General features: G+C 40.8%; 3 protein-coding genes and 5 non-coding genes across 15 annotated transcripts; 3 read left to right on the plus strand and 5 right to left on the minus strand.

Moving 5' to 3' along the window:
* Positions 1-1,810: 1,810 nt before the first annotated feature.
* On the minus strand, positions 1,811-44,061 carry ARL6IP6 (ADP ribosylation factor like GTPase 6 interacting protein 6). Of its 4 annotated transcripts, XM_066233346.1 has the most exons (5): positions 43,851-44,061; positions 42,648-43,258; positions 41,211-41,264; positions 23,537-23,669; positions 1,811-3,186 (listed from the first exon to the last, which is right to left on the minus strand). In XM_066233346.1, the coding sequence occupies exons 2-5, from the start codon at positions 43,204-43,206 to the stop codon at positions 3,093-3,095; spliced, it is 840 nt and encodes a 279-aa protein (XP_066089443.1). In that variant the 5' UTR covers positions 43,207-43,258; positions 43,851-44,061; the 3' UTR covers positions 1,811-3,092. The 4 variants fall into 4 exon arrangements, with proteins under 4 accessions (XP_066089443.1, XP_066089440.1, XP_066089442.1 ...); XM_066233343.1 differs by lacking the exon at positions 43,851-44,061 and having other exon boundaries at positions 42,648-43,648; XM_066233345.1 differs by lacking the exons at positions 23,537-23,669; positions 43,851-44,061 and having other exon boundaries at positions 42,648-43,651.
* Positions 43,679-104,596, plus strand: PRPF40A (pre-mRNA processing factor 40 homolog A). 2 transcript variants are annotated; one of them, XM_066233342.1, is made up of 24 exons: positions 43,679-43,699; positions 44,068-44,337; positions 45,559-45,690; positions 62,206-62,286; positions 78,638-78,758; positions 78,989-79,042; positions 81,311-81,335; positions 81,950-82,315; positions 85,118-85,226; positions 85,896-85,960; positions 86,349-86,513; positions 87,656-87,764; positions 88,877-89,027; positions 89,793-89,926; positions 96,506-96,620; positions 96,801-96,892; positions 96,991-97,107; positions 97,778-97,915; positions 98,249-98,344; positions 100,864-100,950; positions 101,034-101,130; positions 101,215-101,276; positions 102,350-102,484; positions 103,524-104,596. In XM_066233342.1, exons 2-24 carry the CDS (start codon positions 44,299-44,301, stop codon positions 103,614-103,616), a joined length of 2,583 nt encoding a protein of 860 aa, XP_066089439.1. In that variant the 5' UTR covers positions 43,679-43,699; positions 44,068-44,298; the 3' UTR covers positions 103,617-104,596. The 2 variants fall into 2 exon arrangements, with proteins under 2 accessions (XP_066089439.1, XP_066089438.1); XM_066233341.1 differs by lacking the exons at positions 43,679-43,699; positions 44,068-44,337; positions 45,559-45,690; positions 62,206-62,286 and adding exons at positions 64,803-64,809; positions 76,883-76,993 and having other exon boundaries at positions 96,789-96,892.
* A 5,408-nt stretch (positions 104,597-110,004) lies between these two features.
* FMNL2 (formin like 2) lies at positions 110,005-457,717 on the minus strand. 4 transcript variants are annotated; one of them, XM_066279851.1, is made up of 27 exons: positions 457,147-457,717; positions 252,232-252,315; positions 227,115-227,195; positions 221,294-221,370; positions 210,114-210,197; positions 206,310-206,462; positions 188,964-189,072; positions 185,050-185,126; positions 183,097-183,190; positions 148,427-148,501; positions 143,737-143,847; positions 141,143-141,292; positions 139,361-139,462; positions 137,433-137,745; positions 136,876-137,088; positions 131,327-131,451; positions 130,187-130,389; positions 128,421-128,655; positions 127,446-127,514; positions 127,243-127,323; positions 125,770-125,899; positions 122,558-122,721; positions 121,547-121,648; positions 118,561-118,659; positions 117,722-117,845; positions 114,164-114,210; positions 110,005-112,064 (listed from the first exon to the last, which is right to left on the minus strand). In XM_066279851.1, the coding sequence occupies exons 1-27, from the start codon at positions 457,261-457,263 to the stop codon at positions 112,026-112,028; spliced, it is 3,258 nt and encodes a 1,085-aa protein (XP_066135948.1). In that variant the 5' UTR covers positions 457,264-457,717; the 3' UTR covers positions 110,005-112,025. The 4 variants fall into 4 exon arrangements, with proteins under 4 accessions (XP_066135948.1, XP_066135946.1, XP_066135947.1 ...); XM_066279849.1 differs by having other exon boundaries at positions 114,117-114,210; XM_066279850.1 differs by lacking the exon at positions 114,164-114,210 and adding an exon at positions 115,749-115,874.
* On the plus strand, positions 245,911-245,986 carry TRNAS-GGA (transfer RNA serine (anticodon GGA)). The gene has a single exon. It is a non-coding gene; the product is annotated as a tRNA-Ser (tRNA).
* TRNAP-UGG (transfer RNA proline (anticodon UGG)) lies at positions 249,230-249,304 on the plus strand. The gene has a single exon. It is a non-coding gene; the product is annotated as a tRNA-Pro (tRNA).
* On the minus strand, positions 286,263-286,338 carry TRNAA-GGC (transfer RNA alanine (anticodon GGC)). The gene has a single exon. It is a non-coding gene; the product is annotated as a tRNA-Ala (tRNA).
* A 30,056-nt stretch (positions 457,718-487,773) lies between the features above and the next one.
* Positions 487,774-487,849, minus strand: TRNAT-GGU (transfer RNA threonine (anticodon GGU)). The gene has a single exon. It is a non-coding gene; the product is annotated as a tRNA-Thr (tRNA).
* An 84,338-nt stretch (positions 487,850-572,187) lies between these two features.
* Positions 572,188-572,263, minus strand: TRNAI-AAU (transfer RNA isoleucine (anticodon AAU)). The gene has a single exon. It is a non-coding gene; the product is annotated as a tRNA-Ile (tRNA).
* Positions 572,264-576,716: the final 4,453 nt, after the last annotated feature.

The following is a 576,716-nucleotide window of genomic DNA, read 5'->3' on the forward strand; positions in this document are numbered from 1 at the left end:
CTTGAACACAAGGACTGTGACAATTGATCTGATAACCGAGATGGCCACAATATTACTAAGGGGTGAATAGCACACAAAGGAATGATTCATGACCAGGTAAAATGGCATGAGATTTCATCATGCTACTCAGAACGGCATGCAATTTTAAGCTTATGAATATTTTATTGAATGTTTATTTCTGAAATTTTCCATTTAACATTTATGGATCGAAGTCGACCAAGGGTAACTGAAACTGCAGAAAATGAGATTGCACAAGGCAAAAACCACGGATATGGGCGGGGGTGGGGAGGAATACCGCCACACCTTGATAACTAAAGTAATGGTCTGGTAACACTTTAGGCAGAATTGAATTAGGCGCAGGGGTCTCAAACTCGCGACCGAGCGGCCCGCAGACTAATCAAACTTCGTGGATTAATCTGCGGGCCAGTCTGCAGGCCGCATAAAATTGGTGGGCGGGCCGCGAGTTTGAGACCCCTGAATTAGGGGATATAAATAACGAATTCCTGGTTAAACAGCAAGTAGATTAATAAACTAGTTTTACGACAAAACTCATGGCTAATCATTAGCCACGAGCACACTTATACCCAACGTATCCTTCAGAAGTCACTGAATAGAATGTTTGTTGTAAGCCAGTGTTTTCAACTGCCAGTCCACAGACCAGTCTGACAGAAATTTTGTGCTGGTCCATGAAAAGTTAACCACTCTGATATTGTATGAAGATTATAGACCCAATAATCTTATAAGACTTTACATATGCTCACGGTGATTTCTGCCTTAGCCGTCCCTGAAATAAGTCTATCTTCACCAGTCCCCAAGTGTAAAGAGGTTGGAAACAACTGTTGTAAGCTACACAGAGATGAGATTGTCTGAGTCAGTCTCATAACACAGATGGATTCCAGCTGCTAGGTAAACTAATCTTGACTCTTTTTATTGAAAATGACAAAAAACCAATATTAACAGCAGAGGCCAAAGGAGGAATTGGTTCATGTTACCAAATTTCAAGAATGACATGATCAACACTGGGCTTTAGGGACTAGAAGAATGTCATTAGCAATATACATGTCAGCTTTAGTCCTTCCCACTGAGGTTTGCTGGACTCTGGCTGCCAGCATCTCCTGGGCTTGTATGTACCTAGCTTCATTATACCTTAAATTCAAGTTGAAAACCCCAGGGAAAAGACTGGCCTGATTTCAGTCATATCTCTATTCCTATTGCAATCCTTGTGGCTAGGGGAGATGAGAAACTAGGACTGACCTGGTCTGGATAGATGCCTATCCTTAGTCAATCACTGCAGTGGAAGTAGGATGGTTTATATTTGGACCTTATGTTACACTGGAGAAGGAGTGATTTCTCAGTTAAGAAGAGTGCTAATTCAGAAGAAACAGGGTTCCAGATAAAAATATCTTACAGATAGATATCTATCTTTATAGATATCTACATATAGAGGGTCTACTGTAATATTTTTCTTAGTCATAAGACAAAGAATTTGAAAGAAGCTATCCAAATTTTGGTGGTGGGTGGTGTAATCAGAAAGGGTGAAGAGAAGAAAATCTGATTTTATTTGTACATTCCTTTGCAATAGAAGAGCACTTCAGAGCCAAGTTTGGGGAGGGTGGGGAGAGGGTGACGGGGTGAAAATAGATTCACTGCAACATCTGTATAATATGTATGGATGTATGTATGTCTATATGTACAGATACAAATACTCCATTCTAATCTAAACATCTCAGATCATTTAAATTGGAGCATCATTTGTCATTGCCAACTAAAGGTTTTAAATAAGTAAAAAGATAAGACTTGGAAACGTAATTAAATCATTTATTCAGTAACACTCAGTGGTAACAGAAACAGACTGCACATGTTCATTTCCCATTTAGCCTGAATAACCAATTTCATTTTACAGTGCTTTCCTAAGTGTAAGTTTTTATAAAACTAAGAAAAACAGCATTTTAAATAGCCCATCATTTCAAAATTGAAATGACTTTTAAACAGGTATTTAGAAACTAAGTGAGAACATTTAAGGCTTAATTACTATTAAAACAAAAACTAACACCACAATTGTAGAAAAACATTTAAATAGTAAAATTATGAAACTATATATAAAAAATTATACATATATACATACTCTATCAAAATACCTCTTATATTTTGGTAATTAAATTTTTGAGATTAAAACCAGTTCAAGCATTTCCAAATATAAAATGTCAGGTTCATATTTATTAAAGACAAAATAAATCAGTTCTGTTGAAGTAACCATATATATACCAGTATAAATGTTTGGAATTGTGGAAACAGTAATAGTGAACAGCTTCTAATTTTTCAATATTTTAATGGCTCATATATGTTACTTTTTTCACTTTTTTTGTTAAAAAATAAATTTACTTAATTTTAAACTAGATCAATATGCTTTTGCCTTTAAAAAAAAAACAAATACACTTAAAATGGCAGGTATTAGATTTGCACCAACTGAAGAATAACATTTACATTTGTCTAGATGTAACAATTTTTAAAACACACAATTCAATATGTAATAAGAAAATATGTAAAAAAAACACAAGAAACTATGCACCATTTAAAAATATGAATGCACCTTCTAGTGATTATGAGTATCAAAAAGTAAATATTCTGATTTAGAAGTAGCTTCCATAAAATGTCAAATAAGCATTATTTGTTTTCCTGATATGATGAATAATTAAGATATATTTCTATCTTAATTAAACAGTAACATCAGTATTTTTTAGGAAAAATGTACTATACATATGGATAGGTAGGTATTGTCCTGTATTCAAGTTATCCAGTTTGATTCTATTAAAATGCTTTCTACAGTTTAAAAAAAGAACACACACAAAAGTCAAGAGATGAGGTAAACATCTTAACATTTTAAGAAATTACTTGAAACTTAACACTCAGATATCCAAATGCCTAGGTTCCAGACGATGCTTAAGAAAGTCCTCCATAATGATAACATGACAGGTATCTGAATCATACAATGGACAGCAGGTTTCTTGTTCTGAGTAGGCAATGATGTTCTTCCCTGTTATTACAGAGCAATCATGACTAAGTATGGCGAAGATTATTGTTTCAGTGTAGGTTTACATGAGGCACCATGCAACAGTAAGAGCAGCTACAATGCCATTCAAAATTGCCATGCTATAGCCCATGTGGAAAGAATGTCCAGTAAGTTTCCTGAGGGGGGAAAAAAACAAATGAAAAAAGGAATATGTAATTTGATATAATAGAAACACTGTCAGTTTTTACTGAAAATGCTTAGAAACAGGAAATGTTTTCCACATTAATTCAAAAGTTAAAAAAGAATACTGGGGGTAAGTAATAGACCTTACAATTTCTGTTAAAACCTGTTATGGTTATCATATTTTCAACTTCATTACTTACAGCAAAATGCTCAGTTTGATACCTAGATTTTTTTTTAAAAAATTGATTTCAGATAAAGGGAGAGGAAGGGATAGGAAGGGAGGGAGAGAGAGGGAAAGGGAGAGAGGGAGGGAGGGGGGGGGGGAGAGAGAGAGAGAGAGAGAGACAACTGATTTGTTCCTGTTTGTGCCCTGACCAGGGATGGAATGTGCAACCTTTCCATTTCGGAACAATGCCCCAACCAACCAAACTACCCAGCCAGCGCTGATACCTGTACTTCTTGACTGTACTTCCAAGTTACTGTGTGTGCCATACCTAACTCTAACGTGTAAGTCTTCTTACATCTCCAGCATTTCTTTTGTTAATTATTGTGGTTTTCTCTGCTCTTATTCTCACTTAGCATTTAAAATACATATTATTTCAGTTATCTCACTTGTACCATTTTTAGATTAGGTGAAGGAGCTCTATTATTTCTTTGAGCACTAAAAACAGCATTTGTCCATGTATGAGTCATAAATCAGATTATGTCTTTTTCAAATATTTCAGTTCTCAACCTAATAAGTCATTTAATTGAAGTGGCTCTCAGTGAGTACCTAAGTATCATGAAAGATACATTCCATTTTAGGATTACTGAATGCCAACTACTTTATATACACAGATTTTCCCTGACATTTGTTTCCTCTATCTTGGAGAAATTTTAACTTATTTTACAACATTTTTTTCCTTAACATTCCTCCCACTAACTGTAATGTAGTTATACTCTCTGCCTGATAAGGATCAGTCATGCTATAAAGAAAAGGAGTCCAACCAGTATCAGAGGAAGAACAGAATATTCTCACTGAAGCAATCCAAATTAACGACATACAGGGAGATGCTGGTAGTGTACGTAGAAAGAGTTGAAAGTCAACAGTAACAGGACCCTGGACTGAAAGGGTCATGATGCCTATGTCCTCTCCTCTTTTTCTAAGAATAAGTCAAAGCCAGGGACGTACTTAGATCTGAATGAACTTTTTTAAAAAAAATAAAGACACTTTCTTTTTTTTTAGATTTTATTTACTCATTTTAGAGAGAGAGAGAGAGAGAGAGAGATAAGGGGGAAGGAGCAGGAAGCATCAATTCTCATATGTGCCTTGACCAGGCAAGCCCAGGGTTTTGAACCGGTGGCCGTCGAGTTCCAGGTCAATATTTTATCCACTGCACCACCACAGATCAGGCCTGTAGTATTAACATTTGAAGAAGACCTCACTATAATGATTCCAATCCCACAGATCTCTGGTAGAGAGTAAAGATATACTCTTCTAAGAACTACCTCTTTGCATTCACCTGAAACCACAGAAAACCCTTATGCTGAGGGTTCTCTGTACTGGTCTTTGGAGTTAATACTTACCCTCTCCATTCAATCTTACTCACCACCTAGAGACTTGTTTAATGTGCTTCTCATGTGCCATTAGGATTAATTTACCTAGTGGTATTACCTACTATATGGTGAAAAAGATGTACTAAATGCTTTGCCCTTAAAAAAAAAATGTCCTCAAACATAAATTGATTAGTTAACAGAAACATCCAACCTCTAAATCCTGACATAAATAACACTATACTGTTAGCTATCACAGTGTCTGGCTTCACCTGCTCTTGAAACACCACCTACCTACACAGCATCCTACAGTATGTATTCTTCTGTCTGGATTCTTTCACTCAGTACCGACTGTGAGATTTATCCATGTTTTATGTAGCACAAATGTATTCTTTTGTATTGCAATTTAGTATTCCATTGTAGATAAATACCAAAATCTATCCATTCTAATATTCGATGTTTAGGTTGCTTCCAATTTGGGGCTCTTATAAATAGAGATACTATAAACATGACGCTATGTATATATCTTTGGTGGGTGGTAGACATCTGCCCTCCTTTCTCTTAGGTATACTGTATAAGTGAAAATGCTAGGTTATAAGGTAGATATAGAGTTGGCTGTAGTAGAAAGCTTTAAATATTTTCCTAAAGTAGTTGATTTTTTTACTTTCACCAGCAACATATGAGAATTTCAGTTGTTCCACATAGTCCTCAACATTTCATATTATCAATCCTTTTAATGTTAGTGGGTCTGCAGAGTGTTGTTTTGGTTTTAATATTTATTTTTCTGATGACTAATGTACAATGTACTTACTATTAACCGTTCTTTTTTGAAATTCCTGTTAATCTTTTGCTAATATTTTTCTATTGATTTATAGAGTTAATATATTCTATATACAAATCCTTTGTCAGAAATGTGTTTCAAAAATATTTTATGGTTTATCTTTTTATTTTTTAGTCTCTTAATGAAGTCTTTTGATAAATGTAAGGTCTTAATAAATAAGTCAAATTTATTAATTTTTTTAATGGTTAGTACTTTTTTGTGGCCTTTACAATCTTTTGACTACTCCAAAGTTATATATTGTGTTATTTAGAGAAGCTTTATTATTCTTTCTTTGAAATGTAGGTCTATAATTCATCTCAAATTATTTTTATATATGCTATCAGGTAGATGTCAATGCTCATTGCATTCCTTATGGATATGCAATTGTTTTGATGCAATTTATTGAAGAGACCATCTTTCCCCCTTATTAAACTGTGATACTTTTGTCCTAAGTCACATAACCTATGTGTGAGGGTATTTTTGGAGCTTCTATTTTATTTTTTTGGTCTATTTATCTATCTGATAAAAAACAACTTTTCTATGTAGCATTAGGCAATTAAAAAAAATTATGCTAAAAGATTCCAAAATATAAAAAAGATTCAAAATATAAAAAAATATATAAAATCTTAAAAATACAATAATATGGAAGCCTCACATGAAGATAACCAAAAAGTTTACTGAAGCTCTAAATAAATAGAAAGATATCCTGTGTTTATAGAATTGAAAACAAATTGTTAAGAAAATAATACTTCCTACATTGATCTACAGTTTCAATGCAATTCCTCTAAATTCCTACTGCCTTTTGTTTTTTTACAGATATGGATAAGTTGATACTAAAATCACATGGAAATGCAAGCAGCTCCAAATAGCTAAAACACTTAAAAATGAAAAAAGTTAGAGGACTCACACTTTCCAATTTCAAAACTTAATACAAAGCTACAATAATAAAATGGTATGGTACTGGCACAATTGAGAACCCAGAAATTAAATGTTATCTATAGTCAATTAAATTTTGACAAGGTTACCGAGACCATTAATAAGGAAAGAACTGTCTTTCCTTTTTAACATATGGTGCGGAGACAACTGGATGCAAAAAAAAAGAAAGAAAAAGAATTTGGGTCCCTAACCTCATACAACATACAAAATTTAACTCAAAATATATCAAACCTAAATGCAAGAACACTATATAAAGCTCTTAGAAAGCACAGGTGTAAATTTTGACAACCATAAATTAAACAACAGTTTCTCAGATTTAACATCAAAAGCTTAAGCAACTAAAGAAAAAAATAAATGTCCTCAAGTAAAAACTTTCATGCTTCAAAGGACATTATCAACAAAGATAATACAATCCACAGAATGGGAGAAAATATTTGCAAATCACATCTCTGATAATGGTCTGCTATCTAGGATATAAACTCTTACCTGAAAAATAAGATAACCCAATTTTAAAAGGGACAAAGGATTTAAATAGTTCTGCAGCAAAGATATACAAATGGCCAATAAGCACATGAAAAGTACGCTCAACATCACTAGCAATTAGAGAAATGCACATGAAAATCACAATGAGATAGCACTTCATAACCCACTAAGATAGTTATAATACAAAAAAAGAAAAAAAATATTGGTGAGGATGTGAGGAAACCAGAATTCTCATATGTTGCTAGTGGGAATGTACAATGGCACAGCTACCATAAAAAATAGTTTGCCAGATCTTAAAAAATGTAAGCTACCACATTATTCAGCAACTCCCTTCCGGGTATATACCAAAGAGAACTGAAAACATTTTCACACAAAAATCTGTACCTGAAATGTTCACACCAGCATTATTCATAATAACCAAAAAGTAGAAACAAACCAAGTATCCACCAACTGATGACTAGGTAAACAAAATGTGGTACATTCACAAATAAAATATATTTCAGCCACAAAAAGTACTGATAAATGCTACAACACAAATAAACCTTGAAAACAGTATGCTAACTGAAGAAGCCTGATATGAGACTGTATTTCGGGGATTTGTGTGAGTCCATTTATATGAAATGCCCAGAACAGGAAAACTCATAAACAAAAAGTAGACTAAGGGTTTTCTAGAACTGAACACTGTTCAATAAGAATATAATATATTGGAAAAGTTATGGTTGCAAAGAAAGACTCATTATAATAAACTACTTCCGCATCCTAAAAGACTAGTTATAAAAAGGTACTATTTTGTTCTAGTTATAAAGAATTTCTTTCCAATAATAAAAAATCCTACAATAAAGTACTTATATGGTTCCTATTAGTGGTTAAGAGTTTAAGCTTTGTACTTAGAGATGAGTCTGAGAGCCGGCTTTGTAATTTACAAGAATTATGAAGCTATTGATAGAAAAATCATTTGATCTCTCTGAGCCTCAATTTCCCAAAACAGAAATAAAAACAGAATCTATCTTTAAAAATTGTTGAGTGGTAGAACATTGGCCCGGTATGTGGAAGCCCCGGGTTTGATTTCTGGTCAAGGCATACAGGAGAAACAACTATCCGCTTCTCTGCCTCTCCCCCCTCCTTTTCTCTTTCTTCCTCCCCTACTGCAGCCATGGTTCAAATGGTTACAGTAATTTGGCCCTGGGTGCTGAGGATGGCACCATGGCCTCAATTCAGGTGCTAAAAATAGCTCAGTTGCCAAGCAATGGAGCACCAGCCCCAGATGAGTAGAGCATTGCCCTGTAGGGGGCTTGCCTGGTGGATCCTGGTTGGGGCACATGTGGGAGTCTGTCTGTCTCCTTGCCTCTTAATTAATTTAAAAAAAAGTTGTTATGAGGATCAGGTGGCTGGCACATGGCAAATGATCAATGAATATTAACCAATATATAGTATAGAAATTTTAAAAATTGTTTCAATCTGCTTTTCAATTCTCCCTTCCAAGCAAAACACCTGAACCTAGACCCACTCCAATCCAAAACAAAGAAACAAACAATAACATTATACAATGAGACCCAGGAGGTGAATGTAATAAAGAGATGAAGAATTATAAGTCTGTGTATGTATGTGCGTGTTTCTGCTTGGTATTATCCTCTTCATAATCACTTCTCCCTTTATAATTCACTTGAGAGCTTGACTTCTACTATTTATATCCAGGTTTTGTAGTCTGAAAATATGATTTCTAGCAATATATTTATATGTTTAATGATAATTTATAAAGTGAGTATAAAAATTGTATATTCAACTTTTATTTTTCAGGAATGAAATATATTTAAAATTTAATATTCAAGTGAATTCAATCATTCTTGCAATATAAGTACCCATACTCTTTTATTTTTGAATCACAAATTAAAACACTTAATAAGTCACTACCAAAAGTTTCAAATAAATTACATTTTCTTATTTAAGAGAGAGACCAACAGACTCAAATAGGTCATGTTTCATGTTAATTTTTACTCTAGCCTTGGCTGACTCCGAACTGAATCTTTACTATATTCTGACTCCACTCTCTTGAAATCTTCATTCCTATATCATATTAATTCCTATATTACCTTTCCCTGATATATATTTCCACATTTCAGACACACTTTTATGACAGAGTTCCTGCAATTTAAAACTGTAACTTCATTGCCAACTGATTTTGCTTTAAGCAAAAAACTCTTTATGCTTACCAAGATAGGAAATTATTTTAAGGTCCTGCATTAAGAACCAACAGGCTGTTTGCTTGTATCTGTCTCAGCGGAAGACAGGATGGGTTAGTTGGTACTAACATATTCCCTTTTCACACATCTGAACTGGCTTTTATTTCTCATTCTATCTGGAGCCAAGAAATCTCCAATTCCTAAAGAATTTTAAGCTATGTCAGAGCTTTGGCTGAAGTAACTATCAATTCTTCATCTAGAATCAAAAGTTCTTAGCCCCAACCCATAATTTGAAGAAAATACTGAGAATCACCATATTTTAATTATTTTCAAAGCATTTCCTTTTGTGTTTCTTTCAGAAATATAACATGGAACAACTTCTGTTGTATTCTTTTGTCCTAGAAATTACTCATTAGAAATTGCTGGAGAAGATGAAGTTGTGTGCATCCTCATGAACTTTACCAGTGCTGTTTAAAAAATAAGGATTAGAATTTCAGAGAACATCATTCAGGGAACATCTTTTATTATATTAAAAAAAACAGTATGGGGCTCCTCAGGTTACGACACAGTTCCATTTCTATGACGGTGACTTAACCCAGATTTTGGTGTAAGTCGAAACACACCCTAGCCTAACACAAATAGAACACTTGCAACTTTTAACAGTCCAAAACGGCATAGGTAAGTGTACTGGGGGGTGTCAACTTTCAGCCTTTTGTATACTGAATTTTCTGCAATGAAATAAAAGTTAGTTTTGCATCTCATTTGCATAATCAAACAACTTTCTTTGACTTGTTTGCTTTTCTGATGTTCTTGCTTAAAAAAAGTCAAATGCAAAAAAAAAGTCAAATGCAAAAAAAAAGTCAAATGCTTTTTTTATTGCTTCATATTCATTCTGAAATATCCCTTAATTTTTGTGAGCAGTGTATCTCTTACTGTGTTTCAATTCCCTGAAAATCAGAGAGAAATTCGTATCAACCTACTGCTTACTTTACCTATACACAGCAGTCCACTTGGTTGTAACTTGAGGAATGTCAGACATGTTAACTTTATGCACCAGTGTGTTTAAGTAGAAATGCCTGAGGACACATATCTGTGCTGGGCACTACCTTTTTTTATTTTTTGATAGATTTTAGAGAGAAAGGAAAGGAGGGGAAAAAAGAGAGAAGCAAGACAGATAGACCGACAGACAGACATTGAGTTGTTATCCATTTATATATGCCTTCACCTGACTGGGACTGAACCTGCAACCTTGGTGTATCGGGATGATGCTCCAACCAAATGAGCAACCTGGTCAGGGTGCTGAGCACTATCTCAAACAAAGTTCGTATTCACCAGGAAGTTAAAGCAAGCAGTAGAAAAAGTGCAGAAAAATGAGTTTCCCAAAGCTTTAAATTTCATGAGTTAAAAAAAAAAAGTGACACTGTGTTATGTTGCCAAACTTTTTTTTTTTTTTTACAAGGACAGAGAGCGAGTCAGAGAGGGATAGACAGGGACAGACAGGAATAGAGAGAGATGAGAAGCATCAATCATCAGTTCCTTTTTGCGACACCTTAGTTGTTCATTGATTGCCCTCCCATATGTGCCAAGACCACGGGCCCCCAGCAGACCGAGTGTAACCCCCTGCTTCCCCCTGCTTGAGCCAGCGAAGCTGGTGAGCTTTTTTTTTTTTTTTTTTTTTTTTTTGCTCAAGCCAGATGAGCCCGCGCTCAAGCTGGTGACCTTGGGGTCTCAAACCCAGGTCTTTCTGCATCCCAGTCCGATGTTCTACCCACTGCGCCACCACCTGGTTAGGCTGTTGCCAAACTTTTATTTTGCCAACTACTATCAGCATTATTTCCCCAAAGAGAGAGTATCTTAATAGCAAAAGAATAAAATCTCAAGATAAATAATAGTTACCCAAGAAGTGATAACTGGCACACAGTGGTAGACCATGGTCAGATATCCAAGTTGAGAACTGTTAACTAAGAAAAGGAAAGCCCTGGGACCATATCTACTTTACCATCTGATATACCTGTTGCTTTAACTTGTAAACTAAACTTATACTTATTGACTATTACGGCAGACATCCCATGTTAGAGAAGAGGAAATTAAGGTTCGGAAAGATGCTAACCGACTTGCTCAAGTTCTGCTGGTATATGGAGTAGGATGGATTCAGAAGCTACCTCTCCTGACTTAGAAGCCCTCTGAATTACTCCATGCTGCCTATTATAATTTATAAAGGTCGTTGAACATACAAAAAAGGTTCCAAGTACAAAACTGGCAAGTGTTATCTCTCAGGTATTTCTTATCAGCTGCTGTTTGGTGCACATGGACACCTGTGCCTTTTCAGCAGCTCTTACATAACACAGTAAATTAGCATAAGCAAGAGCAAACAGGTGCAAAACAAAGACTCACTAGCTATATTATTTTATGAAAATAACAAGGAAACCAAGAACAGTGAATGATTTTTATGGTATTTTGTTACATCTATTTTAAGTCTCCATTCAGAACAGTAATGGAATGCGTTTTATAAGATATGCATATATTTTAACCCTTAACACTGAGAAGCTGCAGTGCAGTCATTAACAGTGACAGCACTGCAACTGACAGCTCCAGTCCCTAGATAATAAAACTTCATGATACTCAAATATCAAAGCCAAGTTCTTGATCTATCTTTTCTCAGTAGCTTTTCTCTCCTACTGCAATTAGCCATCTGACATCTGTTTCATTCGACCATGGCAATAAAGAATTTGATTTGACAAAAAGGCAGCTCTCCAAAATCTGTATGAAAGAGTAGTAGTCAATTTACTGTGCTCAATGTTAAATCTAGTGTGCATGGAAAAGAAACTTCTAATTTAAATACTAATATCCACTTTTATTGACCTAAAAAACTTTTATTACTGCCTAAGAACCCATAAACGCTTTTCTATTGTATTACTATTTTTTGTACTATATCTTATTTCCCAAGAAATAAAGCCACCAATGCCCTTTAATAGCAGAAAAATAAAGCTAATATTGAATAGAAAAAGAATTCAGCAATGCCAAATCCCAAATTTTCCAGAAAATTCACTTTCAATATTCTACTCATTGCTTCCTCCCTACAATAGTAATAACACACGTTCACACACAAAATAGAAATTTAAATATTTCAGCATCTTATTACATCCAGAACACTTTACATAGGAAATGACATACTTAAGAGAATATCAGATCATGTGTTAATTCTGTCTGTAGAAGTTACTAAAAACAGTTTACCAAAAAGCAATTCAAACAAAAACTAATCATTCTGTTTCTCTCTCATTTCTAATTTAGTTCATAGGTTTTAAACAGCACTATAAGGAAATATAATTTTATAAAATAAGGCTGTATAGAAATAAATTTACTTTAACTTAAATTCAGAGCATGGTGTTTTTGAAATCGAGCATTTTGAATTTTAGCAAATACTATTTGTGGTTAGAAGAACAAATAGAAAGGCTGACTATTCAGAGTGATTGATAGACTAAAAAGACCAAAAGCATTAGGAAGGCAGCAAGCACTGTTCCTTTCTATATTAAGTATGAAATATGGTAGAATGCCAATCAAATTCTATAGAATTTAAGCAGGCTTTAGTGAAAAGATGCTACTCTTTACCTTATTTCATGACATACCAGTAATTGTAAAGTTTCCCTGCATTTTGATCATGACCCCCACATCAAATGTCCTAAATACAACCAATAATACAATTAAAAGCAGATACCAAACTTCAAATTTCTCTAACAATATAAAATAGTAAATTTATGCTCTTAGTTTTATAAAACAAACATTCAACTATGCCTTCCAATCTGCCTTATTCTAGGAAATACAGATGTGACTCTTCAAGAGCCACCTGAAGTACAAATACTGACTCTGACTTAAAACTAAGAGCTGAGCTACATTAAAAATATCTTTTTGCTTGATTTCTGGTAATTGAAAAAGCTACTTGGTAGATGACTGTGAGGGCTTGGGTCTCCCTTAAAAGGTATTGAGGAAAACTTAAAATAATGTCTACTACTTTTCTTTTAACAAATGGCCCTGTAGCAAACACGTATTTGAAGTCATTAAAATGAACACAATTGTGCTCAAAACTGAGATAATTATTCTTAAAATAATTCATCTTATCCTTAAAAGACTCATCTTCAGTTATAAGTTTCAGATGGTAAGTATCTTAGGACAAAAGTCAACAGAGGATTTATGAAGAAATGAGACATTCTCCAAAATCCACAACACTGTGAATGTGAAAAATGCTTATTTCTACAATATTTCTCACTAGGAAAAAATTACTTAAGTTTCTCAACAAATGATTCAATAACCTGAGCTTTGGATTCAGATTCCCAATACTCCAGAAATCTCACTTTTCCTTTGACCAGCAAGCATAAGGTTAAAATACGAAATTTTCAGTAGCATTCAATTTTCTTAATATAGTTAATGCCCAAACTTAAAAACTTTAAATACAAGCAGTAATTTGTTTCCTCCTTTGAAGTAAGTCTCTGTGGCTCTTCCCAGCATAAAATAATACTCCTATTCCCAAAGTTAACTTCTTAGTTTGAAAGTTATGAGTATATGCTGTTAAATTTGAACTTTGATCTAAATAGAGACTTTTTGCATGCCAGCCATTAAGATTCTTATAATTATCACTATTGATTGCAATGAAATAACACCCTTAACTTCTTTCAAAATGTTGGCCCTTGACCTCTGACTCTACATAAAAGTACTATAAGATAGACAAATCTAATGACTTATTTCACTATTTTTACATCAGTCAATATTTTGATTGAATTATAAAACTAATGAACATTCTACACTGCCTTTGCTAGACCCATCATTTTCTACTAACTTTATTTCTGGACTATGAATTAACATTTCTACCCTACATGGGACTTATCATAATTGAGCGGTTTTTATTTTTAGTACACCAAATAACTATAACTCTGCAACTTAATCACTGTACCACTAGATGGGGCTTGTGCATAGACATGTAAAATGTGGAAAGCAGTGTAAAGTAGAGAAGGCTGGTCAATGGGAGAAAACAGACAGTGAGATGTTAAGATCAGATTTTGATTAGATCTGGCTAAATTGCACAGGCAAACCTGCCGTCACAGTGAGTGCCCTTGATTGTCAATTGACAATCAAATTGATTATTGTTTCAATTACTGAACTTCCTCCTGCTGATTAATTTCATAACACAGAGGAAGTGCGTTAGCTAGTATGTACTTGTTAGGAAAATGAAGCTTCAAAGGCACATCTCTTCTTACTATGCTCCCCAAACAGGACTCAAAAATTCTGGAACTGCTACCAGCTCAGCCTAGAAAGAATTCCAAGATTCTTTCAAGCTGTGGGTTCTGTATGAATAGTTTCTTTGCATGGGTAGGGCACATACTTAGATGTATTAACTCCTAAAAACTGTAATTAAAGCAGATCATCACAATGTAAAGTATCTATTACATACACAGTTGTATTTGCCTGCTTGGAAATCACTGACAAAACCCAATGAATGACAGGGAAAACTAATGAGAAGTGAACTGGAGATGCTGACTAAGTAGTACTGAAGAGCAGGATAACGAATTGTAGTGAGAAGTGGGGACTACTACATAAACACCCCAAGGAATCCAAGGCTACTGCCTCTGCCTCTTCTTAAACAGCACAACAGATTTTCAGAAACAAAAGTATAAATGATCCAAACACACGAAGAAAATGACTGCTTCCAAATAAAGAATTTTGTATATGAGACACTGCTGTATACCATTTAACTCAGCAAAGTTTGCAGTCAACAAAACTACCACCTTTCTTAAAAATATGGCTTTAGAAGTCCACTGAATACATATTTGAAAATATACTTTGCAAAGTTCTTTAACTATCTGTTATTTCTTAAAGGTCTGTGTTTATGCAAAAGTGTAACTTCCTAAGCTACGTCACTTCATAAATCAAAACTTTACCTCCCAATGTGAGAGTAGTAGGAGGTGGGGTCTTTGAGAGGTAATGAGGATTAGATAAAGTCATAAGAGTAGGGTCCTCATGAATGGGATTAGTGCCCTTTTAAGAGTCCTAACAGAGGTTAACAGAGGTTAGCTTGCTTCTTCTCTCTGCCTGTGAAGATAAAGGAGGCCACTTGCAACCTTAAAGGTGGTCCTCACAGAACCTGACCATGTTGGCACCCTGACCATGGACTTCTGGTCTACAGAACTGTGACAAATAAAGTTCTGTTTATAAGGCACTCAGGTTATAGTACTTCCTTACAGCAGGCAGAACTAAGACTATCTAACAAATACAGAATATGAAAAAATATTAATACAAAAAAAAGGGTTTATATTTAATCTTAACTCTTCTAACAAATTATTAATCCAAATTACTGACTTCCTTAAGTATGTCATCTAATATTTTCTTTTTTTTTTATTTTATTTATTCATTTTAGAGAGGAGAAAGGGAGAGAGAGAGAGAGAAAAAGTGGGGAGGAGTTGGAAGCATCAACTCCCATATGTGCCTTGACCAGGCAAGCCCAGGGTTTCGAACCGGCGACCTCAGCATTCCAGGTCGACACTTTATCCACTGCGCCAACACAGGTCAGGCCTAATATTTTCTAAATATCAATAAGCGTTCCTTTTTTTTTTCCCCTTGAGTTTATGTTTCTAAGAAAACATACTAATTGATAGAAATAGTCAACAGTCTTCTCAATTTTTTCCATTTCTACTAATTGGTTTGTTAAAAAAAAAAAACCACGTGTTTAAATTTGTAAAGGAGAGCCAAGGATTGCTTTTTAAACAAATCAATTAGACAAGATTATTTTACTTTCACATTTAATATTCACAAAGCTAAAAAGAGAATACTTGAATAATCCTAACCTTCATTTTAAGATGTGCTAATTGTCTTGACTGTCTTTAGATTTTAATTAAACATCCCTATTTAATCTATTATCTTAGAATCTACCATTTATATTAGATTTCCCCTAAAAAATAAGGTGATATATATGATTGGTCTTTAAAGTATGTTTAAAACATAAAAACTCAAAAGAAATACTAAATGAAACCGTCCCAACCTATGTTAAATAAAAAATGAATTACAAAACAGTATGTATATTGCGATCCTAATTTCAACATATACATTTTTAATTTATTGATTTGACAGGCAATAAAAGAGAACAAGAAATATCAATCTGTTTTTGTATGTGCTCTGACTGGGGATTGAACCGGCAACCTTTGTGCATTAGGACAATGCTCTCATCAACAGAGCCCAGGGCTCAGTATTTTTTCTTTTTTGCTATTGTATATGGAGTCAATGTGGTTAATAAAATTTGTCAGCTGACGTAACTGAAACACTTCCTGCTGCAAAATAAAACTAAACAAAACTGTGTCGAAGGTGGCACTGTCATCACTTTTGGGATTAAAATAGGAGGATCAATGATAGTTTTCTTCCAGAGGTGTGAGGTTGCATGGCTTGTTTCCTCTCCAAGCAGGTTCTTTATGTAGTCTGTTAGTAGTATACCACCTACTCAACAGGTCTGAGTCTGTTTAAACATTTTCTCTCAATTTATTACCAGTAAGGGCAGAAGGTTAATGTCTGGTCATTTACTTAGGTTCTGGTTTGTGCTGAGAACACTGCTCAAGGCACAGATTTCAGAAAGGAGTAATTGATTTCTGAGTACAACAGAAAAATAATGAAAGTGGAACACTGTGGAGAGGGTGAGCATCTGAACAGCAGCTGGGGACTGCTGTTTAGTTGGTTCTGTCACTAACAAACCACGTTACCCTGCACAAGTCCCTTTCCTTACGGTAAAAGGGAGCTGTATTCTCAAGTTCTCTGCAGTTATCTCCCCCACAAAAACAACGGGTGCTCCTACAGCAGCGCTGTCTGTCTGCCTGCACTGGACTAGTCTGAGAACACGTCCTGGGATCTTGCACATGCTCAGGAGATACTCGTTGATTTTGAAAAATCCACACTGTACATTGTTCGTTAAAAAGGTTTTTCTTCATGTATGTGGTCAGAGCTATTTTTCAAAGGTCTTTCACACAACAGGCACTCAACACTCACTGGTCTGACATATCATATTTGATTCTCAGGGGAGGAACACATCTTACTTGTTAGTACAGAAATACAGGCATGGAGAAGCCTCCTGGAGTGGGAGAAAAAGAGCTGTCTATGAGTTGGAAAACCTGGCCCACACAACCTACTGTGTGATTTGGGCAAGTCATTACATATCTCCGGGGTTCTATTTCCTCATCTGCAAGGTCAGAGGGCTGAACCAGACCCTTAGAATCCTTCTGGCAGCACACCTAAGACTCTGGTCCTGTTCTACTTGATACATATAACAAATGGTTATTAAGGACTGATGAATTCATGCGGAAGGATGTGGGGCTGCATGGGAATGAAGTAATTAGTGCACAGACATCAGTTCATTAGAAACATCCCGACAGGGAGACTGCTTTTAATGTGCACCACCTAAAATCCATTATGAGCATCAACTGGGGTGACTCTTGCTTTGCTGTTACTGGTTCATCAAAGCAGGTCACTGATCTCAGCCACATCTGCTCTTATATTCATTGTCCTGGCATGCAAACACCATCGGAGAAAGCCTGCCAACTTTTCAAGTCAGTGAAATGTTAGCATTATTTTAAATGATCCTGAGGATTCTACTATGACTTTATATGTAGGGATCTTTTATAAAAAATGACTAGAAGAACCTGACTGGTGGCAGCTCAGTTGATAGAGCATTGACCCAGAACTCTTAGGTCGCCAGCTGGAGTGCAGGGTTGACAGTTTGAGCGAAGTGTTGTGGACACAATCCTGAGATTGCTGGCTTGAGCCCAAAGTCACAAGCTTGAGCCAGAGATTGCTGGTTTGATCCCCAGTCAAGTCATGTAGAAGAAGCAATCAACACACAACTAAGTGGAACAACAAGTTGATGCTTCTTTCTCTTTCCTTCTATCCCCCCTTTCCTTTCCTGTCTCTCAAAAAAAGACTAGAAGAGTATTACAATCGTGAGTTGCTACTGACCTCTAGACTTGATCATATTAGCATCACCTAATTTCTTCAGACCAAGGACTTTTGGTCCCATTAGTAAGAGGAGCCAATTTGTTCTAGCATTGCTAAGGAAGGGCATCTTTCAGTTACATGAATGAAGAAAGAGACACATCATCAGGTAGGACAGCAAGCCAGATTGTAGTTATGCTTGAAAAGGCAGTCTTCTGATGAAGGGTCCAGATGGATGAAAGGACCAGGAAGCAGGGAGGGAAGGATGAGCCGATGTTCTGTGCAAGTGTGACTCTGGGCTCCCCAGTGGCCCATCAGGGCTACATTAGAAGGGTCTTCTGCGTTTTCACTACTCGTGTTTCCTGTGGATTTTATAATTCTGCATCTTGCTGGGGGCCGAGTTTAGCCGCTGGGATAAAATGTGGGATCAATAGTCCGCATTAGAATTTATTGTTGATGGCAGTGGCAATGGGCCCGATTTCAATTTTTAAAATATACAAAGAAATGAAAAGATATATATCAAAACGTTGGCAATCAGTCACTTTCTCTGATTATGGGCTTTTCCATTATTTTTTTTTTTGAATTTTCAACAAAGAACTTGTATTAGTTTTATATAAGGGGACAATACTTATCTAATGTCATTGTTTATTTTACATAATAAAAGAATATATAACGTAAAGTATATTAATCTGATCTTTGAAAATAAAGCTTAAAGATTTGAACTTTCTCAAAATATTTGTTTTCCTGTACAAGCACTCCCTCTACTGGTGACTTAGAGAATAGACTCACTCAGACATTTCTGAAGTAATTGCATAATTTTCCACAAGCACTAGGGGGCAGGGTTTTCACTATAAAACTTAATTTCACCAATTATCATTATATTTTATGCCCCCTTTTTTGTCTGTGGTTTCTGTTAATATGTGATCAACTATCACTTTCTGGACTGTTCTATTAACATAATTTTAAGTTACAGGTTGACTTTCATGAGATATTTAATAGTCTATCATACATAAAATTAATTTACTCCTACTTATATACTGAAAGGAATTTAAATATACTGCTCACAAAAATTAGGGGTTATTTTATAGCTTCATATAAAGTGATAAAATATTCCCTAATTTTTGTGAGCAGTATATTATACACAATGCACATATTTCAAAAACTATTTTTAGGGCTGTAGTAAGAAATAAGTAACCTAAGTTTCTGATCTGACAGTATCATACTAAAATTGTATGACACTATATGACTAATGAACACATTGAAAACTGAGGCCCACCACTATTGGTTCTAGTTTATAAATAATGCTAAGGTAATTTTTAAGAAATTAGTTAAATGCCTTCAGAATTCCAGATCTTTATGAGAACACTGAAATGCTTTTCTCTAACTCCAAGAGCTCCCAACATCTATGAGAGTTGTAAACTCTGGTGATGATGGAAGAGAAGCTTAGGGAAAAATGACATTACAGGAAGTGAGAGCAGCAAGAGTAAAGACACAGCATCTCAAAAGCAAGTAGTTTATTCGGGCTTGTCAAGGTAATGTGGGATGTGACCGCAATATAGGGTGTGTCTGAGAAATAGCTGAGGTTAGAAAAGTAGAAGAGGGTCATTTGAAGAAGACTGTTGCCATACTTGGGGTTTAGATTTTATTTTGAAGGCAACAGGAAAGCCACTGAAGACTTTTAAACAAGGAAGAACTGTGACTAATATTTTTAGAAAGATAACAATATAAAGGATGAATTAGAAGAGAAAGGGAGACCAAGGAGTCAAGTACACTGGTAAAAGCCTTAAACAGGGAAAAAACACTGAGGATACAAAGTACATCAAAAATATTTGAAATGGCCCTGGCCGGTTGGCTCAGTGGTAGAGCGTCAGCCTGGCATGCAGGAGTCCTGGGTTCGATTCCCGGCCAGGGCACACAGGATAAGCGCCCATCTGCTTCTCCACCCCTCCCCCTCTCCTTCCTTTCTGTCTCTCTTCCCCTCCCGCAGCCAAGGCTCCATTGGAGCAAAGTTTGCCCGGGCGCTGAGGATGACTCTGTGGCCTCTGCCTCAGGTGCTAGAATGGCTCTGATTGCAGCAGAGCGATGCCCCAAGATGGGCAGAGCATCGCCCCCTGGTGGGCATGCCGGGTGGATCCCGGTCGGGAGCATGTGGGAGTCTGTCTGACTGCCTTCCCGTTTCCAGCTTCGGAAAAATAAAAAATAAAAATATTTGAAAAGGCAGAAATGACGGAACTTAGTGCAGGGGTAAATACAGCGAATAAGGGCTGCAAGCCTTGATATGTTGTCGGATTCTGCTATCTTTAAGATAGACTTTAATAACTGAGTGCAAAATGCTTTCTGAAATCTAGACTGCAAGATCTTCTCAACAGTTGGAAATGCAGGGCTAAAATTGAGAGAAAATGTAAGAAAAAAATTAGATACAGTGGTACCTTGAGATACGAACAGATCAACATATGAATTTTTTAAGATACAAGCTGCGAATCGGTCGTATTTTTGTTCGAGATCCGAGTGAAATTCTGAGATATGAGTAGTGATTCGGGAAGCTGCCGCTAGTTGGCGCGCTGTACCAATGGTTTGATATACGAGTTGACTGACTTATGAGCTCTGCTACAGAACGAATTAAATTCATATTTCAAGGTACCACTGTATGTTTTTCTGTGACTATGAAGTCTCACTATATCATCTATATTAGACTTATACCCTTGTTAAAGTAATTGATGTCAATGGGCAGCAACAGAATATACATTTAATTGAATGCTGTATCATTTACCAAAATAAACTTTCCAATTGAATGTTATCCATGTAAACATAGGATGGTACTGTACTGTTAGGTATAACTTAGTCAATTTAGATTATTAATTAATCAATATCCATCTCAAGTACACACAAAGTTTATTAGTAAGTACATGGTCTACGTTTCATATACAGATAAGAATTTAAGATATTTTCAATGCACACACATGTTCAGCCTGATGTGGTGGTAGGAGAGCATCAGCCTGGGATGCTGAAGGCAGGTTCGAAACCTCAAGGTTGCCGGCTTGAGTGCGGGCTCACTAGCTTGAGTGTGAGGTTGCCAGCTTGAGCATGGGATCAGGCGTGACCCCATGGTCGCTGGTTTGAAGCCCAAGGTTGTTGGCTTGAGCAAGGAGTCACTGGCTCAGATGGACCGCCCCCCATTCAAGGCACATATGAGAAAGCAATCAATGAGCAACTAAGGTGCCACAACTATGAGCTGATGCTTCTCACCTCTCTCCCTTCCTGTCTGTCTGTACCTCTCTCTCACAAAATAAATAAATGCACACACACATTCATTTAAAGTGAAGCCATGACTTTTACAGCTATATATTGTGAGACATAAAAAAGTTTACTCTGAGGCACTGGCCAGCTGGCTCAGTGGTAGAATGCTGGCCTGGCGTGTGAAGTCCCGGGTTTAATTTCTGGCCAGGGCACACAGACACAGGAGAAGTACCCATCTGCTTCTCCACCTTTCTTTCTCTACTTTCTATCTCTCTCTTCCCCTCCTGAAGCCAATGCTCCATTGGAGCAAAGTTGGCCTGGACACTGAGGATGGCTCCATGGCCTTTACCTCAGAGGCTAAAATGGCTTTGGTTGCAGTGCAGCAATGTCCCAGATGGGCAGAGCATCGCCCCTTAGTGGGCTTGCCAGGTGGATACCGATCGAGTGCATGCGGGAGTCTGTCTCTCTGCCTCCCTGCTTTTCACTTTAGAAAAATACAAAAAAAAAAAGGTTTACTCTGAGCAAAATACTTCATTTTTCTAACGAAGGCCAGTAGTAACAATGATTATTAATAACTACAATTAGTGTTAAACTTCATAGTTAAGAGTTCTTCAAATATATTTCCTTATTTGAGCTCTACAAGTTGTCTATTAGGTGGGCCAGATCTAGGAGGAACAATAAAAACTATAGTACTTTGATAACACATATATATCTTTAACAGAATCTATTTTCTACACTTCATCCTCCACCCTCGCTCCAGCCAACACCGCAGTTGGTAGAATAGAGGTCTTAGATGCATTTATTCAGAAATTTATACTTAAAACCTGAGCTTTCCTGGCACAAAGAAACTAGTTTAGAATACTGCCTACTGAATTTTCTGAAATTCTCTGAACAAAGAAAATATGGCCCTAGCCGCCAGGCTCAGTGGTAGAGCGTCAGCCTGGCGTGCGAATGCCCTGGGTTCCTGGGTTTGATTCCGGGTCATGGCGACCCGGAAGAGATGAGACCATCTCCCCTTCTTTCTCTCCACTTCCTGCAGCCATGGCTGATTGGTTTGAGTGCATATGCCCCAGGCACTGAGGATGTCTCCTTGGAGCCCCTGCCTCAGAGGCTAAAAATAGCTCAGTTGCAAGTATGGCCCTAGATGGGTAGATCATTGGCCCAAGATGGGGGGTGTTGGGTGCTTCCAATCAGGGCCATACGGGAGTCTACCTCCCCTCTTCTTACTTGGAAAAAAAAAGGAAAATACAGACTGCTATGAAATGGATCTAATTTGGGCTAGACATATAAACTGGGTACCATAAATGCTTGCTAATTATTACAGTTTAAATATGAGGAAAAGTCCAGTAGAATTATTAAGTTGTTAAAAGTATGAACATTTATATGTGAATCTAGTAAAACTTTCACACTGTTGATAATAATTTAGCCTTAATAAAGTTTTAGATGAAATGCCATCCCAAAAGGACAAATAACCATCCAAGTTCGTCTTAGATCATTTCTTGAATTTCACTTTTTTAAAAAAAACATTGCATTATCTATGTATAGCGTTAAAAATATTCTTCTCCAACACTTGAATCCATGTTAATATAATAAATTTTTAAAAATTAAAATTAAAAAAAAATTATTCTCGCCCTGGCCGGTTGGCTCAGCAGTAGAGCGTCGGCCTAGCGTGCGGAGAACCCGGGTTCGATTCCCGGCTAGGGCACACAGGAGAAGCGCCCATTTGCTTCTCCACCCCTCTGCCGCGCCTTCCTCTCTGTCTCTCTCTTCCCCTCCCGCAGCCAAGGCTCCATTGGAGCAAAGATGGCCCGGGCGCTGGGAATGGCTCTGTGGCCTCTGCCTCAGGCGCTAGAGTGGCTCTGGTCACAACATGGCGACGCCCAGGATGGGCAGAGCATCGCCCCTGGTGGGCGTGCCGGGTGGATCCCGGTCGGTCGCATGCGGGAGTCTGTCTGACTGTTTCTCCCTGTTTCCAGCTTCACAAAAATGCAAAAAAAAAAAAAAAAAAAAATTATTCTCCATTTATCTAAAGGCTAAGCCAAGGTAGAAACCTTGTGTCACTGTATTTTATAGATTAAAGACTGGAGCCTGAACATCTAACTCCCAAATACGCAGCCTTTTGTTATTATTTACTTTAGTATTTTCATTTGGATTGGTATGGGTTAAAAAGAAACAAGAAGAAACAGGTATACTTACTTGAACCTAGCAGGTGAAAGAGGAGTAGGAGGAAACATTCCTGGTTCAAAAGAATCAAAATAAGTCACTGTCCAAGAAAAGCTGCAGCAGGAGAAGCCAGCAGTTAAAGATATTATAAGTAGAGTCCAGAATCCTTAATGAGAAGAGAAAAAAATCATGAATTGTTAACATAAAAACAATTTAAACCAATGAAAGTCATGTGTATTTTTGATCTTCTGAATTATATATAAGTGATATAAAAGATCTGAGTTTACTAAAAGCTAACCTATGTATAACTATAAAATACTAAAGCACAATCAGAAGTTTTATCACTTAATATTTTAATTCAATTATAATTTAAAATTTGGAAAAGCACAAATTCAACTTAATATAAGACACATGCCTGACCGGGCTGTGGATCCTAGTCAAACTAGGATGCAGAAGACCCAGGTTTGAAACCCCGAGGTTGCTGGCTTGTGCGCAGGTTCATCTGGTTTGAGCAGAGCTCACCAACTTGACCCCAAGGTCGCTGGCTTGAGCAAGGGGTCCATCAAGGCACATATGAGAAAGCAATCAATGAATAACTAAAATGTCGCAATGGAGAATTGATGGTTCTTATCTCTCTCCCTTCCTGTCTGTCCTTATCTGTCCCTCTCTCTGTCAGACGCACACACAAAAGAATATAACACATCTTCAGTTTTATAAAATACAACTATAGAAAAAAATGGTTCAAAAACTTCACTGTTAAAAATGCCTTATAAGTTTTCATTGAACTTTGTGGATCACAGCTTGCTGTTTTTTATTTTATCGCTTAGTGATATCTTTTTTTACATACCATGCACTTTTGACATAATGAATCAATTTTAGAGTGCCTCCTCATTACAGCTTTCCTACAAACATTACAAACTTAATCTGATTCTTTAACCTTGCTCAGTATATGAACAAAACTCCCAATTTATAAAAGGGTTGGTTTCCTAAATTTTATTGTCAGACAGGAGCTGCATTTTCTCAAATCAGTCAAAACCATGGTGACTACACCAGGGGAATAGTAAGGGGAAAGGGTTGAGAGAAGAAAGAGGGAGTAAATTAACTTGAAGCTTTTTAGTAGCACAAACAGGAAGGAAAGGTTGAGAAGACTACAACAGAGAATGACTTATTAATTACCAAATTTCCTGGTTGCACAAAATGACACAACCAAAGATGCCTTTATTTTAGCAAGAAGCAGGTAAGAAATATGTACATTACATTTGAAGCCAAATAAGAGACTGGTAAAACTGCTAAAAAACAACAAAAAAACCCCACAAATTCAGGGCAATAAAGAATTAAGAAAAATGGTGGCAAAGTAATTTTGAAAGATTAAACTAAATTTTTCCTCCTTATAGTTCCCTCTTCCTTACCCCCTTTTAGAAAGATAATGGACTTTGTATTCACCACCTCAGAAAAAGGATGTGGCAAAGAAAGCAGAACTAGCCTGTGTGCCTCTTTGGTTGTCATGTTGCAAAGTTAAGGGAACTAGGAAGGTACATATAAGCAGGAGGGAAATACAAAATGTCTTGAATAATAAGTTGAATGGGGTACAGATAAAATGTTCCTGTGAAACAGGGAGAGAATAAGGGCTTCACCTATAGGCGATAGATTACGCCCTTTGAAGAAAGTGGGTTATATGAGGTGTGCATTTACAGGGAGGGGATAGTGCTGCTGGGTTTCCCCAGCAGCCATCAAGAAAAGGCCACACAACATCAGAGAGGGATAATAGCTATGTATAGTATTTTGTCAGATGGGCCCAGAGCCAAACTTGTAGATGGCTTTTACCCTAGTGGGTCATAGAATCAGGAGATAGTCATGTGACTGGAAGATGCTACATTTGAAAGGCCATCCTGACCAGAATGCAAGATGTTTCAGCAGTAACTCATTTGGGCAAATGTTTTGAGGACTAAATAGCACCCCCATCCCAGTATCCTGCTCCAGTGTCAGCCTCTAGAACCCAACCCATGACTCGCTAAATGGACATTTTACAGTTAAGACCTGAGGTACAACCTTCCTGCCAACCTAAGTAAGACAAATGAAAATAGAAGTTATAAGACTACTTAAGTGTATAACTACAACTTAAGGGTGACCGCATTGCCAAATAGCTATTTTGTTACCATTTAGATGAATATCCACCTTTAAAAGAGGGGAGAAATAACTGGCAAGTTTACTTTAAGTTGAACACCCTATAATACATAAAGTCTGTAGAACAAAGATGGTAATAAAGAAAAATCATGTGTCTGTTTAGGGACTATTGTGGAATAATGGAACGTCTAAATATTTTTTTTAAAGTGAAAAAGACACAAAATAACATTAAAATATAACAAAATGTGTGGCTCTCTAAAGCCTATCAAATTTTTTCACTCAGGTGCTTCCACAAAGTATCAAATTTAGTACAAGAATATTCTTGAGTTTTCAGAAATTACTACTCCATGATCTAAGTGTTTGCCCTACTTCAGACATTTTAATAATTTTATATTCATTTTGAACTAACCAACAGCTATACCACTAATTAAGGTCAGGTCACAATGACAGGGCTAAACAGTACATTTTCATATCATGGTCTAGCGGTGCTTATGTTTCTGAAAATTACTCAATTTGTTTCTAAACAAGCAGAAAAACCTAGAATCTGGCAACTTTCAACAACTAAATTTACAACAAGTCCCCATCTCCAGATGAAGCTAAAAATTTTTTTTTTCTTTTTTCTTTTTTTTAGGAGAGAGATGAACTCAAAGAGGCTCACACATTAATTTTTTTTATTTTTTATGTATTCATTTTAGAGAGGAGAGAGAGAGGGAGAGAGAGAGACAGGGGGGAGGAGCTGGAAGCATCAACTCCCATATGTGCCCTGACCAGGCAAGCCCAGGGTTTTGAACCGGCGACCTCAGCATTTCCAGGTCAACGTTTTATCCACTGCGCCACCACAGGTCAGGCTGAAGCTAAAAATGTGACAACCATTTTGTAAATTCATTTTACCAAGTTGACATAATTTTAAAAGGTATAATGGCACCTAAAAATTAGGTTAAAAAGTGTTTCTTCCCCAACTCACCAATTCCATTCTTACACCAAGAGTTTGTTGTGCATCTTTTCTAAAAATTATAGCTATCTAGGTAACGTACACAGATATATGGAACCAGTTATGAACAAATAATTATGTATATTTTTTCAGTTTGTTTCCACAAATGAGATTAACAGAAAAAAATGTCCTACACTTTGGTTTATTCACCTAACAATGGAGAACTTTCATATCAGTACACAGAGCAACACTTCCACTGCATATTATTATTCCAGTGTTTCATTATTAAAAACAATGCAGCATGAAACATTCTTGTACTTAACTATGTAATTGTACAAGGATATCCGTTACACATTCTTAGGGGAAGAACTGCTGTATCAAAAAACAGGCTTTTAAGTGAACATACACATCTTTTTTTCTTCTCTACAGTTCAACTTTATATCAGTTGATGAAATGACAGAAATTTATCTTTTCCATCAATTGAATGTCTTGGACTCAATGTTTTCATCTAAAGCAAACCATGGACGTAGGTGGGATATTCCCAGTCCAATCCCTTTGTTGGGAGTTTTACATTCACTTATCTAAGTAATTTTAGTTTCAAAGTTTAGTTACTTTTCTAAAAATATGCTGGCAGATTTCAGTATTTTTATAAAAAGCTTCCAACAAAGAAAGAGTATATGTTCTATACATTTCCATTTATTTATCAATTTCAGGCTAAAGGGAAGAGGTTACCTTCAGAAGCTTTATGAAGTCAGAGGTGAGGAAGAAGTAGTTTACACATAGATGTTAGAAGAAACAACCTGGGAAAAAAAAACTCGCAGGTTCCCACACTGAGAAAAGTTTCTTATTAAAATATTGTTACACGAACAGTTACACATTCTTCATAAAAGTTATTCCTGTCACAGGTAAACAACAGGACTAAATGTGACAACACACTAATAATTTCAAAGTCCTCTTTTAGAGCTGATATTTGAAATGTTTAAACTGGCGTACTATGAATACGATGCAGTAATAAAGAATGAGGCAGATTCATGTATGACACAGAATGAACTCTTAGACATTTTAATAAAGCAGAACATGCATGATTCCAATTATATTTTTCTACAACAGTGACAAAAATCACATATTTAAAAGTACATATATATTCAAATAAACCAAGATCTGAAAATATATTGCTCACAAAAATTAGGGGATATTTCAAAATGAATATGAAGCCATAAAAAAAAGCATTTGATTTTTTTTATTAAACAAGAAAATCAGAAAAGCAAATGACAAGTCCAAGAAAGTTGTTCAGTTATGCAAATGAGATGCAAAACCAACTTTATATCATTGGTGAAAATGTACTATACAAAAGGGTGAAAGTTCTGGAATATCTGCACTTTCCCTGATCCCCTAATTTTTTGAGCAGTATATATATGAATAGACTAATGGGAACCTTTACTTTAAATTGTTGGATATATTTCTTTTAACTTTGTATGAGTATTTGAGCCAAACTGACAACTGCTGGGAAGCAAGATCTCAAATGCTCCTTGTTGGATTTTTTTCCCTAATGAGATATAATTAATTAAATAAATAAATAATGAAAATTAAGTTAACATATAGGTAATTTTAAAAGTAAAACCTATAACCAGCTGGCTACTAATAAAAGCTTAGATGTAGTCATGCATACAACCTACCAACAATTTTTAAATGTTTACGTAAGCAAATTTTCCCAACTTTATTAGATTCTCTAAGTTTTCTGGAGGATAACCGGTAATTTAGTATTCTCTCTAAACTAAGGTATATTCTACTGGTAGCTCAAGTCTTCAAATTCCTTGAGCAATGTGTCTCTCTACATGCCAAACCTTGGAAAATTACAGCCTTAGTTATATCTTCAAACTTATTTCTAAATGCGAGAGCAGAAGAAAGAGGCTCTTTCGTCCCCTGTGAACACACAGTGAGTCCATAGCAGCTACACTGGTAAAGGTTTCCACCCAACTACCTGTCTACCTGCAACTCAAGAAGTAGCAATTTCAGCCTGACCAGGCGGTGGCGCAGTGGATAGAGCGTCAGACTGGGATGCGGAAGACCCAGGTTCGGGACCCCGAGGTCGCCAGCTTGAGTGAGGGCTCATCTGGTTTGAGCAAAAATTCACCAGCTTGGACCCAAGGTCCTTGGCTCGGGCAGGGGGTTACTCGGTCCACTGAAGGCCCATGGTCAGGGCACATGTGAGAAAGCAATCAATGAACAACTAGGGTGTCGCAATGCGCAACGAAAAACTAATGATTGATGCTTCTCATCTCTCTGTTCCTGTCTGTTTGTCCCTGTCTGTCCCTCACTCTGACTCTCTCTCTGTCTCTGTAAAAAAAAAAAAAAAAGAAGTAGCAATTTCACTCCAACAAGTAGCAATTTCACTCCTTCTCCTGCACCTGAAAAGGTAAGAAAAGCTTAAGGGGACATTCTGATAAAGTTACTGAAACTTGAAAAATAACACCTACAGTTTCCAAGGTTGTTAAATCATCAGATTTACATGGAAACCTTTTAAAAAACTTTATTATGGATAATTTCAAAAATATATCAAAAAGTAGAAGGAAAAGTACAATAAAAACCCATGTACGTATCACTCATCTTAAATGATTAACTCATGACAGATTTTATTAATCCTGTATTTTCTCCTGAAGCTTATAATCTTCAGCATGACCCAACATATCATTTCCGTTATTTTTAAGTCATTTCATGAACAACCTACAGGAACAAAAAGATGGTAAAAAAAAAAACGAAAAATAATAAAAGAATAACTTTGTTAGAAATTTTAATGACATAAACATACCCAAAATTTTATTCCAAATTTCCCTGATTTTAAAGATATACACACTAAAAACAAATTATGTCCTGAGTGTAAATAACTGCTTATTAACTTCATGCATAAATCTGGAACATAACCATTTTGTAAATAAATACTGACTCCGGATTTCAGATACAGCTCTAATTAGTTATAGATTATCATTAGTTTTGCTCTTTTTGTATTTGCATTATCAAAATATAATGCTTGAAAGAACTTTAAAAACTCTTTCACAGCTTATTTTGGTTAAGAGGACAACCATTGTTTTTGCTCCATAATTTGCAAAACATTTTCATTTTCAGATTTATAAAAAATTTTATCTGATTTTTTTCCTTTCCAATTATCTACCTTTAGCATTTGTCCATTTACAAGCAGCATCAGATAAATGAGGGCACACACACATCATAAAATATGAAAAACACTGTCACATATCCTTTAGTATAAGAGGAGGGTTCCTGTTTTTGCTCAAAGTCCATGCTGTTGAAGTAACTAATTGGATGTGATACTATATTTTCCTGAAAAGAACCTGATAGTATGTATTTCCAGCTTTGCTTGACATAAGATCTGTCACAACTACTCAACTCTCCTATTGTAGTGTGAAAGCAGCCACAGAAAATATAACCATAAAGCAATGCGCAAGGCTATGCTACAACAAAAATTAATTAACAAAACCAGTAGCAGTTCAGATCTGGCCTGTGAGTTAGTTTGCTTGACCTCTAGGTGATTCAATCATAATTATCTCATTTTTTAGCACAGTTGAGGATAATTAATAAGGAATAGTAAAATGATTCCTAACACGTATAATGAAATAGCAAAATGTTATGAAATATAGAAAAATAAGATTAACATCCCATAATGTATCTTAGATTTACAAAAGGGTGTAACAGACCAATATAGCAATTTCAAGATCAAACAAGCTTTATTCTATCAAAAATATAACTCCATTTTCTCCCTCTCTCTCTCTTTTTTTGGAAGACCCCCTATAAAGTGAAAAAAAAAGTAATGAAATTATCAGTATCAATCTTTACAAGCAGAACTTCTCAAGTAAATTGAAAAGTAAAAAACAACTGTATACTGAGCATTAAAGCATTCAGCAAATAAGTGACTTTGATTCAGTGGACAAGGATAGGGTCTGAAAATATGTAAATTCAAAACAAGGAAATCTCCAGGGTTTCTTTGTTGTTGTGCTGTCAGGGTTGGGAACTACCAGACCAGTGGCTCTCATAGACTAGCAGCCTGGCATCAACTAGAAACTTATTAGAACAGTAAATTCTTGGGCTCTAACCTGTATTTACTCAAGATACTCTAGACCAGATGAAGCCCATTAAAATTAGTTTTAACAAATCCTTCCAGGAGATTCTGATGCCAGCAGAAATTTGATTTTACTAGCCTAAGAAATATCTCTTCCTATCACCAAAATTTGGGTAGGCTGTCCCACACTAATGATAACAAACCAATTTTTCCTTTTTTTTTTTTTAAATATTTATTTTTTTAATTTATTCATTTTAGAAAGGAGAGAGAGAGGGAGATAGAGAGAAACAGAGAGAGAGAAGGGGGAGGAGCAGGAAGCATCAACTCCCATATGTGCCTTGACCAGGCAAGCCCAGGGTTTCGAACCGGCGACCTCAGCATTTCCAGGTCGACGCTTTATCCACTGCGCCACCACAGGTCAGGCAACAAACCAATTTCTGGGGATTTAGAGGTCCCAATGTCTGGGTTCTCATTACTGTTTTTTTGGGTTTTTTTTTTACAGAGACAGAGTCAGAGAGGGATAGACAGGAACAGACAGACAGGAACAGAGAGATGAGAAGCATCAATTATTAGTTTTTCGTTGCTCATTGCGACACCTTAATTGTTCATTGATTGCTTTCTCATATGTGCCTTAACCACGGGCCTTCAGCAGACCAAGTAACCCCTTGCTTGAGCCAGCGACCTTGGGTACAAGCTGGTGAGCCTTGCTCAAACCAGATGAGCCCACACTCAAGCCAGTGAACCTCAGGGTTTCAAACCTAGGTCATCTGCATCCCAGTCCAATGCTCTATCCACTGCGCCACTGCCTGGTCAGGCTCATTAGTGTTTTTAGTTAAGAGACCTGTAATGATGTGTGTATGTGTGTGTGTGCGCGCGCGCGCGCGCGAGAGAGAGAGAGAGAGAGAGAGAGAGAGAGAGAGAGAGGGAGGGGGACAGACAGGAAGGGAGAGATGAGAAGCATGAATTCTTCCTTGCGGAACCTTAGTTGTTCGCTGATTGCTTTCTCATATGTGCCTTGATGAGGGGTGGGGGTGGGGGGTTACAGCAGAGCAAGTAACCCTTCAAGCCAGCGACCTTGGGTCCAAGCTGGTGAGCCTTGCTCAAACCAGATGAGCCCACACTCAAGCCAGTGAACCTCAGGGTTTCGAACCTGGGTCCTCTGCGTCCCAGTCTGATGCTCTATCCACTGCACCACTGCCTGGTCAGGCAGACCTGTAAATGATTTTATAAATAATAATATAAGAAAGTACTGCTAATTCTTGCTAATAACCTGTATGTTTCTGCTTTGCTACTATGCCTAAAAAAATCCTATGGAGTAAAAATTCTTATATATAATGTCGAGTTTTGGTTTAGGAAGAAATAATTTATATTGATAGATGCAAGGTAGTTGGAAATACTAGATAAAATAATACATGTAAAACATTAACAGTTTCTGGCATACTATAAAAACTCAAAAGTGTTATCGTTAATTGTTAAATATATTATTCATACTTTTCTAAACTTATATTAATGCTTCTTTGGACAGATTTTTTTCATTGAGTTATAGTCATACATTATAGAAAAAAGGTTTTAAAAATAAATAACCTACAGTTTCAAAACCAGGATAAGCTTGCTATCTAACAATTTGGTTATATTCTTCCAGTCTATCTGGGCTTTTGTGTTCCTCTTATTTTTTGCCTTAAGTCATTATTCTTTTACTAATGTGAGTAAGCAATACACGCAATTTTATAAAAATGTGTCACAGAACAGGATAACATTTGTGAAGTTTTAAATAAAATATCTGAGTTAAGCCATCCAGTTTCAGATAGCACTGAATCATTTCCTTCATAGAAGGTGGGTTCAAATAACAAGGTTCAGACATTCATTAAAAAGCTCAAGTTCAAAATTTCAATCATTTTTCACAGTAAGGAAGAAAGTGAGTGAATTGTTTTTGACCTGTAACCTCCTAAGAGAATGGGTCACTCCCCAGGACACCCTTTCTCTTGGAAATTTCCATGTTTCTAATCATGAAATGAGGATGGTAGAGTCTCACTTATCACTCTGCAAAAGTTAAGAAATAGCTTATGAACTCTTTTTATTCTTTTTTTGTGTGTGGCAGAGACAGAGTCAGAGAGAGGGACAGACAGGAAGGGAGAGAGATGAAAAGCATCAAGTCTTCATTGTGGTTCCTTAGTTGTTCATTGATTTCTCATACGTGCCTTGACCTGGGGAAAGGCTACAGCAGACCAAGTGACCCAATGCTAGAGCCAACAACCTTGGGCTCAAGCTGGTGAGCCTTACTCAAACCAGATGAGCCCGTACTCAAGCTGGTGACCTCGGGGGTCTCGAACTTGGGTCCTCTACATCTCAGTCCGACACTCTATATCCATTGTACCACCACCTGGTCAGGCTCTTTATGAACTCTTTATTTTATTTATTTTAATTTTTTTTGTATTTTTCTGAAGCTGGAAACGGGGAGAGACAGTCAGACAGACTCCCGCATGCGCCCGACCGGGATCCACCCGGCACGCCCATCAGGGGCGAAGCTCTGCCCACCAGGGGGCGAAGCTCTGCCCCTCCAGGGCGTCGCTCTGCCACGACCAGAGCCACTCTAGCGCCTGGGGCAGAGGCCAAGGAGCCATCCCCAGCGCCCGGGCCATCTTTGCTCCAATGGAGCCTCGGCTGCGGAAGGGGAAGAGAGAGACAGTGAGGAAGGGGGGGGGTGGTGGTGGTGGAGAAGCAAATGGGCGCTTCTCCTATGTGCCCTGGCCGGGAATCGAACCCAGGTCCCCCACACGCCAGGCCGACGCTCCACCACTGAGCCAACCGGCCAGGGCCTTTATGAACTCTTTAAATGAGTTAGCTTCATCTTTGATTCAACTCAGTACAGGTGATCTCTCTTCTTTGTAAATGTTCAAAAACCTGGAAACATCTCAATCATAAAACAGGAACAGAATGGGCAGCTCAAAAGCGAGAACAGCCCTTGACACTGCAAGATTCAAGGAACCTCGTCTTAGACACATGAGGGGCTTAACATTAACGATTAACTAGTAGATGTCAAGGGATGACAGGCACCAAAGATCAAGTTGAAAAGCTTTTCAGTCACTTAAGTAACTCCATAAAGTCTGATTACAATTTTAGTATGGCACTATTTATAACACACACATATATATAAAAGTACTATCTCCACATTTAATTTGGTATTTTACGCTAAGGACAATTCCTTCTATTTTCCTTATGTACTTATTTCAGGTTTGCCTCAAATAAAAGGTCATTTTATTATATCCCACATTAAGAACAGGGGAAAATACACAAAAATTGGAAATAGTACTAAATTTGTGAAATGTGATATAAATCTGGAAAACTGTAACAGACGCAAAAACCAATGTGCATAAATAAAACACACTGTTAAATATGATTAGTGCAATAAATTAAATTGGTAAATAACCTTAAGGAAGAAGTACTGTAATATAATGTTAACTAAATAAACTTGTTTTATTTTATTAAACTCCCTAAATAGCAGGCTTATAGGAGAGCATGGTTTGCAGAACAATCATAAAGGGAGAACTCTAAGAACTCTGAAATGTGACTCTAATGCCACCCAGGGAAAATCAGGGGAAATAAGTTGCAAAACCAGCCGATATTATCAAAAACACCTCCCTGGCTGGACTACCTCACTAGTAAACATTATTGACAGCCTAATCCTATTAGCTATTAGGATCACTTAACTCCCCAGAGGCGCTGATACCATAGTTCATTATGAACCTTAAAAAAACACACACACACACACAAACCCCATAACAACTATAAACAGTATTTTTTCCTGTTTTTAAAGAAATGAAGGTTTAAAAAAAAAATGACGTTTCTCAACTTCTTTGAAAATCAGGTTTTTTAACAGGCATTTGGGCTCATACATTGTTTCTTGTTAGTCTGTCCTCAGTGAACTCCCAAGGATTTGACCCCTAACACATTAAAAAAAAAAAAGAATCTGGCTCTGCAAAAGTATCTCTCAAACTGGTGCAAGAGCATCACTTTAAAAAAATGATTATTGGGACCCACCCTGGGCTGAAACAAAATCTACAGGTACTTTTGAAAAGAAAGTCTAGGGGATTCTTAAACTACATTGAGAATCGTCGTTATATAATCTGTGGTTTACTGAACTATGCAAAATTTGGACCAGGGTTAAATCGCAATATAAGATTTATAGTATGCAAAGGTTTTATCAATTTGTTTAGAAAGAGAACTTTTTCATGGTAGTTACTGCGCTCATATTATTTGTTTCTAAAAGCCAACCTACTTTCAAAGAATTGAGGCAGTTTGCAATCAATGTAAACATGAGTCACTGAAATACAGCAATAACAGTATGTATGGGTAATAGTAATAATGACAAAAAAAAGAAAGTAATAAATACACAGGACCATCAAACATCACATTTAGCGATGTGGCTCCTAGCAAATAAGACAAAATAAATACAATAAAATACAACAAAATCAGTATTGTCTGATAAAAGGCTGCATTCCACTGCTTATTCTGTACATAGTAACTGATAGGTAAAATGGCTACGCAGCCACCATCTTTCTTAAGAACAATGGGGGCCTGAAGGTGGGAGAAGGACTTGCCTACTCAGTTATCTGGCAAGCCTTCGCAGCTAGATGCTGATAAAGGACAGCTGGATTAGGGTGCAGACCATTTTGAGGCACTGTGGCGCCACTCCCAACCACAAACAGAAGAAGCAATCTTGCAGCCGCCTTTGTCCAAGGCCTTTTGACAAATCTATATAACCCCTGCCCCATCCCTCCCTCAGGGCTGACCCACCTGCACCCAGGCATTTTTAAAAATCAACTTTCCTTTTGGAACACACTACCTAGCCTTGAGTTTTGGTTTGGCCCGAGGTTTCTTTCAGTAACTTCAACAAGTTTTTATGAAAAATTCTGGCTTCTTCATGTGAAAATTTTTATATTGTTAAAAGGTAAGGATATAATTTCAAAGGCAGCCCTGGCTGGATAGCTCTGTTGGTTGGAGCATCATTCTGATATGTAAAGACTGCCGGTTCGACCCCTGGTTCTGGCACATACCGAAACAGTTTCTGTCTCTCTCTCTGAAATAAATAAAATATATAATAAAAAAATAAAATGGTTGATTTAAAAAATTATAATCAAGAATTAACAAGATAACCTGACTTAAAAAAATAATTTCACAGGCATTTCCTCAGGGGTTATCTAATGCAGCAATCTTTCCTAATATCTAAGTTAATCAACTCTGGGTTGATTTAGATCAGTGTTTCCCAACCTTTTTTGTGCCATGCCCCACCTTAACCTTTCTAAAATTTTTATCTGCCCCCTATGTAACATACATAATTTTTAACATTAAAAAATTGATTTGTTCACTTAATAAACATAAATGATAGGTTCTAGGAAGAAATCACTATGAAATTGTTAACAAAACACAGTAAAATTTCAAAACATATAATGAAAAACAAATTTAAATTCCAAATAATTTTAATACAGATTTTTCTATATTAATTTATTATTTTAATTTAGTGTGATCCTTGCGCTTGATGCTTGCTGCACAGAGATTTTATATTAGGTTCCAATTTGGTTAGCTTTAGTCTCAAGTCTCCACGTTGTGTTATATCCAGCCGATTTCTTTTTTTTACCAGTAAATCATTTACAGCACTAAATCCACATTCAGCTAAAAATGAAGATGGAAACGGTAGCAATAGTTTTCTTGCACATTTGGTTGAATTTGGGTATTTGATTTGTTTCCTCACAAAGCCATGCCATCGCTCCTTTGATATTAAATAAAGCTTTAACTGACTCATCATTTTGCAATTCTGCAAGTTCTTGATACTGCATATTTGATATACCAGACAAATCCACTAACATTTGTCTGCATCATCCATGTTGGGAAATCAATTTGTTTTAAATCAGAAAATCAATCTTTTAAATCAGCCGATAGAATATTCAAATGATTGACAATAACAAGTAAAGCGGTATCAGTTACTTCACATTTTTGGAGCCAATGAAACTGTTTAAAGTTTTTGTTGTTAATATGTTTCTGACATAACTCAATATTGGTAATGAAACCAAATATCTTTGCTTTTGCATCGACAAGAGTTTTATTAGTTCCTTGAAGTTGCTTATTTAATATATTTAGTTTTTCAAAGATATCGGCTAAATAACTCACAAATGCTTTACCGTCTATTGTTAACAGATACTTCATTTCAGGTTTGTCGCTTAAAAAATCACTAAGAGTATCAAACAGTTCCATAAATCTTTTCAAACAGTTCCTTTAGATAGCCATCTTACTTCAGTATGAAGTAAAAGTCTCACATGGTCTTCATTTTGTTCTTCACAAAATAGCTTGAAAAGACGCTCACATTTGGCACTAGCTTTAATAGCATTAATACACTTTATTACTGTATGTAATACTTCATTCAGAACAGGTGAGATGTTTTTAGCTACCAAGTTTTCCCTATGAATAACACAATGCACAAGAATCATTTCTGGATTCGCATGTTTCATCAATTTTAAGCAGCCATTTTTCTTGCCCATCATATTGGGAGCACCATCTGCAGCACAAGATGTTATATTTTTCATTGGTATATCATTGACATCTAAGTAGTTTTTTAGATTATATATATCTTTGGAGGTAGTGGTGCTTTCTAATCTTTTACAGAACGATATTTCTTCAGCAAAATGTCCTTTATCAATATATCTTACGTAAGCTATCAATACTGCCTCACTGTCTCTCAAAGCTGATTCATCCATTTGCAAGGAGAATTTTCTTGTTTTCAGCTTTTCAATAAGTTGTTTTTCAACATCCTCACTCATTTCGTCTATTCTTCTGCTAACAGTATTGTTACTGAGTGGCATAGCTTTTACATCTTTGTCATCTTTTTCAAGAACCGTTTTAAGAAATGCTGATATTAAAATATGTGTTAAAATATATTCAATGTGACATAGAGTAAACGTATACTAAAAATTCATATTTATTTAAATGTATATAACACATTTACTACACTACCACCGCAAATCAAAAGGTATCTATATTTTTCCACTTGACAAAATTTTCTGGAGTTAATCTTCTAAAATTAAAATTGTCGTGCATGCACTATTATAGCCCCAATAATATTTATAAAATATTATTGCTTTCTAGCCCCGATGCAAGAAGTACTTAATAAAGAGTTTAATATTGATAAAAATAAAATCAAATACTTACCAATTATATCTATACAATATATATATGTATATTTATTAAATCAACAAGCTTTTACAACAGTTTTGACTGACACTTATTTCAAATTAACACCAACTGAATGATGTGAAACACTACAGAAGTTGCGATGGGCCAATTAGGTGAGAATAACTGCGTTGTTTAGCGAGTTTTTAAAACGTCCGGGGTTCCCCGCAGCAGACGGCACGCTCCGCGGTGAACCCAGGACGAAGTTTACTTGACGACGCCAATCACCCAGTTGATATTTTGGTCTCGTCAAATGAAATTATACTTAATAATTATTTACTGCAATTATTTAAGAATTGCATTTTTTGTTAAATTTGGCACCGATATCTAGCATTGCATTTAAATGGCCTGGGGCGAAAGAGTTAAAGTCCTGTGGAGTCCATTTTCAAATTGCCCCCCTTAACTATTGAATTGCCCCCCTGTGGGGCGTGGGCCCCACGTTGGGAAACACTGATTTAGATGCAAGTCAATTTGAGACAACTGGCCTATCTTTTCAACTATCAGCTGTCTTTTAGTGGATTTTTAACCAGAGGCTAACAGTCAATTCAAAACATTATACTGTAAAGACATTAACTTGTATTTTTTTCTCCCAACAAATAAAAATTCTGTTGGTTGAAAATTCCAGCTTAGAACAATGTAAGGGCAAGTGTTACCTCCATCACTAATAAGAGCTTAATCACCTTAGCACTGCTTCTCTGAAAGATGTTTTTAAGAATCCTAATTCAGCCTGACCTGTGGTGGCGCAGTGGGAAAAGCGTCGACCTGGAAATGCTGAGGTCGCCGGTTCAAAACCCTGGGCTTGCCTGGTCAAGGCACATATGGGAGTTGATGCTTCCTGCTCCTCCCCCCTTCTCTCTCTCCTCTCTCTCTCCCCACTCTCCTTTCTAAAAAATGAATAAATAAATAAAAATTAAAAAAAAAAAAAGAATCCTAATTCACCTGACCTAGACCTATGGTGGCAAAATGGATAAAGCATTGACCTGGAACACTGAGGTTGTTGATTGAAACCCAGGGCTTGCATAGTCAAGCACACATGGGAATTGATGCTTCCTGCTCCTCCCCACCTTCTCTTTCTCTCCTCTCTAAAATGAATCAAGTCTTAAAAAAAAAAAAAGGATCCTAATTCTCATGCTAGAGAAGAGCCTTTTTCAACACATATCTGATGTATATTTGCTATAAATATAATTATGCTACCTTTAAAATTAATTCCCCAAAATTAATTCTACTGACTGAATTAGTCCATCTGACCACTGGTTCAAAATAAAGATGTTTATTTTGGCAAAACTATAATTTAGTGGCTTTTTTTTTTTTGCCATAAAGATATACAGTAGTAGTTTCTCCACATTCTGAACCTTGAAAGTGAATTCATGTCATTAGCATAGATTTAAATAATGACCTTATTTGCTGTCAAGTATCTACGCCACATATCTAGAAACAATACTAGACTTGAACTAGAAATGTAAAACCAAGCAGAGCAATGACAAAACCCTGTTATAATCCTTGAGACTGAATAAGCATTTCCTTCAGATGACAAGTGCCATTCATGCTTTTCATAAATGAAATCTTGCCAACATTTTTAAATAGCAAGTTAGAATATATGTGTAAAGCCAGGAGCCGCCATCATGGCCATTCACATGCAGGTTCCCATTGGATTAGGACAGACAGTAAAGAAACAACAGAGCCAAAAACTGATGGGCCATCATCTTTAATCCTAGCTTGCACCTGGCGGGCAAGTAAAAACACATACTGGGCTCCAAAACCCACTCATTCAGTGCTCACAAAGCCACTGACTTATCTGAGTTTCCTAGAATCAAAGTTTCTACCTCACCAGCCTTATTCACCTGTTGTCCATCTCCTTCTCTCTGCACAAACTGGCTTCTCACTCAGCACTCCACCATCTTGGCTGCTTCTCCTCTCCTCCACGTGGCCTTTCTCTGCTCTCCTCTCTAATGCTAATCTCAGGAACGGAGAGCGAGCAAACTCCTGGTCTGCCCCACTTTATGGTGTAGAAACCAAAACCTTTAATCCAATATACAAACAAGGAAGTCTCTGATACAAAGTCACTTATCTGAGGCATAATGGGATTCCTCCTGAGAGTATGCCACCCCACATCAAAAAGGGTGGGAAAGAGTCCCAAAACGAAGCCCCAGGCTACAAGGATCCTGCCAGCCCACAGCCCGCCCCCAACACACATAAATATAATCATGCCCATCCCAAGCAAGAAGGGCAACCAATACCATCACCTGGGCGACAGGCTTCCACGTGGACAGCACCATCTTTAACAAAGTGAGCATAATATATTTTATCTGCCCAACAATAGATGTACTTCATAACTGTATCAAGAGCTGACATATCAATAAATGCTATGAAAACCTTCATAATCTTGGTTGTTTTTTGAGCTGAAACAGTATAACAATATACACTGATAAAACAAGTAACTAAATATAATAAATAAATGCTTTCTCATGCAAGAAGTTGAAAAGAACATAGACGAGTTTTCATGGACATGTAGCAAACTAATTTGTTTGTAATTTGAAGATAAAAGATTTCCCTTTCTGCAAAATCAGGTAGACTATTTATACTTTGTATCATCACGGAGGCACTGGCCTTGAAGAGGTACCTTAAATAGCTTGCTAAGATTTGGGAGGGGGTGACAGCAGGATAGGATTTCAACCATTCCTCTCCCCCAGCCCCCAATTCAGAATGATTAATCAAATTGTTATAGCAACACAATATGCCAGGCAGGTAAAGTTCTGAACTCTTTAAAATCATTTTGGCAGAGAGAAATAAATACAAGATAAATAACCTTTAAGTTTTTCACTAGAAACTTGTAAACTATAGCATTAAAGCATTCAACATTCTATAGAAACTCAGGCCTGACACTTTCCTAGTTATCATGTATAACCAATGATTTCCACATTTATTAAAAAACAAGATACCATACTTATATGGAAATTTGAACTTAAATTTCTCCTAACGTATGCTTAAGGTGTTATCTTTGCTAAGTTTGTGAGGAAGTTATTTTTACTTGTTTGTAATTCTTGGGAAGAAGTATGTATAGGGAGACTCAGAACGTAACTAGAAAACGTTCAATATTCTCTGGGTCTTCATTACATACAGTTGTGTTCAAAATGTATTTCCACTGTGTGTGGTATACAAACACAGACACATATACTCCCTATAAAAATATAATCTAATAAAATTAACCACACATACGCAAAAAAAAAAAAAAAATTAAGACTAAAATAACTGCACAGGGTAATATATTAGGCACTCTATCTAAAATTTTATAGATTAAACATGATCTGGAAAAACAGAAGTGAGCTCCAAATCAAATCAAGCAACAACTAAGTACATACCTAATATCCCAGTGTCTACATCACTTTCATTCTTCAAATTCTCAGCATGTAACTCTGTAAATACATAAAAGGACTTGGGTAAAAAATAAATAACTTGAACAAAGGCTGAGAAGACATTGTGGAGTTGTGGAAAGTGCTGTAAAGTCAGAAACAACTGGGCTCAAACTGATTCCATTAGTAGCTATGTGACCTACTGTAAGTAAATAAGAGGGCTACAAGTCACTGCCATATTTATAAAATGAGTACGTGTGTCCCCTGAAGTTGTTGTGAATGCAAATTACTGGGTACACCAGGTTTTGAATTCAGCTTCTTTCTCTCTTCTCCAAAATAAGCATTGCTCAATGTCTTCTGCAATATACTTTGGGTTTTGTGACTATGATAAAAAGGCAATTTTTCAGAGCGAAAGAGAAATAAACTACCTATAAGATAAAACTCTCAGCATTGCAGGGAAAGAGAGGCGAGGGAGTGATATTTGATGAAATACTGGCACCCATAAATTTGACATTGAAAGTTGACAACCAATACCACTGTGCAAATAGGTAAAACTTGCCAATTTGTCTCCTTTGAAAATCAAGCATGGTAAGGTGTTAGATGGCACCTGCAGCCCAGTGGTGGGGTGGAAGCAATGAGGGAAAATAAAAACTGTAATTAAGCAGATTTAATTCTATTTAGTGAACTAAAACTAATACTTGAGTAACAACATTTTGGGTATTTTAGGTAGTTTTAATTGTTCTTTCTCAATAACTTTGAACTGAGATTAAAATCAAGTCTGTTTCCATTGTAATCACATAATACATCCATATAAACCTTGAAAAGCCTTGCAAGGCACATCTCTTTCTATTCCAATCAGGCCTGTATGGCAACCTCAGATTCAGGAAAATACAACTTATTAATCAGAAAAAGAGTCGACTAGTTCCTGCAATGGAACTTGACCACTACACTCGTACTCGTTTCGTTGTAAACCTAATACAAAACAGACAGGGGCTAATTATTTTACCTACGCAAGTAGAAATTTGGACTGTGGGATGTAAATTCCTGTCATTCAAGAATTCTGTGAGTGTACAGAAGAACCGGTGGATACATTTGCAAACTAAAGCCTTTGGATACGTATATTCCATTTTAATTACACACTTTTCACCGTCTTTTAATGGTTGTTCTGTATTTTGTTTCATTTTGCCAATATTTCACCTTAAGTGTTCACTGACTCTAAAATCCTTCCTATTTTAAAATGGGTCTCCCGATCATGGACCAGGGCTATCCACCTTTAAGAAAAGTGAGGAAAAAGGGAGGAGAGCAAAGAAAGGTGCAGTTGGGGACTCGGGGTGAAAGCAGCTACCAACTTGCCAGCTTTTAATGGGGAAAAGGGTGATGAAGGCCAGAGACACATCCAGGCTTGACTTTATTCTGGACAGATTTTCAAGGCGCGACCTTCAGTACCTTTTACGATCAGGTAGGCGATGGCGAGGAGGAAGGCGAGGAGGACGGCGAACAGCAACGAACAGAGAATTGAGAGGACCTGGACCGGCCACCGCCGAGCCTGCGCTCGGCCACGCGCACCCGCCGAGAAGATGCCATTGCGCTTATCAGGCAGGACTGGGGACGCGTCCCCCTCCGGCGGGAGTAGCGCGCCCTTTCTGGGCTCCGACACCACCCCGGCAGAGAACTCTGCCCGCAGGTCGCGGGCTACTTGGTCGCAGCCCTCCTCATCGTCGACTTCACCTTCACCCCAACTGTCCCCTTGAGTAAAGGCGGATAACCTGGGCCGGGCGAAAGGGACAGGGACGCCGGCTCGGCGGCGAAGCAGAGACGAGCGCGTTGCGCTCTCCACGACGGCCATGGCGGGAAAGACAGACGCGCGGAGGTCGAGCGACTCCTTCACGCCCCGCTCCGAGTTCACAGCAGCCAATCGGCGGCCGGTCACCCCCACGGCCTGCACCATGCGGCCCCGGCGCGCAGGGGTGTGCAAGGGTGCGCGATGGGGAGGAGGAGGTGCCATAGAGATCGAGGAGAGGTTGGACACCCCTGGACCAGAGCATGACTCCAGGGCACTAGGAAGGAAAGGAACCAGGGAAGTGCGCCGGGAGAGGCGAGCCCAGGACGAAGGTAGCCAGGTCTCTACTCCCTGCAGTGCTTCGTCCCGGCCGGAGACCTCCGCCACCGCCGCGTCACCTCCAGGCAAGCGCGGGCCCCGGCAGCCCCAAAGCTGCATCTTCCTGATGCCCGGTCCTAGCGCCCGCCCGTGCACCTCTGATGAACATTCCCGAGCCTACCTGCTTTCTCCTCTCTAGCCCTCTACTCGCGCACTCTTCCCCGGCTCCCCTCACTAACGGTAGCTCCTCAGCCGGCGCGCTCGCCTCGCCTGAAGTTCTAATCCCTCCTCCCCTTTCGCTTTGTTCTCCCCACCCCTACCGCAACTTCCCTCCACGCTGCTCGACACGCCTCCCCCCCCCCCCCCCCACCTCTGCGCCCCGACGCGCGCTCTCCAGCTGGTGCGTACGGAGCTCGAGCCCTCTCCTCTGGACCCCTCACTTGGCCTTCCCCGCCCCCTCCCCTGCGCCTCGAACACCGCGCGCGCGCGTCGGGCTGGGGCCACCGCTAACGCTAGAAGCCTCTTACCCCACCCCGTTTACCCCACCCTACCCCTAGCAGCCTCAGGTTTGTGGGGCGTACGCAACTCGGGAGGGGGTGTGTAGGTGGCAGGTCCCCACTGCCGCACCCCCTACGGGGTGAGGCGCTCTAAGCTCGGAAAGCGGGGACACGGTTTTCTTCCCTTCCCGGGGGGAAGTTGCTGGAGTTTTTCCGGCAGAGGACTCGGCGCAGAAACTTCCTCCGTCCCCCTATCCCCCCCTCCATGCAGGCGACGCCGAGTGAGGCTGAGGCTGGGGGCGAATCACCGCAGAGCTGCGTGTCGGCAGCGCACTCTGATTGGACAGCGGGGAAGCCTGTCAGCCTATTGGCCCCGCTGATCCCGCCCCGTAGTGCCGGGCAGCCTTTAACCTTTAGCCCCAGCGGGCGCCAGCCACTCAGATCGCTTCTTGTTGGTATATGCAGCGGCAGTGGCCGCCGCCGGAGCAGTCTGAGCCAGACGATGAGGCCAGGGACCGGAGCCGAGCGTGGAGGCCTCATGGTGAGTGAAATGGAGAGCCATCCTCCCGCGCGGGGTCCGGGGGACGGGGAGCGGAGATTGTCCGGTTCAAGCCTCTGCTCCAGCTCTTGGGTCTCTGCTGACGGCTTCCTGAGAAGACGGCCCTCGGTAAGGGATCGGAGTGGCACAATGAAAAACAGTCACAGAGACAGGAAGCTTTCTCCGAAAGGAGGAGAGTGGACGGAGGAAGAACTCGAGATGGTGGGCTGTGTTCGGAAGGAGAGAATGGGAGGGCGGAGGTGCACAAAGGGGGAAGGATGTGGGACCCTGGAAGTTTCCAGTGGGCCCTAGACAGCTGCGCCGTGGAGGTGTCGGGCCCTGAGCGTGGCGAGCGTCTAGGAGAGGTAGGCCCGATATGAGGGGAGCGGGAGGCGTAGACGTGATCCCGTGGGCTTTCAGAAGAGGCTGCCTAGATCTGTTTCCCCGGGTAGTAGTGAGGTCTGTACCGTGGACACTTGGCAGAATTGGCAGGTGACAAGTACCTGGTTTTAGGACCTGGGACGATGGACACACAGGTAAAGGAAGTGCTGACTTATAAAAGCTCATTGAAATGGATGAACTAGCTATTTGCATTTAGTGTCTAAATGACAGATCTTACTCTTGGAATAAAAAAAAAAAATTGGAGGCAGAAGAATAAAGATTAAATTTGGTAGTAATATGTATATTTGTTAGGAGACAGGGTTCCTTCCTTGGTATCCATACTATTGGTTTTCTATAAGATCAGCCGTCATCTGACTTAATTTGGTAAATTCAGCGTTTTATTGCTTAAAGTCAGTTTAGAAATAAACTTAAGAATTAGTAGTTTTATAAAATAACAATAATTGTGTATCATGTCTGTGACATAGGACAAAATTGTTATTTTCTTAAAATTTAAACTGGCTTTTATATACACTTTGAGATTATGAAGTCAATCTGTAACTGGTTCAACAGTGTGCTTTCAAAGAAAAAAACTGATATAGCTGTCTGGTAATGATTTTTTTAACTTGATGTTTTATTTTGGAATTTGGTTAATTGAAAGTTCAATATAAATACTGGTGTACTGCAGTGCATTTTGTTTAAAGATAAGAAAGTGTAAATTTACCTAATTAAGTCACACATTAGCCTAATTTATTATGTCATTGTGATTAACTTAATTGTTGAAATCAGATTTTTGAGAAGCATTTACTTTTACTTGCTAATTTTTAAACTGTCCTTATTTTGCAGATGGGGCATCCTAGCATGCATTATGCCCCAATGGGAATGCACCCTATGGGTCAGAGAGCAAATATGCCTCCTGTACCTCATGGAATGATGCCTCAAATGATGCCCCCCATGGGAGGTCCACCAATGGGTCAAGTAAGAATTTTTTTTGTTTTTATTTGATTTTCCTGTTATATTATTGTGACAAGATTTCAAAATCTGGGTCAATATTTGCACTTTTTTAAGGGTTAGTTTATGCTAAAATGTTTTCAAATAAGTGAAATGCTGAATTATGACACTATTTTGAATATAATGAAGTCTTCTGTGTAAAAGAGCAACTTTCACCACAATGACATGAAGAGCTGTTTATTCTTATATAAATTTAAAAGTAACACTGGCATTGTAAGCTTTTTTATTTAATGACTTTTTCCTCACAAGTATGTCAATTGAAGTTAATGTTCTAAGAGTAATTATCTGGTAGATCAACATAATTTCTATCAGTGGACTATGTAAATGCAGAGAATCTGAAAATTGCAATTGTTGAGGTTCTTGGCTTAGAATGAATTTTATTTCTGAAGTAGTTTCCTCTGAAATGTGTGTGTGTGTGTGTGTGTGGTGGGAATGGAGGCGGGTAGATTCTACTCTAATTTGATTCTTAATAGGACAGTGCCAAATAGGTAGATCTTTTTCTACTTACAGTATTTTTTCTTTTAATGCTTCCTGCTTCTGCACTCCTGCTTTTGAGTTGTCCCTTTCATCTCCAGCATAAATTGTAAATGGACATTTTGTGGGAGTGATTTGCATCAAAAGATTTTAAGGCTGACTTGGTGAATTCAGTAGAACTGAATTCCTAGAAAAGCATTCAAGAAAGATAACAGGTTCAGTTACTGTGGATAATTTTATGCCTTTTGTGAGGTTCTATATTTCTTAGTAGAGCTGCTCTAAGTAGATAGAGCTTTAAAAAATATTTGTTCAAGTGCTTTCATTCTTACTTAAAATTAGTTTGGTGGCTGGGTTCTTTCCATTTGAATATCTCAATAAATCATCAAAAATTTGGGCTAACAAAATATTTTGGAAAGCCAGTCAACTAGGTATGAGCTTTCTGCCAGTTAATACTGATGGTTTAAGTTATTGGTGAAATTGAAGTGGAGAAAGGAGCTTGCTCTCTGTCTCTTTTTACTTAACAGTAGGACTTAATGTCAAGTGGTTTCCTTTTCTTTTTTTAACATAGTCCTTAATTTTGTTTAAAAATCTTTATTCCGAGGCACCAGGCTCAAAAAATTCTGCCTGTAGGAGTTTTTTAAATAAAAGAACCATTTATTCTATTATTCTAGAATAACGCAAGTTTTAAAACTCCCTAAGTGATGGAGAAACAAATCTGATTCCTTTTCTGTTTCTTTCCATCTCTAAGCAGCAAGGAGCTCTTCCTGTTTTCTTAGTAGAGCTGCTCTAACTAGATAATGAGCTTTAAAAAATATTTATTCTTTAATGCTCTGGTTCTTATTTAAAATTAGTTTCTTTCCACAGAAAGATAAAATAAAACAATTTGCTACTGCCAGATGCTTCTCTCTTTTCTGGGGCCTTCTGTTTCCATTGGGCCAATCAAGGTAAGTTTTGCAAGGGATTGACCTGCTTACCCTTGCTATAATGGTGCTTTTGCACTACCAAAACCAAGATGCCAGTTAGTCATTTCTAGTAAAATGCGAAAAAAAAAAATTTTTTTAAGTGCTTTTGTGTATCTCATTGACATAAGCTGGTCACAGTTTGATTTATGGCCCTTTCTCTTTAGGTATATCAGTGACCATCTTCCTAGTAAGGTTACTGGCTGCCTGGTACACATTCATTCAAATACTCTGAATTTCACCTTGTGATTTTCTTCTACTTTTTTCCTAGGCTATGTGACAAAGTGTATCTGACTATTTTAAATGTTTAGAGGTCTCCCTCCCTCTCCCTCTCCCTCCCTATGACTGCTGTTAAGATAATGAACATCTTAAGAGTTTAGTTCTGAGGATCCCAAGAGAATCTTCATTGTTTTTCCTTAAAATTAAATTACTCTCTTTTTTCCTCTTAATATCTAACAAATATTGGGTCCAAATCTTGGTAAAACTAATTTTTATTTTAGTTTTGATAATGGACTGGGAAAGCATGGATAAAGCCTTGTAAACTACCTTATAAATAATAGGTAATTAGCAAAATTGATCATTTTTTTCTGCATCATTTTTCTTCTGTTGACCCACTTTCAGAAGTATTAATGAGTAGTAAGTGGTCAGAAAATAATGGAAAGTAGGATGTCTGTATAGTTCACTACAGTGACACAAAGTTGGTAGGGTCTTGCCATCTAATTTTTATAAAATGAAATCACAAATTCTTTTTATTTATTTTTTTAATTTATTGCTTTTAGTGAGAGAGAGGGAGGGGGAGAGACAGGATCATCAATCTTTCTGTATGTGCCCTGACCCGGGATTTAACTGGCAACCTCTGTGCTTCCAGATGATGCTCTGACCAACGAAACTATCTGGCCAGGGCAAATTCACAAATTCTTAAGATTTTAGTACTGAAGGTTATGGAACCTTCACATTTTTGCCTAGTTCACATTAAGATCTCAGTGTGGGACCAGCTGAAGACTAAATTGGTATCAGTCATCTAAATGATTTTGGTCTTTGAAATGTAATTGAACATGACATGAAATTTTAAATCTTGTTTATACAGGGGGTCCTTGGGTTACAACACAGTTCTGTTCCTACAACAGGGATGTAACTCGAGTTTTGGTGTAAATCGAAACATACCCTAACCTAACACTAACGCAACACTTGCGCTTTTCCAAAGTGGTGTAGGTAAGCATACTGGGGGAACCCAGCTCCCTCCCTCATAGGCAGCGTTACTGCATATTCTTCTGCCTGCCTGGCACAACCAAACTAGTTTGCCCAGGTAATCTGTAAGTATGACGCTAATGGCGGAAGCCAAAACACTCGTGTCTCAATTTTTTAGATTTTTGTGGGAGTGTTACAAACTCAAAATGTTGTCTTACTGAGACTGTAGTAACCCGAAGACCCCCCCCCCCATAAACTAATATGCAGACTGGACAGAATAACAATCTAGAGAAGCCAGAGTTCATGATTTCTCAAATACAGCAAGTTATTTAAAGAAGTATTATGTTTATTTTACTTATTTTTTAATTTAAGTGAGGAGAGGAGATAAACAGACTCCTGCAAGTGCCAGGACCGAGATCCACCAGGTGACCCCTGTCTGGGGCTGATGATGCTCTGCCCATCTGTGGCTGGTGCTCAACCAAGCTATTTTTAGTGCCTGAGGCAGAGGCTTCATGGAGCCACCCTCAGTGCCTGGAGCCAAAGTGCTTGAATCAGTTGAGCCATGACTGCGAGAGGAGAAGAGAGAGAACAGGGCGGGTGGGGAGTGATGGAGGGAAAGAGAATCAGATGGTCGCATCTTCTGTGTGCCCTGACCAGGAATCAGACCCGGGACTTCCACATACTAGGTCAACACTACTACTGAGCCAGCCAGCCAGGGCAGTATTATGTGTATTTTATTATTATTTTTTATTCAAGAGATAATGTCCTTTTTAGAATTCAGGTTGGGCCTATTATAATAAATATTTGTAAATCAAACGGAGCTCAAGTCATATTTCTTTCAAATTTGTCTCAATTTTCTATCCTGTAGGTTAAGTTTACCTCTTTCTTACTCTACATTAACTTCATATGAGAAAGTTGTGCTTCTTTTACAGAACTATATTACCTTACAATTAGAAGGGTCTTTAACAAGTTGTATTGATGTTAGATAATATATGAATTGAATAATGATTTATCACTGGTTAGAAACCATATTAACAAAGTGGTTTTTCCCCTTGATGGCGATACTTATTTTCAGAAGAGATTTCCATTAAGACATAATTATGTGTGAGGCCCTCTTCCTCCATAATCTATAGTCAGCAATGTTTGCCTTTAAAATGTTTTTACCTCTTATTCCTTTGTTTCCATTTCTACATAAGGACATGCAAGTCTTTCCATCTTAACAAATGATTTTGCCTTCACTTAGGCCCTGGCTCAGTTCCCCCCTCCCCTCTTTTTTTAAAATTCTTAATTTTCACTTATTATTTAATAAGAGTAAAAGATTTAAAGTCCCTGTCAGCTATATGAGTCTATGGTTCAGTTCAGATCTCTTAATAGTAGGTGATAATGTAAGAGATTGTATGAGAGGGAAATAAAAACAAAATTCTTTTATAATGCCTCCCTAGTTCTGATTATTTCATACTTTTTTTCTTTAATAAACATAAGTAAATAGTTGCTTTTTACAACTAAGTTTGATTTTCTTCTTTTACTGACTAAAGGCAGGCTTTAGCAGATCCTTACTGCTATTCCTTTTGCCACGTGAGCCCAAGTTGTTACACTTCCATGCCTTGGATACTCCTAGCAACTTTTAAACTGGTTTTCTTGCTTCAAACCTGCCTCCCACAAAAATTTCTCTTAGATTCCAACGTGATATCTCTTTTCCCAAGAACCTCCAATGTTTTTCTGTGCCTGTAGCATAATTTTCTAAATTCCACAGCTTAACTTTCAAGGATAGTATAATTCAGAGTGAAATTCTGAGCTGCACGTCTTCACATTCCATAATTTGAATTCAATAGTCTTGTCATGGTATCTTTTTAAAAAAATATATTTATTTATTTATTTTTGCAGAGACAGAGAGTCAGAGAGAGGGATAGATAGGGACAGACAGACAGGAACGAAGAGAGAGATGAGAAGCATCAATCATCAGTTTTTCATTGCAACACCTTAGTTGTTCATTGTTTGCCTTGACCGCGGGCCTTCAGCAGACCGAGTAACCCCCTGCACAATCCAGGGATCTTGGGTCCAAGCTGGTGAGCTTTGCTCAAAGTAGATTAGCCCGCGTTCAAGCTGGCGACCCCAGGGTTTCGAACCTGGGTCCTCTGCATCCCAGTCCGACGCTCTATCCACTGCGCCACCGCCTGGTTAGTTGTCATGGTATCTTGACTGTTGTATTAGTTCATGACCGAGCTCTTGCTGTCACCTTCTTGCCCTCCATAAAGTTCTACCATTTTAAGTCCTGCCTTCTCCAGGAGGTCCTCAGCAATCTTTGCCCATTATACAACTTTCCTTCAAATTATTTAAATACAATCCTGTGTATAATCAACCTACAATTCATACTGTTTTACCTATTTTGGCATTTAGTTACTGATTTGTTCTGTTTTATTGTTTATTTGCTTTGTTTTCCCAATAAGTAATAGATTGTAAGCTCTTAGAGGGCAGAACATTTAAAGAATTCATAGGTGCTGAGCACAGTTCTTGGCACAATGTGTGCTGAGTAAAATACTTGTTGAATGAATGAAACAAGTACAGATACTCCTTCCTGTAGTGTAAGCCATCAATGTTACATGAGACTGTTTTCAGTGGTTATTTATGTGACTTGATGTTGTTATAGCTACACTTACTCTTGTTTTAATATCTGCCTTTCTACAGTTTTTTCATTTGACAAAAATGAAAGGTAAATAAAGTGAAAATAATAATTTTTGGTGAATAAAGCAGACTCATCTCCACTTATTTTAAATTACAGGCAAATATTTTTTATCTGTATAACTTTATATCTGATCAATTCTTTAAGATATTTTACCACAGATTTTTCATACTCTAGGGGAAAATGATTAGAATATACACCTCCCAGAGAAATGTAAAGTATTGATATCTTAAATAGATCTGACTGATTTGACAAATGATTTGTTGCTATTGCTTTGCAGTTACCTTTACTTTGGGGTATTTACAGAACCTATGTTATTAAATTGAATATTAGTCATTGATTAAAAAAAACAAAACTTTTTTTAGGTTATATGCTCATAATTCTTAAATTTAGATAATTTTCTCTATGCTTTTATATTATCTAGGCAAATACTTTTTAAAAATTAGATTGACCTAGGCCTAATGTATTTGTGTAACTTTTGGGTTGTGTACCTAGTTAATTTTGATAGTTTTTACAAATGATACTATTAGGTAAGTTTATCTTCATTATCTTTAGATAGTAATTTGTTTAAATACGAAATCTATTCAAAAACTGTAGCTAGAGTAGTATTTCTAAGTGTGGAGCATTTGGGGAGAGCTAAGAAAACCATGTGAAGAATGAACTAGATTCTGGTCTGTGAGAGTCACAGGGCACAGTATTTTCTAAGATGCTGAGAAGTCTTGCAGAAGCCTTTTAAAACTGTTTTTACCTAGTATTTCTGGGCTTTATTTGACCATCTTCTCTCACACTTTTCTAGTCTCTGTTATCTCCCTGTTACTTGTTTATTTTGCTTTGTCTAGCATATGGCATGTAATTAGCATTTTGTGAGAAATGCTGAAATGGGATCACTTAATTCATTTAGTCTTATCTTTAAAAGAAATATCAAAATAAATTAGTATTAGCACACATAAATGAAGTAGTTTATAGAGTGCAGCATATATATTCATTAATCATTAAGTAGTGGGATCAGAAAGAAAGAAGTGTCACTGAACCTGTTGACTTTTTTTCATTCTGTTGATTTTTAATTGGGTTTGTTAGAAATGTTGATGATATGTCTTCCATTCATCGTGAAGTCTAGCATATATCAGTAGAGAGTGAACAGTTGGTATCTATATTCCATAGCTGTGTACTATGGGTGTTTTTGTTTGTTTTGTTTTTTATATAGAGAAGTAATAGGTCTAAGTAGTAAAGGTTTGTAAATAGAAATGAGTAGATTTTTGTCTCATAGAGGTTGTCATTAGTCTTTCATATTTTCTTTTTTCATATCTACAGGTCTTTTAGTCAATAGACATTTAAGTGTGGTATTAGTGTAAAGGTGAATGGTGTAGATACCATGCACTCAAGGAACTTATGAATAGATGCCTGCCTAAACTGTTTTTTCATCTTCTAACTGCTGAATTGTCACAATACTTCTACGCATTTGAATAGTTAGTGTAAATTTATTTAGTATATTTTTCTTTCTCTTGTCAAGTGATCATACATTTCTTTTGCTTATTAAAAAAAGTTAATTGTAATTAGTGGTTACTAAAGATGTGTTTTGCATGATGGGCTTGAAATTTTTTCTTCTATTTCTTTCTTGGTGTACTGCACTCAAAGAGGAAATCTGAATCTTCTCCAAACCTAAGTGATGCTTTTAGCCATGTTTTTTAAAAGATTAAACATAGTAGCAAGTAAGGACTGTTTTTAGTTGAACTATATAATTTGCTTTATATGGTAGGCTTTTTTAAAGAAAATTCTCATTACAATACAGTATTATTCATTATATCTTTGTGTGTGTGTGTGTGTGTGTGTGTGTGTGTGTGTGTTTCTAATGTGAGAAGCAGGGGGGAGGGAGACAGACAAGACTTCCACATGTGCCCGACCGGGATCCACCCAGCATGCCCACCAAGGGTGATGCTGGGCCCCTTTGGGGCATTGTTCCACTGCAATCGGACCCATTCTAGTGCCTCAGGTAGAGGCCATGGAGACATTCTCAGTGCCCGGGCGAACTTTTGCTCCAGTGGAGTCTTGGCTGCAAGGAGGAAGAGAGAGACAGAGAGAAAGGAGAGGGGAAAGAGTGGAGAAGCAGATGAGTGCTTCTCCTGTGTGCCCAGGCCGGGAATCGAACCCGGGACTCCTGCATGCCAGGCCACAATCTACCGCTGTATTCATTATATCTTGATGTTCTGTTTGGGGTAAGACATTTTAATTTACCATTTGATTAATGAATGAATATTAAGTTTCTGTTTGTAAACATGGGCTTGATGTAGTTTCTTTGGCTATGTGGTGTCAGGAAAGTTACTTTTCTGAAAGAAGACTTTTTAGTAATTTCAAGGTCATAATATATTTATGATCATATATTTGTTACATATAATAGAAAATTACCCTCTTAAATATAGAGTTAAGTACTGGTCATAAGGTTATCTACTGTAAGTGTTTGAGTTTCTGCCATGTCTGTGTCAGTGTCTTTTGCACCAGTGAAATGCTCTAATTGAGATATGCTTTTTGTCCTAAAGCTGCCCACAACTGAGAAGAAACTAAAAGGTTTATATGGATAAATATGTAACAGTTAACTAGATTTGCTGATTTTAGTTTAAAGGACTTGGTGAACAGAATTGTAATAGTCCTGTGTCCCTTTAGTCAAGTCTTTGATTCTGTATTACTTGAGACACTAATATGTGTGTGTATCCCCAGCATGTTTAGAGCTTTTTAAAAATAAAATGTCATTCGTTTTCATTCAGCTCTGATATTAAGTTTTTGTGTCACATGTCCATATTTAGTGGTTTTCTCTATATATTTTCTGCACCCTCATTGAAGTTATTTTGGGGTTTAGTAAGAGACAACGAACTAAGTATTACTAAATAATTTTAACTACTTACTTGCTCTTTTAAACTTTTTTTGGGGGGAGGATTCAGGGAATGGGATTTGTTAGAATTATATATATCACCATGTTTGTAAATAACTTTGAGAGATTCATAACCTATTGGATTTGATTCTCCTCATTTGGAAAAGTGGGTTGACTTAGATGGATGTCCAATTTATAGATGGTACTAGTAAGATTCAGAGAATTCAGTGAATTGTACAGTGACATTGCAGTACTAGTACTAAACTGATATTTAAGATTGACTTATTACCTGTTATTACATGTGTTGATTCCTACTGAAGATGATGTTTTATAATATTTACTAGATGCCTTTAAAGAGCCAAAGTGCTTGTCTGACAGGTAATAGATGAGACAAGGGACAACAAAAAAGATACTTTCATTATAAGAGTTGAAGGAGAGCAGTGATAATAAAGTTATCATTTATTGAGCATTGTTTTAAGTGCCTTCTTTATATTTTCCCTTTTGTACTCTACAGTAGTCTTATCCAATGAGTACTGTTTTTCTCCATGTTACAGGGATATTGAGGATATTGAGACCCCTATAGGTTAAGTAAATTAGCTCAAGATTATACAGCTGGTAAGTGGCCAAGCTGCAATAGGAGTTCTGGCAGTCTGACTCCAGAGTGTACTTAATAGTTTACTAGGCTGCTTTCCTGTATAGCAGTATGAGAGTGTCATTAAGCTAACCTTTTTGAAATTTATAGGGAAGGTATGTACAGTTGACCCTTGAGCAACACAGGTTTGGACTGTGCCAGTCCACTTAGATAAGGGTTTGTTTCAACAAATACTGTAAATCTATATTCTCTGATTTTTTAAAATTCTTTCTTTTTTCTAACTTACTTTATTGTATGAGTACCATATAAAATACATATAACAAAATATGTGTTAATATACCATGTTATTGGTAGAACTTCTGATTAGTAGGTTATTAGTTGTTACTTTTGGGTGGAGTCATTATACGTAGATTTTTGGCTGCACAGGAGGTTGGCATCCCTAACCCACCTGTTCAAGGGTCAGCTAGACTTGACCAAACCTAACTCTAGGTTGAGACAATTTAGCAAACTAAATAATTTTGAATATTGGCAATTGACTTATTAAATGGTAATATTCTGTTTCATATGGTAACAGTTTGTGTAAATATTGTCTGTTTTCTATTTATATAAATGTTTCTTATATCTGAAAATGACAACTGCCTTGAATTTATAAATAACTCTAAATGAAGGGGAAGTAAGGTTAAACGATTACCTCAAAATGCAGCCACTTAACTTTGGATTGTTAAGGATGTGCTTTAAATAAGAGTATTTCTGTTTATTTCCCTTGAAATGAGTCAAAAAAGAATTTTTTCATTCACTCATATATTCATAAAATAAGTTAGTGATGTAGAAGATACTGATTTTTAAATAGTACACTTAAGCACCAACAAAAATATAGTCCAATTAAAAAATGGGCAAAGGACATGAATAGACACATCTCACAAGAGGATGTACAAATGGCCAATAGACATAGGAAAACATGCTCAACGTCACTAATCATCAGAGAAATGCAAATTACTGATTTTGGCTCCATAAGACGCACCTAAGGTTTTAAGAAGGAAAATAAGAAAAAAAATACTCTGAACCAAATGGTGTATTAAAATATTTAATAAAATATACCACAATAATATTTCAACAATGTAAACTGAACAGCAGTATTAACAACCATTAGCACTGTTATTAACAAATGAGAAGAAACTTTAATGTTCAAATACTCTTCTAGTTGTCTGGGAACCCCAGGAACTCATCATCACTAGTGTCAGAATTCAATATATGATACCATCTTCAGTGCCATCTAAGGCATTGCTAATGGCCATATGTTTTGAATGACTGTGCCACACTTTCAGTGACTTCACTGACTGCCATGGTGTTTCACCCATTCATAAACTTGAGTGATAATGGGTTTCTTCATTTGTCCAGTTGGTGTCAGATCATGATTACCAGCAGCCATCCCTTTGTTCCACTCTTCTTGCGTAAAGACACTAAACAGGTTGTTGATGGAAATGTCGAGAGCTTGCCACTGGCTGGTAAGATATCCAGGAATTACAGCTAAATGAGTCTTCTTTAAAGTTTTTTGTTTTTTGTTGTTTTTTTAACAGAGACATAGAGAGGGATAGATAGGGACAGACAGACAGGAACAGAGAGAAATGAGAAACATCAATGGTTAGTTTTTCATTGCGACACCTTAGTTCATTGATTGCTTTCTCATATGTGCCTTGACCATGGGCCTTCAGCAGACCGAGTAACCCTTTGCTTGAGCCAGCGACCTTGGGCTCAAGCTGGTGAGCTTTTGCTCAAACCAGATGAGCCCACACTCAAGCTGGCAACCTTGAGGTCTTGAACCTGGGTCCTCCACATCCCAGTTCGACGCTCTATCCACTGCACCACCGCCTGGTCAGGCTTCTTTAAAGTTTTTTTGTGTGTGGTTTTGCCAGTATGTGCTCTAAACTGGTCAAGCACTAATAGGGCAGCAAGTGATGTTAGCACTTCACACAGAGCTCCAGCAACTGCAGCGCGCCTCTCACATCTGCCCTCGGCGATGCCAGATGAATGCGCCCACACGTCACTCGCCTTCCCTCCTGCGCTGCATGCAACTGTGGAAACTGGAACCAGGAGATCACTCAGCAGATGCCAGGGTTCCACACGCCGCCATGGCCGGTATGATTATGTTCCCGCTGGCACGCATTCTACATCTGTTTTCTGGCACAGCGCCCCGCAGCAGCTTAAAAAAAAAAAATGAACATTCGCTCCATAAGACGCACGGGCATTTTCCCCTCCACTTTGGTGGGGTGTGTGTGTGTGGATTGCCTCTTATGGAGCAAAAAATACAGTAAAATTACAATGAAATATCACCTCACACCTGTCAGTATGGTTGTCATCAATAAATCAAACAAATGAGGATGTGGAGGAAATGGAACCCTTGTGCATGGTTGGTGGGAATGCAGACTGGTGCAGCCACTGTGGAAGACAGTATCAAGTTTTCTTAAAAAATGAAAAATGGAACTGCCTTACAGCCCCGTGATTTCACTTCTGGGAATTTATTGAGAAACTCAAAACACTAATTCGAAAGAAGATATGCAGCTCTATGTTCATTGCAGTGTTATTTACAATAACCAAGATTTGGAAGCAGCCCAAGTGTCCATCAGTAGATGAGTGGATAAAAAAAACCACCTGTGGTACATTTATACTATGGAATACTACTAAGCGGTAAGAAAGAAGGAAGTCTTAACCCTTTGCAACACATGGATGGACCTGGAGAGCAATATGCTAAGTGAAATAAGCCAGTCAGAAAGACAGGTTCCTTATGATTTCACTCATTGGGAATCTGAACTAACAAGCAAAATATATAGATAAATTCATAGACAGAGCAGGATGACAGCTATCAGGATGGGGAGCTTTGGGGGCTTGGTGGGGGTGGAAGGAGCAGTAAAGAAAGGAAGGAGAAACTCATGGACATGGAGAATAGCATGTTGATTTGGGGGGAAGGTCAAAAGGAGGCAGTGTAGGGGAGGGTATGGGGGAATAAATGGTGATGAAGGAGAGTTGAATTGGCGTGATGAACATACAACATACAGTGTCCAGTACTGTGTTGTGGAATTGTGTACCTGAAACCTGTGTGATTTTGTTACCCAGTGTCACACCAATGAATTCAATAAAAAGGAGGAAATAAATAGTACACTTAATAGCCTATGTAGAATGTATTTACTTATCTGTGGGATTTGACTTGAACACCTTTAAAAGGAACCAAGTGAAAATGCAAGAATTGAACTTTTAAAATAATCAGTTTGCAGCAGCAGGTTTGCAGCAAGAATGATTTTTAAAAGTAAAATTTGAATTAATGTTTAGACACAATAGATTAGGCCAATGATTTCTTTACAGCAGTAAAATGTTGGAAAATGATTATGAAAAAACCACTTTTGAAGGGCGGATGTGAAGATGTTTGCTTTCGTTTTCAGGTCATAATAAAATTCAGCTAATTTAGTTTACATTTCATCTAACTAATTTATTGTAGCTGTGGTAGGATTGCTTTTATTATTATACCTTTTTTAAACATCTAGATTGGTAAATGAAGTATGCACTTTTTTTTTTGTATTTTTTGTATTTTTCTGAAGTTGGAAATGGAGGCAGTCAGACAGACTCCCGCATACGCCCAACCGGGATCCACCCGGCATGCCCACCAGGGGGCAATGCTCTGCCCATCTGGGGCGTGCCTCTGTTGCAACTAGAGCCATTCTAGCGCCTGAGGCAGAGGCCATAGAGCCATCCTCAGCGCCCGGGCCAACTTTGCTCCAATGGAGCCTTGGCTGCAGGAGGAGAAGAGAGAGACAGAGAGGAAGGAGAGGGGAAGAGGTGGAGAAGCAGATGGGCGCTTCTCCTGTGTGCTCTGGCCGGGAATCGAACCCGGGACTCCTGCACGCCAGGCCGATGCTCTACCACTGAGCCAACAGGCCAGAGCCTTTTTTTTAAATCTAACATTCTATAATTTCTGAACTGGGATGCTGAGAATGACTGAGCTGATTGTGTGGTGCTTCCTAGTTTTTATTGATTTATTTTCTTCACACTCGTGATTCTTATGAGAGCATTATTATTATGTTTTGATGGCTTCTGAGAGCATCTGGATAAGTAACTTTTACAATTAGAAGTGTACAAATATACATTGTTTATATAGTATGCACATACACAGAGATGGTTTGGCACAAAATTCAGATGTTTTTAATATTTTAGATAGTTTAACTTGCATTTCATATTATGTCTTTTTCCCTTTCATTCACTGTGTCTCCTAATAATTAGAAATTCTTAATTATAGCACTTATAGAAGCTTAGATGGAAATTTGTTAAGTGGTACATGGTTGTGATTTCATAGCATGATTCACATTAAGCTTATATGAACTACACTTTATAACTTTAAGAATGATCTGGCTTATAGAATCTGTTGTATTATTGTAGCAGCTACATTAAGAATTTTTCTCTTTAGCCATTTTGAGCCAGTATTCAATTTCATTGCATTTAAAGTGTCATCAATCATGAGACACTCCTACTGTATTATTGTGCCCTAAGAGAGAAAAAATAAGTCTAAAATATTCTTCAAATAAAATTTGGGGCACCAAAGAGGGGGGATGGGGCCGTTTCCTTCAGGTGAAGCAAGAGAGAAGTAAACCTACTATCAAAAAGAAACAGTGGTTGGCTCAGTGGTAGAGCGTCGGCCTGGCGTGCAAGGGGTCCCAGGTTCGATTCCCGGCCAGGGCACACAGGAGAAGCGCCCATCTGCTTCTCCACCCTTCCCCCTCTCCTTCCTCTCTGTCTCTCTCTTCCCCTCCCACAGCTAGGCTCCATTGGAGCAAAGATGGCCCGGGCGCTGGGAATGGCTCCTTGGCCTCTGCCCGGGCGCTAGAGTGGCTCTGGTCACGACAGAGCGACGCCCCGGAGGAGCAAAGCATCGCCCCCTTGTGGGCGTGCCGGGTGGATCCCGGTCGGGTGCATGTGGGAGTCTGTCTGACTGTCTCTCCCCGTTTCCAGCTTCGGAAAAATACAAAAAAAAAAAGAAACAGCAAAGTAACTTGGCTGTCTCAACTTGGGTTATTGGGCAGAGGAAAGAAAAATCACTTCTGAGGATTGGAACCACAAACCAATTTTCATAAACTTGCCTCTACATTCCTATTACTAGTATGTATTATAGCAAAAGAAATTTAAAAAAAAAATTTTTTTTAGATTTTATTCATTTTTAGAAATACAGGAGAGAGAAAGAGAAAGAAAGGGGAAGAGCAGGAAGCATCAACTCCCATATGTGCCTTGACCAGGCAAGCCCAGGGTTTCGAACTGGCAACCTCAGTGTTACAGGTCGATGCTTTATTCACTGCGCCACCACAAGTCAGGCCAACAAAAAGAAATAACTTAAAATTTTTTAATGGTCTCATATTTATGATGCTGGCAAAAGATTGGCCAAAGTCAGTACAAGTCCTCTGAAAAAATTCAGCTTCAGTCACAGTCACACTAGTTGAAACACGCGTCTCCATATTATGTGTATTGTAGAATTAATGAAAAACTGAAATCATAACGTTTCCACAAAGGAAAGTCTTCATTTAGGCTTTGGGTAACAGGCTTCTCTGTGATGCTCAGAACTCCTGAAGAGCTGTTAATTTGTCAAATTTTTGTAATAGCTTTTCATAAGAAACAGTATTTTGCATGTGTTTATGGTTTTGTTCTTGGGTTTTGTGTGAATAGCATCACAGTTTCAGTTTTAAAAAGTGACAAAATTTTGGAATATTCAGTTGTACATGATTTAAGAATCTTGCCATTGTTTGTCAGGTTGAATGAGCTTAACTACTTGTTGCTCCTTAGAATTTACAGAGGTACTGAGTGAGAATTTAGCTTTTCATTTGAAATTAAGTCTCATTCTGTAACCAGTACCACAACTTCTAGTCTAAATGCAAAGTTTTTGGATGGTTTAAAATTTGAAAGTGTGGAAAGAAAAGTTGAGAAAATTCTGCCAAACTCTGTCCTTTAATGATTTTCAAATATTATCTGTTTTAGCTTTGGCCTAGTATAGTAAACTTTTGTTTATATCCCAGCTTTTTTGTGGGTTTTTTTTTTTTTAATGGGATTGATTGCTTGTCTGTTTTATGACGTCAGAGTGTTTTAATTTGAAATTGCAGTCATTTGTGCTGCTACCATGGGGAAATGGTCTGTTGTGTTAAAGATTTAATGTCTTTCTTATGAGAATATATCTTGACTTGTTTTTCTGTTAAATTTTTAAACTTCAGTTTCTCAATTTAGGATAGAATTCTAGTTTTTGGATGTGTTGCTAGCTTTTGATTTTTATAAACAAGCCATTTAAAATAGCAGGCTGTTTATCTCCGTTGCCCACCGTGCTTCTCCCCATAATCAGTTACTTAGTACTTAGAGATCAGACCTACTTTACTATTAGCCTAAAGCAGAATTGATGTGAGAGTATTTCTGTAGGGGTTCAGGAGGAGAGGAAATAAACCTACTTCTCATTTGATCACTAGTTTTTTCACTTAACGTGTATATTATTTCTGTTATTCTGTTAGTGGGTTGGGAGGCTTGCCAGTGCTTTGGTTTTCTAGATCTGTATCTCTTTTTTTAAATGATTATTTGACCATGTATTCCAAATTTTAGTCAGGTGTTTTCTGTCAGGTTCTTGTGTAGTGATGTTTAAACAGTTTAATGTTTTGAAGAGCAAAGAACTTTTCCTTTAACCAATTAATATCATGCTACTTCATTTTAATTGTACTTTAGCTTGGTCTTGCTTCATGGCTTGATTTACACAAGTAATAAAACTGCGTGGGTGTTCTTGTCTACCTTTAGTAGCTTTTATGTGTTCCTGTTGACCAATATGCTTATTTCTTTTTGGTTTCTGTTTCTCAGATTTTTTTGTTGTTGTTGTTCATTTAATTTGAAACTTGAATAACTGATTATCTATATAAGTACCTGTGATTGTTGATTGTTGTATATAATTTCTGTCATCTTCCATGTTCATTTTAGATTTGTTCGTAGTAAAATCAAAATTACAATATGGGGTTATGCTAATATACATAAGCATAGGGTCAGAATACTTTGGAAATTTGTTAATCTTCATGATATTTATTCATGCTTAGTAGGGAAGATTAATTAATAAATTTGAATGGCAGTCATTGGTAGAGTAGATTAAGCTCCCAAACTAATATATTTTCTTCAGCTACTCATGTATATACTTTGTTAAATTTTTCTTTGCCAGAGAGGACATAGATGATTTGTGTTTGAGAGTTTTTTTTCTTTTATGTAATTTTTAAATCACTGAATTTTAAACACCTTCGATCTAAAATTTTATGAAGGACCAGATTGCTATAAAATTATTTAATTTAGTACATATTAAAAATCAAAGATGAGAAATTTTGAAAAAAATTGTCTTGCTTTCAGAAAGGGAGAAAAGCATGAGTATTGAGCTAAAATATTCTTAAATTTAGATTACAAATAACATGGTCTGAACTTTTAAGTTTGTTAAAATAATTGTAACTATACATCATAATTATGACCTAAGTATTAAAATATAAAATATATCATCAATATAAAGTACTTCATTCATTCAACAAGCACTTACTAAGCATACTGTCTATATAATATAGTGTTCACTGGGTTTTAATTTTAAGTCGTACTTACTAGCTTTAAAAATCAGGTAGATTCTTCAGGTTGTATGAAGTGCTTTGGTCTTATGTAGTAACCATTTAATTTTCTATTAACTTTTGTTTAGATGCCTGGAATGATGTCTTCAGTAATGCCTGGAATGATGATGTCTCATATGTCTCAGGCTTCCATGCAGCCTGCCTTACCGGTAATCTTGTGAAAATAACTATTTCCTGTGATGTTTTGATTGTTTTTATATATGAAATTATATATGTATATTTTATAACCAATTGTATTAGCTTTGAGTGCCTCTTGCATATTGTAACATAAGATGGGAATCACAAAATTAGAGTGGACTTTTATTTTTAGTTTCTTCAATGATAAGCATTTACATTTTTCCTGTATTTATAGTCTAGTATATAAACACCCATATTTATTAAGTTAATCCTACATTAAACAAGACTAGAATACTAAAAAGTGTAATTTACCAGTTAGACGTAGTATATTGGTCTCCTAGCATTATAATCAATTAAAGGGTAGACATTTGCTTTACTTGAGTGCCAAATGGAAATTGATATAATGTGATTTAATTCTAGATTTAGAAGTCAGAAGTTTGCATCTGAAATCCGTATTTCTTGAGACTTCAGCTGTGGCACATTACTTAGAAAATGTTGAACAACCTTATCACCCTTATTGGGTAGTATAGTGATATATAAATCATTATGGTATTCAAATTTGCACAACTTCTTTATTATGTGAAAGCGCAGTGGTTGTAATGAACAGATGTGGCATATTCCATTGGAGTGGTAAGTTTGCAGTACCTTACTCAAAACCTGTAGTACTGTCACACACACACACACACACATTATTTTTAACATTATATGGTAATATATTACATATACTATATACTTTATCAGAATTTTCTGTGAGGTCTTAAGGAGTGCTCAGTAATTTCTAGCACAATATTTCTATAGCAAAACTTAAGGATATTTCCTCTAACATAAAGACTAAAGTTCATCTCATTCAGGGCAGGTTTTGCCATTGAGTTGTGGGTATCATACTTGAAAAACATTAGTTTTCAGAGCTTTTTGGATTTCAGAATTGTGGGTAAGGGGTTATGCATCTGTGTATAGTTGGTGATATAAGTGCTTCAGTAGCCCCAGATTATTGATTTTTTTTTTTTTACAATTATAGCAAGCTCAGGGAACTGAAACCACTAAAACTTAACAAAAATTCTTTGAGTCATTGGCTTGGTCATTAGAAGGGACTGATTGTTCTTTATGAGGAACTTATGTGAAATGAGGTAAATATTACTAATTTTATATTTTTTTTCTTATAGCCAGGAGTAAATAATATGGATGTAGCAGCAGGTATGTATACCATTTATGTTGGTATATATTAAACTTTGTTTGAATAGTAGCTACCATAATCTAATGAGGAATGAAAGCATTATCTTTTGGGCTTTATAATCAACTCCTGATTTTTTTGTCTTTTTCTAAGTAGTGGGAAATAAGGAGAGTATTCATAATTGAATCCATAAGAAACTATAATTTTAGATCAAGTCATCTGGGACCAAATTTGGTCTACAGATAAACTTTGGCCTACGCAGTGTTTTTAAAATTTGTAATTGCTAACATTTAAAGTGTGCTGAATTTACATAAGATTTTAATTAGTCTTTTTACCCAAAGATTGGATTTCTCTTGAAAAATTGAATGGTCTAAATATTTATTGTTTACAATGGTCCTTGTACTCAGCGAATATTTGAATGAAAACCTCTGCTAGGGTCACATTTGTACTCAACAAACCTTGTAGAATGGAGTAGCACGTCCATACTTTAAATGTGGAGCATGTATTCTTACTGGCTTTCTGGATTACTTCTCAGTTAAGTCCTATTACTGCACCTGTTACCGGCTTGTTTTAACTAGTGTGACTGTAATATGTAATAGTAATACCTCTGTCTAATGCATCATTACCACTTACATACATAGTAAATAATGTTCCACGTAAATTAGTGTTTCATTAAACTTTATCCTATATTTGCACCAAAACAGTTTTGTTTAAACATTATTGGTCAGATGTGTTTAAATGCTCTCTGTACTTTCCTGCATGTTTATAGGGGACATAATGTTTTTAAATGTTTTACATATATCATTTATTTAAGTTGAAGTGCTGTTCTGAAAAAGCTAGTATCATATTTTTGCTTATTTAAATATCTAGAGCTGATTACTGTTACCCCAAATAATCCTAGAAAATTACCTTAACATTTCTTTTTAGTTACTTTTAAATATGATGAGACTATCATAATAGCTTTTTTTAATTGCCCTCATTGGAACCTAGATAGTTGAAGTTGCCAGAAATCTAAAGCATTGGATCAGAAGTTTGAGGTATTTTTCTACTTCAGTATTATAGCAGAGAAAGAGGACACCTGTAATAGTAAGAAGAGAAACAGGACACCTATAATAACAAATGTAAGAATACTTCTCAAACCAGCTCAGAGTTTGCAGATTGAGAGTGAAAGTGCCACTTAATTCTGAAAATGCACTGCACTGTAGGTGTTTATTTTGTGTAAAAGAGTAATCACTTAGGTCATATGGAACATTTTTTAAGGTATTTATTGTGATGGGATTAAAGTGAAAGAAATAGTATTAAATATTTTTGAACTATTAATTTGAACATGATTTATCACATTGTAAGTCTTGCTCTTTTTCTTTCTTTTTTAGGTACAACAGGTGTAAGTACCTCTGGAATACATTTATTTTATTATACTTCTTTAGAAGCTTACCATATTCATCCTAATTTCTATGTTAAAAATCTACTAAGTTGAACTTAGTAGCTTTTATTTCTGTGCCAAATGTTGAAAAATTGAATGGTATATATTTTTTTCTTTTTTTTTTTTACAAGAATTTGAATTCTACCCATCATACTTAGAAAGAAAGGAAACAAAATTTGTAGATGCACAGTAAATTAAACCAATAACTTTCAATTAAGTATTACATTAGAGAGTACTCTTATATACAAATATTTATGTACCCTTGTTTATTAATGTAAACCTAATGTATACTTTTCCTAATACATAGTAGTTCAAAATATTTTTTGCTTGTACTGTCCTTAACACAGTGTCAGAAAAATAAATAGAATATTCAGAATTGCTTGATTCTCAGCATTGGCTTTTAATATAGTAACTTCTAGTTCTTTTTGCTAATGCTTCTGTATAGATATTCTGTTATACATTTTTGTGGTATTTTGGGAAAATAATATAAGCCTGAGAACTCAAAGATGGCTTTTTTATGATTATTTTTAGTAGTTTTATTCTTTAGCCGCATTGTTTCTTTAATCAGTGAACAAAGAGTAGATATGTATAATTTCATTAAGTCGAAACTAGTTCTGGGAGGTAGCTGTTATCCCCAGATTGAGGAATGCAGAAAGCTTTGAATTGATTGCAGATGTTAATAATTTAAATTGGGGGGGAAAGACTTTAAATTGTGAACTGTATATAAATACTTAAAATTTTCTTTTATCTTTTGCTTTAAAAGTTAAACGGTTATAGCATATCTAATTGGCATTCTTCCATTATAAATGCCTATTTTTATTTTTGACTAATAGTAATTTTTTTTTATTCTCCCATCTTCATTCCCATGACTCACCCTACCCCACCCCCAAGAGCTGGTCAATTGGATAATATGTCCTAAGACATGTTTGTATTGGCAAAAGCTTATGAAATTATTTTTGTACAGCTTTTTTTTCTCCTTCAATTCTTCATCTTTATTATTATTTTTTGACATAGTTTTTGGTATACAAAATCAATGATACAGAACTTGTATACATAAATTAGTTAACATCTCTTACCATATAAATTACAAAATTTTTTTCTTGTGATGAGTACTTTTAAAATTTACTTTCTTAACAACTTTTAAATCTGAAATATAGTGTTACTAATTATAGTCACTATGCTGTACATTCATCCCCATGACTTATTTTATATTTTATAGCTGGAAGTTGTACCTTTTAACCCCATTTCCTCATTTTGCCCACTACCCAATGCTCCCTTATTTTTGTTTTTATTTATATTTTACATATTAGTTAGATCATGCAGTGTTTTTCTTTCTTTTTTGACTTGCTTTACTTAGCATAATCCCCTCAAGGTCCATCCATGTGTAAAATGGCAAGGTTTCATTCTCTTTTACACCACATCTTGATTCATTCATCCATTCATGAACACTTATTTCCATATCTTGGCTGTTATAAATTATTCTGTAGTGAATACGGCGGTCCATATATCTTTTTGAGTTAGTATTTTTGTTTTCTTGGGATAAATGCCCACAAATGGAACTGCTGGTTTATATGGTAGTTTTATTAAGGAACCTTTATACTGTTTTCCATAATGGCTATACCAGTTTGCTTTCCTACTAACAGTAGTGCACAATGGTTTCCTTTTCTCTACATTCTTTTGAACACTTACTATTTCTTCTGTTTTTGGTAAATAATAAATTCTAACACATATGAGGGGATATATTATGGTTTGATTTGCATTTCTCTGATGATTAATGTCATTGAGCATCTTTTCATGTGTCTGTGGTCATCTGTATTTCTTCAGAAAAATGTCTTGTCAGATCCTTTGCATATTTTTTTCTTTTTTCTTTTTTTTTAAATAAATTTTTATTAATGTTAATGGGATGACATTAATAAATCAGGGTACATATATTCAAAGAAAACATGACCAGGTTATCTTGTCATTAAATTATGTTGCATACCCCTCGCCCAGAGTCAGACCGTCCTCTGTCATCCTCCATCCAGTTTTCTCTGTGCCCCTCCCCCTCCCCCTAACCCACTACCTCCCTCCCTTCTGCGCCTTCCCTCCCCCCACCCCTGGTAACCACCTCACTCTTGTCCATGTCTCTTAGTCTCGTTTTTATGTTCCACCAATGTATGGAATCATGTAGTTCTTGTTTTTTTCTGATTTACTTATTTCACTCCGTATAATGTTATCAAGATCCCACCATTTTTCTGTAAATGATCTGATGTCATCATTTCTTATGGCTGAGTAGTATTCCATAGTGTATATGTGCCACATCTTCTTTATCCAGTCTTCTATTGAAGGGCTTTTTGGTTGTTTCCATGTCTTGGCCACTGTGAACAGTGCTGCAATGATCATGGGGCTACATGTGTCTTTACGTATCAATGTTTCTGAGGTTTTGGGGTATATACCCAGTAGAGGGATTGCTGGGTCATAAGGTAGTTCTATTTGCAGTTTTTTGAGGAACTACCATACTTTCCTCCATAATGGTTGTACTACTTTACAGTCCCACCAACAGTGGATGAGAGTTCCCTTATCTCTGCAACCTCTCCAACATTTGCTATTACCCGTCTTATTGATAATAGCTAATCTAACAGGGGTGAGGTGGTATCTCATTGTAGTTTTGATTTGCATTTCTCTAATAACTAATGAAGCTGAGCATCTTTTCATATATCTGTTGGCCATTTGTATCTCTTCCTGGGAGAAGTGTCTGTTCATGTCCTCTTCCCATTTTTTTATTGGATTGTTTGTTTGTTTGTTGTTGAGTTTTATGAGTTCTTTGTAAATTTTGGATATTAGGCCCTTATCTGAGCTGTTGTTTGAAAATAACATTTCCCATTTAGTTGGCTGTCTGTTTATTTTGATATCAGTTTCTCTTGCTGAGCAAAAACTTTTTATTCTGATGTAGTCCCATTCATTTATCTTTGCCTTCACTTCTCTTGCCATTGGAGTCAAGTTCATAAAATGTTCTTTAAAACCCAGGTCCATGAGTTTAGTACCTATGTCTTCTTCTATGTACTTTATTGTTTCAGGTCTTATATTTAGGTCTTTGATCCATTTTGAATTAATTTTAGTACACAGGGACAGGCTGTAGTCGAGTTTCATTCTTTTGCATGTGGCTTTCCAGTTTTCCCAACACCATTTGTTGAAGAGGCTTTCTTTTCTCCATTGTGTGTTGTTGGCCCCTTTATCAAAGATTATTTTACCATATATATGTGGTTTTATTTCTGGGCTTTCTATTCTGTTCCATTGGTCTGAGTGTCTATTTTTCTGCCAATACCATGCTGTTTTGATTATCGTGGCCCTATGATATAGTTTAAAGTCAGGTATTGTAATGCCCCCAGCTTCATTCTTTTTCCTTAGGATTGCTTTGGCTTTTCGGGGGTTTTTATAGTTCCATATAAACCTGATGATTTTTTGTTCCATTTCTTTAAAAAATGTCATAGGAATTTTGATGGGAATTGCATTAAATTTATATATTGCTTTGGGTAATATGGCCATTTTAATTATATTTATTCTTCCTATCCAAGAACAAGGAATATTTTTCCATCTCATTGTGTCTTTTTCTATTTCTCTTAACAATGCCTTGTAGTTTTCGTTATATAGGTCCTTTACATTCTTTGTTATGTTTATTCCTAGATATTTTATTTTTTTTGTTGCAATCGTGAAGGGGCTTATTTTTTTTTAGTTTGTTTTCTAATATTTCATTGTTGGCATAGAGAAACGCTATGGACTTCTGTATGTTAATTTTGTATCCTGCGACCTTACTGTATTGGTAATCTTTTGTGGAGATTGGTTTCTAGTAATCTTTTTGTGGATTCTTTGGGGTTTTCGATGTATAGGATCATATCATCAGCAGAAAGTGATACCTTTACTTCTTCTTTTCCGATATGGATGCCTTTTATTTCTTTGTCTTGTCTGATTGCTCTGGCCAGAACTTCTAGCACCATGTTAAATAAGAGTGGAGAGAGGGGACAACCCTGTCTTGTTCCTGATTTAAGGTGGAAAGTTCTCAGTTTTATGTCATTTAATATGATGTTGGCTGATGGTTTATCATATATGGCCTTTATCATGTTGAGATATTTTCCTTCTATAGCTTTGCATATATTTTAATTGTATTGTTAAATATTTGCTGTTGAACTGTATGGCTTTTTTATATAGTTAGGATATTTACCCCTTATCAGATATGTGATTTGCAAATATTTCCTCCCATTCTGTAGGTTGCCTTTTCATCTGTTAATGGCTTCATTTGCTATGCAGAAACTTTAGTTTGCTGTAGTTCCCCTTTACTTATTTTTGCTTTTCTTGTCGTTGCTTTTGGAACCAGATCCAAAAATTACTGCCAAGACCACTATCATCGAGCTTACCACCTATGTTTTCTTCTAGAACCCTTTATTCATTTCAACTCTTATATTCAAGTCTTTATTTTTTAGTTAATTCTTGGGTTCAGTATAAGATAGTAGTCTAGTTTCATTATTTTGAATTTGGCTGTTAAGTCTTCCCAACATTATTTATTAAACATCTGTCATTTCCTTATTGTGTATTGATGAAGCTTTTGTCATAAATTAAATGACCATACATGCATGGATTTATTTCTAGATTTTATTTCTGTTCCATTGACCCATGTGTTTGCTTTTATGCCAGTACCATACTGTTTTTTTTTTGTTTTTGTTTTTTTTCATTTTTCTGAAGCTGGAAACAGGGAGAGACAGTCAGACAGACTCCCGCATGCGCCCGACCGGGATCCACCCGGCACGCCCACCAGGGGCGATGCTCTGCCCACCAGGGGGCGATGCTCTGCCCATCCTGGGCGTTGCCATGTTGCGACCAGAGCCACTCTAGCGCCTGGGGCAGAGGCCACAGAGCCATCCCCAGCGCCCGGGCCATCCTTGCTCCAATGGAGCCTTGGCTGCGGGAGGGGAAGAGAGAGACAGAGAGGGAAAGCACGGCGGAGGGGTGGAGAAGCAAATGGGCGCTTCTCCTGTGTGCCCTGGCCGGGAATCGAACCCGGGTCCTCCGCACGCTAGGCCGACGCTCTACCGCTGAGCCAACCGGCCAGGGCTACCATACTGTTTTGATTATAATTTCTAATACAGTTTGAATTCCAGGAGCATGATGCCTCCAACTTTATTCTTTCTCAAGATAGATTTGACTATTCAGATCTTTTGTTGCTCCATACAAATTTTAGAATTGTCCCATTAATGTGAAATATGCTGTTGAAACTTTGCTTGGGATTGTATTGAATCTTGATTGCTGTGTGTAGTATGAGCAGTTTTACAATATGTATTAATTCTTCCATTCCATGAGCACAAAATATTTTTCCATTTATTTGTGTCTTCTTCAGTATCTTTCACCAGTGTTTGATAGTTCTTAGTATACATGTTGTTCATTTCCTAGGTTAAATTCATTCCTTGTTTTATTTGTTTTTTTTATCCAGTTGTAAATGACATTGTTGTTTTAATTTCTCTGATAGTTCATTGTTAGTGTATACAAATGCAATTGATTTTGTATCCTACAGCTTTACTGAATATGTTTAATATTTTTGTTGTAGCCTTTGGGGTTTTTGATAATGTAATATTATTTTTTCTGACATTGTACTATCTTATTCTGTGGCTTACATGTTTCTTCTCTGACCCCTCCCTTCTTTAAGTGACCTGAATATTTTTATTGGTCTCTGTTTTCCTTCCCTATATCTTTTGTATAACTTTTTAATCTATTTTTCAAATCATCCAAAAGGTATTTTTGGTATTTTGATTAGAGTTGCATTAAATTTATCAGTTGTGTCTTTTGCTTGCAATTTGTGGCTTATTTTCTTACTCTTTTGACTGTCTTTGGCAAAGAAGTTTTTAATGTTAATGAAGTTTAGCCTGTCAGTTATTTCATGAATTATGTCTTTGGATGTATAAGGCATACTTTTTTTGCATTATGATTAGAAAACAGTCTTAAGATGATCATTTTTTTTGCACTTTATTAAAGCTACATTTATGTTCTATTTTAGAATCGGTTTCTCATTATACAACTTCTTTTCCCATTATGGTTTTTGTTTTAAATTCTATTTTGACAGGACAAACAGCTATCATAGTTATTTTTATTTTATTGCTTTGTAAAAAATTGTTATATTGTAAGTAATTTTTATTTCAAGCTAGTTATTGTCAATTCAGAGATTTTTATATTTTATCTTATACCCAGCTTTATTACCAGATTCTCTGGATAATTAGAATCATTTTTTAAATTTTAATTTATAAATTTCATGAGTCTTTAGCATTAAAGCAAAGAGAATTTAATCTCTTTCCCCATATTTATACTAATCATTTCATTGTACTGCTGTGCTGTTTGTTGTATCATAGTGATTGCAGACTCATGCTTTTGGTCATGATTTTAATAGAAATGGCTTTAGAATTATTTTTATTGGTTTTTGATAAATTGTCCTTTATCATTTAGATATTTTTTATTTTTACCTTTTTAATACTTGTGAATTTTCAGTTTTCAGAATGTGGTTTAATCATAATGAATCTGTTAGTATAATCACAGTGTATTTTTTCAATTTGTTAATAAAAATAATTTCTTTTATAAATTGCCCAATATTAAACCTCCCTTGCACTTCTACAATAAATTCTATTTGTCAAAGTGTACGCATTACACTTTAGCCAAGGATTCTCTTGGCTAGTATTTTATCTAAATTTTTACATTTATATTCAAAGTAATATTGCCTGCTTTTCTTTTAGGATACCTTTTCTGTTGAATTTTGTTACTAATAAAGAACTTTATCTTTTTCTATGATAGTGATATTGTAATTCTTTTATTTAAAGGTTATATAGTATTTTGCTGTGAATCTGACTGGGTATCTTTCAGCTTCTATGGTAATTGGAATATTCTAGTGTGCTGTGCTTTCTGGTTTGAATTTTGATAGTTTGTGAGAAAATCATTTTCTCTAGATTTTTTTATTTTCCTTAGAGTAGTAAGAGGATCTTCTTATTTAGTGTTTAGACTTTTTCACTTTATTCCTCTTTTAGTTTCATTCAATTGAGCTTATACATTGAATAAAAACTTAGGAGAATATAAATGTTTATCTCTATTACCTATACATCAGTGGTCCCCAACCCCCGGGCTGCGGACCGGTACCGGTCCATGGGCCATTTGGTATTGGTCTGCAGAGAAAGAATAAATAACTTACATTATTTCTATTTTATTTATATTTAAGTCTGAACGATGTTTTATTTTTAAAAATTAACCAGATTCCCTCTGTTACATCCGTCTAAGACTCACTCTTGACGCTTGTCTCGGTCACATGATACATTTATCCATCCCACTCTAAAGGTTGGTCCGTGAAAATATTTTCTGACGTTAAACCAGTCCATGGCCCAAAAAAGGTTGGGGACCACTGCTATACATAATTGAATTTGATACTGAATTTATTCACAGTTCAATTATTGACTAGCTTTTCTAAATTTGAAAATTATATTATCTTTTGATAATTATATATTTTATGTATATATTTTGCCACTACATCATTTGTTACAATGTCTTACTCTTTTTATTTAACACAGCATTTTAGACATATCCTAATATGTTAAAAACAGATCTGCAGAAGATACATCTTATAGAATATGAATGGACTGTAATTGGGTGGTTATTGAATTTAATTTTTTACCACAACAAGCAGTCCTGTAGGAAACATCTTTGCAACTGTAGAAATGGGATTTTGTGAAATTTTAGGATCAAGAACTGTTTGCATTTTTATTTTTGATAAGAATACTAAGTTGCTGAGAAGTACTAATTTCATTCCCAATAATAGCATGAGCTTTTCCTTTTCTTCACAACTTCTTAACATTGTAGTCTAATAGCCTTTTTCATTTATTTGAGTAAATGGTTTCATTTTAATGTGTGCTTCCTTGATTTACTAATGAAGTTAAACATGTAACTGTAGTATCTCTGCTGAGGTCTATGAGTGGCCATGTTTTTTATTCCATTAGATTAACTTACTGAGTGTAGATTTTTCTGTATTAAGGATAATGATTTTAATGCCTTATTTTTCTACTATATACTCCCAGTTTATCATTTGTAAAAATGTTAACTTTTGGTGGATTCCCCAGAACTGCAATTTATGTCAACTTTATATTAGTTCAATAGCTGTGTCAGTGATTAAAGTAATTTTGGAAATGGTGTCATCTGTGACAAAACTGCAAAGTAATGTCGAAGCTCCAATGCAAGGAGTATCTTAATTCCTGCAAGGCCTCAGAGCAACTGATCTTAAGGTTAAAAGTAATTCGCTTGCTTTGTTCCATTCAAAATACACATCTAAGTCTTTGTTAGATTCCCCCCAGTTCTGCAAGGGCTGTTTAATTCTTTGATAGGCAACTATTGGTTATTGTTCTGAAGTTAGTTGCTGATATATCCATTAATGCTGTATGCCATTTTTCATCTTCTAGTCACCATTCTAACGTATTTGTTTTTAAATTTTTCTTTTAAAATATTTGTTTGGCCAAAAGCAAGATAAATTATGATTTTACTTTAAGCTGGAGTTTTAAGGAAAAGGAGCAAAAAGTATCAGATCAGTCATTTTTCTGCAAAATTAACTTCTCTAAGTGAATCTGACATAACAGTTAAGATATTAGTACAGAATTTATATTGTCTGAAGTGATTGTTTCATTGATGCAAAGATTTGGAACCTTGCTCATTAATAGGACCTTAGTTTGGGCCACAACAGTGTTGTCAGGAACTCATAAGCTAGCCATGTTACTTTATTTTCTTGTGCTCTGTTTTCTGTAAAGTAGGGATAATAATTGGTACCTACATCATAGGATTGTTAAAAGGATTAACTGATAATCGATCAAAAGCAATTAGCATAGGGCTTAATATTTATCTGTCCTTATTGGTAGACTGTCCCTGAATAAAGCAAGCTTGAAACAGTGTTTCAGGGTTGGTAAAATGTGCTCTTCAGAGGCAGATATGACTGAATTGTTTTAGTTTTGTCTTATCTTTTATTTCCAGAATCTCTATGAACAAGTCATTATCCCTCTGGAATTTTGGTTTTCTTATTTGTAAAATGGGGGTAGTGGTCATTCCTGCCTTCTAGGGTAGTTCTAAGGCTCAAAGTAATAGATAGTAAATACATATTATTTACTATTTGTTTTACTGGTTTATATATTTTCTCTCTTTATCCCCATTATTTGGTCTTTTACATTCCATCATCTTATATAATACATGTTTATTTCTGACGAACCTCCTCTTTCTTGGATGCCCTTTAGCACATGTGACTTGAGAAGTTTGAATATAATTTTGGAATTTAAGGATTTCTCTTTAGATAGTACAATCTTGCAATACTACTGAGTATTTCTTTCAAAAAATATGAAATAAATAGAAACCTCTTTATTTAATACGATTTAATTTATGACATAAAGCTTTACCCATACAATTGAAGCTTTTGTATGTCTAATAATATCACTTTTTTTTTTTTTTGTATTTTTCTGAAGCTGGAAACGGAGAGAGACAGTCAGACAGACTCGCACATGCGCCCGACCGGGATTCACCCGGTACGCCCACCAGGGGGCGACGCTCTGCCCACCAGGGGGCTATGCTCTGCCCCTCCAGTGCTTCGCTCTTTTGCGACCAGAGCCAGTCTAGCGCCTGGGGCAGAGGCCAAGGAGCCATCCCCAGCGCCCGGGCCATCTTTGCTCCACTGGAGCCTCGCTGCGGGAGGGGAAGAGAGAGACAGAGAGTAAGGAGAGGGGGAGGGGTGGAGAAGTAGATTGGCGCTTCTCCTGTGCCCTGGCTGGGAATCGAACCCGGGACTTCTGCACGCCAGGCCGAGGCTCTACCACTGAGCCAACCGGCCAGGGCTAATAATATCACTTTTTGATGAGAAGACTTAGCTAAGTAGGTGAATAACTGTGCTAAATATTTTTAACAGTTATTTAAATGCACTAGAGAGATTGTAGTTGTCGTATCTTATACATGGCGCTAAAACAAGTTAGAAAGCTTACTGCATCTTCTGAATTGTATTTCTGCATTGTTCAGAAATCATTATAAATAGCTGTTAGATGACCTAATACTTCCATAGGAAGGGTCAGTCATTGTCAAACAGCTCAGATTTTCTCAAGTGTTTTTTTCAATTCTTCTGGCTGTCTTTATTTTTTTTTTGTTCTAATTCTCTTCTCAAAAGTTATAGAAAATAATCATCTCACTTAATCTGCTTTTTTGTTAAAGTTATCAGTTTATGTCCTTGAGTCATCTCTTCTTGTTCTGCATTCCTACATTTTACAAATGTTCCTTACATAATCTAGTGATTTACTAGCATATTTGTTTTTACCCTTTAACATGTCTGAGATTGGGATGCATTCTATAATTCATAGTGTCTATAGTTATGGCTAGTTGTACATGATTGGACAGTAGAATGTGCCAACATCAGGAATGAATGTCAGTGTTTGGAAGAAAATTCTAGTAATAATTGTGCAGTGCTCTTTTATCAGTGAGGAATAAAATGATAGTTGGAGAGTAGGAAAAGCAGTGAATCATGTTCATATTATCAAAGCAGAAATTAAAATGGGTCTGTTTTATTACTCATTGAAGTTGATAAGGAAGAAAGAAAAATTAGGTTAGCTTTAAATAAGTGCAGAAGAAAATTAAGAATCCGGAATAGTGGTTTTTAGTTATTTTGTTATTTTATTTTTTTTAAATGCAGCATTATCAGTATTCTTAATGCCACAGAGTGGGATACTATATGAAATACAATGGAAATCAGCAACTCTGATACAAAAAGTGTTCTCAGTGTGAAGTTTGAGGAAGTTAAGTACTTTATTTGCCCATTTTCCTTTTTATATATTCACAAAAGTGATATATATATAAAGCCAATGTCTAAGAATAAATTCAAAAAAATTTTAACAAGTCTGAGTGATAGAAAAGCAAGTGATGGTTTGACAATTTTACTTTCTTAGAGGTGTGTACAATAATGTTTTGTCTTAAATTTGAATATGGAAAAATTATCTCTGTTACCCTCTTTCAAGCATACTTCAGTTTGTTAACCATCTGAAAAATCTGCCTGGCTGGACTTAGTACCTTTGCTCTCATTCAGTAATTCATTCATTCATGATTCCTTGTAAAACTAGTTTTTAAGCCATTTATTAAGGTATGATTGACATATAAAGATCTATATATATTAAATCTGTGAAACTGGATTTTTTGGGGAACAGGTATACACCTGTGAAACTAGCAACCTCATCAAGACCATAGATATCTATCACCTCTCAAAGTTTCCTTCCATACCTTTTATTATTTTGTAGTTTAATATACACATGTGGATATGTATAGTAACCTTGTAAGACTCTTAACAAACTGTTATGTGAGGCATCGTGTCTATTAAAACCTGAGGTTTTACTAGGGATTTTTAGTAGGTTCTTAGTGGTTCTTTTGAACTCCAAGAGGGGATTTATATTCTGTATCAAACTAGCTTTGCATAACTCTTGATCTCACCGGTCTTGTTGAAGCATTTGGATTCACATTTTATCCCTGTTAAATTCACCTTGTTGATTATTAAATTCTGATTATTATTCAAAAGTCATTCTTTAGAATTTTGTCCAACTAGATGTACATATTCTTTGGATTTGGGTTGTTGAGATCAGTGAACCTGTACTACATTAGCATGGACTCTTATTTATAAGTCATTGATTTTCATTGCTGAAAGATTGTCTTATTTGGTTAACATTGCTGTCCTCATAAGAACAGTCATGATCTTACCATTCTGAGACTTTGTAGAGAAAGATCCTAAAACCTGAACTGATTCATTGCCTTTAAAGTGCTTTTAAAATCTGTATTTCAGTTACCTCTCAATTTGTATTGATAAATTATTTTAAATGCTTTCTGAACTATCAAAAAGTGTGCTCATTTTATTCTTTTAATTTCTTCATATGTTGCTTTGAAACCAATGAAATGGCACTGTTAAAAAATTTAAATGTTTTTGTAATTTCTCCCTTTCTCTCCCTCTTCCCTCCCTTCCTCCCTCCCTTCTTTAAAGAAATCAATGTGGACTGAACATAAATCACCTGATGGAAGGACTTACTACTACAATACTGAAACAAAACAGTCTACTTGGGAGAAACCGGATGATCTTAAAACACCAGCTGAGGTAAAAGTTTGAGGACTGGAAATCAGGGATTATTAAATTTTGTCTTTTTTTTTTTTTTTTTTTGGTAGTATTTCATGGGTATTTGACTATCAGAATAGTACTGCTTGCATCTCAGAAAGATATTCAGAGGAGAAAAGGGTTAATAAACACATCAGTCAACAAGAAGACAAAACTCATTCACTTCTTTGAACAAACCAGTTTTATTTACTGCTTTTGCCCCTGCTCAGGAATCCTGTTGGCTGACCTTGATTTAAGAAAGGTGCTTTAAAGAATAAATTAAAAGACTATCTCTTATATTTATTTATTTTATTTATTTTTATTTTGGGGTATTTTCCCAAAGTTAGAAGCAGGGAGGCAGTCAGATAGACTGCCTGCATGCACAGACCGGGATCCACCCGGCATGCCCACCAGGGGGTGATGCTCAGCCCATCTGAGGTGTTGCTCCACTGCAACCAAAGCCATTCTAGCACCTGAGGTGGAAGCTATGGAGTCATCCTCAGCGTCTGGGCCAACATTGCTCCAGTGGAGCCTTGGCTACAGGAAGGGAAGAGAGAGAGAGGAAGAAGAGGGGGAAGGGTGGAGAAGCAGATGGACACAGTGTGCCCTGGCCGGGGATTGAACCTGGGACCTTCCACATGCTGGGTCAATGCTCTACCACCGAGCCAACCAGCCAGGGCCTACGTTTATTTTTTAAATTTATGTTTCAAATTGTTTTCCTCTTTATAGCAAACCTAGGTGATTTCATGTGTTTTCTACTAAGTTCTTACAATTTTCAAATGGGGTTGAGTTCATGGAGATGAAATTAAATTACAAATGCTTCCCTTCTCTTAGAGTGGGAAATTGTCTCTGGAAAATGTCTTTCCAGAAGTGTATATTTTTCATTTTATGTTGCCTGTGAGGAACTCTGAAGTCCTAAATAAAAGTAGATCTGGAATTTCAAGCTATAATTAAAGTTTTTTCTTTCCTCCCTTCTTAATTGAGGTATTTGAGGAGATAAAGGTATTTTCCAGCCACACACTAATGTGTGCTGCAGTACTTGGAGGATTGGTAGATATTTCAATACTGACATATTTAGTAGTATTTATCAATTATGTATTTGCCCAAGATACTCTGTCTGCAATTGAGTTTTCAGTAGCATCCTCATGCTACCCTAACTAGTTTATATATTAAATTTTAAGTATATCATCCTTATGTATTGTTTCCTTACATAAGGTAATTAACGTAGATTTGTAATAAATTATTACAAAATAAATTATGAAGCTGAAATCTAAGCATCACTAAATCAGATTTTGCTTTTTTTTTTCAAATTTTATGTTTTTTCTAATTGCATTAGTATTTGCGAAGTCTGTGAAATGTGGATAGTAATGTTTACCTTCAATGATGTATAAATGGCAAGAACTTGTTCCTTTCTCTATGTAAATTTGGAATAATAGTATAAAGTTACAGTGTTATTGTAATGATTAAATAATATTTTCAAACCTTAACATCACTAGTAAGTATCTTGTAATTGGTAGCTTCTATACCATTACCTCATAATAAGTTTTCAAATTGTGTGGCTCGATAATATCTAGTGAAAACAGTGATGTGAATGATGAGTGATGCTAAGTACATTACTGTTAACTGAAGGTTTTTATTTGCTTCCAGCAACTTTTATCTAAATGTCCCTGGAAAGAGTACAAATCTGACTCTGGAAAGCCATACTATTATAATTCTCAAACAAAAGAATCCCGTTGGGCTAAACCTAAAGAACTTGAGGATCTTGAAGGTAAAACAAAAGAAAAATCATTCTTAATGTTAGTTTTTTACATATAGATGTCATTCACACAAACAATTTTTTATAAAAAGGATTGTTCAAAGGCCTTATTTTTTAAAATTAAATGATTAGAGTGTTTTAAATGGTAACAGTTTTATGGGCTCTTATTTTCTTGTTGCTCTAGATATCAGTTCTATAGATTTTAAATAGATTTTTATTTGATTTGATTCCACTGAAACTAGGATACCAGAATACCATTGTTGCTGGAAGTCTTATTACAAAATCAAACCTGCATGGTGAGCTGCTTTGATAATTCATTTTCTGTCATTATTTAACATTTTTAGAGTTATTTCACTAATGTTCACTAACATGATTGGATAAATCTACAGTGAGAAGTCTCTAAAGAATTTCTTTCATTTTAGGGTTATATTATAAATGAGCTTGTAGCTTTTAAAGTTGTACTTTTTTCTTGGTTTTTTTTTTTAAGTTATATACTGTTGGAAAATTGAACATTTATATAATGTACATAATTCTAATTACAGCTGTGGGTGTTGGTGCATACATGGAATATTTAACTGATAAATAATTTTGTTTAATATATTGTAAGACTATATACATTTAATGCAGATTTGATATAATTACAACATTGCAAAATAGCCCTAATGCTTGTTATAGGAGAATTATGGTAAGAAAACTATCATGCCTCACTTAACAAAGGGAAGATTTTTTTTTTTTTTTTTAGGGAGAGAGATGAGAAGCATCAACTTGTAGTTGCGTCACTTTATTTGTTCATTGATTGCTTCTCATACGTGCCTAGACGGGGATGGGGGGGGGTTGGGAGCTCTAGCTAAGCCATTGACCCCTTGCTCAAGCCAGCAACATTGGGCATAAGCCAAGACCTTTGGGATCAAACCAGAAACCATTTATATGATCCCACGCTTGAGCCAGTGACCCTGCACTCAAGCCGGTGACCTCGGGGTTTTGAACCTGGGACCTCAGTGCCCCAGGCCTGTGCTCTGGCCTTTGAGCCACCACCACTGAGGCCAAGGGAACATTTTTTAACATTCCCAGCTATTCAGAATACTGTTTAAAATATAGAAATAGTTACTACCTCATATAAAGCCCAGAACTTAAAATAGCAGAGATCATCAGTAAGAATTGTGATTTTAGTTCTTTTACTTTCACTTCTGATAGAATCTAGTGTTAAACCATTATAGGTGAAAAGCAAACAAGAGTGTAGGTGAATGGAGCTAATAAAGTAGTCTACAATGGGAAATGACATCTGACAGGAAAGAAAGAATAAAAAATTCTTAAAGGCACTGTGGTCTTGTCTATTTACCTTTACCCTGTGTCACCTCATAGGCTTAGATCATTATTTGTATCAGAAAAATATGTTAATAGGCCCTGGCCAGTTGGCTCAGTGGTAGAGTGTCAGCCTGGTGTGCAGAAGTCCCGGGTTTGATTCCCGGCCAGGGCACACAGGAGAAGCGCCCATCTGCTTCTCCACCCCTCCCCCTCTCCTTCTTCTCTGTCTCTCTTCCCCTCCCGCAGCCGAGGCTCCACTAGAGCAAAGATGGCCTGGGCGCTGGGGATGGCTCCTCGGCCTCTGCCCCAGGCGCTAGAGTGGCTCTGGTCGCAACAGAGCGACGGCCCAGAGGGGCAGAGCATCGCCCCCTGGTGGGCAGAGCGTCGCCCCCTAGTGGGCGTGCCGGGTGGATCCCGGTAGGGCGCATGCGGGAGTCTGTCTGACTGTCTCTCCCCGTTTTCACTTCAGAAAAATACAGGAAAAAAAAATACGTTAATGTATATTAGTAAAGGTAACCCCTTTAGTATGTTTTGTCAGCCCATCCTAAACAGATTTTCAAAATGTTTTAGTTTTAAAAATATTTTCAGAGTCAAACTTAAATTATCACTTACATGGAGCACCTCATTCCCTATTGATGCTGAGTAAAACATTTTTGTTATCCCTACAGAAAAATTTATTAACCAGAATGAAAGTTGGAATATGAATTTAAATCTTTAAAGCTCAATTTAAATCTCTACTAGCATTGGATAATAATAATAATGTAGATAGGTAGATTCCTAGTTTAATGATGTAAGAAATATCAAGCTCATTTCTGATATAACTCTATGACATCTAGTTGGTGTGCATAACTATCTACCTGTCAGTGCTAGTATATATGTGCAGGAGTTTCATTCTGTTTTGAGTTTAGTATCTTAAAAAAAATAACAGATAGTTTTGTCCCTGGGGAACATACTATTTTATTCCAGAATTATGTAGATACTTTCAAGGAGTTGTCCCTGTAGCCAGCAGTCTTTGGGAAAGTAAGAGTACGTGAAGAAGCTTTCCTAAAGACTGCTATTTAAATTTATCTCCATTCTGTAGTTGCTGCCCTGGAACTTTGGAGCAAGCACTTGCTCAGTTAAAAGTGGTGGTATTTTTCTTATTATGGTAATTAAATCTTATTGTATGGAACTTTTCTTTATCTCCTTTAAAGTTTGTTTTCAGTGATTATATTTAAAAACTATATCTTCTATAACTTTTCTTTTTTCTCTTTAATTAGCAATGATCAAAGCTGAAGAAAGCAGGTAAGCAATTTTTTGTATCATTACTTATTTAGAAACTTGGTATCTCATAATCTTGTTTCAACTGTATATAAATAGTATTAACATGTTAGGCCTTATGGTTTGGTGTCTTTGGGGAGGAATTGAGGGTGGGGAGAGGGATATTGACTAAAGGTGTACAGTGATGATTTACTAGACAGTGATGATTTGAATCTGGACTGCATCCATTTATGAATTAAGATTGTGTTATAGAAAAGTCCAAAATTTGGTTTAAGTTAATTTGGGAATGGGTGAAATGAATAAAATTTAGAGATTTATGATATAGGTCAAATTTTATGGCATGATATAATATGGTAGGGCATTTTGTAAGTGAAAACGATTATTAGACTTTTGGAATGCAGTATTGCCTGATTGCCTATCATACATTTTCATAAATGCTTGGTGCTGAATTAAAGTAATCCAGTTTCATTCTGTCGTTTTAATTTTTATGAATGGCTTAAAAGTTTGATAGCACTGCCTTTTTCTCCCCTTTTAAGAATGTCTTTGTTCATTTGATTGTATGGCAATTAAAAACTAGCTTTATTTGGTTTTGTAATTATTAGTGATGAAATGATAAGTTTTCTCTTTTTTAAATATAGTAAGCAAGAAGAGTGCACCACAGCATCAACGGCCCCAGTTCCTACAACGGAAATTCCAACCACAATGAGCACAATGGCTGCTGCAGAAGCAGCAGCTGCTGTTGTTGCAGCGGCTGCAGCGGCTGCAGCTGCGGCTGCCGCAGCCAATGCCTCCACCTCTGCTTCTAATACTGTCAGTGGACCTGTTCCAGTTGTTCCTGAGCCTGAAGTTACTTCAATTGTTGCTACTGTTGTAGATAATGAAAACACAGTAACAATTTCAACTGAAGAACAAGCACAACTTGCTAGTACCCCTGCTCTTCAGGATCAAAGTGTTGAAGGGTCTAGTAATGTTGGAGAAGAAACATCTAAGGAAACTGCATCTGAGTAAGTTTAGTGGCTTTTCTGCAAATCAGTACCAGACAAGAAATTTCTCGTTTAGTCAGTGGCTATTAAGTGTTAACTTTTTGAGAATCAAAACATTAGCCTTTAGATAACATGATTTTTGAGGCTGAATTTTGTGGAGTTTTGTTATCAAATTCTGGCCAAACTAATCCACAGAAGTTTTAGGAAGTAGAGCTTCCTAGGATGAGACACATTTAAAGAGGTTGCCCAGAATTTAATAATCAAGATATATTGTCCAATATTTTAAAACAATCAGTGCAAAAAGTCCATGATTAGTAAAATATCAAATTTTAAATAAAGATTAGTGTTACTGATTTTCTTTTGTCTCAGTCTCAGATAATGGCTTAGCACAGCACTACAAGGAAGTTTGCTATAGTTCGATACTGAAAAACAAGCAAAAGTCAAGTAAACAAGAATAAAGATAACAGCAAAAAGCAGGGAAACTATTAAATTGATAAAACTTTTTTAACACAGCATAATGCAAGTACTTGTGTATCCTATGACCTAGTAATATTTCATACAGCGATGCTTTAAACAGCTATAAATAAAAAGTAATCCTGAGCTGTGTGCTTTTTGACTTTTAATAATATCCACATAAAAAAAAGTTAACCATGATATCAAGATTGAAATACGATCACCCATCTTAATTTTTAAGCATATTGCTTTTATATCTCTACTCCCAGTGGTGGAGTTCAAATAATTTAACAATGGTTCTCTTCCCTAATGACTGTTTTAAGTATAAAAAAAGATATACCGAAAGGTAGTTTATCATTTCATGCATTTAATACATAAATAAGAACAATAAAAAAGGTACACCAAACTAGATTGTTATAAGAGTTTTAAAGTATTAATGAAAAAATACTAAATAGTAAAAGTGGAAGCAAAGAATGAAGAATCTTAGGAGTCTGATGATGACAAGGGCTTAGGTCTTTTTGACTAAACTTCTTTTGTAATATTCAATAAAAAGCTGAACTCTGGGGAAAAAAAAAGAGTTTTGAAGTATTAATGAAAAAATACTAAATAATACCTGAGAAGAAAAACAATACAAGTTGTCACCCCCTGGTTGGCACTTTTCCTCTTGACGTTATGTTTGTTTACTGAAGTAACAAACACAAGGGAATTAAAAGGTCGTATTTCATCAAAAATATAATGAATTTTGTGAAGTGAATAAATAAATATTACTTGCATAGTTCAGTCAAATTTTTTTACCTATGGATGGAATGAACATTACTGCAGGCACTTAGACTATGCTGTTGCACAGATGAACATTAAAAAAGTAATACAAATTTGTGATTTTCACATTAGGTGGCTGCCCAGGTGCCCACCTTAACAAAAACTGTGATTTACAAGTGCAATTTTAACAACCAGTTTGCTGAACTCATCAAAAAATTAGGTATTGGTTCTGCTGAACCAGTGTAATCTGGCTGAATCCCACCACTGCCTACCCCTTTTTGTAAAGATTTTGTTTTTTGTAGGTACACTTTCTCAAAGTGAAAATAGCTTTATAACTCTTATGTTTAGAGGTTTTTAAGCCTGACCAGGTGGTGGCACAGTGTATAGGGTGTAGGCTTGGGATGCTGAGGACCCAGGTTCAAAACCCCAAGGCTTGACCCCATGGTTGCTGGCTTCAGCAAGGGGTCATTGGCTCAGCAGGATACCTCAGTCAAGGCACATATGAGAAAGCAATCAGTGAACAGCTAAGGTGCTGCAACTATGAGTTGATGCTTCTCATCTCTATTTCTTCCTGTCTCTGTCTGTCCCTGTCTGCACCCATCCAAAAAAAAAGATTAATAATAAAAAATGTCTTTTAAAAAAATATATATTTGAAGGTATAGAAGTAATTTTTACAGTTTATTTATATCCTGCCCTTACTCTATATGTTTAAAATTATGTATGTGTATATGAAACATCTTCCACATCATGTTGAATGATGGCCTTTTATTAACATGCATAAGTTTTAAGTGTACTCATAGACATTTAGGCTTGTTGGAATAATAGTTTTTTATATCTTTATACTTACTGTATTTTTTCCTCTATAATTTGTTTTTTTTTATCATTTTAACAATTGTTTTCTGATTTTTTTTCAAGTAGAGAGTTTAAATATATTTGTATTTTTTTGTAAGTATGTATTTCGTTATCTTCCCTAAGCTTTCTACTTTAAGTTTTTTTCTGAACAGTTTTATATAAGGAATGTTAGTATTATGTAACTTTTAATTTCATAAAGACCCCCAAACAAGTAAACTATCAAAGAGTGAATACTTTGGGTTTTGTAGATTCTAAAGTCAGTCCCGGTGGCTAAGTGCTGTGGTAGCACAAAATCAGCTGTGAACAGATGGGAACTCCTGAGCATGCTTGTGCTGTTGTATTGAAATGGACAACAGGCTGGACTTGGCCCGTGGGTTTCCATTTGCCAACCTGACTTGGATTGATCTTTCTTTTTCATATTTGTGCTTGTTTGCCCAAATTTTCAGTAGCTATGGCACTAAAATGAAGGCATTAAATAAGTTTTATAAGTCCTGTAGAAATATTAAGTTGTGAACTAGGGGAACCAGTGTTTTAGTGTAATTAAATTTTTTTTTGGCCTTTGTGCAGGATCTTAACTGATCATTTCAGAAAACCTATATATTACCTTTATTTTTTTTTATGTCTAAGTATGTATGTGGAGTTCATAGAAGAGACTTTTTTCTAAAATTGTCTAAATTTAGCTCAACATCTAATAGCTAACTGCTAAATACAGCAAATGTTTATATAAATTATAAATAACATGTTTAAATTTCTCTCTAGTTTTACTCCCAAAAAAGAAGAGGAAGAAAGCCAGCCAGCAAAAAAAACATATACTTGGAATACAAAGGAGGAGGCAAAGCAAGCATTTAAAGAATTATTGAAAGAAAAGGTATTTATATTAGATTTTTGTATAACATATGCTAGTCAGTAAGTGACATGACTCATTAGTGCTGTCAGTACTGTGATACCTGTAGTGAAATGCTAATTTCATTAACTGTTGTAACTGAAAATGAACTGAATTTATCCATTTTTTTGTGAAACTGACATTAACAAAAACCTATTGTGTACAAAGGTATACAGTAAATTTAATGTAAGGTTATTTTATTCATAAAACATGTTTATTAATCAGTCATCTTAAGAAAAAGTATTCATGCTTTTTTTTAAAACATTTTTATATTCATGACAAATAAGATGACCTTTTAAAATTTCATTTAGAGAGAGACACATCGATTTTATTGTTCTACTTATTTATGCATTAATTGGTTGATTCTTGTATGTGCCTTGACCAGGGATTGGGCCCACAACCTTATTGTCTGGGGACACCACCTGAAATACTGCCAGGGCCTCATGCTTTGTTTAAATTTTAGTTTAAGTTTCTTTTTAGTCTTTAGGTATATTATTACCCAGATTTGTTTTACTTCAATAAGAAATTATTTTTTTAGTCTTTTTTTTTTTGAGCTTCTGCAAAGGGAAGTGTTTGTGGCAATATACTTTGTTCCATTTTTTTACTTTTACTATATTTGTAAAAAATTTTAATTTTTCATTAAATGGTTTTCAGCGGGTACCGTCTAATGCTTCATGGGAGCAGGCTATGAAAATGATCATTAATGATCCCCGATACAGGTAATAGTTTTGTTTTGTTTTTAATTTACTTTTCACTTTGAGCATAGCCAGCCTAGCAAATTTCAAGTTTATGAATCAGTATAACTTTCCACTCCCGTTGTCTTTTATTATTTTGAATACCAAGAATAGAGGTACTCTATGTCTAATATGAACCAAAAATGCCAAAAGATTTGTTATAGAATTTGAGTATCCTGCTACAGATGAAATTAGAATTATTTTGAGAGTAGAAATTATTTTCTGTAATCATTTCTGTACCTTTAATTATTTTTTACTTTTAATATCTTACTGAAACTTTAATTTATGAATGAAATCAGTTGTATTGTTTTTCAAAGTACTAACACTTGATCATCCTGCCGTTATTTATTATTATGTGGCATTTTTCTATTAGCGCTTTAGCAAAGTTGAGTGAAAAAAAGCAGGCTTTTAATGCCTATAAAGTTCAGACAGAGAAAGAAGAGAAAGAAGAAGCAAGATCTAAATACAAAGAAGCTAAGGAATCCTTTCAGCGTTTTCTTGAAAATCATGAGAAAATGACTTCCACAACCAGATACAAGTAAGATTTCTAGTGATGCTTGGTATATATGTATTACACTATTTCTGTGTCAGACTTTTTGCCAAGTGCAGTAACTAGTCCATAGATGCTCATTAAATTAGGTTATTATAAGTATGGCAGTTTTATTAGGTAGAGGATAAATCAGTAGTTTAACGTGGAATTTAACCTATAGACACACTGATTTGTTAATTAGGGACTAGAACAAAAGGGGAAATAATTTAATATTCAAAGCTTTACTTTCTACTTAAGAATTGAAATATTTGATATTTGTGGATAGAAATAGTCTATTTTCATTAAGCACAGCATTTTGAAAACTTGCATTTATATAGAAGTCTTGATTTTTTTGAGTGCTTTATTATTTAAAACTATGGGTAATTCAATATTAATGTGCAGTAAGCTGTGAAGTTCATATTCCTTATATGCTCTTATTTTCCTCTATATTCCAGAAAAGCCTTAGTGAAAGACCCTTCATTCTTTAAATATTCCTACATTATGTTTCAGCTAAATTTCTGACTACTTTTTGAAGTCTATAACAGGGATCCCCAAACTTTTTACACAGGGGGCCAGTTCACTGTCCCTCAGACTGTTGAAGGGCCGGACTATAAAAAAAAAACTATGATGAAATCCCTATGAACACTGCACATGCCTTATTTTAAAGTAAAAAAACAAAACAGGAACAAATATAATATTTAAAATCAAGAACAAGTAAATTTAAATCAACAAACTGACCAGTATTTCAATGGGAACTAGGCTCCTCTCACTGACCACCAATGAAAGAGGTGCCCTTTCCGGAAGTGTGGCGGGGACCGGATAAATGGCCTCAGGGGGCTGCAGTTTGGGGACCCCTGGTCTATAATTTAGTTTCATGAGCAGTGGGACAGTCTTTGTAGCTACTCTAAGAAATAGAGATAGCCTTAACTGCAAAAACTGCTCATTTAGAGTTAACCCCTCTAACCTTAAGGAGAAATAAAGGCCACCTATTTTATTCTTTTTCTTAATTATTCAGAAGTGTTTATAATATATTCATGAATTTAGAATAGAAAGAGTGTTCATTTGGTGGCTTTAAATTTAGTATGAAATTAAAATTATTTAAGATTGATTTTTATTGTATAATATTGAGTAACATTTAATTGTTTTAACAGAAAAGCAGAGCAAATGTTTGGCGAGATGGAAGTCTGGAATGCAATATCGGAACGTGATCGTCTTGAAATCTATGAAGATGTTTTATTCTTTCTTTCAAAAAAAGAAAAGGTATAGTCCGCTCTTATTGGTATTTATAGAAAAAAGATATTTCTTTATTTCTGATTAGTAGTTACTTTATAACATGTCTATATTTGTTGGTTAATCCAGTTTATATGGTGCAGCAGATGTATTTATTATTATAAGTTAGGTTTAAAAATGGATAGCTCCTATAAGTATTGATGTGGACATAGGACAGATTTTCTAATGCTTAAATTGTAATTAATTAGCTGTTTTATACCTACTTTGATAGATACTTCTTAGCTCAGTGTGTTTAAAAAATACTCAGCATTTTTGTTGATAATGCTTTTATTTATTATTCTTTTATAAGAAGGGCAATAAGTAATGGCTTCCACTAAAATATACTTACATATAGTGTTTTAAAATACCTCTTTTGCTTACGATTATTTTATATACATAAATAGTATAATATCTCGTCTTCAAGAGACTTACAGAAATGTATTAACAAAAATTTGATTATAGCTTGAAGTGGTCAAAGACCTTAGCATTTATACATTGTGTACTTTGCAGTAACTTTAGCTTTTGGGAGGTTTTTGGTTTTTTTATTTTCTCAAGTGAGAGGAGAGACTTAGACTCCCACATGCATCCCAACTAGGATCCACCTGGCAACCCCCATCTGGGGCCGATGCTTGAAAATGAGTTATCCTCAGCGCCTCAGGCCAACTGTTAGACCAACTGAGCCATTGGCTGTGAGAGAGGGAGAGAAAGAGAAATAGATGGCTGCTTCTCACATGTGCCCTGACCGGGGATTGAACCCAGATGTCCAGATGCCAGGCTGATGTTCTGTCCACTGAGCAAACCGGCGAGGGCTCAGTAACTTTAGTTTTTTAGACCAAGCTTATAATGCATAGTAGTTGGAAGAGACATTTATTGGGGGGAAAACAGAAACATGTTTTCCAGATTTTGGCTTTAGGATAGAGCTGAAAAAACTGAAGGAATGTACCAAGCCAAGCATTTAGGCAAGAGTACTGAAAGATAAATAATGTTGATATTCAACGTTATTGGGTAACATCTGATATTTGTTCATCATTAGAAACCTTTATTAATTGCAGTTTAAATATCATACTTCCTTTGACCTTCAAAACATGTATTCATACTTTTAGGAGCAAGCAAAGCAGTTGAGAAAGAGAAATTGGGAAGCCTTAAAAAACATCCTTGACAACATGGCTAATGTAACATACTCTACTACTTGGTCTGAAGCCCAGCAGTATCTGATGGATAATCCAACTTTTGCAGAAGATGAGGAATTACAGAGTAAGCATAATGACTAAATGGGGGAAATTATTTTTAAAAGGTTGTCTGGTAGCAAAGAATTTCCACTTTTTTATGAGACCATTTTGTTTTTTCATTTCTGGAAAAGTGTTTTGTTCCAAATAGACAATGTCTTTCTGATTGAATTTTGTGATTTTAGAACAAAAAAAATATTTTTTTAAAACTCTGAAGTTAGCTTTATTAGATAATACCTGAAATAGTTTATTTATCATGGGTCAAACTTGAAATTTTCTTTATGTGACTAGGTAAGAACCAAATTAATTACCACATTTTACTCATGCTGTCTTCTTGAGGTAATGACTTTAGAGGTTTGCAAAATGCAAAAAAAGTATTACTACATTAAGCTTTCCCACATTCTGTTTTACTACCTAGTTGTGTTTTAAATTACAGTTTACTTGATTGCCCCTCTGAATATGATGCTTCAGGAGATTTGGGATAGGGCCTAGAACTCGACACATTAAAAAGCTCCTTGGGTGATTCTGATATTGTTTACACATTTTATCATGATTTTATTTTCATTAGTTGTGTCACACGCATAGCCTTAGTTTCATCCTTGGATGTAGGGTATCTTTTGGTGAGAGCTTTATGGAGTCTTCTTTAAATGTTTCCCATTGAGATGATTACAGGATATATTTGAGTTTAAATACAGATGTTTTAGAAAGGTGATTTTGAAATTTATAGGGAGTTAATACAAATAATTAAACTGCTTTCCTTGCTGATACATTTTTTTTAACTGAAAAAACCTAGACATGGATAAAGAAGATGCGTTAATTTGCTTTGAAGAACACATTAGGGCTTTAGAAAAGGAAGAAGAAGAAGAAAAACAGAAGAGTTTGCTGAGAGAAAGGAGACGACAGCGGAAAAATAGAGAATCTTTTCAGGTATTTAAAACGTGTCTTTTTTCTCATTTACTTTTACCAGGTGATCAATGAGCTTCAACAGTTCTGGAAACAATTTTGAGATGCTTGATGCCAGCTTACTGACATGGGCTTTGAGAAGTATCCATACACATTTAACTTGTTAGAAACCTGTTTTAGTTAGGCGAATATATAGAAGGCTGTAGCAGATTTGGTTTAAGGAGCATACTAACAGACAAGGTTTTACTTGCAAAAGAAATAGGATGAGGGAAGATTGGAAAAACTTGTATGATGAGTCATTAGTATGAGTTGCTTTTCAGGCTCTAAAGAATTGTAGGGAATGCTGTGCTATAATTTGGGGGGTGGGTCATAATTTTAGGATGCTGTACATAGGAGCTGAAATCATATATTCTTTTCACAGGCTATTGCAGTGGTCAGCAAACTGCGGCTCACAAGCCATATGCGGCTCTTTGGCCCCTTGAGTGTGGCTCTTCCACAAAATACATGTGCGTGCGCTACCTCGATAAGGAATGTACCTACCTATATAGTTTAAGTTTAAAAAATTTGGCTCTCAAAAGAAATTTCAGTCATGGTACTGTTGATATTTGGCTCTGTTGACTAATGAGTTTGCCGACCACTAGGCTAGTGATTCATTTTCACCTCAAGTACAACTTTGTACTCCCAGTAATAGAAAATATCATGGACCAATGAATCATAATTATAGCAGTTAGATTAATTGCTTACTGCTTATACATTTTGAATTTAAATCTCTTAATCTTTTTTTTTGCGAGAGAGGCAGGCAGAAAGGGAGAGAGATGACAACTATCAACTTGTAGTTGTATCACTTTAGTTGTTCATTGATTGCTTCTTTGACCAGAATTGGGGTGTGCTTTAACTGAGCCAGGGACCCCCTACTCAAGCCAGTGACCTTAGGCTTCAAGCCAGCAACCTTTAGGCTCAAGGCAGTGACCATAGGATCATGTCAATGATCCTATGCTCAAGCTGGTGATCTTGTACGTAAGCCAGCGACCTCAGGCTTTCAAACCTGGGTCCTCAGCAACCTGGTCAACCCTCTATTCACTGTGTCACCACCTACCGGTCAAACCAAATCTTTTCATTTTTATGATAGTCTTGTATTATATGAATAAGTACTATTTTTTTATGTCCCCTTGTATACATAGATAAGGAAATGATCTGGGAGATGTGAAGTGACTTGCCTAACTAAATTCAGCTACTGAATAGTGGAGACAAAATTTGAATCTATGCAGTCTTAATTATAGGGTCTCTTCCATTAAATACTGTATTAGGCTAAATGCTAAGTTACAGTAGCTTAAACAAGTATGTACATATCTTAAAATAACAGTTGTTTGATATAAGAGTAGGGCACATTACCGTGCTCTAAGGCAGTGGCTCTCAAAACTTAGTGTGCATCAGAATCATCTAGCAGGCTTTTTAAAATACTTGGAACACCATGCCAGAGGTCACTGACCATCTTAAGTGTTACAGCTAATAGCATTATTTCAGTTCTCAGTCCATAAAAACTTACTAGTTAAAACACAAATTTGAAACTTTGTTATAGCTTCAAAACATTAATGTCTGATACAATTAGAAATCACAATTATATCTCCTTATTAGAGTATGGCTTCTTATTTAAAAAAAATACTGTATCCTGTTAAAAACAGAAACACAGCTGGTTAGCCACTGTGGATCTGTTTCCAGTTGTGGTGCTGGCCGCTGTGTCGGGAGTCTGCACGTCTTCCTGGGTTTCCCAGACGAGATTGTACCTAGTAGTGGTAGTGCAGTACAGTGTGACCTAACTTCACATACACGGCCCTAGAACTTAAATTTCCACTCTTTAGGATACCATTGCTTTTTAAAAGACTGATTGTTAAACACAATTTAAAAAATATTTTAGCTGTTTTAAAAAGAACAGTCACACACAAACACACACCAGAACAGCACCCCGTGTCCTCCCAATTAGCTTTACAGGAGAAATATCAGTGAGTTTAAAAACAAATCTCAGTATTGGGTTCAGTTCTCCATCAGGTACACCGAGCTGCTGGATCTGAACTTGGCTGATCTGAGTGAGAATCTGGAACACACTTGGTCTCTCTCCTGGCCGCCACTGTATGTCCCCCCATGGCCCCCAATCCTGAAGAACTGCTGAGTAAATTAAGAGGGAAGCTCTTTTAAATCCAGTGATGTAGAATCTGTTGCTGAGAGTTTAGTCACATGTGCATAACAAAGGAGGATAGAAAACCTAGCTTTTAAACAAGCAGCCTTGTGCCCAGGAAAGAAGAGGAAACTAGATTTTTAAAAGGTCACTTAATATTCTTCTGCAACCATTGATTGAGCTTTAATGTCTCTAGTGATGGAGATTGTGCGATAGTTTAAAGTAAGGAGACCTGTATGATAAAATAATACTATAATAAAAATAAGGAAATATGGGTCAAAATAGAATATACAATGTCAGTACGAGGACTGGAGAATGTGCAGTAGAAATCCTAGTGAAAGGCCACATAGGTCTTTTAGCTAAGCCTAAAATATGGCTTTAAATCAGTTTGGTGTGTCTCTGGCATGAATTCTGATGACTATTGGTATAACTGGTTACCATGTCATTGGCTTTGCTTCAGGTATTCAGCTCAGTATTTTTTCTGTGTCATATTCCTAACAAAAGTATTTAGAACGTCAGTAAAATAAATTAGAAAATTGACATTTAGAATAAAAGATGAATGGAAAGAACATTCTAAGTAATCTTGGTTATGATGATGGCTGTCATTTTATTGACTACTGATTTGCCAGTCAGATAATAGTAAATATCTGTGACATCTCTGACAGTATTTGAATTTATATCAGGAGTGAAAAGGAATGGTTAGGGGATTTAAAGGAGAACCAGGGAAATATGTAGTGTCTCAGAGCCAGAGTGGAGAATTAAGATAGAGCAGTGGTCCTCAAAGCTTGGTACTCTGATGAATAACATCAGAGTCACCCGGAAGTTACAGAAATGCAGATTTTCAAACCTCACACCAGACCTACTGAATTAAATTCAGGAGGTGGGGTCCAACAATCTAGGGCTTTAACCAGTCTTTCAAATGATTCTTTGAGAAACTGTTGTGGTAGAGGAACTCACCAAAAGTAGCAAACGTTAAGAATATGAAATATGACTGAATTCCATAATACTGTTAGGTGTAGCATTTATGGTGTTTAGTGACTGTTGACATAGTAGGGAAAGTTAAAGGGTTGCCAAACAGTTTAAACGTAAGTAGAAGCAAAATCAGATACTTCTTGCAGATATTTTGATGTTAAAGCAAAGTTCAAGTAAGCTCAGAGTTAAGAGAATGGCTTTTCTTGAGTAAGAAAAATTAGAAAGAAGAAGAATGATAGCGGTATCTATCATTAAACAAAATCTTAGAAGGTTTGAAATTTAAGCAAATATGAATAGTTATATTACGAATAATATATAAGGAAACAAAAAGAATGAAGGAGATGAGAGACAAGATGGCGCTGGAGTAGGCAGACATACCAACATCTACCTCCCAGAACCAAAGTGGATTACAAACTAATTTTAAGAACTAGCATCTGGAAAAACCAACTTTGGACTAAACTAAGAGGACTCTTCAACCAAGGAACACTGAAGAAGCCACACCGAGACAGCTCCAGATATATGGAAAAGATTTATATAGTCGGATGGGGATCCTCAAACCCCTCAGCGAGATCTTCTGAGCATGGCTTTTAAGATACCTAGAGGCAGAAAAAGCCCAATAGAGATCAGGGGAACTACCAGCTTTTAGGATACACCCTTAAAGGCTCCAATGCCCCAAAGGGGTCTCATAGGATGCCATCTGGGTCCTGCTTCAATAGTGGAAGGGAAGGTCATTGAGCTAAAGCCTGCCAGGCACAGGGACACTGGAAGGTAGGCTTCCCCCTCACTCCTCTAAGGGAGGGTTCAGTCTCTTCCAGCCCTGCTCCAGCCACCTATGCTCTAACCTTGCCCAGAAAGCTGGGGTTTGCCACTGAAGGCTGAAGGTGCCCAGGGCCGTTGGCCCCATGTACAACACTGTGGACGAGCCTAGGGTATTTCTTCCAAGAAGCAGGTAAACTGATCTCATTTGCACAAGGGCCACTTAACTATGTCTTGCCTGAATAGTCAGGTTTTTTTATTCTTCCCTCAAAGATCTCTGTTGTGGGTGTTGATAGTCCTATTTTCTGCTGCTTTGCTTAATATATAGTGTTTCCTTTATCCCTCCTACCTCAATGCCCCACTCATATTTCAGGCCAGGACCTACTCCTAATTTAGAGCTCTCTTTCCCCCTTTTGCCAACTTCTATTATGAATCTACCTTTGCCACCCAGCTTAGTGTATCCCAAGGTTCTCTTGACCATGCCACAGTTGCAGAGCTCCAGGGAAAGGCAATCTGGTCTCATCTCTCCAGGCAGAGGATAACAGAAGCTCCATCTCCACACACGCTGCAAATGGCTTTTCCAGTCTACCTGAATCATTACCAGCTAGAAGCAGCGGTTATTGGGACTTGGACATGAGCTGCAAAGTATAGAATGGTGACAACAATTCCAGTGCCATGCAGATGTTTCCTGGATATGGACTTTTCCTGGACTCCTGCTCCCTGTGACAGCTCCTGACAGACTGAACTGTGGTTGCATTGCATTTTTCAGGGATTTGACATGGTGATGAGGCCAACTTGGACTTGGTGAACATGTTAAGGACACTACTCTTTTATGTATTCTTGCTGTATTGGCCAAGAGTTTGCTTAAAGGCTTTTAATCACTGTAAAAAAAATAGAAGACTGGATAAAGAAGATGGGGCACATATACACCATGGTATACTATTCAGCTAGAAGAAATGATGACATCGGATCACTTACAGCAGAATGGTGGAATCTTGATAACATGCGGAGTGAAATAAGTGAATCAGAAAGAAACAAGAACTGCAGGACTCCATACATTGGTGGGACATAAAAGCGAGACTAAGAGACATGGACAGGAGTGTGGTGGTTACGGGGGGTGGGGGGTAGGGGGAGGGGAGGGGTACAAAGAAAATTGGATAGAGGGTGACGGAGGACGATCTCTCTTTGGGTGATGGGTATGCAACAGAACTAAATGACAAGAGAACCTGGAAATATTTTCTTTGAATATATGTACCCTGATTTATTGATGTCACCCCATTAAAATAAAAATTTATTTATAAAAAAAAAAAAGGAGATGAGAAAAAATATTAAATTCAGAGGCAGTGAGTGCAAAGGTTGGGAAACCTCCCTTCTAAGGTAAGGAGAAATACCAGGCTCGGCATCTTTGAAGCAACTTACTAGAATGCAATAATAAGTAGGCTCCCTCCATAATGGGGTTAGTAAACAAAAGGATTAAGAACCATACAATTTTAGCATAATGGTTTTCAAACCTGAATTCACATCAGAATCATTTAGTCATCTTTAAAAATAAAATTTAAAATATCTGGCTTTCAGTCCATTTTTTTAAAAAAAAATTCTCAGGTGATTGTAATTTTCACTCAGGTTAGGGATTCACTATTGAAATGGATTCAGTGTCAGGATTCTATGACTGTCAGATCTTAGCCGTCTGGAAGTGAAACAAATATTAACAAAGCAGATATGATGGAATAAAGTAAATTCTAAGATCCTAGAGAGAGCATCATTGAAGATGGTTTCTGAGCTGTTGTAGGGGCTCAAAAGAGGGAACCAGCGAGGAACTTAGGGCACACACAACTGGGATTGTGTTAAGATAAGGATTCCATTCATGATGTAGGGACTGGTAGGAAAAAAAGGACAAAGTTTGAGAAAAGAAGGTTGGTAATATAAGACTGTATTGTGTTTTTTCTTGTTTGGAGAGAAGTGGAGTTGTAGATATCTGGTGTTGAGGACTGTGCTATCCATTAAAAATTTGTGTACTACATTTGTGATTTTAATTTCTTATTAATTTTTAATTACTTTTAGTAATCTTATTTCAGTATATCCAAAATGTTGCTTTAACATGCAATCAGTATTTTTTTAATTTGGCATTTTTTTGGTGATAAATCTTTATAATCATTGTTGAATACACTGATTGCACATCTCAGTTCAGACTAGCTACATTTAATGTACTTAAAAGCTATATTTTACCAATGGCTCCCATATTGAACACTATGTGTTTTGGAATTTTAGAAGAATTTTGGATCAGGTACTATGTCTGAAAACAAAAAGCATATTTTATAGGAAACATGCATACACCTTCTTTAGCATCATCATTTATGATAATATCCAATAATTCGAGTTAACGTTTACCTTTGTATATTTTTTAAACTGGAAATGTTTCATCTTACAGGACAGTAAAACTGAAGCCTGGAAAGATAATGTAGCTTTTCAAAGGTCATTTTCTCTGAAGTACAAAATACTTTTTGCCTAAAAGCAGATTTTACTTTCATCAAGGAGCCAAGTATTCTTTGCACCTACATATTTGCATAACATTGGTAGGAGAGTTTTAAATTTTGCTGTTTTTAACATGTGTTCATGTTATACTAATATCTTTCCAATGTCTTTAGCGATGAATTCAGTATAAAGGATTTTTTGTTGTTAATGGTTTCAAATTTTTTTCCAAGATATTTTTAGACGAACTGCATGAACATGGACAACTGCATTCTATGTCATCTTGGATGGAACTGTATCCAACAATTAGTTCTGACATTAGATTCACTAATATGCTTGGTCAGCCGGGTGAGATTCTTTTCTTTCCTAACTTACAGTTATGATACTAGTTGGAATGGGCCATAGGGGAATGTGGGTTTGTGCTGGGAAATCAGGGAAGGGGGACACTTTATTTTGTTTTATAAACAAAAAAATAATTGCAGCTCTTTGGTTAGAGCTAGCTTTTGACTTTTTTAGTTTTTTCAATAGGATCAACTGCACTTGACCTTTTCAAGTTTTATGTTGAGGATCTTAAAGCACGTTATCATGATGAGAAGAAGATAATAAAAGATATCCTAAAGGTAAATAGTATACTTACTATAAACTGTTAATTTATGGTATATTTTAAGAATTGATTGTGTTTCCTTTCATATGTGTTAACAAGATTTGTGTTTTTTAGGATAAAGGATTTGTAGTTGAAGTAAATACCACATTTGAAGACTTTGTGGCAATAATCAGTTCAACTAAAAGATCGACCACATTAGATGCTGGAAATATTAAATTGGCTTTTAATAGTGTAAGTTACAGTTTTTAATATATTCAGCTAAAAGTACTTCAGTTGTAGGCTACTGGAATAAGGGAGTATGAGTAGGATTTTGAAAGATGTCTCAGAGTAAGGTAAAAGAAAATAATTTAGATAATGGGCTGTTAAGCTTTCTTTGCTCAAGTTAACTGGTATTAGAAATTGGACCTTACCTTATAAATGATGGGAGAATACTTAAGAATAATGAATTCTTGGCCCTGGCCGGTTGGCTCAGTGGTAGAGCGTCGGCCTGGCGTGCGGGGGACCCGGGTTCAATTCCCGGCCAGGGCACATAGGAGAAGCGCCCATTTGCTTCTCCACCCCCACCCCCTCCTTCCTCTCTGTCTCTCTCTTCCCCTCCCACAGCCAAGGCTCCATTGGAGCAAAGATGGCCCGGGCGCTGGGGATGGCTCCTTGGCCTCTGCCCCAGGCGCTAGAGTGGCTCTGGTCGCGGCAGAGCGACGCCCGGGGGGGGGGGGCAGAGCATCACCCCCTGGTGGGCGTGCCGGGTGGATCCCGGTCGGGCACATGCGGGAGTCTGTCTGTCTCTCCCCGTTTCCAGCTTCAGAAAAAAGAAAAAAAAAAGAAGAAAAAAAGAATGAATTCTTTCAATTAACAAAAATTATAGTATTATTGTAACTGACTAAATACAATTTTCTAAAAGTTACTAGAAAAGGCAGAAGCCCGTGAACGTGAAAGAGAAAAAGAGGAGGCTCGAAAGATGAAACGGAAAGAATCTGCATTTAAGAGTATGTTGAAACAAGCTACTCCACCCATAGAATTGGATGCTGTCTGGGAAGATGTATGTGTATTTGTACATTTTTTCTAATGAACTGTTTCCTTTACAATTGAAGATAAAAATACTTTTAGTTCCTTTCATTTTGTAGCCACAAAAATAAACTGGTTATTTATAGAATATATTAAATATATTGAGACTAGATTAAAAGTATAAAGTCAGATATTACTCCTCATTTAGAAATATTTGTTTAAAATGGTGTGGATATTAGAGTAAAGGAAATAATAGACTTTGAGGGGACTGGGCTGTCACAGTTTTAACTTGCTGTTGTTTCCTTTTAGTCATATTGGTATAGTTTTCTTGGTATCAGTATATTTATCAGGTATCCGAATTTTTCAGATCCGGGAGAGATTTGTAAAAGAGCCAGCATTTGAGGACATAACGCTAGAGTCTGAAAGAAAACGAATATTTAAAGATTTTATGCATGTGCTTGAGGTAAGTTTTAAAAAATAGAAACTGGTTTTAAGTGAAACAAACCTTGCATAGGAATATAAAGATTTGTTTATGGATTCTATCCATATTTGTTTCATATTTTTACAATGGTTTAGAAATTCAGCAGTTTAGCAGTCATATTACTGACTAGAAAACCTAAAGAAAGTTTAAAACCTGTTTTCTATCTGCTTGATTAGATTATAAGCATTTATTTCAAATGTTATATTGCATTTTATATATATATATATAAAGTTTAAGGGTTCTGAAAAATAGTAAAATTAGTTTTTTTAGAATAAAAAATGATAAAATTGCAAGTTACTTGGTTGGCTGAATAAGGGTATTTTGAAGATTTCAGATAGGCACTTGTATAATGTAAATATGCTAAATTGACTAGTAATTAAACAACAACATTTGATGCCTGTATAGGCCAGGCACTTTACTAATTGTTTGACAAATATTATATATACAAATGTAATCTTCACAACAACCCTGTGAATAAGTTATAGATGAAGAAACTGAGGCAAAGAGAAATAATTTGCAGGAAGGGATTCTAACACAGCCTGTTTGACTCCAGAATCACTATTTTTAACAAATGTGCTATGCTGCCAAGTATATTGACTAGACAAGCGGATACTTGACAGCAGTCTGAAAGTTGGCACATATTTAGTGTAGGATGGTAGAGTCATTAGGCAGAGCAGGTCACTTCAATGAACTTGACGATTTCATTGTGTTGATTGTTCTGGATGAGGATCGGTGTTGACAAGAGTTTGCCCTGTACCCACACATACTCCTGCTTCCCAACTTCCTGTGGACCTTTTCTACTCAGTGTTTCAGACTCACATTCTCTGTTAACTTGGAGCTTGTAAGAAATGCAGAACCGGCCCTGGCCGATTGGCTCAGCGGTAGAGCATCGGCCTGGCGTGTGGGGGACCCGGGTTTGATTCCCAGCCAGGGCACATAGGAGAAGCGCCCATTTGCTTCTCCACCCCTCCCCCTCCTTCCTCTCTGTCTCTCTCTTCCCCTCCCGCAGCCAAGGCTCCATTGGAGCAAAGATGGCCTGGGTGCTGGGGATGGCTCCTTGGCCTCTGCCCCAGGCGCTAGAGTGGCTCTGGTCGCCCCGGAGGGGCAGAGCTTCGCCCCTGGTGGGCATGCCGGGTGGATCCCGGTCGGGCGCCTGCGGGAGTCTGTCTGTCTCTCCCCGTTTCCAGCTTCAGAAAAAAAAAAAAAAGAAAAAAGAAATGCAGAACCTCAGACTCCATCAGTTGAAATTCTGCATCAAAATCATCATTTTAACAAGATTTTCAGGTGTTAGAATGTAATTTAATTGTCATATTTTTTCCTGGTTGAATTCTTCATCAATATTCTTTCATGGTCTGTGCTGGGGGTAGAGTGGTGAGGCTGTGAATGGAGATAAAGATGGTAGCTTGAGGAAGGGCTGAACCCATGAGAATAAGTTTTGAACCTCAATAATCTGGGCCTTGAGGTAGAAAAGGAAGAGTTAGCATTCAGTGACATAAAAAGAATGAGTCTCCTGAGCTAGATTTTCTATTTCCACTTGTCAACTGAAGCAAACTTTATTTTCAAAGCCAGAGACATATTGGGGGCAAGAGTTTTTACTATATTATTTCCTCTTTCCTACTAGCATGATCATTGTTTTAATGAGAAAATCCAGTGAGAAATACATCATCTTTTATTTCATGTGGCATTAGATTGCCAGTGGATGGATGTCTTAAGTTTGACTAAGGGATGTTCCTTGTGTTTAAAGAAAGTAAATTTTGTATTTATTCTGAGACTAACCTTATTTATTTATTTATTTATTTATTTAGCAAGAAAGAGATGGGAAAGAGAGATGAGAAGTATCAACTCGTGGTTGCATTGCTTTATAGATATTCATTGATTCCTTGTTATACATGTCTTGACCTTGGGGCTTCAGCCAAGCCAGTGACCCCTTGCTCAAGCCAGAGATGTTGGGCTTCAAGCCCAACCTTTGGGGCAAGCCAGCGACCATAGGATCATATTGGTAATCCCATGCTCAAGCCAGCGACCTCAGGGTTTCAAATCTAGAGCGTCCCAGGTCGACGCTCTATCCACTGTGCCACCACCAGTCAGGCGAAAACCAACCTCATTTATTAGTTCAAGGACAGCTCTGAGGTATTCTTTATCTTGGTACTGAGCCATTAGAAAAACCAGGTCTGAATGTAATTATATTACATTGTTTTGAAAGCAGTGTAACTGTTTTTGCAAGTTACACCTTTCTAGAATGTATCAGTTAGTACTAGTAAACCACACCATTCTCATTCCTGCAAAAAGTACTTTATTAGCTATCTAAATGATGGTTAAGAAGGATTAGAAGAGAACATTTCAAGCAAATATAATTCTTTGCACAATTTCAAAGAAGTTATCTTAAACATGCAAAATGGAGTTTTACTCTAAGAACTTATTTGTATAGCTTTTAAAAATTCTTTATGATCTATCCAAAGTAAATGTAAACTTTTGAATACTTTTTTCTTTTGCTCCTGTAGCATGAATGTCAACATCATCATTCAAAGAACAAGAAACATTCTAAAAAATCTAAGAAACACCACAGGAAACGTTCCCGCTCTCGTTCGGTGAGGAAGTTTATTAGATGGCACCATAAGTGTATTGAAACATTTGTTAGCATCATTATAATAAAATTATTTGTATCGTTTAGGGGTCAGACTCAGATGATGACGACAGCCATACAAAGAAGAAAAGACAGAGATCAGAGTCACGTTCTGCTTCAGAACATTCTTCTAGTGCTGAGTCTGGTAAGCGTATCTTTTCACTTGATTACAGTCATTGACACTTGGAAATCTTTAAATTCTGACACTTGTCCTTTTCATGCTGCTTAGAGAGAAGTTACAAGAAGTCAAAAAAACATAAGAAGAAAAGCAAGAAGAGGAGACATAAATCAGTAAACAAGCTTTTAATTTTTACTCGTTTTTTGACCCAACTTCTTCAGTGGCAGTAGAACCTTTTTGTCTAATCCTATGCAGTCCAAATAGTTGGAGAGAGGGGGCACCTAAACTGAACAATTTTATACTTGATCTTTTAAATCTTCAATTAAAATATTTTGGTGAGCTTTGAAAAAAAAGTAAACATACACACCAATGTTATACCCACTCTGGTTTTTAAAAGTAGTCTTAGAGATGAGACACAAGTCTTTGGGTTTTATGTCTGTATTACAGCTATTTTGAGAACCATTTAATCTTAGGTACACCTACGACGCTTTTCAGAACGTAAAGGCCTGTGTGTTACTATATCCCTGTTGAGGGAGGTTTTCTTCATGCCGCTCAGTTGAATTTGTGCATATCTAATGAAGGACTGCTTTTGTGAGCACTGATACTACATTTTAAATAATTTCTGCTGCTCTGAAGCAAAATTGAGGGAAGAATTTTATTATACAGCTATAAACCTAATGTGTGATTGAGCTAATTACAGCATCTTATGTACATAACTGTTTTATTGGGTTTGTAGAAAATGTCTACATTTTTCATAGTAAATCCAATTTTAAGTGTGCCCTTTGTCACTAATTTAGTGATGCTTTTTTAGATGTATATATACTGCTCACAAAAATTAGAGGATATTTCAGAATGAATGTGAAGTGTTAAAATAAGTTCGATTTTTTTTTATTAAACAAGAACATCAAACAAATGACAAGTCAAAAAAAGTTGTTCAGTTATGCAAATGAGATGCAAAACCAACTTTATTTCATTGGTGTAAATTACTATGCAAAAGGCTGAAAGTACTGGAGGATCTGCACGTTCCCTGACCCCCTAATTTTTGTTAGCAGTGTTGCTCTATCAGGAATAGAGCACTCCCTCCAAGAATCTTGGAAATGTTGCAGAATCTTTGAGCTTAAGTATTTAAATTTCACCACTCTGGGTGACACACATACTCTGCCATGCGTGGATTTTTCTAAATATTACCTATATAGGAATTTTTTAAATGTCTTTGTCAAATGCTAACATTTTTTTATTTACACAGGATTCTCCAGAATCAGATGCTGAGCGAGAGAAGGATAAAAAAGAAAAAGACCGGGAAAGCGAAAAAGACAGAACTAGACAAAGATCAGAATCAAAACACAAATCACCTAAGAAAAAGACTGGAAAGGATTCTTCTGTAAGTACTTGGAATTCTTTCATACTTGTATTTTCAAAATGCAGAAATGGAGACTGGTTAAAACTTTCTGATGAAAAATGAGTATTTCTTCTATACCTACTAGCTTAAGTTTCTCCTTCCTTACAGTAGGTTAAATGAAATCCCTGAAGGGAAAGAGGATAAGTGAACTATCCACTTTGCAAAGGTTGTTTCTCATATTAATGCATCATTTTTATTTTTAAAATATTTTCTTGGTTGGTTGCTCGGTGGTTAGAGCATTGACCTGGCCTATGCACATCCTGGGTTTCTTTGTCAGAGTACGCAGGAGAAGTGACCATCTTCTCCCTACTGCCCTCCCCTTCTTTTCCTCTTCCTCTCTGGTAGCCAGTGGCTCAGTTGGTCCTAGCATGGCCCTGGGTGCTGAGGATAGCTCCGTGGAGCGCATTAGCCTCAGCTGCTAAAAATAGCTCAGTACTCGAGTATCTGCCCCAGATGGGGTTTGCCGGGTAGGTCCCAGTTGGGGCTCAATACAGGAGTCTGCCTTACTATCTCCTTTCCTCTAACTTAAAAAGAAACAAAATTTTTTTTCCTTCAGCCTAAGTCTGTGTTACTCATAATTCTTGACTGTTTATACTAAGCATACCTGTTTATAATATAAAACACTTGTAGGACAACTTAAAATCTGCAAGATTAGCAAGGAATATAGTGCCTAGGAAATGATCATCTGGCTTCTATTAAATGGAAACAGGATGTTTCATAATCAGTAGTGTAAGAGGAAGAAAAACTGGTATCTACCATTGTGCCTGATTCATATATTAATGTTAACTAAAAACAATTAGAAATATCATTATAATTTAAGGATCTCCTCTAATATAACTAAGGAATATGTCCATGGTTAGCAACCCACTTACAAGCTTTTGGGAGAGAGGTAGTAAGTCTTTAAACTATCTGTTTCTGTGAAAAAGAATTCATAGAGATTAGGATTCTTTTTCAAAAGTTCATTACTGCTTTACTATTCGAGTACTAATGTGAACTATAACTGTGTTCAATGTCTTTTCAGGGTAACTGGGACACTTCTGGCAGTGAGTTGAGTGAAGGGGAATTGGAAAAGCGCAGAAGGACCCTTTTGGAGCAACTGGATGATGATCAATAAATTATACCAAATATATGTTTACAGTATAATTTAAAGTCTAATTCAGACCAGGGACTCTATTTTAAGTTCAATTGAAAAAACACTGGGTTTTAATTATATCACAGAAAAAAAAGTGCAGTTAAGTATTGTTATTGTGGACTTTATAAAAGCTAAGGAAGTTGAAAATGATTCTGTATCAAGAATCATATTTTCATATGGTCATAACTGTTTTTCTGTGACCCTTTCATAGGGCACTGCAGGATGGATTAAAGGTGGCAATTTACTGATAACTGCAGGTGTCTCTACTTTGTTCTAAAGTCTAAGTCATTAAGGTGATTTGATTTACTTTATGAAAGTTGGATTTTGAAGATATAATAAAACCTTTTTTTGATATTTAGTTGTACAAAGAAAGCACCAGCAACCGATAAAACTGCTTTTTTGTGCACTACCCAGCTGGTTGAAGCTAATCTGATCTTTTCTGGAGAACTCAGAAAGAGGTGTTCTGAATGGAGACCTGGCAGACCTTGACTAGTGGTGCCAGTGAGCACTACTGAATGGAAACCTGGTAGACCCTTAACTGTAGTGGTGCCAGTGAGCACTACTGGAATCAAGCCACCACTATTTTTACAAAACATCTGCATACATTTTAAAATGGCTGTTGTGAGGGCATTACTTTGAGGTGATGTTTTAAAAGTTAACATCAAATCAAATTGTAAATTAGTTTAAATATATTGCCTTAAGGACCTACTAAAGAATGTGCCACCAAACTTTAAGTGATGGTTGCAATATCTTGTCTAAAACAAAAATCAATGTTGACTTAAACATTTCTTTAACAGCTGTCTTTTTTTTTTAATCTGATCTTTCTCTTGCTTTTTTTCATTGAGGAAGTCTTTTACCTTCCCTACTCACTGAGAAGTATTGGCTTCGTGGTACACATTCTAAAGCATTTCTGATTTGAATATTTTTGTACATTTTTATCAATTATTAAACCTTCTCTTCTAGCGTGTACTAGTATTTATTTCTACGTAAACTGCTCAGCTCTAAAAAAACAATCATTTAAAGATAAACTAAATCCCTCATAAGCCAAGTTACTGTCCTTTTTAAATATAATCAGTTCATTTGAAGCCCCTGTATTTGTTTTTGATCTATGAATTTCTACAGAATACTTCAGAGAGGCAATGGTTGGAAGCTAGAATACTTTTTACATGCTAACTTTGAAGGTTAGTAATGTAATTTATACTATATTCCTTCAGTGCAGGATATATATATATATATATTTTACTAGTAAATTTTAGCACATAGTCCAATTTGGTATTATCATAGGGTGTTTTCTGTTTTTGTGGACACTTTGAGTGATCCTATTTCAAGTTGCGATTTAAAAGAACAAAAGCTTTATTTTATTTTTTCTTAATCAGCCTGATGAATTTGAAAAGTGGGACTGACCAGGATGACTTTTTCCCATCCTTGCTCCCTGTTTCCGTTAAGTCTGTCCACTTGAAAGCTTCACAAAAGGGGTGGGCTTGTCTCTGAACTCCCTCCAAGCCATTTTTCTGCTGTGAAATAGACGACTTTGTAGAAAGTAAGAATCATTATTTTTAGAAAATGTGAAGTAATCAAGTCATTTGCTTGAGTCTTACTGTATATTAGAACCAAACATAACTGCTTACACAGGGATTCACCTAATATTTAATTTTCAGAGGTCCCATTGTAATGGGAGTTAAGATTGCCAATCATGTCTAATATCTACGACATGGAAGTCAGTGGTAAAATCTTTAAAATAAGCATATATTGGCAGAAATACTAGTAATGTTTCACAAGAGAATTTAGAATCTGTAAAATGTTTTAATTTTATGAATAATTTTTTAAGTACAACTTTAAAGTTTTGATTTTTCTATTTAAATAAAAAGCTATTGATGTGTTTTAGCATGTCCTCAAAATAAATTTCTGTACTTCCTATACTGTCTTATCACAACCTCAGATCCCTACAGGACAGTACAAATTCAAGTTTCCCTATGTTCATCTATGAAAATTAGCCTAAAAACAAAACTAGTGAACAGATTGCAACTTGAAACACAACATCCTTGTTACGAGATATTACTGTTAAGGTGACTTTAATCATCATCTACCACCCTTTGAGATATAGTTGCCAAAAAGATATTGTCCAGGTTGAAGGCACAGGTGATGAGAAGATTTTGTTAAAGCGAGAGTCCTGTGAATATTTTTAACCAGTTAGATGAAAGATTAGGTTTCACAATCGTTAGTCTGGTAAAAGCTGAACAGTCTTGAAAGACTGGTTCCATTAGAACTGCACAGGTATGTTGAAAAGGTTTAAACAAGGTTTGAACAGATGTTCACATAGTAAAGCATGTTTCTTTTTCAGATAAGGGGACTGTATACTTTTCAATTAAGTGTCAGACTTAGGTAAATATTGAGCGTTCATCTTCATTATCATTAATGTATTACTAGATTAAATTCACTAACATTTAATATCATAATAGTCAAAACAGGAACTTCAGATACTTGAATTTTTAATTATCTCCTGGTCTGTAATTCCTATGTGGGAAAATTGAATTTGTATAAAAATTAATTTAATCAAGTAGGAAGAATTCATTGTATTTTTCCCAAGTGTATTTAACTTACAAGTCTCACATTTTAAAAAACATAATGACATTTTATTACCCAAAAGTAGCTTCAGCATATTCATATTTTCAACAAAAGACTTCTTATGCCTCCCAGTAAAATCTGAAAATGGTCAAATTATCATAGCTCTTTTGACTTTTGCTAATTGGGTTTCATAATACCGTAAAATGAAAAGGAATGGCCCTAGACTGAGTCCTGGTCGGCAAACCGGGGCTTGTGAGCCACATCCGGCTCTTTGGCCCCTTGAGTGCGGCTCTTCCACAAAATACCATGTGCGGGCGCTACCTCAGTAAGGAATGTACCTACCTATATAGTTTAAATTTAAAATACTTGGCTCTCAAAAGAAATTTCAATCATTGTACTGTTGATATTTGGCTCTGTTGACTAAAGAGTTGCCGACCACAGGCCTAGAGTTAAAGCAGTCTTAATCCACAGCAGTAGAATGAAGAGACTGAGAATGAAAACATGTACATCCAGTTTTCTGGAAAGGATCTACAGTTTTCATTCAGTTACCAAAGGGCTTTGTGTCCTGTGTTAAGCAACATTGGCCTCAAATGATTCTGGTTTTCTTCTACTGGTAATGGTCAGTTGAGCACTGACTAGGCAGCCACTTTTATTTTTGCATCCAAAAAGGGATAGCCCGTTTTATACAAAAACTTTTTAAAGCCTAGATGCTATTTAGGAGAGAATGGCTTCCAATCAAATGGTACCCAGGGAAGAGTGATGAATGCTGTTTGTAAAGTTTATAGGATACTTAAGTATATAATTAAAATGTAAATTCTAAAAGTAAAATAAACATTTCTAAAAGCAAAATGAGGCAAAGCACATTAATTCCTTACATCTTAAATCTGAGACTTCCCTTTGGGGATATATCTTAGTACAAGGTAGAATTTTAACTCTTTTACACTCTAGATAAAACTGGACTGATTTCACATAAAGGAAATGTAAAATATTATTATGAATATTCATGGAACTGTGTTCTAATAGCTTTATAACAATAGGCTTATTCTATGGTTCCAGTAATGTTAGTCTAATAATTCTTACCTTCTTTACTAATCCTTACCTTGCTCTAAGTTTCAATTGCTTTGACTTCAGTAGTGGTCTAGTTCCTATATATGTGCATCCACTGCTGTATTCTATGGGTTAAGAACAGTGCCTGGCACATAATGGGTATCTATTGAATGAATGTAAAATAGCCAGCACACATGGCACTCATTGTCTGTATTTAAAGGGCTTGAAAAAGGCATCATTGCAGTAAACCAACCACATACATCACTGAAGTGCACTGAAGATAAGCTTTAGTGACTCTTACTTGAGAAAAGTTCAGAACATGTCATTTCCATGTGGTTTTGGGATAGGAAAGGAAATCCCCTGTGACTATTTGAAACACACCTTCTTTGTAACTGTATTTGTAAATATTACACAATAGCAGTTCAAACGTAGTAATTTACCTGAGGAATTAATAGTTATCAAGATCAGAGTTGGTCTTTAAAGGCCCAAAGGTACACAATAGCAAACTTCCTTTTTAAATTATAAGCTGGAAACTAATCGTTCCAGGCTATTTTTGACAAAGGGGAGAATAATGGTGACATAACAGGCAGATTTAATGGTACGTGGGAAGTGAGAAGGTTTTGCTCCAGTTATCCACACTCCCTTCCCCAGCCCTGCATTTTATAGCTTTTCTACTTGGCCTAAATTCTGTAATTGCATTAATCATGCATTTTAAACTTGCTATATAAAAACGTATGTGACTCAGTAGGAGCTAGTTCAAAGCCATCTCATTGTTAGTGATAACTGACTTAATGGTCACTGCCCTAGGTGTAAGACTGATGTTTGCATTTCAGGGAAACCAGCCAACTCCCCCAACTCCAGTTTTCAGTTCTAGACTGAAACAGAATGGCTGCCTAATCAGATTCAAAGTAAGCCATGTCTTGATGCCCTTCTTTGATGCTGTTCCTTCGGATATCTAAGTGTGCTGTTTATAAACATCTTTTTCTTTGGTCCTGCCTGAAACTGTTGTGGTAGGTGTTGGTCTCTGACCTGCCTCCACCACTAAGCTGAAGACTTGTTCTGAAAGGTGAGTAACGGGAAACAAGGTTTCTATGCTCCGTTTGTACTGGCCACAGTTTTTCTTCTGTTTATAAACTTCTGATGTAAAGAACTTCAGTTATATAAAATTAGATCTTTTGTAAATAAAATTTATTAGAAAAAATGGCAGTTTTTACTATAAAAGTTGTTTTTGTGTCCGCTTTTACCTTGAAGCACCTCGTAGCAGCTCTGCGCTGGGTGATGCAAGATGCCTACACTGTGTTCTCAGTGCAATACCTGCTTTTCTCTGTGAAAAGATGAAAACAAGTATATTAATCCTTCAGAATGCATTTGTTTTTTGCTTCAGATTTTTTCTTGGGAGTAGACAGGCTATTAGGTTTAAAAGAATGGAAAACTAATTTATTAATCCTTTTGTATGAGATGGATATGTTAATTTAGGAAACAAGTATTTATTAGACTGAGAATTTTATCAGATATTAAAATCAATAGGTATGTGAGTTGTAAAACTAATAGAAAAGCTATATTGCAGTATAAAATTAGATAATTCTATAAAATCCAGTATGGTGAACCAGCAGTCAGTGACAGTATCAGGCCCCATTCCGGGCAGAGCAGTGGTGAGCCAGCAATGTTTCCTGGTATTCACTGCAGAGAAGTTTAATAGATTAGGACTCGGGTTGTAGCCACAGATTTAGGAGTAAGGCACTTAATGCTAGTGCATTGGAAAACATCTTAAAAAATGGATGCTACTGATCTATAATGTCCTTAAACCTTACCATATCTGCCTCATTTGAACTTACTGCTGTGGTTTGGGTTTGAATGCATTCAGAATTTGTGGACTATTAAAGACCTTGTATCTTTTTACCATGAAATACTTTGCCCTGGTACAAAACCACCTAGAGATTCTAAGTGCAGAACTAAACTACCCCACCCCACCCCTTCATAAAGCCTCACATTGTATTGGTACAATAGAGCATTGAATTGGGAACAAAGACAGTAATTTCTTTTTTTTCTTTTTTTTTTTTTTTTTTTTTGGTATTTTTCTGAAGCTGGAAACGGGGAGAGACAGACAGACTTCTGCATGCGCCCGACCGGGATGCACCCAGCACGCCCACCAGGGGGCGATGCTCTGCCACAACCAGAGCCACTCTAGCACCTGGGGCAGAGGCCAAGGAGCCATCCCCAGCGCCCGGGCCATCTTTGCTCCAATAGAGCCTTGGCTGAGGGAGGGGAAGAGAGAGACAGAGAAAAAGGAGGGGGGGTGGGGTGGAGAAGCAAATGGGCGCTTCTCCTATGTGCCTTGGCCAGGAATCGAACCCGGGACCCCCGCACGCCAGGCTGACGCTCTACCGCTGAGCCAACCGGCCAGGCCGACAGTAATTTCTTAAATGACTAATTTCTCCCCCAAAGTGTTTTAAAGTGTTCAAAATACTAAATTTCCTTGCTTCCCTAAAAAGAATATACTAAATACATTAAAAAATTTTAGACAAATTGGGAGTTGTCTTTACAGTGATAACTGGAAGGACTAAATATGATTGGTCTACTTCGTTCCACACAGCAAGTGCTCAAGAGTTTGTATAGGAAGGGATTTTACTTAAAATTTACCAAATACATTTAGACTGAGTTTAAGCACCAAGAAATACCTGTTTCTCAAAGATATACTGGTAAGTATACATAAAACTGGCAAAACCCCTAAAGTATACCGTTGAAAGATTACAACGAATTACAGAATAGTAGTGTAAATAGTTTATTTGCTCATATGCCTTGAAAAGACCAGAAAAGTAACATGAACTGTTTTTATAAAACATTTCTAATATTGCTAAGAAGCAGGCCCATTAATAGACAAACAAAAGAACATGCCAACATTATTGTCTACTTGTAGATTAATATATAGCAATTATTTTAACATGCTCATCAGCACTGAGCTTTGGGAAACAGCTACTTGTGCTAAAGGACCAATAATTTGTATTGTGTGTCCCATGGTTGAATTGCTTTATCATCAAAATGAATCTGCAAAGTCAATGAAAAGACAAAATTTTGGCATGTTCTTTTTAAAGTACACATTTATGAAAATTTGCTGGCAGGTGGCAGTTTAAAAGCAATCTTTCTGTAAATAGGTATGCTCAAGTGAAATGTAACTGATCCCTAAATTGTCCTTGTAGTTAAATATATATATTAAAAAAAAACTATAAGTTAAAATAACATTCAGATTGTATAGCATAGGCTGATGCATTTTTAAACAATATTTACAATATTACCCAGAGGCTTAGGTGGGAATTAAAGAGAGGTGTAAAAACCATAAAAAACTGCACCAATTTTATAGCAAAATATCTGTACATTTAAAAAGAGATCTTGTACAACTACACATCATCCAAGGAAAATTGGACCTTCACCAAGGAGTTCACATAAGCACAACATAAAATAAGAAATTCAGTGGTTAAATACTATACAATAAACTTTACAATTAATATATTGATGTAATGTATCAAGAAGGTAAGCCAGAAGCAGAATGTATGTTATGAAAAGTACAAATTAGCTTCAGTCCAGTTTTTGACTTTGGAGTGGATCGAGTGCCCTGCCAGAGAGGAAAAAGAATTAGTGGCTGAGTTGGCCATTCAGTCCCATTACTTATGTAAGCTTAATCCCAAAGTGAGTATTTCAGCAATTCCTCAAAGTAGTTTCGGAAATACAACTTCTTAGCTTTGAAGTATGATGCCGAATATATCTTCTCCAATTTACAAAAGGAAGGGGCTGGGGGACAACCGATTGTCAGAGAAGTAAGGCCAGGTTACTAACACGACTTTGCTAGCAGAAGTCATTGTGAATACTTGATACGACAGAACTAGTGAACTCCCTGGCTAGCAAGGCACCGAGTTATATTCTCAGGTCTGACCCATAGTGGTCCTCAGAAATCCAAATACTGAATCCTGAGATGGTAATTTTAGTGCTAATTAATAAATACATTTGCATTACCTTTAAAGCTGCCCCTAGCTGAAGAACACAGTACTGCAAATAAGAGTTGACATTTGCATGCCATCATATCCTTATTCACCGCTGAATCTCCCAGGAGGGAGGCGGGGTGCTCTACTACAGAAGCAGAATGGGAAAGGAGACAGCTGAATAACTCATGTGCTACTGTAATTGCATCCTGTTTGTACTTGGCTGGGCCTGGTAATGGAGTTTATCATGTCACCTTTTCCTTCTTCCACATTGCAAGCCCTTAAAAATACGAAGTTGATGGGTATGGCTGAAACAAAATTAATTCCTTAAAAGACATCTCAGCAAAGGAAGCCTGCAACAGATGCACCCATGTTATTCACAACTTATTAGGAAACCAGGGTGGGCCATTATGGGACTATCACAATGGCAGGTAATGCATGTAATATGAAATTTACAACTTGATTAAAAAATTGAATAACATACTGGTGTAAAAAGATACCTAATCAAATCAAATCCTATTGCTTTGATTAATCTGAGAAGGTACTTCCACTTTTAGGCACTTGTTAACAAAGGTTGAAAGGACAGCTCATCATTTAAAAATTCCTATGTGTTCGCTGAATCTGAGCCCTTAGGATATTTTCCGTTAAAGGCTGCAGTTGAATGGTACCACACAAAGTTCACTTAGACGGTTTCTTTTAGGCACACCCTCTATTCATACAGTCAGGTCTCAGGTTCACATGGTTATTTCAGCACCAGTAACAGAACGCAAGTTCTGATCATCAAAGCGCCGCCTGACACTTCGCCTCACCGCATCGGCTCGTCTGTATGGTTGGTTTCTAAGATCTGTAAAGAGGAGAGCACCAATAAGAGAAATTGCAAACTTGAATATCCTGTGTCTAAGCAAGACAAAGGCCAGCTGGCAGCCAATCAAAGCAGCTTGTGTAGAAGAGTCAGCTAATAGGCCCTTCAAACCCACTGAATATCAGAGCCAAACATATATTTTGCCCTCCATATTTACAGTCAAAACATGATGTAATGCTGGTGGGACTCTGGGACTGTTAGGGAAATACATGGGAGAGGAGACTGCTTCTGTCACTGGCCAGAGAGTCTAGCTGAAGTCTTATTTTCAAATGGTTCCACAATTGGAAATCACTATGGCTGAGGTGTCTGGGTTTTATTTTTCTAGAAACCTAAATATAAACAATAATACACAATGAATTTCACAGTGCAAACCTAATAAAACTAGCTGCTGTGTTCTATCTTATTTGAAGTTTTACTCAGGGAAGGAACCTATGCTTAGTTTGCAGACACAGATTCCATTATTTTTATTAATATTAGCTGAGGTCACTTTTTTATTTTGTGAATTAAAAATAATGCTTAATTAAATAAAAGTAGTCACTAAATCAAAATACCCCTTTTCCCAACATTCTTTCATGATACCCAATATTTTTTGTTTTCCATTAAATGGGAGAAGCTATACAGGCCCTCCTGCATTCTCCAGTCTATACTGCAAATGCACAGGAGAATCTTTAAAAAACGCTTTGTTGAATGAATGAATCAACCGCTGCATGCCAGTCCAAGTAGGCATTGTTCCGGAGGGCTAACGTGGGATGAACAAGAGGAATCTTAAGTAAGAAGTGCTCTTAACACTTAATGCTTTCTTGATAAAAAAAAAAAAAAAAAAAAAAAAAAAAAAAAAGGCAGGTAGCCTCCTTTTGAGAGTCAGGGCCTAGTGAAAACAAAAGGCTTCATACTTCCCCTAGTATATATTTCCCTTAAATTACATTAGTTTTTTTTTTTTTTTTTTAATTTCTGTTAGGAAACATTCTGCCTTTAGAAAGGGGAACACAACAGAATTAAGCCAGACTCAATCTTTTTTGTCCCATCACCTATTCAGTAGATTGAAAATAGAGCTGATGGGCCCTACCTATCAGGCCCAGAAAATGTTTGGCCTTGACTTACATTTTTAAATACAATTTCTGAGTATTTAAATTGGTAATTAACACAAAAGCCAGGGTTTCTGATTTCTGTGGAAAAACTGGAAGATCTGGCAATAATGGGCCCAAATTCTTACGTGCAAAAACAAGCTGGAGCTGAGTGTAAGAATGGTGCTCTTAGGCTCAGCAGTCCCCACCAGCAGTTGTGACCCTGCCCTAATCCTAAATTTAAGCAAATAGTTCTGCATGTCCTAATCCTCTGGAGGCTCTGCTTGCTGCCCAGAGTGGTAATGGAAAGTAAGAATTCCACTTCTGGCTAAGGATATGCAGTGACCTGCATCTCCGTGATTCCTGGGTCCTCTAAGCCAGTGGTTTTCAATCTTTTTTATGCTTGGGGACCAGTGAAAATAAGAATTATTTTGGGGACTGCTAAGGCAGAAATCACTCTGAGCATAAGAAACTTCAACTAAGATCATGGGTCTATAATCTTCAGGGTGGTTAATTCTTCCATGGATGGGCATGAAATTTCTGGTGGAGCGGTCCGTGGACCAATAGTTGAAAAATACTGCTCTAAGCAATTAATTTTAAAGATCCTAATCCTTTTTCAAGGCCTATAAAATCATGTTCCCTGGCCAGGACTTGCTCTCAATTTCTTCAGATACAAATGGGGTTAACTGAATAACTCGAAGACTAAGAAGGGGGTAACAGAAGGACAGTCTAGCACCCAAAGCAATTACAAAAATCAGTGAAAACCCTTGCCCAAGCCATCACACTCGAGAACGTGGAAGCAGGCCAGAAAGAGTCCAGCAGAGAGAGAGGCTCAGCCTCACATCATTGAAAGTGAGGAACAAAGACGTCTCCCTGGTCCGACTCTCACCAGTATTACCCTCAGCCATAGATTGAAACCACTGATCTGCATACAGAGAGAGGAGGAAGCTAAGTAAAAAGTGATGCTTGCCAGCTCTGTGTATCCTCCACCACCGGTGTGCTAGAAGAAATCCTTACCCTCGAGTGAACATTTGGAAATTTAGTGATATTATTCTTCTTTAAAGCTAAACAGAAAAAAAACAAAAACACAAAATGATGGTTAAGTAAAAATGGGATGAAAATGAGAAGCAATTTAACTTAGTGCTTAACATTCCCGGGCATGTTAGCCAACAGGGGAAGAGAGGGAGGCCATTGCTACGAGTGCTGTTAGAACAGGGGAAAGGCGGAGTGTCTTCCCATCCAGTTCGCTGACCACCCAGATCCAAGCTGCTTTGAAGTCTGGCTCCAGAATGATAGACAGCCCAGCAGCAAAACTGACAGTAAACATTAGCCAGGTAGGTCATAGTTTCCAGCCTTGTTAATAAGCACTGGTGGGTAAGTACACTGCAGAGCAGGCAACAACACGCCACGTCCTTTGATATCTTCAGAGACAGGAACATAGATAACAAGTACAATTAAAGACGAGTTAATGCCACAAAATAAACACATATCCAGTTCCATGTCAATCTCAGCACGGGAGTCAAACAATAGCAATTTCTGATTAGAATATGTGCTGCCCTTGTATCTTTTCTAATCAATTGGGCACTGCAGAGAACTTTGTTTCTTATCCCGGCATCAGAATCTAAGCCTGGGCAGTCACTTCTCGGGAAAATTTGCTTTTTTTTTAAACTCTAAGACTACTGCCATTTTCCAATGATAGGTATTTGCTATTAATATTCCTGGTGCCACCATCCTGACCAAAGAAGCAGGTGCAGGTACAGATACGACCTCCTCATGGAAGAAACAGCCCTGGGTTTGACATGGAACGCAGTGAAGCAGCACGAATGAGGATGAGGGCGAGGGGCTCCTACGCCTTTGTTTCCACTTCCCGCCTCACAGCCTTACTCCAACAGGGACGGGCTGATTGCTGAACTGGGCCTGACGCACAGAGGGAAGAGAGTGCGCATAAAGCTATGGGTTGCTTTGTATCAGCTCCTACAGGTTTCTGGGTCAAAAGGACTCCCTGTGCTAAGCTCGCAGCCCCAGCTCCATGGTGCTATGGATGCCAGCTACAGACTGCATGAGACCAGTCATTCAGGCCCAGTTTACAGCTGTGCAAAGTTCTGTTTCTTCTGAACATGACTTTGCAGCTTTAGAGCACCTGAGCACTTGTATAGGAGCTCGTTTTACTATCAAAGCATGTTAAATGAGTACAGAACAAAAAATGGTTGGTTTAATAGCTGTAAACCTATGAGGACACAGTGAGTGCTCATTAAGTGTTAGGTACGGTAGCTATTGTTATTAATGACTATTATTTTTTGTTCAAAGATATTAGGCCCAAAATCTTATAAGCAATCTAGTTGGTCCAATCCTGATTCTCAAAGAAATGCTCTAGTTCCTATTTTTCTGAAAATGGCTGCAAGCTATTCTACGAATTTGGCTCCCACACACCCAGACGGCCACAGCTGTGTGGGTTCGGAGATGTCCCGAAAGGGGCGATGACTGAATGCGAACCATGCAGCATGAAGACGACAGAAAACACAACAGGGCAATTCCATGCTAGCGTGTCGGGGCCCCGACAGTCATGCAGAGGGTCAGAGGAGGTCAAAAAATCGGTAGCAACCTTTTAAGAGCATCGGGTGAGAAAGAGTAATAGTTTAGTAATGGTATTCCTCAGTGAGAACAGGTTCGCAGAAAAATCGAGAGCCACGCTTGGCGGTGCGAGCAGTAAAGGGCACGGTCTTCAGCACTGCATGAGAAGTGACAGCCAAACAACAAACAGAGAGTGAGAAGCCAACATCTAGTGCATTAGTACACAGTTAGTGCTTTGTTAATCACACCTGGGGGGGAGGTGGGGCAGGTGGGGGAGGTGAGCAGGAGAGGGGAAAGGCAACATATACCCAGGAAAGCTCGTAAAAGCTGAGAGTTACTCTGTCTGGGGCTTGGTCACGGGTTACAAAATGGGAAATATTCCAAGGAAAATAAATAATGCTCCATTAACAGATATGCACTGTTACCTCCCATAGTAGATTAATGATTAGGTCAGGCAAATAAAAGCTGTACATTCTGCTTATTTTACATGCCAGGTGTCAATGAGATGGAGAACAGACTGATGAAAAGGAACTCTAAGTTCTATGTGCAAAGCTGGATGCTTCTTGACCTGTAAATCCATCTTATCGTAGCACTGAGGGGAAGAGGCTCTTGCTCAAGATCATTCCTGGCCCTGCTCAGGGTACAGCTTCTCCCTCAGTGCAGGGGGCAAGGACAGACACTAAGCAATGGGGGCTTTATCTGGGGCCACCGACAAACCACCACAGGACGAACGTCTGTGCCACATATAGAGACCCACAATTTCAACAGCAACTAAGAGTTTACTCTGCTTTACTCTGGGCCAGGAACTCTTTACTGACTTCCTTCTTAGTATTGCATTTCCTTGGGTCTGAGCTGGTGAAAAAAATGAGGTTTCAGCAGTTTGCGATCCTTATTTATAATGCTGGCTAAGCTATTAACAAGAAATGAGAAGTCAAACGTGAAAGAATCTACAAAAGTAAGTTTTTAAAAATTAGGACAATGGGGGGAATGTAAATAATGAGCATATATTTTATATCAAGGAATAGTTGGGGAGATATAATAGAACTATGGGTATGTCTGCCTTACTAAAGAATCCTTGTCTTTTGAAGACACATACTGAAATATTTCCAACATAAAACTGTACGTCTTGGCATTGCTTCAAAATAACCCCAGACATGGGGGAACGGGGGTAGGTAGAAGTGGGCATGTAACAAGACTGGCACTGAGTAGAACATTGTTAATGGGTGACGGGTACTGGAAAATTCACCATATATTCTCCACATGCTTTCATATTTAAAACATTTCTCACAATAAGAAGTTTTGAGCATCTTGAAAGCTGATAAATAGTATTCATATGCAAACAGACATGCAAGTCACTTGTAACCAGTACCACAAGGCAGTGGCCCAAATTACTGTCCCAGTCTGTAAACTACAGGACTGGCTCCAGCTGAGAGCATTAGGCTACAGCTTAAATCAGACAAGAGCCATGCTGAGTTGGGCACCATTTTTAGCCCCACACTAGACACCCATCGGCCCTTCTGAATGAAAGCCCCAGCTCCTGCTTTCCTAGTCCTCCAGTTACTCTGAACGAGTACAGAGGCTTTTAAAGAGCACACTGGAGAAATCCGTATGGCCCGTGGTTAGCACAGACCCCAGAATGGGTCTTGCTGTGCCATTTCTTAATCAAGCAGGTGGGTGGGAGTGGCCACAAGGAAGAAGACGGAGCATAGTGACCAACTGAAGACAAAGGAAAACATTTGGAAAAGGAGCCCTGGTGACAGCTAAAGGGTTCCAATGACATTTAGAAATAGAGATTTTTCAGAGTGTTGGAGTTCTTTGACAGGCAGTCTACAAGTTACTCTAAATATACTTCAAACACTAGCATAGAGTCTCGGCATAATTCTGGATCTGATTAAAGTCAACTGAGGAACTGCAAACCCTAGACAAGAAACAGCAAAATCTGTAAGTGGCCGGTGCAGGCGAGGCCAGGGGATCTCCATGGGCCGCGATGAAGAGGTATCTTACCTGTGATAATATCTTCAATGGCACCATCTTTTCCTTCATATACGTGTCTGTTATCTTTTACTTGACGCCTTCTTAATTCTGCAATTAATTCTTGCTGCTGCCTCTTTGATTTGTGAGAAGGAGACTGAGAAGAAAAGCATGGCAGGCATTAGTGGGACCAGCCACCGTCAGTGGTGCGAGAAAATCCAAGACGTGTCTGAGTATTACGTTACTAACAGGCAGCCTCTGCCAAAAATGCAAACAGCCCCAGCCCACATTGTGCTCAAACAGGGAAAAACTCAGAAGGCTTCTGGGAAGAAAAACAAACGTTCAATGAAAACACGCTGAAGTCCAGAGGGTAGCAATGGGATACTGGATCCGACGGTGATAACCTCTGATGTCTTAGCCTTCGCTGCAGAGGATCAGGATGAACACTTTGACCTACCAGCCTATGGTCTTAACCTACGATGCTGCCCTCCATGCATGCTCCCCCGCTCTCCCTAGCAAAGCTCTCCAGCCAGCAAGGCCAGCACCCATGCTGTCCCTAGGAAGCCCTCCCTGGGCACTAGAAGTCCGATCATCAGATAGGGCCTCTCTGTACAGTACATCCACCTGAGATTTACATTCCAGATCTCTGTAAACTTAGAAATGCTACACAACAGGCTCTCAGCCTCATTTCAGATCTTGCCAAACTATGTAATGAATGAACACATATTCGTTTGCCAGGCTGCTGAGTGCTAGAAGGAAGCAGTAAGGACCCTGTACAAGTCTGGCTTCTTGCCCATCTCTCCTGCTAGCCACTGAGAGAACACCGGGGCCCCTGCCCGTGAGCACCAGCGCAGGAGCCTGGCCCTCCTCACCTTCGGATCCTGCTGCTCCATCCGCGCCTCCTGCTCCAGGAGTTTCTCCATGAGTGCTTGCTCCTGCTTCTTCCTCAGCTCGTTCTCCTCTTCCGCTTGCTGGGTCAAGTCAAAGGAATCAAACACGTGTCAGTGGAAATGACGGCAGTCAGAATTCTTAGAAGTCATTCTGAGAGAATCCTTGGTGAGCCGGAATTAGAGTGAACGGAAAGTTCAGGCGATCGACACTTTATGCCTGGATAGAATGCTGATATGGGGTTCCCCTGCCTATATGACAACTAGTAGCTGAACTGTACCTCATCCAGAGCTCTTTCCTGACCCCTGCTCATGCCGCTGCTCAGTCTCAGTGCCAAAGATGTGCAGGGGACCTACCTACCCTACTGGCAGCTCTGCTCAGTGATTTTCAAGTGAGTTTGTTTGGCTTCCAGAATCTGTCCAACAACCTCTAGCTTCTCTGACTCCTTCTCAAGCTCTTCCTCTCTTTTTGTCCATTGTTATGGGAAGACGTCCATTCCCTGGCTTCTTGTCTCCTTCAGGGGCCTCACCAAGTGACACTCTCGGGCTCCCTATCTGCTGCTCACTCCTTCCCAAGGGAGGCAGAGCGACTAGTCTGATAAATTTGGGACAAGAAATTAAATAGGCTCATCTCAACTCAGCCCTCTTGGCATTCTCTTCTGAAGTCGGTCTCCCTAAAGAGATGTCTAGCAGTCTAGCTGTGAGCTGGTTAAACCATCTAAATTCTGGCTGAAGTGGAAGTTCACAGCTACACACCATATACTCCAATCCAGTTTTTATCAGTAATAAAGTTTACACTTTGATCACTCTTGCTTTTGTCATAAGTTTCATTTTGGATCGAACTTAAGAAGGAAAAGGAGGCATGACATCCTAAAATCCCAACAGCGGTGCACAAAGTCCCTGCGTCTGGGTCAGGGTTAGGCTGACAGGGCTTTTGTTATGTAACATGTAGGGCAATGAAGACACCCTCTAACATCGCTGCCTGACAAGCACTCACGGGGCCCGCTGACGGGGCCATGGGGAGAAATGGGGGGGCGGGGCCCGCTGATGGGGCCACGGGGAGAAGAGGGGGGAGGGAAGGGGGGGGGCCGCTGACGGGGCCACAGGGAGAAATGGGGGGCGGGGCCTGCTGACGGGGCCACGGGGAGAAATGGGGGGGCGGGGCCCGCTGACGGGGCCACGGGGAGAAGGGGGGGCCACTGACGGGGCCATGGGGAGAAATGGGGGGGCCGCTGACGGGGCCATGGGGAGAAGCGGGGGGGGGAGTGCTGACAGGGCCACGGGGAGAAGGGGGGGCCGCTGACGGGGCCATGGGGGGGCAGGGCCCGCTGACGGGGCCATGGGGAGAAATGGGGGGGCAGGGCCCGCTGACGGGGCCATGGGGAGAAGAGGGGGGGGGAGTGCTGACAGGGCCACGGTGGGGGGGCGGGGTGCCTGACAAGCTCTGACCCAGCATACCCCACAGTGCCCAGAGGCCACGGGGAGAAATGGGCGGGATGACTGACAGACTCTGACTCGGCAAGCCCCGCAGTGCCCCGAGGGCAGCACCTCCCTTTCCTCTGCTCTACACATGTCCCCGCTGAAGCACCAGGCTTGGAGGCCACCCAGAGCCACTTTCTGGTTTGTATTTTATTATTTAAAACTAGCACACATTTTCTCTTTAGACATCATTTTTTATGTGAAAAAATGTGGCCCCAGCATGTAACAGGCACCACCTGTAGCCCCTCTGCAGCTCGCAAGCCCAGGCAGCCCGTGGACCCCGAGCACCACAGGCAGCAGCAGCTTGTGATCCACGAGTGACCTCACTGCTCCTGGCTCTGTGTCTTGCACAGCACTTGTGCTGTGTCTGTGCTTGTCCTCATTTCCAAGGACTTTTTTCCTTTTGCAAACAGCTTGTGATAGCATTGCTCCATGAAGCTACACCGAGAGAGGATGGCTAAAGCCTGTCTTTTGAGGATCGGTAACAGGCCCAAGGATGGTTCATCAAAGCCTTCTGCTTCTAGTGGTGCTGCAAAGTGAGCCACCATTTCCAAAAGGACAGTTCTCAAAACTGTCGGTAACTGTGACACATCCTTCCTCCCCTTTACCATCACACCTCCTCGTTCCTCCACCAGTGTGACCAAGGTTATATGCAGACAAGCCTGGAGAATATGCACTTTCATGTCCCCTAAGTGAACTGAAATCCCCTAACGCCTCTTTGTTGTTCTGTCTCAAGAGACAAATTCTTCCGACACATGCCTCTTTAGGTCATACGCTTTCTCAAGATCATGAGCCTGGGCTATGTCTAAAAGGGCCTCCCATTTAAAGGGTGGGCCATTGGGGGTCCACATGAAGAAAGAGAGAGCATCCACGCTTCCTAGTGCCATCGTGCAGTCCACACTAGAGAAATGTTGGTCTAGGCCAGTGCTCGGCAATCTCATTAGTCAGCAGAGCCAAATATCAACAGTACAACGATTGAAATGTCTTTTGAGAGCCAATTTTTTTAAACTTAAACTACATAGGTAGGTACACTCCTTATTGAGGTAGTGCCCACACGTGGTATTTTGTGGAAGAGGCCAAAGAGCCGCATGTGCTCACCTCGGCAGGGCTACACAGGCAGGCTGTTACTGACCTCAGTGACAGCACCAGGCCACAGGCCAGGGCTCATCCCTTTTATCCAGCCATGGAACACCACAGGAAGCCTGGATATCCTAAGTTCTTCAACTTGCCTGTGAGGGGGAATAGTCCATGGGGCAGCAATGGTCACCCGCCCCAAGGAGCAGCCGAGAGCTTCTGCTGGCTTCTGGCTGGCAGGGACCAGGTCAGATGGGCTGAGGGCCCAGAGCACTCAGCCTCCACGGGACCAGAGGCCGCTGCCCAAGGCCAGGGGGAGGCCTCTGCAGAGCTGCGGAAACTCAGCCCCAGCTCCGGGAGGGCACCCGCTTAGAGGATAATGCCAGAGAAGGCTTCCAGGGCACCACGCTCTCCTTACCTTATAGGCTTTCACAAACCGGACAAAGACCGGAAAGAAGACAGAGGGTGGTGTCGTCTTGGGGTTTTCTCCAAAATACTTCACCACATCATCAAAGGCATCCTGGGAAAAGAAGCAAATTTCTCTTGAGTTGCCTTAATTCCAGCATACTTGAACTAGGCACTCGGATAAAGAGCAGCAGCAAAGCAGCAGTGCAGACACAACCGTGCGCGGAGCTCCTGCTCTGTCCTCCCTCACCCGCACAATTCCCTGGAGCCCTTGCCCCTTCCCTCCCGACACCTAGTCCAGGCAGACAGAGTGTGACAGGCTGCACAGCAATCCATTTCTGGGACTCACTGCCACTGCCACACACCTACACACTTACACACATCGCACACACAGATGCGCTCCTATGCCTTTCAAGAGCTTTCTAAGGCCACAGAACTCCTTAAAATGAGCAAGGTTAGAAGCAATCTTAGAAGTCACATCAGGGACACTCAGGTGTCTGCTTGCACTGTTCCGTGACACAAGACAGCCAGCCTCAAACGGAAGCCATGCTACCATGTCTGCTTTCTGAGTTCCTATGACAATCTGCCTGCCCTTCTATGATGGCACACGGTCCGTGCTGGCTGCTTTTCAAGTGTGTAGACTTGACACACACTCCCCCCCCCAGTGTAGTGTAAGGTTTCAAGGTCAAAGGCCTACAGAAACCCAACACACTGGGAACACTGCTTTGCTGAGCACAGGCCTGGCTCACGGTGGCTGAACTGAGTACGGACTCACACAGGAAGCCCAGCAGTGGAAGGGGGTGGGGCCTCTACAGAAGAGGGTGGAATCCCCAAGTTAGAGAGGACAGTGAGCAGGTACAATATTCAAAAGAATTCCCCCCTCCTCGAGTAACCATTAGCTACACAAGAATTCTACCCTCAGTAGACAGAGGGCACTTTTCTCCCAAATCCAGGGCCAGCACCCTAGGTGGCTTTAAGGGATCCAGTCACTTCTCCACGGGCGTCGAGGGGCACAGGCGCTAACCTGGGCAATCTTGGCATCATCCTGCAGCTTCTTCAGCTTGCCCTCATTGTTGAGAATGAACTCCTTCAGCAGCGTGTTGTGGTCATGCATGGTGTACTCCCTCTTGGTCAAGTCCATGCCCCTCTGCAGCTCCTTGACATCCAGTAACACGTTCTCCAGGGAAACTGAAGGGCAGAAAGCAAAGTGCCTGTGAGGCCCTGGCCAGTTGGCTCAGTGGTAGAGCGTCGGCCTGGCGTGCAGGAGTCCCGGGGTTCGATTCCCGGCCAGGGCACACAGGAGAAGCGCCCATCTGCTTCTCCACCCCTCCCCCTCTCCTTCCTCTCTGTCTCTCTCTTCCCCTACTGCAGCCAAGGCTCCATTGGAGCAAAGTTGGCCCAGGCGCTCAGGATGGCTCCATGGCCTCTGCCTCAGGCACTAGAATGGCTCTGGTCGCAACAGAGCAACGCCCTAGATGGGCAGAGCATTGCCCCCTGGGCATGCCAGGTGGATCCCAGTCGGGCACATGCGGGAGTCTGTCTGACTGCCTCCCCATTTCCAACTTCAGAAAAATACAAAAAACAAACAAACAAAAAAAACAAAAACAAAGTGCCTGTGAGCCTCAACCTGGAAAGTCAAAACACAGTGGATTCCTAGAGTGGCTCAGGGGCCGCAATCTTGCTCCCAGCTTTCAGTGGAGATCCTTTAATGGAACTCATCTACCAAGGGCTCGCTATCAAGCACTGCATTAAATTCTCTATATGCAATAATTCACTGGCACCATTAGCCCATGTTACCAACAAGGAAAAGCAGCATACAGAGGGAACGCAGCCTGCCCTAGGCCACACAGCTAGGAGGTGGCAGAGATGGAGTTCAGATAACAACAGGACTCCAAACCCTGTGCTTTTACACAACTACTCCATTTCTCTTGCAGGACATGATGGCCTATCAACTAACCTGTAGAGCAGGGGTCCCCAAACTTTTTACACAGGGGGCCAGTTCACTGTCCCTCAGACCGTTGGAGGGCCGGACTATAAAAAAAACTATGAACAAATCCCTATACACACTGCACATATCTTATTTTAAAGTAAAAAAAACAAAACGGGAACAAATACAATATTTAAAATAAAGAACAAGTAAATTTAAATCAACAAACTGACCAGTATTCCAATGGGAACTATGCTCCTCTCACTGACCACCAATGAAAGAGATGCCCCTTCGAGAAGTGCAGCGGGGGTTGGATAAATGGCCTCAGGGGGCCGCATGTGGCCTTCGGGGCCCGTAGTTTGGGGACCCCTGCTGTAGAGCTTGCAAGATCTCAACACTTGGACCTCTTTGCACTTCTGTGGCTCTCCAGCAGGGGGTAGCATTTTACCTGTTGAACTTTTATTGTTTTAAGGACTGGGACTTAACATAGCCTCAGACAGCTTCTTTTTGTTCAACCCTGACCTGCTTCAGAGGCTTACCAGCCTGAAGCGCTCTGTGCACAGCGGGGCCCAGGCCACCTCCTGGAGGAGGCACGCTCTGCAGCCTCCTGCAGGGTCCTGGCCACACCGCCGGCTCCTGCACCTGACAGGCTCCGCACAGGGTCGGATCACTACAGCGCAGCAAGCTTTCCCCTCACCAGACTCACACTGTCTTACTCATCCGTGACTCTGTCGTGCTCAGGGCAGCGCCAAGTACACGGCAGGGAAATCAGAAAGGTTCACCGGACACACGAGGGAAGGAAGGAGGGAGTGAGTAAGCAATCGAAGGTGTGAGGAATCCGAGTCCGCCCACTGAACACAGGGAACACGGAACGAGGTGGGCAGGAGGCCCTCCATCTCCCCATCTTCCCCCACTGACTTTTTTCAAATGACACTTTGGGAGTATCTCACTTGGGCCAAAATATGCTCATTAGAAAGATAGAAAAATTTTAAAGTTTTTTTAAAATGTTTATTTTATTGATTTTAAAGAAAGGAATGGGGAGAGAGAGAGACAGGAAACCTCAATCTGTCCCTGTAGGTGCCCTGACCAGTGATCGAACCAGTAACCTCTGTGCTTTGGGATGATGCTCTCACTGAGCTATCCTGGCCAGGGCGAAAATTTTTAAAGATTTAAAATTAAAATTGTGATGCTAAAGAATTCTAGTTTAGGCAGAGGAAAACTTGAAAGAAGGAAAATCACTCCAGCAGAATAGAAATCCTGGTAGCAGCCGAAGTGACGCTGGCCCCTCGGCAGACCCTCCGCAGCCCGGACCGCGTCTCCCGGCCACCGTGTCACTCCGCCCGCCTCAGTCTCCCCAGGCGTCAGCAGCATCCACCCGGCACTGCCTCACTCACGTGTTCATTCACTCCTGCATTTGTTCCCATGATCAATTTGTTGGGGAAGGGGGATTATGAAGATAACACTTCAACTTATACATATAAAGAACACGCTGGTGGCTGCCAGATTTGGGGGGGGGGGGGGGTTTGGAAAAGGTGAAAGGGTCTAAAAAGTAAAAATTGCCAGTTACCAAAACAGTTATGGGGACGGAAAGTGTAGGTTGGGGAATAGTCAATAATACTGTATAACTAGGTAGGTATGGTGTCAGGTGGGTACTAGACTTAGGGTGATCTCTGTAAGGAATATACATGTCTAATCACTATGTTGTACACAGGAGACTACTATGATATTGTATGTCAACTATAATTGAAAAATAAAAATTAAAAAGATAAATAAAACTCGACTGTGCCTGTAATGACGCAGGTTGTAATGGACATGCAAACTGTTATAATAACCTCAAAGATTTGATTCAGTGAGTGGAGTAGGCCTCCGGAATATGAATTTGTAATGCACACTTTGTTCCACGATCATAATTTGGGAATTGCAGCCTGTGTAACTAAGTGTGAGGTCAAGCCACATGTTGCTCCTCTTTCTAACCTAGTATTTTTTGACACTGTATGAGATACACAGTATGAGAAGACAACCCAGGTATCTAGTCCTGTTTCTATTACTTGTGACCAGTATGATATTGAGCAAGACGTTTAACCTCTAGAAAAGTCAGTTTCTAGTAATAAATAGCTTCATGTCCAAGCTCATTATTCCTCCCAGGAGTGGGCTGTACCCTGGCCCATGTGTCCCAGCTCAAAACTAGACGTGTTAGCCACGCCTCTTTCAAAGAGGTTCTGAGGAGTGTTTGCTCCAGCAGACATGCTCCCCCCGCGACACAAGGCCTGCAATGCCCCAGAGTAATGTCAACGGCTCACGTCAAGTACCTGCAGCAGCCTTCTCCACATAATGAAGCTCATTATAAAACAGGGACACTTGGTGATATTTTTCTTTTACAACATTGGATATATAGTGCAACAGCGTTTGCTTTCGGTCTGTTGACTTGGTATCTAAAAGCTGAAAACAAAAGGGAATGAGGGTTAGAGTGAAGGGCGGTGGAGAATCACCCAACAGAAGTTCTCCCGGAGTCAAGTGACGGAGTATCGGTGCCCCAGAGTGGACAGAAAACCTCCCCACAGGAGAGTCCGGGGTGGATTTGTTTTCTGATGAAGCAGCCCACTGATTTCTAAATGACCAGACGACTTCCTGATGAGGGGATATGCTCAACTTTAGGGATGACTCTTAAGTACCTGGCCCTGTTCCCACACCTTCACTCACAGGAACTGCCCCCAGCCCACACCTGCTCTACCACCTCTCCTGACTTAAAAGCAGGAAGGCTCCTGTTTCAGTGCTCTGCCAGAGGAGGCCCAGAGGAGTGAGTGAGGAGCCGGCAGTGTGCACAGGCACTGCCTACACAGCAGGCCTCCTGCGCTGCCGTCTTCACATGTGGCTCAGGCCCTCAGGCTCCCAGCCTGTCAGGATCCGAATCAGATGTGCCTAATGGACCATGACCTTCTGGGGGACAGGACTGTGACTAACTGAACACTCCCTATCAGATAACCATGTCTCCCCCAGGCTGGGGACTCAACCTGCTGTCCCACCTTCTCACACGGAAGCCACATTAGCCCTGCACAGCCTGGGGGAATTGGGGGGAGAGGGTGTCACGCAGGATTCTCTCTGGTCCTACTTACATTAGTCAGGCAACTCTGAAAAGCAGAGCACCCTTTACATCCAGGAAAGAAACAAAAATTTTGAGAAGAGACAGAAAAGTATCACGAAGCAGTTCAAAAAACTTCCCTAATTCCACCCACCCTCTCTGTAAAATCTCAATGTACTGCAATTAAGATTTTTCCTACCTACTTTACTTAGCCAAAATTGAACTGTACCTTCAATTGATACCCTGCTTTCTTTTCTAAACAAAAAATTATCTAGTTCTTTGAAAATTCTTCACAAGTATTCTAATAGCTGAAGAATAGTTTACCGTATCAATTATTGCGTGCACAGGTACTGCCTATTTGCTATAGCATATTTAATCATTTCCCCAAATCTTGGCTCTTTGCATCTTTGCTAATTATTTGCAATTATAAATAAAATACAGCACCCATCATTCAGACTCCTGAGGATAGATTCCTAGAAATGAAAATACTAGGTCAAAGGGTTATGAGTATTTTTCAGGTTCTAAGTGCTTGCTGCCAAATGGTGCTCCACAAGATGTACACCGATTGGTCCTCCCACTGGCAGAGAGGCTTCGTCCAAGCACCCCGCCCGCCTCCGAGAGCAGGCTCTCCGCACTCCAGGGCTTAATCTCCGCCAGCTGCTTTATCCTCACATAGGTCTTGTGTTTCTTTTAGTCTACTCACCAGATCCAAACTCTGAAGTTTAAATCCATAAACTGCTCCTCGTTTACTGCTATTCATATAGTTCCCAAGGGCCAAGATGATCTGCAGAAGAGAGAGAGAGAGAGAGAGAGAGAGAGAGGTCCATCAGCACGGCATTCCAGCCCGAGGAGTGCAGCTGACCAGGCAGCTCTCCCAAACATGTGCACAAGGAAAACTCCACTTGCCTCCAGAATTTTCTTGAGTTTTTGGGATGACTTTATAGACACAGATGCGGCTATAATTGAGTGAAGTTGCTAGATTCCAGTCGAAGGAAAGAAGGGGAGAGAAAATTAAGATGTTAAAAATGGGAAACTCTAAATGGAAACTAAAAATCAACACAGAAGAAAACAGGCCTGCATTTAGACCTTAAAAGTCGTAGAGCTGAGTGTCTAGTTTTTCCTAAACATAAATTTGTCTGCTAGGTCTTAGTATTTGAAATAAGAAGCAATGTCAGAACTTGCTTATCACATAACCTATGAACAGCGAGACACAGTCAACAGCATCTTCTAGCAGAGCTCAATTCCCCAACCCCCACTTTGACTCATGTAATACAATTTGTATTTTTAAATCGATGGGGCTGTCCAAGAGGAACTTTTTATGATATCTATATTTATGACATACATGAGCCTCTACCAAATTAACAGAAAGGAACAGGAGATGGCTGGCTATTCTTTCTGCATCACCAGTGTTCTGTCACAAACTTCCAAGGAAGATGATGCCTGGGATAAATTTAATGAAAGCCAATAAAGATATGGCTTTCACTAAAAGATACGGGATCATTCCTAGAGAGGAAAGTCACATTTTTGGTCTTACCAGCCCAGCCAGAGAACTGGCATCTTCAGGAGGGGATTAAGTTAGGGAAAATGGGTTTTCCATGTCCTCTGTATGGATGTACACTTTCAAATCCCAAGGACATATGGAGACACAGAAAATGGCATTTTCTAGGGAGAAGGGCAATATTGAAAATGGAATGTCACCATTTTCAAATCTACTTGACATATACAATATGAAAAAGATGGCTGAAGTGAAAATGGGATCTAGAAAGTTCTGGGAAGGAGGCTTTAGAGCCCATGACACTAAGTACAATTCTGAGAGAGAAACAGACATAAAAGATTCTATATAGCCTCGGACCCCTCCCCTGCCAGAGCTGGTCCACTCACAGGAGTTAGCATCTGAATGCTTTCAGCAAAGTTCCCAATGAAGGCCATGATGGTCATCTTCTGCATGAGCCTCTCAATTTTACTGAACTGCATCATGAATCGGTCTTCATCTGACAAGTTTTCCAGGGGCTTCCTCTCCCGCTCATAGAGCCGAAGCACCTTCACCTCATTCTCAGTTGGCAAGAACCTCATCAAACATTCTACAAAGTCCACAGGCAATGTCTTCAAGTCAAACCTGAAGACAGATGTGGACATGTCAGTGTTAGAGAGAAGACCTCCGACCTTTCAACCACACCTCCACCTAGTCCAGCTCATGAGCAGCCTCGTCAATTCCTCATCGTCGGACTGTGAGGAGGGCCCCTGACAGCTGGCTCCTGGCTCTGCATCAAGCACCTGTTGGTCCTTCCTGAAAACCTGGGCATTATTACAGTCACCCCACTCAGTTTTCAGCTTTTAGTAGCGCTTCAAGCCTCTAGAAATCAGCAGTCAGAGGAAAAGGCAGAGGAAGGCTGGAGCATCTGATGGTTAAGTCATCCAAAGACATGGGTTTTTAAGGCATGTGAAGTACTGCTAATTAGAAGATTAACATCATACACACAATTACAGAGTATCTGGTGGGCTCTGTAAAATAGTTCCATTATAAACGGTCTGGTATATATTTTCTTCTTTAGAAAAAAACGTAATCAAATGCCTGTGCCATATGGATATTTTGGCTTCAGTGTATCTATCCCCTGCAGGAATACCAGGTCTCTGTGGCTGTATGCTCAATTTTGAACAAAGGATCTGCTACAACCTCTATTTTATTCTCCAGACAACCTTTGTTCAGCAAAATAATATAATTATATTTAATCATCATGACAAACAAGGCATATAAAAATTAAAAACCGAAGTGCATATCACGTTTCCACATCAGAAATCACAACAGACTATAGGATGCACTGGACTATTAAATTATGAACCTGGCTGAGGATGTATAATTGGAACAAATGATTTCTTAGGGCCATTTACTACTGTAGGAAACCCTGATCAAAATTTATGAAAGGTCAACTTATAATGACTTAGTTCCTAAAATATCTACTAACTTCCTTACCATATTTGAAGGTCACCATGACCATAAGAAGAGTAGAAAGATGCTTCTAATAGAAAGGTAAATAAACCAATGCCTTCTCTGCTGTTCAGAGACAAAGAACTGAACTTTGTTTAAAATGTCCTCAAAGCACGAAAAGCAACAGCAATCAAATTCCCATTGTTATCAATTAAAATATGCGTCTTTATCATCTGTGCATCTGGCACTGAAATGTGTCGTTCCAGAGATGCCATCAAGTTTGTGTTCAACAAATCTGAATGAAATGCAGATACTCCAGAGAAAACTGACATTTTCTCCCTTTTCTTTGCATCTGCCAGACTCCACTCAACTGTCCTTTTACGTAAGCTTTGCTGTAGACCTATATATGAGAATCGCCCGATGATAAATTTCACGATCCTGATGTTATTCTTCTAAAGCGATTATAATGACTTATTCTAACATAGCGCTCCCAAGGGTAATTTCTGGTCCACCTCTTTTGTATTAACATTTTATTAAACTCTACAGTTGCATATGTGTAACAAGGAGACTCTCTGGTGTCTGGATATCAAGGATTGTTCCATCTTTTATCTTAAATCTTGCCTCACTATTGAAATATTTCTGTCATCTACCAATTCAGAACTTTGTTTTTACCCTAAACTTACTGAAAGAGTTTCCCAGAATGCCAGTGCCCTGAACTTACACATGAATAGCTTTACAGATCTCATCAGCTGTCTTTCCAGCTTTCCTTAAAGTTATGGCAAGGTTTTTGGCCCTATTTGCTTCTAGTAACGTCACTTTGTGGGAACCCTTCTGTGTGATCTTCTGTTTGCTTGAAGAAAGATCAATGGCAGGACCTTGGGCTTTTGTCTTAAATATTTCCTCAAATTCATCCACATTTAAATCCTGGGGAAGAGAAGACAAGTGAATTATACTTAAAAATTAAGTCAGGAAGCCACCATTTAGACAGTTTCTTAAAAATCAAAGAACTTACTTTTTCTACCCAATACTCGTCTTTGACTACAGCTAGCTCTATTTTCCTATGTGTTAGAGCAGGGGTCCCCAAACTACGGCCCCCTGAGGCCATTTATCCGGCCCCCACCGCACTTCCAGAAGAGGCACCTCTTTCATTGGTGGTCAGTGAGAGGAGCATAGTTCCCATGAAATACTGGTCAGGTTGTTGATTTAAATTTACTTGTTCTTTATTTTAAATATTGTATTTGTTCCCATTTTGTTTTTTTACTTTAAAATAAGATATGTGCAGTGTGCATAGGGATTTGTTCATAGTTTTTTTTATAGTCTGGCCCTCCAACGGTCTGAGGGATAGTGAACTGGCCCCCTGTGTAAAAAGTTTGGGGAACCCTGTGTTAGAGTGTGCCTCATGCCACTTACACAGATGTGAACGGCTAAAGCAGACAACTGGTCTGAACAAGCAAATTCAAATGCCTTTCAATAATTAGCTTGCAGGGATGGCAACCACAGGTTAAAACCATCCATCAAACTAGCTAGAGAGTGTGCTTATTAAGTCCTCATTCTCTTACAATTTAACAGTTTTATGCCCTTGTATAAATTAAGGGCAGATACTATGTCAGAGTACATAGTGGAGTACACTGAAGATGCTCAAAACTATTTCATTTTAACATAAATTTATAAACATAGTTTTAGAACCACCTTACAAAACAGTGTCCAGTTTTATTCTGATATTCTATATCATTTTTTCTCTATGCATCAAAGCACTTAAAACACTAGTACTTTAATCACTGAATTTTCCAGGTTAACAGCACACCCATTTTGGCTTAGCTGCATGGAGTGGCCCCATGTGTCTAACCAATCAGAAAGATACCTCCAGAATTCGCTCGTCATCAATTTCATTGAAGACTGTGCCATTGATCTGATTTGGCTTCAGGGCAACCCAGTTAAAAACTGGCATTCTGAACTTCGTCTTGATTGGCTTCTTAATTTTCACAGCTACAGAGGTTAGAGAGAATGAAATTAAGATTCCACCAAGACCCCGTGACCCTCAGGAATGACCAGACAACAGTCCTTGCAGATGACACTTTAACGCTGGAGGAAGACTAGCAAAGAGCACCCAAGTGCTTTAAAACATCGCACATAGCTTTGGGCACAGCAGTCTGTGGTCACCATTTGATTGATTGATACAAGAGTCTGTTAAAATTATCGAAGAGCTAGGGGCTGATTTTTTTTTTTTTTTTAATGGAGGCAACTGTTTTTTGTTGCATAACGTGAGGACAATGCTCAGGACAAATAAAGTACTGGGGAGCAAAAATTATTGTTACTGGACAGCAGAGAGGACAAATACTCTGTGTGACTCAGTTTGATAATGGTGAGCAGGAGGTCCAATTTTGACATCCTAAATTCTTGGTTCTAGAACACATCTCCAAACACATTTTAAAAGATGATCAGTGGCTCTAAATCACCAGAAACTTCACAACGAGAATGATGACTTTTGGCCAGAGCAACACATTCCTGTGTGTGGCTTCAATAATGGGGATTATGGCCCCAAATACGAAATGTCTAAGCCAAAAGGGGTACTTAGAAATCAGGATTTGTGTTACTTTTTGAAAATGGCCACAGTCCCTTCCTCCTCTTGAGGAGCAAGTTCTCCCCAGGGGTCAGCAATGTGTGACTAGAAAGCAGGGATGAACTCACTAAAAATACTGAAAACCTCTTAATAGAGAGGGAGGGTTCTGAGGGGCAGTGCTAACTCCTCTTAACTTTGGGGGAATGAGCTAAAAAACACAAGCCATTAAAAATTCTATTGGCCCTGGCCGGTTGGCTCAGTGGTAGAGCGTCAGCCTGGCGTGCAGAAGTCCCGGGTTCGATTCCCGGCCAGGGCACACAGGAGAAGCACCCATCTACTTCTCCACCCCTCCCCCTCTCCTTCCTCTCTGTCTCTCTCTTCCCCTCCCGCAGCGAGGCTCCATTGGAGCAAAGATGGCCCGGGTGCTGGGGATGGCTCCTTGGCCTCTGCCCCAGGTGCTAGAGTGGCTCTGGTCGCAACAGAGCGACGCCCCAGAGGGGCAGAGCATCGCCCCCTGGTGGGCGTGCCGGGTGGATCCCGGTCAGGTGCATGCGGGAGTCTGACTGTCTCTCCCCGTTTCCAGCTTCAGAAAAATAAATAAAAAAATAAAATAAAAATAAAAAAATCAAAAAATTCTATTAATTACATACCATGAAGAGGTCTTCCCAGATATATCTGCCTTGCTAAGTCAGTCCTGGCAGGCCCACCGCACTATCTGGGAGCTTTGCTATTTGCCATCATTAGCAAAGGAAGGAGAACACAACAAAAATGCAAAAAACCCCTGGGCTGGTACCTGGCTGCCTACCTCAGGGGGAGGTAACCGAAAAGGGGGGGCAGACAGCACCTCTCGTTCCTCCAGAGTTACAAATGTCATGTCATCAACAGCAGGAATGTCATCTGATAAGTCAACACACAGGCATGCAGGAACACGGAAAGACAGCCTTGCCAAACCAGGCCTCGCCACTACCGACTGGGATGCCTCAGGCCCTACTGTCCAACGGGGCCGGATTCCTTCCACTCTTTAGTTCTGCCTATGCTTCCCAGGAAATGCCATGTCCTTCATGGGACTGAGGAGCTAACCTTCCTCTCATCTGCGACTTCAGTGATTGCGAAGGGGGCGAAGGGGACGAAGGGGGGCGGGGCGGGGGAGGCTGTGCAGGGATCTTCTCACAATCTTAGGTGAGAGGCCGGTGACCTTGCCCTGCGGCCTCAGAGACACTCACTAAAGATCATTCCATTTGCAGCCACCCTATTTTTTAAGTCGTTAGCAAGATTAGGAATAAGCCTGAGATCAAAACACAGGCAAAAAAGTTCTCTTCAGAAGGTTGTCCTGAGTTGGGGGGAGGAGGGGCGTGGCCAGAGGAGGAGGGGCTCTGGGGCTGCGACCATGACAGACCGTGTTCAGGCTAAAGGACCTGACTGACTGCGTGGGGGGGTCCGTGGGTGGGTGTTCCCGGGAGAGCCACGGCCGGTGGGAGGGAAATGGAAAAGCAGCACCCAACAGCTTTTCCTTGTTCTGTAGCGCCTCCCGTTTTCCCTCAGAATAAATCCAAAATCCTCCTAGAGCGGAGGCCTTGGATCCACCTATGAAAACTAAACTGCAAGGGAGAAACCCACTTTTTCACAGGAAGAAAGAAATGTGGGGTATGATCCAGGATGTCTGCTTAAAGGACCATAATCTCTTCTATAGGTTCAACTACAGGGCTTGGGCACACCTGGAATAACAGTCAGCCAACACCCAGACTTCCCGCAGACACAAAGTCAAAATGCAATGGCTCAGTGTAAGATGGGGTGGAGAGATGTCAAGGCACAGTGTGACCAACAGGAGCACAAGGCAAATACCAACACACTCAGTGAGGAGCAACCTACAGAAAAGCTTGATTGGCCCATCTTTTGTGGAAGCAGAAAGAACAAAGAAAATACAAAAAAAAAATTAGATACGCAATTGACACACTCTTCGCGTAGCATTTCATGCTTCTTGGACACATTTCACAAGGCAGCACAGGGCCAAAAATTCACTTCCCTTCAGGCCTGCCTTGAAGACTCATTTATTTTGTTATAAAAAGAAAATAATCTGTTTTAGAAGAGGGAAAAAATATGATTTCATTATAGTAGTCCAAAGCATCAACTGTACTAAGTAGTCTTTAAGATAGGAACAATTTTTAAAAATAATCAGCTGGAGCCCACATTCTCCTTGTAAAGTTCCAAAGCACTTTCTGCCACAGAGACACAAAGGGTCCAGACTGCCCAGTGGCCTGGTGTGCACGCACATGGCCCAACTGGGAATCGGGAGCCACATGCTCTGTCACAGAGTTGAGGAAGTAAGCTTTACACTGCAAATGCACATCTCATTCCACTGATATTTCCTCCACAAAATGCAAAGGAAGCTCAACTAAATGAACTTCAGGCATCTCCTCTGGGCTAGAAGCACTAAGCATTAAGAGCCAAGGTGAGGATGAGCCATGAAAAGAAAGTAAAGGCCTTGCAGAACTGCCTGATCTCAAGCTACCAGATACTCATAAGGTCCTTATCATCCTTACGTCTGTAAAACAGAACGCCCTATAATTGTTTAAAGGACACTTACGACACTAACGAGGAGTTGCTTTAGTCCCACATACAGTCCTCTAAATTGATGAAGACACAAAGGGGACAGCTTCCAATTGTACCAACTCTAAAGGTGGCAGTGGGTCATCAGCTGAACAGAGTTCTACACCATTAAATGGAGGGAAGCAACAAGACTGAAAAACTGTTTTAATTAAGTAGGCAAAACAAAACAACACATCAAAACCAGGGGGACAAGACCCATCCAGAAAGGACCTGGGTCTACACCTCGCAGTCGGCTGTCCCTTTCATTCTGCCAGGGTGGTTCTGAGTTCTGTGTTAGAGCTCAGTGAACAAAGGTGGAAGCTAGGTCACACGTTAGGTTGTGCCAGAGAGAAAGGAAAGCAGGACCAGATGAGACACCACAGCAGGCACAGCTACTGGTGAGCGCGCAGGGGGCACGCCTGGTCAGTGAGCCCAGGTACACGTGACAGTTACAGCTTCCACACTCAGGCAGGGGGCACGCCTAGCCAGTGAGCCCAGGTACACGTGACAATTACAGCTTCCACACTCAGGCAGGGGGCACGCCTAGCCAGTGAGCCCAGGTACACGTGACAGTTACAACTTCCACACAGATTCCTGGAGCTTAAGAGGTTTTTGTTTGTTTGTTTACATTCCAAAAGCCAACAGTCCCACGATGACACGCTTTCAATTTTTGTCCTTCAGAAGCAATAAAAGTTCTAGAAGAAAGTGATAGATGAGAAAGACCTTGAAAGGTTAAAATACATCACTGGTTTACTGCAAGCATTACTTTGAACAGGCACCTTGTTTGTTACTTTGACAGTTTTATGGAAGTCGGGGTGGAAGTAAACACCACGGATTTGCTGTGAAATAACTTTGCTATGGGTGGCCTTCCGGTGTCCAAAAGGGCTTCAGTCACCAGGATGAGTGAGCCCCACAGACTGGCCGGTGCAGCTGTGACGGGACACGCGGAGGGATGGAGACTGGAAATCGTTTGCAGCGAAGACTCGTTTAGACTTTGGGCAAAAAGCTATGAGAACCACTGCAGCCTTGGGAATGGAGAGGATTAGAGTGGCAGCTCTTCAGCAGAAATAAGAGGCCTCGCAACCGACTGAAGTGAACGAGGAAGCAGAACCCTGCAAGGTCTCACAGATGGCAAAGCTCAGAGCAAAGCCCAACGTCAGGAAAATACTCCACGGCCAGGAAAATGGCTTGCAGCATTTTAGGGAAGAGTAAACATTCATGTCCGTGAGTCAAAACTAGAACTTAGATTTCAAGGCATTAGCACTTAAACTGTATTTCAAGAACAGATCCAAGAACCAAGGTTCAAATTCTAACACACGCATATGAACCGTGTGCCAACAGGCAGATGTTACCCATGGTTTCTTTAGTCAAGTGGGGAGGGCAGCACCCCTCTCTCCTGTCTTTCTCTCGCCCACACCCACCCTGCTTTATTTCTGGTGAGGTAAGGATGCTTCAGTCTGTCCTGGTTAGCAGGAAGACAATATGCGTTATTTGGAAGCATTTCAAAGCATGGAGATCCTGCTGCTGGCAACATTTCCTCTTGAAGCTTCATTGTGCTCCAGTGAATTCTGATGTCCTCAAATGCTCAGAAGAATGCCTGGAAGCCTACATCTGGCAACTACAGAAAAAGGCACTTTCCCCTTTTCTAGGTGACATCACAAATACCTTCAAGATGAAAAGAGCCACGAGCTCCAGAAGCATTGTGTCAGAGCTTCGACTCCCACAGACGCCCAGTATTTGCTGGACCCCTGAAAACGCACAGATCTAAGAAGGTAACTTGTCTCTCTTCCCTTCTCCAGAGGTGCTAAGACAGTGTGAGAGCAGAATGAACTGCTAGGGAGAGAGTGACGAATCTATTCAGAGAAAAATGCCTCCTCTGCATGACAGTTTCCCCTCTACATTAGAAGTTTTTTTATTGTATTCCCAGCTGGTATCTCTTGCAGGTTTAAAAATATATATATTATTGACTTGAGAAAGAGAGAAAGACAGAGAGAAACATCAGTTTGCTGTTCCACTTATCTGTGCATTCATGGGTTGATTCCTGCATGTGCCCTGACGAGGGACCAACCTGCAATCTTGGCTATGGGCACAACGCTCTAACCAACTGAGCTACCCGGTCAGGGCAGGCATGCTCTTATGTTAAGAGAGATAGATATATGTAATTGCAAGATACATGGACTTTGTAAGAACGTCTTTAAGCCTCTGGAAGAAAAACAAATGAGTATTTCTTATACAGTACCTGGGTCTTAATTCTGTGCTCTTACCTGCTAATCCTGAGTTGAAAACCACTGTGGGTGAAGATGTCCCAGGCAGCGGGGGTGCAGAAGGAGGAAGGGGTGGTGGTAAAGGAGGAGCTGGCGCAGTCTCAGCTGTAGGACCCGGTAGGGGTGGAGGTGGGGGAGGGGGCGGAGGAGGCGGGGGAGGGGGCGGGGGTGGGGGAGGGGGCGGCATAGGTGGTGTGACCGGACCATTTTGCACTAGCAAAAGAAAAGAAAATAGACTTTCAAAACAGGAAAATGGCTTTTCCTGCAAAATGTCATGTGCACACAAAGTACCAGGAAACAAATAATACTGCAAAGGACGAAGGATTTTTTCAAAGACTAAAATTTCCTCATTGACAAATGGGTAATACTGTATCCCGCAACATAGGTGAAATGAAGATTTATAACCTCAGTCTCAAAATGTAAGAAGTTCTTAAAATTAACACGTAAAAGAACATGTCAACAAAAGCAGACAGAGGACACGGATGAGCAATAGGTACAAAGAAAAAGAAATGCAAACATCACGATGCCACCTGAGCTGTCCTGCCAAGACGTCTCACCTGCTTCGGGCACATCTGACAGCAGAGGTAGTGGTGGGGGCGGCGGGGGCAAGGGCCCAGAGGAGGCCGCCCCCGGTCCTGGCCCCGCGGAGTTCCCCACTGCCGCCTCCGACCCGGAGGACAAAGCGCCGGAAACCACAACCGGCAGTATGGCGATGTCCCCATCCCCTTTCTTCTGAATCTTAATGGTCCCTTGTTTCTCCAGCTCATGAATCTTTCTTTCCAGGGTCGACTGTCTTTGAATGGCTTCTTCTTTTTCTTTGACCATTTTCCTTAATGTGTGAACCTGGGTGTTTGCATCTTTGTAGATTTCCTGTAAAAGAGCCCAAGGTCAAGAGTTTGTCTTTACGTGACATGCATGCCTCTTACCATCAGGTTGGCAAACTGAGGATAAAGAAAATAACCAAAGAAAAGAAAAAGGATACTCATATGTAGGAATTCTGTGGCACTCAGCCAGAAACTATAAAGCCCCACTCATCATTTGTTCACTGGTAATGCATGCAATATGAACTAGGAATTCTTATTGTTAACATGGTTCCTCCCGCTAATAAATGCAGCTAGTTCAATTTTCCCTACAGGTGGAGAAAACAGGGCAGAGATGACCCAGAAAGAACTTTCTGGCGGACTTTGAGATATCCTGAGGGTATTCTGGGGGTGTAGCATGTTTTCCTTTCACTGATTTTAAAATTCATTTTAACTCCTAGATACATATCAGCTAACAATAGACAAAGGGGCCCTAAATCAGACTTGGATACAAGTCAGAGTGGGATTAAAAAATCTGCTGTGCGTGGAATAATGTACTGATGAGTAAGCAGGGGCTGACTGCTCTTGAATGGATCTCTCCGGCCTTCACAATGCCCCCTTGACCAAGCGCAGGACAGCAACTGGTGTAACATTTTCCCTCTGGTAATGAAGTTAACAAAACAGCCTAATGCTGCCTTCCATTAATTACTTAGTTCTATCTACGTTTTCAGCAGAAAACAAAGAAGTTAACAATTTTCAATTCATAGGCTGTCCCATGAAGGGTTTTATGGAACTTACTTGCTGGGCCTTGTACATGGGATCTCTCACCACAAACCTCCAGCAGGCAGGGAAACATTCTTCACACCCTGTCTATTATTAATAATCTGAGAGTCTGAACTTGAATTGAGTCCATATGCTACAACTTTGTCTCGATGGCGTGCCAGAAATTTCCTAGAGTTAACTGTAGGACATGTCAGAATATCAAGCAACACACAGAGACATGATAACCATCACGGAAAATGTGCTATTTCATTAACAGTGGTGCAAAGGCAAGCCATTTGCCTGAAAGCCCTCCAGGCATTTTCGTGGTTTTAAGTTCTGTTCAATTCTAAACACACAGTTTGGACTCCATAAATACCTGACACTAGGGTAAAACAGTGTGAACGCCAAATAAAATAGCTGTGATTATCTGATAAAAAAATAGATTGGTTTTGCTTTGCCTTTTTCCTTTTCTTTTTTTTTTGTGAATGCCAATTAAGATCTCACCTTTGTTGTGATTTTATCATTTCCAGGGCAACCACCAAATCTGGTCTCAAGCAGAAGCAAACGCAAAGTAACAAATCAAAGTTCTATTAAAAATAAGTAAGTGGCATGAATTAAATCCATGCTGCGTTTTTATTTCCAACGAAATGGGTGATCCACACAATCAACTCCGACCCGTCCAGATGGGAAAACATTGTAGCTCCCAAAACCAGGGCTCAGGACATACTGAGCCCTGAGCATTTCATTGCACCCATGTGCATAAAAACCATAACTACATGTATTTTTCTTTGGGGTATCACCTCTGAAAGAGTTTCAGTAAATACAGTGCATCTGTGCCTTCCTCTGGCGTGAACACTCCCCTAGGTTAAGGCCAGCACACACTGCCCGCGGCCCGTCTGGGCTGCTGTCATCGTCACACTCACTCGGACAACGTCCAGCTCCTTGTTCCTCTGCATGAGCTGCTTCTCCAGTTCCACGATCTTGGACATGGCTTCATTCTCTGTGTCCTGCAGTTTTTCAGACAACTGTAAAGTTTTGAATGGGAAGCTGTGTCACAACAGAGGATCATTCGGATCAAGTCCCCAGTTCCCAGAAAGTGTCACTCCAAGCCTGGAAGGGGCCCACCAGAGTCCTACATGTATTCCCTAAGTCATTTCCTGGAAATGTTAATATTTATAATATGTTTGGAATACATATTTCTTTCTAATGAGAATTAATTTATACGTGACCCTTAATAAAACCCATATGTCGGCTCGTCAGTGTTGGCACATGGCTGTGTGTCCCGCTCCGTTTCTGCAGGGCCGGAGAGCACTGGGTGACGGAGGGGGAAGTCCACTGCGCTGACCCTGAGAAGAACCTTTAGGCAAAAGTTTTTAAAAACTGTTGATTCAAAAAACTTAACTCTCTTCTTACAGGTAGTCAGTTGGAAAAATACCGCTCAAATACTAGAAGTCACTTTGGAGAGGAAGTTCAAATGCACAGGTGGCCCGGTACAAAGCGGGTTATCTGAATATGGCCATGCAATGCTGGCTGAGGCTCAGGAGGAAGGCAGGGGGAGCCGGTGGTAGACAGCTACGATTTGGATAAGGCTCTAGAAGGGAACAGTTTCTGGTTTCTTGCATTCCACTGAAAATGATCACAACTAAAAAGAATCAGGAGGCAGGGTGAGGAGACGAGCAGAGGTTTTCACTGATCAGCTTCAGAATATAATACAAATCTTTGAGGGGAAGAAACAGGGGGCCTGTACATGGTCTTCCTGAACAGGTGTCGGCCAGGTGTAGCCCTCACTGTAGTTCGGCAGCTTGGCTTCCCCACAAGCCCCACAGATGCCCATTTGCAGAGTGATGGGAGAAGGTAAAGGACATTAAACACATGTAACATTAGTAACTAGGAAAATGTGGAGGAAAAATAAATGTTCAAAGGGAAAAATAATATTCCTCCAAGAGGAGACAATTTGTTTCACAACCAAGGACACTATCGAGATCCTTCAGAAGAATCTGGTCCTCACAATGCTTGAGTGTTTAAGCGGCACCATTTTTTTTTGTTCATTCTTGTAATATTACAATATTATTGGAATGGATGAACAAATGAATAATCTCTAAATGCCTTTAGACTCGTATTAAACTGGGTCTATGGCAAGAAAAACCCCTCAAAGGAAAACTAGTCCCTGCCCTGATACAGAGCTAACATTATACTGACAGGACACTCTACTTAAAAGAGGAGGACATGTGGGAGAGCTCGCTGATTTCCTTGACTATGCTTAATGTTGAAATGAGTCTATTTAGAACATAAACAGACATAAGGCAGGAATGTAAAGACCTGACCCTGTCTATGGGCTTGTATGGACACACTTGGTAGAAGACCCACATTCAGAAGAAGATATTCACCTTGGGCAAAATTCACACATTTGAGTTGACCTTCCGTCTAGGTAATGCCAATCATCTAACTCTCCTGTGCTGAAAACAAACATAGCCAGGGAAGCCAGACTTGGCAGAAACTGAGCAGGTGAGCTGAGACAAGGCAACGAATTCCACACCTGCCTGGGTTAAAAGAACCCAGAACGACTTCTGATAGCTCTCTATCCCAAGTTGCAGCTCATTCCTATACTCCAAATCCTTTCATTTCATGCTACAAAAGCCGACATTTACCCTGCTCTGCACCCAGGTGAAACATAGGCATATTTTCCTTTCCTGAGGAGCACTTACATGAGAGATGTTTTCTTCCAGCTCTTCCACCCTCTCCAAAGCGGCATTCTTGGTCTCAGCATCTTCCAGCAGAGCTCCCACATCAAACACGTTGTCCAGGTAAGCCTGAATTTGCACCTGCAGCTTGTCACTCTCCGTGTGTTTCAGCTTCTAATGGTTAAAATGCAAGAGAAGGTGGTATTAATATATCTGTGAAAACAGAACATTATTACCTGACAGCCTACATATTTTTGTTTGTTCCAAATAGTCTAGTCTTTTCCAAGAGATGGTATGATAGATACATCCTCCTCCTCAAGGGAATTATGGAGAAACCATTTAAGGTTAACATTAACAGTAACCAAATGACTTTCTGGTGAATATTCTCTCCCAAGTATACACACATTTCCTCCTTAATCCTTTCTGTAGGTATATTCCCCATGTGGATATATCCCAACCTAAAATAAAACAGGTTGATACAGGTGAAATCAGGAAAATAGAAAAATTAAAAGCAGCTCTGAAAGTGAACAACAGTCACAGGCAACATAAAACTTGAGGGGTATCTGTAGAAGAGACTGTAGTGCGCAGTAACTCGTCCTGTGTTGTGATGACAGCTCTATTTGTGGGGAGGGTTAGGTGGGAGGTGTGGGAGGCACTGGTAGAGTAGATTAGCCTTGGGGCTCATTCTAGCACAAATTACTAGAACCTACCCTCCACTAATCACTTCCCTAAGACACTGTCCCAACTTGCTTCCCTAAGCTTAGGGTTGCCCCAAGCAAAAATCAGGATGCTTTCTCCCATTCTCTGCATTCCAGGACCCACATTCCAAAGGAAGAGAACCTGAAGGTGAAATCAGAGGTCAAGTAAATCAGTGAATCTTCCTTAGAAGTAACACACATTAAGTCACAGCTTTCTCTGAGGAGCAGAGGAGGAGCTAGAATAATATCTGGCACATGGATGATGCCAATAAACATGCACTAAACTAATCAATGGCTACTTAACAAGGTTGGTTTTATAAACTAATGAAGCACTTATATGTTTAATATACACTTATAGTTTTATTCTTCTAACCACTTCTATTTATCAGGATTCAGAACCAACAGACCAGGAGGTAAACCAAAGAGAGAGTTTTGAAAAAGTCTTAAAATTTTAAGAGGAATTCTACTCTACATAAATTCTCAGGAAAACAGACTTTTTCCTAGGTCTAATCTGGCACTTTACAACTGAGCTTGTTCTGAAGAGACTATGTTCCATTTTAGCTTGGGAGACAGGGCTGAAAAAGATTTCTGAATGAGGGAAAAGTCTAGAAGAGAAGATAGAGAAGTTTAACCAGATTTTTCACAAGAGGCACAATGAATAACAGGTGCTAAGACGCTACTACCCATTATTGTAACCTGGAGCCCACAGTGAGTTCTGCCAGCCATCACAGACTGAAACTAGAACAGTATCAGGGAGCTATCCACTCAAATTCTGTTCACATACTACTGCTCTCAAAGCACGTGGGGAAAGAGGATAAACACCTTTGAGCTCAAAGCAGAAAAATACCTTTCAATACAATATCGTGTCAAAATAGCAGTAAGTCTTTAAATAGGGAAACAATTCCAACAACTCTTTAATGGAAATCTATCATACCACTCCCTGAGTAGTCTCAGAGACAACATTAGTCCAGTCTATTTAAAAGCAGCCTAGCTGTTCTGATAAGCAAGGCCGTAAGCTCCAGAGGACCAATTCTGTGATTCCACCTTGCAAGAAACTGAGAGTACAGACATGAAATTCCCCAGCTTCCCCCCTAAGGAAGATGGGCAGCTGAACTCAAGATGTCTAAGGGAAGTACTAACTTCTTCATAACTAGAAACAGCCTTGAAATTGAGGAACAATTCTTGCCCTATCACTAGGGATCTTCCAAGTTCCAGTGGACCATTCTTATACAGAATGGAGAAACATAACTGCCAAAGAGTCAAAGGAAAAGGGCACACCCTGTGCTCACAGAGCTGCTCCAGTCCATTGACCCTGTTCACATCAACTTTGTCTCTAAGCTAGAGAAGCTCAGGGAACTGGCAGAGCACTTCTGCAAGGGAGCGGGAGAAAGAGAAACTTTCTTGTCCCAAGAACTAAAAGTAGAACTTCCAAAGCCACAAACATTGTAAGCAGAATTTAACAACTGCACAAGGAAGTCTCTACTGCTCATTTCCTCATTATTTTTTTATGCTCTAAACCATTATTCACCCCTGTACAGCTGTCTGAGTTTGACTCTCCCTGCCCAATCAGGTTCCCCAGGGTAGCCAAGCATGTGAATTGCCCAATAGCCCGGATGAAGGATGCAATGAGACAAACCAGACAGAGCTCAAAGCAGAAGAAAGCTGCAGCAAGGCTACAGGAGGTTATCTGACTCCGGGAATAACAGACCGCTGGCAGAAGACAGCCTGGGCTCCCAGGAGGTCTGCAAGAGTCGTTTCTCTGGCCGACGGCATCTCTCAGATTGGCTCCTTTAAACTAGCAGTACAGGAAGTTGAAGGCATAGCGCTTTATGTGTTCTTTAGTCACTATGGAAGTGTATCTCTGACGGTAGGCAATAAATCAGGTCTTATATTGGAGCCAAAGCTTTCAATTATACTTACGTCCAAGTATTCATCCAGGCCTAACTTGGTAAATTCGTATTGGAGGTGAACTCTGAAATTCATATCTTCTACTGAATGGACTACAATATTAATAAACTGCATTGAGGCCACCTGAAATGAAATCACCAACAGGTTAGATGGCTTCCAAACTTGTTTTCTTGGTTTAGTCATACCATATGCTTTCAACTGCACAAATCTAAGCTCACTTACCAATTTCCTTTCCTTCATTTCATTGGGTCTTTAAAAATACTTTATATATATTTAAAATTCAAAAGTCATACAGATACCATTAAATAGATACCTCTTCACATCTACTACAATGGCTATAATCAAAAAGAAAGACAATAACAAGTGTTGACAAGGATAAGTTAAAACCCTCATCCACTGCTGGTGGGGAATGTAAACCAGTGTAGCCGCTGTGAAGTTTGAAGAAAGTTCCTCAAAATGTTAAATACAGACTTACCATACAACCCAGCAATCTCATTCTTAGGAATATATACCCAAGAGAAATGAAAATATACCTCCATGTAAAAACTTGTACACAAATGTTCATAGTACCATTAATCACAATAACCAAAATGTTAAAAAAAAACAAACCCACCTCAATGTGCATCAACTGATGCATTAAAAAAATGTGATATATTCATATGATGGAATACTATGCCAAAATAAAAAGAAATGAAGGACTGATATGTGCTACAATATGGATGAACTCGAATACACTGTCAGTGAAAAAAGTCACAAAACATACATATAATTCCATTCATATGAGATATCCACAATTGGCCAGTCCACAGAAACGGCACGTAGGCTGGCAGCCACCGAGCCCCGGGCATGGGGAACGGGGTGACTACCAACGGGGATGAGGACTCTTCTGCAGGCAACAAGAGTTTCTAAATTAGACTGCGATTATGACTGCCCAGCCCTACAAATACACCAAAAATCTGCTGTGTACAGTGTAGATGGGTAAATTGGATAGCATGTTAATTATGCCTTAGTAAAGCCATTTTTAAATTGTCTTACCAATATACAGAAAAAAACTATGTAAGTTATTACAGATATATTATAGAAAATATGAAACTTATTACAAAAAAAAAAACACAAAAAAAATTAAACTCTCCTATAACCACAAGTGATTTGATTATAATCACTTCTAAAAACCTCACCATGGGCCCCACCGTACCGACAGGATTATTACAGGGGCTCTGACCTGCCTTCCCATTGTAAACAATCAACCAGTTTCCATTCCACAGAAGCCTTGGACTGATCGCTTTCTACCCACAACTGCATCAGCGGCCCTGACACTGGCCACAGAGAAAACCAGTCCCCAGTTTGGTGAAAACAGCACAGGGTTCAGCAAGGTCTATTTTGCTTTTAATAGTGACAGTTTATTTCTGGTGAAAACATCTCACTAATGCTTCCCCTTTAATTAAACAGAGCCTCCTGCAAGGAGGTAAAATAATTGTGGGACCCTGATTCACGTTAACTCAGAAAACCACCTCACTCTTCCTCTCGCCCCTAAGCTGCATTCCCTTTATTTCTTAAAATTATTTTTAGAAATAATTCTTTTTTAAATACTTTAAAAAAAAAAAGTGTTAGAGGCCCTGGCCGGTTGGCTCAGTGGTAGAGTGTCGGCCTGGTGTGCAGGAGTCCCAGGTTCGATTCCCGGCCAGGGCACACAGGAGAAGCACCCATCTGCTTCTCCACCCCTCCCCCTCTCCTTCCTCTCTGTCTCTCTCTTCCCCTCCCGCAGCCAGGGCTCCAATGGAGCAAAGTTGGCCCGGGCGCTGGGGATGGCTCTATGGCCTCTGCCTCAGGCGTTAGAATGGCTCTGGTCGCAACAGAGCAACTCCCCAGATGGGCAAAGCGTCGCCCCCTGGTGGGCATGCCGGGCGGATCCCAGTCGGGTGCATGTGGGAGTCTGTCTGACTGCCTCCCCGTTTCCAACTTCAGAAAAATACAAAAAAAACACCCCAAAAAACCCTAAAAGAAAGTGTTAGATTCTTCTTTGAGTATGTTATTCAATGGATGATGCATAAACTCTCTAGGTGACAAAGAGATGCTATGGCAAGTCACTAAAAAGTTACTTCAGGTGCTATGTGGTTAAATGAGCTAAAAGAGATCTGGTCAGTTTTTTGTTTTCTTTTGTCCACAAAAAAACCAAAACATAAAAACGTTGTGTGCTACGTTAAAATAATTTATATTATATTTTATAAGGAGTAAGTTGTTTGGAAGGTTATGTACCTTAATTGCACCTTATGAAAAGCCTCATTTTCTGGAGGTAAAATATGGTTTGGAATTTGGAACCTTTCCAGTCCTTTTCTGAAAGCAGGTCATAATGATCCGTTGAGTTTTACGATACGCCTGCAAAGCAGCGATTGGTAGGTGACACAGGACCCGAGCACAGAGCACCCGTGTGCCAGAGCCTCTAAGTAAGGTTCCTCAGTGCACATACATACGAATACATGTCCTCATAGGAAACACGTTCTCATCTGTAAACAGGGCAGGTGTTTTAAAGGGCTTATCATCATAATTTTAGCAGAAACTCAAATGGCCGAGAGATCCTAATGTATAATACGTTAGTGAGGTGGGCCACGTGTGACACAACAGGGAACGGTGTGGACTGTGACCAACTGAAAAGTATATATTCACACTAAAGGAATAGGGGCTACTTGGCTCCAGCAGCTGATATTTTGCAAGAGGGGCCTGTTGTTATCACAAATGTTTAGCTTAAAAATCAGAAATCTGTATTTTTATGCACAATTTTCAAATTCTTCTATGGAAGGACATCACTGGCAGACTAATTCACTAACCTATAGATTGGCTTCAGCCAGGAGCCTTCAATTTGCAACAAGAGCTTAAAGGAACAAATAAGTTGCACCAGTGCAAACAGCTGTAAACACTCCAAAAAAAAAAAAAAATCCAGGCAACAAGAGATAAAAAGTCAATGTAGGGTCCTGGCCAGTTGGGTCAGTGGTAGAGCATCAGCCCAGCACTGAGGATGTCCCAGGTTCGATTCCCCGTCAGGGCACACAGGAGAAATTTGCTTCTCCACCCCAGCCCTCTCCCCTTTCTTCTCCCACAGCCATGGCGGGATTGGTTTGAGCTCATCAGCCCAGCACCGAGGATAGCTCCATGGAGCCTCCACCTCTGGTGCTAAACACAGCTCAGGTGCGAGCAGGGTCCCAGAAAGGCAGAGTATCATCCCCAGATTAGGGTTGCCGGGTGGATCCCAGTCGGGCGCATTTGAGAGTCTCTCTCTCTACTCCTCCTCTCACTTACAAAAGAAGAGAGAAAAAAAAAGTTAATGTAAAGCATTCCTTGCTTCACATTCATTTTTTTACCTTTTTAAAAAGCATGCACACATATGCTTTTATAGAACAGAAAATCTTCTCTAGAAAAGATTTCATCTTTCTCACTGAGTTTGGAAGGGGCTGGGGGCCACAATGCATATTAAATTTGAGAACCTAGAAAATTTTTTTACATAAAAGCATTAGAAATCTGCAAAGCCATGTTTCATATTTGATAGTCATGAAAACAATTCCCATGCAAACCCTGCCTGGCATCCTAAGCATGGGTTTTAGAAGACTCAACAGTGTCAGAGCTGACTGAGACGTGTGCTCCAGGCTGGGCGCAAGCGGGGAGAGTAAGCCCAGGTGAGGATCCCCGAGTTCAGAAGCTCCCTACGTCTCCTAGTTCAGGCCAAAGAAAACTGGCCAACCCGGGTGCTCTCAAGAGTAATCTGCCTGAGGAAACTCTCCCTAGTAGATTTCATCTTCAGTCCATGGAGTACATGAATCCACGGAGCGCTCAAACTCCCTTTGCTGTTCGTTGCGGAAGATGACAGTCCTGCTGAAGGCCATGCTGCGGCCTACAGGTCACACTGTCGGGGTCTGTGGTCTAGGTGCGCGCCCTCACAGAGGTGCGCGCCCTCACAGAGGTGCGCGCCCTCACAGAGGTGCGCGCCCTCACAGAGGTGCGCGCCCTCACAGAGGTGCGCGCCCTCACAGAGGTGCGCGCCCTCACAGAGGTGCGCGCCCTCACAGAGGTGCGCGCCCTCACAGAGGTGCGCGCCCTCACAGAGGTGCGCGCCCTCACAGAGGTGCGCGCCCTCACAGAGGTGCGCGCCCTCACAGAGGTGCGCGCGCAGGAAAGAGGTCGGGGCGTGGGGGGTCAGTGCTGTATTTTAATTTAGGAGATATGTACAGTCCATTCCACAAACCAAAACACTTCAGTCTTTGCGAATGTTGTCTGGAGAAGGCACTGGGTAGGCAAACTGGTCAAGATTCTTGCTCTCTGCCTCCAGGATTCTTAGGCAGCACCATGAGAGCGGCCCATGCAGCATGGGCGCCACACATTCACTTCCTTGTCCCAAGTGCAAGGCTTCACTCCCCCTTACCTACTGCAAATAATCAGCACTTCTGGCCTGTACTACAGTGTGGAAGGAATAAAACTGGAAATATATGCCATAAAGGGAAAATACAGCTTAAGGACAGTCTAGATTGGATTTATAGCATAATGCTCCATTTCCTGTCCTTTGAAACATATTCATACATATGTACGTATCATATATATATATATATATATATATATATATATATATATATATATATATATATCTCAGTGGATTTAGGGAAAAAAGTGCTGAAATCAAGTTTGTTTTATTGAACATGGTACTAAAATAACTCACCATAAAATCTATGTTATTGTCTTCATTCCTGAAATGTTCCATCAACTTCTCAAAGCGCTGTTTTTCTCCACAAACCTGAAACACACATTTTCATCGTGCATGTGAAATTCCAAACATAAGCATTACAAAATTAGATGCAGAAATTTTAGCATAAATAACCATTTTCAGAATATCTATTTTTCTTTCCTCTCTCGTCCCCTATTTATTTTTCTTTCAAACTAGTTAACTCACAAATAGCAATATGAGCCAGAGCCCAAGCTGACTCTTGGTTTCCTCTGCACATTCCCTTGATATTATAAAACCTATATCAAATACACTCCTCTTCCATGGGTTTTCTCTGCACATCCCACCAACTTTTTAAACCTGCATTCAGAATCCCAAATGTTGCTTATGGTTTAAAACAAAAATCACCAGAATTTTCTTTTTTACATAAGTAGTTTTTAAATTAGACATTCTAAGAGAGCTTAACAATTTTGTATTTAAATTTCTTGAAAAACAGATTCAAAATTTTGATATCATGTCTAACCTAATTAGGTAACTTTAGTGCATAAGCTACAACATAAAAACTGGGAAACTATATTAACTCATTCAAGCTGAGTCTAGAAATCTGTAGTAATTTGCCATGTAGCATTCCAGAGGCTAGTAACATATGTATTCAGCTTGAACTAATATGTTTACTGAACAGATGAAATAAAACATTAAATCCTGTGAACTTCAGGGCCCCAAGGTTATCTACATTACATGTGGAATTAAATACACTGAGTTAAAAACACAAAGTCAAAGAAAGATTTGTACCAAATAACTCTCTGGAGACTTAGTCCCCAAATTAAAGGATGAACTTTAATTCTGTCAGTGTCTTTGGCTACCTTTATTGGAGCTATGTCCTACACTCACTGGTTTATTCATTCCAACTTCAGAAAATATTTACCTGACCACCTATGGCCGTGATGGCGAACCTTTTTATAAAAATCACCCATTTTTGCAGTGCTGGTCAATCTGGTCCCTCCCACCCACTAGTGGGCATTCCAGCTTTCATGGTGGGTGGTAGCGGAGCAACCAAACAGTGCAGCGATTGGCCCATCATGAAAGCTGGAACGCCCACTAGTGGGCGGGAGGGACCAGGTTGACCAGCACTGCAAAAGTGGATGATTTTTATAAAAAGGTTCACCATCACAGACCTATGGGCTACTACATGTTGTGTTACTAAAACACAATCTCTGGTCTTAACATTTTGCAAATTTAATCCAGGTTTCACATGCTTAACTAAATTTTGTTTCCATCTGTGATCTTAAGAATATTCAGGCCAATTCTAAAGAATTCTCCTAAAATTATATTTCATAATACTATAATGCAGTCAGTTAATTCCATTATATTAAATTCCATGTAAATATACATAAGAAGAGAAAGTTCCATGAAGGCAGCAAATTGTTTTGTTCACTACTTCATCCTCAGCATCTAGAACCACGCTTAGCAAGTTGAATTTTGAATTATTATTATTTGTTGAATTACACTGAATAGAGAATAAACACGTAATTATTTTAAAATACAATTCATGAAAGGGTGAATAACTTGCTACTCTCCATCATGTTTTAGAGTGAAACAGGAACCGTCAAACCACTGTAGACAGGCACCAGGTGTAAACCTTACGTCGTGGCTCGGGTGCCTAAACTGAGAATATTAAGGGGGACAGCCTTCGACCTCTGAGGGCCTTCTGTCTTAATGCAACTCATTTTTCCCAATAGATTCAGTCCATGGTTTACTGTTTTCTGGTGACAATTCTCCATTTACATGTACTGCCTTAATGAAAATAATTACACAAGACAGAGGACTAGCACATGGACCCCGTCTGGAGGAAGGGGAGTTTAAGGAGGCTCCAAAAGGAGAGTTTAAAGTAAAGCCTTTAAAAACACCCATGTCCAATCCCACCCTGGAGCGCCCGATGTAGCAAGCCCAGCGGAGCTGGTGACACAAGCTCGTACAATTTGAAAAGCAAAGCACCACAGACCATTTGATGCTCTGCAAAGGCTGAGGACCAGGGACTGAGAGGGATACTGTGTTCTGTCCTAGCCCCTCCACAGGACGTGCAGCATGTTCCTGGAAGCAAAGGGTGTGTTGCAGGGGGAGAGGCAGTGCAAGGTCAGCTCCCTGCACTATGACCTCAGTCACATATTGTGCCCAAAGTCACAAGTGTCCTCAGCCTACAGCAAGGACCCAGGAGGTGAAAACTGCCAAGACTTGATGTAGAAAAGGTCAGACTTACAACCGGGTTTTTTTTTTAAGAGAAACCTCAACATAAGGACTGTTCCCCAGCAGAATGGTGTATTTCGATCTGTTTCGGGAAGGTAGTAGGGGCAGGAGAAAGGAAGAGGCAGTCTTGGCTCTGGGGACAGCTGCTGCCTTCCTGAGAATTAATGTCTTGTTCTGGTAGCTAGGCATTCACTGAACCAGACCAGGCAGTGGCCATCAACAAACAATAATGATGACTACAATTCCTTCAAATGGAAGGGCCAAGCTTTCAAAATCAAGAATGTCTGAAAGTTGGGGATATCTTGGGTAATCTGGTGACCTCCACTTATGAATGAGACTGACATCCAGACACATCAAGTATCTCCAACTTGGTGAAAGTTCACACAGAGTCTCCAACCGCAGGCCTGACGTGCCTTTTCCCAAACAGCCCAGAATGTTCATAATGAAGACAATACATAAAGCATGAGATGCCAACAAAGATAAAAAAATGTTACTATGAAAAACTGCAGTCATTACATCATGCATGCACTTGATGTCCATGCACCAGAATTTTCCACGGAACTTCTAAAAACAGCAGAATCCTGGGCTCTAAATCAAGATATATGGAATAAGAATCTCCCCAGACAGAACCCATGGTCCACTGGGCCAGCATTTTGGGAAACAGTGACTTATACAGTATTAGACTAGCTTAGCAGTTTTCAATCAGTGTGCTGGAAGAATTTTTAAACATGCAATACCTGACTGTTCAGTCAGGGGCACTGACCTCTTTTCTCTTTGATTGTCAAAGAAAAATTATAACAGCCAACATAGAAATAGCTGTACAGTGTGAATCAATCAAAATTATACTATATTTTCTGTCAGATCAGCAATATATATATTTTTTGGTGTGCCATAGAATTTTAGTAATTTGTTTATGTGTATCATGACATGGAAAAGGTTAAAAATCACTGGGCTAGCTGATTAAACCCACGAACTTTTTGACTACCAATTATAAACTGGAGAGCTGGATCATTAACTCTCAAACTCATTCAACCGGGAATTTAACAACACAAAGACACATAGTTACTGTAACTGTGTCTATTATAGGAAATAGCAGGGATCCACCCACTGACCCTGTATTACTACAATGAATAAGGTAATTTCCAAATAATCAGGAATTGTGTCCAGGGCATTAGAGAAAGAAAATCCATGTACAATACAAAGTGTTGGTAGCCTGTGAATAAAAAGAGATGGCATCAGATCTAGAACTAGCAATATTACATTAATGTCATGCTGGGTAAAGATCCCCAAAATCACTGTACTGGTCTGGTCGGCAGGACTAGATAGACATTAAGAGCTTTGAATATATATTTATAGTTACACATTTCTCTAGAAATCGTTCATTCTGTCAACAAATCCATGCTGAGAGAATGTTATGGAATAGAAATACCTTTAATCTTTACACACACACACACACACACACACACACACAAAACAGATACAAATATCATCCAATTTACAACTGCTATGAACTTGGTGAAAAGAACCCAAATGCACAAAACATCTTGCTGACACAGAGCCAGTTTCGGGGAACCCTGAAAGAAGATGTGACACGCTCCTCCCCCACTATGAGAACCAGAAGGGCCCTGCCTTCAGCTCCATCGAGTCCTGCCTGTACAGGTCAGACAGGCTGCTCACCGCTCTGCTGCCAATCTCCCCTAATGGACTCAGGGTGGTAATCCTGACGTTGTTCTATGGGAACGGCATGGACCCCAGAGGCCTCCTTCATTCCTGCTGGAGGAGAGGGAGCGTGCGAACCAGATTCACATTTGTTTCTGTATTACTTGAGCAATTGTTAAACAAGTGTATACTACAATCCCACAGGAAACGGGAAGGTATCACTGGGGAAGGTTGGGAAAAGTCACGTCCATGTCAGAGGACAGCTGCCATAGCTCGCAGTCGTATTTGGACCACCCTACACACTTGATTCAAACAGGGCCATCATGGCTGGACGTGCTGCTCCTCTCCTTTGAAACTGGCCCTGTTTTAGAAACTTGGTAAGGACAAAAGGAATGAGACGACTGATTCTGTTATTTCCATCAAAATGGACCTAAGAGTCCACACATTATCTGCAGGAGTGTTTTTATTGCATGTTACAGCTTGCTGCATATAACTTCCATCTGCCAACAAAGGGCCAGACAATATATGATCTGAAAACTTTCAAGTGTGTGTGTGTGTGTGTGTGTGTGTGTGTGTGTGTATATATATATATATATATATATATATATATATATATAAAAAATTGCACTATGGCAACTGAAATCTGTCATTTCTTGACTTTGCTATTCACTGCTATTTCCCAATCCCCCATTAGCTTTGACACTTTGATTTCCTATATCAACACCAAGGCACCGTTGGAGTAGGTGGGGAGGCGAACTCTGAGACACACGCACAGAAAGGCGGAGCACGGGAGACGGAAGAGGATCCCTGTTGTGTCCTGGGCCACTCCTTTAGGAATCAGACCTCCATTCCAGCAGCCACAGCTACCAGAAGTCAAGTCAACCAGCAGAAAAATCAAAGTATATGCTCTGGAAAAGCAGGTATTCTACTGTAAACCTAAGTGGCATCTTCATTTATAAATCATTTATAGATCACTCTCATGTGAATAAGTTTACCTACCCTGATTAACACTGTATAGTGACCACATTCAGGCTGGGATCCTGGGGCAGGCTAACAGCCTGCCACTCCTATCCCTGTGGGGTCCTAATACATCCAAACCTCTTTGCACTTTAAGCTCTAATTTTGATGGAGGTGATGGAAGATGAGAGCAGAAATGGAACTATGTGAAATAGTAAACAGGAGACCATGAAACCTGGGTTGTAAGTCCTGGCTATGCCACTACCCCGCAGTAATCTTGGATAACTCAGGCACCTCCCTGGACTTGGAATTTTCACATCCATTAATTTGAGAGCCTGAGGTTATATCCTTGGTTTTTATGGCCTGTTCGAAGAAGACATCAGGGCTACAGAGGAATGTTCTGGAAGCTCCAAGAATGGGAGCTTGGCAAGGAGAGGAAACGCACAAATACGAAAGGTTCTTGGGAGGATTCCAAGATGGCAACAGACTGGGCAGAAGTTCCAACTGCCACCTCTCAGGACCAAATTGGATTACAACTTAATTTAAGAACAATCATTGAAAAACCAACTTTGGACTAAACAAAGAGAAGTCTATGACAAAGGAATACAGAAGAAGCCACATCGAGATTGCTAGGAAGGGCGGAGAGGTGGAAAGGGCTTCCCAGCTCCCAGGAGCTAACAGAAGCTGAGGGTCTGGAGGGACTCTCACTGCGGGGAGGGTCGCCCTGAGAGGTGTGGGTGCTCAGCCCAGGCCCGGAGCCCCAGCCTACAGCCCCAGAGCCTAGAAGAGGCACCCCACACAGCATTTGGAGGTGAAAAGAGACAGATTTCTGTCTGTGAGAAAGAGAGCTCTCGGAGATGCAGGCGCCATCTTAAAGAGCCCACACAGAAAATCTTGTTCACAGTCGCTTACCCAGGGCTCTGGTGGGGGAGAGCTGAGAAAACTCAGAGGAGAGTTGTGTGAGAAGAATGTCAAGTTGGAGGTTTGGGAGAAACACTGTGGGGGATGGCCATCAGAACCCCTGTGCTGAGTCATTCTCCAATACTGCAGTCGCCATCTTTCTTGGGTGAAGCAGTCTCCTGTGAGAGGAGTCAACCTGGGGAAAAGCAACTGCTCTGACCTCGGGAGTCTCTCCTGTCCCACCCATGGAGACTGGGTTGTTCTGAGAAACCAGGAAGCAGGGGGCACATCAGTGACTCAATTTTCGGGTGTTGAGGCCAGAGCTTTTCCATACAACCTCCTGAGTCTGATAATTCTGCCTCATGGGAGACTCAGTAGAAACTGTCTGGAGTGTGAGCAGACCACACATCTGGTCTAAGAGGTCACACCCACCGAACTCCTGGGGCCACACCCCACTGAGGTCTGTGAAGTCTAGACAGACTGACACCTGGGTAGAGCCACACCCACCACCTTTCCTAAATTGCTATAGGCTCTACCAGGCGTCCCCAAACTACGGCCTGCAGGCCACAATGCGGCCCCCTGAGGCCATTTATCCAGCCCCCACTGCACTTCTGGAAGGGGCACCTCTTTCATTGGTGGTCAGTGAGAGGACCACTGTATTTGGCAGCCCTCCAATGGTCTGAGGGACAGTGAACTGACCCCCTGTGTAAAAAGTTTGGAGACCCCTGCAGGTTTTTTCAGTGGCTGAGCCTAACAAGCAGCTAACAGACAGAAGCTGCAGGAGGTGGGACTCTGAGAAACTTGGCCTTTTAAGCAGACCTTCCTCCAGGCCCAGTGTGGGTAAAAGCCAGCCTAAGTGTGCAGCTTGGTATTTCCATGAGCACCTGGGCCCAGCAGAGGCAGCCACAAAGTCTGGATTGCTTGTAGCTCCAAGAAGGTTGCTGAGGGCCAGTACGGGCCATGTCTCCCACTGGTCTGCGCCAGGTTCCTGCCAGGGAAGCCCAGGGCTGGCATATCCGGGGGCCAACTGCGGAAAGCATTGGTTCAGGACCTAACAACCCTTGCTAGAGTGGTATCTTAAGAAAATGAAGACTGAATTAGAAGGAATCAATAGCAGCCTAGATGAAGCAGAGGATCAAGTCAACAATTTAGAAGACAAGATAAACATAAGCACAGAAGCAGAGCAGCAATACAAAAAGAGGTGCAAAAAGACTGAGGAAACTCTAAGAGACCTCTGTGACAACATGAAGAGAAACAACTGTATCATAGGGGTTCCTGAAGGAGAAGAGAACAAACAAGGGATAGAGAACTTGTTTGAAAAAATCATAGCTGAAAATATACCTAAATTGATGAAGGAAAATGTCACACAAGTTTAAGAAGCACAGAGAGTCCCATTAAAGAGAAACCCAAAGAGGCCTACACCAAGACACATCATAATTAAAATGCCAAAGTTAAGAGACAAAGAAAGAATACTAAAAGCTGCAAAAGAAAAGCAATTAATTACCTAAAAAGGAGCCCCCACAAAGATGACATCCAACTTCTCAACAGAAACACTTGAGGCCAGAAAGGATTGGCAAGGAATATTCAAAGTGATGCAAAACAAGAACCTACAACCAAGACTACATTATCCAGGAAGGCTATCATTTAAAATTGAAGGAGAAATAAAAAGCTTCCCAGACCAAAAAAAAAAAAAAAAAAATCCCTCAAGGAATTCATTACAAGCAAACCAGTACCACAAGAAATGTTAATGGGCCTGCTGTAAAAAGAGCAAAGGGAAAAAAAATCAAGAAAAAGAGGATTGTAGATTTAAAAAATAAAATGACAATAAATAAGTACATATCAATAATAACCTTAAATGTAAATGGATTAAATGCTCCAGTCAAAAGACACAGGGTAGCTGCATGGATAAGAATACAGGACCCGCCTGACCTGTGGTGGCGCAGTGGATAAAGCGTCAACCTGGAAATGCTGAGGTTGCCGGTTCGAAACCCTGGGCTTGCCTGGTCAAGGCACATATGGGAGTTGATGCTTCCAGCTCCTCCCCCCTTCTCTCTCTCTGTTTCTCTCTCTCCCTCTCTCTCTCCTCTCTAAAAATGAATAAATAAATAAATAAAAAATTTAAAAAAAAAAAAAAAAAAAGAATACAGGACCCATACATATGCTGTCTATAAGAGACCCACCTCAGAATAAAAGATATATATAGACTGAAAGTAAAGAGATGGAAAAAAGTATTTCATACAAATGGAAGTAAAAATAAAGCTGGGGTAGCGATACTTATATCTGAAAAAATAGCCTTTAAAACAAAAGCTAGTAAGAGATAAAGAAGGTCAAGTCAATCACTACATAATGATAAAGGGAACAATCCAACAGGAAGGATATAGCCATTATAAATATTTATGCGCCTAATATAGGAGCACCTAAATATGTAAAGCAGATTTTGATGGACATCGAAGGGTGAGATTGACAGCAATACTATTATAGTAGGGTATTTTTGTGTGTGTGACAGAGACAGAGACAGAGAGAAGGACAGATAGGGACAGACAGGAAGGGAGAGATATGACATCAATTTTTTGCTGTGGCACCCTAGTTGTTCATTGATTGCTTTCTCATATGTGCCTTGACCAAGGGGCTGGAGCAGACTGAGTAACCCCTTGCTCAAGCCAGTGACCTTGGGCTCAAGCTGGTGAGCCTTGCTCAAACCAGATGAGCCTGTACTCAAGCTGGCAATCTCAGAGTTTGGAACCTGGGTCATCCATGTCCCAGTCCGACACTCTATCCACTGCTCCACCACCTGGCCAGGCATAGTAGGGGATTTTAATACCCACTAACATCAATGGATAGATCCTTCAGACAGAAATTAACAAAGAAACAGCAGCCTTAAATGACACACTAGATCAGCGGTTCTCAACCTGTGGGTCGCGACCCTGGCATGGGTCGAATGACCAAAACACAGGGGTCACCTAAAGCCATGGCGACCCCTGTGTTTTGGTCGTTCGACCCATGCCAAGGTCGCGACCCACAGGTTGAGAACCGCTGCACTAGATCAACTGGATTTAATTGATATCTTCAGAACCTTTCACCCCAAAGCAGTAGAATATACATTCTGCTTAAGTGCTTTTGGTACATTCTCTAGGATAGACCACATGTTACAACACAAAACAAGTCACAATAAATTTAAGGAGATTGAAATGGTATCAAGCATCATTTCTGATCACAATGGAATACAACTACAAATTAACTACGATAAAAAAACTGAAAAACATTCAAACACTTGGAGGCTCAATAGCATGCTATTAAATAACGAATGAGTTAACAATGAGATCAAGGAAGAAATAAAAAATTTCCTTGAAACCAATAAAATTGAACATAGAACAATTCAAAATTTATAGGACACAGCAAAAGCAATACAGAGAGGAAAGTTCATAGCATTACAGGCATACCTTAAAAGAAGAAAAAGCTCAAATAAACAACCCTGCATCTAAACTAGAAAAAGAACAGCAAATAAAGCCAAGAGAAAATAGAAGGAAGGGAATAATAAAGATCAGAGCAGAAATAAATGACATACAGGCTAAAAAAAACAATATAAAAGATCAATGAAACCAAGAGCTGGTTCTTTGAAAAGGTAAACAAGATTGATTAAACCTTTAACCAGACTCATCAAGAAAAAAAGAGAGAGGACTCAAATAAATACAATTAGAAATGAGAGTGGAGAAGTAACAACAGACATCACAGAAATACAAAGGATTGTAAGAAAATATGAAGATTGATATGCCAAAAACTTGGACAACCTTGGTGAAATGGACAAATTCCTAGAAACATACAATCTTCCAAAACTCAATCTGGAAGAATCATAAAACCTAAACCGACCAATTACAACAAATGAAATTGAAATAGTTATTAAAAAACTCCCAGCAAACAAAAGTCCTGGACCAGGTGACTTCACATGCGAATTTTCAAAGGAGAACTAACACCTATCTCTCTGAAGCTATTTCAAAAAATTCAAGAGGAGGGAAGACTTCCAAGCTCCTATTATGAGGCAAGCATTATCCTCATCCCAAAATCAGGTAAAGACACTACAAAGAAAGAAAACTATAGGCCAATATTTCTGATGAACTTAGATGCTAAAATTCTCATCAAAATATTAGCAAACTTGATGGGTATGCAACATGATTGAACGACAAGATACCCTGGACTTGTTATCTTTGAATATATGTATCCTGATTTATTGATGTCACCCCATTAAAAAAATAAAATTATTTTTAAAAAAAATATTAGCAAACTGGATCCAGCAATACATTAAAAAAATCATACATTATGATTAAGTGGGATTTATTCTGAGGAGGCAAGGTTGGTATAATATTCGCAAATCAATCAGTGTGATTCATCACATAAACAAAAGGAAGGATAAAAATCACATGATAGTATCAATAGATGCAGAAAATGGATTTGATAAAATTCAGCACTCATTTATGATAAAAAGTCTCAGCAAAGTGGGAATACAGGGAACATACCTCAACATGATAAAGGCCATCTATGACAAACTGACAGCCAGTATCATACTCAATGGGAAAAAATTAAAAGCAATCCCTTTGAGATCAGGAATAAGGCAGGGGTACCCCCTTTCACCACTCTTTTTCAACATTGTTCTGGAAGTCCTAGCCATGGCAATCAGACAAGAAGAAATAAAAGGCATCCAAAATGGAAAAGAAGAAGTAAAACTACCATTATTTGCTGATGACATGATACTATTCATGAAAACCCTAAAGTCTCAGTCCAAAAACTACTAGACCTGATAAATGAATTCGGCAAGGTGGCAGGATATAAAACTAATATTCAGAAATCAGTGGCATTTAATACACCAACAATAAACTGTCTGAAAGAGAAATTAAGAAAAACAATCCCCTTCACTATTGCAACAACACAGTAACCACTCACAGCATCCGGCTCACGGGTTCTGGGGAAGCACATAAGTCCTGCCCTGTCCAGATACAATGGGCCACGCCCAGGACGAGCAACATACATGTTCACTTTAAGCAGGACTGAAGCAAAGCATAGCCTCTGCCAAGAAACAACTGCACTCTGTGCTCTGACATCTGTGAAAGGCATCTCTGAACACTGTCCCAAACCATTTCAATAAATCTGGGGCTCTGGGTGCCAAAGGGGTGGTCACTGAAAGTCTCTCCAAAAGTAGGCACAGGTACAGGATGATTTCCCTACAGGCTAATCGCAGAGGAAAGAGGGTTTTGCAAAAGCATTGGAATAAAGAGTATTATCTTGCTAGGCCGCACTAAGATGAACAGACTGCTGGCCCTCAGCCACTCCGCTGTCCCTGGCAAGGTTGGTAACTGTCTTTGGCTTCCCCCCACAACAGCTCCCAGGACAATGCACAAAGTCTTCAGCCAGCTTGAGGCCTCTTAGGCCATGGCTCTAAAACACACTTCTGGGTTAGTTATATAAAAATTAAAGGCCCCTTGCTTAAGTGTTTCCTTCGTGCCTGCTGTCTGGTGCCTGCCTCAATGCTTTCTTTTCTCTCCTCACAATGGGCCCCTGTGCTGCGCAGGGCTCCCTGCAGGAAGGCCCCGTTTCTGAGCTCCAGTCGATTATGACTGATTAGACCCCCCCTTCTCGGGGGCTGCCGGGAATAAAAGTCCTGTTTTCCTTTCAGGGCCACATGAAGTAAACAGCTATTTCTCAGCAGGTCCGAGGGGAAAAGCATCTTTTACCTTCTACTGAGAGTACCAACAGTCTGAGGGCCACGGACCCTACGATGGCTCGCTCACATCCACTTCTCTGAGGTGTCGTGTCGTGGCTGGGAGCCTACTGTCTTTTCCCTGAGCTGACTAGCCATTTCATGCACAGACACCAAATGGCTGCCGTGGCAGAAGCAGGTCACTCCAACCTGTTGCTGGTTTTCCTGTCGCCCGATTTGAAGGTGGAAATGTTCATCCCATTGAAGCACTGCTCGCCCATAATGTACTCCACTGAAATAAAAACTAATGAAAGCTAAAGAGCTGAGTGTGTTCTACAATCTACAATCCAACTCTCTTTCCTCATAAATTAATAAAATATTTGTATCAATTTTGGACTGGTTATCTTATTATGAGCCAGAGGTTTCATCCACATAATGTTAAACATCCTTTGAAAACACCAGTCACTTTTCCAGATGTTTCCAAGTATCCAGATGTTTGGCACCAGGCATACAAAGCATCCAGATGACTGTTTTACTTTCTGTGCACATATTTTGCTGTACTGAATAAGAAATCCTAATGTAGAAGCAAAGGGCTAGTGAAATCCCCAAAGTATGACTTGTTGACACACCACACCTTAAATGAGAAATGCATTTTTATCACTCCCCTGAAAAAAAGATGACCATCAATAAATTCTAGAGCATACGGCTCCACAATACAATTCTTCGTAAATAATATCTTTCAGACCTATTCCTAATATATGACTTTAATTGCTCTGGCTTCAATGCAAGACTCACATCTCTTGGTCATCAGTAAGGACACATACAGATTCTTTCAAGGCTTCTACTCTTTCAGGAAAACCAAAGTCCCTTCTCATTCTTTAAGAGAAACTGGCATTTAAATAGCTACCAGAGAATTAAATAATAAAGGCCTTCAGGCATATCTGGGACACCTTCCCAGTCAGTCCCCTTCAAAGTAGAAGGCCTAATAATATTATTTCATTCATTTCTACTCATGGCTTCATCCTTTGAATATACTAATTTGGTCAAGCAAGGCAAAAAGACAGGACCCAATGACACAACTGTGGTGGTCATCGCATGTTCACCAAACTATAACAATAACATCCATTAGGAGCTGTTTACATCCTGTGGCATTTTCAACAACAGAACTTGGGACCTGCTCAGGGGACAGAAGTCAACCCATGCTCGTCTCATGCCTGAATCACAACAAATCAAATTAAATTGAACAAAGATGTGCTATGAATCAGAGCCCTTGAAGACAAGTACTCTTTGTGAGATCAAAGATCTCGGTCCACAATAGACAGATGCCTGAAGTTTGTCCACCGCTCTCTTTTTTCAGTTCACATTTCCTCTACTTTCTCCTGTGCTTTGCTCAAACAGTGGGTCTAACCAATACGGCCTTGTTCTACTTCCTAGAACCACTGCCACTCAGCCCGAGGTGACAGCAGACAATGAATTAGGGCAGCAGTTCTTAAAGTGTGGTCCTCAAACACCGAGGGCCCTGAGGCCCTTTTACAGAATCTGTGAGATCAAAACTATTTTTATAATAATACTTAGATGTTGCCAGCCTTTCCACAGAGCTGACATTTGCATTGGTGGTACAAAAGCAATGGTGGGTGAGTGAAACTGCTGGTGTCTTAGCACAAGTCAAGGCAGTGACGCCAATTACACCAGTAATCACTATATTCCTCATAGCCACACATTAAAAAACAAACAATAAAACAGGTTTTATTCAAAAATACCTTTGATGATGCAATAAAAATTTTAATTTTATTTAAACTCAGCATTTGAATACACATGTTTTTAATATTCTATATGATGAAATGGGAAGCCTGCATAAAGCACTTTTCCTGCATATTAACATACATTACCACAAGGACTAGCACTTCTGTCTAGCATTATTGTAGTTGCAAGATAAACTAGCCACTTTTTCATACTTATTTTATTTATTTTTATTTTTTTATTTATTCATTTTAGAGAGGAGAGGGAGAGAGAGAGAGAGAGAGAGAGAGAGAGGAGACAGAGAGAGAGAGAAGGGGGGAGGAGCTGGAAGCATCAACTCCCATATGTGCCTTGACCAGGCAAGCCCAGAGTTTCGAACCGGCGACCTCAGCATTTCCAGGTCGACGCTTTATCCCACTGCACCACCACAGGTCAGGCATCATACTTATTTAAAAAAATCCCTGGCGAAATACATATTCAAACATCTGTATATTTGGCGGGGTTTTTTTAAAGCGAAGAGATGAAACTTTTACTTTAAGGAAAACTATTGACAATATTTGTTTTCAATGATAAATATTGAGCTTTCAAGCAAAAATGAAAATTTTGGAAAATTTGTATCCACCGTGAACTTGAGAGCTTGTCCATATTTAAAGATTATTCTGATGACATTGGTGATTTTTTAAAATACTGAATGTGATTTTTTAAAATACTGCATTATGAAATGTGGCAATATTTAGATTATCTGGATACATTGGTGAATCAATATTTTTCAAGTGATCAATGTGTGTTATAAAATTATGCCTTCATTCAAGGTACAAGATAGACAAGTCCATTTTAATGTAACAGAATACAAGAAGTTTATTAATATGGTTTTAGATTTCACTTTGCAACTAACCTTTAAGAAACTGCCTGCTCTGCATTAGTATATATAATATAGCATCAAAAAAGAACATCCATATTACCTAAAAAAGGAAGTGCTGTTAAAGTACTTCCTTTTCATCTGCATACTTGTGTGGAACTGGACTGTAACTACTTCAGCCAAAGCAACACAAATGACCAAATGCAGAAGCAGACATGAGCATGCAGCTATCTTATATTAAGCTAGACTTCTAATGACATATAAAAAATAACATGATGTCACTGTTATGAACTAAACTGTGTCTCCACAAAATTTCCGTGTTAAAACTCTAATCTTCAATTTAACTGAATTCGGAAATAGGGCTTTCAGGAGGTAATAATGCTAAATGAAGTCATACGGTTGGATTCTTACCAATGGGATTGGTGGCCTTTTAAGAAGAAAAAGACAGCCCCTGAAACTCATAATTTTAATAACCAATGTCACCCCAATAAATTCAATTTAAAAAAGAAAGAAGAGAAAGAGGGACCTATTTCTACACACACACGTGTCCAGAGGAAGGGCCACTTGAGTACAGTGAGAAGGTGGCCATCTGAGAGCCTGGGAGAGAACCCAACCATCAGCCCCAGAACTAGGAAAAAATAAATTTCTGTTGTTTAAGGTATCCAGTGCACGGTGTTTTGTTATGGCAGCCAAAGGTAACAGAGCCAGTATTCCCAGTGATTTTTTTATTTTTACTTTTAGAAAATAGGTAATTTTTATTAAAAAATGGTTAACATTAACATGCAATGAGTTTATTATGTTATTTTTAATGAAATAAGTTTATCAAAATTTTGTTTTACTTTCTATTATGGTAAATACCAATACATGACTTGCATAAACAAAAACTTTGGGGTGGGGGTACCTACCTGGGTTATTTTTAAGACTGAAAACTGGTCCTGAGGCCAAAGGTTTGAGGACTACTAGATTAGAGAATTACCGCTTTATACTACAAAGATGGCAAATTCTTAACACTCAAAACTTGAAGAAGCAAATAAGTGAATTTCTAGCAGTAAAACTGCTTGCAAGCTTGTTGAAGAGTCAACCACAGCGCACAAAGAGCAACTACCTCTGCTGTCTCCTCATGAAGATGAGTCACACCACTCAGAGACAGGTCAGTTTTCCCACAGATAGAAGCCTCCATCAATTTACAAGGTAGGGAAAAAAAGGAAAAAAGAGAAAAAGACCTCTCTTCTGTTCCTCTGTTCCTCAGGCTGGACAGCAGCAGGCCCTGTTCTCTGGCTGTCTCTGGGATGTGCCCCCTCTGTCATAGGAAAGCTCATTACAAGGCTAGATATTATTTTCTTAAAACCAAGTGTACATTAGATTCCAAGCAAAAACATGAGAGAAATACAGAAACAGTTCTCTCCCACGTGGTCTACAGGATACATGTTCCCCAAAGTTTAGGGAGAATCAGATTCAGTGAATTCACCCAAGTAAACAACTAGTATATCTTGGAACATCTGACATGCTGTAACATCCAATAAATACGCAAACAAAATGATGATTTAATCTTTTATGAATGGACTGAACATGTCCTTGATACCTACCACATAGAGTACACCATCTCCTAGTTTTATATCTGTTCCTGGAAAATACTTCAAAGTGGAAAATTCAGTGCTGTTCTTAGTGGTGGTACCAATAAATTGGGAAACCACATGTGTTGCCAGTACATTTACTGGTGGAAAAGAGCCCTCAATTTCCACAACCAAAACCAAACTGCTGAAACAAAACACAGCTATAGCTCATGTTACCATGATTGGCTGTCCCCACTCTCCAGTGACGCAGAGCTGAGGAGAAAAGTTCTATTCGAGGGCCCAGCTCATTTTCTTCTACTGCAGTGGTTCTCAACCTTTCTAATGCCGTGACCCCACAATACAGTTCCTCATGTTGCGGTGACCCCAAACCAAAAAATAATTTTGGTGGCTACTTCATAACTGTAATTTTGCTACAGTTATGATTCGGAATGTAAATACCTGATATGCATTATGTATTCTCATTGCTACAAATCAAACAATTTAAACAGTGATTAATCACAAAAATATTTAATTATATATTGAGAAATATTTATTACTAATGGACCTCCTTACCTAGTGTATTGGGGCTACCATCCCGTAAATAACTGCTTAACTAATGGATGTTTTTTCCAGATTAGCAGCAAGTTTTCTATATAGAACAGTGTGAACTACGTCATAGGATACACTGCAGTTTCTGCACAGCATGGTATCTTTCAGGGCTCTTTCACACTATAAAGCAGCAGTTTCTGTGGTGGAATCCACATCTCATTTACTTCAATGGGAGACCCGTGGATTCCGCAGAAGGGAAATCCCCTGTACGGCAGAAATGCAGTTCCTTCACATTTCTTCCTCTCTTATTCAAGTCAACGGGAGGCCGCAGCAGATTCCGCTCAAATATAGAGCATGTTGCTTAATTTTTTCCAAGCTAGAACTTTTCCTAGAGCAGAAAAATTCCAAAGGTGGAATCCACCATCCCCAATAGACTTACTTCTATAGGAGGCAGATCTTTTACACTGCAGAATCCGCACAGCAGATTCCTCAGTATGAGGCCTCTTTCAGTCTATTGGGGGTGGCGGATTCCACCTTTGGAATTTTTCTGCTCTAGGAAAAGTTCTAGCGTGGAAAAAATTAAGCAACATGCTCTATATTTGAGCGGAATCTGCTGCGGCCTCCCGTTGACTTGAATAGGAGAGGAAGAAATGTGTTGAAAACTGTCATTTCTCCACCTCTTATTTAAATCAAAAGGAGGCTGTGGCAGATTGTGTGGTAACCCGAGATTCTCGGGAGCTCTCTTCCACAAAATCTGCTGCACTCCCAATGAAATCAATAGGAGGCGGATTCAATGCCGGAAAAAGCTGATTTCAGCAGTTTCCTCATTCAGAATATGGGAAAATAGTGGGAGATAATTATACATTGGGGAACAGTGTGAACTACATCTTATAGTGGTCTCTTATAGTATAAGACCGATGTAGTTCACACTGTGTAAATGTATGGTGCTTTGTATAAGTGTAAGCTGCTTTGTGTACTGTGTAATGATTACACACAAAGCACCTTACACTTACACAGTATTGTGTGTATGGTGTGTGTACTGTTTTTACATTAACCAGCAGGCTGTCTCGCAGGCTCTCTTGGCTCTCCGCCTCTTGCCTCTCTGCCTCCTAGGATTCTGTCCTCCTGCACTTGCTGCACCCGCCCACTGATGACGTCAGCAAGCGCCGGACACACGTAATGCGCTGCTATGAACTGTGGAGCGTCCCCCCCCCACCCCACCCCCCGCTTCCCCCGCCCCTTAGGCCCCAGACGGATCATGCAATCACGTCTGCGCATGACCGCAGGCATTCAGTTTGGAAGGCATGTCCATAATGGCGTGCGTACAAGCTGAATAACGCTGCTGCAGACGATAGCACGGCTTCTCAGAGGCTAAAGCCACCAGAAATATGTATTTTCTGATGGCTTTAGGCAACCCCTGTGTTTTGGTCTTTCGACCCCTGCTGGGGTCACGACCCACAGGTTGAGAACCGCTGTTCTACTGTGTATTTCACTCAATTGTTGTGAATGAAAACGAAGTATGGCTCTATATCCTTGGCAGACTGATACACAGAATGCAGGAGCTAGGCTGGAGCCACATGCACCGCGGTGGTGAATGGAGAAAAGAATGGCACTGAACTACAGTGAGCAGAATGGACTGGGGTCTGAGTATGACAGAGGAGCCAAGAGATGAACAACCTCAATAATGACTCGATAGCTCAGTCTGCAGACACTGCTCAAGTCAGGGACACACTCACAGACAGGCCCTTACAAGTGGCAGGTACCAACAGTGTGCCCAGCACAACCAGCTTGCTTTCCAGTTGTGGAAGCAGCAAGCTCCTTTGACATAATACAGATTTTAAAATGATACTTGGGTTTAGAGACTGATACAGCCATTTCCAGGTGACTATTAAAGGGAAGGAGGGACTAAGGACACTATATAGTCTAAAAGCAAAGTGATTTATTTTTATTTTAAGCTTGTTACTATCCTACCAACTGGCCTTGGAAATGTTACTTTTTGTCTTGTTTGTAAATTTATGTGCCTATCATTCTATTATTTAGGTACCTTGCTTTTATCTAACAGTAAAAGAAGCACTTAACCCTTTCCACAAGGAACTATTTGAATATATATGCATAATACATAGCACACACTCAGGCATGCATAGACAAAATTTTATCTAGAAACAGAAAAGTGTAGGTTTGAAAGGAATAGAGAGATCATTGATTAACTTGTCACCTAAAGCAGAAACTCGCACACGAAGTAGCAGACCATCCTGGGATGTCCATCCTCCAGACTTGTTTGTGTTGTGTGCTGGTCTCTTCTGAGCATCCTTCCAGCACATTCTAGCTTGGCTCCTTATGCTTCTTATAGACCAGCACCCCTGTGAGTTCACCTCCTTAGTTATAATCACCTTCTCTATTTGGATCACACACATACACAAACATGCACACACACACAAAATCCCAAGTCACCTCTGTTTAAGCCTGTTCTCTCATTCATGGTCTTCAGAACTAAAAATCTGATGTTGGGCACTTTACCATCACTTAAAAAATTATTAATTTAATAAGAACAAAGCATATTCTCTTCAACTGAAAAAAAAAATCCCAGATCATATTCATTCATCATGGTTGTGCTTTTTTTAAAAAAAAATTTTTAATTTTTAGAAAATTAACATGGTGACATTGATCAATAAGTGTACACAGGCTTCAGTTAAACATTTCTATAGCATTTGAACTGATTATGTTGTATACCCATTACCCAAAGTCAAATCATTTTCCATCACCTTATACCTGTCCATCTTTACACCCTTCCCTTCGCCCCCACCCCGTATCCTCCTTCTCCATGACCCCTTCCCCCTGGTAACCACTTCATTTTTATCTATGTCCATGAGTCTCAGTTTTATATCCCACCTGTGTGTGAAATCATAGTTCTTAGCTTTTTCTGATTTACTTATTTCACTCAGTATAATGTTATCAAGGTCCATCCATGTTAACAAATATGTTGTCATGAATGACTATGTCATTATTTCTTATGGCTGAGTAGTATTCCATTGTATATAGATATGTACCACGTTGTCTTTATTTATTCATTTTAGAGAGACAGAGAGAGAGAGAGAAAGGGGGGAGGAGCAGCATCAACTACCATTTGTGCCTTGACCAGGCAAGCCTGGGGGTTTTGAACTGGAGACCTCAGTGTTCCAGGTCGACACTTTACCCATTGCACCACCACAGGTCAGGCTACCACATTGTCTTTAATCAATCCTCTATCAAGGGACACTTGGGTTATTTCCATGTCTTGGCCACTGTGAACAATGCTGTGATGAACATGGGGGTGCATGTGTCTTTATGTACCAATCTTTTTGAGTTTTGGGGGTATATACTCAGTAGAGGGATTGCTGGGTCATAAGGTAGTTCTATTCTTCATTTTTTTGAGGAACCACCATACTTTCTTTCATAATGTTTGTACTACTTTACATTCCCATCAACAGTGAATGAGGGTTCGTTTTTCTCCACAGCCTCTTCAACACTTGCTATTACCTGTCCTGTTGATAATAGCTAATCTAACAGGTGTAAGGTGGTATTCATTATAGTTTTGATTTGCATTTCTTCAATATCTAGCGAAGATGAACATCTTTTCATTTATCTGTTGGCCAGCTGTATGTGCTCTTGGGAGAAGTCTCTGTTCAGCTCCTTTCCCCATTTTTTAATTAGGTTGTTTGCTTGTTTGTTGCTGAGCTTTGTGAGTTCTTTATATATTTTGGATATTAACAACCCCTTATCCAAACTGTTATTTGCAAAGATCATCTCCCATTTAGTTGGCTGCCTATTTGTTTTGTTGTCAGTTTCTTTTGCTGTGCAGAAGCTTTTTAGTTTGGTATAATCCCATTAATTTATTTTTGCCTTTATTTCCCTTGCCTTTAGGATCAAATTCATAAATTATTCTCTATGGCCAAGGTCTATGAGCTTAGTACCTATGTTTTCCTCTATATAATTTACTGTTTCAGATTTTATGTTTAGGTCTTTGATCTATTCTGAATTAATTTCTGTGCACGGGGACAAACTGTAGTCAAGTTTCATTCTTTTGCATGTGGCTTTCCAATTTTCCCAGCACCATTTATTGAAGAAGCTTTCTTTTCTCCAGTGTGTGTTTTTGACTACTTTATCAAAGATGTTTTGGCCTTATATATGTGGTTTCATTTCTGGGCTCTTGATTCTGTTCCATTGTTCTGTGTGTCTGTTTTTCTGCCAATACCATGCTGTTTTTATTATTGTGGCTCTGTAGTATAATTTGAAGTCAGGCAGTGTGTTATCTCTGGCTTCGTTCTTTTTCCTCAGGATTGCTTTGGCTATTTGGAGTCTTTCATGGCTCCATAAAAACCTGGCAACTTTTTGTTCTATTTCTTTAAAAAATGACATTGGGATTTTGATGAAGATTGCATTTAATTTGTATACTGCTTTGAATAATATGGCCATTTTAACTTGATTCTTCCAATCCATGAACATGGAATATATTTCCACTTCACTGTGTTGTTTTCTATTTCTTTCAATAATGTTTTATAGTTTTCCATATATAGGGCCTTCACTTCACATCCTTTGTTAAGTTTATTCCTAGGTTTGTTTGATTTTTTTGTTGTTGCAACTGTAAAAGGAATTTTTTTTTCAGTTCATTTTCTGATGTTTTATCATTGGTGTACAGGAAAGAAGTGGACATTTGTATACTGATTTTGTATCCTGAAACTTTACTGTATTGGTTTCTTGTTTCTAATAGTTTTTTGGTGGAGTCTTGGGGGTTTTCTATATACAGGATCATGTCAACTGAAAGAAGTGATACCTTTACTTCTTCTTTCCCAATATGGATGCCTCTTATTTATTTCTCTTGCCTGACTGCTCTAGCTAAAACTTTCAGAACTATGGTGAATAAGAGTGGTGAGAGTGGGCAACCTTGCCTTCTTCCTAATTTTAGAGGAAAAGCCTTCATTTTTTTCACCATTTAGTATGATATTAGCTGATGGGTTGTCATACATGGTCTTTATTATGTTAAGGCAGTTTCCTTCTATTTCAATTTTATTGAGTGTTTTAAACATAAAAGGATGTTGTATCTTATCGAATGACTTTTCTGCATCTATTGATAGGATCATATGGTTTTTGTTCTTTGTTTTGTTGATGTGATATATTATGCTGATCAATTTCCATATGTTGAACCATCTTTGTGCTCCTGGAATGAATCCCACTAGATTGTGATGTATTATTTTCTTAATGTGTTATTGTATTTGATTTGCTAGTATTTTGTTTAAGATTTTTGCATCTGTATTCATTAGAGATATTGGTTTGTAGTTTTCTTTGTTTTGTCTTTGCCAGGTTTTGGTATGAAGAGTATTGCTTCTTCTTCTATTTTTTCAAAGACTTTGAAAAGGATAGGTACCAAATCTTCTTTGAATGATTGGTAGAATTCACCAGTATAACCGTCTGGTCCTGGATTTTGTTTTGGGGGAGGTTTTTGATAGTTATTTCTGTGTCCTTTCTCCTTATAGGTCCATTTAGATTTTCCACTTCTTCGTGACGCAGTCTAAGAAGATTATATAGTTGTAGGAATTTATCCATTTCCTCTTGGTGGCATATAATCTTTCATAATATTCTATTATGATCCTTTGTATATCTATGATGTTTATGGTAATTTCTCCTCTTTCATTTTGGATTTTGTTTATATGAGTCTTTCCTCTTTTTTACTAGTGAATCTAGCCAGTGGTTTGTTGATTTTATTGATCTTTTCAAAGAACCAGCACTTTGTTGTATTAATTTTTTCTACACTTTTTTTTGTTCTCTATTTCATTTAGTTCTGCTCTAATTTTTACTATTTAATTTCTTCTGCTGACTTTAGGTTACCTTTGTTCTTCTTTCTCTAGTTCCTTAAGGTATGATGTTAGGTTGTTTGCTTGGGATCTCTCGTTTCTTAATATAAGCCTGTAATGATATAACCATCCATCTTTTATTACTGCTTTCACTGCATCCCAGCAATTTTGATATGTCGTGTTATTTTCATTTGTCTGCATATATCTTTTGATCTCTGCTTTTATATCTTCTTTGACCCAGTCATTTGTTAGAAGTATGTTGTTTAATTTCCACTTTTTTGTGGGTTTCTTTACTTTGTTTTTACAGTTGAATTCTAATTTCAAAGCCTTATGATCAGAAAATACATTTGGTATAATCTCAATCTTCCTGAATTTTTCAATGTTAGTTTTGTGGCCCAATATTTGGTCTATCCTTGAGAATGTTCCATGCACACTGGAGAAGAATGTATAATCTGACATTTGCAGATGAAATGTCCTATAACTGTCTATTATGTCCAGAGTGTTGTTTAAAGCTGATATTTCTTTACTGATTTTCTCTTTGGATGATCTATCTAAAGCCATCAAAGGTGTGTTGAGATCTCCAAGAATGATCATGTGTTTGGCTGCTTCTATTTTTAGATCATTTAGTAGATGTCTTGTATATTTTGGTGCTCCCTGGTTCGATGCATATATATTAAGAAGTGTTATGTCTTCTTGATACAATGTCCCTTTTATCATTATGAAATGTCCATCTTTTTCTTGGTTACCTTTATTTTTCTGAAGTCAGCATTGTCACATGAGTATGGCTACACCTGCTTTTGTATATTATTTTCTTGGAGAATTGTATTCCAACCTTTTACCTGGAATCTACTTTTGTCCTTGCAGCTTAGATGAGTCTCTTGAAGGCAGCATATGGTCGGGTTTTGCTTTTTGATCCAATCTGCTACTCTGTATGTCTTTATTCGTGAGTTCAGTCCATTTACATTTAATGTAATTATTGACACCTGAGGATTTCCTATAGCCACTTTATGTTTTGTTTTCTGGTAGCTCTGTGTCTTGTTTGGTTCTTCTCTTTTTGTTTCTGTCATTTGTTTGCTACTTTCTTTCTAATTAAATGTGTGCTATTTGAGTAGATTCTTGTTCTCTGATCTTCATCCCCACATTCAGTGGATTGTCCATCTTTTGCTGACTTTTCTTCAACTTTGTAGATTCATATTCATTGTTATGCCCACTAACTTGGCCCACGGCCCAGTCATTTAACACCTGAAATAGATATCTTCTAAACTCCAGCATCTCTTTCCTCCAATGTATTTTATGAAGAGCATAAATTTATTATAATTATATTAAGTGTCTTTCTTAGATTTCCACAGAATCAAGTGGAACATTTATAAAAGCACTTTATAAACTGCAAAGTACTTTATAAACCATTAGTTGCTTCCATTTTCTTTTTTCTTTTCCCTCATCTATCTTTCTTTTCTTTTTTTTTCTTTTTTTTTTTTTTTCATTTTTCTGAAGCTGGAAACAGGGAGAGACAGTCAGACAGACTCCCGCATGCGCCCGACCGGGATCCACCCGGCACGCCCACCAGGGGCGAAGCTCTGCCCACCAGGGGGCGATGCTCTGCCCATCCTGGGCGTCACCGTGTTGCGACCAGAGCCACTCTAGCGCCTGAGGCAGAGGCCACAGAGCCATCCCCAGCGCCCGGGCCATCTCTGCTCCATTGGAGCCTTGGCTGCGGGAGGGGAAGAAAGAGACAGAGAGGAAAGCGCGGCGGAGGGGTGGAGAAGCAAATGGGCGCTTCTCCTGTGTGCCCTGGCCGGGAATCGAACCCGGGTCCTCCGCACGCTAGGCCGACGCTCTACCGCTGAGCCAACCGGCCAGGGCCCCCTCATCTATCTTTCAACTGAGATTTTTTTAATCAGTGGTTTCAAATCTCTCCACTATTACTTTCTTAGCAGGTTAATCATGCTTGCCTCATGTCACTCTTTATTCTGTAATGTGGGTCCCAATCAGATGTTTTCCTTGTCAACTAGCACATTTATTCTGACTTATCCTGCACCCAGACAGATCTCATGCCAATTACTTCTTCTGTTCCCAGAATTTCCTCCCCAACCAAATCAAGTCTCTTCCTTCCTTTATAATATCATGCAGGACCTATCCTCTTTCATTGGGCCTTGAAAAACTGCAGTTTGTCCTAAACTTTACTAATAACTTCAAACAATCCAATAATCTACCCTATCTATAAATGTCCCAATTGGTCTGATTTTTGGTAGAAAATTGAAGGTGTGCATGGAACATGTATAGAGAGTGTTTAGTATGTGATAACATTGACTATGAGCCTTACAGTTAAATGGACCTGTGTAAAAACCCCAAGGGTGCCATTTACTAATAATGTCAGTAGGCCTATTTACTAGGAGTCTCTCTTTCCTTACGCCTACTTGAGAGGATAGATCTCAGAATTAGAGTAATATTTACTACCCTGTTCACAAATTATACCCTGTCAGCAAACAATAATGGTAGCCTTACTATTTCTATATATATGCATAAGCCTTTTCTGTACACATGACATAACAAATTTACTGTCTAATGTTGACAACCTAAAATAAAACAGATTCATACTCTGCTCATATTTTCTTTCTGAAGATGATTGTTTTCTAGTTTAAAATAAACCGACCAAACAAAACCCTTATGTATTGACTATGAAGCCCAAATAAATAAAAATGTGCTTATGTATTTAAAATTCAAATGAAATCTGAACTTGACTCACAGAGGAAATCAAGCTCAATAAACATATTCATTGGTAATAACACCTAAAACTTTGTTTAAATTATAATAGGGAATAAAAATATAAATATAAGCACAATTCTTAAAGTTTTGAATTACTGTCTTCTTCTTGTTAACTCTGACATTTGGTCCTTAACTAAATATCTATTAAAGTCAGTCCTGTCTTTCTCAAGGCGATAGAAACTTTTCTGGGGCAAAAATTGTATCTTTTATTTTCTGTGAGACTCTCCTGATCTTAGAGCAGTGCTTTTTCCATGGTGAGAAATATATTTGCCCACCCCACTCCTCAGAAGCTGCAAAGAATTTTGATTTTAATAATTCTGAAGAGAAGGTAGCAATGGTCAGAGTCTTTATTTTTGGAGACACATTACACAAAGATAACAGAGGATCTTTAGAAAAAAACAAGAGAAAGCTAGGCATATGAAATGCCAGTAGAGCCTGACCTGTGGTGGCACAGCAGGTAACGCACTGACATGGAATGCTAAGGTCTCTGGTTCGAAACCCCGGGCTTGCCTGGTCAAGGCACATACAATAAGCATCAAGTAAGCAATGAACAACTAAAGTGAAGCAACTCTACTTACCTGCTCCCTCTGTAAAATCAATAAATAAAATCTTAAAAAAAAACAATGCTACTAGAAGGAAAAATCTAACCCTACATAATAGGAATATTTAGCATGTGAGGCATAATGTTACAACCCAAATATCAGCAACAGAAATAAACACACACAAAAATCGAAGCAACACTGCTACTCCAAACCCTCTCCTTTGTTTCCCTGTCAGGCCTGTTACTATAGAGAAATACACCTTTATGCTGTTCACATATACATACATATGACACATACACAATTTATTTTATTCTTTTCCTTGTTAAGATATCTAGCATAAGTATTTCCCTATTTTATTATTTTTTTAATTTTATTTATTCATTTTAGAGAGGAGAGAGAAAGGCAGAGAGAGACAGAGAGAAGGTGGGGAGGAGCTGGAAGCATCAACTCCCATATGTGCCTTGACCAGGCAAGCCCAGGGTTTAGAATCTGCGACATCAGCATTTCCAGGTTGACGCTTTATCCACTGCGCCACCACAGGTCAGGCCAAGCATTTTCCTATTTTAATAGCACTACTTGAACCTAGAAGCTTATCTAATAAGATGGTTAATAGGGCCCTGGGTCTGGGGCATAGCCATAGCTTATTACCGGACTTGGTAACCACTAAAATAATCTATAATACAGAATTATTTTACATTTTAAAACAATGATTTATATTTTTACTTAAAAAATGAACAAAAAAACCCTAAAATAGACTGAAGTCTCAGGATACTGACTTTTTAAAAAGATCCTTACTATTCAAGTCAAGTGGAGTGAGGGAGAAAAAGAATAGGGAAGCAGTTTTTTCACATAGGATAAAAAAACCAAGGTGATGCTAAAATAGACCTTTAACATCACTCTGCAGAAATAAACTCCAGAATGGCCACTGGATCCTGACTACAAACTGAAAACTCCTGTTACTCTAACGGGTCTTGGAGTTGGTGATGAGAGTGCCAAAGCCGTAAGAGTTCTGACCCCAGTGGTGCAGTCAGCTCCCAGTCAGGGCTTCATATCACCTTTACATACATCCATAACGATACCTTCCTGTCAGGAAAACACTTCCCAAGTGAAGGCTCCAGGTGAAGGGACTGGGCCAGCCTGCTTCAGAGTCCATGAGGTCTTAAAGTAACACACAGCACTCCCTGCTTTTTCTTGAGGCCTTTCACCACTTCCCAAAATATGAAATAAGGGCATATATGCCAACTGTCTTACAGCTGGCAAAGGTCACAGGTTTTAGAGATGGCATTTTTACATGAGTAAAAATAACAAGGAAGCAACACCCTGTTGTTGTTTTTTTAAGTCGCTGTTACGAATAAATAGAAGACGAGGCTCTCTATTGTGAAAAACTGCACTTCGGCTTGTGGAGAGAAGGTAGGGTCTAATTAAAGCCAGGCTGGAAAGCAAAGCATCTCTGCAAGTGTTCACCAGGTCACAGTCATCTCTGTCCCAGCTACCACTGTCCTCTTGGCCTTCCTCCTTCTTTACTGTTCTTATTTTATAGCTCCCTCTGGCTCACATCAAAGGAAAGCCCTGAAGGTGTTAGAAGTCAATGAACACAGCAGCTGAGAGAGAGGATGACTGTGAAAGAGGAGGCCCAAGGAATGAGAAATATGAATGGCAAAATTTCTGAAACAAATCTCAGACTTCGACCACATTCTGCTCTGTCAAAGTGTCCTCATGCTGAGCTCACTGCCCAAGGACTTTTGGAGGAAAATATAATAGTCATTTCTTTACCAACCAAGAGAGTCAACCTAAACAGCCAATCAGAAGATTGGGAACATATTCTACCACAGCTCCCCACTACTCCCCAGCTACACGGCAATATGAAGCTCTAAAATAAACAATGTGGTTTTTTTCCTGATCTGCCCCCAAATTCATTTCCTACCTTTTCTCCTCTCACATTCTGCTCCCTTTAAAACTGGAAATTCAAGGTGAACTCAAGTTATTGAAGCTTTATTAGGTTGCCACCTTCTTTGTATAAAATGATATCTTTACCTGGTATGACGGGCTGAATAATGGCCCCCACAGAGCTGTCCATGCCCCGATCCCTGGTACCTGTGCAGATTTACCTCACATATAAAAGGGACTTTGCAGTTTTGACTCAGTTAAGGATCCTGAGATGAGGAGGTTATTTTGGATTACCTTGGTGGTCCCAATATAATCTGAATGGTCATTAAAGGAAGGAGGCCAAAGGCTCAGAGTCAGGGAAGGCGCCACAAGCCAAAGAATGCAAGCACCTTCTAGAAACTGAAAGGCAAGGAAATGGATTCCCCAAAAGAATGTCACCCTGTTGACTCTTATGTTTGACCAACAGAACTGTAAGTTAATAAGTTTGTGTTGTTTTAAGCCACTAAATTTGTGGCAATTTGTTATAGCAGTGACAAGAAAGTAATCCAGTATACCCCGTTAAGCTCTTCATCCTAAACTCAGCTCAACCACATGTTCCCACAGAAGGCCTCCCCTGAGAGCTCCCACTCCACCTGTCCTTCCTCTACTGCCTCTTAGCTGTTCCTCCTCTCACAGAGCACTGCCACTTACCTTTATAGAGCCTAGTAGTATAGCTGGTAAAATATCTGTTTCTGTAACTAGACTGGAAGACTCCCTCTTAACGGTAGGGCTTATGAATAACTTAGTTTCTCATTTCCAGTGTTTATCAATGTTTCCAACACACAGGGGCGAGCAATACTCATAAAAATGTTTTCCAGTAAGTGAGCATGACTCATCCCTTAATGATCAGCAACATCAACTTCCTTACTAGACAATAAAGACATGGATGCTAAAGAAATAACTAGTTCATTACCATGGGCTCAGAAATCCTATGTAAATAGCTCCTTTCTCCTCTAGAAAGCTCTCAAAATAGTCTGCCCACAGTACACTGGCTTGAAGGAAATAGTAACCATCCTTGCTGCCTCCAATGAAAAGTTTATAAAGCTTTCTGTCCTGAGAAGCCAAGTATTGTGATGAGTGAAGAACAGAGAAAAAAATAAAAAAAGAACAGCTAGAAATACATTGGTGTTTCTCAAAGTTATTGAGGTGGGTTGTATTTTCCAAAAATAACCACAGCAGTCTCCCCCAGCCCAAGTTCTTCTGCACTGTGACCCTCACACTCCACCATCAAGAAGGGAGGCCATTATCCTCCCCTTTCATCTGGGTTGACTGTAGTGGTTTACTTGGAACCAACAGAATGCAGCAGAAGTGACACTGGTGACTTCTAAGAGTAGCTCAGAACACATGTTGTGACTTCTGTCCCTTTAAATGCCTGCTCTCCCGATGCCTGCCCTGTTCACTCCTTTTGGGAAGCCAGCTGTCATGCTGTGAGGAGCTCCAGCCCCATGGAGCGCTACAGGAAGGCACTGCAGTTGACAGGCTCCATGGAGCTCAGCCTTTGAGTCAGCCCAGCCCAGAAATGAGACAGATGAATCAAGAAGCCTTCAAATGAACTCCTGCCTCTAGTCAATCAGGAAGACCTCATGAGGACACAACAGAGCAGGGTCAATCATCCTGCCATGCCTGACATCCTGACCCACAGACTCTGTGAGCCTAATAAAACCACATTTGGGGTAATTTACTATGCACAAGCAATAACAGCAACAGTTAATGAACAGCCCCAAAAAAATCACTATAGTAACTTTGCTTCCTGACTCTAGGAAGATGAGCTGGCTAGGAAAGAGGCTCAGTGAATTAGTTCAATCCCATCCTGGCCTGATACGCTGAAATACACACATGCTCTAGAACTGTAGCTCCGATAGTCTGAGACCTGAGAGAATACACTGCTCAGAGTTCAATGAGACACTGAAAAAAAAAAAAAAAGAAATGCCCTTCCCTCCATGTTGAAAATTTGACCACTGAAGGGATTATCCAGATGGTCTTGTGCTGGCTTTATAATCCTACACCACAAATGTTTGAGGGGTTAGATTAGATGGGATTAAACTCCAAGGGATGCTGGAAGGACAGCAAAATGTCTGCTCTCCTTCCTGCCCAATTTGGTCCACTGTAAATAAAACCTGACAGGCTTTTTTAAATCAACTTAATAATGTGTAGAACAAGTGCTTTCAGATGCCCAGTAGCTAAACCACATCAGCTTTCTCAGGAAGCCTTCTAGCAAGAGGCAAAAATAATCATGGACGCTGCCAAGAGCTCTGTGTGCAAGAGAGCTGGTGGCCTTGAGTGACTCATTTCACAAGGCTCCATCCATCTCTACTAGAAGGTCAAAAGTGGGAAGGAGTTGGGCCTTTAATAACCAAACTCAGGCCTCAGACTGATTTGTTAAAGCCAGATGCTGTCATGTTGGAAGCAGATGAGAACACAGTTAAAACCGCTGTGGAATCCTGATGAATTGCAGGTGTGCCGCCCAGCAGCCTGAGCGCTGGGAGCTCAAAGCCCTCAGAGGGTTTTATTACGACTGTCACAGGAGGCATTCTGTTGCAGAGGTTATGGGGCCTCATACTTTCCCCTTTGATTTCAAATGACAGCATTTTGTTTGTTAGTTTGCCAGAGTTTTGGAAACTTAAAGGCAATTTCTCAGCTTTTTCAAAGAATATGATGGAAAAAAGTAGGAAAACCAACAGAAGTTGAGGAGAGCAAGGTCTGGATAGAAGGTTCTTAAGAAAACTGGATTAAATATAGTGTTTATAACTCTCTGGTGGGGCCAGGTGATGTCCTTAACCAGTAAGTGTAGTGTTATGGCCAGCAGATTGCGAGCTGTGACCCATGCCGTTTGAGAGAGAAGGAAAGGCCTGATCAGAACCACAAACAGCGTTTTGGTGGCCAGACCTCGAGGGGACAGCACAGCAGTCTAGCCACATTGGAGGAGCACCTGCCCACTTTCCAGATCTGTTTCTCCAGACTCCTGGTCATCCCTGTGCATTTCTCAACATCCTTCGAATCAACCCTTTCCTCTGTAGGGGAAACTCAGTTTCTGCTTCTTGCAAACAAGACCATGAACTAATGCAGACACCAAAAGAATGACTTTTACTTCCAAATATCCTTTTTTTCCTGTCCGGTAGGCCAAATGCTCAAAAGTTAACAGTTTAGTTTTCATCTACTCACTACCATGCCCACATTGTCGGGTGTGTCACAAACCATGGATGGTACAAGTTTGCCATCTGAATGTATGTGATTAAAACTCATTTATCATCAGATACATTGCAGTGCTTAGTAACATCGGGCTGGGATCCTAGCCTCCACATCCACCAAAAGTAAGGCCTTGGGTTAATATTCTTACCACCAACAGATATCATCACACTGAAAGTGCTCCATTTTCCTAAAACATATATTTCAGATATTATAAGACATGCAGCAAGATTCTTTGCACAAAACAAAAAGAAGAAAATCAAATTTGTTGGTGTAATGCCAGTACCGTACTGGTCTGAACTGAACCCTGCTCACAACGCCAGATGTAGTGCCGGAGGCCAAGGCCAGGCAGGTCCACATCAGGTTTGGGCAGACAACAGAGGACCTGGAGCCCGAAGGCACGGAGCCGTTCCCGTGTATAGATTTTCATAGGGGTGAAAACAGAGCAACCAGGCAGGGGAAAACCTCTTGGCACAGCGGGGGGTGAGCTAACAGAAAAACTGCCCTTCACAGTGGCGGGCAAGCGATCTACGGCCAAGGGAAAGCACCTGTAGCCTTATACAGGCTACACACACACTAATCATGCAAAGTAAAAGTGAGCAAGCCTAACACAGCTATTTTCCCAACAGTTGGGACTCTAAATATTAATTGAAATATGAGAAAATCATGTAATCATACATAAAAATCTATCAAGAGATAAAAGATACCCTCCTTCAATTTACATTGGAATTAAGGAGCAGTGGTCAGATAGGGCAGAACAGATTTACTCAAGAAATGGAGGGGGGAATCCTGCTATGTATCTGTGGCCTTTAAACTGCCTTTTCGCATCTGGTGCCACTTTGCAGCAGTGTGCTGGCTGTGCTCTACCCACTGATCAGAGCACAAAGGGCCTGGCTATTCCAGTGCTTGATACTTTATTTGCAAAGATAGATACTGATGCCTGGTATTGAACCCCACCCCCCCAATCCCTGCTCCCCACTGTAAAAACCAGGGTTACCCTCCAACCGTCTTAAGGAGATGAATGGAGTCCTAATTTACTAAATGGAATTAAAAGTTTTAAGAACAATCTTCTTGAAGGCAAAGACTCCTCTTGGGCCCGGCCCCTGGCATGGTGCTCTCTCTGCCAGGGGCAGCTCCAAAGGTATTACTCACTGACCAAAACCCTCCTCACAGAGGCATCTGAGACCACAGGACAACTGTCCCTAGTCAGGGACAGCTGCCCCTCAAACCAGCCGAAACCCAGAAGATTCCAATGACATTTTGGCTAAAAAGATTAAAGAATACACCCTTCCCTGTGATGTTTAAGGGGGAAAAAAATCCACTCACAGAAAGATGGGAGAAAAAGGCAGTATTTAAAGGACCCTGGGCTGTGAGTGGCATTACATGTAAAAGGGAAATAAAACACCCCAAGATCAATACAAAAACACTTTTTTAACTCTAAGATTGAACAGGTAAATAGGTTGATGCTCTTGTGATCTTTCCGTAAGAGTAAAGTTTCTCAGGGACAAGCTCCTGCCCTGTCCTCGTCCACATGACTATCAGAATAACCCTGCGCTGGGTCTGCTCACAGAAGCACCACGGCTTGAGGTTAACGCAGGCCACGGGCACACAGAGAACCGGCTCTGTCCCTGTCCCTGCTCCCACACGGCATAGTTTCTCGTCGATGTAAACGCCTGTCCAAGGAGAATGAGAACTTAAACACCCACCATTTCTCATAAATAATTACAGAAATGAGGCAGATTTTAGTTAAAGATCTAAAAACTCGAAGTCAAAATTTATTAGTTCTCATCACAACTAGCCAGTTATTAGATTTAGAGCAGGACTACTTTTTTCCAACTAAGTACAACACCCCAAATGCCTAAGCCATATACAATTCTGACATAAGATAGCTAGAACTCAATTCTGAGAGTATTTGTGCCTCCTATGCATAAGAAAGGCATGCTGGCTTACCTGAGTAAAAGAAAAATTAAAATTCATCTCATAAATTGCTGACTTTAATTAATATTGGTTCTATACAATTATAATTTTAGGACATAATGTGACCTGTAGCATAATCAGATACTCGCTATATAGCTCTATTACAACCAGGGTCACTGATAACTGTAAATGCTTCCAGTATGAAACAGATTTGCTATGGGACATGCTCGCAGGAGGCAGGGTGGGGTGGTGGCTCCACGGCCCTGTCTAACTCTGGGCTTCCCTCAGGAGAGTCACACAGAACTGGGCCTGAACAGCACCTGGAATGAAGTTCAGAATAAGAAGCACTAAATTCTGATCTTGGCTCTGTCCCTAGTCTGGCTACGTGACTATGGGCAAACAATGTATTTGGGATTTTAGTTTACTTTTCTATAACAGGGAGATATCAATATGTCTCCCAGATGTTCTTACAGAATCCAATGACGTCCTCTGTGAACCTGAACAGCCGTGGCCCATGGCAGGTCCTCACTAGAATCTAGCTGGGTTCTATTCCACAGGCTCCAGGAAAGGTGAGACAACTTGAAAGTCCCCGATATCTGGATTTTAATCCTGTGTGGGTCTTAATCCAGAAGCATCTGGAATCGAACAGGATAGCCAGAATAAGGCACAACTTGGCCGAGGGTCCTAGGGTCCCCTGGGGCTCCAAGTGTCTTCAATTACTTTTGTAACGGCTCACCTCAAAGTAGCCTCAGAGGTTAGGCACATACTAGGGGAACTAATAGGCCCTCCTTTGGGCCATGTAATGCCAACACCACCACTAAGGGAAACTGGCAATTATTTCAGTGTTGATGCCTTGATACCTTGGGCCAGACCCTTAGTGGCATATAATTCATCTACAGTGTGTCCATAAAGTCATGGTGCACTTTTGACCGGTCACAGGAAAGCAACAAAAGACGATAGAAATGTGAAATCTGCACCAAATAAAAGGAAAACCCTCCCAGTTTCTGTAGGATAATGAGGCAGCATGTGCGCATGCACAGATGATGATATAGTAACACCCTGTATACAGCAGAGCAGCCCACAGTCATGCCAGTCGAGATGTGAATGGTACAGAGGAAAGTTCAGCGTGTTCTGTGGCTCGCTAAATTTGAATCCGTGACCAAAGTCCAACGTGAATATCAGCGCGTTTATAACAAAGCGCCACCACATAGGAATAACATTACTCGGTGGGTTAAGCAGTTGAAGGAAACCAGCAGTTTGGTGGAGAAACCCCGTTCTGGTAGGCCATCAGTCAGTGACGAGTCTGTAGAGGCTATACGGGATAGCTACCTAAGGAGCCCTAAAAAATCTGTGCATGAGCCCACATCAAACTGCACTGAATAGGTATGAAACTGGGAGAGTTTTCCTTTTATTTGGTGCAGATTTCACATTTCTATCGTCTTTTGTTGCTCTCCTGTGACGGTCAAAAGCGCACCACGACTTTACGGACACACTGTATAATTGCTTCTTATTTTGTAGTCATTTAATTTCCATTTTCAACCATGCATGTCCATTGGTTTATTGTTTTCCTGTGGGAGGATCACCTACTTAATATTATAAACTGCTAAAATCAGTGCCTATTAGATAAGTTTTTCAAAGCATCCAGTAAAGTAATGAGAGAAATGATTTGAGGAAAATAACTATGATGAAAGAATTCATCGTAGATGCTCAAGTATCAACCACAATGAAAACCACATACATTTAACAAAACCTGTTTTTAAATTGGCTATTTCATATTCTCCAAAGGAAAATGAGTACTGCCAATAGTTTTTAACTTCTCTTGAAAATGAGAGACTGAAAAATGTTTAACGCATCCATTTAAGCTATTTAGACCAGGGGTCCCCAAACTTTTTACACAGGGGGCCAGTTCACTGTCCCTCAGACCATTGAAGGGCCGGACTATAAAAAAAACTATGAACAAATCCCTATGCACACTGCACATATCTTATTTTAAAGTAAAAAAACAAAACGGGAACAAATACAAATAAAGAACAAGTAAATTTAAATCAACAAACTGACCAGTATTTCAATGGGAACTATGCTCCTCTCACTGACCACCAATGAAAGAGGTGCCCCTTCCGGAAATGTGGCGGGGGCTGGATAAATGGCCTCAGGGGGCCGCATGCAGCCTGCGGGCCGTAGTTTGGGGACCCCTGATTTAGACTAAGTCCATTATGACAGTGATGTCTCAGAAAGTTAACTGTTCTTCTACCTCTTAGACCCTAGAATACAAAGATTAATCATTCTGATCAAAGATGTCCAAATATAAGATGTTTGTGTGAGGATTCTTTTTAAAACTAAAGAGTATCCTACCTCCTTAAAGTTGTCAAATGCTGACAAAATGATTTCATGCCCGCCTCTGACAAGACAAACGGCTGCCAACAGTTCTAACACAAGGGCTTTTGTTCTGTCAAAACAAGGAGAAAAAGGAAAACCACACATCAGTGCAAGTGACAAGATGAATCGGCTGGTCTTTGCTTCCAAGATCAATATGATAATAAAATATTTGTCTATGTTTTTTTAAACTTTTAATAAGGCATAGTTAGACAAAAGTACACATTTAAATCTTTATCTACTTGTATTATATGTGATTTATCTAGAGTAGCAAATCTGGAAGGTATGCTTCCCAACTCTCTAAATTACAAACTACTCACTGATAAAAATTATTATTTTTTTTTTTAAATTTTTATTTATTCATTTTAGAGGAGAGAGAGAGAGAGAGAGAGAAGGAGGGAGGAGCAGGAAGCTTCAACTCCCATATATGCCTTGACCGAGCAAGCCCAGGGTTTTGAACCGGCAACCTCAGCATTCCAGGTCGAGGCTTTATCCACTGCGCCACCACAGGTCAGGCTCACTGATAAAAATTAATTCTGGAAAGATTAGTCTTTTAGTCCCATCATCAGATGACTCAGTATAATATGGCTGAAAAAGTTTTTTTTTGTTTGCGAGCTAAAGACAATAGAAAACCCGGGAATATTCTGGAAAACAACCCATTGGTTAAATATCATCTCTGGTTTTAGAGTCAGAAATATCACATTTTCCAAGAAAGTTCAAAATCAATTAAAATCAATGTCCTACATTTCAAATCTGCTAATTTACACAGAGCACCATAAAAATCCCCTATGACAATATGAGTTTTCCACCATATCTTCTTCCTCCACAAGAGATCTGAAAGGAGCTGAATATTTTCTGTGACTCAAGAAAAGGAAATAAAACTCCATCTGAAATATTTTTAGAAAGAGAACCTAGAGACATATTCCAAGTTTTTTAATACAATGTCAAGGATGGCATTGTTTCTGCATCATAAGATGACTTCAGTATTTCATCATTTTCTGGAATAAAAGCTATTGCTGACCTCTAAACAAAGACCTTTCTGATAACCCACAACGTCAATTATCTTAAGAAAAAAGAATGATGACTTCCCTGTGGGGGAAGGCAGGGACACTGAAGCATGACTACTTGTGATTCCAGTAGACTAAGGAAGCAATCACTAACACACAAAAGCTATAATCTGGGGAAGTTTAAAATGATAATGTCAACTTCTAACTAGGACTTCATAGTTTGCATTGCATTCCAAGTTAGAAAAGATCTAATTTATAACCAGATTTCTTTAATTGAATGAACAGTTTTCAGATATGTATTCTATACAGAGGTATCTGATAAAAGGGAATAACACATTTCAAATGCAGAATGCCCCCACCAGAATGTAAAATATATTACAATAACTAAAACTGATGAAGATAGGCTTCGGGAAGTAATCTATGATATGAAAAATATATGGCACTGGCCTTTAGAGTTAAGTAAATATAAAGTGAAATCTGCATGCACAATTATTTTTTTGTTTGTGTTACTTTTTTGTTGCTTGGTAATAAAAGCTACATATCTAAATATTGCAAGTGAAGGGTGGACAGGGATTGTGGTTTTAGTTAGCCTTCGGCAATACCTGGTGTGACTAAGTCTGTACCAATATTGGCCGCCTGGCAATTCACGCTCTCCACCAAATTTTGCTAAATTTTCAAGGATGTTGAGAACGAGGCCTCAAAAGGAATGAAAACTTAACGAGTGAAAGTCTAGAGTTGTCCCCACTGCTCAGCTCTGCCACAGGTCACTCAGCTGGCCAAAACAGCCAAGGAGTCTGCTGACAATCTCATTTCAGAGTTACATTTGAAAGTTAATATTTCCAAACACTAGCTTAGTTTTAAGTGTTAACTAGTTCTCTGCTTTCCCTAGTTACATTTAGACTTGAACCTTACAAATCAAGCTTACCTTGGATTCTTGTTGTTCAAACTTAGTGCAATCTCATTGACAGCATGTGGATGAGACATGACCATGTTGAAACCATACTGAAATCAATGTGGAAAACACAAAGCATTAGGAGTCAACTTAGGGGGTTGTCAATGTTGATTAAAAACAAACACCCGAAGTTTTTACCTAAGGTAATTTCTACCATCATACATGCATTTATGTCTCTAGCACGTCAGTGTCTGTGCATATTGCCCAGAAAATTTTCAGGAATAATGCTACTATCAAGGGACCCCATTTCCATTCTTTGTGAATGACCTACACATTTCTCATTATTAAAATGGTAACAAGATAACCTGGACTTGTTATCTTTGAATATATGTATCCTGATTTATTGATGTCACCCCATTAAAAAAATAAAATTATAAAAAAAAAAAAAAAAAAAAAAATGGTAAAAAGCTCCAGCCCGGTGATTCTCAATCCTGTCTGCTCATTAAAATCCCCTGAAAGAATAAATGAAACAAAACTCTGTATCTCAAGGATAGGACCTTGGAATCTGAATTTTTAAAGCTTTAAGAGTGACACCATTATTAACTCCAGGGTTAATAACCACTGCATCTAGTCCCTTCTCTGTGCAATGGCTCACAGGACCAAATGCCTAGGAAAACCTGTGTTGCTCTGAAATATGTTGCCTCACCTTTCTATAAAACAAAGTTCAATAAGAGGCTCAAGAATCAATCCTGATGCTGCTGAGTTGAGAAATTACTTCTTTTCCTCCAAACTCAACTTCTCGCTCATGACTTTATTTCCAATGACACAGTAAACACAAGCTGAAGAAAACTTCCAAAAGCTTCCAACCAACACATGATCCTCCCACATAGATCTACAGATTACCTCCTCACCTCTTCCTAAAGACAAACCGTTGCACACCCCAATCTAAGTACGGCTAATCCTCCACTTGAGTCCTTGATCCCATTCCCTCTTACCTACTCAAGAGTGTCTACCCCAGCAGTTCTCCCATCCCCAATCAGTGCCCTTCCCCTCTCTGATTCATTACCATTGACATAAAACCATGATGCAAATTATCTTACCCTAAATAACAACCACCAAATCTCTCTTGTCCTGCAACCAGGACTGCCTGCTGTGTCTGCTGTCCTTCCCAGCAGAACTCGAGCACTCGTCTCCCACTCCTTTCTTGTTCTCTCCTGCAACCATGTCATCAGGCATTCCATCACTATCCTTCCAATAAACTGTGTTCCCAGACCACCAATGTCCCACACTTTGCTACAGTCAATGGCCAATTCTCACTCCTCATCTTACATGACTGAGCAGCAGCACGGGCACAGCTGAGCACCCTTGCTGAAGCATTGCCTGTACTTGGCACCTCCCCGCCTCATTACTTCTCAGTCTCTCTGGCTCATTTTCTCATCTCTCTGACATTTAAGCAGAATTCCCCTGTTTACCTGCGACCTCTTTGCTTCTGTGTATTACCCCTGTTGATCTCGTTCACTTTCCTGGCTTCATATACCATCTATTAACTCCCAAATTGGCATCTCCAGCCAGACCTCTGCCTTGAATTCCAGATGGCATATCTAACCACCTACTTAAGAGTCTCTATTTGTATGTCCATGGACATCTCAAAGTTAGCATCCTCCAAGAAGAACGCCTGATCATGTGTCCCAAACCTGCTCATCTGAGGCCTTCCTCATCTTAGTACATAGCAACTCCAGCTAACAGGTACCCAGGACAAATACCTTGGAGTCACCCTCCATTCCTCACCACATATCCAGTGCTACTGCCTTTATATCAAAATCAGACTGGAATCTAGCCACCTTTCATCATCTCTACTCCTATAATCCTGGTCCAAACCCACCATGAACACACCTAAATTAATGCAACAGCTTCCTAAACGGTCTACCCCCTTCTGTCTTTGCCCATCCCCAAGGTTAATCCTAAACACAAAATCCAGAGTGATCACGGTAAATTCAAGTGTCAGATCAATTCACACTTTTCCTCAGAACCCTTTAATAGCTCTTCTTTCATAGTAAAGCCAACATCCTTTCACTGACTTATAAAGTCCTATATAACCAGAAAGCCCTGTTAGCTTCAGATTTCAGCTTCTTTTCCCTCTCACTCATTCTGATCCAGCTAACCTGCCCTCTTCTCTGTACCTTGAGCACATAGACTTATTCCTGTCTCAGGGCCTTTGTTCCTGCTCTTCTGCCTAAAATCTTCTATTAACCCTTACCCTATACTAAGTGTTATCTTCTTGGCGACACTCGCCTCGCTAACCTATGTAAAACTGAATGCACATTTTCATCACCATCTGTTCCTATTTCCTGAGTATTTGTTCATAGTCCTCTGGAGCCAGTCTTCATGGGTACAAATCTGACTCTACCACTTATTAGCCATGTAATCCTGGGCAAATTACTTCTCTGTCTTGTCTCTGCTTCCTCATTGATACAATGAGGAGAATACTAGCACCAATCTCACAGGACTGTTGAGACATACATACATTAATTAATAGGTTTAAAAGCACTAAACCGCCTGACCGGGCAGTGGCGCAGTGGATAGAGCGTCGGACTGGGATGCAGAGGACCCAGGTTCGAGACCCCGAGGTCACCAGCTTGAGCGCAGGCTAATCTGGTTTAAGCAAAGCTCACCAGCTTGGACCCAAGGTCACTGGCTTGAGCAAGGGGTTACTCAGTCTGCTGTAGCACCCCAGTTAAGGCACATATGAGAAAGCAATCAATGAACAACTAAGGTGTCGCAATGAAAAACTGATGATTGATGCTTCTCATCTCTCTCCGTTCCTGTCTATTTGTCCCTATCTATCCCTCTCTCTGACTCTCTCTATCTCTAAAAAATAAAAAAATAAAAGCACTAAACCTATAGAAAGTACTTACAAATGTTAGCTTTTATTTCAGCATCACCATTTCCTAGAACATTATATGTTACCAATGTATTTATCGTCTGCCTCCCTACTAGAAAGTAAGTTTCCTAAGGCACTTGTTTCTTTAATGTTGTATTCCTTGCCTAGAACAGGGTCTGATGATGCTCAAGAAATATTTTGACTGGGAAAGAATAAATGAATGTTTCCCTTCTTGAATTCAATTCAGCACCATTACATTGGGTTTGAACTCAATTACCCTCATTACATTGGGTTTGAACTCAATTACCCTCTACATAGGTATTTATTTTCCATTTATTCTTGGACCCACGTATAGCATCCTTATAAATGGAAATCAAGTCCTATTTTTATATATAAATGATGTTTTTCTAAATCTCATCCTGGTCTGCTTATCTAATTATACTTCTGACCATGTCAGTTCACCCTAGATATTCTAGGCTGTAACTTCTTTGTTTTTAGGATTAATCCAACCCACACACCATGCTCTCTCTTCCAGTGTTTATCAGAGTAGAGATAACCTACATCAATCAGTCATCTGAAGAAGAAATCTGCACTTTTAACAAGAATCCTTCAGTTGCTTCTTATAAATATGAGGACTCACTGGATCCAGCAGACAGTAATTTTAACTTCTCGCCTGTTCACCACAGAACCCTCTGAGAACAAATGACCAACTTAGTGTGTGATTCTATTTACTCCTAATGTTCTAAAGTTGTCCCGTTACTGCCCATAACTAATGCCTTACCCTGTCTTAAATAGTCACAAACATTGACCAAGTAATCCAGTCAGGTTGATCATTGTATGAGGCAAACATCTTCCCTTTAAATACATTATAAATGCCAATTAAAATATAAGGGCAATGAATTAAATGTTGAGCATTAGAACAAACCAGACCTTTCTTTTTCAAAAGAATTTCATTAATTCCTAATATCTGCTTCAAATAGAAAAAATACAAGAAAACCAAAAAGAACAATATCAGATTCTGACAAATTCCAATATTCTTTTCCAAGGATCAGAAACACAGACATACCTGATAATTCATGATGGCACGTAAACACATGATACAGACATGTACATCATCTTTCTTACTCACTAATCTTGAGTTTTTCAAAGTTCTTCTGCTTGGCAAAGTGTTATATCTACAAATAAAAAGGGAAACTTCTATAAAACTGTAGATTATACTCATAGCATAGGCACATGCACTTAAAAAATGGACACTGTCCTCTACCTTTACCTGCACCTAAGTGAGGACTGCAGGTCAAACCACCAATAATAAACCCATCACCACAAATCTATTGCCACATCTGTAAGGCCTGCATTATTGTGTGTACTGGTCACCATTTATCAGGCCAGGTACCCATGGACAATGAAACTCAACTCCACTCAACCATGTACCAGATCAGACTGTACATGGGATTCAACAACAATTCCCAGCTCCCAGTCAGGAGGCCAAGCAAGATGTGCAGCAGTTATATGAAGCAACATACAGACCATTGCATTCGCCAACAAGTGATGAAACTCAGCTCATATTTAGACCTCCAATCATTGACACACTACACCTTCCCAGGAGAGCTCTTAGGGGTCCAGGATTTAGAGTTTAAGCCTAGGCAAGGTCATACATTACCAACTTTGCTATCAGCCTGTGATATTAGACCTTAATGGTATGTATAGCCTTAACACTATACAAAGCCTGATCCCATAGCCAGATCACTTGCCTACAGCCAATATGGTAGCTGAAACTGGATGGGAACATGCTGATATTTCACAGGGTTAAGATGTTTCAGCACTGGATACATTCTAGAGATGCTACATTGCTAAGCCTTGGTAGTTCATTCTAGAGATTTATCAGAGCCTGAAGCAGTGAAGAGGTGACCATGTAAATAGCACAGTGCAAACAGAAAACATGACAACACTGAGGGCTTCGATGTGAGCTATAAATTACTGCCTCCGAGTGCAGTTTTCTCTGTAACTCCAAACCTGAAATAAAGCAAATTTCAGAAGTTGTCAACTAGTTTCCTGTAGACAGAGTCAATGACAGAAATGTTCCACAAAATAAGCTATGTAGCCCTTCCTTCTCAAATTGAACTAATTTAAAATTTTAAGGAAGTTATGATTAAAACTGTTCTGCATGTGCCCTGACCAGGGATTGAACCGGCAACTTTGGGATGAAGCTCTAACCACCTGAGCCATCTGGCCAGGGCACTTTCATGTTTCTTTAGTGAAATTACTTGTTAGGTATTTAAGAGTTGATTAGAGAGATAGCTGGCATTGTTAATTAAAAGCAATCACTACTAGTGTAAAAGCATCTAAGAGTAAGTTTAAAAAAAAAGAAAAGGTGAGGATTAGGGAATCAATTGTCCTTTGCTAAATTTTATTTATGTGCAGCTATAACTGCAGAAGATAAACTGGCCAAAGCAAACTACTCTTTTAAGGAAGGTGCGATAGGTCATTCTACACAGTCAAACATTTCTGCATTACTTCAAAATAAATTTTAATGATTCCAGCATGTAGATCGAATTTATATATTTATGGTATTTCCTAAGAAATGTAAAGTAACATAGCAGGTTCATTATTTTTGTTAATTCAGTTCTTCAGCTATATTATAATAAGATCCTATAAAGCCAAAATGTCTTTGTCATTACTTGCAGAAACTAGCAAAAATTTATTAATTAGAAATAGTATTCTATACTGCTCACAAAAATTAGGGAATATTTTATTGCTTCATATTCATTTTGAAATATCCCCTAATTTTTGTCAGCATTATATTTACTAAATATTAACTTCTCCTTATTGTATTCTCCTTATTGTATTCATAGTTGGTGGTTAATCTCATAAGACTCTGGATTAACAGTTAAAATATATTAATATGAAACAGCACGTGCATATTTATCAATATTTAAGGAGTTTAGAAAATATATAAGATGTCAGTAAATAAAAACAATGCATTTTTTTTTACTAACGATAATCTATGGTTAAAAACAATAGAGCTAATCTTTTTATTAAAGTGTATTGTACTTACGCTAAAATTATTTTTCTCCAATTTTTTGGTTTATACAAAAATAGATTGGGTATTAAAGGCAACATCTGAACTTGTGTTTAAAATCATAGCATTACAATAAAGACAAAAACACCACACAACCAATAACAAAAATGATAGCATGACAGTAAACGGAGGTCTGTGATATCATTGACACCAACCTTTCCTGATACAGATGAAAAGCTGAAGCCCAAAGAAGTTAAATCCTCATAGCAAATAGAAGCAAGAGAAGATAAAAGATGAGATCAGACTAGACCCCACCTCTCTTCGCTGGGATTCGGGGCAGTCGCTTTCCACAGGTTATTTCTCGGTCTGACTCACTGACAATCTGTCTGATCATGTGATAAAGCTACTGCCTAGAGCCATATGTGCCAACAAGCTCCTAGTCAAATGTTCGTATCCTGTTGTCCTGATAGCGTGTTATGCTTCAGTCCTCCATGGGTGTCATTCTCCCCACCCCCTACCGCCTGTAATCATTTCACCATGTGGGATTAAAGCCTAGTTTGCTGAGAATAGCAGCGTCTGAGCCTCATCTTCAGAACACAGTGGCAGATCTACTTGGTATGCAAAGTCTCCTTTTCAAACCCTTATCCTATATCATTCACTGAGAAAGAGAATTTTTATTTAATTTAATAAGAAATTTTGCTCTGTTCTGCATTTTGAAATACTCATTCTAAAAGAATTTTTCTCCCAGTACATAAATGTACCTGATTAATGCCACAACTCCTTACCTCTGCAAATACAGTATTTGCAAAGAACTTAGCTTAGGGTCACCTTACATCTCCCAGGCTAGAGCCTAGGGATGGTGCCACAGGGTAGCATGCACATTAGTCTACTCTTCAGCGTTCACATTTTGTTGAATTTGACAATCGATGTAAGATATTTGGTTTATTTGTTTTATTATCTGAGTAACATTATTACACCTTTTTTCTTTTTGGACAGATTTCTAATTTAGCTGCGAAGCACAATAGTGATACTATCCAAAGAACCACTCCCATGGAGTTGGTTTTAATAGATTGCACCCAGTTGACTCCAAAATATCAAACAAATTAGGATAACAATTGACACAGCCATTCACCACAACGAGGCCACCTGGACGCGGAGAGCCACTCAGAACTGGCCTTTGCTGCTCTCGACCAGCCACAGCAAATCAAGTCTCTTGTTGATGCTCTAGAGTTGGTTTTACTGGGCAGATACGTACTCTTTCTGCTAGACTCCACTAAGAGTTAAGGGAAAGTGAAGGATGAAGATGTTGTTTTGGCCCTCAGGCCTTATCATCCAGCTTAGAAGCAGTAAGTGATTATTATTGATAGCCCTTATATTATGATGAGCTCTGTCCGAACTCCAGCCCCAGCCTACCCTTTGTTTCATACGCATTATAAATGTGTGAAACAAACTCAGTAACACACACATGCCTGTACAGCACAATATGGTTGAGTGATGACAGTCACACCTTCCCAAAGGAGAACACTTCATTTTGCAAAGTGTCATACTTAAAATCCCCATAATATAGTCCAACTTTTCTCAGTCAAGCCAGACTTAACTGAGTTAATACAGACTTACTCTTGGTAACTGTCTTTAGGCATATGAAAGTTGTTTTTAAATGGGGCTCTAATTCAAGAAGTAAATATAAAAGGAATGGATAAATTGTGAAATGAGATCATAAAGGTAACATGACAATGAGCATAACTGAACATGAAATATTACCAATGCAGATATTTTTGTGTGTTTTTTATAAAGATTCATTGATTTTACAGAGAGAGGAGAGAGAGGGGAGGGGGAGCAAGAAGTATCAACTCATAGCTGCTTCAGTTTAGTTGTTCTTTTGATTGATTTGACCGAGCAAGCCCAGGGCTTTGAACCGGTGACCTCAGCATTCCAGGTGGGCACTTTATCTACTGCACCACCACAGGTCAGGCCCAATGAAGATTTAAAACATACCTGTCTTATGATTCTTTGAATGCTGAAATTATAAGATACTTCCATTTGCTATTTTTATCTTTATGTAAAATGTTCTACAATAGATGTGTATTACTTTCCAAATAAAGAAAAAAAGTGCATAAAAAAACCAAACTCTTGTAGATAGTCTAGGTTTAGAATCCCCCTAAAGACAAAAGGCTAACTGGAGTGTGATCAGAATGCCTTCTCCACTCAGTCACCCCACAGTATTTTTCCCAGAAGGTCTCCGCGGGGGAGAGGTAGTCCTGATCTACCCTTAAAAGCACAGGCTAGGGTTTCTGTGATGAGGCCAAATTCTACCACAACACATGAAACAAAAAGACCAAACATCACCATCAGAAACACTAAACTCTGACAATCTTATTCACTGATGCTCCAAATGTCCTCCTGGATGTCAATAAGCCAGAATACGATGATTAAGTTTCTATGAAAAAGAGGTGAGGGTAACTGATTAAAGACAAAAACCTCTACCAAGTATATGAGTCACACGGATTCCTTTAGGTAGGGTTGGAAAATCACAGCAATAATCAATCACCAATTAGAAAGTCAGACAGCTCAAATGAAACTAGTCATATCTGCCAAATATTGTCTGTACAAGATGCTATTGCTTAATCGCGTTAACACAAGTAAATATAATTCAATTATGTTATCTTTGAAAGGGCTGATGAGGCCTCCTGCATCTGGTGTGATGACCCCCCCCAAGGCTAAGCTATCTTCACCTTTCACAAACACTGATCGTCCTACTTTAGCTGTCTGAATATACTCTCCACAAAGACCGGAGCTTCATAGGAATTAAGCTGGTGGCTCAGTGGGAAGTCCAGGTGCCTCTGTGGTAAACTAATACTCTTGGCACAGGTTCTGTTACACAGTTAGATAAAGTGAAACCAGTTAGTATAATATTTCCCTCCTGAAGCCACAATGGAACTACAGATAGAGACTATCTGAACAGAGCCAGATTGGAGACTGTCCTCCAGTTCACCATGGCAGACTGAAAGTGCTCCAATGACAGGCAGCACTGGTGTCTGCGTGGTCTCCTCTGGATAACTGAGGCAGGTGAGCTTTAGTCCTGTCCCATGTAGTATGTCTCGAGTGTTTCCAGGTTCTATCAACAGCTACTGGTACACGATCCCTTAACTGAGACTTGACATTGGCTTCTTTACTAGTAGTTCTCAAACCTCACGGTACATCACAGCTTAATCTAGGACAAGGAGAAAGAAGGGTCCTGGGAGGAGCGTCCTCTCCACCCACGCCCTCCAGTGGCTCCAGGCCCATGGTCTGCACTGCAGTTATGGGACTGGTCTTCCAGGCTACTGGGGAACAGGAGAGGGAGGGAGGGGAATAGCACGAGGTGAAACACCACAGAGCTAGCTCTTCTTACATTCACTTGTTTTCCCTGAGGGATGCTCCCAGACTGCAGGACCACTTTAATTCTAGAGTACTGAGAAAGAAATTCTGGCATATTCTGACAGTTTTCTCACTGTTTTTGTGGTTTACAGAGGTCCTTACTCCACCATCTTCACTGACATCCCATAACAGACATTGAGAGAGAATTTTCTCCCCAACACATTCATTCTGAAGCATAACAACTTCAAGTTGAAGGGAACAGGTCTGTTGAGGTCCTAAAACAATTAGGTCTCTAATTATTCCCTTAAACGTGGGGATCAAAGAGAACACCCTTGGATTCCAAAGGGAAAAACAAGGGAATAAAACACGTATGGAGTGGTTGGGACCCAATGCCTGGGCCACCGGGCAGACTATCTACATGCCGTCCCAAGAGTCCCTCTTCCCCAGACAGGCAGAGCTATGGGGTCTGAATGTCTAGACGTAACACTCAGGTTTCCCAGAGGCAGGAAGGATCTAATTTTTGGAGCTCTTGCCATATGTAGGGAAAATAATGAGGAAGAGATATTCAGGGCTGTTTTCTGATGTCTCAAGAGTTTTAAGGAAATCCCATTATTAAGGGCTCATTTTTACAGGAACCTTGTAGGGAAACTGACACCAAATTTCTCAGGCCCTCTTCTCCATCATCTTTGAGAACTGCCTATTATCTTATCAAGCATGGAACTAAAACTCAATGTTACCCCAGCATTCAAAAACAACACACTACCTGGGAAGGGCTGCCAATCAGAATTCAGAAACAGATTACAAAACTGACCTAAGATCAAAACCAAAGAGAAATAACTCTAACCACTTGTATTAATTTTATGCACCAGTAGTTATCTGTACATGAAACAAATGAAGAAATTGTAAGTCAATGCTAGCATGAGTAAGGGCAAAAAAAAAAAAAGGAACAAAGCAATTTTTACATATATCTCTTAAGCAACGTATACAAAGCACTTCCTGGTCAGGACCATGATTGACAGCAGCCGACTTAGCCACGCAGTTCACTCCGAGTCCGCTGAGAAGCAGGCAGCAGCAGCTCCGCCCGCGCAGCACTTGCGCAGGTGCTACAAGAAGAGAAGGGATTTCTGTTCTGAGAGCCCTTCAGAATGACTGCTCAGTGAGCACCAGCCAGCCGACTGACTCTGATAAATGACAGGGCAAATAAAACCTGAATTCTTAGCTCTCAAAGGTAAAAACAATGGCACATCTAGTAAAAGAAACCCAGGGAATAGCTCTCTTGGTTCTGCTTGACTACAGATTAGATACATAGGAATTTCTCTTGCCAGGTATATGTTAGTAGCCTGAGTTATATATAATATTCCTTAGAGTTCTGATTGCAGTCCTGTTTTGCTATCCTTAAACTACCACTCATTTTTAAGGGAACTACAGCAATTATGAAGTAGTTCCTCATGTTTAAAAATATAACAGACAAGAAGGAATACATAAAACTAAAAAGCTTCTAAACAGTAAAGGAAAGAATTCGAGTAAAAAGATAAGCTGTGGAATGAGAGAAAATATTGTCTAAATATCTGATAAGGGGTTAATATCCAAAATACATAAAAAAATATTTATAACTCAATAGCAAAAAATCAAGTAACCCATTAAAACATGGGCAAAGGACTCAAATAGAATTTTTCCAAAGACACAGAAATGGTCAAAAGGTATATAAAAAGATGCTCGTCAATAATGATCAGGAAAATTCAAATCAAAATCACAGTGAAATAACACCACATATGTGTCAGGATGGCCATGTGTAAAAAAAACAAAATAAAAGTGTTAGCAAGGTTGTGAAAAAAAATGGGAACCCTTGTGCACTGCTGGTAGGAATGTAAATCGATACAGCCACTATGTAAAACAATATATAAAAGTTCTCAAAAAAATTATAAATAGAAGTGCTATGATCTAATCTACTTCTGAGTACTTATCTGACAGAATTAAAATCGGGATCTTTGAAAAGATACTGCACTCCTAATGCTCACTGCAGCATTATTCATGATAAGGAAGATGTAGAAATAGCCTAAGCTAAATGTCCATCAATGAATAGATGAATTTTTAAAAATGTGGTAAATATAACAAAACAAGTTAAAGAGGCAAAAGAAGGGCCCTTGGGACCCTGGCCGGGTAGCTCAGTTGGTTAGAGCATCATCCCAATATTCCAAAGTAGTTGGTTTGATGCCCCATCAGGGTACACACAGGAACCAACCAATGACTGCATAAACAGGTGGAACAACAAATCGAGGTTTCTCTCTCTCTTTCCTTGTCTCTCTCTTTAAAATCAATCAACAAACTTAAAAAATTTAAAAATTAAAAGAAGGGTCCTTGGAGCTTTAGAGAACAAAGAGCAAAGAACACCTGCCTGGAAGAAGAAGGGAGAAGGCATGAGAATGCATTCCCTGAGGAGGGGGGAAGGCATGTGCTCAAGAAAATGAGAGACAGACAGACATCTTCTTGTATGTGGCTTATGTACATGTGCACCTCTTCCTCTGGGCCTGAATTAGCCACAGACAATACATTACTGCAGAACCTTGAATTAACATTTTCTAAACTGACCTAACCAGGTTTTCTCAGAGTCTGGCAAAATAAAACAAAATAAAACAAAATAAAAAACCAAAGTTTTCCTGAAAATCTCCTTTGGAGCTTCCATGCCAACATTTGTGAGATTTGTCATTTCTAGGTCCTGACAGCAACAGGAAAAAGTATACATTTTTTCTCTTAAAAAACGTATTTTTAGTCTAACTATTCAGATATCAAACTAGTATCTACCTATAAATAAAGAGCAGTAATTAGAGCTGCCTTGAAATCTAATGTAAGGGTTCAAGCAAACTGGAATGCAGTGTCAGCTGGATACATCACATAATTTGGCAGAATTGTGCTCGTCTTTATGGTTCCAAAGTCTGGGCTAACAGAACTTTACCAAGACTTGGAGTTTTAGGTTTCCTTTTTCTAACCCTTCAGACATGACGTCACTTGGGCATATTTTTTTCTATCATTTAAAGTCATAAAATAAATTATGCTAAAAAAAATGAGCCAAGCACTTTTCTAACTCTCTCTATAGCCAAAAGAAACAGAGTTTAAAGAGTCGAATCCAGATAGCTCAAGTGGGGATAAAGAGGGAGAGGGAAACAGGCAGAGACAGAGAGAAAAAAGTACATAACACTCTTAATAAACCTTTTTTATAGTTATTGAAATTTTCTATTCATCTACATTTCCCAATATAGGACAAAAACACATCAGAACAGAACCTATAAATCAAAGTCTCAGTACATGCTTTTTGAATAGGATAAGTGAATGAACAGTCTTCCATCACATGAATAAAGAGCCATTATTAGTCTTAATTTTCTGATTTTTCATTATATTCCCTTTGTCATTTGCTATTGAGTGCTAATTTATCAGGATATATCCCTATGTGAAGTGGGCAACAAAGCCATCTATCTCCTGTGACATTTAGATAGAAATATTTCTGTTTATCCCAAATTATATCCTCTTTTCATAAGCCTTCAGTGAATCATTGCCAGTGACCTAAAATGACAATTCAATAGCTTGGCTTTCAAAATATTACATAAACTGGCTCTAAATTACTTCCAGCCAGGCTCATCTACTCATTGTTTCCTAAACAAACCATGCAGTCTTACCACTGAACCACAGCTCATCCCATCCTTTCTACTCCTCCCCTTTCCTAGACATTCCTCTAAGTCTTACTCAGTGTTATTTCCTAGCCAGACCATAATGAATCTTTTGTAGCTTTTTTTTGTTCACTCTAGTTTCTTAAGTTCCATATCACTAGTTTTGTTTACACTCATGACACTTAATGTATATTAGTTTGCATGTGCACTATCACACATGCACATATATACACTTTTTCTCAATCAAATCATAAAAACATTCATCATAATGTGGTGAATTATAGTGATTTTAAAAGGTTAACCCAATCTTGCACTCCTGGTATACACCCAAACTAGTCTGTGATGGTTAACTTTATGCATCAACCTGATTGAGCTAAAGGATACCCAGATAGCCAGTAAAACATTTTTTTCTCTGTGTGTTTGTGAGGGTATTTCTAGAAGGGATTATTAGCACTTGAATTGTTAAACTGAATAAAGCAGGTGGTCCTCCCTAATGTGCGTGAGCATCATCCAATCTGGTAAGCCCCTGAATAGAACAAAAGGGTAGACAAGAAAAAAACAAAAAACACTGGGTCACAGTAGAAGGAAGTCACAAGACTTTGATTATAAATCCTGGTTCTGTCACTTACCAGCTATGAATAATTTCTCTGAGTGTCAGTTTTCTCATCTGTAAGTGGGGCTAATAATCTTTAACAATTTCCCACAGAGTTTATGAAGATATAATAATGTAAGTATGAACAACTCCTTTACCAGTCTTGAATAATATACAAATATATTTTCTAATGTATCTTTCTGTATTCTCAGCACTTGGCAAAATACTCTTCACATATTAAGTATATAATAAATCTTGCTGATGAAAGTACCAGACCACAGCTGTAGAAATCTGCTGAGTCATCTTCAGTGCTTGCCTCAATCCTCTATAGTTAACATTTATTGATTACTCACTGTTGTGCCAGGTGCTTTACAGAAATTGTTCATCTAATCTCACAACATGTGAGGCAGATTCTAGACCCTACTTTCTCCACTGGTCTGAGAATCTGTGACACAGATCCCCAAAAATGCATAGGTGACTTGTTTTCCCATTTCCACAAAGCCTCTCTCCTTTAGTTTCCCATCGGATCAAAAATACAATAAAGTGAAGTTCAACTCAGAGTAGGAAACACTGCACAAATCTGTTGGTACGGTGCACCCATAAGTTATATACAATGAAACCTGTCACCATTTTCACTAGCAGGCCCATGAAAACAAACCCCAAGCTAAAATCTTGGAAATGTATATTCTTAACCCAAGTACACTTTACTCTTTTTGCAATTTCAAATAAACAAAGAAATATAAAAATCAGAAATATAACAGCCCAACACTTTTAGTTCTTTCTGCTTACAATGTGCCAGAAGTAAAATTGAAAGTTTGTAATCATAGACTATTTTTGTAAAGTCTGCAAATTTAGGAAGTCTTTATTTTATAGATGGTTATTTCATTTTCTGCAACCTGAGATTTTCATCAGATTAAGAGTATCTTCAACATTTCTCCTCCCTCAGAATTAAAACATGTGCATTTCCTATGAAGACTGTCTTCTCATTGTTCTTTTTTCTTCTACTCCTTAACAGTATTTTCTCCCTTTCTAAATTAAGTGTTACTGATAATCTTAGTCAACATCTTCCATCTCATCTAATGAGAATACTGTTTAATATATTTTCTTTGTAGTTTTTCCCCTTTAAGTTGGCATCTATGGAAATATATTAGATTCTTCAATAACCTCCCACAGGGAGTATTAAAAATAAATGGAGTTAAAAAGAAGGAATACTTGTAGAATAAAATACAGATGACAACGCTCAATAATGAGGACTATAAAAGTTTCAAGTTGAAGTTGTTTAATTTGGGAGCTGAGGGAGGAGGAAAGACAATGATGATCATTCCAGATATTACATTCCTAATTTATATAAGTTGGACAATGAACAAAACTGAGTTCAACCTCTGTGTTATGAATCCAGATAAAAAATGCTTTACCTTCTAACTATGAAATTCAAAGGTCTCTTTTATGTGACACTGTAATTGTTTAAGATAAGAAGTTAAATGATTTCCCCCACCCTAAAAGTGAACATTGAAGGTAAAGGCTACTTACCAAACTAAAAGAACATGTAAGAGCCTGAAAAAGTTCAACTGCTCTAGAATACCCCTTACTTTATAAGCAAATGGGTATAGATTTGATGTTCTTATATCTTTAAATAGGATCACTGATACACAGAGATTACAAAAACTACTAATGAATAGCACTATTTATTACAATAAAGGCCAAACATAACATGGGCTAGGCGTCCAGCCATGGAAATAAGTTTGCAGGACCTAGGTAACTCCTTGAAGAACAAGGTTTTAAAGCTGGGTCTCAGGTGTCACACCAACAAAAAAGTTGACCTAAGTGACATTTAAGATCCGTTCCAGACTATAATTTTGGTTTCCACTAATGATTCCATTTCTCTTCAAATCAATAATATATGCAACTTTTTCTTTTCTTTGTTTTTTACCTCTTTGACCAAAAAAGTCAATTTTGAAATGTTTTCATATTTGGCCTTTGCTCTACATTCTAAGTTTCAGATACAGGGGGTCCTCAGGTTATGACAGTCTCAACATACAATGTTTTGAGTTTACGATGTTCACTCCCATAAAAACTTAAAAAAATTGAGACGTTTAAGTCATTTTTTTTGTTACTACCGTACAGTGTATGTATGTCCTTTTCCTTTTCCTGTGGCTTAGTTGCATTTTTATGTTCTAGATTATGGTCTTACAACTATGTTAGGATAGGTAAGTGACTTAGGCTACAGTGTGTTTCAACTTACACCAAAGTAGTAGGAATGGAACCGCGTCGTTACCCGAGGACCCCTTGTACTTTGTGTGTAGGTCCAAGCGTCAGCTGCCTCAGCAGTCCTTCTCCAGCCTCTGAGTACGTTCCAGGTCCTCAGACTCTACACGCCTGAGAAGACCCGCCCCTCATGTGCTCCCCATTCATTCCACTGCTTACCAGACGAAACTCCACAATTCTTTAATATGTGGTCTCTCCCCACCTGATTCTTGGTATATATGTTATTTTATGTCACTTCTACAACATCATAAAAACAAAAATTGGAAAAGAAAAAAGTTTACTCGTATTCTCTTCATCGATAAAAATAGTCCGTTTTCATTTAATGAACCTTCAGTGGCTTCCCATTTGCAAATAGGTGAAAATAAAACTGCATAAATACGGAACTTTTGTCTTGTCATTGTCATTTGTTTAGAAAACACTTTCACATTTCTCTATGACCTTATTTTCTAATAACTGTAGAATATTCTGGCATATTGACCAGGGTCACCACTAGCTCACTGACACTGTTGTGTGAAGTAGAAAAAGGCAGATTTTATAGGAAGGGGCAATAGCCCCTCCTGCAGGCGACAACTTACCTGACGACACGGAAATCCCTTGATATGAAAACACTATATTTCATGGGGAAAATAAATCATCCAATAATGTAGGAAGGACAATGAAGGAGGTTGAGGTCTGGCCACCTGGCTTCAAATCCTACCTTCTTTACTTACTGTTTGATCCTACACAAGCTGCTTAACCACCAAAGGACTCAGTTTCTTCATAGGAACAGTAATGGTGGCTATTACACAGAGCATTAGGAACAGTAAATCACAGAAGACTGTTAGAATTAGTGCTTGGCACACAATGGACCCTCAGCAAAAGCCTCCACCCAATAACAACTGTAACAATACTATCTATATCTTTGTGCCTATTTTTAGTTTTATTTTAAAATTTTATTTATTGATTTTAGAGAGAAAGGGGGAGGGAGAAGGGAGTAAAAAAGAGAGAGAAAGAAAAAAAGAGACAGAGCACAACATCAATTTATTCTTCTACTTATTTATGGATTTATTGGTTGATTTTTGTGTGTGCCCTGACCAGGGCTGAACCTGCAACCTCGGTGTATTGGGACATCATTTTAACCAAGTGAGCTACCCAGCCATTCTTAAACACTAGTTTATAAAACTACTCCCTTAAAAAACATTGCCAAGAATGAGATTACTCTATTAAAATGTATAAACAAGGATCTAAAGGTGAACTCTTCATCTCTTCATATAAATCCACTATGTATCTAGGTGGTAAAGAGTCAGATGATGACTACTCAGGAAATATAACTCCATTAAGTTAATAACCTCAGGAAAACAGTGAAATCTGTTCTGAGGAATCTTAGAAATGTTACTAAGAGTTACCGTCTTGAAGGAAATGTGGATCTTGGTCTCCTCACCACGGTGGGAAAGGTCAGTGGGCAACCTACAAGGTCTTTCCAGCACTGTCCCTCTATGACCCAGCCTCTCTGTTAGACAGCCCTCCACCCCCATCACAAAGCCCCGGGCCCAGAAAAGACAGGGCTTCCCTCTTTCCCAAATATGCCTGATCTTTGATTTAAAATTTTGCTCTTCTCATCTTCTTTCTCTTTACATCCACCCGAACCAGCCTTTCCTCACCAAGGGAAGCAACTCTGCCCGTCACTCAAAGCCCCAGCTTAAATCTGATCCCTCTCTCCAGGCTCTTAGTGTTCCACCACGTCATTTAAAAACTCAGAACAGCATGACCAGGCGGTGGCGCAGTGGATAGAGCATCGGACTGGGATGCAGAGGACCGAAGTTCGAGACCCCGAGGTCGTCAGCTTGAGCGCGGGCTCATCTGGTTTGAGCAAAAGCCCACCAGCTTGAACCCAAGGTCGCTGGCTCCAGCCAAGGGGTTACTCGGTCTGCTGAAGGCCCGTGGTCAAGGCACGTATGAAAGAGCAATCAATGAACAACTAAGGTGTTGCAACGCGCTATGAAAAACTAATGATTGATGCTTTTCATCTCTCTCCGTTCCTGTTTGTCCCTGTCTATCCCTCCCTCTGACTCACTGTCTCTGTAAAAAATAAATAAATTTTAAAAAAAACAATAAAAAATTAAATAAAAACTCAGAACATTTATTTCTTGTCTGTGTCACTGTTTATTTAAGTCTAATGGCATTAACCATGACATTCTTTCTCTTGCGTCCAAATTAACGAAACCTTTGTCTTCAAAAACCAGTGTGCATATAGGTGCCTGTACAGCATCAATTAATTTAGCTAGATCTATGGTCACATTAACAAATCTATCTTAACTGAAGGCACACCAGGCTCTGAGTGTACAAAACAACACAATCCAGGTTTCTACTGCATTAATATCAACATTTTTACCCCTGGCCAAGTTGACAAATTTATGTTAATACAAAATCTAGGAGTTGATCTAACTCAAGGTGAATATCACATCATAAAATGCTTAATAATCCATTTTAAAAATTAAAAAATTCTGAATACAAGGAAAATGTGCATCAACATTAGAATTCTGTTTCGAAACAGAGCATTTTCCCTTTTCTCTTTAATCTAGCCCCATTTATAAAGTGTTTTAAATTTCTTAAAATCTCATTTCTTCTTCCAAGTTTAACTAATTCTTTTTACCAAGTGATATAGGATAAGATTACAGTCTATATTATTAGTTTTATTATTAGTTGGAGAGTGGGCTGAGGGAATTAAATTCTGCTTTGGAAATAGAAGAGATAGTCTAATCACACAAAGCTACCAGAATAAATCAGCTCTATAGAACATAAATTAATATCCTTTTTTCTTTAAAAAAATCCCCTGTAATATTAATAAAAATGTAATATACCTTAAAGTTTTGAATTCTTAAAATAAGAAATCAATCATGATAACAGAGTATATCAACATTGAAAAGGCAACAGGAAGTCCAGTATGAGGTGAGAGCGCTAAGCCACGAGGTTATCCTATTACAACATGGAGAGCAGTTGCAATACCTGCCACCGGGCACTACCAGCTCTCGTGGGTGTTGTTTGCACCCGGGACTTATGAGATTTTCCGGTTTGAAGCCTCATCATCAGTGTGTAAACTGAAGCTGCTCCAGAGGCAACAGGGAGAGAAGCAGCTCTGGTGGTATTTGAACTGAAGATACTCAGGCAGAGAAACCAATCTGGTGGTGGTGTAAGAGACAGATGGAACCAGAAGAAGAGGAGACAGTAGGAAAGGACAAAGTAGAGGAGAAGACAATCAGAAATGAGATGGCAGAATGGAAAGAAGAGCAACCAAATGAAAGCCAAAAAGTGAAGGAAGTGTGGGGAGCAGAGAAAGAAAGGGGAGAGAGGAAGGAGGAGGAAGAGAAAAAAAAATGTAAACAACTTTTGGGTATATGAAAAGCAACATGTACCATATGCCTGTACTTCTGAATGCTGTTTTTATAAGTGACAGATGCTATTAAATACAAAATCAGAATCCAGGCACAAATCCACTACCACAGAACTGAAATATCATTGATACACATTGTTTAAATGCAAAAATCTAAGCTTCAGGTCAAGTGGCATGAAAGTTACTAAGATATTGTCTTTCTTGAGTGATTAGAACCTGAGAAGGATCTGTTTCTGAACTTAAAACTCTTCAAACACAAAACAGAAAAACGTGATGTTGGTTTCTTAGTTGGTCATCTTCAGGCACACCTGCTAACCGGAAATGCCATATAGTTCCTGAGTTTTTCAGAAGAGCATATCTATCATGTCCACCTCTCTATACTTTTGGTCTATTTTTCCAATTTAAAATGAATTCTAGCAGGATCTACTTGGAGCTAACTGTGAAGTAAATCAGGAATCGATGTCTCTGTACCATGCCTTCCAGAACCCAGGATTACAACTCTCTCTCCTTGGACCTGGGATGTTTCCCACATTTTCCTCACTCCCCCCTGTACCAGAAGCAATGTGCTCTCAACGAACAGTCTTTAATAATTCAAGAGCAGGCATAATGAATCATTAATCAAAAATAGGGATCGCTTGTTAAGGTGCTAGCTAGTCAATAAATGATACTTTCTAGGGAAGAAATGACAGAAAAGCAAATTAAAATCTACTTTGCCAGTTAGATCCCTTACATATAATTGTAACGATACTAATGGTAAGAATTTCCATTCAATTACAAAGATGTTTAGGGAATCCTTCAGGCACAACTTGCCTTTCTTCAACTTCCAAATTGGCCCTTATATGTCCCTGTCCACATGTCAAGTTGATGCAGACTACCAGGTTATAAGCCCTTGGCCTACTGCAAATACCATAGGATGAATTAAAACACTGCTCTTCACTATTGTTGAATCAGTCTATACCCAATAATATTCTTGGCATTTCAAAAATATATTCCAAAAGGTTGATTAGAAGCATCATATTCAAACATCAAATCCTTCAGCAGAACTGAATTTCATTCCAGAGACTTTAACTTTTCATGACCAAAACCCAAGTCAAAGGGAGAAGCGGTAATTAAGAAGCTATCATATGTGAAAAGCCCGAAAGCCACCGATTCACTGACTCTAACCTGACACGTGGACACCATCACAATGACCCAATACCCACGGCGATCTCGAACACTGACGGGAACAAAGTCCACTTGCCAGATCAAGCCTGGAATAAGTGAGATACGTTTTCAAGCTACAAAGAGGAAGCAACATTCGGGGATGAGGGGCTATTAATAAAAATTTTTATTAAACTCCTGGAATACAGAAACCTTTATGAACTGACTCTAGATGATACCTCTATCTTGTCAGGTAATATTGATTTATATGCCCGTGTATATTAATATTAACTCTAAGTACAGTGCCTAGCAAATTATGGAAGCTCAAAAATGTTTTTCAATTGTAGGTATGAGTGAATGAACAATTCAGTGCTATGACACCCACTAGTGGTACCCACCCCTCCCTTGACATGGTGGTACTTCAGCCAGGAGAGACTACAGAAGGAATCCTTAGAAGGAAATAGAAGGTTGACAATTGAGCACACCAAACAAAAGAAACATGCTTAATGACATCTCATTAACAAAAATTATCACTACAGCATTCTGTGCCTATGTTTAAGAACACGTCCCACGGAGCACGCACCTGAGTCACCACTGTATGACAGGAGAGGAGGAGCAGGGCACAGTCAGCAGCAAGGTATTCCTCAGATCCCCAGATCTCAAGGGCCTGCCTCTACCCAGAAAACAGCCTGAATCACCATGTCAACATCTCCCTGGTTCCAGAAACGTACTACCCTGTAGAGACTGTTGTTGTATCATTTGGCAGAACTTTCTCTTTGTGCTGAATGAAGAAATGGTGTTTCCTGGAATCTACTTAATGCTACAGAGTGGGCCAAGTGATGACCCCGTGAACTCCTGAAAGAACTTTCATTTGAGATGACTGGAAATGCAAGTGCTATGTGGCAAGATTCAGTAAAACATGGCCCAGGATCATCACAGAAGGAGGGAACCCTGCTGTTCCCGTGTACCCTACCAAAGTGGCTTCCCTCCTGATGAAAGGAACTCACCGCAGTGCAGAATGTCTTCCCGAGCGGGACACACTGTTGCCCACGGGGGAGGGCAGGTTGCTCCCTCTGTGCAGGTCCTCGATGGACCTGCTCCAGGGTTTCGCTTTGTCCACCGAGCTCTCCATGGCGCTTTCCACACTTTCAAAGTCAAAACTAAAACAAAAGAGAAATGCCAGGGAGCTTAAAGATTCACATTCACACAAACGCATGGATGTGCAGAACTGGCTCCTTCCTTTCCTACATCTGCACCTTGATTTGGGTAGTCCTTGCAAACAAAGAAAACTAAGAAGCAAATGCAAAAGAATGTCCACGAACTCAGTGGTAGCTTCAGAAATACATAATGACAAATAGGGACCAGGCAAAATAACTGAATAACAGCAAAAATTAAATAGTGATGTATTATTTGTATTTTACTATAAAACTCACTAACTCGCCAATTGCCAACATTGCTACGGTGGAAGCTGGGGAAGGGGGCGGTGGAATCTTACAGATGTCTTCATTTTGCTTTAACAAGCCAATATGTTAGGCTCATACTAATTTATTCCTACCCATCAATTTTCACTGAACATTCTCTCCTTGTGTGTTGGCAAGTGTGCTTTTCCAACCATATGTGATACATTACTCACAAACTTATGAATTTGCTTTGATTTTGGAATCTCTTCTCAATGTGGTGCTCTTTAAAGTAGGACTGTTGTTTCTCTGACATTTTTTGTGGTTATTACTCATGTTAACCATGTTAGAATAAATGGCAAGTTAAGTCACTCATTCTCGCATAATTTTAGGAACAGTATTTTTAAACAGACAGGCCTTGGTGTTCTATGCATTTTCTTGTCCCAAAGTCAGTGGCTCTGCTTCCCACCCACCCACCCACCCCCCGGCAAAAAAGGAAATTATCTATTGTTTCTACCCACAGTTCCACCGAGCAACAACACCTGACCAGATAGAGAATAAAAAGAAAGCTCTATAATTAATATCATCTGGAAGACCTTAGCGGCCATCACAGAAAACACAGCAACAATATATATTCAAAATAGTATGACTTTTTTATGAAAAAGTATAACTTTTATAAAAAGTGTGAGTGCCAAAATAAAATATTTGGTTAGAACAGTCATCTGTAAACTAGGTGATGCTCTTCGTCTATTAAATACTAATCCAGATGTCACAGAGTGGTGTATATAAGTCATTGAAATGGTCTGATGATTTTGTCAGGCCTTAGAATTCAGGAAACAGTGCTAAACATAAAAGAGGTGGAACTGAGGAATTGAATAGATCCTTGAGCACTAAAAATAGAAGCCTATAATTGATATCGGAGAAGGTAAGCCGAGGGGACAGGCCAAGATCCCTCAGGTCTTCAACTCCCTCGCCAAGTCGCCCCCAGCCCCCATGCATGCAGTTCCTTCCACTCCAGGCTCGTCCTCAGCTCTCAGGCAGCAGGAAAAGGAGCCACCTTAGAGAAAGCGCCCTTCTTGGGGTGAGCATGAGCCTGTCGCTTCACATTACAGGGGCCAGGACACTGTCCCATGCCAAGGAATAAGAAGAAATTTTTCAGCCCATTAGTTTCCAGAAAAAACATAAATTATATGTCTATATATAATTTTTCATCTAATTCATGCAAAAGAGAACCAAATTAATTGGCAAAGAAAAAAACGCTAAGTTAATGCAAAGAAAGTAGAAAATTGGGAAGCAAAGCTCTGAGTTCTGATCTTTTGTTGGATTTGATCTCTGGTCTCAGACAATTAGAATCCCCTCCCGGTAGCATGGCTGTTTCCCACTGGTTTTATGGTATTATGTGAGGGTACATTTGGAAGGGCTGGTTTACAAGTTCCATTGTAATGTAGGGAAAGGGCTAATTACACAGCAAACACAACACACAGCATGCCCTTCTTTTCATTATTCCTGAAGTTTCTTAGCCCTCCCTTAATTCCATGAAGAGTCTTCCAGATTTTAAAATATGCAACAGGGTAATAGTATTGGTTGGTCATATATACTGCTCACAAAAATTAGGGGATATTTCTAAATGAATATGAAGTGAAAAAAAAAACATTTGATTTTTTTTTTTATTAAACAAGAACATCAGCAAAGCAAACAAGTCAAAGAAAGTTGTTTGATTATGCAAATGAGATGCAAACTCAATTATTGTGATTGAGTAGCAAGTGACATTGGTGGGGGTGAACAGAAGCATGTCCAATTGGGTGAGAAACAGCCCCTGACTTTTGTGAGCAGTATAATATGAAGGGTAAAGGAGATGAGCAGTTTTGACATAATGGAGATAAGAAATAATCTTTGGAAGGGTATGCTGTAAATAGGACTTATTTTAGAGGACAATTTCCCAGGACGATAAAAACTCGTCTTTTGGTTTTTCTTACTCTATTCTATAAAATATACAAGAGCTATCAACACTGAAACTCATCATGCCAGTTTCAGTTAATACTTCAGTTTCTGCATCCACCAAGTAGGAATAATTACAGCTTTCTCCTCACAAATTCTCAAGGAAGTAATGAAGATTATCAGAAAGCATCTGGTTAGGTCTTAGGACTTTATCAGAGTGAGGCAATATAAAAAAACAAGTTCCTGCTTTAAAAAATAAAAAAGAGTTGGGGGGGGCGGGGGGAGAAACACCACCTGAGCCAAAATATCACACAATATTATTTCCTCAAGCCATGTGAGAGTACACCGTGGGCATGAAAATACTTTTTTGATCAAAGGAGGAAAGGTGAGAAGAGAATATCGCCTTCAGATACACACTTTTCACTCCTGTTGTAAATATTTCCAGAAGTGAAACAAATGGGGATTTTTTTTAATAGAAACTCCTTTGGGCTTCTTTTTTTTTAATTTATTTATTCATTTCTTTAGAGAAGAGAGAGAGAGACAGAGAGAGAGAGCAAGGAGAGAGAGACAGAGAGAAGGGGGGAGGAGCTGGAAGCATCAACTCCCATATGTGCCTTGACCAGGCAAGCCCAAGGTTTTGAACCGGCAACCTCAGCATTCCAGGTCGACGCTTTATCCACTGCGCCACCACAGGTCAGGCCACAAATGGGGAACTTAAAAATATTTATTTTGAAATTAAATTTAATGGTGTGACATGAATCAATAAGAGTACACAGGTTTCAACTGAACATCTCTACAGCATCTGAACTGTTGATTGACTTGTGTGCCCATGACCCAAAGTCAAATCATTTTCTGTCAACATATATTTGTACCTCTTTACTACAAATGGGAAAATTTTATGACTTAACAAAAACTAAGTTACATAAATTTAACTTTTGCCTCCCCCTCCTCTGCTCCAGTGTTTTCTCCCCATCACCTTTAGGAAGGAGGAGTCAAACCAATACAAATACATAAAAAGTAAAAAGGGGAAGCCTCTTCTTACCCTCCCCTCCAGTTTGGTATCTATTTCTCTATTTACTAGCTCATGCAAATATACATATATATGTAATTTTTTAAAATAAAAAGGAGTCACATTTTTGAATATTGCTTTTGTCACTCAACAATGTAGCATATACCTTTTAGTAAGTGTTAGAGCATTTACTATATGTGATTTAGGTACTAAAGAAAGTTCTTTTTAAAGTAAGGACTCAGGCCTCTAAGGGTAATTTTTACTCTGCTGTTTTATTTCTGCCTTAAAAGCGTTTCTAATTACATTGTGAGATTTGCTTTTAGTTATTTGAATAGAAACAAACCTCCTTAAACCAATACCACATCTGCTTCTGGTTTCTCCCGTCGGCGCAGTGTATAATTGAACCACTGAGCTGCATCTTCTGTGACCACATAAAATTCAAAAGGAACAAGCCAAGTTTTACTTACGTTACCGCATACTGAGCAAATGACAGATACTCCACGAGAACATCAAGACCTTTGTTTTCTTCATTCAAAAACTCTCTGACCCATCTGTTGGGGGAAAAAAAAATCATTGGGGAGATTCATCAAAGGCTATGTCCTAAAAAGCTACAGTGAAAACTTTGGTATTTCCACCATAAACATTCATTGCTTGAAAGGAAACAGGGAGTAAGGAAGCCTCGACTCGACCACATGCAGTAGGAGCTTTCCGGTATGACAGCGAAGACCACAACAGTTCAAAGTGCAACAATAGGGGGCAACAGGTACATGCTTATTACTGCTACAGAGACTCAAGATAACCCTTAAGAAACTTTCTGAAGAAAAGGAACTGGCTAACTGTACTTTTTCTACCATAACTGATCCACAGCCTGCTTGCTAAGGAGCCAAGAGTGCACGGGGAATGAGGCCAACTGGGGACATGACGACATAACCGCTGAAATCCAGGCGTGAGTCCAATTCCTGCTCAGCTCTCTCTCGGCACACTAAGCTGCAGAAAACACTAAACCAGCCAATGAGAGACCAGTGTTTACGGGCTTCTGGAAATTCAATAGGGATGATTTGCTTAATTTTTTTCCATGAATGTTAAAACTTTTTAAGAAGTTGCAGACACCGCACACCATCATCAGAATTGAGACATGACAAATATGTTTTTTAAAAATATATTTAAAAATAGTACCACCTTGCATTTGAATGGTAGATTTGAAATGCAGTTCACTTTTTTTTTTAACCAATTTTTATTCATTTTTCATAATAATGCCTAGAGATGAAGTGGACTGGTAACCTTCAGGTTCTGAGGATAAACAGCTGTTACTTCCAACCTTACAGATTTCCTCCAGGGCGTTCTTCAGTTAACGCGTGATACTCTTTTGAAACGCCAACAAATAATAGTAAAAAAGTCTGCCACTATCACAGAAGTAGAACCTGAGTACATCTGTCAGCGACATTCAAAAATAACTGCCTTCTTCACAGGGTCCACCTGCTGTGGGCACGGTAGTGACTATGGAAGCTGTTAGAACCACAGGTCAGCTCTACCACGTGTCCTTATGAATGAGCAGCCCCTTAAGGTCTTTGTCTTAAAGGAAGAAAAAAGTATGGTGGACTCGGGATGACTGTTTTTTATTTTTGCTTTTTGGAGGATGTTTTCCTGGTTTTTGTTTTATCCTCAATGTTCATTCTTTCTTTTTTTAAAAAAAGATTTATTTATTGCTTTTTAGCAAGAAAGGAAGGGAGGGAGGGAGGGAGGAAGGGAGGGAGGGAGGGAGGGAGGGAGGAACACGGATCTGTTCCCGTATGTGCCCTTTATAGGGGATCAAACTGGCAACTTTTGTATATAGGGATGTCTACGGCCATACCACCCTGAACGCGCCCGATCTCGTCTGCATATAGGGATGACACTCTAACCAACAGAGCTTTCCGGCCAGGGCCATTCTTTCTTTCTAGTCCTGTCATCTCTAAACTATAAACTCATGTCTGCAGGTGGTTCCAGGAGTCAGCAAGGTGGGGAAAAAAGGACAGCTTGCCTCGAATTTTCCCTAAGTCTCAGGCAAACTATCATAAAATGCATGCACTTAACATAGTCACACATAAGCAAATAACATGCAATTTAAGAGACCTTACTTGGCAACACTGGCAAGGAAAAACACCACCTATGGGGCCTCACCAAGTGGCTCTGTTACAGAGCTTACTGAGACCAGCAGCAGTGGCTCCTGGGTGCAGCGGAAGCTGCAGTTCAAAACCACCACATATAGTCTCGTGGCATCTGCTTCTACGTACTTATTTTCATTTGATTTATTTTAATAACTCTCTTTACCACTAGGCTTCAGGAGATAGTAGACATTTTTAAGTCCCAATAATTAAAAGCTTAAAATAGTTAAAGAATCTTTTTATCTTTTTACAACTGGTAAGAGACTAAATTAAGACTGAAATACACTGTGAAAACCGGATGACTGCCTGCTCCTGATATCCAAGCCCTCAGCTCCTCGACGGCCTGGTCTACGGGCTCTGATTACTCCACCTGAACTGGCCCCTGGTGGTGGGTGCACAGCAGGAAGCCCAGAGCAGGCAGCAGGTCATCTTTTTAATAGAAAAAGTCACTACAAGGTTTAGATTTTCCATTTCAGTCTCAGTTCTACATATTTGCTTTGTTTGTTTTTAAATTTTTTCTCTTCTGAAAAATGTATTTACTAATTTTAGAGAAAGAGAAAGGGAAAGACAGACAGGAACACTGATCTCTGTTCCTGTATGTGCCCTGTCCGGGGATCGAACCCAAAACCTTTCCATATTGGGATGCCACTCTACCAAACTGAGCTGTCAGGCCAGGGTCTACATGTTCTCAGTGGCCCAGGAAAATACTCTAATTTAGAAGTTGGAGAAAACAGCCATGTAGGTCCTTCTGGCTGATCTTCCGGACACTGCCTCTTAAAAGCAGAGATGGTCCAGGACACTCTGAGGACCTGTCATCGTCTCGACACTACCATCTCACCTCACTGAGGAAGTTCAGCCATGAACTGGAGAGGAGGCCAATGACTCAAAGATCATTTTAAAAAGGGAGGGGTGGCAAGAAGGAAAGGAAGGAGAGAAAGAAAGGAAAGCGAGTAGGAAATAGTCAAGTACAATCAGAGCTATAATTCTCTTGACTCAAAATGCTAAAATGCAATATTTTGATGCAGGGATGGACTATTCATTAGCTTCTCTTACTTCAATTCAATGCGCTTATCAGTACTCTCATGCCCAATTGATGACTTTGAACAAAAGTGCCTTAAAAATCAATTTTCAAAGTGAAAGGCAGGAGCCAGCTGCTCAGTTCCTAAAAAGCCAGCTAAAGGGTGACGTGTCCTGCCTCCGAGAGGTGGAATTTTCTTTTTTTTTTTTTTTTTTTTTTTGTATTTTTCTGAAGCTGGAAACGGGGAGAGACAGTCAAACAGACTCCCGCATGCGCCCGACCAGGATCCACCCAGCACGCCCACCAGGGGCGATGCTCTGCCCACCAGAGGGCGATGCTCTGCCGCGACCAGAGCCACTCTAGTGCCTGGGGCAGAGGCCAAGGAGCCATCCCCAGCGCCCGGGTCATCTTTGCTCCAATGGAGCCTTGGCTGCGGGAGGGGAAGAGAGAGACAGAGAGGAAGGGGGGGTGGAGAAGCAAATGGGCGCTTCTCCTATGTGCCCTGGCCGGGAATCGAACCCGGGTCCCCTGCACGCCAGGCCGACGCTCTACCGCTGAGCCAACCAGCCAGGGCCGAATTTTCTAAGCTGCAGGATCTTCCCTGGGTCTTTGATCTGGCCCAGGCAGCCCTAGGTGATTTAGGAAATATTTAGATAAAAATTCACCATAGCTGATTGACTGTGAATACCTTACCCTCTTTGTCAAGTGATATCAGGTTAGTAAACTCACTTCAGAAAAACAAAAGCTTTGAATTGAAAACAACAAAGAACACAACCTTCACTTTTCCCGTCCTCTTAATCCCTGTCCCTTCCACACCTGGAATATTCTGTACAGGGGGAGAACAGAGGTAACACTAATATTCTGTGGAAATGAAAAAAGATAGAAAATAGGTAAAGATGAAAAGGGGACAACTTTTAAACCAGTATCTTGTATCTAATGACAAAAAAAGTACGGATGCCCTATTCTGCAGACTTATGTATATAATCATGCAATTAAACAGCATAAATGTAGGGTTCCTGTAGTCAACTTCCATTTTCATCTCTGAGCATGCTACACACACTTTTTCTATATATTACCAATATGCAAACAGTTTCAAATTGGATAATTATAGGTTTCATAAGGTAGAATTATTTCTGACTCTGACAGCAAGCATCAGTTGCTAAGTACCTCACAGATTCACGGTGATTGCCATATGCTGTGAATGTGAATTAGGCAAATTCCCAATCAGCTAGCTGCTCAGGGATTTGGAAGAGATGCGGTCATGAAAAACAGCTCTGGAGAAAAACCTTCTCCAAGGAAGAGCTCAAAGTACAGATGCCAGCAGTTACTACATTTCATTGCAGACAGGTCAAAGCTTCACTTCCCAGCTGCTGTTTTCTTTCTGTGCCCCAAATCTTAGAACTTCATTATTCTCATGTAGACACATGAGAGAAAGAGGCAAGTGGCGAATTCCCTTTGCCAGTCTCTTATAGAGAGCTGTTGTCGACATGGTAGGCACTGTCATGGCTGAAAAAATCATGAAAAAAAACAACAACAGATGCAAGAGAGAGAAGCGTCACCCAGATTCATCATTAGCTACCATATCTAGGAGACAGTGTCACAAATTGGTTCTCAAAGTACAGCCTGCATACCACGAGGGGTTCCCTGAGACCCTGCCAGGGACTTGTGGAGTAATAACTGTTTCCATACAAATATTAAGAAAGTAATATTTGCTTTTGTCACTGTGCTGACACTTGTATGGATGGTAAAGAAATGCAGATAAAACTGTTGCCACCAAAGAATACACCTATTCATTGTATTCTTTGCCCCATGCACTTGGGAGGACAAAAGTCAGCTTCACTTAAAACTGTCCTTAGTGAAGCACTAGCAACTATTGATCTTATTAAACCTTCCTCCTTGAATACACATCTTTACATTTCTGTGTGACACAATGGGAAGCCCATGCAGAGCACTCCTGCCCACCCCAGTGCCACCGGGACCTCGAGGATCAACCCTGGTGGACTATTGCTACCGCTCATACCGCTCATTTACATAGACAATGGCTGACGAGCTCTGCTGACTCGGTCCGGGTGCTTGGCAGATATTTTCTCTAAAGTGAATGAAGTGACCCTGTCATTTTGAGAAAAACAACTGGTGGTATTTGCTGTCAATGATAAAATTTGAGCTTTCGAACAAAAAAGAAGTTAGAATTTTGGAACATTTGTATTCACCACCATGAGCTTGACAGCTTTCCAATACTTAAAATATATTCTGATGAGACTGGTGGTTACTAACAAATGTGATTGTTTTTATCATGTACAATAAAACATGTCAATGTTTGGGAGATCAGGTTAGCTCAGTGAAACAATATTTCCCAAATGACCAATTCCTGTGTTAGAAAATTACTACTGGGTAAAAATACTCATTCAAGGGCGAGATAACAAAATCGATTTTAGTATAACAGAGAACAAAAACTCATTGATATAGTTTCACATTTCACATTATAGCTAACTTTAAGAAATTGCTACTTCTTGAATTTTGGTGTAATTTCAAAGAAGAATATCCACAACTGTCAGAAGGTTATTTAAAAACTCCTCCTAAAAGGGAACCCTCCTGCACTGCTGGTGGGAATGCAGATTGGTGCAGCCACTGTGGAAAACAGTATGGAGATTCCTCAAAAAATTAAAAATCGGACTGCCTTATAACCCAGAGATTCCACTCCTGGGTATAAATACAAAGAAACCCAAAACACTCATTTAAAAGAATATATGTGCCCTATGTTCACTGCAGCATTATTTACAATAGCCAAGCTATGGAAGCAACCCAAGTATCCATAAACAGACTACTGGATTGAAAAAATGTGGTACATACATGCAATGGAATACTAGCCGTAAAAAAGAATAAAATCTTAACACTTGTGACAGCATGAATGGACTGAGAGGGTATAATGCTAAGTGAAATAAGTCAGAGAAAGATTTCACTTATACGTAGAATCCAAAGGACAATATAAGTGAACAAACGAAACAGAAACAGACTCACAGACTCAGAGGACAGATCAATGGTTGCCAGAGGGGAGGGGGTTTAGGGAACTGGGTGAAAAAGATTAAGGGATCGAGAAGTATAGATTAGTAGTTACAAAATAGTCATGGGAATGCAAAGTAGAGCATAGGAAATACAGGCAGTGGTATTGCAATAAGTATGTGTGGGTCCAGGCGGGATCACACTGAGGACCACTTTCTCAAGCACACGGTTGTCTAGCCACTATGCTGTACATCTAAAACTAAAAATACTGAATGTAAACTGTAATTGAAAAAAAATTTAAACAATAAAATTATATATTAAAAACCCCACAAAACTTCTTTTTCCAAGTGTGTATCTGTTTAAGGCCAGGTTTTCTTCACATACATCAACCAAAACAACACAGCCCAGCAAACTGAAAGCAGCAGTAGAGGATCCAGCTGCCTCCTATTAACAAGACATTAAAGAGATTTGTAAACATGTAAATTAATGCCATTCCTGTCATTAATTTCCTCTGCTTTGGAAAAGTTGTTTTTATGTAATATGTTATTTGTGCTGTATTATGTTTATTATTTTGTATTTACATATTTAAAGTTACTAAATATTTAATAAATATTAAATTTTATTGAAGAAACATATTTAAAATGTATCCATTTAAATTTCCAATATGGTAAACATTAATAGGTAAAACCCATAAAAATACAAGCTTATTGGGGTTCAAAATAATTTAAGAGAGGAAAGGTGTCCTAAAAATTAAAAAATTTAAGAACTACTGGTTTTATAGCAGGCTTGGACATATCTAGGTTTGAATCTCAGTGCTTCTACATTGTGTGGACTTGAGCAAGATAATTAGCTGACTCAGCTCTCATCTGTAAAATGGAGGTTCAGAGGTAAAAGGTAATAAAAAAAAGATACTATATGTAAAATATAAATAATACATTTAACATGCCTAATACAATGCTTAAGCCATGACAAAATGATAACAACCTTGAGCATTTCCAAAAAGCATCATCTAAGAATGAATGAATCGTAGGCTAGATTGACACACTCACAGCTCATACATGTTTTATGCCTCTTAAAATGAGCCTTAGTTCTTCTTTGCTCTTTCCTTTTTGTTTTTGGTTTGGCCCTGTCCACATTGTTTCACAAAAAAGCTGGGAGTGGCCCTGGCCGGTTGGCTCAGTGGTAGAGCGTCAGCCTGGCGTGCAGGAGTCCCGGGTTCGATTCCCGGCCAGGGCACACAGGAGAAGCGCCCATTTGCTTCTCCACCCCTCCCCCTCTCCTTCCTCTCTGTCTCTCTCTTCCCCTCCCACAGCCAAGGCTCCACTGGAGCAAAGATGGCCTGGGTGCTGAGGATGGCTCTGTGGCTTCTGCCTCAGGCACTAGACTGGCTCTGGTCGCAACAGAGCGACGCCCCGGATGGGCAGAGCGTCGCCCCCTGGTGGGTGTGCCGGGTGGATCCCGGTTGGGCACATGCGAGTCTGTCTGACTGTCTCCCTGTTTCCAGCTTTGGAAAAATGCAAAAAACAAAACAAAACAAAACAAAAAAACCTGAGAGTCCCTGAGGGAAGATATTACTGAGCAGTGTGTCTCGGTTCCTCCCCCTTTCCACAAACCCTCCACCTTGCACATTCCCCCTCCAACCACATCCTTTCGACTTTCCCAAGGAAATCAGGTGAAATGAGCATCATTCAGATTTTCCATGACTTTGTACTCGGGATAAAAATTAAATTTCTACAATAGGGACTTTTACTAAACCTATCATAAGAGAGAGCCTACACCTCATCCATGGAATAAAGCCCGAAAAAAATCTACTGAGCTAACTACTACACTATCACTGACATTTGAATCCTATCACCACGACATCCAAAACACCGTGACATGTGCCTGCTCACACTGCCTGGCCCGCGTGTCCTGACATTACTTTGGTCCTTTCAAGTCATTTCAAGAACTTGGATAAGTCATAATCCGTTTCTTCTCTATTGTCATAATTCCTAAGAATAAGTAAATGAGATTATTTCTAGTCCAATTCTTATTTCAATTTGGCTCAAAGAAAATTAATTTTCTTTCCCAGATGATTGCTCCATTTATAGAGTTTTAAGTTAATATCACAACTCAGAACAAACCCTTTGCTTAACAAAGCTATACCTTGGAATGTTACCTCAGTAAAGCCCTTCACTTTAACCCTGAAATATAAGTTTGGGCCAAGAATAAATTATTTAGGAAAATTTTTTTTTTTACAGAGACAGAGAGAGTCAGAGAGAGGGATAGATAGCGACAGACAGACAGGAACAAAGAGGGATGAGAAGCATCAATCATCAGTTTTTTGTTGCGACACCTTAGTTGTTCACTGATTGCTTTCTCATATGTGCCTTGACCACGGGCCTTCAGCAGACCGAGTAACCCCTTGCTCAAGCCAGCGACCTTGGGTCCAAGCTGGTGAGCCCTGCTCAAACCAGATGAGCCCACGCTCAAGCTGGTGACCTTGGGGTCTCAAACCTGGGTCCTCCACATCCCAGTCCAATGCTCTATCCACTGCACCACCACCTGGTCAGGCAGGACAAGTAGATTTTAAATGTAATTTTTCCTTTTAATTTCTGGTAAGCAACAATCTCCTAGGTATGAGGGACATTTTTAGACAGAGAAAGCAACATTCTCTGCATGGAATTCCTCAGGGATATATTACACAATATTGTTGAATTATTATTAGATATAATATTTTCAACAAGCATCCCAACAAACAACAGCTATCATATAGTGAGTAATTATTATGTATTAAACCCTAGATTGAATCTTTTATAAGTTACTTCATTTAATATTTACAACATTTCTATGGAGTATAAGTAAAATATGTTTTAAGTACATAAGTTATCCTTATTTAGAGAAGTTAACAGATCATATGGCAAGTACAGAGCACTTATGTAACTTACCTAAAGCCAAATAACAAATAAGGTGCATAGAAAAAATCTGAACCAAGACCTCACTTTTTCATAAGGCAGATGGGCACCCAATGACCCTTCTATTATGATGTCTTAAAGAGTACAATGAATTCTATAGATCCCTTAGTTAGAACCTTGCATTCCAAGAATTCCTCACTGCATTAATTATTTTCACATCAATGAGTAACTTTTCAGACAACTTCCCAGCCAGATGAGTTCAAGCCAGTTAGTTTCCATAATGAAGAGTCCAGTTCAGGTTTGGGTTTTCAGGACAGGCAAGATAGGTCAAAATCCCAGCGTGCGGCTTCATTCCATATAAGGTTATGCCAGTAATGGGCATAACCTTATATGCATACAACAGAAAATGCACCTCCATGCATTTTTCTGCTGCCGAAGGCAAAGCTTTCAAAGTGCCTCACATAGGTGGTAAATAGGGAAAACTTCAGCTGGAGAAGATGAAAGAAATGTAAGAATCTTTCAACATGTCCATAGTATCCTAAACAACAAACCACTCCAATTGCTTGCAGACTTGCACTGGCTTCAACCCAACCAGGGCTCTACAATTTAGCCAACTTTGTATTGGAAATGATCATCCCTGCTTTGGTATTTGATGGTCAATTTCACATTATTCCAGCAATGCTTGAAGAAATGCTTTTTGACAATTTGTAGAAATTCTGGCTGCAGCTCATTCTAACACTTTCAGTCAAGAAGTAGTGCCAACAATATAGGGTTGGGCCTTACCCAATGGAATCTAGCTCCTGATCCACAAATATTGGAAACTATGTAAATTTCCCGAGCTTGGATGCCCAACTGTATTAAATTACCACCACTTTCACCCCCAATAGACAAGACTCATTGCTTTGATCCCAGAGCCCTGATTATCTTATTTCCTTTCAGGGAAAGGGCTGCCAGGTTAGGCAACATAAGAAAAAGAACACAACACTTAGAATAAAAGCACCTGGCTCTACAGCTGGAGAGTAAAATGAGGGACATGATAATCCTTAATTTCTCTTCCAGTTCTAAATCATGATTCTATGGTCCATGGTTCGATAGCCCATTTTGGGGGATAAAGGTGACATTCAACTTTAGTGAGAATCAGTCTATTTTTTGAATTTTTCATTCTCAAGGTAACAGACATGCAAAGTTATCCTCTAGGACAGGGGTCAGGAACCTATGGCTTGCGAGCCAGATGTGGCTCTTTTGATGGCTGCATCTGGCTCGCAGACAAATCTTTGATAAAAAAAAATAATAACGTTAAAAATATAAAACATTCTCATGTATAACAATCCATTCATTTCCTACCACTCATGTTCATGGTTACAGGTGGCTGGAGCCAATCACAGCTGTCTTCCAGAACACCATCAAATTTTTATTGGATAATGCATAACGTACACAAGTCATTATATGGCTCTCACGGAATTACATTTTAAAATATGTGGCGTTCATGGCTCTCCCAGCCAGTTTCCTGACCCCTGCTCTAGAAAATGAACATTGTCACCCAGGCTACATCTGGCTTGATTTCAACCTTGCACTTTGGCAATTTAAAAAAGCTTATTCCAAAACAACTGAAAATTAAGCACTTCAATGGCTCAGAGCAAACATAGTCTAAAGTAGAAGTAAACTGTTATCTATATATTTATTTCACAAAATACTCTGTGAAACTGTAAAATAATATATATATATATATACACACACACACACGTAAAACTTCATTTTCAATAGAACTGCAAAGAATGCTACAAGGAAAAAGTCTAAAAGATTTAAGTCTATAATCTTCTCATTGTAAAACTCAAAGACTCATAACTCAAGGGTTAAATAACTTTCTGGGTTTTAAACAGAAACTTTAGGAAGAACTCAGGATACAAAATAGGATGTGTAATATCACTCTGCCTTGGAGATAAACCATCTTATTTGAAGGTACTGTACAATTATGTCATGGAGTTGCACTTGCTTAAGTCAAAGCAACCATGTTGCTGCTTGAAAAACTCTTAGAAATGCTCAGCGAAGAGATTCCTCAAGCTCTTGTCTAGAGCGGATTTACATTTCCTGGTCCTGAAATTTTGAGATGTCGAAGAGACTCAGAACAAAGTATCTAAGTGCAATGAGGTACATTACATGACATCACTCTAGCTTTGTCCCTTCTGGCCAGAAGAAAGGTCAGGGAATTAAGGAAAGGAGAATAGAGCAATTTAAAATAAGCAGCTCGGAAAACTCCCAAGAAGGCTCAGAGATCTTCCAGGATCTCTGTCGACATTACTTGTTGGGGTTGCTATTGCCAAAGAATTATTATGCAGACAAGAGACCAAGCACTTACTACTGCACCCAAGCAAAGAATTTTTAGCATGGTTATAAATATCCCAAATCAAGGGCTGTCTGTCCTGCTTCTACTGATTCTTGTACAGTGAGCAGTTCAAATACCAACACAGGTTCCACCCGTCTAAACCTCAGTGTCCGAACCTAGAAAGCACAGTAAGGAAGCTGAACTCTTTGGATATGATACAGTCACTCTGTAAAGCCTTGAGGCTAAAATGTTAAATGGGCACACTTACCCAATATGGTTGGTTCTTAAAGAAATTTCCAGTTCTCTTAGCACTTGTGTGGATTCTTGAACACGCCGTCTGAATTTCTAGAATTCAAGAACACATATTCTCACAAAACATATTTTAGCAACTGCCAAAACTGTAACTTACTTGTAATAATTTAACACCATATGAAAATATCTCTGCTTCTGACATGGGCTTCTCTCACATTTCTTTTTGCAAAGCACACAAATTTTTCTCATCAGCTTATGCAAGAGGATTGGGAAAAATTACTCCTTTTATGTACTAAGTGTATTCAAATAAGTAGACTATTTTTCCCTACTTTAAAATACAATAATAGTCATCAATACATATGTCTATGTGCCAGGGTCCCTAAGACCACCCCGGTTTCAATGCTTCACAGGGACTCAGCATATCGCTGTCCTTATGGCTAGGATTTATTACAGCACAGAGACAGAGGTCAGTCAGCAAAGGGAAATGATACTTGGGGTGAAGTCTGGGGGAAACTAGACATAAGCTTCCAAGAGAAGTCCCAGCAGAGTCACAAATAACAGTATTTGTGAAATCTTGTCCCAGGCCAGGAAGCTCATTAGGGACTCGATGCTCAGGGTTTTTACTGGGGGCTGGCTCATTTAGGCACTCTCAGCCTAACACATCCCAGAAGTGCAGACTCCCAGAAGGAAAAACAGGCAGTCAGCACAAACCATGCTGTTAGCATAAATAGTCTAGGCATCAGGAGTCACTCTTCTCAGGGAATGGTGCGGCTCTCCCAAAATTCAAGTCCCCAGGTGGCCATCAGGAGACCTGATGGCAGGTCTTCCTAAGATAACAGTCTCCGGCTTGCTATGTTAATTCTTTTCTGCATGACCTGACATTTTCTAAAAATAAACATTCATAGTTACCTCTGCCCGTGAGTCCTCACCTGGAAGGTCCGTGCTCTGAAGCCCCTCCCTCCTACTTTTGGAATGTCCTCCCTCATTTCCATGCCTATAAAATCCCACTGGTCCTTCCATAACTCCTTCATGTCTTTCTTCTTCAATGAATCTTCCCTCTGATAGTAAATGTATCCACCTCTCTGGCTTTTCAACTCCAAATAACCTTCCAGGTTTCACTAAGTTGCACTATACATCAGTTCTGTGGAACACAATTTCCGATAGAAACATTTATTTATGGTAACTCAAGTCTTGGGTCACTCTGGAAGAAGGACATTTGATGTACAATGCCTTCTAAGATGAGTTTCGGGTTTTTTTGTTGTTGTTGTTTTTTACAGAGTCTGAGAGAGGGATAGACAGACAGGAATGGAGAGAGATGAGAAGCATCAATCATCAGTTTTTCATTGCGACATCTTAGTTGTTCATTGATTGCTCTCTCATATATGCCTTGACCGCGGGCCTTCAGCAGACCGAGTGACCCCTTGCTCGAGCCAGCAATCTTGAGTCCAAGCTGGTGAGCTTTTGCTCAAACCAGATGAGCCCACGCTCAAGCTGGCAAGCTCGGGGTCTCGAACCTGGGTCCTTCCACATACCAGTCCGATGCTCTATTCACTGTGCCACCACCTGGTCAGGCTAAGTTCTATGCTTTCTGTCCTATAGATCCACATCACCTTCATGTTACACTGTTTTTAGGAAAAGGCTTTGGGAATTCTTGCTCAGGATATTAGGACCTCTTTCCTATTGCCATAACTGTGGGGTAAACAGTGTCGTCCGCTCCAACGCATACAAGGACAGGAAAGAAGGAGAAAGTCGGAAAGGAGGATTCCAGGACATGGGGTGGGCGGGACTGTCCCAGACCACAGGTGGAACCTGGTGCCCAGTGAAGAGCTGGAACCTTGCTCAGCATGGGCGGGCTCCTGTCATTCTCTTCCCCTCTTCTGAAGGCCCTTTGCTTCTGCCTCAACTGCTCCTCACCAGGGCCCTATGGAAGCAAACGGTCTCACACGTTTCCCCTGGTTGACATCCCTAAAGCACCCCAGAGACATTCTCGGGATTTCAGAATTCAGGTACAGTGGGATATGTGATATAAGAGCATCCTCAATGCAGTGAAAAAAGGACACCCCCTCTCTTATCAAGAAAGACCTAAAGACTGGCAGAATCATCCACAGTTTAGAGAGACACTTACACCACTGCTTCCTGGAGTGCTTTCCAGCAATGAGGAATGCAGATGACCTAGGGCAGGTGTCCCCAAACTATGGCCCGTGGGCCGCATGCGGCCCCCGCTGCACTTCCGGAAGGGGCACCTCTTCATTGGTGGTCAGTGAGAGGAGCACTGTATGTGGAGGCCCTCCAACAGTCTGAGGGACAGTGAACTGGCCCCATGTGTAAAAAGTCTTGGGACCCCTGACCTAGGGTCTACAACCACATGGCCAGGAAACCACTTCCAGGTGTGCTGCCTGCTCCAGATGGCCCATGCCCATGTCAGAGTCACAGGACTTGGGCTCTACACTTGTGGCCTCTAGAAACAACTGAGTGATCCTGGCTATGCATTTGCTCATTTCTGACTGGCTCCTGAGGTCTTTGCCCATTCCCAACCCTGCCATATGCTTCAAGGGGAAGGCCATCCCTTCCAGACACTGCCAGCTACCAGGCACCCCGCAAAGCACCGGGAACATAACAGAGTATAAAAGAGAGGGCACTGAAGGACTGAGAGGCAGGTGTCTGAACAAAGCTCAATAAAAACTCTATGATGGAAACAACAGCAGACATTTATTAGCCACTTACTGAAAACCACATGATACCTAAAGTAAAACTAAACTGACTTTGCCCTTGTACTATACTTCCTCGTGAACGGTTTGATTTTAAGCCAGACAACAGAGAAGCCTAGGCACCTGCTTCTCTAAACACATAAACCAGAGACTGCAACCTTTTTCATCTTACAGCACATGTGAACTACTTACTGACATTCTGCAGCATACCAAATATATATATATATATATTTGCCAATTTGATTTTTAAAAAAATAGGTATAATCTTGACTCAGTCATACCACATAGCTATTGTGGTGTTGGCTACTGTCATTTTTAAAAAATTGTTATTATTTGACAATCTAAGGGAAAAGTGGTCAGTGCCTCCAACCAGTCAGGTGCTGCATGCTTTAAAGATTCTTGTAGCACGCCGGTTGAAAGGCACTGATGTAAACAATGAGTGCTAACACTGTACTCCTACACTGTATCCAGAATGCTTTACAAGAGCAATCATGTCCCTGAAGAGACCAGCAAAAAGGAGCAGAGTACCACCCTTAGCAATCTCCACCCCAGTCCTGGCTCTCTCCCCAAGAAGGCCCAGGGATGCGCCCGGGATGGGCCTACCGCAGCAACTGAGCCCTGGAGACCTAGACAACAGCTTTCCTTTCGTGACTGCAGTGCCCCTGAGGAGGACCAGACTCCTGGCTTCATGCTCTGGGGCCTTTTCCATGCCAGACATGAGCAATCTCTCCCACCCCCAAAGCACACACTAAGAACTGCCTGGTATTCAATGAGGCTGGTATACCAAGTTCTTCTGATCACAGGGATATCTAATTTAGGCTCTTTCTTTCCTGCCCTGGAGGATTTAAACTAGTTAGAAGGAACTCTACATAGAATATACTTTAGAAAAAATTTTTAGAAGACAGCAAATTAAGTATCTTGTATTCAAGATGAACAAAAGATTAATAAATAAGCTATCTGAGGACTCCAGACGCAGTTAAGGGACGACTCAGCCCAGACTGTCTGGCTAAAATGGAAAGCCCTGATTTGAAATCTTTTCTTTTCCCCTCCCATATTACAGCTGAGCCTCATAAACTCATTTTAATTGCAAGCCAAGTCTTACTCCAAACAAAATCTCCCTTTTCCCAGGCTTTAAGCATGACAATTATGTTGAGTGCAATTGAGTATTTCCCCCCGCCAGCTCCTGACAGACATCGTACAAGCAGAAATGGCTAATACAACATCCATTTGACTTCTTCTGTCTGCCCCAAACGTCTGATGGTGAGACACGAGGCACAGACCAAACAAGGCCATTCGGGTGAGCACACAGGGTCCGGGCAGAGCCTGAAGGTCAGCCACACGCACATCTTTTGTCTGGGGCTTCTTTACTGAGTTATTTGCAAGGGAGTAAAAACACTTTCTGAGAAGCTTATTGGTTGTTCTTTGTTTTATAATCTTAGCCTCAACCCAGGAGTACGTGTTCCAAAGGAGGGCTGGGGTGTGCCAGCAGGAACCCATCTTTGCCGTCCAAGCATCTTCCTCCCTGTGGGCGCTGGGGCTGCAGTCTGTGACGCTCTCCCGGAGTTCACGTGTTTTCTCCTCGCATCGCAGAGTCTACAAACACTGTGCTGACTGTTCGGGGATGGAGCACACGCTGTGTGAGAGAAGCTCTCAGGCCCGTGCACCAACAGCGGTGTTTCTGCCATGCTCAGCTCTCTGTGGGCATGCCTGATGCCAGGCCCTGAGCCATCCAGCCTGAACGCTTGTAAGTCTGAGATCCCTGAAAATATTTCTAAAATCTTGCTGCCCCTGTGCAAAGAAATGGCCCAGAAAACCATTCAGGGTTTATTGCTTGTGTTCAATGTGTATGGGTGTACCCTCACTTAACCCTCTCTAATCTAATGAAACTGAGGCCGCTACATCCTTGGGGGCGGAGACAAACAAGAATGAAACAAATAGAATTAAGCAGCTGTCTCATTTAAGGGGCCTGAAAGAAGCTCTTAAAAAACAAAAACAAACACAAAAAAACACCTGCAAGAGGGAGGATATTATGATACTCTGACAGGTACACGCTCAGAGGACAAGGCTGTGTCATTAAGTCACATATGGCGTCTAGCTGGCAGCAAAGGTCTACAGTACATCTTCACCGTCATGCCCAGATTTTATTTCTGCTTGCCTGCCTGTTAACCAGAGGACAAAGGCCTGGGAAACTTCCAAAAGAAAATAATAGCTGTTCTCCTCTGCCTGACTTTTTATGGGGTGGGGGCAGGGGGCATAGAGGGTTAAGTAAAAGCAGAAAATAAGAAAAAGGAAGTTAAAAAAATACAAGAGCCAAGAGCCCTGGAAACAGTGGCTAACTAGGGAAAGTGTCTTTCTTCTCTCATGAGTCACACAGGGGAACAGAGAGAGCTCAGCTCGAGATATTTTCGCTGCAGCCTTGAAAGCAGGAGTTGTGAGGAGGTCAACCAAAAAACAAGTGCTATCTGGTAAAGAGCCCCCTTCCCCATCCTGAGCAAGGACGGCCCTGTCCTGAGACATCCCAGGATTGCCCCAGGCCCGCAGGGCTGTGCCAGGCTGCGTGCCTTACCACGAGGCATCAGTGTAAACCAATTGTGTGGGTGCACAAAGCAGGGCTTGTTTGTAAAAGGAGAGAGTCAGTTAGGAATGGAATCAGCTATTCTCTCTTTACCTTCTCGGGGCCAGGGGCAGGGTTGGGGCGGGGAAGCTGCTAAAAGCATCAACACAGGATGTGAGAGCGCAGCTGGGATGACAAAGCCCCAGTGATTTTTCAAGGTCTCTGGAACTCCACCAACACATGAAAGGCAAGTCTTCCCTCTGCTAGGCGTGCTTTTCTAGGGGCCCACACACCTCTGAACTGGACCCACCGCCCTGTGTAATTGGAAATAGCAATGACTCAATAACCACCAGAGGTACTTGACTCTCATCTCAGGAAAGTCCTCTTAAACACAGCCTCACGTGAGAAGGACGACTTTTTTCTTTGCGTTCTCATGTTGTTTGTCTCCAAAGGTCGTCTTCCTGGAGGCTCTGACAGAGGCTCTCCCGCAGAGGAAGGAAGGTCTACGCCAATGCAGAGGATTCTGCTCGCTAATGGGCAAGCAGTATCAAAAAGTAGGAATCAGTCCCTCTTACCTTCCTGGTTACTGCTGGATCCAGATAGCCTTTGAGCTTTTGAATGTATGTATGGGGAGGATTCTTCACCTGGAATCGTTCCTGCAGAAAGCACAAAGATAAAGTAAAAAGCATGACAGGTATGAAGGCAGGAGAAGCAGCCATGTCCTAACAGGTTAATGCTGCTGATCCGAGGTGGAAAGGCACCCGCAGTATGAATGTGGCCCTGCAAATAATGCTCCTGTTGGAACGATGTCTTCCTCTTTGCACAGGAGGAAACTGAAGCTCAGAGAAATTCAGTACTGCTCTAAGATAACATAGCTGTCAGTGCTACAAATGGATTGAACTGGTATCTGCCCTAAAGTCTACACTGCTTTCTCTGTAGGGCTCTGCAGCTCCCATTCTAGGAATAACGTTCTGCCTGACCTACAAGCAGGTCCTCGTCTAGTGGGTCTTCAGTCTGTTGCATATGCAAATCTCTCTCATTTAAATATTAAAAAAAACGACTCAAACTTCATAAAACTTGTTTCAAAAACGAGTAATGGACCTGTGGTGGCGCAGTGGATAAAGCGTTAACCTGGAAACACTGAGGTTGCCGGTTCAAAACCCTGGGCTTGCCTGGTCAAGGCGCATATGGGAGTTGATGCTTCCTGCTCCTCCCCTCTTCTCTCTCTCTCTCTCTCCTCTCTATAATGAATAAATAAAAAATCTAAAAAAAAAAAAAAAAAAAAGAAGTGGAAAAAACAAACAAACAAAAAAAAAAAACGAGTAATGAGGCCCTGGCCGGTTGGCTCAGCGGTAGAGCGTTGGCCTAGCGTGCGGAGGACCCGGGTTCGATTCCCGGCCAGGGCACACAGGAGAAGCACCCATTTGCTTCTCCACCCCTCCACCGTGCTTTCCTCTCTGTCTCTCTCTTCCCCTCCCGCAGCCAGGGCTCCATTGGAGCGGGGATGGCCCGGGCGCTGGGGATGGCTCTGTGGCCTCTGCCTCAGGCGCTAGAGTGGCTCTGGTTGCAACATGGCGACGCCCAGGATGGGCAGAGCATCGCCCCCGAGTGGGCAGAGCGTCGCCCCTGATGGGCGTGCCGGGTGGATCCCGGTCGGGCGCATGCGGGAGTCTGTCTGGCTGTCTCTCCCTGTTTCCAAGCTTCAGAAAAATGAAAAAAAAAAAACAACAACAACAACAACAAAAAAAACGAATAATGAGTCTATTGCTAAGAAACAGAAGTGAGTGTGTGAGTGTGTGTATGTATTTATGTGAACGTGCACCCATGTGTGTGACCACTAATGAGCTCCTAAGGCAGTTACAAACTAGAAGAGACTCAAAATTAGTTTAAGCAGAAGCACAATCATTAAAATAAGCAGGTTATACATACACATATACTATATGTGAATGGTATTTGAACACAGATCCTGCATTCTCATTAGTTTACCCTGATGCTGTGGGTGGAGGGACTACACTTTGAGAAGCTCACGCCCCCGTGTATCAGATTTTATATACTATAGAGTCCACAGCAGAATAATAAGCAGTAGTAAAAAACTGGGCAGAACCCAAATGCCCACAACTATAAAATGGCTAAGTACTTGCATGGGGTTCACACAACGGTGTGTTACAGTGGAGATGAGTAAGTTGCGCTGTGTGTGATGTGAGCTCCGCAGAGACGGAGCTCGTAAACCTGATGTTGGGACGAATGCGCTCTCATTTACACAGACTTACACATATGGGCAAAATTAAACTTGAACGGTTAGGGACACATACCTACATGGATTTTGTGTGTGTGTGTGTGTATGTGTGTGTGTGTGTGTGTGTGTGTGTGTGCGCGCGCGCACGCGCGCATGAGAGAAAGAGACAGAGAAAAGAGAGAGAGAGTTAAGTAGGGAAGGGAACAAAATATTCCTTGAGAGGCCAGCAATGTTCTATTTCTTGACCCAAGTAATAGGTACAGGGGTACTGGCTTTATCCTACTTGTGATGCTGTTCTTAGGCTTCACAACCTTTTCTGTACCTATGCTCTATTTCACACACACACACAGTTTAAATAGTACATCAGCTCTAAAAAGGAAAAACAAAGATTCATCAAAAACTCAGAACAATTCTTATTAGGTTCTCCTCTACCTACAACCAAAAAGATTTTTTTTCCTAGTAATTCTTTTAAATTTGATTGTTGCTTATACAATCAAATGGAATTTTTTAATGTTTCACAACCCTGACATTGGCCAGCATGTTTATCCCATGTGACTTATATTTCTCCAACACAGGGAACCACAATCCTCTTCCTGGTCCACTCAAGTCTTCCTCACTTACAGACTTAGAAATGCTAAAGACCATCTTACTATTATAAAAACATACTCTCACTAGTGAAACTGTATGTATTTTATTAGTTTAATGCTTTACAATAGAGGTAAGTGACTTATAGTGAAAAATTTATCAATATTTTCCACTTAAAAAGTGATCAGGGTGAATTTTATAGTATATAAGTTGTATCTCAACAAAGCTGGTAACATAAAAAAATCAGCATATTGTTCCTAATTATTCCCCCAAATTTTCTATCACAAGAAACATTTCTAGTGTCATCTAGTGCCTTTATAAAGTCCTTTTGTGAAATTTAAAATCACCATCACTTTACTAAGGGATCAGACAGAATCCAACTGCCAGTCCAGCTGAAGGCTAAAATAATCACAAAAGCTCTGGTCTGAAAACTGAACTGATAAGCTAACAAGAAACCAGTTACTATTTCCAACACTGCGTACAGCAACAGCTGACGCCAGCAATATATTAGGATATAGCAAAAGGTATGCTTTTTAATAATACAATTATCCAAATTTTTAAAACCCTATGTGACAATGCAAAACTGTGCTCCTCTCTGCTACAGCAGCCAATTACTTCTAGGTTTTTTGTTTGTTTGTTTGTTTTTTTCATTTTTCTGAAGCTGGAAACAGGGAGAGACAGTCAGACAGACTCCCGCATACGCCCGACCGGGATCCACCCGGCACGCCCACCATGGGGCGACGCTCTGCCCACCAGGGGGCGATGCTCTGCCCCTCCGGGGCGTCGCCATGTTGCGACCAGAGCCACTCTAGCGCCTGAGGCAGAGGCCACAGAGCCATCCCCAGCGCCCGGGCCATCTTTGCTCCAATGGAGCCTTGGCTGCAGGAGGGGAAGAGAGAGACAGAGAGGAAAGCGCGGTGGAGGGGTGGAGAAGCAAATGGGCGCTTCTCCTGTGTGCCCTGGCCGGGAATCGAACCCGGGTCCTCCGCACGCTAGGCCGACGCTCAACCGCTGAGCCAACCGGCCAGGGCCCAATTACTTCTAAATACAAGGTCCCTAACACATGAACCTCAAGGAATTTTAACTCAGGCTAGTGCTGTATTTGCTTGAGGACCAAAAACTGAATCTGTGGACAGTTGCTGAGACATTTCTAATGTTTGTTGTTTTACACAGTGTCTTCACACCAGAAGAGCCATATTTATTCCTTTAAAACAACACAATCTGGTTAAGTAGCACATAAAACGTTGATATTCACTCAGTGAACCCCATTTTTGAAAGTCAATAAACGCAATTTTCTCCATTTCCTACTTAAGATTGGGGTGACCCAGAAAGGCTTTCTTGAATACAGGGGTGGACAAAAGTAAGTTTACAGTTGTAACGCAAATAAATATAATAATTAATAAATAATAATACAAGAATAATCTCTGTTTTGCACACTCATAACTGTAAATCTACTTTTTCCCTTTCCTGTATATATATTGGTCCTGCAAATATGTTCTTATAATTATCCCCCTGAAATTATGGACAAGGTCTAAATTTAATATTTAGTAATTTAATATTCTTAAATTTAATATTCCTACTTTTTCAAATGTGCTTATTAGCTTTTGCTGTTATGTTGTAGGCAGATTTTTCACTGGTTTGAGTAACTTATTTTTTCAAGAAACAGAAAGTGAAAAAGACTGATGCTTTAAAACACAGTAGGTCTACATTATAGCTATTTCTTAAAAACTCAACCTCCACCCAGGGATTCAAATAAAACTGTTATGGCGGAAGAATACAAAATAATTTTCCTAAAATTTCAGGTCATTTTTCTAGTATCAAAAGGAGCTACTCCTTGAATTATAAATCTAGCACCTGTCTCACCAAATCTTTCTATCTCTTCAATGTGGTCACTTGAACAAAAGAAATATTTGGGGGAATACATTGGAGAATGTTAGCACCTTGCCAAAACACATTTTTATTTTGAAGAACTTTGGCTAGATTATTAACATCATATTTATTTAAATTAACATATTTTTGGCCCTGGCTGGTTGGCTCAGTGGTGGAACATTGGCCCAGCGTATGGATGTCCCAGGTGCGATTCCTGATCAGGGCACACAGGAGAAGTGCCCATCTGCTTCTCCAACCCTCCCTGTCTTGCTTCTCTCTCTCTCTCTCTCTCTCTCTTCCCCTCCTGCAGCCATGGCTTGATTGAAGCAAGTTGGTGCTAGGCACTGAGGATGGCTCCATAGCCTCCGCCTCAGGCACTAAGAAGAGCTCAGTTGCTCAGCAATGGAGCAATGCCCCAGATGGGTAGAGCATTGCCCCCTAGTGGGCCTGCCTAGTGGATCCTGGTCAGAGCACAAGCGGAAGTCTGTCTCTGCTTCCCCTCCTCTCACTGAATTAAAAAAAAATTAACACTTTTTTCCCTCTAAATAGTAGAATTTTAGATTTTGAATTGAAACCCCACCCAGCCTTGGCTAGGAGTTTTCCGTCACCCTCACTCTCAGATCTGTTTCATCTCCCACATGCTATTTTCAATTAACTAGGTACCTACTTGTTCAACATCATTGATACGGGTAGCCTTTGAACAAAGTCCTCAACCTCAGTTACAATCTATAGAAATACTCTTAAAGATAAAAGATATTTAATTATGCTGATTTGTCAATATGGATTTATGAGAGCTATTAAAATACAAATTTCTAATTGTTCAGGCAGATACCCAGGAGAGGGGTTGCTGGGTCACATGGCTGTTCTACTTTGATTTGCATTTCCCTAATGGCCAGTGAAGTTGAGCATCCTTTCATATATTGTATCTGTTGGCCATTTGTGTATCTCATTTGCAAAGATAGATGCACCCTATGTTCATTACAGCATTATTCACAGTGGCCAAGACACGGGAACAACCAAAGCGTCTTTTGAGAGATGACTGAATAAAGAAGATGGTATACATACATACAGTGGACAGTCAATAAGAAAAGATTAAATGATGTCATTTGTGACAACATGAATGGACCTTGAGAACATCACGTTAAGTGAATAAAGTCAGACAGAAAAAGTTAAAAACCATATGATTTCATTCATATGTGGGATATAAAACTGAAAGCAACAAATGAACAAATAAGAAATATAAATAAAAACTCATAAACACAGACAACAGTATGATGTTTACCAGCTAGAAAAGGAGTATGGGAAGAGTAAAGGGTAAAGAGGGTCAAATATATGGTGACAGAAGAAGATATGACTGATTGCTGGGCACACAATGCAATAAACAGATGATATATCATAGAATTGTACAAGCAAATTCTATAGAATCTTATTAACTAATGTCACACCAATAAATTTAATTAAAGATATATAAAAATAAAATACAAATGTCTTTTTTTTCCCTTCTTTTCCAAGTGAGGGGAGGGGAGATAGACAGACTCCTATATGTGCCCCAACCAGATCCACCCAACAACCCCCGTCTGGGGTAAATGCTCTGCTGGTCTGGGGCTATGCTCACAACTGAGCTATTTTTAGTGCCTGAGGCAGAGGCTTCAGAGCCATCCTCAGCACCTGGAGCCAGTGTGCTTGAATTGATCAAGCCATGTCTGCGGGAGAGGAAGAGGGGGGGAGGAAAAAGGGGAAACGCGAGAGGTGAAGAAGCAAATGGTCGCTTCTCCTGTGTGCCCTGACCGGGAATCAAACTTGAGACATCCACACACTGGACCAACACTCTACCATTGAGCCAACTGGCCGGGGCCACAAATGTCTTTCAAATTGTTTAATCAATATAACATCACCACCACCCCAACCTCTTGGCATTTTTCTCTTTGTGTGATCAGACTTTCTTCACGAAATGTTTCTGGATGAGAAATAAAATTGCTCTGGGGTTTTTAATCATTCCCCATAAGCATTCACAGAAGAGGGCCCAGAGCCATCTCTACCATTCAGGAACACTACTCTGCTCCGGGGGAGCGGAAGGAAAAAGAGGGGGTAAGAACTAGCTCTGAAATCAGGACTCTCATCACACTTCTGTGCCGTTTGCAAATATTTTACTTTAATAGAGTGTTAGGAATTCAATTTCTCTAGTATTAATCAGAAAACGTCTTCTCACTGCTAAAAGTGACTTGATTTATGCAATCCCAGGAACACAATTACCTTTATATCTGGGGCAGCACTTTCTATTTCTCAAAGGTTATCTTATCTTTAATAATACATCTTAACCGTACTCTCTAGACCTCTTAGCTCACTCAAGCCTCCCTCGGTGTCAAGTCAATACTAACTCCTCTTATAAATGAAGGAACTGAGGCTCAGACATTAAATAACTTGCCTTAAATCATACACACATACACAGTGCAGATCAGGAACTCAAACTTAGGTTTTCGGGATCTCTGATCCTTGTTCTTTTCACCACACTGTAATAAGTGTGCTCGTCTTGCTTTTGATAAAAGTCTTTAAAAGGGTGGAAACATGTTCTTTTCTTTTCTGAGTCCCAGTATGTAGAAGAATATTTGGCACACAGTCCTTAATAATGTTCAAAGAATTAAACTTCTTTTAAATGTCAAATACAAGTCACTTCTCTCATAAATTGAAGTTAAGTTTTTAAAGTTTAAAAGTATGCAAAGAGATTGTAAACATTGTACAGAGAGCAGAGCACACAGTCAGTGGGTCCTGTGCTAGCAGTTAGCCAGCCAAACTAATGTCATAGCTAAAGAACATCTGCTGATAAGCCTGTGTTGTATCTCTAATGGCTCTGAGACGGCCTAGTGCCTCCTGTTATTATACGTTTCTTGTTAACTCAATCTGCAAGGATTGCGCTGGCCCCCCCCCTCCTCCACTGGCCAGCAGGCAGGTCAGGCAGCCTCAACACAGGCGGGGCCTGCAGATAAGGAAAAGACAAAGCACTTATTGGACTCCACTTACTAATTTTCAAGTCTACCACAACCCAAAATGGAAAACCAGGCCACTCTTTAGAAAGAGAGAGAGAGAAATTTTACTTGGGGGAGGCCATTTTTTAAAACTGCATTTATTGGGGTGACACTGGTTAACAAAATTATACAGTTTTCAGATGTACAATCTACAAGACATCTGTACACTGTATTGTGTGTTCACCACCCCAAGTCTCCAGTCCCTCACCATTTATCCCTCCATACCCTGCTCCACCTACCCCCACCCCCAAACCAGGCCGTTCTTAAAAGAATTAACAGAAGGGGCTGTGACAGGAGTATACTAAGTTAATTAGGTAAAGTCACAATAAATGAAATTGATCATCAGCAATGCTACAACATGGGCTTTTCTCCTGGACACAGACAGCTCCAGGTTCTTTCTGACCAGCTGAACCCTGTCTCTGGGGCCTCCCTCTCCCCATGCCCCTCCCTTCCCCACCTAGAGCTAATACAGTTTGTCACTGAAAGCCTTTCTGCCTAAAGGATTAGCATAGGGCACTCCATTCATCTAGCAAACCATTTCTAAACCTTTCCATCATCTCTATCCATGTGTATAATTACATGAGAAATTACTTGAGGTTAATTTGATGTTAGCTGGAATAAGACCAAGCATTTTATAAGCATTTCCACTCTATAAATTATATCTGGATAAGCAGCTCCAAAATCAAATAGAATTTCACTCAAATTTATCTTATACTTTAATATTCTTAGGTTTGGTCTGACCTGTGGTGGCACAGTGGGATAAAGCATCAACCTGGAATGCTCAGGTCACCGGTTCAAAACCCTGGGCTTGCCTGGTCAAGGCACATATGGGAGTTGATGCTTCCTACTCCTCCCCCTTCTATCTCTTCCCCTCTCTCTCTCTTGCACTAGCTCCTTCTCTCCTTTCTCTCTAAAAATGAATAAATAAAATCTAAAATAAAATTGAAAAGAATGAATTAAAAATATATATATATTCTTAGGTTTAAAGAAAGAAATTATAGTGCGACATCTGAAGGTAAGGAAATTGAAGGCTTGTGGGAGACACACTGTTCGTTTGGGATAGCCACAGGGTCACTGGCTCTATTTCAGAAGCGTATTAGCAGAACTAAATAAATTGTTTAAACACCCTTAGGGATAAACGAGATATCACCATTGCTATGCCATTTTTGTTTTATTATTTTGATTCTGTAATAAATCACTTTAGATAGTGAAAATGATTCAAAGGCTTTTGCTTTTGTGCACACAAGCTCACTAAGCTTGAATGAATTTTCCTCCTAGAAGTTGAAAGTAGTTGGGCTTCCTCTTCCAAGGCTGAGTAAGCAAACTTTAGTCTCTAAATGAGCTGTAATTACAACCAGTATCATTGTCATCAGTGAATACTAATTTACAGGATGTAACTTGGTACTAAATGCTCTTCAGAGCTATGTTGACAGGAATAATTTATGTCCTCAAAGAGTCCATCCTTAAAAATGGATAATGATGACGTGAGTACACAGGGAGAATAAAAGACATAAAAGGGCATTAATATCGTATATAGACAGAAATTATCTATACAGAATCGCTGAGGCCAAGAATAGTGGGGGGAGGGGGGTGTCGAGACCGGAATCAGGGTTCCTGAGCAGCAGAGAACAAGGGAAGCCACAACACCTTAGTCCTCACAGGACTAACAATTTATACAAATAGGCAAAAGTTTACACAAACAGATCTAGATTCTTCCCCAAGAAACCAAGCCCAAGGGAATGTATACCCCATGCTGCTCTCCCTCGAAAAAAATCATGAAACTCCAGAGAGGCTTCCAGACTGTCCCACCTACAGAAACTATGTGTCTGAAAATGGAGGCCAATTTAGAGAAAATGAGGGAAACGTATTAGACTCTACCTATTTACGAAAATAGGTAGCAAGGAAAGCAAGTACAGATGGGATTCTAATTTCGTCTAACAACTACCAGAGGCGGCTGGTGCCAGCTGTGATCCTATTTAGAAGGGTCCCTGTGGTTATTACTGGATGAAACATTTTGCTAAACAAGTCCCCCTGAACATCTTAAATTTTGCTATCAAATTTAAGTCTCCTGTTTCTAGGCATCAATATGAAAAATACCAAGGTAAAAAAAAAATTGTCATTTTAGTCTTTCATTCATCCAGAACACATTATGCAAGACGCTCTATAAAAAGCGCAAAATGAAACAAATTCAATTCCAAAACATTAAATCTCATCTCTGAGATACAACAGACATGGCTGTAATACAAAGTAGAATATGATAAGAACCATATGTGCTCCTCTGGAAGTTCAAAGAAAGGTAAGGCTCTTTCCAACTGAGATGATCAAAGGAACTTCTCTGGAGAAAGTAGCTTTTGAATTGAGTTTTGAAGGACAGGCAGCACATAGATATCCTGGGATGGTGAGAGAGGCAGCAGACAGAGCCGTTTTCCAGATGGGGGCACATGGGAACAAAAGAGGAGAAAATCATGAGGCATGTGCTAGGAACTTCAAGGGCTTGCTGAGACCTGGTAGTGAAGTTTATGAAAGTTAATGGCACAAAGGATCTAAATGATAACCTGGAAAGGACAATGGCAGACATCAAATAATAGGCTACTACATAGGAAAGACAATAAGGAATAAAGAAGGAGATTTGAATGCTGAAAGAACATATGGGTCACAGCGTATAACTCTCCTTTCTTCATTCTCAACTTTAAAAGTTGGCCATTTCTGCACTAGACTAGACTTGAAAAATCAGCATGTCAGATTCATTCCACAGCCATATTCTTGGAGAGCCTTGGAGCATTCTTCAGCTCTAAATATGAAATCATTTTCCTAGTCCGAGAGGAGAGGACGACTTTCCAAGTGTTCCATTACAGCTCTCAGCCTCAAAATAACTTCTGATGAGACTTTTCCAAATAATTTCCTTTATTTAGACTAGCAAAAGTTTCTTCTGGTTCAACAGGTCTTTCCTAATCATAACATCCTATAGTTCATTCTCTAATATCTCTTTAATCCTATTCACAGTTCAGCATTTCCCCAATTAAAAAAGTGTTTTAATTGCATTTGTTGAATTTGTAATGAAGGAGATCATACTAACAATGTTTATTATCTTGTGTTGTCCTAGGAAAAGGCTGACCCATGACTCTGCTTGACACGTAGCAGTGTTCAGTGCACATAGCTGTTATTGTTACTGAGGATCTAAGAAATATTAATAGAGTGATGGAAAGTCAAATACTGGAAAACCCTTAAAACGTTCCCTTCTTTTAGATTGGCTTTTTTTTAATGTTTATTTCATTGCTTTTAGAGAGAGGAAGGAGGGAGAGAGAGACAGACAGACAGACAGGAATCTCAATCTGTTCCTGTATGTGTCCTGACCGGAAAGCGAACCCACACCTCAGTGCTTTGGGACGACGCCCTAACCAATCACGCTATCCAGCCAGGGCTCAGCATTTCTTAGAATACACACTACCAAAGGCCTGCATCTAAAGCAGTTGAAGGTTCTCATTAAATTGCAAAAATTCTCCTGACCTAAGTCATCAAGTACCCAAAAACCTGCATTTTCTTAATTTCCCCAGATAGGTCCTCTGTACACTAAAGCTCCTGTCTGTACTTCCTACTTTGGATACCTGAATCCCTCTTTTTACTCGATATACAAAGAGAACATGGATATCTTTGGTAAGCAGAGACTTAAAAATATTTTCGGTTATGTTTAAAGTTATACTTACATTATAAAACCATAAAGTGTATGCTTTCAGGAATATTTTGCAAACTCTCTGGGGAGTATTCCTGTAAAAATGCAAGGGGTATAAACACACCTCATTGTTTCTTCACATGAAAAATGGGAATATGAAACCCTCATGAAAAATGAGAATATGAAACCCTTTCTCCCCCTTTTATTACAATTCTAGAAACCTTACTTAAGGATACCTTCCAAACAAGAATAACATACAGAAGATCTTTAAAGTCTCCCAAGCTAATCATGTATCATACAAATAAAACATGGAGGAGGAAAAGAAAAATAAGCAAGTTCTGATCCCGATCAAGGCCAAAAAACAAACAAGAAAAGAACAGAATACGCCTTAAATTTCTTATAAAAACCATTAAATAGTTCAAGATTTAGGTAAAAGCTTCAATCACTGTAGAATTTGAAAAAATAGCAAGCTCTTATTTTCAGGACTGCTTTTCTGACTACAATTATACTAACCAGATTCTCTGAAACTTCATTTGCCCCAATTCAAACAGCATGCAAATACATGAGGACAATTTTCAGAAGTTCTATAGGTGCTTGCTGAACTGAATGGACTGTATTATTTCTGAAGGGCATAATTTATGTCAGGGAACTTTCAAGTAGGTGACATGGGAAGAGGTAAAGAAGGAAGATGCCTTCCACTGACGTCTCCTAGTGTCTAATACATACAAAGATAGCATCCTCATGAAGAGAACAGAAGGATTGAAAATAGGGGGGGTAGGCCTTGGCCAGTTGGCTCAGCGGTAGAGCGTCGGCCTGGCATGCGGGGGACCCGGGTTCGATTCCCGGCCAGGGCACACGGGAGAAGCGCCCATTTGCTTCTCCACCCCCCACCCCCTCCTTCCTCTCTGTCTCTCTCTTCCCCTCCCGCAGCCAAGGCTCCATTGGAGCAAAGATGGCCCGGGCGCTGGGGATGGCTCCTTGGCCTCTGCTCCAGGCGCTAGAGTGGCTCTGGTCGCGGCAGAGCATCGCCCCCTGGTGGGCAGAGCTTCGCCCCTGGTGGGCGTGCCGGGTGGATCCCGGTCGGGCGCATGCGGGAGTCTGTCTGACTGTCTCTCCCCATTTCCAGCTTCAGAAAAATACAAACAAAAAAAAAGAAAATAGGGGGGGGATCAGATCTTAGTATTACTCTTACCCATGCTTTCATTTACTTTAGGCAACAGACTTAAACATTATAAACTCAGAACACTGAACTGAGTTTATGGCTCACACTTATGGCTGCTGTTTACTGTACAGAAACCACTAAAATAATGTTTAATAGTAGAACTTGGTTTTGAAAATGCAGTGATATAGCATAAACCACCTTTCTCCATAAGGGGGATCAATGAAGTAGGAATTATCCAAAAACAGTATTTCTCTAGAAAAAAAAAAACATTGGAAACTTTTATTTTAAAAATATATCACTTAACATAGCACTAAAAATCATGAAATACTTAGGGATATATTTAACAAAATATGTGCAAGATCTCTATGCTGAGAAAGTTCAAAACACTCCTGGTGAGCCATTAAAGACTTAAATAAAGATGTCATGTTCAGAGATCACAAGAGTCAATATTGCTAAGATGTCAGTTCTTCTAAAATTGATCTAAAGGGTCAATGCAACTTCAATCAAAATCTTAGAGGTGTTTTCTTAGAAATTGGCAAGCTGATTCTAACATTTACGTAAAAATGCAAAAAAAATAGAATAGCAAAAATAATTTTGCAAAATAACAAACAGTATTCACACAACCTGATTTCAAGACAGTAATAAAACAGTGCTGTACTGACAAAAGGAGAGAAATAGGATCAGTGGTACAGAAACAGGCCCATACCATTCGGTTTTCAGACACTAAGGTAGTTAATGAAAAAAGAAGTCTATTCAACAAATAGCTGAAATAGTTGGATATACACACATATGGGGAAAGAAAACAGTGAATCTCCAGCTTTAATTCACCCCTGTGCCAAAATTAACTCAAAATAGACCACATATTTTAACATAAGAACCAAAACCACAAAATTCCTAGGAGAAAACACAGGAGATAAAACTTTGTGACCCGACAGTGGGCAAGGACTTCTTAGGCCACAAAACGCACAAACCACTTATAAAAAATAAACTAAATTAGACTTTATCAGAAAAACTTCTGCTCTTTGAAAGACACTGTTATATGAAAAGGCAAGACACAAAATAGGAGAAAAATACTTGCAAAATATATCTGATAAATACCTTATATCCAGGGCATATATTTTTTCATCTTCTACTGTTCAATAAGACAAACAACCCAACTTTTAAAAATAGGCAAAAGGTTTGAACGAATTCTTTAACAAAGAAGATATACAAACGAGAAGCAGGCACATAAAAAGATGCCCAATGTCATTAGGGAAATGTCAATTTCGACATCCTTACTGTCGTTTCATGAGATTTGCCCAATCCACCATCTTTATCCGATCCTCCTTACTTCCCCCAAGTCAACACACATCCCAGTTCCCTAGATACATAAATATCCACCTTCTAAAATATAAAAGCGAGAGCAATGCGTGCTAACAACCTGAACACCTCAATCTTAAACCCGCTCCAGCTGGATACTTCATGGTTTCTTCTTAGATCCTCCATAACTTCAATTTAACATAACAAATACCTGCACACACCTCTTCTAGCAACCTCCTGTCTATTTTGTTTGTTTTTCATCTTCAGATCACAAGATTAAGTAAACAAAAGTTCCCATCTGTGATCCACATGGCCAAAATTAGGCCTTAAATCAAGGTCTTACACTACACCTTACAAGGATGGGCTAAACAGGGAGGTGGAAGCAAGTCAGTCCTTTGAAACTGGCCACTGCTGAGGATCAGTGCTGGCTACGACAGAGATATGTAAGCACAACACCCAATCTATTATGAGCGGTTATTCTACAGGGTTTTACATGGACTTGGGAAGTTACCTGTATATCTGAAAATAGTATGAGCACAGATAGCAGCAGCCAAATGGTTGTGTCAAAGTTCTTAGAAAGAGCACTAGCAGTGAACAAGGGTAACAAACATTTATCTGCACAATGAGGGTATTTCTACTACTTGAAGATGCAACCACAAGCCATGGTTTTGTCCACAGCTAGGCTCCACCAGGTTAACGTAGATTATACACAGTCTCTCTGCCCCTACATATTTTTTACAAAACAATTTCTTTAAAAACCCAAACCGTATTTTGAATTCTCTCTCCTCTCTCCCTTCACCGCTAACGTCTATACTACTTAACTAGGAATCAAAACTAATTTATATTTCTTCTATTTAAGTGAAATCAAAATGCTGTTTTACTACCATAGCAGAGATAAAGACCACAGGCACCTTTGTCTCCTCAATGACTTCAGAAAATAATTCCCCTTAAAACATTTTACTTGAAAGGTCATCAAGATTTGCAACAAATGCTACGTAAGTAGGGGAAATAGGTGGGCTGAAAGCTCTCTGTTCTATATTGTCTTTGCAGAATTTTCTTTTGAGATGATGTCTTAGTATCAGCTCAACCACTTACTGGGTAACTTTCAAAAAGCTGCTTGACTTTTCTATTTTGTAAAAGTTGAACAAAAACAGCCTTCCACGGCAAAGACTGTAAGTTAAATGTTCAAGGGCTAAAACAATATAAAGTTGTATTTGTATTACCTAGCAGAAATTCTTGGCCAAAACACCTTAATAAATCACTTAAATTATTTCCTAAAAGATAGTGTCAAAGGTCAACCTCAGTCTAGCCAGTAGGCATCAAATTGCCAATATGATTCTTCATTTCCTGTAGAAGTGGTCCCAAGTTTGCAAAAGATGCTCATACAACTTAAGGGGGTCATCTAAGTCAGCTTAGGAAGTTAAGTGTTTTCATGGGGGGGGGGGGGGTCCTATAATTCCTTTTGTATTGCCAGGCAGGAAGGAGGGCGATGTGATGTTCATCCTGGCAGAAGATAACCTGAAAGCTTCAAATCACACTGAGCCTGGGCTTCTTGCTCCGACAGCACTACTGGCCGAGCATTTATATCAAGCTGACAAAAGGGATTATTAGTATTAAGAGGAATAATTCCCCTCTTTCTTTAGGTTACCTTCTCTGCTTTTCCTACCCCCTACCAGTTCCCATGGGACAGGCCAGCACCTTTTCTTCCCACTATAAAAAATGGATGATTAAGGGGATCTCTGGAAGAGGAGAGTGTACAGCCGCTTCCAGGTTCAGACTCAGTTCTCCTTGACTCCAGAGATACTATCCATGAGAAAGCTCAACATATAGGCCTGGCACCTGTTTCTCCAGGGACTCAGAATCAAGGAATCAGAGACCTGGAGGGAGTTTTAATGGAAGGGAAACTTTGCAACTAACTCAATACCTTTCTTTAGATTTAGAGACTTCAAGAAAAGGAAGACAGTCTCTTTAAAATCTCAAACCAGAGATAACCCAGACAAAATTCTGTGTTTGCTTTTAAGTGGCAAAACACATGTCGCGCAGCCACTTCACGCCTGGTACACCGCTGGAACTCGGGAGGAAGTGCTACTAGCAACGATTTAGTGTCTCTTCTCGCCTCTGAGTGAGTTTTGGGAAAATCAAGGCACACACCATCTTACCTCACTCTTCGCCTCCCCTCGCCCATACAACTACATGCTTATTCAAAAGGTAAATTCATGAAGATCTAAGTAAAAACAAGTTGTAATACTGAATGCAACCTACAACAAATGAAACTATCAAACTTGGTAACCATGGCAGAGACTAGTTTTTCCTAACACTGTCTTCTCTTCGTGCATGTCCTGCTGCCTCCATTTCTCATCCTCCTCTACAGGTCTAGCCAATGGAATAAGACTGCTGATGACCCACACTACCTCCAAGCCTGGCCGAGAAAACTCCCAGGTATGCACCTGCATGTTCTTTCCTCCTTTGACCAGCCACAACCCCAGGGCCAGCTGAAGCAGTATGTTGAAAACAGTCTCACCTGGATCCCTGGTTATGTCTATAGATTTATCCTGATGCTCAACAATATCAACATGGATTGTTATGTAAACAATTATATTATGCCAATCATTATACATCTTGGTATCTGCAGTGGATTAAATGGTGGCCCCCAATGTTGTAAGGTACCAAAATGCTGAAAATTGATATTGATATTCTGGGAGGAAAGGTCAGGCTTTCCTGTCCCGTCCCTCCTTTAGGGAGGGGAGGGAGAAGAATGTAGAAGTTTCTGGCTTGCAAGACCAATAGGTCATTCAGTTTTAAATCTAAAATAAAGGTTAACCTAGAATCTTCTTCTCTTTCAATAGGAGGTAGAATTTACATACCACCTTGCATTGATTGTAGTTCCTCCCTCTTCCCGGAATCTTGAGGGTAAAATACCTCTAGGCTAGTGAGGGAAGTTGAACCCTGAAAGATTTGTAAACATCTTTGATTGTGTTACCTTAAAAATCTTAATGTTTCTTCTATGTATCCCCTAAACAAATGTTGCCAGCCTATGCCATGATGTCATGCTTCCCCCCCCCAGCCCCGCCCGTGTGTGAGCAAGAGTATATAAGCAGCCCCTGAACTATTTTTGAGACTGCACAATTTGGGTCGATTGCCCCGTGTCAGCCATATGCGGCCGGCATATTTAATAAATCTCCTCCTCTAATAAAACTCTTCAAAATTTATTTGGACTGGGTGTCTCTATGTGAACTCGATGAAATGAGGTACAGTGCCTTTCAGAATCTGGGGTGCAGTACTTTATAATACCAAAGACAAATGTGCATGTCCTAACTTTCAAATGAGTGGAAGGGACTGTACTGGGAAAAAGGGTCTTTGCCAATGTAATGAAGTTAAGGACCTTGAGATGAGATCATCCTAGACTGTCCAGGTGGGCCCTAGATCCAATAAGTGACCTTGTCAGAGACAAAAGAGATGAAACAGACATCAGAAGAAAAGGGAAAGGCCATATGAAGATGAAGGTCATGCAGCTACATGCCAAAGAATGCCTAGAGCCACAGAAGCTAGGAGGGGCAAGGAAAGATTCCTCCTAGGGCAGGGGTCGGAACCTTTTTGGCTGAGAGAGCCATGAACGCCACATATTTTAAAATGTAATTCCATGAGAGCCATACAATGACCCGTGTACGTTATGCATTATCCAATAAAAATTTGGTGTTGTCCGGGAGGACAGCTGTGATTGGCTCCAGCTACCCGCAACCATGAACATGAGCGGTAGGAAATGAATGGATTGTAATACATGAGAATGTTTTATATTTTTAACGTTATTATTTTTCTTATTAAAGATTTGTCTGCGAGCCAGATGCAGCCATCAAAAGAGCCACATCTGACCTGTAAGCCATAGGTTCCCGACCCCTGCCCTAGGGCCTCTGCAGGAAACAAGGCCCAGTAGACAACTTGTTTCTGATCTTCTGGCCTCCAGAACTAACATGGAACACTTTGTTGCTTTAAGTCACAAATTTGTGGTAATGTCATGGCAGCCCTAGGAAACTAAAACAGCATCTATTTGTTATTCTATTGTTACTCTAATTTACACTAGAAGTTAAGAACAGAAAAATCTATGTATATCAAGTGACTAGATCACAGTACTTAGTACATCTCCAATAGAATGCATCCCGGGGACACAAGCTACAAAAAAAAATGTATCCTTTACTCAGTAATTTTAGTTATTGTTTTAGTTAATAATAGCATTGGTATCTTATTTTGCGTTCACTCCCTAAATCGAGTCTCAATTTTTAGACATGTTCTCAAGGTATAGATACTTAAACTGAGAAGCAAATTCTCCCAGTAGCTGTGATGACCTCTAGCTCACATATGCATCACTAATCCCATCCCCCACTAAAAGGAATAGGGGGCCTACAGAAATATCTTATTCTAGGTCTAGGGCAAGGAAAGTATAAGATAAACCATGAAACGAGCTCTCGGGGATGACTAGAGTCATGTCAAAGGACACAGAAGCCAGCATGAAGAGGTTCCTACATCAAAGTACTGATCATGTGAGCTTCAAAAATAATATAGTGATTAAAATACACTGACTCTATGAAAATCCTTGAGTTCACAATGATATTCACAAAAGGAAGCCAGGAAAAAGTCACTTACCACCTTTTGAGGTATCTATTAAACCAATCCTTACTTTGAAAAATGTAAATTGAGGAAAAGAATTTCAGGAATAATTATATTCCAGAGTAAACCAAAACCCAGTTGAAAATTCTAGTCACTGGCTTATTGTAGAAAGAAAATGAAATTCCTCATGAAACTAATTCAGCAAAAGATTATCAACTGGTTTTAAACCCACAAGGTACAAGGCTAATAGGTAACTAGATGTATATATGGTGCCAAAGTAACAGTCCACAGATTTCTTTTGGCTCAAAAGGAAAAACATAATTACACAATGGAGGAATCAGGTTGTGACCTGATCCACTGACCCATATTATCTGGTGGTGAGACATTAGATGTTATTTGTCTCCAATGATATTCTACAATAGACAAAGATGTTCAACATCAACCTATTGTGTTTTCACATCTAAACTCTGGCTTACAGAAAATTCAGGAAACAATCAGGTAAATGCAGAAAATAAAGCTTTCTACAAGCAGCTTCTTCTCTTCACTACATGAACATCATTGAATAAAAGTTTGTTCTATATTCAAGCAGACATAAAGAAAATAACAACCAGATGCAATAATTAGTGTTTGATTCTCATATGAACAAACCAGATAGAAATAACATAACAGAAAACTGGGAAATATGAATTGGGCAATAAACAGTATTAAATAATTATTCATCTTTGCAATTACTGTATTAATTTCTTGAACATATAAGAAACAACCAATGAATGCATAAGTAAGTGAAACAAATAATCTATATTTCTCTGTCTTCCTCTCTAAAAAAAATATGAACAAAAATTTTAAAATATTAAAAATATTCAAAAGAAGGATTACATGGAGGGGAAATAACCAGAATCAAAATGATAAGCAAAAAAGTACACTAGCCCTGGCCGGTTGGCTCAGTGGTAGAGCGTCGGCCTGGAGTGCAGAAGTCCCGGGTTCAATTCCCGGCCAGGGCACACAGGAGAAGCGCCCATCTGCTTCTCCACCCCTCCCCCCCCTCCTTCCTCTCTGTCTCTCTCTTCCCCTCCCGCAGCCGAGGCTCCACTGGAGCAAAGATGGCCTGGGCGCTGGGGATGGCTCCTCGGCCTCTGCCCCAGGTGCTAGAGTGGCTCTGGCTGCAACAGACTGATGCCCCGGAGGGGCAGAGCGTTGCCCCAGGTGGGCGTGCCGGGTGGATCCCGGTCGGGAGCATGCGGGAGTCTGTCTGACTGCCTCTCCCTGTTTCCAGCTTCAGAAAAATACAAAAAAAAAAAAAAAGTACACTAAGGGTTTGAAAGAATTTTCAAAGAAGTAAATAGATCTCAAAAACCACGTAATGATTTAAAAATAGACAGCATTTCAACATGCCACAGAATTATAGAAATAAAGTAAAAATGTAAACAATTTAACATCAAACAATATTAAATATAGCAAAAATATCAGCTAGCCAGAGGACTCACAATAAGGGGGAAGGGGCGGTGGCTGGCTGGTAACCCAACAGCTGGTAAAGCCGGAATGAAGTGACTGTGGCTAAATGAAGAATCAAAGCCTGGAACCTGAGGACAGGGGCTGAAGGCAGATTAAGTTTGGAGTCTGGGAGCAAGGGAGACTGGGTAGGGAGGGGACACATTGCTGCGTCACTCGCTTTTCCTCAACTTCTTCCCCAATGTCTAGGCCATCCATACGGTTGCTCAAATAATTAACATGGCAGCCACCAACACTGCCGTAGACTCTCCCCTCACTCCCCACCATATTGCTGTTTATTACCCCTGGTGCTCCAGGACAAGCCACACTACTGAGGATCTGATGGTCCACAGGAAATAATATATCAGAATCCAGTATTACTTGCTTACCTGGCAAAAAGAGTTCTAACTAGCTCACAAAACCATGAACATTTTTTAAAAATTAGCAATGCTATTTACTTTTTTAGGAAATTTTATTCCAGTGGTAAATTGGCTTCATTATTGATACAAGTTAGCCAACAAGAGTCTTTCTTGTCTTTTCAAAGAAATAGTATTAGGAAATATAAGTGAAGGATTTAAAATAAAATTATATTCTTAATAATTAAATACATTCAAATATCATAGGTCAGCTGTGCTGAGCAAGATAAGAGAGCACTTCTCACTACTGAAGTATCTCAGTAGTGGAGTATCTCAGTGCCACTGGCCTGACTCAGCTCTGGCAGAGTGGCAACAGGGACCATCCTCTTTCTGGATCAGGACACACGCCAAGCTTTGGCAGTGGAGATTCTATCTCCCTGAAGTGCCTGACCCAGGAAGCCAACCAAGTCAAGGTGGCCATGACTTCCTGCCCCCTCTTAACTCGCACCTTTTTTGTTTTGGTTTTGATCACCTTCTCCCATATAACTCCAAGTCAAGGAAGGGGTAGACCCAGCTCTACTAAGCCTACTACAAAACAACAGCCAGCCAACAGGGGGCAAGGTTGTGCCAGGCCAAACCACCCCCCAAAAATAAATCTTGCCATTAGTACTGGCAAAGCCGCAGGGAAACTTTCTAGCCCAGCTCAGCTGTGGCACCACTAATATTCAGGGCTGGATTTTGCATTCACACAATCTATACTCATAGGCATTAGTCTTCTCAAACGTCCTGAATATATGACTGACCACGTCCACTTCATCATTCAGCAGAGGCACAGTTATGAACCAATCCCCAACACCCGTAAGTTCAATAGTTCCTCGCCCCTTAACCAATCACAGCTGAGAAGCCACAGATGAAGCTTCAGTGAGAGCCTCCTACCTACTAGAATGGCTCATTTCCAGGTCCCTGTGTAATAGGAAATAGCTGAAAGGGTTCCTGAGCGGAGTTTGGAGACAGGTGTTCTCATCTCACTAACTAGACGGTGGGGAGGGGAAGGCTTGGTACTGCTGCTAGTCACTTGTGCTCTTGGACTTCAGTTTCGGTATCAGTAAATTAAGGGCATGAGTGAACAGGTAGGAAAGGCAAAAGGACCTACACTTTACTTCATATGCTCTAATATTTCTTTTTGCCAAGTACGTTTTAACTTTTCAAGAAAAAAAATAAAGACAACCCTACCTGATACAATGATTTGAAAGTCCACTCAGGATCTCTAAAGCTCCCTAAATGCACCTTTTTCCCTAAACTGATGGCAAACAGCCCCAAAGCCAACAACAGTGCAGCAGAGGCTCTGTGTGCGGGAGCAGCACTCGCCGAGGCAGGAGCGAGAGCAGGGGCATTCTCTGTCTACTTGGCTGCAAAGAGCGAGGAGAGCGCCCCCTCCCTGCGTCGCAGCTGAGGTTTTCATTCGCAACTGTCCAAGGAACATAACATCTCCAGCTTTTTACTCTCACACCACCATGGCAGGCTACTATAACACTTGCATCATGTCCCCACAGAGTCCTTGAACTAATGTCCTCATGGGAACTCAGCCCACTAACTCCAGCACAGAAATCAGTTCACTGGGATGCACCTCACAACACCCCAAGTCTGCCAGGGAAGTCTTTCTTTCTGTGGTTTCCACAGCCCCATTCGGACCAGAGTTAAGACAGTTCTCCCAGGTTACTTTAACTTAGGAGACCCACTAGAAAGGTCATCTTTGAATTTATGCAGTAATCCAGGAAAAGGCTAAGGGACATATCCGGGATGCTCTTACTATGGAAAGCTCTTTGGGATTTAATCTCTTAGAAATATTTTGTTCCCTAGAAGGAGCCATGGAACTGGCTTTTCAGTTCACTGTGGGTAGATGAAGACAAGGTGTCATTGCACAAATGCTCATATAGATGTCTTCCCATCTACATCAGGCACCCTTCCTGCTCTAAAGGAGATTCCAGAATTGAGTGGTGAAGTTCAGTTTCACTTGTAACAAATTATACCAACAGGCACCGAAGGTAAAAGGGATAAAGAAAGATGAAATCTCTAATTCCAGGCTTCCACCTACCTTCTGCCTTTTCTTCCTTCTCCACTGTCTCTCAAACATCATTTAGCTACTCTTTTTGTTTTGTTTTGTTGTTGTTGTTGTTTTTGTTTTTGTGGCAGAGACAGAGTCAGAGAGAGGGACAGATAGGGACAGACAGGAAAGGAGAGATGAGAAACATCAATTCTTCACTGCAGCTCCTTAGTTGTTCATTGATTGATTTCTCATATGTGCCTTGACCAGGGGGCTACAGCAGACCCAGTGACCCCTTGCTCAGCCAGTGACCTTGGGCTTAAGTTGGTGAGCCTTGCTTAAACCAGATGAGCCCAGCCCTGGCCGGTTGGCTCAGCGGTAGAGCATTGGCCTGGCGTCGGGGGACCCGGGTTCGATTCCCGGCCAGGGCACATAGGAGAGGCGCCCATTTGCTTCTCCACCCCCCACCCCCTCCTTCCTCTCTGTCTCTCTCTTCCCCTCCCGCAGCCAAGGCTCCATTAGAGCAAAGATGACCCGGGCGCTGGGGATGGCTCCTTGGCCTCTGCCTCAGGTGCTAGAGTGGCTCTGGTCGTGGCAGAGCGACGCCCCGGAGGGGCAGAGCATCGCACCCTGGTGGGCAGAGCGTAGCCCCTGGTGGGCGTGTCGGGTGGATCCCGGTCCGGCGCATACGAGAGTCTGACTGTCTCTCCCCGTTTCCAGCTTCAGAAAAATATAAAAATAAATAAATAAATAAATAAACAAATAAATAAACAAACAAACAAACCAGATGAGCCCACACTCAAACTGGCGACCTCAGGTTCTCGAACCTGGGTCTTCCATATCCCAGTCCGACGCTCTATCCACTGCACCACCGCCTGGTCAGGCCATTTAGCTACTCTTTCATTCAACACACTCTGGATAAGCACCTGTTTTATTTCAGGCACTAAGCAAGGTGTTGGAGGTACAAACACAGGTAACTCACTCCTGGTGGGGGAGACATTAAATACTTACAAAATAAAGAGACAGATTAATGCAACCATATGCAGAGGAAAACGTTAATGAATGGTATTAAATTCAGTTGACTTTCCTAAACTGAATCAGTAAAGAGCACTTTATTTGAACTCTCCAAATTTGCTTTTTTAGAGAAAAAAGGATGTGATGCACCAATCTGCACAAATTCCACAACATAGAGAAATTTCAGGTTTCATTGTCGGTGCAAGGATAACCTTCATTCACGAGGAATCCTGATATATTGGTCATCTTATTCAAAGACAACTGTTGAAGTGACTGCCAGAAAGTAATAAATGAGGTAGCTAAATTCTCCATGTCCTGGCATTTAAGACAATAACAACCTGAACTTTGAAGAGTTGAATGAACATCAGACAAATGATCAAATAACCGATCTGCTCCTCTTTGAGCCTTAAGCTATCCTCAGCACCACCATCAACCCTATGGAGCTACTCTTGGTCTGAAAGAAGTATACATACACCTGTTGGAAATCTTCCATCATCAGCAGGTTTCCCTTTTCGGCATACTGGAGATACAGAAATCAATACTTCACTAAAGCCAGAAAGGAGCAGGGCAGATTGAGTGGGCAGTGAGCGCTCTGCCCGTCGGAGGACGAAGGGGGGCTCAGCCCTTGCTCACAGGGCTCACTCACCAGCCACCTGCCTTGCCACGCTTCACCCCCTTGGACTTGTCTTTCCTGTACATTAACTATCCCTTTTATATCTGCTCACTGTCATAAAATCATTTTTCCTTGCAATAATAGGTTTAGATAATATTAGTTAAAAATTAAGTCTCAAGAAAGCAGAATTTTTATTCTTTTGGATCCCAGTCATATAAGCAGCATGCTTCCTCTTCAGTTTCTACCTATTCTTGTGCTCAACACAGCATGGAAAACAAGGAGAATTGTTACCATAATTTCATTACTGTTTTGGTTTAGGGGCTTAGGTCAAACAACACACAATGAGTTCTTCAGAAATTCTATATAAACTGTGGACATTTATTTCTTATGAAACATGGAAAAACCCCTAGGAAAACCCCTCTGTCCCTGACACATTTTACCCCACAGTAGCGACCCAAGGGAGCACAAGTAGGAGGAATTACAACACTCCTCAGAAACTTTCAGGGGGAATGGGGTAAGGGACACAGCACCCTGAAGCGCACGACACAAAATGAAAGAGTGTTATATACTCTAGAGCAGGGGTCTCAAACTCACGGCCCGCGGGCCGCATGAGGCCCGCCGAACAATTTTGTGCGGCCCACAGACTAATCCACAAAGTTCAAAATATTTTGGATAAAATTAAGTATGCCTAGGGGCCTACTTGTATTTTTCATTTCTCTAGCATCCTAGCTAGATATTAGCTTAGTTAACAGCAGTTGTGATGCGAACTACAGTTTCTGGTCATTTTGTGACACTGAGGAAACTGCATGTACGATTGTGCTTGTTGTACTGATTTTTTTTTTGTTTTCAACTGCAGTGAGAAAAGTGTTGCGTAACAGTTGCCTTTTGTAGACCTAGTGTGGCCCGCTGAACGGCTGTGATCTTGCTCTGCGGCCCACATGCTGAGTTGAGTTTGAGACCCCTGCTCTAGAGAGTGACTTTCCTAAGTTTAAAAAAAAATCCCTGGAATAAATTTCTGCCCAAATCACTACCAATAATAGAACACTACATAATATTTAAACGAATAAGTTAGAAACATATACACTGACACATGTATCAAGAGGCAGAAGAGTATATGTGTGTTCATATATTTGTTTTTAAATAACAAAAACATTTAAAATAAACTGGAAGGAAACTTCAAAGTCTTACCAGTAGACCTCTAAGGTGTACAATTAAGAGGGTAGAAAGAAAATGGAGAATTCTATTTTTTTTATTTTATCTTCCCCTGAAGACTATGAATTTGTTCTGAGTTAATGATAAAATAAAAAGAACTGCTAAAAACTGAAATAATTTATCAGCCTAAGCAATGTCTCTTCATAAATAATTCACCTTCTTGCATGAATATACATCAATATGCATGAATGGAAAAGCAACTAAATCATAGGACCTGCATTATTGAAGCAGCACAAACTGCTATGTAAGGGAAATAGAAAAGCAGATCTGAATTTGGTTTGCCCACTTGACCAGGTCTCCCAGAAAACCTAAGACAGTTTGAAAATAAAGAAGAGAATTAAAATCATGCAAGAATAACAGTACAAGTAATTTTCTAAGTTTTCCTTTGATTACTAAGAAGCAGGAAGGCAAAGAGTCACAAAACAGAAATCCATGTATCCCCTTGAAAAAAGTCTAATATATTTAGGGAGGATATCTCTTCTTTCATTATTTCTTGATAAAAGCATCATTGTTTCTTACCTGATCACAAATCAGTTCCCACTTCTTCTCATTGTCATACTGCCGCAGTAACCTGGCTTTGTCAGGGGGTAGGTTCATAGCATTCTGGAAAAAAAGAGGGAAGAGATATGTCACATTCACAACGAACTGCTCGTGGGTATAACTCATAGGAAGACCAAAGAATACTAGTGGGGTTCTTCAATTTCTAGCATCTCATTAAACCCGGAAGAAGTCATTTAAACATCAAATCAGTGTAATGGAAGGGGAGAAAATCTGAAGTCCTATGCTGGGACATCAAGATAGTTCCCTTTGAAGTACAGACTTGCATTTAAGCAAAGAAAATGCATTATTTCTTCATTTAATAGAGGGCTTTCCTTCTCAATAAAGCATCAGAAACTTTTGAGAAGGTATTGCATCACATCAACTTGTTGTCCCACCTATTTAGGCATTCAGTGGTTGATTCCTGTTTGTATCCCAACAGGGATCAAACCCACAACCTTGGCATACCAGGATGATGCTCTAACCAACTGAGCTACCTGGCAGGGAAAGCCTTGAACTTTTAATGCGTAAGCCCCTAGCTCTCCGGAGGACTTGGCTTATAGAAAAACAATTCTCCTTGTCACACTGCTATCTCACATCATCTAGTGAAACAAATTTAATAGAGGCAAGGGTCAGCGAGTTATTCTGACTTAAAAGAGTTAGAGAATTAATCATTGATAATATTGACAGCTATCAGGTAAGCATATTCCCTTAGACTCAGTCTAGCATCCAGATTAGAATGCCTAAATAAGTGGTAAATATACACCAGTTACTAATTTGAATCTGACCCATCTGAATCTAATAAACTGCCTTCACAATATTAAATTTGTAAATTACCCCTAAAGATGACAACATAATTAGAAGAGCTTTGGACTCCAGAGTCCTCACTGGTACTGCCTAGGGTTCTCACAGAAATATTTTCATACAGCCCATCTCTGAGGACTGTCTACTTGAACTAGAATAAAATATACCTACTTGTATTTACTTATTAATTTTACAATGTTAAAAAAAAACCTGGGATATGGCAAGGGAGAATTCCATGAGTATCTTTCTAAGGGAGCCCAACATTATTGGCCATTAAATAGTCAGTCTATCATTGTTTATTTGCACCCTAGAGATAGATTACTTCCTCATAAACTGTTTTTGACCTCATGTGAGTGCCCCTGGGTATGATTATGCATTAAATAAGAATAATAAGTTTATGAGGTAAGTTTAACGAGTTTTTCTTGGAGTCCTTATTAATCTCTTGCAATATGAAGGGGATAAGAGAAAGAATGTCTGGCCTACAAGGGGCCAGGCACTGTATGAGGTACTTTGCATACATAATCACCCATAATCTTCACGACAAGCCCATGGGATAGCTATAATTCTCTACATTTTATACACATGGAAACAGACCTGAGAGAACTTGGGTTAATTTGCTCAAGATTACCCAGCTATACAGGAGCAAACACAGGGCCCAAACTTAGTCCTTAGACTCCCAAAGACTATCACCAGAAAATAACACCAACCTTTTTTTTTCCTGTAGCAATGAAAATAGCAAATAACTGACAGATGAAAGTAGTGTGCAAACCCTGCTGCAGGAATTAGAAGCAGGCCCTGCTGTTACTGCAAAAGGGAAGCCAAGATTCTCCTTCCTAGATCTACTTTTATTTTAATGAAACAGTCATTCATTCAACAAACGTTTACAAAGCACCGTCCTTTACAAGCACAGTACTTGTAAAGGAACCACAGAGATTCCGTCTCCAAGGAACATCACATCGTGGTGGGGAGACACAGGCTTGAGAAAGATTACCAGAGGGCAACTTTAGATTAAACAATGTGGAAGACCTTTCAGGAAAAAGAATTAAAGTGAGTCCTAAAAATGAGCAATGAATCAGGCTAAGTGTGGACGACAGCATTCTGGGAAAAGACACCAGGGAGGGAACAGCTTTGCACATCAAGGAGCTGCAGGAGAGTACGTGTGGCTGGAGACAATGTGAAAGAGGAGGAACGGGGAAAAGATAAAGGTGGAGAGCTAAGTCGAGGCTACGCCATGCCCAGCCACGTAGGCCAGGATAAACACTCTTTATTTATCTTGAGTGCAGCGGGAAGCCACTGAAGGCTTGTAAGCATGAGATGACATAATCAAGTGACATCTTATAAGATTACTGTAGATGCCATACGGAAAACTGATTAGAAACAGTAAAAGTGGAAGCAGGAGGCCAGTTAGGAGCCAAGGCAATAGTTCAAATGAATGATGACCTTACCCAATGAAGTAAGGTAAATGGATGTCAGAAAAATCTAGTGCAGTTGATTGGTTAGACTTAAGGGATGAGGAAGGATGTCAACAAGTAATACCTTGCTTCCACCGTGATTCACTAAGTAAACGGTGGTCTAGTTAGTGAGAGCGGCACACAGCAAAAGGCCCAGATCTGGAACAGGCGGTGAAAAGTAAGAGTTATCAAGGCTCTGTTTGCCCCTGAGACAGCTCTGAGGCACCCAAGAGAACTGTCAAGCAGGTAGGCAGATGCATAATTCTGCAGGTTGAGAAAAAGGGGTATAACCTTCTGAATGAGAAGTCTTAAGAAGTCCCTGGGCCTGAAGACAAATTATTGTTTGGAGAAGTTGCTCAAGATCAGTACACTAAAACTGATACTTGGTAATCATTCATCTAAATAGAGAGTATGGGGTTTCTTTAAAGCAGCGGTTCTCAACCTGTGGGTCGCGACCCCGGCGGGGGTCGAACGACCAAAACACAGGGGTCGCCTAAAGCCATCGGACATGGCGACCCCTGTGTTTTGGTCGTTCGACCCCCGCCGGGGTCGCGACCCACAGGTTGAGAACCGCTGCTTTAAAGAGCAGACAAAAATTAGATGGTGGTGATGTTGGTAAAACCCTGTGAGTATACTGAAAACACATGGAATTGTATACTTTAAATGGATGAATTTGAGGGTACAATAAAGAATTTTATCTCAATAAGGCTGCTTAAAGTGTAAAAAATAAAATAATAAAATAAAATAGCCTGGTCTGTGGTGGTGCAGCTGATAGAGCATTGATCTGGAATGCTAAGGTTGCCAGTCTAAAACCCAGGGCTTGCCCGGTTAAGACACATACGACAAGCAAGCAACGAGCAACTAAAGTGAAGCAACTATACTTCCCACTCACCATACCTCTGCTCTCTCTGTAAAATCAATAAATAAAATCTTTAAAATACAATAAAATGACCCCTTGCACGGGTCAAGCCTCTGAACTGTTCAGGCATACATTGCACAGCTTAATAATTCTACAGGGACTGCCAGGAAGCAGCTCTATTTAAAATCAGACACTCCATAGAGGCCTGGCTAAAGCTCAGGGATGCTGTGATTAGCTGGTAATAACTGCCCTTAAACTTTCTGAGAGTGAACTCATTCTTTTTGCGCTGCACAGGGCAGGACTCTGGAGTCCAAGCTAAATGTCTGTGCAGGTAATTCATAAGAGTCCCAGATGTCTTCTGAGGAAAACATTGGCTCTATCTCTAGGTCCCTTTGCTGTATAAAACTAAATTGCTCTTGTATTTGGCTAAAAATGTAAATCAACTTCCAAGTTTCCTAACGGCAACAACTCTACCTCATCCACACTTTGTGACATCTGTGACACAGGGCTCTACCTTTCCTCCTTTTATCCATTGACCCGCCCAATATATACTGGACATTTACTGAAAGCACAGGGGAGACTCTAATGACTAAGTTGCTGCACGCAAGTCCATGCAAAGGTCCACTGAAGACATGCTATTTGAGTTGAGAAGGTTAGTGCATGTTAATCATTTATGTCTAGATTGCACATGTTCCTAGCTAAAATCAATTAGACCACCCAAGAGCTTTTTCTCTACAAGGAATGTCCTTTTACTTTCTTTCTACCTGGCCAACATTTAAGAAGCAACTCAAATGTCATTTATCAGGAGAATCTTTCCCTAGCTAATCCAATGACACGGTAATAATACATGTCTCCAATATAACACTTTGCACACTGTACCCTAATAATCTGTTTACCTACCCAAATTCTCCACTCAACTGAGTACTTCAAGGACAACATTTTTTTTTAAGAGAAGGGAGGGGTGGGGGAACGAGAAGTATCAACTCGTATTTGTTTCACTTTAGTTGTTCTTTGATTGCTTGTTGCACGTGCCTTGACCCAGCAAGCCAAAGGTTTCGAACCAGTGACCACAGCATTCCAGGCTGACACTCTATCTACTGTAACACCCCAGGTCAGAGAAGGACAACTTCTTTGTTAATATCCAATGTCTGACAGCGTGTTCGACAAACAATAGGCACTATGCATGTTGCTGAATAAATGAAGAGCAAACCAACTGTCATACTCTGCAATCTAAAATATCTTCATTGATTTAGCGTTTATGTTTCAGCCATTGACAAAGTTTGTACACTAAAGAGTATTTGTTTCTTAGAAAATCTCAGTCAGTGATAACGTCTATTATTCACTAATTATCTTCCAAACATGAATTCATGGGGGAAAATCTTCAAGTTCAACTCTAGCAACATTTCCCTGAAGAAAAAATGATGTTGTAGGCATTCTTCTGCCACAAATAATAAACCATGGAACCTGAAGTTTATTTTGTTATTATTCTCAATAAATTTGAATTGCTATCAATTATAATAATTAATCTACCCAAACTGGTAGTTACATTTATAGTCTGTATTTTAATTTTATTCTTAACTGCACTATATTACATCATTTTGAAATGTGATTTCCTCTCAGAACCTTTTGAAAATAGAAGGTAATTAGCAATGAAATATCCAAGTTTCTAGGTACTTCATGGAGAAATTAATTATGGTTTAAAAGAGTCTATACACCTGAGGTTATACTTAAATGAATTCTCATATACAACACAGAGCAGAATGCAAGTACCCAAATCATTCAGAACCAAAGAGACCCATGTCCTAGAAATAGTTTTCTGATATCAGCTCTTGTCTTGTCCTGATATCAGCTCAGAGTTCAGGTTGAGAAACCCACAGTGATGTGCAGATACACACAGTACACACCTTTCCTATGTAATTCAGAACCTTTGAAGTATTAAGTTATCAGATACAACAACAAAAACTCTTCTCTTGCATAACCATCTGCATAGAAAGGAGAAAGAACACAGGCTTTATAAGCAGTGTTGCTGTGGAAGCAGGGAAAAGCTTGTCACAAGAGACATAGCTTAGATAATCTTTTAGTTCTTAAAAGATAAAAAAGAGCCATTGCTTTTTTAAACATTTTTTGGTAAAAAAAAAAAACACACGTAACATGAAATTTGCCCTTTTAACCACGTTTAAGTGTACAGTTTAGTAGTATTAGCTGCAGTCACAGTGTTGTATAACACATCTCTAGAACTCTTTCATCTTGCAAAACTGAAATTCTACCCAAACAAGAACTCCTCATTTCTCCCTCTGGGGAGCCCTGACTTTTCGCTACAAAAAAACCATAAGGAAATGTGATGGTTGCAACCGGATGCTTGGGCAGCACAGAGAAACAGGGTCTAATGAGGCAGCCAGGGGCAGGGATTTACTAGTGGGGCTCTGCAGTTGGACTGGCTGGATTCCAACCCTGCTCTGTCAGTTATCATTGGGGCTCTTGGGCCACACAACTTCAATCAAAAAGCGAACTAAAATGAACAAACAGTCCAGACTTGAAAAAGCCAGTACATATATTTCAAAATTGAAGGTTAGAATCAAAGCTAAGGGTAAAAAACAACAAGATGCAGCATTTATTGATTGTTATGCTGTGTCTCAGGCATGTTGGCTCTCTGCACACATTACGCAAGTTATTCTGCTTTATAATCCTGAAAAGGTGTATGATCTTCGCCATTTAACAGAGAAGAAAAGTAAACAACAAAGAGGTGAAGTAACTCTTCAAAAGAGAGGTCTGAATGGCCACGTTCTTTCCATGACACTTAAGCTATAGAGTTTCTATAATAGGACCTGTCTGAGCAAAGCAATCCAAAAATTCTACTTGAATAACCAGAGACACCATCATTAGCATGCAAAATTAAATAAAAAATGCATAATATTGTTTAAACTATTGATATTTTCAGACAAAATAAAGGCATTTTAACAGTAGTCTACAATATCTTCAAAAAATATGAAGCCTGACCCAGCGGTGGCACAGTGGATAGAGCGTCGGACTAGGATGCAGAAGACCCAGGTTCAAGACCCTGAGGTTGCCAGCTTGAGCCCAAGGTCGCTGGCTCGAGCAAGGGGTTACTCGGTCTGCTGAAGGCCTGTGGTCAAGGCACATATGAGAAAGCAATCAATGAACAATTAAGGTGTTGCAACACACAATGAAAAACTAATGATTGATGCTTCTCATCTCTCCGTTACTGTCTGTCTGTCCCTGTCTATCCCTTTCTCTGACTCTTTGTCTCTGAAAAAAAAAAATGAAGTAAAACCCAAAAATAAGTTACTGGATTACATCCATAGATAGCCAGATACTCTCTTAATTCAGCAAACACTTAATAAACCCCAATGAAAAAAACAAATGAAGCCCTGGCCAGGTAGCTCAGTTGGTTAGAGTGTCATCTCAATACACCAAGGTTTGATCCCAGTCAGGGCACATACAAGAATCAACCAATGAATGCATAAATGTGTGAAACAACAAATCAGTGTTTCTCTCTCTCTCTCTCTCTCTCTCTCTCTGTTTCTCTCTCTCTCTCCCCCCCCTTCTGCTCTCTCTCTAAAAACAAATAATTTTTTTAAATAAAATCAATAAATAAATTAAAAAAAAAAAAACAAATGAAGGTGGAAACATGTAAACTCAGGCTTCAGTGAAGTGGAGGGGCAGCAGGTAAGTACACCAACACAAGACACAGCCTGTCTCATAATACAGCCAGACCTGGAAACATGTAAACTCAGGCTTCAGTGAAGTGGAGGGGCAGCGGGTAAGTACACCAGCACAAGACACAGCCCGTCTCATAATACAGCCAGCCCTGGAAACATGTAAACTCAGGCTTCAGTGAAGTGGAGGGGCAGCAGGTAAGTACACCAACACAAGACACAGCCTGTCTCATAATACAGCCAGCCCTCAGGGAAGCAGCCATGCCTTTTCTTTACGAAAGCAGGACACGCTATGGACTGGGCTTCGACGTGTGGGGAGGGCAGTAAGGAATGGCATTTACTGGCACAGTATGATTTTTCATATTTGGGCTCCAGAGATGGGCCACCTAGGTACAATCCTAACTCTACCCACTCAATAGTGTAATCTTGGGTAAATTATTTGAACTAAATCTCACTGTCTTCACTTGTAAAGTAGAGATGATAGTGGTGATAGTGATGAGAAGGATGATGACGGTAATAATTCTACCTGCCCTCATGGATAATGCACATAGTTGGCACAAAGTAAGTACATGGAAAATACTCAGTATAGTAGATCTTGTTCTTCTTATTAGTTTAGACAAAGAGAAAGTGTGAGCTGAGGTATGAATATAAGAAAAGGCAGATGGCTGTGAGCTACACGGGATAAACCAGAGGGTACGGACAGTGGTAGGATTCAGCTGGTTCGCTCCGGTTTGCACCAGTTTGGCAGATAACCTAATTTTTTGTTAGGTTTGGTGAACTGGCTGTTAAAATGGCACTTGTAATCAGGGTTCTCTCTAAGGTGGGCGTCTGGGCAGCTGCCCAATGTGGAAATCAGAAATTTACATTCCTTACTCTTTTTTAATGCTCGTCTGCGCAACAACGTATTCTAAGTGCCTGTAGTAATGTTCATTCCGTTCATAGGTGAAAAAAATTGCAAGTGAGGATGTCAATCAAGAAGCAATCTGAAAATATCTTAAATATCAGTTTTATTCCTTTTTGTCAGGTATTATTTAATATTTTTTCATTAATATTTTAAAACTCTTATCTAGTTTTGTGTACCTCTTTTATTGTTCTTATTTAAGTATTAAATGCATGAAATAATGCACTACCTCTTGTTATATAATTTTTCTATACCTAAAACTGCCATTAGGACAGAGAACCGGTTGTTAACTTACTTGAATCCCACCACTGGGTAAGGAATGGGTAATGTAAGACAAAGTTAGAAAGGCAGGACCTTGGACACCAGATCACAGTATTTTTAAATTACTTGACAGGTAGTGAGAAGTCATCAGCCAAAAATAATATCTAAAAAAAGCAAGCCTTTGGGGTCCTCAAATCACAGTGGGTAAAGGGTTTCTCCTCTGTTAATCCTTCCCATATTGCCATTCTTTCCTTACTGGGACATCAGGTTGAGTCACTTGATACTGAATAATGTATCAATTCCCCTATGAGTTCACTTTCAAATTGTAACATCTGAGGGCAGCAGGAGGGTGGTTGAAAATTCAACACATGACCCACTCCTCTGTTCAACTAACCTCAAAGCCATTTCCTTCCATGATCTATATTCTTGTTCCAAGCAACTACCTGACGTCCTAAATTTTAATATCCTCCTAGCACAGAGGATGCTGCTAAAATATATTCAGCTTCTTTCCTGGCACAGAACTCAGGCAGCCAGCCAAACAGTTCCGCAAATCGAATCATCAGTCAGTCACCTTTCTTTGTCACTGTTATTTTTATTCGATCATGGAGGGTATTAACATCATTCATGCAGCCAGTGAAGCCCAGAACAGGACCCTCCCCCGCCCCTGCTCCCTTATCGAGTTACATCTTCAAAATAAAATCTGATTGCAAAGCTGCTCTTTCTTGGGATCGTGGGAGAATGAGACATATGTATCTCTTCTATCTAACCTCCCATTCACAATTTTAGTTATATAGCCTGCTGTCTTGCAAGACTTTCTTTAAGGATTGAACTAAATACAAATGACTCTTCCATACCTTTTTAATAATCAAAACATATAGTAGGGAAGCTTATGATATTTTAGTCCTATTCTGTCTTTTAAAAGTGACCAAACAGACTCAAAAAAACTGAAGGAAAGGTCCCCATTCATATAACTGGTTGTTATCAGAAGAAAGAATTCAGGCCAACATGTCTATGAGTCTTTTTTCCATTATCACGAAAGAAGGCCCACTTGTATGCGTTGTGTGTGTGTGTGTGTGTGCGCGCACACGCACTCACAAGCATACACGTATGCTTGGGAAAATCAAATCAGATGACACAGGTTAACACAAAGTCCTGCATCTAGTAAGCACTCAATATACACCATATTAGATATTGTTACTCTTCTTATCCTCATCTTAAGGAATATGCAGTTTCTATTACACTCCTCCCCTACTTTAGGAAGCTTCCATCATTTCCTGACTGTACAAGTTTTTTGTATATAAAAGAAGTACCAGCATTTGCCAAGGTCTTCATAGTTTCTTGTCAATTTTGGTCTTTATATTCATAAAACAACTCATTTTATTTGTGAGGCTATGGACCTCTACAAAATTATACATTTGTTTTTACAATAAACACAAACAAACAGAAACCTTCCCAAAGTCTCAAGTAAATTATCTACTGTTCTAAGTCACATTCTCGCTACCCTTCGCAAATGGGAATAAACAAGTGTTTATTTTATATCTATATATTTATGTATAGATATACATAACATATATTTATGCTTAAATTATTTCCATTTCATTGCAAGACCAGATTCTCATCGATGTGCAAGGCCGGGTGGGAGAGCCCATCCTATCTACAGAACAGAGGGCACAGTGGTAGTAGTCTACGTCAGGTTTCTGCACAGCTCATCTTCCTATTACTCCCATATCACTCTCTGCAGTGATTCAACACCCAACTCACCCCTCCTCTGGCCATCATGCCATCTCCTGAAATACAGATTCTTATCATATCCATATACAAAAGGAATAATGAAAAAATACATTCAACTTCCTTCAAACCTCTTAACTGATTGTCTTAGAGGTGTAATGCCTGATTCCTTGATATGTTCTGAAAATCAAACAGGTCCTTACCAACTGTCTGCCAACTGCTGTGCCTCCCAGCACACATTTGTGTACTTTAATGGAGGAGTTACACATAAAGCCACACAATATGCTAGAAAACTGCTTTATAGGCAACTATCTGACAATGTAACAGCAAATCTATAGCTCCTCATTTGAAAATAGCTGCAACTTCAAGGCAGACTTGCTGTCATCAGCAGAATAATAACCCCGAAGATGTCCTCATCCTAATTCCCAAGAACCTGTCAATATGTTTCCTTGCATATTTAGAAGTGATTTGTAGATACAATCAAGAATACCGAGATTGGGAGATATCCTAGACCAACTGGGTGGGACCAATGTGATCACAATTGCCCTTAAAAATGAAAGAAGAATAATTTTAAAAATGAAAAATATGTGTTGGTGAGGATAGAGAGAAACTAGAACCCTTGTACATTGCTGTTTGAAAAGTAAAATGGTGCAAATCTCCATGAAAAACAGAATAGGGCTCTTCAAATAGTTAAATATAGAATTAACAGTTGACTCTTCAATTCCATTCCTAGATGTAGATGCCCCAAAAGAATCAAAAACAGAGACTCACATGAATACCTGTACACCAATATTTACAGCAGTGTCAGTCACAATAGTCAAAAGGTGGGGACAACACAAATCTCTATCAACAGATGAGTGAATAAACAAAATGTGATATATACATGCAACAGAATATTATTCAGTCATAAAAAGAAATGAAGTTCTGCCCTGGATGGGTAGTTCAGTTGGTTCGAGAGCTGTCCCAATACACCAAGGTTGTGGGTTTGATCCCCAGTCAGGGCACATACAAGAACCAACCAATGAATGCATAAATAAGTGGAACAACGAAATGATCTCTTTCTCTCTCTCCCTCTCTAGAACTTCCATCCCTCTCAAATCAATAAATACAGAATAAAATAAAATGAAAAAAGAAATGAAGTTCTGATACATGCTACAACATCGACAAACCTTGAAAACATGCTAAGTAAAAAAAGCCAGTCACAAATGGACATTAAGTTCTACTCATATGAAATACCTAAAATAGGAAAAATCATAAAGACCCCAAACAAACAAATTAGATGTTAGCAGTGGCTGGAGGGAGTGGGGAATGGGGATTATTGCTTAATGGATAAAGAGTTTCTGTTTGGGGTGATGAAGAATTTTGGAAGCAGGTAGTGATGACAGTTGCATGACACTGAATTTACTTAATTCCACTGAATTGGTATAATTTAAAAAATGGTTAAAAAGGTAAACTTCATATTATGAATATTTTACCACCACAACAAAAAGTTTTAAAAAAGGTGAAAGAAGGCAGATGAGAGTCAGAGAGAAGTCAGAGTGATACCACGTGAGAAGGACTTCACCAGCCAATACTGGCCTTGATGATGGAGGAAAGGGGCCACAAGCCAAGGAGTGAAGCAGCTCCTAGGAGTCAAAAAGGCAAAGAAACAGAACCTCCGCTAGAGCTTTGAGAAATGGAGCCCTGCTGAGACATTGATTTTTTTTTTTTTTAAGCTGGAAACGGGGAGAGACAGCCAGACAGACTCCCGCATGCGCCCGACTGGGATCCACCCGGCACGCCCACCAGGGGGCGATGCTCTGCCCACCAGGGGGCGATGCTCTGCCCCTCTGGGAGTCGCTCCACTGCGACCAGAGCCACTCCCGCGCCTGGGGCAGAGGCCAAGGAGCCATCCCCAGCGCCCGGGGCCATCTTTGCTCCAATGGAGCCTCGGCTGTGGGAAAGGAAGAGAGAGACAGAGAGGAAGGAGGGGGGGTGGAGAAGCAAATGGGCGCCTCTCCTATGTGCCCTGGCCGGGAATCGAACCGGTACCCCACACGCCAGGCCGACGCTCCACCGCCGAGCCAACCGGCCAGGGCCGAGACATTGATTTTTTATTGGTAAGACCGGTGTCAAATTTCTACCCTACAAAACTGACATAATTAAATTAAATAGAGTTGTTTTAAGCCACTAAATTCACAGTAATTTGTTTCAGAAGCAACTGAAAATTAACACACTGACTGACAATATTTGGCTCCCCACATGGCCTGCCTCTTCCCACAATACCAAAGTTCAAAATTTTCATATTCACTAGTCACTGCCGAAGAGCAGAGGCATGGCTTCCATTTTATATGGTGTAGAATCAAACTGATAAAAACCAGCACTTAAATTAATTACAACAGGAAATGGAAAACCTTTGGGAGACCAGATGATGTCCTAAGATGAAATTACTTTTAAAAAAACCTGAAAATAAAACTACCGGCTCATGAAAAAGACATGTGACGAAATAAAACTCTATACCACCCACACAAACACAGTAACACCGGCCCAACTGAGGTCCCACTGCGTGCTTCTCAGTCCTGATGGACTCGGCCTGAGGAGGCCCCTGGTTTCTCCACAGACGAGTCCAGCCCAGACAGGCAGGAAAACTGCAGACTCGCACACAGCAGGCCTTCTGCCGGTGACAAGTCCTCAACGTTCTGCTCCTGGTTTGTCCTCCATTAGCCTGCTGCTTAGCCTTTTGGTCCTTACCCCTCCATAGCAGTGGAAAAGACCATCAAGTAAACTTTTATAACTGTGTGTATAGCATCCTCGTATTAAAAGCACTACTTTAGGTCCACTTGATTATATATTAGTCAATTTTTAAAAGCTATTAAAAAAAACAAAATGAAAGAGAACATAACACCTGAATAACCAATTTGAAGACTTTAAAAATCAATTCAAATAATTTGTGTGCAAAAAAAGCCCCTTTATTTTATTGTTTTGTATTATCATTTGGATGCCCTTCTTAACTATTAAAATGTCTTTCTGATTTTAAAGTAAAAAAAAAAAGCACTACTTTATGCCACTAGTATTTTTGTGGTCAGTGCCAACCATCAACAAGTTAATTTAAACACAATATCAAAGGGAACATTCTTATATTATTTCTTTTACATGCTTAACACTTAGAAGTTCATAAATACTGAAGAATCCCCCAAGTTAAGAACAAAATGATTTAACAACTTTAAAATATTTTTGAGGAGACCACAGGCGCATCCTATTTTACCAATTTATCCTTCTGTCCTTACAACACAGTCAAGTTCCTGGAGAAAGGTCCCCGTTATGTCCCCAGCTTCTAGCAAAGTCTCTAATATACACATGGCACATAAAAATTGTGTGAATTCCGCTCAGCCACACAAGTTACTTTTTTTTTTCTTTTTTTTTTTTTTTTTTTAGTTTTTTTGGTGTTGTTTTTTTTTGCATTTTTCTGAAGCTGGAAACAGGGAGAGACAGTCAGACAGACTCCCGCATGCGCCCGATCGGGATCCACCCGGCACACCCACCAGGGGGGGTGCTCCGCCCACCAGGGGGCGATGCTCTGCCCCTCCGGGTTGTCGCTCTGCTGCGACCAGAGCCACTCCAGCGCCCGAGGCAGAGGCCAGGGAGCCATCCCCAGCGCCCGGGCCATCCCTGCTCCAATGGAGCCTCGGCTGCGGGAGGGGAAGAGAGAGACAGAGAGGAAGGAGGGGGGGCGGAGAAGCAAATGGGTGCCTCTCCCATGTGCCCTGGCCAGGAATTGAACCCGGGTCCCCTGCATGCCAGGCCGACGCTCTACCGCTGAGCCAACTGGCCAGGGCCCGCACAGGTTACATTTTAATAAACTAAAGGCACACGCCCCATTTTTTATCTTCTTTTAAACAAATAATTAGGGCCACAAGGTAAGTATCATATTTAGCCATCATCTATTTGCATATTATTATATGAGTACTATTTATAGTATTTTACAATCCTATAAGGTAAATATATTTCTATGTCTAGAACAGTGGTCCCCAACCTTTTTTGGGCCCCGGACCGGTTTAATGTCAGAAAATATTTTCACGGACCGGCCTTTAGGGTGGGACGGATAAATGTATCACGTGACTGAGACAAGCGTAAAGAGTAAGTCTTAGACAGATGTAAGAGAGGGAATCTGGTCAATTTTTAAAAATAAAACATCGTTCAGACTTAAATATAAATAAAACAGAAATAAATGTAAGTTATTTATTCTTTCTCCACGAACCAGTATCAGTCCGCAGCCCGGGGTTGGGGAGCACTGGTCTAGAACATACTTCCTCCTCTCATCCTCTAGCTAGCACCTGATCTGCCCCTCCCCACAGCCCCTCTCCATCCTTTTTCTTCACCAAAATCCACGCCTCCACCACCAAGGTCCTGAGCTTCCATATACCAGGCTTAGAGTTGCCTTTTCTATGTGTCATCTCAATAGCATTTGTTTTGGGAACCAAACACGATCACCTGTGTTGTTCTACCATTTCACGTGTAGGCTTTTTCCTCCAATGAGAGGGCAAGTGCTCTGGCATAACTTGGTATCTTCCACAGAACCCTGAACATGGATGAACACACAGCACATATTGAATAAGCATTCATGAGTTAAGTTAAAAACTCCCACAATACCAGCAAAACCAAAACTTTCTTATGTTTGGTATATCATTAATTTAGATTTTATACATGCAATGCAAAACAATTATGACATTAAATAATAAACTATATATTAAACAGCTGCGCTATAGCACATATTACAAACTTAGACACTCAGAAAGAGGTATCTCTTGTTTGAGGTGTAGGTTTTCGATCTTTGTGTTTTCTAACTAGGAGAGTATTATAGTTTGTGTGAGGTAAAATCTGTGTCATTTGACTTATTCCTGGCTTAATATTCGCACACTACAGTGATGTGTTCCAGGCAAGAAGTGCTACCTACGTGCAGGCTCCAGTCTCAGTCTGAAAGGAGGAGGACCGTCCACACTTGCACTGCTTGCACCAAACAAAACAACAAAAACAAAACACCTTCCGGGGAAAGCAAAACACCTACATCTAGAGACAACACATTTCTGGGAAGCAGGCCCCAAGGGTGTGCTCTACTCAGTTGTAAGTGCTGCACTTGTCTGTGTGCAAGAAAATGGAACAGGAAAGCATTCAAGCTGGAGAGAGATGAAAAGGGGGAGGTGGATGGAATGAGACTGCACTGTCTCCCCGGGCTTCTCAGCTGGGGAAAACCACAACAGCAGGCCTGGGGCCTGGGGACTGGACCCCGGCTGCTGAACTCAGAACACCCACGCAGCATGTTCCGGATGTAAACACTTTCTGTTTCCTACAAAGCAGTGTTATGCTTCTCCAAGAGAGCTATAGGGATTTAGAAAAATACCAAGATATTACAGTGGCCATTTAATCTGCATTCTTACATTCTGCAACAACTCTACTCTCCTCAGTCGAGAGATAAACCATACCCAACTCATGTGGACCAATTAATTCTACCGTAAAATAAACCTCAAGTTAAAGTCCAAAGACACCAGGGATAATGCAATACAATTTATCCAGTGACCTCCATCCAAAGAGTTTGCCAACTTGAAGTGTGCCACCAATTTGGATCTATTTTCTTTCGGAACAAAATTCAACTCCAAGTATAAATAAAATAGAATTAGAATGTGATCAGCAGTCCCTTTAAAAAGATTTTGGAGTTGTTGAATCATTATGCTCTTAATGTCAGTTATTTGGGGAATTCCTCAAATTTATGACATCTTAAGGAGTTCAGCTTTAAGGAAAAGTGACAGGTCAAGACTTAAAAAACTACCTAACTGTGACTTATAAAACTACCTAATACTGACTCTACTTCCTAAATGATTATTTAAAACCTGATCCTAAAATTGTCCTCCATGAATTTTCCTATCACAGGGTCTGTTAACTTAGTGCTATTGCAACATTCCATCCTAGTCAGCTGGCCCGTGGACAAATAGGTCCTTTCATTGCCCCTTTCTCTCTTCTATACATCTATTTCTAAAAGGTAAGCACAATATATTCTCTGTCATTCTACATGTTTGGGCAATAGAGACACTATTTAATACAGAGCTGCCACAAATACCATGCATGATTTTAAAATAAATATAATTAATCAAAATATGTTTATAAAAAAGCCATATTATCATAACTTAATCTTTCTTTAGCCTGACCTGTGGTGGCACAGTGGATAAAGCATTGACCTAGAATGCTGAGATCACCGGTTTGAAACCCTGGGCTTCCCTGGTTAAGGTACATATAGGAGTTGATGCTTCTTGCTCCTCCCTCCTTTCTCACCCCCCTCCATCCTTTCTGAAATAAATAAAATCTTTAAAATAATTTTTTTTTTCTGAAGTGAGAAGCGGGAGAGCAGAGAGACAGACTCCCACATGCGCCAGACCAGGATCCACTGGAATGCCCACCAGGGGGTGATGCTCTGCCCATCCGGGACATTGCTCTGTTGCAACCAGAGCCATTCTAGCACCTGAGGCGGAGGCCACAGAGCCATCCTCGGTGCCCAGGCCAACTTTGATCCCATGGATCCTTGGCTACAGGAGGGTAAGAGAGAAATAGAGAGGAAGGAGAGGGGGAAGGGTGGAGAAACAGATGGGCGCTTCTCCTGTATGCCCTGACCGGGAATTGAACCTGGGACTTTCACACACTGGGCCAATGCTCTACCAGTGAGCCAACTGGCCAGGGCCACACTCTTTATTTAATGACTCTGAATGAACTCTAGGTTTTACAATGTCTTCGGGCCATCCCTGATAAACCTTTTGGTTGAAATCCCTGAGGCCTTGGTTCAAATTTCAGTTCCTAGTTCGTTTTGGCAGAAAACTAAATTTCTAAGACTTGCTATCTTCGTTTGAAGATGAGGACAAAGGAACATGCCTGTTAGGGTTCCCATGAAACACGTACCTCTCATGGCAGGAGACACATAGACAGCAGTATGCCGTCTACAAAAGGGACTGAGGCTGGGGACAAAGATCAGTGTTCAGAGTTGTTTTTTTTTAATGAGTTTATATCCTAGAACAAAAACTACCGTATTCCCCATGTATAAGATGCACCATTTTTCAAAAAATTTGGGGTCTAAGAACTGGGTGCGTCTTATACAGTAGTTATAGATTTTTTTTTTTTTTGCATTTTTCTGAAGCTGGAAACAGGGAGAGACAGTCAGACAGACTCCCGCATGCGCCCGACCGGGATCCACCCGGCACGCCCACCATGGGGCTACGCTCTGCCCACCAGGGGGCGATGCTCTGCCCATCCCGGGCGGGCGTCGCCATGTTGCGACCAGAGCCACTCTAGCGCCTGAGGCAGAGGCCACAGAGCCATCCCCAGCGCCCGGGCCATCTTTGCTCCAATGGAGCCTTGGCTGCGGGAGGGGAAGAGAGAGAGAGGAAGGCGCGGCGGAGGGGTGGAGAAGCAGATGGGCGCTTCTCCTGTGTGCCCTGGCCGGGAATCGAACCCGGGTCCTCCGCACGCTAGGCCGACGCTCTACCGCTGAGCCAACCGGCCAGGGCTGTAGTTATAGATTTTTTTACTTGCATTTCCCACTTTTTCTTGCGGAAGAGGAATTGTATGAATTTTATGATGAATAAAACTTGAGTTCAATAACTTTATGTAATACTTTTTTTTTTTCAAATTTCAGGCCCTAACATTAAGGTACGTCTTATATATGGCAGCATCTTTTACATGAGGGAATATGGTACTTGCTGTATTTTACTTACAAGTCACTTTAACTTTTTTTTAACTTTGGTCTTCTCACCTGTAAAGTGAGGAACTTCTCTACCTCAGGGGCTTTCTGGAGAAGCCTGGTAGAAGAGGCTTTACACATCAGGGTTGCTATGAAATTTAGAAATTAAATGAGTGAACACATGTCAAGTGCCTCACTGAGCTCAGAGCCTGACATAAGAAGGGTTCAACAAACACCAGATGTTGAGTACCAGAATCCAATACAACCAAACTCAAGAAAGAGGGATGAAAGATAAGAGTGTCTTAACTTTTTAACAGTGTCTTTGAGGGCTTCTCAAATACACACATATGGGAGAATTTCTGGTGCTATAAATACAATGCAAGTTTAGATGCTAGTCCAAAAGGTGAACTTAAGAGAAATGTCTAGATCTGTGTTTCCTTTTGAAATGAATGCTAAGGTACCACACTACAGTGAATTCACAAGAACACTAGAGAATTATTTTAAATTTTTGAAAGAAGCAACAATCAAAACCTACTGGCATCATACAAACTACTTCCCTGGAGTAGTTCACAGTTTTTATATCACATCACACTACATTCCTGTCTATGATGGCTTGTCTTTGCAAAGCTGATATTTTAGCAGTTGCTGTGATAAAAAGCAAAGAACAGAAAATAAGAGTTGAACAGAAAATGAAGCTGACAATACTAAATCTAAATTCAAAATTTGAGAAGCTGTATAATACCCAATTGGTACACACATCATATTATATACAACTATGATTGATTTTTTTAAAATACAGTGAAAGTATTTTTTTCCAAATTATGTACAATATTTTTTTAAACAGCCACTAAGGTTTTATTTTTTTGTTGTTGTTTTTGGGGGTTATTTTGTATTTTTCTGAAGTGAGAAGTGGGGAGGCAGAGAAACAAACTCCCACATGCGCCCGACCAGGATTCACCCAGCAATCCCACTAGGGGGCGATGCTTGGCCCATCTTGGGCATTACTCCATTGCAACCAGAGCCATTCTAGCACCTGAGGCAGAGGCCATGGAGCCATTCTCAGCGTCAGGGCCAACTCTGCTCCAATGGAGCCTTGGCTTTGGGAGGGGAAGAAGAGAGAGAGAGAGAGAGAGAGAGAGAGAGAAAGAGAGAGAGGAAGGAGCAGGGGGAAGGGTGGAGAAGCAGATGGGCGCTTCTCTAGTGTGCCCTGGCCAGCAATTGAACCCAGGACTTCCACACACTGGGCCGATGCTCTACCAGTGAGCCAACTGGCCAGGCCCTAAGGTTTTAGTACATAATACATGTTAAGCTGTTTGGATACAAATATAAGGTCTACCGGAAAGTTCTGTCCGTTTCTATTACAACAAGTTTCAACACGTAAGCACATGTTTATTTGGCGCATGTGTACCTCTCTATTTTTATCACTTAATGTATACATACTGACATAGCAAATTAACTAAAACAAAGTTGATTCATGTTAGTCTTATGTGTGAAGTGATAGTGTACCCATGGCTACTGATAAAAGTTCATTTACGCCACTGTAATTTTTACGAATTTCAACAAGGAAGAAATGCTACGGAGGCATGTCTGTCGCATCCACCATATTCCCCGGACTTAGCACCCTCCAACTATCACTTGTTTTTGTCCTTACAAAATTTTTTGAAGGGAAAAAAATTCAAAAATGAAGAAGATATCAAACAAGCACTTGTTCAATTTTTCACATCAAAAGATAAAACATTTTTCAAAAATGGGATATACAAATTGCCCTCATGCTGGCAAGAAATCATTAATAATAATGGCAATTATATTATTTAATAAAGTTTATTGGCCCTGGCCGGTTGGCTCAGTGGTAGAGCATCGGCCTGGCGTGCAGAAGTCCCGGGTTTGATTCCCAGCCAGGGCACACAGGAGAAGCGCCCATCTGCTTCTCCACCCCTCCCCCTCTCCTTCCTCTCTGTCTCTCTCTTCCCCTCCCACAGCCGAGGCTCCACTGGAGCAAAGATGGCCCGGGCGCTGGGGATGGCTCCTCGGCCTCTGCCCCAGGCGCTAGAGTGGCTCTGGTCGCAACAGAGCGACACCCCGGAAGGGCAGAGCATCGCTCCCTAGTGGGCAGAGCATCGCCCCCTGGTGGGCATGCCGGGTGGATCCCAGTCAGGCGCATGTGGGAATCTGTCTGACTGTCTCTCCCCATTTCCGGCTTCAGAAAAATACAGAAAAAAATAAAAATTAAAAAAAAATAAAGTTTATTGACGGTAAGAAAAATTTGTATTTTGTTTTATTCCAAAAACGAACAGAACTTTCCGGTAGACCTTATACTTAACAAATGAAGCACTTAGGTATTATTCCTTTTTACCTAAGGGAATATTACAAAAACACTAAGAGCACACTGAGAATTGAGAAAAGTATGGAAGCTTCTGTTCCAGACTTTATCTACCACTCTCCCTATCAAACCCAATATTACTATTTTCTAGAAGTATTCTTTTATTTTTGTAATTGATTTCAGAAAGAGAGAGAGATGAGAGGCATCAATACTCATAGTTGCTTACTTTAGTTGTTTATTGACTGCTTTCTGATATGTACCGGCCAAGCCAGTGACCCTTGCTCAAGCCAGTGACCCCACACTCCAGCTGGCAAGCCCTGCTCAAGCAGATGAGCCCACACTCAAGCCAGCATCCTCAGGGTTTTGAACCGGGGATCTCAGTGTCCTGGGTCGATGCTCTAACCCCTGCACCACCACCAGTCACGCTGGAAACATCCTGATGTATAAAATAACCTCTATGAAAAATATTAACCTTTTATTCTAAGCTATCTATGAAAAATTATTAAAATAACTAGATGAGGATGATTTGAGAAAGATATATATACATACTTTTCAACTACATAAATACAACTTTAGCCATTGCTGGGTGGCTCAGTGGATAAAGCATCCACCCAGCACTCCTGAGGTTGTGGGTTTGACCCCCTGTCAGGGCACATATGAGAAGCAATCAATGAGCACACAACTAAATGGAACAACTAAGTGAACAACAACCTGATGCTTCTCTTTCTCTTACCCTCTTCCTGTCTCTCAAATCAATGGGAAAAAAAGAAATATATACATACATACAACTTTATCATAAAAAAGAGATATTTCTCTAGAGGTTCCATATACATAATATGCAGCACTCCAATCACCTAATAAACCTCAGTTTAGATCATTTTTCTCACATGTCCATTTCTAAAGAAATCTTTCAGGCTAAACTAAACATTGTGTTTCAAAACTTGGTTTTGTGACAGAGTATTACTCTGAAGTACCTGTTGTCCTTTCATAATAGTACTCTCAAAAGTACTCCAATTTGGATGATTAATTATGATCATCCTAACTTAAAGGGTAATTACGTGCTGAAGAAATTAAGATATCAAGTCTACTTGGAGCTAAGGAAGAATTAAAAGTATAAAACTGGGTTTCAGTTTTTAAAAACTCAAGAGCAGACACTCAAAACCAGGCTGGGACCAGATGCACCCTGGTCTCCTCCCTGCCATCCTACAGTCCTGTGACTGTGAAGTCACTGGCATGGACAGTGAATCAGCACTTCTAATGGCCAAAACCACTAATGAGGTCGTCAGGTTCTGCACCTTGCTTACTGTATGTATGTTTTTAATAAGTTATTAATGAGTTTTAATTAGCCAAGTAATAAGCTGGCTTTACTTATACAAAGAAGAAAATACCGTAAGAATAGCAACTTATGATTTCTAAATTCTCATTTGTTCAAACGTTTTTGCATATTTCATTTTAAAATAGCTACAATTGGATCTTTTCCCTTATTTAACCAATTTTTTTCTTATAATCTTCCAACTTACCCTAAAGCAAATTCTAATTTCTTTTTTTATACAAAACCACACTTATAATACTCCAGAACTTTATTTTCTTTCTGAGAAACTCAGTGACTATATTTTTAGGCTGTCTCTTGTTCATTAAAAATAAAAGATGCAAGGACGTTTTCTCTCTCTCTCTCTCTCTCTTTCAGAACCTCTCATGCTTCAGGGGGGAAAAAAATCTTCTGACTTAATCAGACACAGAAATGCTAAAAGAAAAGCACATTCATGTCTGACTTTCCATAGCATCCAGGACAGAAGTACTACAAATAATTTAAGCTGGACAGAGGAAAATATTGTACAATATCCCCACTTAATTTCTGAAGCTGTACTTCACATGTGGTGGTATTTCAAGACAAAGTTCATTCACTGGCCTCACCCTTGCATTTCCCCACATTAGTACTTTCTACACTGAGGCCTGAGAGGGAGGTGGAGACAGTGCGGTTTCTCCCGCTGTCCTCAGAGCAGCAGCATGCAGATACACACATTCCTAGGTCACAACCAGGAGAACTGGTTCAAGAACTCTGGGACCCAAACCCAGGAATCCACCTTGCTTACAACTCTCTGGAAAAATCCTTATGTACATAATGTTTAATATCTACTGATTAAAAGGTACCTTTTAATTAGTGCATAAGAACCTACATTCAGTGAATAACCCAATTACTAGTTTTTCACAATTTTGAGCATGAATGTATATATATTTAGTATATATACATTACATATAATAATTATATATATGTATACTTTTTAAAACCTAATATGGGAAACAGGTTTGGGGAGACACATACTGGATATTTTTTTAAATTTTTTCTTTGTTGTTGTTGTTGTTTATTGAATTTGTTAGGGTGACACTGGTTAATAAAATTATACAGGCTTCAGGTGCACAATTCTATAACACATCATCTGTACACTGCATTGTATGTTCACCAGCCTGAGTCAAGTCAAGGAGGGTAGAGGGGGGAGAGATGGTGTTGGAGTGAGAACAGTCATATTTTTTAGTCTTTCTGCAGGTGGGTAAGGAGAAACCATGGGGAAAAAAGTAAAATGAGAAATGGACAAACTACTCCTCATTATGAAAAGCATGCAAAACAGGCCATTTATCAAAAGCAAGAGTACAAACTCAGTAGAAAAGGAGTATGTTGGCTCTTATTTTAACGATTTTTCCTTCTATGTTATAATACTTTTCCCAAAATTTGTCTGATCCTGAATAAAGAACTCCCATCAATTCATTCCTATCTATAGCTCCCCCTTATGCAGCTTAGAATCCATGGTCCTGGCTAACAGTATTCTTGACAATGTACTACAGTTTCTTGCTCCACTTGCTGTCTTTTCAGCACAGTCATCTGACAAACCCCCAAACCTAGACAGACTCAGTTACCAAATAGGCTCGTCCTGCTATGTAAGCGTCTGAGCACTGCTACAGAGTACCACCAAGCGGACAACTGGTCTACTAAAGAATGACAGTTACCACTCTCAAATGTCCTTCAACACTGCCCAGATAACCATCTTGATTTCTCCCATCAGCTCATTCTGCAGATACCTACACTAACCCTTTTCCGGTGTCTTTAAACTTCTAACCTCCATCGCCTCTCCTCACTTCCTCCTAAATCTAGACTCACCTCCTGCAGCTCACAAAGAAAATGAAAATTAATACCCTGACGTCAGAACTCTTTCCACCTCTTTCTAGGAAACTTACAAGCATACCACACATCTATACTCTCTCCTCACAATAAAATCACGGAATCTCTTCCTATCTTTGGAAACTATTCTCTCCTATGTTTGTTATTCACAGGGCCACTGTGGAAACTATAGTAAATGTTTATAATCCATGATTTATAAATATATTTATAATCCATGATTCTAAATGAATGGTTATAAAAAGTCTTCACTAAATAGTAACTGTTTTCACTATTAAGCTTTCCAACAGAGCTGTCTCCAAGTGGGTGCTCTAAGGATAAAACAATCAATCTCATTATCTAAGTACAGAGACTCAGATAAGCCAATACTTCAAACAAAGATTCACACAGCTACTACTTTCCCCCAAAAACCTGAGAAATAATCCAAAGATTCACCTCCACAGAAAAAACTTATCTCATAATTTCATATGAGAACTAAAAGCTTAAAAATTAAGGCACCAATATGGTCTTGTCTTTGCTGATTTTAGCATTACTCAGGCTTAATTATAAGGTCTACCGGAAAGTTCTGTCTGTCTCTATCACAACAAGTTTCAACACGTAAGCACATGTTTATTTGGTGCATGTGTGCCTCTCTATTTTTATCACTTAATGTATACATACTGACGTAGCAAATTAACTGAAACAAAGTTGATTCACATTAGTCTTATGTGTGAAGCGATAGCGTACCCATGGCTACTGATAAAGTTCATTTACGCCACTGTATTGTATACAAATCTCAACAAGGAAGAAATGCTACAGAAGCATGTAGAAATTTATTGAAAGTGTTTGGTGAAGGTACAGTTTCTGATAGGACATGCAGAAGATGGTTCGAAAAATTCGAAACAGGTGATTTCGACCTTTCTGATAAGCCACATTCTGGGCGACCATCTTTGATGGATGACTATGTTAAGACCATGTCTTAAAGGAGCAAGATCCTTTTCTGACAACACTGGAGATCGCAGAAAGGCTTAATTCAGCTCAGCAAACCATTTCGAACCATATTAGGTTGATAGGAAAGTTTATTGACGGTAAGAAAAATTTGTATTTTGTTTTATTCCAAAAACGGACAGAACTTTCCAGTAGACCTTATATAAATGGTGGGGTACAATAGCAAAAATTACTACTACCCATTTCATACTTGCTATAACCACTTAGTTGCCAGTTTCTCTTTCAGGAAACTAAAACTTGTAACATTTAAGTGAACTGGAAGAGTTGTATCACAAAGTGTACACCACCCCTTGCTGCCAATATTGAACCAGCCGCCAATACCTAAATCACAGGGTTCACGGGACTCCATTAGAGAAACAGTACAGCATGTATGTTCACAAGACCTATACACAGTAACCTTCCTTCCACATGAAGGAGTATTAGCAATTAATTCCAGGAACACAATCCAGCTCTAACTCTAGGGCCAGTCTTGTTTTTCTTTTCAATAAGTCATGTGGTGGAATAAGAATCAGACTTATTTCTCAATCTTTAAGTTTATTTGAAAAGACAATCTAGTTCTCACTCTCCTGCTCTCTTGGTGGGCCAGAAATATCCAGGGATCCTTATCGCGGTTTGTCAATTTTCCTCTGGGTGTTGCCTATCACAACATGTTATCTTCAGAGATTCTCCACCCAAGTCATCCTGCTCTGAAGTCAGCCCTGTCTGATTCACTGTTCTGCTTTTATTAACACCAGGCAAGCTCTACTAAAGTAAACCCAGCATTGCTTCAGAGGTCAACGTTCTATTTCCCAACTGTGCAAAAGAAAAAGCAGACAGACTTCCTCCCGGCTGGAGGGAACACGAGAGTGAAAGTCAGATGAATTCTTTAGTAAATCCAGAGTTGGGTTTGGGGCAACATAGTACAACTTAACTCTCCAGAAACCTATACAAGAGAACCAAAAGCACAATATTACCAAAATAAAACTGTGTAATTCAGACCTGACCAGTGGTGCCACAATGGATAGATCATCAACCCAAAACGCTGAGGTCCCCGGTTTAAAACCCTGAGGTTGCCACCTTGAATGTGGGGCTCCAGGATTGAACGTGTGATCATCAACATGATCCAAAGATCACAGGCTTGAGCCCAAGGTTGCTGGCTTCAGCAAGGGGTCACTGGCTTGGCTTGAGCCCCCCCACCCTCACCCCACCCCTGTCAAGGCACATAAGAGAAGCAATCAATAAACGACTAAAATGAAGCAACTATGAGTTGATACTTCTTAATCTCTCTCCTCCCCCTTTCCCTCCTCTCTCTCTAAAATCAATTTTAAAAATATTTTTTTAAAAATTATAACTCAGTGTGCTGCTAACATGTGCACACACAAATGTGTGTTTGTGGATCATACATGTTTTAAGCTTGTTAGAATCACAAGCCTGAACGGCTGATGGCCAAGTCTGCCAAACAAGTAGCTAGTGAAACCTATGCACACCCAGGCTTTCTCATACGGATTAGAACCCACTCACATTTAAAAGGCATATACCTTGAAAAAGCCTGTACTAGGTCTTGAGTGACCTGTAACAACAGCAGGTAATCTTCACAAATTAGGTACTTTCTCACTTCTCTCCATCCTAGTGATTTTTTTGATTTAGATGTTAAGTGGCCTTGGTTATTAACTAAGTCATGGTTATGAAAAGTTCTAGAGCTGTATTATATGAAGCCCTACATACACATCAGGGACCCAACAACCAACACACTCTGCCATCCTCCCAAACAACAACTCAACGGTCTGCAGGGAGAGGGAGGCCAGGCTGTACACAGTCATTCTCAGGCCGCCTGACCATCATAAAGAAAATCACATCAATGAAAATTCTAACCATTCATTTGTTAACTTCATTTTTCTGGGTTTTCAATGGCCTTTTTTTTTTTTTTTTAGTATTTATTATTTTTTTTTTTTTTTTTTTTTTTTTGTATTTTTCTGAAGCTGGAAATGGGGAGAGACAGTCAGACAGACTCCCTCGTGCACCCCACTGGGATCCACCTGGCACGCCCACCAGGGGGCGACGCTCTGCCCACCAGGGGACGATGCTCTGCCCCTCCGGGGCGTCGCTCTGTTGCGACCAGAGCCACTCTAGCGCCTGGGACAGAGGCCAAGGAGCCATCCCCAGCGCCCGGGCCATCTTTGCTCCAATGGAGCCTCGGCTGCAGGAGGGGAAGAGAGAGACAGAGAGGAAGGAAAGGGGGAGGGGTGGAGAAGCAGATGGGTGCTTCTCCTGTGTGCCCTGGCCGGGAATCGAACCCGGGACTTCTGTACGCCAGGCCGATGCTCTACCACTGAGCCAACCGGCCAGGGCCTCAATGGCTTTTTATTTAATTTTTTCAACAGCTTTTAGCTGTGAATTTCAACGAGCTTGAAGGGACATCCTGAATATTTCATCTTCAGGATCTGCTCTCTCATCGCTAATACGTACTTTTCCAATGGGCAGACTTTCTCCAAACAGGCTTAACAGGAAACAGTTTACCAAGCTTCTGGTGAAGGAAAGCTGTTTAACCTTCAGTTTGTCCATTTAAAGAATGCCGTCAGCCCTTCCCAGCCTGCCCAGGTCCTAAGTAACCCTTTTCTCTCATGCCTACGTCCCTCCAGGAAGCCATATATTCATATATAGGCCCTCTCTGTTTACAAAGATGCCAAATTCCTTCACTGATTGACTAAATAAAGTAATTGATACAAGCTCCAGTCCTTCTCTTTCTGAAGTAGGGACCATTTGCCGTGTTTTCCATATAATGCATGTAACTGGTAAGGTCTCTAAACATTCAGGTAAATTTATCTGTTGGTCTTCAATTTTATATTCTGTGGTGAGCTTCAAAACTCAGTACTCTCAAGAATTTAAAGGAAAAAGGAGAGGAAAACACTCCTGCTATAACAACAGCAATGTATTTTCCAAAAATTATGCAGGACAATAAGTCACACAAAAATCATGCCAGCAGCAAAATCTGAAGACAAAGAATGAAATGTCGATCTGGAAGACTAATGTAGTAATGTTATATGTGTGACAACAGAAATAATACGTGGTTGAAAATAAGAGGTTCCATAGAAAGTAACCTCACAAAATCATAAATTTGTTTGTTTGTTTGTTTGTTTTACAGAGACAGAGAAAAAGTCAGAGAGAGGGATAGATAGGGACAGACAGACAGGAACAGAGAGAGATGAGAAGCATCAATCATCAGTTTTTCGGTGCAACACCTTAGTTGTTCATTGATTGCTTTCTCATATGTGCCCTGACCATGGGGGTACAGCAGACCGAGGAACCCCTTGCTCAAGCCAGCGACCTTGGGTCCAAGCTGGTGAGCTTTGCTTAAACCAGATGAGCCCGCGCTCAAACTGACGAACTCAGGGTCTCGAACGTGGGTCCTCCGCATCCCAGTCCGACGCTCTATCCACTGCGCCACCTCCTGCTCAGGCGATGAGCATAAATTTTTAACTGGGTAAGCCATGATGGGTTGTCATCCAGGTAACTTTTTACTAAAAGGTTTATCTTTGCAAGCCCTGTCCACTGTCTCTCTGCATCAGGGTTACCACAGCTTTGAAATGACTCTCTTTGGCCCTGGTTGGGTAGCCCCAATACTCCAAGGTTACGTACGGGTTTAATCCCCAGTCAGGGCACATGCAAGAATCAACCAATGAATGCACAAGTAAGTAGAACAACAAACCAATGTCTCTCCCCCCTCCTTTCCTCAATCTCTCTCAAAAAATCAATTAAGTAAAAATGACTTTTCAGGCTCCTCTTCTGAAGCCAGTGCACCCTCAAGAGAGCACATAATCTGAACTATCCTGTAATCCAATCGCTACCTTGCTCTCTACCACTTTCAGTAATCTTCTTTACATTCCCTCCTTAATTTCAAATATATTTTACAAACTGCAAACTGTTATATTCTGAAGCATTTAAAATATTGCTTCTTGGCATATGTCATCACTTTGGCTCAAATAAACTCATAAAAATTATCAACAGGTTTGGTTTGGACGTTTCTTACATCAACAAACGCAATTTTAAAAAAATGAAGAAAGGAGAAGGAAGTAGATTAAGTTCATTGACTATAATACAGGAAATAGCTAAGAGTTAGAGAATATCATTAAAAGCTTAATAATGTAAGGTTAAATAAGGAACCAGTGGCTGAGGGCTTTTTATTAAAGTATTATACAAAGGTAACCTCATAGAAAGGCAGAGGGAAAACACTTTTTTTATATATAATATTTCATTATATCATGTAAAATGCAAAAGAGTACCTATTGTATGCTACCTAGTAAAGCAAAACTCTAAGCTAGTCCTCAAGATTCCTGCTCTTTGGCGTACATGTCCTGTATCATCTCTGCAGTATGGGCAGGAATTAGGAAGATGACAGAATTTCACTCTTCTGATTAGGTTACGTTATACGCAAAGGTGAAGAGAGATTATCCTGGGGGGATCTGATCTAATCAGGTGCTTATCTAAAGAGTGCTTAGAGTCAGAAAAAAAAAAGTAGAAAAACTCAAAGCAGAAGAGATACTCTTCTATTAGTCTTAAAGAGGTAAACCGTATATTGCAGAGAAAGCCATATGGCAAAGGCTGTGGGCAGATTCTAAGAGATGAGGCTTCAGTTCTCTGGTCACAAGGAGCCGAGTTCTGCCCACAACCAGTGAGCTAAGAAAGAAGTGAATCTGGCACCCTGAGCAAGAGGGGCCATCTCGGCAAGGCCCCGTCTGCACAGCCAAGGAAACGAAGGTAAATGGTTTCTGTTATTTTAAGCGACTAAGTTTGTGGTCATTTTTGTGCAGTAATAGAAACCTAATATCCCATCTTTCATATAAGAAAGGAAGAGAAAAAAAAATACGTATGTGTCTACTAATTTGCGCAAAGAAATTACCAGAAATAATAGTGAAATTCAAAGGATTCTTTAAACCTGAATGACTCTGTTGCCTTTTGGTATTTTGTTTGTTTGTTTTTAATTTATTGATTTTAGAGAAAGAGGGCAGGAGAGAGACAGAAACATCTGTTTCTGTATGTGCGTTTCTGTATGTGCGCTGACTGGGGATCGAACTGGCAACCTCTGTGCATCAGGATGACACTAACCAACCGAGCCAGGGGTTGGTATTGTTTTTAATAAAAAGCTTTTCCTAAAGGAACTCTAAAGTCCCCTTTACATTTCCAAGCTTTGTAATGAATAACAGAATCAGTGAGCAGGCAGAATAGCCAAATAGGGTGCTCCTATGCAAAACTGCAGGTGTTACACATAGTCCTGACAGCAAACTTTTCCCTTTTATTTTTAAACTGAGCTAAAATAAAAGAGCTGACTTTATAGGGGTGACTCCTGTGTTACAACTGTGTTCCATTTGCTTCTCTGTGGACTCTACTTGAGTCTATATACACACCATACACAACATAATCGGTGGATAGTAAGTTTCGGCAAATGAATAAAATCTGCAGGGTCTTGACAACATGCTTTTGGAGCCAGCAGTCTCAAAGTGTACCAGGTCACTTTCTAACAAGCTATAACCTCCAGGTTACTTTGACAATAGCCCAGAAACATGAGAACTCTTCATTTTGTAATCAAATTTAAAGAACAACCTGAAATCATCATGCAATAGTTTGGGCAAAACCAGTTTGCCACAATGATGTTAACATCTTTCAAACAATTGTTAATTCAACCAAAATGATAATTCTCAGGTTAAATTAATATTGTCTCTCTCTGAAAGGAAAGAAACTAGTAGCAATTTAAGACAGTTTTGTTTAATGCCATACATTTCTTAAGCCAAATGTAAACACTACTGAAACATGAAAAACAGTTACTATGGGCTCTGGAAACTGCAGCATTATTGCTCTGGTGGTAGTGTCCCTTCGATTTTGCCCCCATCGCACTTTGTGGAGTCTATGACCCCGTTTTACAGTCAGCCTCCTTCTAAATTTGACTTTTTTTTCTTTTTTGTCAGCTTTGTCTCTAGTTACTAAAAAGAAACTTGTTATTTTGGATCAGATCCTGAGGGCAAAATAGGAAGTACAATAACATAGAAGTCAAAGGCCTTTTATAATTTTAGTCCAACAAAACACTCACCCTACAAAGGAAAAGCTCTCAGCTTCCTGAAGATGCCCCCCCCCCCCCAGCTGACCCTCGTCCATCCTTCAGCGTTCCGGAGGCCTCGGCCTGACTTGCCCGATGCTGCGTGCATTCCTGGGGCAGATGGGTCAAGAAAGGACCCACCAGGAAATGCGGCTGGCTTTCTCTCCTTATAAATCAACACTGTGTATATATATATGTGTGTGTCTGTTGTTTTTAATCAAGCCTGTGTACTCACCAAGCAAAGAACATATGTAAGCCAAATGGCTTGCTAATATCTAAAATGAGTGTTACAGTTTTCTAAGAACTGCAGGATCCTAAATGCTGGCTACCCTATAAGCCCCAATTAAAAGTGACAGAGACCGTTCATTTTATCAGCACCTTCCTTTCTTTCTCTCCACAGTAACACATTCTTCTAGAAAGTTAGGGCAGCTGAGTTTCAAAAGGTTCTGCTTATTTTCTCTATAAAGATTATTTTCAAAATTCTAAGGCATTTTTTAAGAGGAGGAAAGAAAGATATTAAATTAGAAGCCTATCAAATGCTGAATTTAAAATGAGGACAAGTTTGGTGAGAAAACAATTTGAGCTCTTAACCCAAGTTCCTCCTCAAGAACATTTTCCCTAATTGAATAACAATTTCTTGCTTCTTTAAATTCCTGGAGCTCTTCCACATTGCGCCATACCATCTAGAACTTCTTCTTGCAATGCCTATTCTAATCATTAACGCTGTATGGCTACCTCTTGTTGATCTAACTAGGTTATGCATTCTTTCAATCTAGAAAATAAACATCTATTCCCTCCCCCCACCCCCAATTAAGGCTGGTTTCATACTGGGCAGCAGTAGGCACATAATACTTTCAAATGCTTTCATGAAAACTGTTAGGCAATGAAATAATCTTGCACAACAAAGTAATACAGAAGAAAAATATATATAAAACAATTACTAATATATCAGCTATTTTCTTTTTTTTCTTTTTATTTTTTTTTACAGGGACAGAGAGAGAGTCAGAGAGAGGGATAGACAGGGACAGACAGACAAGAATGGAGAGAGATGAGAAGCATCAATCATCAGTTTTTCGTTGCGATACCTTAGTTGTTCATTGATTGCTTTCTCATATGTGCCTTGACCGTGGGGCCTTCAGCAGACTGAGTAACCCCTTGCTGGAGCCAGCAACCTTGGGTCCAAGCTGGTGAGCTTTTTGCTCAAGCCAGATGAGCCTGCGCTCAAGCTGGCGACCTCGGGGTCTCGAACCTGGGTCCTTCCGCATCCCAGTCTGACACTCCATCCACTGCACCACCGCCTGGTCAGGCTCAGCTATTTTCTTTTAATCAGAAACTTATGAAAGTTGCTTCTTGGTTAAAACAAATTTTAATTAGAAAGTTCAATAAAGTAAAAGAAGACTATCTGATCTGCTTGGGTCCTGAAAAAAAATTAGTGTCAGAAGGAATAAGGGATGATTAACTCCTCAAAAGGGGTTAATCAGATCTTTTAAAAGACACCAGATCTTTTAAAAGATTAGTTTCGTGTCTGAGTTGAAGCTAATTAATTCAACACAAATATGAATGAAAGATAAGGAAACAAGCATTTTCCTAATTCAACACTATATTTGAGCATCCCACTTACAAAGCATCAGATAAAAATGGAAGAAAAAATTAGTAATTTCAAAGCACTTAAACTAAAATTATTCTCCAGTTGATAAAAGCCAAAATTAATGACAACAGACCATATCTATTATTGAGAACTGAGATAGCAAGGCCAAAAATATTGAACTAATTTCCTTGCTAAAAAGCATTACTTAAATATTTCTGATACTATGATGTTTTAGAAAGAGATCTTACAAAAATCTTCCCTGAAATGAAGTTCCTGTTTTTATAGGCGGACCATGAGCTTTGATTTAATCTATCCCAGTTGCTTTGGGGGGTAGAGATTACTCTAACAAGAAATTACACAGAGCAAGAAAGCTGTTTTGAGGGCAGGGACTGGGGAACTGAATGATGTCATTATAGGAGATTCATAGACAAGGCTATACCTAAACCAGGATTTACCAAACTTCTGTTATGTTCCCATTCCAGGTTAGTAAATTATTTTTTTAATCAGTTTATTGTTTTTCACGCTATAAATGTTATTAACTAGAAATATAAACTTTGAATCAGTATCATTCTGTTGTATTACAGAATTCGTTTTTAAAATTACCTTTAATAGTCATTATAGTCAGTTTGCAGATAAATTAAAATACATCCTACAATTTAAAGTAATTTCAAGGAAAGGGGGTAAAAAAGCAAATTAGGTGTTTAGCCAGTGGGATTTTAGAGAATGAATTTTCTTGTGGCCAATTTAGCTCTACTCTGGTTAGTGATCAAGGGACAAGAGCTTCCAGCCAGTAATTCACACCCATTGTCCTTTCACAGAACTGAGTGGGAGAGAACACCACACCACCCAGGCAGACCAGCAGCCACTCAGCTGATGCAGAATGTTTCTGAGGCCTAGGCAGCAACCCCAGCGCCCCCTCCCTCACCCCACCCCAATTACTGTGCAGCAAGTAAGTTCCCTAGCTAGGCTCCAGTTTATACTAGAGCAGAAAAGAGAGATCATAAATCCAAGGAACTTCCGCCTTCAATCAGGATGGGTTGTCTGCCAGATGTTCATTTTTACTGGCTTTTTTTCCACTGGACAATGGGGTGGGGAGGAGATGAGAACACATTCTCTATACCAGTAATTTTCAACCAGCAACAGCATAAGCAAGCACATCGCTCCTCCCTGCACCCCCCCCCCCAAACAGCACAAGAGTGACACAGTGGGATCAGGAACAGCCTTGTTATTTGAGGCAAATGGCAAGCAAGATGGAAGGTATAAAAATAACGTAACGCATTTAAGATGATTATTTCCCATTTCTTGACACAGCTAGATAATACTTGGCCAGCTACATAACACATTTGCTTTTCCATCCCCACCCATCTGTAATTTCTTTTTCTTTTTCAGATCAGATGTTCTGTTCACACACTGGTCCACAAACTACTTGCTTGGAGCCTGACGATTTTCCTTTTGCTTATTTTCAACTCCATAAACTGTTTCCTGAAAATATAGTTTTATCCAAAGTGTATGGCAAAGCCAAGGCTCATCAGCATGGCATGAAACAACAGGATTTTTAAGTTTATCAAACAAACACGCACACACACAAACACATGGGACCACAAAAGCTGACATGAAACATCTGTATCCCATGCATGCAACAGAACTGTTAAATTCTTGGCTCACACACAACAGACAAGTCAGCTCAAAAGCCAAAGACTTCCAGGAAAGTTTACGTTCGGTACATCATAAACTGTGGCAATGAACGCAAGTCCGCCCAGAATTGGCCTGAGCAGGGGGATGGAAGTTTTTGGTTTTCAAAGAAAGAAATGAACGTAAACACTGCACACCTGCATTATACTGTCCCCTGGCCACCCCTCATGTTAGACTCACTCCCAACTGAGACTCCATGTTTCTCGCCCACACCATCCCTCTCCACCTCCCCTTTCTGGCAAGTTTCCTCATCACCTCTGCCACAGCTCGATTAACACCTCAGGACATTTTTAGTACAATCTTTAAATCTTCCCCAGTGACAGCCAGAACTTGAAATCTAGCATCTGTTTTTCTAAGTTAGGGAGAATTAAAAGGGTCTGTCACACATTCTCTTTGCTAATTCATAAGCAGCCACATGATGCTAATTAAAAATCTATTCTAGTCTTTGTGGTTTATCACTAAAATACAGGTGCTGGGTTTTTTTTGTTTTGTTTTCTTTTGTATTTTTCTGAAGCTGGAAACGGGGAGAGACAGTCAGACAGACTCCCGCATGCGCACGACCGGGATCCACCCGGCACGCCCACCAGGGGCGACGCTCTGCCCACTAGGGGGCGATGCTCTGCTCCTCCGGTGCGTCGCTCTGTTGCAACCAGAGCCACTCTAGCGCCTGGGACAGAGGCCAAGGAGCCATCCCCAGCGCCCGGGCCATCTTTGCTCCAGTGGAGCCTCGGCTGCGGGAGGGGAAGAGAGAGACAGAGAGGAAGGAGAGGGGGAGGGGTGGAGAAGCAGATGGGTGCTTCTCCTGTGTGCCCTGGCCGGGAATCGAACCCGGGACCTCGGCACGCCAGGCCGACGCTCTACCACTGAGCCAGTCGGCCAGGGCCAGGTGCTGGTTTTTTATATTCCCTAGTGATTAAACACTTTCAGTTCAGTTATGATGACTAAAACCCTCAATATGTTTTGACTGACAAATGTTTTAATCCAAACTGTCAGTCACACAAACTTTTCTGACAACTGAATCTTTGGCGGGTCAGCTTCAGACACTATCTCCCAAGCACAAGATGCAAACCATGGACATTTTCAACAACTTGTTAAAGTTTAAAATGGTCCCTATGATCAATGAAATAACATCAACATTTAGGGGTAAGAAGTTGAGTTCCCAATTCCCAGATCCCTCTCCCCCCAAAAAAACACTATTAACAGTGTAGGAGGCATCCCTCTCCACGCCCTGTGTTCTGCCCTTACAAGTATTGTGTTTTATACACAGTGACATAGAGCATCTGCAGCGACGCTGTTCGCTCTGGGGTCAACTGTTCTGTTCGACTTGGTCGTGCTTTCGTGCTATTCATTTTTCTCAAATGTCACATCCCTTATTGGTACAGGTAGCTAGTGAGGGTTCCCCGCACTGTAGTGTAAGGCATTTCTACCAAAGCAAACTCTTCTAAAGCGACATTGAGAGGCATACAGAGGAGGACACACAAGCTGGGCTCCAGAACTGCTAAATAAGGCAGGCTTCCTTCAGGGGTGCTGCCTTTCCCTTTCTGTCTGTCTGACAGCCAGGAATGCTCTTGTTACTGTTGCTGCTGCCGCTGTTCTGTTTTTCCCTTCAATTTCCCACCATGCAGGAAACTGTAGCTATTCTTCCCAGCCCCCCAAAGCTTCTTTTGGTTATATAGTTCTTTTCATGCTATTAGCCTATGAGCAAGTAATCAACCAACAACTCCTTGTACCAGAAAGAAGAGTGCTGACAGGGTTCCGCAGGCATCCGCTCGGTTCTCCATCCCAGTGCACGGCCAGCGCTCCTCCCAGGGGGTGTGCTCGGAACTCAGACCCCGCTCATGGTTCCCACCGGAAGCTGCTTCCTACTTGGTCATTGGCCTCACCTTCTTACGGGAAGAAACATCATGGCAGCACTCCTCTGACTTCAGCTGCCAACTATTTTCCAAAAATGCCTTTGGATTTCTTGCCCACTAAGGGTTCCTTTCCTATTTCCTATAGGTTTATATGCATGTTTTGTCATTTCAATGGGAAGGCAAAGCGATGAGCCCACATAAATGTACGCATTATAAATAAGGTTGCTCTATATATAGTTCCACAATAACCACATTCCCTCACCCCATTCTCAAATATTGACTCCAAAACCATGTGTTAGAATCTTGCAGATTGATTCAAGCCAATGTAACTTAATTTACAGGCATTTAATGTAGCTATTAGTTTTGGAGACAAATTACACATATTAAAAGGAAAATAAGTGCTGTGATTAAAAATGTGTGTATGTAATATCATATCATGCATTCTGTATTCAAAGTGTATACAAAATAAGTAACATCTTATCTTAGTATTATTATCTCAGTATCTAAGATTATCTTAGTATCATTCATTTTTCTTGCATGACCAGTATATATCTTGAAAAAAATAGCACTTTTGATTGCATGAGCATGACTGGTATGACCAAGGCTTCAATGCCAATAAAACAACTAGGCTTAGGCAGATAAAAAGCTTACTTGCTGGCTCGCTCTCTAACGATCTGACCAATAAATAGCCTGACCTTTCTCTTGCCCTCAATTGTCAAATAATAAAATGACACTTGATACTAACACCCATAGACAAGATCTTTATAAAAACCTCATAGAGGTAGACTGCTTCATCTTGAAAGTGTGAAATTTACTTTAACTTCAATAAATCACAAACCCCAACAAGACCCAGCATAGAGTCCATTTCTTTCACAGTACTAAAATGAAATACTTTTGCTGCCACATAGAAACTAAATTTCTTTAAAAAATGATTCATCTAAAAGTGTTATATTTCAAACACACATGAGTACACAGAACATAACACATTCCCCATGAGCCCAGACCCACTTCTTATCAAACCTTAACCTCTGCACATTTCCTTCAGACATTTTCATGTATGTTTTAAAGATTATTTTTTTTGATAGTCATAGTACGGCTTGATCAAGGTCTAAGAAGAAGAAAGACAAATAAATAAATCAAAATTTAAAAAAATACTATGTAAGAAAAGAAACCATTGGAAATAGGTTTTGGCCCTGGCTGGCTGGCTTAGTGGATATAGCATCAGCCCAGCATATGAACATCCCAGGTTTGATTCCCAGTCAGAGAACACAGGAGAAGTAATCATCTGCTTCTCTCCCCCTCCCTTACCCCTTTCTCCCCCACTTACCCTCTCCCAGACAATTGCTCAACTGGTTCGAGTGTCAGCCTCAGATGCTGAGGATGGTTCAGTGGGTCCCAGCGTCAGCCTCAGGTGCTAAAAATAGCTCAGTTGATTCAAGTATTGGCCCCAGATGGGTTTGCAGGGTGGATCCCAGTTTGGGGCACATGCGGGAAGAGTCTATCTCACTATCTCCTCTCCTCTCATAAATACACACACACACACACACACACACACACAAAAGGAAAGGAAATAGTTTTCATTTTTATTGAAGCCAAAATCTGGCCTATAAACTATTATTCTTCGTAATATGCTGAGCACTCACTGTTACCATTGATGCTGATAAACTCTATCTTTATGTGGAGACACTAAACTCTTAATGATACACCTGAAAGTCAGTAATAGATTTTAGATAAAATTAAAGCAATCTTTTTACCTAAATTCTCTACCTATGCTCAAGAAAATTTTCCATGTTCTCAAATATGTATAATTTGTGATTAATAAAAATTATAGTATTTTAACTTCTGGAATTAAATTTATTTCTAAGTACTGAATACAAGGGGAAAAGACTGGCAAGCTTAACAATACTCAAACATGAGATTCAAACAAGGCAGTCAGAACTGCTGTGACCACAAAGTCCCTCAGGACAAGTTTCCCTGCTTTTAGAAAGTAAGATTCCTCCAAAGGTTATCAGAGGGTAATACATTTATGCTATCATATCATCACTGACATTAAAACTCCCTAACACAGTGTACAAAGAGCATAGAGCAGGTGCTCATTATTGCTGGATGCATTCACTGTCTGGGTTATGCAGAAGGGCCAATTCAATAGCCTATTAAAGTAAATACAACTTGACTTTAGCTCACACTGAAGAAAAACCAGATCTTAAGCAGTTTAGTGACAACTCATTCCTATTACTACATTTTTCTAGAATATCTGTAAACTCTTAAACAACATGGGTACATAAATAACTAGGCCTACTGATGCTAGTAGTAAAATAGCTTTTTCATTATGAATCTCAAAAAGATACAAGAAAACAAAATAACACAAAAAGGGATTTATTCCCCCCCCCCAAAAAAAAACAATTTAGAGAGCTCAGCAGCCACACCCGGTGCCTCTTAAACCCCTACAGAAAGTAAGGCCTGAATAACAAATTCGTAACTCATCAAGATGTTCCAATGTTCTGTTACAGGTTAACTCAAAGAAACCTTATTTTCAAATCCTGATATCTGAATTCCAAAAGCCAAAGTTAATAATAATGGATGGGAAAAGGTAAAGTGTTTAACCATCAATTCAAAAAAAAATCAACAAGAAACTGCCAATGTCACTGCATTAAAATTAATAAGATTTAAAAATAAAAGAAACTGCCCTTTTTCCAAAGTGATTCTAATTCATCAAAGTTTTATTGTAGAGGGCAATTCATAATAGCCCCCAGAACTTACTTCTAAGTTAAAAAGCTTAGAGCCCAGTCCCCATCTCTCTATTCCCTAGCACAGCTATGAAAAAAGCTCCCAAAGAATGGAATATTGTTAAGAAAGTGAAAAGCTCTCCTTTGATAGAAGGTGGCAGGAAGCTTGAGTCTTGTGACACACACGAGTTTGCAGTGTGGCAGGGGAGCACCCTTCAAGCGAGATTAATTTTACACCAATTTCTTTTGCTGATTCAAGGAGAGCAAATACTAAACAGCTGAAAGGCGATGCAGGCAGATCACGACCCAGGAGCACCCAGGATAGCAATCCACTTGAGCTGGGCTCCTGGTAACCATGGGGATGGGACCTCATGATCAGTCGCTATCTATTATCTTAGGCTTCAAGATATATCCATGTTTGGCCCCTTCTATAAAAGCAGGCAGTTATTGCCAAAGATGAAGTATTTGCCAAGTTCACAATAAAATCTTACCTCTAAATATTCTTTTTCAAAAATTGCGTGCTCCTTCCATGTCCCCACACATCCTAGGGTGCAGTGTAACAAACAAATAAATATGCATTTTTAAAACTTTCTTTTGGCATTAAGCTTCCTCTCCAACTATTCTTTCCCTTTAGGATGGGAGGGAGAGTAGTCTCACTGTGCTACAATTACTAGGCAAATAGGGACCCACTCAAGCAGAGATCATTATGCTTATTCAAAGAGAGGTGCTGGAGCCCTGGCCAGGTACTCAGTTGGTTGCCTGGAAACACCAAGGTTGCAGATTTGATCTACAGTCAGGGCACCTACAAGAATCAACTAATAAATGCATAAATAAGTAGAACAAAAAACCCCCCAATATTTCTCTTTCTCTCCCCAAAATCAATAAATAAAGAAAAAAAAACTCACCAGAGTTTCCTTTCATGAAATACTTTTAACACATATGTTAAATATGCTTTAAAAAATAATTAGAACATGATTTGTATGGAATAAATATTTTCAGTTTTCAAACAAACCAACAGAAATATTTTCAAAATACATGCACAATCATTTTTAAGTTGAAAACTGGCCTGACCTGTGGTGGCGCAGTGGATAAAGCGTCAACCTGGAAACACTGAGGTTGCCGGTTCAAAACCCTGGGCTTGCCTGGTCAAGGCACATATGGGAGTTGATGCTTCCTGCTCCTCCCCCCTTCCCTCTTTCTCTCTCCCCTCTCAATAATGAATAAATAAAGTCTTTAAAAAAAATAAAAAATAAAAAAAATAAGCTGAAAACTGCACATATCAGAATACTTCAAATTTTAGAATAAAAGATATAAGTAAATAATACTTTTACTTAAAAAAATAAAAATAACAAACATCACATACAACCTACTCTTCTACCACTGATACTATCTTAAAAATAACCGTATCTCGCCTGACAGGCGGTGGCGCAGTAGATAGAGCGTCGGACTGGGATGCAGAGGACCCAGGTTCAAGACCCCGAGGTCACCAGATTGAGTGCGGGTTCATCTGGTTTGAGCAAAAAGCCCACCAGCTTGAACCCAAGGTCGCTGGCTCCAGCAGGGGGTTACTCGGTCTGCTGAAGGCCCGCGGTCAAGGCACATATGAGAAAGCAATCAATGAACAACTAAGGTGTTGCAACACGCAATGAAAAACTAATGATTGATGCTTCTCATCTCTCTCCATTCCTGTCTGTCTGTCCCTGTCTATCCCTCTCTCTGACTCACTCTCTGTCTCTGTAAAAAAAAAAAAAAAAAAATAACCGTATCTCATAGCGAGGAACGACTAGGAAAAACCCGAGACATGCCCCATGCAGCTTTCTCTCAAGCCATGAAGTATTAATGCATCAGAGACTCCAATTCCCCAAGAACATCTCGTTTCCCTTCAGGAAAGTAAATCTCTTCCACATCACTGCGTACAGCCAGAATCCTAAAGTCATTGACGCTCAATTTCTTTTTAATTAGGCTTGTTCATTGAGAAAATTGCAACATGGATTTTCAACATTATGTAAGCAAGAAGAAAGGTGCCAAGACCCTGGACTGTGGCAAATATTTAAAATCATTCTGTAAATGTTCGGTATCTGGTGGAAAAACTGAGACACTCAGGCCCTACACACCAGTGGCACTGCTACAATTCAGCATGTGAGAGGGAAAGGGGCCAAAATAAACCAGAGCCACTACCATTAGCAATCACTTACTAGGGAGCTTATGGCCATAGTTTCATTCATACAACTGACGAATCTAGAGCAATGAGTTTCAACCTTTTTCAATTCATGGCACACATAAACTAATTACTATAACTTTACGGCACACCAATCTGACCAAAAAAAAAAAAAAAGAATGGGTGTTTGATTCATTCACACTGTTGTATTGACTGCTGTAATTTATTTTTTGTATTTTTACGAAGTGAGAAGTGGCGGGGAGGCAGGCAGGCAGACAGACTCCCACATGCGCCCAACCGCGATCCACCTGGCATGCCCACCAGGAGGCGATGCTCGGCCCATCAGGGGCGTCACTCTGCTGCCGCCAGAGCCATTCTAGTGCCTGAAACAGAGGCCATGGAGCCATCCCCAGCGCCCAGGCCAACTTTTCTCTAATAAAGCCTTGGCTGTGGGAGGGGAAGAGAGAGACAGAGAGGAAGGAGAGGGGGGAGGGTGCTTCTCCTGTGTGCCCTGGCTGGAACTCAAACCCAGGGCTTCCACACGCTGGGCCGACGCTCTACCACTGAGACATACAGCCAGGGCCTTGTACCTTTTTTTTTTTTATTTGACAATCTAAGGAGAAAGAGGTCAGGGCTCCTGACTAAATATTCAGGTACTGCACGTTTTCAAAAGTCTTGTGGCACAGCAGTTGAAAACCACTGGCTTAGAGGATCCGTTACCTGGGTCCATCTCTGCAGACACATTAAGCACCTGCACCCTGTACAAATACATCTTAAGAGTCTGGTTCATGCAAACTGCATCTTCCTTGCACACACACAAAAAAAGCCTGGATCATGGTTTGTTTTTTTCACTACTCTCCATGGAAACTGTCTGTGCATGCATTTCTCAAGAGACATCAAATGCTAGCTATTTGCTACAAATAAGTAGCTTCAAGAGATGAACAATTCCTATTGTAGTTTAAAAACACATGTGTGCAGTGACAGCGCTGGAGCCATGGTGAACTGTCAGTAAAGGAGAGCTGGGGGCACGGACACGGTAATCAGCTAGTAAGTGCAAATAGTGTCAATGTTAAGCCCTTCCACGGGGCTCAGCGTGGGCTGGGGGTGGGGACACAACTAACTGAACAACAGAAGAAGACGGAGGTACGACCGGCTATTTGCTGGAAAGGGTTCTGAGCTTCCATCACTAGGTTTAGTAAATCACCCACGCATGTCATGTGCCAAGCTCAAGGGACAGAATCTAATTGTAGTTAGCTGAACTAGACTGGAAACCTCTTGAACCCACAGGCAAAAACCAGCGGAGCTCTGTCACTTTTACTTTTTTTTAACATGTCTGGAGTTCTGGTTATGGAAATAGTTGATTCTAATTTTAACCAACACCTACTACTGTTTCAGCACATTCCTCTGGTTAAAGGAAATGATGACTTTCCAGTCAGTGACTACAGTGACACAGACATGAACTTAAAAAATTCAGCCTCCAGTTTTCAGCCACATCAAGATATTTTTAAGTTTTTAAGTCAATGCATCATGAAAACACATTGTCCAATCTTTATGACATTCCTGGGACTATAGGATATACCGTAAGATTCATATTAATTGCCTCAACAGAGTTGATACACAAATATTTTGCACTCCCTGGGACATTTTTTAAAGTAGAATAATGGATTCCTGCCCTCAGTGAGCCTATAACAACGGAGAGATGAGCCTCAGACTCCTGAAATACGGGTCCATGTGAGAGAACTCATAAAAGAAGGCAGAGGGAAAGATTGTAGATTACTGTCCATAGTAAGTCACCTTATCTGGTATTTTATGAAAGGGTAATAACTGGGCCCTGGACTGACAGCTTGGCTGGTTAGAGCATCGTCCTGAAGCGCAGAGGTTGCCAGTTCAATCTCCGGACAGGGCACATACAAGAACAGCTCGATGCTCCCGTCTCTCTCTCTCTAAAGTCAATTAAAAAAAAAAAAAAAAAAGAGTAACAACCGGGACAATACCAGGAAAAACAGTAATAGTTATACTAGTTATAATTGTGCAACAGCAGCCAACTTTCACAGAATACCAGACACTGTTTTAAAGGCTAAAAAAAAAATCTCATTTAATCAACACTACTAACCTATAAGATAGGTAACAATGATTAGCATTTTGATTTTTTTTATTGAAAGGAAGAGAGAGACAGACAAACAGACACAGACAGACACAAACATAGAGGAGGGGAGAGAGATGAGAAGCATCAACTCATAACTGCATCACTTTAATTGTTCATTGATTGCTTTCTCAGATGTGCCTTGACCTGAAGGCTCCAGCCGAGCCAGTGACCCTTTGCCCAAGCCAGCAACCTTGGGCTCAAGCCAGCGACCATGGGGTCATGTCTATGATCCCATGCTCAAGCCAGAAATCCAGTGCTCAAGACAGATGAGCCTGCGCTCAAGCTGGCGATCTTGGGGTTTCGAACCTGGGTCCTCAGTGTCCCAGGCCAACGCTCTATTCACTGCACCACTGCCTGGTCAGGCAATGATCAATAGTTTATAAGTGAAGAAAATAATATTTAAGATTTAGGAGAAGTTTTAAAGAAAACTCAAGTCACTAAGTTATTAAGTGATAAAGCCATAATTCAAACCCAAAAAGTCATAATTCAAATAGCATCAAAGCCAATCTTAAAAAGATGATCATAAACTTCCCTACAGGCTGGTGAGAGTCCTTGGAGAAGAGCAAGAATGAGTTAAAAAGACTCAATGCATCACATTATTCCTAATTACAATAAGATGAGTACTGATGATCTGTGGAACTAATATGCTGCTTCAAATAGGAACAGAAAGAAATTCCTGCCCATGCAGTTAGGCTATCGCCACAAGATAAATATTTAGTAAGAGGGAGAGAAAGAAAATTCTAACTTGTTCTAAAAAAGGTTTATATGGTAGAAGAAAATACACAATTCCAGTTCTGTGGACTTGAGTCATTTTTTTTTAAGGCACACCATGCTAAGGCTTTGTATTTGAAACTTTTATAGGAGCCTGTCATTTACTATGTACATAGGCAGAGAAAAGTAAAATGCTGTCTACTGGGTCCTTAACAAGGTTCCACTGTGCTCAGTGTAACAGGTCACCTGAGCACATTGCTGGGCTCCCCTCTGTGGGAAGGGAAAGTTCACCACAACTGAAATCAGTTTTTATAAAGCTGATTAAGGTGGTGTGATTTAGGAGGCAACTTGGAAAATTACCCAAGGAGTCACACAGGAAGGCAGCAAGCCCCAGGCTAGAATCAAGGCTTTATTTATACAACTAATTTTCCTTTATCAGTCTACCAAGGATGGTCCAAACGCAGTAGGTTGAAACAGGAAATAAATAAAACTGTTTCAACACGATGCTAATTTCTTAGAAGATCTGACATTACCAGGTTGACTTAAACAATGGAGATGACCTAACTGCACAGTCCTACATGTAAAACAGATTTCTAACCTGAATTGCTTAGGTAATACAGTTTGCAGGAAGGCTGGATCTAAGCCATTGGTTGTCAACTCTACCAGTTAGAATCACTTGGGAAGCTTTAATAAATACCAGTGCTGGGCCCCACCCCAGATCAATTAAACCCGAGTCTCTGCCAAAGGAGCCTGGACAGCACTATCTTTTAAAGCTCCCCATGTTAGACTCATGTGAAACCAGAGGAGAGGAGTATTAAAAAGACCAAAATCGTCCCTGGCCGTCTGGCTCAGCGGTAGAGCGTCGGCCTGGCGCGCGGGGGGGGGGGAGACCCGGGGGACCCGGCCGGGTTCGATTCCTGGCACATAGGAGAGGCGCCCATTTGCTTCTCCACCCCCCCCTCCTTCCTCTCTGTCTCTCTCTTCCCCTCCCGCAGCCAAGGCTCCATTGGAGCAAAGATGGCCCGGGCCCTGGGGATGGCTCCTTGGCCTCTGCCCCAGGCGCTAGAGTGGCTCTGGTTGCGGCTGAGGGGCGTAGCAGAGCTTCGTCCCTGGTGGGCGTGCCGGGTGGATCCCGGTAGGGCGCATGAGGGAGTCTGTCTGACTGTCTCTCCCCGTTTCCAGCTTCAGAAAAATACAAAAAAAAAAAAAAAAAAAAAAGACCAAAATCTTGCTTTTGGGCTGTCAAAGTGCTCCATCAGTCAAACACAAGTTAATTATTTGGGGGGGGGGGGGGGGATTATGAAGAGGGGTGCTAAAATTTGATCAATTAAATGTATTTTAGAAAAATATAGCATGAATTGGATACTTTCAATGGTACTTTGAGAATCTAAACCTCTTGAGTTAACTGGGTAAGCAGTAGATATATGCAGACATAACAAAATGTTTTATTTCAAACTCTTCTGCTGAGAATAAAATTTTAAACTATAAATCAACTCTTTGTACAGATAGTTTTCTTTAGAGAACAATGAAAGTATACTCAAGAAGTTTAGTTAAACATGCACACAGAGGCAGATGACTAGGCGTAAACATGCTTAAAACCTACAGACAAATATGGCGGGTGTTTGTGTATATGTGTATCTTACAACATTCAATGAATGCATATACAGACTCTGACACTCAGCCTAATGCAAAGGACAAAATTTTGTTCCTACAGAACTCAAAAAGTGACTCATCTACAAGGAAAGCACCAGGCTTCTATTCACAGGCCCTTTGGAGTCTCACTGGAAAAATGAACAGTGCACTCCAGCCTGGCAATACAGCTTTTACTGCACACATCTGGTTTTGGTGTTTGGCATACTCCTGAAAACACCTACTGTCAAAAACCCTAGGTTCCTGCATAGACCATGTAGCCCTTGGTAGACTGGCATCATCCCCATAGCTAATTTTGATACAGAAATTATCTAAGTAAATTATTTTGGGTGCAACTTCTGTTCCTGCTAATTCAGACAAAAAACAAACAATAATAACCAGAATATTATTAGATTTGTGAGTTGCAGTAGTCAAATTAGATCTGCTAGGCCATCAGGGAGTTGCAGTCTGATGCATCCTAAGGATTTCAACCTGCCTGCTCAGGGTAAAAGATCAGGTCAGCTATGTGACCTGACTCACTGTGGGGCCCAGCCTGAACACACGACAGGCAGCAGGGGCATATTTTTCTTCTGACAATCAGAGGAGCATAATGGCGCAGTTGCACTTAAGGCAGCCCATCTAAGGCATCTGCTTGCATTGCATTCACTTATATTCCATTGGTCAAATAGGTTAGAGGCCAAGCCCAGCATCAGTGGAGCAGGAAGTATACTCCCATGCAATGTAAGTCATGTGGCAGAGGAGGAAATTAAGATATGAAAATAACAGTCAAATCTACAGCATGTGTGATCCATCAATCTGCCAGATATATATATATATATTTTAAAAGCCAATATATGTATTTTTTCTTCTTTCCAAATAATTGTTTCTGGCACCACAAACATGATTTACATTTGAAAAACATCAAAGTTGTAGGGTTAATGCAAAATTGACAATAACATACAGACTCACAGTGTCAAAGTTTAAAAAGTTAAATGAAAATGAAGGAAAAGCCAAAAAGTGATCCTGGTGGTGAAAAAATTATTGAAGCACATGAAGAGTTTAAATAAACCTGATTCTTGAAAACAGGGTAGAAAATTGCAGATTTTCTAATATATTTTATATTGTGTTTTGTGTGTATAAATATTAATATACTTTCCATTATTTTTAAATTTTTATTTTTCGATTTAGAGAGAGAGAGAGAGGAAAGGAGAGAGAAACATCAATTTGTTCCACTTATTTTTACACTCATTGATTGATCCCCCCCCCCCATTGGTTGATTCTTGAAAGTGCTCTGATTGGGGATCGAACCTGCAATCTTGGCATATTGGGACAACTCTCTAGCCAACTGACCGACTCAGCCAGGTTCCATTATTTTATCTGCATTTTAAGAAGTTATATATTCAAATACTTTCCTCTTCTTAAGAAAATAGAACATTGACTAATTTGGGGGTTGCCTTATATTGAGGTTTCTATAGTTTTTACTTAATATATTGCTTTGGAATTCACCAAGCCACAAATTATAATCTCTTTTCTGCTTACCTTGATATTTATATGCTTTTTAGTAAAACTCACCTTTGTCTTTGTACTTTTTTTCAATAAATATAAGGCAGAAAACCTTCCTGTAACTCAGCTTTTATGCTGTTAGTCTTTACATAATGGATGTTGGTTTTGACCATTTAACATTAAATACAAATGATTTTCAATACAGAAAACTATGTAGTTCCTACTATACTAAAAACAAAAGCATAAAAATACTTCAGCACTAGAATACTGGAGCGGTGTTTTATAATTTTATTTGGGATATTTTACCTCTTTATAATGATAACTGAAAGATATTTCACTCAGGGTTTTTCAAACAATGTAACTTAACTCCCCAAAGTCCCCTGGAGGCCTCAAAAGAGCCCAGGAAATAGAACTGTTTTGCTTTTAACTGTTACGTATACTATGATTCTGTGTTAAATTTTAATCTGGGAAACAAAGGTTCTGCTATTTTTTAAAAAATGTAACCACCAATTGGGAATTATCAATAGTGTTTAGACCTATTTAAGCAAGGGCTCCCGTCTCCTGAGGTTTGGTTTAGCAGACTATGCTGACTCAATAAAAATTCCACGTGGTAGAAGGCAAGATTGGGCCTTTAAATTTAGAACCTGCTATGTTTATATGTATATAGTTTGTGTGTATATATACACCATGCATTACTTAACTTAACCAAAGACACCTTTCCTGGAACCATGTCAGACCATAATTACAAAGAATCCAAGCCATTTTTATATTGTTATTGTCCAACCTATACTCAGTGTCCATACTCTGCTTCCTTCTTTGTTTTTTCTTTAATTTGTCTGTATAAAATTGTGTAAGAAACTCACTTATTTGAATGGGCCAGGACCTGAGCGGCTCCAAACAGACCAAAAACATAAACAATAAAGCTTGACCAGACAATCTGCTACAGACTCTTGTCCTGAGACCCCGATGTGCCGTATCAATACTGGGCAGCAGAGCTGAAAGGCAGCCAAGGAGGGAAGACACAGTCTGGACAGGGGCACTGTGGCACCAGAACCTGGATACTGGTTTTCCAATTGTGTCCAAGGTCTTCCAATCCCAACCTCATTTTACAGATGAGGAAACTGAGAACCTAAGAAGAGACTTCCCCAGTTCATATGGGTACCCCTTTAGCTCCCACCCATCTCACAACTTAACCAAGAAAAATTTCAGTTCCAAAAATGAAAGCTAATGATAAGTGGGCTCTTCTCTAATAAATTTTTATGGATTTAAGGAGCTAGTTATCTACCATGGCTTAATGAACTATAATTCCTGTGAACTGAGGAAGTTAAATATCTTCTTACTGTGCTAAATCTACATAACTTCCTAAATAACAGAGATTTCAAACTACTTGCCATCTTTCCAGGAAGGTTTAGCATTACTATGTACTTTATGTGTCTAACCAGGAGTACTTTCATACTTTTGGAACTTACCAATATTTATAATCCTGCTTTTAAGTTTGAGAAGGTAAAAAGGGTATTATGCAAATGATCAGTCAAAGTGTCTGGACAGGAAATTCTTCCTACAAATTAGTCGGTGGACTCACCTCTCAGCCAAAAACTCTTCAGTGAGCTCCTACTTCTCAGAGCTAAGGACTTTATAGTTAGCATCATTATTATTATTTTAAAACTCCAGAAACATTTGTCAGACACTAAGTTTATACGAGGTGTTTAGCCTACCGGGAAGGGTTCTTCTCAAAACCACTGTTTAATAACTGCATGACCTTGTGCAAGCCGATTAGACTCCATCTCTCAATTACCAAATGTGAACAGCACTTCTTTTCCCTTTATAGGATAATAAACAGAAAACAAACACAAGTGGCTAATAAAAATAGATCATCAAATAGTAAATGTAAGTTGCATCAAATAGAGCCATCGCTAACATGGTGCACCCTTGGGGCATTCGGACCAGCTGCCACCAAACACCGAGAGGAGGCCACACTGTTGGCATCATCCGCAAGCTCCTTGGGACACCATGTGAGGCAGAAATTTGAAATGAACTGTCACTGTGTTCATAAAAAAGGAGAAGGGAAAGCGCACCACATACTTGCCCCCCAAACTGCTACAAGGCGTTACATTAGCTATCTGCCATGGCTACAAAGAGGAATCAGGTACAGATCCGTCCTCAACAGGTCCAGTACTCTATCACCACGCGAGTTACCTCTGCATTGCAGTTACTGGTTTTCAAAAACCGTTCACTGATTTTCCCATAATTCTTCCATGTGAGTTGTGCATGGGCAGTTTTCCTCATTTTATAAATAACCAAAAAGATTTCAAAGGATAAAACGACTTGCCCATAGTCAGAACTTAGAGAATAGCTATAGGGTGACACTCCAAGTTTCTGTTCCGCCCACTATGTTATACAGCCTCAAAACAAGAAGATCTCTGCAATCCATGTAGCGATGCAATAATGAGACCCCTCTGAGGATCTGCGCCTCCCATTTCCTCTGCTGCTCAGCCATCAGATCAAGAACAGGTGAGCCCATCACTGTTATTTCACTCCTCTCCCTGCTCTCTGGATTCACATGTTCATATAAAACAGCAACTAAAAATGATACTGTTCGCATGTCATTCATAAGCTAACATTTTTGAGGTTAAGACCAGATTATTTTCTCAATTCACACATAAGACATTTTAGGATAAATACCCAGTTTTTATTTGATGGGTGGTCTTGGGTAAACCAGTATGAAGTGTATTTAAGCCACTTTTAAAATTTTGTTAGAAACAAACCTAAGGACCAGCTAAATTGAGAATGTCATCTTTTCACTTTGTATTTTCACAGATGAGTCATTCAAATGGCTTTTAATCTTGGTACATTTGAAATGAATACTGCATTGACAAGTATTCCATCTGTACTCCGTGTTTTGTTTTGTTTCTATTTTGTTTATTCATTTTAGAGAGAAGAGAGGAAAGGAGAGTGAGAGGAGAGAGAGAGAGAGAGAGAGAGAGAGAGAGAGAAGGAGGGAGGAGCAGGAAGCATCAACTCCCATACGTGCCTTGACCAGGCAAGGTTTCAAACTGGTGACCTCAGCTTCTTAGGTAGACGCTTTATCCACTGCGCCACCACAGGTCAGGGTACTCCATGTTTTTAATTGCGTGTGAAATGAGTTCTCTACACTGCTTAGAAAAGGCCTATGTAAATAACTTTAAACCAGATGCAACCAAAATATAATTCACCCAAAAATAATGATCTATGGTACATAAATATCACTTCTCTTCACAAATTTATCTTGGTAAGTTAAAGGAAAGTAGGGAAACAGAATTTTAGGGTTGAAATAAGACCCTAAATAGTCATTTTACAATATGTGTTAAGCTTCCCCTATTCTAGTTACCATAACGGCTACCCAGTGTAGAAGGTAGGTAAACCATGGGTCAGTGCTCATGTCTGAGTGGAAGACTATCAGTGTCTTCTATCGAAGAGAAATGACACTGGACCCAAGATGTATTCCTGGGAAAAGAAGAGGATTAGATGGGATCAATTACACAGAGCAACTCATTGACTTTTGGCATCCCTGGGAGACTAATCCCTCATATCACACCATCTCTTCAGTGAAAATTCATAATTTCAAAACAGAGGGTTCCCCCTCCCCCACTTCCTCCTCCTCTAGTTCCTTCGCCTCTTTCCACTTCCTCTTCCTCCTCCTCCACTCCCTCCTTCACATCCTCCACTTCCTCCTCCTGCTTTTCTTCCTTACTCTCCCCCTCCTCCTCCTCCTTGAGATTAAGACCTACTTCTTGACTGGGATTTTTGCATTTAAGTTTCTTAACCTGTCCACCTGTATCAACAAAGCAATTATTCTCTTCCACAGATTCAAATTAAAATGACACCAGCCCTTCTTTGCAATGCTATATATTTTCTATTGGAAGATAAAAGACATAAATACGTAAATATTTACTGAAGATTCCAGTGCATTGTGTTTCATATTCTCTAAGACATACCACAATGTGACTGTTAAAAGAATACATACATCACACATCTTAATTTATGTACTCCAATCTCATGTTAGTCCTTTACATTCCATTATGCTACAAATACTGAGTTTACTGCAAATTGTACATAATAAAAATACTTTTTAATCTTAATTTTACTTTTGTACGTTTTATGTAATTTCATATCAGTTTTTTTTTATTTTTTTTTATTCATTTTAGAGAGGAGAGAGAGGGAGAGAGAGAGAGAGAGAGAGAGACAGGGGGGAGGAGCAGGAAGCATCAACTCCCATATGTGCCTTGACCAGGCAAGCCCAGGGTTTCGAACCGGCGACCTCAGCATTTCCAGGTCGACGCTTTATCCACTGCGCCACCACAGGTCAGGCTCATCATATCAATTTTTAAAATCAACCTTATGGAACTATAATACGTATATTACTGTACTGTTTTGCCAAAGGTGTACATGTGAAACCATCTTCACAGTCAAGATACAGAATATTTCCTTCACCTCAAAAACTTCCTTGAAATCTTTTTTTTTTAATTTATTTATTTATTTATTCATTTTAGAGAAGAGAGAGAGAGGGAGAGAGAGAGAGAGAAGGGGGGAGGAGCTGGAAGCATCAACTCCCATATGTGCCTTGACCAGGCAAGCCCAGGGTTTCGAACCGGCAACCTCAGCATTCCAGGTCGACGCTTTATCCACTGCGCCACCACAGGTGGGGCACCTTGAAATCTCTTTATAACACCATTCTCCTCCCTCCTAGACAACCACTGGTCTGCTTTCTGTTACTATTGATTAATTTGTCTTTTTCTGGCATCATAAAATGTGCATTCTTTTGTATCTATATCTTTTTGATCAGAATAATGTTTTTGAGATTTATTCACATTATTGTATCTATGAATAACTCACTCCTATAAAAAGTTGAGTTTAATTCCATTGTATGAATATATGGTCCTTTTGTATAGTCATTTACTTCCTGACAGACATTTGGGTTATTTCTAATTTGGGACTATTAAGAATAAAGCCTCTGTGAACATTCATGTGCAAGTATCATTTATATTGAATAAAATAAAGAACAGTTATGTAAAAGCTCCATGGTTCGACAGGTCCATTCAGACCCAATTAATAGTCATTAATCATTGTCAACAAAGGTCTAAACAGGTGTATGAAATAAATGCTGATCTCATCTTAATTACAAAAAGTTACTTAACCCCACTTTCCAATTAATTAAAATGCTTTACATTTAGGGTTAGAACTTCTCTTCAGTAAACGTTCAAACAACAACGATGGTGAAGCACAGAGCTAGGTGGCGTTTCCTGCGGGCACAGGGACAAGGTCACAGGGTAGCACCTGGCCTGGGAAAACAAATGAGACAAAGCAAAGATATTGATAGTTCCTTGGTTTGGAGGATGGCCTACGATTAGACAACCTCCTGAGGGGCGGAAAGTCCCAGATGTGATCAAATACACACACTGCATGGTCCCAGAAATGCACTGTGCACCTTCTTCAAGTAAGAGCTTCCTAGGAGAAGAGCATTGTCGGTATTTTCTATGCAGACTTTTCAATGCTGTGTCTGCATATGCAATATGAAATGAAGGGCCTAAACAGCTGTTCAGATAGTTGGAAACAAGACAAAACAAAAAAACTTTTGACCTTGTTTTATTGGATATAAGCAAAAGGAACTTTGATTCATATCATTCCCATAATTTTCTCAAACCTCTGAATCAACATGTATACATGATATGTGTATTAGGCCCTGTCAGTACATTAAAAATAAGCAGACCACTTACAACAGTTTGAGGATGCCCTCCTCCATCCTCTACCCAGAATGCAAGGATCATGACTCTGAACACTCATATATAAAGAGATTTTTTTTAATTTACACACAAAAATTGTCTTTATGCAAGGTAAAAATTCTTTTTATTCTATTACTATATTTTTTTTCTACATAAAGTGGTCCCAAGATCACAACCTATTAATATTCCAAGATCCACCTGAAGGTGGTGGTGTAGTGGATAGAGCGTCGGACTGGGATGCAGAGGACCCAGGTTCGAGACCCCAAGGTCTCCCATTTTAGTGCAGGCTCAACTGGTTTGAGCAAAGCTCACCAGCTTGGACCTAAGGTCACTGGCTTGAGCAAGGGGTTGCTCATCTGCTGTAGCCCCCCGGTCAAGGCACATATGAGAAAACAATCAATGAACAACTAAGTGCCACAACAAAAAACTGATGATTGATGCTTCTCTTTTCTCTGCGTTCATCTGTCTGTTCCTATCTATCCTTCTCTCTGACTGTCGCTCTGTCTCCGTAAAAAATAAAAATAAAAATTCCAAGATCCAATTTTAACCTACAGCTTGAAAAAAAAGCACTTCATTGTGTGTCACTATAATAATACATAGTTGACCCTACCTAGAAGAAATCTATATTTGAGGCTTTACCATGTGCCACTTTAGTTCCCAAAGGAAGAACTTTTGTTTTTGCACCTTCCTTAAACTTCTATTTTAAAGACACTCTATGTACACTATTCCTCTTATCCTCACACTAGCCCTTAAAGCAGGTACTATTTGTAGCACTTTACAGATTGGACACCAAGGCTCAAAGAGGTCAAGCAATCTGCCCAAGGTTACACAGCTAATCAGGAGCAGGGCCACAATGTACACGGAAACCGTGATTCAAAGGGGACTCTAGAACTGGCAAAGTGAGGACACAGCACAAGTCTACAATTTCTTATCTGAATTGAAATCACCTGGAGCCAGATGTAGTTCAGAATTCACAATTCTTGCAGAATTTAGGAAACTTAATAAACATAGTGCCAGGCCCTCTCTACCTTTTTTTTTTTTTTACTATGGGGCAGCATACCATAGTCAAACTAGTAGCATTTTTGTAGCGAAATACAAATGTTCACAGTAAGACAAATCAAGACTTCAATTAAATTCCCTTTAGCTGAGGTCGTGCTGACTGCCAGGTAAGCTCAGGTCTGGCCAAGCGCCGACAACCCAATGATTTATTTTAAAAGAAAACTCTTTTCTGAATCCTGTTCATCAGAAACACAAATACAGGGCTGTGGACCCCTCCCAAAAAGCATGAATTGCGATACAAGTGACCGAAGTAGCTTCATATACACTACCTGGACATCTAGAACCTGTTGATCTTTTATCTCCAGTAATTAGAAGGTACTGAAGACACTTCAGGATCCCAATGGGAGGTTTCTATTTCAATAAAGGAAGATTACGACATGCCTGGTTCATAGAGCCTCCACTGCTGTACTGTTAAAAAGCTAGATTAATCAGAGCAATGAAATCACTCTGACCATAATAGCGTAAGAACATCCCTTTTATACTGTCACTTTGCATTTGAAAGGGAGTATCTTATCTTTTCTTCTTGTGCCCACTGCACAAGCCAATCTTTAGATTACAGCAGATCTGATCAGTTCTCAGTGCCCGCCGTGCCCTGGAATCCCCTGGGTCCCACTCCTGAAACTGTGATTCAGTCAGTATGGGCTCAGCACAAGGTACAACCAGGCATTCGGAATGTTCAAAGTCACAGAACTTCTATTACGTACCCAAGTTTGAGAACCACAGGGTTCAAACATGCACAAAGGTGGGCTCCCTATCTCAAAGGGAAGTCCTGGCAATGCGCTAATTAAGCAAAGGGCTCTAGTTCCCAAATAGCATCATCATTCAGAACCCCAAACGAACTCAGAGCAGCCCCCAAGTGGTTCCACTCAAGAAAAGGCTCCTATTTATAAACCTCAGGGAGTGCAAGAGGCAGGGTTAAAAGTTTCTAAATCTAACCACAAGGAAACAATGCTGGCTCCAGTCCTGGCGTGGGGCTGCAGCCATCCCCAGACGCCGACCTCCCACCCCCATGTGGCTTGTACTGAGAACTCAATCTTTTGCTTATTTTTGGTCCCTTGCTATTTTTTAAGGCTCCCTGCAGTCAAGTGCTAGGTACAGGAAACTAAAGAGCTTTCTGGTAAATAATTGGGTTTTCTTTGTCAAGAAGAATAAATATATCTTACTTGCTCAATGTAAACAGCCTCTCCTCAGAGGATCAAAACGAGAGGCTGAATAGCCTCACTTGGTTATGTACAAAAAAAAAAGTCATTTGTAACTGCAATTTCCAAAACACAAAATGTGGTCCCAAACTGCTGAGGGAGTTAAAACTAATACCCTGTGGCTATTCAAATGGTACGAAGGGCAAGGATGGAAGGCCAACACGGAGAAAGCTAAGAAGATGAGAGCCTGAGGACTTCCCTGCTCTCGTCTCTTTATGGCACAGCTTTAAAAATTAAATCTTGCAGTCTGACTTGTGGTGGCACAGTGGACAGAGCGTTGACCTGAACACTGAGGTCACCGGTTTGACCTCAGGCTTGCTCAGTCAAGACATACGAAAAGCAACTCCTACCTTCCTGCTCCTTGTCCCCCTTTCTCTCTCTCTCTAAAATCAATACAATCTTTAAATAAAGTTAAATCTTCCAAACAATTTAAAGTTACATTCCTTGCCACTTTAGACATGAAGTGGTCTCTAATTTGAAGCCAAACCTTCTCTAACACTTCCACAGAACAGGGCTTGGTCACACCATCAGAAGTCAAGAACAAAGCCAGTTAACTGATAAGAGGCCAATCCTTCATTTAAAAATAAAAATTATATTAACAGCCTTTATTAAAAGAGCACACACTTTAAAAAAAAAATTTATTGATTGATTTGAGAGACAGAGAGAGGAACATTGATTTGTTGTCTCACTTATTTATGCATTCATTGGTTGATTCTTGTATGTGCCCTGACCAGGGATAGAACCCACAACCTTGGTGGGTTCAGGATAACGTTCTAACCAACCGAGCTACCCAGCCGGGGCTGGAAGGGCAAATAGTTTTAAAAGTCCCTGCTCTGTTCCCAGATACAAATAAGAATAGTATTTACCCCATTACAGTTTCTGTCGAGTTAGCTGACAGGACTCTTGGGTCTCCCAGTCATGTAAGAACCAGAACATGCGATCCACTTCTTCCTGGAACCTTGTATGACCATTATACTCACTTGGATTCCATAATACAGTTCAAATCCTGCATACAATATAAAATTAAACCAGCAAAGGGAATCCAGAAGTGGGGCTGTGAGAAGACCATTTTATACACCCTTATTAGTAGGATTATACATTAATTATAGAAGAAAGAAGGTGATTATGCCTATATTTCCCTATAGACTATTATCTATAGTCAGTTTCTAATCGGGAAAAAATAAATTTTCCAACTCCTTTATAGATGGTATTTTCATCTTTATCAGCATTTTTTCCACTTTCTTAAGACCTAACAACAAGGTCTTGATTGTCAACACATCGACAGCAATCTTTCAAATACTTTCATCTAAATCTTCAAGTGATGTTCTTAAGAAAACATCCAATAATAATAGCTAATATTTACTGAGCAATTACTACACAACAGGCCCTGTTCTAAAGGCCTGTTAAGGCCCTGTTAAGGGCCTTTAGAACCTCATGTCTGAGGTTAAGGGACATGCTCAATACATAAGGTGATTAAGTAGGCAGAAACAGAATTAAAAGCCAGGTCTTCTCACTTTCTAAGCATATTCCCTAAACCCTGCATTATTCTGTCTTCAAGTATCACCTACTTCTAACTTCATCCTCTACAAAATGGAGAGGGGAAAAAATGTCTTTAAAGCTAAGAATTACTCAAATCTGTTTGAAACTTTTAATACAATACTACAGATACAAAGCAGGGGGAAGGTTAGGAAAAAAAGAAATAGACACTTAAATAAGACATTCATTTTCAAAATGCTTTAAGAGGGATAAAGTCCCATCATCAATAAATCTAGCTGAATGTACTATTTCAAATCCAATGGCAGATAACTAATCTGAAATTCAGCACAAAGTCAAATGCAATATGCCATAGACTGATTATGATTTTGTCTCTCTATAGTTGTATAATGCTTTCTTAAGATATCCTTTGTAGGCAAATACTGCTCCCATTGTACAAAGAAGGAAACTAAAGAACTGAGACATTAAAAAAAGAAAAAAGAAGATTTTGATCAGGAAAAAAAAAAATAGAAGATCCAAACATGTATTTTCTGACTCTTTTTCTTCTTTTTGTATTTTTCCGAAGTTGGAAACGGGGAGGCAGTCAGACAGACTCCCGCATGCACCCGACCGGGATCCACCGACATGCCACCAGGGGGCGATGCTATGCCCATCCGGGGCGTTGCTCTGCTGCAACCAGAGCCATTCTAGCGCCTGAGGAAGAGGCTATAGAGCCATCCCCAGCGCCCGGGCAAACTTTGCTCCAACAGAGCCTTGGCTGCGGGAGGGGAAGAGAGAGACAGAGAGGAAGGAGAGGGGGAGGGGTGGAAAAGCAGATGGGCACTTCTCCTGTGTGCCCTGGCCAGGAATTAAACCTGGGACTCCCACACGCCAGGCCAACACTCTACCACTGAGCCAACCGGCCAGGGTCTATTTTCTGACTCTTAATTGCATAATCAATTAAGCACAGAATTTTAAACTGTTGACCCCTCCAAGAGGACACATGTATGGGGTTCATGCAACACTTCCACCCATCTGACCAACCACTGGGGACCTAAGCGAGAAGGAACTGAAGTTATGGGAGTACAAGGGAAAGCTCAAGAAGTATGGAGAATGAAAGAGAAATGAAATGACAGAATGCAGCCCCAAGGCATACAAATATGTGCGGGGCGTAAAAGAACTACTTATCAAAGGGGCTGAGGAGGAGTAGTCAGAGGACACCGAGGAGGGGTGGTGTCACTACTTGGGGCCTATGGCTTCCCATTGAAAGACAGACCCTTAATTTTGATTCAAGTGACACTGACTATTCCCTAGGTCACTTGGAAACATTATTATTTTTATATGTCTAGTCATACAATAGCTAGGAGGCGTGAATAGCATGTATGAGCAAGGATTCTCAGGTCATGAGAGAACTGGTGGACAGCAAGGGAGAAGGCAGAAGAGGCTGGCAGGGGGCGGGTCATGAGGGCCTCACGCACGTAACTGCCAATCCGGCCAAAGGGAAGGACGCACAAATCACGTACCACTGTGTAGTCAAGCTCACAACAGAACCAGGAAACACCTCTTGGCCACGAGAGGACAGCTGACCCTTCAACAACACAGTTTGAACTGTGTGGGCCCACTTATACACGGATTTTTTTTTCAACAAAAATACAGTCAGCCTCCCATATCCCTGGGTTTCCCATCCATAAATTGTGATTCAGTCACTGTGAATAGAAAACAGTAATTTGATCCATAATTGGGAATCTGCATATGTGGAGGGCCAACTGTATGCACCACTCTACAATTATTTTATGTAAGGGGCTTGAGCACCCATGGTCTCTGTGGGGGTCCTGGGACCAATCCCGCACAATTCTAATGGAGAGTACAGTAAAGTCTCAAGGTGTCACTGCTAACCCCTGTCGTTCAAGGGTCAACTCTGACTCGTGTTAATATTCTTCATCTTCTTATCTTCATCTTATCCCATGATATCCAAAACAGTCATTTATTCACAAGGCCATAAAGTACTGTGTATGTGTATGCCTAGCCTATTATACATCATCACTGCTTCCTTTATAGCCTAAAATAAGATACCAATTTCAACAACAATAATCAGGTTCCATTAGCTTTCCTCATTAAATAGGTACTCCTAGGCAACTTCCACAGACAAATCACCCATTCAGTAATTATCTTTTGAGCACTTTCTGTAGCCAAGTATTATTCTACAGGGAAACATTCACATCTATGCTCCATAAGATCACTGTAAAACAGAATTGTAATGTGAGCCACATATGGAATTAAATTGTCTAGTAGTCACATTAAAAAGTAAAATGAAGTGAAACTGATTTCAATAATAATATTTTAGATATGTTGCTTTAAGTATATTATTTCAACATAAAACGAGTATAAAATCCTAAATGTATTTCATACTTATATTCCAATTCGGATGCCAAATTTTCATCAGAAAGACTTGATTTATGTTTAGATTTCATAAAGTACACATTTGAAATCCACATAGCCATGTTGTTCCACATATACATAAAAGATTTTCATGAACTGAACTGAATTATCTGTTTTTTAATTAAAATGCACATTTGCTCCTCGGTTCCACCAGTCACGTCTCAGTGCTCCACAGCCACACGGGCTGGTGTCCCCTGCACGGGACAGCACGGCTCAGAGCCACGGGGGCTCACTCACGAGGAAACCAGGCAGAAATCTCATTATAAATCAGGGAAACGCGGTTTCTTAATGAAAAGCCTCCGGGGAAGTAAATGAAGTCAGAATTCTTCAGAATCCCTCAAATAAAGATATCACTGTTAAAGCCATGACTATCCTACACTTTCTCACTCAGGGGCTAAGTCAATTCCTTGGATGATAACTTGGGTTAGCAAGTGAGGAGCAGCAATCCAGGGCTGGTGACGTCACGGCCCGGGAGCCCAGGGCTGGGCTGGCAGTCCAGACCCCAGCACAGGGCTTTGGACAAGCAGGTTATCCTCTTGGGAAAGCACAATGGCCACAGTGATTATAGTGCCTACACCAAAGAAGGTCATTTTGAAGATTTAATGAGCTACAACATGTACAGCTAGTGCCTGGCACACATTAAGACCTCAATAAAAGAATGCCATTAGCGTATACAACCTGTCACCATGCCTGCTCTCAGAAGTAAAATGCTGCACAGCAAAAACCCATGGTGTGCACATGCCATGCATACACTGCGAAGAGAGCACAGCTACCGCTGAAGACGCCTATCCCAAGCAGAACTAACCCTATACCACCAACATCCTCCACACACAGAATAATGGATGTACAGATAGTCCTTTCAACTCTGTATTCTATCAGAACAGGGTGCATGGGATGAAAGGTGCCGCATAATGACACATGCATGACCTGCTGGACGAACTCCATCTACCCCTCAGCTGCTGAAAACAAGGAGGTAGGAAAGAGGCAGGAGCGTGGGAGAAGTACCACCTACCAAGCCCACAAACTACAATAAATTCCAAGTGTCCCATATGGTATTTATGAAATTTGAGGATTCTGGTTATATCTACTTTGAAATATTTTTTTTTGCTTTATTGCAGTTTGCCAAGGAATGATAATCCATCAAGAATTACTGATGAGCCTGACCAGGCAGTGGCACAGTGGATAGAGTGTCGGACTGGATGCGGAGGACCCAGGTTCGAGACCCCGAGGTGGCCAGCTTGAGCGTGGGCTCATCTGGTTTGAGCAAAGCTCACCAGATTGGGCCCAAGGTCACTGGCTCGAGCAAGGGGTTACTCGGTCTGCTGAAGGCCCGCGGTCAAGGCACATATGAGAAAGCAATCAATGAACAACTAAGGTTTTGCAACGAAAAACTAGTGATTGATGCTTCTCATCTCTCTCCATTCCTGTCTGTCTGTCCCTATCTATTCCTCTCTGACTCTGTTAAAAAAAAAAAAAAAAAAAGAATTACTAATGAACAGTTTCAGCATGTACAGAAGCATGTTGGTACTTCCAGGAAAAGCAAGGTCCCTGATTCCACCTTCGTATCACAAGGGGAAAAGGAGACCTGAGGTTCTTCCCAGGCACTGGGCTAACTCAAGGGTTAAGTAAGGTAAGGCAGTGTCAGTCCAGGGAAGAAATAAGTACAGGAGCAAAGCCAAGAACACGATGGCGTCCCTCACTGCAGACGTGGCCCTGCACCACGCAGCCCCTCTGGCTGTGAGTGAGGCTTCCCAGGCTGGAGGAGGAAGGAACAGGAAATAATCCTCCACAGCATCAAAACCTTCAGGGACACAGCCGTGCAGCCTGATACTAAGGAAGAGAAGTAACAGGCTCAATGGCACCAATCACAGGCTCCATAGAAAGATGTGGATCCTGTGGCTGGCCTCCGGCTTACAGCACTGGGGGGGGGGGGGGGGGGGGGGACCGTAGATGTGGCTATGTTTCTTTGGATCAAGTTGAGAGAGGAAGACTTGCTCTACAAAGTACAAAGGAGCAAGACTGTAAGAACTTGTAATGCTTTGGAGGTAAAAAGCTCAAGAATTCGGGAGTTCGGGGGCTGTCTACACTGCTCTCTTTCTCCCGTGCCTCTCCATACTAAGGAAAGCCCCAGAGAGGGAGGAGGATAGAGAGGGACCAAGTGTGAATGGACAGCCTTGTGCCATTATCGTTTCATGAAGCGACTTGGGCTCCACACTTCTTTAAACCCAATTACTGACTTAGTTTGATTATTCAGATCCAATGTGACCCAAATTATATTTACCATTAGTCAGAGGTACTTAGGGGTGACGGGGATACGCAAGCCATAAAGGGGGAAAAGAAGAGAATCCCAGGTACTTCTTTGGAATCACCTCAGTCTAAGAAAACCTTACAGAGAAAATAAACTAAAGAAATAAAGTTTTACTTGTACTGAAAACTGGTTTCTGCAAAGCTGAGCTAGTTTGCAGACCCACCCTGAGTCCCTTCAAGGCCGGCTCAGCCCAGGCACATCAGGCAGGAAGACACACAGCAGCCGGATGGAGGTGCCCAGCAACAGGATTCAGACAGAGCTTGCAAACTTAAGGTGCTATATAGTTTACCAGGCTCGCGCACTGTTCTTTAGATTCTCCCAACACTATTTTCTTCATTTGCCTACTAGGAAAACAAGGTCATAGGACTAGTTAGGGTAGAATCAGGATTAGACCTTACGGTTCACAAATCCTTGTCTAACGCGTTTTTTTCCACAACACCAAGTTGCATCTTGAAAATAACCACCCTGGGGAGACGGTGTGAGGGGAAGTGGAGGAAGGTACGGGGGATCAATGGTGATGAGGGAGACTTGAGTTGGGTGGTGGACACACGGTACAGTGCACAGGTGATGTGCTAGAGAGTTGTGCACCAGACATCTGTTCAATTTTGTGAACCAACGTCACCCTAATAAATTCAATAAAAAGAAAACAAAAAATAAAGCCACCTTTCCAGCCATCATGTGGGTGCCTGTCACAAACTTTCATCTCTACAATAAACTGATGCCTTAATCAGGGAGAGTCGCACTAGTACATCTGTATGTTCCCAAAACAAAAAGCAATCCTAGGGAACCTCTTTCCTTTGGTCCAGGTACAAAGCCCTGGTGTCCTTGGGCCAGCGCGCTAAGGTAAGTGTGCTGAATCATTCTCCCATGGGAGAAACTTGTCCTCTCTAAAGAAAAGTAAGTACTCCCAGTCGGCAGTGTTGTGCATTCTGTTCCCTACTCATACAAACTGTTTAGTTTAAGCAGGCAGGAAACAGATCCATTGTTACCATCTGGAATAATTACTGGGGTTTAAGTGAAATGTGTCCTTAAATAAAAAGGAGCAAAAACAATATGAGGACTCGAACTCATCTCCGTAAGTCTCACTCAGGATCTCCCCTGACATCCATGGGTCCCTCCCCATACTGTGCCTCTATCCCGCCTTACCCACTCTGTCCACGTAGCCCACTGACCTGGGCATCCCGGAGTGCGTTCCCAATCTGGCCAGTTCCGCCATCCGGCCCACAGGCTCCTTTCTACTGGCTGCCACATTCAAGATAATACTTAAGGTCTTCCTCTACTCTTGTGGTGCATTTTTCAAAATACCAGGCTACTCAGACCTCGGTGCCTTTGCATATGATGATCTTGTCTCCAAAAATGCCCGATCCCATTAGTCTGAGAAGAAACGTTTCCAAACTCTGCTGACTCCACCTCTCTCTAAAGTCCCCCTGACTTCCTTGGCAGAGTTTATCACTCGCTCTGGGCTGGGAGCCCTCACTGGTTCTTCTTCATGCTTCTATGGTAATACTGATCAAACTGTATTAGTACAAGTCACGGATGAGTTCCCCACGAAGCTAATTTTAAATTTTAGAGGAGAGCACCCATAGCTAATTTTAAATTTTTGTACATCTTGTGTGTAGCAGAGAAGAGCTAGAGACATGCATAGCAAATACTGAAGGTTATCTTCTCAATTCTATCATCTTCCCCAGGTCAGTAATAAGAGCAATTTTTTATGTTACCCCTCAGAACTGAGAACAAATGTCAAAGACATAAACAGCAACTGCAAAGACACAGTAGCTTTACTTCTCTAAGAAATAGGACAGGCACTCCCAGAGAGGCTCTGGGGGAAATGCTTTCAGCCTCATCGAACTAGAGGATTTAGCATCTGAGCCTCCTCCTCGTGGACTGATCTGTTTCCACTTCACTTGTGCTAACTCATTTTACACTCAATCAAGTCCACACTAAGATCCAAGGTTATCTCCAGGGGCTAAGACAGCCAAATGGAAATGATAAAAGCTAATCAACAGACAAGTGTCAGGAGGAACCTTCAAGAAAGTGGATTCTGTTCCCTTTTCCCCCAAACAATTTCACCGAAGTGGACAAAGTTCAGTTCATCAAAATGTATTCCCAAGAAGCTACAGAAACCTTGAGCGTTCTCATACCCAGTGAAGAGGACTAAACAGGAAATGTCTGCACTGAGCTTTCAGAAAAATGATAAAGCTAAAGGAAGGACATGTTTAAATCTAGCCAAAAGAGGTAAGAAGGACAAAGATCCACTGTTCTATTTGTTGTCCTGCACACAGAAAAGCAAAGGGAGGGGGTGTGTGAATTTGAACTTTAAACATCAAAAAATGCAAATAACTATCCTAGGTTTGAAATAATTTACCACAAAGGGGAGGAACCGGGGAGAATTGAAAATGGCATTCAATTAGTTATTAACTAATTCAATTCCAATTAAATTCTGACTGAACAGTACTGGGGTCTCCAGGGTCCCTGTTAGAAAAAGCTGGGGGAAGAGGCCTGAAAGCTGTGAGCTCTATGAACAGCAGTATTTTCTAGAGGTGCATTTATTCATATTTTCTCTGAGGCTGAGAAAATATCCACTATCTGTTATAAGTCTGAATGGGGGATCTTCAAAGTCACTGGTGAATCTTACTGTCTCTTGGTACCACTAATACAGAACACCATAAGCAACCTATCGAAGCTGAATGGCACTCAGGCCACAAGGGTACAGTTTAGCTTTCTGGAGCAGATATTACCACAGGCATTAGAGCAAAACAACCGTGGTTCTAATCACAGCTCTGCCTGTCATAAGATGTGTGACCTTCAGCAAGTCATTAAACCTCGGTTTCCTCATCCATAAAATGGGGTGATAAACCCTATCTCCCAAGGCTTAGATGAGGATTGAGTTAATGCGTGTCTGGCATACAAAAAGTGCTCTTCGTTTTATTATTTAAAGCGAGTCAAGGGGGAAAAACATTTTACTTTCATACGTATTTCAACTACAATCTGTAGTGGTATAAAGAGGTTTTAATCCAGGGCAATGACTTTTTTCTTCATAGTAATCCTTTAGGTTACGGAACAGGCAGGTTCAATAACGCCTGTTCTAACAACTAGCAATCTGAGGCACCAACTGGCTAACTGGCTGGCTCAAGGTCCCCAAGCTCACGTGTTGTACCAGGAAAAGAGCAGAGATCCCCCAACACCCAGCACAGTGTTCTTTAGAACATCATGAATCTGTTGGACTACAAACATCCAATTGTTAATGAGATTTTTTTCCCTAAATATCAAAAGAAACATTCTTTATAAATCTAAGAACAAGGGCTCTACTATGAAGAGAGAAAACAAGCCACGAATTTGGAGGCGGTTGGATACTCTATCTTGCTCTGCTTATATGGTGGCAGAAACATAAGATTCAGGTTCAAGATATAACTCCATCACCCCCCAGCTATGTGACCTTCAGCAAGTGAACGAACCTTGGAGTCTCTAACTTTTTATTAGCCGAATGGGAATCATGTCTGCTCCATCTAACACACAGGGCTTTATATGATCAAATAAGAATATACAATCAACAGTCTTTGGAACCTAGAACACTGACTTGGGTCCTTCTTTATTTGTGCATGTTCCTAGCAACCTTATGTAGGCTAGGAGTAATGAGAAAATAGATTTGTGGAGAATTTATAATACAAACACAAATCTGTTCCCAAATTTGCTATACCTCAGAATCATCTGTGGTGCTTTGGGAACTCCTAATGGTTGCTGCTTCCTCCTCCTTCTCTCTCTCTCTCTCTCTCTCTCTCTTTCTCTCTCTGTCTCTTCCCCCCTCCCCAAAAATGAATAAATAAAAATAATTTTAAAAAAAGGAAACTCCTAATGAGTAGGTCACCTGCACCAATTAAATTTGTGTATCTGGGCCTGGCAGCTGAGTACAGGTCTTTCTGAAAGATCCCCTGTAATTACAACGTTCAGTAATGTTTGGGAATGGCTGATCTAAGCTTCTCCCCACTCAATAATGTCTTATTTTCTCACTGCCTATACCAGGGGTCCCCAAACTGCGGCCCCCTGAGGCCATTTATCCGGCCTCCGCCGCACTTCCGGAAGGGGCCCCTCTTTCATTGGTGGTCAGTGAGAGGAGCATAGTTCCCATTGAAATACTGGTCAGTTTGTTGATTTAAATTTACTTGTTCTTTATTTTAAATATTGTATTTGTTCCCGTTTTGTTTTTTTACTTTAAAATAAGATATGTGCAGTGTGCATAGGGATTTGTTCATAGTTTTTTTTTTTATAGTCCGGCCCTCCAACAGTCTGAGGGACAGTGAACTGGCCCCCTGTATAAAAAGTTTGGGGACCCCGGCCTATACTAAGTCACATTGGAACTCTAATGTGACTCTTCAGGACTAACCAATGTGGTAGCCATTAGCCCCACGTGGTTACTTAAATTTGAATTAATTAAAATGAAAATGTACACCCTAGTTGCACTTGCCACATTTAAAGTGTTCAGAAACTGCATGGGGCTAGTGGCCCCTCACTGGGCTATGCTAACACAGAATATGCTCATCACAAAAGTTCCATTGGTCAGCACTACTCTAGATCATACTTAAAATTTTTTTTTATTGAATTTACTGGGGTGAAATTGGTTAATAATATTATATAGGTTTCAACTATACTCTTAATTATCCTACAGAAATGCACAGGAATCCATTTTGTAATTACACACTATTTTGAATTATTTATATATTAAAGGTGCAAAAAACTCTTGTCTCAGCATCTAAATCTTTGCAGTTTGATTAGCTATCAGCCACATGGGACAATTGGCACTTGAAATGCTGTTCGAGTGGCTGAGGAATTGAATTTTTAATACTAATTTTTTTATTTATTGATTTGGAGCTGGGGGACAATGACCTGCTGCTCCGTTTATTTCTGCATTCATTGGTTGATTTTTTTTTTTTTTTTTTTTTTTTTTACAAAGGCAGAGATAGACAGGGACAGACAGACAGGAACGGAGAGAGATGAAAAGCATCAATCATCAGTTTCTCGTTGCGCGTTGCGACTTCTTAGTTGTTCATTGATTGCTTTCTCACATGTGCCTTGACCGTGGGCCTTCAGCAGACCGAGTAACCCCCTGCTGGAGCCAGCGACCTTGGGTCCAAGCTGGTGAGCAGTTTGCTCAAGCCAGATGAGCCCGCGCTCAAGCTGGCAACCTCGGGGTCTCGAACCTGGGTCCTTCCGCATCCCAGTCCGACGCTCTATCCACTGCGCCACCACCTTGTCAGGCCCATTGGTTGATTCTTGTATGTGCCCTGACCAGGGATCAAACCCACAACCTTGTCATATTGGGGACAATGCTTTAACCAACCTACCTACCTACTTAACCAGGGCTAATATTAATTTTTAACTCAAATTTAAAAACAGATGTTTGCTTCAATTATTAGACAATTTTTAACTGTTTAGGACAAATTTAGTTTGGAATCTACTTTTTCAACTTAATATTATAATCTTAATAAAAATCGAGTATTTCCAATGAAAATTTAGCACCCAGACTGAGATGTGCTTTCCAAGTAAATCAGATACCAGATTTTGAAGACTCAGCATTCTTACAAGAATTTAAAATGTCTCAGTAGTGGTTTTTACAGTGATTACATGTTGAAACAATATTTTTGTTATTTTTTTAGTTAAAAATAGTATCACCTGTCTTTTTTTTTTTTTCCTTTTAATGTGGCTACTGGGAAATTTAAAGTTAGTTATGTGGTTTGTATAATACTTCTATAACACAGCTCTGTTCTAAATTATTAATTCTTTGAAGACAAGAGTTATATTATTATTTTCTTCTTCTCTACAAAGAGTACGATTGTGAGCAGGAAAGATATTAAACAAATATTGACTCAATTTAATTCAACACTAAGCCAAAATACCTTGCTCACTCCTAAATTTGGTTTTAGTGAATTTTAACTGTGAGTGTTGTTTCTTCTGTTCCATCCAGAAGAAACAACGTATGTGGAACAACTTGAGCAGTAACCTCCTTCAGCCTTTCATTTTATTTTATCTAGCAAGAGTGTGACATATGCCTACTTAAAAAGAAATCTCACCTGAATGGTGGTGGAGCAGTGGATAAAGCACAGACCCAGAACACTGAGGTCACCAGTTCAAAACCCATGAGGTCACTGGCTCTAAGTACAGTAGGGTTTGTTAGCACAGGGTCGCGGGCTTGAATGGAAGAATCATCCACATGATCCCAAAGCTGGCCAGCTTGAGTCCAAAGGTTGCTGGCTTGAGCAAGAGAACACTGGCAAGGCATATACAAAAAGCTCGATGTACAACTAAAGTGAAAGCAAATACGAGTTGATGCCTCTCCCTTTCTCTCTCTCTCCTCTCTCTCTCAGAAGTAATCAATGCTCAACTAAAGTAAAAGCAACTAAGAGTTGATGGTTCTCATCTCTTTCCCTCTTACTGGTTCTCATCTCTTTCCCCCTTACTGTCTCTCTCTCTCTCTTTCTTTAAAAAAAAAAATCTAAACATTTGAAACTAAATAATTACATTAATTATCAATATTTTCATTTAGTCCTACATGCACAGAGCGTGCTATTCTTTGCCCACAGTTCCTACTTAGCTTAGTTCAATCAGAATTAGGTATCATAGAACCTAATTAGTATCATAGAACCTAGAACCTTACTACCAACTGAAGATATTATAACCATCCACTATGCAAATGAACCCACTTAAAAAAAATGAAAAAAATTGTGACTATTTACAACTTAATCTAGAAAATATTTTATTTAACAGGTACACAGAGAACAGACTTAAATGGACTCAAAGACTGTAATTAAAGTGCCCAGCACAATTCATCTTCGAATAGCTCTTCTTTCAAGAAGACAGTAATATTTTTAAAATGCCTATGTTTTGTCTGGTGACTGGGAAATCAGAAGGAAATTTTGGTGCTTTCCAGTTCAAGTGTATCAGCACTCTGACAGCCGCCAGTTCACAGAAACATCTGTTACTTTTAATACCTTCCCTTCTGGCTCAGGTTAATTCCCTTAATTATTTATGACAGGTAGAACCCTATTATAACAAAACTTTAAAATAGCTAGTTAAAGCTCTCTAAAAATTGATGTCTTCCCTTTCTGCCATATAGTTGACAGAAAAGTTAATGACAAGTAGACAAATGAATGAAATGAAAAAAATATTTTACTTAGTCTATTAATAGCTTCATTTATGCTATATAAGATGGCCCCAAATCATAAAGTAAGTCCAATCATTAAATTTTCTAGGAGATCCAAGAGATACTATAAAATGACAGATTCTACTGTGATCTTAACAAAAGCATTTATCAAAATTATGGAATATTCATGAAAGGCCTCATTCCAAAAACGCGTGCTTCAGTGGGAATTCAGATTTGGGGTGTTCTTTCATTCCTGTCATCAAGAGAAGCCAGTTATCAAAATGAGCACTCTAAGCATAGAGTTCCCTCTACATGTTCCCAAGAATTAGCCATCTTCCCTTTTTCAAATATCTCCACAACAGAATTTCTGCTTTTGATATTTCATAGTTAAACAGAAAAGTAAATCTAGAGCCATGGTAATTTTACATTCCAACTAGTTACTTCCAAATCTCAACTTGTACCATTTGTCCTCCCCACGTGGAAGCAGAGACCAATTCTTTGTCCATTTTTGAATTTTTACAACTCAACATGACTCCAAAAATATGGCACACAGTTTGGTGCCCTTAACTTTATTAAACACTTCCCATCAGACACTTTCTCTCTACATTAAACTCACTTGCAGAAAACTGTTATTCATGCATCAAAAACTTAAGTCTTCACTTATAAGGACGACATGATGTGTCTCACTATGAGAGGGTAAATCATCCCCACCTCAAGGAGTTTCCAGCACATGTTGCACATGAGGCACCTGTATCAGCATCGCCCACAGAGTCTGTTAAAAAGCCAAACTCGGCCCTGGCCGGTTGGCTCAGTGGTAGAGCGTCAGCCTGGCATGTAGAAGTCCTGGGTTCGATTCCCGGCCAGGGCACACAGGAGAAGCGCCCATCTGCTTCTCCACCCCTCCCCCTCTCCTTCCTCTCTGTCTCTCTCTTCCCCTCCCGCAGCCGAGGCTCCATTGGAGCAAAGATGGCCCGGGCGCTGGGGAGAGCTCCTTGGCCTCTGCCCCAGGCGCTAGAGTGGCTCTGGTTGTGGCAGAGCGACGCCCCGGAGGGGCAGAGTATCGCCCCCTGCGGGGTGTGCCGGGTGGATCCCGGTCAGGCGCATGCGGGAGTCTGACTGTCTCTCCCCGTTTCTAGCTTCAGAAAAATAAAAAAAAAATAAAATAAAAAATAAAAAATAAAAAAAAGCCAAACTCACCTGACCTGGCGGTGGCGCAGTGAACAGAATGTCAGACCGGGAAGTAGAGGACACAAGTTTGAAACCCAAGGTCGCCAGCTTGAGTGTGGAATCACAGACATAAACCCATGGTCACTGGCTTGAGCCCAGAGGTCATTGGCTTGAAGCTCAAGGTCGCTGGCTTGAGCAAGGGGTCACTTGCTCTGCGGCAGTCCCCCAGTCAAGGCATATATGAGAAAGCAATCAATGAACATCTAAGGAGCTGTAGTGAAGAACTAATGCTTCTCATCTCTCTCCCTTTCTGTCTCTCTGTCCCTATCTGTCCCTCTGTCTCCATCTCTGTCACACACACAAAAAGCCAAACTCCCAGCCCCAACCCAGGCCATTCAATTAATTTCTCTGAGGGTGAATCCCAGGGCTCTGCCTTGTAACAAGCACCTTAGGGTGATTATTCTAGATGGAAATATCAATACATTCACATAAAAGTTAGTACTAGAGAATTACAAGGAACTCTAAATGTGGAGTACAGATAGTCACTCTCACAGGATTTCACAGGAAGGATGGGCAGAATCCAGGAAGAGGGCGTTCTGGTTTGCCAAAACAACCCAGGCAAAGGCATGTAGCCAGGAATGCGCAGAAGGAACAGGGGACATAGGGCAAAGGCAAGTAAACACATCCAGCTGGAACACAAAGTTCTTGTTCAAGAGCAGGACAAGGCCTGACCAGGAGGTGGCGCAGTGGATAGAGCGTCAGACTGGGATGCAGAGGACCCAGGTTCGAGACCCCAAGGTCTCCAGCTTGAGCACGGGCTCATATGGTCTAAGCAAAGCTCACCAGCTAGGACCCAAGGTTGCTGGCTTGAGCAAGGGGTTACTCAGTCTGCTGAAGGCCCACAGTCAAGGCACATATGAGAAAGCAATCAATGAACAACTAAGGTGTCTCAACGAAAAACTGATGATGATGCTTCTCATCCCTCTCGCTGACTCTCTCTCTCTGTCTCTGTAATAAATGAATACATACATACATACATACATACATACATACATACATACCCAGGATGAGAAAAGGTGACTAAGGACCTTCCCGCGGACTGGCCTGAGTGCCTGGCCAAGGACTATTTCTGAGTCAGGGAATGACTTGTCAAGTATAGCTATCTAGCAATTATGGCAGTAGCATAAAACTGTGAAAGGAAATTAATCTGGAGACCTACTCACCTGGGTTAGAGAACCACAGACAGAACAGAAAAAACAGAGCCCTCCTTCTTTGGTTGACAAAGACATCCACATCCTAATCCCCAGATCCTGTGAATGGCAAATGCCTTACATGGCAAAATGGATTTCAAAGATAGAATTCAAGTTAAGGACTCTGAGATAGAGTATCCTTGTTTATCTGAGTGGGCCCAAACTATATGAGTCCTCATAGGCAGAGAAACTTTCAAGGTCATGGCCAGAGAACTAGACAAATGACATTGCTTGCTTTGAATATGGAGGAAAAGAACAGGGCCATGAACCCCCAAGAAATGTGGGCAACCTGAAAAGGCAAGGAAACAAATTCTCCCCTAGAGCCTCCAGGAGGAAGGACACCCTGATTTTAGCCCAGTGAGACTCACGTCAGACTTCCGTCCTACATGTCATAAGAACATTTGAATCTGTAGACAATTTTCATAGAGTTCATTTGGAACAAACTGACAACACACCTCAGGAAGCACGATCCCAAATGCTCCTAGAGACAGAGTTTTGCAGCTTCGTTTATGCATTTGAAATTAAGATGGGAATAAAAGGAAGATCCCATGGAAATGGGAGGAAGCAAGGTGGAGATTGGATTAAAGGACAGTTAACAACGTTACATCCTCTTTTAGGGATTACTATCCCCTTCGTGGAGTATTACTTCTAGTATTTCAAAGGTTTGTTAACCTAGAAGTACAGGAACAATGGACAGGGTTGGCTTAAAACATTTCAGTAAAGAAGTTACAGGCCTGAGGCATGACTACCCATGGTGACCAACTCAGTTAGGAATTTATGACTAGATCACCCTCTGATGTTACTTTCCATGGGAACCCATTGGAACTGCATATTATAACAAAATAAATTATTATATTATAAAAATTCTTTACAGGTTTGGACAATCACTATAATTAAGGTAATGCTAAATGTTTATGTTTGTCACCCCATTCTATCATGAGCTCCATGAAGAATTGTGCTATACTCACCTTTATTTTGCTAGACCCTCGCACAGTCCTGAGCCTATAGTAGATGCTCAATAAATAAATGAACAAACAACTCTTAATTTCTCAGTTTCCATCTTACTTTATCCAACTCTGACACCTCCACTTCTTGCCCACAACTCTCCTAATTTATTTCCAGATACCTACCAGGCTACCATTAACAGCCAATTTCAATCTTGAAGCACTAAAGCTACTCATTGTCATAACCCAGTATGGGAGCAAGTACACAATGTCACTCAAAAATATGAAACTACCATCAAATCGCATTCCCTACTAGCAAATGCTTTCCAAATACTCCACATCTCCATAGCTACTTTGTAACAAGACTAAATGGAAGGGCTTACTATAAATGGGTCTTGGCTTAAATCAGCACATCCCATTCTCCAGAATCTAGTGTGTTCAATGATACATTCCGGTTCTCTTCTTGCTTCTGACTCGCTGAAAAGGTAGATGGAGACACTCATTTACTTAATCTCTTCAAACCTTATCTACCACGTCTGTGATTCTCAGAAAGGAGATGAGCAAAGTCCTTCTCTAACAGTCACAGGATGGTTGGTAGGAAAATTTAATTAAAATAGGACTTGGCCAAAGAAACAAAGATCAACAGGGAGCTTAGATAAAGAAGGACAAATTTTCTGCTCTAAGATGCCATTCCCCTCAAATCCTTCCCTTTTGCATCTATCTCATGTGGTGCCCTTACATTCAAATGCATTCATCGGGTTGCACCCAAACACATGGAACATTTGGACATTATCCAAGAGAGAAATACATGACAGGACAAACCGCTTTCGTGGCCAGCCCCATCTCAGTGTTGTCCTCAGTCCCATCTCAGTGTTGCCTCAGCCTCCAGCTCCTTCTTCAGAACACTGGCCTCCTTCCCCACACACTCCCTTCCTCCTATAAGCTTGTGGAAGGTTCTTCAGAACACTGGCCTCCTTCCCCACACACTCCCTTCCTCCTATAAGCTTGTGGAAGGTTCTTCAGAACACTGGCCTCCTTCCCCACACACTCCCTTCCTCCTATAAGCTTGTGGAAGGTTCTTCAGAACACTGGCCTCCTTCCCCACACACTCCCTTCCTCCTATAAGCTTGCTGGAAGGTTCCTCTGGCAGTTTCACCAGGTGCTTTCCCTCCTTCTCTATGACATATTTGTTTTGTTAACGCCATCCCTTCTCCTTAAAAGGACTTGCTCTGATTGGATTGCATTTCCCTATTTATCTGCTTTCTCTCCCCGAGGCTTTGTTTCTCCCCTTTTAAGTAGCCACCCTTCACTCCCAACCCTTTTCAAGTGCCCTTTCCAGGCCTGGTAGTTCCGTTTCTCTCTGTTCTGTCTGCCTTCGGGGGCTGGGTTTCCCATCCTCCCCTCTGGCTGTCCACACACCAGGCGAGTTGCCTCCTGGCCCTAGGGATCCTCCTCTAAAGAGAAACCCTTTGAGGAGGGCTTTCCAAGTGCAACAGCTTCTTCCCTGCCTAGGGACTCCCCACAAAAGCCTGGGGATCCTCTCAACCATATCTCTACTTCAAAGGGAGGGATCTGGAGAGGGTCTTCCTGCCGGGAGGCAGCACTGGATCCAGGTTCCATTCCGGAGATGGAGCTGCCCCAGGGACACTGCTCTTCACACCCCAGCAGACGCTGCTGCAGGTGGTGAGTGCTTTCACCGGGTCACTGCCCCCTCTTGGGTCCTTTCTCTAATTCAATGGCAGCAATGGCCCGCACGCACGTTGACTTAAGTTCCAGTCACCTAGTGGCCCTTGCAGACACAGCCGGAGCCTCACGCACAGTGCCCGGGACCCTGTCATGCCCACATTCCTTCGCAGCAAGCCAGCAGTGAGCAAATATGTGAACATGGCGGCCGAGAAAGACCAAGCATATAACCTGACTTGGGCTCAGAAAACACCTTAGCCGGAGACAAGCTTTTTTTTGTGCCTTTTGCACTCTGTTACCTGTGATCCCGCAGGATTTCAACAGTTCTCTTTCAAGTGAAATGGCACACCACTCCAAGGGAGATATTCTCAGCTTGATGTGTGAGGATTTTTACCGAGGTGTTTCCAAGAAGCAATGATAAAGCCTACTGTCTTAAATTTAATACGAGACCAAAAGGATTAGGAAAATAATGAAAACTAGCTATCTTTATCAGTCTATTGCCTTTTTCCCAACTGCAAAGGAAAAAAAACTCAACTCTAATATTAACTTTCATTTTCTGCCATACAGAGTTTGAGCTTATTTAAGCTTTCTGCAGTATTTTTCATTGCATTATCCTCAGTTTTAAAGTGTTTGAAACCACGTCCCTGGTTACAGGAGTGCACATTTTGGGCATGCATATTTTCCAGTGAGGGTTCGATGGCTTGTCTGTTACAAAGAACCTCCCTTTTCACTTTCTGCCCCTCGGGCACCCAACAAGTGGGGGCACATCAGTTAAACTGATCCACCTCCCGCCGGAGCTGAGATCAGATGTTTACCTGTCGCCCTCCTCACCCAGTTCACCTTCCAGGGGAGCAGCTAAAGCAGAAGCAAAACCAAAAATTGAATTTGAACTCCTTTTGTTTCTTCCTCCAACAAAGAGGCTAATAAGCAGCAAAACAGCCAGAAGGCTGGCAACAGGGGAGGAGAGGAACAAAAGCAAGCACCCTGCCAACCCACAGACTGGCTCAGCCCCTCCTCTGAGACCAAGGACCAGGATTCTCCACCCCTCTCCCCACCGAGTGCTAATAAGGTCCAATAATCCACATTTCGCGTGCAATGCAGAAAGCTCCCTTTGAATATATATATGAGGAATGTTGCATACCAGACTGCTCCTAATTAAGGGGTCTGTTCATAATCACACAGGGTCAGTCAGGCCCCAGAATCCACTCCTGACCTTTCATTCCACCGTATTTTCTTCCTAATCCTGCCCCACACTGAGCAAACCCTGGTTTACATTTGGACGAGGCGCTGAGAAGCACACCCTGCTGCTTCCAGGCTGAGAGTCACTGCTAATTGCGTCTCACCTGGCACAACAGCCCTCAGCTCGGCCTGGACGGAAGTCCACAGAGGTGCCCTGTGCCCGGGCAGCCTGCCCCTCCAGTTAAACCACTGCTCTGTGACTTCCCACGTACTTCAACTGTGCCTTCACCTCTAAAAGAGAGGGAGAAAATATATTCTGCAGGGCCCATGTGGGAAAGATCTGAGCAGTCACATTTGTCCCATTACAAAAGTGTTTTTAAAGATTTTTTTTGCAGAAATTCCTCTCGACCCACATTTGTCTTTGTAGAGAAGTTTTCGCCCCATCAACCCACTGCGCAGTGGTGTCTGCCCACAGAAATGAAGTGGCAGCCTGACTAGCCCCCCCCCCAGGGGACTCCCGGGGAGCAAACGTGGGGGGGGGGGCACGGGAGTGCTGACTTAGCTCTGCGCGGCTACCACAGGTGAGGTGGGTGCTGGGCAGAGACACTGCCGCCTTCTACCCAGCAGTTCTGCTGTCGCTTCTGGTGGTGAAATGTGCCACACTCCTGAACATCTGGTTTCGGTGGTTCAGAGACTGTTCTTCAGAATCTAACCCACAAGCACCCCAACTGTCTCTAAGGTTGTGGAGAGGAAAGAAGATTCTAACACTGCACGTGGCCAAAGCTATAAACGTCCTCCTTTAGCAGTGAAGAGAGTGCAGGGGACAGGGTAGCCACAGCTATGCTGCTGGGTCAGGTGACTGCGGGCGCTGGCCAGACAGCAGAAATTGAATGGGCATACGAATGAATGGCTCCAGGAGCTTCAGATCAAAGTCGGGAAGCCACGGCCAGAGTCCCTTTGGGTTCCAGAAGCTGGCCTGCTGCCTCTCTTTTCTGGCCTTTGTGGTCCAGTCCTCCTGCTCCCTCTTCTCCCGACTGGCCCCACGCAGGCTGGGGCCTAACAATAATGCGAGGACACATTCAGCCCAAACTGAAAGCTCAGTGGAAAGAAGTGTCTGAGGGCTGTGCTTCTGCCGGGAAAGTCTTTAAAAGCCACCTAATTATGTTAATGCATTGAATTTGTTCTGAGAACAGGCTCCAGAACAAGTCGCCTGAGGTCAGAATCCTGGATCGCCACTTATTAACTATATAACCCTTGGGCAAGACAGTTATCCTCTGTACCTTAGTCTCCTCATCCATCAAATGGTGCTAATAGCACCCACATCAGTCAGGTGCAGATTTAATAAATTAATACACATAAAAGCCTTTGCTCAATAAGCACTCAATAAACATGAGCCATGAACTAGAGAGTCTTGAGAGACTGGAACATACATATCCAATGTCTTTTACAACAATACAACAACTTCTTTACAGAAAAACAATGTCAAAAGTTCAAAGTTAGCAGCTCCAACAGACTATATGGGAGATATAGCATTTTAACAATTATCTGACCCATGGTTTTCAAACTTTAAATTCAAGTCCTGGAACATTTTGTTCAACAAAATTTTACTTCGAGTTCCAAAGACAGAACAAAGATGAGGCTGCTCCAACTGGTGCAGCGAGGATGGGGGTGGGAGGCGGGACAGAGAAGACGGGAGTCCAGGGACCCAGCCACACCTGAGAAACGCCTTGAAAATCATCTCTACAGGCAATGGACACACAGAGCAGGGACCAAATCTCACAAGCTTGTCCTGCTTTTGGAGGACAAGAGAACAAGAGTCAATGATTTTTGTGGGTTTTTTGTATTTTTCTGAAGTGAGAAGTGGGAGGCAGAGAGACAGACTCCTGCATGTGCCTGACCAGGGGTCCACTGGGCATGCCCATGAGGGAGTGATGTTCTCCCATCTAGGGCGTTGCTCCGCTGCAACCAAAGCCATTCTAGCGCCTGAGGCAGAAGCCATGCAACCATCCTCAGCGCCTGGGCCAACTTTGCTCCAATGGAGCCTTGGCTGCGGGAGGGGAAGGGGGGGAGGAGAGGGGGAGGGGTGGAGAAGCAGATGGGTGCTTCTACTGTGTGCCCTGGCCGAGAATCGAACCTGGGACTTTCACATGCCAGGCTGACACTCTACCACTGAGCTAGCTGGCCAGGGCCCAGTCAATGATTGCAAAGGATGGAGTCGAGAGGTAAGAGGCTGAAGACAGGCTGGCTATGAGATTTTATGGGAACTCAGGCAGGACACAGTGAAATTAGGGAGATGGGAATGAGATAGAAGTAAGGCAACAGAGGTGACAGGGGGCTGACTTACTCAGAATGAAAGAGAAAGAGAGGAGAAAGAGAAAGAGAAGGAGAAGGGGAGGGAGGCAGAGCTAGAGATACTCTCTGGCTCCCAACTACACAAACACTTGTATGTATGTGTGTGCCATGGTGTGTTATGGATAATGATCACTGACTACTTTTTAAAGGGAAAAGTTAAGGTGAATATTTCTTTTTGAATAATCAACCCAGTTCAGAAAAATTTTTTTGTTTTTATCCTTAAATATAACACTAAAATGTATTACTAAAGTTTCTAGCTACTGTAATCACAATATATGGAAAGCTAGTACCTTCAGGTACTGCTATCTCACTTCTCACTGTGGAATATCATAAAAGTAGAAACTTAAGTTGATCCTGTCCTCACTTCATTGTAGTTCTCAAAAGTAAGCTTGTGTTCTCAACCTTTTCTTGTGTCTTTTGCTTTCTTTTAACATAAAGTGAAGAAAAATATATGATTTAACTGCAAGCTCTGATGAATCCAGGTTTCAGGTAATAGCTTTTGAAATGTATATCATTTCATAGTATATCTGTCCAATTATTTTGCTATCTCTGAGATCTGTTTGAATGGGAAGAAGTTTACATTTGAGGTGGAATTGTATAAAAGGTGGTGATAATTCATTAGTGTATGGACAATAGTCATGGCCATTCACATGCAGGTTTCTCACTGAATTCGGACAGATGGTAAAGAAACAGTGGAGCCAAAAAAATGGTGGGCCATTCTGTTTATTAAAGTCTCACACCAGCCGATGAGCAAACACACAGGGAAAACACTTCCCTTCCACTCAGGGCTCCCAAAGCCACTGACTCATTCTCCAGTTCCACAACCAGGAGAATCTTCTCCGGTTCCTCCTAGATTCAAAGACCCCCACAAGCCTCAGTAGGGCTCCCAAGGCCCCTCAGCTCTGGTTTCCCATCTGCACACCTTCTCTCTCTCTGCACAAACTGGCTTTTTCAGCACTCGCATTCTCTCTGCTCCTTCTGCTCCTCTCTAAAAACATGGCTTCTTTCTCCTTCTTCTTCTCTCTCTCTCCTGTCTCTCTGCTCTCCCTGCAAAACTTTCTGGTGGAAAAAACCTCTCCTCCAGCAAACAACATCAGCAAAACAATAACCCTTCCCAAGCAGGAAGGTAATGTGCAATTTCACAGACTACAAATACTTGGTGCTGCCCAGCCCCCAATGCAAACTATAAGTGAGCAAACATAAAAATCATATCTTACAAACTTATTTGACCAACAATTAGGAACACTGTAGAAAAATGTCAGAATTTTGTGGTCTGTCAAACGTGAATGCATGAATGCTTCAGCGAATAGCTTAAACGCAGGGGTCCCCAAACTACAGCCCGCGGGCTGCATGCGGCCCCCTGAGGCCATTCATCCGGCCCCCGCTGCACTTCCGGAAGGGGCACCTTTTTCATTGGTGGTCAGTGAGAGGACCATATTGACCATCTCATTAGCCAAAAGCAGGCCCATAGTTCCCAGTGAAATACTGGTCAGTTTGTTGATTTAAATTTACTTGTTCTTTATTTTAAATATTGTATCCATTTTGTTTTTTTACTTTAAAATAAGATAGGTGCAGTGTGCATAGGGATTTTTTTATAGTTTTTTTTATAGTCCGGCCCTCCAATGGTCTGAGGGACAGTGAACTGGCCCCCTGTGTAAAAAGTTTGGGGACCCCTGCTTAAATGTCATGTCAGGGAAGCTTCTTCTATAAGCAAATTTCATTTTAAAAGCCTCTAGATTTTTAATGATTCTCTTGTTTGTAAAAAGATACAACTCTTATACATATGTCTGTTTGCACTAGGGGACTAAGCAGTGACCAGGTAGAAAAATGTAGTCTATTCAGCTCCAAAGCCCCACACGAATGGTATGGTCCTAAAGGACAGGTTTCCCCTTCTTTCTGGAAGCTGAATGGCAGGTCCCTTTAAATGTCTGAAGGAGGCACTTACTATGAAAACCTTGACTGGTCCTTCCCTGCAGGGTGGGAGCCTCACTGTCCTGCCTTAAAACAACAGATTCTTTGGGGAGGAGAGGTCAAGAAAAAAATTTAAAATTTTTACACTTCCTTAATTTTGTAGAAATCCATTGGATGGTAGGAAAATCCTGAAAAAAGAAGTCTTATCCCAAGGCCTATGAGTGGAGTCAAAAAAGGAAGAGGCCCTGGCCAGTTGGCTCAGCAGTAGAGCGTTGGCCCAGCATGTGGAAGTCCCGAGCTGGATTTCCGGTCAGGGCACACAGGAGAAGCACCCATCTGCTTCTCCACCCCTCCCTGTCCTTTCTCTCTCTTTCTTCCCCTCCCGCAGCCAAGGCTCCATGGGAGCAAAGTTGGCCTGGGCACTGAGGACGGCTCCACGGCCTCCGCCCCAGGTGCTAGAATGGCTCCCGTTGCAACAGAGCAACGCCCCAGATGGGCATAGCATCGCCCCCTAGTGGGCATGCTGGGTGGATCTTAGTCTGGCGCATGCAGTAGTCTGTCTGTCCCCACTTCTCCCTTTGGAAAAATACAAAAATAATAATAATAATAAAAAGGAAGAAAGTGGTCCCAGACAAAGTCTGCTCCCTCCACATGACCTCGGATTAAGCTTGAAGGTCACACATCTAAGGGCCTCATGCAATAAAAATCCCCTAGTTCAGTAGAGAGAAACCAGACAGTGGAAGAAAAAAGAAAAGAAAAAAAAAGGGGGACAGAAGACGTGTACTTATAAAATGGTGATTGTCTAGTCTTTCCAGCAACTAAGAGGCACCAAGACATTTACAAAAAGAAAAGCATTTGACAGCCCTCCGCCCTGGCGCCTGTGCGTGGTGAATTCAGTGTCGGTTTTGACTACTGAGTAACACCTTACCCCTTGACATTATAGGCTCCAACATGGCTTTGTCAAGTATGGGTCTTTCAGTTTTTTCTTTATAAAGCCAAAGTGCAAGGATTAAAGCACTAAACAGTTCTGTATTTTAGACACTCTTCAAGGGACAAGAGCATGAGAGATATAGGAAATCAGACACATGCATTTAATCAGTTATCGAGGGCAGCACACAGATCTTATCAAAGCAGCACTCCCCAAGGATTCCCTTTTTTTCATAATTTCTTTCTTACCTCGAAGTGGTCACTGACCTACTTTTAAACTCATTATTGAAAAAGGTGCAAGGGCTTCAAGAGAATGGCACAGCTCCATGGATCGGTGTTCGACAAATGCTTTGATTAATGCATCCAGGCTCAGTATTCCCAAGCTGTAAAAGATTTCCTTTTATATCATACTAAAAAATCCAGAAGAGGAATAACACCTAAGAAGGAGAGTTTTAAGAGCAAGCTCCTTACTGTTTGACAATAAGTTTGGTTTTGGCCTGACAATTAACATTTCATGTCCATGGAGGATTCTTCTATTTGACTCTTGTATGAACATTACTAAAACTCCATTCAAGAATCAAAGGTACTATGTCCTTTAACACACACACACACACACACACACACACACACACATACACACCAGGCCAAAGCGAGTACAAATACTTGCTTAACTAATGTTTTGCACACACCCTTAGAAGAAGCCCCATAAAAGGGGAAGATATATCAATCCTATTATCAAAAAATTTAAAACCAAGCAAATAAATACTAAAACACCAAGGATTGCTATGTCAATCAAATGCAGAACAGTCTTTTTGGTACATTTTTTTTTTTACAAGCTGCAAATGCTCATTGCAAAAATTTTTAAAAAGTATCCTAGTAAGATTTTTTTTAAGCAACAAACTAATAAATGCAGCTAGTCAGGTTTTAATGAATCGGTACAGGAAAAAACATCTGGAAACACATCTACTACCTTTAGTACAACCAACATCGTGGGGGGAATGTCTTAACCTTGATGAAGATGCCGCCCTTGGAAAATTTACTCTCTAGTGCAGTGGTCCCCAACTTTTTTGGGGCCATGGACCGGTTTAACGTCAGAAAATATTTTCACGGACTGGCCTTTAGGGTGGGACGAATAAATGCACACAAAAAAATTATACAACCAGCGTAAAAACTGTGGTATTTTTAAATATAATTGTCGAACTTATGAGACAAGTGTCAAGAGTGAGTCTTAGATGGATGTAACAGAGGGAATCTGGTCATTTTTTAAAAATAAAACATCATTCAGACTTAAATATAAATAAAACGGAAATAATGTAAGTTATTTATTCTTTCTCTGCGGACCGGTACCAAATGGCCCACGGACCGGTACCGGTCGGCGGCCCGGGGGTGGGGACCACTGCTCTAGTGTATGACAGGTAAGTATTAAAACTGAATAGAGACTGATGGATGGCCGTGTTATATTTCCCAAATATATTCAGCTGAATGCCAGCAGTGCTGGGAACTTTAAGAAATACCCATGGTTATACAAAGGCATACAAGTTTCTGTGTAACTGGCAAACAAATGCATATGTAATAAAGAACAAATGAATGCTAAATCATGTGGTCCAAGTACAGAACAGTCAAAGAAAGGCAAATCGCTGGTGGAAAGGGAAGGAAAGGGTACTCACTACTTGAGAGCAGAACATCCAGCCCATCAATCTACTACAGCGATCGAGGCAGAGGGTCATGTGAACTGAAGTAGGGGCTGAGGTGATGGGGTGACGAGGGATGAAAATGTACCGAAGGGAAGAGACTGATGACAGACTAGACGGGTCAAAGGGGAAGAGTAGGCCTACAGTATACACTGTAAATGGGCATGAAACTCACTGTTATGTAATAAACCATTTTTTAACTTCTTATAATTGTCAAGGAAACTGAAAATACCCAATGTTTACTATCATCTGGCTAAAGAAAATCTGAGACAGTTTCCTAAATCAAACCTAGGCCGAATGTACTCGTACCGCCTTTATAAGATCAAACAGTCTTTTCTTTTTACTCTCCTCTTCCCCTTCAGGGGAAATATCATCACGGCCCTGTAAAACCAAAGCTCAGCCACACAGAGGGCTAAATCCATGTCCAGCTGAATCTCCCAGAGCAAAACCCACAAACTAAGTTTCATTGTCAGCTCCAAGTATTCACTTGGTACTTCACCAAGATGCTGCCTTTTGTTCCCCTAAGATCACTTTCTATTTTTCACTTATTATGTAAAATTCCAAGCAATCATGGAGGTAGAGAGACTAGTATCGTAGACCACACCTCCACATGTACCTTCTACAGTCAGTCATCACTGGGCAGTCTTCCTTCATCTCCCTCCCCAGTACTTTCAAGAGCATAGAGTCGGTCACCACACAATAATGCTTTCTTATCCTAGAAAACTTTTTTTTAATTAGGTGACCTTTCTGAATATTACAAAATGACCTTATCAGTTTCAAAAAAATGACTTTATCATTTGCTTAAAATAAAAGGCTACTGGTTAAAAAAACAAACAAAAAGCAATTGCAGGGGAGTTAATCGAGCCCAGTCCAGCCAGCCAGAATGGATGCAGAAATCATTCAAAACACTGCCAAGTAGAAATTTGGCAAAGATAAAATTACACTCTACATACACCACACACAGTCTAATTTCTTGTAAGGTTAGAGAATCAATTAATAAAGCTGGGGGGAAAAAAAAAAACCAAAGTCTGTTCAAGGCTGGCGTTTCCCCAGGGAAAGAGGATCTTTGTGGGTTTGGTGGGGGTTGGGGTGGGGTATGCTAGACTGCTTGTTAACTAGCTGACCTGGGGCCCTTAAGATGGGCTAACTGGCATCTCTATCTGTGCTAATTAGCATGGAAATTAAATACTACAGTGATGGTTCTCAAAGTTTCCTCCAGACCAGCAGCATCACCCAGAAATGTGTTAGCGATGCAGACCTGCACCCTTAACCCAGATCCACTGAAGCAAACTCTGGGGGAGGACCCAGCACCACGCTTAAACGAGCCCTCCAGGTGACTCGCTGCACGCCAAAACTTCTAAACCACCAGTCTAACACGGTAGCCACTGACCACAGGTGACTATTTAACAAGTAATTAAAATAAAGTGAAATTTAAAATCCAGTCAGCCAGTGGCTACCCTATTGGTCAGCACAGATTAGAACACTGCTACTATCACAGAAAGTCCCAGCGGGCAGCAGTGGTCTGGAGCATTTAGGCCAGGGGTCTCAAACTCAACTCAGCATGCGGGCCGCACTAGGTCTACAAAAGGCAACTGTTACGCAACACTTTTCTCACTGCAGTTGAAAACAAAAAAAAATCAGTACAACAAGCACAATCGTACATGCAGTTTCCTCAGTGTCACAAAACGACCAGAAACTGTAGGTCGCATCACAACTGCTGTTAACTAAGCTAATATCTAGCTAGGATGCTAGAGAAATGAAAAATACAAGTAGGCCCCTAGGCTTACTTAATTTTATCCAAAATATTTTGAACTTCGTGGATTAGTCTGCGGGCCGCACAAAATTGTTCAGCGGGCCGCGAGTTTGAGACCCCTGCTTTAGACTGAACTTGAACTGATACTCCACAGAACAGAAGGCTTCTCTGATTCTGGGGGACCCAAAAGTGAGACTGCAACTCTGGCTGGGTCTCAGGAGCCTCAGCCCCAGTCACATGCCGTAAGTCCCAGGTGGGAGACAGCAGAGAAGGATGGGGGGAAAGGCAAAGAGGAGAGCAGAGTGACTGGTGCCCAACTTGACCACAGAAGCCAGGTCTGGGTCCACAGGACACAGACGGGGCGACAGGCAGCTTCCACCAGAACTTCACGAAACAGACTAAAGAGAAGCTCCTCATCTCTATAAAGAGACGAGACTCTGATGCAGTCGGGAGCAGAGGTATCAGTACAAACTGGCCCTTCACAAGTTGTGCAGATTGGGATTCAGTGAGACTCTAGGGAGGTCTAGCAACAGCAGCAGATGGCGAGATACCTCCCTCCAGTGGCTCTGTCCACTTGGGAGAACATGACAGGACTATTTGGGAACCATCTGCAGTACCCTCAGAGATAAGCAAGAGAAGTCAGGCAGCGGACTGAGAGCCTAACTACCCCTAGGAGGGCACCAGGAGCTGGCAACATTTCAATAGCAACGCTAATGTGACCTCATGTATACCTTCCCACGGGCAGTGGACCAGCGGACGCTGAGTTACCCATATGCTTGCTGAACATTCAATGGATTCTATCATATTTTAACACCTTCTTTGAACTGATCTCATGGAGATCATTGCAAAAACCGTGCTAATATATAGGACCATTCCTCTGCACTGAGCCACAGTTAAACTAGGCAGGCTAAGAAGGATCAGGATTCCACCTTTCCTCTCAGCACCCCAGGCTCACTGCCTCCCATCAGGACGAATGGGGAGCTGAGAACTCACATGCTCAATAGAGTCTACTTCTGTAATATGTTACCCATCCAAGGAATATCTTTGTGGGTTCTTGAGGAAAGCAGTCCAAAGAAATAGATCTTTCATGCTAGAAATTCAGGCTGTGTGGCATTTAAGTGAGGAAAATCTATCAGAGGGCACCCTAAAGTCACAGCACTCACCTGGTCGAGATATAAAATCGGCTACTGTGGAACAGGCGGGCAGACCGCTCGCCCATGCTGGGTTTCCTTCCCATTCCATACCCTCATGGACCTTCCTCTATCAAAATTCCTCTTCCCTTCGAAGCCTGCAACCTCTTTCTCTGAGTCTTCCTTTTCCATTCACGTGTACTCAAGTCTCTTCTACCAGAAGAAAAAAATCTTCTCCCAAACCTCACGCCACCTGATTCCCTCTGCTCTACTGACTTGCCTCTCCTAAAACCAGCCAACCTTCTGGAACATGCTATTTAAACAGTCATCTCTGTCCTGATCCTCCTAACCCCACTGCTGTCTGGCTTCTGCCCCTTCCACACCATCGAAAACTCTAGGTCACGGGGGAAGCCTCAGTGCCCAGCACGGAGCACGGCCCGCAACACGGGGCAGTCAGCACTGACTGCGTGCATGGTGCACTTCCGCGCTGTTAAACCAGAGGGACCCTCCTCAGTGCCCAGCACGGAGCACGGCCCGCAACACGGGGCAGTCAGCACTGACTGCGTGCATGGTGCACTTCCGCGCTGTTAAACCAGAGGGACCCTCCTCAGTGCCCAGCACGGAGCACGGCCCGCAACACGGGGCAGTCAGCACTGACTGCGTGCATGGTGCACTTCCGTGCTGTTAAACCAGAGGGACCCTCCTCAGTGCCCAGCACGGAGCACGGCCCGCAACACGGGGCAGTCAGCACTGACTGCGTGCATGGTGGACTCCCGTGCTGTTAAACCAGAGGGACCCTCCTCAGTGCCCAGCACGGAGCATGGCCCGCAACACGGGGCAGTCAGCACTGACTGCGTGCATGGTGCACTTCTGTGCTGTTAAACCAGAGGGACCCTCCTCAGTGCCCAGCACGGAGCATGGCCCGCAACACGGGGCAGTCAGCACTGACTGCGTACATGGTGCACTTCCGTGCTGTTAAACCAGAGGGACCCTCCTCAGTGCTCTCAGAACACTGGCAGTTTCCCACTCTGCTCCCTCCTCAATACATACTCGCCTGGCCTCCATGACAGACAGCAGGCACACTCCTGGCACTTTTTCACCTCTCTCACTGCTCCTTCTCACCTTCCCTGCTTTCCTTAATCACTGTGACTCTCAGGGTTCTGCCCCAGGCCCTCCTCTCCTTACTCATCTTCCTGGCTAATCTGGTCTACTTCCATGGATTGACTTCGAATCCCACACTGATCATTCCCAGCAATACCAGCAGTATCACTCACCTCTGAGCTGAAAGTTAATGTCCCCATAACTGACTTAGATGTCTCAAAGACATACAATCTCATTTCATCCTGCCCCTTGGCCTCCCTCCAAAAAGAAAATCTGGTCTCTGCTTGCTGTCTAGTGAATCAGACCACCTCCATCTGATTCCCCATGTGAGAAACCTGGACAGCACCTGTTCCTCCATTTTTCAGACCTAACCAATCACTCTTCAGTATGTCATGAACGGCCCACTTCTCTTCATCCCCATATCATTATTTCTCTTCTGAAATAGTTATATGGCTTCCGAATTGTTTATCCATCCTCCAGTCTTATCCAACCTTACCCACCGATCCCCATTCATTCTCCCGGAGGAGGAGGGGAGATGTGGGGGGAGAGGGAGGGAGGGAGGGAGGGAGGGAAACATTTTGCTGATCTACTTATTTTATGCATTCATTGGTTGCTTCTTCTATGTGCTCTGATCAGGAGCAGAAAGGGAAGGAGGGAGGGAGGGACATAATTTTGCTGTTCTGCTTGTTTTATGCATTCATTGGTTGATTCTTCTATGTGCCCTGACCAGGGGTCAAACTCACAATCTTAGTGTATCAGAACAAAGCTCTACTGAACCACATGGCCTGGGCCAACAATTTGTGTTTTAATAAGCCCTCCAGGTAATTGCAATAAACAATAAAGTTTGAAAAGTACTGCTTTAAAATGTAAACCTGCTCACATCACTCTCCTGATTGAAAGCCTTCAGTGGTTTGTCACTGTTTCTATAATTAAGTTCAAATGAATCAAAACCATTTATTTATTGTAGAAACAATTACCCTAAAATGAAAACTGAGGGGTAAAAGAGGAATGAAATAGACAAATGAATAGATAATTAGTATGGAAAAGGTATTACTAGCAAAAGAAATAGCATATGAAGAGCATTAAAGAGAGAAATAAGGCACACTGAGGAAACTGACAACATTCAGAATGATAAAAGATGAGGCCAAGAAGGTAAGCCATCTAAAAACAAGTTTGGCAATGATACTTTCTTCCCTTCCTTTCTCGGGTATCAAAATTTCATGTTCCTCATCAGTTCACCAACAAAATATCAGTCACAATACAAATTTAACAGACAAAACTTCCTAGCCATTATTTCCTGATAAAAAAACAACAACCCTATTTCCTGTTAAAAAACAAAACCCTAACTGCTAAGAACTTACATTCTCAACATCCAATCCTAAAAATTAAACACGCTTCAAATCGGCTTTTAAGGTTCTGACCAATTACTCAGTTCCCATTATACCGCCACTTCTACTTTCACTCTACTGCAGGGGTCGGGAGCCTTTCTGGTTGAGAGAGCCATGAACGCCACATATTTTAAAATGTAATTCCGTGAGAGCCATACAACGACCCGTGTACGTTACACATTATCCAATAAAAATTTGGCGTTGTCCCAGAGGACAGCTGTGATTGGCTCTAGCCACCCACAACCATGAAAATGAGCAGTAGGAAATGGATTTTAATACATGAGAATGTTTTATATTTTTTTTATTAAAGATTTGTCTGCGAGCCAGATGCAGCCATCAATAGAGCCATATCTAGCTTGTGAGCCATAGGTTCCCGACCCCTGCTCTACTGCCTCACCTTTTTTACTAAAATTGCTTCAAATCACCTAGAAAATATATCACTACCTTCTCCTAGGAAATATAACACTGCCATCAGACATACTCATCACTGTATGCCCTTAGTATTTAAATGTGTTGATGCTGATGAATGAAACAGAAACAGGCATGGACACTTGGAGCAGACTAACAGCTATCAGAGGGTAGGGGTGTGGAAGGGCGGGATGAAAGGTAAAAGGATTAAGAAAAATATATATATACATAAAACTCATAGACACAGTCAACAGTATAGTGATAACCAGAGGGGAGGGAAGGGGGGTTGGGTAGCTGCAGGTAGGCAAAGTGGGGGACATAGGGACAGAAAGGGACTCTGCCTGGGGTGCTGGGCCACGGTGTGCTGTGCAGATGTTGTTATATTGAGTTATACACCTGCAACCTGCATGGTTTTATAAACCAATGTTACCCCAATAAATTCAATTTAAAAAAAGAAAAATGTGTTCACATGTATGTGTTTGTGTAAATATCAATCACTTATTATATCATAAAACATAAGAATACTAATAAAGATGCATGTATCTGTTCAATAGTTTCACTTCTTCAAGGGCAAAACTGTCTTCTCAGTTTCCTCATTTTCAAAATAAGTAAGTTGAATAAAATGACAACTAAGGTCAATTTCAACTCTAAAATTTCATTAGCTGAAATCACATTTAGTGCTCTGCATATTTATTTAGCCTTTTAACGGCATTAAGACTCCAGAAATCACACGTCCAGGAAGGCATAGAGAGGACCCTGCTTCCCAATGTCTCCCTCTTTGAAAAAGCCTAGGTAAAGGCAGTTTTTCTTTAATTCCCACCAGTTTGTGGAGGTTTACATTTCAACCATTCTTGCAGGCTAGTAATATTTAGCCCTATTTCAGATTATTTTTTCTGTTTTTTTAAAATTTAGAAATTAAATTAATGGGATGTCACTGATCAATAAGAGTTCATAGGTTCTGGGTTTTGGGTGTTTTTTTTTGTAGTGTTTTGTATTTTTCTGAAGTAAGAAGCGGGGAGACTGTAGACAGACTCCCACATGCGCCCAACCAGAATCCACCCGGCATGCCCACCAAGGGGCGATGCTCTGCCCGCCCATCTGGGTCATTACTCTGATGCAAACTGAGCCATTTTAGCACCTGGGGTGGAGGCCATGGAGCCATCCTCAGCACTGGGGCAACTTTGCTCCAATGGAGCCTTGGCTGCAGGAGGGGAAGAGAGACAGAGAGGAAGGAGAGGGGGAGGGGTGGAGAAGCAGATGGGCACTTCTCCTGTGTGCCCTGGCCGGGAATCAAACCTGGGACTTCCACACACCAGGCAGATGCTCTACCACTGAGCCAACTGACCAGGGCAAGAGTACGTAGGTTTTGCCTGACTAGGTGGTGGTGCAGTGGATAGAGCAACAACCTGAGATGCTGAGGAACCAGGTTCGAAATCCTGAGGTCACTGGCTTGAGGATAGGATCAAAGACATGACCCCATGGTCACTGGCTTGAGCCCAAAGGTCTCTGGCTTGAGCCCAAATGTCACTGGCTTGAGTAAAGAGTCACTGGCTGAGCTGGACCACCCTAGTCAAGACACATATGAGACACAATCAATGAACAGCTAAAGTGACTCAACTACCAGTTGATGCTTCTCATCTCTCTCCCTTCCTGTCTGTCCCTCAGTCTGTCTCTAGCAAACAAACAAACAAACAAACAAACAAATAAATAAATAAAACAGGTTTCAGGTAAACATTTCTATAGCATTTGAACTGTTTTCAGATTTAAGTAAACAAGAATTCATTAATTTTCCATACATACTCTTATTATTCCCATAAAAGCAGTCTCCCGTTTTTGGTGGGGAGAGCCAGAGGAAACGCTTCAAAGGAAAAGAATAAAAGCTGTGTCCTCTCCTGCAGACTCTCCCACAAGCACTTACAGCTTGAACAAGAAAGGGTTCTTCTCCACAGGGCTTAGTCTGTAACACTTTGTCTTTTCTGTTTGTTTTTAACCAAAGTGTTAGCTCTGTGTGAACTACAAATACATATCAAGGAGGGCTTTCTGAAACCAACTGATGGCTCAGGAATTAAATCCTGTGAAAACAGTTTCAACTTCATGTTCCAAGAAAAAAGCTATTTTTCTTCTAAGACAAAAAAGGAATTCCTGACCCCAAACACAGCCACTGGGGCTGTTTCACTTGTCCTCATCAGCAATGTGTTTCTCAGGAAGCAGGACATATGGGGATTTAGAGCCATACTAACAACCAAAAACAGTGATTTTCAACAGCTATGCCACAGACTTTTTAAAACATGTAATACCTGACTATTTAGTAAGGGGCACTGATCTCTTTTCCCTTAGGTTGTCAAGTAGAAAAATGATAAGTCAACACAACAATAGCTGTCTGGTGTGAACACTGCCTTGAATCATAAGTAAATATATAGGTCATATAATAGAATTGCATCTTACTGGTCACATCACATAATAAGGTTGCATCTGATTGATTAATTCTTGGTAACAGAAATTCTTATATACAAATATAGACACCTGTTTTTTTTTCAAAGGTGAAAGGATTAAGCAAAAAACAAAAGCAAATAGAAAAACTAAGAAATTCCTCGGCCCTGGCCGGTTGGCTCAGCGGTAGAGCATCGGCCTGGCGTGCGGGGGACCCGGGTTCAATTCCCGGCCAGGGCACATAGGAGAAGCGCCCATTTGCTTCTCCACGCCCCCTCCTTCCTCTCTGTCTCTCTCTTCCCCTCCCGCAGCCAAGGCTTCATTGGAGCAAAGATGGCCTGGGCGCTGGGGATGGCTCCTTGGCCTCTGCCCCAGGTGCTAGAGTGGCTCTGGTCGCAGCAGAGCAACACCCCAGAAAGGCAGAGCATCGCCCCCTGGTGGGCAGAGCCTCGCCCCTGGTGGGCATGCCGGGTGGATCCCGGTCGGGCGCATGCGGGAGTCTGTCTGACTGTCTCTCCCCATTTCCAGCTTCAGAAAAATACAAAAAAAAAAAAGAAATTCCTCATAGACACAAACAGTATGGTGACTACCAGAGCGGAAAGGGAGCAGGAAGGTAGAAGAGGACTTGACTTGGGGTAGTAAACACACAATACAATAAACAGATGATGTGTTATAGAAATATACCTGAAACCTATATAATTTTATTAACCAATGTCATCCCAATAAATTCAATTTTTATTTAAATTTTTAAAGTGACTTTGGAGAAAAAGAGATAGGTAATCACTATTGTATTTTTTTGTAAACTATACCTTTTTTTTTGTCAGATGGGCAAAATATATTTTTTGGTGTGCTGCAGAATTTTAGTAATTAGTTTATGTGTGCCTTGAGTTGAAAAGGATTGAAAACCGCTGACCTAAGATATTGATCTTCGGCAAGCATAAAATTACAGCATGCACATTTATCAAACTTATCCGTATCTTCCAATGAGCAAGCAACTTCACAGCTGAGTTAGGTGCTTAATTGACAAATTAATATGCAATGAAGCCCCAACTCTCCATCTGGGGAGGCGGGCTGATCCAGGGGTATTTCAAACCACTCCTCATTCGGTGGCTCTTTCTTAGATGTTCTCAGTAGACAGGTCCACTTGGCAGTATTTCAAGTTCATTATCTGCTTTCTACTAGTAGAAAAGTTGCTGACTATTTGGTCCAATTCTTCAAAGGATATAATAAAATGTATTTATAGCAAAACCTCTCTAAACACCTGATATATCACATGGCTACAACTTCCAGGGAGTTTAGGAAACAGGTAAATGCTGCACAAGAATCATTGTCATGACACTAGAGCAAACTAAATAAAACACAGCCCTAAAGAAAAGTAGTCCGAGTTATATTCTTTTCCTGGCTGGGATCAGTTTGGTAGCCTCCTCAGGAGTCAGTGCCCTAACATACTTAACCCCGAAGACACTGAAGGAAGGAAGGAGTCCCTATCACATGCCAGGTACTGCAACAGGCCTAGTATTTGACTTGGGGTGGTGAACAGACAATACAATATACAGATAATTATTATAGAATTGTACACCTGAAACCTGTATAATTTTATTAACCAATGTCACCCTAATAAATTCAATTAAAAATAAGCCCTGGCCAGTTGGCTCAGTGGATAAAGCATTGGCCCAGCGTACAGACGTCCCAGGTTCGATCCCTGGTCAGAGCACACAAGAGAAACAACCAACTGCTTTTCTTTCCCTCCCTCTCCCCATTTTCTCCCTCTTATCTTCCCGCAGCCAGTGGCTCAATTGGTTCAAGCGTGGCTCGACTGGTCCCACATGGGGATGGCCAGGTGGATCCCAGTGGGGGCATATGTGACAGTCTGTCTCACTATCTCCCTTGCTCTCACTTAAAATAAAATTAAAAATTATCTCTTAATGCTTTTTAAAAAGTTGTTCTTTTTTATTTCACTATCATGTCCACTATGTAAAATAAAATGAAGCTTAACTTGACTAAAACACATATACATACACACACACACACACACACACACACACACACGACTTGTCTCTTGTAGGAAAAATAAATCTTAAACAAGCATTCAGTCCTTGACGAGTTATTTTTTAGGGTTTAATTTTTTTCTATAGTTCTTAGATTTTTCAATCACCAATCTAGCAGTTTTTAAATAGACATGCAACTCTCAACATAGGTTCTCTCTCTGATTAGATTTTATCTTTGTCACTTTCTATATGTTACATGATAATTTTTTCTGCACCTAGAAACATTATTTTTTTCTGTAAACGCCAAACCTCCTAAAAAGATAGGGGATATGAAATGTAGAACACTTAAATTAGCTATGGCAACTCACTCACAAAAAACATTAAACTGAATTCCATCTATTTTATCATCCAGCCAAGAATTTGAATGCTTTATTTTATTTTCTTTACACTAACCAGGGGATTTTAAATTGGTTCTGCTTTCATCCAAATTTCATCTTTGTTGATTTCCTAAACTCAAGTATTAGAAACATACATGTCGGCAATTGATGATTGTGGCATTTCTATAAATTAAATAAGAGCGGGTTCTCCATAAAGCCACTATAACCTTGTAGATGCAAAATGGCACAAGCCTCTTGAGGCTATGACTGCAAAACTAAGCCTATTCACACAGAGGAGTTGCCAAACTAGACAGGTCTACCATCCATCTCATGCCCAGGCAAATGGCTCTCAGGACAAAAATGACAGTCAACACCACCATTCATACCTTAAACCCACCCACCCACACATTTCCAGCTTTTCTTTTTTTCACAGAGACAGAGAGAGGGATAGATAGGGACAGACAGACAGGAACAGAGTGAGATGAGAAGTATCAATCATCAATTTTTCGTTGTAACACCTTAGTTGTTCATTGATTGCTTTCTCATATGTGCCTTGACCGTGGGCCTTCAGCAGACCGAGAAATCCCTTGCTCGAGCCAGCGACCTTGGGTTCAAGCTGGTGAGCTTTGCTCAAACCAGATGAGCCTGCGCTCAAGCTGGTGAGCTGGTGAGCTCGGGGTCTCAAACCTGGGTCCTCTGCATCCCAGTCCGACGCTCTATCCACTGCGCCACCACCTGGTCAGGCTCCAGCTGTCCTTAAAAAAATCTGAAAAGCTGACAACATAGGTCCTGCATGTCTGTATAAAGCTGCAATGGCCATTTCCTTCTCCTTCCAGAGACCCAATTTCACCATGTGCCTTTCTGATTCAAACCTGCATCACCCACTTAGGTGAACTGCATGGCCCTTGGGCACATTTGAGTTCATGACCCTTTTACTCCTAGACACAAGGGGAAGTTGACCAATTGCTTTTAACATCTGAATAACTGTCCCAGAAGAAGGATGACTCATAATGAAAGACACCAGTTCGTATTTCCTCTCAGTTTAAACCCAATGTTAACAGGACGTCTTATTTTCCCTATTATCTGTGTTAGCCTCATGCGGTAGACACGCTTCCCACTTTCTATGCAAAACTTCCCTTTTGTAATGTGTCAAATACTAGCATTCAGGCGTTTTGTCTTCTCATTTTGGCACTGAGGAGAGAAAACAGACTTTAAGGGCAAATTTCACTAAAAAGAGTTTCCAAAGTTTCCATATAAGTCTCTCTTGTCATGGCCAAATCTAAGGCAAACATCTCTCGTTTCAAGTATACATTTCATAAAGGCTCTGTTTTTTTCCTCCCCCACACATTCTAATATGTCTTTTACAACAGATGTGAGTGGCACAGGCCTGAGTAAATGGTCTCAAATTGGCCTCTTCTAGTAGATAAATCCAAGGAACAGCCAAAAGGCAATGATATACAAGGACCAACTATTGTATATAATTTTTGTAGCTGTAACAAAGAATGGCCAAGAGGGAACTGCATCACTTTTGTTTCTGTTTGAATTTCGGTTTTTACTAACGGGCTATATTATCCTAGCTGTTCTAATCACTGGGGTTATAAATACTGTCAGTTTCAGACAAACTGACAGACTATTAAAAGGCATAATCAAGACTTACTTATTTTAAACAAATGGAATTGCCAGGGTTTGGCTAGTTGGTCTTTATATAGAAATAAACTTGAGCCTGACATGTGGTGGTACAGTGGATAGAGCCTTGACCTGAAATGCGGAGGTCACCAGTTCGAAACCCTGGGCTTCCCTGGTCATGGTACCTCCCCTCCCCTCCCCTCCCCTCCCCTCCCCTCCCTCTCTTTCTCTCTCTCTCTCTCTCTCTCTCTCTCTCTCTCTTTCTCTCCTCTCTAAAATGAATAAATAAAATCTTTTAAAAAAAGAAGTAAACTTGGATGTATTAAAACAAAGAGTTGGCCCTGGCCGGTTGGCTCAGCGGTAGAGCGTCGGCTTGGCGTGTGGAGGACCTGGGTTCGATTCCCGGCCAGGGCACATAGGAGAAGCGCCCATTTGCTTCTCCACCCCCTTCCCCCTCCTTCCTCTCTGTCTCTCTCTTCCCCTCCCACAGCCAAGGCTCCATTGGAGCAAAGATGGCCCGGGCGCTGGGGATGGCTCCTTGGCCTCTGCCCCAGGCGCTAGAGTGGCTCTGGTCTCGGCAGAGCGACGCCCCGGAGGGGCAGAGCCTCGCCCCTGGTGGGCGTGCCGGGTGGATCCCGGTCGGGCGCATGCGGGAGTCTGTCTGACTGTCTCTCCCCGTTTCCAGCTTCAGAAAAATACACACAAAAAAAAAATCTAAAAAAAATAAAATAAATAAAACAAAGAGTTACCGTTTTCTAAAAGCAGCATTAAATCAATCCAGGAATCTACTGCAAGTCAAAAATGGTTTCATGAAGCCATTATCATTTTTGTTGAACTAAAGCATCTTTTTCACTGCAAAGAGGACTCACTATCATTAACCCATTGCTTTGCAGGTGGGGGTTCTCTTGCCAATATACTCTCATTCTCCTTAATTATTACAATAACCTATGAAAACAGGCATGGAAGGTAGTAAAATACACCCAACTATAGTTTTTGACTTGGCTCCATGTCAGATACCTAGTAACAAATCTAATACCTAGCCCCATGATGTCTAGATACTGTTCAATCTAGATTCTTGGACTATACAAATACTATGGGCAGAGGGGACTACCTGTCCACCAATTTTTCTATGTCCCTTTCACACTGTCAACTGGAAGTTGTTTTCTACCCAGGGTTGTATTTCACAGGCCCTTTGCATCTATGTGGGATATTGAGAAAATTTCTCACATCAGATTTATAATGGCTTAAGGAAATGGGTAAGGGTCTAAGTTTATCAAGCATGGTATTACAGAATTGTGTGTGTGGTGTTTTCTACTTAAAGTATATCTTGTGAAAGAAATGAGAGAAAAAGACAAACGCATTTCTTGGTAGCAGGGACAACATATATGATACTTTGTACATACCCTAACTTAATGCTACATGGACGGTGGAGGAAACGGAAAATGGAAGGAACAACAGTCTTGGAGCTCTGAGCAGCAACGCAGGCTGGGTCAGCTGGTGGCGGCTTCTCCACGTTTGTGCACCCTGGCTTATTTCTAGAAAGGGAATAGTCAACCATGGAGGCGGGAGCCAACCAGTGCTTAATAAATGTGGTCATTCATTCACCAGCCAACACTTCCTGAACGCCTATTCAGTTCCAGAATCGGGCAGTGCAGGGGAAACAAAGTAACTGAGACAGAGCCCCTGCCCCTAGGCAGCTCCCACTCTGGGAGGCTGCCATAGCTTGAGAATGGAACCATGATGATTGTGTGGGTTAAATTGTATCACACACATCCCAAATTCATAAGTTGAAGTCCTAACCCCCCAGTTCCTCAGAAATGACTTATTTGGAAAAAGAGTAATTGCTGATGTTATTAAATTTAGATGAGGTCATACTAGAGAAGGGTGGGCCCCTAATCCAATATGACTGATGTCCTTACAAAAAGGGGAAATTTGGAAGTAGTCACGCACACAGGAAGAATACCATGTGAAGATGCAGACAGAGATCAGGGCGATGCTGCAGAAGCCAAGACACACCCAAGGCTGCCAGGAAACCACCAGAAGCTAGAATCACAGAACGGAGTCTCCTCATGCCCCCAGAAGCCAACCCTGCCGGCACCTTGACCCTGAACTGCTAGCATACAGAACTGTGCAAGAATAAATTTGTTGTTTAAGCCAAAATAAAAGGGGGGAGGGAGAATAGTCAGGCCCCCTCTATGTCCAATAAAGTATCCCAGAATAAAATGCTACAGTATCACAGCAACTTGTGAGAGAACATAATTACCGATTTAGTTAGTTCAATTATTTTTCATTTCTCTAACTCCCTGATGATTCAACTATATCTCTCAGTCCCATCATGAAGAAAATAAAAATGCTGGAACATCTATATTCAAGGAGGATAGTCTGGAAACAAACTCATTTCTTTTTTTTATTAAAAGATTTCATTTATTAACTGTAGAAAGGGGGGGAGAGAGAGAGAGAGAGAGAAGGAGGAGGAGGGGGAGGAGGAGAAGAAGGGAGGAGGAGGGAGAAGAAGGGAGGAGGAGGGAGGAGAAGGGAGGAGGAGAAGGAGGAGGAGGAGGAGGAGGAGGAGGAGGAGGAGGAGGAGAAGGAGGAGGAGAAGGAGGAGGAGGAGGAGGAGAAGGAGAAGGAGGAGGAGAGAAGGGGGAGAAGGAGGAGGAGAAGGAAGAAAGAAGAAAGAAGAAAGAAGAAAGAAGAAAGAAGAAAGAAGAAGAAAGAAGAAAGAAGAAGAGAGGAGCCAGAAGCATCAACTCCCATATGTGCCTTGACCAGGCAAGACTGGGGTTTTGAACCAGCAATCTCAGCATTTCCAGGTTGACGCTTTATCCACTGCGCCACCACAGGTCAGGCTTTGTTAGGGATTTTTAAAAAATAGTTTTTATTGATTGATTTTACAAAGAGGAGAGAGAGAAGGGGGAGGGCATAAACTCATAGCTGCTTCTCATATGTGCCTTGACCAGGCCCTGGAACCAGCGACCTCAGCATTCCACACTGACGCTTTGTCCACCGTTTATATTTGGTCTCTCTGAAGTTCTAATAGCAGCTTTCATCCTACTAACTAGTATGGAAAAGTTTCTATTCAGTAATAGTACTCAGGTCTTTACTACATGTAACTACAAATCCTACACACAAATGATGGAACAGAAAAAAAGATGCCAAGGTGTAACCAATATGGGATAGCTAAATATAATTAACTTAAATGTACACAGATCTTAAAATAAATCCTCAAAGATTTTGACATAGCCCATCCCACTGACTCTTAAACAAATGTGTGAAGAGAGCCCAATGAAGGGTGGGAATGTCCCGGCCATGGTCTCTGTGCCCACACAGAGACCGTCAGTATACAGACACCTTCCAGACTATATGTATCTCTCTGTACCTCTCTACTAGAGATTCTGATAAATGCTCCAAACCTTATTGGCCATAAACGATGCAATCTAGATGCTGAACGCTAAAGCCTGTTCAGCAGCACTGCGCCTGTGTGACTCTGGATGAGAAAAACAAACATGTGGGCACACAGCTCTGAGGGGCCCTCCCAGGGATTAGTATCACATTAATGCTAATCCAGCAGCTGGCCTAGCCAAAGAATTCCCACCCAAGGCCAGGCTCCAGAATTCTGAATAGGCAGCTTATGCTTTCCCAAAGTGGCATGAATAATTAAAGCAGCTAAGCCTACCTGCCTAATTACGGCCAATCACAAACCAATCAGCCACCTAACCCCAACTTCCAGCCCATGGGGCAAGCAGGGGTGAGCTGGTTAATAAACCCACTGCTGGGTTTGCCAGGGGCCCTTTGGTTTTGTGCAAAGGTCTCACCATCCTGAAGGTGCCCCCTAATCACTGCACACAAACTAAAATCAAAGGCCAGCAGGGATCCAGAGGAGCCAAAGCTGAGGAGGCATTGGGGTTTCTGTGCACTGGGTCAGATGCATGAGATCAAGTGTCGAATTTGTATAACTAGTTTGAGTCAAAGGGATTAAAATCTCAAATTCAGAGTTAGCTGCAACTAGAAACACGAACCCCAAACATGCAGTTTTCAAAGATCATATACAATCTTAATGCCTTCATCCACCCACACCCCCTGGCATTTGTAAATTTTAAACAGGCAGATAGAATATGGAAATTCACTGTGTATACTTCCCTCCTATACAACACAGTCTGCAAAACAGTTACATATTTGACTCTTTCCCTTCCTTATTGCTCTAGGTCAGTGTACTTTTGTTAATGGCTGCTATGCTAATTGTTAGCCAACCTCCAACAATTTGAAGAGTGCTTCTAAAAAATGCAATGGAATAATTACAGTTAAATTTCCAACTACTCAGTTTTGTCATTGCCAGCCAACGTTTCCCTCATAAATGTCCTTCTGTTTCTACTGAAAATGGGCTTTCTCCTTACATGACATTAATAGTACCAGCTTCCTCTATCATGGTAGTAGTAACTCATTGTTTGGCCTTGCATTTGAGATTCTTAAAGCTAGGGGGAAGTAGGGGGGGACAGAAATTCTCTCCAGACTACATCAGACTAATTTTCTCACACTGCTGTCTTCACAGCTTTTTCTTTAGCAACGTGGAACCAATAGTGGGGAAGGGCGAGAAGAATCCGGTAACAAAAGGAAGGGAAATGCTGACACTGGATTATCCATCACCCTCTGGTCACAGGCTCAGTCAAGTAAAGAACCACAGCCCACCTAATGTGGGGACATGCTGTTCTCAAAGACTCCTTGGTTATTATTTTCCTCCACAACCTCATTTACTTTTATCAACTTCCCCTGTCATCTCTGAACCACGCATCACGGCTAGAAGCATTCAACTTTGTGGTCAGAACAACCTTGATATCCTTATGACACTAGGTTGAGTAGACTCACTAAATTAGACAAGACCTCCCAATTCTCAAGTTAACCCCACAGCCTGCAAGTAAGAAGGAAAAAAGTTGGGTCATTTTCCTCTATTCAACTTTAGGTCTTTGGTCTATGGACACACAGTAACCTATATGACTTCTCCCAAAAAATGAGTTGTCACAAACAAGGACATGCTACTTCTTTATGACAACCTGCATTCTGTTCATGTTACCAATAGTTAAAAAGCACCCAACACCGTGAACTATACAGTAGATAATAAGGAAGCTAATAAAATTATTCACATGATTCTTTTTCTCATTCTCTGCTTGGTAGCCTACAACTTCCTTTTCCTTCATTAGTTCCAGAGCTTCCTGTCTTTCAATACAGAGGTTTCTGAATGAGCTCTTACGATAGGAAATTAGGTGACCTACAATTTATCAAGCACCTGTGAGGTCCAAGATCAGTTCTGGGCTGTGTATCTGTAGAACCTCATTAAATGCTAATAGCTCTATGAGGTAAGCTCTGCTAGCACACAACAGAGGCAAAAATTGAAGGCCCAGTCTGCCTGGCCCCAAGGACAATGTCTGGTCTGCCAGTGCAGCCTGAAGGAAGAGTTCTTTCAAAGCCAGCCCTCAGCAGAAGTCTACCACTGCTTTTCCTGGATTCTCTCACACTGCGGAACTCAGGAACTACCACGAAGTGCTGGCCAGTTTTGTCCCACTTATCTTTGAATTTGTTGTAGTCCCAAAAAAGGCTACGCTATTTTAACCTCAGAAGGAACATGTAAAGACTTGAATTTATGACAGCAGAAAAAAAAAATCTACTTGCAATGATGGCCTGGAAGTCCACCCTCAGTAGAGATTTGCTTCTCTCCGGGCTAAGGTCACACAAGGTACAAACTTAGAGCTTTGAACAGCCATCTGCTGATTCATCTGGAAAACAAAGGGAGGAGACAGGAAAAGGACAGGAGGCAGCCAAGTCCCCTCAGATGTCTCACTGGGTTGTGTGTGCGTGTGTGCGCATGCGCGCCCACGTGAGCACGTGTGTATTTCCTAGTGCAACTTTAGACAATACTCTAAATTAAGACCTTAAGAAAACTGGCATGATTCTCTCATGATGCTTCCGCTCCACTTTGAATTATTGCATCAATCAGAAAATAACTTCATTGATACGTCAAGTTTTAACATGCTCACTCAACACAGGCAATACCAAAATGAAAGGGAAGAGGAGATGAAGACTAAATCATCTCAGACTCTTAAAAATGCAGCCACTTGTCCCTGTTGACAAGTAAAAAAAAAACAAATTTAGTATACAAGGACCCTATTTTCTAGCTGCAACAGATTTAAGTCCAGTACTGATAACAAACAAGAGCATAAACCCTATTTCAGCCTGACCAGATGGTGGCACAATGGATAGAGCATCAGAATAGGATGCAGAGGACCCAGCTTCGAAAACCCTAGGTCACCGGCCTGAACGTGGGCATATCCAGCTTGAGCATAGGCTAACCAGCTTGAGCGTGAGGTCGCTGACTTGAGCCCAAGGTTGCTAGCTTGAGCAAGGGGTTACTAGCTATGCTGTAGCCCCCCAGTCAAGGCACATATGACAAAGCAGTCACTGAACAACTAAGGAGTTGCAATGAAGAATTGATGCTTCTCATCTCTCTCTCTTCTTGTCTATCTGTCCCTATCTCTGACTCTGTCTCTGTCAAAAAGTAAATAAAATAAAAAATAAATTCTTTCATAATTTCACAGACAGTGAAAGAAACCTTTCTTCAAAAATACTCAGAACAGCCTGACCAGGCGGTGGCGCAGTGGATAGAGCGTCGGACTGGGATGTGGAAGACCCAGGTTCGAGACCCCGAGGTCGCCAGCTTGAGCATGGGCTCATCTGGTTTGAGCAAAAATTCACCAGCTTGGACCCAAGGTCGCTGGCTCAAGCAAGGAGTTGCTCGGTCTGTTGAAGGCCCGTGGTCGAGGCACATATGAGAAAGCAATGAATGAACAACTAAGGTGTCGCTATGAAAAAACTAATGATTGATGCTTCTCATCTCTCCATTCCTGTTTGTCTGTCCCTGTCTATGCCTCTCTCTGACTCGCTGTCTCTGAAAAAAAAAACAAACAAAAAAACTCAGAACACTTCTCAGACTTAAAATTTTCAGATTTAACCTTTAAATAAGCACACGGCATTTTTTTTTCAGCCTCAGTACGCCAACTTTTACACAAATTACGGTACTTGAACCTAAAAATGCTATATCTGATATTTAAATGACTAATTCAAAAATCACATTGGTTTCAAAAACATGTTGCTCATTTACTATGGCAGCTAGAATGGCATATCCTTTGTCTTGTAATATGATCCATAAAGAAATTAATCTTTCTCCATTTGCTGAAAAGCATACCCTCTTGGATTAACTCTGCACATGCAACAATTTGGTAGACAAAACACATCTTAAACTTTCGGTTACTGAGACAATGATAAGTAATCCTAGATTAACTCAATTTCTCTTAAATCAAATTTTCAAAGTTTTTATACTATCATCTTAACTGAACTTTATAAGGAGTCTACGCGAGTTGGAATTCATTTTCTCCATTTCTGGATGAAGGAACAGAGAACTAATATTCAAAGAAGATGACTTAAAGCAATGGGTCCTAAAGGTGATCATTTTTTCTTTGTATGATGAAGAAAGTAATTAAACTGACCTAAAATAGAACCATTAATTTCCAGATCCCCATAGAAAGCAGAAACAGCCAAGCATTTCGCCCCAAAAATCACTTTGCCCTTTGTAAAGCAAAACACCATCACTCAAAACAGAAGCAAGGCAGTCTGAGAAATGCAGTTTTAAGGCCCATTTTTAACCACCAATGAGCAAAATATTAAAAAGGTGGGGTTTTGTAATGTAATGATTTGCTGAACTAAAACCTGAATCAAACCATTAAAGAAAGATATGAAATTAATAGAAGTGCAAATAACTTTTATCTTTTTTAATGTTTTTATTATTATTATTATTATTATTATTATTATTATAGAGACAGAGAGAGGGATAGATAGGGACAGATAGACAGGAACGAAGAAAGATGAGAAGCATCAATCATTAGTTTTTTGTTGTGACACCTTAGTTGTTCATTGATTGCTTTCTCATATGTGCCTTGACCGCGAGCCTTCAGCAGACCGAGTAACCCCCAGCTTGAGCCAGCGACCTTGGGTCCAAGCTGGTGAGCTTTGCTCAAACCAGATGAGCCCGCGCTCAAGTTGGCGACACTGGCGACCTCAGGGTCTCGAACCTGAGTCCTCCACATCCCAGTCCGACACTCTATCCACTGCACCACCACCCAGTCAGGCCAACTAACTTTTATCTTGCTGTACCATGTTCACATCTTCCTCACAGACCTGGGCTCTACACCATCCAGAAGGCCATTAAGAAATATTTCCCTTTTCTCCCAATTAAATGACTTGAATAAAACACATTAGACACAATGTTCATTTCACCCACAGCAGGCCAGGAACGGAGAGGCAAAGACTGAGTGCACACACCAGCGCGGTGGGCAAAGGGAGGCTGCTCGCCAAGGAGCGAAGAACACCAAAGCTGACTGACAGGAGAGCACATCTCCTAAACTCAGGCAGGTTACAGTATCTCCACTTCCACAGGCCAAATGAACACCCCTTTACTTTGCAAGTGAGAGGGTCATTCGTCATTGCTTGGTAAAACCAGCATTACAGAAATCCCAATATATCCCCTCGCAGCACACATCTGCTACCACATTTTCTTCAAGATTCAAGACAGATGCACAGATGCAATATATGCATGGAATTATTGAGCTGAATGAAAAAGACGGAAATTATTTAGTCAATTATCTTCATTTTGCAGAGAAGGAAACCTCAACTCGCTCAACATAACACTCACGGCCCCGGGAAGCCGCACCAGCTCTCAGACTCCTACCTCACTGTGTCAATTCAAACAGAAATCTGAAGGATCCATCTAAAAACCTAGAAATTAGAAATGAAAGCAAATTCCACCAAAACTGAAGACAAGCTGAACACGGGTACCAAAAAAAGCCTTAGAAGGGAAAGAAGAGAAGAGGGTCACCTGAGGGATCAGTCGATAAACACTAACCACCCTGTTTGGCAATAGCTCTTGACAACAAGTCAGCAATAGTTGGCAAATTGAAATACTAAGCCTTTAGCCTTTTCTCCCTTGAAATCTCAATAAAGCCTCTATCTCTAAAAGGATGTAGAAAAGAATGAATCGCTAGAGGCAGGACGGTATCACCCAATTCATGCTCCAGTTCTCACAGCAGGCCATTCACTGGACTCTGACAAAGGAGCAGGAGTTGAACCACAAGGCAAGGCAGGGCATGGCACATCTGAATGGCTATGCATGCTGCCTTGGACTTTACAGGTGTTCATGCAACAATGTTACAAAATCTCGAGAAAGACCAGAAAAATAGCATGGGACATTAGACTAAGATGTATGGGACACAAGATTATAACCAGAAACACTTTCTACCCCACTGCTTAACCCTATTTCCAACCAAAGTCACCAATTATTTAAGACCAACGGCCATGATACAGAATTACAAAACACAATCCACTTAAAACACAAGATTTTCTATACACTGGTTTCAAATTACTAGAAGTTTCTCACCTGCCAAACTCACTGTATAAGTAGTCCCCTAAAAAGGAATAAAAATGGTATCATTTCAGCCCTGGCCAGGTAGCTCAATGAATAGAGCATCGGCCCAGTGTATGGACATCCCAGGTTCAATCCCCAATCAGGACACACAAAAGAAGCGACCATCTGTTCTCCGCCTCTCCCTCTCCCCCTTCTCTCCCAATTCTCCTCCCACAGCCAGTGGCTTGGCTTGTTCAATCATTGGCCCCAGGGGCTGAGGATAGCTCAGCTGGTCTAAGCAAGTCAGCCTCAGGCACTAAAAAATAGCTCAGTTGATTCGAACATCAGCCCCAGACAGCGTTTGCCAGGTGGCTCTCACTCGAGGCACAAGTGGGGAGTCGGCCTCTCTATCTGCCCTCCTCTCACTTAAAAAAAAAAATTGTATCATTTCAGAAAAGTTTGAAAGAGAGTCTCTAAAGAGTTGGTATCTACTATAGACTTGATTCATCTGGACTGAAAGGAAAAGGCTCTTGAGTTATAGAGATAAGATTACTTAGCCAACACAGGAAGAAAGCAAATGGTACACACACTACCAATAAGAAGAAATACGCTGCAGCAACTTACGCAGAAATAAGGCACTTTGGGCTTTAAATTAAACCATAACAGATTATCACAGTCACCCCTCCCCTTGTTTCCATAAATTTTTAATAAATTGTAAATTGCGACGTGCTTACATTTTTGTCCCTCACTCATTCTAACATAAACTTCTCTAAGAGCAGGAACCATGCCTCTGACTTACTGCTGTCTTCCAACAGTGAGCCCACAGCCCAGCGTAAAAAAGTCATTTAAAACGCTTTTGGAATGAATAGCTTACCAAACATTTTTGGAATGAATAGTTTACCTAACAATGGGCAAACGTTTTTCAAATTTGATAAAAGGCAAAGTTGGCAAGAAAACAGGTACTCATACATTAATTTGGTAATTTGGCAATATGGCCATATCCTTTGCCCTGGTTTTTAAAGTTTCCATTTTGTACTGTTGAGTGCAAAAGACAAGGTACATTGAGTGTAATTGTTTTGTTTATTTTAAAGGTAGTGTATACTTACTTTGCATATAGGACAATAACATGGCCAGCTGTATATACCACAACTCCAGAGGGAGTCATTCATAGAGTAACTGAAGTATAATTCACATATCCAATCCCAGGGGGCCTGCCTGAATACACACTCAATTCTAGAAGGATTTACAAAAAAACTTTAGAGGCCCTGGGTGGAGAGCTTGGTTGGTCAGAACACTGTCCTGATGTGCGGAGGTTGCTGGTCCGATCCCCATTCAGGGCACATACAGGGACAGCTTGATGCTCGTTTCTGTCTCTCTCTCTCTCTCTCTCTCTTTCTCTCTTCCTTCCTTTCTTTATAAAAAACAATTTAAAAAAGAAAATTTCAGAGGTTACCTGGAATGGTAATACTGTGAATGAAATTGGCATTTTGAAAACACTTTGAAAGAGTGGAGGAAGACCTATTTTTTCATCTTCTACTCTTTTGAAATATTTTCACTTCACATATTACTTTACAAGTTTTAACCACCTTAAGAGAGATGTTATTTTGCAAGAAAGAAGGACAGAATGGGAAGAAGGGAGAAAATAAATTATAGAAGTCAAACAAACAACAAATGACTTTAAACATAACTTTTCTCCACTTCTCTTCCCTCTTCTGCATAATATTATATATATTTTTTAGGACTCAGTGGTTAGAGCATCAGTTTTCCTTTTATGCTGCGTGGGGCCTAACCAGAATCATTTCCTGTTCCCAATCATTTCAACATCAGAGTAGGGGAAGCAAAGCAGGTTGACACAGTCCTCCCCTACCAGGGGTAAGACAGGGGCCACTGGTGGATTCCAGAACACAGAATGCCAGGTGCTGTTCCACAGGCCGCCGGCCCCAGGGAGGTGGCGGCCAGGGGGCCAGGCAGGAAGAGCGTGTCTGGTGTGCAGCCATGCTTGAGTTTTCTTTCTTCAGATGGACCAGTTGTGCTTAAAATTTCATTTTTCTTTTCTTTTTTTAAATACCTTCTAGTTTTCTTAGAGTTATCAAATGTGAATAGGTGGCAAACTTAAAGTATATTTCCTTATGGTAGTTCTGAATTAATATGAATAGACTACAGTTTTTCTAAAACTATCAAATAGTGAGCATCTATAAAATATACCATTGCTCTATATGTCTCTGTGTGTTTTCTAAGGAAGGTACATCTCAACCTCAGCTGCCCATCAAAATCATCTGGGGAGCTTTAAAAAAATCCCAATACCTGCTTCCTACACCTCAAACCAATGAAATCAGAACCACTGTGTGTTAATTGATGATCAAAGAACACATTCCACAACAAAGCTGCGTATATATTCATCCTGTTACTAGATGACTTAAGGAATGAGTTTTCAAGAATTATGCAAACGACTCTTGCATGACATATATATATACAGTGACATGGCCTTTGCCTTTACAGCTGAACGCTAATGAATAAAACAAATGATACAAGATACTGTCTTATGTCTTTTTCCATGGGCTGCTTGTCTATGTCGCTATCAGCACTTCCAAAGGTCTTCCAAATACACAGGTACCCTGCTAGACTGCTCTTCCGAACACCTACAGACATTCTGTGTGCAGGTCAACCACAGACAAGTACAAAAGTAATTAATCCATGACTCACAGCTCAAGGTCCATTGTGGCCCAAAAGACCCTGAACTTCTCTTTCTCACTCCCTTCTTCCCTGTCTGCCATCTCCATTTACTCAGAGGCCATAACATAAATATTGATAGTTTCACATGACAGTAATAAGGTAGACAAAACCACTTTCAACATGGCAGAAATGGGAGGCCCCTACCACAAATGTCCCAAAACATATAATCAAGTGCTAATAGAGGCTATCTTCAACCTGTGAGGTCAGAGACTCCTCCAACAAAATATCACTAACAAGTCTTTCAATCTTCTCTTTATTCCAGTCAAATACCACAAGGTTTGTTTCTTGGAATGCTCACCTAGGAGGGTAAGGGTGGGAGAAGACATTTGGAAACTGCCAAGAAATACTCATTGGAAACATATGGAAAACCACAATTGCCTTGACTTACTTTAGCCTAAGGGGAGTTCCTATCTCTTCCCAATGTTACAGACACAACCTAATTAGAACTCCATTCAGGAAGCAGTGGAGGGGCATATTTCACAATAAAATAAAATACCTGGTATAAACTTGACCATAAAACTCTTATTTTGTTCTGGTATATTAGGATATAACGGTTTTGTTGTTTTATTTTGATCATAAAAAAGGAGTATAATTACTACAAATATAAAGACTCCTGATCATTCATTTTTAATCTTGGTTTTCATTTGGTAATTAAACAAGGAATTTAAGAATTGCTGGGGAAATATTATATAATAATAAAAATTTTCTATCACTGTCAGAAAGATTTTAGTAGCATTTCCGTCACATGCACTGGGAATCCTTAAGTCCGACTTAACGTTAACCAATAGCACAGAATGAAAACTGAGAGACTCTCCATAGTGCCCACTCTCAAACGGCTCTGTCTCCAATCCTGTTATTGAAGTCGCACATGATGCTCTTATCCAGAGAGTAAGAGGTCCCAGGCCTGTGTCCCCAGCTTCATAGAAGGTTGCACTCTGGATTTTCACGTCAAGGAAGCACCAGAAGATTAAGTCAGAAAACTGGACTGCTTGTTTCATCAAACTCCTCACAGGATTAGTTGAACTCCTGTATTAACCACTCTAGGGTTCAAAGCCTACTTATGTAAAATGAGCAGGATGTGCTTCAAGGTTTGCTGAAGTTCTTTTCAGCTTCGTATTTACAACTAGAGAATATAACTGACGCCTGAAAGGTTAAAAGTGAATAAACATTACAGACTCAGCCTCCTCACTAATGCTGTCTTTGATCAACATTCCCTGAGGATGCCTAACGTGTGTGTGCTACACCAGACACATGGGAGGCAGAAAGAAATGGCCTGATTCCTGACCTCCACAAATCTGGGATGGCATTTTATAACTGTAAATATTTACACGCACACATATGAAGGCGTTAACATTACGGAGCAAGGCAGTGTGAGACTGTGACAGAACGAGCTGCACAGACAGGAAGAAAAGTCAGTGAGCATCAGGAAACAGGGGGGTGAATGGTCTGGGGTTAGAGGGAGGCAGGAGGAAATATTTATATTTATGGAATTACTAAGTACCAGAAACTAGAATCAGTGCTTTAGTTCCATCTAATTTAAACCACACGGCAGCCATGAGGTGCCTGGTGCCACTGCACAAGGAAGCCACTACAGCTCTTCCCATCCAATAGCATGACCAGGTGGCTCGCCAAGCCGATAGGAAAACCCACCCAAAGAAAGTGGGAGTTGAAGACAAGCCTACACATTGGCCTTCTGTACTACTGGAAATGGCACATATGTTGGGGCAAATGTGAAGAAAGTCTCTTAAACTGGGCATCTGACCCATTTTATCTGCCAAAGGATGTCCCTAAATAAATAAGTCACAAAAACTCAAAGGACTATTTCATTCATGTGCAAACTCAAAAGGTTAGAGGCCTGAGCCTCAGCTTTGAGTTCCCACCAAGCTTCCCTCAGCCCAGTCCAATCACCCAATGAAGAGCCACGCTCTTGGATTCCCTGAGCTCAGCTCTGCTTCTCCATGGCTCATGTCAAGACTGAATACCCCCCTCTGTGCACTGAGGAAAGGCCACGTGAGGACACACCCAGGAGGCCGGCCTTCACCAAGAACCCAGCCCGATCTCACACTGCCATCCTCCAGAACTGTAGAAAATGTCTGTTGTTTAAAAAAGAAAAAACGCCCTGGCCAGTTAGTCGGTTAAGAGCGTCTTCCTGTAACAACAAGGTTGTGGGTTCGATTACCGTCAGGACACATGCAGAAGCAGCTTGATATCTGGTCTCTGTCTGCCTGCCTCTCTCTCTCTCTCAAAAAAAATAAATAAATAAAAGACAACACCCTTGAGGATTTGAAGACTAGCAAACATTGGGTAAACATGGTTGTAGTAGAAATGAACCCACTGAGAGCAACAAGTCACCTTGTTACCAATAATACCCACTTATTTTCAGATAAGGAAGGCTCAGTGAGGCTGACATTCCTGACTCTAAAGCCACACTGCCACCAAGCCAATACTATGGAGTTCTACACTTTTAGATCACAGAGGCCGCATAAACCAGATAAAATGCCTCTCCACCAAGTCACATCCTCAACCATGTGCCTTAAGCGCTAAAGTGAAATGTTTGTTGTCCAGTTCAGGAGTTCAACTAAAAGAAGCTGAGTAATGCAAGACAGAAAGCCAGACTGCAAACTCACTAGATCAGGAAAAAAGGCTGTATGGCATGTCAGGTATTCTCAGAACCTCGCATTCAACACAGGCACCCAAATGCTGTTGCTATTACAAAACTAATCTGTAGAAGTTATTTAAGACACATTTTCTCCCTTCAGTGTCAGCCAGTACAGAGTCCTATGTCCAGATTTTGCTGTTCAAGTCTGTAGTACAAAACAAACCCACACAAACTAGTGCAAGGAAAACAAACAGTGTGGAGTTTCCTGTTGAGCAGTTCTCCCATGTTTAACACGTCCCGACAGTCTGACAGGTTACCCTGCACTGCACAGGCTCTGGCTTCTCCTTGGGCATCTTCGTGTGATCTTTAATAAGTTAAGTCCCTCAACTGGATGAAAATCTACTGGAAGCAAGAAGAGGGCCATAACCTGATAGAATAAAAAGATGGTTGACCTAAAAATTAAAAATAAAAAAAATGAAACCAGTATATTTGAAATGAGCAAATATATCAATTATTGAATCCCAATTACATTACAGATTCAGTATGATGAACCAAAGTTTCCTCCCATCACAATGCTCTAATCAATCATTTTCTAAATATAAATGTGAGCATACATTCAGCAGGGAGTCTCCCCATTAGTACTACCCAACACTCCCACAGTCTTTCTGTGTCCTAACAATGGGGGATGCTAAGCAAAAACTAGAGTGGCGCCCTGGCCGGCTGGCTTAGTGGTAGAGCGTCGGCCTAGTGTGCGGAAGTCCCAAGTTCAATTCCCGGCCAGGGCACACAGGAGAGGCACCCATCTGCTTCTCCACCCCTCCCCCTCTCCTTCCTCTCTGTCTCTCTCTTCCCCTCCTGCAGCCAAGGCTCCATTGGAGCAAAGATGGCCCGGGCGCTGGGGATGGCTCCTTGGCCTCTGCCCCAGGCGCTAGAGTGGTTCTGGTAGCAACGGAGCGACACCCCAGAGGGGCAGAGCATCGCCCCCTGGTGGGCGTGCTGGGTGGATCCCGGTCGGGCTCATGTGGGAGTCTGTCTGACTGCCTCCCAGTTTCCAGCTTCAGAAAAATAAAAAAAAAATAAAAAAAATAAAAAAACTAGAGTGGCAATTTTCTCTTTGAGGATAATTACTATGATGGTGGGCATTTTCCAGATTACCATTTCCAAAGACAGCTGTTTCTGGTGGGCAGCTGAACTCAATCCCTGTACCATCCTTATGGGCTTGTCTCCTCACAATCCCAGCACCTTGAAAAGATCAAAAAGACCACCACCACCACCCCCACCTGACCAGGTGGTGGCGCAGTGGATAGAGCATCGGTCTGAGATGTGGAGGACCCAGGTTCGAGACCCCGAGGTCATCAGCTTGAGCGCGGGCTCATCTGGTTTGAGCAAAGCTCACCAGCTTGAACCCAAGGTCGCTGGCTCGAGCAAGGGGCTACTCGGTCTGCTGAAGGCCCACAGTCAAGGTACATATGAGAAAGTAATCAATGAACAACTAAGGTATCACAACAAAAAACTGATGATTGATGCTTCTCATCTCTCTTCATTCCTGTCTGTCTGTCCCTATCTACCTCGCTCTCTGACTCTCTCTCTCTCTGTAAAAAAAAAAAAAAAAAAAAAAAAAAAGGACCATCCCCCCAAAAACAGCAAAAGGGTCTCGGGCTTCAAGTAAGCAAGGTTAACGGGCAAATTCCAACAGCCATAATATAACCATCTGCCAAGAAAAGAGGAATGGTGCCAGAAAGAAAACAGTACAGAACCGAACCCAGGGAAATGGACTGGGCTCAGCTCCTCCCACGGCACTTCCTAGCCAGGCACTCAGACACCCCACCCCCACCCCGCCCCAGGACCTTTTGACCAGAACACAGCTCCTGCCCAACAAACATGCGTACAGTACTCTTGCTCTTTAGTATCCAGTATATAAGCCAAAGTAAGTCCAAAAACATGTTTTGCTGCCTCTGACACCAAGGCAAAGGGACAGTGAATGGAGGAAGGAGACCTAGATGATAGATAAGTGCTATGCAGACCACCAGGATGGATTCATCAGACCTATTTCACAGAGGCTTACTTACTAAGGCATCTAAAACCAGGCCCTGACTGAAGGCCTTGACTCTTTCCTGGCAGGGGCTTGCCTTCCATGCACCTGGCTAATCTGCCGACTCTTTCTGGCATCATTAGGTGATACAGTAACATGTCTGATTCCTGACTACCGTTACTAGTATCATGTAATGGGTCAAGACATTTAATTTTTTTGTATAATATTTCTAGCTCCTCATGTGTAAAATACAACTAATGAGAATGCTTGTTTCAAAAAGTGTTATGAAGAATCAATAAATTAAATGAATTAATCTTCTCAAAGCACTCAGAACAGTGCCTGACCTGTGGTGAAGGCTATATTCTATGTGTTTGATAAAATTAAACGGGAGTTTTAAAAAATGGTTTCTCCTCTTTACTGCCAGCAAGAAAACCTGCTAACAATCCAAGGAGGGGGCCGTAAAAGTCAAAAACTAACCCAACCAGATCAAAGTTTCCTTTGGGGGCAGAAATGTTCTCAAATAAGACTGTGGTGACAGTGGCACGATTCCGTAAATCCACTAAAAATCATTCACACCTACACTTTAAAATGAATAAATCTTATGGCATAGAAATTATACCTCAATAAAGCAGTTTATAACAAATAATTTTTTAAGACAACCACATATCAACCTAAGAAAATCAACTGTACAGTTATAATAATGGAAACCAAAATTCTAAACTCGGTTTGGTCAAAATCCAAGATGCAAATCAATATTGCTGGTACCACACCATAGGGTATCGTGAACATGTGATCTGGGTAGCCATGACTTAACTGGCAAAACATCCGAACAAGAGAATTCCTGGGAAGCTTCTGGGAAGAATGTTTCACACAAGCACAAATCACTTTAAGCACGTTGTGACTAAGAAAACATGACTCAACAGGAAAGTACTTTCCCTGAAAGTCTTAAGCCTATTCCCCTAAACATGGGAGGCAGCACAGTGTGACCTAACCCACTCAGGTCTTCTGACATTTGCAAAGTGATGTTAAACACAGCCTGTATGGCTAAGAAGAGCTGACCTATCCAAGTCAGTTTCCTCATCAATAAAACCACCTATCTTGTAGATATAACTAAGGATTGGAGATAATGTCAAGCACTAGTGTTTGGCACAGGGTAAGCACTCAACCATGGCACGTTAATAGCAATTAAAAATGTTCGCATAAAAAAGAACACAATAATAAACAACAATACAAGATTAAACTCTGATCTGTATACTCACAAGTGTAAACCTACTTTTGCCACACCCTGTATACAAATGTAAAATATACATGAAGATATCATCATGCAAAATAACAAAGCAACTAAAGCTCTTCATTTATCTACACTTAACTATTGTAACATCAGTCCCTGGTACCATCTCTGTGTACTTCACTTAATACAAAAGTAGATGAGCTCTATGATAAACGAGATTCAGTTACAGGAAAATACACTGACAACAGAACTGAGTCTCTTATATTTCTAGGTGAAATGAGGGTCCTTCGATAAGCATTTGCAGAAAATCCTATGCGAGTTCTGGGAGCCTGAATGTACCCATTATCCACTTTTGGCCATGCTTATGGATTTCACAAAGTAAGAGGCTCCTCCTACAGTCCCCCTCGGCAGGGCCTGTGGGTGGACAGTTACATTACAGAAGTGCACCTGAGTTTCCCCGAGACACATTAGCATTGATTTGTTGTCCCAACGTGGCTGCACATAATTAAATATCCAGAAACAGCATCACAGGGCAGTGGTGCTTATGCTGCACCTGCAACCTTAACACTGTCACAGGAAACAGAAAAAAATTAATTTGTGGTTGGTTCAAGTACCTCACATTATTGGCTTTGGGATTAGGCAAACCACCATAAGGTCCATAATAAGCCAATAATTTATTTTTTGAACTCTGAAGTCATTCATTCAACTCTGCCGTCTTTAGAGCCAAAGATTTTTAATGGGAGCTTTGCACCAGCTGACGAGAGAATCTTAAGTAATGCCAAAGAGGAAATGAGCAATGGGGGAAGGGCAGGAGAGTTATTCTTTCATTTCAGTTTTACTATTTGACTTACTAATAACAATGCTTGCAGTACTCTACAATTCCCAAAATGTTCCTGCATGCATGATGCATCCAACAGTTGTCAGCAAACCTTTCACAGTGACTATGATGCCCAACCCTAGAGGTTTCGAGCAAATAACAGTCTGAAAGCCAGGTCTCTTGTTCCTAGTCTTGTGCTCAATCTCATGCTACCCCTGCAGCTGAGATGCAGAGAGGAACCTCGTCAAGGTCTTTCCACCAGTGGGTTTCCAAGTATCTTTACAAGGCATGGTCTTCATGGAAGTCATCCCCTGCAACCCCTTTGCAGAGCTGAATTCCACAGACCTGGGTCAATGAGTCCCTCAGGCCCATTCAATTCATTCTTCTCTTTGCTCCGGTATGCAAACCGCCACATAATCAACTGGAATAACTCTGCAGCTCAGAGCTGGGTCTCTCTGGCAATTTTGGACTCAGAGATGGCTTGTCAGCACCTTCCTGAACACAGATGAACTCACCATTGATGCCCAGTGTCAAGTGAGGTCCTGGTCACCTGGTAGGACAAATATCCATTCTCTGAGAGGGGCCTGATTAAGAGCAGGTTCATTCAGATAATACTCAGAAAGAAATAAAGGTTTCTTTCCAAAAACTACAGGTTAAACACATACACAGCAAAGAGATGGGTGTTTTCCTACTGGCATTTTAAGTAATATTCAGCTTTCTTTAAAAATCATGCTTACAAATGAAGCTCCATAATAAATTTTTTTTTTTAACTCAGACCTACTGAGAGTTCCATTTTGCTGATGAGTAGCCTCTGTTTCTTCTGAAAGTTTCTATAGTTTTTGGTGACCAAACTAGCCCTTGCACAAAGCACTCATTTTTGCTTCACTATTCTCTTTTAAATACCCTGGTGTTTAGTAACCATACCCTGTCATCTCTCCTAATGAAGTATTTTAAGATTTTTTTCAAAAGCTTTGCTTAATCACTGCCTTAGCCTTTTGGTAAAACAGGGCTTTTAACAAACTAGCCTCTAGGGGACAAGTTTTTAAGTTATTCTCAAGCTTTCTCTACCCCTTCAAAGTTTTCCCAAACTACTTAAAAGCCTCTTAGCCTTGGGGGGAAGATGATAAATTGGACGATTTTGCTCCTTTGCTGCTCAGCACCCCGTTGGTCTGATCCATTTGCCTTCCTGAAATCTACCCGCTGCAGCCTGCAGCCGGACTCCCACCCATACCTTCAGCAGGTGAAACAGACATTCCCTGGTTAAGTTCCTCAGAGGACTGACGTTGAGGGAGCCCGCCAGTTTCCTCCCGGGGTTTTCTCAGGGGCATCCACGCCGTTTTACTCTGTCCTTTTCCTTTCTGCAGCTAAGGACGCTTGTTTTTTGGGAGGTTTTTTTGTGACAGAGACAGAGAGGAACAGATAGGGACAGACAGGGAGAGAGAGGAGAAGGATCAATTCTTCCTTGCATCACCTTAGTTGTTCATTGATTGCTATCTCATATGTGCCTTGACCTGGGGACTACAGCAGACCGAGTAACCCCTTGCTCAAGCCAGCAACCTTGGGTCCAAGCCGGTGAGCCTTGCTCAAACCAGATGAGCCCATGATCAAGCTGGAGACCTCAGGGTTTCAAACCTGGGTCCTCCAGGTACCAGTCCGACGCTCTATCCACTGCACCACCGCCTGGTCAGGCTGTGCTTGTATTCTTGGCTCAAATTCCAATTCTTCAGAGAATTGGTAACGTCAACATGAATCCCAGAAAGACCCAATTAAAAATAGTTTTAAAAGCAAAGGGTACAATAAAATACTGAGCAAGGATGCAAAATAATATGCATGCTCTATTTAAACATTTTTTTAAAATCTTTGCACATATTCAAATCAAAAACAGTAACATACCACTCCCCACATTAGAATGGCAAGAGAGAGGAAGGAAAGAAAAAGAGAGAGAGAGAGAGAAGAACATATGTTGGCAAGTATGCAGAGAAACTGGAACCCTCGTGTACTGCTAATGGGAGTATAAAATGGTGCGGCCACTGTGGAAGTTACACTTGAGACCCAGCAATTCCACATCTAGGTATATACCCAAAAGAACTGAAAGGAGAAATGCACACACTTGCACACCAATGTTTACAGCAGCATTATTCACAATAGCCAAAATGTAGAAAGAATGCAAATTCCTATCAACAGATGAATGGATAAACATGTAGAATACACACACATACAATGAAATACTGTTTAGTCTTAAAAAGGAATGATATTTTTATACATGGAAGAAACTTTGGAGACATTATGACAAGTGAAATAAGCCAGACACAAAAGGACAAATATTGTGTATGATTCTACTTCTACGAGGTGTCTTGAATAGGCAAATTCATAGAGAATGAGAAATAGAATACAGGTTTCCAAGGGTGGGGGTGAAGAGGTATTACTTAGTGATAAAGAGTTTCAGTTTCAGATGGAAAGTGGTGATAACTGCACAGCGATATCAATGTATGAAATGCCACTGAACTGCACACCTAAAATGGTTAAAATGATGTTTTATTGCATGTATATTCCATCATAAAAAAAACAACACATGTGGGCTCTCTGGCCGGTTTGCTCAGTGGATAGAGTGTCAGTCCGGCATGTGGATGTCCCAGGTTTGACCCCCAGTCAGGGCACACATGAGAAGCAACCACCTGCTTCTCTTCCTCTCCCTCTCCTCCTCCTTTCTCTCTTCCCCTCCCGCAGCCAGTGGCTCAGCTGGTTCGAGTATTGCCTCTGGCACTGAGGATAGCTCAGTTGGTTAGAGCATCAGCCCTAGATGGGGGTTGCCAGGTGGGTCCCAGTCAGGGCGCAGGTGGGAGTCTGTCTATCTCCACTCCTCTCCCTAAGAGAGAAAAAAAATACATGTGGCAAAAAATTTTATGTACATACATGAAGAGGAAGATAAAATTACCAAACAAAAGGCAAAGGAATAATAATGATTTTCCTACATTCCAACTGTTCCATAAGAGCTGCTATTATTTTAAAAATCAGTTCATTCACTCACACATTCACTGGTACACAAAGAGTCAGGCTGGGCAGGTCAAGTTAACAGTTCGGGTCGGGCGAGATCCTAGCGCAGATTCGAGGAGGCACATGGCAGGCAGCTCTGTGCCAGCAGCACATGTGGACGGGAATGCAGCAAAGGAAGAGATGCACTATGTGCTGGCACATGCTCTTCCTTCTAATCTTTAGCCTTGAAAACAGCCTCTCGGTCCTGTGCCTCAAGGCCCTGGTTATTTTGGCCACATGGGCACAGATCGCAAGAACACTTCTGTTGTAGGCATATCCAGCCCACAGCCTAGCCTATATGGCCTAACACCTCTCGGCCCCACCTCTCAGCATGCCACACTGACCAGCAGCAAGGCTGTTCCCTAGCCCTCCCAGTCGAACCACTCAGCAAATTCAACTCACAGAGAGCCAAGGAGTTTTCTGTGTCAATGACATTCAAAGAACTCCCAGATTCTTTTGGTTAAGCCAGAACCTTAAAGTTTCTTATCTGGAGACTTCAAGCACAAGTTCAACACAAACCTCAGTCACCTCTTGCTGGCTCGCAAGAGGCAGACAAGGGGTCATGGCAGATGAGGGGTCATCTAGGTTAACAGATAAAAGCACAGATTTTCTATTTAACTTAACCTTGCACCCAGCAGAAGGGTGTGTCTATGCCACTTTATGTTTGCTCAGGTGACGCCATGCCCCCTACGGAGACTGGGATGCTAAATGGCAATGTGGAAGTCAACACAGAAACATCATTTCCTGCAGATACCCACAGAGGACAGCCTATACCAGAATCATTGAGGCTTCGCTCCTATAGCTTCAAAAACTGAAGCCTAATCTCAAGATTTTAAGTCCCCTTGGAAGCACGCTGACAATTTGGAAGACACTGCAGGTGTTTTTCTGGGGCTGAGAAACAGTCACATATATTAGAACTGCAGGCTGCTCTAATTAATGACCTGAGACACAACTGGTACATTTTAGGGTTTATTATGGTTTTTTTTAATTCTATTAGCTTACCTGACCCACATTTTCATGGCTTGGCTATCACACTTGGGAAATTAAAACTTATCCTAACAAGGTATAATGAAAAGTTAAATATAGCAACTAAAATCTCATGTTATTGAAAGTCTCTTCCAAGTCACAGAAGTGCCACTGTGTTGGTGTGGCTAGAAATCAGCATGAAAAAAAAAGAAAAAAATAAAAAGAAAAAAGAAATCAGCATGGGCAATTCTGGACTCAGGCACTTACTTCCAAGTGGGATGCATTTGTAAAGCACACGGCTGAGCGAGGGGAAGAAGTCCACACCCAACACACTTGGTTACAGCTTTAGTCTTTTCCTTCAACTGTTTGAGAAACTATGAGGTCCAGTGGAAGCCCTGCCTATCACCTAGCCAGCCGTCTATAGCGAGGGCTGAACAACGATGCAGTTTCTTATATCAAAACAGGTTCATTCTTCACGAAAGTTGAAGACAAAATTCTAGTCACTATCTACTGGTTACTGTCACTATCTAGTAATCTTGCTTTGAAGCAAACCATCACTCTTCAAAGTCAATTTCAGAAATGTGGTAAGTACCAAACCCTGTGCTCTGTCCCAAGAGGTGTCTTTCTTTCCTCCACATCCTCCTGCAGCCCTCACAGGTAGCTTGAGAGGAAAGAAAGCAGCTCTGCCTCTCCTATGGTTTAGGACACTGATTCAGTAGTGCCTCTGGGTACCGAGCAGGATGTCTACACAGGCAACCCTCCAGTTTCTAGGCTCTCAAGCAGTAGTTTTGTAGTTTTAAAACACTCTCCTCCATCCATGTTTGGCAGATGCTTCAACAAACATGGTTTTCCCAATACCCAGGGAAGCTAACACTGAGCGTCCACTTCCTGCACGCCAAACTTCAGACCAGCTGGCAGCCCCAGGAAGGGGCATCTGAATTCAGGTCTTGCACTTGTCTGGATAAAGGCCGCTGTTATCATTGCCCCTGGTGACCACATTCACTCAGGCAGAAGCAGCCGTGGTAAATATTCCTCTGAAGAGTCAGTTCACATCAACTGGGTGCCTTTGTTTAAGGAAACAACTGCTTGCTAATTTATCTTGAGAAAAATGTTCTCAGAAAGTTGACAATGTGTAAAGGCAGCACTCTCTCCCCGCTCTGACTTTATACATATCAGAGCCCAAAACTGACCCATGTGGAACAAACAATGTTCTTGGAGTAGATACCAAGCACAGAACCGTTAAGAGCGGGGAAAAGATTCTCTTGAATTCAGTATTGGTTAGTGGTTTCAATCTTCTACCACCCACCGTAAAATATATAAGTGTTAGTAAGCTCTACCTGAGGTGTGTCCATATTCTAAGCTGCTCAAATGAAAAACACCTGGTGGGAGAGAACAGCATGCACCAATCACATTTATAGAGTGACTCACAGTTTTCAAAAACCCTTTTAGGAACCAACATACAAATGTAGCCCTATAACAAGCCTGTGAAATAAGCTGAGTGTTTTACCCCTACTGCACAGATAAGACTGAAAGAGGTGATACAGCTTATCCACAGGTACTCAAAAACCAACAGAGCTGATGGGGCGAACTTTGATCTTGACAAATCCAAGCTGTTTTTCCACAGACTATGTTGTCTCCAAACAATGAACCTGCATCATCCAAAAAGCTCCTCCATCACTGAGAAGTGGGTGTATGGCCAGTAGCCGCAGCCACCATCACAGCTGCCAGGCCCGTGCAAGTTTGCATTTGATTCGGACAGACGGTAATGAAACAACGGAGCCAAAACTGGTGGGCCATTAGCTTTAATCCTAGCTTGCACCCGGCGGGCAAGATATACACACAGTGGGAAAACACTTCCCTTTCCATCCAGGGCTCCCAAAGCCACTGACTTATCCGAGTTTCCTAGAATTAAAGTTTCTACCTCACCAGCCTTATTCACCTCTGTTCCCCATCTCCTTCTCTCTGCACAAACTGGCTTCTCCTTCAGCACTCTGCCATCTTGGCTGCTTCTCCTCTCCTCCATGAAGCCTTTTTCTCCTCCTGCATGGGCTCCTCTGCCTCATTTTATACTGTAGAAATAAAAACCTTTAATCCAATATATTATACAAACAAGGAAGTCTCTGATACAAAGTCACTTATCTGAGGCATAAATGGGATTCCTCATAAGAGTGCACCACCCCCTATCATGCAACAGTCAAGGCCAGGGGTCCCCAAACTTTTTACACAGGGGGCCAGTTCACTGTCCATCAGACCGTTAGAGGGCCAGACTATAAAAAAAACTATGAACAAATCCTATGCACACTGCACATCTTATTTTAAAGTAAAAAAAAACAAAACAGGAACAAATACAATATTTAAAATAAAGAACAAGTAAATTTAAATCAACAAACTGACCAGTATTTCAATGGGAACTATGCTCCTCTCACTGACCACCAATGAAAGAGGTGCCCCTTCCAGAAGTGCAGCTAGATAAATGGCCTCAGGGGGCCGCATGCGGCCCGCGGGCCTGGCCGTTGTTTGGGGACCCCTGGTCAAGGGTGTAGGGAAAAGCTTAGTTTTGAAAAGATCTTAGTGTTAAATGGGTGGGAAAGGCTTAGTCTTAAAACTAAGCCTTAGGCTATAATGACCCTGCCTGCTTATAGCCTGTCCCCACACCCAATGCAAACTATAAGCGAGCAAACATATTTCATATTTGCAAACTTATTTGACCAACAGTGGGTATTTATATTAACATGATAAATCCCTGAGGTTATTATTAAAAATTAAAAAAAAAAACCAATGACATAACAGAATTGACATAATGCTGCCACTAGGAGACAAGATTCATACCTCTGCCATAGCTTCCCTCATCACAGCTTACCATGATCTAAATATTAGCAACCTTGAGCACAGCTGACTCTGTGTTAAGATAGTTTGTACTGGGATTTTATCATATTTTATCTGCTGCAGGCACACAAAGCTCAACAACTCCACAACAAACTCAAAGATCTTTTCACACATCATTTCCCATCCATTTTGCTCACGTTTCTCTAAAAAGAAAAAACAATTATAGTTACTAGATAATCAGGGTCTCTATAACTTTATTACGTTATTATAAAAACATTACAAGTAGCAACCAGTTAGTGAGTATGGCTGAAAGTTCATGTGAAGCTGTATGAGCGAGAGTAACATCAGAGGTAAGAAAAGAAGTGCAGAACAACTCCCAGTCGCCTGGAGCAGCGAGAAGAGACTGGCAGCTGGTAGTTTTTAAAGATTAGAGCTTACTAAATGGGCTAAAATCCTCCAGCTTGCCTCCTGATTCGAAGGTGGGCCTGGCATTTGATTCAGTTGAGCCTAGTCATTCAAAGCTCAACTGACAGGCTAGCGTGAGGTCGATATTGTGGCACAAGGGACAGGAAAGTCCTTGCGACAGAAAAGCTGACAGCCTCATGGAGATACTAGAGAGCTTCCAAACTTATTTTAGAGTTAGCACCTCAGCACTGGGGACATCCACTTCTTTTTCTGAAACGATACTACAGTTGACATTCGATCTATTTCAGGTACACAGCATAGTGGTCAGACAATCACACACTTTACAAAGTGGTCCCCCTGGTATTTCCAGCATCCACCTGGCCTCATACATAGTTATGACAATATTACTGACTGCCTTTCCTGTGCTGTAGGGGTGTCCACTTGTGACTGAAGTATCTTCAAGGGCAGGTACACTGGGCAAAAGCTTTGATGAAATTTATAAGCAATTTCAGTAAATAAGAGCATGGGAGGGACTTAAGAAAATTAGGACAAAATCATTCCACTGCCAGTGGGGTTAAGAATCGCGACCTTTTCCAAATAAAAGGAGTGTACAAAAACAAAGAGGTAAAAGGAAGAGTCTTTATTAGACTGTAATAAATCAGGGATGTGCCCTGTAATCTCTGGGATAACCATTAAGAGAAGAGAAAAAATATTAACAAGTCAATAAACAGGAAAGCTGGAATAACATTTTGCTTAACCCAAAAGAAGTCAAGGAGAAGAAAGAACATAAAACAGGCAGGCCAAGTTGAACACAAGTTGTAAGATGGTAGATAAAAATCCAAAAACATCAGTAATCACATGAAAGGTAAATGGATCAACTACTCCAATTAAAATAACAGATAAAAGTATAGGGAGGACAGGGAAGAGAGAGGCCCCAGGACATTACAACAAACATGAAAGAGGGCAGAGGCCGGCACTTGGCCCTGTCTCCGTGCCCACAGGGAGCAGCCTGCCAAGTCTGGCGGGGTCCTGTGTGCATCAGTATTCCTTCCCTATCTTTCACAACTCATTTGTTCGCCACCATGCACTGCTAGGAAAGCAAATCACTTCATTGGAAACTGCCATAGAAAATCTGCTGTCTTGCTGATTTTTCATTGAGAAAGCCCTGTTCCTCCCTGCTAGGAATAATTCATTTAGTGCATCCTTGCATAAGCATATTAAACCCCTGCATTGTATCTAGATTATCGCATTGTTTCACTGGAAACTGCCTAACAATCTCTCTGGAGGACACCATTGATCATGGAAAGAGACCCTTTCTCCTGCCCACATTTCTTGCCCCACTCATTCCCCCCTCCCCCCAAGTCCCGGCCTCCGAGTACCAGGCTCCATTAGTACAGTAATAAAACCACTACTGTTTGGTTAGCAGTAATGAGTTCTAAAAGTATCAATAGACTGTTTCATGGACAAAGATTATTGTTAGAGGCAGCAAACTTTCCCGGCATCAACCAACTGCAGTAGATGGTAGCAGCCCTTCTTTAAGCATGTCAGGAATGCAATGAAAAACAACACAACCCATGCTCCTCAGGAACAGCATAGTGTGGCACGGACAATCCAACAAAACGGCCAGTGATCAGACTCACTCCTTTCTACAGAGGCTGGCTCTGCTGTGCCTTTGTCTTAAAAGCTGGTGTAATTACTGTCCTTGTGTTGAGAGGTAGGGTTTCTGTTGCTGCCTGCTCACTCCTCAAAAACCAGTCACCTTGACTTCCTGACAGCCCCTCCTACAAAGGTATCCTTTATTCCTTGTTATCTGTTACTCAATAAGATAGAGAGGGAGGGAGGAGGAAAGGAAAAAGGGCGAAAGAATAGCTTTGTCTCAGTTCTCTGCCTAATAAGTTCAAGGACAGAATGCGGGTGGGAGGTAGTAACTGACCTTGCTGTGTCCACTTCATCAGGTTTACTGAGTTGAACCATATCAAATTATAGTCATTCAACTATTTTTGATCTATAACAGCAGCAAGTTCAAATAATTCAAACTAATGGCAATAGAAACACTTGATTACTAGGTTAAGATATGAAAATAACATGACACTTCAGGTTAGCTCTCTGATCATCTTCTAAGATGAATTCTTCACTTTAAAAAACAAATTTTGCCCTGGCCGGTTGGCTCAGTGGTAGAGCGTCGGCCTGGCGTGCAGGAGTCTCGGGTTCGATTCCCGGCCAGGGCACACAGGAGAAGCGCCCATCTGCTTCTCCACCCCTCCCCCTCTCCTTCCTCTCTGTCTCTCTCTTCCCCTCCCGCAGCCAAGGCTCCATTGGAGCAAAGTTGGCCCAGGCTGAGGATGGCTCTGTGGCCTTTGCCTCAGGCGCTAGAATGGCTCTGGTTGCGAAAGAACAACACCCCATATGGGCAGAGCATTGCCCCCTGGTGGGCATGCCAGGTGGATCCTGGTCGGGCGCATGCGGGAGTCTGTCTGACTGCCTCCCCATTTCCAACCTCAGAAAACTACAAAAAAAAACCCAAATTTTTCTTTAATACAGATTACTACTTAGAGAAGTACATATTTTGGTAACTTCATGCTTTGGTCAATCCAAATTTCTCCATTTTTCTCTACCAAATGTCTACTTTTTTTTGGTTTTGTTTTGTTTTTCTGTCTTATAAAAGGTGCAGGTCCTGGCCAGTTGGCTCAATGGTAGAGCGTCGGCCCAGCATGTGGAAGTCCCAGGTTCAATTCCCAGTCAAGGCACACAGGAGAGGCACCTGTCTGTTTCTCCACCGTTCCCCCTCTCCTTCCTCTCTTTCTCTTCCCCTCCCACAGCCAAGGCTCTGCTGGAGCAAAGTTGGCCCGGGCGCTGAGGACGGCTCAATGGCCTCCAATTCAGGTGCTAGAATGGCTGCGGCTGAAAAGAAGCAACACCCCAGATGGCAGAGCATCGCCCCTTGGTGGGCATGCCAGGTGGATCCTGGTAGGGCGCATGTGGGAGTCTGTCTGCCTCCCTGCTTCTAACTTTGAAAAAATGCATACATACATACATATATACATACATACATACATACGGTGTAAAGGCATTCCTCACCTATGGATAATGAAATATGAGTTAGACTATTCCCCATCCCTTCCTTGCAGATGAAAACAACTTCAATATCATTATCCAGACCATCAGGGGCTATCCTATCTTCTGCACAGAAGGGAATAAAGAGAAACAAAAGGGGAAGAGAAACACATCAGTACCTGAGTTAGCATGGAGAAGTTAAGAGAAATGAGGAAGAGAAAGGAAAAGTGACAGAGGAAATAGACATGGCAGGAGGAAATGAACAGGCTTAAAATTTCCCAAGACAGTCTTCCATTCTTTTGATATCTGTCAACACTGAATCTGTCAGAAGTGCATGTCACAACATTGCAGCCTCTTGATAAGAGATTAAATATCTTTGCATGCCTAACCATCTAGTCACAGAATAAGTATCAGACTAGAACTGAAAATTCTTTTCTATTTTCCCATCCTGTATGAATCGTATTGTCTTTAGAAAGATAGAGATGTCTTTTATTAATAAAGGCTCTAAAGAGAAGTTAATCTAGGGAAAAGTTAAACTGAAAATCAATCCAACACAGAATTGGCAAGACTGGCATAGATTTTGTTCCTAATTTTAAAAAACTAATGTATCTATAAATGTATGGAGGAAAGGAAGATAAGAAGAAACGTAAGACTGAAGAGAAGAAAAGACAGAATCAGAAAGGTCAATCCAACAAGAACGACATGTCAAAGCAAACTGCCTATCCTCCCTTCGTCTTCTACTCTAGAAGTCTATCTTCTGGTATTCTTCCTGTGCCTTATCTGGCTTATGAAAACAATACACAAGCACAGAGATCACAGGCCTCCTAATGCCACCTGTCATAAATGAGCTCAAAGACAATACAAAACAGCAAGAACAAGTCTCATTTATACAGGTTAAACAAAGAGGAAAAAAATGAGTAAAAACATAGTAAAGAAAATGGAAGTTTATAGTTAGTATTCGAGCTGATGAAGAATCACTGGGTACAAAATATTAGAAAGAAGATTAACGCCCCTCTGCTGACAACACCCCCCCTCCGAAACACAAGACTATGTGGCCTAGTGTTTGACTTCCAAGTGACACCTGGGATACTTTTATGATCTCAGCTGTGGGGCCACCATAATAGGGTCATCTCTTCTGGTCACAAAAGCCACAAGTGAGGGCTAACACACACCCTGCTCACTTGAAATGTACACTGGGGAATTAGCTGTAAACTCAATTGAGAGCTCAAAGTCCAAAGGGTCAAAGGTTATCTTATGACATCAAATAAAAGGGTACCACCATGTGCTCAGCCTCCCCTAAGAGTTTGGTCACACAGGAGTCATTCAAGTAAAATACACTGTTCAGAGCGCTAGGAAACTGCTGAGGTTTACTGTGAGTGAAAAAAGGCAATGCTGGAGACTGGGACATCAAGCTCTAGCTGGTAGAGTGAACAAATGACCAGGGCCACTATGTGAGCTAAGCTATAATCCTACTTACATGGAGAAAACAGCTGGCTGGCCATTTACTTAGCCCAAAGTAGGTTAACCATAAAGCGGCCTCTTAGGAAGAGGGAAGGAGTAAATTTTAGGACTGACATCATAGATGCAGTCTCTCTCCAGAAAAATCTTGTCAATGAAATGAATGGATAACATCAGCAAAGGTGGATTATGGGCAAATTCTTAAAGGAAGTGGTTTATTTGTCTTGAGCAAACATCTACCATTCCTCCCACGAGTGGCATGTAAAATACTCACCACTTCACTGACACATACCCAATTACGTCCGCTATTTTTTCAAGCTTTTAATAGAGAGCATAATGTCATTCCTTCCCAGAATTTTGCTCTTCAACTTGTATCAAACCTACCTGCGTGTACCAAATTCTCTTTGGCCAGCTAGCCCTTCGGAAAGGTACCGCAAACTAACAGACGGCTTCATATGTCTCTCCTAACAGGAAGGCTTGCGCTGGAGGTGAGGAGAGAGGGAAAAGAAAAGGCTTCCTTCAAAGGGAGTGTTTCTCTATGTAATCCAGAGACCACGGTGGGGGGAGGTACTTCTCCTCCTTTAACTCAAGCTAATTATCAGCTACCATTACATTTGATGATTTTGTAGCAAGCAGGTGGAGAAAAAAATTTTGGGCAAAGGTGACAGCAATACCTCTGGCCAGCCAGCCAGCTGCCTAGAAGGCCTCATTGCTCACATTATTCATACTCTCTCTTTAAGGAGAGGCTTATTTTAATCAAGTGAACTTGTCATTGAGGAAGTTTACTTTTTCACCCCAAAAATAAGAAGCCTGCATGAAGGGAATAAAAACAATTATTCACAGTGAATCCAAAAAACCATTCGTGGACAGAGATGGGGAAGGAAAGATAGTGGTCAACCAAGTTTAGGACCGTTGACAGACCTATTGAAGTCACAATCCCTAACATAGAGGTTCAGCCAGCATTTCTCCTGAGTCAGTGAATCTTATCAGTGACATGTTGCTCAGTCAGGCCTGAGAATCTGGGGGCCTTAGCACAATCACTTTGAGAGTACTACATCCACTCAGCATTAACTCCAACAAACTGCCTCTCCTTGTGGTTCTAAGAGCTTATCTGTAGTAGTCAGAATAAGTCCTTCCCAGGGAGGATCTTGCCGATCACTGTACTGCTGCAATGAGACACTAATCATATCATTAGCCAAATTCGAGGACAACATGATAGTGCACTGAGGGAACCTGGCTCCACTGGGAATGGGTACTGGTCTGCTACTAGAGTCAACTTCCCTGAGGGGCAGGAGTCTGGAACAAAAGCATTGCGTTCACAACCTGTGTTCCTCGTTGACAGTAAGCACTTAAGTGACAGCTGTTTTCTGAAAGATAAAACTAACACTGATAAAAGGCTACTGGCTGTTTTCTAGGAAGAAGAGTCCAGAACATGACTTGAGATAGTCTTACTGTTTATTCTTCCTACCCCATCCGTTAGCTTTTTCTCCAGAATTATAATTTGAAAATCATCTTTTATTTTCTCATTCTGCCTTAAGTTCACATACCTAATCTGTTACTAAACCCTGTGGCGTCTGTCTCTGAAATATTTCTCTGGTTCCATTGTTCTTGATTTTAATAACCTGGATTAATCTAGAATTGGACTTCACCTAGTATCACCTCACCGTGTCAAATCCCAGCTCCAGCGCTTACTGCAGGGGTCCCCAAACTACGGCCTGTGGGCCACATGCGGCCCCCTGAGGCCATTTATCCGCCCTGCTGCACTTCCGGAAGGGGCACCTCTTTCATTGGTGGTCAATGAAAGGAGCACATTGACCATCTCATTAGCCAAAAGCAGGCCCATAGTTCCCATTGAAATACTGGTCAGTTTCTTGATTTAAATTTACTTGTTTTTTATTTTAAATATTGTATTTGTTCCCGTTTTGTTTTTTTACTTTAAAATAAGATATGTGCAGTGTGCATAGGGATTTGTTCATAGTTTTTTTTATAGTCCGGCCCTCCAACAGTCTGAGGGACAGTGAACTGGCACCCTGTGTAAAAAGTTTGGGGACCCCTGGCTTACTGTATAACCCTGGGCAAATCTGAAAATGATCATTATGAGGATTAAATGGGAGAAAGGATATAAAGCACTCGGCACATGCTAAGCCCTCAATTAATCAGCAGTAGCAGCAGCAGAGTCAGGACCCAGGTCTTGATCACCATGTCTTCTGGCACCCAGTCACCACTAGCAAGGTCAGCTTCATGTGACTCCCCTCTCAATTATATCCCGCATCAAACAGGAGGCTTACATCACAGACCCTATAACTCTCCACCTCCACCAACCGCCTTTGCCACGACCTCCACCCTTAACTTCCCCAGAGCCAGGAAAACCTCCTCCCTGCTCTTCACCTCCTCTCTTAGCTTCTAGAAAGCACTCTCAGACCACAGTTTAGTCCAGGAGAGGGGCCATGATTTTTTAGTTCCTTTCTCTACCTCCTCACTCAAAAACAAAAACAAAACAAAACAAAAAACTGCCATATATAAAAAATTAGTAAGTTGTATTTACCGCCTTTACACTAAAGTTGGTTTTACCAGCTACCACTGATCTGATCCTCCGGAGAGAGTGAACTTAAGCCTCGTGCATGGCAGCTGGATTTGGAAAGAACACAGCTAATGTTTTGGTATAACCATATTCTGATTTCCTTGGAGCAACTTAGTATTTTGTTGTACAAATGAAGAAAGGGGTAAGAAAAAACAGGAAGGACCTCCGGTATTACATCAAAGGTTCTTGGCTTCTGACTTTAAAAGCCTGAGCAGAACTTCGTGAAGCCAACTGTGAACCTTTCTCTCTTAACTAGTAACCTTCCAATTTTTAAAAAAGCATATGCTAAGGATTAACTTTAGATATCGGCGCACAGCAATCATTTCACCCAAGTCTGGCAGTCAGAACTAACTACTCCAAGGAGAAAACACAAAACTCCCAATTCCTTAATTTCATTTGATTGCTGACTGATAGAATCTACAGCTGGAGAAAACAAACAGTAAAAGAATGCTAAGCCAGCAGTTTACCAGTAAATGAGATGCTCCAGATACTATCATTTCAAGTTTCACTCCCCAGAGACTTGAAATTCATAAATGTTCTATAAACCAAGTGGCAAACCGTATTCATCCTAAGAACCACAATACAACAAAGACATGGAAGAGAACATTAGTCTATGATGAAGTGTTTAAAGTGTTTTTAAAAAAAAAGGGAAAGAAAAAAAAGACCTAAATGCTACATATAATCTATCATAACTATTCACTATCAATTATTCTGCAAGCAGAAGGTAATGCAAGGCTCTTTGTTAAATTATGTATGTAATTTTCAAATATGGACCTCATTCAGAGTTGGAGCAACGGTAATCCACTTACCCAAAGAAACTTTTCAACACCGTTCCCAGCCACGCCCGCCCCATTTGCACATGTCATTCAGAGACAGAAGAGTGATTTCCCAATCCAAGTTGCTGAATCTGACAGCAGATCCCCTGGTCCCCCCAAAATACTGAATATGTATGTTGGCTGTGCCACAGGGACTGTAGTCGCTCTAGTTTCATCTATTGTGTGCCAGGTACTGCACTGGTGATGGTTTCTTCTTGCTCATCATGGTGATGGATTTTCTCTGCCTAGAAAGACCCCTTCTCCCAGGGTGTTGAAGGAAAGAGAAGACAAAGAGTTTGTTTCTAGGCTAGATGAACTTGACAAAGGAGGCTGATTCAACCCATGTAAAGTGTGAAGTTAGTGGCTTCTGACCACAGGGAAGAGATGGCAGAGGACAGCAGCAGGAGCCATCAGACTCAATGTGACAGCTAAAAATTCAAACACCCCATGCCGAAAAACATGGGAAGAAACACAGGTTCCTGTCTCCTGAATGCAAAGGCCACTCCTTGGCCATAGGGCCACAAAGCAGCAGCAGAAAAGACTGCAGGTGAACAGAGAATTGTAAAAGGGAAGGCATGAAAAAAAGAGACTGATTACCATGCAAACTCAGTCCACTCCCTGAAGAAAGGCCCTGCCAGCAGTCAGCGTGCAAAGCTGGGCTAACTTTCCCAGTGCTTTGGGCTGCATGAGTTTTTCCTGAATGACTGAGGGGTGCAGGAAGGTACTGGAATCTGATGACATTAAACCTTCAGTCCCCTGATGGCATGTTCATCCACTACTAAGCCTCCCTGAGAGTAGCAGGCATTTAAGGGAAGTGACAGCCTCTGTCTTTAGGAGGGAAAAGAAGGGGGAAAAAATGAAGAAACATTTTAGGTTTTTATTAATTTAACATCAACATAAATCTTATGTGCTCAGCACTGCAACAAGTCTAATGTAGTCAACTTCTAATGTCACAACAGCCCAGTGCAGTAAATACCAGAGTCCCCATGTTCTCAGGTGAGGAAACTGATGCTTCAGGAAGGTCACTGGTTTTGTCCAAGTTTACACAATGATGGAGCCAGTATAAATAAGTCTGAGTGGCTCAGATGTCTCTGCTTTTTTTTTTCCCTTTCAGTTCATCACATTTGCTACCTTTTAATCATTAACAAAAATGTTTCTAGCCCTGGCCGGTTGGCTTAACGGTAGAGCATTGGCCTGCCGTGTGGAAGTCCCGGGTTCAATTCCAGGCCAGGGCACACAGGAGAAGCACCCATCTGCTTCTCCACCCCTCCCCCTCTCCTTTCTCTCCATCTCTCTCTTCTTCTCCCGCAGCCATGGCTCCATGGGAGCAAAGTTGGCACGGGCGCTGAGGATTGCTCCATGGCCTTCTCCTCAGGCACTAGAATGGCTCCAGTTGCAGCAGAGCAACGCCCCAGATGGGCCGAGCATCACCCCCTGGTGGGTATACCAGGTGGATCCCGGTCAGGCACATGTGGGAGTCTATCTGTCTGCTGCCCTCCACTACTCACTTCAGAAAAATACAAAAAAAAAAAAAAATGTTTCTACTATAGTCCTGCAAGGTAATACGGTTAAAAGCATTAACTCTGAAGTCAGAGATTTGGGTTTGAGATCCCACCTAAGCCAGTTATCTGATTTGAGACAACTCACCTACATTCTAAGACTCAAATTTCTCATCTGTAAATGGGCTTAATAATGGCAAAAGCAGTGACTCAAGTTCTAACACCAGGCAGACAGACATTCTGAAAGTCAGAATCTGAAGGAAGTGTGTGCTATAAGGAACTGAGACCGCCATCTTTCTGGAACTTGCCAAATATCTTCAACTATAGCACTAAAGACACCGGAAAAGATAACTGAAATGATGGGTCCATAACTCCCACACACTGGTTGCTTTTCTCCTCTTCCCAGGGTTCTTCTCTCAAGTTTACCAAGAACTCTAACCTAACAGTGGTCTAATGTTTGCCCAGCTAGAAACTCACACTCACTCTCTCTCCTCACTTCGAAGGCTAAAGAGCACAGTAGGTAACTTTGGGAACTGAGGTAGCCCCCTCCTTGACCAAAAAAAATTTATGTCAATAACATAAAATCCACATTTAATGGCCCTGGCCAGTTGGCTCAGCAGTAGAGCGTCGGCCTGGCGTGCGGGGGACCCGGGTTCGATTCCCGGCCAGGGTACATAGGAGAAGCGCCCATTTGCTTCTCCGCTCCCCCCCTCCTTCCTCTCTGTCTCTCTCTTCCCCTCCCGCAGCCGAGGCTCCATTGGAGCAAAGATGGCCCGGGTGCTGGGGATGGCTCCTTGGCCTCTGCCCCAGGCGCTAGAGTGGCTCTGGTCACGGCAGAGCATCGCCCCCTGGTGGGCAGAGCGTCGCCCCCTGGTGGGCGTGCCAGGTGGATCCCGGTCGGGCGCATGCGGGAGTCTGTCTGACTGTCTCTCCCCGTTTCTAGCTTCAGAGAAATAAAAAAAAAAAAAAAATCCACATTTAATAATACTGGAATTAAAGAATAAGGACATACCCCTATTGCAGACATTCTGTATCATTGTGAGAAAGATGTACATCATGCAGCAAAAAATCATACAATTTCACAGCTTGAAAAGACAATAAATAGTCCACTCCAGCCCCCTTCTGAGTTAAGTTCTAAGAGATGACTTGTCCAAACTGCCTTGAGGCTAAACTGGGAGAGAATGTCCTGATTCTCAGAACAATTCTTACCCTTCTACATCCCCTTAGCTTCTAACAACTTAATGTTAGATATCATTTATTCTTAAAGATTTTATTATGTTATCTGTCATGTTAAACATCCATTGATGTCAGTATCATTCATATATAGACAGAGCTTCTAATTAGGCAGCCAAATCAAATGTTCACCATCCCCCTACAAACCACAAACTCAAGGCCACAGAACCAGAAATCAGAAGACTCAGGTACTACTTAGCCCTGATTATCACTAACAAGTTTTGGGTATCAAATCACTTTACTTCAACTAGACATTTGTTTCTGGAACCATAAAAATGATTGGGCCAGATGTTCCCCAAGATCCTTCCTCTATCTGAGGAGACTTGACTTGGGGTGGTGAACACAAAATACATGTACAGATGCTGATTATCAAACTGCACACCTGAAATCTATATAATTTTGTTAACCAATGTCACCCCAATAAATTCAATTAAAAATAAAACTATTTGTACATCTAAAGATCTCAACTTCAATACACAGTAGACACAGGAAAACCGAACACATTCATGAAAAAGAAAGTCACAAGACATCATTTAAGGAAAACTGTGTGTGTCAAAGCAATGCTGTTTGGGCAGTTTCCCACACAGGTAAGCCTTTAGGCAAATAGCTCCATTTCCAGAACAAGGACAGGGTTTGGGAAACATGAGTCATTCTGCTGCCACCCCAGGGACTGGTCAGTAAGAGTCCAGGACCCAGAGCAGCTTCCTAGAGGACAGAAGAAACACTTGCTCCGGAAAAGCCAGAAGGGTGATGCTTTGAATGGCAGAGGAAGCTTAGCTCCCAAGCCTTTCCTAATCCAGTCTACTATTTAAGAGGAATGCCTTTTTGAAAAAGGAATGAAAAGAACCTATTTCTGGATGCTGTGGGGAAAGCAGCTGTCTAATACCCTTTCTCGTATATCTCGTATAGCCTTTGTCAGAATATAGACGTGCCCTTTACCGCCATTCTCGTCAGAGGCTGGAATGAACGAGGACCGGTAAGAACCTCTGACAGGTATTAAAACTGAGAGAAGAGGAGCAAGAGCCACAGCACCAAGTGCTCCGGGCCTGTCTTGCAGAGGGCTGTTCATCCTGTCATCCCAAAACTCAATTCTTAGAGAAACATCAACATGGAATGTTCTCCATCTCATGTTATTTTGGAACATGTGGGGCCTCCTCATCCTCCTCAAAAATACATGTTTAGTATGTATATGAAACATATTTATATTTTTACACATAAATATGTCTATTCCTGCAGATAATGGCTGACCACATCCTAACTCCTCACTGGACTTTACAATGTACATAAGATTTCCATTCCACTTTTGCTGTATGTAATGCCACCACCATGTCACTGTTTAGAGTCTAAGAGAACTCACAGATGAATTATCCAAAAGATAATTTCTTCTGAATCCCTTCCCTAAATCTGAATTCCATGTAATTTCCAACACACACTCCCTCATTCATTCATCCATCACTTGCAATCTAATGACACAAATACTAGTTTACAAGTAAGAGATTGTTTTAAAGGTTGAGATAACTGGAAAAAAAGAAAATGACACTATCCCCAAAGTTTATTTCTCTTCCCCCATTAATTTTTTCTATTTAAGTTCAGTTTTGTGTCCAGGTTCTCCATTATTTGTTTCTCTGCTAACAGGTGAAGTACCTGTGAGCCAATGCTATGTACAAGGTAATTAACTAAAAAAGTGTTTCTGCAGGAAAGGAGAAGCTTGTTGATATATACATTAAATGGGTCAAACGGCTGAAGAAATGCGGTGTTGGAGTTGCATTCATGGACAACCACAGGTTTATTCAATACGCGCGCTCATGGCCCTGGCCGGTTGGCTCAGCGGTGGAGCGTCGGCCTAGCGTGCGGAGGACCCGGGTTCGATTCCCGGCCAGGGCACACAGGAGAAGCGCCCATTTGCTTCTCCACTCCTCCGCCGCGCTTTCCTCTCTGTCTCTCTCTTCCCCTCCCGCAGCCAAGGCTCCATTGGAGCAAAGATGGCCCGGGCGCTGGGGATGGCTCTGTGGCCTCTGCCTCAGGCGCTAGAGTGGCTCTGGTGGCAACATGGCGACGCCCAGGATGGGCAGAGCATCGCCCCCTGGTGGGCAGAGCGTCGCCCCTGGTGGGCGTGCCGGGTGGATCCCGGTCGGGCGCATGCGGGAGTCTGTCTGACTGTCTCTCCCTGTTTCCAGCTTCAGAAAAATGAAAAAAAAAAAAAAAAAAAATACGCGCGCTCTGGGGCTATGGGGAAGGTCCAGTGACAGAAGTCTGAAAATGTGCTTCAGTGTCAGGAAGGGGGCATAGATGAGTAACTACTATGTGTAAAGCCCTTTTACATCTACTGGATTTTTACAACTTTAGTAGCAAAAGAGTTGTGCTGTACTTATTTTAGAGAAGGCAGAATCTCAAATTGGGGTCAATTGGTCAGCTAAGGTGAGACCAAAGCCTCATCTTTCAGGCCACAAGCCTGTGACCTGTCACTACTTCACACTGGGCCAGAAGCATGACAAAGGCACATAAACAGTCAGAGAGGAACTCGCAGTGCCAGAAAGTCAGGGAGGGCTTCCAGACACTAACAGACAAAATAACAATGAGGGTACAGAGGGACACAGAGGCCAACTGAAGAGCTCCCAATGGCCAAAGCTAGAACAATCTGAACAAGATAAAGTAGTGTTGGATTACAGCCCAAAGAATAAATGTCCAGGAATCCATACCGATATAAAGAAATTACAGAATAAATAAATAAGTGGAGGGCAGGGGACCAATCTCTCATGCAGAAGAATTCCAGTACTTTATGCAGATATGCCCCCTCAGAGCAGGGGAGCCTAATTCCTCACTCTGTAGGTGTTGCTGCAGAGTGGAGTGACTTCCTTCCAGAGACTACAGTATGCAAAGGGAGACCAAGCGCGTGCGCGCGCGCGCGTGTGTGTGTGTGTGTGTGTGTTACAGCTTACTGCAGAGAAACCTGGCAAATACCTCGTGTGTGTGTGTGTGTGTGTGTGTGCGTGTGTGTGTGTGTGTGTGTGTGTGTGTTACAGCTTACTGCAGAGAAACCTGGCAAATACTACCTCAGCCTGGTGATTAAGGTCAGTATCAACAGTGATAACTCATATTACTGACATGATGTGATGAAAATGGCACTTTATTTTGGTGGTCTTCCCCTCAAAAACCAATAACCTCAATCTAATCGTCAGAGAAAAGTCTAATCATCATAAGTCAAATACTAACATGACTGGTATATCTCAAACAGTTAAGGTCATCAAAAATAAGAAAAGTCTGAGAAATTCGCAGGGCCAAAAGGAGCGTTAGGACACATGATAAAGGTAATGTAATATTCTGGAAAGAAATATCCTAGAAAGAAAACAGAACATCAGGAAAAAACTAAGACAAATCTAATGCAGTATAGACTTGAGTTAATAATTATGTTTTATCAATCCTGGGTCATTAACTGTGACAGACGTGCATGCTAAGGGAGGATGCTAACGGGAGAAAGGGGTTCCGATTATAGGAGAATTCTCTACGATACTATCGTCTCCATTTGTCCATAAAGCTAACACTGTGCTACAACAAGAACTTTATTTCAAACAAACAAACAAAAGTGAAAGAGGAGGGAATGAGAGGCAGTGTACAATGGAGAACAGGTGGATGAAGTTGGCCAGATTCACTTTGGCAGCAACTGCCAATCTTCACCCCTTTCTAACCCCCACTATCCTGTCTTCAAGGACTGGGCAACATCACCCAGGGTCTTAAAGGCAAAACTCTACTGAGGTCTACATTTGCTTCTCCTAGGAGCTGGACCACACTCATAGGATATTGCAGTTCTGATTCAGTTGCCCAGAGGTGTCAGAGGCACTTCCTACTCTTTTCAAAGAGAGGAAGGGTCCAGGGCTTGCTCCCAAAAGCACAGTTGGAATTAAGGGAATCTGCCTCTGACTACAACCACGGTCTTTTCATATCTCTTTGCTTTTGTTTCACTGCTATTTATGAGAACAACTCTTAGCCATTTCAGAGCTTTTAAAGGATTAAACACAACAACTGAAACTATTTAGAAATAGTTCTCTTTTTCCTGTGTGCTTCTCATCTCTGACAATTTCTTCAGCCCCAAGAATAGCTTAGTAGGCCAAACTAATCACAGTAATCAGTTCTTCATCAAGCACCTGTCAGAAATCAATTTGAGGTTCAAAGGCAAGAGGGGAGCACCCGGAGAACTCGGGGGGCGGTACCCCGCCTCTGCTGACCAAACAAGCACACCCAAATCACAGCCAGCCTGAGAGGAAGGTTCCGACCCGTGAACGCTCCTGACGCCGTCACGAACTGGGTCTTTGATATCCTGCACAGATTTAAGCTAGCTTTTTGCCTCCCGGAACTACTTCATACGCTTTCAAGATCAAAAGAGAAGAATTCCTTAAGCATAATGGACAGACAGGATTTCAATTTAACTCAAATAATTCACCTACGAGGTGAAAGGCATTGTGCCAGGGACGCAGAACCCACTTGAACCGAGGGCACCTCTCACATCAATTCATTTGGTGGAGGGAGGTATTCAACAGGAATTTTAGGGAATTCTATTAGGACACATCTATTTTCTTTGATATGACACGTTTAAATAAATGTTTTTTCCTACAAATATGGAAGGACCGCACAGGAACTTCTTAAAATAATACTCCCTTTGATACTGATAAACTCCCCAAACTTCCAGAGATTAAATTCCCCCACTCCATTCTGGACGGACATCCCTGAGGGCAGTGGAATCACAGGCCCAGGCCAGTGAGGTAGAAGTGAACCAGCCTGCAAGTCCATACCTCCTCCAGGACAGAAAACCGCCACACAGCATGACTCCCAATGCTCTCCTGTCTGTAACTTCATTGAGAACTCAGTGGCAAAACGCAGCTTTCCCCTGGAGGGACACACACACACACACACACACACACACACAGATGACAAAATCATTACTTATGAAGCAGCGGTCTCCACTATGGGTGATTTTGTTCTCCAGGGCACATTTGGTGATGCATGCAGACATTTTTAACTGTCACAAGTTGGAAAAGAGAATGCTACCCAATGTTACCCAATGACATCTAGTGGGTAGAGCTCAGAGATACTGCTAAACATTCTACAATACACAGGACAACCCACCGCAACGTAAGTTATCCGGCCCCAAATGCCAAACCAACACTGAGGTTAAGAAACGTTGTTCTAAAGTCCCCACCCTTCCCCTACCAAAAAAAAAAAAAAAAGAAGAAAACTCAAAAACTGCCTAAGAAACATATGTAGAAAAATGTAAGTTATACTTTCAAATTTCAACTTCAACTTTCACTACTTTTTATCTTCCCTCTGTCCCTGAAAATGTAAGCTTTGCTTACAAAGTCCAGTCTTCTGCCCTTGAATATTCACATGACCTTTGTTTCCTGATCCACGTTCCACCCATTGCCATCTGCAGCCTCTGCCCAAGAGGTCTAATTTTTACAATTACTTGCCATGATTGACCTCAAACTCGATTCATCACAACAAAATTCATCATCAGGCCCTGGCCGGTTGGTTCAGTGGTAGAGCGTCAGCCTGGCGTGCGGAAGTCCCGGGTTCGATTCCCGGCCAGGGCACACAGGAGAAGTGCCCATCTGCTTCTCCACCCCTCCCCCTCTCCTTCCTCTCTGTCTCTCTCTTCCCCTCCTGCAGCCAAGGCTCCACTGGAGCAAAGATGGCCCAGGCGCTGGGGATGGCTCTGTGGCCTCTGCCTCAGGCGCTAGAGTGGCTCTGGTCACGACATAGCGACGCCCCGATGGGCAGAGCATCGCTCCCTGGTGGGCAGAGCGTCGCCCCCTGGTGGGCGTGCCGGGTGGATCCCGGTCGGGCGCATGCAGGAGTCTGTCTCTCCCCGTTTCCAGCTTCAGAAAATAAATAAATAAATAAATAAATAAATAAATAATTTTAAAAAAATTCATCATCAGTGTCTCCAGGCCAAGTCCTCACTGCCAGCCGTTTCAGTAAATGTCACAGCACTTGCCCTGGACCAAGGTTCACAACTTCAGAGAGCCACTTCTCACGCCTTCTCCCACACCTGTCCAGTTCTGCTCAGCACAGCATACCCAGTCACAGGCACGTTGTCTGCCATATGGGACTCAGGCAAATAGTCTATTAAATGCAAAATCACATTATTAAAAAGATAAGGGTCACTTTTTTACTCCTTCCTCATCTTCCATCTCAGTCAATTACAAAGCCTCGAAATCCCGCCTCCAGAGGTAAAGGCACCAATTCAAATGTCCTGCCAAAAAAGTCAACACAATCTCATCCACCCCACACAAGTGCCAGGTCCATCTTCCTCAAACATAATCCCATTTCGTCACTACTCCCCCTTCCCTAATCCACCCCCAAAAATGTCAATAGCCTTTCCGATTTTTCCCGTCCCAACCTGACACTGGCTTTTAGGATTCCATGTTTCTAACACCACCACATCAAGTTACCTGTCCAGCTTTTTGTCTCCTACTTGTCAATACTACAAACAAAATATTTAATAAGTTGCTTATACTCATGTCTAGAATCACCAGCAGCTATTAAAAAGACACAGTACAGCCCTGGCCAGTCAGCTCAGTGGATAGAGCGTCAGCCCAGCATATGGACGTCCCAGGTTCGATTCGCGATCAGGGCACAAAAAAGAAGCAACCATCTGCTTATCTCCCCCTCCCTCTCCCCCTTTTCTCTCTCTTCTCCTCTCATAGGCTCAACTGGTTCGAGTGTCGGTCCCAGGCTAAGAATGGCTAGGTTGGTCCAAGTGCATCAGCCTCAGGTGCTAAAAATAGCTCAGTTGATTTGAGCATTGGTTCCAGACAGGGGTTGCTGGTTGGATCCTGGTCAGGGTGCATGCCGGCATCTCTCTATCTCCCCTCCCCTCACTTAAAAAAAAAAAAAAAAGACACAGTAGAAGCCAGCATTAGCTCAAAGAATTAATTCTCTAGGCTTCCTTTACAACCACTGCTTCGACCATTCTCACTCGTGTCCTGTTTTGCTACTTCCCACTCCTCCAGATCCATTGTTTTTTTTTTTTTGGCATAGTCACCTGACTTACGATTTGACATCTTTCTGAAAATATGCAGCCTCCCACATTGCCACAGCACAGTGTTAGGCAGGGGAAGCCTTGCCCCTAATGCCCTTCTCAGGTCTGGGATCCCAGCACCAGTGCACAGGGGCTGCTTCTGGATTGGGTATCACACACCTAGGAAGCCAGCTAAGCTGTCTGCCGCTCCTGGGCTCCACCAAGCTTTCCCACCTCTGTGACCATTACAGTCTTCTCTATCTGGCCCCATCTCTGCCTCTCCACAGTACCTCCCTTCCTTCTACAGCCAGCTTAAATAATACCATCTTCCCGAAGCCTTTCCTAACTGTCCCATCCAAGTCAAACAGAATTGCCTTCTGGTCATTTACACTTTATTTATTATTTATTTATTTATTTATTTATTTATTTAGAGAGGAGAGAGAGACAGAGAGGGAGAGAGAGGAGAGAGAGACAGAGAGAGAAGGGGGAGGAGCTGGAAGCATCAACTCCCATATGTGCCTTGACCAGGCAAGCTCAGGGTTTCGAACCGGCGACCTCAGCATTTCCAGGTCGACGCTTTATCCACTGCGCCACCACAGGCCAGGCCATTTTACACTTTTTTTTAAACCTGAGATATACAAGCACTATTCTGTTCTCTGAATCTATAAGCTTGGCTTGTTTTGTTTTAAATTCCACTATAAGTGAGACCATACCGTATTTGTCTTTCTCTGGCTTATTTCACTGAGCATAATACCATCAAGTTCTATCCATGTTGAAACAAATGGAAAGACTTCCTCCTTTTTTTATGGTTGAATTATGTTTCATTATACATATTATATACAAACACACACATACACACACCACATCTTCTTTATCCATTCACTCCTGGACACTTAGACTGCTTCCATGTCTTTTGCTACTTCAGGCACAAAAGTTTCCTTTTCTACACATCTTCACCAACATACCAACACTGGTTATTTCTTGTCCTTTATTTTTTTAATTTTTAGTGAGAGGAGGGGAGACAGAGACAGACTCCCGCATACCCCACCCCGACCAGGATCCACCCAGCAAGCCCCCTAGAGGGCAATGCTCTGCCCATCTGGGACCCTTGCTCCACTGCAACTGGAGCAATTTTTTAGTGCCTGAGGCAGAGGCCATAGAGCCATCCTCAGCACCTGGGGCCAACTCACTCTAATTGAACCATGGCTGCAGAAGCAGAGGCAGAGAGAGAGAGAAGCTAGAGGGGGAGAGGTGGAGAAGCAGATGGTCGCTTCTCGTGTGCCCTGACGAGAAATCGAACCCGGGACTTCCACACACTGGGCCGACACTCTACCACTGAGCCAGCCAGCCAGCCAGGGTCTCGTCTTTTTGATAACAGCCATACTCACAGGTGTGAGGTGACTTTGTGGTTTTGACTTGCATTTCCCTGATATTAGTGATGCTGAGCAGCTTTTCACGTGCTTGTCTTCTTTGGAAAAAATGTCTATTCAGATCTTCTGACCATTTTTTAACAGAATTTTTCATTTGTTTATTATTAAGTTGTATGAATTCTTTTTATATTTTGTATATTAACCCCTTGTCAGATTTACAATCTGCAAATATTTCCTCCCATTTAGTAGGTTGCCTTTTCAGTTGGTTGATGGTTAACTCTTATTTAGAATAAACACCACATTGTACCTTGTATTACCTTCATCACTTTATCTCATCTGTCTCAGCCGACTCCAACACTTACTAGCTGTGTGATCTCAGGTAAACTCATTCTCTATATTCTTTCTTTATCTAGAGACTGGGGATAATAATGACACAGATCTCACAACCAGGGAGGAATGATTAAACTTGACAAAATGCCACATGGCTTACAATACCTATGCATGTAAATGTTACCTAACGTTCATGTTTTATTCCTCTCCAGGCTAAGAAAAGTTTTGGGCCCTGGCCAGTTGACTCAGTAGTAGAGCGCTGGCACCGTGTGTGGAAGTTCCGGGTTTAATTCTAGGTCAGGGCACACCGGAGAAGCGCCCATTTGCTTCTCCACCCCTCCCCCTCCCCCTCCCCTTCTCTCTATCTCTCTCTGTTTTTCATCCCCCTCCTGCAGCCATAGCTCTAATGAGCAAGTTGGCCCCAGGCGCTAAGGATGGTTCCATGGCCTCGCCTCAGGCACTAAAATAGCTCTGTTGCTGAGCAATGGAGCAGTAGTCCCAGTTAGGCTTGCCTGGTAGACCCTGGTCGGGGAGCACGTGGGAGTCTCTCTGCCTCCCTGCCTCTCACTTGATTAAAATAAAAGTTTTGCATGTTAATTTCTCAAAGAAAAATCACTGAATGTTAATTTAGTCATCCAAAATTACAATTATTAAGGTCTAGCAGGAAAAAAATCTAGTATTTCTTGAGGACGACCTACCACGCGTACCATGCATCATATTAAGTACTTTATCTCCTATGTAATTTATAGTTTTCACATCTTTTAACTAGACATTATTCCTAGTTTACAGATAAGGGTCCATATTTTGCCTAAAGTCACTAGCTGACTACAAATACCATATTCCTTCCCCTCAGCCACTGCCTCCATTCCGTAGAGCTCTCGCTCTTCACAAGCCAGAAACCAAGGTGGCCTAGGGATTCAACAGTGAAGACAGACCAGGCTCCCCTTGGGCCAATTCACAGGCCAGAGGACAAAAGGGGGAGGCTTTTCACCAATGCCAGCTCCCAGGGACCTGTGATAAGGAAACTAGAAGTGTACAGATACTGTATTGTGGCCACATTCTCCAAAGATCTTACTCTGCTGGATGGAAGGCCTCACAAAAAGAAGAGAGGGAGAAAAGAGGAGGGAAGGGAGAGAAGGGGAAACTACAAGCACTCTTGGCCAGGAAGTTCCCTGAGGGTCACTGCCAAGAAGTGCTCTGTCCTTTTCCCAGTATTTTCTTGGATAGTATGGAAAAATTAAACTTCTCCTTTTGGTATTTTTTTCTGTAAAGTTGAAGTACAATTCCAGTGGGTAACTCTGGCACCCCAAACCACAGCTGATTCTAGAGGGCTCCAACAGTTAGAGAGAAAGGAGCTGTATTATCCAGATGATTTCCCTAAATCTCTCCCTAAATTCTGCTGAGCTGGTTTCCTTCCAAATTATCCAGGTGAACCATCTGTGCTTGTGATTTTTAAACAACTGTTCATACCCCGTTACCAAGTTCTTCCATTTCTAATCTATTAGTTAAAAATATATATATTCTCAATTTTCCTTCCTGTATACCCCAGGTGAAGCAGGATTAGGTCACCTCTAACGTCCTTAAGTGAAGCAATGTTAAATCCAAAACACACACAACTTTAATGTATCACCTTCCACCAGCCAATTTTACAACAGTGCTAATTGCAATTTTAAAAGATGACGATGCCTTCTGGATGAACCACAGGGAGAATAATGTATTTAGTCTACAGATTCGTGGAGGACGGCACAACGTGCCAAGTGCTTTCCACCTCCACGGCCTTATGGGTCCTGAAGCAAGACAGCCTTTCAGAGCTTCAGAAATAATGGTGGGGGTGGTGTGCAGAGGGGGCCACACGTTTAATGCTCTGTGCATAACTGATTCCAAATGGCAAGTGGAAATGTCACATGAGGAGACTCTAAGACAAAAGAACATTTATACAAAATGCAATTTCCCAGTTATTTTAAATCTCGCTTTAACTAGACTTGAAAAGGGCTTGGAAAATGTCAATGAGACAGGAGAGTTAAAGCTTGACTTAAAAGAAAAACCCAATACAGTGGTTAATTGGGAGGAAGAAGAAAAAAAGAAGACAATGTCTGACATCTGAAATACTTGCAGAGGCACAGAAATGTGTCCACAGCAATAACCCTTTAAGCCAGGACCTACGGGCCCCTGGTTACACGTTATCTTCAAAAATCAGCGGGATAGAGAGAAATGAATTACCAGAGCCACAGAGGGTTACGCAGCAGCCTTGGATTTCATTTGAGATTTGGCAAGCACTGAAACAATAAAATGATCACTAACAGTACTGCCCACTGTATAAGATCAAGAAATTATGAATCAGTGCTCTAAATTTAGTAGCTAGACTCATTCCTGTTTGACTTTTCAAGCCAGGTCAGCCCAAAAGCGAGTATATAGTATCTGACTTCTAAAGCAGAAAAGGGAAAATAACTCCCTCCCATGAAAATCAGAACTATATCCAGCCAAGAGCCTCTAGTTTTCCAATGTGGAAACACTTAGTGAAGGCTGTTCAAATACTTAGTCTAGATCTAAGACACTAAAAGAAATGAGAGAGAGGGAGAGAAACAGGCACAGGAGTTCATTTTTACAGAAATGCTATGATTAAACAACAAGGCTTGTATTTATAGAACCACATGAAAGACTGCAGAATCCCACTTCGGCAGTATGAATGTGCTTAATTTAAATGGCTTTCTGACTCTGTCAAAAGACAGCAGCTCATAAAAATTATTTTTTTTTAAAAAAAGATTCTACATAACTGTTTTGCTTTCTCATTAAAAAGAAAAGAAAAAAAAGCATTTTCCTTTTACTTCCCAAATTCATTTTTTCTATTCCACCTCCCAGTAGTGTCTTTGGTCAAAGTATATTTGAAAGATGACAAAGTCTGGGCCAGTTATCCAAAGAAGAACAAGCTGCCTTCCGTTAAAGGCTTATAAAAATAAATCTGGCTTACAACAGGAATTCAAAGCTATATCCACACAGCACTGTCATTTCATGAGTCCACTGATTTTTTCATTTTCTCCAAATACATACAGGATGGGGGTGTTGAACACAAATTCTGAGTATACCATTGTAGTCTAGCTCAATGCAAACACAGGTTTCAAATTTTAAATCAAACAATCACATCTAATTTCACTTTAATTTTAAGAGCTCGTTCCAGAGGATCGTCGAGGACCACTGAGGAGACACAGAATTGGAGCCAGTCTCCTAAGTGAAGCTCACAGCTCGTGTCGGGGGCATAACCAAGCACTGAACCCCATTACAACCCAACGCACCTTGGACTGGAGTTGTTCCTCTTTGGATCAAAACATTTCATTCAACCTCTTGCCTAAAACTTGTTGGCAAGTCGTACTTGCCATCATCTGTGTCCCAAGCATTACTCATCTCTTTAACTTTAATGCGGGGTTTGCCACCTCGTGACACACAGTAGCATGCCAATCCACTTGAACACACGGACATTCCTGAGTCTGAAAGAGCATTCTAACTGAAAATACAGGCTGATCAGAGGAGGGCTTCTGCACCAGTTTTTCCTCTGAGAACCAAAGAATTAGCATTTTAAAAGATTTCATAAAAAGTACAGGTCTGTGCAAAAATAAGTTGAGGCAAACCCATCACTGACACTAACAGCACTGGGGTTCAGCAGGAAGAACTGCCGGTGAAGTCAGGAAGAAAAGGCACTGTCTCTTCCTCCTAGTCAAGTGATTTGGGGGCAGGCACGTTTTTAAGTCTCAAGAGTAAGAAAACCATTCTTGCAAATTAAGTTTTATAATTTTGTACAAGTTTTTTTTTAATCCTCAAATTATACATATTTTTAATTACTCCAGCACGTCTATAATCACTGAATAAAAGATAATTCTTGCCAAATCTTACAAGGTAATCTGTGATTGACTGATTGAAAGATGAGTATAGTACAATATTTTCCAAAAGTAAAAAAGCCAACAGATAATATCTGTACTATAAACTGTTACCTGCCATTTACTTCTTAGTGTGAAAGATCAAGTTGTCATTCTTTATTAAAAATATATACGGGCCTGACCAGGCAGTGGCGCAGTGGATAGAGCATCAGACTGGGATGTGGAAGACCCAGGTTCAAGACCCCAAGGTCGCCAGCTTGAGTGCGGGCTCAGCTGGTTTGAACAAAAGCTCACCAACTTGGACCCAAGGTCGCTGGCTCGAGCAAGGGGTTACTCAGTCAGCTGAAGGCCCATGGTCAAGGCACATATGAGAAAGCAATCAATGAACAATTAAGGTGTCGCAACGAAAAACGGATGATTGATGCTTCTCATCTTTCTCTGTTCCTGTCTGTCTGTCCCTATCTATCCCTCTGACTCTATGTTTAAAATACACACACACACATACACAAATAAGCTTTTCTTAGGGAACCATTTCCACATGTATCTACTATGCCTACAAGGGTTCCAACTGTCTGTCTCATAAAGTCAAACAGAAACAGACAAGCCAAGAAGAACTAAGTGGCATTCATGTCATAAGCTGATGCCATGCTTCTTGCACATTAAGTGAAAAAAGGGGACATTATCATGAGGCAAGACTGAGATCAAAGCACAGCTGGGAACTCAATACTATAAATTCAAAAATGATCCACAATTGGTTTGCTACTTGGAAAAATATTAAAGAAATTTAGACCTCCAAATCCCACTAAACACCAAAATAAATTCCAGATGAATAAAAGTTAATCCTTTAAAAAAATAAGTTTCTAAACACTAAAATGAAATCATGTGTATTTGGGGATTCAATCTTTTTTTTTTTTTTTTTAGGGAAAGAGGGAGAAATAGAGACAGAGGGGACAGACAGGAAGAAATAGAGATGAGAAGCATCAATTCTTCATTGCGGCCACCTTAGTTGTTCATTAATTGCTTTCTCATATGTGCCTTGACTGAGGTGGGAGCTACAGCTGAGCCAGTGACCCCGTGCTCAAACCAGCAACCCCGGGCTCAAGCCAGCGACCTTGAGCTTCAAACCAGTGACAATGGGGTCATGTCTATGATCCCATACTCAAGCCAGCGATCTCACACTCAAGCCAGATGAGCCTGTACCCACGTCGGATGAGCCCATGCTCAAGTCAGCGACCTCAGGGTTTCAAACCTGGGTCCGCTGAATGCAAGGCCAACGCTCTATCCCAGTGGTAGTCAACCTGGTCCCTACCACCCACTAGTGGGTATTCTAGCTTTCATGGTGGCCGGTAGTAGAGCAACCAAAGTATGATATAAATAAAAAGATAAGATTTAACTATAGTAAGTTGTTTTATAAAGATTTATTCTGTCAAACTTAGCGATAATCTGACATAAAGTATATGTTTTAACTTGCTGTAACTCTGCTTTATAAATTTTATAAAGTTACTTCCCTACTTTATAAATCACCATTACTGTGGAACTGGTGGGCAGTTAGAAAATTTTACTACTAACAGAGATACAAAAGTGGGCGGTAGGTATAAAAAGGTTGACTACCCCTGCTCTATCCACTACACCACCTGGGATTCAATCTTTAGCAACGACATTCTAACTTTTGAAATAATGGCCAAAATGATCAGAAAAAAACATTTCTTCAATGATGTAAGGAAGTTTAACTTGTATATTCTAAAATGCTGATTTTTTTTTTTAATAATTTTATTTTTTTTAATGGGGTGACATCAATAAATCAGGATACATATATTCAAAGATAACAAGTCCAGGTTATCTTGTCGTTCAATTATGTTGCATACCCACCACCCAAAGTCAGATTGTCCTCTGTCACCTTCGATCTTGTTTTCTTTGTGCCCCTCCCCACCCCCTATCCCTCTCCCATTCCCCCCTCCCCCCCATAACCACCACACTCTTATCAATGTCTCTTAGTTTCACTATTATGTCCCACCTACGTATGGAATAATACAGTTCCTGTTTTTTTCTGATTTACTTATTTCGCTTCGTATCATGTTATCAAGATCCCACCATTTTGCTGTAAATGTTCCGATGTCATCATTTCTTATGGCTGAGTAGTATTCCATAGTGTATATGTGCCACATCTTCTTTATCCAGTCATCTATTGATGGGCTTTTTGGTTGTTTCCATGTCCTGGCCACTGTGAACAATGCTGCAATAAACATGGGGCTGCATGTGTCTTTACGTATCAATGTTTCTGAGTTTTTAGGATATATACCCAGTAGAGGGATTGCTGGGTCATAAGGTAGTTCTATAAAATGCTGATTTAAAAAGGAAGTGGGAAAAGTAAAAAATTAAATGAGTTATCATCTAGTACAAAGGTCAACAAACTATGGTCCATGAGCCAAATCCAGCCCTCTGCCCATTCCTGCATAGCCCATAAGCTAAAAATGGTTTCTACATTTTTATATGGTTGAAAAATGATGAGGAAGCTTATTTCAGAACACGTAAAAATGATCTGAAATTCACACTTCAGTGTCCATATTGAGAAGCACACTCACTGGTCCACCTGTTGAGGCTGCTTTTGCCCTATAGCAGGAGGGCTGAGTAGCTGGAGCAGAAACTACAGAGACCACAAAGTCTAACTAACGTACTTACTATCTGGCCCTTTGCTGAAAAGGTTAGCTGATCTCTGACCTATTATACAAAGAGCTTATGCATAAGAAAAATAATGAGGCCTGACTAGGCGGTGGAGCGTAGGACTGGGATGCGGAAGATCCAGGTACAAAGACCCCAAGGTCGCCAGCTTGAGCGCGGGCTCATCTGGTTTGAGCAGAGCTCACCAGCTTGGACCCAAGGTCGCTGGCTCCAGCAAGGCGTTACTCGGTCGGCTGAAGGCCCATGGTCAAGGCACATATGAGAAAGCAATCAATGAACAACTAAGGTGTCGCAATGAAAAACTGATGATTGAGAGATGAAACATCTCTCTCCATTCCTGTCTGTCCCTATCTATCCCTCTCTCTGACACTGTCTCTGTAAAATAATAATAATAATAATAATAATGAGGCCCAATAAATAAATAGGTAATGAAGATTTTTTAAAGTAAAAGACAAATATAACTGAATAATGTAAAAAAAATCACTTTCACCTTCAAATTAACAAGTGATTTTGATTTGAAGGAAAGGCTGAGCTAAAGCCAGACCTCACCTTCAAATTAACAGAATCTCTTTGATGTATCAAATTAAGAAAGATTTTTGGAAAAGTCAACACCCAATGCCATCTGTCATGGGTACAGTGAAACAGGAGATGACACATTGGTGAACAAAAGACAAAAGTAACTAAATAAAACTTAGGCACTGGCCCTGGCCAGTTGGCTCGGTGGTAGAAGCGTCGGCCTGGCGTGCAGGAGTCCGGGTTCGATTCCCAGCCAGGGTACACAGGAGAAGCGCCCATCTGCTTCTTCACCCCTCCCCCTCTCCTTCCTCTCTGTCTCTCTCTTCCCCTCCTGCAGCCAAGGCTCCATTGGAGCAAAGTTGGCCCGGGCGCTGAGGATGGCTCTGTGGCCTCTGCCTCAGGTGCTAGAATGACTGTGATTGCAGCAGAGTGACGCCCCAAGATGGGCAGAGCATCACCCCCTGGTGGGCATGCTGGGTGGATCCCGGTCAGGCGCATGTGGGAGTCTGTCTGACTGTCTCCCCGTTTCCAACTTCAGAAAGAAAAAAAAAACCACTTAGGCACTGACTTCCGCCTCTGGGAACAACTGCAAAAAACCTAGTGCTATAATTCAGGTTGCAAGAATGGGAATCTGTGCTTTAGCTAAAGCTGCAAGCACAGATGGTAACTGAAGAATTAAACACAAAAGGGTGTGGTTACCATTGCTACTATATTTATTATTCATACCTCGGCTTAAGTAAGAAAGGACAGTAAAAATCCTCTCAAACCAGGGTATGAAGTTATCGATATCTTTCTGGCTTTGTCTCCTTGAAGTCACATGTCTTCAAACCTTGGCGGAACAATTACTTTAATCATTCTAATTTAGTATCACGAATGAGTAAATAAATCAGTTCTAATTTCCAAGAGGTATGTAAGAATTCATACTTTAAAGACCTAACTGCGTTAAGACAGGGTAAGTATCTCCCTCATAACCTGGGAGACTTTCTTAGGAAAGAAAAAATGCTCCTTTCATTCATACCACCTGCAGGGCGGTCAGAGTTGGGAAACAGCACTTAAGACTCTAACCAAAGAAGCCACAGACATACTTTTACACTACTCAGGACTCAGTTTCTTTAGTATTTATTGTCTCATACTACTGACCACACTAACTTTGCTTTCTTTAACAATTGTTTTTAGTGAAGACCAGGGGATTATTTTCATTTAAAAGATAGTTATGAGCTCTGTAAATAAAAAGTAGACAAGCACAAACATCAACAAATGTGACTACCTTGGCAATCCTCACTGTCTGGTTCACTGGTTCTACTGGCACTTTAGTTCAGGAAACCTCTCTTAAAAAGTGACACTTCCTTTGTTTTGAAGACCTGTGCATTAGCGATAAGAAGGTCCTGCAATGGAATTAGAACAATAAAAACAAACAAACCTGTGATGGCACTGGGCACATGAATTGTTCAACTGTTACAGATATCCTTCCAATTCAGGCAGAAGAGAAGTGAAGATAACACTTCCTTGATCACTTACCTTGAATCATTTTAACTGATCCTTAGGACACAAGCATTTTCCTCTTCTGTGAGAGCTAACCTCAATAATGGCTTTTCAGCTGTAAATGATATTACCAGGAAGTACAAAATAAATGCCACTAGAATCTTTATAGATCTTTGTCATCTAGGAAAAGATAATAAAGCAGAGGCTTCCTAATTCTTAAAAGATTAACCTAATTATCAGCAAGACAATGACACTTTCCAATAAAAAAGGATAAAAAAATATTTTTAGGGAAATAGTTAAAATAATTTAGTGCAAAGTTACAAGCATTCAAGGCAGATACGAGAAAGAACTCCTTGATGGTACACACCAGGAAGGATGCTGAAGGGAAGATTGAGAATATCTTAGTTTAAAAACACCGAGATCATGACCTATGTGCCTTCAATATGGCACGCATGGAGGTTCTAAAACAGCTCCTGGCTTCCCCTGCCACAGCCCAGGCTCCATCGGAGCAAAGTTGGGCACTGAGGATGGACAGGGCTCTGTGGCCTCTGTCTCAGCTGCTAAAATGGCTCCGGTTGCAATGGAGCAACACCCAAGATGGGCAGAGCATCGCCCCTGGTGGGCTTGCTGGGTGGGTCCCAGTCGGGCACATGCAGGAGTCTGTCTCTCTACCCCCCCCCACTTCAGAAAACTACAAAAAAATAAATAAATAAAACAGCTCCTCGATCTAAAGACAATGATATTCAAGAAACTTATGTAAATCATGAATATCTAGGTTTACCAGGATAGCAGTACCTAGTTCAGAAGGCAGATGTGAGGAATAAACAGCAAATGAAAACACTTCTTTGAAGATTACTTAAAGATTAGTGATCTCTTAATTACAACAATATTTGTTTAGTAATAAACTGTTTTAATAGCATTGATTATTATAATTGGTCCACAGGCCATCTAGAACACAAAATTTAATCTTCCTAGCAGATAGCACTCTCCAAACATATGAGAAGAACAGAAGAGCCCAGGGGAACATAGCCATCGGAAGAGCAGCTGGGTTTCCAGCCGGCCCAAGAGTTAGCTCACGAAGGGCGAATCCGCCAAGCACAGAGCAGCTCTGCTGTCTACTCAGCACTGTGCTGCTGCTCCACGGGAAAGCGGACTGGTCAGCAAGGAGTTCTCCAGCACACTCCTCTTGCTACATTCTGAACATCTGTTCAACAGAAACATATTTAACACGGAGCATTCTGCTCTGCTGGTCAGACTGCTACCTGACAGGTTCAACTAAAAAAATTTTTGAACAACTATGCATGGAGTTCAAAGTCAAACATTAAAAAGAACTGAGCCTCCCTATTATTGAATGCAGTAATACCAATATACCCAGGTTTTCCCTAAGTTGCAATCTTCCTCCATTAGGCTTATTTTATAATTTTATTTTATATTTCAAGCATTTTTTAGAATAAAAGCATTTTCTATTTTGTGTCTGAGTAACTGTTTTTAGTTCCAATGGACTAGGCTTAAACTAATCACACCTCAGTATTCAACAACTCAGCACACAATTAAACATTTATCAAAGGCCTACTACAGAAACCAGGTCCTAGGCTGATGCCTGTCATTAAGAAAAGTGTCTGTCTAGGTAGAAACATAGGCTAACTATTCATCCAATAGAGATAACACAAAATCACTGTCAACTGCAGTGTGGTCTGTTCAACTCGCAGATAACAACTTGGGCTTTAGTATGTAGCCCAGACCTTGTAGGGCATGTACATAGTGTGGTGACCTACAAACCCATGAAGAGCTCACTCCTCTTTCCAAGAAAGGGCTGGACTCTAAGTCAAGCCACACTTAATACCTGCGAACCAGTCCTCCTTCATAACCTTTATCTTTTAACCCATCATCCCTCAAGCTTCTTGGACAAATGGTGAAGAATGAGGAAGATTCAGGAACAAAGAACAGCAAACTGTGTCCAGGACAGTCCTCAACCTCCAAAAGCAACAATGTTTATCGCTACCTATTCTTCAGAGGAATGAAATACACTCTGTAAACAGAAACCATTTTGTTCTGATTACTACTTAATGTATTTAATTAGATCATGCTGAATATTTAGTACAGAAATAGGCAGTGGGGGAATGTCAAAAGTCAGTGATAACTTGCTTCTAAGTTTATCCAGGTCAATGAAAAATACCTTGTGTCAGAAATCCCCAGGCCTCAAAGCACTATTAAATCAGACAATAAACTGCTATAATAAAAAATAAAAAAAAAGTAAAGTCACCAAAGTCCTAAAGGAGAAGCATATTTAAGATCAACAGCATGAAAATAAAAGATAATTAGCAAAGGAGACTGATAATTAAAAAGTGATGAATTGATGAAGTTTGCTGAATGAGTTAATGAGTGAATGGCCAAACTACTTACATGCACTGACCCTACCAAGTAAAGACGTATTTTAAAAATCATGTAATTTAACTCCTAAGGTGTAACATTCTCAGGGAGAAGGTGAAGGCATGAGAAGCAACAGCAGAGACCCTTTAATAAGGAAGCATCACAGAGGAGAGCTGAGCTAGGGTCTAGGCCAGGCACGGCCGGCCCGGGGAATGAGGTACAGCAGAGACCCTTTAATAAGGAAGCATCACAGAGGAGAGCTGAGGTAGGGTCTAGGCCAGGCACGGCCGGCCCGGGGAATGAGGTTATGTGGCCCACGATTGAATTTTTAATATTCTCCGCTACTGTAAAATCTCAGCTCCTCAGAAGCGGAAGCATCTTTGATTATTGGAAATCAAGATATTTAAGAAGATAGTGATACACAGAAAAGAATTCCACGTGTGACTAATCTAGGGTTAACTTCCAATACTGTAATTGGTCAAATGGATTCGCGATACTTCTTTATTTTTTAAAAGAATTCCATTATAAAGATTTACAACTTTTGTACTCATCTGTACTCGATATGAACTGTTTGACGTTTAGCAGCGATGTGAAACCCACATTCTTTTAGGTGGAGCTTGCCAGTGCACACCCAAGGTCACACAATTCGTTATTTTTGTGGTCCAGTATGCTGAACCAAGTGGCATTGTAGCATAGACAGCAGCTGCAGTTGATAACTGAAAACGTGTCCAGGCTGTTTGTAAAACGGAATAATTGTTTTTATTTGCAATATAACCCCTTCAAGCTCATTCTATTAATTAAATACTGTTTCGATTGATTGCAATACAGTTTGGATATTTATACGGTATGTAATTATATTTTATTAAAAAATATTTTTATTAATATTGTATATTAAAATTTTTTCACTCACATTTATTCATAAAGAAATTACATAATAAAATTTTGTTTACTTAAATAAATCATTTTTGTATTTAACATTTTTTAATTTTAATATTTCATCCAGCCCATGAAAAAAGTTTTCTTTCTAATCTGGCTCGGGGGCAAAAACTGTTGGCCAGGCCTGATCCCTGATCCCGGCAGAAGTGAAGTCAAGCCACGCCCATCTGCAGATCAAGAATGGAAGCAGGCGCCTAAGATCCGAGTTCCGCGGCAGAACCCCACGCAGCACATTCCTCTTGTGGAGAGCACTGGTGAACAAATTCCAAAATAACCACCCACGATGGCACGAGTGGACAATCTCAGCAAGGCATCTAATCTGGCTCGGGGGCAAAAACTGTTGGCCAGGCCTGATCCCTGATCCCGGCAGAAGTGAAGTCAAGCCACGCCCATCTGCAGATCAAGAATGGAAGCAGGCCCCTAAGATCCGAGTTCCGCGGCAGAACCCCACGCAGCACATTCCTCTTGTGGAGAGCACTGGTGAACAAATTCCAAAATAACCACCCACGATGGCACGAGTGGACAATCTCAGCAAGGCATGCTGGCAGACAAGCTCATCTCATTTTCTTGTTTCCCCCAAAGCTGTCCTGCCTTCCATTGTGGCCATCTATGGAACCTTTCCTAATACTCTTAACTTCTTCTCTGATGTATAAACAAGCAAGCACCTCCCCTCTAATGAGAAGTAAGGGACGCTGACATCCATCTTTTAGGTGCTGAAGCACAGACTGTCGCCTCAGCACTGAATGTATGCCACTTAGACTTAAGGGGAAGGTGACATATCCAGGAGGGGTGGAAGAAAGATAAATCAAGATGCTATCAACAGCCTTCCTGTACAATGTGACAGCCAGCCTGTTGAAGCGGTTTCACATGGTTAAGTTGGTCACTGGAAAAAAATTCACAGTTTAAGAACATAATTTAGGCCTTCGGAGCAACCACTTTGATAGTTCTCATAAGTTATTTAAATAAAATTTCATGAACAAACTACAAAGCACATGGCCTAAAAGCCCAATTAAAAGTAAAAAGCAACAAATGCTGACAAGATTGCTATGGTAAACACAGAGATCGAATCAGCTGAATGCAACTTTACCCTTCAGATGGACAAAGATATTTTTTGTCTTACCCTACCTCTTCCCAGCCAAGGTTCCCCCAACCCATTTATGAGAGGGGCAGGGGGTCCTTCTTAATTCAAACTCACCAGGACACTGAACATTATGTGACCATCTGGTCTGACAACATATTACACATTCTCAGAGTATGGTTCTAATCACAGCACAATTTAAACTACCCTAGATCTCAGCAAGGTGCTCCTAAATGGAAGAATTTTATATTTTGCCTTTCAAATTGTTTTTATTGGAAGCATATTTGTGAGAACACTAAGAAGTGAAAGGCCTCAGCCTGAGCTTCAAAGCCATAAGCTCTTCGAAAACCCAACAAGCTGTTTTCCCACCCCTGGCCTCCCTCCTTCTCTTCTGCCTTCTCTGGATAGGATTCTATTTCATCCTTACTCTCTGGAAGAAAATGTACCTGCCAACTAATGTCAAGAGCAAATCACTTCATTCTCAATGTAGATGCTAGTGCCAAAAACAGATGCTTCATTGTTCAAAGGGTCACATGTTAACTCTTTCAGCAAATAGGCATAGCAGAATACAGAAAAACCCCCTCCCTCTGTGAAGTCTTTGTATTCAAATTCTCATTGCTAAGGTCCAAGGAGTTAGATTAGAGCACAGCCTTTAGAGTTTCCTACTAAAAAAGAATTCTCTAACACACTTTTATTAACCATACATAAATGGATTAGTTTATTCGGTTAGCTAATTACTATTTTAAGATTAGGAGGTAAAAGAATGTTATTGAAGAAACAAGAAAATAAATAAACCTAAGGTGTAGCTATCTTTCTCTTTCTCTCGTGGAAGCATCAGGGAGTTTTAGAGATTTTTAGAAGAATGTGCGGGTCCTGGACCAGGGAAGACCAACCTTAACTGAGGTGTGACATCCCGTGTAACGTCTCCTGCACCAGAAGTCCTTGTTATCCAAAATCCAGAGACAAGCTCCTTAGGAACAGACTCTCCAGGATGAAGAAGAACCTGAGAGACCCAATAAGGCCTGTCTCCAGGGAGCCAAGGAGAGAAGCATCCTTATTTCAACATGATGCTTGAGGATGCTCAACCACTCATTAAGCCTGAGAGAAGGCTGTGCTTCTACTCTGCGGAAAACAGTCACTGGTCAAGTGGATGCTGCTGCCTTCTTATTAATGTTAGCCACCTATCAGACCATACCTCCCACCTGCTCACTTTTACCATAATCATCCAATAGTGTAGGGAAAACAGACGTTAGGTTTGCTCACTTGCACTTTGCATGACTAGTGTGTGAGCACGTAGCAGAGCCACGTGTGTATAGTCTATGTAAGGCTACAGGTGCTTGCCCTCGGGGGGACTGCTTGCCCACCACTGTGAGAGGCCCTTTTGCTGTTCGTTCGAGATGAGGTTTTCCCCTGCCTGTGTGCTGCCTTCCCCACCATTGGGAGACTCTAATACACAGGGACGGCCCAACACTTTCCGGCTCCGCAGTTCCTCTACCGTCTGCCCGAATCCAATGTGAACCTGCCTGGCCTCGGCCACCGGCACTATACCTGGCCTGCCCCCTTGCCTCCACCCCAAGTCCCAAGCCCCATTTCAACATCCCCAACTTCTACTGGTAATCCACACTCTAGAGCAGGGGTCCCCAAACTGCGGCCCCCTGAGGCCATTTATCCGGCCCCCGCCGCACTTCCGGAAGGGGCACCTCTTTCATTGGTGGGCAGTGAGAGGAGCACATTGACCATCTCATTAGCCAAAAGCAGGTCCATAGTTCCCATTGAAATACTGGTCAGTTTATTGATTTAAATTTACTTGTTCTTTATTTTAAATATTGTATTTGTTCCTGTTTTTGTTTTTTGTTTTTTTACTTTAAAATAAGATATGTGCAGTATGCATAGGGATTTGTTCATAGTTTTTTTTATAGTCCAGCCCTCCAACGGTCTGAAGGACAGTGAACTGGCCCCCTGTGTAAAAAGTTTGGGGATCCTTGCTCTAGAGTGAGACAAGGCATTATAAAAAAATATATATGGGAAAATGTATACATTCAACCACTTTAAGCAGTAAAGAGAAAACAGGCTTTGGATTTCTTGGTTTCAACCTGGATACTGGTACTTTTTAATCTGTTACAAGACTTTGAGCAAATTATTGTACTCATATTACTGGGGAAATGATGAAATCTCGATTCTTGTCTTGCTGAAGGAAAGAATTCAGTCAAGAGACAAAGTGAAGCAAGATAAGCAAGAATTCACTGGCTGTGCGAGAATACACTCAAAGGGACTGAGCGGGCAAATAAAAGGAGGCGTTGGAGATAGGTTCAGGGGGCGAGCCCGGGACACGCTGCCGCTGCCCACTGCTCCCCTGACTGCCAGTCTCCTGGGGTCCCTCAGAGCCTAGGAGAAAGACAGGGGCAAGGAAAACTCTCCAGGGAGTAAGAGGAGGAGGAGGAGGAAGGGGAGGAGTGGGAAGAGGAGGAGGAGGAGGAGGAGGAAGGGGAGGAGGAGGAGGGGAGGAGGAGGAGGAAGGGGAGGAGGGAGAGGAGGAGGAGGAGGACAGGAGGAGGAGGAGAAGGAGGGGAGGAGGAAGAGGAGGAAGGGGAGGAGGGGAGGAGGAGGAAGAGGAAGGGGAGGAGGGGAAGGAGGGGGAGGAGGAGGAGGAAGAGGAGGAAGAGGAGGAAGAGGAGGGGAAGGAGGGGGAGAAGGAGGAGGAAGAGGAGGAGGAGGAGGAAGGGGAGGAGGGGGAGGAGGAGGAGGAGGAAGAAGGCCCGGGCATGCTCCCAGGAGGGAGAGCATGCGGGATCCCGTGTCCTAAGGATTTTTAAGGGTGGAGGTTTATGGAGGTCCCAGGGGAGGATCTCAACAGCATATTCATCGGTTCTCCAGGTGTGTCCTTTCAGGGTCCTGGTCTCCACTGACTGGTCAGCGCCAAGGCAGGGGTCATTAGTCAGTGCAGCTGATCCTGAGGTCACCTGTGGCATTCCTTGTTTGGTTTTGCTGCTTTTCTGGGCCTGAAGCTAAAACACAACTGAGGCCTAGATGTATCTGCTGTGGGTCAGAACCTCATTGTTCTGGGGCTTAATGCTTAAGGGCTATTCTCTGGCCCCCTTGTTCACTCCCCTGCTAAGTGGGTCTAACCTGTATGCCTAGCAACATGCCAGGGGAGAGTCCTAATTGCACAACCAGCAATATGAAATCACGGGGTCTAAACCGCATGACCAGCAATATGCTAGTGGAGGAAAGGCTGCCTTGTGGCAAGATCCCTTTTTCCCAGTTTTTGTACCAGCGAGGCACCTGGGGTTTCCGGTGTGGTGACCCCCTGAGCCAGGACTGGTGTCCTTGCTCTGCTCACATCTGTCTATTGGCCTACCACACGCAGAATGTTTCCTACTCTGCAGAGCTGCTATGAAAATTAAGTATGTACAAAGTAGGCATTCAGTAAGTGGCAGTTAATATTCCTATTTCTTTATTATACCAAAGAGCAATTCCAAATGCATGCCGACCGTAAGAATTGTCCTCGACATGATTCTGACAGTACAACTCTAAAAATGCAAAGGATGAGATCTGTATAACATATGGTTGCTATCCGAATGCAGAGAAAAAGAAAAAACAGGCACAAAACAGTTTTACAAATTCCTAGTTTACAATGTCAAAATTCTCTAAACAAGACAGATGCTAATGATCAAATTGCCGTGATGACTTCTGCTTATTTCTTCACCATAAATAATGAAAATCCTCATAGATGAAGAAAATGTCCTAATTTGGTTTCTCTTAAGTTTGGAGATGGCGAGGAGTTCTTCAGCGACCTTCTCGGCTTTCCGAAGTTAACTGTCATGGTAATTTTCAGAAGGAAAAGAGCACTAAGTCTGCTACAACCATTCTGGAAATATAATAAGTAACATTTTTTAATATAATTACACTATTATTAATATCAGCTATCTCTTATGGAGTATTTACTACAGTCAGAGTTTTATATAGTCAAACTTATAACATTCTGCATGAAGAACAAATGATTATTACTGCAAGAAACTACAAAATGGAAAATAAAATTTATTTCTTAAAAGAAAAAGTACAAAACCCAAATTTAGAGCTCAACATAGTATTGTCTCCAGAACTAAAAAAAAAAAAAAAGTATTACCTCTCAAGAGTCTATACCTAAAAGGTTTCTTCTAGATTTCCAGAGCCCACTTGGTTTGCCCCTTTCCAGAGTTCCTAAGAGAAGTAAATTTAACATCAGCATCTCTCCTACCAGAAACTAAGACGTTTACCTCTCTGCCCCTTTGGTCCTCCTTCACCACACCTGCATTCTTAAGAACGTTAATAATGCAGTCAAGAGTTGGAGCCTTAAGGAAGTCTTTGGCCAGTCTCTGTTGGCATCAGACTCTCTATGGAGGTGGGTGGACTCCCTTCTAGCGTCCGTTAATTCTTTTCAGAACTGGACTCAGAAAGCATGGAAATGGGTCAGAAAAGCCCTCCTAAAAGTTAGTAACAGAAACTTCCCAGGGTCTCCTACTGGAGGGCCCAGGGTCATTCATTCTGGGACACCAGAGGAAGTAAAAGCCTCAGAGGCACACTCTTAATGGCATCCTCCGCTTTCTCCTGCTTAAGACCCGTCTACAGCAGAAGTGAATGCAACAGGCAGGCACAAAAACCTCCATACAAAAAGGAGCACAATCTCACGGGCCAGTCAGCTCTCTGGGAGCCATCCATGTATGTTTCCCCTAAGTATGTCATTTCCTAAATACATTTACCTTCAAATTTTAAGTATAATATTAAGTGCTTCAAAGAGTAGAACAAAATAGTGAAAACTGCTATATAGAGATCTGTTTTGGTATTTGTTATGTTAATTAATCAAGAGTTATAGGGTTTCTTGAAATGGCCCATTTAAAACATTACTGAATTTTAATTTCTTTTTAAAAACTGCCACAGCAAGTGTGTTGAATACAGCCATAGGGAAGTTCACAGAAATAGTTCTCGCTTTCCCAACACTGTGAGATGCATTTTTAAAAAATAAAACAACTGTCACTTCAGAATAAAGGTTATTTCTCTTATGTGTGCACACAGAGTGGGAACCCCAAAAGCAGAAGACTCAACCAGTTTCCACTCTGCTCTTTTTGCTCAAGAGAAGAACTTCAAATAAGATCTCTGCTGTGAATAAAGATATTCCAACAAGAAGCTCCTCCCTTGGCCTCCCCGGCAGTAAGCACCCCTGGAGGCCTGGCTTCCCCTTTGGGAGAGGCCACCAGGCAAAGGGTGTGTGTGAACTCACAGGTCATGAAACTCCTCTCCTCGGAGAAGCCCTGGACACGGAGCTAAGGTTCAAGAACTACACCATGGGCAAAAGTGTCAGCCCCGTGCTCTTGTGGTCACCCCTGCTTCTCAGGCTATCAGTCTTTCTTGAACTATAATCGCAGGTAACATCAATCCCATGTGCTTAAAGCCATTCAGGAAAACGAGTCAGGTGTTACACCAAACTGTGATGACAAATATGTAGCAATCAAGCCCCTTTGACCAGACTCGGTGAGGTTAGCAACTCTTAATTTCAAAACAAGGTTCCTTTTACACCATTTGAAACAAAAGGAGGGGAAGGAGGAGAAGGCACCTACGTTCGTAGAGCCATTCCTCGGCATCATACACTTCTCCCACTTAGTCACACCGTGTCCCATTTCACTTATGAGAAAACTAAGGCTCAGTTTAAGAAATCTACCATAAACTGCACAGTTAGTGATAGATGCCAATGTTATCTCATTGTTGCTACTTTTCATGCTCTCGCAGAGACTGTACAGAGGCCACAGTTCGATAGATACCGTGTAAAACAAACTATATATTCATCTACAAATCACCTGAATTAGGTATATGGGGCAGAAAAAAAAAAGCTTCTTCCCACTGATTCAAAAGATAGTCCTTTCACACAAATTAGATATGAGCTCAGCCTAGAAGGATGGATATATAACCCCAAGAGTAATCTATTCGAAGGCAGCCAACAGGATGACCACCGAGGACTGGCATTCCAGGTGAAGGGGACACTGAGCAAAGGTGCAGAGGTTGAGAGCCCAGGTGTGGAGGGGAGAATGAGCAGTCCCCCCAGCCTCCCCCTGACTTCTCCCTGCTAGGAGTGTGGAATCATTTACGGTTACAAGTAAGTGCCTCATAGACTTCTGAGAAGCTACTACATACAATTAGAAGAGTGTGGATACAACATTGCTGCCTTAATAAAGATCAGAAAGAGAGAACTCACTTGAAGGTGTTGTCACTTTTCACAGACTTCAGCTGCTAGATCACTGCACAAGCAAAAAGCTTTCCCAGCAGTTTGCTCACCAACGTGGACAGTGGGCTCCTCTGGCTCAAACTCAGGGATCTGATTTTGCACATACAAACGGTTCATTCATTCAACCCATACTTACGAATAGCTTCTAGGTGCCAGGTACCGTGATAGATGCTAGGGATACAAAGATGAACTGACCTTGATCTTGGCAGCTCAAAGCCCAGAAGGAAACAGCCAAAATAATTAAAAGGCAGTGAGTGCTATACTGGTGCAAATAAGGACTGCTGTCCATTAACTAGATCTATGCAGAAACATTTTTTATTGACCTTTCTGTCCACATCTAGGCCCGATTCTGATATGGCTACATCTATTTCTACTTTATGTATTTATAGACATTTTCCTGAAGCTACTGAATTCTCACCCACTTCTCCATTTTCACAGGTTTCCTTATTTTTTTCTATGTTTACAACATCAAAAAGAAAAAACTAGATGAAGTAAGGCACAGTCCTTCACACAAATGCCTTGATATCAGTTCTGTATCATGTCCCACACCTTTTCTTTTCTTTTTTTTTTTTTTTATTTATTCATTTTAGAGAGGAGACAGAGAGGGACAGAGAGAGACAGAGAGAGAGGAGCTGGAAGCATCAACTCCCATATGTGCCTTGACCAGGCAAGCCCAGGGTTTCAAACTAGCGACCTCAGCATTTCCAGGTCGATGCTTTATCCACTGTGCTACCACAGGTCAGGCTGTCCCACACCTTTTTTATTTTTCAAATTTTATTTATTGATTTTACAGAGAGAGGAGGGGAGAAAACAAGAAGTATCAAGTCATAGTTGCTTCACTTCAGTTGTTCATTGATTGCTTGTTGTATGTGCCTTGACCGGGCAAGCCCAGGGTTTTGAACCGGCAACCTCAGCATTCCAAGTCAATGCTCCATCCACCGCGCCATCACAGGTCAGGCCATGTCCCACATCTTTGGGGCATATTACTTATTTAAGAGAGTCAACCAAAATTGTCAAGTCAGACGCAAAATAATATCACCACCCTCCCAAATATCGAAGACTCCCCTTTCCAGAAGCTTGCCTAGCACTCTCTGTTCCATACAGAAGCTGGGCTACGGCTCCCCTCTGCTCCTGGCAACAGAGAATTCTTTTTCAAACCTGATGCAAAACATTCCCTCCTAGGACTGCTGCATTTTCAGCAAGTTGTTAAAATATTTGGGGGTTTAATCAGAAAACTGAAAAATGATACTAACAACCCTTAAAAATACTAGATACAGGTTTAAAAGCAAAATTAAAGGATTATGAGCTAAACAAATTGAATATTAACCATACGACACTTCACTTAGCTAAGCACTGATCTATGTATGTCTCAAGGTAGCTCAGATATCTAACTTTGAAACCAGCAAAAATACAATTTGGAAATATATCTGCCACACCATAACCATCACAGTTTTAAGTGACTACAGACAGACTGACAGTCATAGTAGAGTTCACCACCAACGTGCAAGGACCGTGGGCTGCTTGCCCAATAAAGCAACACGGTGCTGTAACTGTGCCCCCCGCCTCCACACCCAGCACCTGTCCCAGAGCAGGGCAGTGGCTCCTGACTTAAAATCACTTGTGCCTAGCATGCAGACACACTTCATCGACCTTTAAAACGTCATCATCAGTCCCTAAACCAATCTCCCTTTCTTGTTGGCAGGGCTCGACAACACTCGGCTGTCCTCCAAGTTCCCATTTCTCCTACACAAGAGCATAAGAAAACATACAGCTACAGACAGGACAAACAGCAGGACAGACAGCTGGCTTTACCTCCACCCCTCTGCCGAAGCTTGTTTCAGAGCTGACCCCCTCAGTCCTTCCTTAGGCATCCCCCTCCACCAGGGGTGGGATTCAAAATTTAACAGCCTGTCCTCTGCCCTAATGACCATTTTAAGTACAAAAAACGATATACCGAAATGTAGTTTATTATCTCATGCATTTAATACTTAAATAAGAACAATAAAGAGGTACACAAAACTACATTATGTTATAAGAAAGAGTTTTAAAATATTAGTGAAAAATATTAAATAATACCTGACAAAAAAACAGTACAAGTTGTCACCCCCTGGTTGTTTAGCACTTTTTCTCTTTATGTTATACGTTTGTTTACCAAAGTAACAAACGCGAGGGAATTAAAATGTAGTATTTCATCAAAGGTATAAGGAGTTTTATGAAATGAGTAAATAAATACTACAACCATAGTTCCGTCAAATTTTTTTCACCTATGGATGGAATGAACGTTTCTACGCTGTTGCACAGATGAATGTTAAAGAAGAGTAAGGCATTTAAATTTGTGATTTCCACACTGAGTGGCTGCCCAGGCGCCCACCTTAGAGAGAACCCTGATTACAATTGCCATTTTAACAGCTGGTTTGCCAAACTCAACAAAACATTAGTATCGGTTCCACTGAACCAGTGTGAATCAGTAGAATCCCACCGCTGCTCTCAGCCCCTGAAATAGGTTCTCCTAGCCCACCTGCTCCCAGGCACACCTCTTCTCCTTCTTGAAAATCTCTCTAGAAAGCTCATTCCACCAAGAACCTCATAAATAGCCCATATTTCCATCTATCCCATTAAAGATGATGATAATACATGATAGTTGTGTCACAATGAGCAGTCTATACAGTGTGTCACCTCGATGCTTTCAGTAAATCCACTAACAAAGCAACAGAAGACAGGCCCTGTGTTACTATCTCTGACTTCACACATGAGGGAACTGGGAGCTCCTCCAGACAGGAACACACTGTGGTAATTTCTGCATCCTCAGCAACTCACAATGACAACGCCTAATAAATAAGACAGCACAGAAGGGTTTGGGGGTGGTGGAACACAATAAACATTAGATCAGGGGTCCCCAAACTACGGCCCGCGAGCTGCATGCGGCCCCCTGAGGCCATTTATCCGGCCCCCGCCGCACTTCCGGAAGGGGCACCTCTTACATTGGTGGTCAGTGAGAGGAGCATAGTTCCCATTGAAATACTGGTCAGTTTGTTGATTTAAATTTACTTGTTCTTTATTTTAAATATTGTATTTGTTCCCGTTTTGTTTTTTTACTTTTAAATAAGATATGTGCAGTGTGCATAGGGATTTGTTCATAGTTTGTTTCTATAGTCCAGCCCTCCAACGGTCTGAGGGACAGTGAACTGGCCCCCTGTGTAAAAAGTTTGGGGACCCCTGCATTAGGTCTTCTGACTGCTAATCCAATGCCAGAAAGAAAAACAATAGATTAAACATGCAATGAAACAGATATTACAAATATCTAGTTACTGACATCCAAATGTGTCTAACCTGACAGATTTGTAAGTCCACATTAGGATATGGATATACAGTCGTTCCAGAACTAAGAAAAACACTGGTATTCTAAAAGTGATGTATAAATCCTGTTAGTTTAGATATTTCTGTACATGGAAAAGGATATGAAAGTGTTAAATACAACTCAGAGCAAGCTCAATTCAAATACATTCTTTTTAAATGACCCTGCTTGAAAAGGATGCTTGCAATGTTATAAACTTTCACCCAAAAGCAAATCAATCCCTGTGACTTGGTAGAGCGCTGGAGAGCTGACGAGATTGTTTATAGGGTAAATACAAGGCTAAATTTATCTTGTATCTTTAAGCTTGAAACTTGAAGGAGAGCTGAGAAACAAATGTCTGAACAAAGGCACTATTGTGGGTCACTACTGCAGGTAGCAATCATTTTGGCAATCAAAAACGAGAGAGGCAAAGGGTTTTCCAGCCACAAGTGGATCTACGTATCAAACAAACAAATGCAAGAATGAGCTTCTACGGAAGTTCCCATTTCTTAGTCCAGCCATTTTCAATCTTTGACACACATAAACAAAATTCAGAACACCAAAAATATCTTTTGCTGATCCAATAAAAAAATAGGTATAATTTTGATTTAAAAAATAATAATAGTAGTAATTACCTACCCTTTTGTCTCAAAGTGGCTTTTTAAAAATTCAGGTGCCTTCGGGACAACACTAGAATCTATATAAACACAATAAATTAAAATCAATAAAAAAATTTAAAAATAAATAAAATAAAAAAGAGGGTAGGAAGGAAAAAAATAAAGTGTATCATACTAAGAAAAATAAAAATTAAAAAATTAAAATTCAGGTGCCCATTCTTGTATATAAGTATTTCTGGTACTAAGAATTAACAAATCAGATGCAATCGTATTATGCAACGTGACCAATAAGATGTAACTCTATTATATGACCTATATATGCATTTATGGTTCAAGGAGGGCATTCACATCAGATGACTATTGTGTTGGCTGCTGTCATTTTTTATTTTATTTCTTTTAATTTAGCAATCTAAGAAAAAAGAGGTCAGTGCCCCTGACTAAACAGGTACTGTAGGTTTTAAAAATTCCTTCCCATTACGCCAAGGTTGTGGGATCCATCCCTGTCAGAGCATGTACAAGAATCAACCAATGAATGCACAAATAAATGGAACAACAAGATCGGTGTTTCCCTTCCTCTCTCTAAAACAGCGGTTCTCAACCTGTGGGTCGCGACCCCGGCGGGGGTCGAACGACCAAAACACAGGGGTCGCCTAAAGCCATCGGATGTATTGTATAATAAATATGTATTTTCTGATGGCTTTAGGCGACCCCTGTGTTTTGGTCGTTCGACCCCCGCCGGGGTCGCGACCCACAGGTTGAGAACCGCTGCGCTAGAGAGACTAGCGAAAGTAGGATTACAACTCAGCTGTACACAACTTGCCACCCTGCCTCCTTCTGCAGGTCTCTTATCAGCCCTCTGCCCCTCAGACTTTCGTTGAAGTGGTTGATAACAAGGCCCCAAGTTTCTAACACCTGGTTCTTTTCACCTAGGATGGTGGAAATTAACTGGGGTCCTAATCATGCACAAGATAACCCTTACCCCATTCCCAAGAAAGCAATGACAACTTGCATTTCTTCAGCTTTCTCCTAGATCTTACTACTTTCAGCCCTATAGCAGGGCTGCCTCTGAGATGAAGAGCAGTCAAAGAAAGAGCTTAGCACAGCCAAAGTGTCCTCATTAATCTTAACGAGTATCTGGAGGAGATCACTGTTTTCAGTGGTAACAGCACTCGTCCCCGAGAGATAAGGCATCTGACGGGTGATCACCCAAGAACACAGTGCTCAATACCACCCTGCATGCTGAACTCTGCATTCCTCAAACATCGCTGGCTCGGAGCTCCTTCCTCCGCTCCCACGAGTCCATTGGGCTCCCTTGTAGAATTCCCCAGGGTAGATCTTTCCAACTTCAGAGGAACTCTCCGCTCAACAGTGCCAGAGAGACATACAGAGTTCAAAGGATCCAAGGACTTGAAGACTTGAAACCTCTGCTATAAACAAAGCAAGAACCGCTTCCCCCCCAAATATATATATATATATATATGCCCACACACAAAAAAACCAACTGTGTATGAATGCTCACAGCAGCATTATTCATAATAGCCACACAAAAAAATCTCAAATGTCCATCAACTGATAGATGGACACAACTTAGCTTCTAGGTAAAACTGTTGTGTCCATAGGTATATCTACACAATGGAGTACTATTCAGGCATTAAAAGGGGATGAAGTACTGATACATACTACAATGTGACTGAACCTTGAAAATGCCATGCTAAATGGAAGCCAAGTCACAAAAGGCTACATGTTATATGACTTCACTTGTATAAATCTATAAAGGAAGTAAAGTGGTTACTAGGAGCTAGGAGAAGGGGGAAGTAGAGAGTGAACGCTAACAGGTAAGGGAGTAATAAAAATGCTCTAAAATTAAATACTGATGATGGCTGCACAACTGTAAATATACTAAAAAACACTGAATTATAGATTTCAAAGGAGTAAATTTTATAGTTTGTAGATTATATTTTAATTGTTATTTTTTTTTTTTCCCCATTTTTCTGAAGCTGGAAACAGGGAGAGACAGTCAGACAGACTCCCGCATGCGCCCGACCGGGATCCACCCGGCACGCCCACCAGGGGCAACGCTCTGCCCACCAGGGGGCGATGCTCTGCCCATCCTGGGCGTCGCCATATTGCGACCAGAGCCACTCTAGCGCCTGAGGCAGAGGCCACAGAGCCATCCCCAGCGCCTGGGCCATCCTTGCTCCAATGGAGCCTTGGCTGCGGGAGGGGAAGAGAGAGACAGAGAGGAAAGCGCGGCGGAGGGGTGGAGAAGCAAATGGGCACTTCTCCTGTGTGCCCTGGCCGGGAATCGAACCCGGGTCCTCCGCACGCTAGGCCGACGCTCTACCGCTGAGCCAACCGGCCAGGGCAATTGTTATTTTTTTTAAAAAAAAACAAACCCTTAAGAAATGGGAATGGAAACAGACTTTGCACGGGCCATGGGGAGCACACTGCTGGGGTTGTGGGTGTCACACTGAGTGGGACACTTGAAACCACGTCAATACAATAAACTAAAAATTAAATTAAAAAAAAAAACAAACAAAAAACCTTAAGCCCTGGCCAGTTGGCTCAGCAGTAGAGCGTCAGCCTGGTGTGTAAAAGTCCCAGGTTTGATTCCCAGTCAGGGCACACAGGAGAAGTGACCATCTGCTTCTCCACCCCCACCCCCACAGCCATGGCTCTAAAGGTTCAAGCAAGTTGGTCCCAGGCGCTGAGGATAGCTCCGTGGCCTCACATCAGGCGCTGAAATAGCTCAGTTGCCAAGCAATGGAGCAGCAGCCCCAAATGGGCAGAGCATCACCCTGTAGGGGACTTGTGGGTGGATCCTGGTTGCGGTGCATGTGGGAATCTGTCTCTGCTTCCTTGCCTCTCAATATAAAAACAAAACCAAAAAACCCTTGGCCCTGGCCGGTTGGCTCAGTGGTAAAGCATCAGCCCAGCATGTGGATATCCTGGGTTTGATTACTGGTTAGGGCACACAGAAGTGCCCACCTGATTCTTTACCCCTCCCCCTCTCACTTCTCTCTCTCTCTCTCTCTCTCTCTCTCTCTTTCCTCCTCCCCTCCTACAGCCATGGCTCGATTGGAGCAAGTTGGCCCTGGGTGCTGAGGAAGGCTCCATGGCCTCTGTCTCAGGTGCTAAAAAATGGCTCCAATTGTAACAGAGAAAGGGCCCCAGATGGGTAGAGAATCTCTCCCTAGTGGGCTTGCTGGGTGGATCCCAGTCTGGGTGCATGCGAGAGTCTGTCTCTGCCTCCTCATCCTCTCACTAAAATAAAAAAATAAAAAAATAAAAATCTTAAGATAACTGTAACAAAGCATTGGCAGTAGCCCAGAAAGTATACAACCCAGTTGTTAAACTGTTCATTAAAATGAGAAAGCCGAATAGTGATGTTTTCAAAAAGTCTTCCTAAATTCAGCTTAAGATTTCACAAATAGTGAAACCTTAAAATACAAAAGTCAAAGAAAAGCCAAGATCATCTCCAACAGACAGATAAGGAAACAAAGTCTTGGTACACATATGACTTTAGATGACTGATAGAGAATGGAATACCAAAAACAAAAAAGTGTCCAAAAGACCTTCTATTAAGCCTTCTTATCTGAATTAACTTGACATTCCTAGCTACCATTTATTCTGCCTAAATATGAATGGATTAGACTAGATTATAATCAAAAAGTCATCGAGTTCTTGCCATGTGCCAAGTCCTGTTGTAAACACACACACGCTTATACAACTTGTTCCTCATAACCTGCAGACTTCAGGCAGCAGTATACTGCTCACAGAAATTAGGGGATACTTCAAAATAAATATGAAGCGATAAATATGCCCTAGTTTTTGTGAGCAGTGTATTTAGGGTTACCTGGGTCCTGCCCCAGGACCTCTGCCCACTCCTCCAGAGTACGGAGAGCTACTCACTGCTGCTGGTGGAGAAACTGGTCAGAAGTGAACGGTAAGCAGGGCTCAAATCGTCTGGCCTGCAACATCCAATCAGTACTCCAGACAGAGATGAATCTTTCAGCATTAACTTGCAAACTGGTAAGATCTCAAAGCTCTTCCTCCATGAAAAGGTCCTATAACAAGCACTGCCACCTGCCTCCTCTTCTTCTCCAGCCTCCGGATCTCCCTGAAGCTCCCCACCACTACCCGCCCCCCACACCTGCACCATGGTCAGGAAGGCCCTCGTCCTCTCTACCCGGACTGCCCTGGTGGGACTTTCTCCTCAATACGCCCATTCACCCTGAAGCTCCCCACCACTCCCCACCCCCCACACCTGCACCATGATCAGGAAGGCCCTCGTCCTCTCTACCCGGACTGCCCTGGCTGGGACTTGCTCCTCAATACGCCCATTCACCCTGAAGCTCCCCACCACTCCCCACCCCCCACACCTGCACCATGGTCAGGAAGGCCCTCGTCCTCTCTACCCGGACTGCCCCGGCTGGGACTTTCTCCTCAATACGCCCATTCACCCTGAAGCTCCCCACCACTCCCCACCCCCCACGCCTGCGCCATGGTCAGGAAGGCCCTCGTCCTCTCTACCCGGACTGCCCTGGTGGGACTTTCTCCTCAATATGCCCATTCACCGATCGCTGATGCAGACATTCTCAATGCCTCAGAGTCACAAGATGAACGACAGCCAGCCGCTGACCCAGAGTCAACCACTGACTGGTGGTGTAGAGTCAACCACTGACTGGTGGTGTAGAGTCAACCACTGATGTTTATTTGGAGAATGTACAGCTTTGGAATTGTCTACTGATGTGGAATCAAACATCCCCAGTCTTGTGGAAAAAGCCACTGAGGAGTCCACAGCAAATGTCACCCATGATTATTTGGACAAGCCCAGGAAGGAGCACCAGAGGAGCCCAGCACCTCTGTGGAAAACAATGAGTTCATCTCAGTGCTTGTTTAAAATATGAGATCAATAAATGTTCATTTGAAATAAAAAAAATATATATATAGGCAGTAGTATTCTCAGGCAGTAGAAAGAAGTAACACTCAGCCTTCCAAGGACTTGACTCATTGAAGAAACAAGATATCTGTGTGTTTATAAATATTTACATATATTTACATATACATAAAACTGCAATAACAACATCTCAAATCTGCCAATGTAAAACTATAGTTCTAACTCAATAGCAAGAGTGAAGAGTGGTGACCACCTCATGGTCTGAAGGCAGAACAGCCTAGCTGTGGATAGGGACAGAATCAACACTGCCAGCTCACTCCTCATTTCCACTAGTTAACCCAATGAACAGGAGAGCTACAGGGTCTCGACATAGTGGGGAAGGATGAGCTGGGGAAGGGATGGGAGTACAGAGCAGAGCGGGTCTGGGGGAGGGGTGAGAAGAAAGAAAAGATTAGCACATGGGATCACAGGCCCATTAGAAGATGATGTAGTAGTCAACCAACCTTATTAAATCCACATTCAAATAGAAGGAAACCAGGTTTCACCAAATGGCATTAAAGGGGTTCCAACAGAAAATCAACTGTGAAGCATGTTCTCATATCCCCTCTCCCTAGCTATGTCTCTAGTTATTCAACTTTAATTCAGAATATTCAATAAATGTAAGCCATTAAAATTAAGACTTTTCTTTATCTCATTTTCATTCCAGTTAATGACCTCTTTTTCAAACGCTTTGCCTAAAAAAATCCACTGATCTAATGTTGTCTTTTAAACTCAAATATTGACAACTGACACAAGATCAATACTCAATTTTCTGGAACTGTCAAGGTATCATCTGATCAAGAAAGTCTAAGGGCTAAAGATATAACAATATATCTTTAAATGGTAGTCATATAAATCGCAGGCAACCCCATATTTGTAAAAAAAAGTATTACCTGGACCCGATGACAGAGGCCCTCACCCATATGCCAAGCAGGATGGTTAAATCTCCCTTATAGCACTTGGAAAAAAAACAGTACCCCAGCCTCAAAGTGGTCAGTCCCTCCTGACCCAACTCTTTAGAATTTAGTGTCAGATTCCCCTTTGCAGCCTCTCTCTCTTTTAGTGCTAAACCTATTACTAATTCGCTCCATTCATTTCAAGAACCATGAATTTAATGAACATACGGAGGTGTTTCTACCCTGAACATCACTCCAGGAAAAAGGTGCCTAGAAGCAAAGACCTTTTTATTTTTTTTTAATTTCCACTGATTTCAGAGAGAGGCAAGAGAGAAGAAGGAAAGGAGAAAGGGGTGGGAAAGGGGAGGAGAGAGAGAGAAGCATCAATTTGTTGTTCCATTTAGTTGTGCACTCATTGATTGCTTCTCATACATGCTTTGATTGGGGATCAAACCCTCAATCTCAGTGCCTTGGGACAACGTTCTATCCATTGAACCACCTGGCTAGGACCAGACCTTTCTTTTTTTTTTTTGAACAGAGCAGTGTCACAGCTCACCTCCAAAAGGTCCCCAAGTCAGAAGAGAAAAAGGAGGGAAAAACACTATGGCAGCCGCCATGGAGGCTTGGAACTGGGAAGAATCAAATCAATCAATAAATACAAAAAGTTGACCTCTAGGTTAGAATATGCATCTTTCAAAAAAGAAAAAACAGGTAAAATAACTTAAAGGCAAAATTATAAAAAAATGAGATCAACTACAATCCTTTTGTACACTAGCATGCCAACTGTACGCACATTTACAGTTTCTCTGATTGGCACTGTTTGTACATTTTTGTGTGTGTGAGGCCTTGGCTTTAAAACAGGTCAGTAAAAACCAAAAAGGAAGAACCAGTTCACTGGGAGTTTTACTAAAGGAGGTGGGAAAAGGGCAGGTGGCTCAGCATTTAGCCTTGCAGCCTCTTCCATGGCACCTTTTTCATAGGAAGGATAGGGGAGAGGGGCAGGACAGAATCATGTGGCTCAAACGCAGCTTCATCTGACTGCTGGTGGCACAGTGGTTAGAGCATCAACACTGAGGTCCCAGGGTCGAAATCCCAAGGTTGTCACCTTAAGTGCAGGCTCATCCAGCTTGAGTGAGGGATCATCTACATGATCCCAAAGTAGCTGGCTTGAGGAAGGGGTCACTGGCTCCGCTTGAATCCCACCCCCCGCCCCTGGGTCAAAGCACATAGGAAAGGCAATCAATGAATTATGGTGACGCAACTATGAGCTGATGCTTCTCATCTCCTCCCCTTCGCTCTCCCTTTCTCCCTCCCTCCCTCTCTCTCAAAGAAAAAAGAATTAGATAGACAGATATATAGATACAGATATAGATATCCTTTCCCACTGTCCACATAACTGGATGATAAAGGGGCCATATACTACACCTGACAAGCTCACAGAGGCCTGCATGCCAGCCTTACACACTCAGAGACCAAAAGTAATCATACACGATGGTCTGAACCTAAAAATTCCTAACTAAAAGCAGGTCCTGGCGAGTATTCATGTCCTAGGCCTGCAGCTTCCTTGACAAAAGTCAATCTTTACCTTAGGTCAGTGGTTCTCAAACTTTTTGAAGTCAGTGCATTTAAAATCCTACAAATAATTATAGGCACACTATATACAAATTTCCGGGAAATATGTTATAATAATTAAGTCAAATATTAAAGAAAAAATATATAATCCAAGTGTGCTTTTATGGTAATTAAACAAAATAAATATGACAAAATTAAATTTATTCTGACATTAAAAAACATTTTTATGTTATATTTTTTGAGTTATGCTTTTTAGAATTTATAAAAAAGAAGTTAAAAAATAAAAAAAGACAAAAAAGTTATCTTTTTGTATATATATATATTCTTAGTAATATTTAGTAAATTTGGCAGGTCCTGGTGCAAATGTGTTAAGTTTTTTCATTCTTGTGTTTATGAGAAACATGAGCCTGATGTGTCCTAGCAATTTCTTCTATGTTTGGGCGTATATTTGAAAGGCAAAGTCTCATTTCCTCATCAATACATTGAAGAATTCCTCTCTTTTTACTCTTAATTGTGTTGAGTGCAGAAAACTCCCACCATACATATCATCTTAACTTTACACCAAACAAAGGATAGAAGAAACTTGCCTCTAGTCTTTCCCGGGAACATGAAGGGTAGTGTAAACAATCCAGCACCACAGCTTAACAGCCTTTTGCAACCTAATCAGGCAAGTGAGGTGGGGGGTTGGGCAGACTGTCAGCTTACAGCCAATTCCCCACACCTCTGTCCCCCAAAAATCTAAACTCCAAATACCCTGTTGGGTTTTTGGTCCCCAACAGGTACATATTTCTATGGAACACCATAGGGCGCACCTGGAAATATTCTAGGGCGCACCAGTACGCCCTGGCACACACTTTGAGAGCCACTGCCTTAGATGAACCTTTTTGCACCTAGGATAAAATACCTTTTAAATGTCAGATAATCTCCTCTTCCAGACCCCTCAGGCATGACCACCAGAAGCAGAGTGTGAGACCCCAGAATCCTTCATTGTTATCTTGTTCCCCACATCCAATCTCTATGTGCTCTAAATGCTAGTTATTAATATCCTGTATACACACCAATCAATGCAAAAGAAGTTTCTCTCTTTTACCTTTTTATACAATCCCAGAGTTTTCCCTGTTTTGCTTTCTCTCACCTCCTTAACCTACCACCAATGAATTTCATACAACCCTCCCTACACCTGCTCCTTTTGTTCTAATGTACAAAATAAGCTGTAAAACTGCTATTCTCTGGAGCATTTTTTCAATCCATTGAGACTTTCCTTCCCAGCAACTTTCACCAATTTGGCGCAAAGCAACTCAAAAATTCTCTACAGGTTTGCACACTTCCTACATTAACATAACCAATTAGATCTAGGAAATTCTATTCTTTTCTATGCAAAGAACATCTGCTCACCTACTTCTCAAACCTGGAACACTTTCATCCAATCATGTGCCCTGATATTTAGTGGGGAAAGAAAGCAATAACTCTAAAGTAGAGATAAGTCATGTTTCATAAGTTAGATTGAATTCACATATCCCAAAGTTAAACATAATCTTTTCCAGCTAGGGATTTCCTTTAAAATCCCACTGAACCAAAGTGCTTCAGAAACACCAAACCCGATTCTACTCTTCTTTCCATATTCTGACACAAAGTCAAACTCTCCTAAACTGTTCATGGAGAAATCTTACAATTATTAGAATTGTCGTGAGGAACCAGACTTCTCCCATCTCTGCTAAATGCTCAAAGAACTTCCTTACAAAGACTGATTCTCAAAACCTCAGTTTGAAGAATTAAACTTCATTAATCCCATAGTGTTGCATACGACCTATAAGGAAAATAGCCAATTTTCAACAGAATTTTAGAAGCAGAGGGGCAACAAGAATAGCTTAGTTTAAGCCCTTTATTTTATAGAACAGAAAACTGATGAAAAGGGAATAAATGATTTATTCCAAACTATACAATCCGCTAATGTTTAGACTGGAACCCTGATCCCTGACTGACTTGGTCTAGGGCTGTCTGACATCACTATGTTCTCTTATGTAGTCAACCTAGTCCAAAGGCACAATAAGGTAAGAACAGTGCTCATATCTCCTGATTCCCAGAGAACTTTCCCTGATGTCAAGAAACTCTTCCTATCCTCAAATCGGCATCTGCCTCTTCCTCAGATTTTATCAACGAAAGAGTTCAATAGTGTTCAATGAAACTAGAGAAAACAGTGCTCCATCTCAGATGACCGGAATATGGGCCATAATTAATCACAATCCATGGAGACTAACCCCTCTTGCCTTTAACTGGTATTAAATGCCAGTGTTCAGGTTGTCCAGAGGAAACTGCACAGAGGTCCTCAAAAGTGCAAAGTCAGCAATAAAGACATCGCCAAGGTTAAAGGGAGAGAGGCCAGGGTCTTTACCAAGGTGAGCGAGCCCAGAATGAAAACTCTCCACTAACATGCAGAAGGCATCCCAAAAATAAATGGTGAGATGAGACTCATTTCCAGCATGGGCCATTTGTCAGATGTAGTAATGAACTTTCTCCCATAGGACTCCATGCCAAACTAGAAATCTAAAAACAAACCAAAAGCTCCAACCAACTATAAAGAGAATAACTATTAATTCACAATGGATGCTGTGCAGAATTTACTTAAGCTGTTGTATGGCAGGCAACTGAATATCTTGCAAAAAATTTTTTCTATGATGAACACATTATGAACTACAAATCTGCCTCACATACTAAATTGGACTCTCCATGGGTAGACCTCTAACTATATTTGTCTCTCTACAGAGTAATCTTAAAGCTCAAAAATTTAACAGGCTAGTAATGCATGCCAATTAGTTCATGCATTTGTACTAATTAAAATACTTCCATTAGCTACAGAAAAATCCTTACCCTAAGTTATATGATATCTCCCCAATGAACAGAGAACTTTTGTCTCCCATCTACTTCACTCCACATATGAGCTTCAAGATGCTATAAATTAGTGTTATCTGACTTAGAAGAAAAATATCTTAGATTAAAAAAAATAATCATCTCGTGTCATTCTATGGTAGCCAGCTTCCAAAATCAGTGAGACACCTTTGAAGTGAATTCTCCCAGGCCCGGCCAAGCCTGCATAAAATGGCAGCCCTTCACACAACTACAGCCTCATGGGACACCCTGAGACAGAACCACCCAAATTCTGGCCCACAGACTGTTTACTACTCTTTTACGACTCTAGGTTTTGAAGTGATTTGTCATACAGCAATAATTACTAATATACCTGTCCTGATTAACTCAACATTCAAGAAATGAAAGTCCAGCATCTTCTGTTTCTGAACCATTTTTACCTTGCCCTTTCCAATGGTTCAAGTGACCTGTATTGCTCTGTCACTTTTTTTTTTCCCTGTCACTTCTTGATCAATTCTTCTCTGCAAAGAATGTGGCATTCCTAAGTGACCAATCCAGGTCTCGTCACTTGCCAGCCGTCCTCTTTACAGTACCAATAGATGCCAGTAGTTATTTCTCAAACTTCAATCAACTCAATCCACACAGCCCATCCTCATGCTAATAAAAGTTAATATATTTTGGAGGGGCATGAGGCCATAACTATGTGTTCACAAATTACCTTTCATCACCTGAACATTTCCCTGTTCGTTTTCCCCTCTCCATCCACCCTGCTTCCCTTCAGGCTTCATCCTCTATCCTCCACTCATAATAAGAGAGCAAAGAAGAAACCAACAAAACTACATAATCAAAAAGACCCAAGGAGATGCATATAAATAAACAAACAGTTCACCATTTGTTATAAATGCCTTATCATGAAATATTTCATTGATTGTATTGATTGTATAGCATGCCTAGAAAGTAAACTTCTTCCTCCATCTTTAAAAAAAAAAAATTGGGCGATGGCTGCTTTCCAAGGAAGCAACCTTGAGGTTCCGCATCTGTGCATTCTTTCACACTAACTCAGACCCCATGTGCCTGCTTAGGGAACGAGAATAATGCTTTCCTGTTAACCATGTACATGTCCAGTCATGGAAGGCTAAATTGCATGCCTTAGTGGCTTAAGCAATCAGCATGCAGTGTTTGCACAAATAAACCTCTACCTCTTCACTTATCAGCCTTCCCAGACATACAAATTATGAATTAACAGTGATGCAGATAAACTCAATAAAATGAAATATTAAAGGCAGGGCAGCAAGCAAATAGACATTACTGTACAATGAAAGCCATACGTACAGTGAGAAGACTGTAATTTAACTGCATAGCAAGCACTTGTCCAAGTCTTATTTGCCTACTAGCCACATAGCTTTTGTAAGTACTAATATGGACTGTGGTAAAATAGAGAAGCCTTTAGGGTTTATAAAATTACAACCCAGCAAAGCAATGTTGAACCTACAACTTAATGTAAATGTGACAGGAAGAAATTAATGAATTAACCACCATTGTCTCTTTGTGACAAGATAGTAAAGTAAATCCTGAATAAGCCATTTCTCCAGCTCTTATAAAGGTTTAAAACTTCACAAATAAAATTTTTTAAAAGAAGAGACATAGCCCTTGCCGGCTAGCTGAATGAAGGGTAGAGCGTCAGCCTGGCATGTGGAAGTCCCAAATTCAATTCCCGGCCAGGGCACACTGGAGAGGCACCTGTCTGCTTCTCCATCCTCGCCCCTCTACTTTCTGTCTCTCTCTTTCCCTCCTGCAGCCAAGGCTCCACTGGAGCAAAGTTGGCCTGGGCGCTGAGGATGACTCCATGGCCTCCACCTCAGGCGCTAGAATGTCTCTGGTTGCAACAGAGCAACGCCCTGGATGGGCAGAGCATCACCACCTAGTGGGCACATCAGGTGGATCCCAGTGGGGCACATGTGGGAGTCTGTCTCTCTACCTCCCTGCTTCTCACTTCAGGAAAATACAATCAATCAATCAATAAATCAATAAATAAATAAAGAGGCATAGCCTGACAATGCGGTGGCACAGTGGATAGAGCAGCGGTTCTCAACCTGTGGGTCGCGACCTCGGCGGGGGTCAAACGACCAAAACACAGGGGTCGCCTAAAGCCATCGGATGTATTGTATAATAAATATGTATTTTCCGATGGCTTTAGGCGACCCCTGTGTTTTGGTCGTTCGACACCCGCCAGGGTCGCGACCCACAGGTTGAGAACCGCTGGGATAGAGTGTCAGAATAGGATGGGGAGGACCCAGGTTCAAAATCCTGAGGTCACCAGCTTGAGCACAGGTTCATCCAGTTTGAGCACGGCTCACCAGCTTGAGCCCAAGGTCGCTGGCTTGAGCAAGGGGTTACTCAGTCTGCTGTAGCCCCTCCCCCCACAAGGAACATGTGAGAAAGCAATTAATGAACTATGGTGCTGCAACAAAGAATTGATACTTCTTATCTCTCTCCTTTCCTGTCTTTCTATCCCTCTCTCTGTCTCTGTCACACACAAAAGAAAGAAGAGGCATAATTTAGTGACCTGTGATGGTTCAGTGATAAAGTGTCAACCCGAACACTGAGATCACCAGCTCAAAATCTTGGGCTGGTCCAGTCAAGGCACATATGAGAAGCAACTACTATGAGTTGATACTTCCCATTTCTCCCCCATCCCTTTCTCTCTCTCTCCTCTAAAATCAACAAATAAAGTATTAAAAAACAAACAAACAAACAAATAACCAAGCTTGCCTGGTCAAAGCACATATGAGAAGCAACTACTACTGAGTTGATGCTTTCCACTCCTTCCTCCCCCAACCCCACTTTCTCCCTCTCTCAAATCAATAAAATCTTTTAAAAGAGAGACATAATTTAAACAATAACTTTAAAAGATACTACCTAGACTACTGTCTCTTCCTCAATTAGACACTTTATTGCAAAAAATTAAAGTATATCTCGTTTAGGGCTACAACTTGCACTAAATTCAAAGATGCCCAGACTAAAAACATGCAAAAGGTGAAGACTAATACCTTAAAAAAATATCCCTGATAACCCTGGCTTGGTAGCTCAGTTGCTTAGAGCAGTGTTTTTCAACCAGTGTGCCGTGAGACATGGTCAGCTGTGCCGTGGGGAAATTAAACATGGGTCCCCAAACTATGGCCCGCATGCCGGATACGGCACGCGGAGGCTATTTATCCGGCTCGCCGCCAGCCGCCTCCATCTGAACATAAACATTCCCCTCACAATCCCTCCAGCTATCAGCAACAGGAAGAGTGGAGGCACAGGGAACGCTCACTAACCAATCACCTTCTAGGATTCATCCCGACCACTAGCGATGAACCAATAGTAGGCCGCCTCTCATCCACACCCAGGAAGGTCCTGCTCGGGCTGCCATGCACTTGTCATTGTTGTGGCCCTGGCGAGTAGTTGAAGCTGCTACTCCTCCCCATGGTCCCGATTTCTAATCCTGGTCAGGACTGGAGGTAAATGTTGCCACCACTAGATGAAGCCTCAGCCTCAGCTGGTTATGTCTATCCTGATGGTGTATATAGATATTTGACCTTTTTCTTTTTAAAAGAGGCCCCCCGCAGAGGGTGATATCAATGCATCACAATGCATCACAATGTTATCTAACTTTAAAGCTAAAGTTTGCTGATCTTCCTTTGGACAGTTTTTGGTTATCTGTTGCCAAGGAGTTCCCCATTCTGGCCAACAAAGCTATTTTGACATTGCTACCATTTTCAACCACATATCTATGTGAGCTGAGCTTCTCAAGCTTGACTGCGATAAAAACTAAAAACAGAGAGAGACTGAGAACTGTTGAGGAAGAGTTTCGTGTGTGTCTTTCTACCACTCCTGCCAGGATATCCCTTTTGTGTTCATTGAAACAGGCCCAGGTTTCACAGTAAGTGAGTATAAATACATTTAGAAACTATATTATTAACTATATGTATAATATGTTCTGTGTTAGAGTATCATTTTGTGTCATTTTGGTAGGTGGTGTGCCCCAGGATTTTGTAAATGTAAAAAATGTGCCGTGGCTCGGCCCTGGCCAGTTGGCTCAGTGGTAGAGTGTCGGCCTGGCGTGCGGGGGTCCTGGGGTTCGATTCCCGGCCAGGGCACACAGGAGAAGCGCCCATCTGCTTCTCCACCCCCACCCCCTCTCCTTCCTTTCTGTCTCTCTCTTCCCCTCCCGCAGCCAAGGCTCCATTGGAGCAAAGATGGCCCGGGCGCTGGGGATGGCTCCTTGGCCTCTGCCCCAGGCGCTAGAGTGGCTCTGGTTGCAATAGAGCGACGCCCCGGAGGGGCAGAGCATCGCCCCCTGGTGGGCAGAGCGTTGCCCCTGGTGAGTGTGCTGGGTGGATCCCGGTCGGGTGCATGCGGGAGTCTGTCTGACTGTCTCTCCCCGTTTCCAGCTTCAGAAAAATACAAAAAAATAAATAAATAAATAAAATGTGCCGTGGCTCAAAAAAGGTTGAAAATTACTGGCTTAGAGCATAATCCCGATAGGCCAGGGCTGCAGGTTTGACCCCAGGTGTGGCACATACAAGAATCCACCAGTGAATGCATAAATAAGTGGAACAATAAATTGGTGCTTTCCTCTCGCTCCCTTTCCCTCTCTCTAAAATCAATCAATAAATAAAATGTTTAAAAATCTTTGATGCCTGAAAAATAAAATAACCAAAGAAGATATTTTGTCTTATTTCCTTCACCAAAACTGAATTATTTATATAAACAAGAAGCTAATAAAGCTCTGATATTCAAATATCAAGAGAAAAATGTTAATGCTTCAAGGAATTCTCCTCTGAGTTCCCAAACCAAAAGATTCATGTTAACCTTCTTGTTTCCCATTTGACTGACTTTTAATAGTTTTTGTTTGGGATTATTTATCTATTCCTTTCCCTGCCTTCTTGCCCTCTTTATTAATTTTATTACTTCCTTCTTTCCTTTCATCCTTTCTTTTAAAATAAATCTGAAGTATCAATGCAAAGAGATTTCAAAGCCACTGTAAAGCCAGTATCTAAGGCCAGGGCCACCATCAGAGCAGCCCGGCCCATGCAGGTTCGCATTGGATTCGGACAGTCGGTAAAGAAACATGGAGTCAAAAACTGGTGGGCCATAGCCTTTAATCCTAGCTTGCACCCGGCGGGCAAGTAAAAATACACACTGGGCTCCAAAACCCAGTCACACTCAGTGCTCACAAAGCCACTGACTTATCCGAGTTTCCTAGAATCAAAGGTTTCTAGCTCACCAGACTTATTCTCCTCAGTTCCCCATCTCCTTCCTTATCCCAGATACAAACTCTACACAAACTGGCATCTCACTTAGCACTCCGCCATCTTGGCTGCTTCTCCTGGCCTCCTCCACATGGCCTTTCTCTGCTCTCCTCTGCTCTCTCATGCTAATCTCAGGAACCAAGAGCGTATTCCCGTTCTGCCCCCACTTTATATTGTAGCTTCACAACCTCTAATCCAATATACAAAATAGGGAAGTCTCTAATACAAAGTCACTTCTCTGAGGCATGATTGGATTGTACCACCCCACATCAAAAAGGGTGGGAAAGGCTTAATCCCAAAACCAAGCCCCAGGCTACAAGGATTCTCAACACACATTAATATCACCTGGGCGATGGCCTCACGTGGGCAGCGGAGCCATCTTTAACAAAGTGAGCATAATACATTTTATCTGCCCAACAGCCACTGGTCAACTTATTCCATTCTTCAGAAAAAAGAGGAGAGGCCAGTACTTTCAGGGTTTGAAATTTCTTCAAGGAAGAATTAGTTGCTATTTTTACTGCTTAAAAAATAACCTTTCAAATGACATAAAAAATAAGAGCCAAATGTCCCTAGATCTTAAGAGTTAGAAGAACAGCCTGACCAGGTGGTAGCACAATGGATAGAGTGTTGGACTGGGATGCGGAGGACCCAGGTTCGAGACCCGGAGCTCGCCAGCTTGAGCGCGAGCTCATCTGGTTTGAGCAAAGCTCACCAGCTTGGACCCAAGGTTGCTGGCTTGAGCAGGAGGTCACTCTGTCTGCTGTAGCCCCACAGTCAAGGCACATATGAGAAAGCAATCAATGAACAACTAATGTGTCACAACAAAAAAAAACTAATGATTGATGCTTCTCATCTCTCTCCGTTCTTATCTGTCTGTCCCTATCTCTCTCTCTCTCTCTCTGTAAAAAAATAAAAATAAATAAATAAATTTTAAGAGTTAGAAGAACATAAATTACATGGGAGCCGGGAGTTATTTTGCTAGAGTATTTTGCCCATTTTAGAAAAAAAAAAATTAAATCATCCAGAAAACAGAGACCAGAGGCATTACAAGATGAAAGGCTTAAAAATAATCTTCTCTATGAGAAAAAAAGATTATGCAAACTTTGGTTATCAGGCTCAAAAAGAAAAGGCTAAGAGGCACCTAAATCATCTTTAATTCCACAAAAATTTATATATGAAAGATGGTGACCAGATGTTCCCCATCACCTGAGTAGAAAATAACTGAAAAAGCCTTGAACTTCAGAGCCCAGGTTCCTGGACAATAGATGAACTACGCAATAAGCCTGAAACTTGAACACACAAATGAATTGCTTATGGGATCTTGTTAAAATGTAGATTGATTCTAATTTAGGAGCAGAAACTGAGAATCTTAATTTCTAACAAGTTTCCATAAACCTCCTTACCAATGAGCATTCTGATGGAAAACAGAAAAAAAGTGAAAAAGTAACTGTTAAATACCAGAATACAGAACCTCTTTGAACCAGGTACAGTCATTTTCCTGGAGCCTGAGGTGTGGTTTTAATCTGGTTGAGAAGAAACAAGATAATATGATCTCATACACCTAGAAGACAAACTGATTTCACAATCCCCTTCCAACCTGCTTCACAAAGTATCAGTGCTTTTGAGGATCCAAGAAATTCTCCAAGTGACTCCTCAGATGTAGAAATTATTGCTTAAGAACTTTGTCAACTGAAATATGAAACATATGAGTGCAGAGGCATTAAATGTATAGAAAAAGAACCTGCTTAGCTGTGATAGTCTAGTTTTTTCAGGGTTTTTTCAGCCTCATTCTTAGTCTTCAGCCATTAGTCACATTTTCATCAAAGATTAAAATATCAATTCCCCACTAAATGCTAAAGCCATTACTGACAATACACAATAAAAGTATAGCCTCCTTCACAAAACAAGCAAAGTGAAATCATTGTTCCGAGCATTTTAAACCAGGGCATTCAAAGGGTATACTACCTTTGAAGTTGCAGTTCTACTGGGATTTATCTAAATCCTGCATCCAGTCAAGTAGTATACCTTATTATACTTTACCAAGCAGAGAACATGTATAATAAATACTTTATCAGATGTAAATGCACTGTTCTTATTTTTATGGCGAAATCTCAATATACCCCCAAATCTCAAATACAGTGTGTCCGCAAAGTCATGGTGCACTTTTGACCAGTCACAGGAAAGCAACAAAAGACGAGAGAAATGTGAAATCTGCACCAACTAAAAGGAAAACTCTCCCAGTTTCATACCTATTTAGTGCAGTTTGATGTGGGCTCACACACAGATTTTTAGGGCTCCTTAGGTAGCTATCCCGTATAGCCTCTGCAGACTTGTCACTGATTGATGGCCTACCAGAACAGGGTTTCTCCACCAAACTGCCGGTTTCCTTCAACTGCTTATCCCACCGAGTAATGTTATTCCTATGTGGTGGCGCTTCATTATAAACGCGCCAATATTCACGTGTACTTTGGTCATGGATTTGAATTTAGCGAGCCACAGAACACACTGAACTTTCCTCTGTACCGTCCACATCTCGACTGGCATGGCCGTGGGCTACTCCGCTTTTATTTGGTGCAGATTTCACATTTCTATCGTCTTTTATTGCTATCCTGTGATCGGTCAAAAGTGCACCATGACTTTATGGACACACTGTAGTCTTTGCCTTCTATAACACAAGATACTCTACCCAACAGCTCAGAGTCTGTAGGCAGCACAAATAAGCTCCTAAATCCCCAGGCTCTAGTAAATGCATAGTTATTCTTTTTTTCTCTCTCATTCTACTGACCAAGGGTTCTGAACCAGGGATACACAGAGTTCTGATAGTCTGTGAATGGGTTTCTGGACCCGCCTGTTAATGTTTACATGTAGATGTACCTATAGGCTTCTCTTGAGATAAGGATCCACAGCTTTCAAAGAATCTCAGAGTGATCCCTGATCCAACTAAGAACCAATTTAAATCCAAATCTTCCCTTTCTTCTTAGGCATCAACTCTTGTGTTTCCCCTTCTTCATTCTTGACTGAATAAATAAATCATGTGCTATGTGCTGAGCACAGTAGGTGTGCAATATTATGTGTGGATTGAAAAGTCTTCAGAAATATTTGTACTTCATTTTATATCTCAATTCTCTGAAACCTCACAGTCTATTAAAATAAACACTATTATTTAGGAATGGCAAAGAAATGTCCTAGAGGAAAGGAAAAGACCTCAAGAGCCCATTAATAAATCCCACTGACCATGACAGACGATTCTGAACTCTCAGTAACACCACAGAAAATTGTCAGCTAAGAACTTTCTTAAATAAAGCTGGATTTATTTCAGATACTAAACAGAAACTTTGTTGAAGAAACTCACTTAAGATCAAAGTCACAGGCTAATTCCAAGATTTGAGTTAGTCTCCTCTAGTTGCATAATATACCATTTTGCCAGGAAAAGTACCCAAAGCATATCTAAATAGATTAATTTATTGGAAATACTAGTTATAGAATTGCTTCAGAAAGTCTGCCAAATTTGCTCTTGCTGCCTTAAGATTGTCTAAGATACGTTTCATGGTTTACTAGTGTTTTGGTTTAAAAGCCTGGCTCTCTGGCCGATAGGACAACTTAAAAATGGCAGAACAAGAGAGGCTTAAGACAAAACTTACTTAACAGTAACTCCACGCATATCCTATAGGCCTGTGTAAGGAAAAAAAAAATGACTGATTTTTACCTTTAGTGTTCATGATTCTGGTAGAATTCCTAAAGAATGTGAAAATTTCAGTAAAAATGAATTTCCAAGGGACTCAATTCTTATCCCTACTTCTGCTCTTCATAGCTAAATTCATTTTTCCAGAATCATACACTGAAGGGGAAGAAGTGCCCCAGGAGAGAAGTATCTGAGCAACTCATCAATACACTCAGGCAAATAACCAAGAAAAAGCAAAGTTATGTGTTCCAATGTCAACAATATCAAGAGCCACAACCGTCAATATTACTCCGTTATTTGGCGTCTGCTATGGCAAAATCAATGAACTAATTAACAGTATTGTCCATAAGATAAGAATGATAAAATTCAGCCCATCAGTGAGGCTATCAAAATATTGACTTTTCAGAAGCATTCAGAATGACTATCCTGCAACGCACTTCAGAAACCTTGAGAAACAAAGGAGACAGGTCCTAAAGTGTTGAGATTATAAAGTACAGTATGTATTTTCATAAAAGCCCTCAAAAGGAACTCCAAATGGGAAAGAAGAGCCCTGTAGTTTGTTCATCCTTCCATAATGAGATTCAAATAGATTTTTCAGGAACAAAGCAACAACTGATTTGGGGTTTAATACAATCAATTTCCACCTGGCTAGAATTTAAACATCTAGAAACTGGAAACAAAAGCTTTTTTAGAATCTGACATTTTTGGTAGCAGCTTTGAGATATTCACATGCCATAAGTCACCCCTTTAAAGTACATAGAGATTTTAGTACACTGAGGAATTGTACAGCCATCACCATGTCCTTCACATTACACAACATTTTCATCAACAAGAAGCCCTGTACCCCTGAGTTATCACCCACCCGAACCCACCCAGAGTGACCCCTCCTCCCAGCTCTCAGCAGCTACTAATCTACTTTCTGTCTCTCTAGATTTGCCTGTTAGGAGCATTTCATATAAATAGAATCATTTACTATGTGGACTGATTTCTTATACTTTAATGTTTTCTAAGTTCATCTATGTTATATCCTGTATCGGTGCTTTATTACTTTCTATGGACAAACAGTATTCCATTGTGTGAATATGCCACTTTTGTTTATCCATTTATCAGTTGATGAGACTGACTTTTAAAGGTAACAATGTTAAAGTCAATAACTTACTAAATAAGATCTTGTCAATAAAGGGACTTCTTAAAGTCAGAACAGACTCAGGTTCACATACCATTAATTATAATCACTGACTATGGTCACAACCATGATTTTAAAGCATGACAGGGTATACTCTCAGCATTACCAGGCAAGAGTAAAACACCAAACAATTCATTAGAAGAGTCCCTTTCAGTACAACTTCCTTGTCTATAAAATATCTCAAATGACTGCAGTCAGAATTCAATTCCCTCAGTAGTTAGGTAATTTTACCTCTGTCTCTGAGAAGGAAAATGGAGCCAAGGAAAGTAAGTGATGAAAAGGTTACAGCAACAATTAATGACAAAGTTAAAAGTCAAATCGAATTCTCCTAAAGCCCGTTTAATTTTCACCACTTCGAACTGCCTCTTTAAACTGTATTTAACGAATCCTAAGGAAAGGTTCAGAACGTATGCCAAGGCTGCACCACAAGGATATTCATCTTGGTAAAACTTAAAGGAGACAGACAGAAAGAGACAGAGAGACAGACCATCCTGAGATTCAAACAATAGGAAACAGTTAAATAGACTGTGAAATGCCCATCATTGTAACAGTTTACAAGCACTAGGAAATTCTAATTGAAGACAAGAAAAGATGTTAGTGACACAAACACACAAAGAAAACAAAACCAAACCATCCTGGAAGCTTATCCATACCAAAATAGTTAACACTGCTTATCTCTGAACAATGGAATAAGAAGTGTTTATGTTTTGCTTCTAAACTGCATTTTCTAATTAATCTTCCACAATGAGAACATATCTGAATTAGTAGAAAAAAAATACTTTTAAATATATTTAGCATTCCCACTGAGTGTAAATTGTTACATTTGATAATGTTATAGTAACAAAACTTTTGAAACTGAGTATAATTCCTCTTTCCCTATTATTGTATATAAAAGAAATTCCCTCTACCAAAGTTCTTTGCAGGACTTACCCCACATCAATGTTCTGAGTTGGTAAAAAACATCTTTATTTATTCCTATTTACAGATGGTGAAGTTAAAATACAAAGGATCTTAGGGATCGGGCTGACACAGACGGGATTACAGCCCTGCTTTAAGTCATTCCAGCCCTCATGGTTAAACGTAAATCAGAAACATAAACCCAGGGAAAAGAAGGATTTTTTGAGACTAGTGCTACTTTGTGAAGTCTACAGACCTCATAAAAACAGTAAAATTTAGGCACATAGAAGCAAAATATCAAACCACCTTCTATTGTGATATTTTACTACTCAAATCAAAATGAGCAGGTGTGGACTGAAACAAGACACAATGAATGAGGACCATTACCTATGAAGTTACTAGAAAGTTAAACGTATCCCTGAAACAAAGCACACACCCAGAAATCACCCACAAACAATGCAGAACAGCCACCCCAAATGGCTACCTTGTGATTTTGGTTTCTCATTTTTATTTTAAAGTACAAATTTCACTGAGCAAAAATTAAGTTAAAGATACCAAGTTAAATTTCAAACAGAAATTTGCAAATTCCTACCACATATGCAAAACCAGGCAGATTCAAAGAATAAAAATATATATATATATGTTTACTTTCTAAGTGCAGTATTTTCTCCATAAATATTTTTCTAGGGAGAAAAACTGAGACTGGAGATGCAAATATGCTAACATACCTGCTACAATAAAGCCCACTTCTCAACATCCTCTTGACTCTTAATTCTTCTCTACAGATCATTATGCAAATTTTTTGTAAAGCAAATGTTTCCAATCTTGCCATAACCACAAGGAATAGACATTGGCAACTCATCAAAGGCCTAAGAAATAGTTGGACGATCAAATCTAAAAAGTAAACAATTTCTTTGGTGTGGACTTTATAACCTAAGGAATTTATATTTTGTTTGTTTGTTTGTTTTGTTTTGTTTTTTTACAGAGACAGAGAGAGAGTCAGAGAGGGGGATAGATAGGGACAGACAGACAGGAACGGAAAGAGATGAGAAGCATCAATCACAGTTTTTCATTGCGACACCTTAGTTGTTCATTGATTGCTTTCTCATATGTGCCTTGACCGTGGGCCTTCAGCAGACCGAGTGACCCCTTGCTCAAGCCAGCGACCTTGGGTCCAAGCAGATGAGCTTTTGCTCAAACCAGATGAGCCTGCACTCAAGTTGGCGACCTCGGGGTCTCGAACCTGGGTCCTCCGCATCTCAGTCTGACGCTCTATCCACTGAGCCACTGCCTGTATAACCTAAGGAATTTAAAAGATATCTTGACCACGTTGCTTCAATAGAGATTAAAAACAACTTCTGGAATTGAATCATGTAGTGCATCTTTTCATTTAAAACAAGCCTATATTTTAAAAGAGCAGCATGGTGCAGAAAATAGAGAGGAAGAGAGGAAAGGACAGACAGGGACAGACAGACAAGATAGACTGGAAGGGAGAGATATGAGAAGCTATCAACTCATAGTTGTAGTACCTTAGTTGTTCATTGATTGCTTTCTCAGATGTGCATTGACCAGAGGGTTCCAGCTGAGCCAGTGATCCCTTGCTCAAGCCAGCGCCAATGGGCTCAAGCCAACAACCATGGAGTCATGTCCATGATCCCACACTCAAACTGGCAACCCCACTCTCAAGCTGGTGAGCCCGTGCTCAAGACGGATGAGACCCTGCTCAATCCAGCAACTGCAGGGCTTTGAACCTGGGTCCTCAGTGCCCCAGGCCAATGCTCTATCCACTGCGCCACCGCCTGGTCAGGTCAGAACCCCCTTTACTTATAGGGGTTTTTTAAATTTTTATTTATTGATTTTAGCCAGAGAGGAAGGTGAAGAGAGGGAGAGGGAGAAGGGGAAAGGAGGAGAGACAGACAGACAGACACAAGAACTTCGATCTGTTTCTGTACATGTCCTGATCGAGGATCAAACCTGCAATCTCTGCACTTTAGGCCAATGCTCCAACCAACCCAGCTATCTGGCCAGGGCTACGGAACCCCCTTAATTATGCTTTAGTTTCAGTTTCTCCTTTCTGACGATGAGAAATTAACACAAACAGTGCATTACATCTCAATAAACTGTCTCTGGGTTTACAGCCTGCAGCTTGTTATTGCAAATACCACCTTCCTAAGTGACATCTAGTCCAGAGCACTCCATCTTCACCGAGAGACTGCAGAAGAGCTGCCTGTGTCCATACTATGAAGTCAGAGTGCCCAGTTCAAACCCAGCTCAACCACCTACTAAGGAAATTACTAAAATCCCACAGGATTGTTATAAGAAATAAAAACAGAGCATTCACAAAGTACTTGGCTCTTAGAAAGCCCAAAAATAGTAAAGATTATTAACACAACTCTCATAGTAGTGAAATCCTCATTTTAACAAATAAATGAAGACAGAACACACAAATTTCCCCTTTCTTCCAAAACTACTCGATGGCTTTGTAAATGATGATGAAGATAGCTGGATATTAAGAATTCCTCTCACCTGACCAGGCGGTGGTGCAGTGGATAGAGCATCAGACTGGGATGTGGAGGACTCAGGTTTGAGACCCCGAGGTCACCAGCTTGAGCGCGGGCTCATCTGGCTTGAGCAAAGCTCACCAGCTTGGACCCAAGGTCAATGGCTCAAGCAAGGGGTTACTCCGTCTGCTGTAGCCCCATGGTCAAAGCACATATGAGAAAGCAATCAATGTACAACTAAGGTGTCGCAACGAAAAAAACTAATGATTGATGCTTCTCATCTCTCTCCATTCCTGTCTGTCTGTCCCTATCTATCCCTCTCTCTGACTCTGTCTCTGAAAAAAAAAAAAAGAATTCCTCTCACCAAAATCACAGATGGACTGGATAATTCATACTAAAGCCAAGATGGTCCCCACGTGTCCTAGCTCACCACTATCCCTGGTTTAAGAAAACAAAATAACTCCACACTTGTTTCCTGCTCCATAATGCCCCAACTCCCCTGAATTGTTTTTGTACATTATGTGAAGACAGACTACCCTCTTAGATCATGGCTACTCAGAAGGAATTAAGTAGCGAACACAATGGTTAAAATTGGGGGATCAGGCCTGACCTGGGGCGGTGCAGCGGATAAAGTATCAACCTGGAACGTTAAGGTTGCTGGTTCGATACCCTGGGCTTGCCCAGCCAAGGTACATACAAGCATGTAACCAGGGAACAACTAAAGCGAAGCACTATGAAATAATACCTCTCCCTTCCTCCCTCTCCCCATAAAATCAATAAATAATAAAAATCTTTAAAAAAAATTTGGGAGATCAGGCACCAGGGAACCTGAGTTGTACCCTGACTGTGTCACTTATAAACTGTGTGACTTTGAACAAGTTGCTCAATCTCTTTGCATCTGTTTCTTCTTCAGTAAAATTGAATTAATAACAATTTACCCTCTTGGGTTATTATTAAGATTAAACACAATAAAAGATGTCCAGTCCAGCACAAGGAAAGACAATAAATATTAGCTGCTAATAGTCCACTAAGTATTCTCCAAACAATCTCAATCTATACTCATCTCATTCACAGATAAAGTTTAAATGGATGTCAACTATGATTTTTTAACTTGTTTTCCATTTCTAAATGTTATCACTGGACTCCTGGATGACAGCTCCCTGCTATTACTCATAATCTCTAGCACGAAGTAGGTGCTAAAAAATATTTAATTATCTGATATATACTCAATCTGAATAGAAAAGGAGGCAAATCCCATTAACATAAACGACACCAGGGTAAATAACACTTCAGAGAGTATGTCATACCCAGGCCAGGATCCTGTGCATCAGGTGACATACACAAGGGTTATAATTGTAGTATTATTTGTAATGATAAATCGTGACTAACCTTAAATGCCCATCAAAAGGGTAAGAGATAGTTGCTTCTCATTATTCACAGTGCTCATGGTTAGACAGTCACAGCAAACACTCAGCAAATACTGAACGACTGCTCCTAGAGGAGACACTGGGTTAGGTTTCCACAAGCTTCTGGTCACCTTAACCCATAAAATCACGTTATATGTTTCTGCTTAAAGATCCTTTAATTAGTATTTTTTGCTGATTCATTAACTTTGAACTCCCAGCCAAGAGCTCTCTAACTCATGCCCGGACGACACTATCTAACCACCAGGTGCACTGCAGTCTTCCAGCGCTTAAGAACACGAGGCAGTACTTCAGCACTCCAGTGGGAGGCCATTATACAGAGCGAAATCAGCAACAAAAAGCACAAACATATAAAAAGGATAGCACTAAACAGAAGGCAAAAGGGACAGTTGTTTGCAGTGGGAGAGCTGAAAACAGGAGGCAGAGCGTCACCTTGTGCAGCCTCAGCTGGGAACCTGCTGACCACGTGACCCATATTCTTCACCACTCTGCGATCCCTGAGTGACCCCAAAGACACTGCAGTATTCATTTTCAGATAACAAATAAATTTTATCCACTAGGTAAATTTGCAAATCCAGACTCCAGGAATGATGATGACCAACTGTAAATAATTTATGGTACATTCGTTCATGAATATGACTTAAAAGTTAAATGACCTAAAGCTACATGCACATATCAACGTGAATGTCTGTCAAATCAAATGAGTAAGCAGAAGTACACGTGGGTTATAAGCCCAGCTCTACAGAACACGCAACTGTAAATTATTTTTGTCAAATGTGGATCGGAATGGCATGCAGGGTAGTTTTTTTCTGAAAGAAGAAGGGAGGAAATGAGGACACAGAAGTTTACACAGTATCTGTAACATTTTATTACTTTAGGAAGGTAGGTGGGTATTGTAATGGACTATTCTGCAATGTTGACGCTATTTCATCCAGAAACATATCCCTTAGAACAGGGGTCTCAAACTCGGGTCCGCGGCCTGCCCACCAATTTTGTGCGGCCCGCAGACTGGCCCTCAGACTAATCCACGAAGTTAGATTAGTCTGCCGGCCGCACAAAATTGGTGGGCGGGCCGCGAGTTTGAGACCCCTGCCTTAGAACTATTTCTCATATTCAAGTACACACGTGCTGCAATGTACACATGCACTTTATAGCAGTAAATTGTATGAAAGGAAATTTCTGCATGACATTACAGCACATATTTGGAAAAGTGATGCAAATCATTTCACAACAGGATGATAAACCACGATTCAAGGGCTGTTTGCACAAGATACCTGTAAGAGACAAATGAAAAGGAGAGAGACAAAGGGTCAAATTTTTATTTCTAGATACACCCTGTGTCTCTGCTGCTCCTTTGAAGTGCATGGGAGTTTCTTCCCAGAAAGACATGCGGCACAGGGTGGAGCGATCCCAAAGCAAGCAAAATCACCGGGACACCATGGAAAAAAAAAAAAAAAACACCACCTTAAGCCCTAAGAAATATTCTAGGGTGGGGGAGAGTGTTTGGGAAGGAAAACTCTGGAATGGAAACATAAGAACAGTTCCTAGAGCCAAAGACTGGGAAGACCCATCAGGGCTTTATTTTTGTTGTGATAAAGCAGTGGTTTACTTGGGGCAATGAAAAAGGCTTTCGAACTCCCAATTTTGTTTCTGCTCAAGAAACAAATAAATGCTTGTGAGCTATTAAGTTTCATTTCTAATTCTCCTCCCTGTTCCCTTTTGGCAGTTGCCTTCATGAGCATTAGGGTCAAGTCTAGCACCCCAGCAAAAATACCCACATTGTGACTGATGTGTGATTCAAAAAAGTTGTCAAAATGGATCCTCCAAAAGGAATGAGTCACACGTCTGGGCCGAGCATGCTAATATTTTTGTACCAAGTTATAATCCTTTTCATCTGGGTCTTCTTAGAGATGGCTTATTACTTCCTTTCATGCCATTCTAAGCTGACTAAGGCCTATAATAAATGCCACTAGAAGCCTGACAGATTGGGTTCATACCTTCATTACTAAAATCCAAAACTTAAGGCTATTTGATATGGAAATAGGACACCAAGAAAACATGCACACAGCTTCAGCCCACAAGATTTTAGGGCCCTCAAGGCTCTGAAAACACATTAATTTATTACATAGCAGTCTGAAAGTTCTATGAAATATTCCTCTATTTCAGTAACTTTAAAAAGTAGAATGCTACTATAAAATTTAGGGCAACAGTGACATTTATCAGCTGAGAGCAAAAGAGCAAATTTCCTCACTGGAAGAAAGAAAGAAGTGTGTGTAAAAAGCATCTTCAGAAAATTTGAGACTCTCATTTCTGGATGGTGGTTTGGGATTGGCCTGTTCAATCAGCGTAACTGTCTGCTTCAGCAAGATTGACTGTGTAGGAGATAACTCAAATAAATTAATAAAGAGCGGGGGGGGGGGGGTAGAGCAAGCGTTGCTGGGAGAATGCAATCTATAATGACATTCCTGTTTCCTAGAAAAGTCTGGCACTGTATCCTTGGTTTGAGACAAGGATGAAGCTTTTTTATTTAACAATGCTCTTATCTCAATCAAATCAAAGCCATCTATACCTAAGTCATACAAATCCTTTTTTTTCTTTTTTTCTGCCACTATTGGAATTGAGAATAAAGTCCAAATGACTCCATCTATCCCAGAATGGAGCTGGAGCAAAACCAAACTTCAACAGCAGTTTACTGAAAGCCCAAATGGTCATAACTTGAATGTAATTTCTCATGTGAACTGGCTTAAGAGTCAGAATCACACTGTTGCATAGTGCATGGTGGTTATCTGCTCCAATTATGAAAATGTTAACACTTCCATCAGACTCTCAAATAGAAGAGTCCAATCCCCTGAAGCACCAGGCTCTTTTTTCCAGGCAGCACAAAATATACAGCGGTCAAGATAAAATAACCAATAGAAGCTACATACAATGGACCAGACCTTTGGAAACATTTATAAACAAAACAGTGTCAGTAAGTACAATCTTAAAATGAGAGGAGCAAGCATAAACCAGCGTCAGTTCAATTCTGGGTGCTCTTTACATTCTGGCTGATGATGATTTAACTGAAGCCCCATTAGAGTCCACACTTAGTCCCTAAAGCCAGTGCTTTAATAAAGGCAAATAAAAAGAATGCAAAATAATCAGAAGCACCACCTCCTACAAAGTGCTTACCCAAATGCCACAGATTGACTAGATTAGGTAATGCCATTTAATATTCCCACCAACCCAAAGAGGTGGCTCTGAACTCATAGAACAGACATGGCTTCCTGGGGTTTACAAGCACTTGACCAGTTAACAGCAAAATCCTGATTCAAACTCAGGTCTAATTCCCAAGCCTATGCTCATCAACAAGCTTTTTTTTTTTTTTTTAAACTAAACATATATTTAAATAGTTCAGTTAAATGCTCATTCTGGGTCCAATGCCATCACTTCTTTCAATGAGCTCTGCAGGGAAGACTGCCAGGTCTCTAGCAAAGTGAGTGCAGCAGACAGTTACTTAGTTTCTGATGCAAACGAACCACCTTGGAGAAAGCCTCAGTCTGTGGCCCTTTGGAGTAGAATGCTCTCCACTTGAAAGGCAGGCTGTCTCTGAAAATCAGTGCTTTTTACCAGATTCTTCCAAGTGGCTTGCATAGGCACACTTACACACACACCTGAATCTTTAGGCATTCAGGCAGAGCAAAATTCATTTCTTCTGTACTTTATGAATTACAACTTCCGGGCAAATTTATGGACTTGTACAGATTTATCGTATTAACCTAAAATGTTACAGCACTGTAACCTTACATGCCCTTCCATAGTACAATCCCCCCCTTTTTTTTTTCATTTTCATGCCTATCTCTTCCACTAGGCAGTTAACCCCCTCAAAAGTAGAGATGATGCTTTATTCACCTTTGTGTGCCAGCATCCTAACAGTGCCTGGCTGGTCTGGCTTGGAACAAAACATCTGTTGAAGGAATGAATGAGATTATATGGAATTTGTTTACTAAAAACAAGCATCCCCCAACACAATGCTTACTAATACAAGATAATTACAGTCATTCCCTCTCGTAAGGAAGTCCAAGTGTATGGGTTATCACTGAGGACTGATCAAAAGGCTTACTAAAAAAAAGAAAAGAAAAAAAAGCTTACTACACAGCCTTCAAGCTGTAACAACAAGGCCATTTTACTAGGGACAGTTTAAAAAAAAACAAAGGTTCAGAGACAGTTGTCTGAAAGGAGCCTTCAGAAAGCTTTCAGAAGACAACTGTTACAAGGAAAAAGCCAATTTGATCACAAGCTTATTTGGCCTTTACTGCTTCAACAGTGGACAGTGGCTTATTCATCCAGTTCTTATGTTATCTTTAAATTTTTTTTTTAAGAATATATAGTTGGTGTTGGTTCTGGGTAGATAGCAACAAAATTAATATGTGCTGAAAATACAGAGCTTACCCTTACAGGGCTTTCAATTTACTCTGAACCATTCATTTGTATTTATCATGCTTATTTTTCATAAATGAGACTCCAAACAGCATGTTAGGAGCACCGTGTTAGAATCAACAAAGTTGATTTTCAGCTCCAGCTCCTACTAGAAATGTGCGCCCTCAGGCAACTCCCTTAACAACTCTTAGTCCTGAGTTTCATATGAAATAGAAGCTGTGTACCTTGCAGGTATGTTGAGATACCTTTCATGTTTACTGAAGTGATTAAAGAAAAGGGCACAGGACACAATGAAGAGTTCACATGCTATGAAAAGGTACACTTGAAACCTATGTGTTCCTATGGACCGATCTCACCCCATTAAATTTAATTTCTAAATTAAACAAAAGAATTGAAAAAAAAGAAACATATGTGACTATATTGTTATTATTGCTACACATGCATCAAACCCACATTCACCTTGAGGGCTACCTTAAAATTCTCACAAGAAAGAAGTCTACTTATAGTACTTAAAGGCTTAATGTGACACTGAATAGATAACCCTATAGGCAAGCAAGATGGTAGACTTCACCCATCTTCCAGTCCCTGCCAGAGATCTGACAGTTAAAGGCAGAATGGTCTCAATGCCCAGACAGGTGCACTTACACTTTGCTGTCGTGGCTTCTCTGACTGAAGCTCAGAGGTTCTCAAACTTTAACCTGTATAAGAATTACTTTCTAGGGCCACAAATCCAGAACTGTGCTTACTGTAGTTTCATGAGCAACTTAAGGAATTGTAGGGATAATTTTAACTATACACTACTTTTATTTTTCATTTCCAAATAAAAACCTCTTGTACGCCCTTAAAATAAAATTTTTCTTAAAAAAAGAAAAAGGAAAAAAAATCAGAGCAACGAGTAAAAAGTTACAGTAAAAAAGAAATTTCTTTCTATCTTGCCTGACCCAGGTCAACCTATGGCTTCAAGTACAGAGAATGGGGCATTGCCAGTACCAGCCCTCAGGGTGCCTGTACTGAGATGGGCACTGTTCACACTAATCAGATACTCCATTCTCAGAAACTCTCTGTCCCATGGCTCTAGAACAGTGACAGGACTGCAGCGATAATTTGTTAGAAATCATTTGAATTTAACAAATGGCAGAACTGTGACTGCACAGAGCCATTTACAAAAAATAGCTCTGTCATGACAAAGAAAATAGAGTCCCCGCCTCTGCCTTGTAGTTTCCCCACAGGTGAGCGCTGGAGCCACTGGGCTAGGGACATTGCACGGGCTAGTCCCTTCATTTCAGTGGAACCCCATTCTGAGCCAGGAGGGGGAGAAACACGTAGATACTCATCACGCTTGAATAGCTCTTACCTGATCACACACTGGCTGCCAGCTCCCCACCATACAGACTTTAACCAAGAGGGCGCCACCTCACAGTATCCACGTGTACTCACACGGCTCTCTACAGCGCCGGAACAGGTCCACTTACACAGCTGTGTCCCCTGCACACGTCTGGCTCCCCACTGCTGTCTCCCAGCGGAGACTGTGACTGTCTCCAGGGCAGACAGCTGGCCCGCCTCACGCAGCACCGTCCTCCAGTGCCTGCAACACTGCCTGGCCCACGGTAAGTGCTCAGTAAATATTTTTGGACTCTTGATTAAAGTGGAAGCCCTTTTATAAGCAGTGACAAATGAGCAAAAATGCACAATGTAGAATCAAGAGGAAAGTCTAGCAGTGGTTGGGACCAAGCTGACATCTCTCTACTTCCTTTTCCAAGGAAATTTTTTCTAAACACTCAGAACTTAGTATATCTACAACTATATTGATGCTGAACTCATAAAAATCATAGCTAGTGTGTGAATTAATTTAATATAGAGAGTACAGGAAGAACAAGAAAAGCATACATTTTTCTAAAAAGCAGCATACATTTAATGACATCTTATAACCAACTCAAAACACACACACACACACACACACACACACACACACACACACACACATATATATAGTATATACAATGCAATACAGTAGGAAGCAGGTCTCTCATCCTAAAGGCCTGAATTCAAACCCTGCATCCATCATTGGGTAACGGCCACTCTACCACGCTGAGCCCCACCGCCTCACTAGGAAAGGGACTGCCAGAGCGTCAGAGAAGTGCTTAAAGGACAGGACAGAACATGAGTGCGCACAGAAACATCACGTGGCTTTACAATGAAGTGCCCCTGGAGTTTTGGTGTAAAAGACCTAGGACTGGATGACAAACTTCACGGCCTTCCTGTGTAACTTCAAGCCGCGTACCCTCGTGTCCTAGTTGCCTCTTTTATTAAGAACTCTAGGACTCAGAGAAGATCATTTAAAAGCACTTTGTAAACAGCAAAGCACTACTATGCCAAAACAGTGAATGCGGCTCACTTAAACCTACCTCAGTCCAAATGTAAAAGAAAGTACCATGAAGGACATTTTATGTTAAAAAAGCCCTGTGCTGCCTGGCCAGGTGGTGACACAGTGGATAGAGCGTCGGACTGGGATGCGGAAGGACCCAGGTTCGAGACCCCGAGGTCGCCAGCTCGAGCGCGGGCTCATCTGGCTTGAGCAAAGAGCTCACCAGCTTGGACCCAAGGTCGCTGGATCCAGCAGGGGGTTACTCGGTCTGCTGAAGGTCCACGGTCAAGGCACATGTGAGAAAGTAATCAATGAACAACTAAGAAGTCGCAACGCGCAACGAGAAACTGATGATTGATGCTTCTCATCTCTCTCTGTTCCTGTCTGTCTGTCCCTGTCTATCTCTGCCTCTGTAAAAAAAAAAAAAAAAGCCCTGTGCTACTACTCACTGATGACAGTACATCATGAGACACCAACCTGGCTTAGGGATGGTGAAAAGCAACTGACTTCTCTTGGCTATTTCAATCGCCACACCTCTTCTCCCCATTCACCAATTTCCGGTAAGGAGTCAGGTGAAACATGATGCCAACTTATTACCTCTGAACACTCAGTATTCTTGGGCATCCAGTACAGTCAAGTGGTGTTGGGAATACCAAGATGAGTAAGAATCTATAACTAAGTTTCATTTCAACACAAAGGCCAATTATGTACAATTAACAGTCAGCCCAGTGTGGTCAGCTAAGTAGGTTCTCAGAGAGCAGTGGGCACCATTCTCTAACCAAGTCAGTTGTTTTCTGCTAAGACCCCTCCCTGGATCAAGCACTGTGCTAGACAAGGAAAAGTGCCAGGACCTGTAAGTACAATCCTTGCCTTCCAGAAGCCCACAGTGTGATCTACCAGGTAAAAACATGGACGTAAACAGACAGCTGAGAGTTTAATGAATGACTACAAAGCTACACATAAAAGCTTCCCCTTATTTTACAGTCACGTCTCACACAAGGTGATATTTAATCAAGGGCCTCATGAGTAAGAGAAATAACTCATACTATTCCGACTATAAACAGATCAAAGAGAGGAGAGTTGTTTTTCCCACCTCCCCCAAGCTCATGTGGTCTGACTGCAAGGATATTTGGAAGAGTTGAGATTTCAGAAGAGCGCTGAAAGCTGGATATACATATTTTCAGTAAGCAGAAGACTCACTCAAGAAAAGAGCTAAGGAGGAAAAGTGCAGGCCTGTTCTGAGCACAGTAGAGAAAGCAAACTCCAAGTCTGGGTCAAGGAAAGAAACAGAAGAGGAGAGGGTCTGGCCAGACAGTGGAAGGCTTCGATGAGAAGGCTGGGGGGCGGGCACGGAAGTCACGGAGGAGAGGTAAAACCATTAACAACAAACATGGCAAAGCCCTCTCACATTAGGTTGAGGTCTGAAATAATAACAGGGCTTTGATGGGAAAATTGAACCAGAAAATGAAATTCACAACCTTACACCTTGTAATATTTCAAAAGAAGCATCAAAAAAAATGGCAAAAACTAAAGGCCAGCCTGAGGCTTGAGAGTAAATAAATAACACTTGTATCTACAAGTGCAACATTCCCAGTATTGTAACTCAAACTGCAAATGCCATATTCACTGTGGAAATTCCTGCCTATCCATGCTTTTCTCTAGGAACATAAATCAAAATGTCCTCTTCTCTGTATGATGAAAAACAGAGATACTATACATACATACACACACACACACACACACACACACACACCTCACTCACACAAATACCATTAGGGTATCAATAATGATATAACTAAAAGCAACAGAAAGATGCTACAATGTCAGTATCTCCTAATGGTCAGGTCTACTCCAAATGAGTAAATCTCTCAAAGGAAGTGGTGGAAATCTCATGGTTAGAGTCATTTAGAATCAGACCACAAGGCACAATCCTGTGGTCTACTCTACGCCTAGCCACTTAAACAGTAAGTTCAGGTGAGCGACTGTGGCTGGGGAGGCAAGGAGCCAAAGCAAACCCTGTGTGAAGAAAACCTGACTCCTTATCAAGGGGCTGGTTAAAACAGTGTTGTTTGTGGAAATCCACCAAGCTGTACGCTTAATGATGTGGGCTCATTTCTCTTTGTATATTATTCTTCAATACAAATATCCAGTTATGATTAAAAGATGGGTCTTGATTCTCCAAAATAACAACCAAAAAAGAATTTTTAAGTTTTTCCATTATCAACAGAAAAATCACCTGAGGCCAACCTTGGAATTTCTGATAATTTATGGTAAAAATAACAAAAATACAGATGTCCAATGTTAAAGTATCACTCCATTAAATGAGGATTGGGATCTGGGAAATGCACAGATGATATGGAGATTTCTAAACCAAACAAATGCTTTCCAGAAGGCAGACCTAAAACTTCCCTGTGTAGAGAGGCTCAGCCCTGGCAAGCTAGCTGGTCCCACAGCTCCAGGAGGCCACACAGTTCTAAATGGTCTCTCTGGGTTCACATCTGGACTGCCTGATTAGCTGCCAATAAAATAATGATTTACAGTAAGGCCTGGGAATCACAAATTCCAAATTTGCAGTGTCCTGGTCCCAAGTCATTTGCACTGAATTGGCTTCCTAGGTTCACCAGGCAGAAGTCCTCGGGGATGAAGACTCCTAATTAGACAAGACACTCCATGATCACTAAAAAGGCAAGGTTTCCTTGGAAAAACCAACAGGCTGAGCATATTGGGGACTGAAAGGGTCAGGCCAGAAATGAAACAAACCTGTAAAGTTATTCATCTGACTCACGCCTTTGCATTAAGGCCCCCAGCTTTCAGGGTAAGACACTCGAAAATACTGAACTTACTGCCCAAACTGAGCATTGCCATGGTGCAAATCTAACCAGGTTCCAGCTAACATTCTACTACCAGTTATCCTAGTGCTTCTTCTATACAGAATAACATGATTCACTGAAGACACGAGATTATTTTCCATCTTTCTGCCATTGCAAAACAGGCATCGTCTTTATCTTCCCCACCAAAATAAAACTTCATTATTCTTCTTTAGTATTCCCATAAATCCATATCTTCTCTTGCCCTATTCCCAATTACTAGAAAGTTTTGTTTGGTCATAAACCAATTACCTATTGTACATTTCCTTGAAATATTTATTTCTATTTCTAGATGAAAATGGAACAATAATTGCTTCTACTCTCTCAGTTCAGAAAACCACATATGCTGTCCTCAAACCCCAAACCACAAATGCTAAAGATTATGAATAAGAGGAATGTGTATTTGCTTATATTATGACTTTTAATGGAATAGAGTCTTGCACTGAGAACAATCAGCTCATTCTTGACCTAGCATCCTATTTCTCGTTCTATTCTCAGAGCTAATTGCTTATATAAGCATGCCAATTTGCCTTGATTATAGAATTCTTAATAAATGAATGTTGTTTATATTTCACAAGTGTATTTGAATTTCACTCCAGGAAGCCAAGCTCATCAAGTCTTTGAAAGTGGTAAAACCAGAGATCAAAGCAAAAAGCCTGAATTGGACCAACAAACAATTAGGCTGGAGAATAGAGGCCTAAGCAAAAATACAATTGATTTATTGAGTGTTCTAGTACATAAATACACCTCAGAGTCACCGTTCACTCCTTAGTTATAACATACAGAACTTTCTCTGCAAACTTCCATCATGATTATTCGACGGCCATTTGTTAAATAGTTATATAAGTCTAACATTTAATGGGCTTTGATCCATTTCTTCTACATTTCTCACCTTGCTGATCTTGGCTGAATCCAACATCTTTAGTTTTGTTGTCTGTTTAACCTTTCTCCACTATGCCTGAGTTCTCTAAATTTTCTGCTACTTCTTAAACAATTCCTTTCCCGCTACATTCATCTGCTTTGTTCACTGTGGTTTTAACTTTTGTCTGGTGTTTGGGGGAAGCAGAAAAAGGGCAAGACCCACTCCTGCAGCACAACGCTCTCAACTCAAGCTGCACTTTCAGATCTCCTATTGTCAAGTTCCTGATGTTCGGGTCACACTGCAGACAAGCTTCTCAGAATCCCTGAAAGTGGGACCCAGGCATCCGTATTCTTTTTTTTTTTGTATTTATTTATTTATTTTAATTAATTTTAATGCGGTGATATTGATAAATCAGGGTACATGTGTTCAGAGAAAACATCTCTAGGTTATTTTGACATTTGATTATGCTGCATTCTCATCACCCAAAGTCCAACTGTCTTCCGTCACCTTCTAACTGATTTTCTTTGTGCCCCTCCCCTCCCCCAACCCCCTCCCTCTTCTCCCCCCCCACCCCGTAACCCCCACACTCTTGTCCAGGCATCCATATTCTGAGGCTCAAGGTGATGTCAATATCCAGTCACATTTGAGAACCACAGCTTTAGCCTGTCAATCCTTTCGTTATCCTACCTTAAATAAAGCAGGCAGCCAAGCTTCCCTGGGGGGGGGGGGGGGGGGGGGTAGAGAGCAGGGACAAAGAAAAAGTCAGTTTCCTCACTAAATCCTCAACTCAAGGCAGCACCTGAGATAGGTAAGGTCTGTTACCTTCAGGCACCAGTCACGGGGTCAAAAATGTGAATGATCGGACACCTTTCCCAAAGCCAACAAGTTTTCAGTATAAAGCAGGCCCAGGGCACCTTCTACCACAGAGCAACCAAGGAGATTACCGCTGGAAACAGCGGGGTCTCAACACCTCAAACCTTTCAAAGCTTCTGTGGCAAGGGATATAGAGGCTTACAAATACAACACAGCTTCTTCAGCAAAGAAGAAGGTGGAGTGAGGTGCATGTGCAATAAGAGTCAGCAACATCAGTTTCACACCACACACACAAGAACACTGAAGATGTGAGGAGGGGGGACACCTTGGGCATGACCTAGAAACTATAAAAAGTTTGTCAAAAGGTACCTACCTGCGAGCTCTGATGCCAACAGTCATGTTGTCTTTTAAGACTGTGAAAAGAAAGTACACTCTATCCATCTGTCTGCATCAAATACCATTATGCCTTCAAGGAACTTGATATTTCCCAAGAATGGGATTCCCAGCCATCCTGGTCCATGCCTGTGGTCCTTAGTTGAATCACAGTCCATGAGGCAGCTCTGCAGCCTACCAGCTGTTCCCAGGACACTGCTTACACATTATACTGTACCTGTGAGAAACCACACAGTCCTCGACGTGATGCCAAAAGAGAGGGCGCTGGAGAAGAGAATGGGGTGACCAGGGAGGAGAGAACATCACCCTGCAGTCTGAAGAGACACCATCTCCAAGGAAAGACAAGAGGCGAGTTACCTCTGCAGCCAGTGTTCAAGTAGGTGAGAGATAAGAGGTGCATCAAGCCTCCATACAAACACCATGACCCCTAAACCAAGGAAAATACTCCTGGGAAAGGAGAAGGGGCACATCCCCCACTGCAGTGTGGAAGAGCCACTCTACAAGGGAGCATCTGCCAACCAGCTGCACAGCTTGTAACCTACCCACCTTCCTAAACAATTCCAATTTGTTCTTTTATAAATTGTTCCTAAAAGGATTCCAGGAACCGGCACCCTCCTGCAAAGGAGAGACAATCATCTAGAATCAGTGCTTCTTTCTTTAGCCATTTGTATAACATCTATTACTTGTTTAAACGTGAAGGTCCGAGAGCCCACTTCACCTGTCCTTACTCCCCAAGCCCTTCATATGAAAGGAAGAGCACATTTCACCGAGACCAAGCCCTTCACGCAACAACTACTGTCAAGTAGAACGCAGTTCCAGAACAACATGAGCCTATGCCATTTTCTTCTTTGAACCCAGGGGAACACACAAGACCCCTCCCCACTCGCAGGTGCTATCACTCTATGTGTATAATCCCCAGGTGGCAGGCTCATCTCAAGGAGGCACAGTTCTAGCCAATAACGCACTAGCTATGTCTTGGGTTCAGAAAGACCTTCCAATTATCAGTATTTTTCATACAGCTTCTGTCTGAGCAACTCTAATGGAGAGCTCACTATTCATTTTTTGACAACTCTAAATATTAGAATACTTTCCCTTAAGCTTATGAGACCTTCAGTCACCAACTCTGGAAAACCTACTCTCTAGACCAATAGTTTTCAACTTTTTTACACTTGAGGACCAGTGAAAATAGAAGAATTATTTTGAGGACCACTAAGGCAGAAAGAAATCACCCTGAGCATAAGTGAATCTGACTAAGATTATTGGGTCTATAATCTTTATACACCATCAGGATGATTAACTCTTCGGCGAACCAGCATGAAATTTCTGACCAGCTATTGAATAACACTGCTCCAAACCACATCTTTCTACACACAAGTTCTTCAACATATGAAGTCAGCTAATGAATCATAATATTTTATGTTCTAGAAATTTTACACTTTCAAGTGCTAAGGTTTTTAAAAATCTCATTACTATCCTAACAGTTGTGTCAAATTTTGCTCCTATTTACAGGGGCTAGAGGAAAGAGTTTAATTTGCTCAAGTTGGTGCAGAATTCTAGAAACTAGGTTTTCTGCCTTCCAGGCTGACGCTGTCCTCTAAATGAGAGGCCACACGTAAAAGTAATTCTTATCACTTAAGGATTTAAAGGCGTAAAAGTAATTCTTGCCTGACCAGGCGGTGGCACAGTGGATAGAGCGTCAAACTGGGACACTGAGGACCCAGGTTCTAAATCCCAAGGTCTCTGGCTTGAGTGCAGGTTCACCAGCTTGAGCATGGGACCATAGACATGACCCCATGGTCGCTGGCTTGAGCCCAAAGGTTGCTGGCTTGAGCAAGAGGTCACTCACTGTGCTCTAGGCCCCTCGTCAAGGCACATATGAGAAAGCAATCAATGAACAACTAGGTGCTGCAATGAAGACTTGATGCTTCTCATCTCTCTCCCTTCCTATCTGTCTGTCCCTATCTGTCCCTCTCTGTCTCTGTTGCACATAAAGGAAAAATTCTTATCACTTAAAGATTTAAGGACATGCATATCTTTCACCAGTTTACATTGCTGCCAGTTTCTCAATAATCAAATATTTACATGCAGAATATAGCCTTTAATCAACATCTATCTAGATATCTATATATACTGATGTGGTGGGGGGGGGGGGGTCAAGAAATGTACCAAGATGATGATGATAAGCACAGTCCTAAGCATACACTTCTACCTTTGAGAATAAAACAGCTCAGGGGGTTACTGCCTAGGATGAGAGTGTATCATGGCTCAAAGTGACAACACTCCACCCCCTTCTCCCCTTCCCTTTCCTCACAGCAGGAGAAAGGGTGTGAGAAAACATCAGCCTGTATCTGGTGATGGCCTAACTTCACTGCTACCCATCCATCTGCTCAGCAGACTTCATAGCTAGAGCTCTCCTTGGAAGTGGTTGAAAGGAAACAACACCTTGCAGAGGGAGATAAAATTAAATGGTAAAACTTGACCTTCCTTTTCCTTTCACAAGTCATTACATTTGGAGTACATGCACTGCTCTGACAGATTGCCTCTTCCCTCTGATGTAGAAAACCTAAACTTCCCCACCAAGCTAGTTCAAGTCTGCCTGGCCAGAAAAACTTAAGAGTACACTTTCATACCAAATCAATATTTAACCTCATGCCTGGAAACAGAACAGCATAGTGAAGATGCCAAACGTCTGACATCTGAAGAGAAACAGCAAGTGCACCCCACTCCGGTCACGTCTACACTTCTGCCATTTGAAACTTGCATCTAACAGATTTACATGGGTTCTTTTATTTTTTTTTTTTACACCTTTACTGTTAGCTACAGCCCCCCCTCCCCTTTTATTCCCTTCCTAGTTCTAGGCCTGAGCAAGTATAACAAAATGGGGGCTGCAGAATCCAAATCTGGGTTAAAGTTCCAGATTGGCTATTCTATGACCTCAAGTAATTTAAGTGATCTTTATTTCCTCAACTATAATGCTGCTGATCGCTGGAGTTATTGTGAGGATTCAATAAGAATATGCAAGCATAGGATGCACTCACAGTAGGTACTCAGAAAATGTTCCCACTTCATCCTAAAGCAAAATGACCACATTCAACCTCAGGGGGAAAAAAACTGAAAAGGAAACGGACTCAAATTAATCACTTAACCAAAGCAGTTTCTGGTATCAAACATAGGATAATACTGCCCTAAGCCATCATTTCCTAATCTGTCTTTTTTAATCTTGGCTGAGCAGTTTGATATCTGGTAGCACAGAGATAGGGGAGCTGGCTAGAGGGCTTAAAATTATCCTTTCCTCTGAAATTCAAAGAATCCTGAAATTGGCTATTTGACAAAGGCATGGGGAGACAAACTGATTGCAAGCCAAAAATTAGTAAATTTTAGGAGTGTCTAATGTAGAAAGACATATTCTGGGACAAATACCATGTTGTTCACAACACTCAAAATCACCTTCATAGTGTCATCTTTAAAAAGTAAGGTGTGTGTGTGTGTGTGTGTGTGTGTGTGTATCTATGTGTTCCCAACAATTAGTATTTAATGATGGAGCTCCACATAGATGTTTAATTACAAATGTGCGGGACCTCAAAAATACAGGCCAATGTTACCTGAAAAATACATAAAATATATACACCCTAAAGAAACAAAAGTTGGTGATTGAACTTATAATTTATGAAATATTTCCATCAAAGAATGTAAGAGACATTGTACATGTGTGCACACACATGAAGGCCTATCACTTATAACTCTAACTCAAAGGTAAATACAAGGATGCAAATAGTTAAATGTACATAAGGAGTCAGCAATCTTTCTCTTAAATGTAAATTTTACAACTGTGATAACAATGCTGAAGTAGTTCAGGAAGGGGGGAGATTCTCCTTAGGAGGATTAAGCTCCTAAGATTTGGATCCATGCTTTACTAGACATTACTTACAGAAAGCTCAGTTAACATTAATCTATTTAAAAGTCCCATTTTTTCTATTAAAAACTATGATTTTTAAAAGTTTACCCCTCCACTGATCTTAATTTAGCACTTTTACTCCCTCTTCTCACCTTTCCACTCACACCCACTGATTTTTTAGATTTAATTTAACTCATAGAGACTGAAGGGGTGGAGGGGCAGGGAAACAGCCATTAAGTAGGTTTGTTTTCAAGTTCTCCGGAAATAGATAGACTTCTGTTATTTTCATTTTTATTTACTCTTCCGCAATGCTTTAACTATTCTCAAGCTTGAGGGTGGGAGGAATTATTTTTCCCTGCCTGAAATGGCTCGTTAACTGATATAAGTAAGCCATACTTACAATGGGCCACTTGTACAATTTTATGTACAGTATTACTATCTGGTTTTCCTCCCAAACCCATATGATCTTTATCATATAGGAAAATAAAAGTAAGATCAATAATACCAAAGTGATTCCCACTGTCTGGAGTAAAGAGTTATCTCCACATGTGTACTTTAAAACTTGCCAATCCAAAATATGTCCTTCATGCTTTATCTCCAGAATTAAATGGTTTGAGCTGATTTCTTAAGCAATTCAAGAAGAGCAAAGTTGAGAGCATCACATACACAACCTCAGAAAACTGACCAGAAAAGAAATCACCATAACCCTGAACTTCCATTAACTCTATTCCTCTTAACTCCTTTTGCAGGTTTTCAAAGAGCAGCTGGAGCTGACTAAGGAAAATTAAACAATATGTCAGTGGGCTGTGTGTATCCCTAACAAGAGGGTCCCAAGCTGCGACTTTCCCAAAAGCTTTGTCTCGATTCAGAAAAAGGTCAGCCTGGTGTGTTTTTGTTGTTTTTTGTGTGTTTGTTTTGATAGCTTTACAATATTGTAAACAATTACAAAAGGAAGTGCATCCAGTAATTGTGTGTGAGCAGAGTAAAAGTAGCCACAACAATCAACCATTGCCCCAAGGAGATTACAATGTAGAATCATAAACGTCTACATACTAAATTTTTGACTGCTAGACTTAATAGTAACACAAATCAACCATGTTGATGATGGAACATTATTTTTCTAAAGATTAATTCATACCATGTGTTATTAATCAGCAGGGTAACTGAGAGCTCATGCAAAACATGCTATCCCAGTTGAGCAGAACTTAATTGCATTACTGTCATCTGGTTTTCCTGTGTCACTGGCCCTTCCACTTCGAGTCCATACACACACAGACACACAGCACCACAGAATAGATGGAAAGACAGAAAGCCCGGAGCTGGAGATAAGAACCATGGGTCTGGTAGGAAGGAGATTCTGACTAAAAAGGTTCGTCTCTGGAAAGACAAGCCATGTATGCACCTAGGCTGCCTTGAGAAGTAATTAAGCCTATGTTTCATTTCGGAGTGGAGCAGCTGTGGGAGATCACAGCCGATTCACAGCAAGACCCGGCAGCCTCATCTATCTCCTGATTGCCACCCCAGTTTCCCCGTGTTGTGAAAAAAACTCGTGGCCTCTGTTCTCCCGAAGAGCACAAAAAGCTAACCTGTCATCAGAGCATTATTCCCCATGTCAAACCAGGGCTGAAGAAAGACAATTTAAATGCTCCAGTTAGACTCGGGTCCTTTCTCAGGATTGTGAGGTTACGTGCCAAAAACCCGCAGGCAAATGCACAATTTGGCTGCCTTGGGCACAAGTTCCTCTAGATTCCCAGTCTCGTAGAGTTTAGAGGTAACTAACTAGGAAAAGGGAAATATACATGTGTAAGAACAGTAACGCGTCGGATCTTGCCCGGTCACTTGCCCTACAGCATCCCTTACGAGAAGGGGGACACTAAAAATCAAAGAGTGGGGACCAACTCCAGTACAGCTCCAGCTGGGGCGAGGAGGGAGGCTACCACACCCTCCTGAGCTCACAGCGCTGACAAGCTCCGGCAGGGAGGCGCCCAGAAACTTAGTCCCGGCAGAAAAGGGAGAAAGAAAAGAATCTTTAGTCTTGGATTTGCGAAGCTGTAAACTTGGAGAAGCGGATTTCGAAAGGGAGCCGGGAACTGGGCTGGGTGTGGGAGGGGAGGGGTCGCCCATGGAGTCAGAACAGCTCGCAACACGTCCCCGCAAAACAGCACATTTTTGTGGTTTAAGATTTAAGACCAAAAAAAGGACGCGCTGAGGCGAAGCTTCTCTCTCGCCTGGGTTTCAGATGCCCCCTTCCTCGTTTAGGGACCAGGGTGCCGCACTGGCGCGGGTTTCCTTCTCTTTCCCTTTCAGGGGAGCCCCCCTCCGCCAGCCGCAACGTCTGCTTCCAAGTTCCCCTTCGTGCGCCACCCGGTGCACTGCCGGTGGCCGGCCACATGCACCCATCGGCCCCGGACCCTGCAGGCCCGGGCGGGCGCCCGCGGGATGGTCCGCAGGGACGCGGGATTTGCGGGCTTTTTTCTTTCCCCAAACAAAAAGCCTTTGCTTAGCGGCTCGCCACCCCTCCTCCCGGGCCCACGCTGCACCTCCCGGGCACACACGCTACGAGGTGCCTCTCCCGCCAGACAATGGGTTCGGGGCTGACCAGGCAGCCCGCCCAGAGCCCCCGGCCCCATCGCGGGACCCCGAGAGGGCTGAGCGCGCGGTCTGTACGAGGGGCCGAGAGGAGTGAGTCGAAGGGGAGGCTACAATGGGGAAGGTGGGCACCTCCCCCTTGGGACAAGAGGCTCGCTCTGGGTGCGGGGAAAGGGGAGGAGGTTGGGGGTCAGCTGCGCCGCCCGGCCCGGAGCTCCACGCCCGACAGTCGCCGCCGCGCACTCACCAGCACGATGGCAAACCGCTCCTCCAGTTCACCTGGCTCGGGCATCGGCAGCTTCAAAGGCACGTTGTGTGCCCTGAAATCGGTTTGCTGCGAATCCATGCTCCCCGCGTTGCCCATGTTGGCTATTCGCTGGAGTCGGGGGCTGCTCCGGGCCCCTCGCGTCCGCGTCGGAAATCAGAACAGCTCCGGGCGACCGGCTCCCGCCCGCTGGTGCGACCTGCCCGGCTCCCCGCCCTCTGCTGCGCCCCGGCGACTGTGCAGCACGCTCCCTAGCAGCGCTCCGAGCCGAGCCGCCCCCCGGCCTCCTTCATGCTCCCTGCCGCCCCAAAGCCGCTCCGGCCTCTTTTCCTCTGAAGGGGTCTTCAGGGCGCCGGGCGCCTATCTGCATGTTGCTCCGCTGGCACGCCGCTCCCTGCCAGCGATCGTGGAAAGCCGGCGCGTGGTTCCTCCGACTCGCTCTTCCACCGTGGCTGCGGCCACCGCTGACACTTCCAGCCCACTGCCGCGGAACACAACGCTCGCTCGGAGAGCACCCCAAGCAGACAAATGCAGCTCCGCGCTCCCGACACAATGCCCCTTCTCTCCTGGCCCCCGCCCCCGGCCCGGCTCCGCCCACTCGCCCCGCGGACTGCCGGGATACGTAGTTTCGGCCCAAAGTGTCCGCTCGCCGAAACCAGGCCGGCTGTCCAAGGCGCGGCTGGGTTAGAACCCCAAAACAGCAAAGGCCATCTAGACACACCTTATGTCACTTTTGACCCACTTCACTCCAACAATAGAAAGAATCACCTCGTGAACAATTCTGAAACATTTGACAAATAAATGAATGATCTTATCAATGATTGAATATATGCATTCTGATTTAAATTTCAGAAGCTTCTTACTGTTCACAAGGATCTGGTTCAGCAGGGGACCTCAAAGGTATTGGCAACGTCCTGTTCCAATCAACGGGGCTGTGGTCCATGGATACTGGTTTCGTTGTTCTCTCTTCCTTGTGTATGTTACATATTCTTTAGTGTGATTGAAAAGTTTTTAAAATATATTTTTATTGATATTTATTATAAATGTCCACTATAAACATACGCATACATATATATATGTTGAGACCTTAAGAGTTGGATGAAGATTCAATTCAATTCAAAACAAACACCTGTCAGTTCCTATTAGGTATGGGCTACTGTGTTCCTTAGTGGGAGAAAGAAAAAATTGCTATCGCTCTGAAATACTTCAAAATCTAGTGAAGGAGAAGATTACACAAATATACTTATTTCGTGTGGGATGAAAATAAGAACAGGGTGTTTGGGGAGGCTTTGAAGATGATCTTTGGCTGTAACAGTCTTGTTCCAGGTGTCTTACAGAAAAGATTGGGTCTCACCCCCTCCTCTGAGTAGTTTCAGACTACTATAACTACGCACTCCAAAGCAGTGGAATGGAGAAAAACAGCCTTATAAACCTCTTTAGCCAACGGCTATATTGTAGATTTCAAGGACATCCACCTGGTTGACTTGTGGCTGAACTACTGCAATTAGTCCTTTGTTAGGTTAAAGTTATGTTTCCTAATCCTGGTTTACATATCAGATTCACCTGGGAAGCTTGTTGTTAAAACTGCACACACCTAGGCCCTGCCTATTGCCAGAATTTCCCTGAGCTGAGAACAGACGTATTTTTAACAAGCTTCCCAGGTGATTCTGATATGCAACCAAGGTTGTTCCCCTCTGTTAAAAGTCAGCTGCTTCTGAGCAAGGTAACAAGGTAACAAGACTCAAGTATCAAGGACCACATTTTAATCAGCTTTATAAACTCCAAGATGCCTGAGCACAGTACACAGTTCAATGACTATTTGTTGAATTAACAAGTGACTTTTACCAAAAACCTGAGGCAAATACACAAATGCATTGTGTGTGTGCAGTTTTTTTGTTTGTTTGTTTTTTTACAGGGACAGAGAGTCAGAGAGAGGGATAGATAGAGACAGACAGGAACGGAGAGAGATGAGAAGCATCAATCATCAGTTTTTCATTGCGAGACCTTAGTTGTTCATTGATTGCTTTCTCATATGTGCCTTGACCGTGGGCCTTCAGCAGACCAAGTAACCCCTTGCTCGAGCCAGCGACCTTGGGTCCAAGCTGGTGAGCTTTTGCTCAAACCAGATGAGCCCACGCTCAAGCTGATGACCTCGGGGTCTTGAACCTCGGTCCTCTGCATCCCAGTCCAACGCTCTATCCACTGCGCCACTGCGTGGTCAGGCTGTGTGCGATCTTTAAATAAACCACCTCTAGCCTTTTTCAAGGAAAGAGAATGTATAAATAAATTCAACTCAAAAATCTGAATAAGTGCAATCTTTATTTCTAAAATTACACTGTATCAAAGTTAAGTATGTGTATTATTGATTGTGTAGCAGCTGTGTTAGGCTTGCTCACTGGTTTACCGGCTGCAAGCCCTTTGACTGATTGGTATGTGAGTGTGTGGCTGCACCGTGTGTGTGTGTGTGTGTGTGTGTGTGTGTGTGTGTGTCCTATACAAAGTTATGGGTGTTTGCGTTCTGGGGGATTGCAGATGGCAGATTGCCTGCCCACCAACCACTGTGAGGGAGTATTCTTGCTTTTTCTTTGCCTGAAAGTGGTTTTCCCTTGCCTATGTGCTTGATCGCTGTTGTGAGACTTTATTAAACGGAGTGGCTCAATGCTTTCCAGCTTTGCAGTTTCTCTACCATCTGCCCGAATCCAGTGTGGACCTGCCTGGCCTCAGCCACTGGCATTACATTGATCAAAGAAAAATAGGGATAAAGATTCATACACACACACACACACACACTCTCCCAGCTAGTGAAAAAGAAAGGCAATTTGTCCAGATCAAGTGAGACATTTCTGACCCACAAATGTATTTTATGTTCTTTGTAATCTCTAGATCTATGTTTTGGGTCTGATTGACTCACAAAATCAGCCCACCTAGGGCTGTAGATAGAAAGGCTAGAATTATTTTCTGAAGTTGGGATATTCTTTTTTTTATTACACTAATGGCTCCCTCTGGCTATATTTCTGCCAGTGGTTAGGACCTTTTTCTCCCCTTACGCCTTATCACATCTAGTCTCTCTCATAATCTCACCCTTTGAGAGATGCCAGGGACAAGGGGTGCAAGTCCATAAACCAGGAGAACTGTTTTCAACCTCTAATACTTGGTAATTATTTATGACTGTTATTAAGTGAAAAAATTAACAAAACACTTCATTATGTTATACAATTTATGTAGGAATTTCTAACAAAGTCTCAGGGAAGTTTTGTTTTGGGGAGTGTGGAGAGGGAGGAAGGATAAGACTTGCTATTACTTTAATTGTACCCTCTTCCTCACCACAACATTAAAACCAGTTAAGCATTTTTTTTTTTTCATTTTTCTGAAGCTGGAAACAGGGAGAGACAGTCAGACAGACTCCCGCATGCGCCCGACCGGGATCCACCCGGCATGCCCACCAGGGGCGACGCTCTGCCCACCAGGGGGCGATGCTCTGCCCATCCTGGGCATCGCCATGTTGCGACCAGAGCCACTCTAGCGCCTGAGGCAGAGGCCACAGAGCCATCCCCAGCGCCCGGGCCATCTCTGCTCCAATGGAGCCTTGGCTGCGGGAGGGGAAGAGAGAGACAGAGGAAGGCTCAGCGGAGCGGTGGAGAAGCAAATGGGCGCTTCTCCTGTGTGCCCTGGCCGGGAATCGAACCCGGGTCCTCTGCACGCTAGGCCGACGCTCTACCACTGAGCCAACCGGCCAGGGCCAGGCAAGCATTTTTAAATACATATTTCATTTTCTGATCACTAATGCATATGACTTATTATAGTTGATGTCAAAAATATGGACAAAAAAAGAAAATTGTAAAACTATCTAGTCATTTCCCAGGGAAACAAGTGTTAGAACTTTATCTTCCATGTGCCAGGTATTTGCAAGCTACGCCAGGGATGGCTTGATCAGAAATACTCCCTAATGGTGTAATTGCTTTCAAGAAAGCTCTTCTGCCTGACCAGGCAGTGGCGCAGTGGATAGAGCATCGGACTGGGATACAGAGGACCCAGGTTCAAGACCCCGAGGTCACCAGCTTGAGCGCGGGCTCATCTGGTTTGAGCAAAAGCTCACCAGCTTGAACCCAAGGTCGCTGGCTCCAGCAAGGGGCTACTCGGTCTGCTGAAGGCCCGCGGTCAAGGCACATATGAGAAAGCAATCAATGAACAGCTAAGGTGTTGCAATGCGCAATGAAAAACTAATGATTGATGCTTCTCATCTCTCTCCGTTCCTGTCTGTCTGTCCCTGTCTATCCCTCTCTCTGACTAACTCCTCTGACTCACTCTCTGTCTCTGTAAAAATATAAAATAAAAATTTTAAAAAAGAACGCTTTTCTGTCATTCATAATATTTCTGAAAGATAGCTGAGTTTCATTGGTATCTGCTCAGTTTTTAAATACAAGGCAGTAGTCTGTAGCTAAAGTCACTTAACTTTTTTTAAAAAAAGTTTAGAATTACTAGTGTAATCCTAAGAAAATTCTTGTGTGTAGAATTATATAAAATAAGGCAAGTGCTCTGTGATAGCCATGACTCCTGTATCAAAATTGTAAATAGTACCTGGGATTTTTAAAGGGATTACTTCATGTCAGTTTACATCCACAAAAGTCCTGCAAGATTCATAAATTCATCTGTGAGGCAGCTGTGTTAGGCTTGCTTGCTGGTGTACGAGCTGCAAGCACTTTCTTGATTAGTACATAGCCTATATAAGGCTCTGTGTGCTTCTGCTCGAAAGAGATGGAGGAGGTTGCGGATGCGTGGTTGGCCTGCCCGCTACTGTGAGGGGGGTGTTTTGCTGTTTCTTTGCCTGAGAGGGGTTTCCCCTGCCTGTGTGTGTGTGTCTGCCATTGTGATACTTTATTAAACTGAATGGCCCAACCCTTTCTGGCTCTGTAGTTTTCCTACCATCTGCCTGAACCCAGTGTGGACCTGCCTGTCCTCAGCCACTGGTATTACACCTGGCAGAGTGGGCAGGGTTTGGAGCAGGTGGGCATGGAGCTGCAACACCCTTGAGGGTAGAATAGAGGAGTGGCTGTTCCTGGTGGCTCTCCTGGTGGGGACTGTAGGCTGGGTGTCTTTTACAGCCCTGTGAGAGGAAACCAAGAGCTCTGTGCGAGAGGTGGCCTGAGGCTGTAAAGCTCCAGAATGAACTGCGGACGGAAAGGCAACAACTGCATGAGCTGGAACAGTCACTGGAGAAAGAGCTGCAGATCCAAGAACTTCAAGTCCGACTGCAGGCTGAGAACCAGCCACGGTGTGAACTGGAGCCAGCACTGAAGAGGGAGGCTGACCAGGTCCAAGAGTTGCAATTTGCCCTGGAGGTTGAATGTTGGCAGTGGCAGATGTTGGAGGAATGACTGCGGGTTCAGGAAATTGAGAGTCAGTCTTAGTCCAAGAGCTGGCAGCTGCAGGAGCCAAAGATGGAGCTGCAGTCCTGCAGGCAGAGTGTCCCTGAGTCAGCAATAGCAGGCATTTCCAACTCCTCTTCTGAGGATGAGGAGTCTTGGGCTGAAGCTGCCATCCATATGCTCAAAGCTTGGCCACATGTCATCCAGAAGGTGAAAAGCCAGCAGCAAAGAGGACCTGCGGAGCCCCTGGTAGGCTAGCTGTGATTGCGGGGCAGAGGGGTGGATGGCGTCGTGCTCTCTGGAGCAGAGGTGGAGAGGTTGGCCACTGCTGCCACGCGCTCCTCCTTGGGGCAGCGTCTTCAGAGCTGCTGTGATAGCAGAGATGAGGGGGAGGCCTGAGGCCCTATGTGAACCTAGTTGCCTGTAATGGACCTTTACCTTGGTGATTTGCACAGACAGCTGGACTGTCTGTCATGGACTGACTCTTGGACTGCAACCCAGAGGGGGGCGCCGGCTCCCTTGTTGAGTGGACATGCCACCTTTGGACACAGTATGAGAGACCCTCATGGGGGCTGGGGACAGCTCTGGTGGATGCACTCCTGCGCCAGGAAGCTGCTCTCATCCAGTTGGACAGAAGCCCTGTAGTGCTGGTGGCCAAGGCCAGGCAGGTTCACATTGGATTCAGGCAGACAGTAGAGAAACTGTGGAGCTGGAAAGTATTGGGACAGACTCGTTTATTGGAGGCTTGCTAAGACAGGTGAGCAAAAAGCAGCAAAAGTGAAAGAGCTAATAAACAGGAAAATCTGCTATCTGTAGTAAGAAAACCCCACGTCACGGTAGCGGAGAGCAATCTGGGAGAATTGCCGCCCAGGGGAAGCGCCCATAGCCTTCTATAGGCTGTGCACACGTGCCTCTGCCCTGTGCTCACACACTAATCAAGCAAAGTGCTTGCAGCTGGTAAGCCCGCCAGCAAGCCTAACACAGCTGCCCCACACGCACCAAGGACACTTGAAGGTTTTGACGGACACAGTCCTGGTTTATACAAGCCTCCTGCCTACCATGGAGTAGGGGGCTAGAGAAGGGCCTCCAGTCTGCACCTTGGGCAGAGTGCTCAGGGAGACATGATGGACACCTTTGTAATTATTGTGTAACTTTTGCTGTAGTCTCTTATGTCATGTAGACTGTGAAGTGAGCAACCCTGAAGGGGTGAAATGGGTGCTTGCGCCCTAGAGAGATGGCGATTGCGGATGTGCGGACTGTCTGCCAGCCACTGTGAGGGTCCATTCTTACTGTTTGTGCCAGAGAAGAGGTTTTCCCCTGCTTGTGTGCTTGTCCACCATTGAGACTTTATTAAACAGAATGGCCCAACTCTTTCTGACTCTGCAGTTTTTCTACCATCTGCCTGAATTCAATGTGTACCTGCCTGGCCTTAGCCACTGGCATTACACCATCCATACTTTTAAAAATATTAATTGATCACTTACTATGGGCCCAACACTGCTGTTGATTTTAAACGTGGTTTATTCAATTTCTGCTTCATACCAACTTCTTCCAGCACTTAACTTGCAAAGATCTACCTCACCTCTCCCATTCTCTTTTAGCTCCTGATTCAGTCAGAAATGAATGTTTATTTTTCCACCAAATAAGAGAACTCAAGTAATAATGGTATAAATAATTTTTTTTCTCATAAAACAAGAAATCTGGGGAAAGGTGGATACTACTATTGGTTCAGCAACTCCGTAGGGCTAGGGTCAGCATTTGTCTTCCCACATACTTACAAAGGGAGAGAAAAGACATCACAAAATGCAGGTAGCGCGGCATGAAGTCAGGTTCAGACTGTCTTTCACCGTCCTCCCCACTCTGTCACCTTAGCCTGTAATAACAACAATGGTGACAGCAAAGGAATGTGCTGCTGACTTGTAGTGTCCACTCTTACTTCAGGGAGTCCTCTTAACTTCCCAACTTAATATTATTGTCACGCAACAGTTCCGAGGCTGGGCTGCGTGGGAAGCCCAGGGTGCCCATCGACACCTGCCCTCTTCCGCAGATAAACAGCTTCCAAGGCTGTCCAGCTGGCACCTTTCAACAGCTCCCAAATCTAAGAAAACAAACCCTCTGAAAAAAGTTTTCAAAACAAATCCCGAAGGGGGCATTTTTGTTTCTGGCTGCAACCACTTCAACCAGAATGAACAGCATGGGGGGAAAGAGAGAAAATGAGCCGGAGTAAAATGTGTTTCCGCACATACATAAATTGAGCATATTATACTTCTAGATTTACAATTTTATTTACTTTTCTCATTTCTTTTGGGAGAGTTAGTCAAGAGAAAAGTAGCTTATTTTATACAAGGCAATCAGACTTTCTGAAATCTCCTGTCCTTTCTTCCCTCTCTGACTCAGCACAAATACATGAAAAATTACCCCTTTTGGGGATTCTAGAGAAGAAATCTTCTCAGACACATGATTGTTCTGTCTAGTGACTTTGAATTCCTTGACTTGCAATTTAAACTCTAAAAGCTAGTTCCATTGTAGGAGCATGTGTTTGGTGGGTTTGCCCACTGTCTAGCTTACGCACTGAGTGACCATGGGAAAATTCATTAAAACTTTTCAACCCACTCTGGCCATTTGGCTTAGCAGTAGAACATTGGCCCGGTGTGTGGAAGTCCTGGGTTCAGTTCCCAGGCAGGGCACACAGGAGAAGTACCCATCTGCTTCTCCACTCTTTTCCCTTTCTATCTCTCTCTTCCCCTCCTGCAGCCAAGGCTCCACTGGAGCAAAGTTGGCCTGGGCGCTGAGGATGACTCCATGGCCTCCACCTCAGGCACTAGAATGGCTCCAGTTGCAGCGGAGCAACGCCCCGAGGGGCCAAGCATTGCCCCCTGGTGCTGAGTGGATCCTGGTCGGATGCATGCAGGAGTTCATCTGTCTGCGTCTTCCCTGCTTCTCACTTTGGAAAAATACAAAAATAAACCCTTCAACCCTCGGTTTCTACATCTATAAATTGGGAATAAAATACACCACCAGTGAATCATTAAGAGAAATAACATATAAACCAACTATTAGGATCACTCCTGATGTGTGGTGAGATGTTCATTAAGAGATATTTTTCTTCTATGTTCTTTTTCAGGGTGATAATGAATTTAGTCTTGGACTTTTTATCGAAGGAATAAAATTTTCTGCTGTACCTGAATGTGTAAAGGGAAATACGTAAATATATGGTATTTCTTTCAGATAGCAAGATGTATTTACATAAAATAGAATATACTTTGGTTTGTAATCCTTGAGTCCGTGAGTGCTTTCTAATATCCCCATATTTTCATTGATAAAGCTGTATTCTGATCACTCAATAAAATCATAATTCACAAGTTAATGCCACTGTCCAAGGAACACAAACAGTTCCACATCTGCGTGATAATAAGATCCACCTGTGATGTTCAATGAGCACTGATTTCCACAGGCCTTCCCTAAAAATTCTAATTCCATAGGTCCAGGGTGGGCCCCGGAAACTGTGTTTGACAAAACTCCAGGTGGTTACTATTTTAGGCAAGTTTAGGAAACATGGATTAATTGCTTGGGATTGGGGAAATGACTCATCTGCAATTAAGCAATAATGCCTCTACTTAAGGAACAATGCCAAGTTATTTTAAAGCCATTGAATAATTATAACATATAGGCTGTTCTAAAACTTGAATTAGCTATTATTTTAATCAGAGGAATTATTCCTTTCTGAAATACATTAAAACAGATTTTTAAAGTTTTAAGAAATGTCACCCGTTCTACATATTTGCATTTGTTACACTTTTTTGGTTTTGGAGAACAAAACATCACTGGTTCTGTTGTATAAGTTGTCCACAACTGATTTAGGGACAGATTTGTCAGGTGTACAAATTTTGAGATGGAATTTATGTTAAGCAGGTTTTCTCTTGCTCTAAACTCACATTTATATGAAAAAATAGAATAGATGCCAAACATTCCATCATGCATAGAAGAAATAAAATTGTCCAGAGCTACTGAATGCTACTGACAATATTTCACTTTATCAAATGAATTTTACTAACATGTTTATTGTATTATATCATTCTAGTTGTAATTATTTTTCATACACAATTAAGATCAAAGAAAAGTTCACTGACAGAAGGAAGGGAGAGAGAGCTGGGCAGCTAATTAGTAGAACCAAAGGATCCCCTTCAAAGGTTCAAACCGGTTGCGTGCTCTGTAATCACTAGTCACAACACCTGCAGAGTTCACCCTCTCCCAAAAGAGCTGAACTCTGCCAACCTCATCCAACGCAACCAGAAGAGGAGTCAGGCAGGCCTGTCTCACGTCCAATTGTCATTGCCTGGTTACTTTGTTTTGTCAGTTTTAGAGAGTGGGAGATGTTGGTTAAAATTCTTAAGGAAATGCTTCAAAATATTGAATTGGAAATCTATGAGAAAGAATCAAGCCCCCAAAGCAAAACATATATTTTTTTCTTAAACCTCAATTGCATTGACAGTGATTGAAAATGGGAGTTCAAACGATTTAAATTGCAATGAGGTTATGGGAAATGCATAGCCCCCATAGATGCCATGAACGCCTATGTTTTTTGTCTGTTCTACAGTGCTGTTCTTGGAAGAGCACTCAGTTCTTCTAGGGATAGCTCTTCACTCCAATCCGGCCCAGTAACAAGGATCTGCCATATTTCCTTAGCTCTCCTGGCCACAGCTGACCTGTTGAAGGGTGGGATTCTAACTCAGGATTGGCGATGATCCTTCTCTCTTCCCCTCTGATTTTTGGACTTCAGACTAAAAGTGTCAGGTTACATTATCTCAGGTGGCTGAAGCTGTCTATAAAGTTTAAATGTGGTTGATGACAGCGGGGGGCTGATAAGCAGAGAGAAAAAACGCAGATGTAAAATGAGGTACAGAAATAGGAGATAGTAAGATCCACCTGAAAATCCTACTTATGCAAGAACAAGGCAGTTGGTAAGTTAGACAGTTTTTTTTAAAATTTTTTTTCTTTTTATTAATTTTTAGAGAGGAGAGTGAGAGAGAGAGAGAAGGGGGAGGGAGGAGCAGGAAGCATCAACTCCCATATGTGCCTTGACCAGGCAAGCCCAGGGCTTTGAACCAGCGACCTCAGTGTTCCAGGTCAACGCTTTATCCACTGCGCCACCACAGGTCAGGCAAGTTAGACAGTTTTTAAAACTCTCTAGTCTCAGTTTCCTTTTCTGTTATTTAAGGGCAACAGTAGTATTTACTTAAGTGACTTTTGTGAGGAATAATTATAGTAATTCATATAAATCATTAAATACCGGACCAAACTCATGAAAGGCACTCCAAAAATGTCAGCTGGCAGCACTTCTAGGCATGGGGCTAAGAAAGCTTGCAAGAGTGGGACCCGTATCCAAAGGACATGATAGGACAAGACTTCTGGCACTGTTTAATACAAAAATATCCTCAAATTAAATTGACAGCTGACTAAAATTTTAACAGAAGTGTCAGAAAAACCCCAAGGCATGGCAAATAGTGGCCAGTGGTTGCTCAGGTCTGAAAGAAAATCCTAGAAGAGGGTTAATAATGAAAATAATAATAAATAATTGATTTGGAGTGCTAATTGTAGGCCAGGCAGGAAGCTGTTTTACATCTCATAACCTTAATACTGACGACCACCCTATGAGTTAGGTATTACCCTTATTCCTGTTTTGCAGGTGAAGAAGAAACTGATACATAATATTGAAATCTACCTTCAAATAGATTATTCCTCAAGAGCCCAATGTTCCTAATGTGTCAGGGGTAAGTAGCTGCTAGTACATTGAAAAGAAGTGGCTATTTCTCACATTTCTCTGTCACCCCTGTTCATCAGCCTGCCTTGGTTACTGGTCAGCTGCTGAGTCGGTGAAATGGCCATTACCATACTAAAGGTGTTTACACTCAGGCCAGAGAAACATACGAATTCCACTTTCCTGATGGCTCTCCTAGCTCTCTATTGTGAGCATGCTCTGTGGTTCCATTTCAATTTTTCGTTTTGTTTTGTTTTGTTTAACTGAATTGATTGGAGTGACACTGGTTAACAGAAATATACAGGTTTCAGGTGCACAATTCTACAATACATCATCTGTACACTGTATTGCATGTTCACCCCAACTGAAATGCCATCCACCACCATTTATCCCCCTATCCCCTGCCCCTGCAGTTTTACTCTCCTCTCTGCACCTGTCCTCTGCTGCTTCTTGCAAGCCTCGCTCAGAAACTGCTTTCCTTTCTAGTGGGAAGCCCATAAAGAATTTTTGGATAAGACTGAATTACCACCCAAATCAAGGTGTCTTTATTTCTAGTCTATTCTTTTAAATCTGTGATTCTTGGCTGCCCTTGATTCCTGTGGCTTCTGCTTAGTTTCAATCGTTGCTTTGCCCTGACTTGTGGGGTTTCTTATATGCTCTAACTGGGACTGTTCATTTGTCTAGCTCTAGTTACCCATGGTCACAGCTTCCCAGAAAATGTCAGTTCCATCTGCTCCCTAAACCAGGACATTCTGATTTTCTGCCTCTGCCTTGGCACTCTTCATCTTGATAAGTCATCTTGTATCCTTGACCTCCTGAAATAATGTATTTTTTGTTTTTACAACTAGGTTATAGATTGTAGCTGAAGAATTATGTGCTTCATAGTGTGAGTCTTAGTCCATCTGCACTTGAATTATCTGTAATGTTTTATGAAAATGAAAAAGAAAAATTTAGTCCCATCCTCCTGAATCAGAATTTCTATGGTATTCCCAAGAAGCCTGCGTTTTTAACAAGCTACTCGAGTGATTCTTATGCCTACAGAGCTGGGAACCCATTATACTAGAAAAACAGATACTGTAATCATAAACTTTTTTTTTTTAACTTCCAGTCCTATGCTTGGCACCTGGAAGATTCTCACTAATTGCTGTTGAATTAAGGAATGAATAAATTTAACTTTGTGAAGGAAATCCAGTCATGGGAAATCTTCCCTGCTCTAAGGAAATATTTGCAATTTTCACTAAATGTGCCCATAATACCAACTTCAATTAATATAATCCTAATTCCCTCATGAGTTAAACTGCTTAAGTCTCCTTCGGACTTTGCTTCTCCCTAAAATAATGTAATTTTAATTTAGTTTGGTTGTGATGAAACATCATATCAAATTGGTTTCAAGACTCTTAAGATATTCTTTAATTAGTTTAGACCTCCTCCTGGGTAGAAGCTAGAAAAGTTTCCTCCAACTATGACTAGAAGAAAATAACAAAAAGATTTTATAAGCCATGTAAATATTGTTATGGGGACTCATAAAAAAGGTTTTAATGTTCTAACGTATTTTTAATTCAACAAATATTTACGATACTTACATATTCAAATTGTTATCACAAGTGGTACATACGAGAAAGCCAATGGTTCCCTGTTGCTCTGTAGGATATTAATAGTTTCATTTCTTTATTCAGTTAGATTTGGAAGCTCTTTTGGCTCTCCAGCTGCAGCCCATTTAAGGGTGGGTGAGTCCAGGAAAACATTTTGGATTGCTGACTTTAAGAGACCGCCATCTAGTTCACAGAGCTTCGATCTGCATAGCTCATTAAGACACAAGCTTCTCTCCACTCCATGTCTTTCAACATGTCGCCTTGATCTCTTTGATAACCTTACTTTGACTTTGAACATGTGAAAAGGAAATAAAGCAAAGGCGATAAAACTGTGAGCTCTAAATATGCTACTGCTTTTAATCTTTATAGTGACCTTGTGAGGCAGATAATTTTTTCCCATATTAGCCCAAATACTTGAGGCTAATAATGGTTATATAATAGGACCGACTAATACAGCTAAAAAGTGGCAGAGCCAGGACTCAGCTTCCCACTTCTTTAGTCGCTAGGCTCATCTGCTTTCTACTACATCATGTTGCTTCATCACACTCTGTATGATACTGGAATGGTGGTTACATGTCATTATACATTTGCAAAACCCATAGTATGTTCCACACCAAGCAAGAACCCTCATATAAATGGTGGACTTTGGGTGTAACAAATGTACCACTGTGGTGGTCAGGATGTGACTATTTGAGGAGACTGTGGGTGTGTGTATGTGGAGGGAGATGGAATTATGGTAAGTTTGTGCCTTCTGCTCATTGGGCTGTGAATCTAAAACTCCTTTAAAAAATAAAGTTTATTTATCAATAAAAAAAAGGCAGAGGAAGGAGGAACTAGGATTGTCAACATTGTGTTAGACCAATCATTATTATTTTGCATGGGACAGGAAACACTGATGCCTGAACTAAGTAGAAGTGTTATTAGCAAGGAAGAAGTGGAGAAATGTCCTCTTTGATGGTATTTCCTGATGAAGATTTTTTTTCTGGCTGTAAATATGCTTCCTTATAATGTCATGGCAGTCCCTGTTGTATCCACTGGGTGGGTGTTATGTAACTAATAGTGTCTACCCAGGCAGCTGCTTCCCCATGATTTCCAGTTCTTGGAAAGAACAGTCAACTCCAGACTGGCCTCCCCGCCACCTGCCCTGATCTCACCCCTCTCTCTGCTTCATTTGTGGCACATAGGGGTTCCTGTTTGCAACGTGAACAGCCAGAGTTCCAGGAGCAGCCTGGGCTTGTGGGACTGCAGCCACAGGCCAGAGTGGCAGGTCTGGGCACTCTGTCCATGAAGGCTTTGTCCTTAATAGCACTGGGGCATAAAAACCTGTTTTCATCCTTGTTTGAATGAAATCTTAAAAGGAAAAGTAAACACACGAGTCAGATATAATCAAAGCTGCTTGCCTGAGTCTAGGACAGTGATGGGCAATCTTTTGAGCGTGGTGTGTCAAAATTCGCCAAAAAACTGAGCATAACTTGGGTGGTGTATCACTTCGAGAAAAAAACCCCCATAATTTCGTGATATTTATAGTTTAAATAACCAAAATGTATAATTGTAATATATAACTGTATTTAATAAACCAAAAACTAATTATTTAACTTACCTGCTTAGTGACTTTTTGTTCATCTGTCAGTCGGTTTCTTTTGTTGGTCTTGATATCATTTAACTTGTGTGGGGTGCCGTGAACTAAGATAAGTGTGTGGGGGGGGATTCTTTAACCTGCCTTTAGTGACTTTTTTGTTGCTGAATTTCATTGGCTAAATCTTCAATTGAAGGTTGGTATTTTGTACACTTCAAGCCCAAGCAAGCGCTACTAACTTCATCTGTCAATCTGTTTCTTTTGTTGGTTTTGATATTATTTAACGCTGAGAATAAGGTCTCACAAAAGTATGTAGAAGTGAAAATTGTGGGTAAAGCCATTGCTATATTTTTCAGGGTGCTAAAAGTGTCTGGTAATCGGTTCCAGGCACTCCAGATTTCCTGTTCGTAGTGGCACTCCTCTTGATTCGCCAAGCGGCACCTTTCCAGATTCTCAAGCTTTGACCTCAAGTCGACAAACACCTGAGCCCAGATGCTGTCTTGAAATTCTGCAAGTTGCATCTTATGTAAATTAAGATGGCTGCCGCTATTTCTAATGGCGGGAAATGGCACCCATAGCACAGGCCCTCGCCTCTCCCACACTTATCTCAGTAATGATGGTCAATTAGAAATCCATGACACCCCAGAACAGTAGATTGGATGATGACTGCTGTGGTTATGTGATTGCTGGTAATGGCAATCACAGGGCCCCCAGAGATGCGTCCCCAGCGGCATTCTGCTGCTCCCTGCTCCACCAGGGAGTGAGGTCAAAGATCCCCTAACGACCTACCCGGAAGTCCCAGAACTAGACGCTCTGTGCCGGAGTTCTGTTGTTTCGGCCTACAGACCTCTGGCACAGAATGTCTACACTACAGCAAATGTTTTATCCTCGGCTACTGCACTTGGCTGTGCAGGAGCCGAGGATGAAACATCCTTCTCGGCATGCGGCTCCATACTTCTCTGGTATGCAGCTGCATGCGGCCGCATGTCATCGAAAATGGCTACACGTGTCAGTGCTGACACACGTGTCATAGGTTTGCCATCACGGGTCTAGGATGAGGGTTGGAGCAGTTCCCCTAAACTCCAAGAACTGTTAAAACCCCTGTCTGGGACCAACGGTCTGCCAGAGCTGACCTTTAGTAACTGCTGCTCCCGTGGCTTGAGAGGGTTAAAAAGGACATTCTATCTGCCTTCTGGCAGTTAAAGAGTGACCAGCAATATTGTTGGAATAGACTGAAACACCGTGCTTATATTAAAATATTCATGTGTGTGAGTTATGTTTGGCTGAAGTTATAATTTAGGGTGATACTCTTGAAAAGGAAAGAACTGCAAAACATTAATTAATTAGTTCATGTTTATACCCTTATTATAACAAAGCCTGAATGCTTGTCTAAACCAAAGTCTTTTAAGTTTATCACAGCAATCAGTGTAACATGTTGGAATTTCATGTGTGTTTGTGTGCCTGAACAATGCAAGTCTTAACATTCTCTCTCAGAGTCCTGTCCTTTGGTAGCACTTTCGCAAAATGGCCACTTACACAAAAGCACGGTATTTTCTCTTCAACTAGAATCCCAAAAGGAACTCTAATCAACAACTGACCTAACATCCCTTCTTTATTTGACATTAGCCTAGCTGAGGCTTTAACCTCTAAGTTTTTGTTTTGTTTTTGTATTTTTCTGAGGTTGGAAACGGGGAGGCAGTCAGACAGACTCCTGCATGCGCTCAGTCAGGATCCACCCGGCATGCCCACCAGGGGGCGATGCTCTGCCCATCTGGGGCATTGCTCTGCCGCAACCAGAGCCATTCTAGTGCCTGAGGCAGAGGCCACAGAGCCATCCTCAGCGCCCGGGCCAACTTTGCTCCAATGGAACCTTGGCTGCAGGAGGGGAAGAGAGAGACAGAGAGGAAGGAGAGGGGAAGGGGTGGAGAAGCAGATGGGCACTTCTCCTGTGTGTCCTGGCCGGGAATCGAACCCGGGACTCCTGCACGCCAGGGCAACACTCTACCATTGAGCCAACCGGTCGAGGCCTACCTCTAAGTTTTAATTATGTTTCAACCAATATATGAACTGATGTTGTCTCCCTTCTATTCATACAGATGATGGACCAGAGCAAACAGTAAACTACTGCTTTATGCTCTCTCTAGGTTACACCTCTGTTTCCCACTTTCCTAGTTTATTTCCACATGCTTTAAAAAAATGCAAATGTAAGGGCCTTGTGCAACAATTTACTATGAATGCACACCAAAAAGGTGAGGGTGGTTGTCTGGATAGTGGGATTATAGTTTATGGTTTCTTCTCTATTTCTCCTTTAATATTTCAAATTTCTTTTTATAATCATGTGTAACTTTTATCATAAAAACTGGAACAATAAATAAGGAGACCTAGTGGTATGACCCAGGATGGAGAGCAGGAGTCAGGAGAAGCAGCCAGGGGCCATATCGGGACATGAGCCTGCCCATATCGGGATACAACTTGCATCTTGGAGCACAGTGTTAGTGCTCAGTGATTAGCACAGCGCACTGCACCCCGGCTCCTGGTAGTATGTCATACTAAACTAAGCCTGGCTGAACTGGGGAAGAGGGGCTACAGCAACTCAGAAATAAACTAGATTATGATATAGTCTGCATATATAAGAAATGAGAAGATCCAGTTTGGGTGCAGGAGTGAGCTCAGGCAGGAGGAATAAATGATGTAGGGAGTCTCCTTATGTAAATTTGAACCTCTTATAAGAGTGGTTGAATTAGGGAAAAACAGAAGGAGATTCTAAGTCGCTTTGATAAACCTGGAATTAGATACTATAATATTATATGCTGGTAGGAACTCAAATATCATTTCATTCACACTCTAATTACATCACAGTTGCAGAGAAGTAGCAGGACTTGACAGGCTTACTGACCTCTTGTGGCAGAGGTAGAGCTAGAGCCCAAGTCTCCTGAGAGCAAGTCGGGTGCTTTCTCTTTGTTGTACTCCTCCTGTGAGGGCAGCTGGTCCATTGGCGACTGCCTCTTTCTCTCCTCCTCCCTCTCTCTCTCCCTGCTTCTCTCCACCCACCACCCACCCTGCCCCTTTCTCTCTCACACACACCTTGGATATTAAGATGATCCTGGTGCCATTTACAATGGCCCCACCATTTCTCTTACTGTGCCCTTATACCTATACCTGGAGGTTATGAGCTAAGATACACCAGGCAAGCACATTTTAGAAGACTTACAGTTAATGAGCACTTGAAAAACACAGACTGATTTGCCAAGTCAACACTTGGTCTCAGGCCTGGGATTTTGCCAGGGAGATAATTATCCGCTATATCGATGGAACTGTCTTGGCTTTGCTGAACTTCAGCTTATTTGTATGACCAAGGCTGTTACCTTGAAAGAAGCATTGAGAATAAAAGCTATTGTTAGTGCAGTGGATATTTTACTGTTTATCAAGGTCAGTGAGGTTTCTTTTCATGATGGTCAGAACCAGATATTTTATCATTAAAGGAATATATACAATGACTTCACAAAAAACCTGGTTTATAGCATCTGTCTAAATATATCTGGGCTATATACAAGTGAATGAAACAATGAGATAGTTGGGAAAATAAAAAATGGGAGAGATGGGAGACCTACTGTTCACATGTACTAGGAGTTACAGAATTCGAAGTTATCATTTGCGTCACTTGCAAACAAATACACATGGGAATCAGAGAAGCTCTTACAAAGTGTTAGGACTTACCCATTTCTACTACATAGGAAAAGAGAATGAGTTAGGTAGTTCTGTATCAACCAAAAAGGATTTGGATGTAGGGATTTGTTTTTTTAACAGATTGACTTGGATAAAAACACGATCTCGTCAACCTTTTGTTCTCTTCATTGTGAACTTGATGGTCTTTGTAATCCTGTCCCTTCCTTCACACTCTCACTGAGAGCTCACTCAGCTCTTATTTCTGCTACCATGGGTTGAGGCTAACAGGAAAGGCTATCATCTTTATGACAAGACATTCAAAATATCTTCTGGGTCATTGCTAACTCTAAGTCCTTTTTACTATGGTATCTATTTTGAATTGTATTTTTTATTTGCTACTTGATACTCTCCCAAAAGCTCTGAAATCTCCCTACAATGTGAGGCCCTTGCCCTCTCTCTGCAGCCCCCGAATTGCTGAGTTGGCTTTGTCTCCATTACCATTTACATCTTCCCATGCAGGTCACATTGTGTGCACAGTTCACCCAAGTCTCTGGTAGATAATGAATCTTTGGTAAATAAACTTCTATATCAAATGTAAAGCATTTGATTGAAATGGGTTTGGCTCTCAAATCAATATTGCATGGGCTTTAAAGGTTCCTAAATGATCCTGCTTTTTAAAATAGTATGACCTTGAAAATAGATGGGGCTGCTGGTTGCTAGGATCTCCTTCATCCTTGGACCCTTGAGCCATAGCTAACACTCTAGTAAATGGGTAGAGCCATGATCCGCAAACCTGTTTGCCTACTCAGCTCTCTTCTGATTACAAATAGTGCCATACAATGAGAAGTGCACATTTTGGAAATACCAGAGCCAAATCCCAACTCGAATACTTCCTTTGGTGTTGTGCCTGTCCAGAGCTCTGCTGAAGCAAATGGACAGATAAATCAAGGGAGAACTACTCTACTCTAGGGACATTTCTTTTTCTTTCTTTTTTTTTTTTCTTCATTTTTCTGAAGCTGGAAACAGGGAGAGACAGTCAGACAGACTCCCGCATGCGCCCGACCGGGATCCACCCGGCACGCCCACCAGGGGCGACGCTCTCTTAGGTTGCCGGTTAGAAAACTTGGACTTCTTAACCTGGTCAAGGCACATATGAGAGTTGATGCTTCCTGCTCCTCCCCCATCTCTCTATCTCCTCTTTAAAAATGAATAAATAAAGTCTTTAAAAATGTTTAAAATTGCCTGACCAGGTGGTGGCGCAGTGGATAGAGCGTTGGACTGGGATGCGGAAGGACCCAGGTTTGAGACCCCGAGGTCGCCAGCTTGAGCGCGGGCTCATCTGGCTTGAGCAAAGAGCTCACCAGCTTGGACCCAGGGTCGCTGGCTCCAGCAGGGGGTTACTCGGTCTGCTGAAGGCCCACGGTCAAGGCACATGTGAGAAAGCAATTAATAAACAACTAAGAAGTCGCAACGCGCAACGAGAAACTGATGATTGATGCTTCTCATCTCTCTCTGTTCCTGTCTGTCTGTCCCTGTCTATCTCTGCCTCTGTAAAAAAAAAAAAAAATGTTTAAAATAAGCAAGTAAATAAATAATAATAATTCAAATGATTTACTAACAAACATTTATTAAATGTTTATTCTGAGTCAGGTTTTTGAGGTTATAGAGCTAAGTAAATTCTCTTCTTCAGGAGGTCCACAGCCTAAAAGGGGAGGCACATCAGTAAACAGATGAATTGTAATATGCTGTGCTGAGTATAAGAGTAAAATTGAATGGACAGTACAGTAATAGGACAGAAGGATAGTGATTAGCTCTCTCTTCCAGCAGAGATGCTCGGGCAAGCCCTCTAATGTCTCCCTTAGCAGTGCAGGACTCCAGATCTCTCAAGGAGCCATGATGTTACCTAAGGTACGTGGAATTGGAGAATATTGGACTGAAAGTTATCTTTATTTATTATTATTTTTATTTATTTATTTTATTTTATTTTATTTTTTACAGAGACAGAGAGAGTCAGAGACAGGGATAGACAGGGACAGACAGACAGGAACAGAGAGATGAGAAGCATCATTCATCAGTTTTTCGTTGCGCATTGCGACACCTTAGTTGTTGCAATTGATTGCTTTCTCATATGTGCCTTGACTGTGGGCCTTCAGCAGACCGAGTAACGCCTTGCTCGAGCCAGCGACCTTGGGTCTAAGATGTGAGCTTTTGCTCAAACCGGATGAGCCCGCACTCAAGCTGGCGACCTCAGGGTCTCGAACCTGAGTCCTCCACATCCCAGTCTGAGGCTCTATCCACTGTGCCACCGCCTGGTCAGGCGAAAGTTATCTTGTGACACCTTAGTTGTTCATTGATTGCTTTTTCATATGTGCCTTTACCACGGGCCTTCAGCAGACCGAGTAACCCCTTGCTTGAGCCAGCGACCTTGGGTCTAAGATGTAAGCTTTCGCTCAAACCAGATGAGCCCACACTCAAGTTGGCGACCTCCGGGTCTCAAACCTGGGTCCTCCACATCCCAGTCTGATGCTCTATCCACTGTGCCACCGCCTGGTCAGGCGAAAGTTATCTTTAGAAAGCACACTAGTCTATCTTTCTTTTTATTTATTTATTTATTTTTATATATGGGAAATAGCAGAAAGCGTCAACTCATTGTACATAGTTACTTCTCATATGTGCCTTGACCGGGAAGGCCAGGAGTTTTTGTTTGTTTGTTTGTTTTTTAATTTTATTTATTCATTTTTAGAGAGGAGAGAGAGAGAGGGAGAGAGAGAAACAGAGAGAGAGAAGGGGGAGGAGCTGGAAGCATCAACTCCCATATGTGCCTTGACCAGGCAAACCCAGGGTTTCGAGCCGGCGATGTCAGCATTTCCAGGTCAACGCTTTATCCACTGTGCCACCACAAGTCAGGCAAGGCCAGGAGTTTTGAACAAGCAACCTCAGCATTCCAGATTGACGCCTTATCTACTGCACCATCACAGATCAGTCTAACTTTGTACATTTATGAACCATTTTCTGCAAACAGGGGACTCTACATAAAATTCAGAATCTCTTGTTCAGAGATTCCCATTAAAAACCATCATTTCAGTTAAGTTTTCTTCCTCTGCCCCCTCTTCAGAGGATTGATGTCTGGGTCAGGAGTGTGGAGTGTTACTGTCTTTCAGATCTCCCAGCCTAGCAGGAACTAGATAAAGTGTTTGATACTTGGTGTGGGGTGAGGGTGGGGTGAGCAGGAAAATAATGGTGTTCAAAGTACTAAAATATGAACATTTTTCTTTTCCCTGTGGTCTTTATTTTTATTTTTATTTTTTTGTGGTCTTTATTTTGATTTGTATTTTTTATTTGCTCCTTAATATTATTCTAAGAAAATAACTTTTTAACTATTAACTTCTATATTCTATATTTTTAATGTCAGTTTTTATTTTTTTTAGTGAGAGGAGGGGAGGCAGAGACAGATTCCAGCATGAGCCCTGACTGGGATCCACCGGCAAGCCCACTAGGGCCTCTGCCCATCTGGGGCCCTTGCTTTGTTGCAACTGGTGCCATTTTTTTAGCACCTGAGGTAGAGGCCATGGAGCCATCCTCAGCACCCAGGGCCAAATCTCTCCAATTGAGCTATGGCTGCAGGAGGGAGGAGAAGAGAGAAGCGGAAGGGTGCAGAAGTAGATGGGTGCTTCTGTATGCCCTGACTGGGAATCAAACCCAGGACATCCACAGTCTGGGCCAATGCTCTACCACTGAGCCAACTGGCCAGGTCAATGCCAGTTTTAAACAGAAGTGAATTAACTCATACGTGAAATCAGCGAAATTATACAACTTTTTTTTTTTTTTCCGAAGTGAGAAACGGGGTGAAGATATGACAGACTCCTGCATGCGCCCGACCAGTATCCACCCGCCATGCCCACCAGGGGGTGATGCGAGGCCCCTCTGGGGCAGTGCTCCACTGCAATTGGAGCCATTCTAGTGCCTGAGACTGGGGGCCATGGAGCTGTCCTCAGTGCCCAGTCCAACTTTGCTCCAGTGGAGCCTCGGCTGTGGGAGGGGAAGAGAGAGACAGAGAGGAAGGAGGGGGAGGGGTGGAGAAGCAGATGGGCGCCTCTCCTGTGTGCCCTGGCCAGGAGTTGAATCTGGGACTTCCACATGCTAGGCCGACGCTCTACCGCTGAGCCAACCAGCCAGGGCCACACAATTTTTATTTTTGTAGCTTGTACATTCATATGAATTTCATTCCTACCAGAACACTAGAAAAGCTGACAGAACTAACTCAAACTGTTTTGACTTCACTTCTCGCTGTGGGCACATTCTAACAACACTCTACTTAAAGGAAAAGGACCTACGGTTGCCTGATGTTCTCTTTCTTTTTATGTCGTCATTTTCAGGATAAATGGCTTGCAAATACAGGGAAGTAATGCGAGTGAGAAAAGATATGATAGGTTTCCTTGATATTCATGTTTTTTAAAAATGCCATCGTTTTTTTTTTCTGCATTGGAAACAAATTCTGGAGGGGGTGGGGTGAAGGGTGTAAAGAGGGATAAATGTAAAGTGACGGAAAATAATTTGACTTTTGGTGACAAATATACAACATAATGAGCAATTCAAATACTATAGAAATGTTCGCCTGAAACCTATGTACTATTATTGATCAATGTCACCCCATTAAAGTTAATTTTCTAAATAAAATTTAAAAATTAAAAAAAAATTCTGGGTAGAGCAGTAACTGTAGCTTCTCACAGCTGTCAGAACCTCTACCTGCTCGGTCTTGGCTGTAACACTTCCCTTCTGTTGTTCTGTGTTTCGCTTTAGGTTCACCAGAGTTCTGTGCCCATGGAGCCCCGGGAATGCGATATGCAAATGGGGTGTGAAGGAACAGTGGACATGTGTGTTGTGCGTGTTCCCTTTGCTCATGTGCATGCTCCATTGTCCCACTGGACTTCACTTAAAAAACACAAGTTCGAAGACAAAAAGCATTAAGACTTTCAGGATACCAGCAGAATATCAAACCAAGTGCAGGGTCCAGGAAGCTTACTGTACACAAGAAAAGGCTAAACCTATATTCAGGTTCAAAAAATATATGTTAAATCATTACATTTCATGATTTTATGATTTTCCATCATTGTAGGTTCTAGATAAACTTCCTATGTGTACTGCCTTTCTATGGTCATAATCTTGGTTCACTCATTTCTCAAAAATACTGCAGTGTTGCCCTGGCCGGGTGGCTCAGTGGTAGAGCGTCGGCCTGGCGTGCAGAAGTCCCGGGTTCAATTCCCAGACAGGGCACATAGGAGAAGCGCCCATCTGCTTCTCCACCCCCCCCCCTCCTTCCTCTCTGTCTCTCTCTTTCCCTCCCGGAGCCGAGGCTCCATTGGAGCAAAGATGGCCCGGGCGCTGGGGATGGCTCCTCGGCCTCTGCCCCAGGCGCTAGAGTGGCTCTGGTCGTGGCAGAGCGACGCCCCGGATTGGCAGAGCATCGCCCCCTGGTGGGCAGAGCGTCGCCCCCTGGTGGGCGTGCCGGGTGGATCCCGGTCAGGCGCATGCGGGAGTCTGTCTGTCTGTCTCTCCCAGTTTCTAGCTTCGGAAAAAAAAAATACTGCAGTGTTATTACAATCATTATTTATGCCAGAACATTTTGTTTTGTGCAGAAAAGGGCAACTTAATTAGCTTGGTCTTCTTCACCCAAGGGTTCACAATCTAACACAGTCCACAATGACAAGAATAGATGGGTAAAGTACACCAGACAATAGTTTAATACCGTGCAAATCCTTCATTAATAAATTAACTTATGTGACCTCAGAAAAACAATTTTTTCAGTCATAAAGAATGAGTCATTTAGATTGTATATTTAGAGGTCAAAGCATATATCTTGTTTATATAACAAAGGGATATTTATATAGCCCTTTGTAGTAGGAGAAGGTTATTAGTAACTTTTCTGTGTCTGTAACATAAAATGCTTTACTGTTCATTTTTTGTTTTGTTTCTTGTTTATTTTTTTGTTTTATTTTTAAATAGACTTTATTTTTCAGAGTAGTTTTATGTTCATAGCACAATTGAACAGAAAGTACAGTTTCCATATACTTTTTGACCCCGCATATGCTATTGTTTTTATTAATAATTTTCACAGTACCATTAGAAAACAGATGAGCCTCTTAATCCCTATAATACTTTTAAAGCTACCATGGTACAGAATATTACTACTTTAAACCAAAAGTATCTTAAAGATTGAGTTGGTGTTTTCTAAGCTTTAGCCATTTGAGTTCTATATCACAGATTTAGTGATAGCCACACATCATGCCTACTTTATTAGTTTAGTGTTTGTCTTTAAACTGATACACCTTTTTTTTTTCTTAATTCAGTGAGAATAGTGGAGGCAGAGAGACAGACTCCAAAATGCGTTGGAACCCAGATCCACTGGCAATCCCACTAGGGAGCAATGCTCTGCCCATCTGGGGCATTGCTTCATTGTTCAGCAACTGAGCTCTTCGTAGTGCCTGAGGCAGAGGCCATGAAGCCATCCTCAGCATCTGGGGCCAAATCGCTCCAATCAAGCCATGGCTGCAGCGGGGGAAGAGAGAGAGAGGGAAAGAGAGAGAGAGAGAGAATTGAGAGAAGGAGGGGTGGATAAGCAGATGGGCACTTCTCCTGTGTGTCCTGACCGGGAATCAAACCTGGGACATCCACATGCTGGACTGACGGTCTAACACTGAGCCAAATCGGCCAGGGCCTCACCTTGTTTATATAAATGCAGTCTTTTTTATTTTTATTTTTTATTTTATTTTTTTACAGAATCAGAGAGAGGGATAGATAGGGACAGACAGACAGGAATGGAGAGAGATGAGAAGCATCATTCATTAGTTTTTCGTTACAACACCTTAGTTGTTCATTGATTGCTTTCTCATATGTGCCTTGACCGTGGGGCTACAGCAGACCGAGTAACCCCTTGCTCAAGCCCCGACCTTGGGTCCAAGTTAGTGAGCTTTCCTCAAACCAGATGAGCCTGCACTCAAGCTGGCGACCTCGGGGTCTCGAACCTGGGTCCGCCGCATCCCAGTCTGATGCTCTATCCACTGCGCCACTGCCTGGTCAGGCAATGCAGTCATTTTTATAAAGACTTTCGCTATTCCATAATTAGAAAGGCAATTTTCTTTTTTTTGTATTTTTCTGAAGTTGGAAACGGGGAGGTAGTCAGACAGACTCCCGCATGCGCCCAACCAGGATCCACCCAGCATGCCCATCAGGGAGCGATTCTCTGCCCATCTGGGGCGTTGCTCTGCCGCAACCAGAGCCATTCAAGCGCCTGAGGCAGAGACCATGGAGCCATCCTTAGCGCCTAGGCCAACTTTGCTCCAATGGAGTCACTGCTGCGGGAGGGGAAGAGAGAGACAGAGAGAAAGGAGAGGAAGAAAGGTGGAGAAGCAGATGGGCGCTTCTCCTGTGTGCCCTGGCCGGGAATCGAACCCAGGACTCCTGCACGCCAGGTCAACGCTCTAAAACTGAGCCAACTGGCCAGGGCCTCCTTTATCTATTAATAAATTTTTATTAATGTTAATGGGGTGACATCAATAAATCAGGGTACATATATTCAAAGAAAACATGTCCAGGTTATCTTGTCATTCAATTATGTTGCATACCCATCACCCAAAGTCAGATTGTTCTCTGTCACCTTCTATCTAGTTTTCTTTGTGCTCCTCCCCTCCCCCTCCCCCTCTCCCTCCTTCCCTCCATCCCCTCCTCGTAACCACCATGCTCTTGTCCATGTATCTTAGTCTCGTTTTTATGTGCCACCAATGTATGGAATCATGTAGTTCTTGTTTTTTTCTGATTTACTTATTTCACTCCATATAATGTTATCAAGATCCCACCATTTTGTTGTAAATGATCCGATGTCATCATTTCTTATGGCTGAGTAGTATTCCATAGTGTATATGTGCCACATCTTCTTTATCCAGTCTTCTATTTAAGGGCTTTTTGGTTGTTTCCATGTCCTGGCCACTGTGAACAATGCTGCAATGAACATGGGGCTGCATGTGTCTTTACGAATCAATGTTTCTGAGTTTTGGGGGTATATACCCAGTAGAGGGATTGCTGGGTCATAAGGTAGTTCTATTTCCAGTTTTTTGAGGAACCACCATACTTTCTTCCATAATGGTTGTACTACTTTACATTCCCACCAACAGTGGATGAGGGTTCCTTTTTCTCCACAGCCTCTCCAACATTTGCTATTACCTGTCTTGTTAATAATAGCTAATCTAACAGGTGTGAGGTGGTATCTCATTGCAGTTTTGATTTGCATTTATCTAATAACTAAAGAAGATGAGCATCTTTTCATATATCTGTTGGCCATTTGTATTTCTTCCTGGGAGAAGTGTCTGTTCATATCCTCTTCCCATTTTTTTATTGGATTGTTTGTTTGTTGTTGAGTTTTATGAGTTCTTTGTATATTTTGGATATTAGGCCCTTATCTGAGCAGGTGTTTAAAAATATCATTTCCTAATTAGTTGGCTGTCTGTTTATCTTGTTATCAGTTTCTCTTGCTGAGCAAAAACTTCTTAGTCTGATGTAGTCCCATTCATTAATTTTTGCCTTCACTTCTCTTGCCTGTGGAGTCAAATTCATAAAATGCTCTTTAAAGCCCAGGTCCATGAGTTTAGTACCTATGTCTTCTTCTATGTACTTTATTGTTTCAGGTCTTATTAATATATATATATATATATATATATATATATATTTTTTTTTTGTGTGTGTGTGTGTGTGTGTGTGTGTGTATTTTTCTGAAGCTGGAAACGGGGAGAGACAGTCAGACAGACTCCCGCATGCGCCTGACCAGGATCCACCCGGCACGCCCACCAAGGGCGACACTCTGCCCACCAGGGGGCGATGCTCTGCCCCTCCGGGACGTCGCTCTGCTGCGACCAGAGCCACTCTAGCGCCTGGGGCAGAGGCCAAGGAACCATCGCCAGCACCCGGGCCATCTTTGCTCCAATGGAGCCTTGGCTGCAGGAGGGGAAGAGAGATACAGAGAGGAAGGGGGGGGGTGGAGAAGCAAATGGGCGCTTCTCCTATGTGCCCTGGCCAGGAATCAAACCCAAGTCCCCCGCATGCCAGGCCGACGCTCTACCACTGAGCCAACTGGCCAGGGCCTCAGGTCTTATATTTAGGTCTTTGATCCATTTTGAATTAATTTTAGTACAAGGGGACAAGCTATAGTCAAGTTTCATTCATTTGCATGTGGCTTTCCAGTTTTCCCAGCACCATTTGTTGAAGAGGCTTTCTTTTCTCCATTGTATGTTGTTGGCCCCTTTATCAAAAATTATTTGACCATATATGTGTGGTTTTATTTCTGAACTTTATATTCTATTCCATTGGTCTGAGTGTCTATTTTTCTGCCAATACCATGCTGTTTTGATTATCGTGGCCCTATAATATAGTTTGAAGTCAGGTATTGAAATGCCCCCAGCTTCATTTTTTTTCCTTAGGATTGCTTTGGCTATTTGGGGTTTTTTATAGTTCCATATAAATCTGATGATTTTTTTCCATTTCTTTAAAAAATGTCATCAAAATTTTGATGGGAATTGCATTAAATTTATAAATTGCTTTGGGTAATATTGCCATTTTGATTATATTTATTCTTTCTATCCACAAACAAGGAATATTTTTCCATCTCATTGTATCTTTTTCAATTTCCCTTAACAATGCTTTGTAGTTTTCATTATATAAGTCCTTTACATTCTTTGTTATGTTTATTCCTAGGTATTTTATTATTTTTTTTGCAATCATGAAGGGGATTATTTTTTTGAGTTTGTTTTCTAATATTTCATTGTTGGCATATAGAAAGGCTATGGACTTTTGTATATTAATTTTGTATCCTGTGACCTTACTGTATTGGTTTATTGTTTCTAGTAATCTTTTTGTGGAGTCTTTGGGGTTTTCGATGTATAGGATCATATCATCTGCAAAAAGTGATACCTTTACTTCTTCTTTTCTGATATGGATGCCTTTTATTTCTTTCTCTTATCTGATTGCTCTGGCCAGAACTTCTAGCACCACATTAAATAAGAATGGAGAGAGTGGACAACCCTTCTTGTTCCTGATTTAAGGGGAAAAGTCCTCAGTTTTATGCCATTTAATATGATGTTGGCCATCATATATGACCAACATGTTGAGATATTTTCCTTCTATACCCATTTTGTTGAGTGTCTTAAACATAAAGTTGTGTTGTATTTTATTGAATGCCTTTTCTGCATCTATTGATAAGATCATGTGGTTTTTGTTCTTTGTTTTGTTGATATGGTGTATTACGTTAACCATTTTACGTATGTTGAACCATCCTTGAGATTCTGGGATGAATCCCATTTGATCATGATGTATTACTTTTTTAATATGTTGTTGTATTCGATTTGCTAGTATTTTGTTTAGTATTTTAGCATCTGTATTCATTAGAGATATTGTATTTTTCTTTTTTTGTGCCGTCCTTGCCAGGTTTCGGTATGAGGGTTATATTGGCTTCATAAAATGTGTTTAAAAGTATTGCTTCTTCTTCAATTTTTTGGAAGACTTTGAGTAGAATAGGAACCAAGTCTTCTTTGAATGTTTGATAGAATTCACTAGTATAACCGTCTGGGCCTGGACTTTTATTTGGGGGAAGTTTTTAATAGTTTTTTCTATTTCCTCCCTGCTAATCGGTCTGTTTAGGCTTTCTGCTTCTTCATGACTCAGTCTAGGAAGGTTGTATTGTTCAAGGAATTTACCAATTTCTTCTAGATTGTTGAATTTGGTGGCATATAGTTTTTTGTAGTATTCTACAATAATTGTTTGTATATCTATGATGTCTCTGGTGATTTCTCCTCTTTCATTTTGGATTTTGCTTATGAGTCCTTTCTGTTTTTTCCTTGGTAAGTCTTGCCAAGGGTTTGTCAATTTTGTTGATCTTTTCAAAGAACCAGCTCCTTGTTTTATTAATTTTTTCTATAGTTTTTCTGTTCTCTATTTTATTTATTTCTGCTCTGATTTTTATTATTTCCTTTCTTCTGCTGGTCTTGTTGTTGTCTTTGTTCTTTTTCTAGTTCCTTAAGGTGTGAAATTAAGTGGTTTACTTGGGCTCTCTCATGTTTGTTCATATAGGCCTCAAGTGATATGAACTTCCCTCTTATTACTGCTTTTGCTGCACCCCAGAGATTCTGATATGTCGTATTGTCATTTTCATTTGTCTGTATATATTTTTTGATCTCTCTGCTTATTTTGTCTTTGACCCATTCATTTTTTAAAAGTACGTTGTTTAGTTTCCACATTTTTGTGGGATTTTTTCCCCTCTTTTTTGCAGTTGAATTCTAGTTTCAAGGCTTTATGATGTGAAAATATGTTGGTAAAATTTCGATTTTTCTGAATTTGCAGATGTTATTTTTGTGGCCCAACATATGGTCAATTCTTGAGAATGTTTCGTGTACACTAGAGAAAAATGTATACTCTGTCACTTTGGGATGAAGTGTCCTGTAGATGTCTATCATATCCAGGTGCTCTAGTGCTTTGTTTAAGGCCAATATATCTTTATTGATCTTCTGTTTGGACGAATGATCTAGAGCCATCATCAATGTATTGAGGTCTCCAAGTATGATTGTATTTTTGCAGTTTTTGTTTTTAGATCAGGAAGTAGATGTCTTATATATTTTGGTGCTCCTTGGTTTGGTGCATATATATTAAGGATTGTTATGTCTTCTTGATTCAGTGTCCCCTTAATTATTATGAAATGACCATTTTTGTCTCTGAGTACTTTTTCTGTCTTGTATTCAGCATTATTAGATATAAGTATTGCTACACCTGCTTTTTTTGGATGTTATTTGCTTGGAGTATTGTTTTCCAGCCTTTCACTTTGAATTTGTTTTTATCCTTGTTGCTTAGATGTGTTTCTTGTAGGCAGCATACAGTTGAATTTTCTTTTTTAATCCATTCTGCTACTCTGTGTCTTTTTCTTGGTGAGTTTAATCCATTTACATTTAGTGTAATTATTGACACTTGTGGGTTCCCTATTGCCATTTTATAAATTGCTTTCTGTTAGTTTTGTATCTTGTTTGATTCTCCTCTTTTGTTTTTCTATCCTTTGTTTTTGTTTGTTTGTATTCCATACTTCTTTCCTCTGTTGCTACCTTTTTTAAGTCATATGCTTCTGTGGTGTTTTTTTCAAGGGTGGTTACCATTAAGTAATGAAAAGGGTACCTACCATATTCATTGTAGTACCTTTTCTTATGAGTGTTTCTGCACTTCATCGTCCCTTGCTACTCTTAATCTCTGTCCTCTCCTCCCCTTTTTTTGGTTTTGTTGTCACAGTTTGAATTTGGTGTTATTGTGTTCTTGGTGGAGCTTTTTATTATTATTATTATTATTATTTTTCTGAAGTTGGAAACAGGGAGATAGTCAGACAGACTCCCACATGCACCCGACCACGATCTACCCAGCATGCCCACCAGGGGGCAATGTTCTGCCCATCTGGGGCATCACTCTGCCACAATCAGAGCCATTCTAATGCCTGAGGCAGAGACCACAGAGCCATCCTCAGCACCCGGGCAAACTTTGCTCCAATGGAGCCTTGGCTGCGAGAGGGGAAGAGAGAGACAGAGAGGAAGGAGAGGGGGAGGCGTGGAGAAGCAGATGAGCGCCTCTCCTGTGTGCCCTGGCTGGGAATCGAACCCAGGACTTCCGCACACCAGGCCGACGCTCTACCACTGAGCCAACCGGCCAGGGCCTGGAGCTTTTACTTGTGGTTGTGTTTTGTTTTGTTCTTTGTATCTGTTTGGAAAACTCCCTTTAGTATTTCCTGGAGTGGGAGTTTTCTGATGATAAATTCCCTCATCTTTTCTGTATTTGTGAATGTTTTTATTTCTCCTTTGTATTAGAAGGACAGCTTTGATGGGTATAGTATTCTTGGCTGAAAGGTCCTCTCTTTCAGGGCTTTAAATATTGGGGTCCACTCTCTTCTAGCTTGTAGAGTTTCTGCTGAGAAATCTGATGATAATCTAATAGGCCTTCATTTATATGTTGTATTCTTCTTTTCCCTGGCTGCCTTGAGAATTTTTTCTTTGTCATTGGTTTGTGCCAACCTTTTTATGATGTGCCTTGGAGTAGGTTTGTTGTGGTTAAGAAAACTCGGTGCTCTGTTTGCTTCTTGAATTTGAGGCTTTAGTTCTTTCCACAGGCTTGGGAAGTTCTCATTTATTATTTGTTTGAATATATTCTCCATTCCATTTTCTCTCTCTTCTCCCTCTGATATACCTATTATTCTTATGTTATTCTTTTTGATAGAGTCAGACAATTCCTGTAAGGCTTTCTCATTTTTTTAAATTTTTGAGTCTCTCTCTTCTTCTCTCTGTTGTGCCTGAAGTTGCTTGTCTTCTATGTCACTAATCCTACCTTCTATCTGGCCTGTTTTATTAGCTAAGCTTGTTACCTTGTTTTTCAGTTCATGAACTGAGTTTTTCATCTGTGTTTGATTTGTTTTTATAGTTTCAATTTCCTTGGTAATATATTCTTTGTGTTCGTTGAGTTGTTTTCTGAGCTCCCTAAATTGCCTTTCTGTGTTTTCTTGTATATCTCTGAGTATTTTTAGATTTCTATTTTAAATTCTCTGTCATTTAGCTCCAAGGTTTCCAATATATTAAATTTTTTCCTTCATAGATTTTTCCACATCTATCTGTGCTACTTCTCTATCTTTTGTTTCCATGATATTCGATTTCATTTTTCTTAATGGCATCTGAGGGTGGTCTTGTTGATAGCAGTTTGTTTTCAATGTGTGGAACCCCCAGACGCTCCAAGGATAGATTTTTCTGTCTGTGGTTGATGAACTTGTTGAAATTGGGGAGATTTGTCGGTCACGCTCCTCACAGTGTCATTTCTCTGACATCACTGGCAATTTTCAAAATCGATGCAGAACTATCACAATTAAATATAAGTTTGTACCTGTCTATCACGTCAAATCAATTCACAGAAGTCTGCCTGTCAGTGATTTGGGAATAATGACTGGGCTTAGCATTCCCAGCAGTTTTTTGTTACACTACTACCAATAGATGGTGTTCACAACATGCCATTTTCTGATGCTTATATGTAGCCATTTTAAAGGCTTTGACATAGGACAGACAGACCATGGGTTATCTCCATCTACTACCTGTCATTTTACCTCATTTTGTCAAACTGATCTTGATTCTTCCTTTATTGATGAAGCAGCTGAAGTTAGGGAATCAGGGATCTACCTAATTTACGGAGCCTGAAGGAAAGCCAGAGTCCCACTTCCATCTCAGGGCTCTGTGAGGTCTTCCATAGGATCTCTTCAACCCTCAGTGATATAACCAAACAATAGGTTAATGAACATTAAAGGGAGCAGGAAATTAAAACTTAAAGATAGAACGTTCTCTGAACATGAGCAGCAACATAGAAAAACTGAGCAGTACCTCCCCATCTGTCTACTCTTATGGACAGTAAGAATGTAACTAGTGTTTCTCACAGTTTAGAACATGTGCACAGGATGATTTGAGCAGTACACAAACAAAACTTTGAAAAGCATAGACAACCACAGTAAAGAAGTCACTCCTTTTTAAGTTCTATTTTCATCCTTCTGATTATGTCAGAAAGAAAAACCTCTCATATTTTTAAAAAACTTTTTAACATTTGCTAATCTACTTAAAAAAACAAATAAAAAACAAGCATTACACTCAAGGCATCTATCAGGTATTTATTAAGCTAGTATTTAATTAGTGAATTGTTTTTAGTTATACATATATGTGTATGTGTTTTAGTCTGATCAGGATGCTATAACAAAATACCATAGACTGGGGGTTTAAAAAATAAACATTTATTTCTCAGAGTTCTGGAGGCTGGGAAGTCCAAGATCAAGGTGCCAGCCTATTCCATTATTGATGAGGGCCTTCTTCTTCACTTACATCTAGCTGTACCCTCACATGGCAGAAATTGAGAGTGGGAGCTCTTACCTCTTCTCTTCTTATATGGACACTAATCCCATCTTTGGGGTTCCACTTTCATAACCTCATCTAAATCTAACCTCTCAAAGGGCCCACCTCCAAGTCTCATCACACAGTGGATTAGGACTCAACATGAATTTACACATTCAGTCCATAACATTACATTTCATGGTTACCTTCTATTTATAACAGGTAATTCACAAAGTTCTATTTATGGTAAGTATATACAATTTACCATTTAAATAAACTTATTTAAATAAAAATGCTAAATTATTTAAAATTTTTCAAAGGTAATAATTACCTTTGAACTATATGTCAAAAATGAGAAAATTACATAGAATATCTGAAGTGTGAGAAATACTGGTAAAAGTAAATGAACTTCATATTGATTTCTGTTGTGTGTCGAGTAGTTTCCTAAGTATTAGACATTTGTGATGAAGATGGGGAAACTTGACCATTGAAACCCAAACTAGCCTGACCTGTGGTGGCACATGGATACAACATCAAACTGCAATGCTGAGGTTGTTTGTTAAAAAACCCAGGCTTGCCCAGTCAAGGCACCTATGAAAAGCAAATACTATTAGTTAATGCTTCCTGCTCCTCCCACCTTCTCTGTCTGTCTCTCCTTTCTTTAAAAAAGTCAATCAATAAAATAAAAAAAAACCCAAGCTCTGGCCAGTGGCTCAGTAGATAGAGCATAGGTCTGGTATATGAATGTCCTGGGTTCAATTCCTGGTCAGGGCACACAAGGAAAGAGACCATCTGCTTCCCCCCACTCCCTCTCCCCCTTCTCTTCCTCTTCCCCTCCCTCAGCCAGTGGCTTGATTGGTTGGAGCATGGTCTAGGGGCTCTGAGGATAGCTCCTTTAGAACACAACAGGCTCAGGTGCTAAAAATAGCTCGGTACTAGAACATTGGTCATAGATGGGGTTGCCAAGTGGATCCCAGTTGAGGTGCATGTGGGAGTCCACCTCACTATCTTCCCTCCTCTCATAAATAAGTAAATTAATTAATTAAAACCATGCTTTTTCTTTCTGAAAAAAACTTCACCAGGGTAGATATCAAAATACACCTTATAACGGGGAAACAAATTTCTAGGTTGCTTATTTCCATAAGTAGAGACTGGTGTGAGAGACAAGAAAATAAAGAGAGGGAATTTTGGTCCTCTGGCAATGTTTCTGTGTTTCTAGAAAGAGGGGCAAGGAGTAAACAGACCACTGTTGGGCAGAGCATGTTAGAAGCTCTGGATATAGAACAGTAGAGAAGAAAAGAAACCAATTAGAGGAAGAAAAGTTCACTGCTTTCTTCCCCTAGTTAATTAATGGGAGGAGCCTGTTGGTAGGAGCCCCATAACATGGACAGAGGAAAGGGATTTGGCTGCGTCCTTCCATTAACCCCAACTTCAGTAATGTTTGCTACATACAAACACTTTGTTTGTCTGTTTGTTTTGCTGTTGTTTATCAAGGTAGAGGGTAGTTGTAGGAAGGACAGGAGGTTTGAGAATAATTAAAGAATGCCCTCACATCCCACGTATGTATTTATTCAGTCAACAAATGTATCAGTCACCTATCAGGTGTGAAGTGCAAGTGCTAGGCACTGAGGACAGTACAGGGCAAAAAGACACAGTCCTGACACAACAGAACTTGCAGTGAAGTAGAGGAATGGCCATTTAAAAAGATACTGATGTAGGCCCTGGCCGGTTGGCTCAGCGGTAGAGCGTCGGCCTGGCGTGCGGGGGACCCGGGTTCGATTCCCGGCCAGGGCACATAGGAGAAGCGCCCATTTGCTTCTCCACTCCTCTCCCCTCCTTCCTCTCTGTCTCTCTCTTCCCCTCCCGCAGCCAAGGCTCCATTGGAGCAAAGATGGCCCGGGCGCTGGGGATGGCTCCTTGGCCTCTGCCCCAGGCGCTAGAGTGGCTCTGGTCTCGGCAGAGCGACGCCCCGGTGGGGCAGAGCATCGCCCCCTGGTGGGCAGAGCGTCACCCCCTGGTGGGCGTGCCGGGTGGATCCCGGTCGGGCATATGCGGGAGTCTATCTGACTGTCTCTCCCCGTTTCCAGCTTCAGAAAAATACAAAAATACAAAAAAAAAAAAAGATACTGATGTAAATTAATGCCATGGGGGGAAAAACCTGGGTGCTGTGAGACAGTGTGAGAGGGCTTCATCCGGACTGCCTGCTTGCCTTCAAACCCATCTGGCCTCACTTCCTGTCCCAGTGACTGCTGTGGTAACCAGTTCCAGAGTAGGCTTCCACAGTTTCATGCACCTCTTCCAGGCCCGTACAGCTGGCATCCAGGCTTCTGCCTTAGAGCTTCTCTGACTTCACAGTATGGCACAACTTTGGGGATGCACCCAACACTCACACATGTGCAACCCAGAGTGTGATAGAATTGATTCCATGTGGGAGCCACTGCATAAAGGCTTCCGTCTTTCTGAGGTCCGCTGGCAGGCTAGCATAAGACATTTTTTTCTTCAAAAAAAAATTTTTTTTTAGATGAGAAAGGGGGGATAGTGAGGCAGACTCCCACATGTTCCCGCATTGGGATCCACTCAGAAACCTCCATCTGAGGCTGAGGCTCTGCCCATCTGGGGCCATGCTCGGAATCTAGCTATTTTTAGTGCCTGCAGTGGAGGTTCCACAAGCATCCTCAGGGCCGGGGCTGACGCTTGAACCAATGGAGCTATGGCTGTGGGAGGGAAAAAGAGAGAGCAAAAGAGAAGGAGGAGAGGCAGATGGTCGCTTCTCCTGTGTGCGCTGACTGGGAATTGAATCCAAGACATCCACACACTGGGCTGACGCTTCAGCAATCCATTTAAAACAACTTATTAAAAAATAAAAATGAAGACCCTGGCTGGTGGCTCAGTGCTAGAGCACCCGTCAGCCTCAGGCGGGGAAAATAGCTCGATACTTGAGCATCGACCACAGTTGGGGTTGCCAGGTGGGTCCCAGTCAGGGTACATGCAGGAGTTTCCTCACTATCTCCCTTCCTCTCACCTAAAATAAATAAATGAATGAATGAATGAATAAATAAATAATAAATAAAAATAAAAATATAATGCTGTTTAGAGACCTTTACACCTCAGACAGGATTGAGCTGACAAATACCTTTCAACAAAATGCTCTACAGGAACCAATGGATAAATGGCCAGAAGGTTGAAGATGCATTTAATAAGATTCCTAGAAGATCCTGTGTGATCAAGCCGGTAGTTGCCCATAGGAGTGGTCAGTTCAGTAATACCTCCTTATGTTGGCTTGCCCTTCTTCCCTCCACTCTCCTGCTATGCACCCACACAAAAGTCTTTGTCTCAGACTCTGCTTTGGGGAAAACTTGAACTAAATAAGACATGGGTCTTACTAAGATTGGGAATGAGACATATAAACAAACCCCCAAAAGATCGGATGAGAGAGGCTGAGGGAGTCAAGGAGGGGTCCAAGTTAGGGAATAGTTTGTGTGGAAGTCGTGAAGTGGGAAAAAGCTTGATCTATTCTAGCTCTGCAAAGAGGACCAGTAAGGCTGGAGCAGAGGAGGCAGCTGAAGCAAATGCACAAGATAAAGCTGGACAGTGGGCAGGACCTTGTAGTTCCTTCTCACTAGAAGTTTCTTTGTCACTAGGAAAACGTTGTTAGCACAGTCCACTAAACTAACTCATTTTTCTCCCTTATTCCTATTTGCACTGCCTTCAAAATAAGGTAATGAAGAGAGCAAAACAGTGAAATTAAAGAAATACTAGCCTTCATTTTGGCTCTGCCATTGACTTAGTATGTTCCTTTGGACAAATTACCATATTGTTATTTTATTTATTTATTTATTTTCATTTTTCCGAAGCTGGAAACTGGGAGGCAGTCAGACAGACTCCTGCATGCACCCAACCAGGATCCACCCGCATGCCCACCAGGGGGCGATGCTCTGCCCATCTGGGGCGTCGCTCTGTTGCATACAGAGCCATTCTAGCACCTGAGGCAGAGGCCACAGAGCCATCCTCAGTGCCCAGGCCATCTTTGCTCCAATGGAGCCTCAGCTGCGGGAGGGGAAGAGAGAGACAGAGAGGAAGGAGAGGGGGAGGAGTGGAGAAGCAGATGGGCACTTCTCCTGTGTGCCCTGGCCGGGAATCAATCCTGGGACTCCTGCATACCAGGCCAACGCTCTACTGCTGAGCCAACCGGCCAGGGCCCCATATTGTTATTTTAAAGAGTATAGTGACAATAAATATCATATATATAAATACTCAAGGTAAAATATGTGATACTACTATTATCATCACAAGCATGGGAGTATATGGACATTCATGTTTTACAGTATATGAAATAAAACCTGGAAACAATGTGAAGGCTGAAATAAAGAAAAAGAATGCTCCATGAAGTCCCAACTTTGCTCACAGCAGAGTCACCAAATTGTTGATGGGATTTGCATTCATGAGTAAGCATCTTCTCAGAGTTGAAGGAACCCCCAGCCCAAAGTCACAGGAATGGAAAGCCTTTGACTTCTTCATATTGATAAAGCCAGAACATGCACAGAACAAGAATTCCACCCCCACCCTGGGAATTAAAGTATTTGCCTGTGTCAATGATGCTGGAAGTGGGATTAAAGGAAAGAATTGGCAGATATAATGCTCTCTTTAAGCAGTTGGCACCTACACAATACATGTTAAGCAATTGGTAATTATGGCCTCCAGCATCTATTCCGTGGTGATGTCACTTCAATTTTTAAAAGCCTGCTTTTCCGGCTCACATTTTAACAGCAGAAATTTATTTGGCCTGAAATATAATGCCAGCTAATACTACTGAGAAGAAGGTGTATTTTAGAAGATACTTCATGTGCACTGGGTTATATGATGCAATAGGTTCGGTTTGGTTCCATAGTCTTTGATCCCTTTCCTGGTAAGCACAGATTAGTAAAAGAGATCTTGAGAATCTGCTCCATTTAAACAAACTTCAACTTCAAAACAAGTGCTCACCTATGATGAACAGTTCTATTGTCATGACTAACACTGACTCAACATCTATTGCATGTCTGGAAACAACAGCAGAAGCTTGAAAAAAGAATATAGAGATTTATGTAAAGGTTCCCAAAGCACTATGCTTTTCTATTTTTTCTTTTGGGGTAGAAGAATATCAAATTTTCTTGTAGTCCTATGGCCCAGATACCACAGAATTTTGTTTTGCTTTCTCTTTAGTTTTCAGCAGTTTGAACTATACTGCTCATAAAAATTAGGGGATATTTCAAAACTAATGAAGCAATAAAATATCCCCTAATTTTTGTGAGCAGTATACTTTTAGTATGGCTGTCCTTGGGTTTATTCCACTTGGAATCCACTAAGCTTCTTAAATCTGTAGGTTTATGTCTTTTGCAAAATTTGGGAAGTTTTCAGCCATTATTATTTTTTTAGTACTTTTTCAGCTTGTCCTCATTTTCCTCTCCTTCTGAGACACCAATAACATGCACGTTAGATTTTTGTTATAGTCCCATAGGTCCCTGAAGCTCATTTATTTTTTCAGTCTATTTTCTCTCTTTTATTCGGTTTGGGTGATTTCTATTACTCCATCTTCAGGTTCACTGACTCCTCTGTCCCCTCTGTTGTGCTGTTGAGCTCATTGGGTTTTTTATTTTGTTAATTATATTTTTTCTTATTTTGAAAGTTTATTGAAGCTGGGGACAATAAAACAAAAAAGTGCCTAGAAAAGAAGAAACTTATGGAAAGGAAATGAACCCACTGGAAAGCTGGGTAAAAAGGGGACCTTGGAAACAGGCTCAGGGGGTTAGCCCATGAAGAGCTAGCTGCCTCTGCCCGCTGCTTCCCTGGTCGTGAGTCTTGTGAAACCCCTTTACGTTTAGGAAATACAAGCCTGGGAAGGGAACCGGGAAAGAAGGGAAGGGGGAAGAGTGGAAGGGGGAAGAAGAGAAAGGTGTGAGCATGCTCCTTGGAGGGAGAGTGTTGTTAATTTTTTTTAGTTTTAAGTTTTTCATAGTTCTTTATAGCTTCTATTTCTTTGTTGAGCCTTTCTAATTCTTTGCTGAGATGCTACATTTTCATTTGTTTTAAGCATGTTTATAATTGCTTGTGGAAACAGTTTTGTGATGGCTACTTTAAAGTCTTTGTCAAATAATTCTAACATCTCTGTCATTTCAATGTCAGCATCTGTCGATTTTTAAAATTCACTTTGAGATCTTCCTGGTTCTTGGTATGACAAATGATTTTCAATTGAAATATGGATACCTTGGGTGTTTTATTATGAGACTCTGGATCTTATTTAAATATTCTGGTTTAGGTGACTTCCTCTTGCCCCAATCCAGCAGGGAAAAGGGAGAGGGTAATGCTTCATGATTGGCAGATGGAGTCCAGATTCCCACTTGGCCTTGTTACTGCTGGGTAGGGTGGTAGTTCTGGATCACTGCTGTGGCCTCTACTGACACCACAGGGGTAGCCCAGTCAGCACTGGGGGGAAGTCCTAACTTTCCTCCAGACTTCTGATATCACCCAGGTAGAGAGGGAAAGAGGTATCTTGTTCCTGTTTTGTGGAATTGTAAGTCCAGGTTTCCCAAGTGGTCGACACTGATGCTGCAGAAGTAGGACCCTGTTAACCTCTAGTGGAAATGAAAATCCCAGTTCCACTCTGGCCTTCTAATACCACCCCAGCAAGGGCATTAGGAACCTTACTTACTACAGTGCAGCAAGGGTATAAGTCTGGGTTACCCATGCAGCCTTTGCTTGGCATGGCCGTGGGTAGGGTAAGGGTATTTTTCTATGATGTTTGGCTGCAACAGAGCAGTTATTATCTACAAATTTTCTGTCTTGCCAGGATGTCCTTTTCCTAGTTCTTTGGCTAAAGAGAGACCTTTTCTGAGGATTTTTTATCTTTACTTATTGGCATTTGTGAGTTACAAGTTGCTCTAGCATCCAATTTGGGGTATATAAAGCAAAACAACAATAAAACTCATGGAATTCACTGTCACATAAGGTTCAAGATTTCTAGCCAGTCTGTCTTCTTTCTGCTTTTGGAGTTTAAAATTTTTTTATTTTTTTACATGTAATATCTACAGGTGTTCATTGTACTTACTGGAAGGAAAAGGGAGAAGTATGTTGGCTCCATCTCCTTGAATTAGATGGGTTTTTAAGAAACTGCCAAACTGCCTGACCAGGTGGTGGCGCAGTGGATAGAGCGTCAGACTGGGATGTGGAAGGACCCAAGTTCGATACCCCAAGGTTGCCAGCAAAACTCACCAGCTTCGACAACAAGGTCGCTGGCTCTAGCAAGGGGTTACTCAGTCTGCTGAAGGCCCGCTGTCAAGGCACATATGAGAAAGCAATCAATGAACAACTAAGGTGTCGCAACAAAAAACTGATGATTGATGCTTCTCATCTTTCTATGTTCTTGTCTGTCTGTCCCTATCTATCCCTCTCTCTGACTCTCTCTCTGTCTCAAAAATAAATAAATAAATAAAAATAAAAAGAAACTACCAAACTAATTTCCAAAGTGGTGGATGAGAGTTCCAGTTGCTCTAAACCCTTAGGATGCTTGGTACATTCAGCTTTTTAATTATAGTCATGCCAAAAGGTGATATATCCGTGTGGTTTTAATTTATATTACCCTAGTGAAAAAATGGTGTTGGGAAGCTTTTCATGTATTTACTACCCATATAGTTCTTCTGGTGAAGTGTCTGTTCATCATTTAGCCATTTAAAAGTTTGAGTTGTGTTTTTGTTGTTAACTTTTGAGATGTTTTTATATATTCTGGATTCAAGCCTTTTATCAGATTTGTGATTTTAAAAATTTTCTAACAGCCTGTGGCTTGTCTTTTTATTCTTTTGTTTGTTTGTTTATACATATATTTTTATTTTTAACAGGGTGACATCAATATCTTTTCATTCTTTCAACAGGATCTTTGAAAGGAAAGAAATTCTTAATTCTAATAAAAATTTATTAGTCATTATTTTTTTTATGGATCATGCTATTGGTGTTGTAATTAACTCAAGATCACAAAGATTTTCTTTTATGTATTTGTCTAGAAATTGTATAGTTTTAGGTTTTATATAGACTTAGGCATATAATCCATTTAAAATTAATTTTTATATATGAAGTGTGAATTACAGTCTATTGTTTTGTATTGGATATCCAGTGGTCCATGTACTATTTGTTGAAACTTTTGTTTTGCCTTTTAATTCTTTGCATCTTTATCAAGAATCAATTAATCATATATATATCAGTCTAGTTCTTCTTTTTTATTATTATTAAGTGAGAGATGGAGAGGCAGAGAGACAGACTCCCACATGAGCCCCGACCAGAATACACCCAGCAAGCCCCCAACCCAGAATGCTCTGCCCATCTGGGGCTGCTGCTCTGTTGCTCAGTAACTGAGCTATTCTAGTTCCTGAGACAAGGCTATGAAGCCATCCTCAGTGCCTGGGGCCAACTTTGCTCAAAACATTCAAGCCATGGCTGCCGGAGGAAAAGAGAGAAGGGGAGAGAGAGAGAGAAGGGGGAGGGGAAGGATGGAGAAGCAGATGGTTGCTTCTCCTGTGTGCCCTGACTGGGAATCAAACCTGAGACTTCCACATGCTGGGCCAATGTTCTACTGCTGATCCAACAGGCCAGGGCTCAGTCTATTTCTATACTCTATTATATTCCATTGATCTTTTCAAATACATTTATGTCAATACTGCAGTGTCTTGGTTATTGTAGCTTTAAAATAAATCTTACAGTCAGGTGTTATAATTATTCAATTTTGTTGCCCTTTTTTGATTTTGTTTTGTAAAGTGGGGAAAGCTAGCTTTGATCTTTTGCATTTCTTTTCGAATTTTTTTTTTTTTGTATTTATTTTCTGAAGCTGGAAACGGGGAGAGACAGTCAGACAGACTCCCGCATATGCCCGACCGGGATCCACCCGGCTCGCCTACCAGGGGCGACGCTCTGCCCACCAGGGGGCGATGCTCTGCCCCTCCGGGGTGTCACTCTGCCGCGACCAGAGCCACTCTAGCGCCTGGGGCAGAGGCCAAGGAGCCATCCCCAGCGCCGGGGCCATCTTTGCTCCAATGGAGCCTTGGCTGCGGGAGGGGAAGAGAGAGACAGAGAGGAAGGGGGGGTGGTGAAGAAGCAAATGGGCGCTTCTCCTATGTGCCCTGGCCGGGAATCGAACCCGGGTCCCCTGCACGCCAAGCCAACGCTCTACCGCTGAGCCAACCGGCCAGAATCTTGAATTTTATAATAAATTTTTCAATTAAAAAATTCTTCTGGTATTTTGATTGTGATTGCCTAGAATCTATAGACCAAATTGGAGAGAACTGATATCTTTACAATTATTGACCCTTTGATCAAGAAGAATAATATATTTTCATTTATTATGTCTTCTTTGTTTCTCTCAACAATGTTTTATAATTTATACATCTTCATCAGACTTTTTCTTTTGTATTTTATTTATATTTGATATTATTGTAATTGTTTTTATTTCAATTTATGATTTTTCATTGCTATTATATAGATATACAATTCATTTTTATATATTGCTCTCACACCCTGCAATCTTGCTAAACTCATTTATTAGTTTTAATATTATAGTTTGGGTTCTTTTGTATACTATATTAGATTTTCTACATAGAAGATTATGGCATCTATGTTAAAGATGCCATATTCAAATTTGCTTGCCTTTTCTTTTATGCTATTGTGCTAGCTAGAACCAGAACCTCTAGAAGTGATGAGATCAGACACACTTGTCTTGTTCCTGAGCTTAGTAGGAAAGCACTTGGTCTTTATTTATTGTCCCTCAACTCTGTTAAGGAATAATTTGTACAATTTGATGATTTGCTATACCCACATGTTGTAGAATGATTATCCAGGTCAACACTTAGTTTTTCATCATTGAATATAATGTTAGCTATAGGTTTTCCATAGATCCCCTTTATCAGGTTGATAGTTTCATTTTTTTTGTTTATTTGCTTGCTGAGAGATTTTTTTTTTTTTTTTGTATTTTTCTGAAGCTGGAAACGGGGAGAGACAGTCAGACAGACTCCCGCATGCACTCGACCGGGATCCACCCGGCACGCCCACCAGGGGCAACGCTCTGCCCACCAGGGGGCGATGCTCTGCCCCTCGGCGGGGGGGGGTTGCTCTGCCGCTACCAGAGCCGCTCTAGCGCCTGGGGCAGAGGCCAAGGAGCCATCCCCAGCGCCCGGGCCATCTCTGCTCCAATGGAGCCCTGGCTGCGGGAGGGGAAGAGAGAGACAGAGAAGAAGGAGGGGGAGTGGAGAAGCAAATGGGCGCTTCTCCCATGTGCCCTGGCCGGGAATCGAACCCAGGTCCCCCGCACACCAGGCCGAGGCTCTACCGCTGAGCCAACCGGCCAGGGCCATGCTTGCTGAGAGATTTTATCATGAAATTGTGTTGAAGTTTTGTCAAATGGTTATTCTTCAGATAGCGAGATGACCTTATGGTTTTTCTCCTTAGTCTGTTACTATAGAAATAATGTTGATTGTATTTTGAATGTTAAATATACATCGCATTTATAATAATGTATAACATCATAATATGATATATGAAATTTCTATGGCACAAAAATGTTTATCACATTTAATCTGAAATGCCAAAAATATGCCCTTCAAAACATTAGCTCTGTGGCATGTTAATGGATGTTATGCAAAAAGAGCAAGTGAAATTAATTTGGTAGACTAAATAGTTTCTTTACCACAGGACTTCTTAGGGGCTTTAATATCTCCAAGTGATAATATCTGTGTACAAAGTATACAAATCTATAAGAGAAGGGACATGTTGCATATGAGCTTCCACTCACTATTTGACCATGAACTTATTTTTCCTTAGATCATCTCACAAGACCAGAGTTCCATAGACCATGGAAAATGCAACTTTATATTAAGTGGAAAGTATTGGTCTGATTCTCTGGTTACATAGTGAGCTTGTTGATGAAAGCCATCATATTAAACCCATATTTTTAACATCTTGTACTTAGTTGACATTCTTTTGTAGTAAGGTATTTAAAGAACTTCCTTCCTCTTTCAATAGGAGATAGAATTTGTATATTGCTTTCTTTCTTCCCCTCTTTGAATCCTAGGAATAGCATGCCCCTGGGCAATGGAGGGAGGGGAGAGACATTGGAAGAATTTGCGAAATGTATGTCTTGTGAATCCCCACCTGTATGTAGTTGTAAGCTTGTGTCATGATGTTATGCCTCCCCCACCTGTGTGTGGTCAAAGAGTATATAAGCAGTCTCTGAGAGGTAATCAGGGCTGCATGATTTGGGTAGGAGGATTGCCCCGTGTATGCTACCAGCTTTTTATAATAAAACTCCTCAAAATTCATAGTGGAGTTGGTGTCTCTACATGAACCCGCATAAATGAGGTACAGTACTTTTTAACAGTTTCACTTATTCATTCATTTTTTTCATCAAACATTTTTAAGTTTTATTTATTTAGTTTTTGTATTTTTCTGAAGTTGAAAATGGGGAGGCAGTCAGACAGACTCCCACATGCGCCCGACCGGGATCCACCCGGCACGCCCACCAGGGGGCGACGCTCTGCCCACCAGGGGGCGATGCTCTGCCCTCCTGGGCCGTTGCTTCATTGCAACCTGAGCCATTCCAGCACCTGACGTGGAGGCCATGGAGCCATCCTCAGCGCCCGGACCAACTTTACTCCAATGGAGCCTTGGCTGCGGGAGGGGAAGAGAGAGATAGAAAGGAAGGAGAGGGGGAAGGGTGGAGAAGCAGATGGGCGCTTCTCCTGTGTGCCGGGCTGGGAATCAAACTCGGGACTTCCACACGCTGGGCTGACACTCTACTGCTGAGCCAACCAGCCAGGGCCAAAATTTATTTTTATTTAAATATAGTTGGTATACAATCTCACTTGTACTTGGTGTACAATATAGTGATTTGGCAATTTTATGCCTTACCAAGAGATCATTTCACTAAATCTAGGAATCATCTGTCACATGTAAACTTATCACAATATTATTGACCAAGCCCGACCTGTGGTGGCACAGTGGATAAAGCGTTGACCTGGAACACTGAGGTTGCCGGTTCAAAACCCTGGGCTTGCCTGGTCAAGGCACATATGGGAGTGATGCTTCCTGCTCCTCCCCCTTCTCTCTCTCTCTCTCTCTCTCTCTCTCTCTCTCTCCTCTAAAATGAATAAATAAATATTATTGACCAAATTCCCCCTCCCTTTCTCACCCACTCCCCACCCCCTCCCTTCTGGTAACCATCCTTCTGGTTTCTGTTGCTATGAGTTTGTTTCTGTTTTGTTTGTTGATTTTGTTTTTAGATTCCACAAAAAGTGAAACCATAAAGTATTTGTCTTTATCTGCCTGACTTATTTCACTTAGCATGATGCCCTCAAGTTTCATCCATGTTGTTACAAATGGCAAGATTTCATTCTTTTTTATTTCTGTGTGATATTCCATTGTGTATATATGCCAGATCTTCTTTATCCTGTCAATGTTATTTGAATCTCTTTGAATGCCAGATTCCATGCTTGGGGTTCAAGAGATGAAAGATTTGGTTTCTACCCTCAAGGAGCTCAAATTTAAAAAGAGCTCTCACTTAGGGTGATGGACACACAATACATGTATGTATTATAAAATTTTACTCTGGAAATTTATATAATTTTATTAATCAATGTCATTCCAAAAGATTCAATAAAAACAAAACAAATAAAAACAAGTCATTGATGAATGTTAGTTGAAGCAATGTGCAAATGTAAGAGTACCTAGTAATTTAATTTTCAAACATAAGTCATAGAGCACTTTTAGGGGGAAATAGAGACAATTTTAAAAGGAACTGTATTTCAAGAATCTCAGTAACTTTAGTTGCCAAATCCCAATCTCCTTCCACAGTCTATCATAGAGATATTGAAACATCCATAGTCCCAGAAGAATTCGTTGGCAGTATAATTTTTATACATCATATATATATCTGAATAAAAATGAAGTAAAGTAATGTTTCAGTGTACCCTCTGTTCTGTACTGCACAATCTTGCCCCGAGGACAGCTGTCCAATTCTCTTTTAAATGAATTACAACATCTGCTTTTTATTTATTTATTTATTTATTTCATTTTTCTGAAGCTGGAAACAGGGAGAGACAGTCAGACAGACTCCCGCATGCGCCCGACCGGGATCCACCCAGCACGCCCACCAGGGGCGAAGCTCTGCCCACCAGGGGGCGATGCTCTGCCCATCCTGGGCGTCGCCATGTTGCGACCAGAGCCACTCTAGCGCCTGAGGCAGAGGCCACAGAGCCATCCCCAGCGCCCGGGCCATCTTTGCTCCAATGGAGCCTTGGCTGCGGGAGGGGAAGAGAGAGACAGAGAGGAAAGCGCGGCGGAGGGGTGGAGAAGCAAATGGGCGCTTCTCCTATGTGCCCTGGCCGGGAATCGAACCCGGGTCCTCCACACGCTAGGCCGACGCTCTACCGCTGAGCCAACCGCCAGGGCCAACATCTGCTTTTTAATTTTGACCTTTTGTTAACTGTCAGGAGTGATTGAGGAATGTTTTCCCAACACCAGTGGATCTCTATGCCTCTTATGTTCCCCCCAAATCTTGTTCTTACACTATCCTAGTACCTGTCAATATTTCTTAGAGTTGCTTTTTTATATTTTTGTATTTCTCAATGAATATTGAGCTCTATGAGGATGAGTCATGAGTTCATCTCGATGTTCTCAAAATTTCACTTCAAATAGTGTCTGATACATAGTAGGTCCTCAGTAAATATTCGTTGAATAAATCAGCTTCTATGATCTGGGACCCTGTCTACTTCCCAGGCTCCTCTCCTGTTACTGGTTGCCTTATACCTCTCCATGCTGCAACAAAGTGTGTACTTCTCAGCCCTAGGGTTTTGCCCATGCCGCAAACTTTGCCTTAGATATCTCCTTTTATCGTCACCCCTTATTCCTTCACCTGACTTACTAAAACTGAGCCTTCAAGACTTAGTTCAGGATTTACCAGAAAGCTCTTTGTGAAGTGTCCCTCCCTTGTGTTCCCTCTACTACCTCTTCACCCTGAACACCTGTTTACTTGTTTCTCTCCAGCTAATCTGCCAACTGCCCCTAAACAAAGATAATTTTTGTGAATGTATCTCCCACACTAGCAGAGTCTGGTACTTATGAAGTAGCCAATAAATGCTTGTAGAGTCCAGTCGAATTAACTATACACAGTCCTTATTATCCCCACCAAGCTCCTGAAAAACTTCAGCAAAATACCATATTTCCCCCCCCCCAAAAGTAGAGGGGAAAATGCCCGTGCATCTTATGGAACAAAAAATACGGTATTCTATTAAATATTTTAACACACCATTTGGTTCGATATTTTTTTTCTTATTTTCCTCCTTAAAACCCTAGGTGTGTCCTAGAGCACCTGAATATGATAGACATCTACAGGACATTTCATCCCAAAGTGACTGAGTATACTTTTTTCTCCAGTGTACATGGATCATTCTCAAGAATTGACCATATGTTGGGCCACAAAAACAACATCAGCAAATTCAGAAAAATCGAAGTTGTACCAAGCATATTTTCTGATCATAAAGCCTTGAAACTAGAATTCAACTGCAAAAAAGAGGGAAAAAATCCCACAAAAATGTGGAAACTAAACAACATACTTTTAAAAAATGAATGGGTCAAAGAAGAAATAAGTGCAGAGATCAAAAGATATATACAGATAAATGAAAATGACAATACAACATATCAGAATCTATGGGATGCAGCAAAAGCAGTGATAAGAAGGAAGTTCATATCACTTCAGGCATATATGAACAAACAAGAGAGAGCCCAAGTGAACCACTTAACTTCACACCTTAAGGAACTGGAAAAGGAAGAACAAAGACAACCCAAAACCAGCCGAAGAAAGGAGATAATAAAAATCAGAGCAGAAATAAATGAAATAGAGAACAGAAAAACTATAGAAAAAATTAATAGAACAAGGAGCTGGTTCTTTGAAAAGATCAACAAAATTGACAAACCCTTGGCAAGACTTACCAAGGAAAAAAGAGAAAGAACTCATATAAACAAAATACAAAATGAAAGAGGAGAAATCACCACGGACACCATAGATATACAAAGAATTATTGTAGAATACTATGAAAAACTTTATGCCACTAAATTCAACAACCTAGAAGAAATGGATAAATTCCTAGAACAATACAACCTTCCTAGATTGAGTCAAGAAGAAGCAGAAAGCCTAAACAGACCTATTAGTAGAGAAGAAATAGAAAAAACCATTAAAAACCTCCCCAAAAATAAAAGTCCAGGCCCTGATGGCTATACCAGCAAATTTTATCAAACATTCAAAGAAGACTTGGTTCCTATTCTACTCAAAGTCTTCCAAAAAATTGAAGAAGAAGCAATACTTCCAAACACATTTTATGAGGCCAACATAACCCTCATACCAAAACCAGACAAGGGTGGCACAAAAAAAGAAAACTACAGACCAATATCTCTAATGAATACAGATGCTAAAATACTAAACGAAACACTAGCAAATCGAATACAACAACATATTAAAAAAATAATACATCATGATCAAGTGGGATTCATCCCAGAATCTCAAGGATGGTTCAACATACGTAAAACGGTTAACGTAATACACCATATCAACAAAACAAAGAACAAAAACCACATGATCTTATCAATAAACGCAGAAAAGGCTTTTGATAAAATACAACACAATATTATGTTTAAGACTCAACAAAATGGGTATAGGAGGAAAATATCTCAACATGATAAAGGCCATATATGATAAACCATCAGCTAACATCATATTAAATGGCACTAAACTGAAGGCTTTCCCCCTTAAATCAGGAACAAGACAGGGTTGTCCACTCTCTCCACTCTTATTTAATGTGGTACTAGAGGTTTTAGCCAGAGCAATCAGACAAGACAAAGAAATAAAAGGCATCCATATCGGAAAAGAAGAAGTAAAGGTATCATTTTTTGCAGATGATATGATCCTATACATCGAAAACCCCAAAGAATCCACAAAAAGACTACTAGAAACAATAAGCCAATACAGTAAGGTCGCAGGATACAAAATTAACATACAGAAGTCAATAGCCTTTCTATATGCCAACAATGAAACAATTGAGAACGAACTCAAAAGAATAATCCCCTTCACGATTGCAACAACAACAAAAAAAATACTTAGAAAAAAAATACTTAGAAATAAACATAACAAAGAATGTAAAGGACTTATATAATGAAAACTATAAACCATTGTTAAGGGAAATTGAAAAAGATATAATGAGATGGAAGAATATACCTTGTTCTTGGTTAGGAAGAATAAATATAATCAAGATGGCCATATTACCCAAAGCAATATACAAATTTAATGCAATTCCCATCAAAATTCCAATGACATTTTTTAAAGAAATAGAGCAAAAAATCATCAGATTTATATGGAACTATAAAAAACCCCAAATAGCCAAAGCAATCCTAAAGAAAAAGAATGAAGCTGGGGGCATTACAATACCTGACTTCAAACTCTATTATAGGGCCACGACAATCAAAACAGCATGGTATTGGCAGAAAAGTAGACACTCAGACCAATGGAACAGAATAGAAAGTCCAGAAATAAAACCACATATATATAGTCAAATAATTTTTGATAACGGGGCCAACAACACACAATGGAGAAAAGAAAGCTTCTTCAATAAATGGTGCTGGGAAAACTGGAAAGCCACATGCAAAAGAATGAAACTGGACTACAGTTTGTCCCCCTATACTAAAATTAACTCAAAATGGATCAAAGATCTAAACATAAGACCTGAAACAATAAAGTACATAGAAGAAGACATAGGTACTAAACTCATGGACCTGGGTTTTAAAGAGCATTTTATGAATTTGACTCCAATGGCAAGAGAAGTGAAGGCAAAATTAATGAATGGGACTACATCAGACTAAGAAGTTTTTGCTCAGCAAGAGAAACTGATAACAAAATAAACAGAAAGCCAACTAAATGGGAAATGATATTTTCAAACAACAGCTCAGATAAGGGCCTAATATCCAAAATATACAAAGAACTCATAAAACTCAACAACAAACAAACAAACAATCCAATAAAAAAATGGGAAGAGGACATGAACAGACACTTCTCCCAGGAGGAAGTACAAATGGCCAACAGATATATGAAAAGATGCTCATCTTCTTTAGTTATTAGAGAAATGCAAATCAAAACTGCAATGAGATACCACCTCACACCTGTTAGATTAGCTATTATTAACAAGACAGGTAATAGCAAATGTTGGAGAGGCTGTGGAGAAAAAGGAACCCTCATCCACTGTTGGTGGGAATGTAAAGTAGTACAACCATTATGGAAGAAAGTATGGTGGTTCCTCAAAAAACTGAAAATAGAACTACCTTATGACCCAGCAATCCCTCTACTGGGTATATACCCCAAAATCTCAGAAACATTGATACGTAAAGACACATGCAGCCCCATGTTCATTGCAGCATTGTTCACAGTGGCCAGGACATGGAAACAACCAAAAAGCCCGTCAATAGATGCCTGGATAAAGAAGATGTGGCACCTATACACTATGGAATACTACTCAGCCATAAGAAATGATGACATCGGATCATTTACAGCAAAATGGTGGGATCTTGATAACATGATACAAAGTGAAATAAGTAAATCAGAAAAAAACAGGAACTGCATTATTCCATAAGTAGCTAGGACATAAAAGTGAAACTAAGAGACATTGATAAGAGTGTGGTGGTTACGGGGGGAGGGGAGAAAGGGAGAGGGAAAGGGGGAGGGGGAGGAGCACAAAGAAAACTAGATAGAAGGTGACAGAGGACAATCTGACTTTGGGTGATGGGTATGCAACATAATTGAACTACAAGATAACCTGGAGTTGTTATCTTTGAATATATGTATCCTGATTTATTGATGTCGCCCCATTAAAAAAATAAAATTATTTTAAAAAACCCAAAAACCCTACGTGTGTTTTATGGTCAGGTGCGTTTTATGGAGTGAAAAAAATATGGTACTCAACATAGAAACTCAGCATTCTCTGTACAAATATTAAACTGTGTTGTTGGTAGGCTAGTTGGGCACTGCTGAGGCAGGGAGGTAATTACTTCTACCCTGGGCTGGGCTGTCACTAGTGACTAGTATGGTTGGCTATTCCAAATTTAATTAGATGTAATTAAATTTATATAAAAATTAAAGTTTAGTTTCTTAGTCACTCTAACTGCATGTCACGTGTTTAGTAGTGGTGAGTGGCCGGGGTACAGACAACTCAGGATGAGCTTTTCCATCGGTGCAGAATGTTTGGGGCAGTGCTGGTTTAGCCCGCAAGATCCAAAGAAAATAAATACCACAGTATTTCACTAATTGTTTAAGGCACAATTCGAGTTGTTTTTGTTTTATAGACCTAATACCCAACAGTGCTTTTCAGAGGGTATTTTAGAAAGTCAGTTCTGGCTTCCTGAGCAGCACATGTGCTGAATTTAGTTTTCGAAAGTAACACAAAGCCTAAGGATAATGTTTTTAAAACACTGAACCAAGATGACTGTGGGACAAATTTAAATTGTCCCTGGGGCCTGGGGTCTTGCTTATTTAAACATATTCTGCCACCAGTTGTCATTAACGGTACTGGACTACATCTTTGTTTCTAATGTCTAAAATTTGAAACTCCATACATTCGCTTAAGAAGTGTTCTACAACTCGTGTGCGCTCCTTAAAGTGCCTGACTCATAGAAGACACTTAATACAAATTGGTTGAATGAAGAACTTTGGGAGGAAACAGTCCTGACTCCTACATCCAAATGTCCCTTGGAATTAAACACAAGGATGTTTGACATGTGTTGACTCTTGGATTATCTTTGGAAATTCTTTCTTGCTCAACTAGTTTGTGGAGCCAGAACACTATTAAATTTGGCAACAGTATAACTGAAATCAGAGTCAAACTCCTGGTCTTCCTGGAAGCAGTGAGGGGGAGTCTTGGCCACATGCTATACCTGTCATGATAACGATCAAAACCAAGTATCTTTATGAATACCTTTATTTTTGAGGCATCAGGTTAAGAAGTGGGAATGCAAGAAATTGTGACATACTCTCTGCTCTCAGAAAATATAAAGTTTAATTGAGACAACACAGGGAAATAAAAAAGGCTGAATGGTTTAAAGTTTTCTTATAGTGAATACGCCTTACACTTCTGAACAGCCTGTCTCAATGTCTGTCTTTGACTGCTCTGCTCTGTCTTCCTTGGTCGACGTCCACTTGGTTTTCAAGCTGTGCTGTCTCTTTCGATGTTGACAGTTGACATCTGCACTCAGCCTCTCTTTTCTATGCTTAACGCTTCTAACTTAGTTCAAGCTCTCGGGTTTAAGCCCCTTTGAGACAGAGCCTATCTCAGGGGTCCCCAAACTACAGCCCGTGGGCCACATGCGGCCCCCTGAGGCCATTTATCCAGCCCCCGCCACACTTCCAGAAGGGACACCTCTTTCATTGGTGGTCAGTGAGAGGAGCATCCTGTGCTCCTGGAGTACTGTATGTGGCGGTGCCGCAAAGCGCGGTGTCGCTCATATACAGTACTGCTTCCGGTGACGCGGGACGCACACATCACGGCTCCAGAAGCATGTCATATCACTTGTTACAGCTAGCAGTGACAAATATGGAACCGGACATTGACCATCTCATTAGCCAAAAGCAGGCCCATAGTTCCCATTGAAATACTGGTCAGTTTGTTGATTTAAATTTACTTGTTCTTTATTTTAAATATTGTATTTGTTCCCATTTTGGTTTTTTTACTTTAAAATAAGATATGTGCAGTGTGCATCGGGATTTGTTCATAGTTATTTTTATAGTCTGGCCCTCCAACGGTCTGAGGGACAGTGAACTGGCCCCCTGTGTAAAAAGTTTGGGGACCCCTGGCCTATCTGGTTGCCAGGCTTCCAGTTCCTCTGCTTCTATATTCCCCTCCCACCGCCATTTATTTGATCTTGCAAAAGTATCATCTGCTCAAAATTTTTCAGTGGCTCCCTATTTTGTATTGCATAAGGGTGCAGACTCTTTCACCTGATTGTCAAGGCTTACACAATGGAATGGTAACCTATTTTTCCAGGCTTTTTTCTTTTTCTTTTCTTTCTTTCTTTCTTTTTTTTTTTTTTTTTTTTTTTTTGTATTTTTCTGAAGCTGGAAACAGGGAGGCAGTCAGACACACTCCCGCATGCGCCCGACTGGGATCCACCCGGCACGCCCACCAGGGGGCGATGCTCTGCCCATCTGGGGCGTCGCTCTGTCGCGACCAGAGCCACTCTAGTGCCTGGGGCAGAGGCCAAGGAGCCATCCCCAGCGCCTGGGCCATCTTTTGCTCTAATGGAGCCTCGGCTGCGGGAGGGGAAGAGAGAGACAGAGAGGAAGGAGAGGGGGAAGGGTGGAGAAGCAGATGGGTGCTTCTCCTGTGTGCCCTGGCCGGGAATCGAACCCGGGACTTCCACACGCCAGGCCGACGCTCTACCACTGAGCCAACTGGCCAGGGCCCAGGCTTTTTTCTTATTGTTATCCTTCTGATTGTCATGCCTAACACTTCAACCAACCTGAAATATTTGCTATTCCCTGAGCATGTACTGTGTACTCCATGTTCCTTCTTCTCTCCCTGAAGAAATGTTCTCTTGCCCTCTCCCACTTCACCTTTGTCCTTTCCAAGTATACTTAAAAAATTCTACTTTCCACGATTTCTTCCATTCTGTCTTCTCTAACTCTACAGCATTTCACTTACAATCTTTTTATTTTGCCTTGTACTCCTCTTTTTTCCCCGAAAAGCTAATTCTTTTTCTCTTTTATTATTTTTTTTAAGAGAAAGTTTATTTAGAAAGTACAGAGGTAGTAGAAGTGAGCCAGCTGGGCTGCGTAGGCTCAGGAAACAAGTTCCAGAGGCAGAAGGAGGGCCCTCGAGCCTAGGAGGGAGGAAGGCAGAGGTGACGACCTGGGAGAAGAAGAGGGCGATGGGAAATGCGCGGGCATGCTCTCCAAAAGGAGAGCGCCTCTTTTAATTTTTTTCAATTACAGTTTACATTTAATATTATTTTGTATTCTCAGGTGTACAGTATAATGGTTAGACAATCTTACACTTTACAAAGTGTTCCTCCTGATATTTCTAGTTCCCATGTGACACCATATATAGTTACTACAATATTATTGACATTATTCCCCCTTGCTGTAATTTACATCCCCATTGACTATTTTGCAACTGCCACATTATACTTCTCAGTTCCTTCACCTTTTTCACCCAGTTCCCCAATCCCCTACCCTCTGGTAACCATCATCTTTTTTTCTTTCAGTAAAGATTCTTACTGATCTATAACATAGACACAGAAAAGTACATAAAATCATAAGTGAATAGCTTGATAATTCTTTTACAAATTAAACACACCTATATTACAATTATGCAGATCAACCACATAGCAACCAGAAGCTTCCTTTAATTCTCCTCTTTGTTGTTACTTTCAAAGATAACAATTATTCTGACTTGTATCACCATAGATTTTTTTCCCCTGAAGTGAGGAGCGGGGAGGCAGAGAGACAGACTCCCACATGCGCCCGACCGGGATCCACCCAGCATGCACACCAGGGAGAGATGCTCTGCCCATCTGGGGTCTTGCTTTAGTGCCTAAGGTGGAGGCCATGGAGCCGTCCTCAGCACTCGAGCCAACTTTGCTTTAATGGAGACTTGGCTGTGAGAGTGGAAGAGAGAGAGAGAGAGAGAGAGAGGAGAGGGGGAAGAGTGGAGAAGCATATGGGTGCTTCTTCTGTGTGCCTTGGTCAGGAATCAAACCCAGGACTTCCACACGCTGGGCCAAGGCTCTATCGCTAAATCTACTGACCAGCATGGGTTTTATCTTCTTTTTTATCTTATATAATGGATTCATTTAGTTGGATTCTTTTGTTTCTGGCTTCTCTCACTTGATACTACATTTGTGAAATTCATTCATGTGTCTATGTGTAGCAATAGTTTGTTAATTTTCATTGCTGGGTAGCTTTTTATTATATGAATATATCACAATTTATCCATATTTCTGTCAATGAATATATGGGTGGTTTTGAGATTGGGGACATTACGAGTAATGCTGCTATGAGCATCCTTGTACATGGCTTTTGGTGTATATATTTTATTTTATTTTGGCAGTATTTACCTGGAGTAGAACTGATGAGTAATATGGTAGGTGTTTGTTTTAGTGTAGTAGATATTGCCACAGAGTTTTCTAAACTAGTTGTACCAATTTACAGTCTAACCAGCAGTGGAATAGCTCCAGTAACTGTATATCCTCAGTAATTCTTGGAAAATAGGTAAAAAAAAAAATTTTTTTTACCCACTCTGTTGGATATAAAAGTACTATCACATTGTGATTTTAATTTAAATTTTCTTTCTAACTTTTTTTATTTTTAGCAAGAGACAGACAGACAGGAAGGGAGAGAGGTGAGAAGCATCAACTTGTAGTTGTGGCACCTTAGTTGTTCATTGGTTGCTTTCTCATATGTGCCTTGACCCAGGGGCTCCAGCTGAGCCAGTGACTCCTTGCTCAAACTAGTGACCTTGGGCACAAGCCAGCAACCACGGGGTCATGTTGCCGGCATCCCCATGTTCAAGCTGCTGAGTCATACTCAAGCCAGCAACCTAGGGGTTTGGAACCTGGGACCTCAATGTCCCAGGCCAGTGCTCTATTCACTGTGCCACCACCTGGTCAGGCCCTTGATGACTTAAGATGTGAAGCCCATTCTTTTTTTTTTTTTTTTTACAGGGTCAGAGAGAGAGTCAGAGAGAGGGATAGATAGGGACAGACAGACAGACAGGAACGCAGAGAGATGAGAAGCATCAATCATCAGTTTTTCGTTGTGACACCTTGGTTGTTCATTGATTGCTTTCTCATATGTGCCTTGACCTTGGCCCTTCAGCAGACCAAGTAACCCCTTGCTTGAGCCAGCGACCTTGGGTCCAAGCTAGTGAGCTTTTTGCTCAAGCCAGATGAGCCTGTGCTCAAGCTGGCAACCCCGGGGTCTCGAACCTGGGTCCTTCCACATTCCAGTCCAATGCTCTACCCACTGCACTACTGCCTGGTCAGATGTGAAGCCCATTCTTATTGGCGATACCTTCTTTTGTGAACTACCTAGTCAAGTCTTTATTTCTCCCAGTGATTTATAAGAATTATTTATATATTCTAGATATAAATCTTGTCAGATATATATACTACATAAATTTACCCCCAGTCTATGGCTTACCTTTTTACATACTATGTTATCTTTTGACAAACAGACTTTTTAAATTGTGTACATCTTTTAGTCACTGATTAGACTGGAAATTTTGAGTCTGTGTCTTATTCTTCATTATATCTCTTAAAGTTCTGACTGCAGTCTGGTATATGGTAAGAATTTGACATTTGTTGAATTGTACTACTAAAAGTGTGGAATATGTGGTAGTTATTAAAAAGGAAGTAGAGGGTTGGCCCGGTGTGTGGAAGTCCCGGGTTCGATTCCTGACCAGGACACACAGGAGACGCGCCCATATGCTTCTCCACCCTTCCTCCCTCTCCTTCCTTTCTCTCTCTCTCTCTCTCTCTCTCTTCCCCTCCTGCAGCCAAGGCAGGGCACTGAGGATGGCTCCATGGCCTCTGCCTCAGGCACTAGAATGGCTCCAGTTGCAGCAGAGCAATGCCCCAGATGGGCCGAGCATCGCCCCCTGGTGAGCATGCTGTGTGGCACCTGGTTGGGCGCATGCTGGAGTCTGTCTGCCGCCCCCCACTTCTCACTTCAGAAAAATACACACACACAAATAAAAGGAAGAATAAGTATGGAATAACATAGACAAATTAAGTATTATGTAGGAGTTAGAAATAAGCTGATCCATGAGGGAGGAACAGTATTTTGGGCTAGAAAAAATAATTCTGTTATAATTACAATAGTAAACAAAGGGGAAATGTTTATTGGTTGTTATTTTTTTCTAAAGTTCTATTTATGGGTCAATTGCTTCATAAATTATTTAACTTGATGTTAATACCAATCTTGGAGGTAGGGACTATTTCCCTCATTTTGAAGATACAGAAACAAAGGCTTAGAGAGGTTAAATAACTGACTTTCTCAGTGTTCTTGGGAAAACTGCAGAATTACTCACTATTTGAGACTAGTAATCTCCATTACGCATGCACACCTCCACTCCCAACAATTAAATTGTTATTCTTAAGTTATTGTGTTTATTCTCAAACCTGTTTATGCCTGTTGTACTTGTTATTATAATTAGTTAATTTAATTAAAGAGATGAAAATCCATGAAAACTTATAGAAACAAGTTGTGCTTTTGAAAAGTCTTAGGAACAGCAAATCATTGAAAGGAATTGTGTGAATTAGATGACTATAAAATATTGGGATAACAACCTTAAAAATCTGCAAGAATTCTGGAATTTAAGATGTTTCCCATGTACATTGAAGTTCCTGCTATTCCTTTTTTTTTTCTTTTAGCAAGAGAGACAGACAGACAAACAGGAAGGGGGAGAGATGAGAAGTATCAACTCATAATTGCGACACCATAGTTGTTCATTGATTGCTTTCTCATAAGTGCCTTGCAGGGAGCTCCTGCTGAGCCAGTGACCCCTTGCTCAAGCCTATGACCATGTGCCATGTCTATGATCCCACGCTCAAGCCAGCAACCCACACTCAAACTGGTGAGCCCGTACTGATGCTGGCAACCTCGGGGTTTGGACCTGGGTTCTCAGCATCCCAGGCTGATGCTCTATCCACTGCGGCACATTTTTTTCTCTTTTTTCTCAGGTGATAGGGGAATAGATAGAGAGACAGACTTCCACATGTGCCCTGACTGGGATCCATCTAGCAACCCCTGTCTGGGGCCAATGCTCTGCCCACCCTGGGGCCATGCTTGCAACCAAGCTATATTTAGCACCTGAGGTGGAGGCTTCATGGAGCCATCTTCAGTACCCAGGGCTGATGCACTCGAACCAATCAAGCCATGGTTGCGGGAGGGGAAGAGAGAGGGAGAGAGAGAGAGAACACAGTAAAGGGGATGGGTGGAGGAGCAGATAGTCACTTCTCCTGTGTGCCCTAATTGGGAATTGAACCCAAGTTAAGACATCCACATGCCAGGCTGACATTCTACCACTGAGCCAACTGGCCAGGGCCCCTGCTATTCCTTAAGCAAACAAACAAAAAAACTGAACATGGAAATTGTAGACCATTCATTCTGGGTGTTTATGAAATCAAAGAAACAAACAAAAATAAACAAAGAACAAACCCAAAAAGAATCCCCAAAAGGCCATTCAGTAGACCTACCTACGCTAAAAGAAAAGATATTGGCTAAACATCAAAAGATTGGCAGATAAATAAAAATTTGTGTTTTAAGTTAAAACAAAATGTGTTAAGATATATATGCTTCATTTTTTATGATTCTCCACTTTAAGCAATAATCTTTGATTAGCTAATTCACAACCGGTCCTGACTCAACTGTAGAGGAAAGCTGCTGTTCACTTACATTAACAGCAGTACAAATTGGGGCTCCTTGCTCAGCAAATGTCTGGAATATGGTAAGAGTTCAAAACTTTAACTAGTATTATTATTACCTACCTTTGATATAAACTAGGACTAGTAACTGCTGGGAGTTGATTTTAACAAATAAATGTCAAATGACAATTATTAATTACCCCAAATTAATTCAAACTGGGTGTAGATCTCAAATTCCTCCCAACATACAATGTTGCAAATTGGGCCACTGGCTTTTCCTTTATCCAGTATTAAAGTTTAGAAAAACTTTGATTGAACAGACAAAGGTTTTTTTTTTGGTGTTTGTTTGTTTTTTTAAAGACATCTCATAAAATCTACTGTGGACTGGTTTATATCAGATCGTGGCAGATAATAGGGAGGGGGAAAAGCCTCCTGAAATACATGACTTCGTCAGAAGCTACAGCCCAGGCATGTTTTTGTAAGAATGCTGTTATAAGGACAATGTGTCTCATTGCTGTCTCTCCCTACAGTTTATTTTTAATTATTGATGTCACTCTTTCCTTTCCTTTCTGCCCAAACAAATAGAACATTTAAACATGAAAGAGGCTACAAAGTCAGTGACTGAATAAAAGAAAGAATAAATGACTTAGAGATGTTAAATGTGGTTAACCCCTGAGCTACAACTTACTGCCTCACTTTTTCTCATGGGCAGGAATTTTCATCAGAACACTGTTTGCCGCATCCAAGCCAGCTTTCAGGACCACAGCAGAGAGAGCAGCAAAAGAAAATACGGATGTTGGTGGATGTGTCCCTGGGCCACCTTCCCCAGTGCGTCTTTTTCTCTCCTCCGACCCAGCTGCTCTCTGCATGCTTTCTTATGGAGTCAGAGCTACAGTTTAACATAAATAAAATATATGACAACATTATCATATAATGGAGCGGGGCATGTAATGGGATAGTCTAGCATTTGTATGTATGTCTGGAGTTGAGGAAAATGATAAGAGCTCTGTATACACAGGAAATTGATGGATCCTTGAAATCCTGTGTTACTTTTTAAGCAGAATGCTATCTTGACAAGAATGTTAGATCTATGATATTAGAGATTCAATCTCCAGATTCAACATTTAGATTAAGTTTTTCACACACACACACACACACACACACACACACACACACACTTCAAAACAGACACACAGCAATCACAGACAAGGCTTTGCTCTTAATCCCGCCTACCACATTTAGGCACACACACGTGTTAACACATGAGCTTCTCTGGCAGTACTCAGAGAACACAGAAGTAAAGTTAGTTGAACCCATCAATGAACTAGGCCAGCTTCCTGGGCTCCTGACTCATCTCTGAGCGCTTACTAACTCACAACCTAACACGTGACTACGTACCATATCCCAACGTTGATTGTATGTGTTTGAAGGTCTCTGACCCAACCTAACTAAGATTTTTGAAAGCAGGGCAACATCTTATGTTTGGCATATTCAACTTTGTGCCAAGCACAAAACCCCTCAAGAGATTGATAGGCACTAAGTGGAGGACATAACTGATAAAGAGATGACTTGTGTTAGGCTGAATTCAAACAACAGAGCCCTTCTTGGCTCAGGTTACCAGTTATACCACCTTCCCTGGGGGTTGAAAGGCACATTGTAGAAATAGTCTCTCTGTTCCCCAGAAGTTGTAGTTATGGCTGTAATTAAAATTATTGTTATATGAAATTAAGGTAATTTCCACCACTGCCAAAGTAGGACCAACTGCCTATGTTTATTCTCAGAATCCAATTCATGCCTGGCCTGTGGATGGAGCATTAACCTGGAACGCTGAGGTTGCTGGTTCTAAATCCTGGGCTTGCCCAGTCAAGGCACATAAGAGAAGCAACTACTATAAACTGATGCTTCCTACTCCTACCCTTCCTTCTCTCTCTCTCTCTCTCTCTCCTCTCTCTAAAATCAATAAATAAAGTCTTAAAAAAATCAAATTCATTTCAACAAATTTATTATTTCTTGGGCCAGCTGCCAGTGGTGCTGACAGACCCAGGTCTGACCGCAAGGAGTGAAGTCAACTCAAATATTGTCCATCAGGCCTTTTTAACTGAAAAGTCCATGGGCAGGGTGAGGGTGAGGAAGCTGGCACTAGGGAGCTTAACAAGGTGTCTAAGGTCTCAGTATCAAAAACTTAAGGGCAGGTGGTGGCGCAGTGGATAGAGCGTCGGACTGGGATGCGGAAGGACCCAGGTTCGAGACCCCGAGGTCGCCAGCTTGAGCGCAGGCTCATCTGGCTTGAGCAAAGAGCTCACCAGCTTGGACCCAAGGTCGCTGGCTCCAGCAGGGGGTTACTCAGTCTGCTGAAGGCCCATGGTCAAGGCACATGTGAGAAAGCAATCAATAAACAACTAAGAAGTCGCAACGCGCAACGAGGAACTGATGATTGATGCTTCTCATCTCTCTCCGTTCCTGTCTGTCTGTCCCTGTCTATCTCTGCCTCTGTAAAAAACAAAACAAAAACAACAAAAAACTTAAGGCCTCGTAATATCCTAAAGCTCATTACAGCCAGAATTAGAGGATTAGTGTTGCCTTTTAAGCTGGAGAAGCTCAAGCTAACCTGTTCAGCCTCATCCTCATTCTTGAAAACAACAGCTAATATTTATTGGATATTTAGCTATAGATGCTAGTGCTTGACATGCATATCTCACTGAAACTTTCTAAATTTTAAATGTTAGGTACTATGGCTAGTTAGTCTCATGTACAAAAGAAGAAACAGATGCAAAGATCCACCAGCTCAGGGTCACACGGCTGATGGAGTTGGTTGGATTCAAACCCAGGCAGTCTGATTCTATGGCTGGTCCTCCTAACAAATTTTTGCTTCCTTGATCAGCTACCTCCAGCAAATACAAAAGACTCTCATTTCTGTCTCTCTAGTCACCATCATTATCAGTATCTTTATTATATGCAGCTTAAGTGTCTGTTTGTCACCGATAGCTTATTGGTTGCTTGCTTAACTGTACTAGCCAATGGGGTGAAGTTGCCACGGCTGAACGCAAGTTGAGCGGGTCAGGGGGAAAGTGAACATTTGTTTGCATTGGCAATCATCTGTTTTACATAAAAACTACATCTTATCGTAATTTCTTTTAAGAATGCCTCCTAGAAAATACAGCACTGAAGAGGAGAGAAAAGGAGCTAAAGCTGCACAAAAACGGCTTTCTCGACAAAAAGAAACCACTGAGCAGAGAAAGACAAGGCTTGCTTCAGTCGCAGAGCAAATGCGTCTTTCTCGGCAAAATGAGACTGAGACGTAAAATTAAAAATAATTGATGGTCCTCTGCAAGACGAGCTTAAAAATGATGGAAAGATCTACACAAGAAATGTTGTGTACAAAGAGATCTTTGACATGTGAATTAACATTTTATTATTTAAATCACCTTTATTTATTGAGCTAGCGGTGGCTCTTAAAAAATGTACCGCCAGTGGTTTCCTTCATTGCACTCTACTTTAAGCAATTAAGCAAGTAGAAGGGGGAAACCCCGTGGGGCACTAAGCAAAGGGGCGTCCTTGCCACCTGCCCTGGGTAATTCAGTTTGAATTAGCAGACACCTTTGCACAAATCATTTTAATTACAATTTATAATATCTAAAACAGCGGTCATTTCATATGACCGCCGGGCTTTCTAGTTATTTTATAAGGGGTAATTTCAAGTGGCTTTGGGCTTTCTATATTTAACCAAACTTCCTAGTCTCTTAATATTCTTTGTCATATCCTGAGGAGGAGATAGAGGAACTACTCAAGGTCCTAGGCTCATTTACAGGGTATTGCACATGGGTTTAGCATCATTAAGGATGTTAAAGGGGGCTCTGAAAATGAGCTCCCGCCCTCAAATTATGTACTGCCCTGCAAAAACAAGACTCCTGAAATAACTGGAGGACAAGCCAATACATGATTATGACAACAAGATATGGTTGTCTCAGAGAATGAAAGATGAATGAAATAGGGAAATATAAAAAGATTGCCAGGCAGCATTAAAAACCCACTTAAGGTTAGCTATGATGTATTCAAAATGAGACCATTTGGCATGGTGACATTTTTCTAGTCATGCTTAACTATGCGAGGGCAGTGGCACCATAGGCAGAGAGTTGGAACTCTACCTGCACTGAGCTTTTGCTACACAAGTACTATAAGTAAGAATTGAAAATATATTCCAGGGAGTGATTATAATGATTGACCATGAAAGTACGTTACACCAGGTATTGAGGGAAGGCAAGAGGGACGTGAGGACAGTACAAAGGTGTCAATGAATAGCAGATCCCAGTGGGTACGGAAATTGTTGGATTCAAGGAATGGGAAGGGCAACATGAGTGTTGCAGACATAAGTGTAAAAAATCAGAAGTACAGTTCATATGGGTCAGAATAGTTGGGGGAAATTTCTTTGAAGGTTGGAGGTAGGATTTTGGCTAAGAATGAAGTACAGAGAAGAACTCAGGTTGATGAGATAAATGATAGCAAATAGACTATCATGTGCTACATAACAACATTTTGGTCAATGATGGATCATATAAATGATAGTTCTCCCATAAGATTATAATGAAGTTGAAAATTCCTATCACTTAGTGACATCATAATGCAGCACATTACTCACATGTTTGTGGTGATGCTGGTGTAAACAAACCTACCATGCTGCCGCTCTTGTGAATGTATAGCACACAAAATTATGTACAATACATAATATTTGATAAGGATAATAAATATGTTACTGAATTATATGTTTACTATACTATACTTTAGCATTATTTTAGAGTGTACTCTTTCTACTTATTAAAAAAAAAAGTTTTCTGTATGCCCTACTATGCTGAAAGCAGCCACATACATCTCATGGTTATCATGTTTCTTTTTTTTTTTTTTTTTTTTTTTTTTTTTTTTTTTAATATATAAATAAATTTTTATTTTAATGGGGTGACATCAATAAATCAGGGTACATACATTCAAAGAAAACATTTCCAGGTTATCTTGTCATTTAGTTATGTTGCATACCCATCACCCAAAGAGAGATCGTCCTCTGCCACCCTCCATCCAGTTCTCTCTGTACCCCTCCCCCTCCCCTCCCCCTCTCCCTCCTTCCCTCCCCCCACCCCCCATAGCCACCACACTCCTGTTCATGCCTCTCAGTCTCGCTTTTATGTCCCACTAATGTATGGAATCCTGCAGTTTCTGTTTTTTTCTGATTCGCTTATTTCACTCCGCACAATGCTACCAAGACTCCACCATTCCGCTATAAGTGATCCAATGTCATCATTTCTCCTAGCTGAATAATATACCATGGTGTATATGTGCCCCATCTTCTTCATCTAGTCCTCTATTTTTTTTACAGTGATTAAAAGCCTTTAAGCAAACTCTTGGCCAATACAGCAAGAATCCATAAATGAGTAGTGTCCTTAACATGTTCCCCAAGTCCAAGTTGGCCCCCTCACCATGCCAAATCCCTGAAAAATGCAACCCAACCACAGTTCAGTCTGTTAGGAGCTGTCACAGGGAGCAGGAGTCCAGGAACGTTCCCCACAGGAAAAGTCCGTATGGCACTGGAATTGTTGTCACCATTCTATACTTTGCAGCTCATGTCCAAGTCCCAATGACCGCTGCTTCTAGCTGGTAATGATTCAGGTAGACTGGAAAAAGCCATTTGCAGCATGCGTGGATATGGAGCTTCTGTTCTCCTCTGCCTGGAGAGTTGAGACCAGGTTGCTTTTCCCTGGAGCTCTGTGACTGTGGCCTGGTAAAGAGAACCTTGGGATACACTAAGCTGGGTGGCAAAGGTAAATTCATAATACAAGTTGGCAAAAGGAGGAAAGAGAGCTCTAAATTAAGAGTAGGTCCCAGCCTGAAATATGAGTGGGGCATTGAGGTAGGAGGAATAAAGGAAACACTATATATTAAGCAAAGCAGCAGAAAATAGGACTATCAACACCCACAACAGAGATCTTTGAGGGAAGAATAAAGAACCTGACTATTCAGGCAAAACATAGTTAAGTGGCCCTTGTGCAAATGAGATCAGTTTACCTGCTTCTTGGAAGAAATACCCTAGGCTCGTCCACAGTGTCGTAGATGGGGTCGACGGCCCTGGGCACCTTCAGCCTTCAGTGGCAAACCCCAGCATTCTGGGCAAGGTTAGGTCATAGGTGGCTGGAGCAGGCCTGGAAGAGACTGAACCCTCCCTTAGAGGAGCGAGGGGGAAGCCCACCTTCCAGTGTCCCTGTTTCCTCACAGTAGAGGTGTGTAAGCCTGGCAGGCTTTAGCTCAATGACCTTCCTTTCCACTATTGAAGCAGGACCCAGATGGCATCCTATGAGACCCCTTTGTGGTGCTGGAGCCTTTAAGGGTGTATCCTAAAAGCTGGTAGTTCCCCCCTGATCTCTATTGGGCTTTTTCTGCCTCTAGGTATCTTAAAAGCCATTCTCAGAAGATCTCGCTGAGGGGTTTGAGGATCCCCATCCGCCTATATAAATCTTTTCCATATATCTGGAGCTATTTGGAAAAAAGACAGAACAGTGTTATTAGCTAGATCTAATAAAGAAGGTAGATTTGGTGTCTCCTGTTCGTCAGCTTTCAAAAGAAATGTAAATTTTTTTTTTTAAGTAAAAAGCATGATATGGTAGACCCATCGGAGTCATTGGCCTGGTGTGCAGGATTCCCAGGTTCGATTCCCAGCCAGAGCACACAGGAGAAGCGCCCATCTATCTCTCCACCCCTCCCCCTCTCCCCCCTCCCGGTCCCTCTCCTCCCGCCCACAGCCAAGGCTCCACCGGAGCAAATCCACCCTGGGCACTAAGGATGGCCCCATGGCCTCCGCCCCAGTTGCTAGAATGACTCCGGTTGTAACAGAGCAACATCCCAGATGGGCAGAGCATTCCCCCCGGTAGGCATGCCAGGTGGATCCCAGTCAGGCGCATGCAGGAGTCTGTCTGCTTGCCTCCCCATCCCCATCCTCAGAAATATACAAAAAAATAAATAAATAAAAGAAAAAATACAAAAAAAAAAAAAAAAAAAAAAGGGGGGGGGGGCATTCCCTTGTGCTAAAGCACCAGGAAGCATAGAGTGAGCTTGAGTATGTCCTATGAAACATGGAGCTCTATGTTTACATATAAGTCTTTGAAGAAGGAGGAACTGCTGAAATAGTTTGTCAGCATTTGTCCCTAAGACAGCAGTCTTTATAGTGGGAACACCATACGTAAATATTTGCTGTCTGTCTATAGATTAAGGGGGAAATATGGCCAATGCTGAAAAGCCATGATCTTTGTGCCCCTCCCCTCCCCCAACCCCCTCCCTCTCCTCCCCCCACCCTGTAACCCCAACACTGTTGTTCATGTCTCTGAGTCTCATCTTTATGTCCCACCTATGTGTGGAAACATATAGTTCTTAGTTTTTTCTGATTTACTTCTTTCACTCAGTATAATGTTATCAAGGCCCATCCATGTTGTTGTAAAAGATCCTATGTCATCATTTCTTATGGCTGAGTAGTATTCCATAGTATATATATACCAAAGCTTTTTAATCCACTCATCCTCTGATGGACACTTGGGCTGTTTCCAAATCTTTGCTATTGTGAACAATGCTGCCATAAACATGGGGGTGCATTTCTTCTTTTCAAACAGTGCTATGGTGTTCTTGGGGTATATTCCTAACAGTGGTATAGCTGGGTCAAAAGGCAGTTCGATTTTTAATTTCTTGAGGTATCTCCATACTGTTTTCCACAGTGGCTGCACCAGTCTGCATTCCCACCAGCAGTGCAGGAGGGTTCCCTTTTCTCCACATCCTCGCCAGCACTTATTCTGTGTTGTTTTATTGATGAGCGCCATTCTGACTGGTGTGAGGTGATATCTCATTGTGGTTTTAATTTGCATTTCTCTAATCATTAATGATGTTGAACATTTTTTCATATGCCTATTGGCCATCTGTGTGTCCTCTTTGGAGAAATGTCTATTCATTTCTTTTGCCCATTTTTGGATTGGATTGTTTGTCTTCCTGGTATTAAGTTTTACAAGTTCTTTATAAATTTTGGTTATTAACCCCTTATCAGACGCTATGTCAAATATATTCTCCCATTGTGTAGTTTGTCTTTTTATTCTGTTCTTATTGTCTTTAGCTGTGCAGAAGCTTTTTAGTTTGATAAAGTCCCATTTGTTTATCCTGTCTTTTATTTCACTTGCCTGTGGAGACAAATCAGCAAATATATTGCTGCGAGAGATATCAGAGAGCTTACTGCCTATGTTTTCTTCTAAAATGCTTATGGTTTCATGGCTTACATTCAAGTCTTTTATCCATTTTGAATTTATTTTTGTGAGTGGTGTAAGTTGGTGGTCTAGTTTCATTTTTTTGCAGGTAGCTGTCCAGTTTTCCCAACACCATTTGTTGAAGAGGCTGTCTTTACTCCATTGTATTGTCTTACCTCCTTTGTCAAATATCAGTTGTCCATAGAGCTGTGGGTTTATTTCTGAGTTCTCTGTTCTGTTCCATTGATCTATGTGCCTGTTCTTATGCCAGTACCATGCTGTTTTGAGTACAATGGCCTTATAATATAACTTGATATCTGGAAGTGTGATACCTCCCGCTTTTTTCTTCCTTTTCAGGATTGCTGAGGCTATTCGTGTTCTTTTTTGGTTCCATATAAATTTTTGGAATATGTGTTCTATGTCTTTGAAGTAAGTCATTGGTATTTTCATTGGTATTGCATTGAATTTATAAATTGCTTTGGGTAATATAGACATTTTAATGATGTTTATTCTTCCTAACCATGAGCACGGTATATGCCTCCACTTATTCGTATCTTCCCTGATTTCTTTTATCAATGCTTTATAATTTTCTGAGTACAAGTCTTTAATCTCCTTGGTTAGATTTATTCCTAGGTACTTTATTTTTTTGGTTGCAATGGTAAAGGGGATTGATTCCCTGATTTCTCTTTCTGACAGTTCATTATTAGTGTATAAAAATGCCTCTGATTTCTGAGTATTGATTTTATATCCTGCCACCTTGCCAAATTCTTTTATCAGGTCTAGTAGTTTTTTGACTGAAACTTTAGGGTTTTCTATATACAATATCATGTCATCTGCAAATAATGATAGTTTTACTTCTTCTTTTCCAATTTGGATGCCTTTTATTTCTTTTTCTTGTCTGATTGCTGTGGCGAGGACTTCCAGAACTATGTTGAATAAGAGTGGTGAAAGGGGGCACCCCTGCCTTGTTCCTGATCTTAAGGGGATAGCTTTTAATTTTTGCCCATTGAGTATTATGTTGGCTATGGGTTTGTCATAGATGGCCTTTATCATGTTGAGGTATGTTCCCTGTATTCCCACTTTGCTGAGAGTTTTGATCATGAATGGGTGCTGGACTTTATCAAATGCTTTTTCTGCATCTATTGAAATTATCATGTGGTTTTTCTCCTTTCTTTTGTTTATGTGATGAATCACATTGATTGATTTGCGAATATTGTACCAGCCTTGCCTCCCAAGAATAAATCCTACTTGATCATGGTGTATGATTTTTTCCATATATTGCTGGATCCGGTTCGCTAATATTTTATTGAGGATTTTTGCATCTAAGTTCATCAGGGATATTGGCCTATAATTTTCTTTTTTTGTGTTGTCTTTGCCTGGTTTTGGAATCAGAATTATGCTCGCCTCATAAAAGGAGTTTGGAAGTCTTCCTTCCTCTTGAATTTTTTGAAATAGCTTGAGAAGGATAGGAGTTAGTTCTTCTTTGAATATTTGGTAGAATTCACTTGTGAAGCCATCAGGCCCAGGACTTTTCTTTTTTGGGAGTTTTTTTGATAGCTGTTTCAATCTCATTTGTTGTAATTGGTCTGTTTAGGTTTTCTGATTCTTCCAGATTGATTTTTGGAAGATTATATGATTCAAGGAATTTGTCCATTTCATCTAGGTTGTCTAGTTTTTTGGCGTACAGTTCTTCATAGTATTTTCTTACAATATTTTGTATTTCTGTTGTGTCAGTTGTTATTTCTCCACTCTCGTTTCTAATTTTATTTATTTGAGTCCTCTCTCTTTTTTTCTTGGTGAGTCTTGTTAAAGGTTCATCGATCTTGTTTACCTTTTCAAAGAACCAGCTCCTGGTTTCATTGATCCTCTGTATTGTTTCTTTAGCCTCTATGTCACTTATTTCTGCTCTGATCTTTATTATTTCCTTCCTTCTACTAGCTCTGGGCTTTACTTGCTGTTCTTTTTCTAGTTCTTTTAGATGCAGGGTTAAGTTGTTAATTTGAGTTTTTTCTAGCTTCTTGAGGTATGCCTGTAATGCTATATACTTCCCTCTCAGGACTGCTTTTGCTGTGTCCCATAAATTTTGAGTTGATGTATGCTCATTATCGTTTGTTTCTAGGAATTTTTTAATTTCTTCTTTGATCTCAATGTTAACCCATTCATTGTTTAATAACGTGCTATTTAGTTTCCAAGTGTTTGAATGTTTTTCAATTTTTCTATTGTGGTTGATTTCTAGTTTAATGCCATTGTGATCAGAGAAAGTGTTCGATATGATTTCAATCTTCTTAAATTTGTTGAGCCCGCTTTTGTGCCCTAACATGTGGTCTATTCTAGAGAATGTCCCATGAGCGCCTGAAAAGAATGTATATTCTGCTCTTTTAGGGTGAAAGGTTCTGAAGATATCTATTAAATCGAGTTCATCTAATATGTCCTTTAAGTCTGCTGTTTCTTTGTTAATTTTCTTTCTTGAGGACCTATCTAATGATGTTAATGGGGTATTGAAATCTCCTACTATTATAGTATTGCTGTTGATCTCGCCCTTTAAGTCTATCAAAGTCTGCTTTATATATTTAGGTGCTCCTATATTAGGTGCGTAGATATTTATAATGGTTATATCTTCCTTTTGTATTGCTCCCTTTATCATTATGTAGTGACCTTCTTTATCTCTAACTATGGTCTTTGTTCTAAAGTCCATTTTGTCTGATATAAGTATTGCTACCCCAGCTTTTTTTTCATTTCCATTTGCGTGAAATATTTTTTTTCCATCCTTTTATCTTCAGTCTGTGTGCATCTTTTGATTTAAGGTGTGTCTCTTGTAGACAGCATATGTATGGGTCCTGTTTTCTTATCCACGCAGCTACCCTATGTCTCTTGATCGGATCATTTAATCCATTAACATTTAAGGTTATTACTGATATGTAACTGTTTATTGCCATTTTTTTTCTTTAAAACTGTTTTTTCTCTTTTGCTATATTCTTTTTTTCCTTTGATCTGTTTACAACAGGTCCCTTAGCATTTCTTGCAGCCTTGGTTTGGTTGTAGTGAAATCCTTTAGTTTTTTTTTTGTCTGTAAAGCTTTTTATTTCTCCTTCAATTTTAAATGATAGCCTTGCTGGATAAAGTAGTCTTGGTTGTAGGTTCTTGTTCTGCATTACTTTGAATATTTCTTGCCATTCCCTTCTGGCCTCAAGTGTTTCTGTTGAGAAGTCAGAAGTCATCCTTATGGGGGTTCCTTTGTAGGTGATTGTCTTTTTTTCTCTAGCAGCTTTTAATATTTTCTCTTTATCATTAAGCTTTGGTAATTTAATTATGATGTGTCTTGGTGTTGGTTTCTTTGGATTTCTCCTTAATGGAGTTCTCTGTGCTTCCTGAACATGTGAAATATTTTCCTGCCTTAATTGGGGGAAGTTTTCCGCTATAATATGTTTGAACAAAGTCTCTATCCCCTTGTTCTTTCTCTTCTTCTTCAGGAACCCCTATGATGCGGATGTTATTTCTCTTCATGTTGTCACAGAGCTCTCTTAGAGTTTCCTCAGACTTTTTGAGTCTCTTTTCTTTTTTCTGCTCTGCTTCCGTGCCTTTATTTATTGTGTCCTCTAACTCACTGATTCGATTCTCTGCTTCATCCATCCTGCTTTTAATTCCTTCCATTGTATTCTTTATTTCAGATATTGTATTTGTCATTTCTGTCTGATTCTTTTTTATTATTTCAATGTCCTTTTTTATATTTGTTATCTCTTTATTTAGGTTTTCGTAATGGCCATCTATGGTGGTTCTAATATCTTTGAGCATCCTAACAATCGTTATTTTAAACTCTGCATCTGGTAATTTGGTTATATCTGATTCACTTAGGTCCTTTTCTGGGGATTTCTCTTGGTTTATTTGTGTTGTATTTCTCTGCCTCCGCATTTTCTCTTCACGAGAGTGGCTTTGATCACGTGCTCGGGTGCACAAGGGTTGGTGGCCTTGGCCTTTGCCCCGCCCCCGTGTGTGATGTTATGCTCGGTCCTGAGGGCACTGGCGAGCACCTTTGCTCAGCTGCGGGTCTCCGCCTGTTTCCGAGCTTTCACCCTGCCTTTGCAGGATGATCCCACTCAAGGAACAGCTGCTAGCCTTGGCTCTACCACCAGGAAAGGCTGCGTGCCCAAGCTCAGCTTCGTAGCAGAACTCTGCCTCTTCTGGGCTTTTGGCTCCACCCCCACGGGAGGAGCCTGCTACCAAGTCAGACCGCAAGCCTGGGTTGCACGGGTGGGGCAGGGATGTGCTCCTCTGCCCTTGCTCCGGGGCTGGTTTCTACCCTTTCTGGGTTTCCCGCCCTTCTCCCGGAGGCTGGATTACAGGCTGCCGGCAGCTGAGCTTAGCCTCTTTTGCACGCCCCCTTCTCCCTAGCCGGGCAAGATTGAGCTCACACCTGAGCCCACTGGTGGCCAGCCGGCTTCCGCCCCTGCCAGCAGAACCGCGCTTTTGTCTCCCGCTGCCGCCCGCTCTCCGGTGCGCCCTCAGCCGTGTGGGTGGGGGCGTTGCAGCTCGGACCCTAAGACTCACTACTGTAGACCCGAAAGCTCCCTCCTTCTATGCGACTCTGCTCTGAATGCCGCGGGGGGGGGGGCTTGTTTGGCTGCTCTCCTGCTTCCCTTTGCTGGTATTGCTGTTTCCGGGGGAAATATTCACTTCAGCTTTGGGGAGTGACTTGTCCCAGGGGTTAGAGTGGCTATCTCCCAAAAATGTTTCTCCCTATGCCTCCTAGATTGCACTCTCTTCCTGATACTGTGGTTCTCTCCCCTCTCCCTCCGTCTCCAGGAGCCCCGGGTGAGTGTTTGTGAGAGAGATGTTCTGCGTGGTCCCTTTAAGAAGGATCCTGGGTCTGAGAAATCAGACTCTCTCACAAACAGTATCCTGACTTGTTTCAAGCTAAATACTGTCCTTATGCTTCTTCTGGGCTCTGGGGCTGCAGGCTGGGGCTTTGTTCCTGGGGCTCAGGGCCCTTTCCCCTCTGCTAAACTCACTTCCCGCCACGCGAGTCTCTCCCTGCTGCCGTTCGCTCCGAGAAGCTGGGCAGCCCTCTCCGCGTTTCCGCTTTTCCTACCAGTCTCTGGGTGGCTTCTTCAGCATTCCTGGGTTGAAGAGTCCTTTTAGTTTAGTCCAAAGTTGGTTTTTCCAGTTGATAGTTCATAAAATTAGTTTGTAATCCACATTGGTTCTGGGAGGTAGATGCTGGTACGTTCGCCTACTCCAGCGCCATCTTGTCTCTCGGTTATCATGTTTCTTGATAGCATTATTTCTCTTGTGCTTGATTCAATTTCTTATTGTTTTGTGCAGTAACATGCTATACAGGTTTGTAATCTAGGAGCAATAGGTTATCCCATATAGCCTAGGTATGTAGTAGGCAGTACCATCTACATTGGTGTAAGCATACTCTATGACGTTTGCACAACATGAAATAGCCTAATGAGGCATGTATCCTTGTTAAGTGGCACATGACTGTTTTCCAAATTGGGGGAAAAGTTGAGCAAAAGCATGAAACCTGCACTAAAGAAAATGAATTTAGGAAACAGTAAGGAAATTAGCCTTCCTAGGATATAAAGTTCAGGGTGGGAAGTGGTAGGACATAAATTATGATAGTAAGTGTTGCTAGATGATGACTCAGGGACAGGGAGGACAAGAACTATTTCCATTAGACAAATATTTTTAAACAAATCTGGAATCTTTATTCCTTTGTTTGCCAGTGAGTGTGAATGAGGTCTCTGCAATTTAAATTGACAATATAACCCCTGTTTGAAAACCTTGTCACATTTTATCAGTAACTTTTCCCCATGTTTTTAACACCTTTTATTGGCTCCATATGGTGAATTTATGTGTTTGCCTTACAATGTTCTGTGTTGAATATTTAGTGCAGCTACAGTTGAATGAGCAGAGATTCAATACACATTTCAAAGCTTTTAAAACTTAACCAAAAATGTCCAACTGAATAGCTTACATAATGACCAAGAGATGGTCATTGCCATTGCCAGTTAAAAACAACCAAACACAAATGACTAAATTTTATATAACCAAACCAATTCTCCCTGCTCCACATTATTCATTCATTCATCCTCTCAACATCTGAGCACCAACTATAAGCCAAGAACCATAATGAGTAATGGGAATATAGAAATAAAAACAAATTCTTTCCCAGGGTAGTGAGCAAGACAAACAAGTAAAAAAGTAATAATAATAATAACAAAAGTACTATAATGAAGATAACACAGGAAACAAATAAAGTTTATTTACCTGGAAGCAGATGGGAATCAAGGAAAGATGTCTGAGAGCCATTGATATCTGAGCTAAGTTTTGAAATTTCAACAGTAGTTTTTAGTTTTTTTGTTTCTTTAAGTGAAAGGAGAGGAGATAAAGAGACAGACTTCTGCATGTACCCCGACCAGGATCCACTTGGTAACTTCTGTCTGGGGCCAATGCTCCCAACTGAGCTATTTTTACCACCTGAGGAGGCTTAATGGAGCCATCTTTAGCATCCGGGCAGACAGGCTCGAACCAATCAAGCCATGGTTGCATGAATGGAAAAGAGAGAGAGAGAGAGAGGGAAAGGGGGAGAAGCAGATGGTCACTTTTCCTGTGTGCACTGACTGGGAATTGAACCTGGGACATCCACAAGCCAAGTTGATCCTCTACCACTGAGCCAACCAGCCAGGGCCTCAACAGTAGTTATTTAACCAGCATTAAAATGGCAGAGTGCATTTCTGGTGGAGGAAGCAGCCAATGTAAAATCTCAAATGAGAAACACTGACATGAGAGAGTAAGAGAGCTCCCAAGTAATTTCAGCATCTTGGGACAACAAGTGAGTATAGTGAGAGAACTAAGGCAGGAGAGATTTGCAGGGCCAGATACAAAAGACTGTATGTGTTCTGCCATGAAGGCCACTTGGAGGCATTGATAAAAATTAAGCCAAGGAGAGATGCAATAGAAATAGATGAGAAAGATCATTCTGTGGCAGGGTAGAAGATTGGAGCAAGGAAATTAGTTAAGAGACTTTTACAGTCATTCAAGTGAGAAATGATAAGGCCTTGAGCAAACGAGGATGCAGAGGAGTAAACCAATCCCACACTCATTTGTGAAGTCGGGTCCATTTGGTTGGCGGCTGATTATATAAGAACTAATGGCAAAAAGGACCGAGTGATATTTTCCATCTTCCAAAGAGCTTCCTGGAATATGATGTCAATTTATTCCTTAGACAGATCACTGTAGGAGTGTGAAATTAGAGTTAAAAAGTTGAGTTATGAAGCTTCTTTTATCCAGGGGAGAAGGAATTTCCCTGGGTTTGTAACCTCTGGAAGAAAATTTGGACAGTCTAAATTTATTTGTTAGTTATTCATTTAAAATATTAAAAATAAATTGCCAGTGATCTTTATACAGCTTTATGATCTTACTGTTCGTTAGGCCTTTGAAATGCTGTGTGGCCAGAACTCTCTTCCTAGACCCTGACTCGGCACCTTCCTCATCAGTGTGACATGAGGCAGAGGAGTAACTCAGCTGTCTTTGTCATCTTCAGAGGATGAGGAAATAAGAATGAGCGAAGTTTTCTAACATGTGTTTGATATGATGAAATCACATTTGTCCTCAAAACAAGGCCTCTTGTTGGCATTTTTATGGTTTGATTTGTTTTTAACTAAAAACTCATCCACATGTGCTCAGATTCCAAGTGACAAAAGCCATTCATTCAATTACTTCAAATGAGATGGAGTCACTGTTTGAAAAAAAAAAATAGATTACAGGATTAAAGCTGTTCAGTCTTTTCCACCAGGAACTCTGTGGTAGTTTAGTGGGACTGTGGCTCTGCCACATGGCAGGGTCACGCCCCTCACTACCACCTCAATCCAAGGGCAGAGCTGACACAGACCCGGGACCAAAAATCACCGAAGAAAAAGAGAAATCTGTCATCTTAGAAAAAAAAAAAAATAGGAGGAAACTTTTCAAACTCCAACATTTAGGTTTAAAGAGACAATGTGAAATTCCCAGCTGCGAGAAAAGCTGCTTCCTGTCACACTTCTCTTGTCACAGTTCCCAGCTGAGTCCTGCCAATTCAGCGTCTTTCTCGCTCAGCGCTAACCCTGGGGCAGGATGCAGCGCAGGCCTGGGCGGTGATCAGTCCCGTTGCCAAACAGACGACTAAAATAAACATAAAGAAACCAAATCTTTGTCTTTGGACTGAAACACCCATTTTGTTCATATGAGGCTTCTGACTTCCTTTTGAAACCACTTTCTTGAGGTGCCCAGATGTGGCCTTCTGAGTCTCTTCCTTGTATGGGTTTGTTTTTTAAAAAGTGATATGTGCCATATGTTCAAGAGTCAAATAACAGTACTTTTACTGGAGGCAGCTATAGGATGCATAGAAGTACAATCCAGGAAAAGAAGATAAAAACACACACTTAGCTGCATCTTTTGAGGAATTGAAGCTGCTTTAAAAATGTGTGCTCATAATTCCTTGTCTCATCTTTGGGTGGAGTAACTTGAAAGTTTTAGTGTCTTTGCCAGTATTTTCCACATGTGGAAAGGAAACAGACTGGTTAAGTAAGACTGGCTTAAAATTTACAAATATATGGTGACCCACAGATTATTTGAAACCATTATTTACCCTCTGATTCTTCCATGGAGTTCTTATTCCAATGTTATTGTCTTTGTTTCATCCCACTACATTGAGCTGAGAATTATGGTATAGAAGCTTTCCCAGCTGTTGGGAGAATATAAAAGCCATCTAAGGTACAGCTATATCAGTTAGAACTCTTTTGGTCACAAATGATGGAAATTTTTCTCAAACTAGATTAAACAAAAAGGAGAATTTATTGACTTGTATAACTGATAAGCCTAGGAGTATACTGGTTCCAGACATCACTGGATCCAGATGCTTAAACAATGATGTATGAAAATTTTTTTTCCTCTCCAAGTCAGAGATATGCTTTCCTTTACGTTTGCTTCGTTTCAGATGTAATGGCAAAATGGCCACAAGCAGCCCTGGGCTTGGCAACACCAGTAGGAAGAGAGTCTATTTCTATATAAACCTTTTAATAATTACAGACAAGGCTTTCACTTGCCCAACTTAGGTCATGTGCCATCTTTGAGGCAACCACAATAGTAAAGGACTTGAAATACAATTAACCTGCTGTTACTAGAGCCAAAGGAGGGTCCAGACCCACCCAAATCATAAGAATAGTTTGAGAAAATGCATGGCTCCTCAAAGGAAAGTTGGGATACCAACAGCAAAATAGCAATGGGTGCTATAGCAGGCAGTGTTGGCTGTTTGTCTGAAACCCACATTCCTCTTTCTCCCTGCTAACTGGACCTTATTATGTTTAGCTATTTACTTCTCTCCATGTGGCTTCAGATAAGGGGTGGCCAGGCACAAAGAGTCAGAGTCTAAGCAAATGAAGAAGACATTCTGTTCATGTAACAACACTGACAGCATGTCAGAGCCCAAGTATAGTGAGGCAAGCATTCATGCAAGGAAAGAAGGGGCAAGGGCTTATGGGAAATTGGTTACATACAGGGTAATTGATCAAAGAAGGACTATTTTACAAAAAATTGGAGCCAGGTTTCTCACCATTGGAGAAGCCAGTTACAAATATGGAAAAGGAGAAAAGTAGTGAATGCTATGATGATTGCATTGGAATTGAGGTATTGTAAATTCATGCATTTATATATATATATATGCAAAAACATATGTGTGTGCATGCACATACCAAGCTCTGCTCATGGAGAGGGCCTAGGAACAGTAATACTTCACAGCAGAGAAGAAATTTAATGCTCAAATGGTAGCTTTTAAATACTATTCTACACTAAAAGTAGCCAAGATTTCTTATCAATGGCTGACTCTAGCTCTGGACAAGGGAAATGCAAGATGAGCTGGGGATATTTCATAGTGCCAAAAAGTAAGAAAGCATTAAAAAGGATAAATGTATCTTGAAGGGAAACAAACCAATGTTAAAGAGTTCCAAATGACCAATTTGGGACAATTTGAGCAACAAAATAAATATCTTAGCAATGAATTATAACCCATTGAATAAAATAAAATTTTGAGTGCATAATAATATAAAAAATAAATAAGGAAGAAAAGAAAGTTCTCCCTTATAGTAGAATTCCAACTAATAAATATAAAAGAAATCATGAAAATAGAAAATCACCATTTGGCAAACACTTTAGCCATAATTATTTCAGATAAGAATCATCAATGGATGCTCAAATTAGAAGAAAAGGTATAATAAATATTTTGCCTGCATAGTCTCAAAGTAGCTCTCCACAAGTTAGTTATTTAGTAACTTTTCTGTGGAAAAAGCTGGCAAACAGCACCCAAATCAAGTCATTAAAGTTAAAATCAACAGTAATGGAAAATATTGACATTACATAGCTCTGATATGATGCAGCAACAATAACATCACATTACAAAATAGACTTTAAAACAAATGCTATGACAAAAGACAAAGATAGGCATTTATAATATGATAAAGGGATCACTACCACAAGAAGATTAAACATTTGTAAATATATATGCACCTAACACAGGAATACCTAAATATATAAAGTAAATATTAACAGATCTAAAGGGAGAAATCAATAGCAATGCAATAACAGTAGGTGATTTTAATACATCATTTACATTAGTGAATAGATCATCCAGACAGAAAATCAGTAAGACCTTAAATAACACATGAGACCCAATACAATGAATAGATATATGCAGAATATTTCTTCTAAAAGCAGCACAATATACAGTCTTCTCAAGTGCACATGGAACATTCTCTAATACAGTTCATATGTTAAGCCACAAAACAAGTAAATTGGATAGGAAATGAAAAATAAATGAAAATGAAAACAGAGCATTTCAAAATCTAGGATGCAGCAAAAGCAATTATAAGAGGAAGGTTCATACTGATACAGGCCTACCTCAAGAAACAAGAAAAATCTCAACTTAAAATCTGACATTATATCTAAAGGAGCAAAGGTTAAAGTGAGTAGAAAGACAAAAATAATAAATATCATAGTGGAAATAAATGAAATATAGGCTAAAAAAATAGAAAAGACCAATGAAACTAAGAGCTAGTTATTTGAAAAGATAAACAAAATTAACAAACCTTGAGCTAGATTAGCCAAGAAGAAAACAAAGAGCTCAAATAAGTAAAATAAAAATGAAGACCAGAAATATCAGAGGGAACACTTTGTAAAGTATAATAATAACAACATAACTACTATTCTGTACATCTAAAACTAGTACAAAATAATATTTAATGTAAACTGTAATTGAAAAATAAAATTTAAATAAAAAATAAGTAAATTTTAAAATGAAGGAGAAAGTGTGATATCACAGAAATACAAGACTATGAGGCTACTATGAATGATTACATGCAACAAATTGAACAATCTAGATAAATGAATAAATTCCTAGAAATATGCAATCTTCCAAGATTAAACAATGAAGAAATAGAAAAATCTGAATACACCAATTACTATTAAGGAGATAGAATAATTAAAAAACTTTCCAACAAACAAAAGTTCAGGAACAAACATCTTCATTGGTAAATTCTACCAAACATTCAAAGGAGACTTAATATATATCATTTTTGAACTCTTTCAAAAAAAATTGAAGAGGAAAATTTACTTCCAAACTCATTGTATGAGGCCAGCATTATCCTGATACCAAAACCAGACAAGAATACCACCAAAAAAAGAAAACTACATGTGTACATTCCTAATGAACAGAGATGCAAAAATCTTCAACGAGTACATCTAAAATTTGTATGGAACTGCAAAACAGTTTTGAGAAAAAAAGAACAAAGCTGAAAGAATCATGATCCCTGACTTCAAACTATACTAGAAAGATATAAAACAATATGATAGATTAATGGAACAGAATAGAGAGCCCAGAAATAAACCCATACATTAGTGGGCAATTAATTTACAACAAAGGAGCCAAAAACATACATGGGGGGAAAAGACAGTCTCTTCAGTAAATGATGTTGAGAAAACTGGGCAAGCACATGCAAAATAATGAAGCTAGACTACTATCTTATACCATACACAAGCTTTAACTCAAAATGGATAAAGACTTGAATGGAAGACCTGAAGCTATGAAATTCCTAGAAGAAAACATACGCAGTAAACTCCTGGACATTGGTGTTAGCAGTACCTTTATTTTTTGGGGGGGAGCTGACCAGAAAGGCAAGGAACACAAAAGCAAACAAAAGTGAGATTATACCAAACTAAAAAGCTTCTGAGCAACAAAGTTCACCTTCATCAAAATGAAAAGGCAATATAAACTATGTAGAAGATATTTGCAGATTGAATATCCAATAAAGAGTTAATATCACATATATGAATAAGTAATATAATATATGAGTATATTATATAATATATATGACAAGTCTGTAGAGGCTATATGAGATAGCTAGCTAAGGAGCCCTAAAAAATCTTGCATGAGCCCACATCAAACTGCACTGAATAGGTATGAAACTGGGAGAGTTTCCCTTTTATTTGGTGCAGATTTCACATTTCTATCATCTTTTGTTGCTTTTCTGTGACCGGTCAAAAGTGCACGACTTTACGGACACACTGTGTGTATTTGTGTGTGTGTGTGTGTGTGTGTGTGTGTGTATCTATATAGATATAGATATAGATATATTCATGCAATTCAACAACAAAAACCCAAACAACCCAATTAGAAAATGGACAGAAAATTTGAATAGACATTTTTCTAAAGAACATACAAATGACCAACAGTCACATGCAAAGATGTTCAACATTACTAATCTTAGGAAAATGCAAATCAAAACCACAGTGCATTATCAATTTATACCTGTTAGAATGGCTATTATCAACAAAAAATAGCAAGTTGTTGGAGAAAATGTGGAGAAAAGGTAACTCTCATATACTGTTGATGGGAATGTAAATTATTGCAAACAATATAGAAAATGATATGGAGATTCCTCAAAAAATTAAGAATAGAACTACTATATTCCACTTCTGGGTATTTATTTGAAGAATACAAAAATTATTCATTTGAAAAGATATGTGTACCCTTATGTTTATTGTAGCATATTTACAATAGCCATGATATGGAAACAATCTAAATGTCCATCAATGGATAAATGGATAAAGATGAGGTACCATGCATACAATGAAATATTACTCAGCTATAAGAAAGAATGAAATCTTGCTATTTGCAATAACATGAACGGACTTGAGGGTTATGATAAGTGAAGTAAGTCAGGTGGAGAAAGGCAAATAAATGCTGTATGACTTCACTTATGTGTGGAATCTAAAATAAAGCAAAACAAACAAACAAAACAAAAGAAAAACAAACTCTTAGGTATAGCAGACAGATTGGTGGTTACCAGACGGGAAGAGTTTTGTGGGGAGGGCAAATGGGGTAAAAGGGATCAGTTGTACGGAGATGAATAGTAACTAGAATTGTGATGGTCATCACTTTGTAGCAGATACAAACATTGAATTATAATGCTGTACACTTGAAATTTATATGTTATATGCCAATTTTACCTCAATAAAAATTTAGTTTTACCTGTTTCTTTTTTACTTTTTACACATGATTACTAGAAAATTTCAAACTATAGATGTGGCTCACATTATTTTTTTTATTTTTGGTTCTTATTATACTTTTATTGACCAGTAATAATCTAGATCTAGCTGTCCTCCTGGTACTCTGAGTCACTCATTCTGAACAGCCTCCTAGTTAACCTTCTGATTGCAATGACCTGGAATCAACACTTTGAATACACTCAGAGGGCTTGTTCTGGGCCCAGTGCAATGGCAGTCCTAGCAAAGTCAGCAGGGTGATACACCTCTGAGAACTGACCCTTGCTTACTGGCCCTGGGAGTCATTTATCTCTTTGTTGTGGTTATTTCTGTTGTACTCATCTAGAAAAAGGATGAGCTGTCTGCAAGACTTGCCACCCCACAACTGAAGTTAAAAGACCAGGATTCTTGTTCATTTGTCTAGTCTTATTATCCCTGCCAGTAATATCAGAGTAGAGTAAGAAGTCTTAGACAACTGTTTAAAATTTGTTACAACAGAGCTCTAGGAGCAGGAGTTCCACCAAGATGGCAGGAGGAGGGGGGGGTGGTGGTTCAGGCTGTTTTTTTCAGAAAAAGAAAGCACTGCTGGTATACTTCAAATAATGTGCCAGCACTTGGGGGTTAACATTCTTCTTTGTGCCTTTGGTAATACAGCCTCCGTGGTATGTCTGAAAGCCAAACTGCGATCTTCAGGAGAAGTAAAAGCTTTCTAGATTTTATCATTTTGACAGATGAAGCTCATCTGCTGTAATCAACTATTTTTTTTCGGATGTTAGCCTCACCACACAGATTTAGAAACCTGCCTTCCTTCTCTTTAAATTAATTTATTTGGGTCCTAATGTCAGTTTGCTGAACAAAGGTTATGGCAAGATCTGTGATATGTTAAAGAATTCTTATATGAAAGGTAGTTTTGGAGACCAAAAAAACCACAACCAAACAAACAATGGTCTAGTAGTTGCTTAGCTGCTAACACTTTCAGAAAATCCCTTTATGCTATATTTACGTAACCTTTGTATCCAGAAACTAAAGGAGCAACTAGAGAAAAGAAGCAAATTTTTTGCATTGCTAATTATGTCACCCTTCATATGCATTCATATTGATCAGTTAAAAGATAGCCGCACAATGATTTCTGGGTAAACAGTAAAATATATTTCAGAAGAATCCTAAAATTGTAACATTAATTACAGGTCCTAGTTGGTGTGAATCTTTCTAGGTTGGGAAGCAGCAGTGGATCAACATCCAAGGTACCAGGAATATAAAGCAAGGCACAGCCGTCATTTTATGAGTTTCTTAATTGTTGTAGAGATGGAGGGAATATACATGCTGGGAGAGCTGATAAACCTGCCCCACCATACAGAAAGAATGACCAGCCAAATACAGTACAAAGGAAAAGTCTAGATTTAGAAAAGATTTGGCAATTCTTCTGATATTTATATCCTCACTCCTAGAGAGTTCTATGTTTATCATTAGAAAGTGTTCGTGCCTGACCAGGTGGTGGCTCAGTGAATAGAGCGTCAACCTGGGATTCTGAGGACCCAGGTTCGAAATCCTGGGGTTACTGGCCAGAGCGCAGGGTTGCTGGCTTGAGCGTAGGATCATAGACATGATCCCATGGTGGCTGGCTTGAGCCCAAAGCTCACTGGCTTGAAGCCCGAAGTTGCTGGCTTGAAGCCCAAGCTCACTGGCTTGAAGCCCAAGGTCTCTGGTTTGAGCCTAAGGTTGCTGGGTTGATCAATGGGTCACTGGTTCAGCTGAAGCCCCCTGGTCAAGGCACATATGAGAAGCAATCAATGAAAACTAAAAGTGCTGCAACTACGAGTTGATGTTTCTCACATCTTCCTATTCCTTCCTGACAGACAGGCAGGAATGGAGAGAAAAAAAGGTGTTCATCAGTGTTCATAAATGCTCATTGAGTTTATGGTTCCTAGAAGTTTGCTTCAACACCTAATGGACATTTGAATCATGTTTATAGCATGTGTTTGATGAGCTTGATTAAGAAAAAGCAAAAACAAGACAATCATAAACCGGAGAGTTTTTGATCATTGAGAGAGATATATCTTCAAAGTGTTATTACGTACCTGAATATTATGATTGAGTTTTCAGTTTGGTCTTTTGATGAAAGGCTTTGGACTATATTAACGTATCATGCCATGGACAGCATATTATCTAACTTGTTACACCTAGGTCTCTTCTGGACAGAGGGTAAAAACCATTTGTGGTTTCCATTTGGACATTTTCAGAAATTAAATTATTCAGAATTGGAAACTGATGATGACCAGCTAAAGGCATAGTCTTGGGATTTGTTAGGTATTTATTTTTCTATTTTCACCTAAATCTACTCTATGTATTCCTGTTGGCCAAAACCTGGGCAGAAGTTTCTCAGGGAAATTTCTGCCATATTTGCACTCCAATAAAAATCTTGAGAATATTAGGCTAGCAAAATTAACTCAGTCAAAAAAAGCAAAGAAATGATTTCTCTATAAAAAAAAAGCTAAGAACTATGAGAATTCACTCACATGTGGGATATAAAACTGACACTGATAGACACAGACAACGGCATGGTGGTTCCCAGAGGGAAGAAGGTGGAAGGGTCGTGGAGAGTAAAGGGGGCCAAATGTATGGTGACAGAGATGGTCTGACTTTGGATGGTGGGCACACAATGCAGTATACAGATCGTATATCATAGAAACATACATTAGAAACCTATATGATCCTATTAATCAATGTCACCCTAATACATTTTTTAAAAAAGAAAAAGAACGAGATAAAGTAAGAAGCAGTAACAATGGTAAAAACAAACAGACATAAAAACCCTTATCTATCTCATAATTTCACTGCCACAATAAAAGTTTTTCTCATTGCAGCAGTCGAGAGCCTCTCCTTTGATTACTCAAATCTGGAGAGCTCTGCTCCTGCCCTATCTGTCCTTATTTCTGTGGCATCGTGGGTACAGCATGCCCTCTAGAACCACTAGCGCCAGACCTCGCTGGGTCCCGCAGTGAGCTGCTGGCTGGGTTCAGCAGAAATGGGAGCTCAAAGCAGAGCTAAATCACAGGGCCAGGCCTCCTCAGGCAAAGTTCACACCACTTAAAGAAATTGTGTAAACACAACCTCCTTTTGGCCTAGAGGTTATGGAATTGATCTGTTTCTTTTTTGTGTGTTTCTCTATAACGAGAATCTATATAATCTGGTAAAAATCCAGAGAGAAAACTTTGCCTAGTGGGATTTCTTTGAAATGATGTTTGCCGGGAGGTATGCCAGACTGAAGTCCTTTCTTCCACAGTGGATTCAGTGCAGGCAGCAGCAAGCTGACCTTTCCCACCCTTTTCATTCACACAGTTCTAAGGAGAGAACCTACTTTTGTGCCCTGTGCTCATTCAGCCCTCAGCCTCTCTGCTGAGCCTACCAATTAGTGTTAATAATTGTGGCCAGAGCTGAAGTTCTGGACGCAGCAACACAACTGAGGAGATGGATTCATTTCTGGAGCTGAACTACTAAGATGGCATCAGATAGAACAGTGGTCCCCAACCTTTTTTGGGCCATGGGCCAGTTTAATGTTAGAAAATATTTTCATGGATTGGCCTTTAGGGTGGGACGGATAAATGTATCACGTGACCGAGACAAGCGTCAAGAGTGAGTCTTAGACGGATGTAACAGGGAATTTGGTCATTTTTAAAAAATAAAACATCGTTCAGACTTAAATATAAATAAAATGGAAATAATGTAAGTTATTTATTCTTTCTCTGCGGACCGGTACCAAATGGCCCATGGACCGGTAACGGTCCGTGGCCCGGGGTTTGGGGACCACTGAGATAGAACGTGGAAGAGGCAATTCACGAGACTTAATAATAGCCTGGGGAAGTCAGAGCTTCAGGTTTGGAAACTGTTTCTCTATCAGAGCCCTTTCATGTTACATTGATCAACTCATTCAATTAGCCTCAAATTTTATTCGCTACAATTGGAATAGTATAACAACGCCAGACATTTGTTTGTAAATTTTTAGTAATTTATAAATTTTCCCTTAAATACTACAAAATACTCACATTTAAAGTTCTATACCTGGAATGAGGGTAAACATTTTGAGAAGCTCAAAATCTATTTCACTTGTTCTCACCCCATCATTAGAATGTGTCTAGCAAAGAATATCTGTAAGTCTATCATCTTTTAAAGAAGGTGACTTTGAGGCCCAGTAATATGAAATAATTTGAGGCACTGTGGGCTCAGGCTGCAGGGGGCAAGCTGGAGTAATGAAGTGCACGGGTGTTAGCACCAGCCTTGCCTGGGTTCAAGTGTCAGCTGGCCGACCTCAGGCAACTTGCTTAACTTCTCTGTGTCTCAATTTTCCTCCTCTAAAAAAGGGCTAGACGACAATCAAAATAGCATGGTATTGGCAGAAAAATAGACACTCAGACCAATGGAACATAATAGAAAGTCCAGAAATAAAACCACATATATATAGTCAAATAATTTTTGATAAAGGGGCCAAGAACATACAATGGAGAAAAGAAAGCCTCTTCAATAAATGGTGCTGGGAAAACTGGAAAGCCACATGCAAAAGAATGAAACTGGACTACAGTTTGTCCCCCTATACTAAAATTAACTCAAAATGGATCAAAGATCTAAACATAAGACCTGAAACAATTAAGTACATAGAAGAAGACATAGGTACTAAACTCATGGACCTGGGTTTTAAAGAGCATTTTATGAATTTGACTCCAAAGGCAAGAGAAGTGAAGGCAAAATTAATGAATGGGACTACATCAGACTAAGAAGTTTTTGCTCAGCAAGAGAAACTGATAACAAAATAAACAGAAAGCCAACTAAATGGGAAATGATATTTTCAAACAATAGCTCAGATAAGGGCCTAATATCCAAAATATACAAAGAACTCATAAAACTCAACAACAAACAAACAAATAATCCAATAAAAAAATGGGAAGAGGACATGAACAGACACTTCTCCCAGGAGGAAGTACAAATGGCCAACAGATATATGAAAAGATGCTCATCTTCTTTAGTTATTAGAGAAATGCAAATCAAAACTGCAATGAGATACCACCTCACACCTGTTAGATTAGCTATTATTAACAAGACAGGTAATAGCAAATGTTGGAGAGGCTGTGGAGAAAAAGGAACCCTCATCCACTGTTGGTGGGAATGTAAAGTAGTACAACCATTATGGAAGAAAGTATGGTGGTTCCTCAAAAAACTGAAAATAGAACTACCTTATGAGCCAGCAATCCCTCTACTGGGTATATACCCCCAAAACTCAGAAACATTGATACGTAAAGACACATGCAGCCCCATGTTCATTGCAGCATTGTTCACAGTGGCCAGGACATGGAAACAACCAAAAAGCCCGTCAATAGACGACTGGATAAAGAAGATGTGGCACCTATACACTATGGAATACTACTCAGCCATAAGAAATGATGACATCGGATCATTTACAGCAAAATGGTGGGATCTTGATAATATGATACGAAGTGAAATAAGTAAATCAGAAAAAAACAGGAACTGCATTATTCCATAAGTAGCTAGGACATAAAAGTGAAACTAAGAGACATTGATAAGAGTGTGGTGGTTACGGGGGGAGGGGTAAAAGGGAGAGGGAAAGGGGGAGGGGGAGAAAACTAGATAGAAGGTGACAGAGGACAATCTGACTTTGGGTGATGGGTATGCAACATAATTGAAAGACAAGATAACCTGGACTTGTTGATCTTTGAATATATGTAATCTGATTTATTGATGTCGCCCCATTAAAAAATAAAATTATAATAAAATATGAAAAAAAAACAATATAAAGATGATATATAATAGAATTCTACTCTTTAAACCATGTCACCCCCAATAAATTGAATGAAATAAAATTTCTTAAGATTGGAAAAAAATAAATAAATAAAAATATAAATAAAAAAGGGCTAGTAGGAGTTTCTCACCTGCAGGTTTGCTATGAGCTACTTTATGTCAAGCACCTAGAACAATTCCAGATATGCACTATGTAAGTGTTTATTATACAAAAAATGCAATAGGATGGTGAAGACCTTCTGTTTTGCTCCTTATCTACTCACATGATCTTTAAAAACATGTTTCTTAGAAACTAATTTGTACAACATTCCTGGGATGTTGAGTAACAATGGAAGACCCAGGATAGGATTTGGCCGCTTGTCAGACAGATCTGTGGTGCAGTTGTGACTTGTCAAGCTCATTGCGTAGTTCCCAGTACCCACCACCAGAACTTATTGCTCACTGGCTCACTGTAATTTAAACAGGCTTTTCATCACCCCATGTTAATGAGCATCATTGCATCCTTTGATCAATGTTCTTGTTTCTAGAGATTAATTTGTATTTCTGAAATTTTAATCCAAAAGGTAAATAAGCTCTTTGCCTATTCAGCACATATATTATGTAGATCTGACAACTATAGAGCTATAAAGAGGCACTTATCCATGTTAATGTTCAAATTACATGTGAGAGGTAGCTCAAAGGCATCACACAGGGGTTCGAGCCTCCAGTTTCAAAACTCTGAAGACAAACCAATGAAATATTTATGTTAGGAAGTAACAGACATCATATTTACAATGTATATTCTACCATGAACAGGCAATTTATAAAGATATCCATATACACATATTCACCTATCTTTATAGAAAACCTATGATATTTATTTCTGCTTCAGGAAAAACAACAACTGTGGAATTACTATGTCATAGTTGGCATATAATTAGGTTCTGGATCAAGTCCCTAAATTCCAAATTGTACTTGTCCTTATCTTCCCACTTCATTTATATAGATGTGGTTTTGTTTGGTAATTACAAAGGCATTTTTTAGAAGGTGTGAAGAGAGCTCGGAAATGGGCGAGGGTACTTCTGGATGTGCCTGAGTCAGGGACTCTGACACGCTACTGCAGTTCACCTTCTTTGCAATGACGGGTGTGAATGTTGGGAATGTCAGAGTGCTCTGTGTTTCCTTCCCAACAGCCCTGGGTGGTGGGGGTGGGGGATTTCCTAGTACTCAATAAGGAAAAACACATACTGCCCTATTTTCATATTTCCCATGGAGAGATGAGTAGATAACGAACACCTTCAGTCTCTCTCCAGCCCTCACTTTCTCCACCTCCTGGGAGATGACTTGTCTGATTGGTTGGTAGCGGTTTTTTTTTTTTTTTTTAATACTTTGGTTTGTTTGTTTTTTTTTAAGATTTTATTTATTCATTATAGAGTGGAAAGAGAGAGAGAGAGAGAGAGAGAGAGAGAGAGAGAGAAAGGGGGAGAAGCAGGAAGCATCAACTCCCATATGTGCCTTGACCAGGCAAGCCCAGGGTTTTGAACCGGCAACCTCAGCATTTCCAGGTTGACGCTTTATCCACTGCGCCACCACAGGTCAGGCTGGTTGGTAGCGTTTTGAAGGGCATGTTGCCTGGCCTGGGCTTGCCCCCTTCTGAGGTCTGAACCAGACTGGCCATGTGAATCTCGCATTCTGGTTTGTTCTTCATGATGTGATAACCTTGGCAGGCACATTTCTATAAGGGGAATATTTTAACCTTTGGGGAAGGTGAAGAGACATGGGATTGTTAGTAACCTCTTTGGCCACAGATCTAAAGCTACAATTGCCAAGTCAGTAATGAAGCTGACATTTTGTAGTAAAGCTGACATTTTCATCCTCATCTGTTTATCTCTGTGCCTTCATTCTTACACATTTGAACTCAGCAACCTCAGTTTGAACCCATAAAATGTCCAACATTGCAGAATAATGAGTTAGAATCATGAAAATTGCCCATTAGCTGCCTTCTTCACCCCCTGAAAACTTTTGTCACATAGCACCTCTAATCGAAGAGGTCTTGGGTTAGTAGTGAGAGAAATACAGAACCAATAGAGGAATCTCAGGAAACAGAAGTCCACTGATTCATGGTGGGGTGTAGAGAGAATTTGGGGTATGACACCACTCAAATCCCCTTTGACCTGGAGTAACTTGACTAAAATACAGTGGTGAAAAGATCCATAAGGTTTTAAGGACACTAAATTACCCTTTGGGGAGACTAATAAAAAATTTGTAACAGAGGCCAATGGAAAGACTCTTCAAGTAAATCAGAGATCTATCACACTTTCAGGAGAGGTGGTAAGCCCCATGTATTTGCAATAACAAGGTCAACCCTCAGCAATAATGCCAAGGTCATATTCTGAATTAAAGACAGCAGACACAGTTGCTAATTAAAGTTACCAGATGGCAGAAAGCAACATTAATAATTGAAGCAGAAAGCCTTGAACAGTTGGGAACCAGCCAAAGGGTGGGAGAGAATTTGGAAAGCTATTTCTGTTAGCATTAGAAATCTTAGCAATATCCTTGTGTGTCTTCCTTTAGCTAGGTGGCCAGAAGGGAACACACTCATAAGTTAGGGCTGTGTTGTATACCTCTTTTCCAAAAATGGTCTCCCAGTGTACTCCTAGTATATATGCCCTCTTCTTGAGTTCAATGTGTCCTCACAGAATCAAAAGAGTGCAGTGAAAGTGATGCTGCATGGCTTTCAAGGCTAAGTCAGAAGCAGCTTCCACTTTGGTCTCTTGGAATGTTTACTGCAGGGAAAACAGCTACCAGGTAGACTTCCATGCTTTACTGAAGCTCAAGCTAGCCACATGGAAGGGCTATGTGGATTGATAGGTTCAAGAAGCCCTTGGCTATTCAAACCATCTCAGCCTAGGCACCAGATGTAAGTGAAAAAAATGTTGGACATCGCCTGACCTGTGGTGGTGCAGTGGATAAAGTGTTGACCTGGAAATGCTGAGGTCACCAGTTCGAAACCCTGGGCTTGCCTGGTCAAGGCACATATGGGAGTTGATGCTTCCAGCTCCTCTCCCCCCTCTCTGTCTCTTCTCTCTCTCTCTCTCCCTCTCCTCTCTAAAAAATGAATAAATAAATAAAAAAACAGTATTCTTTAAAAAAAACAAAACAACAACAACAAAAAAAAAAACTGTTGGACATCTAACAGAGTTCTTATCTAACAAAGTTCTCAGCTAACTGCAGCCCCAGCCAAAATATAATTTCAACTGCATGAAAGACCTCAAAGTAGAATCACTAAGCTGAGCCCAGTAAACACACAAATTCAAGAGAGATAAGTATAAGTTATTTTAAAAATTATGGACCTGGCTGTTAGGTTCAGCTGTAGAGCATTAGCCTGGCATGTGGAAGTCCTGGTTTCAATTCCCTGTCAGGGCACACAAGTGAAGCGACCATCTGATTCTCAACCCCATCCCCATTTCTTTATCCCCCCCTCTTTCTTTCTCTCTCTCTCTTCCCCTCCCACAGCCATGGCTTGAATGGTTCAAGCAAGTTGGCCCTGGGTGCTGAGGATGGCTACATGGCCTCGCCTCATGTGCTAAAATAGCTCAGTTGCCTGAGAAACGGAGATGTGGCCCCAGATGGGCAGAGCATTGTCCAGTGGGGAGCTTGCCGGATGCATCCTGGTCAGGGCGTATGTGGGAGTCTGTCTGTCTGTCTGTCTCCCTGCCTCTCACGTAATAAAAATAAAATAAATAAATATAAATAAATTATTGATTGTTTGGCTTAAAACAACCTTCACAACGTGGAGAATAAAACTGTTTATAGTAATATCCCTGAACTACAACAGCCAGGGATGATTCCAAATGGAATTTCAATAAAGTGTCATCCATGCTTTACCCAATGGGGGAGATACACTTGTAGTTTGGATTTCAATCATAAAGTTGCTCTTCTATTTTTAAAATAATTTTTCCATTGATTTGAGAGAGAAAGAGAGAGAAGAAGGGGTTGGGGAGAGAAAAAGTGAAAGGGAGAAAGAGAAACATCAACTCATTATTTCACTTACTTGTTCCATTTAGTTGTGCACACTTTTAGTTGCTTCTTGTATGTCCCCTGTCCAGGGATCCAACCCATGACTTAGTATACAGGGATGACGCTCTACTCACTGTACCACCTGACCAGGGCAAAGTTGCTCTTCTGAAAGAAATAAAAACAAACAAACCAAAAATATTCACCCTTCCCATGTATTGGTCAGAAAACATAGGGCCTTCATGATTGATCAGCAAATAGAGTAATTTCTGCAGAACTATGCAAGCTGTAGAAGGTATTTCCAGGGCATCTTTGAAAGGATTTTTTGAGGTTTTTTCTATACAATATTTTTATTATTTTAAAAAATATTTTAACTTAAAAAGAAATGTATATTTATAAAAGTGCAGGATATGTACCTAAGGCAAGAAAGATATACCATATTTCCCCATGTATAAGATGCACAGTTTTTCAAAAAATCTGGGGTCTAAAAACTGGGTGCGTCTTATACAGTGGTTGAAAACATTTTTACTTGCATTTTTTACTTTTTTGTGCTTGTTTTTGGGCTCATTGTTGAAGACAGTGATTTGTCATCAGACACAGATGAAGACAAGCTAATAAATGGGAGTTTAGACAGTGTTGAGGAGTTGTATGAATTTTATGATGAATAAAAACTTGAGTTCAATAACTTTATGTAATACATTTTCCCCCAAATTTCTGGCCCCAAATTGAGGTGCTTCTTATGCATGGGATTGTCTTATACACAGGGAAATATGGTATACTTGAATATTGTCTTGTGTGCAGTTAAATTGTCAGGCTCCTTACTTGTGTCTGGGCTACTTTTGGAAGCAAATTGTCCATGACATTTTCGAGAGAGATCTCACAACTTTTTTTTTAAGTGAGATGAGGGAAGATAGTGAGACAGACTCCCACAGGCGCCCTGGCCTGGATGTACCTAGCAACCCCTGCCTGAAGACAATGCTCAAATCAGCCGAGTTATCCTCAGGGCCTGGGATGATACCTGAACCAATCAACCACTGACTGCGGGAGGGGAAGAGGGAGAGAGAAGAGGGAGAGGAAGGTGAAGAGAAGCGGATGGTCGCTTCTCATGTGTGCCCTGACCGGGGAAAAAACCAAGGACATTCATATGCCCGGCCGACACTCTATCCATTGAGCCAACTGGCCAGGGCCTAGATCTCACAACATTGTAAATAACTCAGTTTCCTCTTGGAACTTCAGCTCTGATATTTTCATTCCATACATATCCTATCTCTCATATCCTACAAAACCTACTAAATTGGATATCTACATTTTTGCTTATATATGACCATTTTTAAAATTTTATTTTTTATTGAATTTAGTGGGGTGGCATTAGTTAACAAATTTATACAGGTTTTAGATGTGCAATTCTACAACACACCATCTGTACACAGTATTGTCTATTCACTACCCCAACTAAACCTTTTAAAAAAAATGTTTAAATCTAATATACTGCTCACAAAATTTAGGGGATATTTCAAAATAAATATAAAACAATACAATATTTCCTAATTTTTGTAAGCAGTGTACATAAAATGAATTTGGCACAATTGCAGATGGAAACTGAAAATCATGCAAAAAGTAGTCAAGTTCTGACATAAGGAAAGAATACCCAAGCACAGGCCATGCTTGAATAGAAAGCAAGCAAGAGAAAGATACAGGATATTACATTGAGTTCAAGAGTTTAAGGTTTGCAATCACAGATTCAGTTTGAATTTGTCACTGGCACTTATCAGCAGTGTGATTTTAGTCAAGAAACTTTATAGTGGGTAATCTCAGAACCTAAATACAGAACCATAAATGAGTATTAAATGAGATGATAAATGCAAAATGATTACTACCATGCTAGAGCATAGTAGGTCCTTAATATGGAATAGTATTTTAATATACTTTAATAATTTTAGTGGTTCTGTTGTATTTTTGCTTGAATAATTTAAGAACCCATTTATCTAAGGGTTTTCACCAATTTTTTATAGGAAGTTTATGTCACTATATATTTGTAGACTGTTGTATGGATTTATAAGTAAAGTATATTAGTTACTGCTACTGAAATAAAAAATTCTTAACATTTCAGTGAATTAATGTAACAGTTTATTTCTTGCTCACTCAGCATCCTACATGGGTGCTGCTTGTTTGTGGTGGGCCACTCTTCTCCAAGTGACAATTCAGGACCCCAAGCTTATTACACTTGATCATTTTGCCATCTTCAATGTATCTTCGATATTCACTTGGATTTAATGAGACAGAGAAAGATTACAGAATTTTATTACCTGCCTGACCAAGTGGTGGTGCAGTGGATAGAACATCAACCCGAAACACTGAGGACTCAGGTTCAAAACCCTGAGGTCACCAGCTTGAGTGCTGGCTCACCAGTTAGAGCATAGGGTTGCCAGCTTGAGTGTGGGATCATAGACATGACCCCATGGTCGCTGGCTTGAGCCCAAGGTCACTGGCTTGAGCAAGGGAACACTGGCTCAGCTGAAGTTTGTTGGTCAAGGCACATATGAGAAAGCAATCAAGGAACAACTAAGAACAACTAAAGTGCCACAACTATGAGTTGATTCTTCTCATTTCTCTCTCTCCCCACCACCACTTAAAAAAAAAAGAATTTTATTACCTATGAAAATCTTTTAGGAATCAGGTTTGGAAGGACCAACATTACTTCCAATCACATTCCATTGACTAGAAATTAGACACATGGCCAAACCTAATTGCAATAGATTTTGTAATCTAGCCAAGAGCCAGGGAAATTTGGTAGTCAGACAGCAGTCTCTGCCTCATAAACTATAGAAACAAAATGACAAGTGATATGAACAACATTAAAAAAGAGTAGAATGTATTGTATAGCAAAATGTATATATACTTTCCCCCCAGTGGGTATTCAACCACTCTCTACTAATTGTAATATATTTATTTCCAATGTAAAAAAACACTTTAGATCAAGATGCATATTTGTAGTCTTTAGCTGGCTATTATTATCATCAAGATTCTCATGCCCAGAACAGGAAAAAAGAGATGTGATGCATCTGATCAGGTGGTGGCACAGTGGATAGAGCGTTGACTTGGTATGCTGAAGACCCAGGTTCAAAACTCCGAGGTCATCGACTTGAGTACGGGCTCATTTGGCTTGAGCACGGGGTCACCAGCTTGGGTGTGGGATCATAAACATGACCCCATGGTCGTTGGCTTGAACCCAATGGTCGCTGACTTGAGCAAGGGGTCATTGGCTCAGCTGGAGCCACCCAGTCAAGGCACATATGAGAAAACAATCAATGAAAAACTGAGGCACTGCAACTATGAGTTGATGTTTCTTATCTCTCTCCCTTCCTGTCTGTCCCTCCACTTTTGCTAAAAAAAATAAAAAGATGTGATACTTTTAAAAAGATGGTTGTTTTCACAAGATCTTTTCTCTGCAGGTGTCTTATACAGGGTTAGGCAAAAGTAGGTTAACAATCGTGAGTACATGAAAGAGTATATTCTTGTATTATTATTTATTAATTATCATATTATTTTGTATACAAACAACTGTAAATCTACTTTTGTCCCACCATGTACATTGTACAAATACCCAAGTTAAGGATCACCTGAATTTTTATGGGGGGAAAAACATCTCAACTCAATTTTTCTTCTTGTTTCATTCATTAGTGTGCTTCTCAGCAACTAATTTATTGGAATTGAGACTTCATGCATAGTTGAGTAGACCACTTACTTATTCATTCCATACCTTTCATACATCCAGAGATGTAGAAGGTATAAAAGAGAGAAGAGAGGACATGTTCTTAAGCCAGTGGGAGTGCTGAGAGCGACACAGCCTGGAATATCTAGAGATCAATTCGAAGAAAATAGAGCCTGACCTGTGGTGGCGCAGTGAATAAAGCGTCAACCTGGAAACACTGAGGTTGCTGGTTTGAAACCCTGGGCTTGCCTGGTCAAGGCGCATATGGGAGTTGATGCTTCCTGCTCCTCCCCCCTTCTCTCTCTCTCTCCTCTCTATAATGAATAAATAAAATCTAAAAAAAAAAGAAAAAGAAAATAGAAGGTAGAATAGCCTGAGATAAATATGATAACCATATTTTCTAGGCCAAAATAAGCAGAATGTATGGTTTTTTAAAATTAACTTGTGCATTTGTTTGTATGAAGTGTCACAAAGTTGTACTAAATGTGATATTTCACTGCTACGTGCCACAGTGACTTCCAGTTTGAAATTCAGTGTCCTTTGTCTGACAATACTCAGGCAAACTGGAGATTTTTCCCTCCCATTTCCATGCCCTGGAGGGTGATCTAAAACCATAAGGTTAATCTCACATATGTAATATCCTGTCACGGGAGAAGGAAATGTGCTCGTCTTTGTGGACCTCCCTTGAGTTGTTCATTTCACTCGTCTGTTCATTGGCCTCAATGTCTGAAAGTTCTAGGAACCCTTTTCTCTTGGTTTCTGGGTCCAGCAAGGTCCCCGTGTCCCCCACCCAACACGGAGGCTCTCCGGTCAGGCCCATCCACTTAGTTACTTTGCCTTTTATGTGGCACAAGGGGCCTTGCTGTGAGGTTTACAGACTCCTTGGCTGTATCTTAGGAAGACATGCAATGGTCCTTCTGCTCTAAGATTCCAATTCTTGCCTAGTTTATTCTGAGTTTCTCTCTCAGCCAACTACCCCCACTCCACACTTTAGACTTGGCCTGGGACACTGGGCCTTTTCTCAAAAACAATCCCTAGCAAACCTTAGTCAAAATCACTCTGCTTCTTTCCCACACTAGAAGGAAAAAAATTTACTTTCTGTTCTAGTTGTGAAGAGATTATTCTTACCATCATGGCACCTTTTTGCTACTCTGGCTTTTCATATAGACTGTTCTCTTCTCTTTCTCTCTCTCTCAAACTTTGCTCTTGATATTCAAAATCAAGTTGTCAAAACTAAAAACAATTCATAAAAACAACACTTCTTTCTGACTCTGCTTCACACAAATCAGAAGTGCTTTGGCTTTCAAACTATTGCTTCAGTTATGCATTCTTAAAGTCTTCTTGAAAGCGTAAAGCCAGGAATTTGACTAAATGCTTTCTCTCTGAGTCTCCCCAGTCTGGAGGAGAGTTTGTGTAGGGTGTTCTTTTTTTCTTTTTTTTTCTTTTTTTCTTTATTCATTTTTAGAGAGGAGAGAGAGAGGGAGAGAGAGAGAGACAGAGAGCGAGAAGGGGGGAGGAGCTGGAAGCATCAACTCCCATATGTGCCTTGACCAGGCAAGCCCAGGGTTTCGAACCAGCGACCTCAGCATTTCCAGGTCAACGCGTTATCCACTGCGCCACCACAGGTCAGGCCATGTAGGGTGTTCTTGATGCTGTTTAATGATCAGAACAGGGCAGGGGTAAGTGATATTTTTTCCCCAAATACATGATTTAATATCAAAATATTTTTCTGCTGCAGAAATCTAAAAGACTGATTTATTTAAATAGGTGACTTTTATTGAAAATAATGAAATAACATAAAATTGGAACTGTTTTCAAAAATCCTAATTATATAGTTGCCATAAATTGCATGGTACAAGTGTGAAATATTGTGGGAATTCACTGTTTAGGAGAGACCACCAGGGGCCAGAGAAAGCTATGTTGTTAGCCTCCCATTTACTGCCAGCATGTAGCTGTGCCAAAGGACAGATGAGCCTTTGTGTTCTCCTTAAATTCTAGAAAGCAATATGTTTGCATGTTAAGTACATCCCACTAGTATTCGGTCAATGTTCCTCAAATTTACTGCTCAGAAGAATAATCCAGAGAAATTGTTTAAAAACGCATCTATTGCCTGACTGGTAGTGGCACAGTAGGTGTTGACTTGGGATGTTGAGGTCCCAGGTTCAAAACTGTGATATTGCTGCTTGAGCCCAAAGGTCACTGGCTTGAGCCCAAGGTCACTAGCTGGAGCAAGGGGTCACTGGCTTGGGTGGAGCACCCCAGTCAAAGCACATATGAGAAGCAATCTCTTTCTCTCTCTCTCTCTCTCTCTCTCTCTCTCTCTCTCTCTCTCTCTCACACACACACACACACACACACACACACACACACAAAAGCATCTTATTAAAAAATGCAGACTCCTGTGGTTCTGGGTGGATAGTTCAGTTGATTACAGCACCATCAAGATACACCAAGGTTGCGGCTTTGATCCCCAGTCAGGACACATACAAGAATCAACCAATGAATACATAAATAAATGGAACGACAAATGATGTTTTTCTCTCATTCTCTCCCTTCCCCTGTCTCCCTAAAATCAATTTATTTTTAAAAAAAAAAGCAGACTTCTGAAGTCATCTCTAGAAACTAGAGATAAATAAGCCAGTTGGGACCCTAAGCAGTTTTAACAAATACCCAAATGATTCCAGTTCAGGTCCTCAAACCACAGCATGAGAAACATCTGAGGTCAGAGAAGAGAAAGGTTCATTCACCCAGCTGCCGTGGTCCATAACAGGACTCCCACAAGTCATCATCATCAGTCACTGCACACATGCATGGCAATGAGTCTGTGGCTTGCTGGGGTTCACTTAGAAAGCCTACCCGCTGAGGCAGGTGGGTGCCCATCCACAATCTCCCATGCAGAATCAGCATCTCAACACCACCTGTGATTCAAGGATTGGCTCTGTTTTTGGCCACGTGGACACAAACCCACACAGCAAACCATGGTGAGATTGCCAACTAACTATATTGCTTATACAGCAACAAGATTTTCTTCAGCAACTGACCAGCTGTAATGCCTTGATGATGAGTTATCATTATTAGGAATCTGATTTATTCCCTGTAGGAAGATACTGTTTCTTAATTGTCTAAAAACTAGTTATTATATGTGAAATATTACTGTTGTTAGCAAAATACCCTGAAAATTACACTTGCTTTGTTAAAATAGGCGGTATGACAGGAAGATTATATTTGTCTTCACGAACAAAAGCAGGACAGATGACACCATTGGTGATTCATTATTGTTACAATTCGTTGCTGTTGCTGCCATGGCATGGCTGCTAGCATTTTTAAAGGATCAAAACTGACAAGAACAGGCCCTGGCCGGTTGGCTCAGCGGTAGAGCGTCGGCCTGGCGTGCGGGGGACCCGGGTTCGATTCCCGGCCAGAGCACATAGGAGAAGCGCCCATTAGCTTCTCCACCCCCTCCTTCCTCTCTGTCTCTCTCTTCCCCTCCCGCAGCCAAGGCTCCATTGGAGCAAAGATGGCCCGGGCGCTGGGGATGGCTCCTTGGCCTCTGCCCCAGGCGCTAGAGTGGCTCTGGTCGCGGCAGTGCGACCCCCCGGAGGGGCAGAGCATCGCCCCCTGGTGGGCAGAGCGTTGCCCCTGGTGGGCGTGCCGGTGGATCCCGGTCTGGCGCATGCGGGAGTCTGACTGTCTCTCCCCATTTACAGCTTCAGAAAAATACAAAAAAAAACAACTGACCAGAACAATCTCCTTTCTGAGCATGTATGAAAACATGAAATACAAACTGTTTTCCTCATTTACCATACCAGTAATTCTAAAGATATTCACAGGATTTTCTATTCTATTCTAAAGGTGCTATGTTTCCAAACATTCATCGAAGTGGAACAGACAGTGAGTGCTCAACTGCATTGTGCTGACTCAAATCTGTGGTAATCATTGGAACCAAGAGGGCTTTTAGGTAAAATATTGGACTGGAACAAAATAGAAAGTTTTATAGAGCTTTGTGAACATACAGTGGTGCTTATGTTAAAGTGCTTTGCTGGGGGAGAAATTATTTACTCTCACAAGTTACAAGTAATGAGGCAAAATGAAATAAAATGGAAGCTTTTCTGACTTACTAGTAGTGAGGCTTATTTAACGGTGAGCTAGGTTCTGCCAAGAAAAAAAATTTGTATAAAATGAAGCGTTGAAAACCAGCCTCAATAATGCACTAGAAAATGTACAGTGCAATCCTTCCCAGACAAAGGGGAAATTAGTGGACTAACCCAACTTAATACACTCTTAGTACTCTGTCACGTTCACCCCATTTCAGCATTCTAGGACCTAATGTTCCTGAAGAAATAATCTCTTCCCATGCATATATCGGCGCAGAAAAATATTAAATCCAAAAACCTGCAGAAATTCATTGTAAAATTGCTATGGTATAGAACAAAAGTGGAGGTGATAGAAAATATCCAAGCAATTGAGGCTCAATAGGCAGTCCATAATGAATCACTGGCCTTTGCCACTATTAGACTCTATCTACCTCATTACCTTCTGCCTTCTTCCCCTAGCTTTCCACAGCTTGGTCCACAATCCCTTTCAGCCTTGTCTCAGTCCTCGGGCTAATTCAAATACACTGTCCTTTCACTCTTTACTCTGCCCCCAATATAAGGGTACTTAATATTAAGTTCATATTTAGGCTAGGGCTCTAGAGACTCAGTGACTACTGTTGCATCCATGGGTTTCTTGTTCAGGATCTTGGATACCTGCTCACAATTCCTTATTGCCATCAGTAGACAAGCATGATCATGCATGCTTTATGCCCAGCTCCTAAGTAATCACAACTACATTTGCTGGTCATTACTGTCAAGGCGGGATCGCTTCTTGGCGGGTTTAGCCGTGAGAAGCGGGGAAGGTCTACGTGCATGCACATGCGGCACTTTCTGCCAGAGGTCCGGGGACCTTCCCCTAGGCGTAAATGAGGAACAAGTCCTTCGTCTGTAGCCTAGGAAACAGGCCTTCAGCACAGACTATTGTCATTACCTAATGACACTAATTTTGTTGGTACTACTGCTATTACCTATAGCACCTGGGCCTTGAACTTATAGGCTAAAGTGCTAAGCCCTTCCCCAAGTGTCTCCCATGGTCCTTCTTTAAAAACAATGTACTGTTTCTTTGCAAGAACACCACCTTACTATCAAGCTGAGCATCTATTTGGACTACATTCCAAAATGTACGTCTAAATTTGTCCAAAAGCGTAAGATCTTAGTGGACCTTGGTTTTAAATATATTTTCCCAATCCTTTCATTCTTAGCCTTGTCAGATTTAGGCCCTGTTGTTGTGGGGTATTTTTGTTTTTACACTATCCAATAAATCTGTCTTCTCTTCCTAATTTCATTTTATGTCTGTGCTTAAGCTCATCTGGCCACTGAAAAATAGTAGCTTTACTAAGTTCTAAGAACCTGTCCAGACCTCAACTATGCTTGGTCCAACATCTTTGACACCATCAGATTCTATTTCACCTCTCATCCTTTCATAAGACTCTGTTCTGTTCTATCTTTCTCAGGCTTTTCTCTGATTCTCCTCTTAATTTGTTTCCTCCTCATTTGAAGGCCCACAGCCCACCTGTCATTTACTGGCACCCAATTTCTCCTGGATACATAGAGGATAAGTGTCAACATTGCATATGTAAGCATAGAAATGTCCAAACAAGGGGATGAAGTATGCAGTATGTCACATACAAAAGGGAGAGTTACATGGAAGGAAGGCATTCCCAAAATAACAAGTTTAATTCAGGCCCAAAAAAGTCTAGTATGGACCTGAGTTCACTATAATTGGATTTGCCTCAAATGTAGGTGTTCAAGAAGAAAAATGCAAATAGCCATTTATGAGTGGTGGAATTAAGAAGAATGCTAACATTCAGTACTGACGTTGATGAGGGGAAGCAAATGCTTTTATGTATGCTTAATGGAAATGGAGAGCAGCATGAATTTTGGAAAACATAATTCAGAAATATCCATTGAAGCTTAAAGATGCATGCCTTGGGAATGCAAACCAAAACCACAATGAGATACCACCTCCCATCTGTTAGAATGGCGCTCATCAGTTAGGCAAAAAACCAAAACGAAACAAAACAACATGTAGTGGTGAGGCTGTGGAGAAAAAGGAACCCTCATGCGCTGCTGGTGGGAATGCAGACTGCTGCTATGGTGCAGCTGTTCTATGTCATATGGTGCAGCTGCTATGGAAAGCAGTATGGAGGTTAAACAGTACCAAGAAATAAGGAGCATAGTGGCGTTGTAAATATAAGAAAGTTTATATTTTTAGAGATGCATATTGAAGTATGTAAGGATAAAATGGCATGATCAATGAGTTTTGCTTGAAGATATTTCAGCAAAGAAAATAAAAGGATATAAATGAATGCAAAATTTTGATTCTTGTTAAATCTGAGTGATAAGAATATGGACATTTATTCTATGACTCTATTTTTATGTATTTGAAAATTTTCACTATAATTTTCTTTATTTTTATCCTCACTGCTTCTTCAGAAATTGTCTCAATTTCCTTATAGCAGATGTTAAATAAATGTCAGGACAGGGCTTGTTTACCTAGTTCAAGCTCTATGCATTTCCCTGGCTAGACCCATTATAGAAACAGTATTTCAATAAACATCTCGGTACCAAATAAATAAATAAATAAATAAAATATGTGATATATATATATATATATATATATATATACACACACACACACACACACAATATAAATACTGCTCAATCATAAGAAAGGATGAAATGCTGCCATTTGCAACAGTATGGATAGATCTTGACAGTGCCATGCTGAGTAAAATGGGTCAGAGTAAAATGGGGAGGGACAATATTTTGCTCACATGTGGGCTATGAACAGAGAACAACTAGTGAACAAGCAGGACAAACAAAAAAACTCACAGACACGGACAACAGTATGGTGGTTACCAAAAGGGAAGGTAGATGAGAGAGGTTGGAAAGGGTTAAGCAGATCAAATACATGGTGATGGAGAAAGACTAAATTCTGGGTGGCAAACACACAATACAATATACAGATGATGTGTTATAGATTTGTGCATTTGAAACATGTTATTATCCAATGTCACTGCAATACATTTAATGTTTTTGAAATGTGCATTTCTTTGACTCAACAATCACATTTTAGAAAATATTTGAGTGCTTCATCTGTGTTAGGAACTAGGGAAACCTTATTGAGCAAAACAGACAGGTCCTGACCTTCCTGGAGTCCGTATTCATAAAAGAGGCAAATGAATCAAGTCACCAAGGATATTAATGTGACTAAACTCCAACAGTGATGTATGCTATGAAGGAAAGGTACATGGTACACATACATGGGGAATCTGGTCACATCTGCAGGGTCAGGAAAGGTATCCTCAAGAAGTGAGATCAAAGAATGAACAGGAGTACCCTGGGTGGAAAGGAGGGGAAATATTTCAGACAGAGAACAGCCTGTACAAACATTTCCTCCAGCTGTTCATTTGTCACCACATCCACCCTTACCATCCTGGTCAAATAAGCCAAACTCACTCTCATGTTAGGGTCTTCGTATTCTCTGTTCCCTTTGCCTGGAAATCTCTATCCCATATGATCTCCCCATGGCTGACTCCCTTGTCATTCAAATCCCAACTGTAAGAAATGCTCCTTCAGGATGCTCTTCCTTGCCCACACAATAAGGAGGAGCCAGTTAGTCATTCTCTCTTCTATCAGCTTCAACTTATTCTTTTTTTTTTTTCAGAGACAGAGAGAGAGTCAGAGAGAGGGATAGATAGGGACAGACAGACAGGAACAGAGAGATGAAAAGCATCAATCATTAGTTTTTCATTGCGCATTGCAACACCTTAGTTGTTCATTGATTGCTTCCTCATATGTGCCTTGACCATGGGCCTTCAGCAGACCGAGTAATCCCTTGCTCGAGCCAGCGACCTTGGGTCCAAGCTGGTGAGCTTTTGCTCAAGCCAGATGAGCCCATGCTCAAGCTGGCGACCTCGGGGTCTCGAACCTGGGTCCTCTGCATCCCAGTTCGACGCTCTATCCACTGTGCCACCGCGTGGTCAGGCAGCTTCAACTCATTCTTAGCATCACAATTAACAATTCTCATTATCTGGTATTTGTCTTGTTTATTTTGTGTTTGCTTTTTGTCTCTTTTTTTACTTTGCCCCTCTAGAATGTAGAAACAGAAATGCTGCCTGTCTTTTCACTGATATAACCCCCAAAGTATTCAAGTAAACCAATAAAAATGTTCTCCACATGGAGGAAGCATGGGAGAACAGTGGAGAAATTGAAAGAAAGTTGAAGGCTGGTGTGGTTGCAGGCAGCCAGTGAGGAGGGTGGTCAACCTGACTATAGATGAATATCTGATTAGAGTAGGGCAAGAATAAGTGGCAGAACTCAATCAAAGAGATATATTACAGGGATGAGAGATGGTGTGTGCATGAATTAGTAGAATAGCAGTGGAGATAGTGAGAAGTGAATAGATTGAAAAACTATTTAGGCCTGACCTGCAGTGGCACAGTGGTCAAAGCATTGACCTGGAATGGTGAGGTCATCGGTTCAAAGCCCTGGGCTTGCCTGGTCAAGGCACATATGGGAGTTGATGCTTCCTGCCTCTCCCTCCTTATCTCTCTCTCTCTCAAATGAATAAATAAAATCTTTAAAAAAAGAAAAAGAAAAACATTTAGGAAGTAAAATTGTGCTGGTGATGCATTATATTTGGGTAGTTATTTCTACTATGTAACTATTTGGATGGCAGTATCATTCACTAAGATAGAAAATACTGGGGCGGACTGAGTTTGATGGAATAAGTGTTTGGTTTTAGATAAAATGAGTTTGTGGCAGTAGGATTTATGGGTTTAGGGTCATGAAAAGAGGTATAGGGTAGAAAAGTAAATCAAAAGTAATCTAAAGAGTAAAAATGGGTTGCAATCTATATGGTTCTGGAATCCAGAGAGGTCTAGGGTAAAGGATAAATATTGATGCCATTTCTGTATACATGGTAGTTAAAGCTTTGGTCATGGATGAGGTTGTTTAGAGACAGAATGTAATATGTAAAGAGAAGGTTGCCTAGACTGAGCTTAAGAAGGCTGCATTGAGGAGGAAGTGGTGGTAAAGTAAACTGGGAAGAAGCAGCAAAAGAACGTAGAAAGAAAAAGAAACAGAGAGGATTATCTCAGAGTATGCTAAAGAAAGGTCTCATTGACTCTAACATCATGCTGGTTATGGTGAATTTAGCAAGAGCTGGTCTATGGCAAAATCTGTTTTATGTAATTGCTACACAAGCACACAAAGCTACATGATGTTCCCAGAAATAGTGTTTTGAGTACCCTAAATGAAAAACATCTACCTGAAAACAATTTAAATATCAATGGGGAATACCTACATAGATAATGATACACTTATACACTGAATGCATGCAGTCATTGAAAGTGAGATCTATATGTTAAGATGTGTAGGGATGTCCAGATATATAAGTAAAGGGGGGAGCACATTACGGATAAGTATGCCTGGACGGATCCATTTTCTTTAACTTGTATAGATGATACAGGTGTAAAAACAAGGGGAGGAAATTAAAAAGAATTTGTAGCACTAAATTCTTAACAGTGGGCTTGTTTGGAAGTATAGTGAAATAGTGGAAGCAGGAAGATAGGGATGGGGAGAAGTTTAAATGGTGAGATTATTGATACTTGAACTTTCTATGTATTTCAGATTAAAAACAAAAACAAAAACTGGCTATGGCCCTGGCCGGCTAGCTCAGTTGGTTAAGAGTGTCATTCCGAAATGACAAGGTTGCAGGTTCTATCTCTGGTCAGGGCACACACAGGAAGCAACCAAAGAATGCATAACCGAGTAGACCAAAAAATGAATGTTCCCTTCCCCCTCCCCTGGTTCTTCCTTCCTTTCTTTGGCTCTCTAAAAATCAAAAAGAGTTAAGCCCTGGCTGGATAGCTCGGTTTGTTGGAACACCATCCCAGAGTACAAAGGTTGCTGGTTCGATCCCCAGTCAAGGCACATACAGGAGCAGTTCGAAGTTCCTATCCCTCTCTCTCCCTACCCTTCTCTTTCTTAAAAACAAAGCAACAACAACAACTGGTTGATGTTAAAAGATATTGTTTAAAATCCTAACCCAATATAAAAATTTAATCTATAAAAATCACTACTTACAAAAGTAGGTCAGGCAAATAAGTAATGTCACAACAGGCCAAGACAGTTCACTGGCACATTCACTAGGTAGAACTTCTTTTGAAGTACAAAGCAAGTATTTTATGATTTTAAGTCAAATGCTAGACATACCTGAAGTGGTAGCCTTCCTTTTTATTAAATTTCTTTTTATCTAATTTGAATTCCTAAATTTTATGCAGACTTATCAGAGACCTATGCTCAAAAAGCACTTTTTTTTTTTTACAGAGGCAGAGATAGACAGGGACAGACAGACAGGAACGGAGAGAGATGAGAAGCATCAATCATCAGTTTCTCGTTGCGCGTTGCGACTTCTTAGTTGTTCATTGATTGCTTTCTCACATGTGCCTTGACTGTGGGCCTTCAGCAGACCGAGTAACCCCCTGCTGGAGCCAGCGACCTTGGGTCCAAGCTGGTGAGCTCTTTGCTCAAGCCAGATGAGCCCGCGCTCAAGCTGGCGACCTTGGGGTCTCCAACCTGGGTCCTTCCGCATCCCAGTCTGATGCTCTATCCATATATGCAAACTGAGACTGTGTTTTAAAATCTTTATATGTATCTCTACCTAGTTGTAGATGGCACTATAAATTCTCAATATTTACTTATTCATCTAAAAATGGAATCATTCCATTCATTTTAATACTTTTAGTCACTAAAGTTATACCACTTTCCAAATATATTATAAAGTACAATTACAAAATAAGGACATATGGCCTGACCTGTGGTGGTGCAGTGGATAAAGCATCAACCTGGAAACGCTGAGGTTGCCAGTTCAAAACCCTGGGCTTGCCAGATCAAGGCACATATGGGAGTTGATGCTTCCTGCTCCTCCCTCCTTCTCTCTCTCTCTCTCCCCCTCCTCTGTAAAATGAATAAATAAATATTAAAAAAGAAAAAGAAACAATATAAATAACAGTAAAAAAAGAACATATATTTTATAAAATATTTTAAGAAGTGTCTTTTAAATTTAAGCACCTTAAGTTTAATTTTAATAAAAATGAATGTCACTAATAGTACATTGCTATTTACTATTTTAAATTGTATGTCAAAAATCGTGATGAATCTCATAAATGGGTCAAGTATATAAGATGTATAAGAAGCCTTAATAAAAGTCTGCTGCATTTGCATACTCTGTAATTCAAGAATAGTTTATTAATTTGAATCCCTGTCCATAGTTAAATTAAAGCATCTATAGTCTGAAACAAACAAGAAGCAGGAAAGGACTTTAAGGTCAGAGAAATTTTAAAATATTTTTTCTCATATTTGTATAATTCACTAAGATTTCATTCTTTTTTATCATATGATATTTATGCTTTGGATATCAATATAATTTATAATCATAATGTATAAAGTACCATAGAAGCATACATGAAGAGTAATCAGCTTTCTAAAAATACACAAAAGCAAATATTGATTTCTGATAGTACATAACCTCAGTAAGGTGACCAACTTTTTTACAATGCAAATGAGGACAAAAATAAATTGAAGAAAACAATATCATAAATAAAAGAAATATTTTATTCATTGCAATAGTAATACACTATAATATGATAAATGCATAATAAAAGCATTTGTAATATTTTATATTGTAATTATGCTTACATGCCTATTAATTTTTAATAATTGTAAGAAAAAAGTACTTATTTAGATACAAATACATCACATCACACACAATGGATCAACTCTGCATCGATCAAATATGGACATTTACAGATTAGTCTTCCAATATCAAAAAAGAGGACATGGCCCTGGCCGGTTGGCTCAGTGGTAGAGCGTTGGCCTGGCGTGCGGAAGTCCCGGGTTCGATTCCCGGCCAGGGCACACAGGAGAGGCGCCCATCTGCTTCTCCACCCCTCCCCCTCTCCTTCTTCTCTGTCTCTCTCTTCCCCTCCCGCAGCCGAGGCTCCACTGGGGCAAAAGATGGCCCGGGCGCTGGGGATGGCTCCTTGGCCTCTGCCCCAGGCACTAGAGTGGCTCTGGTCGCAACAGAGCGATGCCCCGGATGGGCAGAGCATCGCCCCCTGGTGGGCATGCCGGGTGGATCCTGGTTGGGCGCATGCGGGAGTCTGTCTGCCTCCCTGTTTCCAGCTTCAGAAAAATACAAAAATACAAAAAAAAAAAAAAAAGAGGACATGCCTGTCCTGTGGTGGCGCAGTGGATAAAGCATCGACCTGGGATGCTGAGGTTGCCGGTTCGAAACCCTGGGCTTGCCTGGTTAAGGCACATATGAGAGTTGATGCTTCCTGCCCCTCCCCCTGTTCTCTCTATCTCTTTCCTCTCTTTCTCTCTCCTCTCTCTCTAAAAAGTGAATAAATAAAATATTTTTTTAAAATCCCTTAAAAAAAAAAGGAGGACATATGGGCGGACACTTTTCGAGGGAGGACAGAACTTACAAAAGAAGGACTGTCCTAAGGAGGACAGTCGGTCCTTACACCTCATAATCATCTTGAATATGAATATAATTATTTTGCTAAGTGTCCTTACACTGCAGCTCTAACAAGCTAAATTACTATTTTGAGCACAAAACTCCTTTACTACTATGAAATTCTGAAATGTTTAGGAACGCAACACTAAAGCCTAATCTGAAAAGCAAGCATGGCATATACGGCACATGTCTTTGAGTTGCTGAGCTGAAATTACAAAGTTCTGGTCCGTCATATTGCCATTAGATAGTGTCTATCTAATCATCTCAAAGGACTCAGATGCCATTTATTTTTAAATATCTCAGTATGATGATTTCACAACCTCCCTTGTAATCCATCCCAGTATTTAAAATTCCTTTTTCTCAGGAATTCCTTTTCTAGGGTAAACTAGAAGGAAACAGTAAAAGAGGACTAAAAGGACTTTAAAATATTCATTCCTCTTTAAAAAACAAAATGAATATTCTCTCAGGGAGTTTTACTGTCCTGAGTCAGCTGGGTAGTCTTGAGCAGGAAGATCGGTTTTACAGAACTGTACTTCGGGGAGGCGTTTTCCTTGGGTGAATGTAAACTTGGGCTGACGGTTGCTGGTGAGCCAGGCATCAACCCAAAGAGCCTACTGGACAAGAAGCCCAAGGGAAGGTGGCTCCAAGTTTGCAGCTCTCCCTTGGCTGGGCTACAGCATCTGCCCTCTTAGAGGCTTTTCCTGCCTCTTTTTGATCTGCCCTATCTTCACTATGAACCCTGAGATTTTATAAAAAACAAACAAGAAAAAGCAGCCTGCAAGTGTAAAGGAGAATAGAATTTGAGTGTCTTTCTTGTTTATTACCATCCCCAGGTTTGCTGCCAACCTTTCCTGTTTCCTCTCAGTGTGCCCCCTTTCACCACCACACTTGTACATTTACAAACCCCTGGGCTTGGAGATCATTTCCACGGGCCCTTTCTTGTACCAATCAGATAAATAAACCTTGGCAAACCCAATTACCATTTATTATCATATTAATACATCAACACTCCTTTACGTTTGCATTTTAAAAGAAACTTTCTTCAGATAAAATCTTATAAAAGCACCTTGGTGAGTGGGGGCAGGGGTGGGGGGAAGGTGATTTTTGTTCAGAAAGGTAAGTCTCAATAATAGTTTATCTTTGAAAAATCATTAATTTGTCCACGGAAAATGCTGTATATGCTGTATATACTGTTTGGCAAATTTAGTTTGCATTTAATTCCTTTTTAGCATCTAGTATAGTGTTTCCTTTTACGTTTGTTAGAAGTGAAATTAAGCAAGACTTGTGGAGACAAAACAGCTCGGCAAGGCAACTTTAATAACTTCTGCAGAAGGGTGTGTTGCTGCTCTTCAAAGCCAGCCAATCAGCAAGTGTGCGGGCAGATGGCAAATTCTGTTTTTATCCCTAATATAGGCCCTAGGATGCTGGGTCTTGCTCCATTGGCTGAGTGTTGACTGTACAATCATGTTTCCCCCCGATTTGCTAGTTTAAATGGTCACACCAAGGTGGAAAGGAGAGATGGGGATATCACTAACTAGGTAAGGGGTGTAAGGTCAGTGGATAATGGGAAAGGTCAGACCCACGAACTTTGGCTAGGACCGCCCACAACTTTGCGGGCCAAAAGAAACTTCCCAGGAACCCTTTGGAAAACAGTGACCGTCTGCCAGCCAGTGAGATTTCACCATGTCATATTAGCTCGACCACCCTAGGGACCCTTTAAATATCCCTCACACGGGTCACTCCTTGTGACTTCCCTGGCCTCCATCTTTCCTCAGGGCCAGGGAACCTTGCCGAGTGGGATGCGTGCTCTGCACTCAATTAAGCCTTTTACTATTCCACACTTCGTGGCTCCGGCCCCTTCCTTCCTTCTCGGCGGGGAAAAATACCTTACATTTTGGTGCTGAAAACCCGGGAGAAGTTGAAGACCGCAAGGATGCTCCTCTTCCCATCCCCTCCTAGAAAAAACGAGGACCTCCGACCTTCCACCCACTTTGGCTCACGGTGCGGTAAGTTCCTTGTCTCTGTCTTCCTCTCAGTTCTTTCCGCCAAGACTCCCTGTTTGAAACTGTAGTTACGTCAGGGAAGTCTTTTCCATTCCAAGTGAGTGTGCTTGTGGAGATGTCTGGAGCACATCCACTTTACCTTTTCCGTCCGTGGCCAGACCTTGAGTTTTATGACGCTGATACTCAAATCTGACCACTCTGAGGACTGAGGGCTGCTGTGGGGGCACAGGAATCTCCCTCCTTAAAGAAGAAAAAACTGTTCTTCTCCGCTGTGGCTATGGCACAGAACCCACTGAATTAGCCTCCTGAAGGGACTTTCGGTGTTAACACCCTCACCAATTTAACTATTGCCAAAAAAGCTGGGAACTGATTGGAGATCTCTTACATACACAGCTTCTAATTATTCATGTGCCCGTCCTTAATCTCTATGCCGCCTGTTTCACCGCGCAGGACTTTTTCTGGCCAGAGAAAGCTCACCTAAAACCTCCATTCCTAATCTTTCCTTCTCCGCAGACTCCCAACTCTCTCTCCCTCCTGTCTGACCCCTGGGGGTGCCCCTCTCTTGGGACTTCTCTGGTCCCTCTGCGGACCTCTTTTGTGCTTGGGTCGCTTCCCTCTGAGAGCCCCCTCCCCTCCCTTTGCAAAAACCTATTTCTTATCCACCACTACCATCTCTCTTTCTCCTCCCCTGCTGGTCAGGGGCCCTTCCCTACTCCACTGTGTTCTTAAGTCCCTCCTCCGTCAGGCCATTCTCAGCCTGGCATTGGCTCTTACACTGGTTTTCAGGATGTCCAACTCCAATTTTCTTGCAGGAAGTTCTGGCCCTGTCCTGCCTTTGGCTCCAGTGTTTCCTGCAGGATCTGGGTGCCGGGCTCCGTACGAGCCCTCCTCCTCTTATTTTCAACCCCCCTAAACCCCTACCCGGGACCTGTGAACACAGCATTTAAAGTTTTTAACGGTCCCAACTAGTAGAAACAGGCCAAGGCTGTTTGCCAGGCCCACATGCAGCAGAAGGTAACGCTCCAAACCCCGGCTCTTGTGGCAACACTGAGGCCAGTAGAACAACAGAGGCAAGACACAGGAAGTGCCCAACCCAAATCCAAGACACAAAGAGAAACCCCACCAGCAGCTTGCTTTAAGTGTGGCAAGCAGGACCACTGGTCCTAGCAGGGTCCCTGCCGGATGCTGCCCACTGAGCCCTGCCCTGACTGCAAGCAGCCCAGTCACTGGTGAAGCAATTGCCCCTTTGGACAACAGGTTTTTCCTCAGCGCCTCTACGTGGAGGACAAGCCGCCCAAATGGGAGGCCAGTCCAGCCAGGTGGACGCATCGCTCAAACTCCTAGGACACAGCCTGGACTCGGAGAACCCAGGGTATGCTGCAACTAGTGGGTAAGTCCATCTCATTTCTTGTGGACACAGGGGCTACCTTCTCTGTTTTGCGATCACACTCTGGACCTCTAGTTCCCTCACAGGTCTCGGTTATGGAAATGGATGGGTCCCCTTCCTTTTCCCTTTTACGCCACTCCTGACATGCAGTTTTGCCTCAAGCTTGCCTCCTTACAGGACCACTGGCAGTTGGAACCACTGGACTCCATCCATCTCCAGCTCACCAAAAGGCTGGACCCTGCAAATCCCACTATTACTCCTCTTTCTTTTAAATCCTTACAGGACCGCATCCGCGAAGTTTCTCAACTCACGGCCGCACAGATGTTCCTCCTGACACCCCTCAAAACCACCACCTTCCAATCTCCCCCTCCCCAGGATGCCCCTAATCAGCAAGTAGCCAGATGAATAAACGGCGCCCCTTTTCTATTTAACACAAAAGGTCAGAATGTAAGGTCAGTGGATAATGGGAAAGGTCAGACCCATGAACTTTGGCTAGGACTACCCACAACCAAGCGGGCCAAAAGAAACTTCTCAGGAACCCTTTGGAAAACAGCGACCGTCTGCCAGCCAGTGAGATTTCACCACGTCATATTAGCTCGACCATCCTAGGAACCCTTTAAATATCCCTCATACAGGTCACTCCTTGAGACTTCCCTGGCCTCCATCTTTCCTTGGGGCCAGGGAATCTCGTCGGGTGGGAAGCACGCTCTGTACTCAATAAAGCCTTTTACTATTCCACACTTCGTGGCTCCGGCCCCTTCCTTCCTTCTCGGCGGGGAAAAATACCTTACAAGGGGGTTGAAGAATGGCGGGATGACCAGACAAAGGGGCTGGGAGATTGGTAAACAATTTAGCTATTCCCCTTTCTATACCCTGGTCAGAGGAATCCAAATGCAGGGGGTTGGGAAGTTAGTTGAAGAAGAGAACCTGAGTTAAACATTTCCTTCACTTTAACTTCTAAGTTAAAGAAAGCAAAGTTAGTCGCATCATTCTCAATGCTAATAAAACTGATGCTGAAAATTTGACAAAGAAAACAGATGAATTTTTTCCTCCAAAGACTCACCAAATCTCTGTGTGCCACCGGACCTTGATTCCTGGAACCTACGTGTGTTATTTTTTGATGCAATTGAAGACATATTGTGGACACAATAAAAATGCCAGATTAATTTTTTTCTGGAACGGCGTTCCCTCACACTGTTACTTGTTTATTACAATTCAGAATAGTTTTTCTTTAAAAAACAAAAACAAAAAAACCCCCACATTTTAAATTGATTTTTAGAGAGAGAAGAAGGGACGGAAGAAAGAGAAAGACCAATTTGTTGTTCTACTTATTTATTCATTCGTTGGTTGATTCTTTTTTTTTTTTTTTTTTTTTTTTTTTCAGAGACAGAGAGTCAGAGAGAGGGATAGACAGACAGGAACGGAGAGAGATGAGAAGCATCAATCATCAGTTTTTCGTTGCGACACCTTAGTTGTTCATTGATTACTTTCTCATTTGTGCCTTGACCGTGGGCCTTCAGAGCAGACCGAGTGACCCCTTACTCAAGCCAGCGACCTTGGGTCCACACTGGTGAGCTTTTTGCTCAAACCAGATGAGCCCATGCTCAAACTGGTGACCTTGGGGTCTCAAACCTGGGTCTTTCCGCATCCCAGTCCGACGCTCTATCCACTGTGCCACCGCCGGGTCAGGCCCATTGGTTGATTCTTGTATGTGTCTTGACCCAGGATCAAACTCACAACTTTAATATATAGGGATGATGCTCTAATCAAGTGAGTTACCCAGGCAAGAAACCTACTTGACTTTTCTTAATGCAGGTTCTAATTTAGTGGGTTTAGGGTGAGATCTGTGATTCTGCATTTCTAACATACTCCTTTGATGATGATGCTGGTTCTCAAACCATAGGGCAGTAAGACCTAAGATACCTCCCTTTATGAGTGTAAGTAACAGAGGTAGAACATAACTGCTGAAGAAATGTTTGAACATTAAAAACCTATGTAAATGGGAAGTATTATTACTTACAATATTTTAGCACCTTGCTTTGGGAACACAGTATGAAAATCTAATTTTGTAAAATAGATCAATAATTAAGAAACAATTTACTTTTCTTTTTCTTTCTTTTTTTCTTTTTAGGTGAGAGGAAGGGAGATAATGAGGCAGACTCCTGCATGTGCCTTGACCGGGATCCACCTGGCAACCCCTGTCTAGAGCTGAGGCTCAAGTACTGAGCTATTATTAGTGCCTGAGACTAATGCTTGGACTAACTGAGATATCCTCAGCACCTGGTGCCATGCTTGAACCAATTGAGCCATTGGCTGTGGGAGGGCAAGAGGTAGAGAAGGGAGAGAGGGAGGGAGAGAGAAGCAGATGGTTGGTTCTCATGTGTGTCCTGACTGGGAATCAAACCTAGGACATCCATATGCTGGGCCAATGCTCTATCCACTGAGCTACTGGCCAGGGCTGCAATTCATTTTTCTTGATGATTTGTTTGCTCTATAAGAGATGCCACAGTGATTTAAAAAATATATTGAGATCTCTTAATATATTTTACGTGATTCAACATTAAAAATTGTATTTAATGCACGGCTTCTTATGTGTACACCATTTCATAAATTTGTATGCCAATAATTTATCATAAACTTAAGTGATACCTGCAGTCAGATTCAGTTTAATACCTAAATGATCATTTGGTTTCTGTCTATTTGAGCTAAAGTCTTAATGGAACTCAATTCAAAATACAAATTTGACTGTTTTCCCCTACTGAGCGGGCGAATGGCAGTTGCAGCACTTTGAGTATGTAAAGAGAACATGTATTTATTATTGGACTGAAAGAATTAACTCTGGCCGGAGTAGTAAATGTACCACTCTAGAAATAACTAAGTCTAGTATTTTAGAAAAATAGGTTTTTAGTGACTCACAAAAGCAATGTCTCTGTCAATTTATAAAATTTTTAAAATTATTTTTAAGCCTATACCTAGTTCAAACCGGGACTTATGATGAGATATTAAAAAATGAATAGTTCTAAATTGATAAACCATATAAAGTCAGAATCTTTCAGACCTGGCTGGTTGGCTCAGCAGTAGAGCATCAGCCCAGCATGTGAAAGTCCTGGGTTCAATTCCCTGTCAAGGCACACAGGAGAAGTGATCATCTGCTTCTCCACCCCACCCCCATTCTTTCTTTCTTTCTCTCTCTTTTCTCTCTCTTTTCATAGCATGGCTCAAACAGATTGAGCAAGTTGGCCCCAGGTGCTGAGGATGGCTCTGTGTCCTTGCCTTGGGTGCTAAAATAGCTCCATTGCTGAACAACGGAGCAGCAGCCCCAGATTGTCAGAGCTTCCCCCAGTAGGTGTCTTGCCTGGTGGATCCCAGTTGGGGTGCATGCAGGAGTCTGTCTCTGACTCCCTGCCTCTCACTTAATCAAAGAAAAAAGAAGAATCTTTCAGTTGAAGAAGAGAATAAGAAAGAGAACACTGATTATGTGTGTGTATTAACATGAGGACTGGTTTTTGCCAACCACTGTAGTTCTTACAAATTTTCATGGAGGCAATGAGTCTAAGAAAGAAAACAGTACACGCATCATTAAGGACTGCTTAAGCAGAGAAACTGGAATAAAACCACAGATGTCTTGGATATGTGGATCAGGCATTGGCACGGGGTACTTATTAAGTGGTATCTAAAAATTATAGCATCTGTGTGAGTGCTTTTGCAATTTGGCCTCTGAACAGAATAATAAAAATAAAAGTAAAAAACCTAGTTCTTATTAAATTATTATATAAGTAAGAAAAGAAATGGTTCCCATAAATTATAATTTAAAGAAAAAAAGTACTTCTTTGCTGCCCTAATTGAGCTGAGTAGCAATAGCCTGGCACTCTCATCTCATTCCCCTTTCCAGTAGGTAATTGATCCATTGGAAATGTTTTGTAAAACATAATCTTTTCTTTTTCTGATGTTAATAGCTCCTTGTTTATATGACTGTATATGGCATTGGTTATAAAGACATTTGTTGGGTTCTAGTTTTATACTCACACATTTATAGGAACACAGCAAGGATTAAGAGAGACTCTATATATTTTCTCAATTTATTGAGTAGTAAAACCAGGAACAAAGAATGAGAGAAGTCAGAGATTAGATGACAATATAGTGACTTTGATTGAATCCAGTACAGGAAAACAGTTAACTGCTTCCAAAACTATTTATAAAAGTTTGGCCATAAACTGTATATTTGAGCCATATTTGAGTAGTTATTAAAAACTGTGGGATGTACACACATGTTCTTAGCAGCACTATTTACAATAGCCAAAAGATGAAAACCGCCCAAATGTGTGTTGATAGATGAATGGATAAACAAATGGTGACATACATATATGTAAAATAATTTATTATATAATATATGTCATATTATATATATTATAACAATATATATAATGGAATATTATTCAGCCAGAAGTAAATGAAATGCTGATACCTGCTACAACATGGATAAACCTTAAAAGCATTATGGTAAGTGAAAGAAACCAGACAAAAAAGGTCACATGCTGTATGATTCTATTTATATAAAATATCCAGGCCTGACCTGTGGTGGCACAGTGGATAAAGCGTCGACCTGGAAATGCTGAGGTTACCGGTTCGAAACCCTGGGCTTGCCTGGTCAAGGCACATATGGGAGTTGATGCTTCCAGCTCCTCCCCACTGTCTCTCTCTCCTCTCTCTGTCTCTGTCTCTCTCTCTCCTCTCTAAAATGAATAAATAAATAAATAAAAATATCCAGAGTAGGTAAATCCATTGATACAGAAAGCAAACTGGTGGTTAATAAGGAGTTGAGAGAGGGGACAAAGGGCACTGATGGCTTAACAGGCATGGGGTTTCCTTCTGGAGGGGTGAAGATGTTTTGGAACAATTAGGTAGTGGTGTACAACGCTGAGTATACATACTAAATACACTGAATTCTTCACTTTAAAATGGTTAATTTTATGTGTGTGTTTTTTTGGTTTTTTGGTTTTTTTGGTTTTTTAGTGAGAGGAAGGGAAGCAGAGAGACAGATTCCTGCATGCACCCTGACCTGGAACCACCTGGCAAGCCCAGAAGGGAGGCTCTGCTCTGCCTCCCTCTGGCCATTGCTGGTTTGCAACCAGAGCCATTTTTATAGCCTGAGACAGAGGCTGTAGGGCCATCCTCAGCACCCCAGGCCAGCTGGTTCGAGCCAATTGAGCCATGGCTGTGGGAAGGGGAGAGAGAGAGAAAGAGAGAGAAAGAGAAAGAGAAGAGAGAAGGAGAATGGGTCAAGAAGCAGATGGTTGTTACTCCTGTGTGCCCTGACTGGGAATTAAACCCAGGACTTCCACACATTGAGCGGACGCTCTACCACTGAACCAACCAGCCAGGGCCTTTATGTAAATTTCACCTTAGTAAAAACAGTTTGAGAATGAACAAATATAATTGAAATTAATTAACATAATGCCTAGTCAGCATAGTGCCTGAAGGATAGTAACTGTTCAATATACATTTGTTGAGTGATGAATGAGTGAGTAATATGATTAGAGTTCTCTTATTACATGGTCTCTTTTCAGAAAGACAGCTTTCAGATTTTTGGATTATTACCCCTTTCTAGAAACAGTGAAGCTAGAAAGCATTATTAAATATTAAAAGCACAGAATTTAGAAGGGGAAGAAATGTTAGCCGACAGAGTCTAACCTCGTTATTTTCCAAGGCCCTCAGATGTGACTGGCCTTGATTAGATAACACAGACAGTTCATCTCATTGGTAGACTAGAATTCAAGGCTCCAGGTTTCCAGCTCTCTTTGCTACTCCCCACAGTTCAGCCATGACCCAAGATCTCTGAGAAGGGTGGAGCCTGGTAGAGAAGGAAAGAGTTGGCCAGACATGGTTGTAATAAAGTTAGTTTACTCTTGTGGATCAGGACTCAGGCCATATTTGGGTGTGGAGGGAACACAGCTGTACTAAGAAGAGAAAAAACAAAGTGGGTGGTAAATAAATTATCAAAAATATAAAATGCAAACATCCCAATAGTGGATGCAATTTCATTCTCAGGAGGCAGATATCTAAAATTGTTAACTGTTTTTCATAACAGAAGTTAATTTTGCTTGAAAGGAAAAAATGGAGGTAGATACTGCTTAAAGCCAAGGAAAATAAACACATGTACACCTCATACAAATTTGTTAAAATAATTTAAAATGTGATATGATTTTATGGTGGTCTATTTCAGAGGAAATTTGGCTAAGAGTAGGGCTTACTGTTTTTTGTAATAAATAATGTGCTTGAAAGTGAATTCATTTTTGATTCCTATCCTTAAAGATATGGCTTTAGAATTTTTATTTTTAAAAATTCATCATAAGAAGGCTTTTCCTATAATAAAGTTTAATGACAAGAGATTGAAATCAACATTAAAAAATTACGAGAACCTTTCTTCATTGTTTTTTCAATTAATGCTAAAATAAATGTGACTGGAGATTTAAAGAGTGTGTGTGTGTGTGTGTGTGTGTGTGTGTGTGTGTGTGTGTGTGTTAAAGTTCATTGCTGATGGAAATATGCCAAGGACTGTATCACTAAGAACTGGCTCTCAGCCAAGTGCCTTTGGTTTTAGAGAAGGCGAGAGAGCCAGCAGAGAATGCTCTCAGCACTAGTGGGAGGTTGTTTGAAGTTAAAGGGGTCAGCCTATTTGATGCCCAAGAGGGGAAAGAAACAATAGTTCTCTGATAATTAGGATAGTAATCCCAGCAGGGGAGCCCACGGCTTTGTTTTCCCTCAGACAGAAGTGTCCCCCCACTAGGACTTAATCTTGCAAGGACTCTAACTTTGGTGAATCATGGTATCTTTGCATGCTTCTAACTGATCCTGCGTGCTTACTTAGCAAACTCCTTCCATAAACAGACATTACAGAAGGTGAAATTCTATGACTTGATCCTTGTTCAAAGCATTTTGTAAAAACCATAGCAGCAGTAACACTGTAAAACCACTAAGATTAATGCACATTTCTTGTCAGCATACTTATACATGTTTAATTTTCTTTTTTGCCCCTCATTCCTTTCTCTTTTGATATCTTTATCTCTTTTTAGATAATGTCAATTGATTCTGTTTTCTACGTATTTCCCTAAGCCCTCCTTTCCCTCTGCATTCTCTTTATTGAAATACTTTTCCAGGCTTGATCTTTTAATTGTACATACAGTGTTTCTTACCCTGGAACTTTCTAACCTTAAATATTGAAATCAAAGTCAAAGTCCCATGTTTAAGATTTCTTTTCATGCCATATACACTCATAGGGCAAAAATCGGACCTTTACTTAGGTCTAATGGCTATGCTGGTTTTTTTGTTATTTGCATCATTTATAGTCTGGTTTCTTTAACTTTCTTTCTTTTTTTTTTTTTTTTTTTTTGTATTTTTCCGAAGCTGGAAACGGGGAGAGACAGTCAGACAGACTCCCGCATGCGCCCGACCGGCATCCACCCGGCATGCCCACCAGGGGGCGATGCTCTGCCCCTCCGGGGCATCGCTCTGTTGCGACCAGAGCCACTCCAGCGCCTGGGGCAGAGGCCAAGGAGCCATCCCCAGCACCTGGGCCATCTTTGCTCCAATGGAGCCTCAGCTGCGGGAGGGGAAGAGAGAGACAGAGAGGAAGGAGAGGGGGAGGGGTGGAGAAGCAGATGGGCGCTTCTCCTGTGTGCCCTGGCCGGGAATCGAACCCAGGACTCCTGCACGCCAGGCCGACGCTCTACCACTGAGCCAACCAGCCAGGGCCTTCTGTGACTTTCTTTACTGATCTGACCCTTTAACACCCCCTTTTTTCATTGTAAAGAGTTCAATGTTTACTTTAATGATTCTTTTGACAGTGATGGTAAAACTCACATTTTAGTGATTTACGTATATTCCAACTTAGTGGTATTATTTGAATCAATTTATTTTTAAACTCTTTTTAAAATTATTTTATTTACTCATTTTAGAGAGGGAGGAGAGAGAGAGAAGGGGAAAAGAGCAGGAAGCATCAACTACCATATATGCCTTGATCAGGCAAGCTTGGGGTTTCGAACTGGTGACCTCAGTGTTCCAGGTCAATATTTTTTTTTTTTCATTTTTCTGAAGCTGGAAACGGGGAGAGACAGTCAGACAGACTCCCGCATGCGCCCGACCGGGATCCACCCGGCACGCCCACCAGGGGCGACGCTCTGCCCACCAGGAGGCGATGCTCTGCCCCTCCGGGGGCGTCGCCATGTTGCTACCAGAGCCACTCTAGCGCCTGAGGTAGAGGCCACAGAGCCATCCCCAGCGCCCGGGCCATCTTTGCTCCAATGGAGCCTTGGCTGCGGGAGGGGAAGAGAGAGACAGAGAGGAAAGCGCGGCGGAGGGGTGGAGAAGCAAATGGGCGCTTCTCCTGTGTGCCCTGGCCGGGAATCGAACCCGGGTCCTCCGCACGCTAGGCCGATGCTCTACCGCTGAGCCAACCGGCCAGGACCAGGTCAACATTTTGTCTACTGCACCACCACAAGTCAGAAAGAATCAATTTATTTATTTATTTATTTTTATTTTTCCAAAGTAAGAAATAGAAAGGCAGAGAGACAGACTCCTGCATGCTCCCAACCAGGATCCACCTGGCATGCCCACCAGGGCGTGATGCTCTGTCCATCTCTGTTGCAACCAGAGCCATTCTAGCACCTGAGGCCATGGAGCCATCCTCAGCACCCGGGGCCAACTTTGCTCCAATGGAGCCTTGGCTGCAGGATGGGAAGAGAGAAAGGAGAGGGGGAAGGGTGGAGAAGCAGATGGGCACTTCTGCTGTGTGCTTTGGCTGGGAATCAAACTTGGGACTTCCAAACTCCGGGCTGATGCTCTACCACTGAGCCAACCGGCCAGGGCCAAGAATTAATTTATTTTTAACATTTAGTTTACCTCCTACTCCTGCAAGTTCAACTCTTATACAGACCTAGACCCTTTCATTGCTGAGGTAGCAGTCCCCTAAGTCTTTGGGCAAAATAGAACAAATACTTTCAATTGTGCTAGCAACTACTCATGTCTAGCCTTTGCTTCTTCCAGAATCTCCTTGGTGCTTCAGCTGAGCCTGAAGTCCCAAGTATGATAAACTAAGTTCTCCATGACAGATGGTTTTCTGACTCATAGTATACAAAAAAATATTGGGTGGAAAAATGCCATGACAGCAGAAACAAATGTTAAAGGGGAATACGTACTAGAAATCAGCCTCTTACATGCAACAAGTTCAGGAAACAATGAACAATGAGTGGCAAACACCACATACTGTACTTAGGCTGACAAGTTCTGCACATGCTTTGCATTCAGCCTAGCTTTGCGGTGAGGACCTTAACATGTACAGGGAAACATTAAAGCATTTTTCAGCCAAAAACTTGAGCTATAAGTATTCCATGAAGGATAATAAAAATTACTTTTAATTTGTAGAAATCCTTTTCTCCCAAGAGATCACATTACTCTAATACACTGTAAAGCCAACGAGAGGTTACTAAGAGGGAAACTGAAAAGCTTAGAAAAGTCGAGTTGACAAAGCAAGTCAGTGATGAAGATGGAACTGGAATTTAGATCTTTATTTATCTCAGAGAGTTGACAATTAGTTGGTGAATATAGGAAATGTGGACAAGCAATAAAATGTCTTTTTCTCTCAGAACCTTCTGACCTGTGATTGGAACTTTAAACTGCACACATAGAATTAATTGATTAGGGAGAGATTCAGAGCCAATGCACACAACCATGCCACTGGTTAATCTTTATAATACAGGGAAAACTATGACATATATCATGACTATTTTGTTTTAAATATTTTTATTTAAAAGATTTCATTAAAGCATAATGACACTAAAA

The sequence above is a fragment of the Saccopteryx bilineata genome, chromosome 5 (genome assembly GCF_036850765.1).
Source record: "Saccopteryx bilineata isolate mSacBil1 chromosome 5, mSacBil1_pri_phased_curated, whole genome shotgun sequence".
Classification (NCBI taxonomy): domain Eukaryota; kingdom Metazoa; phylum Chordata; class Mammalia; order Chiroptera; family Emballonuridae; genus Saccopteryx; species Saccopteryx bilineata.

What these genes read in the sequence shown, in the direction of transcription:
- ARL6IP6 (XM_066233343.1), bottom strand. Translation starts at nt 43,419, where the DNA reads ATGCAGCTTTGGGGCTGCCGGGGCCCGCGCTTGCCTGGAGGTGACGCG. An exon ending in CGCCTACCTGATCGTAAAAG is followed by an intron (nt 41,265 to 42,647) that starts GTACTGAAGGTC and finishes ATGTATTTACAG; the next exon opens with AGTTACATGCTGAGAATTTG. An exon ending in TGTAGACACTGGGATATTAG is followed by an intron (nt 23,670 to 41,210) that starts GTATGTACTTAG and finishes CTTCTCATTAAG; the next exon opens with GATTCTGGACTCTACTTATA.
- PRPF40A (XM_066233342.1), top strand. Translation starts at nt 44,299, where the DNA reads ATGAGGCCAGGGACCGGAGCCGAGCGTGGAGGCCTCATG. An exon ending in CCATGCAGCCTGCCTTACCG is followed by an intron (nt 62,287 to 78,637) that starts GTAATCTTGTGA and finishes ATTTGCTTCCAG; the next exon opens with CAACTTTTATCTAAATGTCC. An exon ending in TCTAAGGAAACTGCATCTGA is followed by an intron (nt 82,316 to 85,117) that starts GTAAGTTTAGTG and finishes ATTTCTCTCTAG; the next exon opens with TTTTACTCCCAAAAAAGAAG.
- FMNL2 (XM_066279848.1), bottom strand. Translation starts at nt 457,263, where the DNA reads ATGGGCAACGCGGGGAGCATGGATTCGCAGCAAACCGATTTCAGGGCA. An exon ending in TTAAGAACCAACCATATTGG is followed by an intron (nt 210,198 to 221,293) that starts GTAAGTGTGCCC and finishes TTCCCCCAACAG; the next exon opens with ATGGGTCAGAGAGTTTTTGA. An exon ending in CATTGAAGATATTATCACAG is followed by an intron (nt 112,065 to 117,721) that starts GTAAGATACCTC and finishes TCCTCTTTACAG; the next exon opens with ATCTTAGAAACCAACCATAC.